A 576716-nucleotide genomic window follows, 5' to 3' on the forward strand; every position below is an offset into this window, starting at 1 on the left:
AATTTTCCTAGTGAGTGTCATGTCAGTGCTATTCGCTAACTTTTTTATTTCTGAAAAATCCGGTTGCAGTGTACCCTTAGAAATTAGAGTTTAAAAGACCTGTTGTTGTCAAGTAATAAGGGAAGGTAATCAATAAAAGCTGACTGTGCAGAAAACTCTTCTTGACTTGATCTCAACCTGGTTTGCCATTTTTAAACAAATGCATGAAAAATAACCTTGACAGCTGACTAATATTAACAATTAAGGATAATATCTTCAGGTGTAATGCAAAGGACAGAATAAATTTTATTCAAGTATCACCAAAATTAACTTTTATAACAATATCGTATCTCAGTCACTTCAAGAGAAGGAAACAGTATTAAGAGATGGCTGCTGTAGAGTAATGCAATAGTAGTAAGCATGGTAGTACATTACAGCTTGCTATTATTGTATGAGACTGTGAGAAAATGTTTAACATCACGATATTTTTTTTCTATACATGAATCATTTTTAATCTTTAAGTAGCTCTGTAATTATTGAAATAATAAAATCACATGTTACTCTACGAAAATTAAATGTTATAGTCTCAGCACTTACAGCAATTGATTTCAAAGGAACTGTCAACAACTATCAGTTTATTTCTTAAGTGCACTAATAATGACACAGTTAATATACAGGGAAATCATACAGGAACATATATCCTTTTAAGTTAAGAATGACAATAGTTTCTTATTTACTCGTATGACACATGAAAACATTAAGCCCATATATTCTATATATTCATCAAAGAACTATAGCCACAATATTTTTTGTGTAGCAAGAGCACATGGCTACCTATGGTCACATTCTCTTTGAAGGTAATAGTTAACAACAAAAGCAAGACATCAAATGTGATTTAAAAACCATATGTTACCCGGTATTAACAAACAAATGTGTTACAGTGAGCATTAACATAACATGATTGTAAAAGATGATTTGTTGTGTACCTAAAGTACGTCAGGTTTTCCACCAATGATGAGAGTGTTTGAAAAGAAATCTTGAGCCTCAGGTGAGCTGCAGTTTCTAATGCTTGTGACCATATCAGAGTCCCTCAGAAGTTCTGTTCCATTGATATTCTTTTCCTCTAAGCCATTTGGTGTGGCTTTATTTGCTTCTGATGTTGTTGCTGCTGCTGCTCCTGTTGTTGATGATGATAATGTAGCTTCTTCATTTCCAATTCGAGGAAATTCTGCTGACAAGCTCCGTACATGGCCATTCATGTTGTGTGTCCTTTTTTGCAACATGCTATCTACAATGTAACATCCACATGCTCCTTCACAGGAGCAGAGATTCTTTTCAGCATGAGGATCTCTTTCCTGTCCCTTTCCTTTAGGTTTTAGGTAGTGCTGTGTGGATACTTGTCTATTAATACGTTCTGACTTGCTCTTTGCTCGAGATTTGAATTGCTGATCATATTGATTACGTAGTATAATGTGAGGATCTCTTTCTGTGACAACAATCTTGTCGAAGAAATAATGACCACTGAGACTCTGTGGAAGAGATCTCTGCTCACCTGTCTGCAAGTTTTGAGCAACCCACTGACCACCAACAGCAGACAGTGACTGGCACGACTCAAATTCTCTTCCTGGAAGTGAACTGGTTGCTGATATTTGCTGGATATATGGATTTGAATTGTGATCTGCACTGTTAGTTCTCAGATGCCCATACTGTTGGAATTTTTGTATTATTAAACCTGTTTCTGTTGAGTGTCCTTGGGAACTTGATGAAGTCTCTGTTGAAGGTTGCCTTATTGTTAGAATGTTGGATCTAGGAATCTGTAATGAGTCACCGTTAGTAGTCTGATATGTATTGTCATCAGATTCATCTGATGATGACTGTGAGTACTGCTGTACTAGCTCAAGGCTTGAAGGTGACTGCTGATGGAAATAAGGTGTACTTTGAGTACTGCTACCATCTGTAGACTCATTATGATGTTGATGGCTATTACATTCTATATCTGATGAGTTAGCACTGGTACTTCCTTCATCTTTAAATAGCATCCAGGATTCTCTTGTCCTCTTTCGTCTTTTATTGACTCCAGAGGATGTTCCTTCTCCTGCAGTTATTTCAGGAGTAATAGGAGGTGGAAGCTGAGGAACATTATAGGAGGTCAGTAATAAATTTCCATTTGGTACCTCATTACATCTGCTTCTTTCTGCACTGATTGTAGCAACATAAGATGGTGGAGGTGAATCAGGTATTGGAGTAGTTTGGCAACTACGACTTGTTATTGCTGGTGTCACTAAATGGAACTGACTGTCACTTGGGAGCAACAGTAGACCAGGTGCAGAGCCAGTAATATATCTCTGCTGTGATATTTCAGAGGTAGTGGTGTACGTTATTCCTGGATGAAGGTCTCGGCCAGCTCTTGCATCTGCCCTATAAGTCGAGGCATTATAACTGAAATTAATGCAGGACACCTGTGTCTCAAATCTATTAAAATATACTGATAATCAAAATTCATACAAGTAGAACAACATAAGAAATGGAAAATAGCTAGTCTTGACTGGAGCAGTGTGACCTACACATCAGATAACTGTTACAAAACTAACTTAATTCTCATAATACATAATGTAGATTAAATCAGTGTTGTAGTTAAGCACTTTTCCAGCTACAGTTGTAAATAATATGATTTTTAATTCATTTTGGTTGCTATAAAATTTTAGGAAATGTGTGATGCTGTAGTTTGTTACTTTGAGATGTATAAAATCCTTTGGCAAATGTAAGTATCAACTGCAGGAGATACAACAACTTCTAGGAATTAATGTATGATGAAATGGCCAATATTGCTGCTGTGAATAATGTCTCTCTGCAATGATCATATGCTATTTGTTTGCCACTAAAGGATAGATGTGAGGATGCACTGACAAGTGTTTCAACCTGGCTAGTGCAAGGTGTCTGTAACTAATTTTACTAATAAATAAATAAATAAAAATACCATCTCTGTAAGTGAATTGTGCTCTTCCATTCTTCCTGCCATTTGCCTCATTATTTATCCATCTCTAATGACCTTGTCCTTCATTTCTAAGGAAATACTTCTTGCCACTGTGAGATGTGTGGTGAACATGTCTCTTTTTTTTCAGGTACTGCCAGATTTGAAGGATGTATTACCAGTGATATGAATTTAAACTACATGAAATCTGGTCTCACACAGACTTATATGTGTATTACATAAAACTTCTTTCCTTCTCTGTCTCTTTATCCTGTTGCATATCATAGTGTATTTGTGATAACGTAAAATTGAAAGGCAAAAAGTGTCATAGTGGTTAAATATATATGTCTTATGGGTCACTTGACAGATGTTCAATCTAGTCAGTATTCCACTTAGTTACAGAGGTGTTATTTTTTGTCATTTATTTATTTATTTATTCTTTGTAGAGAAATAAAAGATTTTTTATGGATTATGGACATGTACAACTAATGTCATAACAATACTTAATGAAAACAATTACAATAACGAAATGACACAATTTCAGAGACTTTACTGGTCTCATACAGATATAATTTTATCTATATAGACTGAAGTGGTGAGTGAAAATTTCTACCAAGGTCAGGAATCGAACCTGGGTCTCCTGCTTACTAGGCAGATATGTTAGCCACTAACCCACCTCAGCAAAATAGTTCACACAACTGCATGCATTACCCCAGCATGCCTCCCTCCTCAATCCTTAAGTCTACAGACATAAAATCATATCCATATGAGACCAATAAAGACTCTGAAATTGTCTCATTTCATTTGTACAAGTACCTGCACCTGGGTTTCAGGCTGGAACCCACATTTATGTTTCATGCTGAGGTGCTATTCCAGAACATGGAGAGCCTCAGCAGTTCTATTCATGTGTAAGGGGGAATATAAAGTAGATGGGCGTGTTAGTGAGAATTTGGATTGACGAGAGGGGCATGCTAGGATAATCCGTACAGTTTTGTGAATCTCTGTGTCAAGGTGGCTTATACTATGTCAAGGTGGCTTAATGGCTACCACACCTGCCTAGTAAACAGAAGACCCGGGTTCAATTCCCAGCTCTGGTACAAATTTTCACTGACTGCTTCAGTCTATATACATAAAGTTACAATAATACAATGTATCTCAATTTATGTAACTAGTATGGTACAAATAAGATGATCATTTACTCTTCTATTAGGGAAAACAGTAGCGGAAATAATCACTCAGACAAAAAACCAAATAATAGTCAAGACAATGGAAGACTGTTTAATCACCATAAAAGAAGGAAGCAAACTACATGAGACCCAATATATACAACAAATCCACAGTCATTTTCTCACAATAAATCACAATTAACCAGAAACACACTTTTTCCTGTTCCTTAGAATGAAAAGCGACCTAAAGGACAAGTGTTTTGAGGGCATAGAAGAGGAGAGAGAAAATTTCTGAAGGTCTTAGGTGGCATCACTTAAAAATTGTTTCATCAATGACGAAAACATAGGGTGCTTCATCAATGACTAAAACTTGGGATAAGTGTATTAAGCCTACAGGACATATTTTGAAGGTGATGAAGATTTTTAAATGTTACTTGAAGTTAAAAAATATGTAATGGAATCATTCTAATTACTTGTTAGTGCCCCTACTCCTTTTCCAAAAAATTTGTACTGGTTCTTTCTTAAACCATTAATATTATTATTATTATTTTTCTTTCCTGTCTCAGAGATTATGCCTGGTTAAAAATGGAAAGTGACACGGACCTTGATCAAGAGTGACTTCCTTTTAACTGTACGGTATATGTTACATTGCATTTAGGAACTTTCGGGTAATTGAACATGTATCAATAATTACAGATTTCTGTAGTTGTATATATACGTTTGGATGTAGGTGTATTGAGTTGATGCACTGGTGGATATTGTGTGGTATGACTCCTGTAGTTGATAGTATAATTGGTATAATGTCAACTTTATCCTGATGCCACATGTCCTTGACTTCCTCAGCCAGTTGGATGTACTTTTCAATTTTTTCTCCTGTTTTCTTCTGTATATTTGTTGTATTGGGTATCGATATTTCAATTAGTTGTGTTAATTTCTTCTTTTTATTGGTGAGTATGACGTCAGGTTTGTTATGTGGTGTTGTTTTACCTGTTATAATGGTTCTGTTCCAGTATAATTTGTATTCATCATTCTCCAGTACATTTTGTGGTGCATACTTGTATGTGGGAATGTGTTGTTTTATTAGTTTATGTTGTATGGAAAGTTGTTGATGTATTATTTTTGCTACATTGTCATGTCTTCTGGGGTATCCTGTATTTGCTAGTATTGTACATCTGCTTGTGATGTGATCTACTGTTTCTATTTGTTGTTTGCAAAGTCTGCATTTATCTGTTGTGGTATTGGGATCTTTAATAATATGCTTGCTGTAATATCTGGTGTTTATTGTTTGATCCTGTATTGCAATCATGAATCCTTCCATCTCACTGTATATATTGCCTTTTCTTAGCCATGTGTTGGATGCGGCTTGATCTATGTGTGGCTGTGTTAGATGATATGGGTGCTTGCCATGTAGTGTTTTCTTTTTCCAATTTACTTTCTTCGTATCTGTTGATGTTATGTGATCTAAAGGGTTGTAGAAGTGGTTATGAAATTGCAATGGTGTAGCTGATGTATTTATTGAGTGATTGCTTTGTGTATTTTGCTAGTTTCTGCTCATTCTATAAAGAATTTTCTTAAATTGTCTACCTGTCCATAATGTAGGTTTTTTATGTCCATAAATCCCCTTCCTCCTTCCTTTCTGCTTAATGTGAATTTTTCTGTTGCTGAATGTATGTGATGTATTCTATATTTGTGGCATCGTGATCACGTAAGTGTATTGAATGCTTCTAGGTCTGTGTTACTCCATTTCACTACTCCAAATGAGTATGTCAATATTGGTATAGCATAAGTATTTATAGCTTTTGTCTTGTTTCTTGCTATCAATTCTGTTTTCAGTATTTTTGTTAGTCTTTGCTTATATTTTTCTTTTAGTTCTTCTTTAATATTTGTATTATCTATTCCTATTTTTTGTCTGTATCCTAGATATTTATAGGCATCTGTTTTTTCCATCGCTTCTAAGCAGTTGCTGTGGTTATCCAATATGTAATCTTCTTGTTTAGTGTGTTTTCCCTTGACTATGCTATTTTTCTTACATTTGTCTGTTCCAAAAGCCGTATTTATATCATTGCTGAATACTTCTGTTATCTTTAGTAATTGGTTGAGTTGTTGATTTGCTGCTGCCAGTAGGTTTAGATCATCCAAGTACAGCAAATGTGTGATTTTGTGTTGGTATGTTCCAGTAATATTATATCCATAATTTGTATTATTTAGCATGTTGGATAGTGGGTTCAGAGCATGGCAGAATCGGAAAGGACTTAATGAGTCTCCTTGGTATATTCCACGCTTAATCTGTATTGGCTGTGATGTGATATTATTTGAATTTGTTTGGATATTAAGTGTGGTTTTCCAATTTTTCATTACTATGTTTAGGAACTGTATCAATTTAGGATCTACTTTGTATATTTCCAATATTTGTAGTAACCATGAGTGGGATACACCGTCAAAAGCTTTTTGGTAATCAATGTATGCATAGTGTAGCGGCCTTTGTTTAGTTTTAGCTTGATAGCCACCTCTGCATCTATTATCAGTTGCTCTTTACATCCTCGTCCTCCTTTGCAGCAGCCTTTTTGTCCTGCATTTATAATTTTGTTCTGTGTTGTATGTGTCATTAATTTCTGTGTAATGACTGAAGTTAATATTTTTTATATTGTTGGTAGGCATGTAATGGTGCGATATTTTGCTGGGTTTGCTGTGTCTGCTTGATCTTTAGGTTTCAGATAAGTTATTCCTTGTATAAGTGTATCAGGGACTGTGTATGGGTCTGCAATGTAACTGTTAAATAATTTAGTTAGATGTGAATGTGTTGAGGTGAAGTTCTTTAGCCAGAAATTTGCTATATTATCTTTTCCAGGGACTTTCCAATTGTGTGTAGAATTAATTACTCGGGTGACTTCATGTTGCAAAATTATCACTTCAGGCATTTGTGGTATCATCTTGTATGTGTCTGTTTCTGCTTGTATCCACCGTGCATGCCTGTTATGTTGTACCGGGTTTGACCATATGTTGCTCCAGAAGTGTTCTATGTCTGTTATGTTAGGTGGGTTGTCTATTTTAATGTGTGTGTTATCTATTGTGTGGTAAAATTTCTTTTGGTTTGTGTTGAATGTTTGGTTTTGTTTCCTTTTATTTTCACTTTTTTTGTATCTTCTAAGTTGTTTGGCCAATGCTTGTAATTTCTGCTTCTTTTCATCTAATTGCTCTGTCACTTCTTGTTGTGAGATTTTACCTAACCTTTTTCGTTTTTTGTCTGATATTTCATTTCTTGTAAATTGTGTTAGCTGTCCGATGTCTTTTCTCAGTTTTTCTATTCTGATCTGTAGCCTGTGTTGCCATGCTGGTTTTGTGGGTTTCTTCTGTGTGTTGGTTGGTTCTGATCTCTGCCTAGTGTGTATATTTAGTGTAGTGAGTGCTCCTATATAAACCAGTAGTTGTAACTCTTCCATAGTTGTATTTTCATTTATTTTGTTGTGTATGATTGTGTTGATAGTTGTTATTGTTGTTTCGACTTGTGGGTTACTTGGTAGTCTATGCAAGAATGGTCTAATGTCTGTATTTGTGTCTTTGTATTCTATATATGTCAGCTGAAATTTTTCTTCTATATCTAACATGTGTGTCACTTCGTGTTCTATTTGTGCTTGTTCTGGTGGCTGTCTTAAAATTTCATTTTCCTCTGATTGTTTAATTGATGCGTGTTGTTCCTTGTTTGTTTGCTCTGGGATGTTTGAGTCCATTATGTATTTTCTTCTTCTTCTGATTGCACATTATTTTGTTCCAGTATTTGTTGTACTTGTTGTTTGATGTTTTCTAATTCTGACTGGGGTATCATGTTATTTTTGATTATTACACGGGTCTGATCAGCTAGTCGTTGTTCTGTTAAAAATTTTAATTCTGGGTATCTGGTAATAAATGTTGTGTATACTTGTGATCTGTATGCAGTTGTGTTGGTTCCTTATTTTGTTGCTTGGTTATAACAGAACATGAGGTGTCGGTTAACTTTATCTGACCATCTCATCCTCTGTCTTTGTTTTCCTTCTAGAGTGGTTGCAGGAGGCATATCCTGCAAAACACCTCTATTTGGATTTAAATCATTTTCTGTGTGGCTAGCAGTGTCATTACCATTGTGGATGGGCATAGGGTTCAAGCGTCATCGCCAACCATGTCAGCGCTTGTCCGAGGGTTAATTAGTTCTGTCCAGAACCAACTAATCACATTAAAAGGGGGGTTAGCCCTGTTTGTGGTTTGTTCTTTTCGTTGCCTTTTACAACTGGCAGAACATACCAGAGGCCTATTCTTTTCCCGGGCCTCCATGGGTTTTATTATTATTATTATTATTATTATTATTGCTATTACTATCGACTGTACCCTGCTAAAGAAAATTAAAATGAAATTTATAATGATTTCTTTTTATATTCAGAAATTCCGTTGATGTGTTCACTGTGTTGTTTCTTTTTGTCTTCAGACCACTTACATCCTGTCTTCTTTTGTTATGGTTTACATTTGTATCTGTGGATGGTATTCCGGAATTTTACCTGATCACTCATGTCATCTGTTCTTGTGTCTAGTTGTCTGAGGTCAATTTCAACCTTCTTTGTTCACTCTGCATTTACTCTGCCTGACTGGATGACTTTGAGAATCTTAGCTTGTCCATAATTTTTGTGTATATTTGCGCATTTCTGATGTTGGTCTGTTCACCCAAATTCCTTCTTTATTTATTGGCTTGAAAACACTTATAAGGATTTTCCTTTCCTGTTTCTGTATTTATTTAACTTTAGTTTATCTATTGCCTTCCACTTCACCTTCACCTTCTCTTGTCCTCATTACAGGTGCTGTCCCTCTCATCTGGAGTCTGAGTGACTTGCCATTCCTTTTTAACGTTCCCCAAACTATCCACTTTGTCTCACTGAGGAAGGAACTGGTGGTTCCAAAACTTAGGATAGTTTCTTGCTCTTTATATTTCTATCATTAGCATTAAGAATTTTGCCTCCTGAAGGGCAGCTTTGTCAGTGGTTCTGTCTCACTTGCATAGTCCCATTTATCAGTTTCCGTGGGACCGTTTGAGCCAGTACTACTTGGTCATAGGGTGAGTCGGTACATAGTTCAGAGAATTATGATTAGAAAATTTATAGAAAGAAGAAACTATATAATTAATAAACCATTAAAAATTGTGGAAGAATATGCAAAAAAAGACACCTTACAGGCAGAAGTTCTCAACTAATGCAAGCAAATAATTTACAGACTACAAGGAGTGAGTTACAAGGAAAATTTCAACCTAGATTTAAAGACTTGAGATTTACCACTCAGTTTTCTTCAGCTCTGCGCTGGAAGCCTATTGAAAATTAAGTTTGCTGAATAATGCACACTTTTATGCACAGTGCTTAAGGAAGTTTTATCCATGAGCAAATGAAATGATCATTGAATGAATGTTACAGTATATTTTTTATTCGTCCATACTGCCAACAATGATTCTCATGATGAAGTGTATGTAGTGGCCTGGCTGAGTAGGAATTCCAAGGTACCTGAACAATGGCATAGATGAAGTTCACAAACTGACACCACAGATCTTAAGTGAATTTTCGTTTTGGTAAAATTCACTGCATGTGGTGCTCCTAGTAGCTTGTCTGTGTGTATAGTGGCTTAATGCATATGGATTGTTTGGTGTTGTGATACTATTTGAACATGCTGCTTTTGGGAGTTATCAGATACTTTCTTCATTGGTCTCTAAATTAACTTGAGGTCCAATAATGCCTCCTAAGTAACTGAAGTGAAGGCCTTGCAGGCATGGTTTTGCTGTGGGTTATTACTATGGCAAGATTATCCTGTGGCAGTCTTCCAGTGGATTGCCTTCTTTATATAAAATTTGAAAACCAGTTTTGTGCCATTTTGTGTGGTTTTCTATGGCGTCTTTGGTTTCTCCTCTGTTGTTTGTGAGAGTGTCCATGGATGCCAGGTATTTCATCTAGAACCAGTTTCCTTTCTTTTATGGACTACTTTGGTGACTTTTTCTGTGCTCTAACATTAAAGAGTCATTATTTATAAATATATTTATTTTGTAGATTTGATAGCATAGTTTGGTGCTCTAATTTAGATTTGTTTCTAAAAATAAAGGTATGAAAACGATGTAGAACTCAGGAGGACCACTTTGCAAGAATATAGTTACTTTCTTTAAGTCCTTAGTCTCCTTGTCATTCTGCTGGAGCTTCTCTATCTTAACAGATCTACAATAGCATAGTGATACCATATGCAATTGTTTGCCACGATGCAGTATGTAGTCTGTGCCTTACATTCTTAGCTTTCATCCATTACAATGGAAAGTTGTCAGCATGTGTTAAGGAAGAAATCCTTTCCAGTTTGGCATTTGAACAACTCTTCGGTGTGAAAGCCAACAATACCACATGAATCTTCCATTTTTTACTTACAAAGATGCCACACGACACACAGATTTTTGCAATTTTTTATATTTACGGTTCGTGAAATTCATAACTCAAATACCAGTTGGTCAAAGCAGTTCAATATAACTCTCAAAAACTCTCAAGAAAAGAGACTTTGAAGTTTTATGAGTATGTTTAATCTCCTAAAGCTAAAGGGATTTTTCGTCAGTCTGTGTGGCTCTATTATAGAATGCTTGCCTGCCACATGGCTGGCCTGGGTTTGATTCCAAGCCAGTGATTTTGAAACAAAAGTGCATGTTCTACACACAATTCTGTGAAGTGTAAAATGCATAATGATGAAGAAAAAGTATTCGTATCACTTGAGACTGGTCATTGCTGGACCACTATATCAGCTCTTGTTTCAGCCATTAATTTTTTAAGCCTGGTGTGCATCCACATTGAAGAGATCATTGGCTGTCTCACCTTAATTTTATATATGTGGTGCCTGTCTTTTGAACATGTTCAAAAGAACAGACAGCATTTTGATCCAGCAGCCACTATGAATTAAGACACACAGGAATTACAGACACTGGCTGTGAATGGATATTTCTTTAACTCAATGGCAAAAGTGAAAACTTGTTTGGACTGGTATTTGAACTCAGGTCTCCTGCTTACTAGGCAGATGCCCTGATCACTAAGCCATCCAGACTCAGTGGTAATGCAACTGCACAGACGACCACCGCATGTCTTCCATCAGACCCAAATTCTCAACTTATCCACACACTACTAATGTAGTGCCCCAATTTGATATTCTCATTAATTTTGGCATTTCACTGGTTCCTGTAAAAGTTTGAGCCTGGTGTGCATCCACACTGAAGAGATCATTGGCTGTCCTCCCCTTAATTTTGTGTGTGTAGTGTCTGTTCTTTCGAACATATCAGGAAGAAGAGACATCACATATATACATTTTTTTGATTTGTTTTGATTAAATTGTCTTTTTTTTAAGAAAAAGATGCTTGTCTTCTTATTTCTAAGTATATATCACACATGAAAATCCAGTTTTAATTGAAAATATAAATTATTAATTATCAATCTTTTATAAAGCTTACTAAAATTATATGTAAAATCATTACATGTTAATTTTATTCACCTTTATGTTTTACTTTTCAAAGATATGTTTTTAAAACATGCACCTTTGTTTAAAAATTTACAGCAGCCAGGAATCAGACCCAGGCCACTCACTAGGCATGCAAGCTTTCTACCACAGAGTCACAGAGGTCATTTCAAAAGCCTGTTGTTTTAGGGAATTAAAGATGCTCAGAAAACTTTAATGTAGATTTTCTCAAGAACCTTGAGAGTTTCATTGAACTGCTTTGGGACAGTGATATTTGAATTCTAAACATCACATGCCAAAATATAAAGAAATACAAAAATCTGATTGCTGTGTGGTCTCCTTGTTAGATATCCATACATTTATACACACAGACAACTCTGAATTTTTGACTTTCTTTCAGGTTATAAAGAGCATGCTATTTGTATTTGCCTTTGTATGAGGGTGATCCCAAAAGTAAGGTCTCAAATTTAAAAAAAAATGAAGAAACATTTATTTACTATGAATAGTTTTGAAGCTTGAACACTTCACTATTTTTCCACATAATTGCCATTTTGATTGACGCTTTTTTGTAAATGCTGTAGCAGTTTTTGTATGCCTATGTCATACGAGCCCACTGCCACGCTACCAAAGAAGCATCAGACCTCATCTTTTACCTTGTCATCACCAGTGAAGTGCCTTCCAGCCAATGTTTTTTCAACTTTGGAAACAAGCGGTAGTCATTGGGTGCTAAGTCCCAACTGTAGCATGGATGGGTGATGATGTCCCATCCAAACTGTTGCAGAAGATCCACGGTTTGACAGGCGATGAGGGGGCAAACAATGTCGTGGCGAAGGCTTATGCTCTTACTCAAAATCCCACTTCTTCAGTTCTGAATCACATGTCTGAGTTTTTTTAAAGTCTGACAGTACCTGTTGGCATTTATTGTTGCCCCAGGAATCGTGAAGTTGACAATCAATATCCCCTTTCAATCCCAAAACACTGTTGCCATGACTTTACAGCAGACTGTGTTCTGTTTTAATTTTTGTAGCTTGAATGAATCAGAATGCCACCACTCATGTGATTGTTGTTAGGTCTCAGGTGTGAAGTGGTAAGCCCAGATTTTATCACCGGTGAGTACTGGATCCAAAAGGTTGACCTCTTCATCTGTGTAACTTTGATGACATCAGTGGGAAGTTTCAAAGTATTGCCATTTGTGGTCTTCTGTCAGCATTCTTGGGACCCTTCTTGCACACACCTTCCAAAATTTCAACACTTCAGTCAAAGTCCAGTGAATGGTGCTTTGAGAAGCATCGGCAACATTTCAGAGCTCATTGAGAGGGATCTGCCGATCTTGAGGCATGATTTGCTCTACCTTTGTGATTGTCTCTTTGAGAGCTGGCGATCTCCCGCTCTTTTTCCTCATCCTGAATTTTAGTACAATTACCTGAAAATTATCTGCACCATTTGAAAACATTTTTGGATCATTACACAACTCTCCATACACTTCTGTCAAATGTCAGTAAGTGTTAATTACTTTAACACCTCTCAAAAACTGAATAACTCTGCTAAAACACCTGTTGGTAGTGGCTAATTGGAGCTCCATTACAACTGGCTGCCAAGCCAAGACTGAATGCTCCAGCAGGTGTGCGGAGGTTTTGGTAGACAGTGGAGGGAGCAAGCAGAAAAATAGTGTCCAACAGCCACGCAAGCAATTTTCCTGTAGCCCCAGGGCTTTGGAGACCTTGCTTTTGGGATTACCCTCATAGCGTAAGCATAGTCATATGATGTTATTAAAGGCAACAAGTCCTCTAATTATGAAGAACTGTGAGCAGTTAATTAACTTACCAATAATTATGCAATTTTTTATGAAACTATAATTCTTATTTTTCAGATACTGATCTTGAGAGAACATTTGATACTTACGATGCTTCACCACTTGTTGATCTGCTGTGAGGGTTGGAATCCTGCTGGTGGGACTCACGTTTCCTTTTATGGCGCTGACTACGTGTTAATTCTGGGAATACCTTTATAACATCATCATAATCTGGAGGAGCTTCATAAACTGGTGGATCATCTGGCACAATCTCTTCAACACGTGCACCATCTGCATTAAATTCATGATCTACTAAGCTGGGTAATGAACGATCATAAAGAAAAAAATTGAGGAATAAACATTTATATATGAAGGGTGTACATACCGAGAAGTTCACTGATAGTTTGCAAATGATTTTGTAGTTCTCTTTGTTGACGTGCTCTTGCTCCCATTCGATATAGTAAAATGATTAAAGCAGCAATTAACAGAATTAAACCTGAAAAGAAACAGAGAAAGAAAATAGATTCCTAAGCAATGTAAAAAATTTTAAAATGGAAATGGATAGGATAAAGTTAGATATAGTGGGAATTAGTGAAGTTCGGTGGCAGGAGGAACAAGACTTTTGGTCAGGTGAGTACAGGGTTATAAACACAAAATCAAATAGGGGTAATGCAGGAGTAGGTTTAATAATGAATAAAAAATAGGAGTGCGGGTAAGCTACTACAAACAGCAGAGTGAATGCATTATTGTGGCCAAGATAAACACAAAGCCCACACCTACTACAGTAGTACAAGTTTATATGCCAACTAGCTCTGCAGATGATGAAGAAATTGATGAAATGTATGATGAGATAAAAGAAATTATTCAGGTAGTGAAGGGAGATGAAAATTTAATAGTTATGGGTGACTGGAATTCGACAGTAGGAAAAGGAAGAGAGGGAAACGTAGTAGGCGAATATGGATTGGGGCTAAGAAATGCAAGAGGAAGCCGCCTGGTAGAATTTTGCACAGAGCATAACTTAATCATAGCTAACACTTGGTTCAAGAATCATGAAAGAAGGTTGTGTACATGGAAGTACCCTGGAGATACTAAAAGGTATCAGATAGATTATATAATGGTAAGACAGAGATTTAGGAACCAAATTTTAAATTTTAAGACATTTCCAGGGGCAGATGTGGACTCTGACCACAATCTATTGGTTATGAACTATAGATTAAAACTGGAGAAACATCAAAAAGGTGGGAAATTAAGGAGATGGGGCCTGGATAAACTGAAAGAACCAGAGGTTGTACAGAGTTTCAGGGAGAGCATAAGGGAACAACTGACAGGAATGGGGGAAAGAAATACAGTAGAAGAAGAATGGGTAGCTTCGAGGAATGAAATAGTGAAGGCAGCAGAGGATCAAGTAGGTAAAAAGACGAGGGCAAGTAGAAGTCCTTGGGTTACAGAAAACATACTGAATTTAATTGATGAAAGGAGAAAATACAAAAATGCAGTAAGTGAAGCAGGCAAAAAGGAATACAAACGTTTCAAAAATGATATCGACAGGAAGTGCAAAATGGCTAAGCAGGAATGCTAGAGGACAAATGTGAGGATGTAGAGGCGTATATCACTAAGGTTAGATAGATACTGCCTACAGGAAAATTAAAGAGACCTTTAGAAAAAAGAGAACCACTTGCATGAATATCAAGAGCTCAGATGGAAACCCAGTTCTAAGCAAAGAAGGGAAAGCAGAAAGGTGGAAGGAATATATAGGCGGTCTATACAAGAGCAATGTACTTCAGGGCAATATTATGGAAATGGAAGAGGATGTAGATGAAGATGAAATGGGAGATATGATACTGCATGAAGAGTTTGACAGAGCACTGAAAGACCTGAGTCGAAACAAGGCCCTGCGAGTAGACAACATTCCATTAGAACTACTGACAGCCTTGGGAGAGCCAGTCCTGACAAAACTTTACCATCTAGTGAGCAAAGTGTATGAGACAGGTGAAATACCCCTAGACTTCAAGAAGAATATAATAATTCCAATACCAAAGAAAGCAGGTGTTGACAGATGTGAAAATTACCGAACTATCAGTTTAATAAGTCAAGGCTGCAAAATATTAACACGAATTCTTTACAGGCGAATGGAAAAACTGGTAGAAGCTGACCTCGAGGAAGATCAGTTTGGATTCCGTAGAAATATTGGAACACATGAAGCAATACTGACCCTACAACTTATCTTAGAAAATAGATTAAGGAAAGGCAAACCTATGTTTCTAGCATTTGTAGACTTAGAGGAAGCTTTTGACAATGTTGACTGGAATACTCTCTTTCAAATTCTAAAAGTGGGAGGGGTAAAATACAGCGAGCGAAAGGCTATTTACAATTTGTACAGAAACCAGATGGCAGTTATAAGAGTCGAGGGACATGAAAGGGAAGTAGTGATTGGGAAGGGAGTGAGACAGGGTTGTAGCCTCTCCCCAAAGTTATTCAATCTTTATATTGAGCAAGCAGTAAAGGAAACAAAAGAAAAACTCAGTGTAGGTATTAAAATCCGTGGAGAACAAATAAAAACCGTGAGGTTCGCCGATGACATTGTAATTCTGTCAGAGACAGCAAAGGACTTGGAAGAGCAGTTGAATGGAATGGACGTGTCTTGAAAGGAGGATATAAGATGAACATCAACAAAAGCAAAACGAGGATAATGGAATGTAGTCAAATTAAATCGGGTGATGCTGAGGGAATTAGATTAGGAAATGAGACACTTAGTAGTAAAGGAGTTTTGCTATTTGGGGTGCAAAATAACTGATGATGGTCGAAGTAGAGATGATATTAAATGTAGACTGGCAATGGCAAGGAAAGTGTTTCTGAAGAAGAGAAATTTGTTAACATCGAGTGTGGATTTAAGTGTCAGGAAGTCGTTTCTGAAAGTATTTGTATGGAGTGTAGCCATGTATGGAAGTGAAATATGGACGGTAAATAGTTTGGACAAGAAGAGAATAGAAGCTTTCAAAATGTGGTGCTGCAGAAGAATGCTGAAGATTAGATGGGTAGATCACATAACTAATGAGGAGGCATTGAATAGAATAGGGGAGAAGAGGAGTTTGTGGCACAACTTGACTAGAAGAAGGGATCGGTTGGTAGGATATGTTCTGAGGCATCTAGGATCACCAATTTAGTATTGCAGGGAAGCGTGGAGGGTAAAAGTCATAGAGGGAGACCTAGAGATGAATACAATAAGCAGATTCAGAAGGATGTAGGCTGCAGTAGGTACTGAGAGATGAAGGAGCTTGCACAGGATAGTGTATAACAACTCATAAGAGGGAAATACCATCATGGGAGGAGATTGTTACTCAGGGGGCCACAAATGACAACAGCTGCATAGGATCTAAGTATACCCTTAGTTATTTCCACAGATTGGCAGAAATGGTGATGACGGCTAGCCTCACTTGTGGAATCATATCAAATCTGTTGCCTTGGAGCATTGTTCTAACTATTACAGTACATTAATTTTATTTCATGAGTCCTGCAGTGAGGGGTGCCTGCGATGCAGAAATAAGTCAAGGACATACTTTTTATTTATGAAAAATACGGTGAAATTACTTACTGTTAGCAAATAGTACAGCAGAACAGTGTTATTACATTACTACTACTACTACTACTACTAGTACTACTAGCTTATGGCAGACATCAAATTCATGGACAAAAAATCCCGCCTGAGAAACCAGTTATTAAATCTTCCAGTATATCAAATATGAATATTCAAAATACTAAAACAATAGTTGTTAACTATCACTATGTTTGTAATAAAGTTCCAGAACTTGCCTCTTTCTAAGAAAACACTCTCACACACATAATACTGACTACTTATAGCAGGATATACTCTGGAGTAGAAAGCAAAGAAATATCAAAACATAGATCATTTATTGTTAAGATGATTATTAGATACCCATTAAGGTGGAATGTTTACAGCATCAAGCACATCTAGTGAATTTGACATTTCTGACAAGTCAGATCCAGGTGCATTGATCACATATTCATTCAAAAATGCCTAAAATCAATAGCACCAAAATACACCGAGCATATGGTACATGTAGACCATGACTTTAATTTGCCTTGTCTCAACTGGGAAAGCTAAATGTACATTACTAGTGATGTTGGTAAACAGACATGTGAAATAATAATGAACGCATTCTCAGACAAATGTCTCAAATGGACAGTCCAGCAGCACATATGTGAGAGTAATATTGGAGAGCACAGTTATTTGCACAGACATCAAATATTTGAAAATACTGGTGTTTATACAAAAACAGAAAATTACAGAATATATAAACATTATAAACAAAAGTTATTTCAAGAACCTTCTAGAAATGCTACATAACAAACAATTTCTGGAGGCTGGATGTGAACTGGTGACCCACAGCATGTCAGCCAGCAGTGCTAAGACCTACACCACACTACATGCACCACAGGTTGTGATGTTGCATCTTCTCCTGGAGAAAAATGACCCACTGTTTCAGAAATTCTCATTGAAGCCAACTACAGTACCCTGGTTCTAGATCCTGTTAATGGTCCTCTGTATGGCAGAACTGAAAGATCCCTGATTTCTGCTTGTTTTGTTACATCCTCTTCCCTATTGTGAGCACCGAAGATAGACCCTCCTATTGAAGCTTCACAATCGCCAAATGAATCTTTAGTGTCCTTGAAATTCCCATCATCAATATGCACCTCTAGATTGCAGTAGGGCTTGATCTGGACATGGGTGATACTTCTCAGCTTTTGTTCTCTTGGTGAAGGGTCAAAATCCTCAACTTCATATGTTAATGCACGGACAGTTTGGGTTGAGAATTATGAATCATTTATGAATAAAGGAGATGACTCACCTAAAGGCAGAAGTGCTGCATTGTCAATAGGTGCAGGAACAAAATGTACAGAGCTTTCCTAGCTTATGCCTGAGACAGCCATGCACAGCCATGCATTGTGCTTAGTTGACTGCCAGCTCTTTCCTGGACCACGGTGAGTGCATTGGGGTGAGATGAGGGTGCGGAGTGCAGTGGGGTGAGACTAGTTTATGAAATTACACGCCCAGCTGTCTGCTATCTGCACCCTCTACCTGCATCCCTAGGTAGCCCACAGACGGCTTCCCACTCTCCCATGATGTGTTAAATGCTTCTCTCCCAACCACCTCCTTGTCTCCCGCCTCACCCCATCCTGCGCTCCCATCTCATCCCAGTACACCCAGTGATGCCCAACAGGTGACGAAGAATATTATGTAGCCCAAAGTAGCACTCCAGTAACTTTTCTGATACTCACATAAGAGTAAAAGCCCATACCAAGTTTCCCAGGCTGCATATCACTAGCTGGTACTTTATGTTATAGCATTCCCAGTCTCCTTGCTGGGCAACCAGGGTCCATAAGTGCATCAGCTGTCTTGCTTCCTTGGTCCTGGTGATGAGATGTTTCACATAGCCAGCCTTAAGTATTGACCTGGTTGAAATGGGAACAGAGTATCGATTGTGAATTCAGCCTTATGACCATGGAGCAGAAAGAACGGTGTAAAGCTTCACTACATTGTAAGTAATGTCACAATGGATAGTACTGTATCCAATCTCTCCATTTAACATCAACGTACATCAGGAGCATATCTGCCAACGTCTCAGCAATGTGTTCTGTGAGGTCATTGATCTGTGGATCACAGGCACTTTTCACTCTGTGAGTGATGCAACAATGTGAAATTACCTCTGGGAACAGTCTCAAATGGAAAACTTTTCCATGAACAGAGATCATCACACAGAGTGCTCTGTACTTCAGAATAATGTTTTCTGCAAGGAACTTTGCGATATATGGAGCTTCAGCAGTTGGCACAGCTTTGGTGACAGCATAGCAGGTGAGGTAGTCAGTGCTGACTATTATCTATGATTTTCATTTGCTGATGTTAGAAATCTCCCAAAGAAGCTGTCTCTAGTTTAGTGGAATGGCTCTGCTGCCGGTTTGATTGGTACCATATGCCTCAGAGGTAACTGTGGCATGTGCTTCCAACATTGGTATTCCTACCAGTGGGTTACATAGTGTGTAACAAATTGGTAACAAGCTGGCCACTGATACCTGGAGTCTTCACAAATCCCAGGTGATCAAATGTTGAAGCGTCATGGAAGTACTTCAGGATACTTGCCCATAGGTATTCTGGGACGACGAGCAACCATTTCTGCCCCATCAATTCATAGTTACTCTAATAAAAGGCACCATTTATTAATTGGAATTCTCCTTTGGTTGGTTCCTCCTCCTATTTTCAAGGTTTCAGTGGTTGTCAGCAGTAATGGAACTTCCCTCTATTCAGCAGCAATGTCTTTTAATGCACTGATGACTGGGATTTCATCCCTGTCACTGTGTGCTGCCAAAGCATTCCTTGAAAGTCAGCATCCATGTGTTTGCGTCCACTTTTGTAGAATACTGTGACATCATTGTGCTTCTGAAGCCTCAAGGCTTATCTTATGTCAACATAACGGATTTTTCAGGCTAGTAAGCTAGTATAGAGAATGGTGATTTGTCACAGTAGTGAATGGTTTACCAAATAAATACAGCTGAAATTTAATGATAGCCCAGACAACTGCAAGGTACTCTTTCTCAGTTGTAGAGTAGTTCATCTTGGTCTTGGAAAGTACTCTGGAAGCATAAGCTGTCACCATTTCAGTATCTTCCTGTATTTGTACTGGAACATCCCCTATCCAAAAACCATCAATGTCAGTGTGAAGTTCTGTCTCAGCATTTTAATCACACACTGCTAGAACTGGAGAAGATGTAAGTACTTCCTTAAGGATAAGTAAAGATCTTTATTGTGCTTTTTCAGGAAACTTTGGCATCTACCTGCAGTAGTTCTTGCGAGAGACATGCTTTGGTACAGAAGTAATTTACCAATTGCCCATAGTGTGAGGACATTCCAGGGAAACTTCTCACATCATGAATGGGCTGAGCAGTATGAAAATCTGTGACTGCTCTCATTTTCTCTGGATTGGGACAGACTTAATCACAATTCACTATATTCCCCAGGATTTTTATTTCTTGGGTGATGGAAGGTCATTTTTTCTGACTCAGGTCAAGAACTGCAATCTGAACCCATTTCAACATGGTTGTCAGGTAGCTTAGATGTTCTTCAGATGTCTTCAAAAAAATGGCAAAACCATCCAGATAGCAAAGACACATCATCCATCTAAGGTGTCAAAGCGGATTGTCCATCATATATTGAAAGGTGGCTGAAGTGCTGAATAGTCCAAACACCCTAGCTTTGAGCTCTGAGTCCATCAGGAGTTATGAAGGCAGTCTTTTCCCAGTGAGCCTCGTCAACTTCAGTCTACCAGTAGCCCAGCTGAATGTCCATAGCTGAGATATACTTGCTCCTTTCAAGCTTTCTAGGATGTCACCAATTTGCAGTCATGGTTAGACATCTTTCTTCATGGCTGTTCAGTCATCAGTAGTCAATGCAGAAACACTATGTGCCATCGATCTTCTTCACTAGAACCACAGGAGAGGACTAAGGACTCTCTGAAGGTTCGCTGATGTCATCTTGCAGCACTTCTCCACTTCAACTCAGATTATCCTTCATTCAACCAGTGACATGCTATTTGAGTGCTGGCTAGTTGGTGCTGACTAGTTGGTGCATAATCCACAGTGTTGATATGGTGTTTTACCATGGGCTGCTTGTTCTGTCTTCCCTCCATTCCAGATTTGAAAGTATACAAAAATTCACCCAGAATGGCTATCATTCACTGGCGTTGTTCCTCAATGAGGCCAGATCATATCGGCAGTTCATTAGTGGCTTCCTGCACTGCACTGTCTGTAGTGATAGTGGAGCACAACTCTTCATCAGTGACACACCCTGCCCTCCTGGACTGGTTTGGCTGTTCCAACTCACATAACTTTACAGATGAGTTGTGGCTGCTCATGACAGTTAGTGACCCAAAGTTCTCCTTGACTGTCACACACATTGTGAATCTTAGTTCGACAGAAGCTGACAACATGGTAAAGGATGTTACAATGACAGAAGAATACATCAAGTGGGGTCAGAATATCAAGGAAACAGATCCTGACCAATGTCCCTGGAAAACACTGATGGAGGCCTGATGTACATTTGACCTACTGTTGTTTTGTACTGCATCTATCTCCTGAATATACAGATCTTATGAATGATGCATTGCTTGTATACTGGTTCCTGTCTGTGAAGACAACTGCTTTATGTTGCCTAATTTAAGCCACAATGATATAGGTGTTTAGACATCTCCACCAAACAGTATCATATGGTAACCACACTCAAGTCCAAATATGAAAGCAGGGTCATCAATGAAGTACAATGCTTAGAAATGAAAGCATGTTTATTACCAACACCAATGTACAGCCAGAACAGAACTGACTTCATGGACAGAGAGTGCAGCTATTTGAATGTTCCAGAATGCTGGTATTTATACAGACATTGAATATTTCAGAATTTACACACATAAAATATTTCAAGAACCTTCCAGAAATGATAGGTGCTAAATATCAAATAATTGCTGCTGCTCAGCTTTGAACAGGTAACTTGCAGAGCATGCCAGCCAACAATGCTAACTCTTACCACACAATGCCTGCACCACAGCTCACAGCTGTATTTTATATCTCCTGACCAGATACTTAAAAAGAGAGAGAGAGAGAGAGAGAGAGAGAGAGAGAGAGAGAGAGAGAGGAGGAGGAGAAGAAGAAGAAGAAGAAGAAGAAGAAGAAGATGATGAACTGATAATATTTAGGCACTGTTCTCATTGTACATCAGACATAGGCACAATGAGAACAATATAAAAGAGATTAGAGTGCACAGCCAGTCAGTTTTCACTCGCTTTACTGAAATAGGGCCTACTGAAATAGGGCAGGAAGTACCCTCTGCAATGCACTTGTACAGTTTGCTCATTTATGCATAGTATCTTGCAGAGTATTTGAACAGATGTAGGGATGGGGACTGGAATCATGCTGCTTCTGAATTTGTTCAACATTACTCAGTTGTGAGTACAGCTTTTAGTATGACACTGAACAGAGGCATACTAAAACCAAAATGAACAACCAAAGTACAGCAGTAGTAAATTATACATTGAAATGTTTGTTTACAAATTAAAAGTAAAACCAAATTGTTTGATGTGAGTTTCACCAGTACTAGTATTTCACTTACATAAAACATTTTAAAAAATACGAGTTCAACATAAATCACTCAGTAAGTCAGTTTTGTGGCCTCAAACAGCAGTGTGTCCAATAAAGTACCAACTACTGCTACATATGAACCAGCCCTTCAGTTAATTCTCTTTTTAATGAATAGTAACAAAGTTTTTTTTCTGCTCTTATATTGATCTGTGAGCAGTACTTGGAATTTCATCTTCTTGTAAACTTACAGTTTGCTCAAGTGAATTTTCCTTTTGATAAAGCATTCATGCGTAACAGAGTTTGGGCTAATGCAGATTATGTAATGGTCTCCTTAATTTCCTTAGTACAGACAAAGAAAAGTGTTAATCCGTACAAAACACAGTCAACATAGTTGAGATCAGATCACTTTTGGAATAAAATATTTTGTTATAACCCATGTCATGTTAGCATCCAGACAGTAAGAGGTAAATGAGGGCAGAGGAAAAGGAAATGATCTGACAGTAAAACTATACAATGTGAAGTATCCACTACCACACCCTTATGTGGATGCATTGTATAGCTGTAGATTTAGAACTGATCTAGTGTCCAGAACACAATCAGTTATAGGGGATGGAAACTGACAAAATCTTCAATGGTGGGGAAAAAGAAAGGAAAAAAGAAACAAAAAAAAAAAAAAAAAAAAAAAAAAAAAAAACGCAACACCCCAGAAGCAGTGGTGCAACATAAACAAAAGTTGGTAGGTGTGCTTCTACACCTGAAAGATGATGTCTGTTCAAATTTCATGCCAGTCACATAAGAGTGGTGCTAGTAGTACCATTATGGGATGCAAATCAAGATTGCTTTAAATGCACGCTGTAATGGTTGAGAGCATTAGTTACCTTTGAGATAGGACATGGTGGTTGATGTTAGTCAAAAATGCTTTTAAGGTGACAAAGATGCCATTATCAACACTTCAGTGAGTTTGAACAAGGTATTGACCAATCAAGTGCAACAGGTATGGCACTCCATCCCCTAAACTGACATCCAACACCAGTACAACACAACAGATGCATGTCTGCATGCTTGCATTCAACATTCTGGTGGTTATACCAGTTATTAATGTATCAGTATTTCACATTTGCAATCACTTACCTCAAGTTTACATAAACCTGTGGTCTTTCAATGTTCATCACTTAAATGTGTTACCTAGATAAATGTATTCTTGAAATTTCATTTCTGTACATTAATTATTCTTTAGTGTTGAATTTTTTTTCGTAAGTGTATAATCAAATGTGATATCAAGCTGTTATTCTGGAGCAAGAAGTTAAGAGCCAAGCAAATGTTTATTGTATGCTATGGGTATAAAAGATAAATGAGATGGAGCAGGGATGAACACAACCTGAACATGTGCAAAGTTCAAAGTTTTCAAAATGAGAAAATTTACATTCTGTGTAGTTTGTAAAATAGTTGAAGATGTTCTTCTGAATGATGAGATAACTGGAGAAACATTAGAGATACTTTTAGCAGGCCAGTAAGTGAAGCATTAACCTTTTCATCAATGGGAGCAGGCGCAACTTCTTCAAAATGGAGAATTTATTAAAATTCTTCTGAAACATCATTGATCAGGTAGCAAGCAAGCCACCAATTTCAGGGCTGAAAGTTTTTACAAGTGGTCTGAAAGCTACTGCAATTTATGTCAACAGTTCTGTTAAATGTATTTTTACCATGAGATTCTACTCTGAGCAGTGGATTTGCTGTCAATAGTACTAACAGAATTTCCATATACTAATCCAGAAAAATAACTACGCAGGGGTAAGCTAGACGATATATTGCTCACTTTGGACCAGTTATGTACCTTGGACAATTAGGCATCAGTTCACAAAGAGAAGTGTATGGAAGGGTGGCTATAATGAAGAAAGAATGCAGATTTAAACAGTGGATTCCATACAATAAAGGGAGACACTGAGGCAATAATTCACTGGGGTTAGATGGTAGATTTGGCTAGATCAGAGGCCTAACCTGATCTGAAAAGAGCAAAACAACAGGAGACATACAGAAAGAAAGAACAAAAGATGATTTGTATAAAAATGAGGGATGCAGAGAGAGAGAGAGAGAGAGAGAGATTTAAGGAAAAACCGTAAGTATAATCTGCCCTCAAATGATGTATTAGTAAATGATACTCGATCAGGATATAAAATAATAAAAAGAAATTATAGTCTACCTGAACTGCCAATAAAGAAAAAAAGGATTTCAGAAGTGATATTAGCCTATAATATTACAGTAAAAAGACAAGAACTCAGATTTATGCACTAAGATGATTTTAGGAATGAAGGCTACTGAGCCACATAGTATTTCAAAGAAGAAATGATGTAGATGCTAGAAGGACAAGATATTCATCATGTTATGGTTTGCAGTAGCTTAAAAAAAGTTGATAGAATCAAAGTAAAGTGGATGACAATTTTGTCGAAATGGCTGTGAAATATCCAATTAATCAGGTTGGCAGGGACAGTGGACAGAGTTGCATAATGGAAAGCAAGAAGGTAAAATTATAAGGCAATTAATGAAAAGATTAAGACACTCCAAGAGGTAGAAGGTGGTGACAGAAGCAAGCTGAAAGATTTTTCTTACTCTTGTGGGATGTGTTTATTGGACAAATAGGATCAATGAAAGGCAAGAATATGGTTTCAGTACCATACAACATGTGACATTCAGACTAGTTATGCCCTCTTTGTAAAAAGAGGAGCCACAGAATAAGAATTTACAAGGGCACTGAAATGGAATTTTATTTGGTGTCTACAGGTCAAATACAGTATTTTTGTTTGTTTGTTGTCACCAAGATAAATGGTGCAGTAAAAAAAAATGAAGCTGCAAAATGATGTGCCAGGAAAGCTAAAGAAATTGCAGGTATTCACATTTTAGCTCTCAATTTTCATATGATGAGTAATTTATTTAATTTATCAGGTTCCATAGCACCATTCAGTCCAAGCTACCTGGTCATTGAAAAATTCAGTACCTACTCCTAATTTACAAAATTCTGATTATAATCTTAAAAAAATAAAGAATTAACAGAACATGAAAAATCATGAGAGAGTACACATGCAGAGAAAATTTCCCAACTACTGTGAGGAAAACTACTTTACAGAATAGGAGTATGCCATAGGAAACCTTTCAACCTAGATTTGAAAACTTGAGGTCTATCACCCTTTTTTTTTAGTTTTGCCGGAAGACTGATGAAAATGAAAGCTGCTGAATAGTGTATACCTTTCTGTACAGTGCTAAGGGAAATGTTATCCAAGTGCAAATTGCTCTTCCACCTAGTGTTCAGTGACTGGGTATTCCAGTTTCTTCTGAAAGAGTCAATACTGTCGGCAAGAAATCCTATGATGGAGTACATTACACAGTTAGAATTCTGAGACACTTGAACAGCAACTAACGTGAACTTCATGAACTGATACCACATATCTGTCTATTGCTCTTTCCTGGGCTAAGATTAATCTTGATGAGTGAATAGAGCTGATCCAGAATGAGATATCATTGGAGATAATAGAGTGAAAGTAAGTAAAACAACAATGCTCTTTTGTTTCAGATTCAGAGATGGTGGACATTGTTCTTACTGTAAAGACAGCAACATTCAGTATGAACATAAAATCTTGAATGAGATACTTCTAAGAAAACTTTCCATCCATCCTCAGTTCTAAGAATTTAAAATGGCTGGCTTCATGACTGTTTAGCAGTATTGGGAGAATAAAATTTAACTTTCACAAGAATGCTGTATCATAAACTGTACTTATTGTGTTTTGTTGCTGTTCAGCATTAATCTGTTTTCTGAAGGCCACTTGCTGATTTTTATGACTATTCAATTAGCTAGATCATTCACAGTACACTCCATGTCTTTCACAATAACACTTATAATATACTTGAATAAAAAAAAGATCTGATCATCAAGCATCAGCAAGAAGAAACACAAATAAAGATTATAGAAATGTGCAAGCTTTCCAACCCAGTGGCTCCTTCTTCTGGCAGAAGTGTTGAAGGGGAAGCAAAAGCACTGATGAGATTTAGGAAATAGAATTTTCCCTTTCCTTCATCCCTTTCCCTTCCCCTTCAACACTTCTGCCAGGAGGAGGAGCCACTTACTCTGAAATCTTACACATTTCTTTAACTTTTATGTGTGTTTCCCCCTGCCACTTCATGGTGAGTAGATATTTTTATCTATCCAATTATGTTTCCAAAAACTGATTACTTTTGTTGATAATACTTGTCTCACTTGCAAAGAGAAAATTTTTTGAATCACCCAGGTACAGATTCATGTAAGATTATGATGTTAATGCTGTATCCAATTCTTCCCATTACTTCTTCCTGCAAATGGAAACATAGAATTTAAAAAAAAATCCTAGTTCTTCATTTGTGGAGGATGATGTATCATTACTCAATACACTGTGTGACACTACATGGTGGAGAATGGCTGTTATTTTTTCTGTGCCATTCAAAACATTTTAGTGCTCATGTGTCATTTCAATCTCCCAGAATTACTACCAATTCCGTGGCTTTTTCGTTTACCCATAAAGCAATTACTATTACTAAGTTTAAGTGATACCACAATACTTTTGATTATTTGCAAACTACAAAATGGGAAAGTAGGAGATAAAGTACATGTAGTCAATTTTGAATAATAATAATACTAAGTCCCATACAGTGCCACAAAAATGGTATGGTATCACTGCACTCTAGAAACTGATCTCTAAATTGCTATTATGATAAAGCCAGATTAGCTGAAATAGAACAAGAGTTCAAGAAAAGTAATTGTGGAATTGCTACAGAAGTTTTAGAGAAGCACTGTCAACTCAGTCCCTGTTTGTTGATGACCAGATGGGACTCTGGAAATAAATAATAAAGATAGTTGTAAACTCATAGCAAACTACTTTAACCATAATGATAACAATGCATTTTCCAAAATGTGCATGACCAATAGGGAGGGGAGGGGGGGGGGGGGGGGGGGGGAGCTGTACTTTATGCCCACTATAAAAAAAATATGACTAAATTTCATTCATTGGTTTTGACCTTTATTAAAAATATATTTTCTAAAGAGATACTGATGTGTAAGTAGGGTCCACAGCCTGAAAATATCTTTTAGTGCACTCATAGCAATAACAAAGTACATAAAGAGAAACTGATGCATAGGTAAGGTCCTGAGACTGAAAATATTGAATATGACATTCATTGGAGAAAGTGACATTTACTACTGAGACTTAAATTTTTGGGTTATATTTAACTGAAAAATTTCAAACACTTGTGGAATTTGGTAAAAGAAGTCATTTAAAACAACAAATATTTGTTTTTCAAAATTTTGAAATATGAAGTAACCAACTAGATTACAATATTTCCAAATGGTGAGCACAAAGTCTCCACCTCACCCCCCCCTCTCCCCAATACTGTGTGTGTTAAATATCTTTTAAATCACGAATCTCTCATCTCAAGTTCACATTTGAGAAATCCAAACCAAGCACAGAAACAGAATTTCTTAGAATGAGTTGACAACGAAATATATGAATTTATAATCAATAAAATTCCAGTGGAAGATGGGATAGTACCAGAAAGGTGGAAAATACATAGTCAAAGCCTTACACAGAAAATTCACAAGGTTCTTGTAGATATTTGGCTGGAGGAAACCATCCCTAAAGACTGGTAGTGTGCTATTATCTACCCATTAAACAAAAAAGCAGATATAAGTAAATACAGAGGGATTTCATTACTACTAGTTACTTACAGAATTCTTTTAAAAATGTACTTAAAAAGCTTGAAGCATAAACAACCATTAAATTGGTGAATATCAAGCAGGTTTTTAGAAAAGGTAGATCCTGTGTGGAATAAATTCTAAGTCTTGTGGCTGTCTTACAAATTTGTAAGGGTAAATGAAAGTTGATCAGCCTTGTAGACTCCAAATTAGGCATATGATTCAACAGATAGATTAAAGTGTTTTATACAATGGAAGAGTTTAAAGTGAATAGAAAACAAGGAAACCTGAATAGATTTTCTCCACTCAGGGACTGGGTGTTGTGTTGTCCCAATCATCATCATTTCATCCCCATCAACGTGCAAGTCGCTGGAGTGGCGTCAAATTGAAAGACTTGCACCCGGCGAACAGTCTATCCAACGGGAGGCCCTAGTCGCACGACATTTTACTAACAAGGGGAGGCCACCAATTGTGAAATTTGTCTTACAAATTTGTAAGGGCAAATGAAAGTTGATCAGCCTTGTAGACTCCAAATTAGGCATATGATTCAACAGATAGATTAAACTGTTTTATACAATGGAAGAGTTTAAAGTGAATAGAAAACAAGGAAACCTGAATAGATTTTCTCCACTCAGGGACTGGGTGTTGTGTTGTCCCAATCATCATCATTTCATCCCCATCAACGTCCAAGTCGCTGGAGTGGCCTCAAATTGAAAGACTTGCACCCGGCGAACAGTCTATCCAACGGGAGGCCCTAGTCGCACGACATTTTACTAACAAGGAGAGGCCGCCAATTGTGAAATTCAGATTCGATTCATACTGCGCATAATAAAAGCTCATGGCCAGAGGTGTAATGTGGCGAAGCACCAAGATGCACTTCTCAGCTGTTGTCGAGAAAATCGACAGTTAAAAGAAACCGTTACAGTGAAATACTCTCTACGATTAATAATTTTCTACAGCGTCGTGGCGCAGCGGTAAGCGCTCGGGTTCGTAATCCAAAGGTCGCCGGATCGAATCTTGCGCCATGCATCTTTTTTTGTTATTAGTTTTTTGTAATTCAAATGTATTCACACACACACACACACACACACACACACACACACACACACACACACACACACAAACTATTAATGAAATGCTTATGCATGTTGGTGAAGGCGGATCGCTCTCCAATTGTACCGCCTCCATTTTTCCGTTTGTTTAACAGGGTGTACCAAAGCTCTCATGTCCGCACTGATTTTCGACGATGTTACAAGCTGCGCTAGGGACCGCATCTACCTTCTTTCGAAGTTAGGAGGCAACTACGCTGTTATGCGGTGGCTCGTTTCGGCCCATTCAACATCTGTCCTTCAAGTGTAACGAGCGAGTAACGGAGTTCATATTTCATACAGGCCACAGCAAATTTGTGTTCTTGGGTATCTATTCTAATTCGAACATTTGAATTACGCTATACGTATTCGTTTCGGAATATCGTTTCTACGTCTTCCGTTAACTATACGTGGTAAACATTATGAAGACAATTAATAACATTTGTGAAATACAACTTTGTTTGCGGAAAACATAATGATGTTTGAAGTCGAGAGTTTTTCCACGACAAACGACTTTCAACAACTTATTATACGCATAATTGTTGCAACTGATTGCCGAGAATTATATATATATATATGTGTGTGTGTGTGTGTGTGTGTGTGTGTGTGTGTGTGTGTGTGTGTGTATACACATTTGAATTACAAGAATTAGAAGAAACAAATACTAAAAAAAAAAAAAAAAAAAAAAGTTGCATGGGGCGAGATTCAATCCGGCGACCTTCGGATTACGAACCCGAGCGCTTACCGCTGTGCCACGACGCTGTAGAAAAGTATTAATCATAGAGAGTATTTCACTGCAACGGTTTCTTTTAACTGTAGATTTTCTCGACAACGGCTGAAAAGTGCATCTTGGTGCTTTGCCACATTACACCTCTGGCCATGAGCTTTTATTATGCGCAGTATGAATCGAATCTGAATTTCACAATTGGCGGCCTCCCCTTGTAAGTGAAACTAAAATTCAGTTATGACGTTTGGCTTAAGCAGCTGATACAGCAATCTTTTCAAACAATGGAGAAGAAGCTATAAACTGCGTTGCAAACCTCCATGAAATAACAGCTAAAAGTGGATTGAAAACTTCTTATGGGAAAAAAAATTATGGAAGGCTCTCCTCAATGGAAAAAAAAGAGAAAAAAAAGAAAAAAAAAAAAAAAACAATATATGGAAGGTTCTCCTCAATACCTGGAGGGACAACCCATGTTTACACAGTTTCTACACCTACATCAATAATCTGCAAGCCACCTTGTGGTGTGTGGCAGAGGGTACTTTGTGTACCACTGACATTTCTCCCTTCCTGTTCCAGTCGTAAATAGTTGGTGAGAAGAATGATTACGGTAAGCCTCTGTCTGGACTCAGATCTCTCTAATTTTATCTCTATGGTCTTTTTGAAAAATGTATGTAGGGGGAAGCAATATATTTGTTGATCTTCTTGGAAAGTATTCTCTCAGAACATTAACAATAAACAACAACATGATTCAGAATGCCTCTCTTGCGTCGTCTGCCAGTGGAGCTGGATGATCATCTCTCCGATACTTTTATGCTTACTAAATGAACATGTAACCAAACATGATGCTCTTCTTTGGATCTTCTCCATTTTCTTTTATTGGTTTTATCTAGTACCAATCCCCCCCTCCCCCATGAACCATGGACCTTGCCGTTGGTGGGGAGGCTTGCGTGCCTCAGCGATACAGATAGCCGTACCGTAGGTGCAACCACAACGGAGGGGTATCTGTTGAGAGGCCAGACAAACGTGTGGTTCCTGAAGAGGGGCAGCAGCCTTTTCAGTAGTTGCAAGGGCAACAGTCTGGATGATTGACTGATCTGGCCTTGTAACAATAACCAAAACGGCCTTGCTGTGCTGGTACTGTGAACGACTGAAAGCAAGGGGAAACTACAGCCATAATTTTTCCCGAGGGCATGCAGCTTTACTGTATGATTAAATCATGATGGCGTCCTCTTGGGTAAAATATTCCGGAGGTAAAATAGTCCCCCATTGGGATATCCGGGTGGGGACTACTCAAGAGGATGTCGTTATCAGGAGAAAGAAAACTGGCGTTCTACGGATCGGAGCGTGGAATGTCAGATCCCTTAATCGGGCAGGTAGGTTAGAAAATTTAAAAAGGGAAATGGATAGGTTAAAGTTAGATATAGTGGGAATTAGTGAAGTTCGGTGGCAGGAGGAACAACACTTCTGGTCAGGTGACTACAGGGTTATAAACACAAAATCAAATAGGGGTAATGCAGGAGTAGGTTTAATAATTGATAGGAATGCGGGAAAGCTACTACAAACAGCATAGTGAATGCATTATTGTGGCCAAGATAGATACGAAGCCCACACCTACTACAGTAGTACAAGTTTATATGCCAACTAGCTCTGCAGATGACGAAGAAATTGAAGAAATGTATGATCAAATAAAACAAATTATTCAGGTAGTGAAGGGAGATGAAAATTTAATAGTTATGGGTGACTGGAATTCGACAGTAGGAAAAGGAAGAGAGGGAAACGTAGTAGGCGAATATGGATTGGGGCTAAGAAATGCAAGAGGAAGCCGCCTGGTAGAATTTTGCACAGAGCATAACTTAATCATAGCTAACACTTGGTTCAAGAATCATGAAAGAAGGTTGTGTACATGGAAGTACCCTGGAGATACTAAAAGGTATCAGATAGATTATATAATGGTAAGACAGAGATTTAGGAACCAAATCTTAAATTTTAAGACATTTCCAGGGGCAGATGTGGACTCTGACCACAATCTATTGGTTATGAACTATAGATTAAAACTGGAGAAACATCAAAAAGGTGGGAAATTAAGGAGATGGGGCCTGGATAAACTGAAAGAACCAGAGGTTGTACAGAGTTTCAGGGAGAGCATAAGGGAACAACTGACAGGAATGGGGGAAAGAAATACAGTAGAAGAAGAATGGGTAGCTTCGAGGAACGAAATAGTGAAGGCAGCAGAGGATCAAGTAGGTAAAAAGACGAGGGCTAGTAGAAATCATTGGGTAACAGAAGAAATATTGAATTTAATTGGTGAAAGCAGAAAATATAAAAATGCAGTAAATGAAGCAGGCAAAAAGGAATACAAACGTCTCAAAAATGAGATCGACAGGAAGTGCAAAATGGCTAAGCAGGGATGGCTAGAGGACAAATGTAAGGATGTAGAAGCTTATCTCACTAGGGGTAAGATAGATACTGCCTACAGGAAAATTAAAGAGACCTTTGGAGATAAGAGAATGACTTGTATGAATAACAAGAGCTCAGATGGAAACCCAGTTCTAAGCAAAGAAGGGAAAGCAGAAAGGTGGAAGGAGTATATAGAGGGTCTATACAAGGGCGATGTACTTGAGGACAATATTATGGAAATGGAAGAGGATGTAGATGAAGATGAAATGGGAGATACGATACTGCGTGAAGAGTTTGACAGAGCACTGAAAGACCTGAGTCGAAACAAGGCCCCCGGAATAGACAACATTCCATTGGAACTACTGACAGCCTTGGGAGAGCCAGTCCTGACAAAACTCTACCATCTGGTGAGCAAGAAGTATGAAACAGGCGAAATACCCTCAGACTTTAAGAAGAATATAATAATTCCAATCCCAAAGAAAGCAGGTGTTGACAGATGTGAAAATTACCGAACTATCAATTTAATAAGTCACAGCTGCAAAATACTAACACAAATTCTTTACAGACGAATGGAAAAACTAGTAGAAGCCAACCTCGGGGAAGATCAGTTTGGATTCCGTAGAAACACTGGAACATGTGAGGCAATACTGACCTTACAACTTATCTTAGAAGAAAGATTAAGGAAAGGCAAACCTACGTTTCTAGCATTTGTAGACTTAGAAAAGCTTTTGACAGTGTTGACTGGAATACTCTCTTTCAAATTCTAAAGGTGGCAGGGGTAAAATACAGGGAGCGAAAGGCTATTTACAATTTGTACAGAAGCCAGATGGCAGTTATAAGAGTCGAGGGACATGAATGGGAAGCAGTGGTTGGGAAGGGAGTAAGACAGGGTTGTAGCCTCTCCTCGATGTTGTTCAATCTGTATATTGAGCAAGCGGTAAAGGAAACAAAAGAAAAATTCGGAGTAGGTATTAAAATTCATGGAGAAGAAATAAAAACTTTGAGGTTCGCCGATGACATTGTAATTCTGTCAGAGACAGCAAAGGACTTGGAAGAGCAGTTGAATGGAATGGACGTGTCTTGAAAGGAGGATATAAGATGAACATCAACAAAAGCAAAACGAGGATAATGGAATGTAGTCGAATTAAGTCGGGTGATACTGAGGGAATTAGATTAGGAAATGAGGCACTTAAAGTAGTAAAGGAGTTTTGCTATTTGGGGAGCAAAATAACTGATGATGGTTGAAGTAGAGAGGATATAAAATGTAGACTGGCAATGGCAAGGAAAGCATTTCTGAAGAAGAGAAATTTGTTAACATCGAGTACAGATTTAAGTGTCAGGAAGTCATTTCTGAAAGTATTTGTATGGAGTGTAGCCATGTATGGAAGTGAAACATGGATGATAAATAGTTTGTACAAGAAGAGAATAGAAGCTTTTGAAATGTGGTGCTACAGAAGAATGCTGAAGATTAGATGGGTAGATCACATAACTAATGAGGAAGTATTGAATAGGATTGGGGAGAAGAGAAGTTTGTGGCACAACTTGACCACAAGAAGGGATCGGTTGGTATGACATGTTCTGAGGCATCAAGGGATCACCAATTTAGTATTGGAGGGCAGCGTGGAGGGTAAAAATCGTAGAGGGAGACCAAGAGATGAATACACTAAGCAGATTCAGAAGGATGAAGGTTGCAGTAGGTACTGGGAGATGAAGAAGCTTGCACAGGATAGAGTAGCATGGAGAGCTGCATCAAACCAGTCTCAGGACTGAGGACCACAACAACAACAACAGTACCAATCCCATATTGACAAGCAGTATTCAGGTATTGATCGAATGAATGTTTCATAAGCTACTTGTTTTGGTGATAGACTCCATTTCCTAAGGATTCTTTCTGTGAATCTCAGTCTACCATCTCCCTTTCTTGCAATTAACTTTTTGTGGTCATTCCACTTCAAATTGCCTTATATGCTTACTCATAAATATTTTAAGTAAGTAATTGTTTTCAATGACTTATGCAATTGTGTAGTCATATAATGAAATGTCTTTCTGTCTGTGTTTTAAAATATATTTAATTTATTTTTGATCTTCTGTAGGTCTTCCCACATTTTGCTTCAATTTTCTAGTGGTGTGACTTCTCTGTATCAACAGCATCATCCACAAAAAGCCTCATGGAACTTCCAACATTATCTACTAGGTCATTTATATCTATTGTGAAAAGTAATGGTTCTATAACTCTCTGCTGGGACATGCCTGAAGTTACTATTACATCTGAAGACTTCTTTGTATTCTTTGATTCAGAATGGCATACTGTGTTCTGTTTGCAAGAAACTCTTTGATCCAATCACATAATTGATCTTATTTTCCATACACTTTTATTCTGTTCTTTGCCAAGCAGTGTGGAACTATATTGAATGCTGTTCGGAGGTCGAGAAACACAGCATCTGCCTGGGTGCCTGTATTTACTGCTTCCTGGGTCCCATGGGTGAACAGAGCAAGGTGGTTTTCACATGATTGTTGTTTTCAGAAGCAATGTTGGTTCCTGCAGAGGAGATTTTTGGCCTCCAGAAATGTGAGCATAATACACGTTCCAAATTCTACACCTGACTGATGTTACAGGTATAGGTCTATAGTTTTGTACATCTGTTCGATGACAGTTCTTGAAAATGGGAATGACCTGTCCTTTTTGTCAAATCATCAGGAACACTTCTCTCCTCCAAATCCCTACAGTACACTGACGTTATAAGATGGAAAATTTCTTTTGCATACACTATGTGCAAGTGTATTGGGATCACGTCATGTCCAGTGGCCTTCCCTTTGTTGAAAAATTTCAATTGCTTTTCTGTCCGATGGTCACTTATTTTGATGTCAGCCATTTTGTCATTCATACAATGATTTGAAAGATACACTATAGTGCGATCTTCCTCTGTGACACAGCTTTGGGAAAAGACATTTAGTATTTTGGTCAGGACTTGAATCAGTTTATTGATTTAACAAGTGACCAGAATTTCTTAGGATTTTCAGTCAAGTCAGTAGACAAAATTTTACTTTCAAATTTGTTGATTGCTTCACACTTGGCTTTCTTTATGCTAATTTTGGCTTTGCTTAATTTTTGCTTGCCTGAAAGGCTTTGGCCATGTATAAATTAGCAGTGAAGCACTCTTTGCTTTTGTAGCAGTTTTCTGACATGGCTATTGAACTATATCAAGTCTTTTCCATCCCTCAGAACTTTGCTTGGTACATACCTGTATGAAGCATATTGTACACTGCTCTTGAACTTTGTCTATTGATACTCAACATCATTAGTGCTGGAGATGAAGTTTTCATACTGACCACTTAGGTGATCTGGAATTTGTTTCTTGTCTCTCCTGCTAAGCAGAAGGATTTTCCTGCCTTCCTTTCTATTCCTATTTACAGCCATATTCAGTGATGTGATAATGGCCTTACGATCACTGATTCCCTGTTCTGTGCTAAGTCAGAAATTTTGGTTCTGTTTATCATCAGTAGGTCTTCATGGGTTGGTTCTCTGATTAACTGCTCAAGGTAATTTTTTAATAAAGCACTAAGAACAATTTCACATGATTCTCTGTCTCTAACTACATGTCCTAATCACTTGAGTCTTCCAGTCTGGTAATTTAAAATCTCCACCTAAAATTATAATCTGACCAGGAAATTTACGCAGAATATTCTCCAAGTTTTCCCTCATTTGTTCCGCCAGTACTGCTGCTGCCAAAATATCTCAAGTATCAAGCAAATAAAGGCAGAATCATTAAATAACAATGATCTTATAGGATTACATGGAACAGACATAAAGGGCATTGAGTAAGTAATGTAACACTTTTCTCTGAAAGCAGGTTTGTTTTATTCAGGATTCTAATATACCATATTATTCCCCACACTATTGGCTATGAAACCCTATTTTTAAATATAATCTCAATTCAATGCAATGGCCTTATGCTATCTTACTGGTAGAGCTTGTATGCCCACATGGTACCACTCTACTGGTCAACGTCAGATAAAGTTTCTTGCTGCATCAATAATCTCTCCATCATCCACATACTGCTTCCTGCAGAGTGCATCCTTCATTGGCCCAAACAGATGAGAGTTGGAAGGTGCGAGATCCTTGCTGCAGGATGGATGAGGAAGAGGTTTACATGACGAAGTGATGACAGATGCCTCGTCCAATGACTCACCATGCATTTGTTCATTGATAGGTCTCTCTAGACATTCTGCAAGTCCTTATGAATATCTGTGATGCTCTGTTTTCCATCACAAGAAACTCAATGACAGCTCCTTCACTTGGAATGCACCTCTGTTACAGACACTATTTTGAAGGCTACATACAGTGCTGCAACCCATTGGAAATTCATGAAACTCTAGGAACTTATGTTGGAATATTCCATGGTGTCCCATAACAAATTCCATATTTTTTCAACTGAAACTGGCTGAGAAAAAAAAAGTGTTGCATGACTTTCTGAAAGCCCCTTGTACAATAAAAAATCAGTATCTCATAATGCAAAATTAAAACATTACATAACAGTAGTCAAACTTGAAGCATTATATGCATCACATATTGTAATCATTAACTAGAAGATTTGGCAAAAGAAGAAAGCAACATACTAAGGAAAATTTATAGTCTGGTTTGTGTTGAGCGAATCTGGAAGAGACAGAAGTTATATCAAAATTTTGAAAAAATCTTGGAAATTCTCAGGAAAAGAATACTGAAATTTTATGACCACATTTTCAGAATGAATAGTAATAGACTGACCAAAAGGATACTCTAACCTGCCCCCCTCAGTGATAGTTAAAAACAATTGGATACTTGAAACTGAAAGCGATCTTCAGGAAACAAGCATTACAAACAATATTCTGCAGGGCAGAGCTGCATAACTTTAACTGATAAGCACACGTTTAAAGCTAAATTAAGTGTTACATCTAAGACAACATGGACAGAAGAACATAAAAAAACTACAGTGAGAAGCTGAAGAAATTTTGGGAGGAGGAGAAAACAAGTATTTCAGGGAAATAAGTTCAGTCAAATTCCAAAGCAGAGCACAGAATAACAATGCTAAAATAATAATAATAAGAAGAAGAAGAAAAGAATAGGCCTCCGGTATGTTCTGCCACTCGTAAAAGGTGATGAAAAGAACAAACCACTAATAGGGCTAACCCCCCTTTTAGTGTGATTAGTTGGTTCAGGACAGAACTAATGAAGCCTTGGACAAGCGCTGTCATGGCCGGGGATGACACTTAAACCCTATGCCCATCCACAGTGGTAACAACACTGCTAGCCACACGGAAAATTATTTAAATCCAAATAGAGGTGTTTTGCAGGATATGCTTCCTGCAACACTCTAGAAGGAAAACAAAGACAGAGGATGAGATGGTCAGATAAAGTTAACCGACACCTCATGTTCTGTTATAACCAAGCAACAAAATAAGGAACCAACACAACTGCATACAGATCACACATATACACAACATTTATTACCAGGTACCCAGAATTAAAATTTTTAACAGAACAATGACTAGCTGATCAGATCCGTGTAATAATCAAAAATAACAGGATACCCCAGTCAGAATTAGAAAACATCAAACAACAAGTACAACCATTACTGGAACAAAATAATGTGCAATCAGAAGAAGAAAAAAATACAGTAATGGACTCAAACATCCCAGAGCAAACAAACAAAGAACAACACGCATCAATTAAACAATCAGAGGAAAACGAAATCTTAAGACAGCCACCAGAACAAGCACAAATAGAACACGAAGTGACACACATGTTAGATATAGAAGAAAAATTTCAGCTGATATATATAGAATACAAAGACACAAATACAGACATTAGACTATTCTTGCATAGACCACCAAGTAACCCACAAGTCGAAACAACAATAACAACTACCAACACAATCATACACAACAAAATAAATGAAAATACAACTATGGAAGAGTTACAAATACTGGTTTATATAGGAGCACTCACTACACTAAATATACACACTAGGCAGAGACCAGAACCAACCAACACACAGAAGAAACCCACAAAACCAGCATGGCAACACAGGCTACAGATCAGAATAGAAAAACTGAGAAAAGACATCGGACAGCTAACACAATTTATAAGAAATGAAATATCAGACAAAAAAAGGAAAAGGTTAGGTAAAATCTCACAACAAGAAGCGATAGAGCATTTAGATGAAAAGAAGCAGAAATTACAAGCATTGGCAAAACAACTTAGAAGATACAAAAAAAGTGAAAATAGAAGGAAACAAAACCAAACATTCAACACAAACCTAAAGAAATTTTACCAGACAATAGATAACATACACATTAAAATAGACAATCCATCAAACATAACAGACATGTAACACTTCTGGAGCAACATATGGTCAAACCCGGTACAACATCACAAACATGCACAGTGGATACAAGCAGAAACAGACACATACAAGATGATACCACAAATGCCTGAAGTGATAATTTTGCAACATTCTACTCACAATTGGAAAGTCCCTGGAAAAGATAAAATAGCAAATTTCTGGCTAAAGAAGTTCACCTCAACACATTCACATCTAACTAAATTATTTAACAGTTACATTGCAGACCCATACACATTCCCTGATACACTTACATATGGAATAACTTATCTGAAACCTAAAGACCAAGCTGACACAGCAAACCCAGCTAAATATCACCCCATAACATGCCTACCAACAATATACAAAATATTAACTTCAGTCATTACACAGAAATTAATGACACATACAACACAGAACAAAATTATAAATGATGAACAAAAAGGCTGTTGCAAAGGAGCACAAGGATGTAAAGAGCAACTGATAATAGATGCAGAGGTGATATATCAAGCTAAAACTAAACAAAGGTCGCTATACTATGCATACATTGATTACGAAAAAGCTTTTGATAGTGTACCATACTCATGGTTACTACAAATATTGGAAATATACAAAGTAGATCCTAAATTGATACAGTTCCTAAACATAGTAATGAAAAATTGGAAAACCATACTTAATATCCAAACAAATCAAATAATATCACATCACAGCCAATACAGATTAAGCGTGGACTATACCAAGGAGACTCATTAAGTCCTTTCTGGTTCTGCCTTGCTCTAAATCCACTATCCAACATGATAAATAATACAAATTATGGATACAACATTACTGGAACATACCAACATCAAATCACATATTTGCTATACATGGATGATCAAAAACTACTGGCAGCAACAAATCAACAACTCAACCAATTACTAAAGATAACAGAAGTATTCAGCAATGATATAAATATGGCTTTCAGAACAGACAAATGTAAGAAAAATAGCATAGTCAAGGGAAAACACACTAAACAAGAAGATTACATATTGGATAACCACAGCGACTGCTTAGAAGCGATGGAAAAAATGGGATGCCTATAAATATCTAGGATACAGGCAAAAAATAGGAATAGATAATACAAATATTAAAGAAGAACTAAAAGAAAAATATAGACAAAGACTAACAAAAATACTGAAAACAGAATTGACAGCAAGAAACAAGACAAAAGCTATAAATACTTATGCTATACCAATATTGACCTACTTATTTGGAACAGTGAAATGGAGTAACACAGATCTAGAAGCACTCAATACACTTACACGATCAAAATGCCACAAATATAGAATACATCACATACATTCAGCAACAGAAAGATTCACATTAAGCAGAAAGGAAGGAGGAAGGGGATTTATCAACATAAAAAACCTACATTATGGACAGGTAGACAATTTAAGAAAATTCTTTCTAGAACAAGCAGAAACTAGCAAAATACACAAAGCAATCACTGATATAAATACATCGGCTACACCATTGCAATTTCATAACCGCTTCTACAACCCTTTAGATCACATAACATCAACAGATACGAAGAAAGTAAATTGGAAAAAGAAAACACTACATGGCAAGCACCCATATCATCTAACACAGCCACACATTGATCAAGACACATCCAACACATGGCTAAGAAAGGGCAATATATACAGTGAGATGGAAGGATTCATGATTGCAATACAGGATCAAACAATAAACACCAGATATTACAGCAAGCATATTATTAAAGATCCCAATACCACAACAGATAAATGCAGACTTTGCAAACAACAAATAGAAACAGTAGATCACATCACAAGCGGATGTACAATACTAGCAAATACAGGATACCCCAGAAGACATGACAATGTAGCAAAAATAATGCGTCAACAACTTGCCATACAACATAAACTAATAAAACAACACGTTCCCACATACAAGTTTGTTGTTGTTCTTGTGGTCGTCAGTCCTGAGACTGGTTTGATGCAGCCCTCCATGCTACTCTATCCCGTGCAAGCTTTTTCATCTCCCAGTACCTACTGCAACCTACATCCTTTTGAATCTGCTTAGTGTATTCATCTCTTGGTCTCCCTCTACGATTTTTACCTTCCACGCTGCCTCCAGTACTAAACTGGTGATCACTTGATGCCTCAGAACATGTGCTACCGACATATCCCTTCTTCTAGTCAAGTTGTGCCACAAACTTCTCTTCTCCCCAATCCTATTCAGTACCTCCTCATTAGTTATGTGATCTACCCATCTAATCTTCAGCATTCTTCTGTAGCACCACATTTCGAAAGCTTCTATTCTCTTCTTGTCAAAACTATTTATTGTCCATGTTTTACTTCCATACATGGCTACACTCCATACAAATACTCTCAGAAACGACTTCCTGACACTTAAATCTACACTCGATGTTAACAAATTTCTCTTCTTCAGAAACGCTTTCCTTGCCATTGCCAGTCTACATTTTATATCCTCTCTACTTCAACCATCATCAGTTATTTTGCTCCCCAAATAGCAAAACTCCTTTACTGCTTTAAGTGTCTCATTTCCTAATCTAATTCCCTCAGCATCACCCGATTTAATTCGACTACAGTCAATTATCCTCGTTTTGCTTCTGTTGATGTTCATCTTATATCCTCCTTTCAAAACACTATCCATTCCGTTCAACTGCTGTTCCAAGTCCTTTGCACAAAATGTACTGGAGAATGATGAATACAAATTATACTGGAACAGAATCATTATAACAGATGAAACAACACCACATAACATACCTGACATCTTACTCACCAATAAAAAGAAGAAATTAACATAACTAATCGAAATATCCATACCCTATACAACAAATATACAGAAGAAAACAGGAGAAAAAATGGAAAAATACATCCAACTGGCTGAGGAAGTCAAGGACATGTGGCATCAGGATAAAGTTGACATTGTACCAATTATACTATCAACTACAGGAATCATACCACACAATATCCACCAGTACATCAACGCAATACACCTACATCCAAATGTATATATACAACTACAGAAATCTGTAATTATTGATACATGTTCAATTACCCGAGAGTTCCTAAATGCAATGTAACATATACTGTACAGTTAAAAGGAAGTCACACTTGATCAAGGTCCGCATCACTTTCCATTTTTAACTAGACATAATATCTGAGAAAGGAAAGAAATAACAATGGAAACAGCTGTTCAGTCCACAACAACTAGTCACAACACATGAATGGAAAAAGTGAAAGGAGGGAGTGTGTGGGGGGTGGTTGCAAAACGAGAGCCATTTTGTGCTCCCAAGATGCCAGGCCTGTCCTTTACTCTCCCAGCGATTGACAATCGATTCACATTGACTATATGTCACATCCACAAACCACCAAGAAGATAATAATGTACATAATTTTTTGATACCTTGGCATAAAATTTGTACAAATAAAGATAGAATTACAATAACATTTGAAAATATTTAATTAAGAGAAATTTAGTTATTATTCAGTTAACAGAGAAATGAGAGTATGACTAAACAGTAAATTGAAAGAAACTCACCAAGACTACTGACAACAAACACAAGAGTAGCTGTTTTTAAGTCAGGATACCGTTCAATTTTTGGAAAGTAATAATTTGGTGTATGAGAATACCAATGACGATCCTGATGAGGTTCTGTCTTCCAATCTGGAAAGTTTAACAATGAGAAATTCAGTTTTAAAAATTATGAAAACAAATGAAGCGTGTTATATTTACAAGCATTACTTAAATACCTTGATAACAGGTTGCAGGTTCATCACTGTTGTCACCACAATGGTCAAAACCATCACAGTATAACTGTGAAGGTATACACCGATGATTCTGACAAAGTGTATCAGAACCACTGAAACAATCTGAGCAGTAAAAATATTATTACACTCAAATATACTTTTGTAATTTATAACTGAAACTAATCCATAGTGTAACATCTTTATAGTAAATAAAGACAGCTAATTTTCATTCATTTAGGCAGATGAAAGTCTTTTTACTAATATTTTTAAGCAGAATGCATTGCCAAAATATCTGCCTGGATAGCCACATGTGTTAGTATGTCACTTCCAGGATGCAAGCAGATGCTCCAGCCTGGGATAGAATCTACAGAGCAGGTTAGCAATGAGGGCTGGTGTATCAGCCAGTCTGGCTGTGGTTTGTAAGTGGTTACCCATATCTGACAAGGTCAATACTGGGCTGGTACCAAAGTCCCACATCATTTACATGATTTGAAAACATTTAGAAAATGTTCCCATACTTTCTAATGGATAACATTACATGCAAATGCTTGGGGTACACATATTCTGTCCCAAGGGTATGAGGTAGTGACAGAAAGGGTGTCTAGGCATCCCTTAAATTAACCATGACAATCCATTTGGCTTGCTTGCACACCTAAGCCACACTTTCTCTCACAGCCAGTGTGAGCATTAAACTTGACTGTAGTGATTTATTCAGAGAATTTTTATTCTACAAGCATTAAGCATGTATATATGTGTACTGCAACAGTTGATTTGATCTGGCAACAATGCAATGCCCATCCATGAATCACCATCATTTGTAAATCACACTATAACACATATTGTTTGAGTCACTGTAATTTAAAATTTGCCATATATTCTAAAATACGTAGTCCATCCTGCAGGACAAGTGACTGCAGTGAAATAAAATACAAGATTTTTTAATTTTTAGTTTACATGTGACTTGTTGTTCAAAATAGGCTCCCTGTTAGTCAATACACAACTGGAAGCATTAGAAAAATTGTGGGAAACAGTTCAGATACTTTAAGCTATGGTCTTAGCCTTCAGGATATCAGAAATTGTGTGAAAATGCTTTACTTCCACATCCAGTTTCAGTTTTCAAAATAAGCAAAAGCTGCACATAAGCAAATTAGGAGGATTTTCAAGCATTGTGGTACATTTTTGAGCCAATAAATCATATACAATCTTGCTTTTGTGCACTGGTGCATTGTGCAACAAACACCTTGTTGCTTGATTCTGGTAGTCAGATAAAACCCAAACAATCCTCACCCATAAATGATTTAAAACACCACATTAGTAATGTATAGCTCCAGTTTGACCTTCTGGAACAAATTTATTATGGATAATTCTTTTTTAATCAAAGTAAACAGTGAGTGGTGTCTTGGCACAGCTTTTCCACATGCACACTTTTTGTGGTCTCAAAGATTCTGGATGTTTGAAACTTCCTGGCAGATTAAAACTGTGTGCCGGACTGAGACTCGAACTCGGTACCTTTGCCTTTCGCGGGCAAGTGCTCTACCAACTGAGCTACCCAAGCACGACTCGCGCCCTGTCCTCACAACTTTACTTCTGCCCGTACCTCGTCTCCTACCTTCCAAACTTTAAAGAAGCTCTCCTGCGAACCCTGCAGAACTAGCACTCCTGAAAGAAAGGATATTGTGGAGACATGGCTTAGCCACAGCCTGGGGCAACGGAGTTTGAGTCTCGGTCCGGCACACAGTTTTAATCTGCCAGGAAGTTTCATATCAGCGTACACTCTGCTGCAGAGTGAAAATCTCATTCTGGATGTTTCCTTTCCAAACTTTGGCACTTTGTAAGTCACTCTTATTGAAAATGCCATGTTTCATTGGATCCTCAGAGAGTGAGTGGGGCACAGAGGGACAACAGGTCTTCTCTTTGCTGAAATGTTTGGTTAGAATGCAATGCAAAGATGTTTTAGGATTTCCTGTGACCAGCTCAAGTAACCTGTTAGATGCGCAATGATTATTTCAAAGAATTTCTGCCACTTTTTGAACATTTTCTTTGGCTCGAACTGTCACCAAGGCTCCTAGATATGGACTATCTTCAATGATTTCTCTCCAGGTACAAAACCTTTCCTACCACTTAAAAAAATCTTTACAACACATTCTTCACTATCATAACCAGTGTGTATCATTTCAAAAGTGCTTGTGGCAGTTTTACCCAATTTAAAACAAAACTTGATTTTTGTACATTGCTCCTTAGCTCCTTTCATGACTGAAGTTCAAAACATACTGTTTTTTAAAGTTTTAGTTATTATGAGCAGCCTATGGCACTAAATGTAAAATGGAAGGTAGTTGAAATACCATGCTAGTTAATTCATGTGTCCATTCACAGTTGGCAATAGTAGCTATGTGAATATAAAATCAGTCACCTTTCCTGTAGGATAGACTGTGTAGTTTTTAGATTAGTCTTTTGAGCTGCCACAGCTACTTCACAAAAATATTAGATGTTGTTAAATGGAAATATATGTTGCAAAAAGTCCTTATTGTTGATCTATTACTTCAGAATTAATCTTCATTACTGGTGAGACAGTATCTCTCCTAGGATAAATCCTTGGGTTCTGATGGAATAGTACTCACATCTATGTATACTGTTCCTATTTCTTCATTTATAATCACAGAATAGGGCAAGTCACATAAATGTGATATGTGATATAGGGCAGATGTTAGAAGCATCCCCTAGCTGCCTCCTTGCTGTGAAATTTGGAAATAAATGTAGCTTGACAATGTGGAAGAGAGTGTATGTGAAAGAGTGTATCCAAAAGACCAAAGAAAAATAGTAAAAACCTACAAACACTCAGGAAGCCCTGATACTTATGGCACATCCTGTACGACATCAAAAACTGTAATATGTGAAATTGAGATTGCTGAACCACTGACAATATTAATAAGTAAATGCTTCCAAGCTGGACAATTTATAAACTTCCTGAAAATAGCATGCAAAGTACCAATTTACCAGAAAGGTAATTCACATGAATTGTCAACCTAAACGCCCATATTTATAACACCAGTGCCAGTTAAGCTGATGGAATCCATAATGAAAGATCAGCTATTAAGTTATTTTGAAGGAAATAACCTCTTTTATGATACACAGATAGGTTTTCAGAAGGGCACATAACTGACAGCTGTGGTACTCAACTTATTTCCAAAACCATTTCTTTATGGTAAGTAGAGTCTGTCTATATAAGGTAGCAATAAATATCTAGAGCCAGATTACTTGTCTTGTGTGGCAGTAATCTTGTTTACGGGCCACTGGATAGAGTTATGATTAAAATGTAGAGCAAAATATTAAATAATAATGATGGACTTCCTGAATGGAATACTATGTAGAATACAGGAAATCCAAATATTTACTTAGAGCTGACTGATGTGTGGCCCATAGACACACACAACAGAACAAGCTCTTGCCATTTCTATAGCAAAAGTACACATATTCACACACAAACAGACACCAAAATGCACACACCCAGGGCCATGACAAGACTGACTGTTGATTATTGATTGCTGAGAGCAGTTCCCTTAGAAGATGGAGATCGTGAGCAATAGGGAAGGAAGTGCGAGGCAAGAAGGGGATAGCAGGGTATTGTGAGGCAGGTATTTCAACAGATGATTCAGTGGCTGCACAACAAGACAAAAGAAGTTCAAAGGGTAGAGCATGTAATATATATAAGAGAAAGAGAGAGAGAGAGAGAGAGAGAGATAGAGAGAGAATATGCCTGCATACCTGGGTGGGTGGGTGGTGGTGGGGGGTGGGGTGGGGGGGAGTGAATGGTGGGAGAAGGCAGTGCAGGTGAGGCAGTGGGAAACAGTCTCAATGCCAATGCAAAATTTACCATGGAAGTAGAAAAGGACAACACCCATGGACTGATACCTGCACAAACTATCAAATCACCGCCTGAGCCTGAAAAGATGCATGATTAGTACGTTTGTAACATGAGGAAGACAAATATTTGAGCCACAGCACCTCAGACATGAAACACAACACTTATAAAGAGTTCTGAAGAGCAATCGGCACTCCACAAATGATTTTAGAAGTATAACAGAGGTAAACAGTTTGTGTAGTGAGACATCAGAAAAAGAAATGTCTGGTATGGCCTTTCTACCATACATTCCCAGAGTTGCGGACAGAAACAGCCATATAATCCGCAAACACAGCATAAAGACTATTTACAAACTGACAAGTAAGATCAAAGAGTGTCTCAGATCGGCAATATACTGCATACCATGCACATGTGGGAAGGTTTATGTTGGTATGACTGGACAATCAATCAACATCAGGATAACAGAACATAAGCGGCATTGCAGGTTGGGCCAGGTGGAGAAATCGGCTGTGGCAGAGTGCGCACTGCATGAGACTGACCATGTAGTAAAATTTGCCGACACATAAGTTCTGGATGTAGAGAAGACCTATCACACCCGCTTGTTCAGAGAAGCTATAGAAATACACAAACATGAGAAAATCTTCAACAAGAAAGAAGAAAGCCTCAAGGTAAATGGATCCTGGCTTCCTGTACTGCTGCGAATGACCATTGCAGGTAGCCTGAGAACCATACCTGAAATGACCAAGGTGAAGCCCTTGGACGTTGGCACGCCAGGTACAAACAGTCTGTGGCAGTGAGCTCAGCTCCAGTCCACCATCAGCAATGGAGGGTGAAACTTTGACAATGCCAGCCACTCGTGCTGGCAAAATGATAAAAAAATCATCAGATGAATGTCGGCTGAAGAAACCAAGACAGAAGCCAACAGGCAGTTTTTCAACACGTGGCTACGAAAACCTTAACAATTTTGGATCTTTTTTGTGTAAACCACTCGTAAACATCACCTAGATCCATGCTCATGGCAAGCTTCATAGTTTTATGACTTGTTGATCCTTCAGTAAATTAAGCTTAGGTAAAAAATTTGTGATACTTCTTTTGTTTCTTCGTATCCACAATTGGCAACTTACCAAGCTCACACTCATTAGATTACTTGATCAGAGATTCACCTTTATCTAACATTTTATTAATGTCACATTTATCTCTCAAAGAAAGGACAACATGTTGACATCCAAGCACTTTATATCGCAAGTGTACTTTGCAAAGTTGACATAAGTGATCATTATAGAGCATGAAGGATTACTATTCTCAGCAGGACAGCATTGGTACAGGAAGGGCAACACTCATAAGAGAGTAACAGTTTGGGTAATCAGTCATTGGATTGACTGATGTTCAGATAGTTGACACACTGTAATTGTGGGCTAGGATGTGGTTGACTAGGAGGATTAGGAAAGAGGTGGAGGGTTTAGTTTCAGAAGAACATAGTGTAAGGTAGTATTCCATGGCTGCAAGGCCATGGACATGGGAAATGTTCATATATAAGGATATTGGATCCACAGTGACCAACAAGGAGTCTGGAGGTAACAAGACAGGGACGGTGGAAAGGCAGTGAAGGACATGAGCAGTGTCTTGAATGTCAGATGGGATGTTATGGATTATATTTAGGTGTTGGTCAACAGAAGCTGAGGTTCTGTGGGAGCATTGTACCCAGCCACAATGGAATGACCAATAAGGAGACAAGGTGGGATTGGGTTTGTGGAGTTTGGGAAGTAGATAAAAGGAAGGAGTGTGGGGCATGGGGGGTAGCTGATGTGAGAAAGGAGATGGATTCAGGTGTCAGGTTTTGGGATGGACCTAAGTCCATGAGGAGCTGCTACAGGTCCTGCTGGACTCCTGAGATGGGATCATGGTTGTAAGGTTTGTATGCAGCAGTGTCAGGAAGTTGTCAAGAGACCCTCAACCACATAGGTTTTATGATCCATGGCCACTGTTGTGGAGTCTTTGACTGCAGGAAAGATGATAAGTTCTGGATTGGGTTTCAAGTTATGAATAGTTGTATGTTCCATGGGAGTGACATTGGACTCGCTGAGGAGGAATGTAGGAAAGGACAGTGAGACCAGGTTAGAAGTGAGAAATTTCTCAAAGACTGCCAGGGGATGACTTGGTGGAAGGGCAGGAGGATCAAAGTTGGAGGGAGATTGGAACTGTTTCAAACAAGGTTCTGTGTGGAGTTTTTCACCAAGAGCTGTCAGTGGGGGGTGTGGTGAAGAGATGTTTTCACTGTAGAGAATGAGTAAAGAAAAGAAGGTCTTCTACAAGTCCAGCATGGTTGGATTTAGGTTTAGGGCTGAAGCTGAGGGCTTTAGAAAGTACTGACACCCCTGTAAGGGTCAGAGCTTTGCCAAAAAGGTTGACAACAGTGTTACAGTATGGATATTGAGGGGCAGTAGGCAGTGTATTTCATGGAGAGTGAAGGACGTTTTTGGGGATGTGGAAGGTGGAATAAGGCAGCAAGGCATAGTTACGAGCCATGAGGCATTGATCGGAGAAGAGTTAGATCAGAGTGGTAGACTCTTTTTGGCTATGGGTAATTGTATGTGAGCATAGGACAAGAGTAGGTGGGACAGCTTTTTCAAATGGTGCTAGGAATGCTGTTCCAACTGGTGAATGGGGAGAGTTTCTGTTGCAGTGATAGTTTTGCAGGAAGTTGTGGTTACAGAGTGAAAAGATGTGAGAGGAACAGAAACTATCAAAGCACCAGACAAGATTTCAAAAAGAGAATGTATGATTGGTGTTTTGCTAGACCAAACCAGAGTTTTTGAATTGGTGGAGGTAGAATGAGCATGGATTCAGATGGTCAGGAGACAAAAGCAGTGACTGGAAACATTAGCAAAAAGTAGTTACAAGGACTGAAAATAAGAAGGTGAAACTTTATGCTTAAAGTGTTATGATGGAAATAAATTGTGGGTATTATATAGAGAGCTATGTTGGAAGTTATAAAAAAGGTAACTGTGGATGCAACATCCTTGAATCCGCCCCCGGTAGCTGAGTGGTCAGTGCAACAGAATGTCAATCCTAGGGGCCCGGGTTCAATTCCCAGCTGGATCAGAGATTTTCTCCACTCAGGACTGGATGCTGTGTTGTCCTCATCATCATCATCATTTCATCCCCATTGAAGTGCAAGTTGCCGAAGGGGCATCAAATCAAAAGACTTGCACCCGGAGAACTGTCTACCTGATGGGAGGCCCTAGTCACACGACATTCACATTTAACATCCTTATACAGCAACATACTCTAGGCCCAAGTCCTTCCAGTCATGGAACACTATCTTTCCTCATAACCTCAACACCTACTCCCAAATTTGCTTCACCTATTCTTTCTCAACTCAACAAGCCATCTTCCTAGATGTCAATCTCTACTATTCACATGGCTTTCATAAATATGTCTGTTCATATTGACGACACTCACTAACATTATCTCCACTATGGCAACTGTCAATTGTTCCATGTCAAAAAGTCTCATCCTTGCAACCTCTCCACTTGTGGATGCCACATGTAGTGATTCTTCTGGAAAAACTGGAATTATCAGGCAATTATATTTTACCTGGAAAAATCAGGAATTTCATAACATCTCAGGGAATCCTTTTTTTTTTACCTAACAGTGAAATTTAATTTTATTGAGTTTTATAAATCATAATTTTTAAAATTTCAAACTGTGTTAACTACATGAATATTATTCCATAGAAATTAGTAGAGGGAAACATTCCACGTGGGAAAAATATATCTAAAAACAAAGATGATGTGACTTACCAAATGAAAGCGCTGGCACGTCGATAGACACACAAACAAACACAAACATACACACAAAATTCAAGCTTTCACAACAAACTGTTGCCTCATCAGGAAAGAAGGAAGGAGAGGGAAAGACGAAAGGATGTGGGTTTTACGGCGAGGGTAAGGAGTCATTCCAATCCCAGGAGCGGAAAGACTTACCTTAGGGGGAAAAAAGGACGGGTATACACTCGCACACACACACACACATCCATCCACACATATACAGACACAAGCAGACATATTTAAAGACAAAGAGTTTGGGCGGGGATGTCAGTCGAGGCGGAAGTGCAGAGGCAAAGATGTTGTTGAATGACAGGTGAGGTATGAGTGGCAGCAACTTGAAATTAGTGGAGATTGAGGCCTGGCGGATAACGGGAAGAGAGGATATATTGAAGAGCAAGTTCCCATCTCCGGAGTTCGGATAGGTTGGTGTTAGTGGGAAGTATCCAGATAACCTGGACGGTGTAACACTGTGCCAAGATGTGCTGGCCATGCACCAAGGCATGTTTAGCCACAGGGTGATCCTCATTACCAACAAACACTGTCTGCCTGTGTCCATTCATGCGAATGAACAGTTTGTTGCTGGTCATTCCCACATAGAATGCATCACGTGGGTGCTTTCACACGTGGCTCTGCCTTTGATTGTGTACACCTTCCGGGTTACAGGACTGGAGTAGGTGGTGGTGGGAGGGTGCATGGGACAGGTTTTACACCACGGGCAGTTACAAGGGCAGGAGCCAGAGGGTAGGGAAGGTGGTTTGGGTATTTCATAGGGATGAACTAAGAGGTTACGAAGGTTAGGTGGATGGCGGAAAGACACTCTTGGTGTAGTGGGGAGGATTTCATGAAGGATGGATCTCATTTCAGGGCAGGATTTGAGGAAGTCGTATCCCTGCTGGAGAGCCACATTCAGAGTCTGATCCAGTCCCAGAAAGTATCCTGTCACATGTGGGGCACTTTTGTGTTTCTTCTGTGCGAGGTCCGTCCTCCATCACAGCGGGACCCACCTCCTCTTCCTCAAAATCACCCTCTCCAAACCTTCCAGGAATTTCTGACTTCCAGCCTTGCCTCTCAATCCTTCTTAAAAAACCTTAATCCTACTCCCAACATCACCACTGCTGAAGCCCAGGCTATCCGTGATCTGAAGGCTGACCGGTCCATCGTCATCCTTCCGGCGGACAAGGGTTCCACGACCGTGATACTTGATCGTCGAGAGTATGTGGCTGAGGGACTGCGTCAGCTTTCAGACAACACCACATACAAAGTTTGCCAAGGTAATCCCATTCCTGATGTCCAGGCGGAGCTTCAAGGAATCCTCAGAACCTTAGGCCCCCTACAAAACCTTTCACCTGACTCCATCAACCTCCTGACCCCACCGACACCCCGCACCCCTACCTTCCTCCTAAAATTCACAAACCCAATCATCCCGGCCGCCCCATTGTAGCTGGTTACCAAGCCCCCACAGAACGTATCTCTGCCTACGTAGATCAACACCTTCAACCCATTACATGCAGTCTCCCATCCTTCATCAAAGACACCAACCATTTTCTCGAATGCCTGGAATCCTTACCCAATCCGTTACCCCCGGAAACCATCCTTGTAACCATTGATGCCACTTCCTTATACACAAATATCCCGCACGTCCAGGGCCTCGCTGCGATGGAGCATTTCCTTTCATGCCAATCACCTGCCACCCTACCTAAAACCTCTTTCCTCATTACCTTAGCCAGCTTCATCCTGACCCACAACTTCTTCACTTTTGAAGGCCAGACATACCAACAATTAAAGGGAACAGCCATGGGTACCAGGATGGCCCCCTCGTACACCAACCTATTCATGGGTTGCTTAGAGGAAGCCGTCTTGGTTACCCAGGCCTGCCAACCCAAAGTTTGGTACAGATTTATTGATGACATCTTCATGATCTGGACTCACAGTGAAGAAGAACTCCAGAATTTCCTCTCCAACCTCAACTCCTTTGGTTCCATCAGATTCACCTGCTCCTACTCCAAATCCCATGCCACTTTCATTGATGTTGACCTCCACCTGTCCAATGGCCAGCTTCACACGTCCGTCCACATCAAACCCACCAACAAGCAACAGTACCTCCATTATGACAGCTGCCACCCATTCCACATCAAACGGTCCCTTCCCTACAGCCTAGGTCTTCGTGGCAAACGAATCTGCTCCAGTCCGGAATCCCTGAACCATTACACCAACAACCTGACAACAGCTTTCATATCCCGCAACTACCCTCCCGACCTGGTACAGAAGCAAATAACCAGAGCCACTTCCTCATCCTCTCAAACCCAGAACTTCCCACAGAAGAAACACAAAAGTGCCCCACTTGTGACAGGATACTTTCCGGGACTGGATCAGACTCTGAATGTGGCTCTCCAGCAGGGATACGACTTCCTCAAATCCTGCCCTGAAATGAGACCCATCCTTCATGAAATCCTCTCCACTACACCAAGAATGTCTTTCCGCCGTCCACCTAACCTTCGTAACCTCTTAGTTCATCCCTATGAAATTCCCAAACCACCTTCCCTACCCTCTGGCTCCTACCCTTGTAACCGCCCCCGGTGTAAAACCTGTCCCATGCACCCTCCCACCACCACCTACTCCAGTCCTGTAACCCGGAAGGTGTACACGATCAAAGGCAGAGCCACATGTGAAAGCACCCACGTGATTTACCAACCGACCTGCCTACACTGTGATGCATTCTATGTGGGAATGACCAGCAACAAACTGTCCATTCACATGAATGGACACAGGCAGACAGTGTTTGTTGGTAATGAGGATCACCCTGTGGCTAAACATGCCTTGGTGCACGGCCAGCACATCTTGGCACAGTGTTACACTGTCCGGGTCCCGGAGATGGGAACTTGCTCTTCAATATATCCTCTCTTCCCGTTATCCGCCAGGCCTCAATCTCCACTAATTTAAAGTTGCCGCCACTCATACCTCACCTGTCATTCAACAACATCTTTGCCTCTGCACTTCCGCCTCGACTGACATCTCTGCCCAAACTCTTTGTCTTTAAATATGTCTGCTTGTGTCTGTATATGTGTGGATGGATATGTGTGTGTGTGTGCGAGTGTATACCTGTCCTTTTTTCCCCCTAAGGTAAGTCTTTCCGCTCCCGGGATTGGAATGACTCCTTACCCTCTCCCTAAAACCCACATCCTTTTGTCTTTCCCTCTCCTTCCCTCTTTCCTGATGAGGCAACAGTTTGTTGCAAAAGCTTGAATTTTGTGTGTATGTTTGTGTGTCTATCGACGTGCCAGCGCTTTCGTTTGGTAAGTCACATCATCTTTGTTTTTAGATATATTATTCCATAGAAATTATCATTGTTTAAAAACAGTGGTTAAACTGCTGTTTATCCCCACCCTCTCAACTCACCATTGATTTATCATGAGATTCCTGACAGCATCTTTCCCTCACAGCTGAGATTCTCAGGTTTTTTTTTTTTTCAAATTTGAGGAGCCACCCTGAATTGATGTACCTTCACTGGAAAGCAGGAGTTGTCAAAATGTTATGATAACTTTACCAGGGCCTTTACTGACAGACAGAATCACATCCAGCTAATCCATAAACAGATCTCCCGTGCCATCTCTTCCTCTGACAACATCCAAAGTAGTGTTTCACCACCCACTGAACTTACAGAATGTCCTTGTCATACGTGTTCCAATCCTGCTCCTGATCCTGCACTCCATTGATCATTGCCTTGTGGTCGATCCAGGTGCAAGACCTATCCCATACACCAACTCACTACCTCCTACTGCAGTCCAGTAACAGGCATTTCCTATCCTACAAAAGGCAGGGTCACACTTGGAAGCAGCCACACTGTATATCACTGTGCAGCATTCAATGTGTGATGACAAGTAATGAACTGTCTACTCATACATATGGCCACTGCCAAACTGTGGCAAATTGTAAACTAGAAACACTGAACATGCTGTACACCACAACACAAATGGCTTCAACAGCTGCTTCATTACATGAACCATTCAGATACTCCCTTTCAGCAAAAGTTTCTGTGCATTACACACATGGGATTTGTCTCTCCAGCATGTCCTGCACTCTGGCAATCCTCCTGGCCTAAACCTCCACTAATTTGGTTCCCACCACCTCACCTTACCTTTTCTCTTCTCTCTTCACTCTTTACCACTCAGATGGTGTACTGCTGCCCTCTCCTACCAATCACCCCCCCCCCCCCTTTCCCATGCAGGCATTCTCTCTCTCTCTCTCTCTCTCTCTCTATCTCTCTCTCTCTCACCCCCCTCTTCCTATCCACTTTCCCTCCCTGACCTCCCCTTCATCTCCACCTTGTTCTCCTCCCTCTCTCCATCTATTATATGTTCTACATCTGAACACCTTTTGTCTTGCTGTGCAGCAGCTGAGTCATCCACTGAAAGACCTGCCTCACATTATCCCACAATCCCCCTTCCTTGCATTGTGCATCCTTCTCTATCCCATCCCACCTCGATCTACTCAGGCAACTGCTCTCAATGGTCTGTAGCAAGAGCAAGAGCTTGAAAGCAGTTGTGAATACTGTATTCTGTTGTATGTTTCTATGTGCCACAAATCAGTCAGCTCTAGGTGAGTGGTTGCCTTTCCTTTAATGTATGTAGAAAAAAGTGTTAAGCAACTGAAATCAGCCCTTTCAAATAACTAAAATTATTTAAGCAGCACACAGCAGGAAAGTTCTGAAGGGGCAACAGTGTCATCTTTTACATACTCAATTGGCATTTGGAGTGATAGCTCATAGCAGTGATGGGAGCTGTGAGCTACTGTGCTGACTTACTGGTGGTCCAACTCCAGCAGCTGTCCTGCATGAGCTACATTTTCTGTTTGAGATTTTCCCAGATTTCTCTTCAGACCCATGAAACACTAACTTTGCCCTAAAAAGTCTGTTGTAATCAGCTTAATATCTGATATCTCTAGCATTGCAGCTTGTTGTTGAAGTCAGCAGTAGCTTGCAACAGCTTCCCAATAGTGGCAGCTCTTGTCAGCTTGGAGTTGCAGTCAGGAGGCCTTAAACCTGCCTCATGTGCCCACAAACCTTCCTAGTGAATCAGTCTATCTATTAGTGAAAGCTGTATTGAAATCCCTGCAGTAGTTCCTGAGATTAGCCCACATGTATGGACAGAATATGCAGTGTGGACTTTAATTAATAAAATATACTGATGTTTACAATGAGTTCTGTCATCCACCATTAGATGGCTATGCCATCATTTTCACAGTGCCAAAGGACTTTAATTCATCATAGTTCAGCCAATTTGCATGAATATTTAGAAATTATTAACATAATTCTATCTCTCTCTATTACTGAAAACTGTACAAAAATCCCAAAAGTAGTTCCCAAGATTAGCCCAAACATACAGACAGAAACCACAGCAGGAGACTTTAATTTACATAGATACAGATAGAAGATAAGGCACTTCCATAACAATACTAATGTTTTTAAAGAAACTAAGTGACTTTTTCTTATAGCTTACCCATGTAACTGAATGCTGCATAAACAATAGCAAGACGAGATGTAGGACCAAACGATCCACGAAGTGACACATAAAAACCAACATCAACAGGAACTACATGCTCTCTGTAGCGTGGTGGCTGCAGCTGTGTCACTGGATGGCGCAGAGTTTCTAGGACTGGTTGTTCAGATGTAACGCCACGTAGGATTTCAAGTTCAGTGTTTCCAGCTGACAATAAGACAAATTTCTTAGTGGTCTTGATGTAATAAGTGAGTATAATCACACAATACAGACTCGAAATCTATATGGAATTTCTAAACTTATAACTGTCAATAATTTGATCTAAAAACAAATTAAGAGGAATGTTAAAAACTGAAAACTGATGTAATATGCAGTCACTCACCCATGTCCATAAATGTTGCTACTTTCAAATACAGATGTGTTTTGAGATGTAGATAGTTTTTTGGGGGTCTTATGAGCCACACACAGTCATACATCTTAACACCATTTGTTACCATGTTCATCATAGTTATAGCTCCACCAAAGTTTTCTACTGTACCTCCACAATCTGAAAATAATTTATGGGTAAATACAATCAACTACAGTATTTTACATTTTGTCGTTGTGAGAACACTTCCTAATAATTACAAAAAACTGAATTTTACCTGTAACTGGTTTAATTGCTTTCTCAGGAATGTTACCTGCAATAACAAAAATTAGTTTTTTTAAGAATTTTTAAGCAGTGTCTTAGAAGAGAAATGTTAATATTATTTTACTCTTAGTATTATTTTCAAAACTACCATTTACATAACTGATGAAGTTGTTACAGTGCACAAATGTGATCTAAACTTAGCATTCAAGAATTTGAAGTAAACAGTGAAAAGATTGGTTGCTGATAATCTGAGAACTGAATGAAAGCAAACCCTGTTGCTTTTTACCTGAGTGCTGTTGCATTAATCACCAAATATGTAACATTGCCTCAAATTACAATTGTGTAGAATTTTTTATGCAGTGTCACAACTGCATAATTTACATCCAAATTTATGACTGTGTTCTGAAAGTCATATGAGTATCTTGTGTTGGAGAGAGTATGGGAAGATAATTTCTATGAATTCAAAAGTATAATTATATATTTTGTTTCAAAGAAAGATAATGTTAACAACTTAAACATTAATCAAACTACACAGTAAGATTCTGTCCTCATTCTAAATTTTTCTCCATGTTTTTTATTCTATTTTCCCTTGGCTGTGCAGAAAAGAACACTTGATTCTGAATGACTCATACTGCACCCACAAGCTTAAATGCATTCATGAGTCATTCTACAAGCTAGACATGATTTTGAGGTGGGTAGCTCCCTTCTCTTTTCCTATAATTTGCCATTAGTTAAACATTAGAATATAAATCAGGAATAAGAAATAAGGTCAAAAGCCAAATGGTGCAAATTTATATCATTGTTAATTCCAACTTGATTCCTACAATTTCCGTATACCATGACTCAGAGTTTGCACTCAGTTCTCCTTCTCTTCTTCATCTGTATATATTCCTTTTATCTTTTCACACAACTAAGAAGTTATGAAAGAAGGATGGCATGGATGAAACAAATGATGTGTGGGAGGAGTGTTACGTGGAACATGAGTGATTTTGGAAGGAATATATTCATATAATGGATGATAGTGTAAATGAATGTCGAGGTGAAAAAGATATATGAATCATTAATAAGTGGTTTTGGAAGGAATATATTGATATAATGGATGATAGTGTAAATGAATGTCGAGGTGAAAAAGATATATGAATCATTAATAACCATCAATGATGTAAATGAGGTGTGAACAATGCAGACAATGAATGAAACTCTCGGTAAAATAAATGATATTGAGCAGGAAGGTAATTTCAACAGAGCATGTGTGTCATTGGAGGTTAGTGGTGACGTAAATGAGGAGCAGTTAGTTGTGACTAAGGTAGATAACAAATGTAAATGGAATGTTTGCTAATAGCGAATGAAATTTGTAATTTGTTATTTATTTGCATGAAACATGTAATTACATGCATAGCAATTAGTAATACAATACAACAGTATACAATCTAATTTTACTTTGTAATAGGAACTTCAGAATGTAGTCCAAATTATTTGACATAATAATACTTTAGATTTTAGTTTCTACAGTAAGCTATAGAAGCACTGCTCAATGAGCCATGATTTTAGATGTTTTTTGAATGTCTCTCCAGTTATTACCTTCAGTTCATTTGGCACTGCATTGAAGTATTTTGCCCCATTAATACATGGACTGTTTGCAGTTTTTTCAGTCTTCTGTGTATAATATGGTAATTTTGTAATTGTCTAGTATTGTGATAATGAATTTCTACATTACGACATGTATATTTCTTATATTCTACAATTAATACTATTGTTTCAAACATATACATAGAGTAGATAGTCAGAATTTTTAATTTTATAAACAAATCTTTAAACTATATTCTAGCATCATTTTTGCCTACTATTCTCAAGGCTCTTTTCTGGAGTTAAATACTCGGTCTACATGAGTTTTGGAAGCCCCACCCCACAATGCAAGACCATATGCTAGAAATGGATGTATTAAACCAAAATGCATCATTCTCATCATTTGGGTATTGACATATGGAGCTATTCTTCTTAAAAAATATAAGCTAGATAATAGCCTTGCACATACATTGTCAATTTGTTGTGTCCATAGTAGTTTGCCATCTATGCATATGCCTCGGATTTACACTCACTGCAGATTTTCCCTAAAATATTACTATCTTGAGAATCAATACAAGTTTGCAAATCACCAACATTGAAGGGGATTATATCTGTTTTTTGTAAGTTGACTTTTAGATTGTCATTTTCAAACTTTTCCTTTGCAATATTTATAAATTTTTTTTACCTCTATGCCGAGATTAAGGATATCATTTCCCCATCAAAGGCCTGAAGCGTCATCTGCATACATTGTAATGAAGGTATCATTTTTTAATATCTTTGGGAAATCATTAACGTAACATATAAAAAGGAAGGGACCAATTATTGATCCCTGAGGCACACCAAATTTAATATCACTGACCCTTGATGTATAACTTTTTAATGTTTCTCCCTTATTGTGTGAGATTGAGGTACATTGTCTTCTGTTTTTTAAATACAATGTGATGAGGTGCAATAGTTTTCCACTTATGCCATCTGTGGCCAGTTTTGACAGAAGTACCTCATGATCAATCCTATCAAAAGCCTTTGACAGGTCTAGGAAAACTCCAACTACTTGCATGCCTTCATCAATTTTGTCAAGAGCTTTCTGCATAAATTGAAGTGTTGCAGTCATGGTGCTACGACCACTTCTGAAACCATGAAGAAAATCTCCCAGGATGTTGTGCTTATTATAATGCTCTAACATATATTTCAGAATTATTTTTTCAATTAACTTGCTAAAAATGGAAGTTAAAGCGAGTGGTCTGTAATTTTCTACTAGTTGTTTATCACTTTTTTTTGTAGAGAGCTTTAACAATGGCTAATTTCAGTATGTCAGGGAACACTCCTTTTGAGACACTATTTATTAGATGCACCAAAGGATATGCAATATTGTTTTCGCACTGTTTAAATAAAAATGGAGAAATTTCATACCAGCCAGCGGATTTTTTGTTTTTACATTCTCTGATGAGCTGCAAAATATCCTTGATTTCAAGTCCATGGAGTTGATTAGCTTCAGAATTGTTCTCAGCAAGACTTCCAACAGGTACTTTATCTGTGGTACAAAAGTCAGATTCTATGGTATCTATGAAATAGTCATTAAAAATGTTACTGATCTCTTGAGGATTGGTGACATCAATATTGTTATTAGATATCTCTACGTTGATATTACCTTTTAGTTTTGTTTTATTGTCTCTTATTTCATTTACTATTGACCAGCAGTTCTTCGAAATATAATCTGAATTTTGTATTTTTGAGTTAATCTTTTCAGCTTTCAATCTTTTGACTTGCTTGCAAAACTGGTACTTGTATTGTTTGTATTTATCCCTGTGCTCATTGTTTTTGATCTCCCTTTGTATCATATACATTTCTTCCATTTTTTCTTTCAGTTCTTTGGTAGAATTATCAAATTCAACAGGTGATGGGAATTGTAAGCTGCTGAGCTTAATAAGGAAAAGGTATAGGGAATTTTGACAATTAGCAGTAATATAAATGAGTTACCAATAATTGAAGTGGAAGCAAATGAGACTGACTAACAGTGTAGGGTTTTGGGTGAAACTATGAATAAATGTGATACTAGTATGAGTGGTTTTGTTACGCAAAAAGTTGTTGCTACAAATATTGATGTCTTTGATGATGCTGAGGCAATGTATTCAAGTAATGAATGACGTTTTTGGCAAAATAGATGACACTGTGAATGGATGCCAGATTGTGAATGAAGGTGGAAATTTGATTGTAAATAATGATGAAGGTAATCTGCCATTAATTCAAAATAGTGTAACTGATTTGTGCATGTGATGGCGCCGGGTAAAAGTGTACAAATTGCCGATCCTGCAGTTCCAACGAATTTCGACCGTAATAAGTGCAAAATATGTTCGAAAAGAGTTATACGAGGTATTCTGTGTATTAACTGTAATTACTGGTATCACGAAAAATGCGTCAAAGTTAACCTGAAATACTTTAACAGTGAAGAACAGTGGACATGCTGCCAGTGCATCATACAAGCAGCTGAATCCAAAGTAAACAATACTCTAAAAACGCAGGATCACATAATTATGTCGTTGAAACAAGAAATAATGGACCTCAACCTGAAGCTTGAAAGCCTACTGGTGAAGTATCATGAACTATTACTGAAGTGTAATGAACTTGAAGTGGCAGTAACCAATAAAACCATGAACAATGAACTCGTTATCCACACACCGAACTTAAATATCGGTAACAAAAATTGGCGTTCGATGGGACAACGTACTACGAGAAATAGTCAAGCCGTAAATCGTGCTCAGAATGCAATGCTTAGAAATCGTGTGTTGTCTAGCGCCACGTGTGATCGTAGCCCTGTAAAATCTGAATGTAAACAAACTGCAACTGAAAACAAAGCTAATGTGGGGGTACGCCTACGTGAAATGGATCCAGAAAGTGATTTTAAAAGTGTAACTACTGATAACCGCCGGGTGCAAGATGCTAGCAAGGTCAATTTGCAATCTAACTTTGCTCAATATCTTACGCGAAAATTAACCCAAAGTGAACAATCCGCCACAAAGTGTATGAATAATCCGCCGATGAACATAATCTCTCAAGCACCAATATATGTGCAGGACAAAAACGAAAGAAATTCCAGAACGTTACATAACAAGAAAATCTCGGAAAAAATGAAAGTACTAATATTAAGTGACAGTCATGGAAGAGACTGTGCTGAAATACTGCAAGACAAACTAGGGCCCTCATACCAGGTAAAAAGCATAGTAAAACCTGGCGCCCCACTAAAAGAAGTGATAAAAAACGCAGAATATTTGACAAGAAGCTTCGGTACACTTGATACTTTGATTGTAACAAGCCGGCCGAAGTGGCCGTGCGGTTAAAGGCGCTGCAGTCTGGAACCGCAAGACCGCTACGGTCGCAGGTTCGAATCCTGCCTCGGGCATGGATGTTTGTGATGTCCTTAGGTTAGTTAGGTTTAACTAGTTCTAAGTTCTAGGGGACTAATGACCTCAGCAGTTGAGTCCCATAGTGCTCAGAGCCATTTGAACCATTTTTTTGATTGTAATAGGGGGTTCTAACGACATAGACAAACCTCTCGATCTAATGTTGAAGCATGTGGTAGAACCATTGGAACCAATAGTTGCTCTAAGTCACAAAATGAATATCATTATCCATCCTATACCCAGGAGATGTGCTGTTCAAAATTTAAATAGTAAAGTTAATACTGCAAACCTCCACCTGATTCAGGCTCTGAATTTAGCTAAACACGCGTACAAAAAAAGAATTGCCGTGAACTTTGAAATAGAGAGACTAGCCAGAAACCACTTCACAACACATGGCTTACACCTAAACAAATGTGGCAAAGAGATTATCTGCAATAGACTGGCCTTCCTGACAACTATGGGTGACAATAAGAAACCAAAAGTCAGAAACCATAAACAGACGCTAATAAGCAATTGGATAAAGATAAACAAGATGGGAAATAAAAAGAGTAATAGTGGCCATACTGTGCAAACTACACTAGACAAATGGGTCACGAAGTCACAGAGACGAAACACAAACCCCCTGACCCCTCAAAAAGGTCAGCAACATGAAAGGATCAATAATGTGATGGTGAACATTATCGAGACATCCCTCCAAAACGTCAATGTGATGCCTCAACAGTGTGAAGTGCATGTGGATACTTTTCAGGCCCACCTGGAAGATGAGATGGCTGCCAAGGACAACCAACAGAACCTGCACAACTGCTCAGAAGTCAACATACCTGGAATACAGCATAATTTAAACTAAAGGTCAGTGACACAGTAAATATGACTTCGAGCCCCCTGAGTAAACCCCACTCAGACCTGAAAATCTATTATCACAATGTCCAATCCTTGAGCAACAAAACTGATGACTTAAGCATTTTGCTGACCAGTGAACTCAGTGATATCTCAGTAGTATGCCTAGCAGAGCACTGGCTCTGCACAGATGTGGTTAAGCTAATCTCACTACCCAACTTCAAATTGTGTGAACACTACTCCAGATCAAATGATGGACATGGTGGGGTTGCCATCTTTATCAAACAACATATTGAATATAGCCCACTTCCTACCCTAAAGGAAATATGAACAGATAAGATCTTTGAATGTGCAGCCATAAAGCTTACAGATCTAAATCTAATTGTAGCTACAATCTACCGTCCCCCCTCCAGTAGTATTAATGATTTTCTGTTACAAATGGACTTGTTTCGATCCAAAATAAGTCAGTGGAAACAGGAGGTGATTATATGTGGTGACTTTAATATAGACTTTCTCACCCACAACAGAAACAGGGAAACATTGATTAACATTGCAAAAACTTATAATCTGCATGGCCTTGTAAACAAGCCCACTAGAATAACACCCACATCGAAGACAGCTCTAGATCAAATTTTTGCAAATAGAAATAAACTTAACCCAACTCTAGAAGTATACAATGCAGGATTCAGTGACCACCAAGCTGTCATTCTAAACGTCGATGTTAGCAAAGATACCTCAAACCCAGTCCCACCTAAAACTTTACGAAGGTTTTTCACCCAAGAGAACTTGAACAAGCTAAATGCCCTCCTTAGTAAAGAAAAGTGGACAGAGATGTACACAGTCAATGATATCAACACGAAATTCAACATATTTCTTGACAAAATGATCCACCACTTTGAAGAGGCCTTTCCGCAAAAACCAGTAAGAATAAATAATAATAGAAACAAGAGTTGGATTACACCAGCTATAAAAATGTCTTGCAAACATAAAAGAATACTCCACATGTTATGTAAACAAAGTAGTGACTCCCCCCAACTAACAGAATACTATAAAAACTACACATGTATCCTAAGAAGAGTGATAAGACAAGCAAAAAGGATGCAGAATGATGAGTACATTGACAAATCCAGCAATAAAGTAAAAGCAATGTGGAATATCATAAAAAGGGAAAGAGGGGAAATGAAAGCTTCACATCCGAACATAGAAATCAAACTCCACAATGAATCTATATCTAATCCCAAAGTTGTGGTGAACTCATTCAACAATTTCTTTACAAGCATAGCTGAAAAACTGGTCCAAAATAATCCTAACACAAATTACCAACCAGCAAACCAAAAATATCACACATGTGCAGAGTCAATTTTCATTACCAAAGTCACTGAAAATGATGTTGCAAAAGCCCACAGAGAGTTAAAAAATTCATATTCTGCTGGAATTGATGGTATCCCAGCAGCTGTAATCAAAAATTGTGAACACACAATTGCTGAACCATTAACTCACCTCTGTGACTGTTCTTTCCAGGCAGGTGTCTTCCCTGAAGCTCTGAAACTTTCTAAAGTAATTCCTGTCTTCAAAAAAGGTGATAATAAAGATATGAATAACTACAGGCCTATCTCAATCTCATCCTGCTTAGTTCAACATGGGTTCAGAAGCAGCAAATCTACAGAAACTGCAGTATATGATTGCGTAAATACGTTTTTAGAACTGTTAGATAGAAAACAACCCATAACAGGCATATTTCTGGATCTGTCAAAGGCTTTTGACACTGTTGACCACAAAATATTACTGGAAAAATTAGAACACTACGGTATCAGAGGAATTGCAAACAACTGGATTGCTACATTCCTAACCAAACGTATACTGAGAGTCAGCATTAAATATACTAATAGACAAAGCAACTCAATAACCGAAATACTATCAAGTAATAAAACTGTAAAGCAAGGTGTTCCACAGGGCTCAGTATTGGGACCCCTACTTTTCCTCCTGTATATTAATGACTTGAGCCTGAATGTTGATGCACACAAAACAATAATATTTGCTGATGACACAACTGTACTCCTCAAAGGGGAGAATACAGAGGTGGTGCAAAAAGCTGTGAACGTGGCTACTGATCAACTCAGCAACTGGGTAAAAATCAACAGATTAACTATCAACACCAAAAAGACAGCTTCCATGAACTTCCACACAACACAAAATGCAAATTCCTCTCAGCCATCTGTCACTATAAATAACCAGTCAATAGATACCAACACTGTTTTCAAATTCCTAGGTCTGTGGGTTCAAGATAACCTGAAATGGAATACACATACAGGAAGGGTAAATGCCAGGATTTGTACTGGCTGTTATGCATTGAGTGTACTGAAAACATGTGCTAGCCTGAAAACATTAACCAGTGCATACTACGCTTATATACAAGCCCACCTAAAATATGGTGTAATATTCTGGGGAAATGCTCCAACTGCTCTGAGCACATTCAGAATCCAGAAGAAAGCATTGAGGATTATTAATGGGAGCAAACCCAGAGACTCCTGCAAACCCATCTTCAGAAAGTTAGAAATCCTTACACTGCCTTGCCTCTACATTCTTGAGACTCTAAAATTCTTCAGAAAACATATAGTGCCAACTGACCTCAGAGTCATAAAAAATAATGAAATACATGAACACAACACCAGGAAAAACGCAAACCTGCATGTTATACGTACAAACACTCAACTGTGTAAAAAGGGAGTTTTCCACATGGGCCTCATACTATTCAACAATCTTCCCACTAGTATTAAGTCCATCGAAGACAACATAAAATTTAGCAAAGCCGTGAAGTCATATTTGTTGTGTCACTGTTTTTACTCTGTAAATGAATACTTAGAACAGTAATCTTGCTGTTTGTGCTAAATTGAAAACATTGAGCAATATAATACATTAGAATACTATAGGCTTACATTAATACATGTTAACAATATTAAATGACATTTTCCGATATCTGCAACACACTGTGTACCATCAGATCACATGGAATAAATAAATAAATAAATGATGTTGAAACAGACTGTGTACCATTAGTAAGTAATGTTGAAACGGACATCGTGCAATTAGTAAGTGAGATGGTTGACAAAGTTAATGCTAATGTGAATAAGGTGGTAATGAAAAATGTGCTTGCTGAAAAGGCAAAAGTTGTCATAGCAAAGAATGCTGTAATTCAGATGACAAAAGTGGCCACACTAAAGTTACTAGAAGTGGGCAATGCAGTAAGTAGTGTGATGGGGACAGAAAGAATTTTTGTAGACAATAAAGTAAACAGTTTGTAAAAAGTTATATTTAATGTAAATGCACAAAAAGTTGTTACTAATGTAGGTGTGATGGTTAGCAAATTTGTGTTTTCTTAGGGCAGAATGTACAGGACTAGTACGTTGCACCAATATAGCAAATGTTTTAAAAGGTAAATGTGAAATTTCATCAATTTTCACAAGGCTTGATGGTGGAGCAGGTGTCTGATTCATTTTGTGTTGAGAAGTGATATTCATAGCCATAATACTAGAAACAGAACATCTGTAGATGTGCCATATCATAGAGTATCAAAATCGCAGAACTCCTACCTAGTTCTTGGACTAAGGATGTTTAATAAACTATGTGTTGACTTTAAAGAACTGCCTGTAAATATTTTTAAAGCTAAATTATACAAGCTACTAGTGAACAATCCATTTTACACCATTGATGAATTTTTTGAAGATGAAAATATTGTATTCTAATGTGTACCTATTTTATGTAAACCAATTTACATCATTATAGTAGTTTATGTAGAAATATATGCTCTTGACTTTGTCTATTGCTGTAATCAGCCAAATGATAGTAAAATTATTATTATTATTATTGTTGGGAATCCTCAGATTGGGGAATGGCGGGGGGGGGGGGGGGGGGGGGGGGGTTCACTACTCTTTACTGAGCACACATAGTGTATCCCAAAACTGCATGATTTCATTCTTGCTTTCTGGAATCACTCCATTCTCTGATTATTGTATACAGGAGGAGAAGTTAATAATCTTCTACTATCCGCAAGTGTACATAAACATGTAATATTCTAGTAATCAAATTTTCTGTGTGCTTTTAGGTTAGAACTTTGTATGGTAAGGCACAATGATTAATTCGGTAAATTGCAGTTTTGTTAGAGGTGGGCATGATAAGACATCCTCTGAAACATTACTAAATGCCTTCTCTGAAAACTACCTAGAACAGATAGTTAGGAACCCCACTCATGATAGAAATGTATTGATCTAATGGCAACAAGCAGACCTGACCTCTTTGAGGATATCCACATTGAAACTGGTATCAGTGGTCATGACATGGTTGTGGCAACAATGATTACCAAAGTAAAAATGACAACTAAGACAAGCAGAAAGATACATATGTTCAGTAAACTAAATAAAAAAAGTCAGTAGTGTCATAACTCAATGAGGATCTTCAGACTTTCAGCACAGGGCAGGAGCATGTACAGCAACTATGGCTAAAGTTTAAAAGAATAGTTGACCATGCACTGGATAGATGTGTATCCAGAAGAACAGTTCATAATGGGAAGGAACCTCCATGGTATACAATCACTGCAAGAAAATGTCTAAGGAAACAGAGATTACTGCATAAAGGCGTAAAGCAAAGCATAGGGATATAGGAAGGGAGATGCTGAACAAAACATGTTTGACTGTCAAGAGAGCATTGTGTGATGTCTTCAATGGCTATCACACCAGAATAATGTCAAATGATCTTTAACAGAATCCAAAGAAATTCTGGTCTTATGAAAAGGCTGTTAGTGGCACCAAAGTTAGTATCCAGTCCTTTGCGAATGAGACAGGAACTGAAACTGAAGGCAGCAAAGCAAAAGCTGAAATGCTCAACTCCATTTTCAATGTTCCTTTACAAGGGAAAATCCAGGAGAGTTGCCCCAGTTTAATCCTTGTACCACAGAAAAAATAAATGAAATAAGTATTAGCATCAGTGGCATTGAGAAGCAACTAAAATCATTAAAACTGAACAAAGCTCCAGGGGCCAGTGGAATGCCTGTCAGATTCTATACTGAATTAGTGGCTGAGTTAGCCATTCTTCTAACAATAATCTATCATAGCTCCCTCAAAATAACCAAATCCAGTTCTTGGAGAAAAGCACAGTCACATCTGTCTACATGAAGAGTAGAAGAAGTGATCCCACAAAACTACCAACCAATATGCTTGACATGGATTTGTTGTATAATCTTAGAACATATTCTGAGCTCAAACATAATGAGGTATCTTGAACAGAATTACCTCCTTAATGCCAACAAGCATGGATCCTGAATACAGTGATCATGTGAAACCCAACTTGCACTTTTCTCACATGACATACTGAAAGCTTTGGTTCAAGGCAATCAGGTAGATGCAGTATTTCTAGATTTTTTAAAAGGATATGATCATGTGGGGTATCAAGTGAAATTTGTGACTGGACTGAGGACTTTCTGGTATGGAGGATGCAGCCTGTTATCTTGGATGGAGAGTCATCATCAGATGTAGAAGTAACTTCAGGTGTGCCCCAGGGAAGTGTGTGGGACCCTTGCTGTTCATTTTGTATACTAATGACCTTGCAGCCTTGCAGACAATTTAATAGTAACATCAGGATTTTTGCAGATGATGCAGACATCTATAATAAAGTACTATCTGAAAGAAGCTGAGTAAATATTCAGTCAGACCTTGGTAAGATTTCAAAGTGGTGGAAAGATTGGCAACTTGCTTTAAATGTTCAGAAATGTAAAATTGTGAACTTCACAAAAAGAAAAAGAAATGTAGTATCCTATGACTACAATATTAATGAGACACTGTTGAACTGGACAACTCATAAAAGTACCTGGGAGTAACGCTCTGCAGGGCTATGAAATGGAATGATCACATAGGCTCAGTTGTGGGTAAAACAGATGGTAGACTTCAGTTTATTGGTAGAATGCTGGGAACGTGCAAACAGTTTATGAAGGAGATTGCTTACATATCACTCACAAGGTCAGTTCTAGAATGTTGCTCAAGTGCGTGGGACCCGTACCAAATAGGACCAATGGAGAATATTGAATATATACAGATAAGGGCAGCATGAATGGTCACAGGTTTGTTTGATCTGCTGGAAAGTGTCACAGAGATAATGATGAAACTGAACAGGCAGGTCTTGAAGAAAGATGTAAAGTACCCTGAGAAAACCCTTTAAAAAGTTTCAAGAATCAGCTTCAAACGATGACTCTAGGAATATACTACAATCCCCTAAGTATCGCTCATATAGAGATCAAGAGGATAATGTTAGAATAATTTTCTGCATGGACAGAGGCATTCGAACAATCATTCTTTCCACACTCCATACATGAATGCAACAGGAAAAACATTTACCTATAACTGGTCAATGGGATGTAACTTCTGCCATGCACTTGTTGCATCTTGTTTGCTAGATTAATTGTATTTTTTTTTTTTATTGGTTCTTGTGTTCACATTTTGTGTAATACATTAGACACTATGACACTACCAAATTAGATTTATATTACCTTTTTGGCTATGTCTTCTACTGTTTGTTAAGTTATAATCTGGTCAATATTTAACTTCCTGGCAGATCAAAACTGTGTGCCCGACCGAGACTCGAACTCGGGACCTTTGCCTTTCGCGGGCAAGTGCCCTACCAACTGAGCTACCGAAGCATGACTCACGACCGGTCCTCACAGCTTTACTTTTGCCAGTACCTCGTCTCCTACCTTCCAAACTTTACAGAAGCTCTCCTGCGAACCATGCAGAACTAGCACTCCTGAAAGAAAGGATACTGCGGAGACATGGCTTAGCCACAGCCTGGGGGATGTTTCCAGAATGAGACTTTCACTCTGCAGCGGAGTGTGCGCTTCTGTAAAGTTTGGAAGGTAGGAGACGAGGTACTGGCAAAAGTAAAGCTGTGAGGACCGGTCGTGAGTCGTGCTTCGGTAGCTCAGTTGGTAGAGCACTTGCCCGCGAAAGGCAAAGGTCCCGAGTTCGAGTCTCGGTCGGGCACACAGTTTTGATCTGCCAGGAAGTTTCATATCAGCGCACACTCCGCTGCAGAGTGAAAGTCTCATTCTGGAAACATCCCCCAGGCTGTGGCTAAGCCATGTCTCCGCAGTATCCTTTCTTTCAGGAGTGCTAGTTCTGCATGGTTCGCAGGAGAGCTTCTGTAAAGTTTGGAAGGTAGGAGACGAGGTACTGGCAAAAGTAAAGCTGTGAGGACCGGTCGTGAGTCGTGCTTCGGTAGCTCAGTTGGTAGAGCACTTGCCCGCGAAAGGCAAAGGTCCCGAGTTCGAGTCTCGGTCGGGCACACAGTTTTGATCTGCCAGGAAGTTTCATATCAGCGCACACTCCGCTGCAGAGTGAATGTCTCATTCTGGTCAATATTTATTTGTTAGTAGTTTTTTTTCTGGGTACCGTTTTCTTTACTTTCGAAAGTATAAATGAATCTCACCTGTTCATTGTGTTTGCTGAAAGATGCAAAATAACATCCTGATGCAAATCCACTAGCAACATGAAATACTAGACTTCAGTTTAAGTTTATAACCCTTAATCGATGATACTTTTAACTTAAATTTTATCTCCACAAGGAGTTTTATCTAAAGTTAAACATCTCGGACAAGTAATTCATGTATGCATACAAGCTAAAAGTATTTGGTAATGTGTGATCTACATTAGGAACATGCAGAACATTGGACAGTGAATCCTCCAATACTCATGTGATAATTCCTGAAACGGTTACTTGCATGGACAGCACATGTTATCCACAACACAAACGAAGTATTTGGACACTTTAAATGGTGTATATGAATGATTTGTAAGAGTGCTTTATTGAAATTTAAGGATAGTATATTTAATACACAAATAAATAATGTATATGCTAGGTGATAAATATATTTTGGAATTGTTGGTAAATAGCTTCAGTGCCTCTCTGATAGTAGCCAACTTGTCATTGTGTATGTGGACATCTCTATCAGGGATACTATCAAACCTCAGACATCACAAGTGCAACCTGAATCAGTGTTCAGTCAAACATAAGTAACATGATTCTAGTCTGTTGCCATTTGAGTTATCCTACAACTTTGATAAACTCTTTCTAGAATGCTATTTAATTGAATAGATAAAAAAATCTACTCACCAAGCAGTGGCATAACACACACGTAAAAGATCGTTGTAATCTGCAAAGTTTTCAGAGCCAGTGGCTCCTTCTTCAGGCAGAAGCGTTGAAGGGGAAGGAAGAAGGGTGAATGAAAAGAACTGGAGAGATACAGGAAAAGGGGTGGATTTCAGAAAAGTCACCCAGAACTGCATGTCGGGCAAGACTGACCATATGGGATGAGAAGGAAAGCATCTTTCTGGGAGGAAAGCATCTTTCTGTTCTGCTTAAAGTTACATAAATGATTTATTTGAGGCATTAGATCAAATCATCGGCTGAATAGTGCAAGAGTAGCAGCATTGGACCAATTTTAAGGTAGTTGTTTTTCTCCCAACACACACAGATCACCTGGATCAGGAAATAGCAGTAAACTTTTGTTTGTTGGATATTCTTTGTAGATAATGTTAGTTAAATATCAGGCACTAAAGCCATCTCCAGGTATTTACTGAAGCAAGGATATGAAATTTTGGAGCTGATTTTTTGTTATCATCATTTTGTTATCCATTCCATTTTGGTGTAAGTGTTTTCCAGTTATAAAAATTATAACTACAATAAATTGCTCCATTTTGTGATTGAACATATTTCTAATATAAGGTAAACTGTGGAAACTCCAGGTAGGAATAAGAACAATATAGAAAATAACAGACACATTAAGTTGCAGACAGGTACAATTAAAAGATGCTTAGATAAAGCTTTTGGCCACAGCCTTCATAAGCATAAGAGAAGCACAAACCATTCATACACCCAAGCAAGAACATCTCATGCACACATGACCATCAGCTCAAGCATCTTGGGCCAGAATGCAACTATCGTGTGAGATGCAAGAAGCAGTCTGGAGGGGCCAGGGAAGGAAAAGGGGTAGTAGTGTATGGATTGGGAGAGAGACAAATGCTGTCTGGTGGACTGTGTAGGGACTAGAGTGCCAACAGGTGCAGCATCAGGAGGTTGTGGGAAGAAAAGTAGTGGAAAGGAAAGATGGGTGGATGCATTGGCAGAGGGCAGCAAATAAACATGATGGGAAATAAAACTGGGGAGGAGATGATAGGACAGAGGGGTTGGAAACTTTCGGGTGGAGGGTGTGGGGTCAGTATGTACTGTAGGTTGAGGATGGGACAACTGGGAAGTGGAGAATGTATTGTAAGGATAGCTCCCATCTGCGCAGTTCAGAAAATGTGGTGGTGGAGGGAAGGATCCCAATGACTTGGGTAGTGAAGCACCCATTGAAATCAAGCATGTTATGTTAAGCTGCATGTTGAACCACAGGATGGTCTACTTTGCTGTTGGCCATAGTTTGGCAGTGGCTGTTCATCCTGGTGGGCAGTTAATTGGTAGTCATACTAACGTAAGAAGTTGTGAGATGGTTGCAGTAGAGCTCGTAAATGTTGCAGCTGCTTTCACAGGTGGCCTAGCCCCTGATGGGGTAGGAAAACCTGTAACAGGACTGGAATAGGAAGTGCTGCATTGGTGGATTGGGTAGGCATTTAACCTGTGTCTTCCACGGGATATGACCCTTGTGGCAAGGGGCTGGGATTGGGGGTGGCATAGGGATGGACTAGGACGCTGTGGAGGTTGGGTGGGCAATGGAACACCACTGTAGGAGGAGTGGGAAGTATCTTAGGTAGGATATCCCTCATTTCAGGGCATGATTACCTATCATCATGCCCTGAAATGAGGGACATCCTATCCGAGATACTTCCCACCCTTTCTAAAGTGGTGTTCCATCACCCACCCAAACTCCACAGCATCCTGGTCCATCCCTATGACACCCCCCCCCCCCCCCCCCCCCAATCACAACCACTTGCCACAAGGATCATATCCCTGTGGAAGATCCAGGTGCAACACCTGCCCAGTCCATACACAGCCAACACTTCCTATTCCAGTCCTGTCACAGGTTTATCCTACCCATCAGGGGCTGGGCCACCTGTGAAAGCAGCCATGCCATTTACCAACTCTGCTGCAGTCATTGCACAGCTTTTTATATTGGTATGATTACCAACCAGCTGTCCACCATGATGAACAGCTGCCACAAAACTGTGGCCAGAGCACAGACGACCACCTGTGGCACAAATGCAGCTTAACATAACACACTTGATTTCAGTGGCTTTTCCACTACCTGAGCCATCTGGATGCTTCCCTCCACCACCAGCTTTCCTGAACTGTGCAAGTAGGTGTTATACTTGCAGCACATTCTCTACTCCTGTAATTATCCCGTTCTCAACCTACAGTAACATACTGTACCCACACCCTCCACCCAACAGTTTCCACTCCCTCTGTCCTATCATCTCCTATCCATTCTTGTCTCCCACTCTGTTTATTTGCCACTCCCTGACAATGCACCCACCCATCTTTCCCTGCTCGTCTCCTTTCTAGCTCCTTTTTTCTCTACCTCCCTGTCCCACAACCTCCTTATGTTGCAGCTGTTGGTATTCATCTACATCTACATCTACATCTAAATGGATACTCTGCAAGTCACACTTAAGTGGCTGGCAGGTAGTTCATCAAACCACCTTCACAATAATTCTCTATTATTCCTATCTCAAACAGCACATGGGGAAACAAATAGCTGTATCTTTCCATGCAAGCTCTAATTTCCATTATATTATTATGATGATCATTTCTTCCTATGTAGGTCAGCCTCAACAAAATATTTTCACATTCAGAGGAGAAAGTTGGTGATTGAAATTTCTTGAGAAGATTCCTCTGCAATGAAAACTGCCTTTGTTTTAATGAGGTCCATCCCAAATCCTGTATCACGTGAGTGATACTCTCTCCCCAATTTCACAATAATATAAAACATGCTGCTCTTCTTTGAACTTTCTCAATGTATTCCATTAGTCCTATCTGGTAAGGATTACAGACTTGCAGCAGTATTCCAAAAGAGGACGGACAAGCATGGTGTAGGCAGTCTCTGTAGCTCTGTTTAGATTTCCTAAGTTTTCTAATAAAACACAGTCTTTAGCTTGTCTTCACAACAACATTTTCTGTGTGTTCTTTCCAATTAAAGTTGTTTGTAATTGTATTTCCTAGGTATTTAGTTGAATTTACGGCCTTTAGATTTGACTAATTTAGTGTGTATTCAAAGTTGAACAGATTCCTTTTAGGACTCATGTGTATGACCTCACACTTTTCATTAAATAGAGTTGGTTGCCAATTTTCACACCAAGCAGATATCTTTTCTAAATCATTTTACAATTTATTTTGATCTATGAAGACTTTACTTGATGATAAATGACACAATCATCTGCAGACAACCTAAGACAGCTGCTTGATTGTCTCCTAAATCAGTTATATAGATATGCAACTGCAGAGGGCCTATAACACTACTTTGGAGAATTCCAGAAATCACTTCTGTTTTACTCAAAGACTTTCCATTAATTCTGATCTTGCTGACAGGAAATCACGAATCCACTCACATAACTGAGATGATATTTCATAAGCACACAATTTCACTACAAGCCGCTTGCATGGTACAGCCCTCTGGAAATCTAGAAATACGGAATCAATTTGAAACCCCTTGTCAATAGCACTCAACACTTCGTGTGAGTAAAGAGATAGCTGTGTTTCACAAGAATGATGTTTTCTAAATCCATGTTGACTGTGTGTCAATAGACCATTCTCTTCAAGGTAATTCTTAATGTTCATAGACAATCTATGTTCCAAAATCCTGCTGCATATCGACATTAATGATATAGTCCTGTAATTTAGTAGATTACTCCTACTACCTTTCTTGAATATTGGTGTGACCTGTGCAACCTTCCATCCTTTGGGTATGGATCTTCCACCCAGTGAGTGGTTGTATATGATTTTCAAGTATGAAGCTATTGCGTCAGTATGGCCGTGCGGTTAAAGGCGCTGCAGTCTGGAACCACAAGACCGCTACGGTCGCAGGTTCGAATCCTGCCTTGGGCATGGATGTTTGTGATGTCCTTAGGTTAGTTAGGTTTAACTAGTTCTAAGTTCTAGGGGACTAATGACCCCAGCAGTTGAGTCCCATAGTGCTCAGAGCCATTTGAACCATTTTTTATTGCGTCAGTATACTCTGTAAGCAACCTACTTGGTATACAGCCTGGACCAGAAGACTAGCTTTTATTAAGAGATTTAAGTTGCTTCACTACTCTGAGGATATCTACTTCTAAATTACTCATGTTGGCAGCTGTTCTTGATTCAAATTCTGGAATATTTACTTTGTCTTCTAGTCCCTGCACACTCCACCAGACAGCATTTGTCTCTCTCCCTACCTGTACATACTATCCCTTCCCCTTCCCTGCCCCCTCCAGATTACCAGATTGCTGCTTGCACCCCAAATGATAGTTGCATTCTGACCTTAGGTGGTGGAGTTGGTGGTCATGTGTGCATGAGGTGTGCTTGCTTGTGTGTACCAATAGTGTGTGTTTCTCTTTTGCTGAAGAGCACTGTGGCCGAAAGCATTATGTAAGTTTCTTTTAATTGTGCCTGTCTGCAACTTTATATGTCTTCTTTACGGGAAGCAGCAATCAGTCTAATGTAAGTTATGTTGTTAACTTCTGTCTGAGACATTTATTATGCTGTATTCTCTGTGAAGATCTGAAGTTATCAGGATTAAAATGCAGGAAGCAAAAGCTTTATACAATTTGTAGAGAAACCAGGCTGCAATTATAAGAGCCGAAGGATGTGAAAGGGAGGCAATAACCGAAAAGAGAGTGACACACTATTGTAGCCTATCCTACTTTTTGTGTGACATAGAGCAAGCTTTAAAGGAGACTAGAAGAAATTTGAGAAAGGAAGCAGCACCAAAGGACTTAGAAGATCAGTGGAACAGGATGGATAGTGTGAAGGGAGATTTAGATTAGTAACTGAGATGTTGAAAGTAACTAGCAAGTTTTACTGGTTTGGCAATAAAACACACAACAATCAGAGAAGTAAATATGATGCAAAAAGCGACTAGAAATAGCAGATAAAACTTTTCTAAATAAGGGAAATATGTTAACACAGAGTATAAATAGTGTTAAGAAGTCTTCTCTGAAAGTATTTGTCTGGAATGTAGTCTTAAATGGAAGTGAAACATGGAAAATAAACAGCACAGATGACAGGAGAAGAGAAAAGCAGAGAAGAGAGGAGAACAAGTGTTTTTGAAATTTGGAATGTGGGCATACGGAAAATACTGAAAATTATGTGGGTATGTAGGATAAGTAATTAAGAGATGGTACAACCTGATTACATGTACGGGAACAGGATTAGTAATCAGGATATAGAAAACTTAATTCCCATATATGTCGTAGCTTGTATATATTTACACTCGACACTGCGTCCACACAGAATGAAATATATGAAATATAACAAAGAACTGACTAAAGTAAAGTTAAGATGAAGGCTCGACAGAGCACTTAGAGTTCACAGATACTAAGTTTTGTGACCGATATGAACTATTGATGCCACACAGCCCCCCCCCCCCCCCCTCGCCGCCAGTACGGAGAACTACAGATGTCCGAGGGTGAGGGCGTGTGGGTGTCGACATTGGTGGAAATCATGTGCGTAGGCAGGCGCACCACAAGTACTTCCATCCCATCGCGAACAAGGTGGGTTGTGCAAGCGGAGCGGCGATAGGCAGGTCCACTTCATAGTCAGTCAGCCACTGTGGCTGGATGAGACGGCAGCTGGCCCAAGAGTAAGTGGGCAGGACGGCCAACAGCATGGTGGAAGTGTGTGTGGCGCTTAAGTGGATCGAGCTGTCCATGGAAATGAAAGCACATAGAGATGCTCAGTCACACTTGTGCGGGAGTGTGAGGTTGTGTGCAATGTTGATATGTAAGGGACCATCCGATGGCGGGACCTCAGTATCTATCAAATGAATGAGCACTCGGTCGTCGAACGTCACTATAGAAACGTTGTTCACTCGGTGCGGCGGCACGCTGCGGGACAAACTGATAGTGCGTGTGCGTGTCTCCGACATTGGAGGTGAGAGCGTGAAACCTGCACAAGGTGAAACAGGGGGTGAGGTCAGGAAACCAGCGAACGGTGGTAAACAGTCTTTTGTGTAGGAGGTGTGCGATGAGGTTGATGGGAGCACGTCTTTGTTCTCGATCAAGGATGGATTGTCAGCAGAGTCTGACTGCTGCATTGTCAGACCATAAAGGTCGACAAGAGTTGGTTTCACGTGATGCAGAAAAACTGTCTGTATGCGGTCTTTAATTATGATATCAAAAGTCGTGTCCCCCTGCCACATGACCTTGTAGGGGACAAGATAAGGAGGTTGAAGATGCTGCCTAACCACATCATCACGCAGCAATACGTGGGAGCAGTTGGAGAGTGTGGTGGAAAAATAAGTATCGGGCGGTGAGTGACTGATGGGCGGGTGCAAATCCGTTTGTTGGGCGTGCACATCTGGCTAATGAAATCTGGTGAGGAGGGAAGATCCTCACAAACCTGGGGAAGAATAAGTTCCCCCGGTAGGACCAGATTCTTGCCAAAAACAAATTCGGATATAGTCCCCGGTAGGTCAGATTTATAGGTCAAGCGTGGACCAAGTAGCAACCATGGCAACCATGGGAGAACTTCTGACCAGAGACAATCATGGCACTGAAGGCCCGTCTTGAGGGTGTGGTGCCATCTCTCCACCAACCCATTGCTTTGTGGGTGATAGGCAGTAGTGTGTATTTTTTTAATACCGCAGATATTGCAGAGGATGGTGCAAAGGGAGGATTCGAACTGTCAACCCTGATCAGTGGTGATAGTGGTCGGGCACCCAAAACGAGCGATCCACAAGCCAATGAAAGCCTTGGCTACCATCTCGGCAGTAATGTATGGGAGAAGGATAGCTTCGACCCAGTGAGATAAACAGACAATAGTTGATAAGATATATCTATGGCCCTCCGAAGGAGGAAGAAGCCCAATTAGTTCAATATGTACGTGACGGAATCATCATGCCGTAATGTTGAACTTGCCCAGAGGCGGGGAGGTGTGGCAGCTGATCTTGTTGCGCTGACAAGCGACGCAGCTGCGTGCCCAGGTTTGACAGTCCTGTTTGATATTCTTCCAAACAAAGCGTTCTGACATGAGACGTGTGGTGGCTCAAATGACTGGGTGGACTAGATTATGCAGGGCATCGAAAACCTGTCGGTGTAGCCCGGGTGCGAGCAAAGGGCATAGGGTGCCAGTCGAAGAATCACACCACACCTCGTGAGAAACGCCGGGAAATTTAGCCTTTGTGAAAACAAGTGATGTTTGCGGGTCTCATAGGAGAGCCTGAGAATCTTCATTAGAAGCTTGTTGGGAGGCCAGATCAGAAAGATCAACGATGAGGGAAACAGCACTGATCCGCGAGAAGAAATCTGCAGCAACATTATCTGCACCCTTGATGTAACGGACGTCCATTGTGTATTGAGAAACCAGTTCAAAGTGGCAGAATATTGAGAGGGTGGGTCCTCAGGTGGGTTGCAGAACGCTTCTGCCAGTGGTTTGTGATCAATGAGGACGCAAAGCGAACGTTCCTTGACATTGGGGTGGAAATGTTTGATTGCCTCGTAAACAGCAAGGAGTTCTCTATCGAATGCAGAATATTTTCTCTGAGCTGTAGATAGTTTCTTGGAGAAGAAATGAAGGGGAGAAACTGTGCCACCCTTGCATTGTTGCAACACTGCCCCCACTGCGATGTCGCTGGTGTCCGGCCTCTAGCATTGGAGCAGTCCAAGGGACGGTTTGATACTGGCTGAACAGCAGCAGCAGAAGGAAGATGGCGACGATAGTAATTGATGGTGCCAAGGAAACGGCGTAGCTCTTTGTAAGTAGCCGGGGGTGGCAGAGATGTGATAGCCTGCACATGAGATTTGGGAGGCTGTATTCCATCAGCGGGGATGGTGTAACCTAGGAAGGAGACTGACGCCTGGCGCAACTGAAACTTGTCTTTGTTGACCTCGTCACCGCTGGAGTTCAAGGTCTGGAGGACCGTAGGCAGATGATTTTCATGTTCCTCTGCTGAGCTGCTGAAAGTGAGAATGTTGTCCAGGTAAGCAAAGCAAAACTTGAACTGTCACAAGATAGAGTCAATGAAATGTTGCCACATTTGCGCTGCGTTCTTTAGGTCAAATGGCATGAAGTCGCATTGGAAAAAATCGACCAGCGTGATAATAACCATCTTAGGAATGTCTTCCAGAGCCACAGGAATCTGGTGGTAGGCAGGTTCACAGTCAATAACACTGAAAATTGTGGCGTTTGATAACATATGAGTGAAGTCATTGATGTTCGGCACTGGGTTATTGTCCATGACAATACGAGTGTTTAAGCGACTGTAATCACTGCACATCGAAAAGATCCATTGTGTTTGGGGATGAGGTGGATTGGTGAAGAGCAGTTGCTGTCTGAAGGTTGCAGAACACCTGCCGCCAAAAGTTCATTAATCTGCTGCTGAGCCACACACAACTTGATAGCGTTGAGGCGTCGGACCTTATGCCTAATAGGAGGGCTGGCAGTGCTAACTATCTTGTGTGTCATTCCATCAGTGACGGAAGAAACTGAGAACTGCACATAAGATTGGTTAACGTCCTGGCGCCGAGTCTTTGGATGAGTAGGGTGCGACGAGGTGTAGCTGTTAGCACGAGTGGAGAAAGGTAGCACGAAAGACACATGTCTCTTATGGGAGCGCAGCTTGTGTGGAGGGTGTGGGTGCGCGCGCAGCACCAAGGTGCGGGTGCACGGTATGTGAGTGTTCATAGGATGGTGGAGCACTGAACCCTGTATGACATTTGGAGATAGTTCACAATGAGAAAAAATATCCATACCGAGGATCAGTTCATCAATGTCGGCAATGCAGAATGTCCACGGAAAATGTAGATAAGGAGACGGGGTCACCGTAACCTTTACTGAGCCTGAGGTTGGTAACGTCGTTGCGTTGACAGCTCGTAGAAGTGACTTCGTCTATGAAGAAGCGGGTGGAGTCATCGAAGTACGTATGATTGGCATGTGAGCACCAGTGTCGACTAGAAAAGCTAGACCTGACACAATGTCAGTCACATAGAGATGACCACTCGGTCGGGCGGACGAGTGAACGGCGTGTAATGTAAGAGGACACCTGTTAGGTTCCCCTTAGGACTCGGCTTCACTTAGTTCCTGCGGTTGGAGTTTGGGTGTTGGCATGGCAACCTGCACTTCTTGGCATCATCGCCGAACACTTTGTGGTGACAGCAGAAAAGTTGAGCAGAGTGAGGAGGAGGTGGAGACTGTGACAGTGGGGGCAGCTTGTCTTCGTTGATTTGTTCTGGTAAATAGACTGGTAAGTAAGGTGCATGGGCGATCCTAGAGTGCTCAGACAATGGAGAGAGTGAGCTGATGCTGCTAGGAGAAGTAGATGAGATGATGGCGGAGTGAGCCTTGCCTCTGTCGGCCAAAGGTTGTTATGCAGGGGTGGCTGTGCCGATGAACGGTGCGGAATGAACTGGCTGATGTTGCTGCAGCAGTGAATACAACTGGTCAGTGATGCGTAGGCGGGAGCCAATGGCTTCGAACGAGTGTGGTAACAGATGGATTTGTAAATCGGTAGCTAATTCGGCAGACCACACATCCCATAGTGTGGGGCCAGGCGTGGTATGCTCGTTCATGAGCAATCGAAGGCGGCGCCAGAGTTGTGAGGGGGTACGTTCCCCCAGGTGCTCCTCATAGAGAATCTTGATTATTAACTCTAGTGGTGAGCAGGCAGTTCGTTCCATTACAGTCTTCTTTGCAAACTCGTATTTTGGTGCAGGCAGCGGTGAAAGGAGCAGGTCACAAATCAAATCCGAGTGGTTATGGAGGTGTGTGACGAGGCAGAGAAACTTTGAGTTGTCGTCAGACACATGATATAACTCGTACAGATGCTCCACGAGCTCAAACCACAATGCCAGGTTGTCCTCCTATAAGAGCGGTAGCTTCGGCAGGTGGCCAGGGGTAGTGGCTGAACTGAAGTTAAGTCAGAGGCCAGCGAGGTAGGCCTGGATTTAAACCAGGTAAGCAAATCCATAGTAGCAGCAGCTGGCATAGTTGACTGTGTGTCACAAAAACACGGCGTGGCAGACACGGATGGTACTGTGGAAACGGGCGGATGAACAGGGGGGAGGGGGGGCCGGAAACTGGGCCGTGAGTAACGGGTGCTGGACTGGATGGAAATGACCCGCTTCCACAACAGGGTGAGAGACCGGCACGGCATACACGGGCGGTGCTGTGGGAGCGGCAGGTGGTTGAGCAACCTCAAACATTGACCCCTGCAAGTGTGGTGAGGGGTTGGGCAGGGGGGGGGGGGGGCTAAGAACACCACCCACGTGGAAACTATCTGATGCATAATATGCCTGTAGTGCATGTGGCGGGCCACTGAGGTGAGGTAAGGGGCCATGTAACACGAAACACTGAATTGTGCATGAAAATTGGACACAACTGGAACACCACATGCGTGGAACGGATCCGGCACGGTTTGTACTAATGGTGGTGTTGCACATGGCCTGACAGTAACTGATGTAGCATGCCTGTGGGTGGCTACAGATGTGTTTGAATGGAGATCACTTTGTTCTTGAAACACTTGATTTGAAGAGATGCAATTCAAAATATTGTTCAGTTCACATTTCACTGTTAGATGGGCATAATCCGGTGATGCGAAATCTGAGTCCATTGTTCACTCTAACAGCATAGTTGTCAACTGTTGAAAACTAATGAGGTTAGCACACGGCGTTGGTTGAGAACATGAATCACCGTGCGTAAATGATGAATACGCCGTTGGCGAAGAAACAACGAAACTCAGTGGGCGGAGCTGTGCTTCCATTGCATAGTGCATATAACCTGCTGTATAAACACCGGCACGGAAGACACAAAACACGAACGAACTGTGGGGTCACCACTATGGGAATGGGATCAGTAATCGGGATATAGAAAACTTAATTTCCATATACGTCTTAGCTCATATATATATCTAAAAACAAAGATGATGTGACTTACCAAACGAAAGCGCTGGCACGTCGATAGACACACAAACAAACACAACCATACACACAAAATTCTAGCTTTCGCAACCAACGGTTGCTTCATCAGGAAAGAGGGAAGGAGAGGGAAAGACGAAAGGATGTGGGTTTTAAGGGAGAGGGTAAGGAGTCATTCCAATCCCGGGAGCGGAAAGGCTTACCTTAGGGGGAAAAAAGGACGTGTATACACTCGCACACACACACATATCCATCCACACATATACAGACACAAGCAGACATATTCAAAGGCCATGTACACCCAGCACTGCGTCTGTACAGAATGAAGTATAACAAAGAACTGACTAAAGTAAAGTTAAGATGGAGGCTCGACAGAGCACTTAGAGTTCACAGATATTAAGTTTCATGGTCGATATGAACTATCGATGCCACAAATGTAAGCAGTGTAGGAAAAGACAATGGCTACATTCCGTAAAGAGGACACATCAAGTTGCAGACTGGCACAATTAAAAGACACTCACATGACCACCAACTCCAGAATCTCGTGCTCAAGATGCTGGAGTTGGCAGTCATGTGTAAATGAGGTGTGTGTGGGGGGGGGGGGGGGGGGGCGTACATTCGTGGTTGGTGTGTATGCGTGCGGGCACACGCATGGGGGGACGGAGGGGGGGGGGGGGGGTTGGAGAATTGTAAGAGGACACCCAGGTTTTGATATAGTAAACTGATTCAAATGTGTAAAGTTACAGATATGCAGGATGAAGAGACATGCTAGGTGAACTAATATGGAGAAATGTATCAGAGTAGACAAGACTACAACAACAATATATAACATTGAAATTTTGTATTTGTATGCCATTAAGATAGACTTTCAACGCTCAGATCACATTTTAGATGTGTAATAACTGGTCTAGTCTACATAAATGTAAAAAAGATATGTGAAATCATCTTACCAGTAACAAAGGAATAAACTGCTTTGTATCCCAAACTAGTTCCCCCATTTGCGTAGAATCGAATTAGTAGGGAAGGTCCAGTACTAAGTATGACAGGTGGACGGAACAAAGCTCCACTGCTCACATCTATTCTTTGTCCATTCCAGTCATAAAACTAGAAATTATGAACAGGTAAATTTATACAGGAGGATAAACCACAATTTGACAAATATGTAATTGAGCACTCCATTCACATATTTGTTTGAACAAAGAGCAAGAATATGTTGAAAGCAAAATGACCATGGAGCAAAAATCTCTATCATTCATCATATCATTCATCATTTGCAATGATGTAGTTTCGCCTTAGATACAGAAACCATGGCAATAAATGCAATAAAAATCTTTACAATTAAGCTCAGAACCATGTGTATCATAGGAGTATGTAAACTGGAGCCTGACATTATAAAAAGTATAACTGTAAAATCTTTTAATGGTGTGGGTCAAACAGGAACACCCCATTTATAAAAATTGCACAAAAAGTGTCCAGTACTTTTAAACAATTTAAAATAAAAAGGATATAGTGTAGATATGATTTATTCATTTGTAATAAGGAATCATCAAATGAATATACTGATTCATTATTGAGGACATAAACAGTAACCAGTTCATGGCATTCAAAGTTTCCATGCTCAATAGCTTATTACATTCCAGGTGATCATTCAAAGTGGCTGACTTGTCCATGGATGCTGTTCAGGTTATTAGGATACCTTATTGCTATCACACAAGTAATGAAGCATTTACATCTATCTAGAACACTGAAACACATGCATGCCCAAATACCTGAAAACATAAGAACCACATATACTGTTTCACCTGAGATTTTTCTCAGTTTTGGAAAGAAATGGCCAGCAAGCTTGTGTCGCAAGTCTTCAACATGTGATTTCACTAGCTGGAGGTGACAATGTTATACAACACACAGGGTGTCCCTGACCTGCACTAACTGCTAGCACCATGCAGCAGCACTTTCAGTTGCTGCTGGAGTACTTGTTAGTCTTGATGTTTTAATGTGACATTAATATATCTCAATAAACAAGCATCACACTAGATTAATTCCGGACTACTCTATTGACTGGACACATAAAATTCTACTTTAAAAATAATATTGTCCATAATGGGAATCAGAAAAATGCTATCCATCAATACTGGACATCACATGAAATATGTGATAAGCAGTATTGTTTGGGTTGGTTCTGGCTACACATTACAAAAACATAATTACAAATATCTTCCAAAACACATAAAATATGCCTGGTGACTCTTTGGAGGGATAGCCTGTATACAATAGTTTCTGACAATTGTGCAAAAAACTGGTTGCTCAAACAAGATCATTAATAAAAATAGTTCAAAACTTCTGATGATGATTCACAATTTATTAAATTATATAAAATCTTATACAAGTAATAGACTGCATCTGAATACTTAAGCTAGTGGTTCTGGTGAAAATTATTTACATTTTCACCCAAAATGGGCTATCATGAACTAAATTGTTTATTGTGTCATTATTGTTTATAGCAGACTGATGTAGAGCTCTCCATCAATGTTTATTGTCTATTGCTTCATTTAATAGGAAACAAATCTTTAAGATTTTCAATAAGTATGGACAGTAATTATATAGAGGTAATTTGCATTATAATTCTTTGTTTCTATCTCAAACTGACAATGAATTTTATTTATTTATTCATCCAGGGACCATCTCAGGATTTGTCATCATAGTACAGTGAAAATAAGTAGCTTAAAAATATACATAACATACGAAAATGCTTTATGAGGACGTCCAGGTGCACTAAAATTCACACTTAGCTTTCTGAATATTTAGCTTTTGGAGAAGGAAGACCCCCCCCCCCCCCCCCCGATGATGACTGGCAACATTAACAATAGATGAGGAAGCAAAGCCACAGAAAAGATTTTTCATATTCGAAGGGGCAATCAAATGAAATGAGACAGATGGAAAAATTCAAAAGTAATTGCCACTGTGAGACAAGACAGTCAGTATCTTCATGGAAAAATGTTAGCTCTTGCCTATGGAACCATGATTGTACCCAGGTGTGCAGCATACAGTACCCAGATTTCCAGCCTTTTAGAGCCCTGAAGAAAGACTTTCGTGACCATAGATTTACTTCAGATGAAGAAGTGCGTATGTGGGTACAATCATGGTTCCATGGGTGACCACAAATGTTTTTCCATGAAGGCACTGACCATCCTGTCTCACAGTGGGATAAATGTTGTAAGTTATGGCAATTACTTTTGAAATAATAAACAGTTTATTTATTTTCTCCACATCTATCATGTTTTCATTTGGCTGCCTCTTATATTTTTGAAAAATAAAATGTGAAAAATGTAGATCATATGCAATGTGCCTGTAAATATACATCAGTTACACAATTTTTTTAAGTTTCTTATTGTTATTTATTAGTTATGTCAGTGACACTAATCTTTTTAAGTTGGTTTTGAAATTGCAGCTGACTGAAATATTTATTCCCATTATGTTTTTCAGAAACGTATGTAAATTCCAAAGTTAATATAAGACAATGTGACAAATACAAAAGAGAGAAGCCCTTGGAATGTAAAACTTGCTGAAAGAAGTGTGCTGTACCACATTGTCAGAGTAATCACTGAATTGGATTGGACTATGACAAGTACTGCCAATAATTTTTTAATAAGTGCAGTGTTTTTCAAGTACTTTTCATCGTTTTTGAGTGTAGAAAATGAAAGTTGACTTTCTCATGATGACAAAAACCAAAATAATGACCTAGATGACAATGGGTTAAGGGGAGATACACTGGATCAGTCTGTTGACAATACAATTGAATTAGGGAAATATGTGAAGCTCTGTGTCCAGTTTGATGGAAGAAAAATAAAAGTTTGCTGAGAGAAAAGCATGTAACAATAGTTACATTATTTTGTAACCAACCTATGTCAGAAGGGTGAACATGTAATGGAGATGCTGATGTGTCTCTCAACTTGTTGAAAACAGGAGAGAAAATGTTAAGGGAGAAAGAGGAATACAAGAAATGTGTTTTAAAGAAACAGAAAATGTATGAAAATTCTGAAGAGAAGGGAAAATGTAATGAGTCAGTTTGTCTATAAACTAATGTGAAAATTGAAGGGTGGGAAGGAAAATGTTTAATTGACACAATTAACTCTATTTCAGGAATCACAGAAAAACTTGGAACAAAACAAGGAAGGGGAAGGACTTCATTGAAATTCAAGTAATGTATGTGAAAATAAAGGAAGCCATAGGCAGATACAGCATGGCAGTAAGGAGACAAATAATGTTAACATTTAAAACTGAAAATGTAACCTTTGTAAATGGATGTTTTTTAATCCCTTATGTAGGTGAAAATTTCAGTCTAGAGATAGTTTGGCTATTGAAAGTAGATGCATTTTGACTGTGGTGAGAAAGGAACAATAATAACAGAACCTAAAACTGGTGTCAATTTCAAAGCTGATATGTTCACTATAAGCTCTCACACTGATTGCAACCAACTTAAAGGAATAGCGTGTCATAGCAAGGAGCAATATTTTTCTGATGAAGTGTCCTTAGACTGTTCATGTGACCAAAATTTTGAAGGACTAATAAATAGCAAGATAGAAGAAGCTGTAAGTTTAAATTCAAACGCAATTTAAAGAAGTTATGGAAATTTCAAGATGTATCCAGTGAACAACCATGCAAAGTAAAATATTTACAGTACAAATTCCAACTTAAAACAGATCATCCATTTTTCATCAAAGCATATGAGGTCCCTTTGAAAAGGAGATTCACAAGTGGAAGCATGGGGAATCATAGAGAGGAGCAATAGTCAATACAACAATCCTTTGGTAGTAGTTTCAAAAAAAGGATGGGGGCATTAGGCTGGTACTCAACTCTAGACATTTAAATACATTTTTAAGAACAGAGAATGATCATCCAGAAAATGTAGATGAACTTGTACATAAATCTCAATGTGTGATGTATATAACCAGTTTAATTTCAGATTTTCCTCAGATACCTCTGGCTCCTGACTCAAGGAAATACACTTCTTTTTTATATGGTGGTAAATGTTATCAATATTCTGTTGTTCCATTCAGATTAAATGTTTCTCTGTTAAAGTTTATTAGGACACTGGATCCTGTTTTGGGATGTGAAATTTATTCTAAATTAACTGATTATGTCGATGACACCCTTGTTACTGGAAAGACTTGGAAGACCAGCATGGCACTTAATGTGTGTTTTTCTTGTAAGATTACAACAGTGAGAGAGTGTGCTAGCTGGATGATTTTGATTAGACACATCTGCACACTCTTCTGTATATATGTAGTAATGTTGGCCTTTCAGCAGATGATGCAGGAAGTGCAACAACATATTTTTAAAAAACTAGGATATATACTTTATCTGAAATCTATGTATTGCAGCCTATCACACTATAAAGCCGCCATTGCAATTTTGAAAATTAAATGGTGTATGTCCAGTGAAATGTAGGTCTTAACTGTCTTGCATATTATGTTACAATAGCAAACCTTCTTTATTTACTTTGGATACACATTTTGACCCAGTATCCTGGCAATTTAATTTAAATGTTCTGTAGGTAAAATACTGAGTGGTTATAATTAAAGTGGAGCTACTCACAGAGGTCCACGGTGGGCTGTAATTATTGTATGGTAGTGAATCTTAGTAGATACTCTAGTGCATTAATGTGGAACTGATGTACACTGGGAACAAATTTGTTCCAATTTTGGCCGCACCTCACCAGGTGCAAATCTGTCACTGTGAATGCAAGAAAGTCATAGAGAAATCCTTCTGTGTGTAATGAATTTGAAATTGGACCTGGGCAGAAAAGAATAAAAAAGTGAGACAGGCATAATGTTGATTTTTATTATTAACCACCAATTGAACAATTTGTTCAATATGAGCGCCAGAGATATAGAGGAGGTGCTACATCACTAAAACAATGTGATCAACAATCGCTCGCATCAGGTCCAGTGGAACCTGGGCACCATGTTCCTGTGTCCTTGCCTTCAGATCAGGTAGAGACTGAATGTGTTCCTGGTAAATACATTCTTTTAGATATCCCCAGAGCCAAAAGTCACATGGATTCAGATCAGGTGATCTTGCAGGCAATGTATCTGGGAAACATCTGGATATAACACATTCATGGAAGGTTGCATTAAGCAGATCTTGCTTGAAAACAGCGTTTTCCAGGCAGTTGCACTCTTCCAAAGCAAGAAAGACATTATGTACATGGAGATCTCGATAACATGTAGACATCGCAGTACACCTGACAGGCACTTCAGTTGTGTTCTCTTCAGAGAAGAATGGACCAAGAACAAAGATGATTATGAATCCACATCACAGTCACATATGGTAAGGTGAGTGCAGTGGCTCTTTGGCACAAAATGTGATTTAACAATACCTTAGATTTGGCTGTTCTGTGAACTCATTATGCCCTGTAGTGTAAAATATGCCTCCTCATTCCATAGAATATTGCCCAGCTACATGTCATCAACTTTGATCCATCCCAAAATCAAAGATCAAATTCAGAACAATGCTGTGGATCACAAGGTGTCAGTTGCTGCATGGCCTGGATCTCTTATGGGCACCAGTGTAAAATAGACCGACAAACTTTCCATACTGTTGACCATGGGATGCAAAATCCTACCTGGGGCATGTGTTGCATGGTCAGTTGCAGCAACAGCAACACTGTCAGTAACTTCCGTTGGGACAGGATGCCTTCCTCTTCCAAGCGTCACATCAAGCTTAACCATATTTTCGAATTTCATTACCATCTCCTTTAAATCTTTTGCTCATATCAGGCCTCTCCTTAGACCTTTCAGTTGATGATGGTCTCTCAATGCAGCATTCTATCATTATAATACTAAAAAAAGAGAGGATTACCACATAAAATTTTCCTATAAAAGAGAAACAGATCTTAGTCCATTTTCTGCTGGAAGGCATTTTTATAATAGACTGCCAGATAATATAAAACTGTTAAATGAAAACATATTTAAGACAAAATTAAAGCAACCATTAATTAATAAATGTTTGCACACTATCAATGGTTTTTAATGTTGTTGTGTGTGATGTACCTTTATTTCTAGTCTCTTATTATTGTTCATATGTTCTTAAACAGACTACATTGGCAACTGTAAAAGTTATTTTAGACAAACAAACCATTAACTATTTATTATTATTTCTTTCCTTTCTCAGATGTTATGTCTGGTTAAAAATGGAAAGTGATGCAGACCTTGATCAAGCGTGGCTTCCTTTTAACTGTACGGTATATGTTACATTGCATTTAGGAACTTTTGGGTAATTGTACATGTATCAATAATTATGGATTTCTAAAAACAAAGATGATTTGACTTACCAAATGAAAGTGCTGGCAGGTCGACAGACACACAAACAACCACAAACATACACACAAAATTCAAGCTTTCACAACAAACTGTTGCCTCATCAGGAAAGAGGGAAGGAGAGGGAAAGACGAAAGGAAGTGGGTTTTAAGGGAGAGGGTAAGGAGTCATTCCAATCCCGGGAGCGGAAAGACTTACCTTAGGGGGAAAAAAGGACGGGTATACACTCGCACACACACACATATCCATCCACACATATACAGACACAAGCAGACATATTTAAAGACAAAGAGTTTGGGCAGAGATGTCAGTCGAGGCAGAAGTGCAGAGGCAAAGATGTTGTTGAATGACAGGTGAGGTATGAGTGGCGGCAACTTGAAATTAGCGGAGATTGAGGCCTAGTGGATAACGGGAAGAGAGGATATATTGAAGAGCGAGTTCCCATCTCCGGAGTTCGGATACCCTCCCACCACCACCTACTCCAGTCCTGTAACCCGGAAGGTGTACACGATCAAAGGCAGAGCCACATGTGAAAGCACCCACGTGATCTACCAACTGACCTGCCTACACTGTGACGCATTCTATGTGGGAATGACCAGCAACAAACTGTCCATTCGCATGAATGGACACAGGCAGACAGTGTTTGTTGGTAATGAGGATCACCCTGTGGCTAAACATGCCTTGGTGCACGGCCAGCACATCTTGGCACAGTGTTACACCGTCCGGGTTATCTGGATACTTCCCACTAACACCAACCTATCCGAACTCCGGAGATGGGAATTCGCTCTTCAATATATCCTCTCTTCCCGTTATCCACCAGGCCTCAATCTCCGCTAATTTCAAGTTGCCGCCACTCATACCTCACCTGTCATTCAACAACATCTTTGCCTCTGCACTTCTGCCTCAACTGACATCTCTGCCCAAACTCTTTGTCTTTAAATATGTCTGCTTGTGTCTGTATATGTGTGGATGGATATGTGTGTGTGTGCGAGTGTATACACGTCCTTTTTTCCCCCTAAGGTAAGTCTTTCCGCTCCCGGGATTGGAATGACTCCTTACCCTCTCCCTTAAAACCCACTTCCTTTCGTCTTTCCCTCCCCTTCCCTCTTTCCTGATGAGGCAACAGTTTGTTGTGAAAGCTTGAATTTTGTGTGTATGTTTGTGGTTGTTTGTGCGTCTGTCGACCTGCCAGCACTTTCATTTGGTAAGTCAAATCATCTTTGTTTTTAGATATATAATTATGGATTTCTGTAGTTGTATATATATGTTTGGATGTAGCTGTATTGCGTTGATGTACTGGTGGATATTGTGTGGTATGACTCCTGTAGTTGATAGTACAATTGGTATAATGTCAACTTTATCCTGATTCCACATGTCCTTGACTTCCTCAGCCAGTGGGATGTATTTTTCAATTATTTCTGCTGTTTTCTTTTGTATATTTGTTGTATTGGGTATGGATATTTCGATTAGTTGTGTTAATTTCTTCTTTTTATTGGTGAGTATGATGTCAGGTTTGTTATGTGGTGTTGTTTTATCTGTTATAATGGTTCTGTTCCAGTATAATTTGTATTCATCATTCTCCAGTACATTTTGTGGTGCATACTTGTATGTGGGAACATGTTGTTTTATTAGTTTATGTTGTATGGCAAGTTGTCGATGTATTATTTTTGTTAAATTGTCATGTTTTCTGGTGTATTCTGTATTTGCTAGGATTGTACATCCACTTGTGATGTGATCTACTGTTTCTATTTGTTGTTCGCAAAGTCTGCATTTATCTGTTGTGGTATTGGGATCTTTAATAATATGCTTGCTGTAATATCTGGTGTTTATTGTTTGATCCTGTATTGCAACCATGAATCCTTCCATCTCACTGTATATATTGCCCTTTCTTAGCCATGTTTTGGATGCGTCTTGATCGATGTGTGGCTGTGTTAGATGATATTGGTGCTTGCAATGTAGTGTTTTCTTTTTCCAATTTACTTTCTTTGTATCTGTTGATGTTATGTGATCTAAAGGGTTGTAGAAGTGGTTATGAAATTGCAGTGGTGTAGCCGATGTATTTATATGAGTGTTTGCTTTGTTTATTTTGCTAGTTTATGCTCGTTCTAAATAGAATTTTCTTAAAATGTCTACCTGTCCATAATGTAGGTTTTTTACGTCGATATATCGCCTTCCTCCTTCCTTTCTGCTTAATGTGAATTTTTCTGTTGCTGAATGTATGTGATGTATTCTATATTTGTGGCATTGTGATCATGTGAGTGTATTCAGTGCTTCTAGTTCTGTGTTACTCCATTTCACTACTCCAAGAGAATAGGTTGATATTGGTATAGCATAAGTATTTATAGCTTTTGTCTTGTTTCTTGCTGTCAATTCTGTTTTCAGTATTTTTGTTAGTCTTTGTCTATATTTTTCTTTTAGTTCTTCTTTAATATTCATATTACCTATTCCTATTTTTTGCCTGTATCCTAGATATTTATAGGCATCTGTTTTTTCCATCGCTTCTATGCAGTCGCTATGGTTATCCAATTAATAATCTTCTTGTTTAGTGTGTTTTCCTTTGACTATGCTATTTTTCTTACATTTGTCTGTTCCAAAAGCCATATTTGTATCATTGCTGAATACTTCTGTTATCTTTAGTAATTGGTTGAGTTGTTGATTTGTTGCTGCCAGTAGTTTTAGATCATCCATGTACAGCAAATGAGTGATTTTGTGTTGGTATGTTACAGTAATATTATATCCGTAATTTGTATTATTTAGCATGTTGGATAGTGGGTTCAGAGCAAGGCAGAACCAGAAAGGACTTAATGAGTCTCCTTGGTATATTCCACACTTAATCTGTATTGGCTGTGATGTGATATTATTTGAATTTGTTTGGATATTAATTGTGATTTTCCAATTTTTCATTACTATGTTTAGGAACTGTATCAATATAGGATCTACTTTGTATATTTCCAATATCTGTAGTAACCATGAGTGGGGTACACTATCAAAAGCTATTTGGTAATCAATGTATACGTAGTGTAGCAAACTTTGTTTAGTTTTAGCTTGATATGTCACCTCTGCTTCTATTATCAGTTGCTCTTTACATCCTCGTGCTCCTTTGCAGCAGCCTTTTTGTTCTTCATTTATAATTCTGTTTGTGTTGTATGTGTCATTAATTTCTGTGTAATGACTGAAGTTAATATTTTGTATATTGTTGGTAGGCATGTTATGCGGTGATATTTTGCTGGGTTTGCTGTGTCTGCTTGATCTTTAGGTTTCAGATACGTTATTCCTTATGTTAGTGTATCAGGGACTGTGTGTGGGTCTGCAATGTAACTGTTAAATAATTTAGTTAGATGTGAATGTGTTGAGGTGAACTTCTTTAGCCAGAAATTTGCTATTTTATCTTTTCTGGGGGCTTCCAATTGTGTGTAAAATTAATTGCTCGGGTGACTTAATGTTGCACAATTATCACTTCAGGCATTTGTGGTATCATCTTGTATGTGTCTGTTTCTGCTTGTATCCACCGTGCATGTCTGTTATGTTGTACCGGGTTTGACCATATGTTGCTCCAGAAGTGCTACATGTCTGTTATGTTTGGTGGATTGTCTATTTTAATGTGTGTGTTATCTATTGTCTGGTAAAATTTCTTTTGGTTTGTGTTGAATGTTTGGTTTTGTTTCCTTCTATTTTCACTTTTTTTGTATTATCTAAGTCATTTGGCCAATGCTTGTAATTTCTGCTTCTTTTCATCTAATTGCTCTATCGCTTCTTGTTGTGAGATTTTACCCAACCTTTTTCGTTTTTTGTCTGACATTTCATTTCTTATAAATTGTGTTAGCTGTCCAATGTCTTTTCTCAGTTTTTCTATTCTGATTTGTAGCCTGTGTTGCCATGCTGGTTTTGAGTGTTTCTTCTGTGTGTTGGTTGGTTCTGATCTCTGCCTAGTGTGTATATTTAGTGTAGTGAGTGCTCCTATATAAACCGGTAGTTGTAACTCTTCCATAGTTGTTTTTTCATTTATTTTGTTGTGTATGATTGTGTTGATAGTTTTTATTGTTGTTTCAACTTGTGGGTTATTTGTGGGTCTATGCAAGAATGGTCTAATGTCTGTATTTGTGTCTTTGTATTCTATATATGTCAGCTGAAATTTTTTTTCTGTATGTAACATGTGTGTCACTTCGTGTTCTATTTGTGCTTGTTCTGGTGGCTGTCTTAAGATTTCATTTTCCTCTGATTATTTAATTGATGCGTGTTGTTCTTTGTTTGTTTGCTCTGGGATGTTTGAGTCCATTATGTATTTTCTTCTTCTTCTGATTGCACATTATTTTGTTCCAGTATTTGTTGTACTTGTTGTTTGATGTTTTCTAATTCTGACTGGGGTATCCTGTTATTTTTGATTATTACACGGATCTGATCAGCTAGTGATTGTTCTGTTAAAAATTTTAATTCTTGGTATCTGCTAATAAATGTTGTGTATACTTTTGATCTGTACCCAGTTGTGTTGCTTGGTATAACAGAACATGAGGTGTCGATTAACTTCATCTGACCATCTCATCCTTTGTCTTTGTTTTCCTTCTAGGGTGGTTGCAGGAAGCATATCCTTCAAAACACCTCTATTTGGATTTATATCATTTTCCAGCTGGCTAGCAGTGTCGTTACCATTGTGGGCGGGTATAGGGTTCAATCGTCGTCCCCGAGCATGACGGCGCTTGTCTGAGGCTTCTTTAGTTCTGTCCTGAACCAACTAATCACACTAAAAGGGTGGTTAGCCCTATTAGTGGTTTGTTCTTTTCGTCGCCTTTTATGGCTGGCAGAACATACCGGAGGCCTATTCTTTTTATTATTATTATTATAATTATTATCTAATTGTTATCATTCATGTAAAACACTTTCAATAGTAGCATCTACTCTCTTCTTGATAGCCATACTGTTCATTCGTGTTATGGATTGTCAAATGACAGGGTGGATGTCATACAAACAGTGTACAACACCAAAATGTGGCCAAAATGGAAACAAATTGTTTTACAGTGTAAATCAGTTCCGCTATAATGCAATAGCATGTCAACCAAATTTCACCATCATATGATAATGACAACACACTCTGGACCTCCGGGACTAGCTGCACTTTAATTATAAATAACTGGTACGTTGTTTGCCTCTTGGGCAAAGTGTGATATGTGGTTTCCTTTTGTGCATTAGCAATATTAATGTCAGGGGCATTGAGAAACAGCTGAAATTATAAAAATCTAACAAATCTCCAGGGGCCATTAGAATCCCTCTCAGATTTTGTACCAAATTTGTGACTGAGTAAGGCCCTCTTTCAGCCATGATGTCTCATGTATTCCTTGAACACCTTGCCCAGTTGTTGAAAGAAAGTACGTGTTGTGCTAAAGTGGTAGCAGAAATGATCCACAAAATTACCATTCAATATCTTTGATACTCATCTGTTGTAGAATCTTAGAAAATGTTCTGAGCTCGATTATAATGAGGTATCTCAGACAGAATGAGCTTCTCCATGCTAATCACCAAGGATTCCAAAAACGTAGGTTACAGAAAACCAAACTAATGTGTTTCTTTCATATGAGATCCTGCAAGGCAGCAAGGCAGACAGGTAGATGTAGTATTTCTTGAATTCTAAAAAAATATATGGCTAACAGACAGTAGTTTTCCAAGTGTTTGCTTTCAGGAAGGAAGATGATCACCTGGGACATCGTATACTAAAACCTACTCACACATACTATTACTTGCACTGTAACTTGAATCACCACCCACAGCAGAAGTTTGGGCTTGTGGAGACATTAGCAGATAAGGCTAGAAAAATCTGCAAACCAGAGTTGCTTGGAGAGGAGAGGAATACATCAAGTTCACTCTATTGTAGAATAGGTATTTATCCACATAAGATGGGCCCTATGGTGGTCACAAAGAGGCAGCAGTGGAATTGAGCCATCTCCTAAATTGAAAGTCTTCCTCCTGTTCATTGAAGACATCACTTACAGCATAGGGAAGCTCTTAGAGAAATGGAACATTGCCGTTAAAAATAAACCCACAAAGAAGATCTGTAAATATCTAAAACTGATCAAGGATATCCGTCAACCTCTAAAGAAAGCAGGAGTGCACAAAATACCATGCAGTTGTGGACAGCTGTGTGTGGGTACCACAAAGAGAATGATTGAAAAAAGAATAGAGGAACACAAGGTAACTGTCAGAGAGGGGAAATGGATAAATTACTTGTAACAGTACATGATTTGCAACCAGGAAAACATAACATTTTATTTGCAAAGATGCAATTCTTTTCACCCAGAAGCAGTTATTATGACAGTGTGTGTAGAGAGGCAGTGGAGATTGTGAAGCATGAATAACTTTAATCATAAAGAAGAAGGCAACAAGGTCAACAGCATCTGGCTTCAGTTCTAAGAAATGCACAAGTCTGCCACAATGGGCCAAGGATAGCAATGTCAACAACCACCAACAGTCAACCACACTCACACAACACCATGTCTTCACCTCTGCAGTCAGGTATTAAACACTGTGTTATCTGACAGATCCGAGAACACCATAGCATAACAGCCAGAAGAATTTAGGTATTTTTAACCTTCCCAGCAGTGAAAGTTTGCATTTTGCAATGAAGAAATGGTTGTGGGTAATGGGGTCAGTCGTGTATGAGACAGATAAATCACCCAGTGCTTTAGGCCAGTGGAGTCAAGACACGGAAATCAATTATCTTCCTTCCACAGAATAGTGATTTAATTTATTCCTTTATATTTAGAAAAGAATAAATCATGGATTTGTATACTTCATTTCACATCAGATTGTTTATTTGTCAATGACGATAATTTATTTCATATTTCAGAGAGATTTTCAGATATAAGCAGTACAATAATGCATCATTCTCTCACACAAGAGTACCATATAAAATATATTTTGAGATTAAATAGAAAAGTTTTTGAAGGTCTGAAGCTAGATTACTAACCTCCATGACAGACGTTGGAGCCAGCTGGAAATCCCTAAACAACACACGCACACGGCAGCTGACTGAGAGTTCAGGTTGGCAGGCAATAACATATTCTGCACCTAAGTCCCGAGGGTAAGGTGCTGGGAAAAACGGAGATTTTAGGACTCCTCCATGAGTAAAATTTCCCGCAGATGATGGTATGGCACCAGCCCCTGGAGATCCTGTCATTATTTTCTTGTTACCTGAAGTAAAAGACAAAGTACATATTTCAGAAAACCAGAAGGTGAAATATTTGTTTTGTTTCAGTAACAGTGGTTGTGTGTCTACTGGATACAAGAATTAAGAAAACTTCAAGTAATGGTCATGCCTGCTGTAGCCATTGTGAAATACAATACAATTCAAATACTCAGGCAATTCTGTCATACATGAATCTGTGTTTGTGGAAGTTGAAATGGAGCATTTAGCTGTTTTTGCTCAAAATTTATCTTTATACCTTCTTAAAGACCAATTTGATAAGTCATACATACAGATGCAACCTCTCAAACCACTTAGCAAAGATTCACGATATGTTTCACTAGAATCTTGGTCAGAAACGATTAATAGGAAATCACAGATACTTTAGGAAATAAATTGCTGCTTGCTGCTGGTTTCCTTTCCAAGAAAATTCACGTAAGCTTGGTATTGATTCACTGCAGAGAGTCTCGATTAGGAACACCTCAAAAAATGCTGGTTGGTTCACCTTCTGAGCATGCATGTTTGGAACAAGATTGTATATCAACTCACCTTTGGCCACTTCTCCCAGGTTCTTTCAAAAATATTTAGAAAATATATTCCAGTGAAAGAAAGAAAGAATGAATGAATGAACAAATGAGTTAGTTAGTTACATGCTCCACACATCATTTCGCACAATAGATTGTAATGATGTGGAATGAATCATTTTACTTTCACATTGCAAATTAATTAGTACAGACCAATGTGCAGTTATTGCTGTGTCTTTTTGAAGAATTATTATGGCAATGGGTTCACATATAACAAAGAAACTACACATTTTTAATGTCCATACTCATTGTCATCTTTTTTTGTTTGGCAAGCCAGTTGCTTCATTCTGGGTCAACTGGAACAATCACTGTCACCGCCAATTACAATTTTGAATATCAACTGTTACAAGTAGGAATATCCTTTAAATCTCATTTGCTGCAGCCTGCTATGAATGTGTGTGAGTGCACTGAGTATAGTGCCTCTGCACGTATGTGCTTAAATCAACTAACAACTGTATCAGTGTGGGCTGGTCACTAGAGGGTGCCTGTAGGAAGCGTGCACATGCTACGGTCTCTGTAGTGCCTATATACTCCTGGAGCAGTGCTGACTCAACCTCACTATGTTCCTTTAGTTTGTACCATTCACATCAGTTGTTCTGTGTAGCACTTATGTTTGCACCTTCCACATGATTATTTTGTCTTGTTACACATGGAGTCACAAGAGGCTTATTTCCATTATTGTTCAGAGGATTATGAATAAAGCCACATTTGTGTCACTTGGATCAGTTTCATGCATTACTTGTTTGCTACATGATTGGCAATGAGTTTAGAACGGTTTTTGCGTGTGCAGTCTTTACATGCGGTTTTATCAGGTTTAATCATTATGGACACCATGCTGCTGGCCCTGACTGAGCAGCTTACTTCGGCAGTGACCACTTTGTCAGTTTCCACTTTTCCTCCACATGATTATTCAGCTGAGGATTGGGAAGACTAAGACAGCCTTTTTTTGCTTTGGGTGTGAAAGACTCAAATTTGTGCAAAACCTTATTCCTCTCATGGATTCCTCCTAAGGTTTATCAGTTTTACATAAACTGACAGGTCTTACTTCTGATCACATATGCAGTTTATTGTCCAAGTACCATTCCAAATGAAGGTATGTCATAGCAATATGAGCTGAATTCTACCAATGCCACAAGAAACCAACGCTTTTGTTTGGTAAGTTACATCATCACCAAACAAAAGCATTGGTACGTTGATAGAGACAACAACAAACACAAACACACACACAAATTTCAAGCTTTCGCAACCCATAGTTGCTTCATCAGGAAAGAGGGAAAGATGAAAGGATGTGGGTTTTAAGGGAGAGGGTAAGGAGTCATTCCGATCCCGGGAGCGGAAAGACTTACCTTGGGGTGGTGGGGGGGGGGGGGGGGGGGGGGGAAGGGACAGGAATACACTCGCACACACACACACACATATCCATCCATGTTCCACATGCACGAGGATCTCCTCAGCACGGATCTATTGAACGAAAAACTTATCTAATCTAATCTAATCTCTCAATAATGATATTCAAAAGAAATTATAAAATGAGTTAAACTGCAATGAATATCAACATATACTGTATCCTAATTATTATATTGCCTCTATTTAATGATGTAAACACCAAGCTGAAGCTCTGCAGATTGCTAAAGTTGTGAACACTGGCACTACTGAGATTGGGCATGCATAGTGCTCTGTTCTTGGACTCTTAAGTTATTTGGGCCAGACAGTCTTTTTGTCTGTCATTATACATCAGTAGTAGACAACTTTCTTTACCTACTGCCAACCAGTTTCACAGTAATGGTGATTTGTAAGGTAGAGGAGAAACTTTATAAAATTTATACTGTGGAATTGCAGCAAGTTAAAGCATATAATAATAATTACTTACCAAATACTTTATGTCAAAATTTTATGAAAACCTAATGAAAATATCTTCAATCTCCAACAGCCTACCACCTATTGCCCACCATGAAACCTGGAACACTCGCTAAAGGGGTGGTAGGGACCAGGTTGACTCTCATTGGTGTAGATAACAACTTGAATGTTCACCATGTAAAATAGTATATGGCTAAAGAAGTAGCACCATACGTATCATAACCATAGACTTTTTTTCTTTTTTGAATGATAACCATGTAACAAGTACCTGTCCGAAGAAGTAACAGTATTTGTATTACAACTTTAGATTAATTTTTATTAGTCTGAGACAGTTTAGCTAACTAACCAAAGTAACACAAATGGATAGACAAAAAATCTACTCACCAAGCGGCAGCAGGGGAACACACACACACAAAAGGATTTAACTTTTACAAGCCTTTGGAGCCAGTGGCTCCTTCTTCTGGCAGAAGAGTTGAAGGCGAAGGAAGAGGAGTGGAGGAAAAGGACTGGAGAAGTTTAGGGAAAGGGATAAAGTTCAGAAAAGTCACCCAGGACCCAGGGTCAGGGGAGACTTACCAGATGGGATGAGAAGGAAAGAATTGATTATTTTAGGTTGTTATAACTAACTAAAGTGTTAGAATTGGAAAGTCACCTATGTCACAATTTTTGATTGTATTAGAAAGATTACGTGGTAATAAAGATCTCACAGAACCTGATGGGTTAAATTAAAATCATTAAATTGTCTGTAGCACAATAATTTTCATAGCAGTATAGAAATTAGTATATATAAATCCTTTGGTTGCAACTTAAAATGTTTCTTGGTAAGAAAAAAAAAGTTCAAGATGGGAATGAAAATATAACTACAACAGTTCAGTAGTCGGAGTCATGTTTCATATACTGCTGTGAAAACAGAAAGGGAATATCACAGAAATGTAACAAAAACACATTAAGTAAACTAGCTTGCAATGATTTTAAGAAAATTTTAAAAAAATCTATACAGAGTAGTTGTGTGGAATAGAAGCTTCTAATAAGAAAGCTCTTTGAAAATCAGTCTCAACTTACGTTCTGCAGAATATTCCAAGACAAATGCATTGGTATGCACTTCGCTGTACAGTAAAACAAGTGTTAAAGTTCGTGTGTGGGATTTGTAAGTAACAGCATTGGGCCCTTCTGTTGGCAGTGAGGGATGAACTCCACAGAATGGTACACCTGACACATCTTCATATGGTGGCTCTGACACCCACACATAATCACACCGGCATGGACTGGAAAAATGGCACATACATTTATAGATCAAAATCTTCAAACTGTAGCTGGCAGATGTAATATTCTGGAACACATTATCATAACTAAGTGATTAAATTTACCAGCAGCATAACTTTACTTTTGTGACAAATTTTAGAATAATGCTCTAAATAAAAAGCAGAACTAGAACAGATATCTGCAGGATCTGACAAAGTTTACAACATCTAAAAACAACTGCCTGTACGCCTCCATTTGAGCCCTAATTTATCATATCTTATCTTTGTTTTCCTTAAGCACAATATATGTTGGTGGCAACAGAATCATTTGGCAGTCACCTTCAAATGCTGGTTCTCTAAATTTTCTCAATACATTTCCTGAAATGAATGCTGCCTTCCCTCCAGGGATTCCCATCTGAGTTCCCAAAGCATCTCCATAACACTTACATTTTGTTCAAATCTACTGGTAACAAATCTAGCATCCCTCCTCTGAATAGCTTTGATGTCCTTCTTCAATATGATCTGGTACGGATCCCAAGCACTCAAGCAGTACTCCAGAATAGGTCACATCAGTGTCCTATACATGGTTTCCTTTACAGGTGAACCACTGTTTCCTAAAAGTCTCCCAATAAACTGAAGTCAACTACTTGCCTTCCGTCCCACAGGTTTCACATGCTCATTCCACCTCATATCGCTTTGCAATGTTACCCCCAGAAATTTAAACAACTTGACTGTGTCAAGATGAACACTAGAAATACTGTATCTGAATATTATAGGTTTGTTCTTCCTACTCATCAGCATCAACTTACATTTTTCCACATTTCCACATTCATCACACCAACTGGAATTTTTTTCAAACTCATTTTGTATCTTACTACAGTCACTCAACTTTGACATCTTACCGTACACCATGGCATCATCAGTAAACAACTGCAGACTGCTGCCCACCCTGTCCACCTAATCATTTATGTATATAGAGAACAACAGTGGTCCTATAACACTTCCCTGGGGCATTTTACCGCATACGCCAATGAAATACTTTGCATAAAAATGGAATAGTCAACATGAATAGCCATAAAATATTGTTTCCACAAATATAAAACTATTAATCTTACAATAAGTAAAAATTATGGTGTGAAATGTCCCCTGTAATTTGACAGTACTCTTAGTAATATTGAAACCTCCTCAGAAACTCTTGCAGATAGTAGTTGTTTTCAGAAATTTCCATCATGTTAACCTGAAAATTTGCCCTTATTAATGATAATAATGTCAAGCTATTTTAACACTGAAGAATACAATCCTTTGCTCTGATATTTTACATTCTTTTTGGTTCCTTGTCCGATCAGGGCAGGTGTTGCAGTAGAGGTATTGCCAGTGTCTGGCAGTATATTGTTCATTTTACATGCTCTTTCTGTCATACATTTACTTTCTTATTATGAGAAGGAAAGTTGTTACTCACCATATAGCGGAGACACTGAGTCGCAGATAGGCATAACAAAAAGACTCTCACAATTAAAGCTTCCGACTCATGCAAATGCAACTCACACACATGAGCGCAGTCTCAGGCAACTGAAACCACACTACAAGTAGCAGCACCAGTGCATGATGGGAGTGGTGACTGGGTTGTTTGTTTGTTTGTTTGTTTCTTGACCATAGTTTGTCAGTGGCCACTCATGCAGACAACAGCTTGTTGGTCGTCATGCCTACATAGAATGCAGCACAGTGGTTGCAGCTTAGCTTGTAGACCACATGACTGGTTTCACAGGTAGCCCTGCCTTTGATGGGATAGATGATGTTATAATGACTGGACTGGAGAAGGAGGTGGTGGGAGGATGTATGGGATGGGTCTTGCATCTATGTCTATTACGGGGGTATGAGCCATAAGGTAAGGGATTGGGTGCAGGGGTTGTATAATGATGGATGAGTATATTGTGTAGGTTCAGTGGATGGCGGAATAGCACTGTGGGAGGGGAGGGAAGGATGGTGGGAAGGACATTTCTCATTTCAGGGTACAACAAGAGGTAATTGAAACCTTGTACTGAGTACAAGGGGAATGCTCCTCTGTGCCCAGATGATGGGACTTTGGAAGGTGGTAGGCGTCTGGAAAGGTAAGGCATGGAAGATTTGTTTTTGTACAAGGTTGGGAGGATAATGTGGTCAGTGATGGCTTCAGTGAGATCCTCAGTATATTTTGAGAGGGACTGCTCATCACTGCAGATGCGATAACTACAAGTGGGTAGGCTGTATGGGAGGGACTTCTTGGTATGGAACAGGTGGCAGCTGTCAAAGTGGAGATATTGCTGGTATTTAGTAGATTTGATATGGACAGAGGTACTGATGTAGCCACCTTTGAGTTGGAGGTCAACATCTAGGAAGGGGGCTTGTTGGGTTGAGTAGCCACCAATACCTACTCCAGTCCGGTCACTAACATCACCTATCTCATCAACGGCTGGGCTACCTATGAGACCAGTCATGTGGCCTACAAGCTAAGCTGCAAACACTGTGCTACATTCTATGTTTGCATGATGACCAACAAGCCCTCTGTCCACATGAATGCCCACATGAATGTGACCAAGAAGCAAGTGGATCACCCTGTTGCTGAACGTGCTGCCAAACATAATATCCTTCATTTCAATGACTGCTTCACAGCCTGTGACATATGGATCCTTCCCACCAACACCAGCTTTTCTGAACTGCACAGGTGGGAACTTTCCCTGCAATACATCCTACGTTCCCATAACCCTCCTGGCCTCAACTTTCATTAGTCACTGTCCTCACCTATCCAACCCCTTCCCTGTTCCCATTCCAGCATTACAAAGCTGTCATTCCACCACCACACCCATTCTTTTTGTTTCTCTCCTTTTCCGCTACTCCCTCACCCCCTCCCCACCTCTACCCTCCCCTCCGTCTAACCTGCAGCAATTCACTGCCCACCATCCCCACCATACCATACCTCCTCCTCCCTGCCCCAGCCTCCTCCTTACCTCCACTCAGTCGCCACTCGCATTATGCACTGGTGCTGCTGGTCGCAGTGTGGTTTCAGTTGCCTGAGACTGCAGTCGTGTGTGTGTGTTTCTATTGCTGATGAAAGCCTAAATGGCCGAAAGCTTTAATTGTGAGAGTCTTTTTGTTGTGCCTATCTGCATCTCCGCTATATGGTGAGTGCTTCTTTCCTTCTCATAATATTGTTACATTCCATCCAGGATTCTCCTTTGCTTGATGTACTTTCTTATTCATTTACCATTCTAGACTGAACAGTGCTTTTCTTTCAGATAACTGCTTACTTTCAAACTTTTCCTCGTTTTCACTTCTCCAACTCTTCAGTACACCATTTAATATCATCCTAGAACAATGAATTTGAAACACTGATATCAGTAGTGAATTTCATCACAATGGTTGTCATTGTTTCTCTTAGGATTCTGGCTGAGATACAACTTTTCCCTTACTTTAGCATCAGTACATCTTAGCCTCTCTTTAATTCTTTCCATGTTACATGTTTGTTTCTCCTTATAAATAAACTGCTTAAAATATAGACACACAATATAGGAATACTGCTTGAAATTTCAATTGAAATTCCTTGGCGGAATAAGAGGAGGAAAAGAAGCAACCAAGTAGTGACACCGTATTTTGAGTTATTTATAGTCACATCAATAAGACTGAAAATGTTGCTAAGCTTCTGGACTGTGTTGCACAGCTGTGACGAGGACAATGTAGGCACACATGTGTATGTGTGTTTTGTATTTGTTGGCATTGAATGAGAACATTTTCTGAAAACTTAACATTGTTTTCAGTGTTTTTTAAGTGCATATTGATTACTCAGTGCTTCAACTGTTTGGTGAGGCACTATGTATGATTAATTATCAAGTGCTTTTTTTATCCTCCTTTTATCCAACTACATAACATATAATTGTTGTGGCACTGAACAGTGGTAGCTGGTTCTACTTCTGACTGTGGCAGAACTTTTGATTTCCAATATTTGGCCTCAAAGGGGAAGAGAGGTGATGGTGTAATGATTCTGATCAGCAGAACTTGTACCAGTAGCCTGGGCTGAAGAAAGAAGATTAGAGTTTAACATCACATTGACAATGAGGTCACTAGAGCTGTATCCCTTCAAAGGAACCACCTTGACATTTGCTTAAGTGATTTAAGGAAGTCATGCAAAGGGTTACCCTGAGTTAAATTCCATGTCTCTGCACAATGCGATGCTGTTGCTGGTCATACATCCATTGGATGGGGATATTATATTTGTTGGATAACCTTGGAGCTAATTGAGAGTGATAAGCTACATGCTGGCATTGGTTTTCACCACTTCTTTTACCTTGTGTTCAGGTAAAAGTGCTCTTCTTGTTGGGTGCTTCTGTTGGTAACTGTTTGTATTGTGAATGATGGGAAGTGAACAGGACAAATCATGAATCGGATGATTATACAAGATGGTAGACCCAATGGGAAGTTAACATTCAATAAACATCATCATGAAGTTGAGCGTATGGAACTACGTGATGGTATAGCGGAATATATCATGCTGAATGCTGTCACATAAAGCAGAATTTTACATAAAATTTGAACTGGACTTTTATGTTCCTGCCTAAGCTCGATCTTGGAAACTGGGACATTCTGAAAGTACCCCACAAAGTTTTCAATATGGTTACTGAGCTGTGCTACAGAGCATGTGTCACCACAGCCAACTTTCATTCAGTCACATTCATTTGGCAACTCACAACCAAACTATAACATTTCAATTTAACCTACACCTCACGCTATGCTACAGATCACTATGTTCCTGCAACCAGTTTTGTTACATATCCATTAGTTAACTTTATCAACTTACAACCTCTTCTTCTACTTCTTCTTCTACGTGATCAGTCCCAGTGGACCACATGCTGCTACAAGTTTCCTCTTCCATTATATTCTGTCCACTGCTGCTATCTGCCATCCATCCACATCTATTGAAGCTTGGTTTAAATCTTCATGGAGGCCATTCCTCCAACGCTTCTTGGGTTCCCCTGGGGGTCTCTTTCCTGTAGGTGTGAGATTCAGGAGCTTCCGAGGCCATCTGTGATCTTCCATCGGGGCCACATGGCTGGCCCACTGCATTCGTTTGGCTTTAACGGATCCCACTATGTTGGGCTGTTGGTATAGTTCCTTAAACTGTTGGTTGTGTCTGATCCTCCATTCCCCAATGTCTATATCCAGAATCGGACTGAAGATCTTCTGAAGCACTTTTCTCTCAAAAACCCCTTAAGAAAAACCAGCAATCCTGTAAGCTGTGAGGGTAACACCGCAGGTTGGATGAGAGGCCAGCACCCTCTCTTCGTAAAAAAAATTAAACATGCTTTCAAGACTACAAGTAAGCCTCAACTTACAACCAGACTGTAAAATTTCAGTCTAAGCTATACCCTGAGCTATGCTACAGATCAGTCCATCACCACAGCCAATTTTCCTCCAGTCATATTTATTGTCTTCGCCAACTCACAATCATATTATAGCACTGGAATGCAAAACAATATCCCAAGAAATCCTGGATATTCTGAGAAACATACTATACAAGAAAGTAAATACAAAAACCAGTAACCAACCATATAGTTGATTACAGCTGCATCAATAATTGCCAATCTTGTGTTCTCCATATTGAAAACAAAAATAACCAATTTGTATTTCCCAGAGGACATTAGATTCTGTGTTTCTCATTCACTACCATACAATATCATCCAACTGGCTTTGACCAATCGGAATGAATTGCCAACAACAACATGAGTGGAAGAGCCGAAAACATCGTAAGTGCACTTAAGCATGCCTTCACCACCACCACAACTACCACCACCACCACCACTACCACCACAACCACCACCAACAACAAGAACAACAAGTGTAACATTATACACAACATGAATTAGTCACAGACACCTACATGACATAACTAAACTTAAAACACCAGACATAATTCATAAGAATAATGATAACTAAAAAGGTTTCATCAGGATTGAGCTAGACAAATAAATAAAACTTGACTCCCATCCAGGTGGTGCAGAGTTCAAATTCTCATCTGGTCATCCACATTTAGATTTTTAATTGTTTCCCTGAATTTATTAAGAAGAATGCCATTGTATTTACATTTTGTGTGGGGAGGTGGGGGGGGGGGGTGACACCTGGCAACTTTTCCTTACACACACACACACACACACACAAAAGTAGAAAAACACCTGTGGCCAATTTTTCATCCCATTTATGTCCAACCTAAGTTTTATGTTCCCTCTTTAATGATCTTACCCTTAATGGATGAAGAAGATTAATCTCCTCTTCTTTACAAATCAGCAAATAAAGCCCTGTTTAATTTTTATCATTTCTGCAACTGACAAAAAATATGAATGTCTTCTGCCCATATAATTCACTTCCATCCGTCTAGCTCAATTTCATGTGTTCTACTCAGAACCTTTGACCTCGTCCTTAAGGTGACCAGTCATCAAGATTAAGGTGAACACCAGAGTGTGTTGCTGAATATGTATCTCAAGTTGCCCTCCTTCAACCTGTGAATGAAGCAGCTTACAGTTTGATACGTCATTTGGTGTATGGGGAAATTTTTCCTTCCTGCAGCATCTGTGCACTACGCTTCCCATTTTTCATTCTTAGTGTCTTCCTACTTATTTTTATTGTTAAAAAAGTAGAGGTTTGACTGTGTTTTCTAATGCTGTGTTTTCTAATGCTGTGTTTCATGCTGTCATCATCATAGCAAACATCCACAAACCTACAGTTTATCAATTGCCAGCTCTTGTATTCCAATTGCAGGTTCATCCCGGAACATAAGTTTATGAGTTCATAGAATGTGCGAATTGTACTAATAGTAGTAGGACAAAAAAATCTATGAAATACACTGCAGAGTGTGATATTCTTTTTGTGTATCAGATATTTAGATGAATTACATTTTAACTGGAGCACTCAAGTTTATGCTTTCCACATTTCAGTGACTAACAACACATTTTGCTTTGCACGTGGAAAGTAATTTTTAATTATACTTATGTACTAAACTGATCTGAAGGCTTCAAGATATTTTTCAAACAATGCTGGTATCTTCTCTGGCATATTCATCCTGAGACAAGAAACCACATTGTAGTGTTTCGTGAATATCCGTGTAAATTCTAGAACCATCTCGAACGCACAATATTTTAAGTGTGAGAAAGCCTATCTACTGTGCATTGCCTGCCTGTGTGTGCAGGTCTGAAGTGTGTAGTAAGAAGACTGTAGACACGGTGGTCAAATGGCACCGACAAGTGTTTGCTGGTGGCACCATGGAAGTTTAATGAAAGAACACGGCAGACTCAAGGAACTTCTGTGTTATTCCGTGCTGTTTTATAACTTTGGCTATTGTAGTGAAAAAAAGAACAACAGTTGAAATATTGTTAATTAATGCTCGTCTTAGACTTGGAGAGGATAAGACGTGTATTCAGATTCAGGATGAGAATGGACTTGGGTTTTAAGCCAACTTTCTCTTTTGTGTAAATGAACTTTGATTCTAACGTTTGGATAAGTGAAGAGACTTACTTGACAGTGTTTGTTTATGTGGAGAATGAGATTTGTAAAAGTTTTGATGTTTGAATATACATTGTTAAGTGAAGCAAAAGAAACTGCGTATCTGCTTATTTTTGTATAAGTAGAAAGAGTTTTGAGAAATTCCTGTTCCTAGCAAATATACTTCGGAGAAGAAGAGAAAAGGAGGTTGCAGCAGCAAGCTAACCAGCAAGGAAAGTCAGCTGACAATCTCAAGTAAGTCGTATCATTAAAGAAGTGGGAGTTTGCACACATACTTCACCACTTTAAGTTGTCCAAAGTGTTAGACTATTCTGAGCAATGGAACAAACAAATCAATAATTTTATTTCCTGTGGGTCTACCGATAACCAAACAGCTCCAATAAAGAGTAAGTAGATGCCTTTATATGTTCCATCATTTGTACACCACCCAGGATTTTCATTTATCAATGTTAACCAGTCTTTGTGTTACTGACATCTATGTGAAACATGCTTGCTGCAGGTGGAAGTTATTTTACATTTGCAACAAGATAAAATTGTATGCTGAAGCAGGACTCAAACACAGTTCCTGACCTGTCATGGGCAGTTCACTACCAAATGCACTATCCATACACATTTCATGGACCAATTTAGAGTTTCAGCTTGTCACTTGTTTTCCTCTATACATTCCATGCTTCACAAAGGCTCTCTTACTAGGGTGTAGTTAATGAACTGTGTTCCAAAAATCCCATCATGGAGGAGAATCTTCAGGATTGTGACATGAGTCAAGATGTATATCAAAGAAAAGAAGAAGGTGTTATAAGCAAGAACTATACACTATGTTCAACAATGAAGTATGGGTACACTGTTGGATATTACCAAAGGTGAAAGTAACACAGTAAAATTAGCTCTCAGAACAACACTGAGGGTGTGGGTAAGATGAACACTTCTTTGCGCACTTTCTCACAGGCATGCTAGTCCTGCAATCTAGCATACTGCATACTAAAGGACTGGCTGTGCAATGAGACAACTGCTAACACTACCTGAAACAGTCGTCTCATCTCCGTCCCTATGTTTCTTTTAGATATATGTTATTTCTTGTCTTTTGTATTTTCAAACATATTGAACACTATGTATTGTAAATCACTACTAGTACATTTAACATATATGTTTGCTTTTATTTGCAGTTAAATCACATCCCTTTGTTACATTCAGAAGTTTATAACTGCACTGCATTTTATTTTATAATTTCATTAAAATGATTATAATGTGACTGGTAAATGTGTGAACCTTACTTTTGGGTACAGTTTCTGACATTTAGATACTCTTCATAAATATTTACTTATTACAAGTAAGTCTCCAGGCAACCCACCAGCACCACCAATGCCAAGATTTGTAACATTTAATCATTATTTAAATATCACACATGTTTTTAATAAATTCAGTTTATAACTGTGTGTCCCTTGCATCACTACTTTTTCAAGGTAATTACTTTACATTGAGGTGAAACAATTGCTGTACCATTGGAAGAGGTACAGAGGCGTGCGAGTGTGCTGGAGTGTACCTCAATTCACTACTACTAGCCCCACGTCATCATAATGTGCCTGTGCTTCATGCACAAAGGATTGCACCATAATCTATTAGTGAAATTAAAAATTAAAATAACTTTTCCAAACTTTGCCACTGTTTGCTTCAGTATATTAATGTTAACATTGTAAAGTTTCAGGATGATCAAAGTAATATGTCTCACTAAATATATTATTTTAAGAAAAAAATAAGTGGCACTAAATAATGAAGCTAGAAGGGTAAAAGTTGTTCAAAATGTGCAAATGTATGTCACAACCAAAAGTTACAAGTCTCAGTTCAATCAGAGCAATATTTTGGTCAAAATCGTTGTTTTTACGAAAAAATTGAAGTCACTACACATTGGACCGAGAAAGATGCAAATTCGTATGTAGCCTCAGTTTGATCTAAAAGCCTTATATCTGTGACACCAATAAGCTATGTCTAATAGTTTTCAAGTTATTTACTAAAAAACCAAATCTGGAATGAAAACATCCTTATTTGTGTTAGATTAAATATCATTTGATTTTGTAATAGAAAGTTCTAATTATAGCACTTGATTACATTAATTAAATAATAAAGCTTACTAAGCTTCAAGACATTATAGTAAATAACAATCATTACAAGGAATCGTAAAGATGTAGTTCAGAGGTCATGAGCTACTGTTGGTTGCAGTCTAAAAATTCTAGCTGGCAAAGCTTAAATGCAGTCAAGCTAAAACTTTTTCAGCGACTAAAGCAAACTTAACTCTATGTATATAAAAATTTAGAAGATTTTAAACTGTTCAACAGTAGAACTAATAATTACTATGTGTCTGTGAAAGGGACTATTTATATGCTGCTACCTGTGACTAAAGCAGTTGACAGCAGATGTTCCCTTTGGCTGTCCGCTGCACCCGTATATAAATATGGCCAGAGAGGCAGTGAGGAGAGACACTTAGCACCAAGATATCAATCTGACCATGTCAGTCAAATGCCTGCTTGTGCTGTTCTTTGGATGATATCAGAGATAGGAACCTACCAAAAGCATTTTCGGTAAAAGTAGGAAGTGAGCTCACGAGGACTGTACGCCATTCTGGATCACCCAGATTTCACAGAAGTAACTGTTTGTGTGGCATTCATAATGCTGACAAAACTGTGTGACAAGTGGTAAGTTTAATTTCCACTTTTAAGGTGAGCAATTAACTTTCGGTGATTCGAAGTCATGGCAACAGACTATTTTACTTTGAACTTCCCATAGACGTCGCCTCTGAACTGTTAATAGTACTGTTTCCAATAGGGACATTATTATTATTATTATTATTATTAGGAATTTTATTACATTTTGTGCATGTGAACTTTCTCTGAATATTAATCAGTTAAAACTCAAAACTTATTAGTCATTGTTCCTGATCCTGCTGAGTAAATAGCAATTAGGAACATTTTCTTTCATCAAGATCAATGAGAAATGTGGACTTGCAGGCTGGAAATTATGGTCTGTAAATTCTCCATCATTTTCTGGTTAACCACAAAAAATGTTTTCAAGCTCTTGTAAATGGTGTAGGTAGATGTAAAGCATGCACATACAATTTAGATGTCTTTTTATTAACAACATAACAAAAAGCAATGACCAGTTTGATTGCTTACCCTCCACCTCATATATGGTGCATCAGCTGGGAAACTGAACACTGAAAGAGATCGATACAAAACAGGGAACTCAGTAGGCATTAACAGTATAACGAAGCGAAATATGCTGAAGCCAGTGTGAGGACAGTGTTAAAATTTGCTCACGAGTGTTGAAACTAAATACAAAATGTTAGCCACAGTAACCTTGAATGGGATGGAAGTAGGTAAGAAGGTGACACTACATCATGGCTACCACCAGTGTTGAGGTTAGAAGAAGGTGGTGCATCATGACAGAGCTGTGTGGATCTACAAGTTACCAGCAAGTTACTGTGCTCACTCACTGGTGCCCAGCCCCCTGGTGCTATGGCAGCAGATGATACTCGCTACTCAATCCAAACTTTGCTCTTATCAGTTTGAAGAAGTATCTAATAAAGTAAAGGCTTGTCAGCAGAATATTAAGAAAGTGAAATCTGACTGTGAGAAATTATGTGAGGATGTCGATAAAAAAATTTCTGACAGAATGGAGGCAGTGGAACTACAAGTAGAAGAACTAATTACTAGTATTACTAACATCGAAAATAGAGTGACCTCTGATAGCTGTTGCAATTCTACAGAACAGCATTTTGCTTCAGTCGGCAGCTTTTGTTGGATGTCGTCAATTTTCACATTTTGATCCAGACAAACAAATTCACCCATTAGAGTTCTGGAATAGTTTTGAGGATGTTTTTCAAATGCATGGTCAGAACATGAGACAATTTCTTTCACAAAAAGTCATTTCTCTGAAGATGCTTTGCAGTGGTCAGCTAATGTAATGATTAGATGCAAAACTCTTTCTGAACTTAAAATTGCATTTCTTAATGGGTACTGGTCTCACAATGAACAAAATGATAATTTGAGAGAATTCTGGCATGATAAAATGTTTATTCCAGGTTGTGATCAATCAGTTAAAGAGTTTTCTAGAAAGTGGGTTTCATGGCTGTCACATCTGAGAGAAAAGATACAATGGAAATGACAGTTGTGGAACTAGAAGGATAGCTGTCTTGATATGTGCATAAAAGAATCATTTCCACACATAGAGACAATGTTGATAGGTTTGTGGCATCGATAGTTCGTATCGACCATGAAACTTAATATCTGTGAACTCTTAAGTGCTCTGTCGAGCCTCCATCTTAACTTTACTTTAGTCAGTTCTTTGTTATACTTCATTCTGTATGGATGCAGTGTCAAGTGTAAATATCTATGAGCTACGACATATATGGGAATTAAGTTTTCTGTCTCCCGATTACTGATCCGATTCCCATAGCGGTGACCCCGCAGTTCGTTCCTGTTTCACATCTTCCGCGCCCGTGTTATGCAACAGGTTATATGCACTATGCAATGACCATGCCAAACAATGCCTTGTTCAAAGATGTGGAAGCACAACTCCGCTCACAGAGCTTCGTCGTTTCTTCACCAACGGCATATTTATCATTTACGCACAGTGATTCACGTTCTCAACCAGCGCTGTGTGCTTACCTCATTAATTTTCAATGGTCGACAACTATGCCGTTCGAGCGGCAATGGACTCAGGTTTCGTGTCAACAGATTATGCCCATCCAACAGTGAAATGTGAACTAAACAATATTTCGAATTGTGTCTCTTCTAATCGAGTGTTTCAAGAACAAAGTGATCTCCATTCAAACACGTGTTTAGCCACCCACCGGCATGCTACATCAGTTACTGTCGGGCCATGTGCAACACCGCCGTTACTACAAACTGCACCGGATCTGTTCTGCACACGTGGTGTTCCAGTTGTGTCTAATTTACATGCACAATTCAGTGTTTCACGTAACATGGACTCCTTACCTCACCTCAGTGGACCGCCACATGCACTACAGGCATGTTATGCAACAGATAGTTTCCATGTAGGTGGCGTTCTCAACTCCCTCCCCCTCCCCCCCCCTTTCCCCCGCCTCCCCACCCTCACTTGTGGGGGGTCACCATTTCCGGTCCCTCAACCGCCTGCCGCGCCCATGGCACCGCCTTTGACTGCCACACCGGTCTCTCGCCCTGTTCTGGAAGTGGGTCGCTGCTATCCAGCACTTGTCAGTCACAGTCCAGTTTCCAGGCCACCCTCATGTGCTGTCCATCCACCCATTTCCATGGTACCATCCATGACTGCCGTACCGTGTTTTCATGACAGACAGTCAACTATGCCAGCTGCTGCTACTACGGATTCCCTCGCCTGGTTTAAATCCAGGCCTACTGTACCAGCTGTTTTCTCCTTACTGAAACAAAGCAGTAACACCTCCTGCAAATAATGAGAATTAGGCTCGTAAACTGACATTTTCAATCAAGAACAACTTTATGATGCTGACACAAATCGACTAATGTTTGAATGAGGTTATGTTGACAGAGGTCCAAGCTAACTGCCTGATGTCTGTGATCTGTTTCTTTCGACCACTACTTACTGTTGTTGCCACCTATCAGCGGAAGCAAAGTTGTACACCTTGAAGATTTCATGAAGCCTCCAAGTCCCTGAGATAATGTAGCCTGAGCTTCTGTTCTCAACTTACCTTCAAGGGAGGACAAAACACATTCTACATTCTATTTTCCTTCTATAATTTAAGTAATTAATTCTGAAGTTATCAGAAAGAATTTTTCTTTTTAAAATTTATGATCTGGAAAACCATTATTAACTTTTTCAAAATGATTTCTGGCCTCTGACTTAACCTCAGTTCAGCTGCTACCCCAGGAGACACCAAAGCCGCCGTCATCACCCCCTCCTGGCCGCCTGCCGAAGCTACTGCACTTCTGCACCTATAGGAGGACAACCCGGCATCGTGGTTTGCGCTCGTTGAGCATCTGTTTGAGTTACATCATGTGTCTGATGACAACTAAAGTTTCTCTGCCTCATCACACATCTTCACGACCACTCGGATTTGATTTTGTGACCCGCTCCTTTCACCGCCGTCTGCACCAAAATACGAGTTTGCAAAGAAGACTATAATGGAACGACTTGCCTGCTCGCCACAAGAATTAATAATCAAGATTCTCTACAAGGAGCACCTGGGTGAACCCACCCCCTCACAACTCTGGTGCAGCCTTCGAACGACAGGAACAAGAGAACAAGAGATAAGTCTAATAGTCCCATTTCTCAGGATAAATGGATCCAGAAAAAGCCAAGGGAGGAAATAGGGAAACAGACCTATAGTACTGCAATTGTGGTTTTCAGGATGGCTGTTATCCAACAGGGACATCCTCTGGTCAACGTCAGTCCACAGAAAATGGAGCTAGTTCGCCTGGCTCCCTTTGAAAAGATTGGGAAGGGCACAAGTCCAGAACCCAAATTCAGGAGGGTCTATCTGGACAAAGGTGCTCTTAGCTTTGTGAGGGAATGGGAACAGTGGATTGGCTTAAGGAAATGGTGCCCAAGATATCCATAAGAAGAAGCGAAGCTGATGGTCAAGACAGTGGATGAGATCTACAAGACCATAAAGGTGTCAAAATGGGTACCAAAACTTCTTCAGGATGCCCCTCCAAAGACTCTGTTTAAGGTTATACAGCACAGAACCAAAAGGCCTTGTCAGAGGATTGGAGAGTAGAATACTGAACTCTGATCCAAAAACAAAAATGTGGCAAGCTAATGATGCTGAAGCCATGTTTCAAGAGATGTTCTGTAATACTGAACTTGAACAGGAAACAGATTAAACTCATGGTAGGAGTCGAGACTGGCCATGGGAACGTTAAGAAACACTTTCACATGAAGAGTATTGTGGAAGATGCCTCTAAGTGTAGACTATGTGATGAGGAGGATGAAACTGATCTACATCTACTCTTCCATTGCGAAGCTCTAGAAGGCAAAAGACAGAATATTTGGTTTGTAGAGCTAGTAAAGGGTCTCCTACTATGTCTTACGGGTACTGGTTGGCTTTACTGGAATCACAGGGAGTGAAACTGCACAGTAAACTCAATTCTAGTGCAGGTAACAGTGGGGTAAGATCACTGTTGTTTTTGTCTACATGTTAACATATTGTTGTCTACATGTTAACTACAAACAGCTTTGCGATAGCAGTCAATGGACCCCCAGATCATGTTCTACAGATCCGAACCCTCTGAGAAGGGAAACATTTGCACAGGGACAAAAGTATTATTAATGGTTTCTGTTATGTTTACAAAAACTATGTTTAAAGATGGGTGAAATTTGTTATTTGTTACTGGACTTTTTTATCACAGCCTCTCCACACTTTAAACACTGAGCATTAGCAGAAAAAATTGCTATTGTCAAAGATGTTGTTCTTTGTAGTCAAACGACACTGCAGTTCATCGGTTACTACACACCTAACAATCACATGAGAACTCTGATTAATGTTTAGAACAAAGCTTATGTAAGGAGAGGGCTTATTTTACAGTGAACATTGCTCCTTATAGTGCCAACAAGAATTTTGAAACTAAGTATCCCAGTATTATGCTAATTTGCAGAAGGAGTAGCTAATGAGGTACAATGGATTTTCCAGATTCAGGTCATATATCTTTGGTCAACTAGTGAGACAATTTTTGCATCATCAAAAAAACTTTGATTTGTATCCTAAAAATATGAAAATAACTTTGGCACACGTACTTGAAAAGTAAGGACTGTTTGATCACGAAAAATGTATATTCATTAGAAAGAGCATTTACTGGTGATTTCCTTGTTTTCTACAGACCCCCTTAACATTACATATGATCACTTCTGAGCACTTTTTGTAGCATTTCAATTATGGAAAATCCAGGATGGGATGTAACAATATTAAGAAAAGGATAGTTGCTACTCACCATATAGTAGAGGTGCTGAGTCGCAGATAGGCACAACAAAAAGACTCAGAAAATGAGCTTTCGGCCAACAAAGCCTTCATTTGAGATAAATATACACAACACACTCAAGCAAACACAACTGTGCTCATATGACCACAGTCTCTGGCTGCTGCGGCCACACTGTGTGTATATGTTCTATCTCTGATGAAGGCCTTGTTGGCCAAAAGTTAATTTTCTGCTATTTTTTTTTTCCCCAACACAGTGTCTCTGCTATATGGTGAGTAGCAACTATCCTTTTCATAATTCTGTAATGTTTCACTAGTGTCTTCAGCCCTCTGCATAGAAGTTGTCTGCCTAGTAAATGAACCAGTTGACAATAGCAGTTTCTCTTCATCTTCAAACTGCTGCTCACAATGCCATTGTTTCTAAGACAAGGAGAGGTTACAGTCACCTTGTGCAAGGCTGGGACTGTAGGGTGAGAGGTCAAAAAGGTCCCAACAAATGTGTTGAATCTTGTACTAGTCAGCATTGTGTTGATATGCATTATCTGGAAGAGGACTATCTCAGATGACAGTTTCCTTTGGCATTGATTTTAGATTGTAATTGATCTTGGAGATAATTTTGTAGTACGTGATAGCTATAACATATTCCATGAACTCAACCATGTTATTGTCCTTATTGTCTCATCATTTTTCAACTTGAGGAAGCAGAGTGGTTTACTTGCTCATTTAGCTTAATGGGCAGCTCACTAGCTTGTGAGATGCTGAGGTGAGTCTGGCTTGGACTGAATCCATCCAGCGGACTAACAAACAGCCAGCCTGTGTGTGGTTATTGGTGGTTTTAAATACTCATTTAGGAAAATGCTGGACTGATTCCCAGTCTCCAAGCAAACAGTTAAAAAATGATAAAATGCAGAACAAAGTATATTCAGTTCACAGATATATGACACACATAAATTCCCTTGTTTAGGTCAGTTGATGACTGTAATGGCAGGAAAAGCATCTAGCCGCAAACTTAAACAAACTAAAATTTTCGAATCAGGAAAACAGTGACTCTACATGACGGGATAAAATCCAGGAAATTTTTTCAGCTTTAGTGAGTTTTAGTGGCACCACTGCATTAACTGATATTTTGCTTCTCTTTTGTCATAGGTTATCCATGTTTTTGAAGAAAGTTGCATTTCATTCACCAAGAGCTGCTGCCAAATAATTTTTTATCCACAGTCAATTTCGACCTTAAGATCATCTTCAGGTATCTCAAAGCCCTTTTTAACAGTTTACATGGCAGTATTAAAATTGTGGCATCAAATAACCTCAAAGCCATTCTATGCCAAACTTTAATCTTCATCTATAAATTAGGTAGGTTCTACTGTTTTGCATGGAGGTGCTTTACATGCTGGCATCTACACAGCTGACTTTTGTTTTATAGCTATAACAGTAAACTACATACACTACAAATAACATATGGCTGTTCCAGCCCAAGTAGCTTCTTAGGTTGTTTATGGACATTACTGTTATTTAGTTTTTTGGTAAAAGAAAACATCTATGAATTGTAACAAATCTATAAAAGAGACTGCATACACTACGCTTGTATGCACTTTTCTGGAGTATTAATGGAGGACATGTAAGAAGTTCTTGAAGGGAAGATTATTTTGTGCTATTTTTTTTAGTAGATCTTTTCACAAAATTTCAGTCACCAACTTTCTACTCTGATTGCCATAATATCTTTTTCATTCCAACCGACATACAGTTAAATGATAATTATAATAAAATAAGAGAAATCAGAGCTCACACTGAGGGAATTAGGCACTCCTTTTTTCCGCACGCTATTCAAAAGTGGAACAGTCAAGAAATAGTCTGGAAGTGGTTTTATGTACCTTCTGTCAAACACTTACATGTCAATCCCAGAGTAGATGTAGATCTAGATGAGAACCCATTGATAACAAGAATGATCTTAACACAACTGTGGAGCAGGCCCATTTGCCATGGAGGCACACTATCTACAGGTGTGTACACAGCTGATTTCTGTTTTCTAACTATAGCAGTGAACTAGGTATACTACAAATAATTTTTGGCTGTTCAAGTATGAGTACCTGTCGATAACAAGATTGGCTCCACCACAACTGTGGGGCAGGCCCAGTTGTCGAAAAGTGATGCTGACTACGCATGATGGGCAAGTGATCAGTTCAAGCCGGCACTGTTCATGTGAGCTAGTGTTCCGATATCCAGGTGCAGTTCCAGCAGTACTGCCGGTGTAGGAAGGCCTTCCATTATTCACTAGTGATGAAGAGACATTCTGAGCTGTCAAGATACCTCGTTCACCCAACTCAAGATACAGGCGGCGTCCATTGTAGTTGGCACAAATATCATCCTGACGAATAGTGCTGAAAGAAGCTGTGGGTGAGATACTTTCATCTGTACCGTCCACACTAAGCAGCAACAATAATGACAGCAGTGTCTGCAATGTGAGTCCTGCTGAAATTATAAAATTATGAAATTTGTTAGTTTCAGCTTTAAAGTGGCTTGTATTGCTAACACATCTACAAATATTAAAGAGACCTAGTTTTGATAGCATAAGTAATAAGGGTAAAATAAAGGGAGGGAAGGATTACCTACAACATAACATTTTTGAGTATATTGGTGAACATCTTTACTTTGAAATTTAGAGAAATACTATTCAAGGAAATTGATTTTGGAAAATGGATCACAATTCTGACCAAAACAATTGCTCCATACTTACATGTATTCTCACTTATTGAAAGCAAACAACTTAACAGACTACTTGTACTGAAAAATGGCTATCAAAATTCATCCCATTGTGGATGGTAATGGATCACTATTCATACACAGTATTCTGCCAAAATGCTCTAGATACAGAATTGGAATTTTTAGTTTTTATTTTTTTTCCACGCTACCTATGGTCCCGACACTACTCGTTTTACAGGAGCATGATTGCAACACAGCCAACTGAAAAACATTGCCTAATTATTTTGCAAAAATAGTATGAAACTGAAAAGAGCTTCGCTAAAAGACGTATGTTCAAATACAACCCTGAAATCACAATGAGAGAATGTTAATTGCAGAGTTCATCAACAACTCTGATCTCTTTTATATTAATAATTAATAGAAAATAAAATTAAGAAGATTTTGAAACATTAAAGTTAACATTCAGTGCTGTCTAAATTAATGTGGTAATGAAATAGAGATACTAATGAGTTTCTGCAGAAACTACTTTTGTTGTAAGGAATTGCTCATTGTCCTGTAAGTAAAATACCAATTTCATACTTTTAGCTGCCTTCATAATAATATTAATAATATTCTGGGGATATTATGTGAGAACTAATAAAATTTCTTTATTGCATAAACTGTTGGCCCGTAAAATATGTCAGTTGGACTCTAATCTTCCTTCCTGAACACTCTGCTGGTGACTCTTCAAGTAATTGAGATATTTATAACCATGTGTAAGAATGTATACTTACAGGATATATTCATAGTAAGCAATAGCAGTTTTTTCACAGAAAAAAATTGTAATTTTTGCAAAGACTTTACCATCCTCAGTAAAGTAAATAAGTGAACTGTACAACCCTGAATAAACTTACTTAATATAATTAATAGCAACAGACTTCCAAAAGCAGCATTTTTTGATGTGCATATTATATAGTACAAAAATATCTATACATTTTTTAATATCAGAATCAAACAATGGAAAATCTGGGATTGAATAACAACGATATGAAAAGGATAAACTGCTACTGGTCACACAGAGGAGGCATTGAGTGGCAGACAGGCATACTGAAAACAAGATTCATGTAATGAATAGTAATGTATGCTTTTCATATTGTTGTTATACCTCTAAATATTACATATATCAATTCCAGTCCCAATAGGTTCTCAATGTAGATGCAGTTTAAGGTAATGTAGCATTACAATTTACATAATAAATTAGTACTATCAGAAGCTACTGCAAATATTAGACACTATTTTATTCTTAAATGTAACAGACACAATTATAATAAAAAAACAAGGGCTCGATTGTGTTGCATAATTGTATTAAAAACAGCTGATTGCCAAACATAATTAGGCAAACCAAACAGTGAGACTAATATGGCAGTATAGTTACTTCTGTAATAATTTATGTGGACACACTAAACATCCACAAGAATTCCCTATGAAATAACCATTATATTCACAAATTCAGAGTTCTAAACTTTTCTCAATGGGAATTATGTATCATCAAAGCTGTCACAGAGCTACAGATGCATTATTCCTATAACTTGCATTACCCTTTGATAATTTGTTGTACATCATTTTACCTGATATGCTGCACTCCATACCCAGCTCAGTATGGAGTGCAGCCACCTGCAAATCCACAACAGCTGTGAAACCTGTGAAGTTCCTTGCCCCCACCTATAGTCACAGCTAAGAATATCCTATTTGCCACACATAACTCATCATGTAACACAGTCATAGGGCTTCCTGCAGCTTTTTGGCACTGGTGAATCCTTGAAATGCTGTGATGCATGCAAAAATATAAGTGAGAAGTACTCTTGCCTGAGTAATGACATTAATTACGTGAGAAGTTAAGCACCTGAGTAAATCACCTGAGCTCTTTGAATTAAATAAAAGATTTCCAGCTGATGTGAAAAATGCTGAAACAAGAGGAATAGTTAAAAATTAAAGATTTATTTGTGTGTGTGAAAACATTATAATAATAACATATTTACCTGCACACTCTTTGTTCACACCGCAGCAATGTCACTTAATATTTATTAAATAAACTAAAAATGTTTTATGCTGCTGTTAAGTCAAACCATAATATGCCACATAGTAATGTGGCCTCACCATGTTAGGCTCAGTACTCGAACTTATACATCTACTCATTCATTGAGATGTGGTTCAAAACTACTTTTCTACAAAGAAAGGATGAATAGCACTAATAAATCAGTACAGTAAGTGCAACAACAACTAAAATGAAGTAAAAGAACAGAATCATTTATTCACATGTTATGTTCTTTAAGTACCACTATAATGGAAGGCTATGAAATGAGTCGCCACAAAGATGCAGCTGTAATAACTTTCCTGCAGATTACATTAGCTACTATCATTAATAAGAGATTTGTATTACTTATCAGTGATGAACAATATTCTCAACTTACACAAAAACAATGGAGATTAGTATCTTATTTACACATAAAAGCAACTGGCAGATTTTCTTTTAAATTCTCATTAATTGCTCACAATCTATTACTATGTAGGCTATTTACTAATTATGTAATACAGTGGTTACTGTTGGAAGATGAATGTCATTATGTACTGTTTGAATAAAGCTTTTTTATGTGTGATAAAAAATGTGGCATGTTGTGGTTTTCAAAACCTAAATGCAAATAATGTAACAATATATAAAGAACTGATCAATAAGACAAATGTTTCAGTATTGTTTTTTCTGGAGATTAGAAGTTTTGGCACCAGAAATAGAACTCTTCTTTGTACTCAAAACAGGGTTGCAAGATCCACACGGAAATTTCTTTATATGTAGTACTACATTTAGAAACATTAAGGAATGAAAAATGCAGAAAATTCCAGGTTATTGCACTAAGCTATATTGCAGTTAAAATGTATTCACTAATCCACATTGAGAATTCAGACAGCGGTCATAAAGTAAACATCTCCTCTCGGGAAGGCTTATTTGTTGGCAAACTCTCAGAATTTCAACAGGCTTAAACATGGCATTGTCTCTACAACTTTTAGAAACAACGAATTCCAGATGTCAAAATGTTAGGCTTCTGTGGACAGGGTCTTAAGTGTACAAACACAATGGAAGGTCTCCGTAATGTGCGGATTCCTTAGGGCTTGGACTACCTGTGTCCCGCTTCTCTATTCACAATGCCGACCACAAACTGAAAGTTGGCCTCCAGTTATAATGACACTGTACAGCAGAGATTAAGGTGAAGCTCCTCTAGTTACCTGTGAGTCCGGTGTTAGAGGATGGCCTAGCGCTCAGTTAATCACTGTTTCCTTGCAGATTCAATAACACTATTACCTAAGGTCTCCCCCAAACCAGTGGACCAACTACTGTCCCAGAGCCTGATGATGTGATGAAAGGAAATTTCCAAGACCAAAAAGTAAACGCACTTAAGAGCAGAAGAAAATATAACAAGAAAATATGCACTGCGCCCTAACCACTCATGTAATCAGCACATAATCACATGGAAGCTTTGTAAAACAATCTGTATCAGATACAAATGAATAATGAGCGTTTGGTATGCAAATGTAGTATGGATATGAAGAAAAAATAATGTGTATTGGAGACATGAAACAGGTTGCTGATTCACATGTAGGATTGTAAAAGACACACATTAATTGAACATTAGGGAAGAAGAGCTGCAACTTTCAAGCTGATGGACTCCTCCTGGAAAAGGACAAGGGGATGTCCAAGGACATGATGGAAGGATCAAATACAATTAAGCCTTGGATTAGTGGTGCTGACAGCAGTGGAAGATGAAACAAGAGACTGGCAATGATGGACTGCAGTAGATATCTCCTCTGTTGTGACTGACTGACTTCCCTTTTTATTGTGCATTTTGTAATATGTTCCTTTATAATTTTTTATAGTGTGTAGTTTTTTCTTTTCTTTTTGTAGTTCATTTTTTCCTCTTCTTTTCTGCTGGAGGCTTTAAAATCCCACGAATGCAATAAATGATGATGACAATGATGATGCTGAAAGCTGTTAGCTTAGTACAAGCTTAGTGACTGCTCAGACCCAGTATCTGTACTAACTTATGTAATAGTAGTTCATTGTTACATAAAAACATTAGAAGTTATTTGAAGCAAATGAACTAAGAGAACACTGATTCATTATAATTACGATTTACTATTTAAAATGTTGTAAAGTGAAGCTGCAGTGATCAGAGAAACAAGATAATGGCAAAAGTTTGAATTTGGTAATTACTATACAGCTGTTGGTTTTGAAATTTCTGAAGGGGGAAGAGATACACATAAAAGCAAATTCTCATCATTTTCATTTTGTCTCTGATCCTGGCAGAATTTTAGCCTTTCAGTGTTCAGCTTTGGTTTGATCATTCCAACAGCAACAGAAGGACATAGTTCAACAGAAGTTGACAACTTGTTTTAAATCCAACTGGTTTTCAGGACATAGATGCAAGGCCAGATTAAGGCCAAAGTGATGCAACCAACTGTTTGGGGCACCAAGTTCAGAGGAGAACCTGAGGCACCACAATTGTGAGATTTCTGTACAGGACGTATCACACATAGTGGTGGCCATGTGTGGTGCCAAACTGAGAGGGGTGCCCAGGTACAAGGTTTGTATGCAAAGTGTATTAAAATTTGTAGTGAAAACTAACATGAATGAAAGTGAACAAGAAAAAAGAGGGAAGTGTGCCCAATGCTAAGTTGCTTGTGTGCAAAAATGTTCTTGAACTGCTTCTGAACAGATGTAGGCCCCCACTACACTGATAGCCATTAAACTGCAACACCAGAAAGGACACCAAATAAAAGAAAATCCTTATTTTGCATTAACAAATTGGTAAGAAGAAAATTTGATTAAATTTGTTGTTGATTTGGCAGTATATGGGGTGCAAAACTTAGTACACAGGGAATGCCAACCCTGGCAGCCACTGTAAATCTCCACCGGCTGAGCATCGAGTTGGAATGAGCTTGTAGATAGGTATGGGCATGCTGCTCTGTGCAACTTCATCTCTGTGCCAGACTTCATCAATCATAATGGCTGGCGAGTGGTTGTAACGGGACACCCTCCTCTGATGTTACTCCCCCCCCGCCGTTTTATTTTTTTTATAGAAACAGCCAATACCAGGAATATTTTTGAATCTTGTACAGGTGAATATTATCGCAGCTGTTTAACTAAAAGAATTTCATATGATTTTGTTTCCGATGCATTATATAAAATATATAAATGTATAAAAAGAAAGTAATTTATTACAACTGATATGTACTATCTACTTTGCACAACCTGACGATATTCATTAAATTTATTTCTGGGCTCATTTATAAAATAATGATATAGCTTTGTGAACATTCTTCTTTTGTCAAGAAAGTTTGTAAACTCTTTTGTTTTGTAAACTCCTTGGAATATTGTGAGTACATCAGAATCAGATGTATTTTAATGATTTGCAATAAAAATGTAATTTGTGGTGTTCTAGAAATCGAAATTGTATAGACAGTGTGATATTGAAAAAATGTGACAAAAAAGATAAAATTCAAGAGTAAGACACGCAAATTCTTATCAGTTATTATGTCAACTGGAACCCACAAAGTTAAAAAATTTCAGCCTCATGAATCTACCCCTAGACAAACTGCAGCCAACAACAAGAAAATGAAGACAAGTAAAAAAAGTATTTTGTGTATCCTACGCCTCTCAAAGCTTTTGAAAATAATGAAGAGACTGGAAATTTAATGGTGATTTGTGGGAGGGTAAGATTACAATTGTGGGTGTCATCTGGGATCAGTTGACTGACAATGAAGTTTTGTCTGTTGCAGGAAAAGGAAGGACAGTGATTTGTGTCATTTTAAGTTTATATGTAGATGAAGTCTCGATCACGTGAAGAAAGAAGAGCTGAGAGCTGCCCAACAAAGTCGTAACGACAATGATGGACCGGATCAATTGAAAGAGAACTTTACGGCTACGATGAGGGACATAAAAACAAAAATACATACAAACTATTTTTTGTGGACTTGTGTGATTGCTAAGGAAAACAAATAGAGACGAGGGTAGTAATGATGAAGTGAAAGCTATAGGACACAGCAAAGACATGTTTCAACCAAGTGAAAGTGTAGACAGCAAAGAAACAGTGAAAACTGATATTTTGCAGTTGCTTTTGGCAAAATTAGAAGAAATGAAGACACATAACAATAGCAAATTTAGTGCAGTTAATGATCAGTTAACTGAAATAGAAACAGACAACAATAGCAAATTTAGTGCAATGAATGAGCAGTTAACTGAAATAATGACAGATAATGATAGCAAATTTACTTCATTACAAGGACAATTGCGTGATCTAAAACTGAAAACAATAGTAAAATGGATACAGTACAGTACCAAATAGACCAACTTAGTAATCAGGTCTCAGAGCTAAAAATGGGTTGTCAGAGGGATTAAAAAGTGTGAATGAAAAAGTTGATGTCTTAGAAAATAAATTTATTGTTTTGGAAAGTGAGTTAGTTGCTCATTCTGCGCAACAAAAGAAGAATGTTCGTGATGTCGGAGTTCAACAGAAGGCCATAGAGGAAAAAATGGAACAAAACTTCAGTAGTTTAGATAAAAAAAATTTAATGTTGAAAATAGGATGAAAACTAATATAAATGTTTTAGATCAAAAAATTTCAGAATTTCAGGAAAATTGAATTCACAATCTGTATTCAAACAATGGTACTGCATGGTCCAACACTCCAATTAAAAGTTTTCCATCAGACAATTTACATCCAGTGGATTTTCTGCACCAATGTAAAGATAGTTTTGTGTCAGGCATGAGTGACAATAAAAAAATTAAATTTGCTAAAAGATGTCTTGAAGCTGAAGCTCTGTCTTGGGTAAATCTAAATTCAAGTCAGTGGGAGACATAATAAAGTTTCGAAAAAAGTTTTTAAATAAATTTTGGTTGGAAGCTGAACAGGGGAAAATTAAAAGTGAATTTTTGAATGGTTCTAATTATAGGAATAGGGATGGTATTCTGAAAGAGTTTTGTAAGAATCAACTTAAGAAATTAAAACACCTTGACAAACTATTTGATGAAACGAATTACCAGAAAGAGTGCAGTGGGATTTAGTATACAGACCTGACAATTGTGTCGAACAGTTTTTATGATATGTTGACAGACTGGATACAGTAGTAGAAAGAACCATGTACCATGATAGAGATTGCAATGGTAATAACTACAGAAACAGAGATAGTGGTAACTTCTATCAGGGTGAAAATGGTAATAGAGACAGAAATTTTGAACATCACCAGAATAGGAATAATGGGTATAACCATGGGCAATTTAATAGGAGAAATAAGCACAGAGGTAACAACTTGGGAAACAGCAGTCCGCCTCAATGAAGATCCACAGTTTTGGGGTGAGGAAACACAACAAGTACAGGACCCCCAATTTACACCTACAATTAGACAATAATAGCAGTATTGATAATGTAGCACAGGTATCTGAAGTTGAACAGAAGGAATATCAGATTATGATTTATGTTTTGATCAAAAATTTTGGGATATTATGTTTAATCATACTGATGTAGGTACTAATCACAACCCAGAATCTGAGAGTAACAAGAATTTTGAAGTAGTGTGTACTAATGATTTCTTCTCTTTGTCAGAAAACAGTGTTATTGATGTATGGAAATCATGTTATGACTGTTTTGGATCTGAATTAGCTGGTATTTTTCATGTAGATGTGAATGAGAGCTGTGAAATAACTGAGGTTGGTAAGTTTGAGACTGGTAGCTTATTGCAAATAAATGTAGGTGAGGTGTGTGATTTTGATGGCGATAAGACTTGTGTTGTTAATGATGTTGATAAAGTAATTTTGGAATGATATGATGATGATGATGATGATGATAATAATGATGAGTATCACATATTTGTGGAGTTTAAGAATGATGACTTTTCAGAGTTATTTGTGAATAGAAATAGAGTAAGTGATGTATGTGATGATGTAAGTAGCATCATGGAATACTACACCAGTCAAAGCAGTTTTTCATTAATTTCATGCAGAGTAATGATTCAAACAGTAAAGGTGAGTTATCTGTAAGCCTAGAGAATAAAGGTGAAAACTTTTTGAAATCTGTTGGGACCAGATTGATGACAATATGGATAAATGTGCATTCTGGAATAATTTAGCTATGGTTAGTCAAAAATGGTATCCAAATTGGCGGAACGAAGCGAAAGAAGTTCCAAGCAGGAAGTGTAACTTTGACAGTAATATAGTTTAAGTTCCATCTGTAATAAGTGATGTTAGTTGAGCAATGGAACCCCTTTCAGTGTGTCCAATATTTACCTGACCACATGAGTAACCAAGGTAATGCCATGATACCAGCAAAGTTGATAAAACCCTGTAAAAACACTGTGGATGTAGCATTTAATGAAACTGAAAGTGATCTTTTACACGAAGTGTGTAATAAAAGAGATGATGATTCAGAATTTGGATGCCCTTACATTAAATTAACAATATTATGAAAAGGAAAGTTGCTACACACCATACAGCGGAAATGCTTAGTCACAGATAGGCAGATTGTGCCTATCTGCGAGTCAGCATTTCCGCTGTATGGTGAGTAGCAACTTTCCTTTTCATAATATTGTTGCATTCCATTCTGCACTTTTCCATTGTTTGATTACATTAAATTAAGATTGTTCTGTGGGAAGGGAACTGTTTGACTGATACAGGTAGCTCAGTTTGTGGTATATCCAAACAATTTAGAGGGAAGATCAAGAATAATAAGAATTTTGTGGAAATGTCCATTGCACTTGTAAAGATATGAGGAGCTACTACTAAGCAAAGCAAGTATGTACATTGTCAAGTAATGTTAACATTTAGTATAGAGGACAAGACATGATGCAAAATGATACCTAGTCTAGAAGAAAATGTACGCTATGTCTGTTGATTTATAAGACTATATAACTGTGTTTTGTTTGTCATGAATTTAGAATGTAACATCATGTCATTTCTAGAGTTCTATCTCATCTATTGACTGAGTTAAAATCTATGATACACTACATAATTACTTTCTGTAATGCATTTGTACTTTAGAATTTGATACATAGATGCTATGAGACTAAATGAGTTGATCCTTTTGCAATTTTGAAATGGGACAGTGTTCATAATTAGTACTGTAAAAATCAGGAATAGTATCTTAGTATATCTCTGTGTATCACCTTATGGGATTCTGGATATGAATCGTAATATACATAGTAAACAGTTCCCAAGTTTTCTATATATACATATATTTTACCATAAAGACTGATACACATGAACACTGCATGAAGTACAAAGGCAGGCTGAATTAAACATTTTGGCTCGTCAGACCAGTTAGTGTTACAAAGATTGTAATTTGTGTGGTCGATGTGACCTATTGACGCCACACAGCACAGCACGTGAGAGGACATCAGCGGGGATGTTCTCCATGCCTTTGATGCAGCGTACGTCTGTAGTAAATTGAGAGACCAGGTCGAAGTGGTGGAAGCATCAGGGGGGAGGGGGGGAGATAATACTGCCGGGGTTACAGAAGGCGTTCGCCAGCAGTTTGTGATCAGTAAGAACGAAGAAAGGACCGCCCTCGGTGTCAGTGTGGAAATGTTTGATGGCATCGTACACTGCCAGAAGCTCTCTATCAAAAGGGAATAATTCTTCTGTACTGTAGACAGTTTCTTGGAGAAGAAATGAAGTGGTGAAACTGTGTCGCCTTTGCTCTGTTGTAATACTGCCCCAACCGCGACGTCAATGGCGTCCGTAGTGATGAACAAATCGGCAGATGGATCGGGGTGGGCAAGTACGAATGCGTGAGCTGAAGGTGTTTTAAGAGCCCTGAAAGCCTTTAGGATGAGTCCAGTCCGACGGACTGGTTTAACGCCCTAAGTTTGTTTGGCGGTGAGCGAGTCTGTCAGCGGGGCCTGCACAGCGGCGGAAGAAGGTAGATGACGGCGGTAGTAATTTATAGTACCTAGCAAATGTCTGACTTCTTTGTAGGTAGCTGGGGTGGCAATGACGTGATAGCCTGCATGTGGGATTTGGGAGGCTTTATTCCGTCTGCCGAGACAGTGTAACCCAGAAATGTCACAGAAGACTGACGCAATTGGAATTTTTCTTTGTTGACCTCGACACTGTTGGATGCGAAAGTTGGAGGACCTGGGATAAATGATCTTCGTGGTCTTCAATCGATTTGCTGAAAATGAGTACGTCATGCAGGTATGCGAAGCAGAACTCGAATCGTCGTAAGATTGTGTCAATGAAACGTTGCCACGTTTGTGCCGCATTCTATAAACCGAATGGCATGAAGTTGTACTGGAACAAACCGAGCGATGTGATGATCGCAGTCTTTGGAATGTCTTCTGGCGCTACGGGAATCTGGTGATAAGCACGTTTGCAGTCAATCACACTGAAGATTGTAGCGCCCAATAACACATGAGAGAAATTGTTTATGTTTGGATGTTTGGCATGGGGTAAGTGTCCATGACAGTGCGAGCATTTAAATGTCTCTAATCACCAAACATTCAAAAAGAACTGTCGTGTTTGGTGACGAGGTGAATTGGTGAAGACCAATTGCTGTCCGATGGCTGTAGAATGTCTGCCTCAAAAAGTTCGTTAATTTGCTGCCGGGCCACGCGCAACTTAATGGTGTTGAGGCATGTCACCTTGTGTCGAATAGGAGGGTCGGCAGTGGTAATTATCTTGTGTGTCATTCTGTCAGTGACGGAGGAGACTGAGAACTGCTGGGTAACATTCTCACGTGGAGTTTTGGGACAAGTGGGGCACGATGGGGCATAGCCGTTAGTGCAAGTGGGAAAAGGCAACACGAAAGTCACATGCCTATTACGGGAGTGCGGCGTGCATTTGTTTGTAGAGGTCGGCTGCACGCACAGCATGGAGCGGAGTGGGGCACGCAGCGACTGTCTGTTGTTAACTTTGCCTTGGGCAACTGGTGTGGGCGAGGGAGGTGCTGGCATCACGTGAGGGACAGTGTTGGCCACCGAGCTGCTTGGTTGGCACACGGGAGAGGGGTAATGTTTATCAACAAGCAGAGCGGCTGCCTGCGTAGTGGTCATGGTCGTGCTGTGCGAGCGACTGTTATTAGAGACACAGTTTGAAATACGGGGCACTGCGCATAGTGGGTGCTTGGGCGGTGCGGAGGTCATTGAACGCAAATCGTCACATGCAATGAATGTTTTTGAACTAACCTGATGAGTGTTCGAACTGATGCTTGGCGATGAAGTTTGATCCAGTGAAGGAACTGCGGATTGCAGTTTCAAGACTGAGGTGCGGGCCACAGCAAGCTTGTTGTAAGTGTGAGCAATGCGTTGTTTCAGCTCATCATTCTCCCGGCGGAGGTGCACCACTGAGTCGTATTCTGAAAGTAGGTTAGTGATGCAGGTCACAATCATGCCTGTGAGGACGGAACACTCAGTAACTAAATCCCATCTTGTGGTGGAAACGGAACGAGGAGCACGGTATCTGACTGATAGTTGGGTGGTGTAACCCTGAACACTGGTCTACATTTGGGGAGATCTTGTAATGGGACAAAAAATCCATATCGAGAATTGGTTCATCAATGTCAGCGATGTAGAATGTCCTCGGGAAACGCAAAGAAGGGGATAGGTGCACCATCACTTTCAAAGAACAGACAGTTTGTAATGTTCATGCGTTGACAGCTCGTAGGAGAGACTTCATCGGTGAATAGTCGGTAGGAGCCAATGATTGAGGTATAATAGACATGTCAGTGTCAGTGTCAATAAGGTATACAAACTGCGATGAAATGTCTGTCACGTATAAACGACTGCTTGGCCGAGGGGACGGAGTATAACGTTGGGGGACGCCTGTTAAGTTCCCCGCAGGACTCGGCATCACTTAGTTCCTGTGGTCAGCATTTGGTTGTTGGCAAGGTAACCTGCACTTCTTGGCCTCAGCTCCAAAAATCTTGTGATACCAACAGTATGGATGAGCCGGATGTGGTGGTGGTGGTGACTGTGATAGCGGGGGAGGCTTGTCCTCGTTGACTTGTTACGAGACGTAAACTGAGACGTATGGAGCATGGGCGAGTCTTGAGTACTTGGAAAGAGGGGAGAGCAAATTAGTACTGCCTGGAGGCGTAAAAGGCGTGGAGGCAGAACGGGCCCTGCCCCTGCCTGCAGACGGCCGGTAAACAGGAGGTACAGTGTCACACAGCAATGGGGGATGAGCTGGGTGTTTCTGGCACAGGAGCACACATAGCTGGTTTGCGACGTCTATGTGAGAACTGATAGCCTTGAAACAGTATAGCAGTAGGTGTATCTGTAGGTCGGTAGGTAACTTGGCAGACCATACTGCTCACAGAGTTACGTCTGGCATCGTGCGTTCACTCACGAGTAACCTGAGGCGGCGTCAAAGTTGTGATGGAGTGTAATCCCCCAGGTGCTCCTCATACAGAATCTTAATTATCAATTACTGTGGCGAGCAGGCAAGTCAGTCCAATATCATTTTCTTGGCGAACTTCGGTGATGGTGGAGGCAAAAGTAGGAGATCACAAATTAAATGCGAGTGGTTGTGAAAGTGTGTGACCAAACATAGGAACTTGCAGTTGTCATCAGTGACTTGATGCAGCTCGAAGAGATGCTCCACTGGTGCGAACCACGAAACTGGATTGTCCTCGTATAAGGGAGGTAGCTTGGGCAGGCAGCCTGGAGGTGGAGACGAAGGTGGCTTCGGCGTGTCTTGGAAGGCCTGCGGTCCTGCTGCACAAGAGTTCATGCTGGGATCCGGCATCACTGGAGCGGAAATGTAACTAGCACACACGTTTGGAACAACGGCTGGTTGTAATGTCTCTGAAGACACCCGAAAACACGACATGGCAGGGACGGTCGGTACCGTGGCAGCGAACAGGCGAGCGGCGCGTAATGAGGGCCGATAAACTGGACCGGAAATTGTAGGAATAGCACTACCATTGTCCAACTCGGAAATGACATGGAAGGCTGGCATGGCAGACAGTACTGTGGAAGGAGCGAGCAGTTGTATGGTCGGAATCGAGGCCCCCTGTGGGTGAGGGAGGATGGGGGGGGGGGGTGGCATGGAGCTTAAAGTGGCAACAATGAGAGTTTTCCACGCACACTGGCCACACACCCTTCGTGGTAGGACCATAAAACACTGGTAAAAACTGTTGGCGGTCGCACTGTTGTAGTACAACGTTGTTGGGTGAAGAGGCTATGTTGGGTGCACTCGTAGCCACGTGGTCACAAAACTGGGCCACCGATCCGGTGGTTTGTTCTGGTGTACTGGATCCATAAAAATGTCTGTTACTGATTTGTGAGGAAGACGAGGCTGCGTAGCTTGGTAATAGTTGACAGCTTGTGTGTTTTGCACAAATGGTGGCGTTGCACATGGCACTACTGTAACTGACGTCATGCCGAGTAGAGGATCAAAGCATGTATGCGAATTTCGGTCCCTTTGAACCTCGTACGAGTGATCGATCGTCACACTATTTAGTAGATCGTCCACTTCACTTTTCACTTGTTGTTGTGGGTAATCCAGGAAACAAAGCCTGAGTCCATTGTTTGAGGTAACTACGTAACACTCGTTTGTTGTGGAGTTACTAAAGTAGAGGTTATCCTCGTCGAAGATCGTAGATCATTGTCCATTATCTGCGATATAACCGACAGCAGACGGTTGTGTTGGATTGGACGTAGGAGCTGGGCCTCCAAATCTTCGCAAATAATGTTTGGTGATGTAGCAATGGCATCGGATGTGAAACCTGTTGATTCTATACGACAGGCACGGAAGATGTACAACTTTTTGTCTGGGGTCACTAATATGGGATTCTGGATACATATTGTATTATACATCCTCAAGTTTTCTATATACATATATATTTTACCATAAAGATTGGTACACGTGAACACTGCATGAAGTACAAAGACAGACTGAATTAAACGTGGCGGCTCGTCAGAGAAGTTAATGTTTCAAAGATTGTAATTTGTGTGGCCAATGTGACCTATCAACACCACGACCTTGTTATCTCATTATTTTTCATTGCATTTAACTCTGTTTATTAATGTTTCATAAGTGAACACTTTTTAATCGCACTGGACATAAATCCCGTATAACTGACTTTGAAAAATGGTTAGGGAGAGCATATCTTGTGTGATGTGAACAAGGTATTGAAAAGCATATTTAGAACACAGAAAAATGTTTCAGGATTTGATGTGAATGCTAGACAAGAAATTACTTATCCACTAATGCTTGTGATGAGAACTTTAAGGAGGAAACTGAAAGATGTGGGTGGATCCGCTTCCCACACTGCTGTATGGTTGTACCCTGCTGGACCAGTCGACTCACAAGAGATCATAGGTGCAGGGTAATGTACTCGAGCATCTGTCAACTAAATCAACGTTGTGACTGATATTTGTGAATTGTTAGCCAAGACTGCTAAAGACAGTGTTTTTCTGCATAAATGCGTTTTTTCAAGTAGGGGGATTAACTTCCAAAACATTATGTAACTTTAAATCAGTATGTATTTTTTTAATCAAGTGTAAATGAATCTTTTAGGCTTTTACTTATGTAGGTTAATTTGTATGGACAATTAGCAAACAGTATGGACAATATAACAAGATGTATACATGTCTGCTTTCATACACTGATTTTGGTCCTCGAGCTACTCGATTATGTCATCATTTAAAGCTAACTATGTTTTATCCTGAGTATTGAAATATTGTATCTGATTGGAGCTTGAGATGTGGACAGATTTGTGCTTAACTCTGTTTTGGGTAACCCTCGTCATCATGTAGACTTATTGAAATGATTATCACCTTTATTCATTTTGTTGTGTCAAAACAATCTTTGCTGGTTTGTACCTGGTGTGGTTTGGATTCATGGGTCTGTTCCCACATCGTAAACTTAGGCCCTAATATTTTTTTAATTATTTTGTTCTTTCATGAGTCAAGATATCCTTAAATACACTGGTTTATGTGGCTGATTTTGTGCTCTATTTCTACTCATGATTGAGTATATTCTTCTGGTCTGTACCCGTCGTCGTGAGTTTTTCAAGTCAGCTCACTCATCGTACACTTAGGCTCTGAAATTTTTCTCTTATCTTTGAAGACTTTGATATTATGGATCTAAATTTACAATTAGTAATTCTAGTAATTTACCTTGTCTCTGTATTTATTTCTATTGTTTAGTGTAGCAATGCTGTAGTTTTGACCTTGTATGAATTGTCTTGTGACACTACGTTCCACAGATCTGAAAATCTGAATGCCATGTCCTGATATTGTATGTATATATTATGATTTGTACAGTAGATATTTTCTTATGTGTTCTGCAATATTTTATGCATCAGATTCATCTATACATCTGTAATCTATCTTTTGGCATCATTTTGTATACCATTTGGAAAAAACCTTACAGTCTGCCACAAAATACTGTAAACACACTGTTTCCAAATTTTGTGAGGGGGGGGGGGGGGGGGGGATATTATACCAGGAATAGTTTCGAATCTTGTAGAGGTGAACATTATCTCAGCTGTTTAACTAAAAGAATTTCATATTATTTTGTGTACGATGCATTATATTTCAGGCTAAAATGTATAAAAAGAAGTTAATTTATTACAATCGATATGTACTACCTCAATAGACAGGATGGTCCATTGATAGTGGCTGGGCCAAATATCTCACGAAATAAGCATCAAATGAAAAAACTACAAAGAACAAAACTTGCCTAGCTTGAAGGGGGAAACCAGATGGCGCTATGGTTGGCCCGCTAGATGGCGCTGCCATAGGTCAAATGGATGTCAACTGCATTTTTTAAAATAGGAACCCCCATTTTTTATTACATATTCGTGTAGTACGTAAAGAAATATGAATGTTTTAGTTGGACCACTTTTTTCGCTTTGGGATAGATGGCGCTGTAATAGTCACAAACGTTTAAGTACGTGGTATCACGTAACATTCCGCCAGTGCGGACGGTATTTGCTTCGTGATACATTACCCGTGTTAAAATGGACCGTTTACCAATTGCAGAAAAGGTCGATATCGTGTTGGTGTATGGCCATTGTGATCAAAATGCCCAACGGGTGCGTGCTATGTATGCTGCTCGGTATCCTGGATGACATCATCCAAGTGTCCGGACCGTTTGCCGGATAATTACGTTAGTTAAGGAAACAGGAAGTGTTCAGCCACATGTGAAATGTCAACCACGACCTGCAACAAATGATGATGCCCAAGTAGGTGTTTTAGCTGCTGTTGCGGCTAATCCACACATCAGCAGCAGACAAATTGCGCGAGATTCAGGAATTCTCAAAAACGTCACCGAATCTCAAAAACGTCGGGGTTGAGAATGCTACAACATCGATTGCACACGTACCATATTTCTATGCACCAGGAATTGCATGGCGATGACTTTGAATGTCGTGTACAGTTCTGCCACTGGGCACAAGAGACATTAATGAATGATGACAGATTTTTTGCACGCGTTCTATTTAGTGACGAAGCATCATTCACTAACAGTGGTAACACAAACCGGCAAAATATGCACTGTTGGGCAATGGAAAATCCATGGTGGCTGCGACAAGTGGAACATCAGCGACCTTGGCGGGTTAATGTATGGTGCGGCATTATGGGAGGGAGGATAATTGGCCCCCATTTTATTGATGGCAATCTAAATGGTGCAATGTATGCTGATTTCCTACGTAATGTTCTACCGATGTTACTACAAGATGTTTCACTGGATGACAGAATGGCGATGTACTTCTAACATGATGGATGTCTGGCACATAGCTCGCATGCGGTTGAAGCGGTATTGAATAGCGTATTTCATGACAGGTGGATTGGTCGTCGAAGCACCATACCATGGCCCGCATGTTCACCGGATCTGTCGTCCCCAGATTTCTTTCCATGGGGAAAGTTGAAGGATATTTACCATCATGATCCACCAACGACGCCTGACAACATGCATCAGCACATTGTCAATGCACGTGCGAACATTACGGAAGGCGAACTACTTGCTGTTGACAGGAATGTCATTACATGTATTGCCAAATGCATTGAGGTTGACGGACGTCATTTTGAGCATTTATTGTATTAATGTGGTATTTACAGGTAACCACCCTGTAACAGCATACATTCTCAGAAATGATAAGTTCACAAAGGTACATTATCACATTGGAACAACCGAAATGAAATGGTCAAACGTACCTACATTCTGTATTTAAATTTAAAAACCTACCTATCACCAACTGCTTGTCTAAAATTGTGAGCCATATATTTGTGACTATTACATCGCCATCTATCACAAAGCGAAAAAAGTGGTCCAACTAAAACATTCATATTTCTTTACGTACTACACAACCATGTAATAAAAAATGGGGGTTCCTATTTAAAAAAATGCAGCTGATATCCGTTTGACCTATGGCAGCCCCATCTAGTGGGCGTACCATACCGCCCCTTCAATACAGACAAGTTTCGTTCTTTGTAGTTTTTTCGTTTGACGCTTATTTCATGAGATATTTGGCCCAGTCACGATCAATGGACCACCCTGTATACAGTTAAAATTACTCTTTTTCTTAGAAATATTTGAAATTGCGAAATATGTGGCGGACTTAAAATTCATATTATTCATTAGCGCAATCTGACGATATTTATTATATTTATTTCTGAGTCATTTATAAAATAATGATATGACTTTTTGAAGATTATTATTTTGTCAAGAAAGTTAGTTAATGCTTTGGAATATTGTTATGGTGGTGGGCATGTCTCTGATGGAAGCGGACGTATTTTTATGATTGGCAATAACAATGTAATTTGTGGTGTTATAGAAGTGGAAATTGAAAAGATGGTGTGATACTGAAAAACAGTGCCAAAAAAGTAAATAAATAAAATTCAAGAGTAAGATAGGAAAATCTTCATCAGTTATTATGCCAATTGTAACCCAAAAATTAAAAAAATTTCAGCCTCAAGAATCTACCCCTAGACGAACTGCAGCCAACAATGAGGAAATGAAGATATTTTGTGTATCTTATGCCTCTTGAAGCTTTTGAAACTAATGAAGAGACTAAAAATTTAATGGTGATGTGTGGGAAGGTAAGACTACATGGTGATATACCAGTACACTATGTGATCAAAAGTATCTGGACACCTGGCTGAAAATAACTTACAAGCTCTTGGCACTCTCCAATGATAATACTGGAATTCAATATGATGTTGGCCCACCCTTAGCCTTGATGACAGCTTCCACTGTCGCAGGCATGCATTCAATCAGGTGCTGGAAGGTTTCTTGGGGAATGGCAGCCGATTCTTCATGGAGTGCTGCACTGAGGAGAGGCATCAATGTCAGTCAGCGCAGCCTGGCACGAAGTCAGTGTTCCAAAACATCCCAAAGGTATTCTATGGGATTCAGGTCAGAACTCTCTGTGGGCCAGTCCATTACAGGGATATTATTGTTGTGTAAACTCTCCACCACAGGCCATCCATTATGAACGGGTGTTCAATCGTGACGAAAGATGCAATCGCCATCCCGAATTGCTCTTCAACAGTGGGAATAAGGTGCTGAAAACATCAATGTAGGCCTGTGCTGTGATAGTGCCATGCAAAACAACAAGGGGTGCTAGCCCCCTCCATAAAAAACATGACCACACTATAACACCACTGACTCCAAATTTTGCTGTCGGCACTACACAACCTGGCAGATGACGTTCACCAGGCATTTGCCACACCCACACCCTGCCATCGGATTGCCACATTGTGGACCGTGATTCGTCACTCCACACAATGTTTTTCCATTGTTCAGTCATCCATTGTTTATGGTCCTTACACCCAGCAAGGTGTCATTTGGCATTTACCGGCGTGATGTGTAGCTTATGAGCAGCCACTCGACCATGAAATCCAAGTTTTCTCACCTCTCACCTAACTGTCATAGTTCTTGCAGTGGATCCTGATGCAGTTTGGAATTCCTGTGTGATGGTCTGGATAGATGTCTGCCTATTACACATTACGGCCCTCTGCAACTATCGGTGGTCTATGTTAGTCAACAGACGGCAGTGGGGCGGGTTATAAATGTTTGCTCGTTCGTCATACTGTCCACTGCAAAAGTTCCACCTACCTAAGTTCGGCGGCAGATCACCAGCCCACTTCTTTGCATACTTATGTGCTGCACTGACAACATAAAAGCAGTGTTGAAGAAAACACCGTCAATACTTACACTGCAAAGTACGCGTAAACTCTGGTAGCGAGCTATCCTGTAAATTCTTATAATACTTTTCAGGCGGAAAGTGGTTGCTTTGTTCTCTCAGTAAAATGTAAAAATTCTGATACAAATCTTTTATTCCTTTTCATTTAAAAAAAGAAAAATACCTGCCATCAGCCCACATGTAATAAGTGAACATCATCACTGTCTTCAGATCACAGTCCATATAATCAAGTACAAACGCAAGGCAGCCAGAAATGTATTTAAGTCCAACACCAAGAATTAAATGATTTCAGTCAATACTCCACTACTGTATCTGAGTTTCACATTCAGTCCTTTTCAGTAGATTTCTATTAAGGAAATTGCTCGCCAAATACTCCACATATGGATATGAAAAATGCCACGCGGAATTTCACAAAGGACAAAAGTTAACACGCGTTTATCTTTTCAACAAAACAATTCTAGAACTTCCAAACTTCACAAAACTGTCCGTAATTGCAATCTGGATGCGAAATTCTAATAACTTCTTCATTCAAATTATCTGGGAGTACGCATTAGGAGTGATTTAAAATGGAATGATCATTTAAAGCTGATCGTTGGTAAAGCAGATGCCAGACTGAGATTCATTGGAAGAATCCTAAGGAAATGCAATCCGAAAACAAAGGAAGTAGGTTACAGTACGCTTGTTTGCCCACTGCTTGAACACTGCTCAGCAGTGTGGGATCCGTACCAAATAGGGTTGATAGAAGAGATAGAGAAGATCCAACGGAGAGCAGCGCACTTCATTACAGGATCATTTAGTAATCGCGAAAGCGTTACGGAGATGATAGATAAACTCCAGTGGAAGACTCTGCAGGAGAGACGCTCAGTAGCTCGGTACAAGCTTTTGTTAAAGTTTCGAGAACATACCTTCACCGAAGAGTCAAGCAGTATATTGCTCCCTCCTACGTATATCTCGCGAAGAGACCATGAGGATAAAATCAGAGAGATTAGAGCCCACACAGAAGCATACCGACAATCCTTTTTTCCATGAACAATACGAGACTGGAATAGAAAGGAGAACCGATAGAGGTACTCAGGGTACCCTCCGCCACACACCGTCAGGTGGCTTGCGGAGTATGGATGTAGATGTAGATTTTACTCATTATGCAGACAGACACGTTCAACATGACCTGCCCGTTCAATAGCTACCCAGCTATTCCTCTATGCTGCTCCTTCCACAGCCTGTTATACCTGGCAGTGCGTGGGAACTGCTAAACTCTGTTTGATCAAAATGACCAGCCCATCAGAACCATCGTGCCAAAACTGTCCTACGCCAATAACTACTCCCAGTTGCATTCACATCATTTCAATAGGCAAATATTAATATAATGTTTAACGAAACCAAACGAAAGGAAAACTAATCTCGGAATTTATTTAGAAAACTATTAATCTGCAAACGGCTATTCTGGCTGCCTTCTTAAAAAAAGCACGTACTCTTAGACATACGTCACCAGCAACGAGGGGAAAAAACAACTTTCCCACAACACAGTTACGTAATGTGGTAAATTATATGATACTGAATGTCCCACTTACACACACTCACTCATTCTCATTCATTCCACAACAACAAAACAAATAGATATTAATTAAATATTAATCTTTTCTGGATTTTATATTACAAAAATGAAAAATTGTTAATGTTTTTAATATGAAAATCCAAATAAATTGACCTGACATTTTGTAAACTCCAGTAATGATTTCAAATGATACTAAAAGACAAACTGCTATTATTCCTAACTGAGTTTTCTTAGTCTAAGTGTCGGTTTGGAGTGTTTTAGGTAATTTCTTATAACCCCGAAACTATGACAGATAGAAGGCTGAAATTTTTATACCATATTCTCTTGAATAACGAAAGACAGGGTATCGACATTAAATAATATTTATAGTTTACTTAGATTCTTAAGGGTTTGAATATTCAGTTGCTCGAAGTGACACAGATACTGCTTCCCATGGCTAGCATAGCAACAGGTGCTAAGACTGGCTGTGTACTTCAGAGCCAACAGCTCCAATACTACGAACTGTTCTGCAAAGTAGCTTACTGGAATAAAGTTATCGTGTATTGACTCATGAAGTTACAAGACGAGATCGTCCTGTACGCTTTTGTGCTGTATGTGTCCCTTCACGTTTCCACTTCACTAGCACATCGGAAACAGTGGACCTAGGGGTGATTAGGAGTGTGGAAATCTCGCATACAGAGGTGTGACATAAGTGACACCCAATCACCTGATCACATTCGAAGTCCGTACATTCCTCGGAGCACCCCATTCTGCTCTCTCACGATGTGTAATGACTACTGAGGTTGCTGATATGGAGTACCTGGCAGTAGGTGGCAGCATAATACACCTAATATGAAAAACATACGTTTTTGGGGGCGTCTGGATACTTTTGATCACATAGTGTTTCTCAGAAACCCGTGACTGGATCATTTCAATGGGTGAGAGAGATTTGGAGAACTCCCTTCATATCGAAGTACGTCAAGACAGTGCAGACAGCATGTTGACCTGTGTTATCTTACTGAAAGATAATGTCACAGAGACCTCACCAATTGGGCACAGCCACCAGTCTGAAATGGTTGCTGTCCAGATTACAAGCTCAGTGAACCAGAGGTGACAATGTTGTGTACAGAACAGCACCACATACCATCATGCCAAATACTGGATCCATGTGTTGCAATATTCATTCTCCTCTGAACATCCACACGTGGACAAGTCTATCGCAATGCTGTATATACAGGGATGATTCAAATGAAAACCTTAAAAGCACTAAATTATTTTTAATTGTAAACATGAACAAAAAACTTGCATGTCATTTTTTGATGTAGTCTCCCTGATGTTCAATGCATGTATTCCACCACTTTGGAAGTGCATAGAAACCAAGAAGAAATAATTCTTTTGGTCATGTGTGTAGCCAGTGATGCGCCACAGTTTTCACCTCTTCATCAGTTCTGGAATGCCTGTCTCCTATTGCTGCTTAGGGTGCACTAAACAGAGATCTGGTGAGTAAGGAGAATGTACAAGACATTCATATTTAATTTCCTAAATAGTCTCAATTGCCTTATGGGATGTAGGTGGTTGGGTGTTGTCATGCTCTAGCAATACGCCTTAAGTCAGAAGACCTCGTTGTTTGCTCCTGATTGCACAGTGAACTTGATTTTTCAGCATTACTGAATAAGTACTGGTTACCATCACTCCCCTATCCTTGTAATGCGCCAAAACTGCTCATTTGCATCCCAGAAGAGAATGAGCACGACTTTTCCAGCAGACAGTTGAGTGCAGAATTTTTTGGGTTTTGGCGATGAGCTGTGGCGTCATTCCTTGCTTGACCTTTTCTTTTATGGTTGGTGCTAGTGGACCCAAGTCTCATCATCTGTAACAATTTTTCCCAGATTACCTTCCATGTGGAAATGATGCAAAAATTCTTCACAGGCATCGGCGCAACAGTTTTGTAATTTGCTAGTCAACTGTAGTGGCACCCATCTTGCAGGCATCTTATTGAAGCGCAGTACACACTGAACAATATTTTGCAATGAACCAATACTAATCTTTAAACTCTAGGCTATTTCGTCCAGATTTACGTGTCTGTTCTCCTTTACAAGCTAGCTCCTCCACTAACACAATATTCTTGTCTGTCACTATGCGGTGAGCCTACCCTGGTCTTGGAGCATCCTCCACGTAAGTTACACTGCTGTTAAACTTACTTCACCATTCTTACACTTGCTGCAATGACAAACCCACATCACCATACTGCGCTGTCATTCTGCGATGAATTTTGGTGGTTTGACACCGCTACACAGTAAACGCATCCCAGATTGCTTCTCAATCGTGGTGCATGCTGACAGCACAGTGGCCATCTTGATGTGGAATCTGTTGCCTTCTCCTGTCTTGTAGCATCAGTCTGCCACCTGCCTTCCACTTTATGATCCTCAAGGAACATTACTGCCACCTACCAACTCCATTGCACAGTTCTTCGAAATTTTATGGAACATTTTCATTTGAATCACCCTTGTAGAACAGGGACTCATCTGGAAAGATGATATAGTGTCATACCTGTGTCCTATGTTGCCACTGGGCTTGCCACAGTTGGTGTGCCTCTATCTGCTATCGCATCAAGGGAAGCTCCATCGATGGTGATCATGTTGATAGCCCGTGGTGATTCAACTGTCATTCCACTGTATGTGTGGGTACTTGTCTTGCTGGGAATGAGCCCACTTCCTGATAAAGTACAGGACAACTGAGCAAACAAAATGTCTGTTCTCTTGGGCACGTGTTGAATGAGGCCACTGAGTTTTGAATATGGTCCTCCTGAACCTACCAGTTCCATATCTGCCTGACAGTCTTGGGATCCCAACCGACACAGTCACCAATATTGCAGAACAATGCACTGCAGTCTCCACAGGCTACGATCCCATGATGGGCTGGTAGATGTTTCTCCTTCTTATGCGGTGCATCACATGATATTTTCACAAACAACTAACATTCAAAGGTGATTTCTACATGAGAGACCTATGGCACCATCTTTCTCTCTATATATAATGTAGATGGTATTACTCTCACCTACTTTCTCTGGTTGTGATGAAATGTAAACCATCTGCATATCGAAGCACCTAGTGCGCTTCGCTGCAGTTTGACTTTTGTTGCCTGCAGTCTTCATGGTGCAGCAGTTTAAATGGCCAGCAGTTAAGTGGTTTTTATGACCATGAGTGTTAAATAGCAGCAATACAGCATTCTCATTAATCAGATCTAACTAAGAAGAGAAAAGCAAAATTTGACGGAATTGGAAATGCTGACTCAGATATGCTACTGAAGGAAAATTTAAGATGTTAAAAATAGGGCAAAAGTTTACTATGGGCACACAGTAGACGAAAAATTTAATTATTTCCAAAAATATTCTTACAAACTGCAAATCCAGTTTTCCTTACTAAGGGTCTACGACAACTGAAGTAAGACGAAGGGTGCTAACATCTGGGATCAAAGTATCTTGTGTCAGGAGGCTTTACTTACCGTGAGGAACTAACTTAAAAACAGATCACACACAGAACAAAATCCTTCATAGTGCTGTCAAAAAGGGATAAACCATCACTATGCATGGCAGGAAATGAATTGGTTGGACGTTGTCCTTAGGAACAAAGGGAGTTGTTCAGAAAGCAAAGAGAGTTATACAGAATGCCCTTACAGAATGTAAAGAAAAAAGTTGAACCTCCTCCTACATTCTCAGCAATTCTTACTGATGCATCACTATGCATTAAATAGCTATAGCTGTTGGTAGTTGCTCTTTTTATTCTGAACTGTCTTGCATTGGTTACAAAGTAATTTATCACATATTTAGTTCCAGAAATTTCTTCATTTCCTATACCCTTAACATATATTTCTTTATCTTCTTTATAAATATTCTTCCTTTTTTCAGAATGCATTTTCACTCTACTGCAGAGTGAGTGCTGACTTGGAACTTCCTGGCACATTAAAACTGTATGCTGGCCTGGGAACTCGAACCTGGAACTTTCCTTTTACTGTCATATGCTCTACCAACTGAACTATCCATGCATGACTCACAACCCTCCCTCAGAGCAGTTTTGGAAGGTAAGAGATGGGATAGTGGCAGATGTAAAGCTGTGAGGATGGGTCACAAGCCATGCTTGGATAGCTCAACCAGTGGAGCACTTCCCCAAAAAACAAAGGCCCAGTTTGGAGTCGCAGTCTGGCACACGGTTTTAATCTGCCAGAATGTTTCAAAATACTTCCTAATCGTCAGTTAAGGTTTTTGAACTGATAATAGTCTTGTAATTAACATTTAGCTCTTTCAACTTAGTATCTAATATATTCTATGTCTCAATAGCCTCTAATCACTGGAGATTAAGAACTGATTCAAGACTACAAAGAGAGTGACTTTTTAAAACAGAGTATGGGGTAGTTGAGTAATACTATAAATATATAAAAAAAAACATTTTGTGCAAAGAACTGGAAATGATAACTTTTCCAAAATGTCAGCTTCAGTAAATGCTAGTAATTTTTAATGTGTCTGTGCATTTAAGTCAAAGTTGGGTAGTTTTCACATAGAAACTTATTGACTTTCTTTTGAGAATTTATAAAAAGCTTCTAACATTTTTTATCTTATTCTTCATTCAAGGTCATTCAGTAAATTTCAGAATGAAGTTGGTTGGTTTGTGGGATTAAAGGGGCCAGACTGCTACGGTCATTGGCCTCTCAGACTGTAGTACCCGTTTAAAAACTAAGGTGCGCGTCATTTACGACGGCAGCCGAGATTAGGTTCGTTCTGCGCATGTGACGTCACAAAACACAGTCAGCCAATGAACAGAGAACAACGTTGCCAGAGCTTGACTGCAGTGCAGACCACGGACGAGTGGCTTCAGTTTTAGAAACGTTCAGTCATAAATAAAGTAATTGAACAAAAGCAATGTCTTGATAGCAGACTTTCTTTTATAAGAAGTTTGGAAAAAGCATTCTTTATACCAATTGCTTCATATTCTATTAATTAATTAAACCAAACAAGCAATAAACCTCCTAATTCAAGCGATAGCAAGGGAAGGTGTTTGTATCATTCTCATGAACCATTTTTCGCAATAAACAACAGCTGTAATTGTTTATTTCCTATTGTACTTCGACGAAACGTGAATAATTCATAGTCATACCAACAATGTTTGTCGCTATTTTGCGTGACGTTTTGAGATCACCAGGAGTTAATTCAAATGATGAGACGCATTAGCGTAAAGGTTCTGAGTTCAAACCTTGTTCAATGCTTAATATTTTGTTTATTTAAAAACAATATCACTTAATATTTTGTTTATTTAAAAACAATATCGAAGTGTCTTACTTCATGAATTTTATTTGTTTGAATGTAATTTTTTGAAATTTCTAGTTCTTTGTCTCTTCATTATAATCATAATAAGTTTTCGGTTTTTCTAATTTTGTCCTTCAAAATTTCTTTTCACAGCAATTAAAAACAATGAAAAGGCACACATACAATATTCATGTTATCTGTTTTGTTTGTATATCTTCTCTTCCATAGTCGCTGTTTTACTATTCATATTGAAATATATTATTTACGACAGCATTAAAAGTATTATTTAGAGCAGAATTTTTGCTCATACGTTGCCGAGCTACTTGATTGTCTGATGCAATTCTGTGCTTTGCTGCTTTGGCAACATCATCATATTCAATGTTTTCGTCAACTGATCTATGTTCTAGCAAGTATTCGCTGTCTGTTGTGACAAACACAAATTTTTTGCACACTGCGCCTCACTGACAATATATTTTAGTTTCTATGTTTTATTACGTCCACAATTCTGTTTTGTGTACTTCGCCAACTTTGTTTTCATCAGAACTTTTTAGAAAAATGCGAAATGACTCTGGTGTAAATAAAACTTTTATTACAGTCGCGAAAGACAGAATATTTCTCAATATTACATATGACACCAATCTGGTACTTAAATTAAATCAGATATTGTTATGCAGTAAATTTTATATGACATTTAGGTACATTGTCCACATTTCATTCTCAACATTGTGGTAACTAAAATCGACCATACAGAGAGTATACGCTATGGACTTTTACCTCTGCAAACTCTTCAAAATTTTGTGCAATGGTTTACCACATTTAATGCTGCACAATAACTGCATTGAACATCGAAACAAAATTAAATCATTTATGGGGGGAAGGTATCAGTCAAGAAGATGTGTAACAGTCAAATTTTTGGGCCAAATAATTTTTGTGAAATCGAATGATAAGTGTGTCAAAGCAGTCGGAACACCATGTGTCAGCACAGGCAAGCAGTGCAGTGATGACAAAATCGCGCACAGCGCGGAATGCGGGGAGCACGTCTCTGTAGCAGCGAAAGGGTTAATGCGGCCCTGGTGGCTTTACTTAATAAACTGTGCGCTCCCCCTTAAACGTAAGTTTGCGAACTATACTATACTATGGCGCTGCTTCTCTTGGTGCGTGCGTCGTTTGCAACTGGCAACGCAGAAATCTCCCGCGTCTGGGCGGGCGTGCGCGAGCCGCCAAGATAAAAGGATTCAACTATAACAGTGGTTATATCTCTAATGCGGTTATCACTTTCAACCACAGAATTAAAATCAGTCATATTTCCTCAATAACGTTGAAATGTAGCATAGTGGAATAAATCGATTTGCTCAAATTCTAGTCCTGAGATCACTATTACTTCTTTACAAAATACAGGTATTACCCATCTTGTATTTACCTAAATTAATAAAATTCTTATTTATGTGATATTTATTGAAAATTATTATCCAGTAGTTTATCTGACTATGCTTATAGTTAAGTGTATAGTTAAGTCTTTCAGGAAGCATCTCCTTTTGAGAGGACTCTGTAGTTTATGATGTTCACATGCCATGTGATCTTAAAAATATCATGAGCTAATAATTATTGCCCTCTTTTCATTAAACAGTTAACTATTTCTAAAAAGTCATTAATCAAGGAATTAATTGTTACATTTTCTACCAGGCAGAAAATACTTTCGTTATTTGAGCCTACAAGCTTATGTAATTCCAAGAACTGGCGTCATGATTTTGTTGCCCAGTTTTTTTCTAAACTAGATAATACTTTTGGTTGGAGAAATGATGTGATAGTTAAGAAATTAAGGCAATTACAAAAATTTTGAACCTGTGAAATTTACATGAAACTTGATAAATCCTGCGGAGGTATATATGATTTAACAAAATAGTCCATGTGACAAATTTCTAGTCAAATATCATATAAATAAACCAAATTATTACTTGATTTTTTTGTAATGTTATTGCCACTAATTTTGATGATTTTGAACTAAAATGTAATTACTAATTTCACAAATTAATTACTTGCTCGTCTGTATATAGAATCATCAGATGGTAGTACTGTCAATTGGAGTTCAGTATTTGGTTCAGTAATAACACGTAGTCACACGAGTTTTCAGTTAATATTATTACGAGGAAAGTCTGTCAGTAGTATTTATTCACCATGCTAATATCTGTGTGTAAAAGTCTATGCCTGGTAACGTCTCAGTATAAAAACACGTTACAGACTGACTTAGTTAAGCAATAGAAGTGGAAGTCTCATTTCATATTGTGAACTTTTAGCACTAATATCAATATCGCCTATAGTTATTAACTTCTTTGTCTGCGTATATTTAACGTGATCTCTGTATCACTCCTTTGACGTAACATCTGTGTAAATGTTTGATACATTATTTATGTCCATTTATGTTACAATAATTAATGTATGCATTTTTTAAAGTCATTTTCTGTCAAAGAATGTAAATGTTAAAACTTTACTTGTTACTAATTCATGCATGGGGAACTTAAGGGTTTTAATCATGTGAAACATGGAGGGAACTCCCTCTGCTGCAAAACTGGTTTGGTGGGAATAGAAAAGGATGGATTTGGTGGTAACATGCAAAGTGGTCTTGTGTGATGAACATGGCAAGGAAAGCAGCAAGACTATTTAAAATAGCCATGGATGCAGAAGAAATTTGGCTCAGTATCTATGACATTCATATTAACTTTGATTATAGATTTAAGTGCCAGGAAGTCTTTTGTGGAAGTATTTGTATGGAGTATAGCCATGCATGGAAATGAAACATGGATGAGTAACAAATTTAAACAAGAAAATAGAAGCCTTTGAAATGTGGTGGTACAGAAGAATTCTGAAGACTAGGCGGGTAGATCACATAACTAATGTGGAGACACTGAACAGAATTGGTGACAAAAGAAATTTGTGGTACATCATGAATAGAAAAAGGGATCAGTTGGTAGTACACACTGTGAGATACCATGGGATCGCCAATTTAGTACTAGGGGGAAATGTGCGTGGTAAAAATTGTAGAGGGAGATCAAGACATGAATACAGTAAGAAGATAATTTTCAGAGCTTGTTATACAGCAAGAGCCATGGATACTTCTGCCATCTTTTAGATTACTCGCAGCAGATTGCCAGCCACCAGGTTCATCGCAAATAATCAGTTGAGTACTGTATAATTGTGTGGACCAGTCATATGGTTTCTTATTCAATAATACATTTGTGTTGTTTGAACTTTATGTTGAGCACTTATATTTTATTTTTAAGTCATTTATCTAAACAGAGTCCTAAGAGCTGTGGTATTCCAAAGTATTCTGTCCTATTGAATCAAAAAGCAACCAATTTCTATAACAACATTTAATACCATTAGTGGAGTAGTAGATGTCTTAACCATGCAGTGAGTTTTGTTTCTGAAGTGCATCACATGTTTTTCATGAGGGACAGTTAAAGTTTCACTAAAGTACATTTGCAAAGAAATGATCTGAGGTATTTTGCCTGTATGTCATTCTTACTGAAATATCAAAATAGCATTTAAATTATTAGCATAAACCTTTGGTCATTCTGAATGATTTACTAGCTCAGAAACTTGAAGCACAAGGAATAATTACTGTACAAGTTTGTAAGCAACAGTGTCTATACCGCCACATGTATACAGTTAAGTGTTTCTCATGTTATGTTTTGACTAAATTGTCGAGCTTTGATATGAGCTACTGATAGATCAATCCCCCTTCCCCCAATACTAATTGTTGAATCAGATTTGCTTTCTAAATTACAATTATTATACTAATGAAGTGCTACTGCTAATTTTATAATGTTTGTGTATTATAATAAGTAACTGGCAAACTATAATATAATCAGGGACCACATGTCTTATGTGTGTCCTATCGAGTATAAAGAAGTATATGCTCCCAGATAAAACAAACAGTAGTCACAACAAATAAATATTTGAATGCCATTACAGTGACAGTATTTCCCAATAATTAAAATGACAAAATATCCTCTTGTTCAAGGTAGTAATGCTCCACCACTAGTACCGTTTATTGGTAATGACCATTAGCTTTCTGCTTTAATACACAGATAGTAAGTGTTACCGAGAGCTACCTAATGCAAAAATGTTTTAATTCTCCTTCTCTGTTATTCATGCCAAACCACTGGTACTTTAGTTGCAAAAGTGTGCTGCTGTCTCGTATCCTGCTTGCATAACAGAATTTAAGGATCAAGTGAATTCCACAATAATTGTTAACTTTCTTTGTGAACAGTGAAAGTACTTTGTACAGCTTTGCCAAGTTAGGCTGGCAACCAATTTCCTTTTATGTAATTAGAGTTTACTTTATTACTAATAGAACCTTGATTTGGTTCCCATTGGTTTTCATGCTGCTTCCTTTGATTAGAAATATTTCAAGAAATGAAAACAGTCTGCTGCATTTTATTACATGTGATCACAGTGAAAATTAAAATCCTTTCACAAGAGTAACCTTATCGGCAAATTGCTAATTTTGTAGTAGCTGGTAATGTTACAGACTGTGGCAGTCTAACATGTAGCACCATGATTTGCCGAGTATGTTATGGAACTGCTTATGAAATATGTTGCCACTGATAAGGATCGCCAAGTTTATTTACTAACATGGTCTTTGGGCTTTGTGAAATATAAACAGGAGTGTCGGTGGTCATCACCGAAATGTGTGTTGACAATAATAATAGTGCAAATAAGACAATTTAAATCACTGGTGTTGTGTTAGTTCTTGAACACTCTAGTTATGAAGCCAACATGTTTCAGGAAATAAGATGGTTATATTTCAGTGTTACCAAGGAACTGCAGCAGTGATCATCATTAAGCAGATTAGTAACATCCCAGCATGCTAGTCACTGAGATTTTGAAAACACAGAGAAAAATCTTAATCTAATAATGCATAACATGTATAAAATGAGTGTCTCAGCTAGCAAGTGTCAAATAACAGTAAAAAATTTGCAGCAGCCAGAAAGTAACAAATTACACTATTTATTTACATGTCACTGCCCAGGAAAAAGTTTTAAAACCAGACAGGTGTGGTTTAATAACTGTTGAGAGAATAATGTTGTGCGAGTTGAAGATGTTACATTATTACATTTTTTTTTTTATACACTATCTTACTCTCTACAAGAAAAAAGTTTATGTAGAAGAGGAAGGTCACTTAAGGACATTAAGGATTATATCAGACTTATTCAAAGTCTTTATTGTCAACATATGTTAATACTGAACTAATTTACAACATAATTATAAAAACAACATTCATTAATATTGAGGACATCTTATAACACAAAGAAAAGCGTGTTCTGATATGTTATGTGGGAGCAGCAGTCTTTTGTTCTTTTGGTAACTGCATCATTTCACCCCAATGGCTTCTTAAAATTCCATGCTGAGATCTAAGAGAGAGCGAAAAAAAAAAAAAATAAATAAATAAAAAAAAAATAAATAAATTTTAATCAGTATAAGACACTGCCAAAATGTAAATACAGTACATCAAGAAACAGCACAATACATTCAGTTTAAATAAGTGACAGTATTTCCCAATAATTAAAATGACAAAAGATCCTCATGTCCAAGGTAGTAGTGCTCCACCATTAGTACTGTTTATTGGTAATCACCATTAGCTTTCTGCTTTAATACACAGATAGTAAGTGTTACCGAGAGCTACCTAGTGCAAAATATGTGCCATCATTATGGACATTAATTTTACGATGAATTTCAATAAGTTTCACGTTTTTCCTGCACACAAACTGAATAATGAAATGCTGCCTTTTGTGATGTAAATTTTTGGGGGAAGTGATTTTAAAAGCTGGTGTTTGCGCATCAGCACGATGCTGCCACCTTGTGAACATCCTGCTATGTTTAGGGACATGATTGTCGATTTAAATGTTACTGCTGCCACTTTTCACATTTCAATTACAATTTACACACACACACACACACACACACACACACACACACACACTGACTTTGTGAGAGATATGAAACGCTGGTGGAAATTAAGCAGGCTATTATCTGCCTGTATAGACTCTGGCAAGGTATTGGTGTATTCAGCTAACTCACACTTCAGATTGCAGATGCCACACCCAATGGGACAAAAGGCTACAAAAAGAAAATTGTTTGTCGTGAAGTGAATGACAGCTGTTAAAATAGAGATATTAGTGAGGGTTTTGCTAAATTTGATGAATATATAGTTCAAACACATCAGCATCACATTGTTTCAATAACAGAGTTACTGGGTGGGGTACCTACCTTGAGACATTTTAACTGTAATGTTTTCTTAATACAATGAGATGTGTCTGACCTGAGTGAGAAGCATCAGCTATGAACCATTTGTGAACTTCAATCATTCAATTTGTGTACTTTCTACTATAATAAACATGTGCCCTCATAATGGACATTAATTTTATGATGAATTTCAGTAAGTTTCACATTTTTCCTGCACACAAACTGAATAATGAAATGCTATCTTTCGTGATGTAAATTTTTGGGGGAAGTGATTTTAAAAGCTGGTGTTTGTGCATCAGCATGATGCTGCCACCTTGTTAACATCCCACTATGTTTAGGGACATGATTGTTGATTTAAATGTTACAGCTGCGACTTTTTGCACTTACATTAGAAATTTCTACAGTGGAAACACTTGTTTACTACAAATTCCTCCGACAAACTAAACTACCAGCAACATTGAACCTCACCTTCCCAGTTCATACTGCCATACTACAGTGACATGCCACCCCCCCTGCCCCAGTCTCTCATCAAACCATTCCACGGTCACTCGCCTTCCATGAATTTCTTACCTCCACTTGGCCTCAAAATCCTTTTGCAAGTCCCTTCTCAATACAAATCTCACAATAGAAGAAAGGACATGCATTCGCAATCTCAAAAACAGACCCTCATATAACCATCCTTCCAGCAGACAAATGCTCCACCACTGTTGTGATGAATTGCAGTGACTACCTGACAGAAAGCCAACTAACTGTCTGACTACACCACTTACAATCTCTGCCATGGTGTCCATCATAACCTCCACTCCCTACTGAACACCTTTGGCTCAGCCCAGAATCTCTCTCGAGTCCAGCTCCCTCCTCAACCCAACAACCCCACTCGCCTTGTATGCGCTTCCCAAAATCCACAACTCAACAATCCTCAATACCCCATTGTAACTGTTTAATGCACTCACTGAAAGAATTCCTATTCACTACTGCTAATGCCGCCTTCCTATACATCAACATCCCTCACGCAGCTATCAAACACTGCCTCTTCCAGTGTCCTCCCAACTCTGAACTCACAACTTCATTTCTCATACATCTTACCAACTATATCCCCACATAGAACTACTACTCTTTTGAGCACAAGGTCCACAAACAAATCCATGGCACCCAATGGATCCACATGGCAGCCTCCTATGCCAACTTGTTTATGGGCGATTTAGCCAAACCCCTTGTCTGGATCAAATTCACTGATGATATCTTCATAATCTGAACTCAAGGCCATCATAATCTGGACTCAGGGCCAAGACACAACCTCGACACATTCTGTCCCATTTGCTTTCTCACACACACACACACACACACACACACACACACACACACACACACACACACACACGAAAACTTGTCAAAGGATTTACTCTGAAACCTAGCAAAGTTCTCATTCTCTTTTGTGTGTGATTCTCGATGGCTGAAGTCTCTTGCTATTTGATGACTGACCTCCTTACTCCTAAACTAGTATTCTCCCCAGAGCTTCACACATGTATGCATTTGACACATGTACTGAAAATGCCTCCTCCTCCTGTGTGTGTGTGTGTGCGTGTGTGTGTGTGTGTGTGCGCACCTCAACCACCTGAAGCACCACAGCCAGACTTAATGAATTTCCTCCACATCAAAAGAAATAATTACTAAATGACAGTGTCTAGTATACTTATATGAAACAATATTTAATTTTATTGATCCCCAACATCTGTGTAATGCAGCAATTCCACAAACCTTTTAACTAGTACTGAGATAAAAGTTATTCAAGAATGCTAAATTATTATAAAAGGACATTTATGGGTGTGAAAGCTTTCTTGATATCTCGCTTTTTTATGCTTGTGCTCTCTTGCCGTTAGGTCAGACTGAATGTTCATCAAAGCGTATAAAAATAAATTGGGTACTACGACTAAGATATTTGAAGATCCTCATCCATTTCAGACAAAAAGAAAAATAGATTTCATTCATAAAAAGTGAGGAAATTAAATAAGGAAGCCTTTCGCTCGGTTTGCAATTATTTCAAAAGCCATTTCGTGTGTAATTACTACACTGAAGTGCCAAAGAAACTGATATAGGCATGCTTATTCAAATACAGAGATATGTAAAACGGCAGCATATGGCTTTGCAGTTGACAACTCCTATATAAAACAACAAGTGCCTGGCACAGTTGTTAGATCAGTTACTGCTGCTACAATGGCATGTTATCATGATTTAAGTGAGTTTGAATATGGTGTTACAGTCAGCGCATGAGCGATGGGAAGCAGCATCTCCAAGGTAGCGATGAAGTCGGGATTTTCCCTTATGAAAATATCACGAGTGTACTGTGAATATCAGGAATCTGGTGAAACATCTGATCTCTGACATTGCTGTGGCTGGAAAAAGATCCTGCAAGAATGGGACCAATGATGACTGAAGGGAATGTTCAGCGTGACAGAAGTGCAACCCTCTCCAAATTGCTGCATATTACAATGCTGGGTCATCAACAAGTGTTAGCATGAAAAACATTCAATGAAACATCATGACTGCTGGACACAAAACTTTACACCTTGCCTTGGCCTGTCAACACCAACATAGGACTGTTGATGACTGAAAACATGTTGCCTGGTCAGATGAGTCTCGTTTCAAATTGTATTGAGCCAATGGACATGTATAGGTATGGAGACAGTCTCATGAATCCATGGACCCCGAACTGTCAGCAGGAGACTATTCAAGCTGGTGGAGGTTCCATAATAATGTGGGGCGTGTGCAGCTGGAGTGATGGGGGACTCCTGATAAGTCTAGATACGACTCTGATGGGTGACACAGACGTAAGCATCCTGTCTGATCATCCACATCAATTCATGTCCATTGCGCATTGTGACAGACTTGGTTAATTCCAGCAGGACAATGTGACACCCCACATGTTCAGAATTGCTACAGAGTGGCCCCAGGAACACTCTTCTGAGTTCAGACACTTCTGCTGGCCACCTAACTACCCAGACATGAACATTACTGAGAATATCTGGGATGCCTTGCAACGTGCTGTTCAGAAGAGACCTCCACCCCCTCGTACTTTTGCAGATTTATGGACAGCCCTGCAGGATTCATGGTATCAATTCTTTTCACTGTCAGTAAAATAGCAAACAAATTATTTCCAAGTTAACTGTGGGCCACAGCTATTTTGCAGTTTCAAAAGTAAATGAAAGTTAACAGTATTATTATCATTCTTGATTTTGGTAAAAGTATCTGAGATTAAACAAAAGAGTATCAGGCCTCAGGTTTGTTATAATATTATTACCAAAGTTAAAGTTTTCAGAATAATTTTATGTAATAGTTCATACTCTTGAATATCACATATAGAATATAAAGCGAATTTCATATAATTGCTGGTAGTAATGTTATACTCTCACCTTCATCTGTCTATCTCCTCCTTGTCCTCTTTCTGTCAATTTCCTCCTCCCCCTCTCTCTTTCCATCTTCGCCTCCCCTCTACTGCCCATGAAACTACACCTTTCAGCTGCTTCATGGATCTCCCCCTCCTCCCCTCATCTATTAATTTCCCTCTCCCCTGAGCCCTGTCCATCCTATCCTCTATCCACCTCAATCTGTCCTCAGCCATGCTCAATAGCAAGTATAGCACCTGCAATGAATTTCAATAAAGCAGGCCCATACTATTTCCACAGCATGTCTGTTACAGGGCAGGCTGCACATCAGCTACTTGAAAAATCATTATTTGCCCATAACACACAGGCTGCCATGCAAAGCAGGTTGATACTATTCCAACATAACATGCCTGTCATGCAAAGCAACCTACATGTCGGGGCCTGGAAAAACTTTTCTTGCCCTTGACATGAAGGGTGCCCTGCAATGCTGGCCGATTTGGCCAGCACATACTGTCCCCACACAATATGCCTGTAATTCAGGGCAGCCTATATGCCAGGGGCTGGTAAGAACACCATATCTCTGCTCTTCTTGGTGATAGGAGGTTATAAACCCCACACTGCTGATACTCGTAAGGCCTTATGTTTCTGTGCCAAATTTGTTTGAAATCAGTCTGGGGGTCTGGAAGGAGATCGCAGATATAAGGAAATACACTCTGCATATGCAAGAACTTTCCTACACAGGTAGTCACATTACATAATAGATTTTGGGGTATATAATTTTATCTTTAGATTGTGTAGTGCCACTATATACGCCAATCTTTCAGAGGACCTGGACCAGGAAGGTTTCACGCACTGGAGCAGCAAACTGTTAAATATGCAACTAAGGCTTTGCAGTCGCTTGAGAAATTATCAGAATACAGATGCTGAAAATGAAAAAGAACTGTCTAACAGCTAGCAGCATAGATTTCCCACCAAATATGGTCTGATGCAAGAGGATGCTGAAGAACATGGGGATAATGATTCAGCAAACGTGCATCATAATTCTGATCAGTCATAATTCAGGAAAAAATTGGGAAAATGTCAAGGACTGTCAACAGTGGGAGGTCACCTTAAAGGTTAAGAAACATGATGTTTGCCAGGCAGCAGCAGATGGCTTCATAATAACACAATATAAAATTATAGACTTTCTTCTGATGAAAAGAGGACTGGTTTGAACAGAATGGTTCTATCGAAAATTAAATCACACACGTGGAACACAGCAAATTAAACAAGAGGGAAATCAACAATGAAATCTCAGTGACATGAGATACGATCATGTTTCATGTGCAATATATTATCTCTTCTTTGAGAAGAAAGCATACAAACAGTCCTAGGGATGGTTGCGAGAAGTGTGATAGCATTTCCTTATTTCAACATTTCCACATGTCACTTCATTAGGTACTTCTTGGAGTCCAGAGGCCTTCACTCCTTTTCTCATTATGATACACTGTAAAGCTGTATGATAAATAGTAGGTATTGTCAACAAATCTCTGTTGTTACATGTCTAAGTAACTGTTCTCTCTGTAAAATACTAATGCAATCACCAAGTAAATATTAAGATACCAACAGAACATACCTGTACACATCAGTTATATAATATAACTGGTTAAGCAGTAGCGCCCCCCCCCCCCCTTCAAATGAGAAGCTTTCCTTCAACTTCTCTAGGTTACCTGCAATCTGCACAAATAGAAATAGTATGAAACTGTATAGTGAAAGTTTATTGTTAATGCAGTATACAGATTAAGTTGCTACAACATGCCTTTCTTTTGTTGGTGCCCCCTCTTTATGGGATATATGGAAAGTTAAGTGAACACAAATGGTAAGATTGATCAGTCCTTTTCTGAGTTCCATCCAACCTTTCTAGATGTTGACCTCACTGACTATAAGGTCCAAGCTTAAGGATACAAGTTAAACATTTGAGAAACTATAATAGTGGCACTTTAACAGTTATGATTCGTTTTTATGTCCCTACAGCCTTGGCATTCATGATTACTGTATCTGTTCCCACACTGGCATGCTACACTCCTGGAAATGGAAAAAAGAACACATTGACACCGGTGTGTCAGACCCACCATACTTGCTCCGGACACTGCGAGAGGGCTGTACAAGCAATGATCACACGCACGGCACAGCGGACACACCAGGAACTGCGGTGTTGGCCGTCGAATGGCGCTAGCTGCGCAGCATTTGTGCACCGCCGCCGTCAGTGTCAGCCAGTTTGCCGTGGCATACGGAGCTCCATCGCAGTCTTTAACACTGGTAGCATGCCGCGACAGCGTGGACGTGAACCGTATGTGCAGTTGACGGACTTTGAGTGAGGGCGTATAGTGGGCATGCGGGAGGCCGGGTGGACGTACCGCCGAATTGCTCAACACGTGGGGCGTGAGGTCTCCACAGTACATCGATGTTGTCGCCAGTGGTCGGCGGAAGGTGCACGTGCCCGTCGACCTGGGACCGGACCGCAGCGACGCACGGATGCACGCCAAGACCGTAGGATCCTACGCAGTGCCGTAGGGGACCGCACCGCCACTTCCCAGCAAATTAGGGACACTGTTGCTCCTGGGGTATCGGCGAGGACCATTCGCAACCGTCTCCATGAAGCTGGGCTATGGTCCCGCACACCGTTAGGCCGTCTTCCGCTCACGCCCCAACATCGTGCAGCCCGCCTCCAGTGGTGTCGCGACAGGCGTGAATGGAGGGACGAATGGAGACGTGTCGTCTTCAGCGATGAGAGTCGCTTCTGCATTGGTGCCAATGATGGTCGTATGCGTGTTTGGCGCTGTGCAGGTGAGCGCCACAATCAGGACTGCATACGACCGAGGCACACAGGGCCAACACCCGGCATCATGGTGTGGGGAACGATCTCCTACACTGGCCGTACACCACTGGTGATCGTCGAGGGGACACTGAATAGTGCACGGTACATCCAAACCGTCATCGAACCCATCGTTCTACCATTCCTAGACCGGCAAGGGAACTTGCTGTTCCAACAGGACAATGGACGTCCGCATGTATCCTGTGCCACCCAACGTGCTCTAGAAGGTGTAAGTCAACTACCCTGGCCAGCAAGATCTCCAGATCTGTCCCCCATTGAGCATGTTTGGGACTGGATGAAGCGTCGTCTCACGCGGTCTGCACGTCCAGCACGAACGCTGGTCCAACTGAGGCGCCAGGTGGAAATGGCATGGCAAGCCGTTCCACAGGACTACATCCAGCATCTCTACGATCGTCTCCATGGGAGAATAGCAGTCTGCATTGCTGCGAAAGGTGGATATACACTGTACTAGTGCCGACATTGTGCATGCTCTGTTGCCTGTGTCTATGTGCCTGTGGTTCTGTCAGTGTGATCATGTGATGTATCTGACCCCAGGAATGTGTCAATAAAGTTTCCCCTTCCTGGGACAATGAATTCACGGTGTTCTTATTTCAATTTCCAGGAGTGTATATGGATAGAAAAACAGGCACACAGCTACCTTCATTATTAGTAACTACCTCCATCAATTCCGTTCACAAGCAGATTCACTGTCCAGCTTAGCCATACTGAAAACTACTCAAAAGTAATGTATCAACTTATATGTCTTATCCAGAACTGTCTCACCCCTTTTATAATTCTTCCAAACCCACACACAGGAACTGATTTGGTGACTTCCCAACATACATGTCTCACAAACTTGTGTGCACTGCCTCAATCAATTTCTTAAGCATACTGTTCACATTCTTCGTTCAGTAAGCCTCCACTGTCCAATTCATACTTGGCACTTCCCCATTACTCGTTTCCCCAGCTACCACTGGTAAAATATACCTAATCAAAAAGAGAACCACTTGTGCTCTTAAATGTCAAATGGACTAGCTACTAAAGAGCCTTTGTTCAGCTTTCTAGCTTCGCATAATGACCACTAAGTTGCTTGCGTAAGATTAACAGGGCTATGTCAAAGACACTACAGTGTTTAAGAAACAATTTACCACCACAATCCAAATTCTGTAACACAGTAGTTCTCAGCTAAATGCAGCCGGAGGAAGAAGTAACAATATACCTCTGTGCTGATTGACATAATTTCTACATATAAATGGTTCAAATACAGTGGAGTCAAAGGTGGTAGAATGAATCATCATCTAGAGTTATATAATCGATAGAGCTGCTTTTATTGGCTCGGAGCACTATGGGACTCAACTGCTGAGGTCATTAGTCCCCTAGAACTTAGAACTAGTTAAACCTAACTAACCTAAGGACATCACAAACATCCATGCCCGAGGCAGGATTCGAACCTGCGACCGTAGCGGTCTTGCGGTTCCAGACTGCAGCGCCTTTAACCGCACGGCCACTTCGGCCGGCTGCTGCTTTTATTCCCAGACCGTTAAGTTATTAACTGGATTTAAGAGAATTTTCAGTTGCTGCTGGTTTCTGGAGAATGATTAACATCCAGCCGATAATAAGAGAAGGTAAAGGTATTGAGCTCCAGTTTCGAATGTTAGAGGTTCAAAGCATCACAGAATTAAAGCTTTTCTTCCTGACTTTGTACAGTAATCATATTGCGTTTTTATAGCATCCCTGATATTGAATTTGGAACAGTAGAGGTGATGAGGCAAGCACAGCTACCACACGCTTTCAGTGTAGCTGTCAAGAGCAAGAGCTCAAATGATAAAAACACTGTTGCATGATTAGGTCAAGGTATAAGGATTAAGTTATCATTACAACCTCCTGGCCAAGATAGTCACCTAAAATGCAATCTCTCAAATTGCATGATGCTGGTTGAACAAGTGGCTAAGTAAATGACATCTTGCTGCCCTTGCAGTTTTCTCTGTTCAAATTCACATAGTGGGTATAGCAACATTGGTAATGTGATGCAGGGAATTTCCACATTGTTTAGCTCTTATATGGTTTTGAACTCATCCAACTATTTTGTAGTACAATGTGTATTTGATTTTGCAACAAGTTAGGACAGGTGAGAATATATGCTCTCAGCAAATCACATGTTTCAACATCACAACAAATGTAAGGAGATGATCTCAGAAACTTATGTTTATTTTATTCCGAGCAAGAGGTACACACACCTAAAGATAATAAAAAATTAAACCTGAAAATCTTGCACTGGGTGAAAAGAAACAGATGAATTTGGGACAGAGCGAAGAACTGAAAATGACAGACCAATCCTGAAAAGCCAGTGAATGATGGAGAACCGATAAACCAAACGCTAGCGAAGAGAAACTGGTAAGAATGGTTGATGAGGATAGAGGTACATATACTGACAAAAGCATTATTAGTAGTATTGGAAAAGTGAATAAGATAGAGGAGACATGAAATTGAAGAGGAGGGGCAGAAAAGGATTAATGCAGAAAGAATGTCACAAAAGAGTAAGATTTGGCATCAGTACAAACAAAATCCAATCAGAAAAGGGCCAGAGTGAGTAACAGAAAAGATAAAAGTAAAATTCCCAAAACCTGATATCAGATGGATGATGGGAAGGAAAAAATGACTATTCCGATTTAAGGCCAATTTGCTTTACCTCCCCCCCCCCCCCCCCCCCCCTTTACACACACACACACACACACACACACACACACACACACACACACACACACACACACATAAAGAGGGGCAGGGGCTATATAATTGGAAAATACCTTGATTAACACTTACCATGCCTGCTGATAACATCATCTTTTCCTGATTTTTCAAGTTTCCGTAAGAATTCTTCAAAAACTACGACACCCTTGTACATACTCGTTTTTTTATAATCTTTGACTCTCTTGTTACGATCATCTTCTGTTAATAATTCCTTCGTCTTAGCGTCATATTTCTGAATTTCATCAATTAACTGACTGTCAACATCAAATAAATAAAATTATTGTAAAATAGCATTATACACCACTGTTTTGGAAACTTTACTTAAAATTAATAAACATTCCCATAAAAATATGCTAATAGAAAACAACATGAAAGATAAATATACGTTGCACTGTTGTTATTAAAACCATGGGAAGGATAACAAAAGTGCAAGCAAGACTTGAGATTAAGAAAATGAAAAATACCTTGAAATGAAAGAATGCTTAGCTGGTGATGGCCTTAACAAGTGCAGATGGAGAAATCAACAATAAGTGCGTAAAAATACTACCTGGATGAATAGTTGTCAGAAACCTGATTAACAATGAAATGTATTTAACTGTTTGATAGGATAACAAATTAGCAATTGAGAAGATCCAGTTAGTGTGACTACACAGGAATACAGGGCACACTACACTGAAAAATGCAAGGGGGGAGGGGGCGCATAGGTAGTGGGGAGGATGGGGAAGAGTTCAAGAGTAGACAAAGAGAGGGAAAGTAGTAAGAGAGCTATCTGAGAGGAAAGATATGAAACACAGTAAAAATGGGGTTGATGAAAGACAACAAATTAATGGGAAAATGATACATCTGACACTTGAAAGTGAAAGCAAAGAAGAAGAGTATGATAGAGAAAACCTTGTATAAATCAGTTACCTGATTGTTGGAACTGCCGTTGGATTAAATTTCTCTGCTGCTTTTGGATTAAATGGAATGCACACTTTTCCTGTTTTTGGATGGACGCAAAATGGCGACTTCAATAAATGGTTCAGTCCTTTTGTGACATTAATATCCAACCTTGGGTAGGTGTACTGAATCATTATTTCCTGGATGATGAATTGTTTCCATTTTTTCAGATGCCCCTGTAGAACATAAAGATTGATGTAAATGAAAACAAATAAAATTTTAAAAGAGAGAGGATATGATGCATAAGGTATTGAAGCTTAATATAAATCACTGGAATCACAAAAAAACTGACATCCTGATGGGCTATGTTGATCTGGAGTTACAGTAAAAGAAAGGAAGCAATGAAATTGGGAAGAAAAGCAAAATGGAAGATTAGGGTTTAACATCCCATCAATGTCTACATCATTAGAGAAGGAGCACAGACTTGGAGAGTACGACGAAGGAAAGCTGTCTAGACTTTTCGAAAGGAGCCATTCCACCTACATCTGAAATGATTTAAGGAAATTAAATCTAAATTCTTCATTAATATGAGTACAGATGAAAGTTCTCCAACAGCCAATTCCCTTAACCCATTACTGGCCATTGTCCCTTTTTTGGGACGCGTATATTTTACTTATTTCTACGTAAGCAATGGAGCTTTTAGCTTTTATTGTTGCACCTGTAGGTTCAACTAACTGCTATTATGCCTGTAAATGTAAAATAAATAACTTTTTTCTAAGTACTTCAAGTCAGGAAAATCATAAACTTGTCGATTTTTTTGTTCTCACACTTGGCAGCACTATATGTCTGTTGGTAGTTCCTGGACAACAATGAGCTGTGATTTATTTGTCTGGGCGTGTTTGTTATGAACTTATGGATGTCTGTGTAAGATTAAGTATACTTCAGATTTTTTCAAGTGAGTGCAATATCGATATATTTTATGCGTCCCAATAATGGGACAATGGCATGTTACACTATCATTTATTGTTGATGTGCCCTGTTCCTGTATACACGTATTATACAGAGAAGAACTGCATTTTACGTTCTTTATATCTGCTTTTTGCATATTCTATTCGATTTTTATGATTCCAACAGGATAAAAACATGCCGCGTGGACTTACACTTGAAGGAATTCTAGCAGAACTAGAGAACCACCCAGATACGTTGAAGATGATGACGTAGAATTGGCGATTATTCCACCCGATGCAGATGTAATAACAGATGAAGAAGACATTGACGAAAATCTACTGAACAATGAGTCTGTTGTGCAAGATGTAGCCGGTACTTTAGAGCTCATAACCAGCCGAGGAGAAGCTAATGCTACAGTTGTACCTCCAGAAGCCAAAAGAAGGAAAGCGTTAGGAGATGGAGCAGAAAGTAGTACATTATCTACAAAAAAATGTAAATGTAAATGGTATAAATGTCAACCAACGTACACAAAGACTAGTGAACCAGGTAAGAGCAACGAACATTGTGTTGCGAAATGTCTAGCAAATAAGACAGTGCCCCAGGTGTTTGAGTATTTTTTTTTTTCTTAGAAACTAATGGATACTATTATTGAACAAAGTGAAATCTATGCTTGCCAACATAACAAAATAAATTTTCTGCTAACCAAAGAAGAACTAAAATCATTTATTGGCATACTACTTCTGAGTGGTTATCATAAGCTTCCCCACGAGAATATATACTGGGAACAGGCTCCTGATGTCAGTGTTGCTTTAGTCTTCAATGCCATGTCAAGAAATAGGTTTTGGGAAATAAAGAGATTAATTCATATCAATGACAACTCCAAAATAGACAGAAACGACAAGACGTACTAACTGAGGTTGTACTTTGAAATGCTAAAAAAGGAATTTGGTAAATTTGGCGTATTTCATTCAGAACGCTTAATTGATGAAATGATGGTACGTTATTATGGCAAACATTCAGCTAAAATGTTTCTGAGGGGAAAGCCTATCAAATTTGGATATAAAATTTGGTGTCTTACAAGTTCCAATGACTTTCTTTATAATTTTTCGCCATACTGTGGCAAGGCTGACAACAAACAGGAGCCTTTCGGTGCAAGGGTAGTAAATGAACTAACCAGCATGATTCCAGAATCCGAGTATCCGAATTATAAGCTTTTCTTTGACAACTTTTTCACCAGTGTTGACACACTGATCACACTCAGAAAGAGTAAACTGAAAGCTACAGGATCAATAAGAGAGATCCGAACTAATGCATGTCCTTTGATTGACTCGAAAAGAATGGCAAAAGAAAAGGAACGAGGATTCTATGACTACATGTTTGACAAAGAGAACGAAGTTCTGGTTGTGAAATGGAGTGACAACAAATGAGTATGTGTAGCGACAAATTACAGTACTATTACTCCTCTGAGTTCTACTAAAAGATACTCACGGGCACAGAAAAAGGAAATATCTGTTACAATGCCACATCTCATTGAAGAATACAATGCCCATATTGGTGGCGTAGATCTGCTGTACAAGCAGATATCACTTTATAGGATGAGGATAAGGTCAAAGAAATGGTGGTGGCCATTATTCACACAGATGATAGATATCTGCGTAGTAAACACATGGCGTGCATAGCAAATTGCTAACTCTAATGAGAAGCTCTCACTTTTGGATGCCTGATGGAGAATAGTGATGTTTTACCTATCAAAGGAAACAGGATCAATACCAAAACGCAGAGGACCACAAGAAAGCAAATTGATGGAAGGACGAGTGAGCACAGATGTACGACCAGATCCAGGAAATCATTTCATTGTGCCAAGTAAAACACAGAAGAGATGTGCTTACTTCAAGAAAAAAAAAACAATAATTTGTGACAGGTGCAATGCTGGTGTACACGACAAGTGTTTTGCTTCATTTCATACTCAATAGACATTCAATAATATTAAAACATTCTTTATTTATTGTTTGTGTTGTTTCTTACAATATTATGTGTGGAGAATAAGGTTGTGAATTTGGTTAGCACATTTGGCCAATGTCCCAAAAATGGGACAGTCTGTAGTTTTTGTTCTAATAGACTGAAAATTTTCAAAACAACTTTTTATTCAATTAATCACTCAATGTAACGTATTTATGTATAAAAGTTTGCAAAAAATGATCCGATAGAGTTTTGGCCAAGGACTAACTAAGCAACTGTGAGAAACAGCATGACACGTCAACAATGCAATAATGTAGGTACAGTGCATGATCCCTCAACAGATAAATTTTCAAAGCACAGATAACAACAGGTGTTGTATAAGAAATGATAATATGAAACTAGCATATGTGGTCCCAGCAAAACTGTCTGCATGAAACAGGTGATCCTCATGGACATGGAGGATGTAACTGTCTGAGAAGTATTTGGCTACTTGTAGGGCTTGTGGACTCAGTTGACAAACATAAATCTTGTTTGCTTTTGGTAACTGTGAAAGATATATTAATTAAGTATATGCACAACGTAAAGCTATATTTTTACTATTGCAGCAGCAGGAAGGCAACGGGTTGCTTCAGCATGGGAACGCCATACCATATTTACTCTAATCTAAGCCGCATTTTTTTTCCGGTTTTTGTAATTAAAAAAAACCGCCTTCGGATTTGAATCGAGTGCAAAGTAAGTGGAAGTTCTGAAAAATGTTGGTAGGTGCCGCCACAACTAACTTCTGCCTTTGAATTTGTGTAGCGCTACACGGGCATGCTTTGCAGGCACAAAGATAAATACTGGCGCAAAAACCTCTGCGTCAACAAATAAATAAAAAAAAAAAGGTAGAAGACGAGCTTTTTTTCTCCGCACCGAGTTTCGACCACTGCATTTTCGTACATTATCCAAGGAAGTAAATACAAATTCCGTATTGTTCATCTTCAAATGTAGCAGCATTCCAATGTACTACGAAAATCCGAATGGCGAGACTGTTTGGGATGTTTGTCAAAATGGCCAACTCTATGTTCTGAATTTTTTCCTACCTGTGAGAAGAGATGGTTGCTAATAGAAACTTTTATGAATTGTGAATCACATGCAGTATTCTCTTCACCATAAGAATAATATGAATATAAACATTTTGCCATGTATTCTTTCATGTTTGCTGCTATCTCATTTAAATCTTGTCTGCTTAATAAACTACGAAACTAGAGTGAGACAACAGCAAACACGCAAGAATATACATATCATGTCATGTTTATATTCATATTATTCTTATGCCTAATAGTGATACAGACAGAAATGAAGCATGGCAGTTGACTAGATTTTTAAATCTAAGATGACTCTTAATTTCTGTGCAGGATGTAATGTACTAAAGAGGCATCTGCAAAGATTTTCAAACAGAGAAAAATTTTTGCTAAACTCTCATTCAGAACATCTTCTATCATACGCAGTCTATTATTTGGTTCTTGTTGATCATTATCAAAGAAAGCAGCAGTGTAAGTAACAACAAACAGCAGTCTCTTGCCATTGTTTCGCTAATGAGACAATTCCTCTCTCTCTTTTTTTTTTAATTGTAAGCGGTGGTAGTGTGCACAAAAGCAAGTCATGCGGCGAGTGGCAACAGGCCGTAAACACTCATTATCAGAATGTGACAAACAATGGATGACACAGTACAGTAATGCATTTTCAGTTAGAGTGATGTAAACACCTATAACAAAGAGACTGGCACTTATCAGATCAAAGAAAAATAAGCAATCAATTCAAACTAGACAAAGCACGTGAAAAAGGAAGGATACCCGTATAAATACGGACGGAGTGCCTGGCGCATAGCAATGGCTACCTGGTAAAGCTTAACTGCTAAGCTTACGACTCGAACCAAACTACTGTAGCTGTATCGTCATTCATTTGACCTAAATCGTGTCTCATATTGCAATGGACCAACCTTGTTTTGATTTGGAGGTGGGGCCTAAAACTTTTCTCTCCCCTTGAATTTCGAGTCTCAAATTTCAGGTGCGGCTTAGATTCGGGAAAATTTTTTTTCCTTTATTTCGAGTTTCATTTTTCAGGTGCGGCTTAGATTCGAGTGTGGCTTAGATTTGAGTAAATACGGTAATGTGAACTAAAAATTAAATTACTAACATTTGCTGGATTATCCCCTGCAGAGGAATTTTAAACACACAAAATACTTCAGCAATTTGAAAGATTTGTAACAATTGATGATGGAGCACTGGAATTTGATAGTAGGAAAAGGAAGAGAAGGAAAAATATTAGATGTATATGGACTGGGGGAAGGGAATGAAAGAGAAAGCCACCTGGCAGAATTTTGCAAAGAGCATATTTTCAATGCTAAAACTAGGTTTAAGAATCATAAGGGAGGGTTGTATATGTGGAAGAGACCTGGAGCCACTGGAAAGTTTCAGATTGATTATACAGTGCTAAGACAGAGATTTAGGAATGAGATTTTAAATTGTAAGATATTTTCAGTGGCAGATGTGGACTCTGACCACAATTTATTGGTTGTGACCTGCAGACTGAAACTGTGGAAATTGCAAAAAGGTAGGAAATTAAGGACATGGGACTTGGATAAGTTGAAAGAACCAGAGGTTGTTGAGATTTCAGAGGGACCACTAGGCAATAGTTGACTAGAACGGGGGAAATCAATACAGTAGAAGATAAAAGGGTAGCTTTAAGAGAAGAAATAGTAAAGGCAAAAGAGGATCAGATAAGAAAAAAGAAAAGACCTAATAGAAGTTCACAGATAATGCAAATGATACTGAATTTAATTAACAAAAGAAGAAAATTGAAAAATGCAACAAACGAAGCAGCAAAAGAGAATAAAAACGTTTAAAAAAGTGATACTGGCAGGAAGTGCAAAATGGCTAAGAAGGAATGGCTAGAGGACAGATGTAAGGATTTAGAAGCATATTTCTCTAGAGGAAAGATAGATACCACAGACAGGAAAATGAAAGAGGCCTTTGGGAAAAAGAGAAGCGGCTGTAGAAACATTAAGAGCTCAGATGAAAAACCAGTGCTAAGCGAAGATGGCAAGGCTGAAAGGTGGAAGGGGTATATAGAGGGTCCTTACAAGACAATATTATAAAAAGGAATGTGTACATAGATGAAGATGACAGGGGAAATATTATACTGCAAGAAGAATTTTCACAGAACTCAGAAAGATCTAACAAGGGCAGGCCAAGATGTTCGGATCACAGATTTATTTCAAACTTTGTACACCTTAAGTAGGCCATTAAAAACAATATAATGTGTAAGTAATAACATGCACTACTGTGGCAATTCCGAGAAAATCTCAAGAGAAGTTTTACGCATCTATTATTTAAGTGAAGTATCTGTGTGAAGATAATGACTGCCAGAAGTCATTGTGATCCAATGGTTAACTTTTAACTTATATTTTTTCATCATTATTATTTAATTTATATGAGATCTGAGAGGTAATATAACGACAAAAAACCACGTGCATTTTCATGTAGTTCTAGTGAATTTCATACATTATTTAACTATTAACTATTTTTAATTAAATTTTCAAGGACAAGGGACAGACTTGGAAAGCCCAAGTCAAACCTTGAAAAATAATGATGGGAATGATGTTATTCACAATCAGTAATATAGTAAGTCAGAATGTGCCAGACCACAAGTGTAATATACTATTACTCCTCAGATGTGCTCTCGACCTCACACATTGCAGGATGGTATTTATTATGCGGACATGGAAAACATAAATTGAAACGGCATATACTACATCAAACGAATGTAGTTTTCCTGCATTTAAGGGAATGTTCAGAGTTTCTAAGGGAAAACTGACCTCATTGATATTTTGAAAAGTTTCTCTTTCTTCCAATAATTTGGGTGCAAACCATGCATAATTCAAATATAGGTGCTGAAAAATGGTGATGTACGATGGAATGGATTTTAATAGCATCTTCACAGTGTAATATACCTACCATACAAAGACTTAATGAAAACTTCGATTCCCTGACATCGTGTAGTACAATACCTCACTTTAAAATGATTGGCACTGTGGTGATTCATGAATTTCATAAAAATGACACTAAATTGAAGACTAATTAGGAGACACTATTACAAAATAAAACAAATGACGATGTATTTTAACAAACTGTGGCACTCATTGTAGTATTTGGAAAGACTTGAATTAGTGAAAATGGTAGGAATAAAATATATGGTATTAATCACCAACTGTAATTGTTCAAATAATTGGACTTTTACGAATGTGGTTTACTCATTCAAGAAGTTATTCTGTTGCTTGCAAATGAAGGCACATACTGTAAAACGTAAATTTAAGATGAAAGCTGTAAAGAACATTCCGTCTTAATGACTTTATTAATTAAACTTGTATTGTTATAACCAGATATATGCCTAATTATAAAAGTCCAGGCATCTGTTACAAATTCTGTCAATCAAAACCTGTTTCGTTTTACCCTCTTAGTTTCAATTATTGTTAGGAATGTGAGTCGTCTTGTAATTAGCATGTATTAATTAATTTTGTGAAGTTCATTATTGTACTCATATTTAGATGGAATTTTCACATTAAAAACATTTCTACATTATAAATTTCACATATTATTCAATTCTGTAATTTTAGACGTATTATTCTGTGTAATCAGAACATCTTAGCTTTGGAACTTTTAATTGTAAATATGATTAAAAATACGTTATCATTATTAAGTAATAATGGTCCAAGTGACCATCCATTATTTAGAATATATAAATAGGGAAGCAGCGAGGCTGCTGGGACTGGCAGTTTTGAGCTGATCTCTCAAAGTGTAACCTGTGTTAGTTATTTGAATATTATTTCACTAAGATTTAAAGTTGTGAAAAAGTATGTTTCTTGATTTGTGAATCAGTCAGTTGTTTTATGAAGACATACTGTACAACTCGGCCTCTTTGCAATGTGTCATTATGGATTTGATCAGCTGTTACGAACAGAGGAATAAATGTTTAAAAACTGGAACTGATCACTTTCACTGTAAACCACACACTTCATGAAGATCCAGGCAATCTACGAATATTTCAGTTATGTGGAGAAAAATTTCGTTTTTAACCTTCTACTTATGATTCTAGATAACATCAGATGACATGCACTTTTGATAAGGCAGTTCATCTGTCTTTGAAGTTTTGAGGATTACCTTACTGACGAGTAGATAATAATTAAGTAGAGGTGTTAAAACAGGAAGCAACTTGTCATCTGCTGTCAATCAGAAATGAAAAGTTCTGAAGGAACTTAATAAAGTGTTTTACTTGCCAATAGAAATAAATGTCACATGGTTGGCAAATTGGAGTACATTTTGGGGGTATGACTAACTGTGCAAGCTGGAAGACCTGTAACAAATAATATGAAATTCGCTAAAACTTCATGCAAATACAAGTAGCTTTTGGAGTTATGTTACCTCTCAAATGTTAAAAATTAAATAATATGATGAGTGATGAAAAAAAGCAGACTGATAATTAAGTTTGAGTGGGACTCAGACCATCGCCTAATGTAAATTCGTCTTACAGAACATGAAAGCTAATCACTTGACCACCACGAACACTAACCACCAATACTCACGCACAGGTACATAAGCCACACTAACGCACAGGTACATAAGCCACATAACAGACATGTAAAAATTATCTTGCAATTTTTCGGAATTGCCAGAGTACTGCACCTTACTACTTGCACATTATGCTGTTTTTAATAGCTTAATAAAGGTGTACAAAGTCTGAAGTAAATCTGCGATCCCAACGCCGTGGACCCCCCTTGTAAGTTGAAACAAGGTTACGGAGGTAGACGATATTCTGTCAGAACTATTGAGAGCCTTGAGAGAGCCAGCCATGACAAAACTCTTCCATCTGGTGTGCAAGATGTACAAGACAGGCGAAATGCCCTCAGACTTTAAGGTGAATGTAGTAATTCCAATTCCAAAGAAAGCAGTTGATGACAGGCGTAAAAGTCACTGAACTACCAGTTTGTCATGGTTGCAAAATACTGAACTAAATTATTTACCGGAGACTGGAAATACTGGTAGAAGCCGACCTTGGGGAAGATCAGTTTGGATTCTGGAGAAATGTAGGAAAATGTGAGGCAATACTGACCCTATGACTTATCTTAGAAGATAGGTTAAGGAAAGACAGACCTACATTTGTAGCATTTGTAAACTTAGAGAAGGCTTTGACAATGTTGATTGGAATACTCTCTTTGAAATTCTGAAGGTAGCACAGGCAAAATACAGGAAGAGAAAGGCTATTTACACAACAGACAGCAGTTATAGGAGTTTAAGGGCATGAAAGGGAAGCAGTGGTTGAGACGGGAGTCAAACAGAGCTATAGCCTATCCCTGATTATATTGAATCTGTACACTGAACAAGTAGTAAAGTAAACCAAAGAAAAATCTGAAGTAGGAATTGAAGTTATGGGGATGAAATAAAAACACTGAAATTTGCCAATGACATTGTAATTCTGTCAGAGGTAGCAAAGGACTTGTTAGAGGAGTTGAATGGAATGGACAGTGTCTTGAAACAAGAATGTAAAATGAACATCAATGAAAGTAAAATGAGGATAATGGAATGTAGTCGAATTAAATCCGGTGATGCAAAGGGAACTAGGTTAGGAAACCAGACATATAAAGTAGTAGATCAATTTTGCTATTTGGGCAGCAAAATAAATGATGGCTGCAAAAGTAGAGAGGATATAAAATGTAGATTGGCAATGGCAAGGAAAGCATTGCTGAAGAAGAGAAATTTGCTAACATCAAATACAGATTTAAGTGTTGTGAAGCCTTTTCCGATGGGATTTATTTGGAATGTAAACTGTGGAGTATAAGAATCATACACAGAGACCAAGACTGAATACAGTAAGCAGATACGGAAGGTGTAGGTTGTTGTAGTTGTTCAGAGATAAAGAGGCTCGCACAGAATATAGTAGCACGTAGAGCTGCTTCAAACCAGTCTTCATACTGAAGACCATAATAGCAAAACAGTAAGTTCAGCATAAAGTACTGCCAGATAGTATTGGCCACTTGTGCTGCAATGCAAAGGATATGTGTTTGCACTATCATCTGACAGCCTGAACAGGGAACATTTAAATTACTTTGATTGTCTTCTTTTCAATATTCTGAAAACTACAGTAGCACTGGTAGCTCTTATACCCCCTGAACGTTTGATCTTTGTATAGTGATCCTGAAATGTATATACTGGAACTAGATAACACATATACTTCTCATCAGGTACCTGACCGTAAACTGAACTTTCTACTGGTCCTTGAGATTCGACATTCTATTTTGTCTGCAAGTTAGTTATTTTGTTTCCAACTTCACTTCGTTTTCTATTTGTGTCTCATTTTTAGTATCAATGGTAATGTTAATATTGTTGATGTAACATCACTATTATCACACCCCCCACCCCCTTTTTTGTGCATGCTATTGGTCAGAGTTTGAACAAACATATGAAAACATCGTGAGAAAAACAAGTCTGAACATAAATGCAGAGGGAAGTCAAGCTACAGATTGCACTGTTCCATATGACCACAAGTGGCTCTTGTGCAATGTCTTCAATATTTTGCATGTTGGAAGAGTACAAATATCTATCCTGTCCCAGTCAGATTGAAGCTACCTCTATGCATCTTTGCTCCAGCGAGTTAGCATTGCTGATGGGGAAGAACCATTGTATTAGAATGGTGTGGCTTCAAGCCTGCCATTCTCTTTGGTCCGTGAGTGGGTCTAGCTTGAGCTTTCAGAATGACAGGATTATAAGTGTGAGTTTTGGGTAGAAAAAGTTAATTTGTAGAACTGAGGATATTTAGAAAGTCTGAGAATGACTCTTACATTAAAGGCAACCTTCAAGAATCTACTAGCAATGGGGAACTCAATTCATATTGTGTTAAGTGAATGAAAGAGGCTGCAGAGTGAGAATGACTAGGTTTGTGGGAACAGTTTTGCTTGTATTTGAAAGATAATAAATCGTGTGCCATCAAACAAGTCTGAACTTCACTTAACCTCATTATATTAACAACAGTAGTTTGGTGAGAATTATGATCAGAAGTACTGCATTATAGTTAGGGCATGTGTAAGCAGGCACACAGTAGCAAACTTTCTCCATCTGGCATGAATACCCAGGGTTTAGGTTTGCCCTCCATGCTGTTGTAACCATCTAGTTTGATTGCCTACTAAAACTCATACGGCCAAAAGTATGCAAGTTGGCTTAATAAACAGGACAAGTGACTTACAAAGAATCTGTTCTGGTCAGAACAGTGCTCTACGTACCTTGAGTGCACGACGTGGGAGATAAGTGAACTTGAATGTGGGCAAATTGTTGGGACTCTCATGATGGGTACTACTGCACGCAAGGGAGCAGAAATGTTTCGTGTGTTTCAAGAGACAACATGTCAAAGATTTATGCTGCACACACAGAGAAAGTTGAAAAATATCATTCACCAAGACACACTGCAGACAAAAGTGTGTGAGATGAGTGATCGTGACACAAATGGTTATGGAAGAGGACTGTGACAAAAAATAAGGGGACGACAACTGCAAAAGTCACTGTGGAACTGAATGCTGCACTCACAAACCACATTAGCAGCAAAACACGAAGGGAGCATTAAAATTAGGTAATTGCAGAGCAAGCTGGAATTCCAAAACTATTTATCAGTGACGTAACTGCCTTAACAAGTAAATGTGGTGCTGAAGCCATAAAACCTGGAATATAGAGTAATGGAAGAAAGTATTTTCGTTGGATGAGTTTTGTTTCACATGGTTTCAAACTTTTTGCTGAGGCTGCATCCCAAGAGTGAAACATGATGAGGATTTGGTGATGATTTGGGCAGCCAGATCGAGGTATTTCATTGGCCCCACAGTTACCCTCAAACACCACGTTATTGCCAAGGACTATGTGAGCATTTTACCCTGACCATTTATATCCCTGATTCAGTGTCCCAAATAATGCTGTGTTCCAAGACGACACAGCACCTTTTCGTAAATATCACATTGTCCACGACAGGTTTTGTAAACAAGAGGATGAACTGCCACATCTCCCATGGCCACTGCAGTCACCCAATCTCAATAATATTACACCTTGTGGTCTGTTTTGGAGAGAAGGGTGCACAATCACTATCCACCTCCATCACTGTTACCTGAACTTGCCATTATTTTGCAAGGAAAAAAAAAAAAGATATACGAGTCCCTCAAAAAGTATACATTACCTATATGTATCCATTCCAAGATGAATGGAACCTGGTTTGGATGCCAACAGGCTTCCTATACCGTATTATGCATGGTAACGTGTTGTGCTTTTGGTGATTCCATATTTTTGTCCACCCCAGTACACTGACATTTGGAGACAATCTATTTTCCAGCTCATCTCCTTCCATAATTTAAGTTACTTAACAGCCTTACTTTCCCTTGCACCTCCTCTTTTTCAGTCAATGCAGGGGTACTGCATCACCTACTGAATGATATTATGGACTTAAGAATAATAGTGAAAATAGATTTTAGAACACACACACACACACACACACACACACACACACACACACACACACACACACACACACGTTCCCTAAATCTCATCAACTAACAACAAATTATGGCTAGTGCTCACTTGCGTCTGCAAGGTACAAAAGGGAAGTATGCACCCTCCTCCCTCACACACCATAGCATCTGAAGTACACGGATTTTTATCATTACAGAATTATCACACACTCCTAAAAATGAGTGGATGGCCATCAATTTTCTAGGATGTAATAAATTTATGATTCGCTATAAAATATAGTTCTTGTGACATAACATCTCACAACTGACCAAATCATTGATATTAAATATGGCAATATTAAAGTCTTAATTACTTTTTATTATTTCAAATTTTTATTCCAAACCACTTGCTCTCTGTTGCTTCCTGGAATACTACACTTACAAAAGAGTAAATTAGATTAAACAAATTACATATTAAGTTTTTGTACATCTAGGCTACACTTATAATAATTACCTGCTCCTGCTGTTGTTTGATGTACTTTGTGAAAGCATCCCAACGTTCCCGGGAAGTAGACAATTTTTGAAATTCCTTCTCCACATCCTGCCTCATCTGTTCATCCAGAATTGCTAAAAATTTTCTTATGGCTTCTGGTGGACCCAGGATATCTTGTTCATCAATACATATCTCCATGAACTGTTGTTCAATGAAAGTTATAGCACGCCTAAAAATATACAATGTCACTGGCACCTATAATAAATATTTCTTCGGAAATTTTCATTAATATTTTAGAAAGTTATACTTTATTGATAACTAACAAATTTACAAAGATCTTGGCAGTATGAACCCACTGATCAGTATGATGTTGCATCCCCCTCAGGCCCGAATGCAATTAACACTGTAACATAGGAAGTTGCTCAATTTTTCCAGGAATGCTCCAAAGGAATAGAGGGAATGAGTCATCAGGAAATTGTTCAGTTTCGACTTGAAACTGCATGGATTACTGCTAAAATTCTTTAATTCTTATGATAACTTACTGAAAGTGGAAGCAGCAAAAACACACAATCTTTCTGCATGAAGGTCAATGAGATGTGATCCAAATTGGATATCTGCCTATTATTAAATGAGTGAAAGCTGCTAAAACTTGGAAATAAGCATGTACTGTTAACATTGGAAGACATTAATGAAAATACTTATGAGAGGAATCCCAATCTCCTAAACACGGGTTGACAAGGGGTTGGCAAATGTACCCCACTAATTACTCAAACTTCCTGTTTCTCAGCCAAAAATACCATTTGCAACTAGGAAAAGCTATCCCAGAATATACTGCCACATGCCATAAGCAGCTAAAAATAAGAAACTTCCTGGCAGATTAAAACCGTGTGCCAGACCGAGACTCGAACTTGAGACCTTTGCCTTTCGCGGGCAAGTGCTCTACCAAATGAGCTACCCAAGCATGACTCACGCCCCATCGTCACAGCTTTACTTCTGCCAGTACCTCATCTCCTACCTTGGTAGAGCACTTGCCTGCGAAAGGCAAAGGTCCCGAGTTCGAGTCTCAGTCCAGCACACAGTTCTAATCTGCCAGGAAGTTTCAAGAATATGTTGTAGAACATAAAAATTGTGGAAGTTTCATGTCAGCGCACACTCCACTGCAGAGTGAAAATGTCATTCTGGAAACATCCCCCAGGCTGTGGCTACGCCATGTCTCCGCAGTATCCTTTCTTTCAGGAGTGCAAGTTCTGTAAGGTTTGCAGGAGAGCTTCTGTAAAGTTTGGAAGGTAGGAGACAAGGTAATGGCAGAAGTAAAGCTGTGATGACGTGGCTTGAGTCGTGCTTGGGTAGCTCAATTGGTAGAGCACTTGCGCGCGAAAGGCAAAGGTCCTGAGTTCGAGTCTCAGTCCAGCACAAAGTTTTAATCTGCCAGGAAGTTTCATATCAGTGCACACTCCACTGCAGAGTGAAAATGTCATTCTGGAAACATCCCCCAGGCTGTGGCTACGCCATGTCTCCGCAGTATCCTTTCTTTCAGGAGTGCTAGTTCTGCAAGGTTTGCAGGAGAGCTTCTGTAAAGTTTGGAAGGTAGGAGACAAGGTACTGGCAGAAGTAAAGCTGTGATGACGGGGCGTGAGTCGTGCTTGGGTAGCTCAATTGGTAGAGCACTTGCGCGCGAAAGGCAAAGGTCCTGAGTTCGAGTCTCAGTCCAGCACAAAGTTTTAATCTGCCAGGAAGTTTCATATTAGCGCACATTCCGCTGCAGAGTGAAAATGTCATTCCAGCTAAAAATAAGCTAAGTAGATTAATTTTCATGTTGGATTATCACATACTGCAGATAGTGTTCTAATAGTAAATTAGTGGTATTCCATTTCTGAACAAGACTCTGAACATGAGCTTTCCATGACAGCGTACCATCTATCTGAGCACCTAGGAAATTGGAATGTTCAGACTCACTAATCCTATGCTCATTTTTTGAAATCAAAATATAAGTTTCAGTTGAACTGTGTGTTGGAAACTGAAAACTGAGTCATACTGTGATTTAGCATTAATTTATTTTCTACAAGCCATGATATGTCTTGAACGGCATTATTTGATGCATCTTCTATGTTACATTCAACATCCTTCACTAGCAGTGGTCTCAGCACTGACCTGTGCGGCACCCTCTACTTAACTGTGTCCCAGTCAGACTCCATATCATAGTGGTTCTCATTACTGTGGAGAGTGACCTTTTGCTTCTACTCTTAAGGTATGAGACTGTAGCATACGCAGGGCAGGAACACTGATAGTCAGCCTTCCCAGCACAACACCTGTGTCATGCAGGCTGCTGGCCCTTAACCGATAAGTGGTCCATCTCGGAAGGCAGTTACACACCTCGTTAGAACATCGTGTGTTTGGGTTTGGTGCTGATTTCACACTGACTATTTACAGGATTAATGCTAGCAGGCACCCCAAGGAATCATCAGTCATAGGCAGTATGCGCAGCAATTACAGCGGCGTTGCTAGTGGGGATGAGCTTGCATCTGTGGGTCGCATGACCATCAAGAGCCTGCGGGTACTCCTCTGGTGTAGTGTAGTTAAGTTGCAGCACAACCTCCAGTAACCAGTTGCAGTCACAGCTGTGCTCCAGGCCACTTGAGCCAGATACTGTCAGCAACCCATGAGCTGGAGCATCTGCCAAGTCTGCAGCACACTGTATAGCTCTGCTATGACGCCCAGCAGCTAATGGCAATCTTCCGGGGGACTCCATGCAACTGTGTACTTGTACTTCAGTGATTATTGTACCTAATTTTCTTTGGACTTTGGTTTGTACTTTCCTGATATCACTGACAATCACTTCTGTTATTATTGTCTAATGCAGAACTTTACTTTTCTGTGGTGAGGCTGCGGTGAGTATAGATTCTTAAACTATCTGTAGAATCATCAATAATTTATGTACAGTTAAAGACTAGAGATCAAGCCAATGACACAAAAGTGAAGACGGCGATTATTGGTTTTTGGTTGTTTTCCACTGTGTCAAAGGGTGGCCAGTGGTAGCTGATGCCCCAGTGGCTCATTGGATGTTAGTTTGACCTTTGGGTCATCAGGTGGCGGCTGGATCCCCTGTCAAATGAGTGTTGAGCAGAGCAGCCTCACAGCAGATGATGACACTATGTGGATATCAACTCTTATGACTCACTGATTTGATGACTTGCCTGGCAGCGCAGTCAGAATTCATGTGCACCAAGGGGGGTTTGTCGTGATGTAGCTGCTACAAATGTCACATATGCTACATGCTGAAGTGTGTCTGGTTGTTAACTAGCTGGGGATTAATTGGCAGGTGGGTGGCATGGTGCAATGTTGTGACAACATATTGCTGCAAGTGGTTCTTTACAGCGTCGAGTCCTTTAGCCTAGTCCCATGCTGTTACATTCCTCTCTTCTTTGAAAAATTCAGGACTCCAAATTCTTTCCATTTCTGTACCTGGAGCTAGTCAATTCTTTTTAGTTCCGATTGGACACATTTGGCTGGTCTTTGGCTCTCAACATCTATACGAGTTCTTCTGTAGTACTTAACAGCTAAAACAGATACTGACATACAATTAAAACTTTCCACAGTTTATATGGTTTCAATCATTGGCTGTCCCTGAAAATTAGCAGTAGACCTGCTAGTAAGTAGCAGGATAGCTGAGATGCTGAGATGTGTAACCACAAGTACACTTTACAAATGGTCTCCCCTGCCAATACCTATAGTTCTCTTCAAGCTGTCCCACTGGATGGTTGGTTAGTTTGGAGTGAAAGGGACTGAACTGCAAGATCATCAGTCCTTCATCCATTAAGTGCTAAACCAGGTGTAGTCGTCAAAAGTAGGAGGTGAAAGGCAAATCGTGGAAAGCCTGTGTGTAGCCAACACAATAAAAAGCAGAAGTAAAGCCAAGGAAAAAGACAGCACAAATAAGTTGTAGGTGGCGGCGGCGGCGGGGAGGGGGGGGGGGGGGGGAGAGGGGTGCCCCTGCAACCCCATAGGCAGTCAATGGCACCAAAAAGCCCTTCCTTAATGGGATGGATAGAGACCACCTTTGCAGGACACAAGTCAGCTGAGTTGGTGTCATCTGCTAGCACTAGAGGGAGCTTATCAGGAAGATTAAGATGCCGCCTCAAAGCAGCCAAACTATTGCAGTCTATGAGCAAGTGGACGATTGCCGCACGGGCTTGGTATCAGCAGTGAGGGAGATCCTCATGCTTGAGAATGTGACCATGGATCAGCCAAATGTGACCACTGTGGAGTCTACAGAGGACGGTGGATTCCCTGTAAGAAGCAAGATGGGAAGAATGCCACATGGTCATGGTCTCCTTTATTGTCCTCAGTTTGTTTGGGGATATCAGGGCAGACCATTCTGAGTTCCAGACTTCCAGCTATCAATGGCGTATAAATGAGCAAAGGTTCGGTTCTGCGACCCCCATTTCCAGAATTGGCATCCTGGTGGCCAGCTTGGCCAAATCCCAACATGACAGGGGGTCCAAAGGAAAATAACTGGCCACTCAGCTTGATGGAGGCCAGAGACAAGATTCTGGATAGCTCCAACCAGTGGGTGTGGAGTGTAGCACTTATCTATAGCCTGAAGGCTGCTAAGGGAGTCACTACAGAGTAGGATACTCTTGCCAGTGCAGGAACGAACATGGCTAAGGATGAATTTAATGGCCATCAATTCAACAGTGAAGACACTGCAGCTGTGTGGCAGAGAGTGGAGTTCACTACACTGTGCATGTGTGTATGCAAAACCTCTTCATCCGTAGACTGTTGAGCCATCAGTGAACACTGCTTCCCAACAAGGGTACTTCCCTATGACAGCCAAGAACAAGTGGTGAAAAATCATGGGGTCAGCGGAATATTTTGGACCAAAGGAGACTTTGAGGCAAATCTGAGGTCAGGGCACAAGCCATGGGGTGGCTTGCCGGGCGGGGGCGCTGGCACGTCGGTGGACGCACGGACGTACGCACGGGATTCTGGCTTTCGCGGCCAACGGTTGCCTCGTTGGGGGAGGGGGGGTGGATTTGGGTTTTGGGGGGGGGGGGGGGAGGGTGGGGACTCATTCCGGTCCCGGGAGCGGAGGGACTTGCCTTGGGGGGAAGAAGGGACGGGTGTGCACTTGCGCGCGCACGCAACTCCGTCCGCGCGTGTGAAGACGCGGGCGGACATATACAGAGGCAAAGAGTTTCGGCCAAACTCCTTGCCTTTACAAATGTCTGCTTGTGTCTGTGTATGTGCGGATGGATATGTGTGTGTGTGCGTGAGTGTATACCTGTCCTTTTTACCCCTTAAGGTAAGTCTTTCCGCTCCCGGGATTGGAATGACTCCTTACCCTCTCCCTTAAAACCCACATCCTTTCGTCTTTCCCTCTCCTTCCCTCTTTCCTGATGAAGCAACCGTTGGTTGCGAAAGCTTGAATTTTGTATGTATGTTTGTGTGTCTATCGACCTGCCAGCGCTTTCGTTTGGTAAGTCACATCATCTTTGTTTTTAGATATATTTTTCCCACGTGGATTGTTTCCACAACTTCTTCACTTTTGAAGGCCAGACATACCAACAATTAAAGGGAACAGCCATGGGTACCAGGATGGCCCCCTTGTACGCCAACCTATTCATCGGTCGCTTAGAGGAAGCCTTCTTGGTTACCCAGGCCTGCCAACCAAAAGTTTGGTACAGATTTATTGATGACATCTTCATGATCTGGACTCACAGTGAAGAAGAACTCCAGAATTTCCTCTCCAACCTCAACTCCTTTGGTTCCATCAGATTCACCTGGTGCTACTCCAAATCCCTTGCCACTTTCCTTGACGTTGACCTCCATCTGTCCAATGGCCAGCTTCACATGTCCGTCCACATCAAACCCACCAACAAGCAACAGTACCTCCATTATGACAGCTGCCACCCATTCCACATCAAACGGTCCCTTCCCTACAGCCTAGGTCTTCGTGGCAAACGAATCTGCTCCAGTCCGGAATCCCTGAACCATTACACCAACAATCTGAAAACAGCTTTCGCATCCCGCAACTACCCTCCCGACCTGGTACAGAAGCAAATAACCAGAGCCACTTCCTCATCCCCTCAAGCCCAGAACCTCCCACAGAAGAACCACAAAAGTGCCCCACTTGTGACAGGATACTTTCCGGGACTGGATCAGACTCTGAATGTGGCTCTCCAGCAGGGATACAACTTCCTCAAATCCTGCCCTGAAATGAGATCCATCCTTCATGAAATCTTCCCCACTCCACCAAGAGTGTCTTTCCGCCGTCCACCTAACCTTCATAACCTCTTAGTTCATCCCTATGAAATCCCCAAACCACCTTCCCTACCCTCTGGCTCCTACCCTTGCAACCGCCCCCAGCGTAAAATCTGTCCATGCACCCTCCCACCACCACCTACTCCAGTCCTATAACCCGGAAGGTGTACACGATCAAAGGCAGAGCCACGTGTGATAGCACCCACGTGATTTACCAACTGACCTGCCTACACTGTGAAGCTTTCTATGTGGGAGTGACCAGCAACAAACTGTCCATTCGCATGAATGGACACAGGCAGACAGTGTTTGTTGGTAATGAGGATCACCCTGTGGCTAAATATGCCTTGGTGCACGGCCAGCACATCTTGACACAGTGTTACACCGTCCGGGTTATCTGGATACTTCCCACTAACACCAACCTGTCAGAACTCCGGAGATGGGAACTTGCCCTTCAGTATATCCTCTCTTCTCGTTATCCGCCAGGCCTCAAAGTCCGCTAATTTCAAGTTGCCGCCGCTCATACCTCACCTGTCTTTCAACAACATCTTTGCCTCTGTACGTCTGCCTCGACTGACATCTCTGCCGAAACTCTTTGCCTTTACAAATGTCTGCTTGTGCCTGTGTATGTGCGGTTGCATATGTGTGTGTGTGTGTGTGTGTGTGTGTGTGTGTGTGAGTGTGTGTGTGTGTGTGCGCGAGTGTATACCTGTCCTTTTTTCCCCCTAAGGTAAGTCTTTCCGCTCCCGGAATTGGAATGACTCCTTACCCTGTCCCTTAAAGCCCACATCCTTTCGCCTTTCCCTCTCCTTCCCTCTTTCCTGATGAAGCAACCGTTGGTTGCGAAAGCTTGAATTTTGTATGTATGTTTGTGTGTCTATCAACCTGCCAGCGCTTTCGTTTGGTAAGTCACATCATCTTTGTTTTTAGATATATTTTTCCCATGTGGATTGTTTCCCAAAAATAGAAAGAAACATTCCACATGGGAAAAATATATTAAAAAAAAGATTCCATGACTTACCAAACGGGAAAGCGCTGGTAGACAGACACAATAAAAAACACACGAACACACACACAGAATTTCAAGCTTTCGCAACCAACGGTTGCTTCGTCAGGAAAGAGGGAAGGAGAGGGAAAGACGAAAGGATGTGGGTTTTAAGGGATAGGGTAAGGAGTCATTCCAATCCCGGGAGCGGAAAGACTTAGCTTAGGGGGAAAAAAGGACAGGTATACACTTGCGCGCACACACACACACACATGTGCGTGCGAGTGTATACCTGTCCTTTTTTCCGCCTAAGGTAAGTGTTTCCGCTCCAGGGATTGGAATGACTCCTTACCCTCTCCCTTAAAACCTACATCCTTACGTCTTTCCCTCTCCTTCCCTCTTTCCTGATGAAGCAACTGTTGTTTGCGAAAGCTTGAATTTTGTGTGTATGTTTGTGTTTGTTTTTGTGTGTCTATCAACCTGCCAGCGCTTTCGTTTGGTAAGTCACATCATCTTTGTTTTTTTACATGACTATAGAATTTAATAAAGTGTTAAAAATTTCCGATTTTTCCACTACTTATAAGTACCCTGTACCCTTAACTACATCATTACATTGTCAGAAGAGGCTACAAGTTTTGAAAGAAGAGCTTAACTTGATCTATTTACAAATAAAAATCCATGTTAAAGTCACTACAGTTGCATTTCTGATCATAATTTCCAGAGAATTACTGGTTAAACCTTAAACTTAACTTATCCTGCTTTTTGAGCTCTGCAATAATACCGATGTTCTTACTTAAGCACAAGCACACTACCAGCTACAACCTGTGCTCCTTAATTCTACTCTATAATACTTTCTAACACTCCATTTTTGTCACAATTCCTTAATACCTAATTTTCCTATATGCTTTACACTGATTCTGACAGTTGTCTTGGGTAGATTCCCTGCTATCATTCTGACTGAACGATGACGCTATGGCGAAAGGCCCATCTTGCATTAGTGGTATCTCAGCATCTTGCTACACTGATTTAATTAAGTGTTGCATGCTGGAAAGACAAAAAACCCAAACCACGAGATTCTGTTGCAACACTGAATATACTTTAGTTCAGCAGTACTGTGCCACAGTTTACAACTACCTCATTTGACACCAGAATAAGTAGAAGGAATGCGGCACAGAAACCGAAAGTAAGAGAAAAGCTCTGAAAGCAACTCCGGCGTTCTGTGGATGTTAAACCACATTCCTACTAGGGCAGACCCTTGGAAGACTCTTTAGTTCATAATTAAGATAACATCACTATTTACAATAAATTATGCCTTCAATCATCTACTATCTACATTGGCCTGAACTTCCCTGGTACCCACAGATTTCCACATCTCAACCAAGCATTTTTCTTACATCGCCTGGCTTAATGTCCTCCTTGCTGGCACATGGAGTTACATAGCTTGGTAAATTACACTGCATACATATAACCAGTTTCATTGGTTCATCCCTTGGGCACTTCCCAGGTATCAAAACTGAACCTATACCTGATGTAAAGAAATAGGACAGCAGGAAGAGGACAAACCCGAGAAGAACAGATACAAAGACTCCATGAGTGGTTACATAATGTACGTGCTGCTACTTATTTGTATTGCTGACAACCATAGCATCTTCGTCAACCCTGCTTCTGACTACTTGTAAAGGGTGTTGGTGTGCTCTGGTGGAAGATGGTGGGTTGTGATGAGTCAGAAACCATTTGAAGGCAGTAAAATCCCTTTATTTCTCCAATAGTTTGTATGACAAGATCAAGTCCACTTCTGGCAACACTGGAAGGTAAGCCTCCATCCGCAGAGTGAGCCTCTATCTGCAGAACCACCAGTGAAGCATTGTAGGAGGTCATCAGAAGTTGCTGTGATAAAAGCAGCCCAGGCATGGAACAACCTTGCATATACAACATCCCCAGTTGGTGGTCAATCTACATCGGGAGTGATGCGGCAGGGTGACAGTCTACTGAAGACAAGACAGCTGACTAGCAGTGACTAAGTGCCTAGAATGGCTCCACCTCAACTCATGGTCCACCAGGCAGCAGCTGGACTTTATGGCAAGCGGCTCGTATAAGATGGTGGTGGAATGTACATTGTGACCGATACCATTTCTGTGTGTATTTTTGGAGCTTATGGACACTAAACAGCGAGGTTATCAGTGCCCTTACACACATCAAAAGAAACAAATGGGGATAAAATTATGAAAAAGTTATCATATGCGCTAAGACAGAGAAAGAGTAAAAGGTGCAATACAGGAGATTAAAATGACAGAAGAGCTACAAGAAACATACAAGCAGAATGAGATTTTCACTCTGCAGCGGAGTGTGCGCTGATATGAAACTTCCTGGCAGATTAAAACTGTGTGCCCGACCGAGACTCGAACTCAGGACCTTTGCCTTTCGCGGGCAAGTGCTCTACCATCTGAGCTACTGAAGCACGACTCACGCCCGGTACTCACAGCTTTAGAGCACTTGCCCGCGAAAGGCAAAGGTCCCGAGTTCGAGTCTCGGTCGGGTACACAGTTTTAATCTGCCAGGAAGTTTCAACATACAAGCAAATGTCACTGGCTGACCACTTACAAAAAACATAGGTGAACCAGGTCTCCCTGTTAACACATTAAAACCATCTCCCTAAAATATTGAGAACAATGTTGAACAATCCAAAAAACTTTAAAACTCTAATCACATTTGTTTGAACGTTAATTAAAATAGAGGGCACATTCATTGGCACATCCACTGCGGCCCACTGGTCAGAAAATAAAATACAGTCCAACACAACATGGGGCACGGTGATTTGTATGCCACAACCACCACACATTGGAGGGTCCTCTCACCAGAGTGAGGAGCCATGTGTTGTAGGGCTGTGGCCTATGTGAAGATGAGTAAGGAGGTCCTCATCCTGTCGACGTGGCTGGAAGGAGGTACGCCATGGCTGCGTTGTGGACTTCATTAGACGGAGCTTAATTTTCTGTCACCTCCAGCTGCTCATCCTTCCACTGACGCAAGACTCTGGATCTCAACAGCGATACTATAGCTTGCATGGGGATGGCACACTGAAATGACTGAGGATCACAACAAGCCTCCTTGGCTGCTAGATCCGCCCTTTCATTCCCCACAATACCCAACAGAAAGACACCTCCTTCCCAAGTCATCATAACTGGAGGAGGGCATCTTGGGTATTCTGGACTGCTTTATCTGATGGGTACAAACGTTGTATAGAGTAAAGGGCATTCAGAGAATCAGAAAAGATAAGAAATTCAGCACTGGAAGACTGCCTCATCTGCTCCAGTGACTGCAATACTGCATATAATTTGCGTTGAAGACAGTAAGGTCTTGAGGTAGCTGGACCTTGAGGGGACAATCTGGGAAAACAATAGAACAACCAACAGAGGCCTCCTGTTTAGACCCATCCATAAAGACAGCTACATAGCTGTGGTGCTCATATCAAATGTCAGAACAAAATCACATTAAAAGCAGAAGCAGGAGTGCAAAATCCTATTCTGCACTAAAGCTAAAATCACCCTGGGCTGCTGCAGCAACCATGGTGGCTGGCAGTTAAAACCCTGTATTTGTAGCTGTACGTGCTCCACACCAAGTGATGCCAGCACATACTGCATGCAGATCCCAAAGAACGGCGGTGTGGTTCATGGGCAATTGGAGAAAAGGCATTCAAGAGGTGGACGAGCAACAGTGTGGTATGCAGGTGAATTTGAAGTTGTGAGGAACTTGCATGGCTGATGCACCATGAAGAACTGCTGCTGGATGGTGAGTGGCAGCTCTCCAGGCTCAGCACAGAGACTGGGTGTGGGGTTGGTACTGTGGCTAGCCTAATCCCCCCATGGTGGTCAGCATCAATAGTGTTCAGGTAGGATGACCTTGCTACGTTGTGCAGCCATTAGTCTAAACTGGAGCAGATGCACCCTGTATGCTCCCCAGGACCTGTGACTAAGGCACTTGATGATATCTAGTGCCTTCAGGGTTCTCACTTTCAGGCCTCTTAGGTGTGGTAACCACGACAGTTTGGAGTCAAAAATGAGCCCCAAAAATCTCGCAGAGTTTGTAAAATGTAGAATAGTGTCCCTCATATGCAAGTCAGGTAAACTGAAAATATGACAAGAACGATGCATACACACACTGTGCTGTGGTTACAACTGATGGGTCAGTATTGCAACACTGGAGGAGGAATATAAAACAGCAAGATCGTCCCACAAATAACGAGCACAGTTCAATACTCTTTACTGTAGACATGATACTGGCAAAGAGGGTAACACTTAAAACACTGCTAAAAACAATCGAACAGTGTGTCACCAACTGGGGTTCTAAAAAACCGCTGAGGTAGGAAAGACCATATGAAGAAGGAGAGGTTGCCAACAAAGCCCCACTGATGCAGTTGTGCGAGAATACTGTGTCTCTAAGTAGTGTCATACATCTTACTGATATCAAAGAATATGCCAACAAAGAGCTGCTTACATATGAAAGACTGCCGAATTACTGCCTCTAGCAGGGTCAGGTTGTCGACAATGTAATACTGGATTTGGTTGTAACTGAGTGCAGTGTCACAAGTCTCTGACAGGGCTGATTCCGGCTCCCACATGGACAAAGGGTAGTTTTAAGACTCACAACTGTTAGATCTGAAGTCCAGCTTGCCCCTCTCTACACTCGCACAGTAGTGGTAAAATGCTTGATCCAGGCTGGAATTGGCAATAGTTTTCGCAAAATGCTCTGTCAGCGTCTGAGTGATGTCTCTGGGCAGTGTTTGGAGACATCCCTGTTTCAACACTTTTTACTGGAAATCCTCCAGATGGCATCCCATACTTTCGTAGAACAAATTGAAACTGTTGATGGAGTCCGGGAACATTTGCTGTGACCTTTTCTTGCTCTCCTTAATTATGCATCGAGCCTTGGCTCTTGTGACTCAAAAGACTATGAGGTGGTCTGCTGTAGGGCAGCATTTAAATCACTGAAGAGCCGCATGCATGTCCTGGATTGCAGAACAGCACTCATCTGTCCTCCAAGGTACAGGTTGCCTCTTAAGACGACCTGAGGACTTTGAGATGGAAAAGTCGGCGGCATGATGGATCACTCGTATGGTGTGGTCCACCCCTCCCTGAATGCTATCATGGTGTTCAAACACAGCCAGCAGGATGAACAGTGTCCAGTTAGCCTTGCTGATCATCAATTTTGGTGGCTTCTCTTCAGGGAATGCTTCATCCAGTGGGTGAATGAGGAGTAGGAAGTAGTCACTGGAATGATGGTCGTCAATGACCTCACAATGAACAGTGTCTGCGACAACTGGAGAGCAGAAAGAGAGGCTGATGGCTGAGAATGATCCAGTAGCAGTGTAGAAATGGGTGTGGTTACCTGTAATGAGGACGCAAAAGCTCCTGAGACATCATGAGGCTCTCCAAAACCCGACCCCGAGGGCAAGTAGAGGTCGAGCCTCACAACACATTATGGGTTCTGAAGTCTACCACAGGAAAAATGGCCACAAGAGTTGTTCCCTAACATCTATGAGAGCCTCAGAGTCTATTGCACCTTGTGGAGGTAGATACAGCAAGCATACAATGATCCTCTAACACACATGAATTTCAACAGCAACTGCTCGCAGGTCAGTAACCAGGGGGAGAGCAGAGGAGTGATGTGCATCACTGACATATACAGCAACTCTTCCCTTGGCTCTGTGTCCATATTCAGGTCATCCTTTCGGTGAAGGATACAGCCCCGAGGTACAGGAGTGTCAGTGGCTTTAAAATGTGTTTCTCGTAAACACAGGCACAGGGGAAGGGTTCCTATGCTAGGAGTTTCAATTCCTCCACATGTGTCCTGAACCCATTAATGTTCCACTGTATAATGAGGGGCCATCTATCACGGTGGTTGCACTTTCATCCTGTCTTTCTGCTGGAATGGGGAACCCGTAATGAGTGGGGGCTCACTCTTGGGATGAGATGATTGATCCAGTCTGACACTGAGGTCCATTAGCTCTGCCGAAGAATCAAGAGAGACGCAAGTTAGGATGATGTCGACATCACTGGACTGTTTACTTCCCAACTCCATCAGTGGTGGACACTTGGCTCTTGATTTTCTGCCCTGGGTAGGCTTTGAGACACAACCACAGCAGTGCTGGACAGTGGACCAGACATAACTTTTGGAGGAGCAGGGAGCTCCACAACGTTAGTGACCTGAGGGGTAGGCTTTGAGACAACCACAGCAGTGCTGGACAGTGGACCAAACATAACTTTTGGAGGAGCAGGGAGCTCCACAACGTTAGTGACCTGAGACTTGTCTGATGTTTTGTGAGGAAGTGTTGGATTTGAAGGAACTGCAGGTGCACAAGAGCACTGGCAAACGCAGGTACTATTGCCGACACTAGTGACCTCCATTTAGGGAGCAGAATCAATTTCCTGAATTGGCTATTTAAGAACAGACGCAAAGGAGGTAGTAAAATTTGGGGGGCTACATGGCCTTACAGATCTTTTTGACCTCACCATACATGATACACTTAGTTGCTTTGACCTGCTAGATCTTCCTTTCTTCAACGAAGATACTGCAGTCCCTACTCAAGACACTGTGATTCTAGCCTCAACGTGCTCTGGTAGTTTTTTACTGCTAAAATTCAATACAAAAGAATCCGATTTCATGAGATCACCATCCACCTGTTCCATAATGTTTTGTATATCAACAATGCCTTCCTGGGGCCATTCAGCTTTCAGTTCTTCTTGGCGAATGTCAGGAATCCTGGGGTCACCAAGCCCGTAGCCAGCAAACGAATGCTGAGCCCCTGATAGTACAGATGCCATTTCAATGATTTGTCATCCCCCCCCCCCCTCAAGGGTTTTAGAGTGCAAAACATCTAAGGTCATAAGCGCCCAGTAAAGGACCATAGAATGCTGGGACCGCGAAGGTAAAAAACCGTTGTGAGGTCCAATATGAAAAGGAAGAAAAAACAAATAAACGAATCTAAAACATCAAGTCGTTACGGAAGAGTATCTAAAAGACGTCGACAAGACACTGGAGTCACCAGGTAGAAATCAAATCTCTTTTGTCATATTACTGCATTTTAAAAAATGCGAGCCACAGCTCGCACGTCATCTGCTAAAATGTCCGCCAACGCGGTCGGCAGCCCAAACCTGAGACGTAAGTGGCTAAAACAGGGGCACAGGATCAGGAAATGTCTGACTGTTAATGGCTGGTTACAGAAAGGACAGCTGGGTGCAGGGTCGCCACTCAACAAGTGGCGTTGACTAAAGCGGCAGTGCCCTATTCGCAACCGAGCTTACATTACTTCCTCACAGCGAGACAGTCGGGAAGAAGTCAACCAGGCTGTTGGGAGAGGTTTGACTTCTCTGAGTTTGTTCCCATGATGGGAGCACCAATGGTCATGCCAAAGTGACGTGATACGCCAATAGAGAAAAGTGCAAATATCTTGCGAGGGAACAGAGTAAGAGGCGGGCCGACCGAGATGGGCTGCAGCCTCGGCTGCAGCATCAGCAGCGTCATTCCCAGGCACACCTACATGGCCAGGAACCCACATGAACATCACTTGGGCTCCCCCATCCGGGAACAAATGGAGGCAGTCCTGGATCCGTCGAGCGATGGGATGGACTGGATCGGGATCATCTAGACTCTGAAGGGCACTGAGGGAGTCAGAGCAGATCACACAGCGAGTGAGCTGGTGCCTCCGGATGTAGTGAACAGCCCGATAGAGGGCAAAAAGCTCTGCTGTAAAAATTGTGCACTGGTTGAGAAGCCGGTATTGTTGAAACTTATCAGCCCCGATGACAAAAGCACAGCCAACACCTTGGGTGGACTTGGAACCATCAGCCAGTTGTGAGCAAAGTTCAAGAAATTTGCAGCGATAAGTCAGCTTGGGAGTCGAATCCTTCAGGAACGAGCTGAGTTCAAAATGAACACAAACCTGTGTCTGAAGCCAGATGGTGAAGGGCTCTCCCCCATTCAGAAAGTGCACAAAATGGTAACTGCAGCTGCTGAAGCAGGTGATGAAAGCGGACGCCGGGAGGCCGCAGAGAAGAAACATACATCTCATACTGGCGGTCAAGAATGTCATCAAAAAAAGGGTCAAAGGTTGGATGGCCTGGCATGGAAGAAAGCCGACATGCATACCTACTGAGTAGGATGTTGCGCCGGTATGACGGTGGTAGTTCACCGGCTTCTGAATAGAGACTCTCAACAGGGCTAGTGCAGAAGGCACCAGTGGCAAGACAGATCCCTAAATGATTTATTGTATTGAGACGGCTTAAGATAGACGGCCATGCAGAGGAGTAGACAATGCATCCACAATCCAACTTGGAGCGGACAAGAGATCGATAGAGGCGGAGGACGACAGTCCAGTCAGCTCCCCAAGAGGTACCACTCAATACACGAAGGACATTTAATGACCAGGTGCAGCGTGCAGCCAGGTAGGACACATGGGGAGACCAACTGACTTTCCTATTGAATGTAAGCCCTAAGAACTTCGTTGCATCCACGAATGGGAGAGCATTTTGGCCCAATCACCTTGTACCACCAGAAGTTGACGCAAACGGATTTGGTAGCAGAAAAGCAGAAACCATTTGTGACACTCCATGAATAGAGACGGTCAAGACAGCGTTGCAGGAGACACGGCAGCTGGGAGCTGCAATAAATAGCAAAGTCGTCAACAAAAAGGGAGCTGGAAATGCCAGCTGGAAAGCAGTCCATAATGGGGCTTATGGTTATGGCGAAGAGGACGACACTCGGTACGGAGCCCTGAGGCACCCCGTTCTCCTGTGAAAAAGTGTGGGATAAGGAGGAACCCACAAGTACCCGGAAAACTCAGTCTGTTAAAAATTCCCGGACGAAAGTGGGAAGACGACCGCGAAGGCCCTATGTGTGCATAGTACATAGAATGCCTGTCCGCCAACAGGTGTCATAGGCTTTCTCCAAATCAAAGAAAATGGCCACTGTTTGTCACTTCTGCAGAAAATTATTCATGATGAATGTCGACAGGGTGACGTCATGATCAACTGCTTTCGGAACCCACAATGAGCATTAGTGAGAAGATGCTGTGACTCCAGCCACCACACCAATCGACCATTGATCATGCGTTCCATCACATTACAAATGCTGCTGGTAAGGGAAATTGGACGATTGCTGGAAGGAAGAGATTTATCTTTACCAGGCTTAGGTAGTGGAACAATAATCGCTTCACTTTAAAGTGTGGGAAATAAACAGTCAGTCCAAATACAGTTGTAGGTATCGAGGAAAAAAGCGTTTTCCCACAGGAGGAAGATTCTGCAGCTTGAGGACGTGGATTGTATCGGGCCAGGAGCAGAAGACCTGGATGAGAAGAGAGCATGTTCGAGCTCCCTCATAGTAAAAGCAGTATTGTAGCATTCTCGATTCAAAGAGAGAAAAGAGATTGCACGAGCCTCCTCTGCCTGGCAGATGGTAGTGGGTGGAGCTTGAAACCTCCCCGAAGTACTGGCCCATTTGGAGACATCTACAGGGTCAACTATGACGTTTCCCGCCACAGTCAGACCAGGGATCAGGGAGTGGGTAGTAGACCCAGAAAGCCAGCGCAGGCCACCCCAAAAGAGAGACGACAGAGTAAAACTGATGAACGAGCTGGTGAAGGAAACCCATCATGCTTTCTTGCTTTCCTTAATAGTGCGACGGCACTGCACACGTAGTTGCTTGTAGCGGATGCAGTTCATTAACGTAGGATGGCGGTGAAAGATGTGAAGTGCACGTCGTCGGGCACGAACCGCATTGCTCCACTCCACAGTCCACGAAGGGACCGGGACCCGATGGGGAGAAGTAATAGTATGAGGAATAGAGGATTCGGCAGCCGAGAGAATAACGTCCACCAGGTGCTGAACCTGATCATCACAGCTGGGAAACGGTTAGTCGTCAAAGACTGAAATGGAGGAATATAGCCTCCAGTCAGGCAGAGAGAATTTCCAATGAGCAGGCTGCTGTGGCGGGGTATGGTTGTACAGGCGAGTCACACAAGGGAAGTGGTCACTCGAGTAAGTATCGGCAAGAGCACACCAATCGAGATGTCGAGCGAGCTGGGCATAGCAGATTGGGAGGTCTAAGTGGGAATAAGTGTGCGAGGAATCAGACAGAAAACATCAGTTTGCCGGTGTTAAGGCACACAAGATTAAGATGATTAAGAAGATCCACCAAAAGAGAACCTCTCGGGCAGACGACAGGAGAGCCCCAAAGAGGATGATGGGCATTGGTGTCACCGAGGAGCAGAAAGGGTGGAGGATGCTGAGCAACAAGCTGTGTCAGGTCTGCCCTAGTGACAGTGGAAGACGAAGGTATTTAAATGGTGCAGAGGGAAAAGGTAAATTTGGAAAGGAAAACATGGGCAGTAACTGCTTGCAGGTGAGTGTGCAAGGGAATAGGATGATAACAAATATCATCTCATCTCATAGAAGCGGTATGACCCCACCATGAACAGGAATCCCCGCCCTAAGGGGAAGATCCATCCGGAGTGAAGTAAAATGGGAGAGGGCAAAATGGTCTTGAGTACGTAGCTTGGTTTCTTGGAGACAGACGACAAGCGGACATTGCGATCACAGGAGCAGCCGGGGGTCCGCCCTGTCAGACCGAAGGCCACGGATATTCCATTGTAAAAGGGCCATAAAATTTAGGAACACCGGAGAATGAAGAAGAAACTCACCTAGACGGCCACTTAGGGCAAGCTCTTGAGGGAAGATGGCCACTGAAATCAACAGGTGGAGCATCTTCGTCCATCAACTCAGCAGGATCAATGGAGCTTCCCCAGTGTCAGTCAGTTGAAATGGACTGACGAGTTGAAGAGGGCCAATGAGTCGGAGAGGGGGAAGACTGTTTGAATTTGGATGATTGTTTTGGCTTTTGGCAATTGGCAGAAGAGCCAGATGGCTGCGAACTCGAGGTATGCAAGAAATCTTCCTGGGAATAGTCCTTTTTGAACTGATGGTTCGCTGGCTGCATTGTAACCGTCTTCGCCGGTGAGGGCAAAGAATAGGTAGCAGAATCTACTGCCCGGGAAGTAGGAGACGGAGTGTTAGCTTGAAGGCGAGGCGACTTTGCCACCATCAAACTGAACTGTAAGTCACAAGTCTGCGTAGCCATGTTTTTTGTGGGATGGGGAGAGGCTAACACGGTGCTGTAGCTTCCAGACTAAGGGACATTCGGTTTACAGCTCGCCGACAGTTTCCAGGCAACAGAAAAAGGTACCTTCTCCTTCACCCTTATCTCCTGAACAGCCCGCTCATCTTGATAGACGGGACAAGAATGAGAAGAAGCAGCATGTTCTCCATGACAATTAATGCAGCGGTGGGAAGAAGGTGGACAGGCGCCCTCGTGTGCTTCCCTGCTACAAGTGACACATTTGGCCGCATGTTTACATGACATGGTGGTATGATTGAACTGGTGGCATTTGTAACACCTCAACGGATTGGGAATGAAAGGGCACACAGAGATGACTTCACAGCTTGCCTTGATCTTGGTAGGAAGCGTTAAACTATTGAAAGTCAGGAATAATGTTCAAGTGGGCACCAATTCGGCAGCTTCCTTCTTCATAACTCTATGAACAGCAGTAACGCCCTGATCCGATAGATAATTAGTTATTTCGTCCTCTGTCAAGGCATCCAACAGCCGGGTGTAGATAAAACCGTGGGACAAGTTAAGTGTCCTGTGAGCCTCCACTTTTATAAGATATTCGTTGAGGGTTTGGGCCTCGAGCAGTTTCTGGGCCTGGAGAGCACTATCAATTTCCAAAAGCAGCATTCCATTTCGGAGACAAGAGCATTACTTCACAGCGCCGGTGATGCCATCCATGCCTTTCCGTATAACAAAGGGGTTTACAGAAACAAAAGTCTGGTTTTCGTCTAAACGTGAGACTATTAGATATCGAGGCGCAACGGAAGAGACATTGAGGCAGGAGCCTCATTCCACTTTCATTTATGTGAAACACTCTGAGAAAGAGAAGGAAAATCAGTCATTGGGAAGAAGTCCCCCATGATTGCCACCGTCTCCGATGGGCACTCCTTCCAGCAGGAGCCCTCCAACGGGGAGCCCCTCGCCTTAGGTGGTTGTCCACACTTCCCGAACGACAGATGGAGGGACCAATCAGCAGAGGAGGAAGGTAACAGCTCAGGCAATCACCCCTCTCTGGACCTGGCCTGTACCAGGGGGTACGTGGGGACCCTACATGCCAACCCGGGGGTGGGAAACACCTGTTACCCCGTCTCCTGCTGTGCGTCAAACATGTGGGTGGCCATCAGGCACACACAGGGAGGAGAAAAAAAGATAAGGAGGAAAGGAAGAAAGGAAGGATGGCCTCAAAACGCCAGAGCAGAGGAAAAGGAGAGCAGAACAAGGAAAGAAATGAACAAGGAAAGAGTGGAATAGGGAAAACTGAACAGGGAAAGAGAAAAACGAGGAAAGAGCAGGACGAGGAAAGGGCAGTACAGGAAAAGAGTACTGCAGGGAAGGATTGATACAGGAAAAGAGCAGTGTAGGGAAAGAGCGATACAGGGAAAGAACAGTATAGGGAAACAGCAGTACAAGAGAAAAGAGACCTACAAGTAAACCAATGCAAATGAGCTTCATGAGCCCATGGAGGCACGAGACATCTCCCCAAGAGAGGGGAAAAGAACAGAAGAGAGGAGACAAGCAGCACTTACAGAGAAGCAGTGCTGCGAGGGCTGGGGTATCGTGGTCGCCAAGCACGTACTCACCAAAAAGTGGTGAGCCCCCTGGGGGTGATTTATGAATTCAGTGGCCTGCCTGATCAGAAGGCCAGTATTTATACACACCAGACCAAGCAGGTTTGTTGTGGTGTTGCTACTGCAAGTGTCACATATGGTGCATGCCAAAGTGACTCTCCTTTTGGTAACTAGCCTGGCAACGACCAGGAGGTGGGCAGCAACGCCCAGTGTGTGCCTTGGAACAATGCTGTGCCAGTGAATTGCTGCAAGTGGCCCTCTTTATGGTGTAGAGCCCTCTTGCAAAGGCTCATATCAATTTGTGTTACACCGGCTTTTCTGGACATGTTTATCCAGTGTGTAGCCTTGTACGGAAGTATTGATTTACATTCATCATACTGGCAGAACAATTTAGAGAAAGGTTCAAGAAAATATACTGTGTTTAGATTTGCAGATCACAACTATCATTTTGATTTCTACCATTTGGCTTAATTTATGTGGAGAAATTTTCATTGCTGTATTAGCATGAGTTTTAGGAGAAGACTTACAGGAAAAAGTTGATGTTTATGTGGATGATCTGTTAGTTGCAACATAAACTTAGAACTAATTAAGACAGGAGTGCAAGCAACATTAAATGTCATCAAATTTAAATTTGGTCAGAATCAAGTGAAATATGTAGGACATGTACTGACATTGGAAGGAACTGTGCCAGATTCAGAGGTGGTCAGTGCCATTAGAAGTTTTCTGAGATTGTTCCTCAAACTCTGGAATTTTTATTGACAATGCATGACTGAACACTCAGTTGTGATGAAGCAAGCAGGGGTTCTTTACTTCCTCTCTCGTTTTGCCATCTCCATCCTTAAATTCATTTTTCCATTTTTGACTAAAGTGCGCGTCATTTATGTTGGCGGCCGAGTTTAGGTTCGTTCTGCGCATGTGACGTCACAAAACACAGTCAGCCAATGAACAGAGAACGACGTTGTCACATCTCGACTGCAGTGCAGAGCATGGACGAGTGTCTTCAGTTTTAGAAACGTTCAGTCATAAATAAAGTAATTGAACAAAAGCAATGTCTTGATAGCAGACATTCTTTTATAGAAAGTTTGGAAAAAGCATTCTTTATACCAATTGCTTCATATTCTATTAATTAATTAAACCAAACAAGCAATAAGACTCCTAATTCAGGCGATAGCAAGGAAAGGTGTTTGTACCACTCTCACGAACCGCTTTTTCACAATAAAGAACAACGGTAATTGTTTATTTCCTATTGTACTTCGACGAAGCGTGAGTAATTCATAGTCATACCAACAGTGTTTGTCAGTATTTTGCGTGACGTGTTATAGTCCTCATGGCGTTATGTAGTCAGACGAGGTGCGTTAGCGTAACGGTTAAGGAGTTGGGCTGTTACGCGAAAGGTTATGAGTTCAAATCTTGTGCGGTGCTTAATATTTTCATTATTTAAAAACAATATCGAAGTGCCTTACTTCACGAATTATATTCGTTTGAATGCAATTTTTTGAAATTTCTAGTGCTATGTCTCTTCATTAACCCTTTCGCTGCTGCAGACACATGCTCGCCGCATTCCGCGCTGTGCACGATTTTGTCATCACTGCACTGCTCGCCTGTGCAGACACATGGTGTTCCCACTGCTTTGACACACTTATCATTCGATTTCACAAAAACTATTTGGCCCAAAAATTTGATTTTTACACGTCTTCATGACTGATACCTTCCCCCCATAAATGACTTAATTTTGTTTCGATGTTCAATGCAGTTATTATGCAGCATTAAATGTAGTAAACCATTGCACGAAATTTTGAAGAGTTTGCAGAGGTAGAAGTCCATAGCGTATACTTTCCGTATGGTCGATTTTAGTTGCCACAATGTTGAAAATGAAATGGGGACAAGATACCTAAATTTCATATAAAATTTACTGTATAACAATATCTCATTTAATTTAAGTACGACATAGGTGTAATATGTAATATTGGGAAATATTCCGTCTTTCGCGACTGTAATAAAAGTATTATTTACACCGGTCGCGTTTGGCTTTATTTTAAAGCACTTCAATCAAGGAAAGGTATGGCACATAGACAATGGTACTCATGTTCTCTTTCTTGTTTTTGTTCCACAGTCGCAGTTTTACCAATGGTACTGAAATATATTCCCCTTCTGCAACTGTAATAAGGGGCTTATTTAGACCAGACGCGTTTCTCTCTTTTGAAGCATCTTCAGTGGACAGGAATTTGTCATCACCTTTCGTAGTTTTGTGCTGCGGTAACACAATATTCAATGTTTGTGTTGGCAGATCAGTGTTTTAGCAAATAAATGATGTTTGTGTGTGCCACACACAAAAATTATATTTGACATAGCTCAGAGCACTTCACTGATAGACGGTATATTCAAGTCCTAATGTTTTTGTAAGTCCACAGTTTTGTTTAATGTATTTTGTCTACTTCCTTTTGATTGATTGAAGTGCTTAAAAATAAAGCCAAACATGCTCAGTGTAAATAAAACTTTTGTTACAGTCGTGAAAGACGTAATATTTCTCAATATTACATACGACACCTATGTGGTACTTAAATGAGCTATTGTTATACAGTAAATTTTATATGAAATTTAGGTATCTTGTCCACATTTCATTCTCAACATTGTGGCAACTAAAATCGACCATACGGAAAGTATACTCTATGGACTTTTACCTCTGCAAACTCTTCAAAATTTCGTGCAATGGTTTACTATATTTAATGCTGCATAATAACTGCGTTGAACATCGAAACAAAATTAAGTCATTTATGGGGGGAAGGTATCAGTCAAGAAGATAGGTAAAAATCTAATTTTTGGGCCAAATAGTTTTTGTGGAATCGATTGATAAGAGTGTCAAAGCAGTCGGAACACGATGTGTCTGCACAGACGAGCAGTGCAGTGACAAAATCGCGCACAGCGCGGAATGCAGGGAGCACGTCTTTGTAGCAGCAAAAGGGTTAATGCGGCCGTGGTGGCTTTACTTCATGAACTGCGCGCTCCCCCCTAAACGTAAGCTTGCAAACTATGCTATACTATGGCGCTGCTTCTATTGGCGCGTGCGTCGTGTGCAACTGGCAACGCAGCAATCTCCCGCGTCTGGGCGGGCATGCACGAGCCGCCAAGATAAAAGAATTGAACTATAATGACCATTAACATATATGAGTACAATCTGCATTTTCATATAAGAGAAAGGTTGGCCCTCAGTCTTAATATATATAGCACCAGATATAATTTTGTTCTTAGTGTTGTGTATGTAATCAATTTCCTAATTTAGTCTGAATATTCCTAGTTAATATCTTTTGTTATATGCATGACCCCCTTAATCACAATCTTATGAGAAACAGGATCGGATGGTAAGGACATAAGAATCATCCAGCAATTATACTGGAATCAAAGAGCAGAGGTCAGAATTAACAAAAATTCTGAAACAGAATCTATGAAAATACCGAAAGGAGTCCGCCAGGGCTGTATACTATCCCCATTAGTGTTCAACTTGTATCTAGACAAGATATTTCAATCCAGTCAAGACTCAGAATTATTCGGTATAAAAGTAAATGGAGTGAAGATCTGGAACTTAGGGTATGCTGATGACTCCGCTTTTTTTGCGCCATCCGTAGCCAAGCTACAGAAAATACTTACAGAAATAGATAAAGCTGGTCAGCATTTTGGTGGCAGAATACATGCCAAGAAAACTAAATGGATATCAATTGAAAGAACCGCTGGTCAAAATGAGTCCTTGTCATTAATGGTAGTAAAATTGAGAAAGTAACCAGATTTAAATATCTAGGATCTGTGCTACAACTCAAAACTTGATTGTGATGAGGAAATTAAGATTCACTGTGGTATTGCCAAAGAAACGTTCTGAAAGCTACGAATGTGCTGATATACACAGACAAGCCGCTCCATCTGAGAATAAGGGTGATACAACACTATGTTATCCCCATCCTACTCTATGGTGCGGAAACTTGGTCAATTAAAGCACCTTCTGTAAAGGGATCAGAAGCAACAGAAATGTCATTCTTGCACTGATTACTAAAAATACCATGGATTGAGAAAGTGAGCAATGCTGAAGTGCTGCGTAGAGCCGGAATGGATAGAGAACTAATGGGGCCAATTAAAGGAAGAAAGACTTTGTACCTGTGGCACCTTATGAGAGGAAAGAAAAATGAACTTCTGCAATTAATTCTAGAAAGCAGAATAGAAGGAAAGCACCCACCAGGTAGAAAGAAGCAATCATCGTCACAGAATATCAAGACATGGACTGGCATCAACAACTTTGAAGAGATGGTTCAAGACTCAAAAGAATGCCGCCTGTGAGCAGCCGACGCACTACAAGTGTATGGTACCAAGAAGAAATTCTGATGAAATCGGTAATTGTTTCGTGATTTAGATTCTATTGTTGACTTATAAACAAATATAAGTTCTGTAATAATTATAAACATTTGGAAGAACTACTAGAATTATTAAAGTATTTATTTGGCTCTATTCGAAAACATATTAGCAAAGCTAGTCCTTAATTCCAAAATAATTACGAGGTTTGTCAAAAGTATTGTTTGTGTAACTATATCTGTTAAATTCATTATTTAAATAAGTAATTCGGCCTAATCTTTGTGGCAGAAGGAACTGTTAAAAGGAAGATTTTTTCAATAGATTCAGTTAATTGAATGACTTATGTTTTAATTGTAATTTCTGTAACTTAAACATCGAACAATGTATAGTTTCAATACCTGTTATTGTGAGGATACATAAAGGCCCAATTTTTGGTCCCGCGACAGTCAGTCCATGGCCGATTTTCAGACGGGAAGTCTGTATCATTTAGAGTAATGCCTCAACTGAACAGTGAAATTAGTGTAACATAAATAGGCCAAGTGTTTAAACAATGACAGTGTCTGTTAAATTTATTTGAGAAAAAGTGAACTGTGTTGTTAGTTATTTACTGCTCATAGATGTTCAACAGCAAACTATTGTAGCAATATGCTGATGTTTGCCTGCAAACTATTAGTGCGGCTTATCAAAAGTTAACCAATAGTGACCTGGTCATATAACTGTGTAATATTGGGGGTTGTGAACTGAAAGTAAAGAACTGTGAAACACAACTGTGGGCTACATCATTTACAGTACTGTGTGTGAATGGACTGACAAATTCCAATGAGCTTTTGAAGACATAAGATAGAGTTGCAATATGCTAGAATGGTGTACCATTCTCATATGAATATGGAATTCACACCCATTATTGATACTTTAGGTATTGGCTTGGGGCGTTATCTATTCCAAATTTACGAAATTAATGGAAAGCTGACCTTTTGTACTATAGGAGCTCGAAGCTGAGCCATACACATGTGTGAACAGGCCTATTCACTGACTGAATTAGAAGCATCTGCAATTGAACGGGGATTCCTCAGCTTCCATTACTATCTACTAATACTAAGGTGTTTATATACCATAATGCTTTAAGTTTACTTTTGAGTTGTGAGCTGGTCCACCCACGGCTCAGTAGATAATTCTTTTCCTTCAAAGGTATGACTTTAGAGTAGTTTTCATCAAGACAGAACAAAATGTAACTGTGGACACATTATCATGGTTAATTGAAGGTATGAATGGCATGCCTGTAAATTCTGAACCTAACCTGGATGTCAGGATTTTACTGATAAAGTGTAAGTGTTACTGGCGATATTTCTTGGATACGTGTCAGCACATGGCTGAGTTTCAAGAACAGGATCTGCACTGGCAAGAAGTATGAGAGAAATTAAGGTGTGAGAACAAACTGCGTCAATATTACATCATCAGTCATGACATTCTGTTCTACTGGCAGTGTGTCAAAAGTGATCACTAGATGGTATGCACTCTGCATGAATCAGAGGAAAAATTAGTTCGACATACTTATTACAGCTGGGGGCATTTAGGTGTGGCTAAATGTGAAAAAAAGTTGGCTATATACTAAAAGCAAATACAAAACATTTTTGAGTATGTGAATTATCTGCCAGAAAAGTAAACCACTCAGTAAATGCAGAAGATGTGAGCTGCATCCCATTAAAAATAAATAAATAAATAAATCAGAAACTGTATTAGTTAACACATGTTGACCTGTAACCAGGGCAAGAGGAGGTATGAAGTATGTACATGCGATCTTTGATATTTTCACTAAGTATGTGAAGCCAATGTGCTGAAGAATGCCATCACCATATCAGTTATTAGGAACATGTATAATTATTTAATCATTGCAAGCAAATCTGACATTATTCTGTCGATACTGGGGACAATTCACCAGTGAGGTAAGGAACACTTTTCTGAAATAGAACGATATTTGGCAAATACTCATTTCAAAATTTCATCTAGAAGCAAATCCTGCTAATTGTGTTTCAAGAGAATTGAACCGAGCATGCTCAAAACACAAGAGCCTAAGGATAGGCTATCTACACATTTTTGAAGAAATTATGGATTAGTTGGAACAAATGTTGAGTGGTTACATGCCACAAGAGCTTACATTGGGGCAAACATGCACAATAGATGATCAGGAGCCCTACCGAAGTAAAAGAACAGTATCATGCAAGGGTAAAATTAGATAAGCAATAATTAACCTCAGTTTCAAGGATGAACAACGAAAAAAGTTTTATGGGAAGCACATCACACAATTTTTAAGTTGGAGACACAGTCTAAATACGTAATCATCTGACATTATCTTTGCTGAATTGAAAACCAGAGAAATAGAGAGTATAGGCAGACAGACCCATATGTTACTGTGAGAATTCTAAGCCCAAATGCATATATACTGGGCTACCTGAACTCAGGAAAGGTGAAAGGACTGTATTGCTACCAAGATCTTAGAAGTTTTACATTTAGTCCTATTCCAATGGAAATGCTCTGTGATATTTACGAGATATAATAACCTACTGTCATGGGAGCTGCACAACGATGTAGAGATCAGAAAGTTCAAGTATGTTTATTGTAGTAGTTATAAAACTGGTAGTGTAAAATTGCCCAGAAACAAATTTTCAAATGTGTATTTTATGTGAGTGGTTAAATGCTTAGAAAAGACTGAAATATAGTATTCTGAACAAGCATTAATTTTTGATTAAGTGGAATGACTTTGCTGAAAGCGAGTGTAAATGATAAACAATAAGTGACACGGTGTATACTGAAGATACGCACTGTTAAATTTTGAGGTAATAAAGGAGCACGACTGTCCATTCGATTCGTGAATATTGAATTACACTGAGCCCAGAGCAATGGAGGTGATTTGCTAACTGATTTGATCTTTTCGCAGCATATAGCAGCAGAATCAGGGAAGAACAATTTCTGAGACTTGATACTCAGTCATCTGTAAATACCAACCCCCTTTCTGTTGACAAACAAGCAGCACAGAAGAGCTAGTGCAACAGAAAGAAAACCTTTGTCTCATCTGTGCTGGCAGCATTGTAAAGTCTTCAGGCAGCAAACTATTTAATTATACAGTGGTCCAAAGACATGAAACAAACATCCTTTAGCTGCAATATTAACAATATATGTTAAGCAATTTCTCACTTAGCTTGACTGATAAACAAATAAAACTTTTTACAAATCACTCACTCTCTTGCAGTCTTGTTTTGTTGACAGACAGAAATTTTTGTATAGTAGCACAAAGCGAATTATTATTGAGAAGAAGCAGCATTAGCAATTAAAATAAATCAGGTGATTGCATCATTACTGAATTAACCATACTACGAATAACAGACTAGTTGAAATTCTGTAACCCTAAAGTACTAACACCAACAAAGAGAAGAGCGTAACAGGACGTTCCATGCTATGAAGAGGCAGACAGTGAGATAAGAGGTGAAACTTGAATCATCTTTCAGATGTCTATTAGCCATCATACAGAATAGCTTTCACTGAGCTCCCAAAAACAGTAAGCAAGTTCAAACGGATGTAGGCTGCAGTACTTATGCAGAGACAAAGTGGCTTGCACATGATATACTAGTGTAAAGAGCTGCATCAAATCGGTCCTGGGACTGAAGACAACAACAACAACAACAACAACAACTTAACAGGCATTTAAAAATGAGAGTTTTGTAATGCTATTTGATAAAATATGGAACCGTTACAAACAGGAAAACTGTGCAATAAACTTACTTGATAGAGCTGTGGAGTCTGTCACCTGGAAATGACACTTTCTTTGCCTGTCCATCTCCTCCAGATATAAGTGTCAAGTACTCAGCAACTGCAGACCTCGCTGATGCATCTAACTTACGTGCTGCTCCATCACATACCCAACAATGTACACCTCTTCGTCCAGAGAAAACCCATAAAAGGTGCTTAAAACCAAAGTCATCTGAAATGAGGTACTTCATAGTTAAAGCCATTATAAATGTATTAATTTCTGATATGCAAATTTTTGGAAACGGAATAATACCTCTAAGGGCAGCATCTAACACCTTGCAAGCAACACTCATAAATCGCCAGCATTTAATGCAGACATCTGCACCACTGCAGCATGAACGCACTTCATCATAATCCGTCATATCAATATCAAACACAAGTTCTTTTTCCAGTGGTTGAAAAAGTGAAACTGAGCGATGATCTTTAGGCCTGGAAAAGAATGTAGCACGCATTGAAATGCGAGCACACATAAAAATATATATTTTTTGATATCAATATAATTGAAGGAAACATTCCACGTGGGAAAAATTATATATAAAAACAAAGATGAGGTGACTTACCGAACAAAAGCGCTGGCAGGTCGATAGACACACAAACAAACACAAACATACACACAAAATTCAAGCTTTCACAACAAACTGTTGCCTCATCAGGAAAGAGGGAAGGAGAGGGGAAGACGAAAGGAAGTGGGTTTTAAGGGAGAGGGTAAGGAGTCATTCCAATCCCGGGAGCGGAAAGACTTACCTTAGGGGGAAAAAAGGACAGGTATACACTCGCACACACGCACATATCCATCCACACATACAGACACAAGCAGACATATTTAAAGACAAAGAGTTTGGGCAGAGATGTCAGTCGAGGTAGAAGTGGAGAGGCAAAGAAGTTGTTGAAAGACAGGTGAGGTATGAGTGGCGGCAACTTGAAATTAGCGGAGATTGAGGCCTGGCGGATGACGAGAAGAGAGGATATACTGAAGGGCAAGTTCCCATCTCCGGAGTTCGGATAGGTTGGTGTTGGTGGGAAGTATCCAGATAACCCGGACGGTGTAACACTGTGCCAAGATGTGCTGGCTGTGCACCAAGGCATGTTTAGCCACAGGGTGATCCTCATTACCAACAAACACTGTCTGCCTGTGTCCATTCATGCGAATGGACAGTTTGTTGCTGGTCATTCCCACATAGAATGCATCACAGTGTAGGCAGGTCAGTTGGTAAATCACGTGGGTGCTTTCACACGTGGCTCTGCCTCTGATCGTGTACACCTTCCGGGTTACAGGACTGGAGTAGGTGGTGGTGGGAGGGTGCATGGGACAGGTTTTGCATCGGGGGCGGTTACAAGGATAGGAGCCAGAGGGTAGGGAAGGTGGTTTGGGGATTTCGTAGGGATGAACTAACAGGTTACGAAGGTTAGGTGGACAGCGGAAAGACACTCTTGGCGGAGTGGGGAGGATTTCATGAAGGATGGATCTCATTTCAGGGCAGGATTTGAGGAAGTCGTATCCCTGCTGGAGAGCCACATTCAGAGTCTGGTCCAGTCCTGGAAAGTATCCTGTCACAAGTGGGGCACTTTTGTGGTTCTTCTGTGGGGGATTCTGGGTTTGAGGGGACGAGGAAGTGGCTCTGGTTATTTGCTTTTGTACCAGGTCGGGAGGGTAGTTGCGGGACTGCCCTCCCGACCTGGTACAAAAGCAAATAACCAGAGCCACTTCCTCGTCCCCTCAAACCCAGAATCCCCCACAGAAGAACCACAAAAGTGCCCCACTTGTGACAGGATACTTTCCAGGACTGGACCAGACTCTGAATGTGGCTCTCCAGCAGGGATACGACTTCCTCAAATCCTGCCCTGAAATGAGATCCATCCTTCATGAAATCCTCCCCACTCCGCCAAGAGTGTCTTTCCGCCGTCCACCTAACCTTCGTAACCTGTTAGTTCATCCCTACGAAATCCCCAAACCACCTTCCCTACCCTCTGGCTCCTATCCTTGTAACCGCCCCCGATGCAAAACCTGTCCCATGCACCCTCCCACCACCACCTACTCCAGTCCTGTAACCCGGAAGGTGTACACGATCAGAGGCAGAGCCACGTGTGAAAGCACCCACGTGATTTACCAACTGACCTGCCTACACTGTGATGCATTCTATGTGGGAATGACCAGCAACAAACTGTCCATTCGCATGAATGGACACAGGCAGACAGTGTTTGTTGGTAATGAGGATCACCCTGTGGCTAAACATGCCTTGGTGCACAGCCAGCACATCTTGGCACAGTGTTACACCGTCCGGGTTATCTGGATACTTCCCACCAACACCAACCTATCCGAACTCCGGAGATGGGAACTTGCCCTTCAGTATATCCTCTCTTCTCGTCATCCGCCAGGCCTCAATCTCCGCTAATTTCAAGTTGCCGCCACTCATACCTCACCTGTCTTTCAACAACTTCTTTGCCTCTCCACTTCTACCTCGACTGACATCTCTGCCCAAACTCTTTGTCTTTAAATATGTCTGCTTGTGTCTGTATGTGTGGATGGATATGTGCGTGTGTGCGAGTGTATACCTGTCCTTTTTTCCCCCTAAGGTAAGTCTTTCCGCTCCCGGGATTGGAATGACTCCTTACCCTCTCCCTTAAAACCCACTTCCTTTCGTCTTCCCCTCTCCTTCCCTCTTTCCTGATGAGGCAACAGTTTGTTGTGAAAGCTTGAATTTTGTGTGTATGTTTGTGTTTGTTTGTGTGTCTATCGACCTGCCAGCGCTTTTGTTCGGTAAGTCACCTCATCTTTGTTTTTATATATAATATATATTTTTTGTAATATTAAAGTTGTTACTTACAATATGACAGACATTACGGATAAAACACCTCAAAATGAGGAAAATTACAAACAGAAGACAAATGAGGAAAATAGGTTGTTTTATTTAGCCTGGCCAGATTAGTCCTTCCAGCCCTCTCTCTTACTTTGAACTAGGAACTAAACAGCAAAAATTATTACAAAATGTTCTCAATTTTGATGTGTGAATAAATATTAAGACAAATAATAATGCCAGACAAGAGGAATAAAATAATAATAATTTGATCATCACTTTTCAAACAATGTTTAATATCATCAGAAACAGAAGGATAATGACAGGGAAGGAGATTAAAATGATAGTGGTAGTACCTGTTGAGAAAGAGCAGACTTTCAGAAGAGGTCAAGTAAGGAGGGCTCGGTTGACTAGAATGAGATGGAGACACTTATGTGGAAGAGATAGCTATTGTGTTAGAGGGTATACCATTAACTACTGTATGAAGTTGGAAAGGTGTGTAACTTCTCTTGAAATTTTAAGGAAGGTGATTCCAAAGTCAGGTTCCTGATAACAGAAAACCACTTTTAGAAGATAGCTGTATTGCATAGCGATACGGAGATGATTCTGCTGTCCAGATAGTAATATTAGTGTTGAAGATAAATATGAGGAATTACAAGGATTGAAAAGTTTGGACAGCAGAGGGCATAATGGTCTCTATGCTTATATTCATGTAGCCATATTATTATATTCATATAGCCATGTTAACTGTTCGTAGACAGGAGTGATTGGGTCACAAATGCATTGCGCGCACACACACGGACACACACACACACACACACACACACACACACACACACACACACACATTGCCAGTTCCATCAGGTGTGAGCTACCATACAAATGTCCAAAGCAACTAAGCATATGATGAACATTTTAAAAACAAACATGCACTTGAAATGTTAATGTATGCAGAACAGAAAGACACAGCTAGGTTAAGAGTTACAGTCAATGTACAACAAGAAGAGGCAAGTAAAACAATGAGCATAGAGAAGGAACTACAGTGCAGTCTTCCTCTGTGAAACAGCTTTGGAAAAAGACATTTAGTATTTCGGCCTTTAGTCTGTCATCCTCTGTTTCAGTACCATTTTGGTCACAGAGTATGTGGACATTTTCATGGATTAGTTTTATGATGAACTGAAATGACTGTTCACACATAAATAATAAATCAATGTCCACATGCAGTGTAGCCTGCCTGTAGTCAATCATAAAGGTGACTGATACTGTCTTGGGATAGATCATTCAACACATCTGATCTGTTCACATAACTCTGTAAGAGTTGTGGGTGGAAGAGTTGCAGAAGTCGCTTGCCCATGATTTGTTTGATTGGAAACAAGTCTGGTGATAGTGCTGTTAGGGAATCAGTTGCACTTCTAGCAGAGCATACTGACTTTCACATGGAGCGTGGGAGCGAGCATTAACCTGTTGGAACAACTGAACTGGTTGCACTACATTCTGCATGTACTGAGCACAGGTCATCCGCATGAACGACAACTACTTGCACATAGGCAGAATCTCCTTTTATTGCTGAAGACAATGGCATGCCATTCAATTCTCCCGGTGATCCTCAAAGACACCAATTGAACCATCCACATCAATACTGGGGCATAAGTGGAAGACAGTGTAGAAGTGTGTGTGTTCAGCCTCACTGCTAGCAACTGTTTTACAACAGCTTGTATTGTCACTTATGGGTACATAAATGCTCTTATCTGTGCTGTACAAACTGTGTGATCTGCCACTTTACAATACGACAATCTTGGCAAGCATTTGTGCTGCATGGATGTCCATGTTTTACGGGGTGAGAAGGTTCATGTGTCCACTATTGCCAGCAGTGTTGCACAACTGATGTGGTACTTTTAACTTAAGAGGAATTTTTTGAAACGATCAAAGGCCACAATTAGACTCCTCTCAAACTCATCAAGTTGGTAGTAAGAAACAAAAGTGTGTCTCCATGACATGATTCCTTCTTGTTTCACACTTCTGCATTCCACTGAGCATTTTGTCTAAGGGTATTCCCCATGGATTAGTTTTATGATGAATTGCAATGACTGTTCACACATAAATAATAGTTCAATGTCCACTTGACTATATGCTGCCCCTTTGTAAGTTAGTACACTTGCCTCCCTCCCTCTATCCCTCTCTTAATACAGAATTCTATTAGTAATTGCTATGCACCAGCTTTTACGCATTACAAAAATAGAAATTATTCTGTTTGTTTTCACACTGAACTTTTTTGCCATCTATCAGACATTTTATATCATTGGGAACGTGATCAAAAATTATGGTGGCAACATGTGTACCCCTTTTTATGGCAGGGAAAACCTTAAGATGGGGTAATGAATGTTAACTATGAACATAATTCCAGAATCAATTTTTCACTCTGCAGCAGAGCGTGCGTCTATCTGACACTTTTTGGCAGATTAAAACTGGTGTGCTACACTGAGACTCAAACTCGGGACCTTTGCTTTTCGGATGCAAGTGTTCCACTGACTGAGCAATCCAAGTGCTCCTTTCTTCTACATGGTACAGAACCACAAAAATATGTTAATTTGCTGATGTGTCTCTGCCCACAAATCTCAATAATTCAAACTGCATATGTGGCTAAAATAAGTTGTTATAGGAGCTCCAATAATTCCCCATTATTCCACACTTGAACAGTGCACAGAAAAAACACCTATATCTTTGCCTTTCGTGGGCAAGTGCTCTACCATCTGAGCTACCGAAGCACGACTCACGCCCGGTCCTCACAGCTTTACTTCTGCCAGTATCTCGTCTCCTACCTTCCAAACTTTACAGAAGCTCTCCTGCGAACATTGCAGAACTAGCACTAAAAATTTTGAAGCTTGCACCCTAATTATTATGGTGACTGGAATTTCATGAGAATGTAGCACTGCAACAAGAAACACCTTTGTTTTAATGATGTCCAGCACAATATTAGTATCACCTGCAAATAGAACTAATTCTGTTTGTTGTAAACTAGATGGAAGGTTGTTTATGTATCTGAGAAATAACAGTTGACCTGTGTCTTGTGGAACACCATAAGTAATTTGTCCCTGGTTAGAAGAATTTCACCTGCTTACATTGCTTGACTTATTAAATACAATCTCTGCATTCTTTTGGTTAGATATGGGACTATCCAACAGTTGACTACAGCTGTAATTCAATAAAACTTTATTTAATCTAGGAGAATATTGTACAATATGGCTAGATAAAACATCAACTCACCAACCAGCAGCAGGAGAAAACACACGTAAATGATATGGAAATGTGCAACCTTTCAACCCAGAGGCTCCTTCTTCTGGTAGAAGAGTTGAATGGAAGGGAAAAGGCTGGAGGAAAACAACTAGCGAGGCTTAGGAAATGGAAGAGCTACGGAAAAGTCACCCTGAACTCTGTGTCACTGGAGACTTATTACACAGGATGAGAAGGAAAGCCTGATTGTTAATGCATGCACCAGACAAGATTTGAAAACCTGAGAACTTACAGGTAGAAGATAGGGTTAATAAGCAAGACAGAGACTACTGACAGAACATTGTGCAAGAGTAAATAAGAGCCAAAAGCTGAGAACATTATACAGAGTAGATAGGTGAGGATCCAGTGAAATATAACAAGTCAGAAAATAAAAGATATAGAAAACTGAAAGGGAGAAAAGAAAAAGAAGGGCAGACAGGTGGTGAGAACAAAGCATATGTTGTAATTCCAGTTCCCATTGGTGCAGTTCTGAGAAATATGTCATAAGGAAGAATACAGATGGCATGTATGGTGAACCAGGTACACAGGTCACAATAGTCATGTTGTTGAGTATGCTCTGAGTGGGATATTGTGTGCTCCGAATATACACCCTTTGTCTATGCCCATTCACCTTAACTGGTAACAACATGTGTCATACCACAAATGGCTCTCCCTTTGATAGTATATGTTTTGCCCACTACAGAGCTGGTATAGGTGGTCATAGGAGGTTGCATCAGGCAAGTTTTGGGACTGAGTGACAAGAGGTGTACATGTAACTGCACCAGGGCTGGATGTGATGGCCAAGGAAATCTGTTTCTGAACTAGGTCGGTGGGATAATTACGTAGAGTGAAGGCTGAAGCGAGAATGATGGTGTACTGATGTAAAGAGTTTACATCTGAACTAATGTCTGCCTTGCACGCCATTGCCAATGCAACTGCAAACACAAGGAACATTTGACATGAAGAGGATGGAAACTGTCAAAATGCGAGTACTGTTGTTTGTAGTTTTAATGTGAACAGAAGCATGTAGCTGACCCTTGGTGAGGACGAGCCCAAAATCAAGGAAAGTGGCACATGATTCGAAATAGGACCATGCAAAATTTCATTGGGAGAATTTATTTAGAGATTCCAAATATTTCAATAGGTCAGTTTCACAATGAGTCCATATGACAATGATGTCATCTATGCATCTAAACCAAATCATGGGCTGCAGGTTTATGGAAAATAGGAAAGTAACCTCCAAGTGACCCATGAAAAGGTTAGTGTAGGAAAGAGTCATCCTGGTTCCCTGTTTGTATCTCCACCCATCAAAGGTAAAGTAACTGTTCATAAGTACAAAGCTGATCAAGGTGAGAAGGAAGGATGCTGTAGGTTTGGAGTCAGGTGGGTGTTGGTTGAGGTAATGCCCAGCAACAGAGAGACTATGAACTTGGGGATTGCTGGTTTATAGGGATTTGGCATCAATGATGACAATGAACATATGTGGTGGGAAGTTGGTATTTTTAATATATAAAGCGAGTGTTTGTACTACAGATTGCAGGTGCTGATACATTCAGTGGGTGCTTTGAAGCTGGTAACTATGGGACAGGCAGGGTGACTGGGTTTATGGATCTTAAGAAGGTAAAGGGTGGGAGTTAGTACTCTGCATGGGGCCAGAAGTTCTATGGATTGAGGCATTAGTCCTTGTGAGGAGCCTGAGATTTTAAGGGGGGCCTGTAGGTCAGTTTGCACCACAGGGATGTGATAGTGATCCCAGATTATGTATGTATGCAGAAGTGTCAGAACACTGGTGTAGACCCTTGCTTACATTCTCCCTTCAATCAGGTACCACAGTCTAGTCACTTACTGCAGTTTGTAGTTGGTTTGGTGGATGATACCATTGGGAAACTTGAGGGGCAGATAACTGCAGGATTTTATAGAAGGAGAGAAATCAGTTGGTCGGAAAAGGCAGATATGGTATATGGATCACATATTAGATGGGTAAATGCAAGAGATTGCTGTATTTAAAACTGTAAAACAGGCTGGTGAAGAGAGGATCACATCCAGAAATAGGGGACTTTCATAGTTAGGCCTTTGGAAGTATCTCCCAGCGACAAGCAGATTTCAAGTAAGAGAATGTAATAACTTAGTTCAGATGGTACAAAATCACATTTTCAAAAGAACCTGATACAGTATGTGATAGGATTCATGAAGGTTAAGAATATCAGAGATGGTGGGATTGGCGAAAAAGAAGCACAAGTAATTATTACATCAACCTTGTTCAAAAGATTTCCCAAGCCATCACATCCAAACCAGGTACTGGTGATCCCTCCAAAAAACAACATAGAAGTGCAGCTCTTGTCACTCAGTATTATCCTAGCTTCTGACCTGGGATAGTTTAGGTAATGCCCTGCAATAGATAGATTATGTATCATCCCATTTACATGGGGCTCCCAAAGTCATATTTTGTAAACCGATTTCCCAATACCGCTTCTGGGTGGTAAACACTTCAAAATCAATTATGGAAATCCACTTATGGTTGCCGGTTTTCCAAGTTCACAATCGAATTTTGCTTCCATGTAAATGCAGTTTGTTTTGAAATGTGCTTAGGCTGTGAGGTTTCATGTTGTTTTCAAAAATCTTTGGCCAATATTAATGGAGTGGCGTTTTTTACAGTGAAGGATAAGTAGAAATATTTGACTGAAGCTGTTTACACCTCATCTAACTGAAGAGAAATAGTGATTGTGCTGATTAAATCATAAACTGTAACAGCTGTTTTCCAGGCACCATATTTAACTGAGATAGCAAATACGCTTCAGAGCTTAACATGTAAATATGACAGTGAAAAATGGTTTCCAAAATTCAGTTTTTGTCTCTCGGAAGATGTGTCGCATGTAAATGCAGTCTATGTCGCGAATGTTAGTACAGAGGGAGGTGGCATCAATGGTGACAAGCGAGGTGCCACCATGATCTGCAAAATGAGACACACCAGTAGATATGACAAGTTTCTCAGAACTCCACAGGTGGGAACCGGTGTTACATGTTATTGGTTCTCACTCACCTCCACCCCATCCCCACTCTAAATTTGTGTGGTCTCAGCATTTCTTTTCAGTAACTACTAACTATTCTTTTACTCTGCTTCTTTTTCACCAGTTCCTCACTCTCCAATATTCCAAATCCTCTTCTTATGCCATGATGAATCCTAGCATATATTATATTCCGCCCTTTTGAAAACATGTCTTTGCACTATTTAAACTAAGGTTCCACATTCTGTTTCTTGAAACCTGCTTGTCCCTATTTCTGGAAGTAATCCCACTCTTCACCAGCTACTTTAAAAAGATAACTTCCTAGTATCATGCCCCAAAATGACGTCCATTCTGTCTCACCTCTTGCCAACTGCACTGTGAGTAGCTTTCTGCCCCCCTCCCCTCCCTCCTCCCCAATCTTCATTTTATCCTGGTCAGCCCAATACTCCTTTTGTGAAAATTTCCCTACCCTATGGTTCTTTCCACTGTGATCATGATAGCTGTAACACTTGCCTGATGCAGCCTCCTACCACCACTTATAAAAGCATCGTAACTTAAAATATATACTGCCAAACGGAGAGCCACCTCTGAAATGACATTCCATGTACCTGCTGTTATGTAAACACTGTTTGGTCTTCCACATTGGCATGACTACCACGAAGTCGTCAGTTAGGATGAATGGGCCTAGACAGAGTGTGTACCCAGCTAACACTCAATATCCTGACTGTGGTGCCTGTTTCAACACATGTGTTATCCAGATTCTCCCTCCTCACAACTGCACAGGTGGGAAATGGCATTACATGTGCTTGGTTTTCAACTCCCATTTGTCCTAAAGATACGTTAATTTCTGAACTCTCAGCATTTTCTTTTGCTAACTATTCTTTTTCTTTGATCCCTCAGTTTTCTATCTCTTATTTTCTGACCTACCTACATTTCACCAACCTCCTTGCCTGTCTGTCATGTATAATTCAATTAGCTTTCCGCTCTTATTGACTCCTGCACAATGTTTTTTTAGTACTTTGTGCCTGGCTTATTACCCAATCTTCAGTCTTCAAGTTCTCAGGTTTTCGAATCTTATCTGATGCAAGCACTAACAATCAGTCTTTCCTTCTCATTCCATCCAGTAAGTCTTCCACGACCCAGGTTCAGGGCAACTTTTCTGTAACTTTCCCCATTTCCTAAGCCTCCCCAGTCCTCTTCCTCAAAACCTCTTCCTTTCTGTTCAGCTTTTCTGCCAAAGAAAGAACAAGTGGTTCTTAAAGCTTGCACTTTGCCACATCTTTTACATGTGTTTTCTTCTGTCACCTGCTTGGTGAGTAGATTTTTTAATCCATCCATACTATATTTTCAAACACTGATTATTTTTGCAGCTGTATAGAAGAACATCATGATTCATACAGTCAAATGCCTGTAGGTCACAGAAAAGACCAATAGGTGCTATTTTGTTATTTAATGCTTGCAAAATTTGTTGGGCATGTAAATGGAATTCTCATTTGAGCAACTCTTCTCAGACCCAAGCTATGACTTATTGACAATATTATTGTCACTCCGTTGGGATATTATTCCAAAAAACATCATCATCTCAAAAATTTTGAAAAATATTGGTAGTGAAACAGATCGGTAGTAACTGACACCTCTCCATTCACCTTTCTTATAGAGGAGTTCTACAATGGCATATTTCAATCTTCCTGGAATAATGCAATGGGTTCATAATGTTTCAGAAAAGACTGTGTTTATTATATGGGAACAAGTCTTTAGTACTCTGTTGGAAACACCATCAAATCCAGATGATCTTTTATTTTTGATAGAAGACATAATATTTTTAATTTCAGAAGGAGAAGTGGGTGAGACATCAGTAAGACTGAATTTTGTGCAAGCTGGTTTTTCAACATACTGCTTTCATTGTTGAACTGGTTATCTCTATATTTATTGTCACAATTAAGAAATGATAATTAAAGGATCATAATTAAACATACCTGATCATTTATAGCCTTTCCATTGAAATCAATAATGATATTATCCTGTTCTGTGGGCTGTTGTCCTGTCTCTCTTTTCACTTTATCCCACATGGACTTAAGTCTGTAGTTGGAATTACTGATTACTGACATAATGTACAAGTTCTCTTACTTTTTAATCACTTTTATCAGTAATCCTGAGTGATTTTTATGGTGTGCAACTACTGCAGGAACTTTACTTGTTTTTGCCAGCAGATCGATGTCAGTTTTTCTGTCAAAATACCTTAACCTCACTAGTGACCCATGATTTATTTATTTCTCTCTCTCTCTCTCTCTCTCTCTCTCTCTCTCTCTCTCTCTCTCTCTCTCTCCCTCTCTCCATGGCTGTTTAATGTACTTTCTGTTATCAGATCAAAATGGGTCTGGTGTTTCATGGTGTTCTATTTTTCTCTGCCAGTAGATAAAAATAACAGACACACTTACCTGAAATTATACACTGCACCTAAATCTATCTTAAATGGATTCTTCTTTTGCATTTCACATTCTAATTCCTCTTGATTTGAGAAAGACAAAAAACGTATATATACATCATCTGCCAGTGTGAAAGAAAATTCTCTGTTTTGAAAGTAATTAGGTGTCACTGTAACAAAACAATATGATACTATTAGAAACTTTTAAAGATGAATCACTGAAGCATAATGGAGTAAAAATATGACAAGTCTTTGCATCAAGTTTAACACCTTCAAACCAGCATCAATAAAGGTCAGAATTTAAAATGGCTATATCACTCATGATCACATTAAAACTTTAAGATTAAAGATTTACAAACAAGTCGCTTGTTCTTGCTACATTGTAATTTGCTTTCAAAATGTTTATACTCTAGTCCAGGGCCGATTTAAGACCCAAGCGATGCAAGCTACCACTTGGGGTGCCACAACTGTAAGATTTCTATACAGGATGTGTCACTATTAGCAGCTGCCACATGGGGCACTAGGTTGAACCAGCCCTGCTCTTGCCTAGTCCATTGTGGGATGCTTGTGGTCTGGGGAACTAGTAAAGATTTGACCATCATTGACACCTTGATGTCTTTTAACTTAATGGAAGCTTAATAAAAACATACTGTTTTGTAGTAGTATACACAATTTTGGGAAAGAAGTTTGTGTGGTTGTTGTTGCACTCAGGAAAGAAGTTTGTGTGGTTGTTGTTACACAATGTATGACCAAGGTCACAAACATGAACAATCCTTACCCGAAAGATAATAGGGGTGAAAGAATTTTTCATTGTCCAAGTTCATATCACTGTCAATGATATGGGTCACACCTATAACCTGACAATAACATCTTACAGTGCTAGTGTGTCATGTGTGACTGATGATGGTCCAGCCATTGGACAGTGGCATGTAAGTAATTTATTTTTAATTTGTCTTTTTGTGCAGTTTTTGCAACAAAAATATGTTACCATATTTAGACTAATGTCAAATGGAGGTGGCGTATCTGCTGCAGAAGACAAGAAACTGAAATCACCGAGGTAGAAATTGAAACTGAATGTGAGATTGATTGGGCAAGACTCGGTATCAGGAATGGGCATAAAATGATAATTGGATACTTTTATCGCCCACAAGACTCATTTCCTGATGTAACTGAAAACTTTAGATGAAACCTCAGTTTGCTTGTAAGTTCCCCGATCATACTGTAATTGAAGGTGGAGACTTCAATAATCCAACTATCACTTGGAAAAATCACAGTATTGTCAGTGGTGGGTGTGAAAAGACATCCTGTGAAATATTACTAAATGCCTTCTCTGAAAATTACCTAGAACAGATAGTTTAGAACCCCACTCATGATGTAAGTATATCGGATCCAATGGCAACAAATAGACCTGACCTCTAAGGATGTCCAGACAAACTGGTATCAGTGACCATGACATGGTTATGGCAACAATGTTTACCACAGTGTAACGGATAACAGAAACAAATAGAAAGATATATATGTTCAGTAAACTAGATACAAAATCAATATTGTCATATCTCAATGAGGAATTTGAAACCTGCAGCGCACGGCAGGAGAATGTAGGGGAACTACGGCTCAATTTTCTGAGTGATGGCAGTTTGTCGTCTATTACTTCCAGCCATTTGGGCTCCCACTTACGCATGATTCTTCTGTCAGATAATGAGGTGACAGTGTGAAAAGGTGCAGCACACTGATGTACAACAGCATCCCAACATGGTTCTTTGGATGCTTTGCCATTTTCCTGTATCTCAATTTGTCCAGGTATCTGGCAAAAGACCAAGGGGTTGTCATGGATGCAATGGATTGACTGGTCAAGTGGTTACATTTGGTGGACTGCTTGTAGTGCACTGAGCTACTAAGAACAAACAAGAAACATAGTAGTGTGATGCCTTTGAATCCGCTCCAGGGCCATCATAATGTCATAGAACTCTACATCTTAATTTATAAATTGTTCCAGAAGGCGCACTTGGAGAATCCTACCAAGGGAAACAGCTGGACAAGAGAGGCCATTCCCTTGCTGGGATCCACTTATATCAACAATTACTAAACTGTGGTATGTACTTAAAAGAAAACAGAGTTGTACGAACATAATCTGCACTACAAATTTTCTTGTACTGTATTACAATGAAAATTACTTTGAGCCTCCGAAGATGCCATGGCAGAAATTTGTTCCGTACCTGACTGTGTATCCAGAGATCTGTTACATCCAGATCCCTGAGACAGTCATTAGCACATATCCTGTATGGCTTGTTTGCTTGGATCCGAAAAGTCTGTCGATATCTGAATGCCCTTATGATAGACATTGTCTAACATCTTGAGGTAGGAAATACGGGCTGATCCATAGAACATGCAGCTGTAATTTAAGCATTATCTGACGAATGCCCTATAAAGCTGCAGGAAGTGGGGCCTGTCAGCTCCCCATGACTTTCCGATAAGGCATTTCAAAGCATGCAATGATTTCATGCCATTTTGTTCGCAGGTCTTTCAAGTGTGGGAGCCGGGTTAATTTTGAGTCAAATTATAGGCCCAAAAGACACACATTGTCCTTAAATTTCAAAATTGTGTGCTCCTTCATGAGCTCTGGTAGGTGAAAACTGCAATCATGGTTAAAGTTGACACAAACAGTTTTCTCAAGTGAGGAACTAAAACCAGTTTTATTGGCCAAGTTTCCAACCTCCTTATGATCAGCTGAAGTTGCCTTGTCATTGTTGTCATAAGATTGGAGGAAGACTAGAGATCTCAAAGTCACCCATGAACAAAGAACTTTTAACTGGGCTTCTGAATACAGAAGAGATGCCAGTGATAGCAAATGCAAACATTGTGGCACTGAGTACACCGCCTTGAGGGTGCGGGGGAGGGGCATTCTCCACATTCTCCTGAGGAAAACAGTCACACAAGGAATCACCAATGCGAAAGTGAATGGGCCTATCCTTGAGGAAAGACTGAATAACAATTGGTAGACTCCACAAATGATCTTTTATGTCCATGTGGTATCAAATATTTTTTTCTACTCTCTTCTTCTTCTTTTAAAAAAAATGAACGAACCAACTAAATGGTAGCTCTTGTATTTGCCACCTCTGGTAGAATTAAGTTGTAAAGGTGGAATGGTAGTGCTGGAACCACATTGAGAGTGACACAGGTGACCCCAGGATTTGGGGGGCCAGATGAGGCTGCAAATAGCCATATGCTCGTGAGTCTTACCCACATGGCTGGTAAGGGCTACTCTGGTAGTTATTAGAGCTGACACAATCCTTGTCTGAGTTACATATGGGAATTAATATTAATTCCTTTCAAGCGACAGGGTACTGTCCGTTTGAAACAAGATAGGTGCTTGTCTTTGGCTCCAGGGCACTGAAGACAGCATGGCATAATGAATCCGATGTGGTCTTGGGGCAGTGTCTTTGCCTGCATACAGAACTGATTCCAATTCCCACATGGAGAATGTAAAATTGTAGACCAGCTCAATAACAGAAGAAGTGGAACCTCCTTGTCTCCACAGTCCTCAGGAACATCCGTTCATTTTTTGCTTTAATTTCTGGTGATTGTTCTCCACAGCTAGAATGTTATCGTACTGTTCCTTCAGTCAGAATCCCAATGTCAGAGGAAGAGGTATTATCATCTGTTGCACAAAGCATTACAGTCAGGTTCCTAACAACAGAAGGTGTAAAATCATCGAAGTTTTGAAAAGACTTGCAGCACAGTTTGTGGCACTCAGGTGTACGCATGGCACAAACGGTTTTTATGAGGATGAGAAACAGTTGAGAATGCAGCTCACTGACCCAAGGACAAGCATGACCGGTGAGAATATTTGCTTTGTTAACCAGCTTATTGAAGAGGGCAGTCAAATAACAGTTGCTGAAATTGCTACTGAGGTTAGTATAAGCTACAAAGGTGCTCAGGCGATCATTACTGACAACCCTGGATTTCAGAAAGTGTCCACAAGATGGTGCCACATGTTCTCATTGCAGAGCACAAAAAATTAAGGAATGGTTCTGGACACACTAAAACATCCTCCCTACAGTCCAGGCTCATCACCCTGCAGTTTTCATTTGTTTGGACCACTAATGAAAGCAGCAGGACGACACAGATTTGACAATGATGGTACTGTTGTAGAGTTCGTGTGGAATTGGCTGCTGTCACAGCAAAATGAAATCAAGAAACTGCCTATCTGCTAGGAGAAATGTTTTTCCCATTCATGAGACTACATAGAAAAATAAGCTCAAGTGCATAAATTTTTCTGAAGCTTAAATAAAACTATAAAAAAATTCCAGTTTATATTTGATTCACCATTGTAAAACTATGGATTAATTTGGCATGACTAATGTAGAGGTCATTTTCGATGGATGGTGGATTTTTGCCTGCTGTAATCAGATGACACTATTGCTCCATTGTGAAAGGGAAACATCTTCTGGCAAAACATGGTAGAAGACCCTAAGTAGATAAAGTCTTTTGAGTCACATTCAAATGTTGTATCATCTGATTATGTATCAAATCAACACCTAAGGTCCAATTGTGTGACCAGTTAAGAGACTGAAGCAGTTCCCAGTTAGTGGAAGGATCATTATATAACTCACCATAATGGGGAAAGGGGGGGGGGCAGCTAAAGGATATGGGGATGTTTCCAACTTGTCTTTTATGCATACAAAAGGCAGGCTGGTGAACCATCATTACTTCTTACTGTATTTAGTTACGTAGTGAGGCTTTGCCTGGAGAAGCTTAACTGTGATGAGGATAGGATGTGAAGAATGTCACTTGAGATGCTGCTGGGCCCTTCATCATTTCTGAGTAGCTATTACAATGTCTTTGGTCCACCATGGTACCAGATCATAGTGGGGTGACCTGTAAAAATGGAATAGCATTTCCAGCACTGTGGGTGATCACCTCAGAGACATCTCCCACAATTTTGTTGAAGCTATCAGATGGGGAGTAGACAAAGGTATACAATTGACAGATGTCTTCTTCAGAGAGCCCAATGTGGCAACTGGTCTGTCTGGTGGTGACAAGAAAGTGACCGTATCACTGCAAAGAAGTCACTATCACAAAGATCATCATGCAGTGGTGACTAACGAAGACACAAGATTGGGGGAAGGTAACATAATATTTGCAGTATCCTGGTCCAGTATCCGTGCATTATGCGGCTGTACTGCACCACATGCATAGACTGAGACTGGAAAGAAGCTGGTCAGTCAAAAGGACCTTACCAGATGAAACGTTACTTCAGCACAGAGGTTTTTGCACACTAAAATTCCAAAGTTGTAAAAAGGGAGGAACGGAGAAGAGCTGTTGAATTAATGTGACCATCTCAAGAGAAGTAAGTGTCCTGTCTGGAACAAAATAAGTGAAACAAATGGTGATCACTGTGGTAGTCTGTACTTGCACCACTCTTGCTTCCAATGTGGTACAGAGAGGTATCCACTCACTGCTCATTTCTATGCAAACCAATGTACAGACCCCTCCCATGACCAGTACGATTCCAAAAAAATGCATGACAATGACAAAAGTTGGATGGTTCTTTGTAGAGTAAAGAGACTAAATTGCATGTTCATCAGTCCCTTATTCTTCAGTCACACAGGTCTCAGATTAAAATCATACCTCAAAAGAATCCTATCACTTAAAATCAGGAGAAGGAACAAAATGTGTAAAATTGTGTAATCACACTGAACAAGAAAACAAAAGTAGCAAGCCACAATGGAAAACATTAACTAAAAAGAAAAAAGGGGTGGAAGATATTAAAACAATATAGCAGACGGGCTGGGCAGGCTAGTTGCAAAAATAAAAAAAGGATGAGCCAGTCTCTTTCCAACACACTAAAATTTCCACCCTAAAAACACAAGACAAGAGGAATACAGAGGTGAAAAGACGAACACCAACTCAAACAGACAGCACCAGAGGGAGCAAGGAAGAGTTAAAATGCAAGCAGGGTGAAGACCTGGGAGAGAAGACCAGATGCCGAGCTTTAGATCGAGTGGTAAAGACCTCCCTCTTGAATACATCTTAAAACTAGATCAGCTGTTGCAGCATTGTCACCTAACACCATGGGTAGTGCATCAGGAAGGTTAAAATTCTGCCTCAGAGCAGCTAAATTTGGACAGTCCAACAAGATGTCAACCACAATCAAGCGTGAACTACAGCAACACTGAGGCGGGCCCTTGTGACGTACGAGGTGACACTGTGTCAGCCAATAATGGCTGACGCAGATCCAGCAAAGGACAATGGAGTCATTGTGAGAGGCTCGCATGGAGGACCTCCGCACACTCGTCATCTCCTTTATCGTGCATAACTTATTTGACAAAGTCAGGTACCACCATTCTGTATTCCAGAGCCCAAAGATCTTGTGGCGTAATACCGATCGATGAACAGATTCCAGTATGACAATATTGAGACAGGGTTTACGAGTAGCTTTTTTGGCTAGCCTGTCAGCTAGTTCATTTCCTGAGATTCCAACATGTCCCAGAGTCCATACAAAGACCACTGCCCATCTACATTGTTTGAGGATGTAAATGGACTCTTGGATGGCCGTTACCAAAGGACAGTGAGGACAGCACTGGTCGAGAGCTTGTAAGATGCTCAAGGAGTTGTTACAAATGAGGAAGGATTACCCGGCACAGGAACAGATATGCTCAAGAGTGCGAGAGATGGCTACCAACTCTGCAGTGAAAACACTGCAGCCATCTGGCAACGAGCGATGGTCAGTATGTCCATAAGCGAACCCAACATGACCATCAGACCATAAGTGTAAACTGCCTCTGAAACCTGGGAGACACCAAGAATAGACAGAAACAGGTGGTGGCGGGCCACAGGATGAACTGAGTCTTTTGGGATTGTGAAAGGCCTAGACGAAGCTGTGGTCAGGGCAGACGCCATGGAGGTGTACGTGAGTGGACCCGGAGGAGAGGTGGTACAGGGAAAGACTCGAGTCAGTAAGAAGGGACAGGACATGGACTGCAATTGTAATCCTCAATTTGGGCTGTTGTTGTGGGAGATGGATTGCCATGTTAGGGAAAAGGAGATGGTAATTTGGATGTTTAGGTGAGATGTGAACATGCGCAGTATGATTGGCAAGCAGTTGTTGCCACTGATCCGCAACGGAAGAACCCCAGCTTCCACGAGTAGGCTGTTCATGGGTCTCATTTGAAAAGCTCCCATCATCACAAGGTGAACACAGTGGTGTATAGGGTCCAGCATCCGCAATGCTGAGGGCAATGCTGAATCATACGCCAGTCTCCCACAGTCAACATGGGACTACACAAGAGCTACGTACAGCTGCAATGGTGTAGGCAGTCTGTACCCCAGTCGCTGTGACTCAAACATTGAATGTTACGGTGCTGCCAGCACATTTGCTTAAGCTGACGAAGATGGGGAAGCCAAGTTAAGCGGGCATCGAAAACCAGTCCTAAAAAGCAATAAGCCTCCACGACATTATGGAGATGAACGATAGGATATAATAGGGGAAACTTTCTGAATCACCAACTCTAACTCTGAAGGTGCAGAACAAGTTGTGGATGCAGGTAAACTGTACAATGGCGACAGAAGTGCATGACACAGGTCTTAGCAGCTGAAAACTGAAAGCCGTGGGTGAGGGCCCATGACAGTGCTTTTCGTATGGCTCCCTGCAATCAATGTTCAGCCACACCAATAATAGATGAGCAAAAGGAAATACAAAAGTCACTGCATATAAGAAAGGTGATACTCCAAGCCCCTCAGCTGCTGCGATACCATTTGATGGCCACTAAAAAGAGTGGGATACTCGGTACAGAGAACTGTGGGACCCCATTGTTTTTAGATATAGAGGGAATAGTGTGAAGCACCCACTCTATCTTTGAAGGTGCGGAACAACAAAAAGTTCTGTATAAAAATCGGGAGCATGCCCTAGAGATTCCACTTGTGCAATGTAGCAAGGGTGTGGTGTTGCCAAGTGGCCTCATAGGCTTTCATCAAGTCAAAAAAGACAGCAATAAGGTGATAATGACAGGAAACGGCCATTCGGATGGCAGACTCCAGGTGTACCAAGTTGTCAGTGGTGGAGCAACCTTGGCAAAACAGACCTGGGACAAAGCCAGAAGGCCCCATGACTCAAGGAGCCTACACAACTTCTGGCTCACTATTATGTTCGACCAGATAGCACAGATCATTGGTGAAGCTAACAGGACAATAGCTATCCATACCTAGTGGGCTCTTATTACCAGGTTTTAGCACTGGAACAAAGATACTTTCTCGCCACTGCAACAGGAATTTGCCACCGCTCCAGATGCAGTTGAAGACAGCAAGGAGGTGGTGCTGGTAATCCACTGAGAGATGTATAATCATTTGGATGGATTGGATTGTTTTATTTTAGGGTGCAAAAACAACTGAGGTCATACGCGCCCAAGTCAAAACTATAGAACATGAAGACAGAGAGGAGCTAAAAAACAAATACACAATGATCCCAATCAACATAAGAGAAGAAAATTAAAAACCGGGATGTGGAGAAATGGCTATAAAATACACCATAGAGAAATGGAGGTCCAGAACTAAAAATTAAATGGTTTTCGCTATGTTGCTATTATGGATACAAGGTAAAACGTCATTCGCTAAAACAGCCAATAACTCAGATGGCAAACTCAAGTGGGAACGTAAACGGTTAAAACTTGGGCATTCCATCAGGAAATGGCGGGCAGTTAAAACTTGGGCACAATTTGCACAAAGTGGTGGGGGAGCACCAGTTAAAAAATGACAATGGCTAAAAAGGCAGTGCGAAATACGCAACCCAGTTAAAATGACCTCCTCCCGGTGAGAGGGATGAGAGGAGGTCAGCGAAGCCACTGGGAGAGGCTTAATGATCTGGAGCTTATTCCCATGACGGGAGGACCAATGGTGTTGCCAACATGACACCACCTCCTGACAAATGGCAATACAGATATCATCGGAGGGAATACAGGAACTAGTGGGCTGAGGTAAGAGGATTGCAGCCTTGGCAGCAGTGTCAGCAGCCTCGTATCCTGGCAGACCAACATGACCAGGGACCCACATAAACATCACAGTGGCTTCATCAGGATTGAGCAAGTGACAGTTTTCCTGGACCCATTGCACTAAGGGAAGGGCGGTGTACAACGCACGGAGACTTTGGAGAGCGCTGAGCAAGTCTGAGCAGAGGACACAATTGAAAAGCCTGTGTTGCCGGATGTACTCCATGGCCTGATACAGGGTGAAGAGCTCTGCTGTAAATACTGAGCAGTGTGCTGGAAGCCGATGCTAAAAAATGTTGGCGCAGATGACGAAGGAACACTTGACACCGTGTTCAGTTCGAGAGCAATAAGTGTACACAAAGATACCATCACAAAGTTCCATGCAAAGGTCATGACACTGAAGGCGATAGAGTGACGTTGGTTGGTTGGTTTAAAAGAGCGAGGGGAAGAGACCAAACTGTGAGGTCATCGGTCCCTTGTTCCCGGTAAAATAATTACACAAGGGAAAGAAGAAAAGAAAGAAGACGTACAGCACAATAACAGGAGAAAGGCAGAACCAGAAGAACAACAGTAGGATGACCAACACTAGCATGGACAAAACAGGAAAACCACAGAGAGAAGCACGAAACAGGAAGAAAGGGCAAAACCAAGAGAGCAGATGACCGTGGCTGGCCGACCATGAGAATAAAGAGGAAAAGCCAGCCACTCTGCAACACATTTAAACATCCATCCTAAACGCATTACAGTGGAGAACACAAAGGGACAAAGGACATGTGCTAAAACTTACACAGAATGATAACACCCACCGTCACATATAAAATGTAAAACTAAATTAGCTGATGAGGCGTTGTCAGCTAAAATTAAAGGCAACGAGTCTGGTAATTGAAGAATCTGTCGCAGGGCAGCAAAAGAAGGACAGCTCACCAAGATATGGGCCACTGTCAGCTGGGCACCGCACTAACACTGAGGTCATGACGGCACAGGAGGTGGCTGTCTCTCACCTAAGCATGGCCAATGCAGAGCCAACAGAGAACCACAGAGTCCCTGTGAGAGGCCCACACGGAGGACTGCCACGCATTCATAGTCTCCTTAATGGTACGCAATTTGTTGTGCATTGCCATTTCATCTCCCAAAGCCGCAAAACCTTGCAGCATAGTACTGAATGCAGGTCAGTTGCGGTTTCCGTGTAGCTTGTTTGGCCAGCCTGTTGACAAGTTCGTTGCCCGGGATTCCGACATGACCTGAGATCCAGACAAACACCACTGAATGACTGGACCATTCCAGGGCATAGATAGACTCCTGGGATGATCGCTACCAAAAGATGATGATTTGTCCTCCATGGACATACGCAAAGCCAACATGACCATCAGCCATCGAGCCGTCGGTGTAAAACACTTCGTGGCCTCGTTACATGTCAAGAATTGAGAGCAAGTGGCAGCGGAGAGCCAAGGGGTTAACTGAGTCCTTAAGGCCATGTGAAAGGTCCAGATTAAGCCGTGGCCTAGGTGTACATGAACGGACCTCAAGTACAGGAGGTAAGGGCAAGGACTCCAGTTCAGAAAGAAGGGATCAGACACGAACTGCAATTGGAAGCCCTGACCTGAGCCACAGATATGGGAGATGAACCACCTTGGATGGGAAAAGGAGACGGTGATTCGGATGCGCAGGAGAACTACGTATGTGCGCAATGTAACTGGCCAGCAGCTGTGCATGCCTAACCTGCAATGGAGGGACCCTGGCCTCCACAAGGACGCTGGTCACCGGACTTGTCCTAAAAGCTCCTGTCACAAGGTGAACGCCACAGTGGTGCACTGGGTCGAGTAAACACAATGCTGAGGGCGCCGCTGAACCATAAACCAGACTCCCATAGTCAAGATGCGATTGAACAAGGGCTCTGTATAGCTGCAGCAGCATGGAGCAATCTGCACCCCAGTTGGTGTTGCTCAGGCAGCAGAGAGCACTGAGGTACTGCCAACACTTCCACTTAAGCTGACGAAGGTGAGGAAGCCAAATCAATCGGGCGTCGAAAACCAATCCTAAGAATTGATATGTCTCCACTACAATGAGTGGATCATCATTAAGATAAAGTTCTGGTTCTGGATGAACTGTATGACACCGACAGAAGTACGTAACACACAACTTTGCAGCTGAAAACTGGAAACCATGGGCTAGAACCCACGACCTTGTGGATGGCTCCCTGTAGGTGCTGCTCAGCAACATCAGTACTGGTGGAGCAGTACGAAATGCAAAAGTCATCTGTATACAGAGAAGGTGAGATGGACGGCCCTACAGCTACTGCTAGACCATTAATGGCCACTAAAAATAGACACACATTCAATACAGAGTTGTGCAGGACCCCATTCTACTGGATATGGGGGGGAACTATGGGAGGCACCGACTTGGACATGGAAAGTATGAAGCGACAGGAAATTTTGGATGAAAATTGGGAGCAGGCCTCTGAGACCCCAATCGTATAATGTGGCAAGGATATGACGTCGCCAGGTGGTGTCATACGCTTTTTGTAAATCAAAAAAGATGGCAACCAGGCGTTGGCGTCTGGAAAAGGCTGTTCAAATGGCAGACTCGACAGACACAAGATTATCAGTGGTAGAGCGATCGTGGAAGAAGCCACCCTGACATGGAGCCAGTAGGCCACGTGACTCCAAGACCCACCCCAACTGCTGACACACCATACATTCCAGCAGCTTACAAAGAACACTGGTGAGGCTGACGGGCCCATTAGTGAGGCTGATGGGCCCATTAGTGAGGCTGATGGGCTGAGAGCTATCCACATCAAGTGGGTTTTTACCGGGTTTGAGCACTGCAATGATGGTGCTCTCCCACCATTGTGATGGAAAACTGCCATCACGCCAGGTCTGGTTGGAGATGACGAGGAGATGTTGCTTGTAGTCAGATGAGAGATGTTTAATCATCTGAATGTGAATCCGATCTGCCCCGGGAGCCATGCAAGGGCACTGAGGAGCTCCCACTATGTCAATGGGGCATTATAGGATTCAGTGTGGCGGGTAGTGAATGAGAGCACTTTCCCTTCCAGCCGCCATTTGAGAGTGCAAAAGACTGGGGGGGGTAATTCTCCGATGCAGAGGCTCGAGCATAGTGCTCAGCAAAGTGCTTGGCAATTGCGTTTGCTTCAGTAGATAGCAGGCTATTTATGTTAACACCAGGAACACCTGTTGGGCTCTGGTACCCGAAAAAATGTTTGATCTTTGCCCAGACTTGGGAAGGTGACGTATGGCACCCAATGGTCGAGACATATCTCCCCCAACACTCCTGCTTCCGTCATTTGATAAGTCAGCGAATGCAGGCACAGAGCCGTTTAAAAGCCATGAGGTGCTCCAGGGAAGCGTGCTGCTTATGCCGCTGTAGATCTTGCCAACACTCCTTAATTGCTTCAGTGACTTCCAGTGACCACCAAGGGACTGCCTTTCGCCGGGGGCTCTCTAAAGAACAAGGGATCACATTTTCAGCCACAGAAACGATTGTTGTTCTCACCTGCTCAACCATCACATCGATGTTACTGTGTAGGGGAGATTCAACAGTAACAGCAGAGTTGCAAGTTTCCCAGTCCACCTTGTTTAAAGCCCATCTGGACAGGCGTCTGTGGGCCTGACGCCTGGGCAGTGATAGGACGATGGGGAAGTTGTCACCATCACACAGGTCGTCATGTGCTCTCCAGTGGACAGATGGGAGAAGTCCTGGGCTGCAAATTGATAAATCAATGGCCGAGTAACTACGATAAGCAACACTGAAATGTGTGGTGGCCCCAGTATTTAAGAGGCAGAGGTCGAACTGAGACAGTAAAGCTTCGACATCTCTGCCTCGACCAATAAGCATGGTGCTACCCCACAAGGGGTTATGGGCATTAATATATGCCAAAAGTAGGAAAGGTTTAGGGAGTTGATCAATCAGTGCAGTTAATACATTCAGGGATACTGCACCATCTGGAGGAAGATATACACTGCAGACAGTTATTTCCTGCATCGTCCTTATTCTGACAGCCACAGCTTCAAGAGGGGTTTGAAGAGGACACAGTTTCACTACAGACTGAGTTTAGGACATAAAAGCAAACTTCCACCTGACACTCTATTATAGTTGCTATGGTTCCTGTAGTACCCCTTATTACAGCTGCAGAGGGGTCTGAATTGCCAGGAACCATGTTTCCTGGAGGGCAATGCAGAAAGCAGGTGTAAAGCTGAACAGTTGCCATAGGTCAACCAGGCGGTGGAAAAAACCACTACAATTCCACTGGAGGATGACGTCATCTTGAGAGTGGGAAGACATGGAACACTCAATGAGGCAGTTTACACCTCAGGGTCACCTGCTGCCACTGACTTCTTGCCTGAGCAGTCTATCTCCATTGTCTGTGAGAGTCTGGCAAGATCTAGGTCCTCATCAAACACGAGAATCTCCACCCCATCCGCAAATGCAGAGCTTGTAGGTAACGGTGGTGTGAGTGCCGAAGAAAATTTACGCATCTCTGGCTCAGAAATGGGGACTGATATCCCTGATGGTTGGGAGAGGGGGAGGGGTGGGGGGTGTTGCTTCCGAAGTGGGTGGTGCGGGAGCAACAGGGAGGGAAATGCCCCCCAACATAAAGGGGGACAGGTGTAGTCTTCTGGTTCTCATAGGAGTCAGGAATGAGAGGAACTGATGAGGTGACAACTGTTCTTGTAGTGGCAGCTTAAGAGGAGGTCATAGCCACAGGATGAAGGTGCTCCAATTTCCTCTTAGCCTCAGTGTAGGTCAGTCGGTCCAGGGTCTTATACTCCATGATTTTCCTCTCTTTCTGTAAAATCATGCAGTCTGGCGAGCAAGGTGAATGATGCTCTCTGTAGTTGACACAGGTCGGAGGCACAGCACAAGGAGTATTGGGATGTGATGGATGTCAACAATCTCGACATGTAATGCTGAAAGTACAGCGGGAAGACATATGGCCGAACTTCCAGCACTTAAAGCATCACAATGGGGGAGGGATATATGGCTTGACATCACAGCGGTAGACCATCACCTTTACCTTCTTGGGCAATGTGTCACCCTCAAAGGCCAAGATGAAGGCACTGGTGGTAACCCAATTATTCCTCGGACCCTGAAGGACACGCCAGACGAAATGAACACTTCACCGCTCTAAATTGGCAAGCAGCTCGTCATCAGACTGCAAAAGAAGGTCCCTGTGGAATATAATACCCTTGACCGCATTATGGGGCACGATGGTCACAGAAATATCCCCCAACTTGTCACAAACAAGTAATGCCCGTGACTGGGCAGAGGATGCTGTTTTTATCAAGACTGACCCAGAGAGCATTTTGGACAAGCCCTCCACCTCCCCAAACTTGTCCTCCAAATGTTCCACAAAAAACTGAGGTTTCGTGGACATGAAAGATTCCCCATCACCTCTCGTACATACGAGGTACCGGGGTGAATAAGCTTCACTGCTATCCTTAGCCTGGCGTTCCTCCCATGGTGTGGCCAGGGAGGGGAACGATTTGGGGTAACATTTCTTAGCATTGAAGGTAGACTTCGCACACTTAGAGACTGCTGGTGGCAGACCACCAGCAAGAGATGACGTACTACGCTTCATTGCATGTCAACCGCCCTGATGCCACCCACTCCAACCAGGGGGCTCCCCACAGGCGTTACCCAGCCTCAGCAAGGGCTACCTGGCAGGACGGCCGTTGCTGGGAGTCCCAATGCCCCAGGGAGATGGGCATCTACTCCATGGCATACATGGGGAGTTAACAGTGCAGGCATCAGCAGAGCAATCCCTGTGTTGTCAGGTGGCTACAACAACAGGGTACATGGCAGCACCACCACAACAGACTGGCTACTGTTCTGGAAGTCCATGGTCACTGGTCACTGTTGGCGCAGAAGGCGGCACTGCATAGTGCATTGAGGAAAATGCACCCAGGAAGGTGTCCTCGCCCAAGAGATGGAGAATGAGTGGGACTGCAATGTGATGATGAGAATATGGCTTAAGATCTCAATGCACAATAGACACGATGCACCATATAAGGCACCCTTCCCCAATTGGCTCACTCTTCGGAAAAATTTAGAAAGATGGAGGTCAAACCCGACAGGGGACCATCACATAAGGCCGAAACATGCGAGACTCCTTTTAGTAGCCTCTTACGAGATGCAGGAATATCTCGGACCTATTCTAACCCACAGACTCGCAGGGGGGAAATGAGCGAGGCTGGAGTAGTAACCTTAGGAATCAAATGAAGGCCAAGGTGAACATGAGCTGCCACACAAGACTAAGGTAGTGAAGGGTTCATACCCACTGGGAAAGATACTGGTAGTGTGAAGTTATGCCGCTGGGCAAGAGCCAAAACCGGACTCCAGGAGGTAACAGAGAAGAGGGACATGCCCCATACTGGCTAGCAAAGGAGTCATCGAAAAAGGATGCGTAGGACGGGTGGCCACGCATGGCAGACACACGGAATGCATATCTGCTGAGGAGAAAGTCACGATAGTAGGACAGTGGTAGTTCAGCAGTTTCGGCAAACAAGCTCTCAACTGGGCTAGTGTAAAGGGCATCAGTGGCCAAACGGATGCCACAATGGTGGACAGTGTTAAGACGGTGTAAGAGGGACGGACATGCAGATGCATAAACAAAGCCCATAATCTAGTTTCAAATGGACAAGGGAGCAGTACAAATGGAGGAGGTTGGTTCAATCTGCACCCCAGGAAGTACCATTGAGGGCACATAGGACATTGAGGGACTGCATACAGCGGGCTGCCAGGTAAGACACGTGAGGGCCAAGGGCGTCTCCTATTGAGCAGGAGCTCCAGGAATTTCACAGTTTCAACGAATGGAAGAGCAACAGGCCCAAGATGTAAAGATGGTGGGAGAAACCAACTGTGCCACCAGAAATTCATACAAATGGTTTTGTCAGTGGAAAAACAAAAGCCATTGTTGGTGCTTCATGAGTAAAGATGACCAAGACACTGCTGGAGACATTGGTCAATGAGACAGGTCCATGGAGAACAGCCATAGATGGAAAAATCGTCAACAAAAAGGGAACCGAAGATGCCCAGTGGGAGATATGCCATTATAGGGTTAAGGTTATAGTAAAGAGGATGACGCTACAGGATGGAAACCTGAGGCACACAGTTTTCCTGGATAAATGTGCCCGACAAGGCAGGACCCACACACGCCTTGAAAACTCGATCTTTTAAACATTCCTCGTGGAAATGGGGCAGGCGCCCATGGAAGCCCCACATGTAGAGAGTACGGAGGACACCAGTTCTCCAGCAGGTGTTGTTGGCCTTCTCCAAATCGAAAAACACTGCTACAGTCTTGGATTTACACAGAAAACCATTCATGATGTAGGTGGACAAAGTGAGAAGATGGGCAACTGCAGAACAGCGCACTCGAAATCAACACTGGGCAGTGGTTAGTAAATTGCAAAACCACCATGCCAGCTGGCATGAATCATACCTTCCATCACCTTGCAAACGCAGCTGGTGAGAGATGGGGCAGAACCTAGAAGGAAGGTATTTGTCCTTACTGGGCATGACGGTGGCTTCACACCAGCATCTGGGAAACATGCCCTCTGCTCAGATGCAGCTATGGGTATGAAGCAGAAAGTGCTTTCCCGCAAGAGAAAGCTACTGAAACATCTGAATGTGAACAGCGTCTGGCCTTGAGGTGGAGGATCGGGATGAACTGAGAGCATGATCAAGCTAGATCACGGTTTCAGTTCACCCCGATCCTCCACCCTCATAGTAAAGGCGGCATTGTAGCCCTCACGATTCTGAGAAGACAAGGGTATCACTTGAGCCTCCTCCACTTGTTTCCGATGGAGGAAGTCAGTGTGATAGTGGGAATAACTCAAAATTTCTGCGAAATGGCAGCCCAAGTTGGAGATAGCAATAGGGTCCCATGATGACAATGTCTGCTACTGTCAGGCCAGCAATTGGGGAACGGATCTTGGTCCCAGAGAGCAGTCAGAGGTTGGCCCACACGACAGAGGAGGAGGTGGAACTGTTAATAGAACTAGTGAATGAAATCCAGCTAGCTTTTTTGTTATCCCGAAGAAAGTGACGACACTGTACACACATCTGTTTATAATGAATGCAGTTTGCAATCATAGGATGATGGTTAAAAACGCAGAGGGCATGTCTCTGTGTGCGAATTGTGTTGCGGCTTGCCTCAGTCAACCAAGGAACTGGGACATGGCTTGGTAAAGACGAAATGTGAGGAATGAAATGTTCTGCAGTGCTAAGGATAACATTTGTAAGATATTCCACTTGTTCACCCACAACTGGGAAAATCTTGTTCTTCAAAGATTGCCAGGGAGGAATAAAGCCACCAGTCAGCCTTTGTAAGCTGCGATGTGGGTGTTTATGCAGTGGGTAGGAGACAGCAAGTGGATAGCACATGGGAAATGGTCGCTCAAGTAGGTGTCAGTAAGAACGGACCACTCAAGACAATGGGCAAGCTGAGTAGTGCAGAAGGATAAGTCCAAATGGGAATAGGTGTGCAAGGAGTCGGAAAGGAATGTGGGTATTTCTGTGTTAAGGAAGAAGATTTAAGTTCATAAAGAAGGTCAGCCAGGAGGGCACCTCTCGGACAGGTTTGGGAGAACTCCAAAGGGGACGGTGTGTGTTAAAATCACCGAGCAGCAGAAATGGGTGAGGTAACTGCCCAATAAGCTGGAGGAAGTCTGCCTTGGTGACATCAAAAGACGGATGGATATAAATGGTACAAAGGGGAAACGTCAGGTGAGGAAGGAAAAGGCAAAGCTCAGAGCTGAATTTGAGGTCACATGTCTGTGTGGCCATGTCCTTCATGGAGCAAGATGTAGCAAGAACAGTACAATAAGTGCCAGATGGTAGAACGCAAGGTTTACAACTAACCAATAACTTGCGAGCGACCATGTAAGGAACTTTTTCTTTTACACCGATCTCCTGGACAGTCCGCTCACTGAGATACATGGGGCAATCTCGAGAGGCGGTGGCATGGCCGATTTGCAGTTGATACAGCGGGGAGGAGGAGGCAGGCAATCGTCATCGTGTGCATCCCTACATATTATACATTTGACCGAGTGTCAACAAGACATTCAAGTGTGGTTGAAATGATGTCACTGGTAGTAGCACATGTACGGTCGGCCTGTGATAGTTTCATAGCCTGCTTTGATCTTGGATGGAAGTACCACTCTATCAAAGAAGGGAAAAAGATTGTGTGTGAGCACTAAGGAGGAATCTACATTTTTCATCACCAGATGGACTACAATGACACCCTAATCAGAGAATTATGATTGGATTTTGTACTTAAACAGACCGTCAAGGAGCGTAGTGTAAATAACACCAATGGAAGAATTCAGAGTTCTATGGGGCTTGACATGAACGGGATGGCCGTGGAGAAGTGAAGCGGCAAGCAATTGTTGTGCTTAAGAAGTAAAGTGCGATTCCATAAACACAAGCAGGATTTCCACAGCCCTGCATTTGCATCAACACCTTTGTGGATAGTTAATGGATTTACTGCTGCGGAGGACTGACCATCTTCACTACATGAAACCACGAGGAACCTTCGCACACCTGGAAGGGTCTTTGAATCATTAGCGTCATTCCGTTTATGTTTTGTAGACATTGATTGTGAAGATGATCGGCTTATTGTGAGAAAATCCCCCATGATTGTCAGCTTCTCCGATGGCGTGCTCCTTCCAACTGGGAGCCCCCTTCACAAGAGGGCGTACCCATCATAGCTGATTGTTCACACCTCAGGTCACACCTCCCGAACATCTGACAGCGGGACCAATTGGCAATTTGGGAAGGTAGCAGCTCAGGCAATCATCCCTCCCTGGGCCTGGCCTGTACCGGGGGTACATGCAAACCCTACCTCTCGACCTGGGGCTGGGAATTCCGCACTACCCAGTTACCTGTTATGCATCTGACATGTGGGCCGGCCTTCAGGAGCACACAGGAAGGAAGAAGAAAAAGAGGAACCTCAAACGCCGAAGTGGAGAAGAACGCAAACAAAAACAATGGTGAGACTGTTCTTAAGTCAGCGAAAGACAATGTGGAACATTCTCAATAACGCCCCAGACATGTTCCCCAAGGGAGGGGAAAAAGTATAGAAAGAGGATAGACATGCAGCAGGAAGGGAAAAGATGCTGCAAAGGCTGGGGCCCCGTGGTAACCAAGCACGAACCCGCCAAAGAGTGGCAAGCCCTCTGTGGCGGGTAATCATTGATGATGGATGCAGTCTGGCCCAGGGTTAGTGCGAGGACAATGGGCAAGTGCACTGAGAAATTCCTACTTATTGAATGGAACATTATATGGCTCAGAGTGACATGTTGTAAAAGACAGGTGTTGTCATTCCAGCTGGTGTTTTATGGTATGAAAGGCAGGGTGGCAATTCTCAGATGCAGAAGTTCGAGCATAATATGCGGCAAAATGCTCTACGATTGCGTCTGAGTCAGTATATAGAGCTCCATGTGTGAAAATCCCAGGTATACTGGCAGGAGTCTGATATCAGTAAAGGCGCGTGTGCTTAGTCCAAACCTGGGGAGGAGGTTCGTGTTCCAATGGTGCAGATGCACCATTCCCGGCACTCCTGCTTCCGTTTTTTGATGAGCTGACGGACCTGGGCAGCACGGAGTCATTTGAAGGCAATGAGATGTGCCAGTAATGGATGCCTCTTATGAAATAAGGCTTGGACTGCAAACTGAGAGATCAATTGCAAGTATGTGCCATGTGCCTCGCTGAAATGAATGGGGGCAACTGTATTTAGGAGGCGATTCTCCAAGTCTTCTCCAAGGCCAGTAATCTTGGTACCACTCCACAAAGGGTTATGGGTGTTGAAATCACCCAGAGGTAGAAAAAGTGGGGGGAGTTGAGAAATTAGTCCAGCCAATACATGTTGTGGTACTTCACGATCTGGAGGAAGGCAGATGCTGCAGATGGTAATTTCCTATGTTGTCCTCACCCTGACGGCCACAGTTTCTAAAGGTGTTTGACGGGGCACAGGTTTGCTATATACAGAGGTAAGGACATATATACATACTCCTCCCAACATTTTGTTACAGTCATTATGATTTTTGTAACACCCCCGATAGCCATGAAGGGCAAGGGTCCGCATTGCTGGAAACCAGGTTTCCTGAAAGGCAAAGCAAAAAGCAGGTGTGATGTTTAAGCAGAGTTGTAGCTGAGCCAGGTGGGGGAAAAGAGTCACCACAGTTATACTGAAGGACGACACTTTCTGTAGCGTGGAAAGGCATGAAGTGACCAAACAGGCAGTTTACACCTCAGTGTCACCCGCTGCCACTGGTTGAGTGCTTGTATACAGTACTATTGTGTCTGAAGTGTCCGTGAGCTCTAGGTCCTTGGTGGACGCCAGAATCTCCAACTAGTCCTCAGGTGCAGAACTTGTAGGGAGTGGTGGTGTGAGGGCCACCGGAGTCTCTTGTTTCTTAAGTTATCTTCTTGATCTGTTTGTCCTCTCGCTGCTCTTTAGGGGCTTGATGGGAGGGCTTCTCTGAAGTAGATTCAGGAACAGAGGAAGACCATGAAGCTCTTCAACTAGCAGCTTTTGCATGGGGGAAGACCTTGGAAGGTGGAGTCCCAGCTGGAGGGGGGGGGGGGGGGGGACTGATGTCCACAGTGTCTGGAGGGGGGCAGGCGTTGCTTCCAAAGTAGGAGCTTTGGGAGCAACAAAAGAAGTGCCTCCAACCAACAGAGGGGTGGGGGGTGAGGGAGGGGGGGTTGCGGGTGGCTCTGAGGGCCCACTGTACAAGGCGGAAATGAGGGCACTACTGTTGCTAGTGAGGGTGATGGCACTATAGCTGCAGCATAGGAAAATGTCAAGTGAATGGGGTTCAACTTCTCATATTTCCATTTAGCCTCTTGGTAAGTCAGCCTGTCTAAGGTCTTGTAGCCCACAATTTTCCTCTCCCTTTGGAGTACCGCACATTCTGGCGAGCATGGGGAGTGGTGCTCTACACAGTTGACACAGGTGGGAGGAAGGGCGCCTGGAGCATTTGCGTGCAGTGGACATCTGCAGTCTCTACATGTGGCACTGGAATTGCACCGGAAAGACACATGCCCGAATATCCAGCACTTAAAGCCCCACATAGGGGGAGGATGTATGGTTTCACATCACATCGGTATAACATACTAAAATGTAGACTTTCATGGCTGGAAATATCATATCCATTATAATTATCCGGGCTGTTATGCCGTGGTTGGTTGATGAATTCTGTGTCAATTCCCAACGTTTCGTCTCCGACTGCGGGAGTAGCGATCCAGTGGCTGTGTTGGACCTTCCATTGAGCTACGAACCCCCTTGAAGATGTCTCCCGCAGTCGGAGATGAAACGTTGGGAATTGACACAGAATTCATCAACCGACCAAGGCAATACAGCCCGGATAATTATAATGGACATCGGTATAACATCACCTTGACCTTTTCAAGTAAACTCAAAGCCCAAGATGAAGACACCGGTAGTAAACCTATTGTTTTTAATGCCCCTAAAGACGCCCCTGACGAAGGGAAAAACCCGTCGTTCTAAACTAGGGCATAGTTCATCATCGACCAACAATATGAGGTCTTGATGTTTGTTTGCATTAAGCTGAAAACAATGACTTCCTCTTGCAGAAAGGTGCAAAAAATACACTGTAGAGACAACAGAGGTCCTGAAGTAAAGATTAGAGGTCCTTCGTCATATTGCTATGACAGATAAAAAGTAAAATGCGGTCAACAGTGGTCGTCCACTAAAACAGTCGATAATGACTCGGACAGCAAACATACAGCAGAATGTTAGTGGTTAAAAATAGGAGATTTCGTCAAGAAATGGTGAACTGTCAATGGTTGATGACAATAAGCACAAAGTAGTGGGGGATCACAACTTAACAAATGGCAATGGGTAAAATGACAGTGCCCATAGGAAACCTAAAATGATCTCCTCATGGTAAGAGGAGGTCAGCCACACAGCTGGAAGATGTGTAATTCTCCAGAGCTTGTTCCCATGATGGAAAGACTGATGGTGATGCCAAAGTGACATCACCTGCTATCAGGGAGCAACACAGAGATCATCAGAAGGGATGGAAGAACTACTGAGCCGAGGTAGGAGAACTGCAGCTTTAGCAGCAGTATAAGCAGCCTCATTTCCCATCAGACTGATGTGATCAGGGACCCACATAAACATCACAATGACTCCTTCAAGATTGAGCAGTGGAAGCTTTCTTGGACCTGCTGCACTCAGGGATGGACTGAGTACAGCACACAGAGGCTCGGAAGGGCAGTGAGACAATCGAAGCAGATGATGCAATCCAAACGTCTGTGTCGCCAGACATACTGAGTGGCCGGATACAGGGCAAAGAACTCAGCTGCAAGTACTGAGCAGTGTTCTGGAAGCCAGTACCTAAAATTATCAGTGCCAATGACAAAGGCACACCCAACACTACTGTCAGTCCGAGAGCCATCAGTATACACCTAGGTACTATTGCTAAGTTCCGTGCAAAAGTAGAGAAACTTACACCGATAGACAGAATCTGCAATAGTGTCCTTAGGAAGCGAATGAAACTGAAGGTGGACACGGCATGAAGCCAAGGTGGTGAAGGATGCACATACATCAGAAAGGTGGTAGGTAGCATGAAGTTAAACAGCTGGAGCAATAGCTGAAAGCGAACTCCAGGAGGTGACAGAGAAGAAGGATGCGCACCATATTTGCGGTCAAAGGAGTCATTGAAGAAGAAGGTGTAGGATAAGTCGACGGGCATGGCAGACAAACAGCATACGTATCTGCTAAGGAGATCATCATGTCAGTATGACAGAGGTAGTTCGGAAGCTTCTGTTTACAGGCTTGTGTAAAAAGCGCCAGTTGCCAAATGGCTGCCACAATGGTATATTGTATTTAGACAGCATAACATGGACAGACGTGCATGTGCATAAACGAAACACCCATAGCCTAGTTACGAATGGACAAGGAACTGACACATATGGAGGAGGGTGTTCTGATATGCTCCCAAAGAAGTATTGCTGAGGACGTATTGGACATTTAGAGTCCAGATGGAGAGGGCAGCCAGGTAAGACGTGTGCAAGGGCCAAAAAAGTTTTCTATCAAGCATGAGTCCCTGGAATTTTGTAGTTTCAGCGAATTGAAGAGCAAAAGGCCCAACACAAAGATGGTGGAAGAAACCCATTGCTGGGTGTCGTCTGGTTGTTAAGGTCTTCAGATATATTAAAACTTGAAAATACCAGGTCACAGTGGGAGAGTAGGCATTTTGATTGGAGACATTAATCTATCTATGAAATGTACAACATGTATGTGAAAAAAAAAAAAATTGTAATGACACACTTGTTGGCATCTTCAACTTGAAACCACACTAAGGTAGAGTTGGGTTGTTTAGGGGAGGAGACCAGACAGCGAGGTCATCGGTCTCGTTGGATTAGGGAAGGACGGGAAAGGAAATCAGCCGTGCCCTTTCAAAGGAACCACACCGGCATTTGCCTGGAGCAATTCAGGGAAATCATGGAAAACCTAAATCAGGATGGCCAGACGCGGGATTGAACCGTTGTCCTCCCGAATGCGAGTCCAGTGTGCTAGCCACTGCGCCACCTACTAAGGTAGACCTTTGAGTATTTACAGTTCAGTCTGTCACCACAGCTTCACAAATAAAAGGGTCTAGTGAACAACATAAGCAATTAGTATATTGTCTGATGTGTAATGTCATACGTCTAATGCATTTGGAATATTTATGTTTCTATATTTCGGTTGTAGGCTATGAGCCACTCCTATGTTTTGGTTACGATTTATCATTTAATTCTTATGGATGGTTGCTTGAATCATATCTGCCAGACTTATATGTATGGTGGATAGTAATGGGAACAATGTTTCGTACTGTATACTAGATACATACAATACTATATAGAAAACTACAACGCTTCATAAATATGCAAGTCCTAGAACCTTACCGAAATTACTTTATGTATACCTGTTGTACAAATCACATTCCAAGACGACGATAAAACGGAAAAACAGAAACTAACCACAATACGACAAAGGGATTTGTTGTTGAATGGTGGTATAAACGGTGTGACAGCATCTAGGCGTGCAAATGAAAACCAAGAATGTGTACGATAATCAAGGTACGTATCCACTGATACCTTCTCCTCCAGAAGCACCACAAAAAGTACGAGAAAATATTTACTCACAAGTTGCATGTTTCAACAGATTACTGTGTCATATGTGTTGTCACCAAATCGTTACGAGTCGCACTTTAGCTACAAGTCACGTTATATGAATATAGAGCACTACTTGTACACTTTTCATCATTATTTACTAAACTGTGCACATTTTTACAATTGGTAACTTACCATCACTGTAGCTCAACCATCTATAAAAAGGGCCGTACGGAAAAATTCTTTTATAGTATATGGGCAGTAAATCTGGCAGCACTTCCGGGGTGAACTCGGCTATATCCATAGCGATTTTCGATGCCTTTCGCGTAATTGCAATTCCAATTGACAACTTTTCCCGCCAAAAACAAATGAAAACACCAAAGATACATACTGCACGACGCGAAAGATTCTGTATGACCATTGAGCAAAGTTACTCAACATTCTACCGTTTTATCATGAAATATATGTATATGAAACCTTGGTTGCTATAAAACTGTACTTTGAATATTTTTTCTATTAGGAAAATGATGATTAAGTAACTACATAATACATCTCATTAAATACAGTCTTCGATAATACTAGCCAACCAGTAGTGGTTGATTTTGTATAAGAAATATATGAATTATCGGGCATAAGAAGAAAATTATATACTCAGCGTTATGATTGTACTAAGAAATAACTCGAAAAATTGCGAAAATTTGTTATTAACTTCTGTCATATACACAACATTTTTCAAAGACGTTCATTGTACACATGCCGGCAGAAATGTTTACTTAAAGCTGTCAGTGACAGCCGCTACGTTACAGGATTTGTTGTGTGACAAATCGAATGACGTTTCACTCACAACATGATGTTTACACATGGCTTAGAAACTTATAAAGTATTAGCATAAATACAAGATAATTACATCTTAACGCTCCGAAAGCCAAAAGGACATGCCGAGTTCGTTTTTGTTTGCAATTAACAATGAGGGACGCGTATTTCGCTTGTCCACAAGTGGTACTACATGGAGAGAGTTTGTTTACTTGGGACTGGAGTTCAAACATCTTTCAGCTGTCCCACATTTCATGTGGGCTGTTGGAGGCGATCGTCAGATTTATGTTCACGTTCATGGTTTGGATATACCCATACGAATTAAAGAAGAGTCATACCAAAATGAGGTAGGTACTTGTGTTTGCCACCAGGATTATTCAAATATTTGTCTATAGTCACGTGTATTCTGTATCATTTATTCTTTCGCTGCTTGTTCAAGGATTATGTGTTGTAATGCCTAACCCGTTTTTTTAGTTCCCTGTGTTTCATTTCGGAACCATTTACTAACCTGTGCGCATACAATTGTGCCCCTTGTCACTGACATTTTTTTGGTTATGCACGTATGCCTTTGTAACAGTATCTGTAAAGCTCAAGCATCTTCGGAGCCCTAACACAACAATATACAGAATATATTACTCTGTCTTACCATGTTCCATTCATTTCCCAAACTGAACCATTGACATGGTATGATTTTTGCACATCTGAATAGACACGTAAAAAGTTAACACAGATTCTTTGTTAACACTTCTTTATTTCCACATTCACAATTGCTTGTTCTGTTAGAAATATAATAATGCAGTTCTCAATTTTGAAAGAATACCATCTTCCATGTGGAGGAGGTTACGTTGGAACCACATTGTATGCAATTTAGGAACATTATGTTTGTCTTTGTTGTAAGAATATCTTCAAACAATTGTTTCTCTGACTGCTGTCAAATTCCACACTATTTATTAGACAGGCCTTTCCTGTCAGTGTTTTGATCCATGTGCTAATTTCTTGTTTCATGGATGAATAAACAAGTGTACTACAAGTGTCTATGTTGGGTCCTCACTTGTTCTTGTCATGTAGGCCATAATACCAAGAAACAGAAATAGTTCAGTTTGCTGTGGTGCAGGCATTAGAATCAAGCTAACTGGAGCAACTTCAGCACTTGAAAAATAAATAATATTTTCTTAAAAATTAATAATTAGTTCTCTGTAAATAGACTGTTGCTGAAGTTTGATAACACACAATACATTCAATTCTAATGCACACGGCTTGACTACATCATTAGCGATAATTCATTCATTTGTGTAAATGAAAAATAGGCCTATATTCTAAGATTTTGATGTTACATAGCCTCTTAAATGTATAAACTGTGCAAATTTTGTGTTATGGGGATTACAGAAATGTCAGATTTCACCTGTCTGGTTTGACCCATGAAGTCATCAGTATGGCGGAAATGGCTATTTTAAGCCATGCGGTCACTACATATACATGGCAACAAACACGAAAATGCATATAAATAAGACAAAAATCTCCAAAAATACAATCAAGCTAATGGGGCAACCGCAGGAAACTGGGGCTTTAGGGTGAGGACAAGCTACATACAATAGTAAAAAAACACAAAATGATGAACAAAAGGGAAAAAAATTACAACATTCTGCTACACCAACAAAATCTTCAGGAATTGGATACTTCCCTTGATCCGAAACCAATAAAAGGAAGCCACAACTATTGATACCAACAAACCAACACCTACAACTGTGAAAAATAAAACCAAAGCCACAACCTCAAAAATCCACAAGTCAAACATCCCTACATAAATCATAAATCTTTCAATACACCAGAAATACACAAAACATCACAACTCGAGAGAGAAAAAAAAAAAAAATAATAATAAAAAATAAAAAAAAACCCAACAACAATTACTTACCACCAACAAATTCCAGGCCTCAAACTAAGTCAGCCAGCCCAACCCCCCCCCCCCCCCCCCACCACACACACACACACACACACACACACACACACACACACACACACACACACAAAAATACCATCACCACCACCGGGCACCATAAAATACAGCAAGACAGCATATACAAACACAACCAACTCATAAAGACAATGCCGTAATGACATCACACACAACACCCTTGCACCACGGGTCAAAGCAGACGTGTGGAATTGGACGCTTCCATTGACCTGTGTTACGGATAATATCAGATTTTGGAGTTTAATTTGTCAAAAAGTTTACTTGCCTTTCCTATTTTCATTCATTCATTACAGTATTAAGACGACATATTATGGATAAACCATCATTGAGGGAGAAAGTGTTCATTACACTGTAGAACATTTTACAGATGTTCTTCGGCAACAGGACGTACTGACAACAACCTGACTCCATTTTAAAATTTGTCGTTATCATTCAATGACAAATTGGAAACAACAGTAACATTAATAAATAAAATACTAGATTTAGCAGAAATGAATTCTGTCAGTCGGGCATAATGTAACACAGAAAGAAGTGACGTATTCAGCAATGTAAATCTTTGACAACCTACCAAGTGGCGTAAAGAATGTAATGGATAACAAAAACTGAAATCTTATCTGTATGACAACTCCTAACCTGGAGAAGAATTTGTGAATTTATAAACACCTGTGTGTAGTTAGCAGAACATTCACAAAAGCTTACTCGTACTATTGAACAATAAATTTGCTGGCGTCGTGTGCCTTTTGACAAATAGACTGTCATTCATATATCCTCACTTTTCTGTAATTTTTAGTTCATGACTGCAACTGTAATAATAATAATAATAATAATAATAATAATGCATTATATTAATTACTTACTTAATATCAAATATATTTTATGTTGTGATGTTTGTATGCGTGATACCTGGTGAGATGTCGGACATACATGTTGTTCCTGAGGAGGGGCAACAGCCTTTTCAGTAGTTGCAGGAGTGACAGACTAGATGATTGATCTGGCCTTGTAACACCAGCCAACATGGCCATACTTTGCTGGTACTGTGAATGGCTGAAAGCAAGGGGAAACTACAGCATTTTGTGTTCCAAGGGCATGCTGCACTACTATATGGTTAAATGATGAGGGCATCCTCTTGGATAAAATATTCCAGAGGTAAAATAGTCTCCCATTCGGATCTCTGGGTGGGGACAACTCGGAATGACATCACAAGGAGAAATAAAACTGGTGTTCTATGGCTTGGAGTGTGGACTTTTAGATTGCTTTATCAGGCAGATAGGTTAGAAAATTTAAAATAGCAAATGGATAAGTTGAAGTTAAATGTAGTAGGGATTAATGAAGCTCTGTGGCAACAGGGACAGGACTTACAGTGAGGCGAGCACGGGTTTATAAATATAAAATGAAATAGAGGTAATGTTGGAGTAGATCTAACAATGAAGAAGAAAACAGGAATGCTGGTAAACCACCATGAACAGCATAATGAACGTATTACCATAGCAAAGATCTACACAGTGTCCACAGCCGCCACAGTAGTACAAGTCTGTATGCCAACTAGCTTCACAAATGATGATGATATTGATTGTCATGAGACAAAAGAACTTATCCAGATAATTAAGGAAGATGAAAATTTATTTGTGATGGGGGATAGTAGAAAAAGGAAGAAAAGGAAAATAGTAGGTGAATATGGATTGGTGGAAAGGAATGAAAGAGGAAGCTGCCTGGTAGAATTTTGCTTGGAGCATAATTTAATCATTTCTAACACTTGGTTTAAGAGTCGTGTAAGAATGTTGTATAAGTGGGAGAGATCTGGAGATGCAGGAAGGTTTCATATTGATTACATAATGGTAAGACAGGGACTCCTGAACAAAATTTTAAATTGTAGGACAGTTCCAGGGGCAGGTTTGGACTCTGACCACAATTTATTTTTTATGAACTGTAGATTAAAAATGAAGAAACTGCAAAAAGGTAGGAGATATAACCTGGATAAATTGAAAGAACCAGAGGTTGCTGAGAGTTTCAGAGGGAGCATTGTGGATTGTCATATATTTGTCTCATAACATACATAATCTAAATCATTTGATTTGGGTACAGGAGACATGTCAAAATTTTGGTAAAATTTCACCGTAAACACAGAACAGCTGATGCTAATGAACAGCATCACAATAATAATACAATTTTGTTATATATACATACATATAATAAAATCTAACACTTAATTACCCCTTGCTCAAATTATCATTTCGTCCTCTATGAATTCTTCTATTGAATAGTAGCATTTCTCCCACAGAATCTGCTGTAGCCTCATCTTTAAAATTTATGGCCTCATATTAAATGTGTTTTTGCCCATTAACTTGTTATACATTCTCAGGCTCTTATACTGCTGCATCCGTGCATATAATTTCATTTGGTGTGTGGGTTACATAAAATTATTTTTATTCCTTGTGTTGTATGTGTGGTTAAAATGATTTTCCTCAAATAATTTTTGTCTGCTGTGTAGGAAGATTATTATTTCATAAATGTATATGGAGGGAACAGTTGGGATTTGTAGTTTCCAAAATAATGGCACTGAGACTCTGTTTGCTGTGCAGTACACTTATATCGGACACTTTTCTTTTGCAGTTTCAGTATTTGAGAAACACTACTTGAACTTTCCCAGAATACTATCCCATATCTAGTAACAGATTCAAAATAACAGTGAAAAGCAATTTGTTGTGTACTCAGGTCAGTGGAATTTTCTAGTATTTGCATAGTTTATGTGATAGTAAGTCAACATCTGTATTCCAGCTTAAGTTCTTGTCCACATGTAGTCCCAGGAATTTGACGGTGTCTTCTTTCATAAGCTGATTGTTATGTTGTATTTTAAGTTCCACAGTTTTGAATGTTTGGTTTTGAAGTGTACCATATGGGTTTTTGCAATGTTCAGTTTCAACCCATATAACTGGAACCAGTTTTCCAAGGTTTTCAGTGAGCTTACAATGGAGCTCAGAATTTTTTCTGCATTGTAATCTTCAATTAAAACAGATGTATCGTCTGCAGTCAGAACCGATGGGGAATTTATATTTATGGGTAAGTCATTGATGTAGGATAGGAACGACTGGCTGCAAAATGGAGCCTTGAGGCCCACCATTAGGCAATAATTGACTAGAACAGGAAAAAGGAATACAGCAGAAGACAAATAAGTAGCTTTGAGAGATGAAATAATGAACACAGCAGAGGATAAAGTAGGTAAAAGGACTAGGCCTAGGAGAAACCCTTGGATATCAATGGACATATTGAATTTAGTTGATGAAAGGGGAAAACATAAAAATTCAGCAGATTAAGTTGGTGAAAAGAAATGCAGACTTCTAAAAAATGAAATTTACAGGAATTGCAAAATGGCTCGAGGACAAATTTAAGCATATAGAAACATATAACACTAGGGGAATGATAGATACCACCTACAGGAAAATTAAAGAGGCCTTTGAAGAAAAGGGAAGTAGCTATATGAATATCAAGTGCTCAGATGGAAAACTGATGCTAAACAAAGAAGGGAAAGATGAAATGTGGAAACAGTATATAGTGTGTCTATACAAGGAGATGAACTTGAAGACAATATTATAGAAAAGGAAAATGATGTATATGAAGATTAAATGAAAGGATACTATGTGAAGAATTTGACAGAGCACTAAAATACCTAAGTTGAAACAAGTTCCATCAGAACTACTGATAGCCTTAGGAGACCAGCCATGATTAAACGGTTCAATCTAGTGCCTAGTAATATGTTGAAACAGGCAAAATACCCTCATACTTCAAGAAAAATATAATAATTCCAGTTCCAAACAAAGCAGGTGTGACTATTACTGAACAGACATTTTAATAAATCATGATGGCAAAATGCTGACACAAATTATTTGCAGAAGAATGGAAATACTGGTAGAAGCAAAATTTGTATTCAGGAGAAATGTTGGAGTAAAAGACAATACAAACTCTACGACTTCTCTTAGAAGAAGGTTAAGGGACGGCAAACCTATCTTTATAGCATTTGTAGCCTCAGAGAAAGCTTTTGACAATGTTTATTGGACTACTTTCTTTGAAATTCTGAAGGTAACAGGGGTAAAATACAGGGAGCAACTTGAATAGAAACCATATGGCAGTTATAAAATTTGACGGGCATGAAAGGGAAGTTGTGGTTAAGAAGGGATTTAGATAGGGTTGTAATGTGTGGCTAATGTTATTCAATCTGTACATTAAATAAACAGGGAAGGAAACCAAAGAAAAACTTGGAGAAGGACTTAAAGTTCAGGGGGAAGATATAAATTTTGAGGTTTGCTGATAAAAACTGTAATTCTGTTAGAGACAGCAAAGGACCTGGAAGAGCAGCCAAACAGAACAGACAGTGTCTTGAAAGGAGGATATAAGATGACCAGCAGCAAAAGCAAAACAAGGATAACGGAATGTAGTCAAATTAAATCAGGCAACACTGTGAAATTAGACTAGGAATGAGACACTGAAAGTAGTAGATGAGTTCTGCTTGTATGGCTGAAGTAGAGAGGATATAAAATATAGACTGGCAAGATTAGAAAAGCATTTCTGAAGAAGAGAAATTTGTTAACACACAGTATGGATTTAGGTCTTAGTTAGTCTTTTGTGAAGTAGTGTAGCCATGCATGTAAGTGAAATGTGGACAGTAAACAGTTTAGACAAGAAGAGAATAAAAGTTTTTGAAATGTGGTACTACAGAAGAATGCTGAAGATTTGATGGATAGATTGTGTAACTAATGAAGAGGTACTGAATAGAATTGGGAAGAAAAGGAATTTGTGGCATATCTTGACTAATAGAAGGAATTGGTTGATAGGAGACATTCTGAGGCATCAAGGGATCACCAGTTTTGTACTGAAGGGCAGTATGGTGGGTAAAAATCATAGAGGGAGACCAAGAGATGAATGCCATAAGCAGATTCCAAAGGATGTATGCGACAGTAGTTATGAGGCATGCACAGGGTAGAGTAGCATGGAGAGCTGCATCAATCCAGTCTTCGGACTGAAGATAACATCAACAAAAACATTAAGAAAGGAACTGCTTTAGACGAATAAAAGGAATACAGGTGTACTATCTTGTCCTAAAATGGAATAAAGTAACATTAGAGGTGTGTGTGTGTGTGTGTGTGTGTGTGTGTGTGTGTGTGTTTTTGTTTGTTTGTTTGGTTTCACAAACTGACAACCAAGTTGTCACCGTCATCCTAATCTAGACCTCCAGCTATGTTACAGATTATCATCTCATTATTTAATTGGATAGATAAAAAATCTACTCACCAAGTGGTGGCAGAACACCCTCATAAAAGACTGGTGTGATTACCAAGCTTTCGAAGCCAGTGGCTTCTTCTTCAGGCAACCCTTGCATTGTGGGTGAAAGCTTCAGTGGAAGTGGGATGCTACTGTATTAAGTAACTTACCACACACAACTGGAATCAAATATTTCATTTGACGTGTACAGCTCAAAGGATGATGGTGATACCAGGCATCTCCTCCCCCCCCCCCCCCCCCCCGCCCCCGTCCCCCTTACCACACACACACACACACACACACACACACACACACACACACACACACACACACACACAATTATCATCACAAATTTCACTTGACCTGTATGACTCAAACAAAGACAGTGATAGCAAGAATCCACATGCAGCATAAAACCCGGTACTGCAAATTTTGCTTGATCTATATAGCTCAACAAAGACAGCGACACCAATATTCCACACAACTAAAAACCTGGTACCACTAATTTCACTTCACCATAATAGCTTAAGTGATGCCCACAATACATTGACCGACAGCTAGCAAAACTAACTATTATGAAGACATATATGACCAAAGCAACTACAATGCACTCCACAATAGTCAGCACTGTAAACTACTAAATATGAACTCATAGAAAACCACTCCAACATTCACTCACACACAAATTGTGCATAGCAGCAACCAACAAATGATTTGTAAATTTTGTTGTAAGGTCCACACATACATGTTGTTGTTGTTGTTGTTGTTGTTGTTGTGGTCTTCAGTCCAGAGAGTGATTTGATGCAGCTCTCCATGCTAATCTATCCTGTGCAAGCTCCCAGTACCTACTGCAACCTACATCCTTTTGAATCTGCGTAGTGTATTCATCTCTTGGTCTCCCTCTACAATTTTTACCCTCGGCTCTGCCCTCCTAAATTGGTGATCCCTTAATGCCTCAGAACATGTCCTACCAGCCGATCCCTTTTTATAGTCAATTTGTGCCACAAATTTCTCTTCTCCTCAATTCTGATCAATACCTCCTCATTAGTTATGTGGTCTGTCCATCTAATCTTCAGCATTCTTCTGTAGCACCACATTTCGAAAGCTTCTATTCTCTTCTTGTCTAAACTGTTTATTGTCCACATTTCACTTCCATGCATGGCTACACTATTTCACAAATGACTTCCTAACACTTAAATCCATAGTGTGTGTTAACAAATTTCTCTTCTTCAGAAACGCTTTCCTTGCCATTGCCAGTATACATTTTATATCCTCTCTACTTTGACCATCATCAGTTATTGTGCTCCCCAAATGGCAAAACTCATTTACTACTATAAGTCTCTCATTTCCTAATCTAATTCCCTCAGCGTTACCTGATTTAATTCGACTACATTCCACTATCCTCATTTTGCTTTTGTTGATGTTCATCTTATATCCTCCTTTCAAGACACTGTCTATTCCGTTCAGCTGCTCTTCCAGGTCCTTTGCTGTCTCTGACAGAATTACAGTGCCATCAGCAAACCTCTAAGTTTTATTTCTTCTTCATGGGTTTCTCCATGGATTTTAATTCCTGCTACAAATTTTCTTTAGTTTCCTTTGCTACTTGCTCAATATACAGATTGAATAACATTGGGGATAGGCTACAACCCTGTCTCACTCCCTTCCCAACCACAGCTTCCATTTCATGCCCCTCGACTCTTATAACTGCCATCTGATCTGGTTTCTGTACAAATTGTAAATAGCCTTTTGCTCCCTGTATTTTACCCCTGCCACCTTCAGGATTTGAAAGAGAGTATTCCAGTCAACATTTTCAAAAGCTTTCTTTAAGTCTACAAATGCTGGAAACATAGGTTTGCCTTTCCTTAATCTATCTTTTAAAATAAGTCGTAGGGTCAGTATTGCCTCATGTGTTCCAACATTTCTATGGAATCCAGACTGATCTTCCCCAAGGTCGGCTCCTACCAGTTTTTCCATTCGTTTGTAAAGAATTTGCGCAAATATTTTGCAGCCGTGACTTATTAAACTGATGGTTTGGTAATTTTCACATCTGTCAACACCTGCTTTCTTTGGGATTGAAATTATTATATTCTTCTTGAAGTCTGAGGGTATTTCGCCTGTCTCATACATCTTGCTCATCAGATGGAAGAGTTTTGTCAGGGCTGGCTTTCCAGTGGCTATCAGTAGTTCTTATGGAATGTTGTCTACTTTCGGGAACTTGTTTCGGCTTAGATCTTTCAGTGCTCTGTCGAACTCTTCATGCAGTATCATATCTCCCATTTCATCTTCATCTACATGCTCTTCCATTCTATAATATTGTCCTCAAGTACATCGCCCTTGTATAGACCCTCTATATACTCCTTCCACCTTTCTGCTTTCCTTTCTTTTCTTAGAACTGGGTTTCCATCTGAGCTCTTGATATTCATACAAGTGTTTCTCTTTTCTCCAAAGGTCTCTTTAATTTTCCTGTATGCAGTACCTATCTTACCCCTTACATTTGTCATCTATCCGTCCCTGCTTTGCCATTGTGCACTTCTTGTTGATCTCATTTTTGAGACATTTGTATTTCTTTTTGCCTGCTTCAATTACTGCATTTTTATATTTTCTCCTTTTATCAATTAAGGTCAATATTTCTTCTGTTACCCAATGATTTCTAGTAGCCCTCGCCTTTTTACCTACTTTATCCTCTGCTGTCATCACTATTTCATCCCTCAAAGCTACCCATTCTTCATCTACTGTATTTCTTTCCCCCCATTCTTTCAATCGTTCCCTAATCCTCTCCCTGAAACTCTCTACAACCTCTAGTTGTGTTAGTTTTTCCAGGTCCCATCTCCTTAAATTCCTACCTTTTGCAGTTTCTTCAGTTTTGATCTACAGTTCATGACCAATAGAGTGTGGTCAGAGTCCACATCTGCCCCTGGAAATGTCTTACAATTTAAAACCTTGTTCCTAAATCTCTGTCTTACCATTATATAATCTATCTGAAACCTTCCAGTATCTCCAGGCCTCTTCCATGTACCCAGCCTTCTTTCATGATTCTTGAACCAAGTGTTTTATGATTAAGTTATCCTCTGTTCAAAATTCTACCGGGCATCTTCCTCTTTGATTCCTTGCTCCCATTCCATATTCACCTACTACTTTTCCTTCTCTTCCTTTTCCTGCTATAGAATTCCAGTCACCCATGACTATTAAATTTTCGTCTCTGTTCACTATCTGAATTATTTCTTTTATCTCGTCATACATTTCCTCAATCTCTTCCTCATCTGCAGAGCTAGTTGGCATATAAAATTGTACTAATGTAGTAGGTGTGGGCTTTGTGTCTATCTTTGCCACAATAATGCTTTCACTATGCTGTCTGTAGTAGCTTACCTGCACTCCCATTTTTTTTATTCATTATTAAACGTACTCCTGCATTTCCCCTATTTGATTTTGTATTATAATCCTGTAGTCACCGGACCAGAAGTCTTGTTCCTCCTGCCACCGAACTTCACTAATTCCCACTATATCTAACTTGAACATATCTATTTCCCTTTTTACATTTTCTAACATACCTGCCCAATTAAGGGATCTGACATTCCATGCTCCGATCCATAGAATGCCAGTTTTGTTTCTCCTGATAACAACCTCCTCCTGTGCTCCTGCCGGGAGATCCGAATGGGGGACTATTTTACCTTCAGAGTATTTTACCCAAGAGGATGCCATCATCATTTAACCATACAGTAAAGCTGCATGACCTTGGGAAAAATTACGGCTGTAGTTTCCCCTTGCTTTCAACTGTTCACAGTACCAGCACAGCAAGGCCGTTTTGGTTAGTGTTACAAGGCCAGATCAGTCAGTCATCCAGACTGTTGCCCCTGCAACTACTGTAAAGGCTGCTGCTCCTCTTCAGGAACCACGCGTTTGTCTGGCCTCTCAACAGATGCCCCTCCGTTGTGGTTGCAGCTACTGTATGGCTATCTGTATTGCTGAGGCACACAAGAAGAAGAAAAAAAATTTAAACTAGTTACAAAGCAACAAATTACCTATTTAAAAACCAAAAACAAATCATTGGCAAATAACCAACGAAAATAAAATAACTCACTTGCATGATAACAAAAGCATACTCCCAAAAACACTGAGTAGAACATAGCATGAAGTCTAATGCTGCACTAATATCACTCACAAACAATTTAGAAGCATAAACACCCCATACTAGAGTGCACAGTCCCTTACAACAACACACCCTGTACAAACACAGTCCATTTCCAATGTGCCCCACCTCCATGATGTCAACACAACAAAATACAGTTATGTCACAGGTCAGAGCCAATGAATGGAATCAGAGCAAGTGGTTGACGTGAGTATTTTGGTTCTGATTAGCTCCTTTTGCCATTTTTTGATCAAGAGCTTTCTAAAAATTCTGGAAAGAGGGGTTTTAAATATATTATTTTCTGTTTATTTCTGTCACTCCTCTTTTAAGTTTTCGTGTGTATAGGTTCAGATGATGGTTCAGATGGCGCTGAGCACTATGGGACTTAACTGCCGTGGTCATCAGTCCCCTAGAACTTAGAACTACTTAAACCTAACTGACCTAAGGACATCACACACATCCATGCCCGAGGCAGGATTCGAACCTGCGGCCGTAGCGGTCGCACGGTTCCATACTGAAGCGCCTAGAACCGCCCGGCCACTCCGGCCGGCTGTATATAGGTGTTCGTGTGTGAATGTGCCTGCTCTGTCTCAAATATTGTTGATGGGAAGCTCATATGTTGATTTTGAATGAGAGAATCTGCAGTAGAACATTCATCATTTTTACCATACAGAAGTATAAATGTGTTCTATAAATGAGCTGTGATTTAGTCCATCAACATTATGGCTCTGTGTGATTCTTAAAGCTTCACTGCAATGGTCTGTAATAGAATAGTAGTTTTATTTTTTTTTTTCAAGTATTGGCTAACTTGTAGATTTGTATATGGAGGATGATGTGTATTTATAAGTGCTAGAGATAAAAGTGAAGAAAAAAAAATACTGCAATATAAGAGATAGATGAGGAGCATTGGAGTGTCATTCATTGAGGGCAATATGATAAACTGCTAAAGAGAACAAAATGTTACTCCTCACCCTGAATCAGAAGACAGGTAAGTTTCAGTGTTGTGTTTCCTGATCTAGGGTTTCAAGAAATTTATGTTCTGTATTTTACTTCTGACTCGCCCTTCCCACTTCTCCTTTTTATGAGATTAATAGATGTTTTCAGTTGTTAAGTGTGACAATACTGCTCCAGTTGTTCTTTTTTGGTGACAGAGATACTGACGGCATACTGTTTTATCTATCAGAGTAGAAAAAAATTAGTTCTTCTTTCTTCTTTCCAGAGGTGGCTTCCTGTGGAAGGTTTTACTAGCCGCTTGCTACCAACAGATAGATATCACTTCTCAAATCAAGAGGGTTCCGTTGACAGAAGTTTTGATAAGATTAGGTTACCATCAATGGCATGGCAGTGGGAGGGTGACTGGCACATTGAGACCACACTGGATGGCCAACCGTTGGATGATGATGTAAGGTCATTTTTGTGAATCAGCTTTTTTCTCTGTATAATTTCATTTTTTAAATTTCCTGTCCTAAGACATGTTTTTCTGCTAAACATTATTATTCAAATTGTGTTAATTTTTCATGACTGAATAAGCAATGATTCATGAATGTAGGGCATCATACAAAGAAAAGTGTCAAATACTTGTGTATCTTTTTGCAGAATATGTAATTACTTAATAGTAAGACATCTCTTGTGTAGTTTGTGCATGTTTTTATATATTGTGTTTATTGGAGAGGTCATGAAAGTTTAGAAGTGCCACACAATGAATCCACATAAAATTGACATGTGTGAGCTAGCCTCATGGTTTCTATAAGCTTTAGCAATTGTATCGTATAATCATTTTCCTCTAATTGCTGTGTGTGTTTATGTGACAATCATTATATTTTTGTTAGAAAAATTTTTTAAGTTCAGAAACTATTTATGTAACATATTTTCTAGTGAATATACATTCATAATTTTTATTTGTGTGTCCCACAAAATTTGGCAGTACAGCCTTAGTTATTTACAAATGTGCAACATAAAAACAAAATTGTCAACATCTGTTGAAAAATGGACACACACACACACACACACACACACAACTTCACAAGGGATTGAATAGCGCTGCTGCAAAGTGATAGCAGACAGACAGCTTGATACTTGACTATGTATGTGATGGGACACATTGGGTAAGAAAGACATTCTTCTGGTCTCGTGTTGTTTTTATCAGCTGACTGAGAGCAAATCATGTAGCCCCGTGCTGCATCGTTACACAGTCACTTCTGAAAGGAGTATGGATTGTCCTTTGTAACACACTTGTCTATTTGTATTTGTTTGTGTATGTGTTTTCTGAAATGGTCACCACCTGTTGCAAAAGCTGCAAATATATTTCAATGATACAGAGAGGTAGTTGGAAAACCGACAACTGAAATCCGGCAAGCAATGTGTGAAAAAAGCTTCAGCTGTGCCAAATCCAAGTTTTAGCAACTGAATAGTTTAGGACTGTTACAATATTGAGAAAAGGAAGTGTGGTGGTAGCACTATTGTTTATAATGGTGATGAATGAAATTGTGAAAGAGGCAAAAGAAACTCATAGTGGAAGGGAGATGAAGTTATTTCTGTTTTCCACTGTTATTGTGGTGTGCGGAGCCAAAAGTAAGGAGATACAAGAACAAACAGAGATCTGAAATGAAAGAATCGAGATATATGGACTGGTGGTAACCAGAAGAGGCAGAGAATGCAGGGGGCAAACTAACATCACAGGACAGAATATTGAAAGTGTGGATAACTTTAAATGTCTGGGAAGTGTGACAGTGCAAAATCCTAGAATGAAGCCAGAAGTTAGGAAAAGGGAACAGCAGAGCAATGTACAGTACCAGTGTCTGAGGGGCTTGGTGTGGCGAATGTGAGTAAGTGCGGTACAAAATGTTCTGTACACCAATAATGACATATGCATCATAGACCTGGCCAGAAGATGGGTAGTATGACACTTCCCAAAATGTTGCGAGATATCAACGCTACCACCCGGCTGGAGACCCAAGAAATTGTCATCAACAAGTTAAAATAGTTTGGACATGTAAGGGGAATGAAAGATGGAAGCATACCAAAATGAATGATGGAGGCCAAGTTTGAGGACAAGACTCAATGAAGATAAATTTAAGAAGGAGGAATCTGACTGGGGGGGGGGGGGAGTTATAGAAGGAAAACAGTGGAAGGCAGAGAAAAATGAGAAGTACCTTAAATGTCCCAGCCCAGCCTGATGCTGAATAAAGGAGAAACGAAGTCAATGACGACCATCACAATAACATTATTTATAAAGGATTCTTCACTCAGTATAAAAATTGCCCACATTAATATTCAGCAAGTGCACTGAAAAAATGGTGTTGGGTGCCATAAAACAGCCACCACCACCAAATAAGTTAATCAACTAATCAGTTCACAAAAGCAATACAGGTGTGGCAGGACATAAAGAGGACTTCAGGGAGGGATACAAGATCTCCTTTTAATGACATAAGGAGGTATTACTCAGACCACAGAACAACATGTATCCCAAATCACAGTTACCACCAGTTAGGACCTAGCCTTTTGCCCCAGAGAGACCATCACTGAGGATTGTGATTGGGAATAAAACTCGGCTGATGAGGAAGTCTACAACCACCATTTCTTTAGGGCAGAGCTGGATTAGGAATTCTGCAATATGGCAATATGATCATATGATGAAAAAATCTACTTTGGAATATGTTGCCACCTCACACAAATTGCTAAATCATTTCTTGGTCATTTTAGTTTCTAATATGAAACAAGACAATCGAAAAGTTATGGAAAGGAGCCATTTTAATTATTCTCTTCATGTCTGGGAAGAACTGTACATATCCAAGTATGTATCACAGTATTTTCCATACCAGGTGTGTGGGGAAAAAATTTGAAGCAGATGGAATTCAGACAACTCTTTGGTTGATTTTAGTGGGGTTCAGGATGTATTTGATCTGTTAGCAACATGATTCTGCTGGAGGAAGCTGTGCGACTGGCTTTCCTGTAGCTGTATCTCCTAACAAGTACATTCATATATGCTGTGAACCTGTAATATTGTTTGCATCTACATCTATAATCTGCAAACTACTGTGAGGTGTGTGGCAGAGGGTAAGTCCTTCTGTACCCAGTTATTAGGATTTCTTCTCATTCCATTCACATATAGAGCTTGAGAGGAATGATTACTTGAATGCCTCTGTGTGTGCAGTAATTATTCTAATCTTAGCCTCACGATCCATATAAGAGTGATACATAGGGGATTGTAGTATTTTTCTAGACTCACCATTTAAAGCCCATTCTTGAAACTTTGTTAACAGACTTTCTCAGGACAGTTTACATGTTTCTTCAAGAGTCTTCCAGTTCAGTTCCTTTAGTATCCCTGTGACATTCTCTCAGGGATCAAACAAACCTGTGACCATTCGTGCTGTCCTTCTGTGTATATGTTCAATATCCCTTCTTAGTGCTATTTGATACAGGTCCCACACACTTGAGAATTATCGTAGAAACAGTCACACAGGTGATTTATAAGCAGTCTCCTTTGTAGGCTGATTGCACTCCCCCAGTATTCTACCAGTGAACCAAAGCCCACCACCTGCTTTACCTACAACTGAACCTGTGTGATCATTCCATTTCATATCCCTACAGTGTGTTACATCCAGGTGTTTGTATAAGTTGGCTGATTCTAGCAGTGACTTATTGATATTATAATCATAGGACATGGTTTTTTCATTTTGTGAAGTGAAGTGCACAGTTTTACTTTTCTGAACATTTAAAGCAAGTTTCCAATCTTTGCACCACTTTGAAATTTTATAATGATCTGACTGAATATTTATTCAGTCACTTTCAAACATTACTTCATTATAGATAACTGCATCATCTGCAATCTGAGGTTACTACTAATATTGTCCGCAAAGTAATTAATATACAACATGAACAGCAGGGGTCCCAACACACTTCCCTGAGGCACACCTCATGATGACTCTCCATCCTGGGTAACATGCTGTGTCCTCCCTACCAGAAAGTCTTCAATCCAGTCACAAATTTCAGTTGACACCCCATATGACCATACATTTGACAATAAACGTAGGTGTGGTTCTGATTCAAATGCTTTTTGGAAATCAATAAATACTGCATCTACCTGACAGCCTTGATCCAAAGCTTTCAGTATGTCATGTGAGAAAAGTGGGAGTTGTGTTTCATGTGATCGATATTTTCAGAATCCATGCTGGTTAGCACTGAGGAGGTCATGGGATACCTCATAAGTTTGAGTTCAAGGATACTGGACAGTAGTTTTGTGCATCACTTTTACCACCCTTTCTGTAGATGGGTGTGACATGTGCTTTTTTTTCCAAGAAGTGGGCAGGTCTCTATGATTGATTATAGTTAGAAGATGGACTGACTCGGACACTAATTCATTGTAGAATCTGACAGGAATTTCATCGAGCTCTGGAGCTTTGTTCAGTTTTAACGATTTCAGCTGTTTCTCAACATCAGTGACATCAATATTTATTTCATTCATCTTTTCAACAGTTTGAGGATTAAATTGGGGCAATTCTCCTGGGTTTTCTTTTGTAAAGGAACGTTTGAAAATGGAGCTAAGCATTTCACCTTTTGCTTCGTACCCTCAATTTCAGTTCCTGTCTCATTTGCTAGAGACTGGACACTAGCTCTGTGCCACTAACAGCTTTATAAACCATCAGAATTTCTTCGGTTTTGTAAAATATAATTTGACAGTATTCTGCTGTGGTGGTCATTGAAGGCATCATGTATTGCTCTCTTGACAGCCAAATTCATTTCATTCAGCATCTCTCTATCTATAGACTGATGCTTGTTTCTCACCTATTAGCCATGCGGGGTAGCCGTACGGTCTGAGGCATCTTGTCTCGGTTCATGCACCCCCCCCCCCTCCCCTACGGGCCCCCGTTCCCCTCCCCCCCCCCCCACCCCCCACCCCATCGGAGGTTTGAGTCCTCCCTTGGGCATGGGTGTGTGTGTGTTGTCCTTAGGGTAAGTTAGTTTAAGTTAGATTAAGTAGAGTGTAAGCCTAGGGACTAATGACCTCAGCAGTTTGGTCCCATAGAAGCTTACCACAAATTTCCAATTTTCACACCTATTATGCAATAATCTCTGTTTCTGTAGAAGTTCCTTTACAATGAATGTATACCATGGAGGGTCCCTCCCATTATGAACTGTTTCATTGGGTGCATGGTCAATTATTCTTTTAAACTTGAGCCATAGTTCCTCTACATGATCCTGCCATGTGCTGAAAGTTTGAAGTTCTTCACTGAGATATGACACTACTGATTTTTTATCTAGTTTACTGAACATATATATCTTTCTGCATGTTTTAGTTGTTCTTTGTACTTTGGTAATCATAGTTGTCACAACTGTGTCATGATCACTGATACCAGTTTCAATGTGGATATCCTCGAAGAGGTCAGGTCTATTTGTTGCCATTATATCCAATACATTTCCATCATGAGGGGGGTTTCTAACTATTTGTTCTAGGTAATTTTCACAGATGGAATTTAATAATGTTTCACAGGATGTCTTATTGCGTCCACCACTAACAAAACTGTAATTTTCTTAATTAATTGCTAAAGTCTCCACCTGTGACTATAGTGTGATTGGGGAACTCACATGCAAGTGAACTGAGATTTTCTCTAAAGTTTTCAGTTCATCAGGAGATGAGTCTGGTGGGTGATAAAGGCTAAGTCTTTCCAAACGGTCTCAGATGCAGCTTCAATTTTTATCTTGGTAGATTTGAATTTTTTGTCTACTGTGACAAATACACCGCCCCCATTTCCCATTTGCCAGTCCTTTTGACATAGAATTAAATTTTCCCAAAAAATCTCAATCCTATCAATTTCATGTTTCAACAAGATTTCTGTACCTAGTAGTAAATGAGCTTCACTGCTTTTTGCGAACCCTTCAAGCTCTGCCACTTTGTTGCAAATGCTTAAGCAGTTAACCATTAGAGTTTTAATACTCTCACCTGTGGGAGGCATTCCTCTCTATCTTACACTGATACTTCTGGGTGTCTGCAGCTATCATTATATGGATTGGATGAAGAGTTGCCTTATATAAAAGCCCATACACAGCTACCTGTGACTATAGTCATTACATTCTTTAGTCATTACATTCTGATGTATAGTGCTTACCTGATTCATTTAGGGGGACCCTACATTTCTGAACTGCATGGCCCAAGTTCAGGAAGTTGCAGCCTAGCTTGTCACAGAACCTTCAGAGTCTCTGGTTCAAACTTTGCACACGATTCAGAACCAAAGAGCCACAATCGTTTCTGGGGACATTGCTGCAAATTGTGAGCTTCATTGGAACTCCATGCACAACGCTGGTCTTCTCAGCTTTCTCTGCCAGTTGCTGGAATGGCCCATGTATGAGCTCGGAGCCCAGGTGGCAGGCATCACTTGTTCCAATGTGCGCCACAATCTGCAGTTGGTTACACCCTGTTCTCTCAGTGGTTTCTGGAATAACCTCCTCAACATGTTGAATGAGGCCCTGGGGCATACACACTGAGTGTACCTGGTGTCCTTTCCTGTCCCTTGCTGCCATTTCCCTAATGGGCATGATCATTCGCCATACATTTGAACTGCCAACAATTAATAGACCCCTACCCTTTTGTGTTTACCTCCTCTTGACACTGGACAAATGAAGTTTCTCCAAAAGTGAGTCACACTGGCTCAGTTTCAGTGAAAGACAGCATCTCAGACTTTTTGGTTAGGGGGATCGGTACAACACCCTGAGTCCTCTGATCTCCATCCATCCTGTACGGAATTCCTGGGTCTACTATTGGCATGCCACTCACAGTCATCTTCATCTACATCTACATCATACTCTGCAAGCCATCTTCTGGTGTATGGTAGAGGGTACTTTTTGTACTACTAACTGAGCCCTCCAACCCTGTTCCACTCCTGAATAGCACATGGGAAGAAGGATTGTCGGAAAGCCTCTGTATTGGCTGTAATTTGTCAAATTTTCTCCTCATGGTCATTATGCGAGACGTACTTGTGGGAAGTAATATGTTGTCCGACTCTTTCCATAAAGTTCTCTCGAAATTTCAATAGTAAGACTCTCAGTGATGCACAAGGCCTCTCTTTAATGTATGCCAATAGAGTTTGTTGTATATCTCTGTAATGCTCTCATGCTGACTAAATGATCCTGTGATGAAATGTGCCAGTCTTCATTGGATTTTTCTCTCACTTTTCTCTCAGTCCTATCTGGCAAGTATCCCAGACAGATGAAAAGTACTCAAGAATTGGTTGAACATGTGGCTTATAAGCCACTTCCCTCATGGATGAGTTACATTTCCTTAAGATTCTTCATATGAATTTGAGTCTGACATCTAACAATGTTAGAGATGGAAAGTTGCTACTCACCATATAGCGGAGATGCTGAGCCGTGATAGGCACAACAAAAAGATTCACACAATTATAGCCACAGAGGAGCATTCCCCTCGTACCTCAGTATCATCCGGGACTGGAGAAACTGAATTACATTCTCTGCCAGGGTTTTGATTACCTCTCATTGCACCTTGAAATGAGAAATGTCCTGCCCACTATCCTTCCCACCCGTCCTACAGTGGTATTCCGCCGTCCACCGAGTCTACACAATATACTCGTCCATCCTTACACAACCCCTGCTGCCAGTCCCTTACCTCATGGCTCATACCCCTGTAATAGACCTAGATGCAAGACCTGTCCCATACAGCCTCCTATCACCACCTACTCCAGTCCGGTCACTAACATCACCTATCCCATCAAAGGCAGGGCTATCTGTGAAACCAGTCATGTGGTTTACAAGCTAAGCTGCAACCACTGTGCTGCATTCTGTGTAGACAAGACAACCAATAAGCTGTCTGTCCAGATGAATGGCCACTGACAAACTGTGGTCAAAATACAAGTGGACCAACCTGTTGCTGAACACGCCGCCAAACATGATATCCCTCATCTCAGTGAGTGCTCCACAGCCTGTGCCGCATGGATCTTTCGCACCAACACCAGCTTTTCTGAATTGTGCGTGCGGGAACTTTCCCTGCAATACATCCTACATTCCCGCAACCCTCCTGGCCTCAGCCTTCGTTAGTCACTGTCCTCACCCATCCAGCTCCCTGTTCCCATTCCTGCACTACACAGCCGTCATTTCACCACCACACCCAGTCTTTTAATTTCTTTTTATTATTTCTCTCCTTTCCGCTACTCCCCCCCCCCCCCCCCCCCCAACCTTCTCCCTTCTCTCCTGCCCTCCGTCTAAACTGCAGCACTTCACTGTCCGCCACCCCCACCATACTATCCCTCCCCACCCCAGCCTCCTCCTTACCCCCACCCAGTCGCCACTCCCATCATTCAAGTTTTGCTGCTGCTAGCACTGTGGTTTCAGTTGTCTGAGACTGTAGACATGTGTGCAAGTTGCGTTTGAATGTGTGTGTGTGTGTGTGTGTGTGTGTGTGTGTGTGTGTGTGTGTGTGTGTGTGTGTGTGTGTTGCTGACAAAGGCCTTAATGGCCGAAAGCTATAATTGTGTGAATCTTTTTGTTGGGCCTATTGTGACTCAGCATCTCCACTACATAGTGAGTAGCAACTTTCCTTCTCAAACATTGTTACATTCCATCCTAGATTTTCCATTGTTTGACTCTGGCATCTGCTTTTCCCAGTATTTGTTTTATGTGATCATTCCACTTAAGGTCACTCTGTATGGTTACTACTAGGTATTTTATGGCAGATATTGTTTCCAATGGTTTGTCATCAGCAGTGTAACTATACAGTAGTGGATTTCTTTTCCTTTGTATGCGCAATATGTTACATTTATTTATGTTCAGGGTCAACTGCCAGAGCCAGCACCATTCATAAATTCTGTAGAGATCTTTCTGCAAATCATTACTGTCTACTGCAAACAGCCTTAGAGAGCATCTGATGCATCATTTATATACATTGTGAACAGTTATGGTACTATCATACTTCCCTGGGAACTCTGGAAATGACCTTTAATGTGTCGATTTTGTTCCATTAAGAGCAACATGTTGAGTTATGTCTAAAGGAAGTCTTGAATCCAGTTTCAGATCTGCTCCTATTCTTGATAAGCTCATATTCTTTTCACTAAACAGTGTTGTGGGATGGTGTCAATTGCCTTCCTGAAGTCAAGGAACATGGCATCAACCAGAGTGTCATTGTCTACAGTGCTGTGGATCTTGTGGAGGAACAGAGCGAGCTGAGTTTTGCAGGATCGCTGTTTGTGGAATCCATATTGATATTTACAGAGGAGATTTTCCTTCTCCAAAAAAAATCATAATTCTTGAGCATAAAAAATGTTCTGGCAAGACACACTATCTGTTGCAGGGCATGCAACATGCATGCAACATGGCAATCATGATCTCAGTGCCTATTTCTCCACACGTACCATCTGAATTCTTCCCCCAGATACCAGTTTCTCAGAACTCTGAAGGTGGGAACTAGCACTACAACATATCCTTGGTTCACACCACCCACCTGGCCTTAACTTACTTCAATTTTTTCTGTCTCAGCATTTCTTCACAGTATGGTAACTACTCCTTTCTTCACTCCATTTTAGTTTTCTTCTTTTTCTTACCTGTCTATTTTTCGCCATCCCCCTCCAATCTCTGTTGCGCACAATGCACTTAGCTTCTCACTCTTATTAACTCATACATGTTGTTTTAGTTGTAATCTCTGTCTTCCATATTACCATGTCATCCACCTTTAAGCTCTCAGGTTTTCAAAGCTAATCTGATGCAGTCCCCAACAATCAGTCTTTCCTTATCATCCCATTCAGTGTCTCCCTTGACCTATGGTTCTGCATGACTTTTCCAAAGCCTACCCTTTTTCCTAGACCTCTCCAGTCTTTTTCCTTCACCCCTCTTCTGTCACCTTCAACCATTCTGCCTGAAGGAGGAGCCTTTGGCTCTGAAGGCTTGGCTAATTATAATGTTCTTTTACGTGTGTGTTCTGCTGCCACTTGGTGAGTAGAATTTTTATGTTTCCAATTACATTATTTTGTCAAAAATTGATTGTTTTCATTTTTTATAATTCTACAACAGACTGACATCAGTGATACAGGTCTATAATTGTGTGCATCTGTCTTCCAATCTCCAGGTACCCTTCATTGCTCAAGCGATCTGTTATAAATAACTGCTAGAAGGGGAGCAAGTTCTTTTGCATAATCTTTGAAGAATCTTATAGGTATCTCATCTGGTTCTGATGCCTTTCCACTACTAAGTGACTGTAGGTGTTTTTCTGTTTCGCGATTGGTTAACTCAATATCTGCCATTTCAACTTTTGTACGACAATTGAAAGGAGGGACTGTGTTATGATCTTCTATGGTGAAACAATTTTGGAAGACGAATTCAGTATTTTGGGCTTCTCTCTGTTATCTTCTGTTTCAGTGCCAGTATGGTCACTGAGTGAATGAACAGATGATTTTGACCCACTTACTGATTTTAAATATGACCAAAACCTCTCAGGGGTTTTACTCAAATCGGTTGACAAAGTTTTACTTTCAGAGTCATTGAAAGCTTCTCTCACTGCTCTCGTTATGTTCATTTTCACTTTGTTCAGGTTTTGTTTGTCAGCTAGGTTTTTACCTCTTTTGAATCTGAGATGAAGTTCTCTTTGTTTATGTTGCAGTTTTGTAACATGGCTATTTAACCATGGTGGGTCTTTCTCATATCTTAAGACCTTAATCGGAACTTACTTTCTGGGGCTTGTAGCACAATGCCTTTGAATTTTTTCCGTTTGTTCTCCACATCAATGTCCTCATCACCGAGTATGTGATTCTGACTGTGCAGGTACTCTGAAATTTGTGTCCTGTAACTCTTGCTATGCAAAAATATCTTCCTACATTTTTTAACAATCTTTGTAACACAATTTGTCGTAGATGCTATCACAGCCTTATGATCACTGCAACCTTCCTCCACACTAACTGATTCGATAAGTTCAGGTCTGTTTGTTGTCAGAGGGTCTTAGACATTAGCCTCACAAGTTGGTTCCCTAACTATCTGCTCAAAGTAATTTTAGGACAAGAGATCCAGAATAATGCCGCACAAATTCCTGTTTTTGATGCCGGTTTTGATAGCATGACACTCCCAATGTATACCTGCCTAGTAGAAGTTACTCCCTGTTATAACATAATGATCACAAAAATTGTTAACCATATTCCACAAGTTCTGTCTGAAGCGGCCTACCACTAGAGCGCCTGACCCAGGCAGCCTATAAAAGCATCCGATTACCATTTTTGGCCAATCTTTGTTACTTAACTTTACCCAGATTAATTCAAAGTCGCTAGATTTTATCAAATTCTTTGCTGCAGTAAGCAAGAAGTGGGCAAGTAGTGACAGGTCCTGTACTTTCTGCAGAGGAGACAGTATCGACAGGAGAGGGTAGTACATGAGATACCTCTGGTACCAGTATCATGAGTTCATGATTCTGGGGAGCTCCTACAACTCACCGATTCGCAGCAGCTGCCATTTGTTTGATAGTAGTCAGGGCGATTTACAGCTGCTTACAAACGTCAACCAACTCGTGCCATGATCAAGAACAGCATTCACAGTTGGATTGCATTTTGGTTGGTGCAATGTATTACAAGGCAGTGAACAAATAACTTTAATTTAAGCCCACTGATTATCTTTTCATCTGTTACAGTTGTTAGCAAACTCGAAAATTGAGTTAATTTGCAATAAATGCAAATAATATATAGAGCTACTCCTCGTTAAGACAAAACTAGATGTAACACAACATGTGTGTTAGAATATCTGCTACAGTAACTAAACCATAAACACTGATTTACTACAAGCTGCTCGAAGATTATCCGAAGGACAGTGGTAACTTCTGAAAATGCTCAAAAACACATCTTTTTTTGCATTGATATCCAATGGCATTCAGGGGTGATGTATTCTTTGGCAGAAACGTGAACAACAAATGTTGATTTGCTACAAAATAAATTACATATCCAAAACACTCATACCAGTAACTTGGAAAAATAGTGTTTTGTAAGCAACACCATTCAAACAAGCCAAGAGGGTCAACACCTAACATGGCTTCCATTCTGCGGTGCAACAACTAGGAAGATAGGTAGAGTCCTAAACAGGCAAGGAATCAGACCAGTCTCCTGGCCACCCTGAAAATTTAAAGAAATGTTGTGATCTATTAAAGATACTCCTGGCCTGAGAGTGCCAGGAATTTATACCATTTCTTGGGAAAGTTGGCAGAGTTATGTGGGTCAGTCTATACGAACGGTTGCTGATCATTATATCGAGCATCAGTGTTATCTGAAATACAGGCATTTGGATAAATGAGCAGTGGCAGAGCACAGTTTGTTAAATTAGCACAAGATTTTGTTTGAACAAGAGAATACATGCTCACACTTCGAACAGTTGGGACTCTGTGGTCAGAGAGGCTGTTGAAATTAGACTTTGTGAAAACAACTTCAATAGAGACCCTGGATGTGCACTTAACAATGCATGAAAGTGTGCACTTGATAAGGAAAAACCACAGAGGAATAATTCTCACAGCTCACTGGCTGATGTGATGGATTGTGCTGAAGCAATTCTAAATAGAAAGTGCAAGCAAAATCCATGGATGTGGATTGCACCACCACTGTATGCACCTTCTTGACATTATCTGGCCAATTGGATGCCATTCTGAGGGTGTAAAAGAGAGAACCTTGCCAGTTTACAACAGTCAGTTTTAGTTCCTGATGAAGATGATGGTGGATATCATTGAAAGCTTGGAGTATTATCCAAATTTGTTGTGATGAGTGAAATGATGATGCTAGTTTTGTAAGTGTCCAAAAATTCTCAAAAGTAACCTATTTCTCACACAATTGTGCAATGAAATGAGAAAACAGTTGTTTTGAATTAGGGTGGATCTACTGTTCCCACAAATTTTAAAAGAGCACAATTAAATTTGAGAATATAATCAATGATAACAGTACAAGTTTATTGCAGCACTTGCACAATATATCACAATACAAACAAATGTTGATACAATCAATGAAAGATTATGCAGAAGGCGATGCACAGAGTAAAATATGCACATCTAGAACCTCACATCAACACACAAATCTTGTATATGCGGTCTCACACAAAGGAAAATTCTGAAGTCAGATTTTACATATAAATAACCTTGTATATGGCATGAATTTTTTACTTAGCTGTTTCTGTGCAAAACACTGGCATGCTGAAGAAGAGCACTGCAGTGTGAGTTTATTTCAGCCAAAATTGCTAAAATGTGTAGCATCAACAAAGCACATTTTCTGCCTGTTGCAGCTATCAATTTAGAGGTATAATATCCTTTGATAGCCACACAAATTGGGATTCTGGAGATATTTTTCTGTTTCTCGGTGGCTCTTGCTTTCCTTTAATTATTTTAGATATAGATACACTGTGTGATCAAAAGTATCTGGGCAACTGACTGAAAATGACTTACAAGTTCATGGCACCCTCCATCGGTAATGCTGGAATTCAATATGGCGTTGGCCCACCGTTATCCTTGATAATAGCTTCCACTCTTGCAGGCATACATTTAATCAGGTGCTGGAAGGTTTGTTGGGGAATGGCAGCCCATTTCTCATGGAGTGCTGTATTGAGGAGAGCTATTGGTGTTGGTCAGTGAGGCCTGGCATGGAGTCGGCATTCCAAAATGTCCCAAAGGTGTTCTGTAGGATTCAGGTCAGGACTCTGTGCAGGCCAGTCCATTACAGGGTTGTTATTGTCGTGTAACCACTCCGCTACAGGCCGTGCACTGTGAACAGGCTCTCGATCACGTTGAAAGATGCAGTCGCAATCCCCGAATTGATCTTCAACAGTAGAAAGCAAGAAGGTGCTTAAAACATTAATTTAGGCCTGTGCTGTGATAGTGCCATGCAAAACAACAAGGGGTGCAAGCCCCCTCCATGAAAAACACGACCACACCGTAACACCACCGCCTCCAAAGTTTACTGTCGGCACTACACACGCTGGCAGATGATGTTCATCAGGCATTTGCCATACCCACACTCTGCTATCAGATTGCCACATTGTGAACAGTGATTCGTCACTCCACACAACGTTTTTCCACAGTTCAATCATCCAATGTTTACACTCCTTACACCAAGCGAAGTTTCGTTTGGCATTTACCAATGTATTTGTGGTTTATGAGCAGCTGCTAAACCATGAAATCCAAGTTTTCTCACCTCCCACGTAACTGTCATAGTACTTGCAGTGGATCATGATGCAGTTTGGAATTCCCGTGTGATGGTCTGGATTGATGTCTGTCTGCTTATTACACATTACGACCCTCTTCAACTGTTGGCGCCCTGTCAGTCAACAGATGAGGTCAGCCTGTACGCTTTTGTGCTGTATGTGTCCCTTCATGTTTCCACTTCACTATCGCATTGGGAACAGTGGACCTAGGGATGTTTAGAAGTGTGGGAATCTCGTGTACAGACATATGACACTAGTGATACCCAATCACCTGACCACGTTCAAAGTCGGTGAGTTCTGCGGAGTGCCCCATTCTGCTCTCTCACGATGTCTAATGACTACGGAGGTCACAGATATGGAGTACCTGGCAGTAGGTGGCATCACAATGCACTTAATATGAAAAATGTATGTTTTTGTGAGTGTCCAGATACTTTTCATCACATAGTGCATGAAGCTGTTTTATACAAGGAAACAGAGTCCCTCAAGGTAGTGTTTCAAGTGAAAACCTGTTTAAAATTGCTATAAATAATATAATGTCAGCTGGGCAATAACCACAACTCAACACCTCTTGTTTGGGGATGAATTTTCAGTTTCATACTCTTCTTTCATCTTCCTGCAATCACACTACAGATATAAGGAATGGTTACAAAACTGGAAGAACTGGCAGAAAGCACATTTTAAATTTTTAACTCAAAATTTGATGTTTTCTTTTCAAACAATTGTTCTGGAGTTTAATCTTCTTGATCAAAGCATGACATACATTATTTTAAGTTTTAGAGAATCAGTGAGGTTTGAGGCTAAACTTTGAGCAATAAACTTATCCTCAGAGCACAACCTTTCAAAACACTCAATATTTTGAACTGTGTTACCCACAAGACCTGAGGAGCAGCCGGAAAACATTTGCTTTTATTTTATAGCGGTTTTTTACAGTCCTGATTCAAGCATAGTTTCATAGTGTGTGGTTGTCCTACCTGGAGACTCTCAGTGTAGCATGCAATGTTGAAATAGGGTGGTACAGGGAATTCAGGTCCAGCTTCATACTCTGTGTGTTGGGGATGAGGAGCTCCAGTTTGCAACATATTGCTTATATGACAAGCATATAAATTTGTTCAATGCTTTAAGCACCTACTCACTGTGCTGTTGCTTGCCCACCCATGTAACATTGTATATGCAGTTTGCAACAAACACATAACACATCATGCAAAGATTTACATAAATCATTAACCTGACTGTGTATGAGGCACTGAATCTCAGATTTAACAACTTAAAACAATTAAAGCACTCCAAATGTATTTTTGAAGTATATTTTTTAATATCCTAGACAGAAACTAATATTGTATCACAATGTATAATGATTGCTCTAAGCAGGGGGATTGTTTTGGCTGCCAACCTATTTTACTTGTCCTTCAGGAGACACTGTGACGAAAATGAAGTTTAAAGTGCAGAACTGTAAGTTGTCTTGGAGGACCTGGAGCAGATGAGGCTCGACTGAGGGACCAACTTACTAATCTTTTTTTATTCCTTCAGTGTTCCCCTGCTACAAAAGTAATAGAAGGTTCTAACATTATGTTGGGTTCCAAGACTTGTCTGGATCTGTGGCAACGACAAAGCTCACTTATCAATCATGGAAGCTTGTTCAGGATACACTACCGACAGTTGTGCTGTCTCCATGTGAAATGATATCTCACTTCTGAGTCAGACATCATGCTCCAATGGGAGAATGTGTAACTGGAAGTGACAGAGGATCTACAGTCATTGAAACTACCATCCAGCAGTGACATTTCTCTTTTTTGGTCACAGAGCTCTAATGAAGTGGCTCTGCCCTTTTTTTTTTCATGTGGTTGTTGTTGTTGTTGTTGTTGTTGTTGTCTTCAGTCCTGAGACTGGTTTGATGCAGCTCTCCATGCTACTCTATCCTGTGCAAGATTCTTCATCTCCCAGTACCTACTGCAACCTACATCCTTCTGAATCTGCTTAGTGTATTCATCTCTTGGTCTCCCTTTACGATTTTTACACTCCATGCTGCCCTCCAATGCTAAATTTGTGATCCTTTGATGCCTCAGAACATGTCCTACCAACCGGTCCCTTCTTCTTGTCAAGTTGTGCCACAAACTCCTTGTCTCCCCAATTCTATTCAATACCTCCTCATTAGTTATGTGATCTACCCATCTAATCTTCAGCATTCTTCTGTAGCACCACATTTCGAAAGCTTCTATTCTCTTCTTGTCCAAACTATTTATCGTCCATGTTTCACTTCTATACATGGCTACACTCCATACAAATACTTTCAGAAACGACTTCCTGGCACTTAAATCTATACTCGATGTTAACAAATTTCTCTTCTTCAGAAGCACTTTGCTTGCCATTGCCAGTATACATTTTATATCCTCTCTACTTCGACCATCATCACTTATTTTGCTCCCCAAATAGCAAAACTCCTTTACTACTTTAAGTGTCTCATTTCCTAATCTAATTCCCTCAGCATCACCCGAGTTAATTCGACTACATTCCATTATCCTCGTTATGCTTTTGTTGATGTCCATCTTATATCCGCCTTTCAAGACACTGTCCATTCCGTTCAACTGCTCCTCCAAGTCCGTTGCTGTCTCTGTCAGAATTACAATGTCATCGGCGAACCTCAAAGTTTTTATTTCTTCTCCATGGATTTTAATACCTACTCCGAATTTTTCTTTTGTTTCCTTTACTGCTTGCTCAATTCACAGATTGAATAACATCGGGGAGAGGCTACAACCCTGTCTCACTCCCTTCCCAACCGCTGCTTCCCTGTCATGCCCCTCGACTCTTATAACTGCCATCTGGTTTCTGTAAAAATTGTAAATAGCCTTCCGATCCTTGTATTTTACTCCTGCCACCTTTAGAATTTGAAAGAGAGTTTTCCAGTTGACATTGTCAAAAGCTTTCTCTAAGTCTACAAATGATAGAAGTGTAGGTTTGCCTTTCCTTAATCTACACTCCTGGAAATTGAAATAAGAACACCGTGAATTCATTGTCCCAGGAAGGGGAAAGTTTATTGACACATTCCTGGGGTCAGATACATCACATGATCACACTGACAGAACCACAGGCACATAACACAGGCAACAGAGCATGCACAATGTCGGCACTAGTACAGTGTATATCCACCTTTCGCAGCAATGCAGGCTGCTATTCTCCCATGGAGACGATCATAGAGATGCTGGATGTAGTCCTGTGGAACGGCTTGCCATGCCATTTCCACCTGGCGCCTCAGTTGGACCAGCGTTTGTGCCGGACGTGCAGACCGCGTGAGACGACGCTTCATCCAGTCCCAAACATGCTCAATGGGGGACAGATCCGGAGATCTTGCTGGCCAGGGTAGTTGACTTACACCTTCTAGAGCACGTTGGGTGGCACGGGATACATGCGGACGTGCATTGTCCTGTTGGAACAGCAAGTTCCCTTGCCGGTCTAGGAATGGTAGAACGATGGGTTCGATGACGGTTTGGATGTACCGTGCACTATTCAGTGTCCCCTCGACGATCACCAGTGGTGTACGGCCAGTGTAGGAGATCGCTCCCCACACCATGATGCCGGGTGTTGGCCCTGTGTGCCTCGGTCGTATGCAGTCCTGATTGTGGCGCTCACCTGCACGGCGCCAAACACGCATACGACCATCATTGGCACCAAGGCAGAAGCGACTCTCATCGCTGAAGACGACACGTCTCCATTCGTCCCTCCATTCATGCCTGTCGTGACACCACTGGAGGCGGGCTGCACGATGTTGGGGCGTGAGCGGAAGACGGCCTAACGGTGTGCGGGACCGTAGCCCAGCTTCATGGAGACGGTTGCGAATGGTCCTCGCCGATACCCCAGGAGCAACAGTGTCCCTAATTTGCTGGGAAGTGGCGGTGCGGTCCCCTACGGCACTGCGTAGGATCCTACGGTCTTGGCGTGCATCTGTGCGTCGCTGTGGTCCGGTCCCAGGTCGACGGACATGTGCACCTTCCGCCGACCACTGGCGACAACATCGATGTATTGTGGAGACAGCACGCCCCACGTGTTGAGCAATTCGGCGGTACGTCTACCCGGCCTCCCGCATGCCCACTATACGCCCTCGCTCAAAGTCCGTCAACTGCACATACGGTTCACGTCCACGCTGTTGCGGCATGCTACCAGTGTTAAAGACTGTGATGGAGCTCCGTATGCCACGGCAAACTGGCTGACACTGACGACGGCGGTGCACAAATGCTGCGCAGCTAGCGCCATTCGACGGCCAACACCGCGGTTCCTGGTGTGTCCACTGTGCCGTGCGTGTGATCATTGCTTGTACAGCCCTCTCGCAGTGTCCGGAGCAAGTATGGTGGGTCTGACACACCGGTGTCAATGTGTTCTTTTTTCCATTTCCAGGAGTGTATTTTCTAAGATAAGTCGTAGGGTCAGTATTGCCTCACGTGTTCCAATATTTCTGCGGAATCCAAACTGATCTTCGCTGAGGTCGGCTTCTACCAGTTTTTCCATTCGTCTGTAAAGAATTTGCGTTAGTATTTTGCAGCTGTGACTTATTAAGCTGATAGTTCAGTAATTTTCACATCTGTCAACACCTGCTTTCTTTGGGATTGGAATTATTATATTCTTCTTGAGGTCTGAGCATATTTCGCCTGTCTCATACATCTTGTTCACCAGATGGTAGAGTTTTGTCAGGACTGGCTCTCCCAAGGCTTTCAGTAGTTCCAATGGAATGTTGTCTACTCCCGGGGCCTTGTTTCGACTTAGGTCTTTCAGTGCTCTGTCAAACTCTTCACGCAGTGTCGTATCTCCCATTTCATGTTCATCTACATCTTCTTCTATTTCCATAATATTGTCCTCAAGTACATCGCCCTTGTATAGACCCTCTACATACTCCTTCCTTCTTTCTGCTTTCCCTTCTTTGTTTAGAACTGGGTTTCCATCTGAGCTCTTGATATTCATACAAGTGGCTCTCTTTTCTCCAAAGGTCTCTTTAATTTTCCTGTAGGCAGTATCTATCTTACCCCTAGTGAGATAAGCCTCTACATCCTTACATTTGTCCTCTAGCCATCCCTGCTTAGCCATTTTGAACTTCCTATCGATCTCATTTTTGAGACGTTTGTATTCCCTTTTGCCTGCTTCATTTACTGTGTTTTTATATTTTCTCCTTTTATCAATTAAATTCAATATTTCTTCTGTTACCCAAGGATTTCTACTAGCCCTCCTATTTTTACCTACTTGATCCTCTGCTGCCTTCACTACTTCATCCCTCAGAGCTACCCATTCTTCTTCTACTGTATTTCTTTCCCTCATTTGTGACAACTGTTCCCTTATGCTCTCCCTAAAACTCTGTACAGCCTCTGGTTTAGTCAGTTTATCCAGGTCCCACCTCCTTAAATTCCCACCTTTTTGCAGTTTCTTCAGTTTTAATCTACAGTTCATAACCAATAGATTGTGGTCAGAGTCAACATCTGCCCCTGGAAATGTCTTACAATTTAAAACCTGGTTCCTAAATCTCTGTCTTACCATTATATAATCTATGGGACATTATTCTGTAACCCATAAGTATCAAATACTACAAGGGGACCCACCTGTTTATAGGTACTGCAACATACACATCTCAATATATCTACATCTAAATTCTCAAAAACCGGTTTGAAATGTATGGCAGGGGCTATTCCCCGTTGTAAATGTCATTAGGACTGCTTCCAGTTTCACTTACATGAAGCATTTAAACAATCTGCCTCTGTGCTCACTGTAGTGGTCTAATGTTGTCCTCGAGGTCACTATGGGCATCATACAAAGGTGGTTGTCGTATTTTCATAGATTCCTCACTTAATTCTGGTTCTTTGAACTTTTTAAGCAGTTTTTTGGAAATATGGCATCTGGCTTCAAGTGCACGCCGATTTAGGTTTCTCAGCACCTCTGTGACAACCTCTCATGGCTCAAATGCACCTGTGACCTTACTTAGTGCCCTTCTTTGTATATGTTTGATATTATATGATAGATCTGTTTGGTATGGGTCTACTTGAAATCCCAACAGGACATATTGATGGATGGTGCCATACTATTGGCACTCCACCCATGTCCAGCAGTGTCACTGGGAGGGGAGAATAACACAGCATCTCTGGACAGCAGGTCATGTGAGCACACAAGCCAGCTGACTTAATGCCAAGTGATTGCTGGCCCATTCTCACTTATGTGCATAAGTGAATGTGTTCACCTCCACAGCTGACTAAAGTATTGTCAATGACTCTACACTTCACCTGTTATTGGTTCGACTGTTCATGTCCCAATCAGGTCTGCTTGGGATCTGAATACAGTGCCATCTGGCTACTGCTATTAACTTCTACTTCAGTGGACTTAGTTCAGCCTCACACATGAATGGTTTCGACAACTGTAATTGAAGTTGTGCTGTTGCCAATTGCCATTTGTAGTCCCACGCCGGCCGAAGTGGCCGTGCGGTTAAAGGCGCTGCAGTCTGGAGCCGCAAGACCCCTACGGTCGCAGGTTCGAATCCTGCCTCGGGCATGGATGTTTGTGATGTCCTTAGGTTAGTTAGGTTTAACTAGTTCTAAGTTCTAGGGGACTAATGACCTCAGCAGTTGAGTCCCATAGTGCTCAGAGCCATTTGTAGTCCCACACAATTGACAATAGTTATGAACAATACATCATTTGTTTTGTATCTCATTGTAAACAACAAGTTTTAATAAATGAACTTGTTGATCTAAATTGACTATCACAAAAGTTCCCGCACACTTGAGCAACATTCTAGGGTGGTTAGACAAGTGTTTTAGAAGGAATCTCATAGCCTAATTGCAGATGGATTACATTTTCCCAATGCCCTACCAATGAACCTAAATCTACCACCTGCATTACTTACGATTAAACTTATGTGCTCATTCCACTTTGTATCTTTACAAATTGTATGTGTTCACTGTTTGTGACTCATTGATACTGTAGTCATTGGATACTGCATGTGAAGCACAATTTTACATTCTAAACATTGAAAGTAAACTGCCAGTTTTTGCACCACTTTGAAATGTTGTTAAGATCTGAATGAATATTTGTGCAGATTTTTTTCAGGCAGTACTTAATTACTGATAATTGCTTCATCTGCAACAAGTCAGAAGTTATTAATAGTATTGTCTGTCACGTGCTTAACATGGAAAATGAACAGAAAAGGTGCCAACACACTTCCCTGGGGAACACCCCGTGGTTGCTTTTGCATCTGTCATTGACTATCTTAGATGTCCTCACTATCAAGAAGTCCCCACTCTATATGCAAATTTCATTTGATACTCCACATGATTATATTTCCATTAATAAGTGGAGGTGTGGTAGTAAACCAAATGATTTTCAAGAAATACTGCATCTTCCTAACTGCCTTGATCCATTGCTTTCAGTATGACGTGTGAGAAAATTGAGACTTGAGCTTCACATGACAGATTTTTGGAATCCATGCTAAGTTGGCATGGAGGAGTCATCCTGTTTGAGATACTTCATTAAGTTTGAACTCAGAATATGTTGTAAGAATCTGTAAAATATATTGGACAGTTGTTTTGTGGATCACTTCTGTTGCCCTTCTTAAAGATGGCAATGACTTGTGCATTCTACCAAATACTGGACAAAGTTTTCAGTTTGAGGGGTCGGCAGTGTGCAGTTAGCCATAAGTATCTGTTGTGTTTTAACATCTACATTATGAACTTTAGCTCACATGTTATGTAAACTTTTAAGAAGATAGATAAATAGATAGAGAGAGAGAGAGAGAGAGAGAGAGAGAGAGAGAGAGAGAGAGAGTGTGTGTGTGTGTGTGTGTGTGTGTGTGTGTGTGGGCGCGTGCACGCGCACACTATTTTTAAAGTATTTGCCCTTATGCCTTGATAATAATAGGTTTTGTTTTCACGGTTATTGCTGTATCATTCCAATTGAATGAATGCCTTTATAACATTATGCATCATCAGGTAATTGCATCCATGCCCTTCATCAGGACCAATGACCTCAGCAGGTTGGTCCCATAAGACCTTACCACTACCCTTCATCAATTTATCACTTTATTCACACAGTGCTTACCAGTTAGTGAAATGTTAAACAAAAATTGTTGGGGGATGACAAAGACCATAATTGGGGACTTAATAAACATTAGCTTTTTAGAACTAACATCATTTTTATTTTATGTTTCCTGCTTTGTTGCAACAGTTTTATATTGTGCACAGGGCTGGACATATGCAGTTGACTTTCCGGCAAATTTCCATGCGAAGAAACAGTGGAAATCCTGTGTTAGACGTAGAAAATGGGTGAGGTATCGACGATATAGTGCCATGAACTCTTGGTGTGCTGTTGCTCCACTGCATAAAGATCCCACTCAGGTATATGCAAATAGATCTATTCATTTTTAATTGCAGAAAACAGTTATACTAATATTTTTGTTTGTAAAATTCCTAGATAATTCTTACAAAATAACAGTATCATCAGGAAGTTCCCTAACAACTGGCAGAATATCAGTTAATGTTTCATTAGTTACATGTATTATATGGGAAGAAGACTGTGTTACAGAGGGCCATGAAATTATTTTTGATCAAGATAATGTTTTAGAGCCAGTTATTGCCTTAGATTTATGAAAGTATTGTCTTGACATATGTCATATGCAAAAATCTTGAAATTATTGCTTGCATGTGCATTGTTACAGTACAGGGATTACTGAGCTTCTCATAATATTTATTTTTGTTTTGTATTGACACCATATGCCATCTCACAGATGGGAAAATAGTACAGATCCTAACATTGAAAAGTTAGCCAAACACCCCCCGAGTAGTCAACTAACTTCTGAGCACAAGCAACTTTGACAGTTACTAATTGTAGATAATGGCTTATTCAAGATAAAAGTGTAATGCACTGGGATTAGAATTGGCCAAAGAAGTGTTAGTCTTCGTTTCTGCACACCTGTATTTTAATTGCAGTATGTACATAGGAAAATAATGAGAACAACAACGGTTTTGTAATATAGATTATTTATTGTGTCTGCTTTCAAATAATTCCAGAAAGAATTTCTGTTCTCAGTGGCAGCAGACAGACATGTAAAAAGTATTTAAGGAAACAGTAATATTCATGGAATGAATAGAATGTTATTGCCATTATTTATTAAACTACATGCGAACTTTTAAGTCAGTGTACAAGCATACTATAGTTAACGTTAAAAGCTACATTGCTAAATAAAATTTATGTTTCCACAGGAACCATTCATAGATGTTTCAGTTGGAGGTCAAAATGTTCCTGGAGCAGCAGCAGGAAATCTTCTCGTTTGGGCAATCACAGCACATGGACGAGTTAGTATTGTACAACTCTTTGCATTGTTTTATAGATGTGGTACATAGGGCTGTTTCTCTGTGCACATATCTGTTGTATGGTATCCAATTTTCAAATATTTAAGATAAATACTTAGTAATACACAATATTATGTAGGAAAGAAAGGAACATGCATTACACACAAAGTAGACCAAATCTTATTAAGGAACATCTGTGCAACATTAGAAGCAGTTTTAAAATATGTGCAGTAAGAGGTTCCATTTTGAAATTCTATAGGTAGCAGGGGTAAAGTACAGGGGCCAAAAGTCTATTTACAACTTTATATGATGGTCGTATCTGTTCCTGAAAGAACAGTTACCGTAGATGACCATGCAGCTTTGCTAGAATTGAAATGATAATTAAATGGACACCCTAGCTGCATGTAAGCAGGAGATCCCGGGTTTGAGTCCCAGTCGGGGCACATATTTTCAACATGTCTCCAATGAAATACAACGCCTGTTTGCAGCTAGGGTGTCCATTTAATTATCATTTCACACCTATTTACAACTTGTATAGAAACTAGGCAGTGGCTATAGGTGTCAAGAGACTTGAAAGGAATGCAGTGGTTGAGAGGAAGTGAGACAGGGTTGTAGTTTATCCCCAATGTAATTCAGTCTGTACATTGAGCAAGCGGTAAAGGAAACCAAAGAAAAATTTGGAATAGGAATTAATGTCCAGGTAGAAGAAATAAAAACTGAGGTTTGCTGATGACACTGTAATTCTGTCAGAGACAGCAAAGGATGTGGAAGAGCAGTTGAACAGAATGGACAGTGTCTTGAAAGGAGGATACAAGATGAACATCAACAAAAGCAAAACAAAGATAATGGAATGTAATAGAATTAGATCAGGTGATGCTGAGGGAATTAGATTAGGGAACGAGACACTTAAAGTAATGGATGAGTTTTGCTATTTGGGTAGCAAAATAAGTAACAAATAAGTAGAGAGGATATGAAATGTAAGCTGGTAGCTCCTGACAAGAAAAGCATTTCTGAAGAACAGAAATTTGTTAACATTTAATATAGATTTAAGTGTCAGGAAGCCGTTTCTGAAAGTTTTTGTATGGAGTATAGCCATGTATGCAAGTGGAACATGGATGATAAACAGTGTAAACAAGAAGAGAAGAGAAGGTTTTGAAATGTGGTGCTACAGAAGAATACTGAAGTTTGCATCAGTAGTATATAATTAATGAGGAAGTACTGAATATAATTGGGGAGAAAAGACATTTTGTGGCACAATCTGACAAGAAGAAGCGATCAGTTGATAGAATACATTCTGAGACATCAAGGGATCACCAACTTATTATTGGAGGGAAAGGGGGGGGGGGGGGGGAGGGTTAAGAATAATGGAGGGAGACCAAGAGATGAGTACACTAACCAGATTCGGAAGAATGTCTGTTCCAGTAGTTATTCAGAGATGAAGAGGTGTGCGTAGGATAGAATAGCATGAAGAGCTGCATCAAACTAATCTTCAGACTGAAGGCGACAACACCACCAACAACAAGAGGCCAGTATGTCAGCTATTTGTGTGGTGGGCACCTTAAATATTCACCCCATTCCTACCACTGATATTACTGTTTGATAAACGTGACTGACAGATGAGAGCGTAGTAAGAAAAAAGTCCTCCAAAAAGATTATTTTTTTGTTTTTCAGAATACATTCCCAAAAATAAATATAATAAGTAATTTTTCTGTCATGGTCACCAGCGAGTAGCAAAGTAATTTAGAAAATCACTTATTTCTGACATATAACTTCTGTTGGATGCCTTAAATGATTGATTTTCATCTTTGTAGGAAAAGATAGATTGCTGTTTATTGTAAAGAAGACATGTTGAGTTGCATACAGGCACAGTTAAGACACTTACACAAATCTTTGGCCACAGCCTTCATCAGCAAAAGAGGAACAGAGAAACATACACCTTTCACACACACAAACAAGCATACCTCACGCACAAATGACTGCCCACTCTGGCAGCTCAGGGCAGAATGCAACTATTACGTGGGGTGGCAGCAGCAATCTGGAGCTGGAGGGGGGAGAAGGGAAGGGATAGTAGAGTACACATGGAGAGACAGACGAACACTGACTGGCAGAATGTGCAGTCACTACAGTGCTGATAGGCACAGTGTCAGTAAGTTGTTGTGGTGGGGGGGGGGGGGAGGGGGGAGAGGAGGGAAAAGGAGAGGGGTAGGGAAAGATGGGTAGGTGCATTGGCAGAGGGTGGCAAACAAAGAGGCTGGAAGACATGAGTGGGGAGGAGATGATAGCGCAGAGGGGGTGGAAACTGTTGTGTGGAGTGTGTGGGACAGTAAATTACCTTAGGTTGAGGCCAGGATAATTATGGTAGTGGTGAAAGTGTTGTAAGGGTATCTGCATAGTTCAGAAAGGCTGGTGATGGAGGGGAGGATCCAGATGGCTTATCAAGCATGTTAAGCTCAGCTGCATATTGTGCCAAAGGGTGGTCTACTTTGCCTTTGGTCACAGTTTGGTGATGGCTGTTCATCCTGTTGGACAGCTGGTTGGTAATCACACCAATATAAAAATCTGTATAGTGGTTGCAGCAGAGCAGGTAGTGACATGAGCACTTTCACAGGTGGCCCAGCCCCTGATCTGGTAAGTTAAACCTGTGAGAAGATTGAAATAGGAAGTACTGGGTGGGGGGTTGGGCAGGCTGCTACACTACCTGAGCCATCTGGGTCATCCCTACTAGCGAATTTTTCTGAACTACACACACTGTTCAAAATCCACATACACTGTTTAACATTGTGGGCAAATATAGAATATATATGCTACTAACAAGACAAAATGTCTTGTCAGATTGTGCCACAAAAGTCTTTTCTCCCCAATTCATTATATGCTATTCTTTTTTTCTAAATGAGGTGAGACAACTTGGATTAAATTTAAATATGATGTTAGGAAAATTGTCTGAATATGTGCATAAGTTTCATATAATTTTCTAAAGCTGTTTGTGAACATGACTGACAAGTTGCAGGTGTATGTTTTACTAACACAAAGTCATAACACTTATTATAACAGGCTATGACCAGTCACAGACAAGTGATCCACAGTTATATTCATTTTTAATGCGGAGTTAGTGTAAGCTGACATTAATTTCTTATGAAAGTAGTTTATCACTTTAATTTTAGTAGATTTTGCAGAACAGGGAGTCAGGTTCTATAGAAAAGTTTTGGCTCAGTTTTAGGAGATGAAAAGATTGTTTTCTCTGCAGAGACACTCAACAGGTTACAACAGTCTGCTGAAATCATTGAAATGCATTCTGTGCTACAGTGTGGAAGAGTAGCCTATGATGAGCATTGCAGGGCTTGCAGGTCATGTTTCGCACCGGTGTGAGCACTACAGCTCCTGAAGGACAACGATGGACTGCAATACCTGTTCCCCCAGGATGTGAAGTGAACCAGATTAGTGTTGGACCTACCGGCCTTGTATGGGCAGTCCTTTGGAATGGGAGAGCTCTTGTAAGAGCTGGTGTCACTAGAGAGAACACTACAGGTATGTTTTCAGCTTGTGAGGAATGGATTCATTCAGTGTGAAATGAAAATCATTAGAAGTAAGGAAATTACAGTTGATTTACACTGTTACGACCATTGTACTGTTTGTGAATTACAAAAACTACTGTGTGGAATAATTTGAGGAAATAACACACCGAATGATTAGATTAGTTATGTTTCTGATACTAACATTTCCATCTTGAAGTTGAAGTGCAACTTGGCTGTAGTTTTCAATGTGTGATTTTGTATTTTGTTATAAATACTGTGGCTGCTTCATTAGAAGTGGAACTAAAAGTTTAGATGGAAGAAAGAAATGATAGATGAAACTGGGTTCCAGCTGCCAGAAGAAAATGTTTTTCATGCTCACCTTCTTACTGAAGCCACCGAGAAAATAAAAAATATTTAGAAATGTGAATCCAGGATCTGGACACACAAAACAATAAGTATAATTTTAAGTATTATGAAACAGGGAGTGTGAAGCAGGCAAGTGGAGCTCTTGGACACTTCATCGTTTTTTCCTGAACTTTTGTTTCAGTTCATGCTAATGAATGATTTCAGTAATGTTCAATAGATCTTTGGAGTCTGATTTGTTAAGTGTTAGGATAGAGACTGGATTTAATACACCAATTGATAGTGGGATTGTAATGTGACTTTAACAAAAGAAATTAGTTTTACTCATTAGTCATTTTGTATACAATAAAATTTTGGTTTTATAACCATTTTTGAGCAACGTGTGTAACTCATTAAACACTTATGCTTTGGGTTACTGTAATAAATTTCATGAGCAGTGGATGGTTGGCCAGACTTAATTGTTGCATCCATGATATCTGCTTTAGTACAAACACAAGCACACAGCCAAGCTATTTACTAACATGATGGAACACTTTGCTGTGCAGCAACATCTCGTGGCAAACAAGTCAAAGATAAAGTCAAAGTCCAGCAAGGCGATCCTTCAAATATTTTAGTTGGAACAATGTCCACAGCTATGATAAACAACTTAAAAGAGTTTACAAGGTGTACAACTTTGCTTCCACCATTTTTTCCCCAACATTTGAGGCTTTAATGAAACAAATCAGTTACACATGTATCATTCAAAGTATTTTCTGTCACTGGCCAATACTTTCTCCCATCTTTTGAGCATTGTACAAATCTCACGTCGAAAAAATTGTTCATCTTTTGAAGTGATCCATGAATCAATCCAATTTGTGACTCCTTCATGAGATTAGAAGTGTTGGTCAGGCAGGACCTACGACATTGATCTAAATAGGTGATAGTCGGAGGGGGCAATGTCTGGAGACTATGGCGGGTGGGGTAGGACTTCCCATTTTAACGTTTCCAAGTACGTTTTGATCTCTTTTGCAATGTGGGCTGAGCGTTGTCATGCTGCAAAATCGCTTTTATCATGCCTCTCGCTGTATTGCAGCCGTTTGTCTTTTAATTCTCTGCTCAAGCATATTAATTGCTTTTGATAACGAGCACCTGTGATTGTTTCACTTGGTTTTAACACCTCATAGTACAAGTCGCTGAGCTGGTCCCACCAAATGCAGAGCATGATCTTGGAGCCGTGCATATTCGGTTTGGCCATCGACGTGGAAGCATGGCTGGGATATCCCCTTGATTTTTTGCATTTAGGGTTATCATAATGAAACCATTTTTTTGTCCCCAGCCACAATGTGATGCAGAAATCCCTTCCATTTTTGCCTCTGAAGCAACTGTTCACAAACACACAAACGTCGTTCAATGCCCCTTGATTTCAGCTCACACAGGACCCAAGTTCCTTCTTTCTGATCATGCCCTTAGCCTTAAGACATTTTGAAATGGCTTACTGTGTCACGCCCACTAATCATGCCAATTCTTTTTGAATTTTACGTGAGTCTTCACTCAGCAATGTCTCCAATTCTGCATTTTCGAAAACATTCTCTCATCTACCAGTATGCCAGTGTACGACATTAAAATCACTGTTCTTGAAGTGTTAAAACCACTCACAAAATGTTCTTTAACTAATAGCATCCGTACAATATGTACTTGAGAGCATTTGATGAGACTCAGCCGCTGTTTTCTTCATATTGAAACAAAAGAGTAACACCTCCCACAAATGAAGAGAATTAGGCTCGTAAACTGACATTTTCAGTCAAGAACAACTCTATGATGCAGACACAAATTGACTAATGTTTGAATGAGGTTATGTTGACCGAGGTCCAAGCTGACTGCCTGATGTCTGCGATCCGTTTCTTTCGACCTCTACTTACCGTTGTCGTTACCTATCGGCAAACAGCGGAAGCAAAGTTGTACACCTTGCAGTTTTCTGCATTAGCTGCGTTCATATACATTTTATTTTTATTTTAAAGTTTTGAACATGGCTGCAAGATTAGCAACCATTTACAAAGTAAAATTAACAGCAATAGCAGCCCTTGGTCACAAAAAAGGAGTCTTTTGACCCAGGTTTTGGCACTGCTATGAATACCTTCATCAGAAATAAAATTCTCAAATTGGCATGTCATGTATTAAACTAAAAATCAAGCGATAAAGCTTTAGTCACAAAATTTGTAAAACAGAACACATAAAAGGCAAACCACTATGGGCTGCTCACATGCTTTGAGCTACAGTAGCATCAGACTGATATTACCCACCATATCTTCGTAGAGTGTGCAGTCCCACACTGCTGTAGGTGCAGCTATCATTCAACTGTCATTTGATTTTGTATAGATATGTAGCATTCAGGCCATTGCTAGTCAGGTAATGTATCAGTCCGCTCAGTAGTGTAAGAAATTTCATTTGTAGCTTCTCCCTGATGTTAGGGAGAAACTCATATTTCTTCCTGTCTTTGCCTGGAGTGTCCCATGCATTTTGCCACAGTTGTAATATGTAATCCTGTGCTAACTTTTTAGATCTCGCTCCAGTGCTGAGCATCCTTCATACTTCCATTCGATTGTTGCCTTTCTTTAACTAGTAAAAGGCTCCCTACAAAGGCTTATCTACACTCCTTATTTCTGTGCACCTTTATAACTAGAACAAGAAAAGGGAGGAAGAGTGACATTGCTGCATAAAGTACTCTCTGCCACACACCATAGGTGGCTTGCAGAGTGTAGATATAGATGTATGTGTAAATGTAGATACAGGTAAATAGTCACCAGCTAGTACCTTTAATCAGTCCTTTTTCAAAGTCTGGACTTTTCTTTTGTCTCCTGCGATTTGCATCTGATATCTCTCTTACTTCAGGCAGTTAGTTTAATATTCAATCCTAGCTAGCAGAACAAAAGCAAAATTTCTTGTGTGTTCCTTTTGCCTTTTCTGCTGCCAGGCAGAGTTTTATGTAGTTCCTCTTCAATTTTTTTTTTGTGCTAATAATATTGCTCCCTGTTTCTTTGCAGAACTTTGTAATAATTTATTTTTCTGTGTATGAAAAAACTGATCATCTAATAGTAACGATGAAAACAATCAATTTTTGACATTATAATGTAATAGGATACATAAAAAATATACTCACCAAGCAGCGGCAGAACACACACATGGAAGAGGGTTATAATTAGGCCAGGTTTTGGAGCCAGTGGCTCCTTCTTCCAGCAGAAGAGTTGAAAGTGAAGGAGGAGGGATGAAGGAAAAGGGCTGGAGAGATCTAGGAAAAGGGATTGATTTTGGAAAAATCACCCAGAACTGCAGGTCAGGAGAGACATACCATGCATGGAAATCAATACTAGAAAAGATATAGGTGCAAGATGTTGATTAATCTTGGTGATAAATATAAATAAATGAACGTTTTAGCACTTGACGCCAACAAAGACTGACAAGAAGGATTGATGCACTTAGCTTTTCACTCTTATTAAGGTGTACATGATATTCAAGTAGTAATGTCTGTCTTGCATTATCCTATCTTGCACCTTTAAGCTCTCAGGTTTTCAAATCTCATCCGGTGCAATCCGGAACAATCAGTGTTTCCTTCTCATCCCTTCTGGTAAGTCTCCCCTGGCTTTTCCGAAATCTATCCCTTTTCTTAGAACTCTCCAGTCCTTTTCCTTCACTCTCTTCCATCCCCTTCAACCCTTCTGCCAGAAGAAGGAGCCACTGGCTCCAAAAGGTTTCCTCATTATAACCTTCTTTTATATGCATTTTATGCTGCCACTTGGTGAGTAGATTTTTTGTCTGTCAAATGATATTATATGGTCATGTAATTGGTTTCACATTGTTTAATATGTACATTATATTCAAGTATGCTCATAATAGAAAATGATTGTTTGGATACCATTTAAATAGAAATCAACAATCAGAGGTTCTATCTAATATTTCATCTTATCTATTTTACTTGTTACAGTTTCATATAAAAATTAAATCAGAATTTTGTAGTTTGATTTGTGTATCAAGTTGTGAATGACAATGACAGTTTTGTGCAACACTGAGATCTTGCTTTGAAACAGTTATTTGGTTATAAAACATCACTGAAAGAAAAAAAAATGTAAACTCATGGTTAATTACAAATAAGTAACTAAACACTGTTTTAAAAAGTTACTGAATTTTAATACTCATTAACCAGCATGCATTTCAGAACCATTGCTCAATTGTCAGAAGACAATCTTAGTTTCTAATTTAGCAACTTTCATTTTGTGAAAGAAATATTTGTTGCTGTAATACTGATCTCTCCAGTAAGATAGACAGCACAAACATGAAGAAGCCACCAAATTTGTCTCATCAGAAGAGAAGAATCATGCTAAATTATAAATCAAAATTTTCATCCAGTGTTGAACTAAAGTCTCTGAAATCTCTTGTGATTAATGATATTTAAATTTAGTGATAAGCTACAAAGTATTTGTTAGTTTATGGTTTGAACATATACATGAGTGTAATCTTTGTAAATGTAGTTATGTGCAACTTTCTTTAATAAATTGTAGGTGAATTCTGGATTGAAGTGGCTCCACCAGAGGAAGGGAAGCTTTCTCAAGTGTCTGTTGGTACAAGTGCTGTTTGGGCTGTAACAAGAGATCATCGTGTTTGGTTTCGCAAAGGCATTAGAGGAGAAAGCTGTGGTGTGAGTGAAGAGGCAGCAACTGGGACTGGTTGGGTTGAGATGGTTGGCAACATGGCTCTAGTATCTGTTGCACCAAATGACCAGGTAAATTTCGTCATTGTGTGTGATTATTGTGGTTCACATGAGAGAGATTTTTTTCTTTTTTTAATTAACAAAAATTTCTCATTTGCTTGTTTCCTGAAGTTGTGAAATGACATTTAAAATAAAATGGTCACACATTAAAATCTTCAAAGGATGGTTCCTGTGTATAAAAATTCATCGTACATACTGAGTGAAGACTTATTTGCTATCAGCACACATTAAAAATTCATTGTTCAGACAGCATATTGACTATTTTATTGTTATTGAAATTTTTAAATGGCCATAGTTTACGAAGGTCGAACATGGAGAAATATATCAACACATCAATTTCAGCTTTATTTTCCACATGTTTCCCAAGCTTTTCATAAGTATTTGAAAAAAACTATTGTAACCTAAATCCAAAATTTCGTAGCAAAATGAAATATTGTCACATTACTTGAGTCTGGCTTGCAGAAAAGCAAGAGTACAATATGTACCATCAGTGAGAGACATTTTACTAGTGTAAACTATTTTGTATTTCTATATAAACTTTAAAACAACCATGTAATTGTAAAGGAGTTTTGAAATGCAATTCCCTTTCCTAGCTGTAGGAAAAACAAGCTCGCATACGCGCGCCCACACACACACACACACACACACACACACACACACTCTGTCCTCAATCTACTGAGTACAGTGTAGGGACACAAGCATTTTGAAAGCTAGCTTCTACCTTTTGGTGAGTCATCTCCTTTATTCCCAAATAATTCATAATTTTCAACCAGAACTTTCAACCCATGTAATTGTAAAAATGATATGTTTATCACCTCTGCAAGATGCCAAGAGAATTTCTGCCTCTCCTGTTTTTACGATGAATATCCTTCCAGCACTTGTAACTCATCAAATCTAAAATAATAAAAGTATCTAATTTCATATAAAAAGTTCTTGTGTACACCTTACAATCCTTCCCTGAAAATTTATTTAATATCCCAAATTTTCCCTAGCCTCTCTTTTTCATGCCTCTTACAAAAAATCTTAGTAAATGCAGTATACTGCAGTACAAGTAATGTAAAAATTTAAAATAAAAAGGAATAAAATTAATATTTGTACATAGATTTAAACCCATAACTGTCAGATTACCATTCTGTACTCTTTTTGCTGCTCTAACTGCTGTTGCAAGTCTAAGCTAATATAAATAGCTCATGCCTCACCCAGCCTGCACCTGCTGCTTTTTTATTTTTTTTTCCGTCCTAAGTTCTTGTCCATCTGTAACTCCCACTTCTGTCATTTTCATTTCTAGGCAAGTCCTACATATACCTTAAATTAGGACAAAATCGGTAATGATGTGTAAATACGGGCACCTTATCAATCTGAAATCTAAGTAACTTGTGGGGTTTATATTCTTTATATTTTTTTGTCTCTATAGAAAATGACACAGGTCTTCTCTACTAATATTTGTGTGTAATCCATGGCAAAACAAAATTATCACCTTTGGAAAAAGTTTTTATTACAAATGATAAATGATTTAGGACACACACACACACACACACACACACACACACACACACACCTGTGCCACCTACATTGCACTGGCTGGCCACAAAACTAAGAATGGTAATGTATCATGGTCTGGAAAAGCTCACATTATACATTTTAGTTAATTATTTTTTCTTATGTCATTTCTGATAGGTATGGGCGGTAGGAAGTGAAGACAGAACAATTTATTTCCGCACTGGAGTGCTACCATCAGATCCGACTGGACGAAAATGGCGTGCTATACAAGCTCCAATGCAGATGAGTCGAACAAGCAGCAATGCTAGCCTTTGGTCAGGTGCAGGATCAAGCCATCGAAATAGTGTGTGTGGCAGTGTTACTGGAGGAGGAGGTGCCAAACAGCGTGTCCGCAGTTGGACTTCTCTGGCTCAGCGTCACAGCAGTTCTGATACTTGTGGTGTACTGCGGGAATGGGAAGAGACATCCCGTTCTGCACCTACTCCCACATCACTTAGGTTGCAGCAGCAACAACGTAGCTCAAATGGCGCCCCTTCTACAGCAACCACGTCCCAGGATTCTATTAGTGAAGCTAGCAATCTCAGGTGAGAAAGCATGTATAAAACAGACTTCGTTTTTTCTTTATCAGTTTGGTGTATAGCTTTTTTGTGTGTTATATAAAAGTAATTGCATTGTGGTCAATAACAGATCGAATTACCGCATTTGTTTATCTACTTTTAGTAGTGCATTACAGGAATCAGTAAAAAAATCTCATTGCAGTATTTCTGTTATTGTAGTAGTTGCAACTCAAAAGAATTTGTATAACCAGTCACTTTTGTTGTTGATAATGAAAGGAGTGAAAGTAACTATTCACCATATAATTGAGGTTGTGGAAACATTGCTCAACAATGTTCTGCTCTGGGCTGACTGATACAGATCACACACACACACACATTGTCGCAGCTTACCATATAGTCATTTAATTTTCCTACTCACACGGGACAATGTACCTGTGCTTGTGAAAGTGTGTTCTGTGCTAGTTAGCTGTGGAGGTGGAGGGGGACATTGTCCAAAACCTTTAACAATATTTTCATGCCTATTTACCACTCAATTATGCAGTGTATAGTTAACATTACTGCTTCCATTATTGGTATTCTACCCAGGATTAGCTATCATTGCCTTTACATGGAATTTCTGTCTGTTGTGTCCATCTGAAGAGGAAATTTCATCTAACATACCACTTCTTTTTCTCCCAAAATTTTTTCATCCTTTCACTGCATGGCCTTATGTGGATTGAGTCAAAAATGAACTTGGTAGATAAAGTTATTCTGTGGGGATTTTGTGCCAATGGCCTTATCAAAGGCCTCCTGTGAGATCCCCGAAGTTAAGATTGTCGGGCTGATTGACCACCATCAAACTGTGGCCAAAAACAAGGTGGACCACCCAGTGACACAATATGCAGCAGAGCACAACATATGAGATTTCAGTGGCTGCTTCATAACCCGTGCCATCTGGACACTCCCAAGCACCACTAGCTTTCCTTAGTTGCACATATGGGGGCTATTCTTACAGCACATTCTTCACTCCAGTAACCTCCCGGTCCGAAACATAAGGTAACTCACTGCACACCCCCACCCAATAGTGTATTTTTTTGTTTGTTTGTGCATGTGTGTGTGTGTGTGTGTGTGTGTGTGTGTGTGTGTTTCTTCTACAGCTTGAGAAAGAAATTTCATTCTGATAGCTAGAAAAGCAAAACTGTACCTTTTGTTCATGCACCTGTTCTGTCTTTTGGTGAGTCGTGTCATTGTTCCTAAATAATTCGTTATTTCTAACCAGAACTTTACATGCATTATTATAATCACAAGAACCAGTCATAGCGGTACAGTGTGCTCAACCTCTTGTCTAAATCCCTCTCCCCTCCTGAATTATCTGTGTCCTTTAAGTGTCTCAGTATCAGCCCTAAACCTACAGTTGATCATGCTGTTATGGTGAAGGACCTACTTTCCTTCACATGTAATGTCAACTGGAAATATCACTTTGCAACCCAATCCCAAAACCTTTCCAACAGCAGATATGCCATTGAACCCTGCCTTGAACAGTTCTGACCATGATCCCAACTTGATCCACCACCACTATCTCAAAATCATCCCTTACAAGCCATCAAAGAACCAGCACTGTTTCACAACCCATCCTCAGGTCCCTACATCATGACCCTAACCTGTCCTCTGCAGAACTCCAGGTTCTACATTCCGTAAAAGCTGATGACTCCATCATTATCCTCCCAGCTGACAAAGGATCTATCACTATGGTACTTGACTGAAAGAAGTATGTTAGTGAAGGTTAAAGGCACCTATCTGACACCTCTACATACAGTGTTTGCCATCAAGATCCCATCCGTGTGATCAAACTGACCTTCAGTCCCTCCTTAAAACCTCAGACCCCTCACAAGGACTAACACCTCAATCCATAGAACTTCTCACCCCATCCAAACCACACACCCCTCCTCACTGTCCTATAGTTGCTGGCTTCACAGCACCCACAAAATGAATATCTGCCTTAGTTGATCAGTACTAACAACCCACAGTACAGAGACTTCCCTCCTGTATCAAAGATAACAATGATTTAGGAGACAATCTGAGCAGCTGTGTTGTTTGCAGATGATGCTGTCATTTATTGACTAGTAAAGTCATGAGAAGATTAAAACAAATTACAAAATGCAGGTTTTATTTTGCAAATCCAGATTTCAACTAGTGCTTAGCCATTATCAATGCACTTTTTTCTAGTCTCGATACATGTCAGTTCCCTGTTGTTCCTGTTTGGGTGTCAGTCACAGTTCTCTGAATTCAAAGAACTGTGACTCACACCCGAACAACAGGGAACTGACTAGAAAATAGTGCATTGATAATGGCTATGCACTAGCCGAAATCTGGATTTGCAAAATAAAACCTGCAAAAGAAAAAAGACGGCTGATTGCTGTGCTCTGTAATTTGTAAATAATATCACAGTCTCTGAGTGCACCTACTTTCCTAATGGAAGGTAACCTGATGAAATTGCAAAATGATTTAGAAAAGATATCTGTATGGTGCAAAAATTGGCAATTGACTCTAAATAACAAAAAGTGTGAGGTCACCCACCTGAGTGCTAAAAGGAATCCATTAAACTTCAATTACTCAATATATCAGTCAAATATAAAGGCTGTAATCTCAACTAAATACCAAGGAATTACAATTATGGACAACTTAAATTGGAAGGAACACACAGAAAATGTTGTGGGGAAGGCTAACCAAAGACTGCATTTTATTGGCAGGACACTTGGAAAATGTGACAGATCTACTAGAGAGACCACCTACACTACACTTGTCCATCCTCTTTTAGAATACTGCTGTGCGATGTGGGATCTTTACCAGATAGAACTGACGAAGGACATCGAGAAAGTTCAAAGAAGGGCAGCATGTTTTGTATTATTGCGAAATAGGGGAGAGAGTGTCACTGGAATGATGCAGGATTTGGGGTGGACATCATTAAAACAAAGGCGTTTTTCGTTGCAGCAGAATATTCTCACAAAATTTCAATCACCAACTTTCTCCTCTGAATGTGAAAATATTTTGTTGAGCCGACCTACATTGAGAGAAATGATCATCATAATAAAATAAGGAAATAAGAGCTCGCACAGAAAGATATAGGTGTTGATTTTTTCCTCACACTGTACGAGGATGTAATAATAGATAATTATTGTGAAGGTGGTTAGATGACCACTCTGTCAGACGCTTAAATGTGATTTGCAGAGTGTCCATGTAGATGTAGATGTAGACACTTCCTAAATTGTCTTAAATCTGTGTCTGTCCCACTCCCACCACACACTTTGCTTGTCACCATTGATGCCAACATCCCCCACGTACATGATCTGTCTGCTGCTGAACATTTCATCGGCCAGGACCCACTTGATTCCAAACCTGTGACATCCTTCCTACTCACCTTAACCAAAATTATGCTTACCAACAACTACCCACCTATGAGGGGCAGACATACAACCAGATCAGGGGTACGGCCATGGGAACCAGGATGGTTCCTTCCTGTGGCAACCTTTTCATGGGTTGCTAGGAGGGGGCTTTCCTGGGATCCATAAGTCTTCAGCCCCAGAATTGGTTTAGATATCTTTACCATATGGACTCATAATGAGGCCGACCTGTTAAAATTCCTGGAATCTCTAAATACCTTCTCTCAGTTAAATTTCACACAGTCCTATTCCAAATCTTGTGCCACTTTCCTTGATGTTGATTTCATCCATACCAAACGCGAGCTACACACTACTGTCCACATTAAACCTACTAACAAACAACAGAACTTACATTTTGGCAGTTGCCATTCTTTCCATGTCAAACGTTCCCTCCCATATAGCCTTGGCATCCAAGGCAAACACATTTGTTCATATGCAGGCTCTTTGCAGCAATATACCACCATTCCCACCTCAGCATTCACTGGATGCAATTACCCCACCAACCTAGTTCCAAAGCAGGTTCCAAAGCCATCACATCCAATCCTGGTACTGCTGATACCCCCGAAAAACAACTTCAGAGTATACCACTGGTGACTCAGTGTTATCCTGGACTGGAATGTATTAATCAGCTACTTCAACTAGGCCATGATTTCCTAAAATCACACTTTGGAGTGATATCTATTCTGTCTGAGATTTTGCCCTCACACTTAGAATGTTGTTGTTGTTGTGGTCTTCAGTCCTGAGACTGGTTTGATGCAGCTCTCCATGCTACTCTATCCTGTGCAAGCTTCTTCATCTCCCAGTACCTACTGCAACCTACATCCTTCTGAATCTGCTTAGTGTATTCATCTCTTGGTCTCCCTCTACGATTTTTACCCTCCACGCTGCCCTCCAATACTAAATTGGTGATCCCTTGATGCCTCAGAACATGTCCTACCAACCGATCCCTTCTTCTGGTCAAGTTGTGCCACAAACTTCTCTTCTCCCCAATCCTATTCAATACTTCGTCATTAGTTATGTGATCTACCCATCTAATCTTCAGCATTCTTCTGTAGCACCACATTTCGAAAGCTTCTATTCTCTTCTTGTCCAAACTATTTATCGTCCATGTTTCACTTCCATACATGGCTACACTCCATACGAATACTTTCAGAAATGACTTCCTGACACTTAAATCAATACTGGATGTTAACAAATTTCTCTTCTTCAGAAACGCTTTCCTGGCCATTGCCAGCCTACATTTTATATCCTCTCTACTTCGACCATCATCAGTTATTTTGCTCCCCAAATAGCAAAACTCCTTTACTACTTTAAGTGCCTCATTTCCTAATCTAATTCCCTCAGCATCACCCAACTTAATTAGACTACATTCCATTATCCTTGTTTTGCTTTTGTTGATGTTCATCTTATATCCTCCTTTCAAGACACTGTCCATTCCATTCAACTGCTCTTCCAAGTCCTTTGCTGTCTCTGACAGAATTACAATGTCATCGGCGAACCTCAAAGTTTTTATTTCTTCTCCATGAATTTTAATACCTACTCCGAATTTTTCTTTTGTTTCCTTTACTGCTTGCTCAATATACAGATTGAACAACATCGGGGAGAGGCTACAACCCTGTCTTACTCCCTTCCCAACCACTGCTTCCCTTTCATGTCCCTCGACTCTTATAACTGCCATCTGGTTTCTGTACAAATTGTAAATAGCCTTTCGCTCCCTGTATTTTACCCCCGCCACCTTTAGAATTTTAAAGAGAGTATTCCAGTCAACATTGTCAAAAGCTTTCTCTAAGTCTACAAATGCTAGAAACGTAGGTTTGCCTTTCCTTAATCTTTCTTCTAAGATAAGTCGTAAGGTCAGTATTGCCTCACGTGTTCCAGTGTTTCTACGGAATCCAAACTGATCTTCCCCGAGGTTGGCTTCTACTAGTTTTTCCATTCGTCTGTAAAGAATTCGTGTTAGTATTTTGCAGCTGTGACTTATTAAGCTGATAGTTCGGTAATTTTCACATCTGTCAACACCTGCTTTCTTTGGGATTGGAATTATTATATTCTTCTTGAAGTCTGTGGGTATTTCGCCTGTTTCATACATCTTGCTCACCAGATGGTAGAGTTTTGTCAGGACTGGCTCTCCCACGGCCGTCAGTAGTTCCAATGGAATATTGTCTACTCCGGCGGCTTTGTTTCGACTCAGGTCTTTCAGTGCTCTGTCAAACTCTTCACGCAGTATCATATCTCCCATTTCATCTTCATCTACATCCTCTTCCATTTCCATAATATTGTCCTCAAGTACATCGCCCTTGTATAGACCCTCTATATACTCCTTCCACCTTTCTGCTTTCCCTTCTTTGCTTAGAACTGGGTTTCCATCTGAGCTCTTGATATTCATACAAGTCGTTCTCTTATCTCCAAAGGTCTCTTTGATTTTCCTATAGGCGGTATCTATCTTACCCCTAGTGAGATAGGCCTCTGCATCCTTACATTTGTCCTCTAGCCATCCCTGCTTAGCCATTTTGCACTTCCTGTCGATCTCATTTTTGAGACGTTTGTATTCCTTTTTGCCTGTTTCACTTACTGCATTTTTATATTTTCTCCTTTCATCAATTAAATTCAATATTTCTTCTGTTACCCAAGGATTTCTACTAGCCCTCGTCTTTTTACCTACTTGATCCTCTGCTGCCTTCACTACTTCATCCCTCAAAGCTACCCATTCTTCTTCTACTGTATTTATTTCCCCCATCCCTGTCAATTGCTCCCTTATGCTCTCCCTGAATCTCTGTACAACCTCTGGTTCTTTTAGTTTATCCAGTTCCCATCTCCTTAAATTCCCACCTTTTTGCAGTTTCTTCAGTTTTAATCTACAGGTCATAACCAATAGATTGTGGTCAGAGTCCACATCTGCCCCTGGAAATGTCTTACAATTTAAAACCTGGTTCCTAAATCTCTGTCTTACCATTATATAATCTATCTGATACCTTTTAGTATCTCCAGGGTTCTTCCATGTATACAACCTTCTTTCATGATTCTTAAACCAAGTGTTAGTTATGATTATGTTGTGCTCTGTGCAAAATTCGACCAGGTGGCTTCCTCTTTCATTTCTGTCCCCCAATCCATATTCACCTACTATGTTTCCTTCTCTCCCATTTCCTACGCTCGAATTCCAGTCACCCATGACTATTAAATTTTCGTCTCCCTTCACAATCTGAATAATTTCTTTTATTTCATCATACATTTCTTCAATTTCTTCGTCATCTGCAGAGCTAGTTGGCATATAAACTTGTACTACTGTAGTAGGCGTGGGCTTCGTATCTATCTTGGCCACAATAATGCGTTCACTATGCTGTTTGTAGTAGCTTACCCGCATTCCTATTTTCCTATTCATTATTAAACCTACTCCTGCATTACCCCTATTTGATTTTGTGTTTATAACCCTGTAGTCACCTGACCAGAAGTCTTGTTCCTCCTGCCACCGAACTTCACTAATTCCCACTATATCTAACTTCAACCTATCCATTTCCCTTTTTAAATTTTCTAACCTACCTGCCCGATTAAGGGATCTGACATTCCACGCTCCGATCCGTAGAACGCCAGTTTTCTTTTTCCTGATAACGACATCCTCTTGAGTAGTCCCCGCCCGGAGATCCGAATGGGGGACTATTTTACCTCCGGAATATTTTACCCAAGAGGACGCCATCATCATGTAATCATACAGTAAAGCTGCATGCCCTCGGGAAAAATTACGGCTGTAGTTTCCCCTTGCTTTCAGCCGTTCGCAGTACCAGCACAGCAAGGCCGTTTTGGTTATTGTTACAAGGCCAGATCAGTCAATCATCCAGACTGTTGCCCTTGCAACTACTGAAAAGGCTGCTGCCCCTCTTCAGGAACCACACGTTTGTCTGGCCTCTCAACAGATACCCCTCCGTTGTGGTTGCACCTACGGTACGGCTATCTGTATCGCTGAGGTACGCAAGCCTCCCCACCAACGGCAAGGTCCATGGTTCATGGGGGGGATAGCTTTTCTCAACCTCCCAATCTCCACAATATTCTTGTCAGACCCTATGCTCCTTCTGCACTGATCCCCCTTCCCTGTGGCTCTTACCCCTGTGACTGTCCCCACTGTAAGACTTCCCCTATACACCCTCCTAACACCTCCTGTACTAGCCCTGTAAATGGCAAAACATATACTATCAAAGGGAGAGCCACCTGTGAAGCAACATGGCATATACCAGCTGTTGCGTAAATACCTTTTGGCCTTTTACATCAAAGTGACTACCACCAAATCATCAGTTAGGATGACAGAGGATGTATACTGGGAACATGCAATATCCTGTTGCAGAGCATGCTCTACATGACAGTTGTGACCTCAGTGCCTGTTTCATCACACCTGTCATTTTGGTTCTTCCCCCAGACACAAGTTTCTTAGACCTCAGGAGGTGGGCACTATCACTATAACGTGTCCTTGGTTCTTGCCACCCACCTGGCCTTAATTTACATTAATTTCTTCCATCTCAGCATTTCTTCACAGTAACTACTCCTTTTGTCACTCTGTTTTAGTTTTCTACATCTTTCTTTTCTTACATGTCTGTTTTTCACCATCCCCCTCCCACCTCTATTATGCACAATGCACTTAGCTTTTCACTCTACACTTTTATTAACTTGCGCATAATGTTTAAGCAGTAATCTCTGTCTTGCATATTACCCTGTGTTACACCTTTAAGCTCTCTGGTTTTCAAATCTCACGTGGTGCAGTCCCCAACAATCAGTCTTTCCTTTTCATCCCATCTGGTAAGTCTCCCCTGGCCCACAATTCTGGGTGACTTTCCCAAACTCTAACCCATTTCCTAGATCTCTCCAGTCCTTCTCCTTCACCCAACTTCCTTTCCCTTCAACCATTCTGCCTGAAGAAGGAGCCACTGGCTCTGGAAGCTTTCCCGATTATAATCTTCTTTTGTGTGTGTGTTCCAGTGCTGCTTGGTAGTAGATTTTTTTTATCTATCCAATTACATTATTTTTTTAAAAATTGATTGTTTTCATTGTTATGTTTAAGGAGTTGGGCTTTCTGGCTACTGCTTCACAGTACATTTATTCCCTTAGAAAGTTTGTTGTAAATCTATTACATGCAATCTTGAACCTCCATAGTTGGAGTGTGGTATGAGACCTCACTCAACGTGCATCCCAATGGTATCCTTGGGTTGAGTTTATTATAGGTTGGAACAAAATCCACTGCAGTTCAAAAGGAACAATGATATGCATAATTACAATACCAGAAGGAAAAATGACATTCAACAGTCTATGTTAAGGTTGTCTTTAGCCCAGCAAGGGGTGCGCAATGCTCCAAGTAAAATTTTTGATCAGCTACACAGTGATACAAAAGTCCGGCAGACAGCAAAATAAAATTTTGAAAACAAACTGAAAAAATTTCTACTTGACAACTCCCCCTATTTTGTTGAAGAATTTTTGGTATTTTAATGTGTAGAAGGTGGTGGGTAGAAATTACTACCTCCCATGTGTGTATTTAATAATAACAATAATAATAATAAAACTTATAGATGTTCAGTATGTAAGTATACTTACAAAATTAATTTGTGATGTGAATGTAAAATCACTCATTCCACATCATTATGATACATCGTGCAAATGACCCAAGGAACATGAAACTAACTAACTAGCTTCTAAAATGACTGGTGGTGTGCTGAATATAGCACTGTAATGTTACAATAAGATGGAACAGCTGACCATTTTTATCTCCAGGGGGCAAAACTGCAAATACTGCATATAGACACAAATTAAAGTAGAATAAACTATCCTAGCTTTTGTAACTGTTAACTCCTTTGGGGAAGACAGAGGGAGTAGACTGAGGAAGTTTGGAAAGGTTGGAAAGGAGGGGCAGGGCACTCAGACCCCAGATTGGGAGGGATCCTATCTGCTGTGATGAGGAGATACAACTAAGATGACTATTGACATTGACTATTACAAACTGAGATAATGTAGTGGTAAGACACTGAAATCGCATTCAAGAGGACAGCAGTTTCAATCCTCAAGTGATTGTCCAGATTTATATTTCCCATGGGTGCCTTAAACTGATCCAGACTAATACCACAGTAGTTCCTTTGAAAAGGACTTTGCTGATTTCTTTCCCCAATCCAAACTTGTAATCCATCTATAATGACCTCCTCACTGACAGCATGTAAACTCTTAATCTTCCACATCCTTCAGTGTTCCCTTAATGTATAACAGATTGAGTTGGTGCAACAACAAAACCACTGAACCCACATTTGGTTGGAGTAAGATTCAAAATCTTGTGTGACCACACAGATTGAGGTTTTCTGTGACTGCTGAAATGCCCGACTGGATGCTTTGAAAAAACCACAATCAGCTGTTAGTGCTCAATCCAAGCTTCTGTTCCATCTCTCAAAGCCATTTTGGCAATGGAATGTTAAAACCTTATTTTTCTTTCCTCTTTTTTTAAGTTTAATTTGAAAACAGGATGTTTGCATACCTATAAATGGCAACTTTTTGGTAACCAGCTAATCATTATTAGTTCACATTTTGTAGTTAAATTCTCAAGTGATCATTACTCACTTAGTTCCTTAGGTTTTCTCTGCGTGTTTGATAGAAGGTACAGTATTATGTCCCTCACTGTTGTGTGTAATGACAGTCGAATACCTGATGAAGGCCGTGGTTCAGTTGGTCTGATCTGGGATGGCGCTCCTTTCTGGCTGATTCTTTTGGGTGGTGGGAGGATTAGGGATGTGGGAGGATATGGCACTGGAAATCTGTTTGAGGACTAGGTGTGACGGATAGTGCCTTCCTGGAGAGGCCTCTGTGAGATCTTCAGCATATTGGGAAAGGAAATTCCGACGAAGGGATCGCAGCTGTCAAAACACAGGTAATGTTGATGGTGTCCGTGGGCTGATATGGATAGAGGTATGATAGAGGTATGGATGGAGTGGTCAGTTGTGGGAGATCACTGAACCATAAAAACTCCCTTCTCTGGATCTCACCCTCCTTTCACAATGACCTTCAAATTTTCAGGTACCACCAGTCCATTCCTCACAAAACAGAACTCCTGAACTGCAGTCTCGTCATTTTGTGTTGCCCCCTTTACTCCTTAATTATTTATAAAGAAAGAGAACAGTCTATTCTATGCCAAGAGTTGACTGGGAGAAACCTTTGTGGAAGATGAATGGTAATTTGTTGAATGATGATAAAGAGCAAATCTCCAAAAGAAATTCTCAGCAATGTTTGGGCCACTAAAAAAAGTTCCTATTGATTTTGTGCACTAATTTGTTAGTGTGGTGACTTGTTTGTTAGTGTGGTGACTTGAGTGGACCACTTTACACCAGAAATTAAGCAGTAATGAAATGAGTAGGAGGAAACTGGTTGCTTTTCACCAAAAAGGACAAGTTGTTTTCGTCTTCCACAAAGACTTCCACTAGTGTTTTCTTGCTTTAAGAGGATTGTTCTTATTGATTTCAATGGAAAGAGTTTCACTACAATTGATGAATTTTACGCAAGTGCTCTACAGCAGAAAAATGGATAAAACACACCAGAAGAGGTCCGGATTCAAATTACAGTGAAATTACAGTGAAAGTTCCAGTGCCTAGAAGCCAATTACAAATAAAGCTTCGGTCAAGCAGAACACGACTTGCTCTTTACTTGCACGATATCCTGCAATGTGAAGGGCATCAGGCAGATTAAATATTCCTAGATTTCCAGGAAACATATGACTCAGTGCCACACAGCATACTGTTAACAAAGGCCTGAGTATACAAAAAAGGATATCACAAGGGGAGACCACGATGTTGGGATCATGGATTTACTTAAAGTTTGTACATCTATATATGGCTATTAAAACAACATAATGTGCATGTAGTAATGTACATGACTGTGGCAATTCAGAGTTAAATGCAAGATAAGTTTTATGCGTCTATTATGTAACTGAACAATGGAAAATCCAGGGTGGAATGTAACAATATTATGAAAAGGAAAGTTGCTACTCACCATATAGTGGAGATGCTGAGTTGCAGATAGGCACAACAAAAAGACTGTCATAAAATGTGCTTTCGGCCAACAAGGCCTTTGTCGGGGATAGAACAATACCCCCCATCTCCTCTGCCCCGTCCTCTGTCTAACCTCCCAAACGCACATAGCTGCCCTAACCTCTTTCCATCTTCTCCCTGTGCGCTCCCCAGCAGCACTTCACTGTCCCTCACTTCTACTCTACTATCCCTCCCCCTACCAGTCCACCCGCTCCAGCCTCCTCCTTACTGCCACCCAGTCACTTCATTTATATGACATTTGAGAGGTAATACAATGAAAAAAAAATACATGTGCATTTTCTTTAAGTTGTTGTGGATTTCATATGTTATTTGACTATTTAATATTTGATTGACTGATCTGGCCTTGTAACATTAACCAACACGGCCTTGCTCTGCTACTACTCTGAACGACTGAAAGCAAGATGAAACTACAGCCATAATGTTTCCCGAGGGCATGCAGCTTTACTGTATGGTTAAATGATGATGGCATCGTCTTGGGTAAAATATTCCAGAGTTAAAATAGTCCCCCATTTGGATCTCCGGGCGGGGTCTACTGAGGATGATGTCGTTATCAGGAGAAAGAAAACTGGCATTCTATGGATCGGAGCATGAAATGCCCGTTCCCTTAATCGGACAGGTAGGTTAGAAAATTTACAAAGGGAAATGGATAGGTTGAAGTTAGATGTAGTGGGAAATAGTGAAGTTTGGTGGCAGGAGAAACAAGACTTCTGGTCAGGTGAATTCAGGGTTATAAATACAAAATAAATTAGGATAGTGCTGGAGTAAGTTTAATGTTGTTGTTGTTGTTGTGGTCTTCAGTCCTGAGACTGGTTTTATGCAGCTCTCCATCCTACTCTATCCTGTGCAAGATTCATCATCTTCCAGTACCTACTGCAACCTACATCCTTCTGAATCTGCTTAGTGTATTCATCTTTTGGTCTCCCTCTATGATTTTTACCCTCCACGCTGCCGTCCAATACTAAATGGGTGATTCCTTGATGCCTCAGAACATGTCCTACCAACCGATCCTTTCTTCTAGTCAAGTTGTGCCACAAACTTCTCTTCTCCCCAATCCTATTCAGTACCTCCTCATTAGTTATGTGATCTATCCATCTAACCTTCAGCATTCTTCTGTAGCACCACATTTCAAAAGCTTCTATTCTCTTGTCCAAACTATTTATCGTCCATGTTTCACATCCATACAAATACTTTCAGAAACGACTTCCTGACACTTAAATCTGTACTCGATGTTAACAAATTTCTCTTGTTCAGAAACGCTTTCCTTGCCATTGCCAGTCTACATTTTATATCCTCTCTACTTCGACCATCATCACTTATTTTGCTCCCCAAATAGCAAAACTCCTTTACTACTTTAAGTGTCTCATTTCCTAGTCTAATTCCCTCAGCATCACCCGAGTTAACTCAACTACATTCCATTATCCTCGTTTTGCTTTTTTTGATGTCCATCTTATATCCTCCCTTCAAGACACTATCCATTCCATTCAACTGCTCCTCCAAGTCCTTTGCTGTGTCTCACAGAATTACAATGTCATCGACGAACCTCGAAGTTTTTATTTCTTCTCCATGGATTTTAATACCTACTCTGAATTTTTCTCTTGTTTCCTTCACTGCTTGCTCAATATACAGATTGAATAACATCGGGGATAGGCTACATCCCTGTCTCATTCCCTTCCCAACCACTGCTTCCCTTTCATGCCCCTCGACTCTTATAACTGCCATCTGGTTTCTGTACAAATTGTAAATAGCCTTTCGCTCCCTGTATTTTACCCCTGCCATCTTTAGAATTTGAAAGAGAGTATTCCTGTCAACATTGTTGAAAGCTTTCTCTAAGTCTACAAATGCTAGAAACGTAGGTTTGCCCTTCCTTAATCTAGCTTCTAAGATGAGTCGTAGGGTCAGTGTTACCTCACGTGTTCCAACATTTCTACGGAATCCAAACTGATCTTCCCCGAGGTCGGCTTCTACTAGTTTTTCCATTCTTCTGTAAGGAATTTGCATTAGTATTTTGCAGCTGTGACTTATTAAACTGATAGTTTGGTAAGTTTCACATCTGTCAACTCGCTGCTTTCTTTTGGGATTGGAATTATTATATTCTTCTTGATGTCTGAGGGTATTTCGCCTGTTTCATACGTCTTGCTCACCAGATGGTAGAGTTTTGTCAGGACTGGCTCTCCCAAGGCCGTCAGTAGTTCCAGTGGAATGTTGTCTACTCCGGGGGCCTTGTTTCGACTCAGGTCTTTCAGTGCTCTGTTAAACTCTTCACACAGTATCGTTTCTCCCATTTCATCTTCATCTACATCCTCTTCCATTTTCATAATATGTCAATTGTTCCCTTATGCTCTCCCTGAAACTCTGTACAATCTCTGGTTCTTTCAATTTATCCAGGTGCCATCTCCTTAAATTCCCACCTTTTTGCAGCTTCTTCAGTTTTAATCTACAGGTCATAACCAATAGATTGTGGTCAGAGTCCACATCTGCCCCTGGAAATGTCCTACAATTTAAAACCTGGTTCCTAAATCTCTGTCTTACCATTATATAATCTATCTGAAACCTGTCAGTATCTCCAGGCTTCTTACATGTATACAGCCTTCTTTTATGATTCTTGAACCAAGTGTTAGCTATTATTAATTTGTGCTCTGTGCAAAATTCTACCAGGCAGCTTCCTCTTTCATTTCTTAGCCCCAATCCATATTCACCTACTATGTTTCCTTCTCTCCCTTTTCCTACTACCGAACTCCAGTCACTCATGACTATTAAATTTTCATCTCCCTTTGCTATCTGAATAATTTCTTTGATTTCATCATACATTTCTTCAATTTCCTCGTCATCTGCAGAGCTAGTTGGCATATAAACTTGTACTACTGAAGTAGGCATGGGCTTCCTGTCTATCTTTGCCACAATAATGTGTTCACTATGCTGTTCGTAGTAGCTTACCCGCATTCCTATTTTTTTTATTGATTATTAAACCTACTCCTGCATTACCCCTATTTGATTTTGTATTTATAATCCTGTATTCGCCTGACCAAAAGTCTTGTTCCTCCTGCCACCGAACTTCACTAATTCCCACAATATCTAACTTTAACCTATCCATTTCCCTTTTTAAATTTTCTAACCTACCTGCCCGATTAAGGGATCTGACATTCCACGCTCTGATCCGTAGAACGCCAGTTTTCTTTCTCCTGATAACGACATCCTCTTGAGTAGTCCCTGCCCGGAGATCCGAATGGGGGACTATTTTACCTCCAGAATATTTTACCCAAGAGGACACCATCATCATTTAACCATACAGTAAAGCTGCATGCCCTCGGGAAAAATTACGGCTGTAGTTTCCCCTTGCTTTCAGCCGTTTGCAGTACCAGCACAGCAAGGCCATTTTAAATAATATGACCAGTGATGGAAAAAAAGAAAATTGAAATTTAAGTCTGAGCACAAATTGAACCATCACCTCATACATGTTCGTTTCATGTAGTTCAAATGCTGATCGCTTCACCACAATGAATGCTAACAACCATCTCCTATGCACGGAGACATAAGCCACATAAGAGACACACAAAACTGCTCTTGCAATTTTCCCAGAATTGCTGGAGTAGTGCATCTTACTACTTGCATATTATGTTGTTTTAATGGCCTGCTGAAGGCGTACAAAGTTTGAAGCAAATCTGTGATCCCAATGTTGTGTCCTCCCTTTGTCAGATATGTGAATGGTTCAAAGACTTTTTAAGTAATAGAAACCAAATCATACACGATGTGGAATAACACCTACTTTATTACTCTGCGACTCACTAAATCCCTAATAAACACTTTCCACAGCTGCACATGTCCTTATTTACTGTCTCATCAAGTGAAAGCTAACCTCTGAAAACATACATGTTTATGAAATACCATTTTTCCCGAGGGCATGCAGCTTTACTGTATGATTAAATGATGATGGCGTCCTCTTGGGTAAAGTATTCCGGAGGTAAAATAGTCCCCCATTCGGATCTCCGGGCGGGGACTACTCAAGAGGATGTCGTTACCAGGAGAAAGAAAACTGGCGTTCTACGGATCGGAGCGTGGAATGTCAGTTCCCTTAATCGGGCGGGTAGGTTAGAAAATTTAAAAAGGGAAATGGATAGGTTAAAGTTAGATATTGTGGGAATTAGTGAAGTTCGGTGGCAGGAGGAACAAGACTTCTGGTCAGATGACTACAGGGTTATAAACACAAAGTCAAATAGGGGTAATGCAGGAGTAGGTTTAATAATGAATAGGAAAATAGGAATGCGGGTAAGCTACTACAAACAGCATAGTGAACGCATTATTGTGGCCAAGATAGATACGAAGCCCACACCTACTACAGTAGTACAAGTTTATATGCCAACTAGCTCTGCAGATGACGAAGAAATTGAAGAAATGTATGATGAAATAAAAGAAATTATTCAGATAGTGAAGGGAGACGAAAATTTAATAGTCATGGGTAACTGGAATTCGAGTGTAGGAAAAGGGAGAGAAGGAAACATAGTAGGTGAATATGGATTGGGGCTAAGAAATGAAAGAGGAAGCCGCCTGATAGAATTTTGCACAGAGCACAACTTAATCATAGCTAACACTTGGTTTAAGAATCATGATAGAAGGTTGTATACATGGAAGAACCCTGGAGATACTAAAAGGTATCAGATAGATTATATAATGGTAAGACAGAGATTTAGGAACCAGGTTTTTAATTGTAAGACATTTCCAGGGGCAGATGTGGACTCTGACCACAATCTATGGGTTATGAACTGTAGATTAAAACTGAAGAAACTGCAAAAAGGTGGGAATTTAAGGAGGTGGGACCTGGATAAACTGACTAAACCAGAGGCTGTACAGAGTTTTGGGGAGAGCATAAGGGAACAGTTGTCACAAATGAGGGAAAGAAATACAGTAGAAGAAGAATGGGTAGCTCTGAGGGATGAAGTAGTGAAGGCAGCAGACGATCAAGTAGGTAAAAAGAAGAGGGTTAGTAGAAATCCTTGGGTAACAGAAGAAATATTGAATTTAATTGATGAAAGGAGAAAATATAAAAATGCAGTAAATGAAGCAGGCAAAAAGGAATACAAACGTCTCAAAAATGAGATCGACAGGAAGTGCAAAATGGCTAAGCAGGGATGGCTAGAGGACAAATGTAAGGATGTAGAGGCTTATCTCACTAGGGGTAAGATAGATACTGGCTACAGGAAAATTAAAGAGACCTTTGGAGATAAGAGAACCACATGTATGAACATCAAGAGCTCAGATGGGAACCCAGTTCTAAGCAAAGAAGGGAAAGCAGAAAGGTGGAAGGAGTATATAGAGGGTCTATACAAGGGCGATGCACTTGAGGACAATATTATGGAAATGGAAGAGGATGTAGATGAAGATGAAATGGGAGATACGATACTGCGTGAGGAGTTTGACAGAGCACTGAAGGATCTGAGTCGAAACAAGGCCCCCGGAGTAGACAACATTCCATTGGAACTACTGACGGCCTTGGGAGAGCCAGTCCTGACAAAAATCTACCATCTGGTGAGCAAGTTGTATGAAAGAGGCGAAATACCCTCAGACTTCAAGAAGAATATAATAATTCCAATCCCAAAGAAAGCAGGGGTTGACAGATGTGAAAATTACCGAACTATCAGTTTAATAAGTCACAGCTGCAAAATACTAACACGAATTCTTTACAGACGAATGGAAAAACTAGTAGAAGCCAACCTCGGGGAAGATCAGTTTGGATTCCGTAGAAATACTGGAACACGTGAGGCAATACTGACCTTACGACTTATCTTAGAAGAAAGATTAAGGAAAGGCAAACCTACGTTTCTAGCATTTGTAGACTTAGAGAAAGCTTTTGACAATGTTGACTGGAATACTCTCTTTCAAATTCTAAAGGTGGCAGGCGTAAAATACAGGGAGCGAAAGGCTATTTACAACTTGTACAGAAACCAGATGGCAGTTATAAGAGTTGAGGGACATGAAAGGGAAGCAGTCGTTGGGAAGGGAGTGAGACAGGGTTGTAGCCTCTCCCCGATGTTATTCAATCTGTATATTGAGCAAGCAGTAAAGGAAACAAAAGAAAAATTTGGAGTAGGTATTAAAGTCCATGGAGAAGAAATAAAAACTTTGAAGTTCGCCGATGACATTGTAATTCTGTCAGAGACAGCAAAGGACTTGGAAGAGCAGTTGAACGGAATGGATGGTGTCTTGAAGGGAGGATATAAGATGAACATCAACAAAAGCAAAACGAGGATAATGGAATGTAGTCGAGTTAAGTCGGGTGATGCTGAGGGTATTAGATTAGGAAATGAGACACTTAAAGTAGTAAAGGAGTTTTGCTATTTGGGGAGCAAAATAACTGATGATGGACGAAGTAGAGAGGATATAAAATGTAGACTGGCAATGGCAAGGAAAGCGTTTCTGAAGAAGAAAAATTTGTTAACATCGAGTATAGATTTAAGTGTCAGGAAGTTATTTCTGAAAGTATTTGTATGGAGTGTAGCCATGTATGGAAGTGAAACATGGACGGTAAATAGTTTGGACAAGAAGAGAATAGAAGCTTTTGAAATGTGGTGCTACAGAAGAATGCTGAAGATTAGATGGGTAGATCACATAACTAATGAGGAAGTATTGAATAGGATTGGGGAGAAGAGGAGTTTGTGGCACAACTTGACCAGAAGAAGGGATCGGTTGGTAGGACATGTTCTGAGGCATCAAGGGATCACCAATTTAGTATTGGAGGGCAGCGTGGAGGGTAAAAATCATAGGGGGAGACCAAGAGATGAATACACTAAGCAGATTCAGAAGGATGTAGGTTGCAGTAGGTACTGGGAGATGAAGAAGCTTTCAGAGGATAGAGTAGCATGGAGAGCTGCATCAAACCAGTCTCAGGACTGAAGACCACAACAACAACAACATTGTACACAGCTTCACTTAATTAAAAAACTGGACAGTAACACCACATCTGGAATCCTCTGCAGTTACTATTCTAAATAAACTGGCATATACAACATGTTAATAATAATATTAAACTTAAATATAATTTTAGGTACATCTACATTTACATATATTGCCCCCCCCCCCCTCCCCTCCTCACCATTAAAACAGGAGTGTTTCTCTCTTCCTATCCCTCACTCCTTCCTGATGAAGAAGCTAATAGTTGCAAAAGTTAGGACTGCATTGTGTACTTTTATACATGGTGGTCAGAAACAGCCTGAGAAGCTTATAAGGGTTAGGTTGTGCTGAGAAATAATGGTTGAGGAAAAAATGCAAAAAAGTTGCATCATTTTGGGGTTGATAGCTTTGAAGTTAGACAATTAGGTTGATGTGAGTGCGAATTCAAGTGGCCCGCCAGATACAATTAGTGTCAGTTGTTCTTATGGTATAGATGATTGTGCATGAGACTGCTCAGCCTTTGGCTCCGGTTCGATTCTTACTACTGTCCAATGTCCACTTTTTGTATCACTCTCTTGTTCGGTTTTAGGAAACCAAATGAAGAACACATTTGCTGACACCATCTGGGGTGGGCTGCTTGAATTTGCATGCAGAATGGTCTGATTGGCTAACTACAGTGTTAATTAACTTGGAAATGCCACATTGCATTGAATTTATTTCTTAACAGTTATTTCTCATTACAACCTACCCTGCAACACACTTACAGGTTTTTCAGACTGTTCCTGACAGCCCAGTATATGTCAACTGGCAGTATCAAATATGTCATCTCATGAAGGTAAGTACAGGCTAACACTTCTGTCTCATAATTTCACAGTTTATGTCCATTCACTGCAAACCAACTACCGATTTGCGGTCGAGGGCACTTTGGTACCACTATCATTTCCACCTTACCTTTTCCATTTGTCAGGAAAAACAACTGTTGGTAAGTATCCATATGAGCTCTGAGGTCTCCAGTTTTCTTGTTGTGATCATTTTGTGGGACATATATGGGAGGAAGGAATAAGCTGACCAACTTTTCTTCGAACATTTGCTCTTGGAATTTCAAGACTAATTCTATCAGTAACGTGCAATGACTTTCTTATTTCTTGTAGTTCTGTTGCTGGAGTTTGTTGAGTGTGTCAAGCTTACTAAATGAGTCTGTGATAATTGCCAGAAAGCTACAGTGATAAATTTTAGAAGTAATGAATTTGAAAATTGTGATATTCATTTGAAAATACTGTTATATTATATATCAGGTTCGACTAACAGAGGATGTTGAGCACGTGAAAACAAGAATAATGTGAATGGCTACAGGCACATTTGACTTGTGTGGAGTGTTTCATAGAGACAAAAATACTGAGAATCCTAATTCATCTATACTGTAACAGACATAAATTCCACAGCATTGTGCATCTAGTTGAGAATGAATCTCAATTTTTTTGTTTGAAATCGTACTAGAATAGAATAGAACATTTTATTTCTCTGTAAGTATTTTTTCATACAATTGCCTTTATAAAGGTTTACAGTGGAATCGAGTTACATCCAATACCAATTACATGTACATAAAATAACACAGAAAATAACTAACTTATTTAAGAACTAAAAGATTTTCTTTGTCACTTAAGAAAAACATAAAGTTATTCAGTTGAATAGAAGTCTTTGCATTACAGCCAAGTTTGTAATATGCTTTCATGTTTATTTAGTGGTACTGTACGAATTCAATATGGTAATTTATTGAAAAATTTTATGCTCAAATATTTATAGTTATTGCAGACTAAAGTAAGTCTTGAGGAAGGCAATTCCAACAAGTCACTGTTTCTGGTATTGTGTACATGCACATCACATCTCATGTTGAATTTTTCCAGATTTTTCTGTAGAATATATCACATAGTTATATACATGCGGTAAAGGTACTGTCACCATTTTATTTTTTGTTGCTCTGATTCATCGACTCATATCTTTGGCCTTTTAATCCTGTATATTACCATGTGAACAGCTGAATTGTGTGTTGCATTTAGAAATAGTCATTTATTTAGCAGCACGCCTGCTCAGTTTACAAAGGATTTTCTTATTTTGTTCAACCTACTGAGAAGTGTCAAACAAAATTGCTCAACATGTGCATTTGTAACACTTTTGAGGCAAAAGAAAGTTAAAATATTATTTCATGATAAAAACTACACATGAATATTCCAAGGTGTGTAATAAATGTACAGCATATAATTTAACAACCACAGAAATGAAAAAAGCTTTTGGTTTAGTACTTCCATCAGGGAACAGACAAGAGGACTGCGATCAATTGTGGGAAAGATGCTGCATAATCAGAGTTCTCGCACCATCTCACCAGAAAGGCTAGCAGTTTTCACCAATTTTGCGAGCCAGTGGAAGTGGTGGACTCGTAGCTCACAGATCAGGTGATAAATAATTTTATGTGCTGACACGAGCCATTACCTGAGTTGAAAGCATCATCTAGTTTCTATTACTGCCAAGGTAGTAGCTATCAGCTGATAAATGTGGCTTGCTGGAATATAGATTGAGCATAAATTGGGTTTCTGTCATTCCTTGTTGCTGTTTGGGAAAGGTTCTCCAACAATTGCCTGGCAGCAAGGCTAAATAACTGACTCACCCGTTCTCTTTCATGGCTGCCCTAATCATGACAAATAACGTACCATTATTGTCTCTGCACGAAAGTGCACTGATCTTGAGAAAATGGCAGAACTTCAAGTACCAATTGTATAAACTTTGTTGACTGGAGATGAGTTTTGACCATAGTTTAGAAAATGAATCTGGTTCATAAAAATGATATGTTATGTAACATTAACTTTTCAGATGCAAGAGGTTTTATGTTGATTGAAGTTACCATGACACATGCTTACCAACACTGCTAAATCACCTGTCAAAACTATTATTGCACTTAGTCCGCACATATTAACCATACATTGTAGATTACTATTGAAGGTTTCATCTTGTGAAGCTGGTTGAAAATATAAAAAGAAGGTTTGCTATTTGTGTCTCCACAGGTGTAGATAAATTATTGCTGGAAATTCTCTTGAGCCAGTATCCTACAGCATAAAATCTCAATGTTAGCAGCAGCATGCACATAGGAGTCAGTGGCTGGTTTTATGTGATTGATTGCAACAGACACTCTCTCACTTTTAGTTCTATCAGTAGCACAGTAATTGACAAAATGTTAGTTTAAATTTTTTATTTTAATTTCAAGAAAGAGTTTGCTCTTTTGTAAAACATGTGGTAAGCCTGTTGTAACTCATTGCCATTAAATATCCTTAAAATAAATAAAAAGAAAAAAAAAAACATAATTCCTAGTGCTTAAGGTTCATGCACACTTAAAGTTGCCTACCCCACTGGGTCCCAGAATGTTAGGCAAACAGCAAGTGGTGTATTCAGTACGTTTTCAAAACATAGTATTGTCATAATTATCTTTATGATTGATATCGTAGAGAATACACCATTTCACACCTGTTAGGTCATGGCTATCTTATGTTGGCTGTTAGCTTGTGTGGTCAGTTTGACTCTTGTACCCAAACTATTGTCAACTGTGCCAGTGTATTAGGCTGACAGCTGTATTGTGAACATGATGGAAACACAAATATTATATATCATTGGTCAGAGATTTAGGTAGTTTTCTGTATGGACTGAATTTTCAAAAGTTCCAGCTTTTGAAGCCATTGTTATTCTTCGCTAGAGAAACTATTAATGCGGAGTCTGACAGATGTGTATGTTTGCACTGGTTGCTGGTAGGTCCTTAAAGATGTCATTGCTCATTGACCTACATGTACTTACTAGTTCAATTCATCAGTGCACACAAAGCTCTCATTGCTGTTTACTTATGAACTAGACATTCAATAGTTAAATTATTGCCCTCCTGTGAACACTGGCTTGTGAAAAATTTTATATCAATTGTGTAGTTACTCCATTTCAGGCTACAAAACATTACCAGAAAAGATGCTCATTGATTATTGGTGGCCATTGAACTCCATATACTTACCCTTCACTATTAATACTCTTGCTTATTCTGTCAATAAGTATTAAATGCTTTTTAACTACTTCACATTAATTATGAGTTCTCTCATGTAATTCTTATGGAAGCAATTATTATTTGTATTGATTACTTACATTGTTTAAATTTCGGTAACCTAACCTTAAAGTTTGAAAAAATTATTTTGAATTTGAGCAGTGTGGGAGTAACATATTTCCGTATTTACTTACCATTATTTTGGGTCAACTACATTTTTCTTATTATTTACTACTTCTCAACATGTTTTTCGTCAAAGTGTTTAACGTCATTAGTCTGTGAGCTGATGACTGCAGTTGAAAGTGAATTGATCCATGAGATTTAGTTCAGCTTAATCAGAGTTTATGTTTGCACTAATCTAACACCAGCTACTTTATAGCATCACCTCTAAGTGTGATGGATATGAAGATCTGGCATTGCACTAATGTTAGTTTCTTTTATTGACATTTGAAAACCATCTAACAAAATTATTCTATCCTGAAGAGGAGAGCTTTCAGAAATATGGAACAAATAAAGATGCATTCTAACAAAGAGAAGCTATTGTTCAAAATTAATTCTCTTTACTGGAGAGAAAATGGTGCTTTCATTTGCAAATAAATTTCATAAAGTAGTTTAGTGCAATTTTCTTTAGTAAGACTGACTGTTGCTGCTGTTCAAAAAGTTACTTCTAGAAATGAAACTGTAATGTGAAATGTAAACTAAGAGACAAATTACCTTGCAGAAAGTATACAATATAATTTAAGAGCTTAAAGTTATACACAAAGTAAAACGGTTCTCTCTGTATGGCATGGGGCAGTAAAACAGTGTGAGGTAATGCAGCAGGTAAACTTGGTACTCCAATGGGAGAAAATATATTCATATCCCATTTCATCATCCCTGGTTTAGGTAGGTTGTGGCTTTCAGATTTGCCTAAGGATAGTATTTTGTAAGTCCACTTATTCCCTGTAGTCTTACCAAAGTGAGTCAGTGTTTTATCTTGGAATGTTTGTAAAATCTTGGTTCCTAGGTATAAAAAACAATGAGGGAAGTTGTTAAGAGTTAATGTGTTGAAAAGACACTGTAACACATAAGAACTGAGTGTGTGTTACTAAGTAATATAACAAATTATCATTTTGAACCACTAACATGAGTGAACATTCACAATGAATCTAAAGAGTAATTGAAGTGAAATATTCATGGAATGAAATTAAAACTTCAGGGGAGATGTGGGAGGTAACAAACATAATTTGGTAGACAAAATCAATGGAAAGTGGGGGGGGGGGGGGGGGGGGGTGAGAGAGAGAGAGAGAGAGAGAGAGAGAGACTCCCTCCTCATCAAATTATGCAAGACTTTGGGACCATCAAGATGTTTGCTTTCATTTTCCCTTTGTTTCAGACTAGTTTTCTATCTTTGAAAGTTGGCAATTTCTGTTTTGTCCTTCAGTATTTGGGGAGAGCAAGCATGTTGTTGAAGTAACTATGGTGATAACCAGTGCTCAGTGCTTGTTGAACCATTGCAGGTGTTTCTAAATATTGTAGTATACAATTTCTTTTACAATCCAGAACCTCTGTGTTCACAAAATATCATTTCATCACTTATTAAACTTGTCCGCAGTGAAGAGAAGTGTGTTGAGTGCAGCGACTGCAGAAATTTTACCAAACAATGTCGGGTTTACACCTTTACAACCCCCTGCGTGGTATTGCATAGACATCAACATATAGTTTCATAAATTAGCCTTCCAAGATGTCCTTGTTACTGCAGGAGAAGAGAGTTTATTTACTATTGTTGCTGTTAGCTCTTTTGTTTGAGTGCCTCAACATTGAGGGAAAAGACTCAGTTCTGGAAGAAGGAAAAAAAAAAATTAATCTTTGTGATTAGACTTAAGTTTGCAGTATAATCTACAGAAGCATTCATTTACACTACATCAGTACTCTGCAGATCACATTCAGGTGCTTGGCAGATGGTTCACAGAACCACTTTGATTATTTTTCGAGCTTCCACTCTCGAATAGCATGTGGGAAAAATCTTTCTGTGCTGTGAGTGCTTATTACTGTTATTTTATTACAATGGTCATTTATCCATATGTGAGTGGAAGTCAACAAAATATTTTCGCGTTTGTAGTACAAAATGGTGATTGATATTTTGTGAAATGATCTCATCACCATGAAAAATGCCTTTGTTTTAATGATTGTCACCCCAGCTCACAAATCATATGTGTGACACTCTTTCCTCTATTTTGCAATAATACAAAATGAGCTGTCCTCCATTCAACTTTTTCTATGTCCTTTGTCAATGCTGTCTGATAAAGACCTCATAATGTACAACAAAACTCTTTCAGAGGACAGACAAGCATATTGTAGGCAGTCACTTTAGCAGATCTGTGGCATTTTCTAAGCCTTCTGCCAGTAAAACAGTCTTTGTTTTGCCTTTCAATCCCAAGGCATTTAGTTGAATTTATAATCTTTAAATTTGTATTATTTATCATGTAACCAAATTTAATGTATTCTTTTTAATACTTGTGTATAGGACCTCACACTTTTTGTTGATCAGTTTCAGTTGCTACTTTTCACACAATGTTCTGTCAATAATTTTGTAATTTGTATTGATCTTCTGATGACTTTACTAGATGGTAAACAACAGCATCATCTACAATCAATTTGTACACGGTGGGAGGTGGTCAGGTCAGGATGTGGGCATTCTGGAAGGTTGGTTTTGTAATAATAAGCATAAAATCTATTAACAAGATGTCATATATATTGCAAATTTAGGGGTACGTAGGGCCCACACAGTGAAGACGCCGGATGGCTGAAGAGATGATTACAGCCTAAGTTTTGAGTGGATCATAGGAGAGTAAGAAAAAGAACTGGTTGGGGACCACCACCACCAGCAGCAGCAGCAGCAACAGCAGAGAGAGAGAGAGAAAGCTCATCTTGACCCAGCAGTTGCTCCCAGATACCGAGGCCTTACATGAGCAATTTCCTGTGCTCCCATTGGTTGAGGGTTGCAGGCAATGTTCACGAGATGTTTGTTTATCTGCAGTCCTTAACTGTGTGGACAATGCTAGCCCAGCTACATGGATGGTACTGTGAGTGAGCCATGGGAGTGGTCTCCCACAAGCAGCGTTCTAAGTCAAAGAAACCGATTTTTTTAAAAAAATGTAGAATCATTCTAATTCCCTCTGAAAGGATACCAACTGTACATTCCTTCCTCTTTCTGCAGGAGTAGTGTATCAATTATACAGAAGTTGTGAGCTGTTAAATACTCCCTGGGACAGATGGTGCTATTTTGGGGGCCTTACATACTAAAGTAGGGCAGTTATTAATTGATTGTAACAGTTTTGTTTTGAGGGGCCTAAACTTACAATAGTTACCATTTGTTCCTTAATTTGGGGTATAGAGGGCATCCACTAATAGCACTTGTCTGAACAGTCCAAAACTTGAAGATCAATGGGGAGGTGGAGTGGCACTGTGAGGCACAACAGCGAGATCAGGTAGTGTGGTGAAGTGCTGAAGGTGGCTGCAGGGCTGGTGTGGTAGGCATTACTTGCCAAGTATCTCATGCTTCATGAACGACTGGTTTGGAACAGCAACCGTCCGTCAGGTACACATTAGACAAGATTAGACAGTGACACTGAAGGGTGTTTATACAGGGTATGGCAGTGTTCATAGTAGGATATTAAGAACACACCAACAGGCAGTAACTGCAATTTATTTATTACCTCTTATGTCAATTAATAGTTAAAGGCATGCCATTTACTACTGTGTAAGTCATTGTCCATTGTGTGGATTACTTTTTGAATATGACTCCTGTCAAATGATGCCCCCTCTGCATAACACATTCATCTAGGCAATGTTGGAAGCTTTCCATAACTCGGAATAACATATTCCCTGGGACATTGCTGATGGCAGTTCTGATGTGATCCTTCAACTCAGGAAGTGTGGCACAACATGTTCAGAACACTTCTTGCTTCAGATAGCCCCAAAGGAAAAAGTTTGCACATGAAAGGTCAGGTGAGCAAGGCAGCCAGGAAACGTCATCAAATCAGGAAATTACTCTACTGGGAAATGTCTGTCACAAGAAATCCATGCAAATTCTGGCTCTATGCAAAGTCGCTCCATCTTGTTGAAGCCATAATTTTTCCACATCCACACCGACCATACCTGAATGGTGAAGAACGAAGTCTTGCAGCATCTTTAGGTATCATTCACTGGTGACAGTTACAGCCACACCACTGTCATCCTCAAAGAAGTAAGGGCCAATAATCCCAAAGGAAGCAACTCCACACCCCACTGTGACAAGAGAACTGTGCAAGGGCTTGATGTGCAGTTCATGCGGGTTTACATCACTCCAATAATGCATTTCCTGTATATTCACTGAACCACATAGCTTGAAATGAGCTTCATCTGACATAAGGATGGTGTGCAGCATTTGTGGATTTTGACAAAGGAGATCACGCATGGTTAAGCAGAATCTTTTGCGTGAAACCCAGTTGTGAGACCTAATTTCCTGAAAAATCTGCAGCTTATATGGATGAAAATGGAGATCTTTGTGCTATATTCTCCTGAATGAGTGATCGGACATATGCACAGTTTGCGCATGATGCCGAGCAGATCTTTTTGGGCTATGCAATAGTGCAACACAAACATTTTCCGCGGCTTCTGGTGTCCCCACAGTTCTTTCACTTCTTCCCAGTTTACCATTGCAAACAGAAGCTGCTGTTCGAAATGCACATACCCACCTCACAATGGTCCGCCATCTGGAACTTTCCCATGATGTCCCAAGTTGAAATGTCGCCAAAATAGATGCTGGGTAGCAATAACAGAGTCGTTATTCTTGAAATAACTTTCAACAGCAAAGGCACGATGCTGTGCACTCCACTGCTCCATATCACTGTCACACTCGAAATGGCAGCTCATTAGTACACGAATGCGGCACAAGCTGGCGCGCATTCCTGCAATACGTCATTGTACTACAGAAGTTAAATTATGCTATGAATGCTGCCGCACCCTGTACAAAAAAAAGGGATACATTTGTCTTTGTTACAGAAGTACAAGATGCAAAAGCCTTCAAAGAATTTTAATTAGGAGAGTGCCACTTTTCCGTTACAAAGCAATTAAGGTTTTTCTTCGCCAACATTTGTGAGACAAGTGAAAAGTATAAGGAGCTGATCTTTCTACCTTCATATAAGTTATTCCAAAAGGGTATTTAATGGGATAATCCTTATAACTAATACAGTCTGACTAACAGAAAAATGATGTTAAAGCCTGTTTTTTTTTATCAAAATTAAATAGTAAGAATCATTAAAATATGACTGAAGGCAATCTAATCCAGAACTCCATCTTAGGAGGATGCTGGTAAGCATCTTGTACCAATTTGCCTTTTTAAACTAACATTTATGTACTACCGAACATTTAAATAATGTTCTGGGCTATATATATATTCAATTGAATAGTGTTAAGGCAGAACTACTGCTGACAGCAATAAACATTCCTGCACCGAATGTATTTAATCCATACTGTCTGATCACAGTTAGGTCCTTTGTAAAATTTTCAACTGAACTTTCCTCTGACTTAAGCCAACTTCTACATCTACATGGTTACTCTGCAATTCACATTTAAGTGCCTGGCAGAGGGGTCATCGAACCATTTTTATACTACTTCTCTACCATTCCACTCTCGAAGGGCATGTGGGGAAAAGGAACATCTAAATCTTTCCGATCGAGCTCTGGTTTCTTATTTTATTATGGTGATAATTTCTCATTACGTAAGTGGATGTCAACAAAATATTTTCGCATTTAGAAGAGAAAGTTGGTGATTGAAATTTCGTAAATAGATCTTGCCGCAAAGAAAACCACCTTTGTTTCAGTGACTACCACCGCAACTCGTGTATCATATCAGTGACACTCTAACCCCTACTGCACGATAACACGAAACGAGCTGCCCTTCTTTGCACTTTTTCGATGTCCTCCTTCAATCCTACCTGGTAAGGATCCCATACCGCGCAGCAATATTCCAGCAGAGGCTGGACAAGTGTTATGTAGGCTGTCTCTTTAGTGGGTTTGTCGCATCTACTAAGTGTTCTGCCAACAAAGTGCTGCAGTCTTTGTTACAACTTCCCCACAATAGTATCTATGTGATCTTTCCAGTTTAAGTTGCTCGTAATTGTAATTCCTAGGTATTTAGTTGAATTGACAGCCCTTAGATTTGTGCGATTTATCGTATACTTGTAACGCTTTCTGCTTCACCGCGTTCTATGAGCACTTAGAGCTGTGGCTCTTTTCGAACACAGCTGCTTTCAATTATAATACCTATGTTAAGTTTACCCTCATCTGTGTTTGACCCACAGCATTTGAGACTGAACTCCTGTTTTTATACTTCTGCAACCCTTTCACAACCTAAAAAACTACCAAGTCCACTCCACACAGGATCTGCTACCTATGTGCCCACCTCCTGTATTTAAAAGTCCCCGATCTATTATGCAGAGCCCGATACCCCCCACCCTGTGGCACAAGATAAGGGCTTTGTAGCTACAGTCACAAAACCATATGAGCCACTGATTTAGACCCACTATTTGGCTCTGTACCAAAAGCCCACAGTTGCTCCTGTCAGCAATGCTACTGACGGTGAGCTCTCCCTTCGTCTCACGGGCGAGACTGGCTGTTTTTACAGTTCGTATAATCAGTAGAAACCAGAGAGAATCTCTCTGATCGAAAGTGACACACATCATTAGTACCAACATGAGCCACCACTTGCTGTTGGCTGCACTGTATGCTTTTTATGGCCTCTGAAAGGACCTGTTCCATGTCCGGGATGATTCTGTGGTATGCACACAGAGTGGACTGTACTAATTCTCCCCCTTGGCAGGCATTGCCCAAGGAGCTCCATCATGCACCAGACATTGAAGCTCCCAACTGCAATAATCCCAACCTGTTATTCAGACCAACTGGGACCATTGATCAGTCCCCCAGAATGTCTTTCGCTGCCTGCCACACCTTGAAATGACCTCCCAGTCCATCATGAGTAAAGGAGCAACCTCAGCACAGCAGTAACTGGCCCAACCACAGCAACAGACCAGTTAGAGGACACACGGGACATAGTGGACATCCCATGGATCCGGCCAGCCACAGTGAGACCCACTGGCAACAGCCAAAAGCTGTGCGACCAAAGGCATAATCACCTGGAGTTTTGAATTAAGGATCACCAACTGAGCTCGCATCTGAACACAAAATTCACAGCTCTTGTCCATACTAAAGATGTCTAAGTCATCTTTCATCCACATCAGTCATTGGCTGTCCAAAACAACAAGCAACAGAGGCGCTACAGACAGTGGAACACTGCACTATGCAGTTTTTTTTTGTAAATGCAAAACTGTGCCTCATAAATACACAAACATGCAAGAAAATTAATTAATAAACTACAAAAGTACAAGGCACAATTAAGTAAGTAAATTACTTCTACAATTCAAAAGTAATAGCAGTGTGCATAACTACAATACTAGGAGAAAGGATGATCTTCACTATTCAAGATTAAATCTAACTTTGGCACAGAAAGGGGTGAATTATACTGCCACTAAAGTCTTTGGTCACTTACCAAATAGTATCAAAAGTCTGACAGATAACCAACAAGTGTTTAAGAGGAAATTAAAAGAATTTCTGAATGACAACTCCTTCTACTCCATAGCGGAATTTTTAGATATAAATTAAGAAAAAAATTAAAAAATTAAAACAAAAAACCTTGTTATATTAACTTAATTATGTTGTTAAATTAACTTAATTATGTCATGTATTGGAAAATTTGACTCGTTCCACATCATTACGAAATATCATACTCATGATCCATGGAACTAGTATTAATCTAATCTAATCTAATCTTAAAATAATAAATAAACAAATGATGTGGTCTCCTGCTGCTGTTGGAGTGAAGGTGGGGGCCAGATTACAAAAAGAACTCTGATGTAATACAAAATGTCAGAAATAATTCTTAAACATCTGATCTATATGAGATCGGAATTTTGAGATTATTCAGCTAGAGAAGAGTTGGGCAAAGAAATCAGACTGTGCAATAATTCTCACATTTATCTCCTTTTACTGTCTTTGGGGTTGTGTGGATGGTTTTCTTCTGAAAGTCGGATGCTATGTCTCCAGTCTCATAGGTTCCACACATTAGCTTGAATAATTGTATGGGTGTCACTTCCCCCAATGTGTTTAGAAATTCCAAAGTAATTTTATCTATGCCTTATGCTTTGATCACAAGTCTTCCAGTGGTTTGGAAGGTATAAACCAAAGTAGATTTTTGATGTGATTAATTTACAAATATGGTCTCTAAATCACCAAAAACCAAGAAAATAGATTTGGTGTTGAGAAGGAACTCTCCAACAGTACATCTAAGAACTGAAGATGAGGGGACAGATAAGGTGAGCAACTTCCAATATGTGAGTAGTGTTGTTTCCTCAGCCAACAGTATACCTCAAGAGACTGGAAACATAATTCAAAGGTGTTCCAAATTCCATTATGTGGTTGGTCAACTGCTATCACACCTTCTAAGATCAGCCTGTACAAAATGTATCTCCAAACTATACTAAGACCTGGAGTACAAGCAGCAACAGTTATTGTAGTGAGTAAGAACCTCCTCTTGGCAACAGAAATGAAGTAGTTCTTCCATTGTTGCCTGTAGAAAACGAGAAGAATAAAATAAGCACTGAAGATATCCAACAACTGTTAGAAAGATTCCTGCAGAAGACTTGAATTGAAGCAATTTCAGTGGTATGGTCCATATGAAGAGGAGGGCTCCCTGCAGAACCCCTCAGCTTCGCTTTCACCAAAATGTCCTAGGCAGGAGACCAAGAGAGAGATTTTATGACAGCTGAGAGAAGTAGATCCTTCGGGACATCAAAATTCGACGTGTCAACTGGCATCAGATATGCGAACAACAGTTGTGGAAGCACAAGATAATTGCAGAATATTAGCAGCAACTGTATCAGGTTCGCTGGAACAGAAAAATTATAATGTGGTGGTCATGATGATGATGGAAGAAAGTCTAAAAATTGTGTGTACATACTATAATTGTGCCATATTATCTGAAGTCAAACAAAAAAATGTTTGTACTACAGTACAAGCTTTGTCTGCAACAACAGTTTCATCCTAGTAACACAAGTCAATTGCCATATTATCTCAGTAGCATCTAATGGTATTGGGCACTGCTGCCAGAGGAATGATGATCTACTGCTGTACTACATCCTAAAAGCATAAAAATTACTTTGTGGTTAATAGTCACAATTGTGATGAGACCATACCAGTCCGAAATAAGATTTGTTCATTGATATTTTAATAATTCTTATGACAATAGTTGATCTGTCTGTAGGCACCAATGACAGATGTTAAAAGTAGTGCTGTGATTAATTGTTGTCTGCTTTTTGTATTGCAGTGCTGTGATATTCTTTGGGTTATTTGCAATAGCATATGCTATTTGGATCTAGTTAAGAAGCTGTAAGATACAATGCCTATACATAATTCAGGCTTCTCCATTTGTTAGCCTGCAGCATGTCATTGCAGAGCTGCATACTGCTTACTGTTAAAGGTTTTGTAGTAAAGATAGCTCCAAATTTTGTCCAGTGGTATAGAGATAAAAGGCCTCAATTTTTAAGTTCTATATGTTGTAGACATTTTACACTTTTATCTTCTGATTCTGTGTTTAATCCAAGTAAATGAAAACACTGTAGTATTCTCTCTTGTCTTCAGCATTCACTCATAAGGTTTGGAACTCCTGTTCAAAAATTCATATGTTTTAGAGCAAGTTAAATTACTGTAAGAGGGTTATTTTGAGGGTTTTAGGTAATCTGACTTTCATTCAATTTATTCACAGTATTTCTACTATTTCCTGTGTATTCATCACTCATGTCTAGAGAACCTTATGAATTGTAGTAATTTAGAAAAGTAATACAGTGAACAAGTTGTTCATTGTAGAAGTATCAGTTTTATACCATTCTTATTCTGGAGAAAGGAGTCTTTATGTTGTCATTATTTTTGGTAATTATGTTTTAATAATTATACTTGTGAAATTATAGGGCTGGTGTATATTTCAGGTCTGAAGATGATTCAAATTCTGCTGATGGCAACAGTGGAAGCTTCAACACAATTGCAGCAATCAAAGAACATACTGAAAATTCTCCAAGTAGATTACGTGTGGCGGGAAAAAGTGCTGGTGATGTAAAGTCAAATCCTGGAGTTTGGAGTCCTATTAGAAGTGTAGGTTCTGTGGTTGGAATGGAAGCACATCCAGAATCAGACGGAAGTGTCTTTGATCCTGACTTATCTGCTGATTCTGGAGTGTATGGTGATGATGATGCAGGTGAAATGTACTGGTCAGAATGTGATGTAGTGTGGTGTATGGTCGCTGCTGGTGCATGCACAGTGGATCCTCAGTGTTTACCAAACTGGTAAGTTTGTCACATGATGTTTAAGATTTCCTTCACAACAATTGTAAGAGTCATTTGATTTCCAGGGACTATTATATAAGAGAATGTATTAAAAATATATGCCAAATGATTTGTTAGTGAGGTGTGATATTCATAATTTTACACATTACCTACAACGACATCTACATATATGCTCCACAAGCCACTGTCCAGCGCATGGTAAAGAGTACGTGGTGCCAAAATCATAGATTTCTGTCCTATTCCATTCACATATTGAGCGAGGGGAAAAGTGACAGTCTGTATGCCTCTGTACACACCCTAATCTTTCTTATCTTATTCTCATGCTCCCTATACATGGTATACAATGGTAGCAACATAATGGTCACACAGTCTTCTTCAAATACAGGTTTTCTAAATTTACACGACAAGGTTTTGTGGGGACTATGTCATATTCCTTCCAAGGATTACCATTTAAGTTTCCAGAAATTACTGTTACATTTCTTTATGGGTTATACCAAACTGTTACAATCCTAGCGATTTGGTTACCTGAAATACCAGGTTTCTCCCCGGGTTTATTGGAGGCTCTGCCAAGCTTATGCAGAAGGCTCCATGCCTATCTACTAGAGTATGACGTTTACGTTTTCTACCATCTCACGCTATCATACTCTTCTAGCAGCGTCAAGACTTGGGAGGAGGTCATCTGCAATATCTCTGTCGCCAGTTTCGCTATACTGTTCATAAAGTTGTTCACAATGTTCACTCCAGCCCGATATATATTTGTTTCTGTACCCACCAGGAATAAACTTCTTAGCAGCAGTAAGAACAGCCCCAGCGAATCTAGGGTAGTTTTTAGGTTCCGGTGGAATAAAACAGATATATTTATGGTTGTGGTCAGCAAAACTGCACCAGTCAGCCCTACTGAAGTTCCATCTGGTTCATGGTACAGATCTCGCTATTGGGACAGAGTGCCCCATATCGAGGATTACTGGCCTGTGCTGACTCTGTGGGAAACTAGGTATGACCTCTCTGGATGTAGGCTCTGGGTGCCCTATGCAGTCCTGGGACACAAAGCAGAGATCCAGGTTGTAATCTCTTCGCCAAGCAGCCGATCTGAAAGTTCCCAAATCCTTGGCATCAAAAACCAGGACAGATTTTCATTTTCAGCCCAGTTGTTGAGCGCAGTACCACACTCATTGTAACGTGCATAGTTCAAGTGTCCACGGTGACTATTAAAATCTCCAGCATAAATTGATGGTTGGGCAGTAATTGGCAGAATATCCAGGGACAATGGCACATTTTATGGCTTGTAAATATATCATTATCTATAAGGAGTTTAGATAGGTACTTGCTTTCAGCTCAGCTAATACCTTCTATGCTTAGATGGCATACTCAGATTGAAGGGCCAAGTCCTTTAAACAGTTGGTACTGAAAAGGTCTGTTTTAAAGCTTTTTTATTTTGATACTATCCATTATGAGCACCTATTTTAGAAAGTGGTGACTTAAACCCAGTAAAAGTAAAACTGAAGTATGTACATTTCATCTGGCAAACAAACAAGCTAATGCAGAACTCAGAGTGAAAGTTAACGGGAACACACTTTGCCATAACAAGTATCCGAAGTACCTTGGTGTCACCCTTGAGCGCACCCTTTCATATAGAAAACATCTTGAAGTTACTGCTGCCAAGATAATAAAACAATATTATTCAAAAATTGTGTGGAATGACTTGGGGAACTTCTTCAGAAACCGTGTGCACATTATCCATTGCACTGGTCTTCTCAGCAGCCAAGTATTGTGCTCCGGTGTGGCTAAACAGCTGTCACACCAACTTGATCATCGTCCAGTTGAACCACACTATGCAGTTAATAACTGGGGCAGTCCGACCAACGCCTACTTATTGGCTTCCTCTGCTGAGCAACATCTACCCACCAGCAATCCACAGAAGTGAGGCGTTGCTTAGGGAATAATGCAAGTTACAGGAGAACCTGGAACTACTCATACAGGAAGACATACCAAGCTTATGACGAAATAGACTCCGTTCAAGAAACACACCTTTACGGCAAACAGAAGAGCTAGATGCCAGTAATACTGGGGTGAGAGACCTGTGGGACCAGAGCTGTCAGCTTATTGAAAGTCCTGAAAAGCATGAGTGGTTCCAAAAGTATAATTGTGATACCATTCGCACAGAACTCGACAGGAAACTGTGGGTGAAACTGAACAGAGCTCGCACTGGGCATGGGCGATGTGCACTCTCTCTTTACAAATGGGATGCTACAGAATCTCTGGTTTGTGACTGTGAGGCTTTGAAACAGACAATCAAGTACATTAGAGATGAATGCCCCTTGTGTTCCTATCAGGGGAGCTGGAGCGACCTCATAAAAGCTGATGATATGGCTCTTATGTGGATTAGAAACCTGGATATTGACATTTAGTTAGTTTTATATGTAGTTTTGTGTCTTTATATTCATGTTATATATAGTAATACTAATGTCATATACCTGTAATTTTAAACTGCATGTGAGCCATATCAATAAATAAATAACAATCCTAGCGACACATCTCTGAACTCATTTGGTGTATGTTGTCAAGTGTACTTGATTAGGAGTCCAGTTACCTGTACGGTTATTGAAACATGAGGCATTCATCATAAGTTTTATCAGTCTAGAGTTGCTTAGAGAAGGAGAATATTTTTTGTTTTCCTTATAGCACTGTACTCACAACTAATTGAAACATTATTAGAACAAAAAAATGTGAGAGTAGTGACCTGTATACACAGAGAGAGACAAAAGATTTACATGCTGTCACATATTCCAGGTAAAAATATAAGGAAATGATATATTGCTACTCACTGTAAAGATGACGTGTTCAGTTGCAGACAAGCACAATGAAAAGACACTTACACATTAGCTTTCGGCCAGAGCAGACTGTAGAAAAGGAAATGCATACATGCATTTATTCACACAATCAATCGCACTTCATGCATGCATGACTGCCATCTCCAGCACCTTGGACGTGAATGCAGCTGTCACATAGAATGGGAGCAGCATTCGGGAGGAGGGTGGCGAAGGGGAAAGGATAGCAGGGTATGGGTGGGGGAAGAGAAGAGCACTGTGTGATGGAGTGTGCTGGGACTAAACTACCAACAGGCACAGTGTTGGGAGGTTGTAGGGCAAGGAGATGGGGGGAGAGGAGGGGGATGAGGGCAAAAAAGGAGAGGAGCAGGGAAGGGGAGAGACGGGCAAGTGTGCTGGCAGAGGGTGACGCACAAAGAGGGTGAGGGGACAAGAATAGGTAGGAATTGATAGGGCAGAGGGGGAGGAAATTGTTGGGTGGAGTGTGTGGGAACAGTAAGTTACCATAGGTTGTGGCCAGTATAATTTTGGATGTGGAGAATGTGTTGTAAGGGTAACTCCAATTTCTGCAGTTCAGTAAAGCTGATGGTGGAGGGAAGGATCCAGATGGCTCATGTAGTGAAGCAGCTATTGAAATCAGTTCACTACCTGAGCCATCTGGGTCCTCTCCACCACCACCAGCTCTTCTGAAATGTGGAGATGAGAGTTATTCTTACAACACATTCTCTGCTTCCAAAATTATCCTGGCCTCAACTTCCAGTAACCTACTGCTCCCACACCCTCCATTCAACAGTTTCCACTCCCTCTGCTCTATCACATGCTCCACATTCTTGTCCCCTCACCCTGTGTGTGTGCTGCCCTCTACCGATGCACCCAGTTGTCTTTCCCCTTTCCTGCTCTTCTCATTTCTTGCTTCCACTTTCTCCACCTCCCCACCCCACAGCCTCCCGAAGCTGCCTCTGTTGGCAATCTGGTCCTGCATGCTCCCCCACCCGTACCCTATTATCCCTTCCTCTTCCCCACCCTCTCCAGATTTTTACGTGACAGTCACATTCCAGTCCAAGCTGCCAGAGATGGCGGCCTTGCTTGTGTGAAATGTGATTGCTTGTGTGAATGAATGTGGGTTCGTTTCCTTTTGTGAAGAAGGCTTTGGCTTCTAGTTAATGTGTAATTGTCTTTTTGTTGTGCCTGTTTCCAACTCTACGTGTCATTTTTACAGTGAGCAGCAATCTATCTTTTGAAACTTCCTGGCAGATTAACTGTGTGCTGGACTGAGACTTGAATTCGGGACACCTTTGCCTTTCGCGAGCTAGTGCTCTACCATCTGAGCTGCCCAAGCGTGACTCATGACCTGTCCTCACAGCTTTAATTCCACCACTACCTTGTCTCCTACCTTCCAAACTTCACAGAAGCTCTCCCGCAGACCTTGCAGAACTAGCACTCCTGGAAGAAAGAACATTGCGAAGACATGGCTTAGCCACAGCTTGGGGGATGTTTCTTTTTCTTATATTATGGACGTTCCAACCTGGAGTTTCCATTGTTTAAGTATTCCAGTCAGTTATAAACCAATAACCTTTAATTGTCAAGGAGAATTGAAAGATGTTCCTGATTGCTTCTTAATAAAATGAGAATTTTGGTATAGTAGATGAATAAATTATTTGAGATATTTCAAATATATCTTCACAAGTACTACATTTTTGATAGTTGCAAAGGTGGATATGAAATACCTTTAACAACTTGAAATCAATTAGTACACTATGGTGGAACAGATGGTGAAGATAAATAAATATTTAACAGGAATGGTGGAAAGGGAGAAGTATGACGGAAATAGCAGCAAGTAAAATAGGAAGGACATTAACAGAAACTGGGTTCGTTATCTAAGATTTTCAGAATAAAGACCGAAATTGAAATGATGAACCATGTCACTAATCATGACCCACACCCATTTTCTTATATATTTTATGTTACTGTAGTGTACTATCCCTGTACAGAAACTAGCTGAATGCAGACCCTAATGGGTGAACATATCTGCATTTACAGAAACACTCCACAACCTGTTTTATTGTACAGAGCAGAGGGTACTCTGTATTAATATTAGTTACTGTAACCGAATTCTGTTGATCAGTGGAGAGCATAGAGAAAAATAAACAAACAAATTGATGATCTAGCTGTGTTCATGATTACACCTCACATTACTGCACATTGGTGGTTGCGACGTCTTGTAATCTTTCCCTCCCACATCACTATTAAAATTCTCTGTCTCTGCACAAGTTTTGAAAACTTCAAGAGGCCGAAGATATACAAAAGAAAAACGTTTTTACTTATCTTCATTTTTTCTTTTTGTTGTTGGCTCCAGTTGTTGCATCTAGGGGTACATTCTTGCAGCTGAAATTTTGATTTGGTGGCTTCCAGATGACTATATAATTGATGAAGTACTATCTGTTGCTATGTTTGTCTTTTATTTTATCCCATTCCTCTATATCACGTAGACTTCACAATCTCCATAATAAAAAAAAAAAAAAAAACAGTAGTTACATTATTGTAGACAAAATTAAAAAACACATGCATTTCCATCAGAAGCATGCCCACTACTCCTGCATTCTGTGGTACTCACAATTCCAAAGAGTTTACAAACTTTCTTGACAAAAGAAGAATCTTCGCTAAAATATACCATTATTTTGTAAATGAGTCCTCCAGAAATAAATTTTATAATTATGATCAGATTGTGCAATTAATGATAGGACTTTTAAGTATGCCAGATATTTCTTAATTTCAAATATTTCTAAAAGAAGAGTGATTTTAACTGTAGGTAAGGAGTACTAACAAACTGATTTCTTTTTACATATTTTAGCCCGAAACATAACACATCATATACAGAATCATATGAAGTTCATTCAGTTAAACAGCTGATATAATGATCATCTATAGAAGAATCGATAGTATACATGGTATTGGTTATTTCTATAAAAAAAGAAAGGTAGTGTTAGAAAAATGTGTTCCATGAAACAATGTCCTGATGGCCTCCTACATCATATTTGTTGAATTAAGCAAGGTGTTTGAAACAATGGACTCTTCAGTTCAAGATCTTGAGTAGTCAAGATAGAACAGAGCTTCTCCTTTTAATGATCTGTAGATAACCACTGATGGAATTGTGTTATCAGTTTTATGTGATCCATCAATTTTTTTGAGTTCTTCATTTATTTTTCTGTGCTTTTGTCAAAGGCATACACTGATCCATTTCTTTTATTAATGCTTTGTTCATCTCATTTGAGATAGTTCATATATTTTCTTAGATGGACATTTTCTCTTGTTGGAGCCCGTACATCTTTCTGCCTTGTGTAACCATGCTGTGTATAATGACTCAGCATAGACCTAGTTTTCCTTGATAGCTTAAACTTCACAAAAACATTTTACATATGTCAGAGCATGTTGCATATAAGATGTATCCCACTCAATAAAGAATTATTTACTTCAGTGTATAAATCTCTTTGTTAATCAATTCTTTATAGTTGTAAAGATAGTGTAAGTAATCACATCTGTTGCTGGATTTAGTTTTGTTGTCAGTAATGTTTGAAGGCCAATGTGTCAGTAATGTTTGAAAGCCAATGATGTCATTTATCTTTAAAGAGAAATAATGGGGAAAGATGTGTAAGTTTCTGTTTGGGGATACATATGGAAGAAAATGTTATCCTCTATCCTGCTTCCCCCTAAGAGATTTTTGGCTGGGAAGATATGTTAATCAACCTAAAAACACTTTCAGTTGAAAGAAATTGCATACAGTAGTATGGATGTGGATATTGGACAATGACTAATAGAAGTTTTTGTGAGGAAAGTTGCTTTTTGAAAGGTTGTGGTACATGGTACAGTTCATTTGTTAAGTGGTTGCCAATATACACCAAGGAGAAGATCGTTAACTGACAAGAAAAATGTAACATGAAGCTGTGTATATTAGAAAGTCTCCTGTATCTAGGTGAGATGAAATAGCCAGATTCAAGGTATAAACCATAACAGAGAAACAACAACGAAGAATATTTAGAGGACTAACTTTCCCAGAATACATGTGACAGTTTATGTCACTTGCAGTCAATGCACTAACTGAAGAGGATGAAGTAATAGCAACTTGTTCTTGTGTCTTCAAGAAAAGTGATAACTTTTTTCAAAAACTAAATGAAGATCTACTGTGTTTTGTTTTCGGAGTGCAATAGTTATGTGTTAACATAGCAGTTCTCTGTCTGACAAATATAGTTTCCTACATTGCCTTGACGGTTTCAAGTGCCAGAGGGGCATTAATGCCTTCGAGCAAATGACAATTAGTATTGTGACAATTCTCATTGTTAATATGAGGAATTTGTCATCATTCAAGCCATTTTTCATTTTTGCAAGGAATTTATATGTACCCCTGATTTTATACAAAAGACACAGTTTATATGCTGTGCTGAAAGCAAGAATAATGTGTTCTGGAGTGACGGAAGATGGCTTGTTAAGTAGATCTAAATATACAGGATGACTGGGGTAAGAAGGTGGCATTGCAGGGGAGAGAAGAAGATAGGTATGAAAAAGAAAAGAAATTAAAAAAAGTTCATTTTGCAATATTTATATCAATTGTAATGCTACTTATACAAATAGTAGATGTACCAACACCAGTAAGAAACAGCAGCAGCGTCAGTAGAAGTCATGTAGTGATGGTGATGACAATAATATCAGTAATAATACTGAAATATAACACCCAGATTATTAGTAAGTACTAACTCGTGCCAGGAGAAGTCACAGCAGCTTGTAAACCTGTCAGCTGATGCTGAAGCTACAGCTTGAACTACTAACATTGGCCCGTTTGCCACACTGACAATGAGACAGTTGATGTTTGCATGAAGGACTTTATTTGTTTAAAATTTTAAAAAGCGTTCTATCAATGGAGTGTAAACAGCAATCGGTATAAAACATTAAAATTCACTAAATCAGTTCATCAGGCCGTAAGCATTGCAATATAATAGTGGTACATATTCAGATCTATTTCTGTACAGAGAGATGGTAATATGGCAAAAAAAGTAAAAAAGCTACAATAATAACAAAGTACAATTTGATACCCATGATGGCAGATGGTAGCAGTGGGATAAAGCAGTATTCATAAGAGCACATATGTCAACTGTCGAATAATGCAATGTTTACTCAAGAATATATACTGTAAGCTCTGCCCATCACATACAACATTAAATCATTGACAACCAATCATGTACGCCTTACGTGAGATATGCTACACTGAATGGTATAGTCGAATTTACAAGAATAATTGATATAGAAATACAGACATCAATCACGCACATAAAGGTTCACAACAAATCCTATAATGATTAATTTAAAGTAAAGAAATGAAAGAACAGACATGATTTGATCATCTTTGTGTGGAGACTGCTCTCTATGGGCATTTGTATGAGCTAGTTGGGTGAAGCAGGGACTTAGTGGTGTAATTAGAAGGTATGAAAAAGACATGGAAAAAATATATAGAAAACTTATTTTATGGCAATAGTTGTGCTTTTAGTTCAAGTACAGATGAAATCAAATGAAGTAAGTGGTACAGATATACTATAAATAGAGGTTCAAACAGCCATCGATCTAATGAAGTATGGAAAGGCTGTGGGACTAAATAAAGTAATTCTTAAAACTGGTGGATGAAAATCATATAAAATGGTTAACAAAAATCTTCAGTCAAATTTATGTATCTGCAAACATTCCATTGGAGTGGCTGAAATCAGAGTTCATTACTCTGCCCAAAAAGCCAAACGCAAAACAATGTGGAGATTATCATACGGTAAGCTTAATGAACCGTATCTTGAAATTGTTTTTGGGGGTGGTACACAGAAGAATATATAGACTATGTGAGGAAGAGAGAGCCCCTAATCAGTTTGGTTTTGTTAATGCTGTGAGTATGAGAGAAGTCTTGTTCAGTGTACAAGTATTGTTTCAGAGATGTAGAGAAGTAAATAAAAAATTATTTTCATGTCTAATAGGTTAACCAGAAGGCTTTTGATAGAGTAAAACATGACAAATTGATGGAGATTTTGAGAAATGGAGTAGAATGGAGGAATCATCAAGAACCTGTACTGGGATCAAAACAGTGGTATTGGATATTGATGGAGAACAAACTGAAGCAGTAAAAATTCTCAGGGATGTGAGACAGGGATGTATCACATCTCCCAAACTATTTAATATATACTCAGAATTCATATTCAGAGAATCTCTGGAAGAAGTAAAAGAAGGAATTGTGATAAATGGAATAAGATCAAACAACATTCGATATGCTGATGATCCTATTGTATTTTCTGCCACTTTCAAGGTGTTATGATTATTAATGGATGGAATTGTAAGAGTTAGCAGTCAATATGGGCTTGAAATAAATACCACAAAGGCAAAGTGCATCGTCACAAGTAAGGAAAGTATTACAGGAGGAAACTTAGTCATAAACCAAAGAACTGTAGAAAGGATAAAACAATATACATACCTTGGAAACATAATAAATGAAAATTGGGATAACTCGCAAGAAAATAAAGATTCACAGTGGGAAAGGAAGAAGTGTGTTTCAGGAAGTGAGTGCTGTATTCAAAAGCCATAACCTAACTTTAAGAACAAAAATCAGACTTTTGCACCGCTACATATATTCTGCTCATGTATGGGGCATAGACATGGACCTTAAATAAAAACATGGCGAAGATGCTGGAGGCCCCTGAATTGTAGCTTTATAGACAGATCCTGAGAATACATTGGACCCAGAGAGAGACAAACATAGAAATTTTGAGAAGAATGAACAACACCTATATTAATCAAGATAATGAAATGTGAAAGTTGCAATATCTAGGTCATATTATGTGGATTAGAAATAGATCTGATTTGCTAAAGCTTAAGGGAAAATAACAGCAAAAGGGTCCTGGAAGAAGATGACTATCTTGGATGCTTGTTCAGTACATCTTCAATAGAACTGTTCCATATTGCTACCAACAACAGAGGACAAGCCATCATGATTGCCAACATCTGAACATGATAGCACCGAAAGAAGAAGTTGAAAGTAGTCATAGCAAAGATGGTTGTATTTGGTTACCATAACAATGGCTTGGCACTATTGACAGTTACACTCCAGCAAGACCCACAATAGACACTGTGCCATAGGATGGAATGCTGAGGAGGCAGTAGCTCTCTGATGCCTTGGAAGTTGTTCATTGTGTTTAATCTTTGATAGACAATAGTAACAAAGACACTAACTACTGCAACTCATCCTCCAGTTGTTAGAGTAAATCACAGAAGACATCGGACAGTGGCTGCCTCCTCAGCATTCCATCCTCTGCCATCGTGTCTGTGGTGGGCCTTACTGGAGCGTAACTATCAATACTAGCAAGCCATTGCTGTGGTAACCAAGTAAAGCTGTTTCTGCTATGACTACTTTCAAATAGTTCATACAAATGCCCAAAGAGGGCACTCTACATACAAAAATGATCAAATAATGTCTGTAATTTTGTTTGTTTACTTTAAACTAATAATGACAGGATCTGTTGTAAACCTTTATGTATGTAATTATTGCATAAATTTCAGTACCTAGTTTTCTTGTAAATTCGCGTAAGAAGTACATGATTGACTGTCAATGATTTAACAGTGCATATGATGGGCAGAGCTTGCAGTATATATTCTTGGGTAATGCTGCCTCATTCAGCCATTTATGTGTATGCTCTTACAGATAGTGCTCTTTCCACTACTACCAGCCACCATCATTGGTATAAAATCATACTTTGTTATTAAAGTAGTTTTTATTTTAGATGTTTTCTTAGCCATGTTGCTATTTATTTGTATGTAAATCCCTCTCAATATGTATTACTATTGTATTGCAGTACATATGAGTTGAATGTGATCAGAATTATGGACTGAAATCAGCTGCCAACTAAAATAAGTATCTGTTGTGATCAAAACTGTTTTACCAAATTTTAAAATCCTCTACTTGTGTTTCATAAGCTCGGTAGCCACTTTGCTCTTACCATGCGGTCAGATGCTGGACATCTTGTGGTGTGACTAAAGTAAATGCTCTCTAAAGAGGACTGTAAAAAGAACCAAAACAATAGCTGTGAATTGGAGGAAAGAAAGAAGTTGGCACCCTTAGTTTTAAATGGTGTGTCTATTGCTTTCGTTGTAGAACTTTAAACCACTTTCCTTCTCTCTCAGCACTCTCCTTTTCTTATTTTATTCCATACTTACTGGATCTTTTGCTAGATTTTCAGTCTGTGAGAAGGACTCTTAACATTTTTCGGACGACAAGAGACTGTGTGGTATTGGGTTGCAAGACACACACGTCTCTTAGTTCAGTTAACTTGCACATTGTGTGTAGCCGATCCTCTTCTCTGGGTAATCAGCTATGTCAAACTCCCACAAGCTTCTTCTCCGAAGATTATAGCTGGTTAAGGGAATTTATTAAAATACTTCTCTATCCTTGAAATAATTTTGGTACTCGTATAATAATTTTTGGTTGCATCACATTATATTTTCAAATTTCACAGATAATAACTTCTGCAAACTAACTTATTCCTTACACATTAGACTCATTTACACATATTCAAATAGCGTACATGTCTCTTGTTTCGTTCATAGCCAAGACATGAAAAATTTAAAAGTCTCTGGTCCCAAGCGAGTCCAATACATGAATTTGCATAGCACTGTATATTCAACTGTTCAATAGTCTTTCTTACAATCACCACAGACACTAACACATCAAAGAATATGACATAATTAATCATTGTTTTCTCCTCACGCCTTCTGTGGCGCGGCGGCAAACACTTGTCGTCGTCAGTGACTTGCCCCTTTTACAGTCTTCTAATAACAAACTTCCGATCTGCACATAGGAAACAGGTGGATCAGTAGAAACAATCTCACTCTCCCGCGCTCGTACCTAAAATATCGGGTGTTTGAGGCGGTGGAAGGCTGAGTGTTTCTAGAATTTACCCCAAAATGTTTGAGGCACTGTGTATCCCTCCCCTTAGCTCGAACACGCGATATTTTATACATATTCATTATGTATAATAATATTACACAAGATAATAATTCTTTATCTTTTAACAGTACCTCTCTTTTTTTTTTACTAATAACTGTGCATATTTTACCACAATTACAAAATGTGAACCTTTCGATCCATGTTGTGAGTTAGCTCTTTTCAATCTCCAAAAAAAAAAAAAAAAAAAATCTTTGTTTTCTATTCCTCTTCAAATCGTAAATACCAGTTGCACGTAAGTCATGAATACTCTACTACTTTGTTCTTACTTCCTGTACTATTTCTCCTAAGTATGTACTTATTCATTACTTATTGTAATCTGGAGGAACTCTGGATAGAATAAAGTGTTCCCTTCTTCTGACATTTGTAAATCTAAAACGTAAAAATGCTAGTGCTGCATAGAATTCATACTTACCAGACTCATCCCTTTAAACATGTGACTTCTGTCACAATACTGCCCTTTTTCCCTTTAGGAATCGTACCTGTATCTTACATGGGTTGAGCCTAGGAGTACTCTTTCTCCTTCCATTTTGGTAGGTATGCCCCTTTATTATTCCTATCCTCCTATGGTACAGGTCAATCCCCTTCTTGGTGCCCCTCTCCACACAGTATAGATCAGCCTTTCATAGGTCTGCCTATCCGCCCTTTTTCTCATCCAATAAATGTCAAGTGCGCCCTCTGTATCCTTCTTGAGTAGGCCTCCTGGTTCATTGCCCTAGCATACATTTTTATGAATAATATTCTTAAATATTCTCTGGTAAAATTAAAATCTACTTTACGCTTCTGTTCCACTTTCTAATACCCCACTTCTCACTTTTACCATATAAATGGATATCATGCTCATACATAGTGGATGCTATGTCTACCTGTATTTACCAACTCCCAGTAGATACTATGCCTTTTCTCAAAGGGCTAGCATGGTACATGTAAATATATTTGAGAGAAACAAATAATAATGGTGCAGATCTGCCACATATCAACAATGTAATATGTGAATCGACTCAGATGTACATATATCTTTATCCCCCTACATCCCTTGGCAGTTCTGGCATCGCTTCAGGTTTCTAATATGTAATTCTCCTGTTTGTGTTTAAGTGTATCTTTGTGTGTATGTAGATGTGTGTTTGTGTATCCTTATTCTTCAGCCTACTTATATGAAATAAGTTGAAGGTTATTGGAAACCACGGGAAATTATAAGGACTTCAGCGATAGAAGTATGTGTGTATGGAAAGAGAGAAAGATAGATCAGTACTCAAATGAGAAGTAAGATAGGAAAAAGTAGAACTGGTTACTAAGTTCGAAGAAGAGAAAGAAGATAGCCCCAGAGACAGGAAAACCCTTCCCACCCCCCTTCCCCAGGATCCCTACTTCGCCGGTACTTGAGTGAGAAGCCAGAGGAGGTATGATGTTAAATGTCTCCTACAGAACAGACATTCTCACCTTAACCTTTGAAGCCCCCGAAGAAAAATCTTAGCAACACCTATGGAATGGCAAATGTGAAGAATCAGTTACACTTGTCTGTGAGGATTGTCTGAAAGGTGGGGGGGTGTGATTAGTGTTATCATGCTTGTACTTATACTACCCACCCCTTCCAAAAGTGATACAAACCCTCCCATTTATATTACGTCTCACAAAAGGTATAAAATATTCTATAAAAATAGAAAATTATACACTACAATAACATAGCTATTTAGTCATTCACTTTACACTATATTTCATACACGCATAAAGTACTCCGTTCAGTTTATCACATCTAGATATCACTTTGTTTAAATAGTACCATGATATTATACTTTTCACTCAAATAATATTTTATTCATTTCATTTTGTGTCTAGAGATAACTGTCCATCTTTGATTCTTTTAAATTGGTCCTAATACTATGGTCATATCTGGTTTTCTACGTACAAAAATTATACGACAGTTTAAGAATTCAAGCATATATTACAAACTAGTTGAAGAATTGAACAGAATACTGTGCAGGAAAACTAAATTTGAAGAAACACCAAAAACAACTAGGGATCCGATGGTCATCACTCCACCCTTTAACACAGAAAGTTAATATCCCTGGGGGTAACAACTTAATGTCTTTTACATTGTATTGTCCTTTTTCTGATCCTATTAGAGGATCTACTAAAACTACGGCTTTGGGGTGTACCACCGTTTGCACTCGATAAGGTCTCTCATACTTTTGAAAAAGCTCTGAAGATGCTGTTTTACTAAGACTAGGTCATTAACATTATACTTAGGTTCAACAGCCTTCTCGTTATGTTTACTCACTCATCGTTGAGCTCTTTCAACCAAGTTCTTAGAAACTATTGTTTGATTAAGTTGGTAATCAACAGTGGAATATTTAATAAGAGGTTCCCCCTCAAAAGGTTTACCTATTACTTCCAAAGGTGTTAATCCAGTTGATAAATGTGGTAATTCATTTGAAATAAGCTCAAAGACATTAAATTTTGTTGCCCATGACATATGTTTTTCATGGCAGTATGTACGGCATAATTTCCCAACCTCTTTCATAACCCTTTCACATGGGTTCGAAGACAGATTATAGTTGGAGATTAATACCTGGCAAATATCTTCCCCTGCTAAGAATTCTTTGAAGTTGTTACAAATTGTGGTCCATTATCGTAGAGGAATCATTTTGTTTTGCCCGTCTCGATAAAGTATTGTTGCAAACAGTGTATCACTGTTGGTGTATTTGATTTCTTAATAGGATACAACTTAATATACTTAGACCAACACTCTATCAGAACAAAAATGTATGCCACTCCTCCTTTTCCTTTCGGAATTGGTCTGAAGAAGTCTGCTGCTGTAAGATCGTGTAATGCCTTAGGAATGATTGGATACGTTTTGTATCTAACATTAGTGTTACTCTCTTTTACTTTCTGACAGGTTTCACAAGTTCTAATTAAAGATGATACCTTATGTCCCAACTTTTTAAAATAATAAAACTTGTTCATGAGGCCTATACATTTTTTTTTATTCCAAAGTGTCCATACACTTTATGGACATACCACACGTTTTTGTTCTCCATCAACTTTGAATGCATAAATGCCACCGTCGAGATGTTATACTGTCTCTCCAAAATAAATTTTGCCCTATAATTTTCCATTTCTCTGCTTGATTAGGAGGTAAAGATTTTCTATTACACATAGCGCATATTTCTGTAAAGTAGGAATCATGATGGATATTGTCAGTTATTCTTTGAGCCATTTCTTGTACCCTGTTATTCTATTGTTGTAAAATTAATTGCAAAAATTATGCCGGGTCCTTCTATACGTTTTAGGTGTTTCATATCTACAGGTAATCTAGGCAAAGTGTCAGGTACAATATTCTCAGAACCTTTTACATACTGTATTTTAATGTCATATTCCTGTAGGAACAACATCCAGCGCATTAATCTACCATGTAATAAGCGGCTACTCATTAAAAAAGATAGAGCTTGATGATCTGTATATACATGGATCTCTATATTAACGTTTGGAATTTTTGGATACTCCATACTACCGCTAATAGTTCTTTCTCTGTAGCCGTATAGTTTAATTCATGTTTGTTAACACTTCAGCTAGCAAAAGCTATAGATCTGTGATTTGTTCTTTCCAGACCCCATTCTCCTTGAAAAAGTTCCGCTGTTCCATAGTCGGATGCATCTGTTGAAATTTTAAATGGCTCACCCAAAACCAGATGGTGTAGTATAGGTGATTCTAGCAGTGCTTTTTTCACATTTTCAAACGCATCATTAGCCTCTTGGTCCCAACTCCATGGTATTCCCTTCTGTAATAAACACAGATGTCGTGGGTCGGTCAGCTCCAGACTTCGTATATCCAGCCATTCCGATAAATCCCTTCAATTGTCTTAATTCCCTGTACTCCCACAATATGCCCTAAAAACTTAAGCTCTTGCCTCGCAAAATGCAATTTTGATAATTTTACTGTAACACCGTTTTCTTTAAATTTTTTCAGGGTTTTCCTTGAGGTTTTACAATGTTCTTCCCATGTAGCGGAGATTATAAGGATATCATCCACATATATTATTAATTCTCTTAACAGTTCCCTCCCTAACACCTCGTCCAGCACGCATATAAACACGGGTACCGAGATATTTAGTCCAAATGGTAACACATTAAAGTGATATGATTTCCCATCAAATAGAAACGCTGTATATTTCTTTGAATCAGGATGTAACCGAATTTGCCGATACCCATCAGTCAGGTCCATCGTGCTAAAATACTGTGCTTTCTCAAATTTGGACAGTAATTCATTGATGTTAATTGGTCTGTCTTGTTCCCACTCTATATGCTTATTCAAAGTGTGTGCATCCCCCCTAACCGCACACCTCATGTAGCCTTTTTTACCACAATAAAGGGTTATTCATAACACTCACACTATGTGGAGGTGGAGGGGAAGGGGGAGGGATGGTAGCATACGGGTGGGGAGAGAGACGAATGCTGTCTGGTGGAGTGACTGCCAACAAGCACTGCATCAAGAGATTGTGGAGCAGGGAGGTGAGGAAAAAAGAAACAAAAAAAGGAGAAGAGTGGGGATAGACAGGCAGATGCATTGGCAGAGGGCTGAAAATAAACAGAGTGGGAGGTGAGAATGGGGAGAAGATGATAGGACAGAGGGGATGGAAACTGGTGGGTGGTGGGTGTGCGGACAGTATGTTACTGTAGATTGAGGCTGGGATAATTACGGGAGTGGAGAAAATGTTGTTAGTATAACTTCCATGTGTGCAGTTCAGAAAAGCTGGCGATGGATGGAAGGATCCAGATGGCTCAGATAGTGAAGCAGCCATTGAAATCAAGTGTGCTGTGTTCAGCTGTGTGTTGTGCCACAGAGTGGTCTTGGCCATAGTGTGGCAGTGGCTGATCATCTTGGTGAGCAACTGGTTGGTAATGACTACCAACCAGCTGTGCAATGATTGCCGCAGAGCTGGTAAATAACGTGGCTGCTTTCACAAGTGGCCTGGCCCGTGATGGGATAGGATAAACCTGTGGTAGGACTGGATTTGGAAGTGATGGGTGGGTGGATTGGGCAGGTTTTTGCACATGGGTCTTCCACAGGGATATGATCCTTATGGCAAGAGGTTGGGGTGGCGAATGGCATAGGGATGGATTAGGATGTTATGGAGGTCGGGTGGGCAACAGAACACCACTTTAGGTGAGGTGGGAAATATCTTTGGTAGGATTCCCTCATTTCATGGCAAGATAATAGGTAATTAAAGCCCTGGCGAAGGATGTGGTTCAGTTCTTCCAGTCTGGGATGGTACTGGGTGATGAAGGGGACACTCCTTTGTGACTGGGTTTTGGGGGTGGTGGGAGAATTGAGGGTTGTGAGGGGAAATGGCATGGGAGATCTATTTGCGGACTAGGTCTGGTGGTAATGCCTGTCTGTGAAGGCGTAATCTTGGTTCAGTACACCAGATCCTTTACACCAGATCCTTCACAAAGCCCCACAGGAAAAAGTCTGGTGGTGTGAGGTCAGGGGATCATGGTGGCCATTAACCATCTTGTCAATCTACCTACCCAGAAACTTGGGGACTAGGGGAATAAGACATCAGGTAGCAGGTGTTACAACTGTGACTAAGCAAACTCTCATACATGTCAAATAAACGTTACTGTTGATGGCAGATTCAATGAAAAATAATGGACCACTGTTACAGTTGTGCACCAGTCCACACCAAACATTGACCTTGGGACTGTTTCCATTTCATGTGTAACATGAGGATGCTGTGAGAACCATATATGAAATTATGATGATTCAGTTTACCAGATACATGAAACGTTGCCTCATCGGAGAAACAGATCTTTCCAAAAACTTATTGTTTGCTCATGTCTTGCCTAGCATATCCAATGCAAACTGCTCACACTGATCTTAGTCCATAGGCTTTAGTGCCTGAAGCAGCTGTACCCTGTAGGGATATAGCCGTAGTCTCTTATGTAAGATGTTGTACACTATTGATCGTCCTATTTCCAACTCTCTGGCCACTGTATGCACCAATTTTTTCAGACTCCTTCGATACACCTGCTATACCGTGTCCACATTGGCATCTAAAACAGATGGGTGACCTGCCCCTTGTTATGGAGAATGCTACCAGTTTCCATAAATGGTGTATACCAACCCTGAATAGTTGGTCAGGACAGTGTTTACCTCCCATACCATGTTTTAAAGTTCCATTGCACTGGGGTATCAGTGACTGTCTGTATGAACCAAGCCACACTCTGAGCCTTCTCCTATAGGTCCACATTTTATCAGGTTTCAAGTCTAATTTTGTGTCAAAATTGCATCACCTGGAAGATAAATAAAACTTTTGGGAGTTATCATATCAGATGTTGAAACCATTCGTTAAGTCCTAAGTTGTAAAGATAATTGATGGACACCCTGTATTTTCATACTAGACAGAATATTTAAAAGTTGTATTTATTATCTATTACTAAATGAATGTCATGTTACTGTTTAAAAACTTTCTGATGTAATGTGGTTGCTACTTTTCTAGGTTTGTGGAAAACTTATCAACAGCTGATCTTGAACTCTCAAAACCTTGGAGAGTTAGAATACTACAGGAGCTGAAAAAGAGGGTACCAGAAGAATTCAATAAATATGAAAAAGCTGTAGACATGTAATTATCACACATATATTATTAGAAATAAGGATGCTTTTTTCTCTTCATTGTTTATTTAAGGCAAAAGGTTAGTTGTATCTCTCTCTCTCTCTCTCTCTCTCTCTCTCTCTCTCTCTCTCTCTCTCTGTCAGTCTTAATTTTCATCTCATCGTCTCGTGCAGCCTCTTTCTTGCCTCACAGGTTTAATAAATTTCACACCGACATAATTTAAGATTTAAATGTCTTATCTTTTGGATACTGTGTTGTTGATTTGCTTCTCAATCCAAAGACTGGTTTGCTGCAGTGCTATCCTGGGCAAACCTCATCATCTCTGCATAACTACCACAACCAACATCCATTTAAACCTGCTTACTATATTCCAGTTTCTCTACCTCCCTCCCTCCCTCCATCCCTCCCTCTCCCTCCTCCTCTCCCTCCTCTCTCCCCCTGTCCCACTCTCCCTCCCTCTACAATTTGTATGCCCCTCCATGCCCCCACCCCCACCTCACTCCACACACACACACTTCTTCCTTCCTTTACCAAACTGACAATTCCTTGGGGCTTTGCAATGTGTTCTATCAATCAATCCCTTCTTTAGCAAATTTCTTTTTTGCTGAATTTGGTTCCGTACCCCCTCATTTGTTACTCAGTTTGTTGATCTAATCTTCAGCATTCTTCAAGACCACCAAATATGGTATGGTCTTCTTGTTTGAACTGCTTATCATCCACTCTCCATACAAGGCTATGCTTCAGGCAAGTGCCTTCAGAAGAAACTTCCTAACATGTAAACTGATATTAAACAATAGAAAATCCAGGATGGAATGTAACAATATTGTTGTTGTTGTGGTCTTCAGTCCTGAGACTGGTTTGATGCAGCTCTCCATGCTACTCTATCCTGTGCAAGCTTTTTCATCTCCCAGTACCTACTGCAACCTACATCCTTCTGAATCTGCTTAGTGTATTCATCTCTTGGTCTCCCTCTACGAATTTTACCCTCCACGCTGCCCTCCAATACTAAATTGGTGATCCCTTGATGCCTCAGAACATGTCCTTCCAACCGATCCCTTCTTCTGGTCAAGTTGTGCCACAAACTTCTCTTCTCTCCAATCCTATTCAATACTTCCTCATTAGTTATGTGATCTACCCATCTAATCTTCAGCATTCTTCTGTAGCACCACATTTCGAAAGCTTCTATTCTCTTCTTGTCCAAACTATTTATCGTCCATGGCTACACTCCACACAAGTACTTTCAGAAATGACTTCCTGACACTTAAATCTATACTCGATGTTAACAAATTTCTCTTCTTCAGAAACGCTTTCCTTGCCATTGCCAGTCTACATTTTATATCTTCTCTACTTCGACCATCATCAGTTATTTTGCTCCCCAAATAGCAAAACTCCTTTACTACTTTAAGTGTCTCATTTCCTAATCTAATTCCCTCAGCATCACCCGACTTAATTAGACTACATTCCATTGTCCTTGTTTTGCTTTTGTTGATGTTCATCTTATATCCTCCTTTCAAGACACTGTCCATTCTATTCAACTGTTCTTCCAAGTCCTTTGCTGTCTCTGACAGAATTACAATGTCATCGGCGAACCTCAATGTTTTTATTTCTTCTCCATGGACTTTAATACCTACTCCGAATTTTTCTTTTGTTTCCTTTACTGCTTGCTCAATATACAGATTGAACAACATCGGGGAGAGGCTACAACCCTGTCTTACTCCCTTCCCAACCACTGCCTCCCTTTCATGTCCCTCGACTCTTATAACTACCATCTGGTTTCTGTACAAATTGTAAATAGCCTTTCGCTCCCTGTATTTTACCCCTGTCACCTTTAGAATTTGAAAGAGAGTATTCCAGTCAACATTGTCAAAAGCTTTCTCTAAGTCTACAAATGCTAGAAACGTATGTTTGCCTTTCCTTAATCTTTCTTCTAAGATAAGTCGTAAGGTCAGTATTGCCTCACGTGTTCCAGTGTTTCTACGGAATCCAAACTGATCTTCCCCGAGGTTGGCTTCTACTAGTTTTCCATTCGTCTGTAAAGGATTCGTGTTAGTATTTTGCAGCTGTGACTTATTAAACTGATAGTTCGGTAATTTTCACATCTGTCAACACCTGCTTTCTTTGGGATTGGAATTATTATATTCTTCTTGAAGTCTGAGGGTATTTTGCCTGTCTCATACGTACATACATACATACATACTCAGGTCTTTCAGTGCTCTGTCAAACTCTTCACGTAGTAGCATATCTCCCATTTCATCTTCATCTACATCCTCTTCCATTTCCATAATATTGTCCTCAAGTACATTGCCCTTGTATAGACCCTCTATATACTCCTTCCACCTTTCTGCTTTCCCTTCTTTGCTTAGAACTGGGTTTCCATCTGAGCTCTTGATATTCATACAAGTCGTTCTCTTATCTCCAAAGGTCTCTTTAATTTTCCTGTAGCCAGTATCTATCTTACCCCTAGTGAGATAAGCCTCTACATCCTTACATTTGTCCTCTAGCCATCCCTGCTTAGCCATTTTGCACTTCCTGTCGATCTCATTTTTGAGACGTTTGTATTCCTTTTTTCCTGCTTCATTTACTGCATTTTTATATTTTCTCCTTTCATCAGTTAAATTCAATATTTCTTCTGTTACCCAAGGATTTCTACTAGCCCTCGTCTTTTTACGTACTTGATCCTCTGCTGCCTTCGCTACTTCACCCCTCAAAGCTACCCATTCTTCTTCTACTGTATTTCTTTCCCCCATTTCTGTCAAGTGTTCCCTTATGCTCTCCCTGAAACTCTGTACAACCTCTGGTTCTTTCAGTTTATCCAGGTCCCATCTCCTTAAATTCCCACCTTTTTGCAGTTTCTTCAGTTTTAATCTACAGGTCATAACCAATAGATTGTGGTCAGAGTCCACATCTGCCCCTGGAAATGTCTTACAATTTAAAACCTGGTTCCTAAATCTCTGTCTTACCATTATATAATCTATCTGATACCTTTTAGTATCTCCAGGGTTCTTCCATGTATACAACCTTCTTTCATGATTCTTAAACCAAGTGTTAGCTATGATTATGTTGTGCTCTGTGCAAAATTCTACCAGGCGGCTTCCTCTTTCATTTCTTAGGCCCAATCCATATTCACCTACTATGTTTCCTTCTCTCCCTTTTCCTGCACTCGAATTCCAGTCACCCATGACTATTAAATTTTCGTCTCCCTTCACTATCTGAATAATTTCTTTTATTTCATCATACATTTCTTCAATTTCTTCGTCATCTGCAGAGCTAGTTGGCATATAAACTTGTACTACTGTTGTAGGTGTGGGCTTCGTATCTATCTTGGCCACAATAATGCGTTCACTATGCTGTTTGTAGTAGCTTACCCGCATTCCTATTTTCCTATTCATTATTAAACCTACTCCTGCATTGCCCCTATTTGATTTTGTGTTTATAACCCTGTAGTCATCTGACCAGAAATCTTGTTCCTCCTGCCACCGAACTTCACCAATTCCCACTATATCTAACTTCAAGCTATCCATTTCCCTTTTTAAATTTTCTAACCTACCTGCCCGATTAAGGGATCTGACATTCCACGCTCCGATCCTTAGAATGCCAGTTTTCTTTCTCCTGATAACGACATCCTCTTGAGTAGTCCCCGCCCGGAGATCCGAATGGGGTACTATTTTACCTCCGGAATATTTTACCCAAGAGGACGCCATCATCATTTAATTATACAGTAAAGCTGCATGCCCTCGGGAAAAATTACGGCTGTAGTTTCCCCTTGCTTTCAGCCGTTCGCAGTACCAGCACAGCAAGGCCGTTTTGGTTATTGTTACAAGGCCAGATTAGTCAATCATCCAGACTGTTGCCCTTGCAACTACTGAAAAGGCTGCTGCCCCTCTTCAGGAACCACACGTTTGTCTGGCCTCTCAACAGATACCCCTCCGTTGTGGTTGCACCTACGGTACGGCTATCTGTATCGCTGAGGCACACAAGCCTCCCCACCAACGGCAAGGTCCATGGTTCATGGGGGGGGGGAGGTAACAATATTACGAGAAGGAAATTTGCTATTCACCTTACAGCAGAGATGCTGAGTCACAGATAGGCACAACACAAAGATTTTTAGAATTAGAGTTTTCGGCCATTCTCTCTCTCTCTCTCTCTCTCTCTCTCACTCACTCACTCACTCAGTCACACTCGCATTCACACTAACACAAACGCAACTCAACTCACACACATGACTGCAGTCTTGGGCAACAAACCCCTCTGTGAGCAGCAACACCAGTGCTTGATGGGAGTGGCGACTGGGTGGTGGTAAGGAGGAGGCTCGGGTGGGGAGGGGGAGGGATAGTATGGTGGGGGTGGCGGACAGTGAAGTTCTGCAGGTTAAATGGGGGACAGGCGAGGAACCACAGTCCACCACCTACAAACTGATCCCGACCTTATAACCCTACCTGCAGACAAAGGCACCACCACTTTTGTTTTGAACTGCAAGGATTACCTGGCAGAAGTACTCCACCAGCTGTCAGATACTTCCACCTACAAAACTCAGTACCACCCAGGACTGGATCAACTGAACTACATTATCCGCCAGGGTTTCGATTACCTCTCGTCATGCCCTGAAATGAGAAATGTCTTGCCCACTATCCTTCCCACCCCTCCCACAGTGGTATTCCGCTGTCCATGGAACCTACACAATATACTCATCCATCCTTACACAACCCCTGCTCCCAATCCCTTACCCCATGGCTCATACTCCTGTAATAGACCTAGATGCAATACTTGTCTCATACATCCTCCCACCATCACCTACTCCAGTCCTGTCACTAACATCACCTGCTGGCCGCAGTGTGATTTCAGTCGCTTGAGACTGTAGTTGTGTGTGTGTGTGTGTGGGGGGGGGGGGGGGGGGGGGGAGGGGAGGGGGGGCAGCGCGCATGTGTGTGTGCGCTTGCCTGTGGTTGATGAAGGCCAATGGCTGAAAGCTTTAATTGTGAAAGTCTTTTTGTTGAGCCTATCTGCGACTCAGCATATCCACTATATGGTGAATAGCAACTGTGGCCAAGAAACAAGTGGACACCCTGTTACTGAACACGCTGCCAAACACGATGTCCTTCATTTCAATAACTGCTTCACAGCCTGTGCCATATGGATCCTTCTTGTCAACACCATCTTTTCAGAATTGCACAGGTGGGAACTTACCCTGCAATACATCCTATGTTCCCGCAACCCTCCTGGCCTCAACCTTCGTTAGTCACTGTCCTCACCCATCCACCCTTCCCTGTTCCCATTCCAGCACTAAACAGCTGTCATTCCACCACCAAACCCAGTCTTTTTACTTCTCTCCTTTTCTGCTACCTCTCCCCTCCCCAACTCTCTCCTGCCATCCATCTAACCTGCAGTACTTCAGTGTCCGCCGCCCCCACCATACTACCCCTCCCCCTTTCCCTCCACCGAGTCACCACTCCCATCATGTGGTGGTGCTGCTGCTCGCAGCGTGTTTTAAGTTGCCTCAGACTGCAGTTGTGTGTGTGTGTGTGTGTGTGTGTGTGTGTGTGTGTGTGTGTGTGTGTGTGTTGTTGATGAAGGCCAGTGGCCGAAAGCTTTAATTGTGAAAGTCTTTTTATTGAGCCTATCTGGGAATCAGCATCTCCGCTATATGGTGAGTAGCAACTTTCCTTCTCATAATATTGTTAAACTGATATTAGATGTTAATAAATTTATCTTTTTCAGAAATGCTTTTTTTAGTTTTGCAGGTCTGCATTTTATATCCTCCCTACTTCAGCCATCATCAAATATTTGCTGATCAAATAGCAAAACTGATCTACTACTTCAGTCTAATTCCCATAGCATTGCCTGAATTAGTGTGACTGCATTCCATTACCGTGTTGTACTTTTGTTCATGTTTATCTTGTAATCTCTTTTCAAGACTCTCTCCATTCTGTTCAAATGTTTTTCCAAATCTTTTGCATCCTCTGACAGAATTAAAATGTCATCAGAAAATCTCAAAGTTTTTATTTCTTTTCCCGAAACTAATTCCCCACCCAAATTTCTTCTCGATTTCCTTCACATCTTGCACAGTGTATGGATTGAAAAACATTGGGTAATAGGATACAACCATGTCTCACTCCCCTCGCAATTTAGACTTCCCTTTCATATCCTTCAACTCTTATAACTGCAGTCTGGTTTCTGTACAAGTTGGAAATAACCTTTCATTCCCTGTATTTTGTCCTTGTTAACTTCAAAACATCAAAGTTTGTAGGCCAGTTGCCATTGAGAAAAGCTTTGTGTAAATCTACAAATGCTATGAAAGGAGGTTTGCTATTCTTTAACCTATCTTCTAGGATAAGTCTCAGGTTCAGTATTGCCTTGTGTTTTGCTACATTTCTTCAGAACCTAAACTGATCTCCCCTGAGGTCAGCTTCCACCATTTTTTCCATTCTTCTGTGTATAATTCATGTCAGTATTTTGTGACCATGCCTTCTTTTTAGCTGGAATTGTTACATTCCACCTGAAATTTTTCCTATCTCACATATCTTGCATACCAGGTGGAATAATTTTGTCACAGCTGGTTCTCCCAATAATCTCAATAATTCTGAGGGAATGTAATTTACTCTGGGGGGCTTGTTTCAGCTTGGTTCTGTCAAGTGTCGTGTTAAATTCTTCTTTCATCTCATGTCTTCCATCTCTCCTTCACCCACTTCCCTTTCTCTTTGTATAATATTGTCTTCAATTTTGTCTCTTATATGGACCTCTATTCGAACCTTCCACCTTACAGTTTTACCATCCTTGCTTAGTACTGGCTTGCCACCTGAGTTCTTGATATTCATACAGTTGCTTTTGTTTTCTCCACATGTCTCTTTAATTTTCTTATATATATATATATATATATATATATATATATATATATATATATATATATATATATATATATATATATATATTGCATATAGATATATAATTTTTCCCACGTGGAATGTTTCCTTCCATTATATTAATTTTCTTATAGTTGACATACATAATTCCCCTACATGCTTCTACAGCCTTGCATTTTTCCTCTAATCATTCCTGCTTAGTCATTTTGTAGCTTTCGTCAGTCTCATTTTTTAGACAGCTTTTTTCCCTTCCCTTTCACCTCATTCAGTTGCTGCATTTTTTATATTTTTTCCTTTCATCATTTATATTCAATATCCCCTGTGTTATCCAGGGATTTGTCCTATGCCTTGTCTTTTTATCTGTGTGATTTTGTGCGTTCTTCCCTATTTCATCTCTCAATGCTACTCATTCATCTTCTATTGCATTCCTTTCCCCCGTTACAGTCCATTAATGTTTCCTAGTGCTCCCTCTGAAGTTCTTGACTACAACATGCACCCATCTCTGCATGCACGCCTGACCACACACACACACACTGATGTTGCAGTTTGATTGGAGGGAGAAGCAACCTTGGTTGGGTTGGGTGGTCAGAAAATGGAAAAGTGATGAGATTGAGAGATGAAGGAAGTAGACATTTGGAGTATTAAAAAAGATTGTGCTAGAGTGAGACATGTTAGGTGTATGCTTGGGATAAGTAGATGGACTTCTAGGAGAAACATTGAGAAAAAGGTAGACCACAGTGGAAGATGAAGTAGCTAATGTAAGGGAAATGGAGTAACAGGTGAGGACAGGTAAAGGAGCAGTGGTGAAAGAAAGTGGAAGGGAGAATATGAGGTTGATCTTGAGGGGGAGGGGGGAGGGCTGAAATTTGTTCGGAGCAGGAGAGCAAGTGAGGTCACTTTCAAGATATGGACTGATGGAGATTGAAGACAGGGGGCAGTGGGGTTGTAGGGATGGAGGATATGTTGCAGGGAGAGTTTCTTTCTGTTCAGGTTGTGAATGCTGATGTTAAGGAGTAGGGTGCAGATAGCACAGGTTATTAAAGAGATGTTGAAGTCAACCACATTATGTTGAGAAATTGTGTGTGTGTTGGGGGGGGGGGGGGGGGGGCATTCTAGTTGACACTTGGCACCAGCCTCCTGTCTTTACTGAATAGTACACTGCAACTACGACATTTCAGATTGGTATTATGCGAAACTTCACATAACATTTCTGTTACTAAAGCATTCAGTTTTTTCAAAGTGTCAAAATTAATCCCATTTTCTAGATTAGATCACACAACCACAGTGATTTATAGTTGTTCTGCAATATTTTCAGCTATAGTGTGTCACTCAACGTAGTGTAAGTCTATCTTTATATATTGCAGAGAGTATTCTTCAAAATGTGCAGATTTGCCCTGGTAGCCAAATGCGTAAACATGTCATTTTTTGGATTCCTTTTTGGATTCAGGGAGGCATAGCGGCCCAGGATAGTGTCTGCCCACTTGATTAATTACAACATTTTGTGTGCCAAACAACCTGGATGTGGTTTCCCACATGCAACTAGGTTAATACCAGACAGGTACCCACATCCCGCCAGTTACACAATATGAAAAGATTTCAAAACAGTTCCCACAGGGAGGGAGGGAGGGGGGAGGGTTGAGAGAACAGGAGGGACATTAGATGAAACTCTACCACTAACATTGTCAAATCAGTTTAATGTGCTAACCTTGTAGTGACACATCATCAGGCAAGGAAAAGAAAAGAAGGGTACAATAACTATATCAAGAGAGTCAAGTAGGCAAGATCTCTCTTTCTCTCTTTCTCTCTTTCTCTCTCTCTCTCTCTCTCTCTCTCTCTCTCTCTCTCTCTCTCTCTCTCTCTCTCCCCCCGTGTAAACTTCTGTGAAATTCATAGCAGGGGATATGTCCCAGTTTACCAGTCATTAGGGTTTCTTCTTGTTCTGTTCATGAATGATTGAAAGCCCTCTGTGCATGCTATAATTATTCTGATATTGTCCTCATGATCCCTATGTAAGCAATGTGTAGTGTATTCAGAGAGTCAATCATTTAAAGCCAGTTCTTGAAACTTTGTTAGTAGGCTTTCTCTGGATAATTTTTGTGTATCTTCGAACCTGTGACTATTCATGCTGCCCTTTTCTGTGTATGTTCAATATCACCTGTTAGTCCTATTTAGTGAGGGCCCCACATAATTGAGTGATATTCTAGAATGAGTCACACAAGTGATTTGTAAGCAATTTCCTTTGTAGGCTGATTGCACTTGCCCAGTACCCTACCAGCAAACTGATGCCTATCACCTGATATACCCCCAACTGAGCCTACCGGTACTATGTGATAATTCCATTTCATTTCCCTGTAAAGTGTTACATCCAAGTATTTGTACAAGTTGGCCGAATACAACAGTGACTCATTGATATTATTGTCACGGGATATTACTTTTTTTTTTTACATTTTGTGAATTGCACTATTTTACGCTTCTGAACATTTAAAGCAATTTGCCAGGCTTTGCACCACTTTGAAATCTTACCAAGATGTGACTCAATATTTGTGCAGCTTCTTTCACACAGTACTTCATTATAGATAACTGCATCCTTTGCAACAAGTTTGAGGTTACTATTCATACGGTCTGCAAGGTCATTAATACAAATATAATGTATCAAGTGAAGTGAGGTTAATTACATATACTTATGAGGTCCATTCAAAAAATTCTGGAACATTCATAATTTAGTGCCAATAGTGTGTTGGAGCAAAATGCGGTTGTCATCCGTTCACATGCCTATGTTTAATGTATAACTGCCTGAAGTTTCATTGTTGTATGCCTATTAGTAATTGTACATTGCTGTATTGAGTAGAATGTTGTGTTGTATAGTCTGTGAATTTCAAGATGGCTGAGTTAGAGGAGCAATAAGTCAGCATTAACTTTTTCGTGAAACTCAAGAAAATCTTTACAGACACACATAAAATGAAGCAGGAATCCTATGGTGGTGAGTGCTTAAGCCATAATTGGTGTTACAAATGGTTCACATGGTTTAAAAATGGCCGAATGGAAGTTAAAAATGACCCTCATTCAGGATGCCTTTCGACGTTTATCGATGATACTCATGTCAGAAATGTCAATTAAATTGTGCATACTAATAGAAGACTGACTGACTGACTGAGAGATTGCAGAAGAGTGTAATATTTCAGTTAGATCATTTCATGAAATGTTGACACAGCATCTTGGAACGCATTGTGTTGCCGCCAAATTCATCCCATGGTTCATGAGCCCAGACCAAAAAGACCTTTGCCTCACAATCTGTGAAGAGCTTATGGATCATGCAGATGAGAACAAAATGTTCCTTAAGAGAATCATAACTGGTGATGACACATGGGCCTATGCTTATGATGTCGTGACCATCTTCACAATGGGTCGGGAAAGGTTCTCCAAGACCAAAAAAAGCTTATCAGGTCAGGTCAAATGCCAAAGCCATGCTGATAGTTTTCTTTGACTTTGAAGGATTAGTCCATCCTGAATTCGTGCCACAGGGACAAACTGTTAATCGATGCACTGTCGAGACAGGTTACGACTTCTGCGAGAAGGAAATGGCCTGAAATGTGGTGAGACAATTCATGGTTCTTGTATCACAATTACACACTTACACAATCATCCCTGTTAGTGTATGACTATTGCACAAAAAACGAAATCATTGTCCTGCCTCATCCTGTGTTCTCTCCAGACCTGCCCCCTGCGGACTTTTTTTTATTTCCAAAGTTGAAAACCCCATTGAGAGGACGAAGATTTGCAGCAATACAACAAGATAAAAGAAAATTCACAGATGGCACTTCGTGCGATCCAGCAAGAGGCATACCAACACTTACGGAAGTAGAAACTGCATTGGGAACATTGTCTCAATTGTGGAGAAGGCTATGCACTAAAAGTAAAAGGTAAATGCAGAAAAGTTTTGTGGACAAAGTTCCGGAATTTTTTGAACAGACCTCGTATTTACAATCTGCAACCTACTGTATAGTGCTTGGTCATGAGTACATTGTACCAATATCGGAGACTGACAGTTACATTTCATTCACTTATGAAGCAAGGAACTAATTACTATCCATATGACTTCATATGTGCCCTGATGATTTTTATCTTATTCTTATCTTCCTTATGTGAGACATATGGTAGAATTATTGTTAAGTCTTTCTTGAATATCAGTTTTCTAAATTTACTCAACAGGTTTTCATAGAAACAATGTTACCTTTCTCACAAAGGGTTTACTTAATTTTTCTGAGTATGTAAAGCACATTTTTGCTAGGGTTATCTGTTACACTCTTGACTAAATATGGCAAATCTCTGGATTTGTTGGATGTTTTGCTATCATTCACACTTGATGTGTATTGTAATTGCAATGGGAACATTATTTAAGATTTGGTTACACTATAATCTTTTATGCAGTTTTCTGGAGTAGCTGTAGTTATGGTGATAGCTGATAGTGTTTATAGGGGTGTTGAACCTGTACTTCTAGTTCTTAGTGCCCTGAATCCACAAACATGTAAACTTCAGGCCACACTAATATTATCCTTAGATGAGAGTGCATTCAGTACTAATTCAGCCTCAAGTAGTTCCACTTCAACACTTGATGTAAGAGATTAAACCCTGGGAAGTATATGTTTCTGCTGTTTTGCTTCTTCCTGTGATATTTGGACATGTGCTGCTTCTGTTGCTGCTATTTTGGAAGCTAGAGTACCTGTGACTCTGTTAAATGATTCAATATTATCCTACACAGTACAGTATTGTGTTGAATTTTCTATTTCTGTGTTTCCTGTGGGTAGTGGAGTCATCCCTCTTTTGGTTGTCATCTTTGATCTGGTTTACTTTGCTGAAAAATGTACTATTTTTATAAACTTGTTCAATTATAATGACTGCTCATGATGTTTTGTGAGATCATATGTCATATGTTCTTGTTATAAAAATCTTCATATGTGTTGTTTTCTAATGCTTACCTCAAAGCTCTCAAAGCAGACTTGCCCCAGTCCTGTGAACATCACAAGCACACTGTACAAGAATGTTTTCCCCCTCCCCTTTGCCCTGACTACATCATGTTGGAACCATGTAACAGTGCCTCTAGTCTTGATAATGGCTTCAATTTGGTGAAGAAGAGAGTCCGCAAGTATCCTCAGGCATGCCATATACAGCTGAAGTCACTCGTACATGATTTGGATCCCTTTGAGCCACCAAATTGTGTGGATGTTGATTGCTATGTTTCACCCACTCTTCAAAATAGTGCCAGACATTTTGAGTGGGATTAAGATTAGATGATTTAGCAGGCCATTCAGGGCACTACATGTTGCCCAAGAGTTCATAAAACCAGGAGCACATATTGCAGGCTAATGAATAAGGCTGTTGTCAACCTGGAAGATGAGTGTGTCTGGAGCCTACTCTTCGTGAAGATATAGAATAAAGGGCAACTTTGGATCACCTAGAATGTTGAAATAAATACCGTGGTTCATGCTCATGGGAGTGTGAAATAGTGGGACCCAATTTATGATATGAAAACTCCTCAAAATATTACAAAATCACCTATGGCTTGAACTGTACCCTCCTTGTACACTACTGGTAAAATCCCTCTTTGGGATACTGGTGCAGTCATCACATTCATTTGAAAAGAGGCACAATTGTAACTCATCAGACCACACTACACGCCTCCAGACAGCTGCAGCCCAGTTTCTGTGTTTGTTTGGCTCAGTGAAGACAGGAAGCTTTATGTGCTGCTTTGAGAAATGGGATTTTGCAAGGTACCCAACTCCAGATGCCCATTGCGTGGACTTCCATATGCAGTGTACACTCAGAATGAGAATGATCTACATCGATTGACAGCAGCAGTTTCTTTTGTGTTTGAAACCAATTATGATTGGCAAGGCACAGCACTCATCTTCAGTCCTGTCACTTAGGATCTTCTTAAGACCACTGTTTTTACATCATGTTCCATTGAAGTTAATGGCACAGTATTCCTTATAACCACATTGGACAGTTGGCATTGCTACACCAGCAAATTAGGCAGCTTCATTATGGTGTGGTCATTGGCACATCTACTCACAATAGCTCCTTCTGCCATTGTGTTGTACCTCCACATTGACCCATCTTACTGTACTGATTCCATAAAACTGATTGGCACATACGTAACACTTTGCTACCATGATGTATGCTGGAGGTGGAGGGTCTCATGGCCAGCTAGTATTGGTTCTAAAGTGCTTCAAAGTGACCAGTGTGCTCTGGTAAGGGGATGACTAATATTTTTCCAGTTAGTTTATTGGTAGCAATTACAGCACTGCAAGCAATGCTAGCTCCAGTCTACTGTGTTTGTTTGTGACTGCCATAATCTCTTGCAGAAGGCAACAGATTTCACAAATTCAGTAACATGTCCACCATCACCCTCTATAACCCTGGGAGTTCAGTGACCTGTCCTTCATTTTAACCTCCCCCAATCTATCCCTTTTTCCTCCCCGGAACTATTAGTTAGGAATTTTTAATTTTATGTGTATCTAACTATTAGCAGTACTACATATTTCACTGTCTAAAGGTAAATATGAGGCAGTAAATCTGTCTCATAATTTACTAACAATATTATGAAAAGGATAGTTGCTACTCACCATATAGTAGAGATTCTAAGTCGCCAATAGGCACAACAGAAAGACTGTCAAGATATGAACTTTTGACAAACAAGGCCCTCATCGGAGACAGAAGACACCCACACGCACCCACTATATATGACCACAGTCTCTGGCTGCAGAGGCCACACTGCGAGCAACAGTGTATGATGGGAGATGCAGCTGGGTGGTGGGTAAGGATGAGACTGGGGCAGGGCAGGGGAGGGATCGCAGGGTAGGGGAGGGGACAGTAAAATGCTGCTTGTGGGAGCATATAGGGATGAGAGAGAGAGAGAGAGAGAGAGAGAGAGAGAGAGAGAGAGAGAGAGAGAGTAGGGCAGCTAGGTACAGTCTGGGAGATTGGTTGGAGGGTGGGGGAGGGTAAGAGGAAAAGGAGAGAGAGGCCTCTCCTTTTGCCCCATTCCCAAATTCAATCATGCAGGACTTGTTAAAGATCTTCTCTCCTTTTCTCAGTCTCTACAGTGGAAACACTTTTTCACCACCAACCCTACCAATTAGACTCAATCTAAGACCAATGTTGAACCCTGCCTGACTGAGTCCACTCCTCCATCCAGCTGTGATCCACACCCACAGCCCCCACATAACCCCCGTCTAAATTTCTAGAGTTTTTTAACCATGAACCTTGAGTCAACATCGTTCCTGAAAACCCTCAGCATGCAAAATAACCTTACATGTATGGAAAAAGCCACAATCCATCACCTAAAAACTGATCCTAACCTTATAATCCTACCTGCTAACAAAGGCTCCACCACTGTTGTTTTGAACTGTGGAAGGACTCCACCAGTTGTCAGATTCATCCACCTACAAATGCTGCCACAGTGACCCCATCCCATAAATGCAGCAGGATATCGAGTCTGTCCTCTAATCCCTACGCCCATCCCATAACCTCTCCCAAAGTTCTATCTCTCTTCTCACCCCTACCATTCCCCACACTCCTACCTTCTACATGCTTCCTGAAGTCCATAAACCCAACCACCCAGGACTCCCCATTGTGGCTGGAAACTGTGCCCCCACTGAGTGAGTCTCTGCTCTTGTAAACCAACACTTTCAGCCTATTATCTGCATCTTCCTCTTCTATATAAAAGATACCAACCATTTCCTCCTCCAACTCTCCACAGTTCCTGTTCCTGCTCATCAATATTGATGCCGCCTCCCTTTACAATAACATCCCTAATGCCCATGACCGTAATTCTATTGAACACTATCTTTCCCAATACCCAATGGATTCCAAACCTACAACCTTCCTCCTAATCTTAATGCTATTGAACACTAGATTTCCCAAGGCCAGATGGATTCCAGATCTACAACCTTATTCCTAATTGCTATGACCAAGCATATCCTCACCTTCAATTACTTTTCCTTTCAACATATTACTTACAAACAAATCTGGTCTAGGACTGTGGGCACTCGCATAGCACCATCGTATGCCAACCTATTCATGGGCCACCTAGAGGAATCCTTCCTAAAGACCCAGAATCCCAAAGCCCTCACCTGGTTCGGATTTATTGATGGCATCATCATGCTCTGGATAGAGGGTGCTGTCCACATTCCTCCAGAACCTCAACACCTTCTCCCCCATTCGCTTCATCTGGTCCTACTCAACCCAACAAGCCACCTTACTTGATGTTGACCTCCACCTCAAAGATGGCTATGTCGGTTCCTCCATCTACATCAGATCTACCAACCACCAGCAGTACTTCTACTTTGACAGCTGTCACCCTTTCCATATCAAGAAGTACCTTTCATACAGCGTGGTCACCCATGGCCATTACATCTGTAATGACAAGTGGTCTCTCACAAAATACATGAGGGTCTCACTGAGGCCTTCAAAGACCGTAATTACCAGATCTCCTGTGCCTTATCTCTCCAGTTACCCACCACCTCCCATTCCTGCCGTCCAGCCACAGAGGAGCATTCCTCTCATGACATCGCACCATCCAGAACTGGAGCAACTGAATCGTATTCTCCATCAGGGTTTGGACTAGCTCTCATTGTGCTCTGAAATGAGGAATGTCCCACCCACTATCCCTCCCACCCCTCCCACGGTGGGATTCTGCTGTCCAACGAACATACACAATGTTCTTGTTCACCCCTACACAACTCCGGCTCCCAAACCCTTGCCTCATGGCTCATATCCCTGTTAAAGATGTAGATGCAAGACCTGTATAATACATCCCTCCCACCACCACCTACTCCAGTCTAGTCACAAGCATCACCTATACCATCAAAGGCCTGTGAAACCAATCATGTGATATACAAGCTAAGCTGCAACCAGTGTGCTGCATTCTATGTGGGCGTGACAAACAAGCTTTCTGTCAGCATGAATGGCCACAGACAAACTGTGGCCAAGAAATAGCTGGACCAATCCCGTTGCTGAGTATGCCGTTCAACCCAACATTCTTCACTTCAGTGACTGATTCACAGCCTGTGCCATCTGGATCTTTCCCACTAAACCAACTTTTCTGAACTGAGCAGGTGTGGGAACTCTCCCTGCAATATATCCTACATTCCTGTAACCCTCCTGGCCTCAACCTTTGTTAGTCTTTGTCCTTACTCTCTAGCCCCTTCTCTGTTCCCATTCCAGCACCACACAGTCCTCCATTCCAGCAATGCACCCACAGTCTTTTTACCTCTCTATTTTTCTGCTAACCCTCCCCTGCCCCCCATCTGACCTCCTGACTGCACCTAGCTGTCCTACCCTCCCTTTGCCTTGTCCCTGTTTGCTCATACAAGCAACACTTTACCATCCCCCACTCCTACCTTGTCATACCCTTTCTCCGCCTTGTCCCTTTATGCTCCCACAAGCAATGCTTTACCACCCCCCACCCCTAACCTGCTATCCCTACCCCTCCCCAACCCAGCCGCCTTCTTACTCCCACCACCCAGTTGTGTCTCCCATCATGCTCCAGAGACTGTGGTCATGTGTGTGAGAGTTACGTGTGTGTGTGTGTGTGTGTGTGTGTGTGTGTGTGTGTGTGTGATGAAGGCATTGTTGGCCGAAAGCTCATTTTCTGACTGTCTCTTCTTGTGCCTATCCGTGATTTCGCATGTCCATTACATGGTGAGTAGCAACTATCCTTTTCAGTATATTGTTACATTCCATCCTGGATTTTTCATAATGTTTTAACATTTAGATATTGCCTGAAGGTAAGTCTTGGCCAGTAAATCTGTCTCATAATTTATTAACATTTAGAGATTTTGTTTCTTCTTCGTAATCATGGCTAGGAATTTTCTATGGCTATCAGGGAACAAATAAAAAGTGCCAGTAAAATCCTATGTTCCATTTGAAGACTAGTTGCTATTTTCCAATGATATTTATTGTTTACACTTTCATTGCACTTACTAACACTTCAAAGCAGTTGTATGACAATCTTTGATGTTACTAAGCAACAGTCACACAACAGTTTTTAAATGAACACACCACCATTTGACTGTATTGCTGTTTATTTAATTATGATCTAGGTTACAGCCTTTTATGCCATTTTTGAGTGATTGAGTTGTCATTAACATATATTGCAGGACATCAAGTTCAAAATTTGCCATAAATTAAGAAACATATTGGCTCCCCATGAAATGCCAGATGTAAAAATCACCATCTTGTAAAAAGATCAGTAAATAAGAGTGGGTGCACATCATATTTAGGAAACCTAGGCTTTCAGTGAAAATGGACCATTGAACCACTGTTATTTCCTGCATGTTTAGTTTCTCTTTCATTTTTATGCTGTCAGTGAATAAAGGTGTTTTATTTAAAAACTTTTTTGTGTTAAATGTTATCCACATCTCTAATATAAATTGCTGGGGAAAAATTAGTACATCTGGTAATACAACATCAATTTTGATCCAATGATGGCATAAACAACCAGGATGATAATAGATGTACTGATAATGGTTTAAATGTTGTTCATCAACAGATAGCATAATGGAATAGTTATCAGAGCACCATTTGTGTCTACCATTTAATAGGGAATGCTTATGTTCAGAAGATTCAATGTTGTGGAAACATGTGAAGCAACTGAGCAAGTCTGAAATGGCTCAAATTGTGGCCTTCTGAGTGCTGGGATGGTCCTTTTGGAGAATTGCCACACAAGTTGGATGTGCTATGTTAGTTTTGCAATGATGTTGGTATCAGTAGCCGTGTTACATTTTCCACCCATGGACAAGGTTCTGGATGTCCATGTAGCTCTGACACTTACCAGGATCGTAGTATTGTAAGAGCAGCAGTGGCAGAGCTTACAGCTATGACAGCACATTGAGCTCAGATGTGTCAACATGAACTGTTGCGAATCGGTTATCAGCAGTGGGATTGTGGGCATGCACACCTCTAGTCTGTCTTCCACTAATGCCACAGCATCGACATGGGCGGCTTGACTGGTGCTGTCAGATGATCACTTGGAAGATGGAATGGTGCACTATGGTCTTCAGATATGAAAACAGATCCTACCTGTATGCAAGTCATTGTCATTTTCGCGTATGACGTAGACCTGATGACCACGTCATTTAGAGTCCATTTTCCCAAGACATGCATTTGCCCCAGTCCAAGTTTTATGATCTGAGGTGCAGTAAGTTACAACTTTAATTTACCTTTGGTGTTTCTGGAGGGGATGCTAACCAGCACTCAATACGTGCAAAATGTTGTTTGACCCATGCTTTTGCCACTCTTGCAACAGGAGGGTCATGTGTTGTTCCCACAGGATAGTGCTTGCCCACACACTGACCTTGAAACTCAACATGCTCTGCAGACATGCAACAACTTTTCTAGCCAGCACAATCTCCAGACTTGTCTCCAACGGGGCATGTCTGTAATATGATGGGACGAGTAGTGATCAGCGCGACTCATCAACCAACAACTGTTACAACTACATAAACAGGTCGACCAGGCATGGCATAACATATCCCAGGATGTGTTCACCAATTGTACAATCAACTGGATGCCAGAGTTGACACCTGCGTTGCTGCCCATGGAGGCTACACCACATACTAATATGAGTGTTTCAGCATGGTGTCTGGTACCCCAGAAAGGCATTTGCTATGGATCTTAAATGTAATTATTTCATTTAATCCATATGTATTGTTGCAACAATAAATCTTGAGTGAATTGTAAAGCTCTCAAAGGGTGTACAACTTTATTTTTTCCTAGCAGTGTGTTTATAGAAATTAATTTTTTCACCATATACTTTTTTTTAAAGAATAATGCTTTATTTATGACCAGTATGCAAATGTTAGACCTACTGATATACATTGTACAATTATGACAGATCTTCATTACTATGTTATGTGGAAAACAAGTGGCAGCACTACAGGCTTTGATGTAAATTTTCTTGATTTGGACAACTTAACTTGGATCTGATGTTTCATGTTTTAATCTATCCTACTAAGATGTTTTTATTTTAAAGTGTTTCCTATCAAAATTAGCTGTCAGTAAAGTATTATTCACTTATAGCAGCTTAGCTTATGGTGGTAACATAAATTTCTTTGATTATTTTACTTAGTTTCAGTTTTTCTCAAGGTTTTGCATCAGCAGCTGTATTGTTACACTTGCAGTTTATTCTTAAATTGAGGGACTCCCCAGTCATTGTCTGTTTTCAGTGTTGTACATTTTTGTGCAGTGAATATTTAGTTTTTAAGTGTAGAATCACCCTCAGAATACCACTCCACTAGAAACAAGCAGCTCATTCATGCAACATGAAAAGAACCAAGAAACAGCTCATAACTATTACATTCTTTAAAAGAAAAGTCGATGAATATGATGGTGAGGAAGGTGGGAGAAACAACAAGAATAGTGGATGGTGGAGGAAGAAGATGCTGGGAAAAATAGGGGAGGGGAAACACAAAAATTCTGAGAAACACAGAGGATCTTACATGTGGATGTTATATGTGCTAAAGAGAAGAACCATAACTTCAGTCTATTAATTGTTGCTAAGCTATATCTTGTACTTAAATTTTTTAAATTTATGATGTTATTTTAGATCATCTTGGGTGAAAACTGGAGATGCCAGATGCATGTTGAAGGAGACAAACTACCAACTTGAAGACTGTGTACTAGAACTGGAATGGATTGGTGGAGATTTGGGAACATTGGAATCTGGAACATTCACCATAATGTCCCCTGAGAAGAACCAAACAAAGGTAGATCATACTTGCTGAGTGAGACAGTAGGCTTTTTCAGTACATCTTGCTGAACAAATCTGCTCAGATTATTAGCTGAGCAAGATGTCGACTTGATGCTCAAGACAATACTGTTGGTTGATAACCTGAGAAGATTTCATCAGAGTTTACTGTTTACTACTACATCAAGGAATTACTGATATTTATAATTAACCAAAAAATGTTAAAAGTCACAAAGGGCATAACACTAGTGATAAAAATCAACATCATTGTGTTTCGGAAAATTTGCGGTTGTTTCACATGTTCAGTTAAGGCTGCTTAAATTGATAACTATTAATCCTCAGCCCGTTTCATCCATGTTCACCGTTGTGGACAAGCGCTTTCCCTTCCACTTGCTGTTCTCCATGGTCATGGGACTAGTCAAATGTTTTGATGTTTTCTAGGATGTAGATCTGAGTTTTTGTTAGACTTCACCACAACTAGCAGAACAGAATGCACAACCACATTTTTTAAACACCCCTTATGTCTCTCTTCATTCAGTTGGTATCTTACATTAAATTTAACAGGATGACTGTGAATGCTGAAGAAGGAAGGTCCTCTCCTTTCAGGAGTAAAAACTGTTACAGAGGCTATAAGAAAATTCAGAGTGAGATTAAGCAAGGGAAATGGCAGGCGACAATAATGCCCTAATTTCACCATAGCATTGCACAGCAGTTAGCGTCACTGGCTGGTTTGCTGCAGGACACCAGTTCAAATTTGTCATTTAGTATTTATCAGTTCTGAGAGGTTCTTATAAATAGCTGCACTGTCCATCCACCAGTCCAATTCTGCTATGGCTGTATGTTGGTGTTCATAATAAACATACTTTCAGTGCTAACAGGGAGAGGTCCCCTCTGATGGAACTGACTTTTTGAAACCATCTATACTGTGATATAGGTTAAGGTCTCAGATATAACACCGTGCAACCATTCTCCTTGGTGCACCCTCTCTTACAAGTAATTGACAGAAAAAAAAATTTGGAATTTTGTGTGATGCTCTACAGCTTTACAAAAGGGAACTATACAGAATAGTGTAATGGTTAATGTACAGTCCTTACATACAAAAAGGCTGTAGGTTGTTGTCAGGTGCTTTGAATTTTATTGTTTGTAGATCTTTATCAAAAGGACTTTGATCATTATTTATATTCAATTAATTGGTTTAAATATAATTTTTTTTATTTCTATTACTTTATTGTGTCATTTTAACCATCATAATAACTTTTCCATTTGCTCTTATTTTTCTTTCTATCAGTCTTTTTCCACTTGGAATATTTGTGTGTAATCTTAATTATTTTTGTGTATCAACTTGGATATACTTTATTCCCTTTTTATCATCCTGTATTTTCATTCCTGTTATTGAATTCATTATTTCTATTCCTCATTTACTTCATTGTTTCTGTAATTTAAATCTTCATCTGCATTATTTTGTCCATTGTGCTATAAGAATTTATGTTTTAAATGTTTGTATGACAGTTACTGTCGAAAGAAATTTATATCTTGTAATGAAAAATATGTTTTTGACACCATTGTACAGTCAGTATAATAAATAATTTCATCTTATATTTTTGAGCTGATAGGTAGACATTTCAAAATGTTTAAATATTATGATGGATAAATAAAAATAAGTAATTCACATGCACAAAGATTCCAAGAGGAAGAAGAATGATATGAAGAAAAATGAGGGCAAGTGGAAAAGTTAATATGATGATTAAAATGATGTGATAAAGGAATAGAAATAAAAAAATATATTTAAGCCAATTAATTAAATAAAACTCAGATCAAATTCATTTCAATAAAGGCATATAAATAAAAAATTCAAAGAACCTGACAAAATTCAGGACTATGTGTCAACCTATACACTAAGCAACTGGTCTGTATAGCATTTCCTTTTCAAAGCTGTAGAGCATCGTGCAAAATTCCAATATTGTTTTTTTGTCAATTACTCATAAACAAATGCCAACCAGTAAGAATGGTTGCAGGAGATGATACCTGAGACCTTAACCTACATCACTGTGTAGATGGTTTCAAAAAAGTCTATCCCACCACTGGGGACCTCTCCTTGTAAGTGTTGTAATGTTTCAGATTTGGACTTGATAGTGGTTACAACTAGACGATGTTGCAACTAGCATACATGCTAGTTAGGTAAATGAAAGATAATGAAAGGAATGCAACAACCAAGCAAATTTTACTTCTATAAATTCAAATACAGTACTGTTTACTGTGTTCTTGTTAGTGAATGTAATTATGTGAAAATGGTTTTTCCTGGCTTGCAAAGCTAAAGGAACCCCATGTGATGACGAATCCTGGTTAGGATGAAGTGATATTTGTAAGAGACCAACTTTCCAAGAAGTCCAATTTAAAACTGCACAAATTATGCTAACCAATCTCTTAAAAGTCTTGGTGATTTTGCCAACTGAATTGCCATGAATTTGACTAGGCGCCACTGGGAATTTGACTTGAGAAATCCCGGGGTTTGAGAGTAGAGTACTGACTTAATTCATATAAGGTGCCCACTGAAAAATTTGTTCAGATGAGCCCAATTGAAATAATTATGTTTTCATCTTCTATGAAAGTGCACACCACCACAGTTAGTTAGTTAGTTAGTTAGTTAGTTAGTTATGTGTTCCATTGATCAATCTCACAGTAATTATTGTGATGTGAAATGTGTCAAGTGCATAACAAATGCACACGAGTCAAGTTTTTTTTTAAAAAAAAAGCTTACAATTTTTGTTACCCATCCCATTCCCTTAAACAGCAAAAAAATGCATATATTATACCTATAGATTTATTTATTCCTATTCAAGAATTTATGTGTGGTATAGAAGGAGTTGTCAAGGAGATATATGATTTCAGTTTATTTTTGAAACTATTACTGCTGTCTTTCAGACATTTTATTTCATCTGGTAATTTATCGAAAAATCTTACAGCGGCATATTTTACCCCTTTCTGTGCCAAAGTTAGGATAACTAGAGGATAGTGTAAGTCTTCCTTTCTTCTGGTATTATAATCATGAATATCACTGTTACAAGACGTGTGACTTTGAGCCTCACACATTATTCTTAACACTTTCTTTTGAACAGTGAATACTTTTTGCCTAATTGTTGAGCAACCCCAAAATATTATTCCGTATGACATCGGAGAGTGAAAGTATGCAAAGTATGTTAGCTTACTAATTTCTGTAGCCTCAAAATTGGAAATTATTCTGTTTGCAAAAGTTGCTGAACCTAGTCACTTTAGGAGATCCAAAATATGAATTTTCCAGCTAAGATTCTCATCAATATGTACGCCCAAAAATTTAGTATGCTGTACCCTGGCTATATTTGTTGAAGGAACTGTACTCCTTGCAGTAGAAAATTGTATGTACTATGTTTTTTCGAAGCTCAGAGTAAGCCCATTCACAGAAAACCAGTTAATAACTTTTACAAATACATTTTTTATCATTTTGTATTGGAGTTTCTTTTACTGGATTGATAATGATGTTCGTATCATCAGCAAACAGTGTCAGTTTAGCTTCTTGTTTCAGATAGAAAGGGAGGTCATTCACATATATCAAGAAAAGAAGGCAACCCATGATTGAATGCTGAGGAACACCTAATGTAATTTCACACCAGTTAGAAGTCACAAACTTCCTTAAATCACTTAAACCATATAAAGATAAATTTTTCCCTGTTCTATAGATATGACTTAAACCACTCATATACTGTTCCGTTTAAACCATAGAATTGTAGTTTCTGTAAAATAATGCCATGGTTCACACAATCAAATGCTTCGGATAAGTCACAGAAAATTCCTATTGGTGAGATTTTACTGTTGAAACTCTCTATTATGTGGGCAGCAAAATTGTATATTGCTCTCAGAGGAACAGCATTTTTGAAATCTGAACTGTAATTAGTTAGTAGTAGTTGGTTAGTATCCCATTACTGTTGAGATGGCTAACCACTCTTGAGTATGTCACTTTCTCGATGATTTTTGAAAATGCTGTAAAGAAGGATACTGGTGAGTATTTATTGACATCCGTGGTGTCCCCTTTTTTGCAGAGAGACTTGACAATGGCATATTTTAACCTGTCTGGGAATATACTTCTAGTTAGTAATGCATTACATATGTGACTCAGAACATCAGTTGTAACAGCTCAACATTATTTTAATATCTTGTTAGACACATCATCTACTCCAACAGAAAATTTATTTTTCAAAGATTTAATGATTTTCCTTATTTCACAAGAGGTTGTTCGTTCGTTGTGGTCTTCAGTCCTGAGACTGGTTTGATGCAGCTCTCCATGCTACCCTATCCTGTGCAAGCTTCTTCATCTCCCAGTACTTACTGCAACCTACATCCTTCTGAATCTGCTTAGTGTATTCATCTCTTGGTATCCCTCTACGATTTTTACCCTCCACGCTGCCCTCCAATGCTAAATTTGTGATCCCTTGATGCCTCAGAACATGTCCTACTAACAGGTCCCTTCTTTTTGTCAAGTTGTGCCACAAACTCCTCTTCTCCCCAATTCTATTCAATACTTCCTCATTAGTTATGTGATCTACCCGTGTAATCTTCAGCATTCTCCTGTAGCACCACATTTCGAAAGCTTCTATTCTCTTCTTGTCCAAACTATTTATCGTCCATGTTTCACTTCCATACATGGCTACACTCCATACAAATACTTTCAGAAACGACTTCCTGACACTTAAATCTATACTCGATGTTAACAAATTTCTCTTCTTCAGAACGCTTTCCTTGCCATTGCCAGTCTACATTTTATATCTTCTCTACTTTGACCATCATCAGTTATTTTGCTCCCCAAATAGCAAAACTCCTTTACTACCTTAAGTGCCTCATTTCCTAATCTAATTCCCTCAGCATCACCCGATTTAATTCGACTACATTCCATTATCCTTGTTTTGCTTTTGTTGATGTTCATCTTATATCCTCCTTTCAAGACGCGGTCCATTCCGTTCAACTGTTCTTCCAAGTCCTTTGCTGTCTCTGACAGAATTACAATGTCATCGGCGAACCTCAATGTTTTTATTTCTTCTCCATGGACTTTAATACCTACTCCGAATTTTTCTTTTGTTTCCTTTACTGCTTGCTCAATATACAGGTTGAATAACATCAGGGAGAGGCAACAACCCTGTCTCAATCCCTTTCCAACCACTGCTTCCCTTTCATGCCCCTCGACTCTTATAACTACCATCTGGTTTCTGTACAAATTGTAAATAGCCTTTCGTTCCCTGTATGTTACCCCTGTCTCCTTCAGAATTTGAAAGAGAGTATTGCAGTCAACATTGTCAAAAGCTTTCTCTAAGTCTACAAATGCTAGAAACGTAGGTTTGCCTTTCCTTAATCTTTCTTCTAAGATAAGTCATAAGGTCAGTATTGCCCACGTGTTCCAATATTTCTACGGAATCCAAACTGATCTTCCCCGAGGTCGGCTTCTACCAGTTTTTCCATTCGTCTGTAAAGAATTCGTGTTAGTATTTTGCAGCTGTGACTTATTAAACTGATAGTTCGGTAATTTTCACATCTGTCAACACCTGCTTTCTTTGGGAGTGGGATTATTATATTCTTCTTGAAGTCTGAGGGTATTTTGCCTGTCTCATACATCTTGCTCACCAGATGGTAGAGTTTTGTCAGGACTGGCTCTCCCAAGGCCGTCAGTAGTTCTAATGGAATGTTGTCTACTCCCGGGGCCTTGTTTCAACTCAGGTCTTTCAGTGCTCTGTCAAACTCTTCACGCAGTCTTCATCTACATCCTCTTCCATTTCCATAATATTGTCCTCAAAAACATCACCTTTGTATACCGTATTTACTCGAATCCAAACCGCACTTTTTTCCCGGTTTTTGTAATCCAAAAAACCGCGTGCGGCTTAGAATAGAGTGCAAAGTAAGCAGAAGTTCTGAAAAATGTTGGTAGGTGCCGCCACAACTAACTTCTGGTGTCTAATATATGTAGCACTACACAGGCATGCTTTGCAGGCACAAAGATAAATACTGGCACAAAAACCTATGCATCAGTAAATAAATTAAAAGAAAAGGTAGAAGAATGTAAACATTATGCCATGTATTCTTTCGTGATTGCTGCTACCTCATTTAACTCCTGTGTGCCTAATAAACTACGAAACTAGAGTGAGACAACAGCAAACACAGAAGAATATACATATAATGTCATGTTTATATTCGCGTTAGTCTTATGCTGAATAGTGATACAGTCAGAAATGAAGCACAGATCTAAGATGACTAATTTCTGTGCAGAATGTGATGTACTAAAGAGGCGTCTGCAAAAATTTTCAAACGGAGAAAAATTTTTGCTAAACTCTCGTTTGGAATAAATTCTATCATACGCAGTCTATTATTTGGTTCTTGTTGATCATTATCAAAGAAAGCAGCAGTGTAAGTAAAAAAAAAAAAGCAGTCTCTTGCTTCTGTTTCGCTTATGAGACAATTCCTCTCTTTTTTTTATTGTAAGCGGCTGCAGCGCGCACAAAAGCAAGCCATGCCGTGAGCGGCGACAGGTCGTAAACACTCATTACACTTGATTCAAACCAGACGAAGCACGTGAAAAAGGAAGGGTACCCGTATAGATACGGATGGAGCGCCTGACACATAGCAATGGCTACTTAGTAAAACTTAACTGTTAAGCTTACGACTCGAACCAAACTACTGTCCATTCGACCTCAATTGTGTCTCATGTTACAATGGACCAACTGTGTTTCTATTTGGAGGAGCGGTCTAAAGCTTTTTTCTCCCCTTAAATTTCGAGTCTCAAATTTCAAGTGCGGCTTAGATTCGGGAACATTTTTTTTCCCTTGATTTCGAGTCTCATTTTTAAGGTGTGGCTTAGATTCAAGTAAATACTGTAGACCCTCTTTATACTCCTTCCACCTTTCTGCTTTCCCTTCTTTGCTTAGAACTGGGTTTCCATCTGAGCTCTTGATATTCATACAAGTGGTTCTCTTTTCTCCAAAGGTCTCTTTAATTTTCCTGCAGGCAGTATCTATCCTACCCCTAGTGAAATAAGCCTCTACATCCTTATATTTGTTCTCTAGCCATCCCTGCGTAGCCATTTTGCACTTCCTATCGATCTCCCTTTTGTGTGCTTCATTTACTGCATTTTTATATTTTTTCCTTTCATCAATTAAATTCAATATTTCTTCTGTTACCCAAGGATTTCTACTAGCCCTCGTCTTTTTACCTACTTGATCCTCTGCTGCCTTCACTACTTCATCCCTCAGAGCTACCCATTCTTCTTCTACTGTACTTCTTTCCCACATTCCTGTCAATTGTTCCCTTATGCTCTCCCTGAAACTCTGTACAACCTCTGGCTCTTTCAGTGTATCCAGGTCCCATCTCCTTAAATTCCCACCTTTTTGCAGTTTCTTCAGTTTTAATCTACAGTTCATAACCAATAGATTCTGGTCAGAGTCCACATTTGCCCCCTGGAAATGTCTTACAATTTAAAACCTGGTTCCTAAATCTCTGTCTTACCATTATATAATCTATCTGATACCTTCTAGTATCTAGTATCTCCAGGATTCTTCCATGTATACAACAAGAGGTTGTTAGGTGAAACTTAATCTGACTAAGATTTCTCAAAACTGACTGTTCCATGTACTGCTTGGCTTTTTCTTTTGAACTATTCTGACCAATTTTCTCACCTACGCTTAAGAAATGGTTGTTAAATACATTAGCTACTTGTGTACTGTTGGTTAAGATGGTCTCATGCTCTTTAATAGTAATACTACCTACCCCAGTGGTTACTTTCCCTGTCTCCCTTCTAACAACATTCCATATTGATTTAATTTTATTGCGCAAGTTATTAATTTCATCTCTTACACATGTTTTTTGATTTTCTGACAACTTTTCTCAGTATGTTATAGTAATTTTTATAATGTAAAATTACTTCAGAGTCATTAATAATTCTTGCTGCCTCGTGCAGTTTCTTTTTCTTTCTGAAGACACTTAAATACCTGTAGTAATCCAAGATACCTTTGAAAACTGTTTGGTGTTAAATTTAGTAATTTTTTTGGGAAAAAATGTTAAAAAATGGATATAAATTTATCAAGAAATATGTTGCATTTACCATTACCATTTGGCTCATTATATACATCTTCCCAATTAAATTTTGTATACTTTGTCTGACGTGCTCTATAGATACTGGGTTGAGCAACCTTACACTTTTACTTAATTGTTTCTGAACTGTACACCCTGCAAGGTCTTGTAAGTTAATCAGTTGTGAATTATGGGCTGATAATCCATTTATCACAGGGAAAGCATGTGTTAATTTTACATCTTCTTGCTGTCCAAATAATTATCTATTAGAGTGCTACTGTCTTGAGCTATATGTGTAGGAAAATTGATCACTGATTCTAAGTTACATGTCATTAATAGCACTTCTAGCTAGTTGTTCCTATCAGGATTATTTAGAAAGTGTACATTGAAATCATAGCTCCCACTCTCCTAATGGGGACCTGTACACTGTTGCTAATATCAACACAACATTATCTAGCTGTAGTTCACATGCACAAACTTCAAAGTACTGATTGACACAAAATTTGCATATTTCTACAGTCTTGTATTATACCCTTTTTGTGTAAATGGCAACTTGTCCTTTATCCATGTTAGATCTGTAAGTGTAAGATTCTATATTACACTCATTTATACTGACACTTTCCATCCCCACAGTTAAATGATGATCAGACAGACAAAGCATATCAGTCTCATTCCTGTTTTTGAGATCACCTAAACACACTAACAGTTCATCTACTTAATTTTTTATTCCCTTGATATTTTAATGAAGTAAATTGATACTACCCTTAGGTTATCCCTATTTACTGTACATGAAGCTTCTTTTATTCTATTTTTCTTGATTGTTGTCTTTCTGGACTTTGGCTTTAACCTAGAAAAAACCTTTCTGCCTGGTCCCATTAACAATAGGGATCATCCTTTGTGTGGTATTGAATCACAGGCACTTTATTTTGTTATATTTAAAATTTTTGTTGAATGGCAGGGGTAAAATACAGGGAGCGAAAGGCTATTTACAATTTGTACAGAAACCAGATGGCAGTTATAAGAGTCAAGGGGCATGAAAGGGAAGCAGTGGTTGGGAAAGGAGTGAGACAGGGTTGTAGCCTCTCCCCGATGTTATTCAATCTGTATATTGAGCAAGCAGTAAAGGAAACAAAAGAAAAATTCGGAGTAGGTATTAAAATTCATGGAGAAGAAGTAAAAACTTTGAGGTTCGCCGATGACATTGTAATTCTGTCAGAGACAGCAAAGGACTTGGAAGAGCAGTTGAACGGAATGGACAGTGTCCTGAAAGGAGGATATAAGATGAACATCAACAAAAGCAAAACGAGGATAATGGAATGTAGTCAAATTAAATCGGGTGATGCTGAGGGGATTAGATTAGGAAATGAGACACTTAAAGTAGTAAAGGAGTTTTGCTATTTAGGGAGTAAAATAACTGAAGATGGTCGAAGTAGAGAGGATATAAAATGTAGACTGGCAATGGCAAGGAAATCGTTTCTGAAGAAGAGAAATTTGTTAACATCGAGTATAGATTTAAGTGTCAGGAAGTCGTTTCTGAAAGTATTTGTATGGAGTGTAGCCATGTATGGAAGTGAAACATGGACGATAACCAGTTTGGACAAGAAGAGAATAGAAGCTTTCGAAATGTGGTGCTACAGAAGAATGCTGAAGATAAGGTGGGTAGATCACGTAACTAATGAGGAGGTATTGAATAGGATTGGGGAGAAGAGAAGTTTGTGGCACAACTTGACTAGAAGAAGGGATCGGTTGGTAGGACATGTTTTGAGGCATCAAGGGATCACAAATTTAGCATTGGAGGGCAGCGTGGAGGGTAAAAATCGTAGAGGGAGACCAAGAGATGAATACACTAAGCAGATTCAGAAGGATGTAGGTTGCAGTAGGTACTGGGAGATGAAGAAGCTTGCACAGGATAGAGTAGCATGGAGAGCTGCATCAAACCAGTCTCAGGACTGAAGACCACAACAACAACAACATGGCCCCATATGTTGCAGTGTGGACAGCCTGCACATACATGCAGCTCTGCCGATGCACAACAATGTAGCCACTGTGCCATGCTCTCAAAAGTAAATTAGTAAGTTGCAGAAACCATCCGATGAAACTTGGAATACACAACAAGTTTGAATGGGGTGTTATAGTTAATCATGAAATGTAATGGTCTCTGAAGTTAATGTACAATGCAATTTTTGCTAAGTGAAGTTTTCAATATTATCTGTTTAGAAAGAAAAGGAACAAAGATTGATGTTTCACATCTTGTTGAGTTCATTAGGGATAGAGAACGAGCTTGGTGTGGATAATGCTAAGGAAGAAAATTGTCCTTGGCCTTTTCAAAAGGACCAACCTGGCATTTGTTTTAATTGATTCAGGAAAATCATGGAAAACAAAACTGGGCGCTAAACAGTAGTTTGAACCCCAGCTCCTCCAGAATGTGACTCCTTTTTATCTGGCCCTTTGAAGCACATGTGATTGTGTATTCAGTTCTGTTCTGTTCAGTTCTGTCTGGTGAGGTGAAGTCCAACAAGAACTCAAATCAGTGTTCTAGCACACATCAGTCCCATGTCCATGGAGAATATCAAGTGCAAGGGAACAGCCCTTGTCCAGATGAATGCACATAGAAGCAAGCAGCTGATGATTTGACAGAAAACAATCGAAGCAGCCCCATCTGAATGGGTGAAACAACCACAAGTGACAGTTTTTACACCTCACAGGAGAAGATCTTTCTCCTTCAGCATTCACAGTCATTTTATGAAATTTAATGTGAAACAATTGAGTGAAGAGAGATATACAGAGCATTAAAAAAAAAAGTGTGTCCTGTTCCTACAGGAGGCAATGTTGGTCAAAACTGGAAGTAAAGTTCCTTTGATGATATTGCCAGATACCAATACCTGGTGTGATTTGGGCCACTCTGTTCTCTCATTCCCATCTGTCTGTTACACAGTAGTAGACACTTAGGCAGTGCTGCATGTGATTATTGCACATCCTGACACTTCCTTCAGATCTTTGCAGTGACACGCCTGGCTCCATTGGAATTGTGTCACATGCAGTGGTCACACACCCCTGTACCATCTGCAAATTGTCACTGGGTTGAGCATACACCAGTATAATTAAATATCCCCATAACTGATATGCAAGATTCAGTTCTGGTGAATAGGAAGACCATGCTACAAGACCTTCTCACCCATGAAACGTTGTGGTGAGTGTTGTCACACAATCTGTTGAGAACGGGATGGTGCCCCATTGTGCACAAATCACAGTCAGCTTTCTGCAAGGGTAATATTCTCCAGTAGTGGTGGTAATTCATCACACATATATCAGTGAAACTTTGCACCTGTTAATCTTTTTAGTAGAGTACACAGCCTTTTGTCACCAACATTTCCAGCACATACATTGATACTAAAGTGATCCTCATGACTCACCTCCAGACTGCTTGAGGATCTGCATCTGCTTACATGTGCATATTGTGGTAATTTATTGTGCTGTCTCTTCTGAATCCTCCCTGCAACACCAGATACTTTACATTACTCAGCACAAATAAAATGGCCCGTATCTCAGCAGGTATTGGTTTCCCGACATATAGCTAGTTTTCACCAATACTACCTCCTGTAGTAATATGTAACACTTTTTTTTAAACACCCTGTGCATAATCATGCACCTGGTTTGAGGAGGACAAGGTTGTTCTGAATTATGGATGTAATTTGTAAGACCATAATATTCTCAGAGTTGGAAAATATCATTAAGAGATATGTATGGTAAGGAAAGTTCTAGCAAAATGTAATAATAAGTATTGAGTTGTCAACAGCCTCACAAAAAAGAATGCAAACTTCGCTAGCTTTTGGACAAGTCCTTTAACGAGCTAAACTGCATCCCCCCCCACTGATGCACACACAACAGGTGCATGTGCCCCAAACCACCCACCCACCCATCCATCCACACACACACACACACACACACACACACCTATGCAGCTACATTGAGATGTCTGAACACTGGTGCTGGGTTGCAGTTTGGCAGATGGACTGTGGTTAGGGGCTGTGTCAGGTGGAGTGGGTGTAGGGAGAAAGAGCCAGGAAGCAGGAGAAGGGATAGGGGATGGGTAACTGGTGGCTCGGAGGGCAGAGCAGAGGGGGGGAGGGGGGGGGAGGAGGAGGCAGTGGAGTGGGTGCAGAATATAGGACTGTGACACACAGGCACCAGAGCCAGTGAGTGTGCAGCATATAAGGATCATGACATTGAGGTGTTTATTGGGAGGAGGTAACAGGACCGAAGAACGAGAGACTTCAGTTGAGAATGTGGGTGTAGTTAGTGGGCAGAGATTGAGACCAGGAGGATTACAGGAGTAAAGGATGTGTTGCAAAGATAACCCACCCCACCAAACACAAACCCTCAACCCTATCTTGTGTGTTCAGCCAGCATGTGTATGTACTCTAGCTCATTAAAGGCTCTGTCTAAAAGCTAGCAAAGTTTTCATTCTTTTTTGTGTGCCTGTCTACAACTCAACACTTCTACTGTTGGTGACAGGTCTCCTTTACTCCTAAATTATTGAGAGATTAGTGACAAAATTCCAAGTTGATGCCTAGTCTGGGGAATAGTTTTAATCTGTCTTGAGGTTTCTGTATTAAGCTGCATTCAAGTTTAAGAAGTATGATAAGGTGAATACTTATTTTTTCTGAATATCTTGTATCTTGCAAATGGTAAATACTGTTACAGTTGATTAGGGAGATTTTAATCTATATAATAAATCTCTATTGTTCGTAATAATATTTTTTCAATTGTGTAAGTAAGAGGAATGACACTAAACTTCTGTAAATCTTTGTTTGCAGATACAGTTCAGCTTATCAGAGATAACATGCATAGCATGCTGCAGTGAGCCTGCTCAACCACGAATAGTGATACACACTCCTGGTTTAACCAAAAGCTTAGCCGTTGTCAAACTGCAGTTCTGTGGTGATACCGACATGGAGGACTGGATGGCAAATCTAACATATGGTGAGAAGTTAAAGTAGCATTGAATCTTGTGTAGGCATAATTGAATCTTGTGTAGGCATAATTTCATTTCTGTTCAGTTATGTTTCAGGGTTACTGGTTTCGTGTACAGACATTTGATAATTAACTATATGGTGTCCAAATAACTGACACTGCCAAGGAAATAATGATTTTCTGAAAGCAGATTGTGGCTAGTTCTGATTATTCACTAGACTGGTAGATGTATCACACATTTTCACTTGTTTCTTTTGTTCTTTTTTCTTTTTGTACAAGCTATTCAGTGTGCAGGCTTGCAATCACCAAATTTTTATCGCCAGTCTTTAATTTATTATTGAGGAGATGTACATTACAATTTGTCAGAGAGAAAACTAGTATGCTTAAAGAAAACTTATTCAGATCAGTAGGATTTAAAAGGAATCTACTGCAGACCAACGCTTGGCATACAGAAACATACTATATAATAGAAAGCAGTATTCACTGTAGCTTTAGAGTTCATGCTCTTTTTCTGTTAAAAGTACATCTCACCATTATTGCGGAAGGTTATGTTTGGGAATATGTGACTGTGTTTGTACTTAGAGCTTGAAAGCCATTGTGAATAATGCTTTCTGTTGCATGCTCCTATGCACCTCACATGGATATGCTGTAGTGAGTTATGCATATTTCCATTCAGGAATTTCCATTATTGTTAGATTTTTAAAGAATTTCCATATATATTATAAAAATGTGTGTGTGTGTGTGTGTGTGTGTGTGTGTGTGTGTGTGTGTGTGTGTGTGCGTGTGTGTGCGTGTGTGCGCGCGCGCGTTCCACCTCTTTGTAAACCACTGGAACAATTTCAACCAAACTTGGTAAACGTATTCCTTACTGTCAAACAATTGCTTTGGGGGTAAGAGCTGCCTACCTATCATAGTTCAGGAGATAAGACATCATAAACAATGAGCTGCATGAAAAACTGCCACATCATGGATGACATTTAAATATATTTCTTCTGTGACACTAACTGTATCCTCAGTAAATTTCGCAGGCAGTATCCACTTATGATGCTAAACGCATGTAAAAAGTATGCCATGGTAGACACACAGTTCAGGAAATATGATGTCATAAACACTGAGATGAGTGGAAAATTGGCACATTGTGCATGACATTTAAATTTATTGCTTCTTTTCTAGTAATACTATTCACAGATCATTTTGCAGACAGTATCCACATATACCGCTGAGTGTAGCTACAAAATTATACCGTTGTATGACACCTAGATCAGGAGACACGATGTCATAATCACTGAGATGCGTGCAAAACTGCTGCATCGTGCATGAAATTTAAGTTTATTACGTCTTTGCTATGATCTATTCACAACATATTTTGCGGACAGACTCCACATATGCTGCTAAATGTACCTGCACAAATGTATCATTGTACAAAAAGTAGTTCCAGAGATATCACATCATAAACACTGAGATATGGGAAAAAAATGCTGCATCATGCAGGAAGCTTTAATACATTTATTCTTTATTACTAAGGTACTACTACAGTCAAGTCAACTTAAGGAAATTCCTGATACCTGGCAGCACTTTTGAGAACTTTCAACTGCTAAACGCAAATGGCTGTAGGCAAAAACGACATCCATCTATGAAGCTATGAAGAGGCATTGCTGTAGAGATGTTTACAAAATTGCATTGTAGAAAAGTGAAGCAGCTGCACCCAGCATGCAGAAACTGTCTGGGCTCATGTTTTTTAATTTGGATACTGTGCTTATACTTTTGTACATTGTACATTTGTTTTTAAATGACTTTTTCATAATATCAAAGGTGTTTTCACTAGTACATGGACATGAAGTTTTTTTTATACTTCAGTACAAACACAGTTCTTTTTAAAATCCCCCCCCCCCCCCAAAAAAAAAAAAAAAAAAAAACCTAGGCAATGCCAGGTTTGTCAGCTAGTATATTCATACCACCTACATTCACTAAATAACTTTATTTAAATCACACATTGTGCTATTTTGGATCCTGTGGAGCAATCTTCATGCACTTATTTTATTACAGTGTGAGCATCTACCATTTTCTGTCTTTCAGGAATTAGTTTATGTTCCTACTTTTATTTTAAAACTGTTCAAAAGTATTTGTTGCTGCTGTAAGAAAAGTAATATCTGAAGATGGATTCAGAGGATGAAATGACATAGTGTGTGAAAGTTACTGGCAGATTAAAACCATGTGCCAGACTGGGATTTAAACCCGGGACTTTTACCTCTCATGGACAAATGCTGAACTTACTGAACCAAGCAGCTTTAATTCTGCTAGCATGTCATGTCTTATCTTCCAAACTTCATAGAAGTTATAAAGGTGTGACATAAAATCACATAACATGCTAGCGACAGTTCTAGTAAATGTGTGTAGATCTACAGTTAAGGTCAGTTAGGTTACATAAAATGTCATACAGCAGATTAAGAATGAAAGGTAGCACAAGGACCAGAGTGTTATCAGTTGTGCACTTAATGTGAGATGGCAGACTATCAGAAGTTCTTCTGCATATAACTCACAGGAATAGCACTCCTGGAAGAAAATACGTAGTGGGGACATGGCTTAGCCACAGCATGGGGGATTATTTCCAGAATGAAACTTCATTCTGCAGTGGAGTGTGCACTGATATGAATCTTCGTGGCAGATTAAAGCTGTGCGCTGTACCAGGACTTGAACCCGGGTACTTTGCCTTTTGTGGGCAAATGCCCTAACAACTGAGCTATCCAAGCAAGACTCAAGACCTATTGTCATACAGGAAAACTTCTGTGAAGTTTGGGAGATATGGTCCTGGCAGAAGTAAATTTGTCTGAATCAATCTTGAGTCATGCTTGGGTATCTCAGCTGACAGAGCACTTTCCCACAAAAGGAACAAAAGGAAAAGGTTCCATGGCTAAGTCCTGGTCTTCCACGCAGTTTTAATCTGTCAGGAAGTTTCATATCAGTCAAAAATATTCTCCAGAGTGAAAATTTGTTTTGGAAAGAGTCCCTCAGGCTGTGGCTAAGCCATATCTGTGCAATATCCTTTTCATACAAGAGTGCTAGTTCGGCAAGTTATGCAGGGGAACTTTTGTGGAGTTTTGGCAGAAGTAAAGCTGTGAGTAAGGGTCATGAGCTGTGCTCAGGTAGCTCAGTTAGTCGAGTGCTTTTCCATGAAAGGAAAAGGTCCTGTGTTCAAGTTCTGGTCTAGCATACAGGTTTACTCTGCCAGAAAGTTTCATATTGGGGAACAATCCACTGCAGAATAAAAATTCATTTGTGCATAGTGTATGATTTAAATAATGTTGTGATTAAAGGCAGTATTGCAGCATGCAGTGCTGTTTATACTGTGAATGGAGGTGGGACTGAAACTCATCATTTTGGCCATTGTGATAAATACCTCGTGCAATGTGGCCAGCAATGGCTCGACCACAAGTTGAGCTATGTGTTGACAGTGTTTGGATAAAACTAAGTGGCAAGAACCTCAGCAGTACCTTCTATAGACCAATTGTGTTTGTTGTTGTTGTGGTGGTGGTGGTGGTGGTGGTGGTGGTGGTGGTTGTGGTCTTCAGTATGAAGACTGGTTTGCTGCATCTCTCTATGCTTATTGTCATCTGTGCCTAACTACTATAACTTTACCTCCTTCTGAACTTGCTTGCTATAGTCAAACCTATAGTTATACCTCTGCAGTTTTTACACCCCCCCCCCCCCCCCCCACACACACACACACTCAAATGTACTTCCGTCCATTATCAGATTAACTATTCCTTTATTCGTCAGTATGTGTCATAAATGTGTCATAACATCCAATCCCTTCTTTTAGTCAAACTGTGCCATAAATACCATTTTTCCCCAGTTTGATTCAGTATCTTTTCATTACTTATCCAATCCAGGCCTCTAATCTTAAGCATTTCTCTGTAATGCTACATTTCAAAAGCTTCTATTCTTCTCATGTCTTAATTGTTAATGTCCATATTTTATTTCCATAAAAGGTTACAATGCAGACACATACCTTCAGAAAGGCTTTCTAACACTAGAATTTATACTCAGTGTTAATAAATTTCTCTTTTTCAGGTAACTTCATTTGATATTCGCAGTCTGCATTTTATATCATCTGCTTTGCACATTGTCAGTTATATAGCTGCACATATAGTGTAACATGTCTACTTTTAGTCATTCATTTCCTATATCATTCCTTCAGCACCTTTGTACCTTTGTTGATATTAAACTTCCTGGCAGATTAAAACTGTGTGTCCGACCGAGACTTGAACTCGGTACCTTTGCCTTTCGCGGGCAAGTGCAAGCACTTGCCCGCGAAAGGCAAAGGTCCCGAGTTCGAGTCTCAGTCGGGCACACAGTTTTAATCTGCCAGGAAGTTTCATATCAGTGCACACTCCGCTGCAGAGTGAAAATCTCATTCTTTGTTGATATTCATCTTACACCGTCTTTTCAAGATACTGTTCACCTGAACTTCTTAGGATTTTTCTGTCATCACAGAATTACAGTGTCAGTAGCAAATCTCAAAGTTTTTATTTATTTTCCTAGAATTATAATTCCCTTTTCAGATTTTTACTTGGACTTCTTCCTTGCCCTTCTTTGCCTAGTGTTGGTTTGCAGTGTGATCCCTTGATATGCATACAGCTGCTTCTCTTTCTTATAAAGATTTCTAACAATGGAAACTCCAGGTTGAAATATCAGCAAAATAAGGAAAAGATAGATTTCTACTTAACTGTAAAGATGACACACTAAGTTGCAGATGGACACAACAAAAAGACATCAGGTTTCCAAGAGTCACAATGAAAAAGACTGCTAAAACAATTAATCATTTAGACAAAGTCCTCCCAAAGTCGAAAATACAGATGTTCCTTGTGTGAACGTGTTTGTTTTATCAGCAATATAGGAAAATACAGATAGATACTTACCGTAAAGAAGACACGTCAAGTTGCCGACAGGCACCATTAAAAGACACATTAGCTTTCAGATAGAGCCTTCATCAGAACACAAAACACACACATTCATTCACACAAACAAGCACACCTCATGCACTGAGGTGCAAGAGACAGCAGTTGTTTGCGTGAGCTATGCTTGCTTGTGTAATTGAATGTGTGTGTATTTCTTTTTCTGACCAAGGCTTTGTCTGAAAGATAATGTATAAGTGTCTTTTCATTTTGCATGTCTGCAACTTAATGTATCATCTGTGCTGTAAGTAGTAGTCTATCTTCATCTGATATTGTTGATATTACAAAGATTTCTTTAATTTTCGTATATGTGCATCTCTATTTCCACTAATCATACATGCATATACAGCTCAGCATTTCTCTGGTCACTATTTCTGCTTTACCACTTTGCACTTTTGTCAGTTTAATATTTCATACATCTGTATTCCCTTTTGGAAAGGATATTCAACATACAGAGGCGGCATCGGGTTTCTAAGAGTCACAATGAAAAAGACTGCTAAAACATTTAATCTTTCAGACAAAGTCCTCCCAAAGTCGAAAACACAGATGTTCCTTGTGTGAATGTGCTTATGTTTTACCAACAATATAAGAAAAGACAGATAGCTACTTACCATAAAGAAGACACGTCAAGTTGCCGACAGGCACAATTAAAAGCACAGCATTAGGAGGTTGTGGGGTGTGGAGGTGGTGAAAAAAGTAGCAAAAATGGAGATTATGGGGAAAGACAGGTAGATGCATTGTGGCAGAGGACTGCAAATAAACGAGGTAGGAGATGAGGATGGGGAGGAGATGATAGGACAGAGGGGGCAGTATGTTACATAATTTGAGTCAGGGATAATTATGGTAGTGGCGAATGTGTTGTAAGAATAACTCCCACCTGTGCAGTTCAGAAAAGTTGGTGGTGGAGGGAAGGATCCAGATAGCTTGGGTAGTGAAGCACCATTGAAATCAGGTGTGTGTAATGTTCAGTTGCAATTTGTGCCAAAGGGTGGTCTTAGCCACAGTTTGGCGATGTCCGTTCATCCTGATGGACCGCTGGTTGGTAGCCATACCAATATAAAAACCTGTGCAATGATTGCAACAGAGCTGGTGAATGGCAAGACTGCTTTCACAGGTGGTCCGGCCCCTGAGGGGTAGGATAAACCTATGACAGGAGTAGGAAGTGCTAAGTGGATGAATTGGGCAGGTTTTGCACTTGGGCATCCCACAGGGAGTTGCTTATGGATGTACTAGGGTGTTGTGTAGGTTGAGTGGGTGATGGAACAGCACTTTGAGGGGTGGGAAGTATCTTGGGTAGGATGTCACTCATTTCAAGGCTTGATGAGAGGTAATCAAAGCCCTGGTGAAGGATGTGATTTAGTTGTTCCAGTTCAGGTTGGTACTGGGTGATGAAGGAGACACTCCTTTGTGACTGGTTCTTGGGCGTGGTGGGAGGATTGGGAGTATGAGGGGAAATGGCATGGGAGATCTGTTTGTAGACTGGGTGTGGGGGATAGCGCCTGTTTGTGAAGGCCTTGTTGAGACCTTCAGCTTACTGAGCAAAGGAGGTTTTATCACTGCAGATGCAACATCCGTAAGTAGCCAGGCTGTATGGGATGGATTTATGGATTTTTTGGTGTGAAATGGATGAAAGCTATCAAAATGTAGGCACTGCTGGTGGTTGGTGCATTTAATGTGGACAGAGATGTGGATGAAGCCATCAGAGAGTAGGAGATCAGTATCTAAAAGGTGGCACACTGGGTTGAGAGGACCACATGAAGCAGAAAACGATGGGCATGAGGGATGTTGGTGTATAGAGGGTGGCGTCAGCAGTGATGAGCAGGGGTCCAGGGGGTAAAGGTATAGGGATGGTGGAGAGCCGGTGAAGGAAGTGGTTGATGTCTTTGATGTGGGAGGCAAGATTATGGGCAGTTGATTAGTGGTGTTGGTTAATGAGGGCCAAAATTCTTTTAGTGGGTGCACAATAACCAGCCACAATTGGGTGTCCAGGATTGTTGGGTTTGTGGATTTTGGGGAGCATGTAGAAGGTGGGTGTGTGGGGTGTCATAGGGGTGAGGAGTGAAATGGATTTGGTGGAGATGTTCTGGGAAAGATCTAAGGCTTTAAGCAGGGATTGGAGTTTGTTTTGGAATTGTGGGGTGGGATCACTCTGGCAGAGTTTGTAGGTGGAGCAGTCAGATAACTGGCAGATGCCTTCTGCCAGGTAATCACTGTGATTCATAACAACAATGGTGGAACCTTTGTCTGCAGGTAGGACGATTAGGTCAGGATTTGTTTATAGGTTGTGTATGGCTATTATTTCTTCTACTGAAAGGTTAGTGTTCGGAGGGAGGAAACTGGGGAAGGATGGTGAAGCTAAGTTGGAGGTAAGAAATTCCTAGAAGGTAACTAGCAGATAGTTAGGTCCGAGGGGGGATTGTAGTTGGATGGTGGTTTGAACTGTAAGGGGCTGTTCAATATTGGAATTAGGGTGGATTTGGTTGGAGGGATTGGTGGCAAAAAAGTGCTTCCATTGCAGGGATTGGGAGAAGGAGAGTAGGTTGTTGACAAGTCCAACATGGTTAAATCTGGGTGTAGGGCTAAAGGTGATGCCTTTGGATAGGACTGAAGGTTTTGGTGGAAAGATTAACAACAGTGTTACAGGAATGTTTTGTCTCTGGATTTAGTGGAGAGTTTTGGGGGATTTAGCAAGTTGAAAAGGTCAGCTAGGCAAGGTTTAGCTGTTGTGAGGGGTAAATGAGGAGGAACACTTTGAATACAGTTGGTATGGTGGGGGTTGGATAATGGTGCTCTGAGGTGACGGTAGGATGTCAGCACATTGGATAACTTATGTAGGTGGTGTCTGGGATGCTCCTCTAGGTTCTGAAGGGTAAGTGATTCAATTTCAGGTATGTAATATTGGAGTATGGATTGCAGAGCAGGAGTAGTATCTTGTGGAGGGAGCAGAGGTGGTTCTACCATGCTGTGCCATGGAGATGTGTTTTTTCAATAGCAGGTTTGTGAGGGCCAGGGATTTGGGAAATCTGAAAATGTGTAAATCATTGTGAAAGGAGGGCTGGGATCCAGAGAAAGAAATCCTTAGTTAGGTCGTTTGGGGGGAAGCCGTGGTTTAGGCAGCCAGGGAAGGGATACTTTTCGGAACTGTGCAGAAAGATGGACCTAGGGTCAACTGTGGCAGGAATGGTGTAAATGAAACATTAATGATGCAGAAATGGACAAAGTAGGTGTTGGTTGTGAGGGGAATTGGATAAGGAAATACCTCTGTCCACGTTAAATGCACCAACCACCAACAGTACCTACATTTTGACAGCTTTCATCCCTTTCACACCAAAAAGTCCCTCACATACAGCCTGGCACCCCGGGGAAGCATATCTGCACTGACAAAGACTCCCTTGCTGAGTATGCTGAGAGTCTCACCAAGACCCTCACAGACAGGAACTATCCCCCAGACTTAGTCCGCAGACAGATCCCCCATGCCATTTCTCTACACATCTCCAATCATCTCACCACCTCCAACAACCAGCCACAAATGAGTGTCTCCTCCATCACCCAGGACCAGCCCAGACTGGAACAATTGGACCACATCTTTCACCATTGCTTTGATTACTTGTCATCATGCCCTGAAATGAGTGAGATCCTACCTGCGAGACTTCCCACCCCTCCTGAAGTGCTGATCTGTCGCCTGTTCAACCTCCACAACATCCCAATCGATACCTATGCCACTCCCCATCCCAGCCCCTTGTCACAAGGAGCATATCCCTGTGGAAGACCCAGGAGCAAAACCTGCCCAATCCACCCACCCAGCCCTTCCTACTCCAGTCCGTCACAAGTTTATCCTATCCCACCAGGGACATGGTCAACTGTGAAAGCAGCCATGTCATCTAAACTGTGGACTGGAGCAAACTAGACCACCCTGTGGCACAACATGCAGCTGAACACAACACACTTGATTTCAATGGCTCACTCACTACCAGAGCCATCTGGATACTTGGATCCTTCTCTCCACCACTAGCTTTTCTGAATTGCAGAGGTGGGAGTTATTCTCACAACACATTCTCCTCTCCCGTAATTATCCTGGCCTCAACCTATGGTAACATACTGTCCCCACAACCTCGACCCAACAGTTTCCACCCTCTCTGTCCTGTCATCTCCTCCCAATTCTCATCTCTCACCCTGTTTATTTGCAGCCCTCTGGGAATACGGCCACCCATCTTTCCATGCTGTTCTCCTTTTTTGCTCCTTTTTCTTCCCAACTCCCTGCCCCACAACCTCCTGATGCTGCGACTGTTGGCAGTCTAGCCCCTGCAGAATCTGCAAGACAGTGTTCGTTCTTCTGCCCACCCATATACTATTATCCCTTCTCCTTCCCCACCGCCTCCAGATTGCTGTTTTCATCCCACTTATGGTTGCAGTCCAGCTCGAGATGCTGAGTTGGCAGCCGTGTATGCATGAGGTGTGCTTGCTTGTGTGTGTGAATGCTGTGTGTGTCTCTCTTTTACTGACGAAGGCTGTGGCCAAAAGCTTTATGTCAGTGTCTTTTAATTGTGCCTGTCTACAATGTGACAAGTCTTCCTTACGGTAAGTAGAAATTGTCTTTTCCTACATTGTTGATATTCCCACCTGGAGTTGCCATTGTTTTATTTGTGTTCATGTTTTACACTTCACAAGAAGGACTTTCTCCGAAAACTTAAATGTTTTAGCAGTCTTTTTCATTGTGGCTATCTGTAACTCAACATATCCTTTACATGGTGTGTAGCAATCTATCATTTCCATATCGTTGTTACTTCACCCTGGACTTTCCACTGTTTGTATTGCATTTTTCCTGCTTTATTTATTGCATTTTTTATTTTCTCCTTTTGACAGTTAAATTCAATATCTCATATATTATCCAAGTATTTGTACTGGTTCTGTTCTTTTAAGCATTTGATCCTCTGCTGCCTTCATATTCCATCTCTCAAAGCTACCCAATCAGTTGGTATTGTATTTCTTTCACCTGTTTCAGTCAGTCATTGCTTAATGCTGCTCCTCTCAACAACTATTGATTCTTTCAATTTATATATACGTCTCATCACTTTAATTTCCTCCCTTTCTACATTCTTTTTGGTTTTAAACTCCAGGTCTTAACCAATAAATTATGGTCAGAGTTGACGTCAGCCTCTGGGCATGTCTTGTAGCATAAACTGTGGGTTCAAACAAAATCTTTGTCTTACCATTATCTCTCTGAAAGCTTTCAGTATCTCCAGATCTCTTTAGGTATACAAAATTCTTTCAGTGTTCCTAAACCAAATGTTAGCAATGATTAGACAGTGCTCTATGCAGAATTCTGCCAGTGGCTTTCCCCTTTTTTGTGTCCCCACCCCCTCCTCTCCCCCACCCATGTTCTCATACTATATTATCTTCTCTTCCTTTTCCTACTATTAAATTCCAGTACTACATAAAAAATAAATTTTTACCTCCCTTAATGATCTGAACCATTTCTTTTATCCCATCATACATTCTTTCAATCTTTTTGTAATCTACATAGCTGGTAGGCATAAAAACTTGTACTTTATGGTGAATATTGGCACTGTGTAACACCAGTTTCATCAGGTTTATTCAGGTAAATGGTTTTCTGCTAGTCAAGATGTTGTGCCCTTGTTTCTCTGCAGTCTTCTGTGGATCCTGCTAATACTTACAGCAGCATTTTCAGCTCATTCTTGGTGCTGCAGGTAAAAACTACACTGCTTTAGCTGCCTTTATTTCATTGCTCTTTGTCCACTGTTTTTACAGCATGCAGATTGCATCCCAGAAGTACACTAATAGAGGGTCTGCAAAATACCTGTCTGTGGTTGCCATATGCTTTTGTGTGAACTCTAATCAATTTTCCAGATACAATTTAATTTTATTCCTTTTGCAAAACTTGGATATTACATCTACTTGGTGGATCATATTCCTATTGTGTCTCACTCTATAGAACTTGCCCTATTCTCCCCCCTCACCCACTCTCGTCACCCCACACACTTCCATCCAGTACTAAATTGGTGATCCCTTGGCATCGTGGAATGTGTCCTGTCAACCTATCCCTTCTTTTCGTAAAGTTGTGCCACAAATTTCTTGTCTCACCAATTATATTCAGTACCTCCTCATTAGTTATGCAATCTGCCCATCTAATCTTCAGTGTTCTTCAGTAGTACTACTTTTCAAAAGACTCTATTCTATCCTTGTCTAAACTGTTTACCATTTATATTTTACTTCCATACATGGTTACACTATGGACAAATACCTACAGAAAAGACGCCCTGATGCTTAAATTTATATTCGATGTTAACAAAGTTCTCTTCTTCAGAAATACTTTTCTTGTGATTACCAATCAGTATTTCATATCCTCTCTACTTTGCCCCCATTGTCAGTTATTTTGCTGGACAAATAGCAAAACTCATTTACTACTTTAAGTGTTTCATTCTCTAATCTAATTCCTTCAGCACCACCTGCTTTACTTTGACTACATTCCATTATCCTCCCTACAACATATCTTAGAAGATAGGTTACTGAAGGGCAAACCTACATGTACAGCATCTTTAGACTTAGAGAAGTTTTTGATATTGTTGACTGGAATACAATTTTTGAAGTTCTGAAGGTAACAGGGGTAAAATAAAGGGAGTGAAAGGCTATTTACAACTTTGCACATAATCCAGACGGTAGTTATAAGATTCAATGGGCATGAAAGGGATGCAGTGGTTAAGGTGGCAATAAGACAGGATTGTAGCAGATCCCTGATATCATTTAATCTGTACAGCAAAACTAAAGAAAAATTTGGAGTAGGAACTAAAGTTCAGGGATAGGAAATAAAAACTTGGTAGCTGACATCTATCACTTGTCACTATGGTGTTGCCACATTAGCCACTGGCCACCTCTTGGTTACAGGTAACACACAAACACAAGAAGTGATGATCACCTTATATCCTCCTTTTAAGATACTGTTAACTCTATTCAACTGCTCTTCCAAGTCCTTTGCTGTCTCTGACAGAATTACGATGTCATCAGCAAACCTCAATGTTTTTATTTCCTATCCCTGAACTTTAGTTCCTACTCCAAATTTTTCTTTAGTTTTGCTGTACAGATTAAATGATATCAGGGATCTGCTACAATCCTGTCTTATTGCCACCTTAACCACTGCTTCCCTTTCATACCCATCAAATTTTATAACTACCGTCTGGATTATGTGCAAAGTTGTAAATAGCCTTTCACTCCCTTTATTTTACCCCTGTTACCTTCAGAACTTCAAAAATTGTATTCCACTCAACATTATCAAAAACTTCTCTAAGTCTAAAGATGCTGTACATGTAGGTTTGCCCTTCAGTAACCTATCTTCTAAGATATGTTGTAGGGTTAGTGCTGCCTCATGTGTTTCTGAATTCGGAAACGTTCACACCTGTCATCATCTGCTTTCTTTGGAATTGGAATTATTACATTATTCTCCAGGCCTGAGAGTATATCGCCTTTCTCATATATCTTGCACACCAAATGGAGTATTTTTGTCATGGCTGGCTCTCTCAAGGCCATCAGTAGATCTGACAGAGTGTAGTCTACTCCAGCAGCCTTGTTTCAACATCAGTGCTCTGTCAGATTCTTCTTGCATTATGTCCCACCTCATCTTCATCTCTGTCCTCTTTCCTTTCTCTAATACTGCCATCATCTCCCTTGTGTAGAACATGTACATACTCTTTCTACCTCTCAGCTTTCCTTTCTTTGCTTGGTACTGATTTTCCATCTGAGCTCTTGATATTAATTTAGCTGCTTCTTTTTTCTTGAAAGGCCTCTTTAATTTTCCTGTAGGTGGTATCTATCTTTCCTGTAGTGACATATGCTTCTAAATCCTTGTATTTGTCCTCTAGCCATTCCTGCTTGGTCATTTTGCAGTCCCTGTCAGTCTCATTTTTCAGATGTTTGTATTCCCATCTGCCTGCTTCATTTGTTGCATTTTTACATGTTTTTCCATTCATTAATTAAATTCAGTATGCCCTGTGATATCTAAGGATTTCTACGAGGCCTTTTCACTTATTTGATACTCCACTGCCTTCACTATCTTGTCTCTCAAAGCTAACCATTTGTCTTCTACTGTATTTCTTTCCCCTGTTCCAGTCAATCTTAGCCTAGTGCTCTCTCTGAAACTCTCAACACCTTTTGCTCTTTCAACTTATCTAGGTTCCATATCCTTAATTTCCTACCTTTTTGCAACTTCTTTAGTTTAAATTGTCAGTTCATTACCAATAAATTGTGGTCAGAGACCACATTTGCCCCTGGAAATGTCTTATAATCTAAAATCTGTTTCCAGAATCTCTGTCAGATTTTAAATTTTAAGTTACACCATGGGAAGGTGCGGACTAAGATGTGTACTCAGACCACAATTTATTGGTTGTGAACTGTAGACTAAAACTGGGAAACTGTAAAAATTTATTTAACTATCTAAAAGAAAGTAGTTTGAGTAAAGCATCATGGCAGAGATTTTATATTTGGAGTTCTTACCTCTTTTGCCCCTTATAGTATTCATTCTGAATGCATTTTGAAGGGAAAAAAAAATGCAAAATTTTTGTATGTTTTGTTGTGTCTGTTTCAGTGTGCTGTCAAGCAAATGGAGTCCATGGTGCACCAAGTCCAGGGTCAATATGGGCAATAACAGGGCTTGGTGACATATTTGTTTTTGATCCAATTAATTTAGAGGTTTGTAATATACTATTAAGTGTAAGTCATTTCATTATATTCTTTATTATCATTTTCATCATTACATAATTTTCCTTGCAGTTACTAATAAATTTCTCCTTGTCTGTACTGAGAGAATTTAATTTTTAGAAATGGCATAGTCCATTTAAAATTACTTGGTAGCTGACATCTGTCACTTGCCACTGTGGTGTTGCCACATTAGCCACTGGCCACCTCTTGGTTACAGGTAACACACAAACACAAGAAGTCACTTTACAAATGCTGTTAATGTGTAACACTTAGCAATGTTGGAGGTCGTTGCTGCAAGGTTTGTTGAAAATGTGAGGTGTTCTGTCAGCAGCTGATTTTAAATGACCAAGCCCTGAATTTAAACTCATATCCAGAACCAACCACAACCCTGTGATGTGAAATGTATTCAAGAAAGTGGTGGTTAACGAACTGAGGCACAACTAAACTCATGATCGCTTAGTTCACAGCTATTACAGTTAGTCTCTACGAGCAAACTCAAGACAGAAAAAAGTTCAGTTTCAGTGCTAAAAGCAGACTGAAACTGTCCTCTCACTGGCTACATGAGCTGCCATGTTACCAACTGATGAGCAGTCCTTGTTGACACTCGGTTGCAGGTATAGATGACACAGGAAGATTCCAGATGGTAGAAAAATAAAAGCAAATAAAAGCCAATGTGATGAAAAAAATGATGTGGCAAAGAATTAGAAATTTAAAAAAAAAATACGTTTAGACCAGTTAACTGAATAAAAATGATAATCAGACTCTTTTGATTAGATTTAGAAATAAAATAATTCCACAACATCTGATGAGATTTGAACCTGTGACCTTCAGCATGGCAAGTTAACATGCTAACCATTGCACTGACATATAACACTTAGTCATGTTGTTCTATTATTGACTGCGATTGCCCAGTCGCAGTGATGAATTGCAGTCTTCAAAGACTTGGTTTCACGCACTGTTGTGCAAAGCTTATCTAATGTAAGCTGATCTCTCTGATTACAACAGCCACATATGTGATGCTGAATCGCGTCTTGTGCAGGAGTCTCCAGCAGTGTTTAATTAGTGCTGTGTATAAGTAAAAAAAGTTAATGTTTAGGAAATTAAAAAAAAATGGAAGTTGCATAATCAGAAGCTATAAAGCAGGGTATGGGTAGGCGGAGAGGCGCCCCCCCCCCCCCCCCCCCCAACTCCCTGTCCCACAACCTCCCGCAGCTGTACCTGGCAGGGCAATTTGTCATGCCTCCCTCTAGTCACTGATCCTTAGCTAGTGCACAAATACAAGGGAAAAAGGCAAAAATAAACACATTTGATATGAAAGAATATTAGGAAAAGTATAGATTGCCACTCACTCTAAGGATGACCATTTATTCCCAACACTTGCAAGCTGACTGCCACCTCCAGCAGCTTGGACCACCAGAATAAAACTGTCTTGTGAAAAAGCAGCAATCTGGAGGAGGGCCGGGAAGGGGAAGGGATAGCAGGGTATGGGTAGGCGGAGAGAAGGCCCCCCCCCCCCTTCCTTACTCACTCCCTGTCCCATAACCTCCCGCAGCTGTACCTGGCGGGGCAATTTGTGATGCCTCCTTCTAGTCACTGCAGACTCCAATCAGACAGTACTCTTCTCTCCCTCTATCCATACCCTGCTATCTCATCCCCTGCCCCACTCCCTCCAGATTGCTGCTTTCGTTCCATGTGACAGTTGGATTCCAGTCTGAGCTGGCAAAGATGGCAGTCGTGTGCATGAGGTGTGCTTGCTTGTGTAGATGAATATATGTGTGGTGCTTTTTTTTTAAGCTAAGTGTTTAATGGTCTTTTTGTTATGACTGTCTGCCACTTAGTGTGTCATCTTTGTGGTGAGTAGCAACCTATCCATTTCCTTATATTGTTGATATTCAAACATGGATTTTACATTGTTTGATTTTGTCACATGTTGTTGTAGTTTCTTCCTCCTAGATCCCTTCTAACCAAATACACATTCCTTGACTAGTGCCATATATCTGAGTATAAAATACATTTACGTTCTTATAGCATACCACTTGAATGTAGCCTTGCCTAAAACCAGAAGCAATAAATAAAAAATAAGTATCAAAACAGCCCTGGTGGACTACCATTACAGTGTGTTTCATACACTTTGTAGCTGCAGAAGACCATATATTTATACAAATGAAATATTCACTTCTCTAAGCATTTGTCTTTTTTTCAGTCCATTTTTCCCTTACTCTTGTCTGGGAAGTGGAGATTTCACTGAAGTTTATTTTTAACATCAATATACAGGATGATTATAATTGAAGTTAAACTTTCAAACTGCTGTAGAAATAACACCACTGGTCAGAATGATGTCAAATTGCAACGGAATATTATCAGAGAAGGGAGAAAACGTATGGCAGAAGAAAAATAAATAGTTACAAAATGTAGCAATAGATGACACTGTACGCATCATATTTTAATAGTGGTCAACTACAAATGACAAATGAATTGTACAACAATGCCTAAGGTGTATGTTTGACACTAAACAAACTGTACAACTCAGTGTGTGAATGGGTCTACAGGTGTGATACTGTTAGTCACATAATCCCATCCACCACTGCAAGGTCGTATCACATCGGATGGGAAAAATCGGTTTTTAATTGTCCTGAGGCCACAAACTGCATAAAAAGTGTCAATCAAATTCAAATCGGATTATTAATTTCCGTGTGACTGGTGCAAAACAGGTTCAATACGCTGTCCACTATTTTCTGCAACAAGTTGAAATTGAGAAACACCATGTTCCACAACGGGTTGAAGTGTTTCCAGATTCATGTTCAGAATTTGATGCTCAATGCGTGCCTTCAATGCAGCTAAGTTTGCAATGGGGACACTGAACACAATATCTTTCAGATAGCCCTACAGCCAGAAGTCACATGGACTAAGATCAGGTGATTGGAACGGCCGGGCTGTAGGGAAATGGCAGCTGATAATTCTAGCATTTCCAAAATGGCGCTTCAGCAGCAGCTTAACTGGATTTGCAATATGCGGAGGTGTGTCATCTTGCATAAAAATGATCCTATCCATACATCCACACTGTTGAAGAACTGGAATGATGTGATTGCGCAAAAGACACTGATAGCACTTACCAGTGATGGTACAGGTAACAGGACTGGAAGCCCCTGTCTCTTCAAAAAAATATGGCCCTATGATAAATGATACCATAAACGTCCACCACACAGTGACCTTTTAAGGATGAAGTGTTACTGCTTGATTTTAGTGTGGATTTTCTGTTGCCGATATTCGGCAATTCTGTGTATTGACATATCCTGTCGGATGGTAGTGGGCTTTGTCTGTCCACAAAATCTTCCACGACCAATCATTGTCCACATCAATGTGAGCAAGAAGTTCTAAAGCAAAGGTCTGTCTTGCTGGCATGTCAACAGGAAGCAACTCGTGCATATGTGTAATTTTGAATGGATAGCAAAGAAGAATGTTTTGTAGCATTGTATGCATTGTGCTTTCGGGTATGTCCAATGCGTGGGCAATTCTCCATGCACTACATGTTTGCACACCACCACTTGTCGCCTCCTGCATTGCTGTGGTCACTGCTTCCACTGACATTGAATCAATTAGTTTCCTCCTTCTACCAGGTTGCACACCAAAAGAACCCGTCTTTTTGAATTTCCGGATCATTTTCTACATACCCAAGGCAGTCATCGGACCAAAGCCTTTTTTCAAACCCTTCAGTGTCTGGAACTTCTGCAGAGTGACGTGTGCACAGTCATCATTCTTGTAACACAGCTTTACAAGCAGAGCGCAACCCTGTATTGAGACAGTCGTGCTGACATCGCAGACGCGAAAGGAGGAGAAGCCGCCGTGTACCCGGCGTGTTTATATCAACTTCAGTTGGTTGAGTGCATGACAGGTGTTTTCATTTATGTATTCTGACACAATACAACGCCATCTATTGATCAATTTTCACACTATTTTTTTTCTTCTGCCATATGTTTTCCCCATTCTCCGATAATAATCTGTTGCAATTTGACGTCATTCTGACCAGTGGCATTATTTCTACAGTGTTTTGAAAGTTAAACTTCAATTATAATCATCCTGTATTTATTTATTTTTTATTGTGATACACATTCCATGGATCTATTATTACTTGATAGCACAATACTAATTAACAGTCACATACAGAGGTTAGAAATATAAATTTCACCTATTACCTAAACACAGAATTTGATTTATAAAGTAAAAATACCATGCTTATATTTGGCAAGTGATTTTATATTGTATAATTTTAGGCAGCCCAGCAAAAGGATGATTTCTATGTGCAAGAAATCGATATTACTGGACGAGGTTTGCCATATGAAGCGCAGCTACACAATGGTTTTTGCCCAGGTTCAGAACTCATTGTGACAGGATGTGTGCATGACAAAGCAGACAGGTTAGTGCATTTGAACGATTGTGTACTATGTTCACAGAAATAATATTGGAATTTACTGTGAGTAGTTATCTCCTTCATTATTCACACGTATAAGATGTCAAATGTATAAGACATTCAGCATTCACATTGCAGATCAACACTTCCATTCCTCTGTCCTTGTAAACTCTAGTGAAGTTTCAGTGACTACTGCTGGGTATGATTGTGGAATATTGTGTATTTTAGAGAACAAGGAATTGGTTCAGTTGCATGAATCATGAGAATGGTAGAAACCTCTGTTTAAGAAAATATCAGCCTCATTGTGAGACACATGTTGACATAAAACAGTTGTTAGTGAATAGCCCAGATACTTGGATTTTCCTAGGTGTGTGGATCTCCAGCTATGTGGCCTGCATAGTTCCCTAGTGTCTCATCAGATGACAGTGAAATTCAGACTTTCAAATTTGGAAACTTCCAGTTATTTCAGCTTGAGTGACCAATCAGACATTACAGTATGCCTTCAGCTGAAAGAGGCATAGTTTTTATGCATCTTGAGCAGTACTATCAATTGAGAGTAAAGAATGGTTCTGTAAAATAGAATATGTTTCTGCAGGAAAAAATGGAAGAAGTTATGCCTTCAAGGATTGAACAGCACTTAAAAATCATTTTAGGAGTTGTGGAATGGTACTTTCCTGACTTAGACAAATTCATTGTATCAAGTATAGTCTGATGAAGTCAAAAGAACTAAGCATGTATTTTATTTAAAGTTGAAGTACACAAAACGCTAAAGTTGAGTAAGTATGTTGTGATTTTCAAAGAGTTAACTGAGTAAAATGTTAAGAATTGTTAGCAGAATTGAGAAACAGAGGAATGACAGGTTGAGGGAGGTAAAAAATTTGTAAGTGTTGAGCAAGAAAAAGCTTAGGTTTAATATCAAGTTAGGAAGTTATAAAAGCGCAATTCATTTCCTGCGGGTTTGAACGAATTTGTCATACACCATTTCATTTTCAGTGCTGTCTGTACTGCCATACAACTGTAGTATACATAGCTAAACTTACCTGTTGTAATGCGGAGGAGGAGTTCATGTAAAGAGCTTCAGTCTTCTCACAGAGAATTTTGTATAAATTACTTTGGTAACCTTGCATCATGGATCAGGAATTGTCATGTATCACCAGAGAACAAAAAGTTTAATAAATAAATGGCCAAAAAGATCTGTATGCTGAGACCAAGAAAGATTCCAAATCTCATCTTCTTCCAGCTCAAGCACTTCACTTAATAAAAAACAAGGGAATGTAGCAGAGCCGTTTGTAATAAAATTTGCCAATACTTCAGAGAGAATGTCTTGTACATGTAGTGCTCTGCAACTTGCAGATATTGAAAATAAGGGTATCTGGTAAGGATCCCACACGGTGTAGCAGTATTCTAAAAGAGGATGGACAATTGTAGTGTAGGCAGTCTCCTTAGTAGACCTGTTACATTTTTTAAGTGTCCTACCAATAAAATGCTGTTTTTGGTTGGCCTTCCCCACAACATTTTCTGTATTAAGTTGTTCATAATTGTAATTCCTAGGTATTTAGTTGAATTTACAGCCTTTAGATATGACTGATTTATCATGTAACCGAAGTTTAATGGATTCCTTTTGGAACTCATGTGGATGACCTCACACTCTTCGTTATTTTGGGTCAGTTGAAAATTTTTGTACCATACAGATATCTTTCTAAATCATTTTGCAGTTTGTCTTGATCTACTGATGTCTTTATTATTCGACAAATGACAGCGTCATCTGCAAACAACCTAAGACGGCTTCTCAGATTGCCTCCCAAATCATTTATGTAGATAAAAAACAGCAAAGGGCCTATAACACTACCTTGGAGAACGCCAGAAATCACTTCTGTTTTATTCGATGTCTTTCCTTCAAGTAATACGAACTGTGACCTCTCTGACAGGAAATCACGCATCCAGTCACGTAACTGAGATGTTATTCCTCAAGCACACAATTTCACTACAAGCCACTTGTCTGTTACAGTGTCAAAAGCCTTCCGGAAATCCAGAAGTTCGGAATCAATTTGAAATCCCTTGTCAATAGTACTCAACACTTCATGTGAATAAAGAGAGAGATGTGTTTCACAGGAACGATGTTTTCTAAACCCATGTTGACTGTGTGTCGATAGACTGTGTTCTTCGAGGTAATTCATAATGTTTGAACACAATATATGTTCCAAAATCCTGCTGCATATCGACATTAATGATATGGGCCTGTAGTTTAGTGAATTACTCGTACTACCTTTCTTGAATATTGGTGTGACCTGTGCAACTTTCCAGTCTTTGGGTACAGATCTTTCGTTGAGTAAACACTTGCATATGATTTTTAAGTATGGAGCTATTGCATCAGTATACTCTGAAAGAAACCTAATTGGTATACAGTCTGGACCAGAAGACTTGCTTTTATTAAGTGATTTACGTTGCTTCACTACTCCGAGGATATTTAGTTCTACGTTGCTCATGTTGGCAGCTGTTCTCAATTGGAATTCTAGAATATTTACTTCATCTTCTTCTGTGAAGGCATTTCGGAAGGCTGTGTTTAGTAACTCTGCTTTGGCAGCACAGTCTTCAATAGTATTTCCATTGCTATCCCACAGAGAAGGCATAGATTGTTTCTTGCTGCTTGCGTACTTCACATACGACCAGAATCTCTTTGGGTTTTTTGCCATGTTTGGAGACAAAGTTTCATTGTGGAAACTATTATAAGCATTTTGCATTGAAGTCCGTGCTAAATTTCGAGCTTCTGTAAAAGATCACCAATCTTGGGGGTTTTACACCTGTTTAAATTTGGCATCTCTGACCCATTTTGTGTACCAAGGTAGTGCCTTCTCACATTTTGCAGCACCTAAGAAATGCTTTCTTCTGGCTGTAATTTTAGTTTGGAAAGGTGGTAATTATCCTCATGCTGGAGATTGGGGTCAAGCCATGTTCTTATTACAGTGCAGCCCTCGTGATGTATATGGGCAAGGAGTTCATTCTTAAACTTTTTACTTAAATTATATGTGGATTATCTAGTAATAAATCATCATCAGACAGCTATATTGATGGCACTTCCTTGGCTACTCCCTTCTTATCTGCATGATTTTCATATTTTGTATTTCTGGCATTTTCTGAGACTGATGTTTTCAGGAGAGTTTTGCCCCTCAAGCAAATGTTTCAGGTTTTACTGTTTTTACCACAGTATTCAACAAGAACGTCATTGACAGAAAAGATCCCCATGAACAGTTTTTGGATTTTGTTCTCATTTTGTGGCCTCCCAGTAACTGCATTTCAGTTACAGCTGATGCTGAGGAGATAGGTAGTAGGAAATAATGAGCATGCATTTCCATTTTTAAATACTTTCGTCATCATCATCATCTCCACTATCATCCATTTATTTCCACTGCTCAGTAAAGACCTCCTACAGATTTGTACTTGAATTATCATCTTCAGCTAAATACATCCACATTTCTCATGTGTGTATCAGATAGTCATCTCAGTCTTATTTCTATATCTTGAATCTAGTGGAAAACTTTTTTTGGACCCTCTACCATTGACTTGCTAGGCTATACATTTTGTCCACCCCCTTTTCATTTTCATTACAGTCGTAATTGTGCCAGCCATCCTGATTTAGGTTTTCCGTGATTTCCCTAAATCGCTTTGGGCAGATGCCGGGATGGTTCCTTTGAAAGGGCATGGCCAACTTCCTTCCGTTTCCTTCCATAATCCTATGGGACCAATGACCTTACTGTTTGGTCCCCTTGCCCCAGTCAACCAACAACTAAACCAAACCATAATTATGTCTTCCACTTCAGTCTGTTCCACCCATCCACTTGTTTGTTTCTGTCTTTCCTCATAATTCTTGACTTATATCTCTCCATTTTGTAATGAGCAACCACAGTTTTTAAGTGGTTTTCACATTAAAAGTCCATGTCTCACTGCCATAAGTCAAAACTGGTAATATATTAACTGCAAACTTTCATTTTAGGTTCTTGACCCAAATACATAAGTTTGTTAACTGGTTTTATGATTTACTTGTTAATTTGTATTATTTCTTTTTCAGTATGTTCATTTACATTATTTTAATCTTATTACAGTTGAGTTTTAGGGCTGCCTTCAAACTTAGCTGTATTAAATTCATCCATTTATTGTGGCTCTAGAGGCAAACAATACGTAGTCAGGAAAGCAAAAGGTGGTTCAGAATGTTCCATGAACACATGTTCCTATTTTGCTTCCTGGATTGTAGGTCTGAAAGCTTTCTATAGGGCTGCTGTGGATAGTTGAGGTAAGATGTTGGGAGCTGTAGCATTGATGTGTACATTTTTCATTTCATTAAGATAGACTGAACCAATGCCTTGTTTCTTGCAGTCCATTAGTACTGGTTTTGTTGAAATAGGAGTAAAGTCTCAAAATCTTTGTTTAATTGAGCAAATATTGCTATGTTCCAGTTGGCATTCATCTGTCTACCAGAGCAATCAGTCATAAATAATTTTAGTGTCAGGAAAATATAAATGTGTAAGTCTGTGTAGGGTATAGTGAACTTATACTAGAAAAAGGGTCAAAGTTGGATGCACTTTCACAATCTGTTAAGCTCCTTTTACATGATTTTCGTAATTTGTTTCAACTGACCATTTGTGGCAAGTATGCCCTACAGCAGCATCCAAGGCATATTATTCCTGTTCTGTGACTCACTGTCACGAGTGGTGGCTTATGTTTACATGTCGGCATCAAGATTATGTGTTTTATGACTGTATAGTATGGTGAAAGTGTACTTATGGAGGACAGTCCTTTTTAACAAAAAGTCAGAGTAAGTTAACATCATCAGGAATTGGCAATTATAATAGAGTTCATTCATGACCAAGCAAAATTCATTGTGGGTGTTCTTGACAAAAGTCTTACAGTAAATTCTCCACACAGGTGAGAACTAAAAAATAGGAAAAGTGTCATTTGAAACATCAACACTTACTCACTTGATGAAGTACAGACATACACACCAAACAATATTTAAAAGACAGCATATAGTGCCTATTTACTTTGTCTTTTGTGCTTTGTTTTTCTAAGTGCTAAATAAAACCCTAAACTATTTTTCTCCTTCAGTAAAGCTGAACTGTAGAAGCAGGATATACATGTATTCATCTCTTAATTTATTTGTTTACAATGTGGATTTTCTATTATTGTATTAATTTGGAGCTATTTTTAGCATCAGGGTGCTGAGCAGTCTTTAAAGGAGATCAGAGTGGGGAGGGGGAGGGGCTGCTGCTACTTACTAAAATCTTGTGTCTTGATTATAGATGAGGATTTTTTCAAATATCAAGGTTAGATTTTATCATAAGATGCTTAATGAACTATTTGTTTTAATTTCATGTAATAACCAAAATATCAGTGCAAAGGGATTTCTTTTTAGCAGGTTGGGGGTATGTGCGTAAGACATAATATGCCAATCCTTTTGATGTAAATTAAATAACAAAGCCAGGATGAAGATAATTGGTGGTTGGACGTTTGATGATAGGATATTGACATAAGATAAGTTCTGGAAACCTGCTTGCCCCTCGGAGCTACTCCCAAAGGCCTAACACTGAAAGTCCCCGTTTCTGGATGTAATCCTACTCTACCCCAGCCTCTTTTACAGTTTCAGATACATTCTTGAAATTTGCTTGTCCCTTGGAGTTACTCCCTGAGACCTAAAATTGAAAACCCCTGTTTTTGTTTCCAACTAATTCTTTTTTATAAAAACCTATGAATATATTTTATTCCACAGGTTTGCTGTTAATTTGCAGTATTTGTCATTAGCTGTGCGTCACAAAGCAGATCTAGAGGCCAAGGACATTGCATTCCATTTCAATCCTCGTTTCTCACCAGATGTAGTTGTGAGAAATTCATACTTGGCTGGTTCATGGGGAGAAGAGGAAAGAGAAGGAGCAAATCCCTTTAGACAAGGAGCAGAATTTACCATTACAATAATTTGCTGTGAAGATGAGTACAAGGTAGGAACAATTAACAAACTATTGTAAGAAATAACCAGCCTTGCTAAATAGTTTTTATTCGAATTTTGCAGTATATAAAACTATTAATTTCATTGACACATATTAGATGAATGAAATCTATAAACCTAGCATTGTTTAATAGACAACAAGATGTTTTTAATCATTGATGTGTGCAAGGGTTGACATTGATTTCCATCTAATTTTTTTTAGGTTCATGTAAATGGGCAACATTATGTCACATATACTCATCGGCAAAAACCACATTTCATCACCCACCTTTACATACATGGTGATGTCTCACTAACTAAATTTGTATACAAATCCAAAAAGGTATGGTTTTTGTGTCAAAGTAACAGCTGTAAGTATAAAAAATATTTTGTAACAAGTTCTTTTTCATGATATTCACTGCCTTGAGTTGAGTGCGTTGCAGGGATGAAAAGCGAATTCTAGAGAGAAAAGGTTCAAACACAATGAATTAATTTTTTTCTTTATGAATGACACTTCCTTCATAAAATATGCAAAGACATTTGCAGAGTGCAAGTAATGTTGCAAAGAAAGCTGGGAAACATACTGAAAATTTAGTTTAAAATGTTGACCAGAACTGTAATGTACTCTTTGTGAGGAAAATGGGGAAAAACAGCCAAATTAATTGCAATAGTACAAGGTTTATTGAAAACCCATTGACCTAGGTTTCGACATATTTAAAACGGTAGTATTCAGAAGCTACAGTGATTAACACTGGTTACGTGATGTTGTGGAGGTACGTTAAATATGTAGCTGTAAGACAAAAATGAAGATCAAATTCACCTCCTAATAATAAAACCACAAAATGTCATGCTGATTGTCATTGGAAAGTGTTTCACAAATGCAACAAGCGAACTGACATTATGCTATTATGAAGAATATGAACTGGCATGTCCCCAAAGGGCTTCTGCAAGATGTGAAAGAATAAAAACTTTTTATCCTTGTTCCATTATAGTAGAATATTATGACAGCCTGGAATGAGGAGTCTTAGTAAGACTGGAGGTTAAAACTAATTGCTGTGAACCAGATGTAAACCTGTTGCTGTGTTCCCTTGACTTACCATGATATGAAAGTGTTTGGCCCGTTACTAGTATACAAGTTCCATCACAGCTTTTGAAGAGTAGCCCATTGTCCTAGGTAAGTCATTTATGCAGGCCAAGAGCAGAAGCATAACAAGCACCAAATCTTGTGGGCCACCATATGTTTCTCCACTCCGAGTTTAGTATTATTCCTTTTGTATAAATTACTAATGCGACTCTGTTTTCCATTGTTAATTGTGATTCAATCTATGCTCAGGCAATGCATTAAACATCATATGATTTAGTTTCCTTAGTACAATTTTGTGACCTACACAATTAGAGGCCTTATCAAGATCACAGAAAAGGCCAACAGGGTGATTTTTCTTGTTAGTTCTACCAGAACTGAGTCTGCCTCCACATGCTTCACTTGGGGGGCATCTCTGTGGCATTCCTCTGGAACCCAGAGCATGTTGGTATCCGCGGAAACAAGGCAGCCGATATAGCGGCAAAGGCTGCAGCCTCTCTTCCTCGGCCCGCTGTTCACATGGTTGCCTTTGCCGATCTACAGAACATTTTATGTCATTGTGTTGCTCTTTTATGACATAAACATTGGTCTGCACTTAATGATAATAAATTGTGGGACATAAAACCTCTTTTAGCCATCGACATCTTTTAAGTGGCAATCTTCCCCTGCATTGTCCCCACTGCTCTCAGTCATGAATGGTGAGACACCTTTTACTTCAGTGCCCCTATTTTAATCCGCTACACGCCCATTTACAACTGTTGCCTGATATATCTTGCCTTATAGCAGATGACATGCGCTCAGCTGATCGCGTCCTTGTGTTTATCAGTATTAGTGAGATGACATTGATAATTTGAAGCTCTTTTCAGGTAAAACAATCCCCCCTCAATAGCAACTTTCTAAGATTTCCTTCCGTTTTTAGTTTCCTCCTTCTTGAGTTTAGCTCCCATTGCTGCTGATTTAAATTCCAGTTTTTACCCTTCACTAAGCCACTGAATGGGCGCTTATGACCATAGTTGCTTTGTGCCCTAAAACCATAATAATAATTAAAAAAAAAAAAAAAAAAGAGGAGAGAGAGAGAGAGAAAGAGAGAGAGAGAGAGAGAGAGAGAGAGAGAGAGAGAGAAAAGAAAAAGTAAACAATTTACCGGTAGTTTAAAAGTCCATGCAAAGAAAAATGCTGGTTAGACCAAGCTGGCAGTTGACTGAAGTTATTGTGTAGTATCTACCAAAATTATAAAAGTAAAATTTCACTTGTATCTACACCAGCTCTGTGCAAGACCAGAAGCTTTTCTCCTTGCTCTCTTATACATCATGGCCATTATACCTTACACCCCAACCCAGTTTATATCATCTTCGGTTCTTGTTCTTTTAATACCTACGAAAAATAAAACACTATCCTCATTTTAGATGTTACCAGTACTTGTGAACACTGTGTAATGCAGCGTCACTGCCTGTGTGCCTATGCCAAACACAATGCACCCTAAATGATATTACACTGTCTTATCAGACACCTCTGTGTAATGTATAATTGACCTCTCGATGTGACAAGAGGTGGACCTACCATTATAAAATGTTTTGGGGAGTATTGTTTTGTCAGTAGAGGGGGTATTATGTTGTCAGTAGGGAAGCAGAACTGCAGAGTGGGTCAGTCAGGACAGCTAAGTGACTTCCAACATGGACTAGGCATTGGATGTCACCCAAGTATAGTGGTGTGCACTGAAGAAGGTGGCTTTATATTGCATTCTGCACAGAAACAGATGGAGAATACTTTGCAGTGGTACGAGTGTGCCTTCTGTCTCTGTCGCACACACCATGCTCCAGCCATTGTGTACGCTAATAATGGGTATCACCTAGATAAGTGCTGCACTGACCCACTGAAGCTGCCAGTATAGTAGCTAAGTAATGTCACCATATGTAAACTGACATCAAAGTCAATGCTAAGTGTTCTACATGCATTCTGAAGCAGTCATGTGAAGTTGGTACCCAATTTTTTTTCAGAGTTCTTGGTAGACATGCTGTAGTTCTCTGTACTAAATCTGAGTAATTCTGCAGAATTTCATAAAGAAAATACTAGTAATTGGAAAATTTTAATGTTGTAAAAAAATTATTTGCCAATTTGCGAAAATAAAATTGTGATCACAATTCTCGATAGGTCCCCGAGAGTTCCACAGAAAACCTTAATGATTTTTTGAGTGTAGGTAATAGTTTATGAGATAGTTGCAATAGCAAGGGTCCTATTTTCACTACAGAAAAATACAAAATCACACTAGAATTTTGATGACAGTTCTGATCATAGTTCTGGATAACTCTCCATTAGTTTTATCAAAAAAACCTGCTGTAATTTCTTGTCAAGGTAATCGTTAAAAACTGCAATAATATGGGACTCACTTCCCTGACGTATAGCTTTTTGCTCGGAGGCTGAGCTTCACTGCCCTAGTTGTGACTGGTGCATGTAGGTGCAGATCGATACACGTCATGTCGACTGTCGTTATGTGTCCAACTGCTCATAACCCTAGCAATCTAATGGTAGTTATATTACAACTACTTTAATTTAATTTTATATTATTTACTACGCTTAAGGACTGGATTTGAAGGCAACTGTCTCTATAATGTGCCATGAACTCTTGTTATTTCAGTGATGATTCTTACTGGAATTTTCCACTATTTAGTAAGACATATGCTGTTTTTTTCACTGTGGCGTTCAGATGTGTTGTACAGTCAAGCACCTTGTGTACCTTAATACTTCCCTAAATCGCTCCAGGCAAATGCCGGGAAGGTTCCTTTCAAAGGGCACGGCCGACTTCCTTCCCCGTCCTTCCCTAATCCGATGAGACCGATGACCTCGCTGTCTGGTCTCCTTCCCCAAACAAACCAACCAACCAAACCTTAATACTTTCATTTCAGGGTTGGAAAATAGCAATAGGGATAGGGGTAGGGTTGTGTTCACTTAGAGGAGGTAAAATAACAACTGACTTATGCAATTAAATCAATTAATTTGTGTCAGCTCAAAAAACACACACTTATTGGAGTGCCAACCATCAGTGTTTGGAAATCTCTTCAGTGAGAAAGTGAGCACTGTCATGGACCCACTTATGGTGCTACAGCTACCATAGAGTATCATTTACTGAAGATAATTGTGGACCGGATTACTGGATCGAAGTGTGTTTGTGTGTGTGCTTTTTGTGAGGCGGGGGGAGGGGGGGGGGGGGGAGAGAGAGAGAGAGAGAGAGAGAGAGAGAGGGAGGGGGAGGGGGAGGGGGAGATAGCTTGGTGTTGTCTGTTGTCTCTGCTCACTAGGAGGAGTCCCAACCAATGCTTAGCAGCCTAAAATAAAAGTTGTTTGTAGACTAAATTAACATTTTAAATTATTTAACTAATATATTTAAACAACATCTGTTATAGCCCAGGAACCTTAAGTACAATTAATTTGATTCTTTTATCTGTGACGTGGTTTTGCCATCAATAAAGGTCATGGATGAAAAGACTCGTACTCATCCATATGTCATCTCGGACAGACATAAGCCTATGCTTGTGTGCTAGAGGCTGCTGCCAAGGGACGTCACTGTGGGGGATTGAACGCAGGGACGCAAGGGACATCGAGCATGTCTTATGTGTCCTCCGATCGGTCCACTGCTGTGACTGTCCCGGGTACTGCCTGCACTGAGGTTGACCCCTTACCCGTGGTCGAGTGGGAGATCATTCCAAAGTCTGGCAGGCAGCAAAAAACTTTCCGAGGTGCCGATCGAAGGGCATCCCTGGTTTGTTTGACGAACAGGCTTCGGGCATTATCTGTGGCTGACGATATCTCTGAGCCGGATGCAGTCATCCACCCTGTTCCAGAGGAAGCTTCTCGGCCCGCAAGCTCTGGGCGTTCACAGAGGCTGGGTTTGCTGGTGTTGGGAGCTCCAGTGTTAGGCGCGGATCCTTAGGAAGATGGCTGCCAAGGAGGGGAAGGAAGCCAGTGTGCACTCCTTGTGCATTGTGGGGGGAGTCATTCTGGATGTGGAAGGGGTGCTTCTGGATGCCATGAAGAGTACAGGTGGTGGCTCATGTCACTACCAATGACGTGTGTCACTTTGGATCGGAGCAGATTCTGTCTGGTTTCGGGCGGCTAGTGGAAATGGTAAAGACTGCCAGTCTTGCTTCCGAGATTAAGGTGGGGCTCACCATCTGCAGCATCGTCGATAGAACGACTGTGGTCCTTTGGTGCAGAGCCGAGTGGAGGGACTGAATCAGAGGCTCAGGTGGTTCTGTGACCATGTAGGCTGCAGATACTTTGACTTGCCCCATTGGTTGGTGGGTTTCCGGGTTCCGCTTAATACGTCAGGAGTCCACTACACACAGGAGGTGGCTGTACGAGTAGCGGGGGCTGTGTGGAAGGGACTGGGCGGTTTTTTAGGTTAGAGGGTCTCAGGGAACCACAGAAGGGATGTCCGTCTAAAAGTGGGCAGGTAAAACACAGTAAGGTAGTTGTAGAAACGATTGGTATTGTAGTTGTAAATTGTCATAGTTGTGTTTGGGGAAAAAACCAGAGCTCCAAGCCCTAATAGAAAGCACTGAAGCTCAAATAGTTGTAGGTACAGAGAGCTGGCTAAAGCCGGAAATAAGTTCAGCCGAAATTTTTTCAAACAGTCTAACAGTATTGAGAAAGGATAGATTAAATACAGTTGGTGGTGGAGTATTTATTGCTGTCAGAAGTAGTTTGCCTTGTAGCGAAATTGAAGTAGATAGTTCGTGTGAAATAGTATGGATAGAGGTTATACCAGACAATTGGATTAGACTATTAATTGGATCATTTTACCGACCCCCCCGACTCAGAAGATATAGTTGCTGAACAATTCAAAGAAAACTTGAGTCTCATTTCAAAGAAGTTTATACAATTATACTCTGTGGTGACTTCAATCTACCCTCGATATGTGGAAAAATTATATATTTAAAGCTGGCAGCAGGCATAAAATGTCATCCTAAATTGTACTGAATGCTTTCTCAGAAAATTATTTTGAACAATTAGTTCATGAGCCCACTTGAAACGTAAATGGTTGTGAAACCATACTTGACCTTATAGCAACAAATAATCCTGGACAAATAGTGAGTATTGTGACTAATATAGCGATTAGCTATGACAAGGCAGTTGCTACTAGGCTGAATACTGTAACACCTACAACCATTATAAATAAACGCAAATTATATCTATTTAAAAAAGCTTATAAAAATGCTCTTAACGCCTTTTTAGGAGACAGTCTTCACTCCTTCTGATCTGATCAAGTAAGTGTAGAAAAGTTGTGGAATGTTTTCAAAGAGATAGTATCAAAAGCAATTGAGAGATTTATACCACATAAATTAATAAGTGATGATACTGATCCCCCATGGTACAAAAAACGGGTCAGATCGTTCTTGCAGAAGCAACGATAAAAGAATGCCAAATTTAAAAGAACACAAAATCCCCAAGATTGGCAAAGTTTTGCAGAAGTTCAAAATATAGCATGTACTTCAAAGCAAGATGCTTTTAATAGTTTCCACAACGAAATTCTGTCTCAAAATCTGTCAGAAAACTCAGAGATTCTGGTCATATATAAAGCACACCAGCGGCAAGACGCAGTCAATACCTTCACTGCGCGATAACAACGGTGAAGTCAGTGATGACAGTGCCACTAGTTATTAAACACAGTTTTTCAAAACTCCTTCACCAAAGAAGATGAAGTAAATATTCCTGAATTCCAATCAAGAACAGCTGCCAAGATGAGAAACATAGAAGTACATATCATCGGTGTAACAAAGCAGCTTAAATGACTTAATAAAGGCAAGGCCTCTGGTCCAGATTGTATAACAGACAGGTTCCTCTCAGAGTATGCTGATAAAATAGCTCCATATTTAGCAATTATATACAACCACTCGCTCACAGAAAGATCCGTACTTAAAGAATGGAAAATTGCTCAAGTCACACCAATACCCATAAAGGGAAGTAGGAGTAATCTGCTGAAATACAGGCCTATACCACTAATGTCGATTTGCAGTAGGGTTTTGGAACACATACTGTATTCGAACATTATGAAGTACCTCAAAGAAAACGATTTATTGACACATAGTCAGCACGGATTCAGAAAATATCGTTCTTGTGAAACACAGTTAGCTCTTTATACTCATGAAGTAATAACTGCTATTGACAGGGGATTTCCGATTGATTCCATATTTTTAGTTTTCCAGAAGGCTTTCGACACTGTTCCTCACAAGTGTCTTCTAATCAAACTGCATGCCTGTGGAGTATCGCCTCAGTTGTGTGACTGGATTCATAATTTCCTGTCAGAAAGGTCACAGTTCGTAGTAATAGATGGAAAGTCATTGAGTAAAACAGACGTAATATCCGGCGTTCCCCAAGGAAGTGTTATAGGCCCTCTATTGTTCCTGATCTATATTAACGACATCTGAGTAGCCGTCTCAGGTTGTTTGCAGATGATGCTGTCATTTACCGTCTTGTAAAGTCATCAGATGATCAAAACAACTTGCAAAATGATTTAGATAAGATATCTGTATGGTGCGAAAAGTGGCAGTTGACCATGAATAAAGAAAAGTATGAAGTTATTCACATGAGTATTAAAAGAAATCAGCTAAATTTCGATTACGTGATAAGTCGCACAAATCTGAAGGCTGTAAATTCAGGTAAATACTTAGGGATTATAATTACAAATAATCTAAATTGGAATGATTACGTAGATAATATTGTGGGTAGAGCAAACCAAAAACTGCGTTTCATTGACAGAACACTTAGAAGGTGCAACAGGTCTACTAAAGAGACTGCTTACACCATACTTGTCTGCCCTATTCTGGAGTATTGATGTGCGGTGTGGGATCCGCATCAGGTGGGACTGATGGATGACATCGAGAAAGTACAAAGAAGGGCAGCTTGTTTTGTATTATCATGAAATAGGGGAGATAGTGTCACAGGCATCATACGTGAATTGGAGTGGCAATCATTAAAACAAAGGCAGTTTTTGTTGCAACGGGATTTTCTCATAAAATTTCAATCACCAATTTTTTCCTCCAATTGCAAAAACATTCTGTTGGCACTCGCCTACATAGGGCATAACGATCGTCATGATAAAATAAGAGAAATCGGGGCTTGCACAGAAAAATTTAAGTGCTTGTTTTTCTCGCATGCTTTTAGAGAGTGGAACGGTAGATAGACAGCTTGAAGGTGGTTCATTGGACCCTCCGCCAGGCACTTTATTGTGAATAGCAGAGTAATCACGTAGATGTAGATGTAGATGTCACTTTGTGCAAATGTTCTTAGCTCTAGGAAATGTGCACTATGTGATGAATGCCATAAATTAATTATGGCAGAATTTTTTGAGGACTTCACTTCATAGTTTGGAGGCCCTTATTTTTGTTTATTGTATTCCATCACGAACAGACTATGTCTTTTGAAGTACTCTTGCACATAATAGACAGTGTAACCTTGATGGACACTAAAAAACGCAATGTCAGATCAACAAAGAAGAAATTAAGCTTGTACTTGGATCTGATGTACCGAAAGAATTTGTGACTTACAAAAAGGAAGAAGCCAAAAAAAGATATTTATATTTGCTAAAGTAAGTTGATAAGAGTTGGCAATGACATAAGCATCATATGAAACTTCTGTACCATTAGTGATGGGGAAGATATTGTTACAATTGGTCACCAAATATTTACATACCATCATGGTATTAAGGATATTGAAATGAAAGTGAAAAAAACTGCTATAGTAAGACCGGTTATGAGACGAAATGAGGAACTGTTTCAGGATGTACCTCAGCAACTGGATGACCTTGTCCATTGTACTGTCTTCTCACAAGCTTCGGATGGATCAAATGATGTACGCAGTGTTGCCCAGTATATCATTTTTATAACTGGAATTGGTGTTAATTTTATGTCTTCCAAAATCTTGTGAGTCTGGAGACTTTGCATGCTAAAATAATACTATCAGAAATATTTGAACAAGTGGAGTTATGCCTGAAAAAATTTAGAAGTATGCTGTAGTAAAGTCATCAATTTGTGTACTGATGGAGAGCTGCCAGTGATAGGTAGAATCAATGGCACTGAAACTTTAATCAAAAACTTTTTAAATCATACTGTACTATAATATTACTGCATTATACATCAAGAGGCATCGTGTGGAAAAATTTCCAAACCTGAAAGAACAAGAGTCAATATGCTGTGCATAAGAACAGTTTGAGCAAATGTACTGAATAACATAAATATTGCAAAGCTCATTTGAAAGTCATTTTCATAAGTTTGATACCCATTTTTAGTTAGTGATCAAAATATAATACATATTCCTAGTGACACAGAATTAGAGCTGATTAATTTAAAAGCAATTTTTTTTTTTAAAAATTAAATCTCTAAGCTATTTTCATATAAAAATAATTCTGCTTAATTAATTTCTGGCATTCAGATGCAGTGCACATTTCCTAGAACTAAGAACATTTGCACAAAGTTATATAGACCTATGTCTGTTTGAGATGACATACAGATGAATATAAAGCTTTTCATCCATGACATTTATTGAAGGCAAAATGACATCATGGATAAAACGATCAAATTAACAATTTGTAAGGCTCCTGAGCTACAATAGATGTTGTTCAAATACACCAATTAAATCATTTAAATGTTAATTAAGTCTACAAATGACTTTTATTTTAGGCTGCACATTCCACATCATTATGAAGTGTCGTATTCATGATCTATGGAACAAGTACTAATCTAATCTAATCTGGCTGGGACTCCTCCTAGCAAGCAGAGAGGACAACACCAAGTTCTCTCTCTCTCTCTCTCCCTCCCTCCCTCCCTCCCTCCCTCCCTCCCTCCCTCCCCCCCCCCCCCCCCCCAATCCAGAAATCTGGCCCAGAGTTATCTCCAGCAAACGACCCTCTTCAGCAGATGCAGCACCATAAGCAGGCTCTACAACAGCGCTCACCTTCTTATTGAAGAGATGATTTCCAAATACTGATGACTGATGGTCCATTAAGCATGTGTGTATTGAGCTGACACAAAGTAATCAATTTAATTGTATGAGTCAGGTGATGTTTTACCTCTTGTAAGTGAACAAGACCCTACCCCTATCCCTATCTTCCAACTGTGACAACGGAAGTATTAAGATACAAAAAAAGTGTTCAACATGGACGACGCATCTGAACTCCTCTGTGAAAAAAGTAGCATATGTCTTGCTAAATACTGGAAAATCCCAGTATGTATCAAACAATGAAGTAACAGGAAATTGTAGCAAAGAATATCAAATTAAATTTAAGTTTTTGTAATACAATGTCTCCTCTCTAGGAGACACTGCCTTAGAGAAGCACTGTCCGTGTGAGTGGAGAGGTTTGTATGTTCAGATGTCACTAAGAGCTATGCCGGCAGTAGCGTAGCTACTGGCAAGGCCTCCCAAGTCGGACAGGTCTTAGTCGGTGAACCAGACGAAGTGTGTCTCAAAATGACCTCTCTTTCCACTCCCTGTCCTTCATCATTTCACATTTGTAAGAAAAAGGGAGATGAACCTCAAGAGCAGAATAGAAAGCAATTCATCTAGGGGAATGTTACCCCAAAATCAAATACCCTGGTCCTCCAGGTTGGGGGCTGCCGATGGGCTACCACCACATTACGGAAAACTTGTTAATGGTAAACAGACTACATGGAAGCCTCAGAATTTGATAATACAAAATAGATGAAAAGTGCGTAAAGTAAGTAATACAATGCAAGAAATAGATGAAAAATGGCAACTGCCATTAGATTTCTGGGGTTGTTATCAGTTGAATACATAGTGACAGTTGACAGGATGTGTGCCAACCTGTACCTACATGCACCAATCACAACTAGAGCAGTGAAGCTCAGCCTCTGAATGAAAAGCTATATGTTAGGGAAGTCCCACATTATTGCAGTTATAAATGATTACCTTCACAAGAAATTACATTAGGTTTTTTGATAAGATTCTTGGGCTGTTATCCAGCACTACGATCAGAACTGTCATCAGAACTCTAGTGCTATTTTTTTCTGTAGTGAAAATAGGAACTGCATTATTGCACTTATAAACTATTATGTGCACAAAAAAGTCATTAAAGTTTTCTTTATAACTCTTGGGAAGCTATTCAGAATTGTGATTACAATGTTATTTTTGCAAATTGGCAAATAATTTTTTACGACATTAAAATTTTCCAATGTCTAGTGTTTTCTTCATGAAATTCTGCAGAATTATTCAAATTTAGTACAGAGGATTCTAGAACTATTGCATATCTACCAAGAACGCTGAAAAAAAAAGTATATTTCTTGTAAATTGGTTGCCAGCTTCACAGCTATTCGTAATTTTGATCATAATATTTTTTCGGAAAATTCTACAGAACTGTTAATTTTTTTGTACAGAGAACTCAAGAACTATAGTGTGTCTACCAGTAACAGTGGGAAAAAAAGTATATTTCCGAAAATCAGTGCCAGCTTCACCAAATTGTGTGAAGCTTACGCTGCAGGCATATGTGGCTGAAAGATGCTATTGGCTGGAGTTTTATGTGGCGCAAAGCTCCCTGGCATTGTGCATCATCCAATCATCTGCTTTCTTATGTGCACACTGCTGTAATAAAATCATTAGGGACATTTCAACCTTTCTAAAGCTGCCCAAGTCAATTGTTGGTGATGTGATTGTGAAGTGGAAATGTGAAGGAAAAACCACAGCTAAACCAAGATGTATTGAAGGCAGAAAATGTCGAGCATTGTGGAGGGTAGTTGTAAAACAATCACATGAAATCAATTGAAAGAATCAATAATGAATTCCAAAGTGTCACCAGCAGTGGAGCTAGCACAATGACTGTGTGTAGGGAATTAAAAATAACGTGGTACAATGGTCGAACAGCTCCTCATAAACTGCCAATTGCTATAGTCAGTGCTACGCCACACTTGAGGTTTGTGTAAAGAGAAATCCCACAGGAGAGTTGGTGACTGGAAACAGTAATTAGGAGTGATGAATGCACTATACCTTGTGGCAATCTGATGTTAGGGCTTGGGTTTGTCAAATACCTGGAGAATGTTACAGGCCTTCATGTGTAATGCCAACAGTGAAGTGCAGAGAAGGTTCTCTTACAAAACGGGGTTGTTTTCCATGGTTGGAATGTGGTCCCCTCATTGCACTTAAGAAAATGCTAAATGTGGAAGGATATTAACACATTTTACAGCATTGTGTACTGGACACAGTAAAGAAACAGTTCAGAGATGATGACTGTTTTTATTAGCTTGACAATGCACTCTGTCACAAAGCAGCATGTGTGAGACAAATATATGTTGACAACAACATTCTCGAAATGGACTGGCCTGCCCAGAGTCCCAACCTTAAAGCAGTTGAACAGCTTTGGGAAGAGTTAGAATGGTGACTTCACTCCAGACCCCAGTGTTGAACAACACTGCCTCCTCTAGTTTCAGCTCTGGAGGAATAAAGTGCTATCATTCCTCAACAGACATTCAGACACCATTGAAATTGTCTCCTGTAGAATTGTTCGTATGTTCACAGCATATAGTACACTGATCCATTGGACAATGCAAATTCACTGGCATGGTGTAATGCCCCCTCACTCCTATCTCCAACTGCCCCCACCTTCTCTGCCTCAGAGTCTTGTATCAGTCAAGTCTGCTCAACCCATATGCCCATTCTATGCCAATTGGCAGTTGATGTAAGCTACATCTTTAACTTTGCTGCCATCCAATTTTAGACACCCTTTTAAATTATTGTGTTCCTGAGTGCTGTGATTGTTACCTATAATATGATGATGCGTCATCAGAGTCGTTCAGTATAAAGGCTGAAGCCTTACAGTCTGGTCTTGCATATAACTACATTGTTAAATCTTCTACTCGCACAACTATATATATTAAACTGGAAAACAAAGTATGTGCCTAACTATAGAAATATTCACAGACATTGCATTTTAGCAAAAAGAAATAATAGGTATGACATACCTCAGCAATCAACAACTGATTTTCATTATGAGTTTCTTGGGAACCCCTGCTGAGAAGTTGAATTGGGAATTGATGGAAGGATTTTTGTCTGGGAGTGATGCAGAGAAATCTACATTAGGTAATGTAGGTACTTTTTTCAGAAGAGATAAAGTAATTCTTACTTCAATTAAGATTAATGTGCATCATGTATCAACATTTTATTATGCTGAGTTCACTTATAAAATGAAGGGAAGGAACTATAAACCCATGCATTTCACAGTGATTGCAGAGTATGTATGTATGTATGTATGTATGTACATGTAGATGTACTGTGTGACACAGTTAGAGAGAGTGTGAGTGTGAGTCATACAGCTTTGTGTGGTAACATTGAAAAGAGGAAGTTATTTTGGTTTTTTTCTGTTTGCTGCCTACATTTCTGCTTAAATTTATAGTTGTGAGAATGTACGTGTTTTTACTGGCTAGTCAAAGCTTGTTTATTATTAATAATATATTAATGTAATGTTCAGTTACTGCTTTTTAAATTTTATTTGTGATTCTTTTGTATTTATTTGTCTGGTGTCATTAATTCATGTGTACTAATGACCTCAGTGACGTGCACCAGGAATACATCAGTCCTTTTTACCATGCACATAATGGAGCTATCCTGTACTAGTGTTAAAGATGACCTGCTTTTCTTTTCCAACCTTCTGTTCTTTAAAACTTTTTTGTTGACTTCTGTTCATCATGTCATACTAAAATATTCACAGCCCTTTATACATGTCTCTTTAGTGTGGCATAAAAGATAATGATTTTTTTTTCAGCATTGTTATTACTATGATTGTTAATACTAAGTAGTAAGAGTATATTGATAATGAAACATTTCTCTTCAGGTGATTATAGATCCATTGGAGATGTACTGGAGGCAGATGGGTGGTCATCTGCGTCGTGTTGAAACATGTGCCGCTGGGGTAACATGGGGTGTTGGCTACGACAATACAGCATGGGTCTACACTGGTGGCTGGGGAGGATCTTTCCTCAAAGGTTGTCATGAATGTTTCACCTTCTCCACTGTAGTTGTTTTTACTCTGTCACAGAAATTTTTCCTTACACAAAGTGGGGTCACCAAAGATGCAAACTTAAAATATTTTCAAAATTGTAATAAATTCCTGAATAAATTATAATTATTTTCTGTTGTGAACTTATTACAGATGTATCATCATCAAATTAATTTCCTTTCAAATGAAACTATAGTCTTTTATACCACCACATCTATTGAGTTCATTTTTTTACATGCCTATCTGTTGTGTGAAACCTCTTGTATTTGGTGATCAGTGATCTGTCATCATATAGATATTTCCATTTTGTGAATCACTCTGTGTATATGGTTGTTTACCTCCAATCATTCCATGTGGCTGGCTCCTACAGAATGAGAAATATGACTCCCTTTTACATTTTCCAACAAAATCTGAAACTTTGAAGACCAAATGGGCACAATTGCAGCTGTGTGTGACAATCTAGTTGGATTGGAAAGTGGTGTTAAAGAAGAGGTATGGTGTGGGGTGAGGGACAAATAGCAAGGTAGGGGTGGGGGAAGATGCTGTCTGTGGTGCTCTTGCAGAGATGTGGAGGGGGAGGGGGGGGGGGGGTATGACTCCTAGGTACAGGATTTGGTGGCTGTGATAAGGTGGGGAGGGGAGGGGGGCGGAGAGGAGAGAACAGGAAAGGACTATGTAAGTGTGATGGAGGGAAAGAAGGCATGTTTAGCACTGGAGTGGGAGCAGGGAAGGGATAGGCAGTTCAAGGTCAAAGATTAGCAAAGGCTGAGGCTGAGGGGGGGATGTGGGATGTTACAGGGATGGAGGTATGTTGTAGGGAAAGTTCTCAGCTGCTTATTTCAGAAAAGCTGGTGTTTGAAACAATCCTGGTGGCACAGGTTGTGAAGCAGTCATTAAAGTCAAGCCCATCAAGTTTGGCAGCATGCTTAGCAACTGGGTGGTCCAGCTGCTTCTTGGCCACAGTTTGGCAGTAACCATTCATGTGGACAGACAGCTTTTTAGTTGTAATGTCATAGAAGGTGGCACAGTGGTTGCAGCTAAGTTGATACATCACATAGCTCCTTTTACAGGTGGCCCTGCCTTTGATGGGATAGATGCCAGTGACAGGACTGGAGTAAGTGGTAGAGAGGGGACCACCCACCAAGTCCTGCAAACCATACACAGGACCAGGCCCAAACCTTCTTGCACTACCTCCTCTCCATCTGTCAAATTCTGCTCTGCAGTCAGAAATTCCTGCATCCCATTGACTGTTCAGTGAAGAACCCCAGAAAACTGGACATCTTCTTTCAACCTTTTGTCCTTCCAGTGCCAATAAAGAGTGTATAGACATTTCCAGTACAATAAAGAGTGTATTATAACTCTTTTATTTCATGCACTGCTTCTTTTGTGTCTGAATTGCATATTTTGTATTGACACATGTGGAAATATATATTGCAGGGAATGTCCATTTTTCTTCAGTACATTTGGGAGTAGGGAGAGGTTAGATGGTGATGTGAAGATGAAATGTTATCTGTGACATGGAACCATTTTGCTCATATGGCAAATATTTGAAATCAGATTACAGGAGCTCCTGGATGTAGTGGCATGCTGTTAAGGGAAGTAAAAAACACTGTTGATGACCTGCTCCTGCTGCAAGTGCCAAGTAATAGTCAAACTTAACTTTTTTTCAGTCCACAGTCTCTTGAAAACATTGCAAAATTATTTCACAAAATCCTCATGGTTAATATTGTCACATCTTCAACTGCTGGAAATGTCTTACACTATGATAACTTGTAGCTGCACTTCTGTGTGACAACTGTGAGAGACCCCTTTTGTGGTCATTGTTGAAACCTCAAGTTTACTTTAGCAAGTTCAACTCTAATAACACATTTTGTTGATACTGCTGTTTAATGTCTATAACTTTGGGACAGATTTCCATTACTGCATCTTGCAAAGCCCTGCCTCTACTTCCTGTGGTGCTTTGACAAATTTGTACTAGGGCACATTTCTTTGTCCATTTCCATAGTTATCCTGTGTTCCTTGGCTTCTCTGTCAAGGCATTGACCTCTGCAGTCTTTTGTTCTGTTTGAGCATGAAAATCATCTGTCATCTTTTGGAAATTTATCATTTGGTTCAGCAATTGCCATTGTAATTCACAATCTTCCTTGGCACTCTCACTTAAAGCTTTTATTAATTATTCCATCTTCTGTTTTTATGATTTTTGTGTGCTGTATTGTTTTTGCCATATTCCATACTACAATTTAAACAATGGAAAGATGCGATTTCTAAACTTTTAGCTTTCGGACAAAAAAGTCCTCCTTCAGAAACACACACACACACACACACACACACACACACACACACACACACACAAATGCACGCATGTGGTTAATGTCTGTGGCTTCTTGGGTCTGAATGCAGGCTGCACCTGTGTTCAGTGCTAGCAACAATCCAGGGTGGATGGTGGCAGTAAGGAAGTGGCATGGAGTGCAAAGGAAAGGTATAGCATGTTACGGATGGGGGAAGATGATGTGCTGCTGTGGCAGTGAGCAGGGATGTGGTGTGGGCAGGATAGGTCTGCTAGGTGCAGACATGGGAGGCTGTGCTGGGGCAGGCGAGAGGAGAGATGTAGAGAAGGGGAAAAGACTGATAGGTGCATTGTTGGAATAGAAGGTGTGTGTTGTGCTTCAGTAGAAGCAGGTAAGTAGTTGGGGAGCAGAGACTTCTGAAGTTTGAGGTAAGGAGGGTTAGAATGACGAGTACTCATATGCACAGTTGAGAAAAACTGGTGCTGGTAGTAAGGCCCCAGATGGCACAGACTTTGAAGCATTCATTAAAGGGAAGCACATCATGTTGGGCAGCGTGTTCAGCAACTGGGCACTGCAGCTGCCTCTTGGCCATAATTTGGCAGTGATCATTCGTACTGACAGACAGCTTGTTAGTTGTCATACTCATTAAGAAAGCAGCATGATGTTTGCAGCTCAGTTTGTAGAACACATGGCTGCTTTCACAGGTAGCCCTGCCCTTGATGGGATAGGAGATGCCTATAACAGGACTGGAGTAGGTACTGGTGCCCTGGTCTTGCATCTAGGTCTACTGCAGTGATATGCGTCATGAGGTAATGGTTTGGGAGCAGGAATGGAGTAAGGATGGACAAGGATATTGTGTAGGTTTGGTAGGTGGCAGAATGCCATTGTGGGGAGGGATGGGAAGGATAGCAGGTCAGATATTCCTCATTTCAAGGCATTACGAGAGGTGGTCGAATAGAGTAGAAGGAGAATATGCTTCAGTTGCTCCAGTCCTGAGTGGTGCAGTGTCACGAGAGGAGTGCTGTAGACAAGGTTGAGAAGGTAATTTTGGTCTGTCTCTGAGGCCTTCACAGACCAAAATTACCCTCCTAACCTTGTCCACAAACAAATCTCAGATGCCTTGTCCCTCCAGCCACCTACCAACTCACACTTGCCCACTGTCTGGCCACAAAGAACCCCTCCTCTTGTAACTCTGTACCACCTAGGACTGGAGCAACTGAATCACATTCCCCACCAGTATATCAGCTACCTCTTGTCATGCCCTGCAATGAGGAATATCATATCCACTATCCTCTCCACCCCTCCCTCCAAGGTATTCCACCACCCATTGAACCTACACTATATCCTAGTTCATCCTCACTCCATCGCTGCTCCCAACTTCCCAACTCCTTGTCTTGTGGCTCATATCCTTGCAATACATCTAAATGGAAGGCCTGTCCCATACATCCTCCCACTAGCACCTAGGGCTACCTGTGAAAGCAGCCATGTGATTTACAACTAAGCAGCAACCAACATGCTGCTTGTGGACACAACAGCCAATAAGTGTCTGTCTGCATGAATGGCCACTGCCAAATCGTGGCCAAGAGACAGCTGGACCACTCAGTTACTGAACACGCTGCCCAACACAGTGTGCTTCACTTCAGTGACTGCTTCATAACTTGCACCATTTGGATCATTTCTGGCTGGCCGATGTGGCCGAGCGGTTCTAGGCGCTACAGTCTGGAACCACGCGACCGCTACGGTCGCAGGTTCGAATCCTGCCTCGGGCATGGATGTGTGTGATGTCCTTACGTTAGTTAGGTTTAAGTAGTTCTAAGTTCTAGGGGACTGATGACCTCAGATGTTAAGTCCTATAGTGCTCAGAGCCATTTTCTTTTTGGTCATTTCTGTCAACACCAGTTTTTCTGAATTACGCAGGTGGGAACTCTCCTTATAACATAGCCTTAGTTCTCATAACTACCACTAGTCTCAACATTTGCTAGTTCCTGTCTTCCACACTCTTCCCTACTCACACTCTAGCAGTAAACATGCCTTCTGTTCCACCAGCACATGTACTAATCTTTTTGCTCTCTCTACTTCTCTCCTCTCCCCTCTCCCATTTACCCTCCCCAACATCCCGTTCTACACCTAGCAGCCCTATCCTGTTGGCACCATGTCCCTGCTTGCAAAACAGCTTCTCCCACCCCTACCCTGCTATCCCTGCCTTCCCACCCTGTGCCACCTCCTGAACATGATACTCACATCGGATTGTTGCTGACATAAGACATAGGTTCCTGAGAAGCTGTCAGAGATTACCCACATGTGTGATGTTTGAGAGGTGTCCTTTTGTGTGTGTGTGTTTTCTGATATTAAAAATTTGTTTGTGCTTAAGCCTAGAGGTTCCTCCATCATCACTACATCTTTTTCCATGAGTCTTCCCATTTATGTAAGAATACATCTCTTTCCTTTCAACTGTACCAGATAGTTCACACCTTGGCTTGTTTAGTTGCTTCATTAGCTTACAACTGGACCACCCATTTCAGTCATTTAGCTCTTCTGCATACTGTCAGTCTAAAATAACTTCCACAGCATTTTTGTTTTTCTTAATTTACATTTCATTGCCTATTTCTACCTCACCCATTATGTTCAATAATAAGTGTCGCTCTAACACTCCTTATACAAAAGTTTCTTCATGTCACAAAACAAATTAGTAGCAATTATTTAATACTCTTTTCACAGTGCACTACAAGTGCTGCTGATACTCACCATTCTTCTGATGCTTTGCCCTCGTCTGGCGGCTGCCGCCACCCATCCTCTGCTTCTGTCATTGGCTGTTGGTTTCTTTGTCCTCTGTCTGCTCACCAGGCATGAGATTTTACCTTTTGTTCTTTTTATAAAATACCAAAAAAGAATAATTTTTCATTTAGAAACGCTAGAAATTCATTTGGAAGGTCGTAGGTTGCTTTCACTATGTAGAATCCTTAATGAAAGCCAATGTGAGTGGCTGTAGAAAATAAGACAGTATTTTATCACTGGCAACTTGTTCAGGTTTTTTAGAAAGGCCAGTGGGAAAGAAATGAAACTGTAGTTAGCAAAGATTTGCTTATCTCTCTTTTTAGATCTGGATGCCATTATTGCCACGGATGCATAATAAATAATAAGATTGTAATACAGTTACAATGTTTTAAAAATAAAACTGCTTTATACTGAAGCAATTGTGCTTAGATATGTAAAAACTGGAAATGTGTTTCTAGGATATCGCATGCTCTATTTGGAAAGCTATTTTGAAAGCTGAAATCTGTTACAGGTCTGGAAACAAGCAGTTCAGGTATCAATCCTATGGCAGATACTCACTGCTTCTATGTTTATGAAAACCAACGCTGGAACCCTCTCACTGGATACACTTCTCATGGGCTACCAACTGACCGATATATGTGGAGTGATAGCACAGGAAAACATAAGCGAACAAGAGAGAAGACAAAATTGCTGTCCATGCATTGGCAGTGGGTGTGTTTCCAGTTATAAGATTTAGAGATTCTTAATCACATAGATATTTGTTTTTGCAATTTCATAACTATTTTTGAATTTGTATTCCACCATTATCAGGTGGCTTCAATTACTGGTAACATACAGCCAAACAGGGTGATTTTGGGCACCAGGAGGATTTTGGATGGTATGGTTTATTAGCTATTTTCCACTGCATATCAATGAATTGCCACTAATTTTCACTTCTGCACAGCAATTATTTTAAGCACAGATTGTATTTACCATGTTCCATGACTCTTTTTTTTTTTGTCAGATGTTTACCTAGATAAATATCTGATGAACAGTTTCATTGTTAGAAGTTTACACAGTATCATCAAGTGAAAATTTTCGAATGTTGAGACCAGCAGGAAAGTATTATAATTTCAGCTGTCACTGAGGTCAGTAGCTTACAGCATTGAGTCAGTAGCTTTATAAGGCTCAAGCTTTTTGTCTAAATTTATAAAATAATGATAGATTTTATAAAATTGTGTACTTTGTGGAGTGATTTTGAATAATGCCAAGAAAGTATAAAAGCAAGAAAGGTGCTAAAGTATGGTGTAATCATGACCTAGAACTTTTAGATAAAGCTGTTCATGATATTCATTGTGGTAAATTATAGTATAGAAAAGCATGTGATTTGTATAGTATACCTACATTGACTCTACAAAAGAAAGTGCAGGAAACACATTCAAAACATATGGGAGGACAACTAGTACTATATGAGGAAGAAAATGAAATGCTGAAGCAAAGTATCTTGAGGTCTGCACATTAGGGATTTCCTTTCACTAAATGAGATACCTTGGGTAATTGATATATCTAGCCAGAAAGAGAAGAAATTTTGTAACAATTTTCCAGGAGAAGTATGGGTGCATTTATTCCTCAGATGGCATTCAGAACAACTCTGTTTGCCATGAAAAAGTGACAGCTAAAATGTGTTTTCGCAATATAAAGCCAGTGCTGGAAAATCTCCCACCAAGCAACATGGTCAGCTCTGACAAAACCAACATTTCAAATATCCAGGCAAGCAGCAGATAATTAAAAAATGAGGTAGTAAAGTAGTAAGCATGCTTAAAAAGTGAAGGATTTGTCAAATCTAGTGTTTTGATAGTAGTGGGAGTAAGTGTCGATGATAAACTGCTTCCACCATATGTCCTTTGTAAATCTGAGCATTTCTGGGACACATGGCAAGAAGATGGCCCATAGGGAATGCGTTTCAGTAGGAATAAAAGTAGATGGTTTGATCTACCAGTGTTTGAAGACTCATTGTTTAGTCACTTTGACCTATTTGAAGAAGCAAAGTGGGCCAACAGTGATGAATGGTGTCGACTTACCCAGTTACATTTTATTGGAGAATGTAAGAACAACATTTCGTTCATTCTCCTTCTCACTAGTGAAACCCACTTCCCCAAACGCTGGATGTAAGCTTCTTCAGACCATTGAAAGCAGCATGGCAAGCTGTACTAACTGAATGGAAAAAGTACGCTCGCGAGACCATTTCCGAAAATGTTTTTCCATCTCTTCTGAAGCAGATTTCAGCAAACTTTACTGAAAACATAAAGAGTGCATTTCACACCGCAGGCCTAATCCCATTTCATTGAAATTGCCTGATAATTAGGAGGGCCAATATAGCAATGCAGAGTCATGGACTTCCATTTTCAAAGAAATGCTCAAAGAAGTTTGTTATCCTCAAAATAAGACTGGTTATTTCCACCACCACAAAGTAGACATTGCTTATGGGAGATCAGTTATGACTGTGACTTCCAGGAAAATGGAAACAGTGTGGAAACAACTGAAGTGCTTCTAGCAGTATAGTGAAAGTAAAAATGACCCATCATCCATTGAATTTTTACTGCTGAATGAAGAGGCTTTTCTTGTTGTGGACTACAAATACACATCCAGAAACAATAAGCATATGAGGCAATATGTTGGAGGGGCCACAAATGTTGGTGCAAGGGAAGTATGTGTGAAATTCTTGTGCTCACACAATAGTAGAAACGTATCTTTGGTTTCAAATTTCCCTGATGAAGACACAACACAGAAAGAACAAGTTTCATGAGTAAATTGTACACCAGTTGAGAAGAGAGGGTTGTTTATTTTTAGAGGCTTTGAACTCATAGGTCATTGTAACTTTATGGCCAATGTTCAACTTGATTTTGAATGTCAAGTAAGAAAACTGATTTTTCTCTGTTAATAGAATTTCTCTGTTTTGTTTCTTTTTTAATATTTTGCTTTAGGATTTAAAAAAATTGCAATTTAATTTGTTAGAAAATAAGAATTGATCTTTAATATATAAAATTCTTTATCTCAACCCTTATCAGTTATATACAATGATGGACATCATCAAAATGTTTTAGAAGTCACTAAAATCAAATAAGAAGAATGTAGAATTTTTAAAAAAACATCAGTTTATGTCCAAATTATCTGCCTGTACTTTGTAACTGTGGATAGAGATTTAAAAAAACGTGTGTCCGAAATCACCAAAGTCCATAGGGCTATTTTGGACACTTTGTCTGTCTCGGGCAAATATAGGTACACATGGACTTTCTGTTTAGGATATTTTATTTGTTATACATGTACTCCACCACTTCTGTAACAAACAATGCAGTCTAATGTAGCCTATGCAAGTTACGGTGAAAATAACATCAAAACCATCCAGAATCACCCCGTTTGATGCTATGTGAATATAAAGAAATCTTGGACAGTTTTTTAAATAGTTCTGCAGAAGTGTAGTACATTTTTTTCTAATATACATCTTGTCTATTAATTGTGTAAACTAGTTTCTGTGAAATAGGTTTCAGAGTGGAGTATTGACTACCACACTCCCGGAGGAGTGGATAAGGAAGGGTGGCAGTATGCTGTTGACTTTCCTTCTACCTACCATGGTCAGAAACATTTCACAGACTATGTACGTCGGCGTAGGTGGGTGAGGAAATGTCGGCTCTCAACAAGCGGTCCTTGGCAAGAGCTAGGAAATACAAAACTTGTTGATATCTCACTGCAGGTGTATATTTGCAATATACTCTTACTCTGCAAGTGTAAATATTAAAATGACTTTTATATAACATGATATAACAGCAGCTTTCATTCTTTGTTTACAGGACAGTGGAAAAATTGGTAGTGACCATTTGATTCATGTTTGGGCTGTTGCTGCAAATGGTGATGCCGTCTACAGGAGAGGTGTGTCTCAGTCCTCTCCATCTGTAAGTAGAATTACTTCTCTGTTTGTATCATGCTTGTTTTAACATAAATAAAATATTTTTCAGTATTTTAGGAAATTGATATATTTTTTATTTCACCCAGGGCACTTCTTGGGAGCATGTACCAAGCGATTATCCTCTGGCTAGTATCAGTTGTGGTCCTAGAGGCCAAGTTTGGGCAGTTGGAAGGAATGGCTCTGCATACTGGCGTTTTGGGATCACTGACAGTAATCCTACAGGTCTGGAAATACAATATGAAGCTTGACTCTTAATATTAATTTTACTAATTACCATTTTTAGAAGCTGGCCAAAGTGGCCGAGTGGTTCCAGGTGCTACAGTCTGGAACCGCGCGACCACTACGGTCACAGGCCCCGAATCCTGCCTTGGGCATGGATGTATGTGATGTCCTTAGGTAAGTTAGGTTTAAGTAGTTCTAAGTTCTAGGGGACTGATGACCTCAGAAGTTAAGTCCCATAGTGCTCAGAGCCATTTGAACCAACTATTTTTAGATGCTAATTTGTTCTTCAGTTTCAGCTATGTTTCTCTTGGGTCAATGTCCGACACTTACCTGGTGCTTGTTACCATTGATACATGAGGTTACCATTACAATTGTATGCTCCATATAGGCTGGAGATATTACATCCTAGTAAGGCCTTGGACATAGTGGTTCTGACTGCATATTATGTGGTTTTGGTACAAAGAACTCGTGTTATAGGGAAGCACTGTGGTACAATAAACACATTTGGATGGCACTGTGCATAGCTGGATCATTGGCTGATTTGTGGCCAGTCATTGTCAAATTGTCTGGGAGTTCAGTGTCATGTGTGGCATCGTTTCAAAATTCTGTCAAAGATTCCAAGAAAAGAAAAAGAACATTCACCATTAGTATGGGCAGTGTTGACCAAGTTCTGCAACTCAAACGCCAGGGTCAGTTTCTTGATAGAAGTCCCCAAAGGTGATCTATCACCTCTTCTGGCTGGAAATCTCATGTCAGCCTCTGCCCCACACATCAACTGTCAGGCTGTGTACAGTCAGCTTTGAGAGGCTTCTCTGCTAACTTGGGAGCCTACTACATTCTTTCCTCTCTCACAAAGGCTCTCCATGTTAATATTATGCCTTAAATGATTCATGCAGCTGGGAAATCCCTCAAGTTATAGACTTGCGTGAATCCCAATAGTAGTCGCCCCCCCCCCCCCCCCCCCTTTTGTCACATATGAGTTTCTTACGAAGCCTGCTGTTATACTCTTGCACTTATATTCAACTACCTATTAAATGTAATAACTTAAGAAAGGCAGCAGTCATAATTATAAAGTGACCTTGAACTGTCTTGTTGCTGCAGTTGGCGAGTACTGTATCTGATACATGATAGTGATGGTGGTGGTGGTAGTGGTGGTGGTGGTGGTGGTGGTAGTGGTAGTGGCGGTGGTAGTGGTAGTAGTATTAGTAGTAGTAGTAGTTGTTGTGACAGTGCCACGAGATTTAAAAGTGCTCCTACGTCAGTACACGAACAAGGCGATAGAGGCGCTCCGCAGCTCGGCCGAGCGCGGGAGCGCCACCTGGCTATGAACGGCACCGGCCGCAGGTCACGGGGCACGGCAGTGGAGTGACAGATTCGGAGTTGGAAGCATGTAACTCGCTATTGCTCTACGTTGTATATCCACGCAATTTAATAGGATTAAAGGTTATAACACTTTTTGGCGACGAGGTCGGATATTTTTTTTCCTGCGTTGTGGAATTGTGTGTTCGTGTCGGGCAGACATGGAACAGCTTCTGCAAGCGCTCATTGACCAACAAACACAGCAGACGGCTGCTATTCAGGCGCAACAAACACAGCTGACGGCTGCTATTCAGGCGTTGTCGACGTCGCTTACTCATCGTCTGTCTTCCTCTTCTCTGCCTCCGTTCCCTCCTTACGACGAGGCCGCTGAAGACTGGGAGGATTATGAGAAGCGTTTGCGGCAACACTTCGTGGCTTTCGGCATTGTCGATGCTCCTATGTGTAAGTCATTATTTCTATCTTGGATTTCCCCACGGATCTGTCAGCTGCTATCTCAGTTAGCCCCTCTGTGGGAACCAGCCTCTCTGTCCTTCCAAGAAATGTGTGACTTATTGTCTAACTAATACCGAAAAAATACCCATGTCGTTGCCGCCCGCGTGTCGTTCTACCGGTAAACAGCCCCATCAATCCTACCGGGCTTGGGCGGCGGAACTACACGGTCTGAGTAGGAAATGTCAGTTTGTCACGGACACTCATCATGAGTCTTATGCTGATTCAGTGGTTAGGGACGCTATTCTCCGGCTTGCTCCTGATAAAGAAGTTTGGCAACGTGCCTTACAACTGCCAAACCCGTCGTTGTCGGAAGTTCTAAGCATCGCTCAATCTTTTGAAGTGTCTCACGCTGCTGGTGCGCAAATAGACGCGTGGTGTGATGTAGGCGCTGTACAGACCACTTTCGACACGGACAATTTGCCTGTTTCAAAGGGGAACGACGATGTGGCGGCGGTTCACTCGCGTCAACAACGTCGCGTTGGGCCGCCCCGCTCGCAGCGAAAACAGCAACCACAGAAGCAGGTTCGTTCTGCACTTCCTTCTTGTCCACGTTGTTTCGTACAGCATGACAGGGCTGCGTGTCCAAAACGTTGGGCCACATGTAATTCATGTAGGAAAAAAGGCCACATTGCTTCTGTGTGTCAGTTCCCTAAAGTTCCTGTCGACGAGGACGAGGCATTGGACATGGACGTTAACTGTGTGCTTTCTCAAACAAATAAGTTGTTTGTTATTGTTCGCGTTCTGGATAAAGACATTCGCATGCAAGTGGACACTGGCTCTGCAGTAACTCTCATTAATTCTCGCACATATTTGGAGTTGGGCTCCCCTCCCTTGTCTCCAGTTACGCGAAATCTGAGAACTTATAATAAGCAGAAAATTCCTATCGTTGGCCAGTTTGATGCTTCCACTGCCTACAAGTCTGTTGTTCGGCCCCTCACGTTTTATGTGGTGGATCATGCTGGCACTGAAAACCTGTTCGGTTATAATGCTTTCCAGTTGTTCGGGTTCTCCATTGATGATGATGTGCACCTCATATCTGAGGATATTCCATATCAACAGCTGGATGGATTGTGTTCTGAATTCTCGTCCATGTTCTCTGCTGGTCTGGGTCATGCCAAGGATTTTGAAGCCCACATTACTCTTAAGCCTACGGCTCGCCCTAAGTTTTTCCGGGCACGCCCTATTCCGATGGCGTTGCGTGCACGTGTCAAGGCTGAGATAGACAGGTTAACGCTTCAGGGTTTCTCCTTCCTGTTACCTCCAGCGAATGGGCATTGCCAATCGTGGTGGTTTCTAAACCAAACGAGAGTCTGCGATTGTGTGGTGATTTTAAAGCCACTGTCAACGCTCAGAGCCTCATTGACACTTATCCTCTTCCCCGTCCTGAGGAGTTATTTATCAAGCTCGCTGGGGGCCAGTTCGTTTCCAAACTTGACTTATCGGAGGCATACCATCAGTTGCCGTTGGATGCTTCTTCCAAGGAATTTCTCGTCATCAACACTCCTTGTGGGTTGTATCAGTACCAGCGGTTACCATTTGGCGCCGCTAGCGCGCCGGCCATTTTTCAGCGGTTTTTGGAACAGCTCACGGCTTCCGTTCCCGGCTGCATCAACTACCTGGATGACATTGTTGTCACGGGGGCCTCCACTGTGGAGCACCTTCGCAATTTGCGTTCGCTGTTTCGGGTTCTGCATTCGGCTGGGTTGAAGTGCAATCTGGACAAGTCACAGTTCTTCCAACCCTCCATTGTTTATCTTGGTTTCCACTTGTCCCGTGAGGGTATACGTCCTCTACGACAGCACGTTGCGGCCATTACCGCTCTACCCCGGCCGTCTACGATCAAAGAACTTCAGGCGTTTCTAGGCAAGATTGCTTATTATCACAAATTCATTCCCTCCGCGGCGGCGGTGGCTCATCCTCTGCATCAGCTGTTACGCAAAAACGTTCCTTTCTGCTGGTCCGACGAGTGTGAGCAGGCTTTTGTCCGCCTGAAGGTTCATTTGCAGTCGGCGCCTTGTCTTGCCACATTCCGTCCGGGTCAGCACTTGGTTCTGGCGACTGATGCGTCACAGTATGGCCTAGGGGCTGTTCTCGCCCATCGGTATGAGGATGGGCCAGAACGACCCATCGCCTACGCTTCCAAGGCACTCAACGATGCCCAACGGAGTTACTCTCAAATCCAAAAGGAGGCGCTCGCTATCATTTATGCTCTAAAAAAGTTCATCGTTTTTTTGTATGGTTCTAAGTTTCACCGCATCACCAACCACAAGCCGCTGGTCTCTCTGTTCAGCCCCTCGGCGTTGCTTCCAGATAAGGCAGCTCACTGCCTGCAACGTTGGGCCTTATACTTGTCTCGTTTTCACTATGAGATTCACTATCGCCCCACGGCCCAGTACGCCAACGCTGACGCGTTGTCGCATTTGCCGATGGGCCCTGACCCGGTTTTCGATCGAGATGAACTACTCTGTTTCCACATTGATGAGGAAGAACATCGTGCAGTCGAGGGTTTTCCACTTACAGGTTCGCAGGTCACGCCAGCTACTGCGCGGGACCCGGTACTGCGTCAGGTGATCGGTTTTGTTCAACAGGGTTGGCCGGACAGGACCAAGGCCCGGGCATCAGATCCCCTTCGCAACTACCATGCCTTGCGCCTTTGTCTGTCTTTTCGTGAGGGTGCTGTTCTTCTGGCCACGGATGGCGCATCTCCACAGGTCGTGGTGCCAGCCTGTCTTCGCAAAGATGTTCTCAAACTATTGCATGAAGGCTGTTGGGGGATTTCTCGGACTAAGTCCCTGGCCCACAGGCACGTTTATTGGCCCGGTATTGATTCGGACATTGCCCACATGGTCGCTGCGTGTGGTCAGTGTGCTCAACAACTGGCTGCACCTCGTACTATGCCCTCTCTGTGGCCTGATCCGGCGCAGCCATGGGAACGGGTGCACACTGACTTTGCTGGCCCCTTCCTCGGCACTTATTGGCTACTGTTGATTGATGCCTTCTCGAAGTTTCCGTTTATTGTTCGATGTCCGTCGCCCACCACTGCGGTGATGACGCTGGCTTTGTCCAAAATCTTTACACTAGAAGGTCTTCCATCCACGATTGTTACGGACAATGGCCCTCAGTTCTCTTCACAGGCCTTCCGTGATTTTTGTACTGGACAAGGGATTCATCATGTTACAGCACCGCCCTTCCATCCGCAATTGAATGGGGAGGTCGAGCGCCTTGTCCGCACTTTCAAAAGCCAGATGAAAAAATTCCTTAGTGATTTTTCCACAGATGACGCTCTGTTGCAATTTCTGAGTTCTTATCGCTTCACACCTCTGCGTGTTCGCAGCCCTGCTGAACTCTTGCATGGCCGCCAACTGCACACTCTACTGCACCTGCTTCACCATGTCAGGCCTTGTACTGTGTCCCCTAGTGCGGGAAAATACCCGGTGGGCGCCGACGTGTGGGCACGGAGGTATGGATCTCACCCTACATGGATTCCAGGGGTGGTCCAGGCTCTTCGCGGCCGCCGGCTTTGTGAAATACGTACGGACGACGGCATGGTTGTTCGCCTTTACGACCAGATGCGCCCACGAGTGGTGGCCACGCCGGTGCCACCGCCCCTTCTTTCGTCTCCACCAGCCCGAGAAGCCAGTCCTGTCGCTGCTGCCGATCTTCCGGGCGTGTTGCTGCAGCCGACGTCGCTACCGCTTCCGAGTACGCCGGAACCGGCCCAGTTGCGACGCCGCCTTCTCCGGGACCCATCTCGCTGGGGCACACCCCCCAGGTCCACGACACCTATGGATGCTGCTCCGGAGTTTTCCCCCATCATCTCGTCCAGGAGGCGCGTCCCACGCGTAATCTTCCGTCCTGGACATTTTCGACCATACTCTCGTGTTTCTCCGCGGGATCTTCTCGGGGCCTCCCAAGAGGCCATGGATGTCTCCGCACTGTCCGTGTCTCCAAGGAAGTGAGTGTTTATTTTTTTTTCAAGGGGGGAAAAGTGTTGTGACAGTGCCACGAGATTTAAAAGTGCCGCTACGTCAGTACACGAACACGGCGATAGAGGCGCTCCGCAGCTCGGCCGAGCGTGGGAGCGCCACCTGGCTATGAACGGCGCCGGTCGCAGGTCACGGCACGGCAGTGGAGTGACAGATTCAGAGTTGGAAGCATGTAACTTGCTATTGCTCTACGTTGTATATCCACGCAATTTAATAGGATTAAAGTTTATAACAGTAGTAGTAGTAGTAGTAGTAGTAGTAGTAGTAGTAGTAGTAGTAGTAGTTGTTGTTGTTGTTGTTGTTGTTTTTGTGTAGTAGTAGTGGTAGTAATACTGGCAGCAGCAACACATCTCTAACTGATAACCAGATGTCTGCATGTAGTTTGTATGTTTACATTTTCAGTCTCATTTAAGAGCTTGTTCTATATTGTTACGTATTTGTTGCACAACAATCATTGTGTACACAGGTGCGGTGTGGGAAAGTGTGGAGCCTCCAGCTGGCAAAGTCTTGAAACAAATATCTGTTGGCTCTTATGCTGTATGGGCTCTTGATTCTCAAGGGCAGTTGTCTTTAAGACGTGAAGTCACTCCCGTGTTCCCAGAAGGAACACATTGGCAGACTCTGCCAACATCCGCAAATGATGCAGCTACTCAGGGTAAGAAGTTAATGCGAATATTAAAGTGGTAATGGTTCTATCTGCCATAACATTTCTTCAGAGTTTAATTTCAGTGTTGAAAATCATAAATAATTGCTGTAGCTATAATTATGTATCCAGGCAATTCTCAGTGCATATTTACATATAGCTTGTAGCTGCGGAAAGGAGATTCGCCGTTCAGTGAGGTTAAAAGTTGCTTCAGAGGGCTTCAAAATACTTATGAGAGATCATAATAACATTCAAAATAGGTGAAAATACTGAAAGGTTAATGATAAATTATGTAAGCATTCACAAATAGGGGACAGAGTTTGAAACACTATTGAATAGATAAGAATCCACATAATATTCAGCATCATGAGTAGGCTAGAGCCAGAAATTGAGGGCAGGGAGATCTATGAAACTAAAAAATTTGCCTAAAAGATGGGCTACATGGAATGAGAGATTATGTATTTTTAGCAATAGACTAGAATCTTAAATCAGCTAAGACAAAAATTTAGTCTACATGTGGAATGGTTTAGTTTCCCCCTGAAGAGTGTAACAGGGCCATTGATGTGCATTTTATACTTTGATGACTTCTCAAATAGTTTTAATAGCAATTCCAGCTTTCACACATGATGCAGTGATATATGGAGAAATTCTGTCTGTTAGATTCTGACAAAATGCTGGACCGGTGTACAAAGTGTGACAATTAACTCTTAATGTACAAAAATTCTAAGTTGTGCTCTACACAAAATGTAAAAGTAGGATATTCTACTGGAGGATTAATTAGTCACAACTCGAGTCAGTTATATTATAAAAATATTTGGGAGTAACAATGTTAGAAATGTGAAGAGGTACGACCACATAGACTATGTTGTAGTCAAAGAAATGGTAGCCTACAATTATTCATTGGCAGAATTTTGATAAACTGCAGTTTGAATATAAAACAGACCGCATATGAAACACTTATATGGCCCAACTTAAATACTGGTCAGATGTGTGAGATCCAGATCAGACTAATAGAGGACATGTACAACAAACACCTGTATGAATTGTGACAGGTCTGTTTGAGAATGGTAATAGAGTGGAACAGAATGCTGAAAAATCTTAAACTGATAGACATGTAGTGGAAGACAATGTACAAATACTGAGGATGTATTTAGAAAAATTGGAGAAATATATTTTAGTGCAGAAATTGCTGTTGTATTATACAAAAATTGAGTGCCTTATGTATCTGTCCTTTGGAAATTATGCAGATAAAACTAGGCATGTAGCAGCTTGCACACAGGTGTGCAGACATTCTCCTGTACTCGATCCATGAATGGACCAGGAAGAGGCTGTAATATATGTTACAATAAAAAGTACCCTCTGCAATTCATTTCAGAATAGAGGAGCAGATGTAGATGAGAAGCATGGAAAAAATCACACTACTAATATATTATGACACTTTTTTTTTGACCGTTGGCTCAGAAATGTATTACACCTACACCTACATGTTATTAATGAACAGAGTATTTCTTAATTCTGTGGAGGCATTGAAAATGAATAAAGACAGGTCACTTAGAAAAAGGAAGCTATCCTAATAACTCGTGAAAGAAGGTGAAAGTATCTCTCCTTGCAGTTGGAGATTACGTTCAAGCGAAAAGTCACAGATTTTTTTCAACTTATTCCCCTTTTAGATCAATGTAATTTGTCCAATATTTTTCCAGTGCATTTATGGAATGTCTGCATAACATCCATTCATATTATTCATTCGTGTGGCCATTGTTTCCATAACTACTTTAGACTCACCAATGGATTTCAAATACAATTACCCACCTATAAGTGACATACATTGCATTAAAAAATCCAGTTATAAATGTGTTTGTGTATGAAAGTATGGCTGTAGAGTTAGCCAAATTCAGTGAATAAGATAAATGTTTTGACAGAATGTAGCTTACATCCCTCTTTTTACCATGAACAAAGCACTTTCGTCGACAGGATTACTGTCCCAAAGTAAGAGAATCGTCTCATTTTACAATACTGATCTCTTTTTTCTAAAATAAAAGAATGTAAAATATGTAGGATGGAATAACAGTATTATGAAAGGGATAGATTGCTACTCACCAATAGAGGAGACACTGAGCCACAGTCAGGCAAAATGAAACCACTGCTATACATTTTAGATTCTTCCAAAGTAGGAAAAACACACACACACACACACACTTATTCACACCAACACCAACTCACATACACATGACCACTGTGTCTGCCCACTGTGGGCAGACTGAGTTGTAATCAGGCCTGAAGGGAGCAGCAATCCGATGCTGAAATGGTAACAAGGAAGGGGATAAGTAGGTGTAAGGCAAGAACTAGCGAAAGTTATGATAGCCAAGTGGGTTATGAAAATGTATGATATATTGCAGGGAGAATTGCTGCCTGCACAGTTCATAAAAACTGGTTTTGGTAGGAAGGATATAGATGGCAAAGGCTGTGAAGCCATCGTTGAAGTGAAACACACTGTGTTGGGCAGCATGTTCATCATCTGGATGGTCCTGCTGTCTCTTGGCCACAGCTAGTTGAGGCCTTTCATGCAGGCAGGCATCAGAGCTTTTTACTCATTGTGCCCACCATAGGAAGCAGCACAGTGTTTGCAGCCTAGTCTGTAGATCACATGACTACTTTCACCCCCCTCCAAAAAAAGAAAAGCGCTGCCGGCTGTAACAGTCAGCACACTACCTGCCCCTGCAAGCTCCCACAAGCAGCGCTACATGTTCTCCCCCCTCCCCCCCCAATCCCACCCCCACCCCCTCTACTTCCCACACCATGTTTCATCCTTACCCCCACCAATGGATTGCTTCTCCTGTCAGGTGCACTTACATCTTAGTCAGGCCACAGTGGCCAGAGACTGTGTGTGTGTGTGTGTGTGTGTGTGTGTGTGTGTGTGTGTGTGCTATTTCTGAAGAAAGCCATTTGGCCAAAAGCTAAAATGCATATCAGTCTTTTCGTTGCACCTGTGTATGAGTTAGCGTCTCCTTTATGTGGTGAGTAGCAATATCTCGTTTACATAACATTGTTGGGTAGTTTATTGCCATTTTTTCATCCTATTACTCCAAAACATTGCATAATATTCACCTATTATTATTTTACACTATGTGAGGTTATCAGTAAGAAGAACCCCTTTGTGTCGCAGAAAAGACTGGCCATAATCTTCCAAGCAAATGAAATCAGCTTTCCATTTCTGATGCATGGCCATTGACTTCCATCCATTGATTTGATAAAAATTTCATTTCAAACATCCATTTGATCATCCACCTTGCACAGTGACACTTAGTTACCATTTGTTCATACTGTTATGAGAGCAAATCCACATCTTCTCAAAATAAACCTTTAGGCAGTTGAATTCTGAAGCAGCAAGCGTTTCTCTGTAATCAGCTGCAGTTTGCCTTCTTCACAACTACGTTCTGTCAGTAGTACAAGTTCATCTTTTTAAATATTTGTCATGCACTGTTCATTAACTTCTCCATTGACACCATAGTTCTTTTCTTTTTCTTAACATCAGAAATGGAATGAATTTGAGTCAAACAGTTACATTGTCTGCACTACCAGGTAATGATGTGCAGTAGTTTGAACAGAGATGTGCCCCTTATCCTGCTATAGCATTTATACACTGAAGCATCAGAGAAACTGGTATAGGCAAGCATATTCAAATACTGAGATATGTAAACAGGCAGAATATGGCACTGTGGTCGGCAACGCCTATATAAGACAACAAGTGTCTGGCGCAGTTGATAGATCGGTTACTGCTGAAAGAATGTCAGGTTATCAAGATTTAAGTGAGTTTGAACGTGGTGTTATAGTCGGTGCATGAGCGATGAGACACAGCATCTCCGAGATAGCAAGGATGAAAGATCCTGCAAGAACGGGACCAAGGACAACAGAAGAGAATTGTTCAACATGACAGAAGTGCAGCCCTTCCACAAATTGCTGCAGATTTCAATGCTGGGCCATCAACAAGTGTCAGTGTACAAACCATTGATATGGGCTTTCGGAACCGAAGGCCCACTCGTATACCCTTGATGATTGCAAATGTGTTGCCTGGTCAGATGAGTCTCAATTCAAATTGTATTGAGAGGATGGATATGTAGGGGTATGGAGACAACCTCATGAATCCATGGACGCTGCATGTCAGTAGGGGGCTGCTCAAGCTGGTGGATGCTCTGTAATAGTGTGGGGTGTGTCCAGTTGGATTGATGTGGGACCCCTGATACATCTAGATATGAATCTGACAGGTGACAAGTACGTAAGCATCCTTTCTGATACCTGCATGCATTCATATCCATTGTGCATTCCTACGGACTTGGCAATTCCAGCAGGACAATATGACACCCCACACATCCAGAATTGGTACAGAACAGCTCCAGGAATGCTCTTCTGAATTTAAACACTTCTGCTGGCTACGAAACTCTCCAGAACATTATTGAGCATATTGGGGATGCCTCGCAACATGCTTTCCAGAAGAGATCTCCACCCCCTCATACTCTTACGGGTTTATGGACAGTCCTGCAGGATTCATGCTGCCAATTCCCTCCAGCACTACTTCAGACATTAGTCGAGTGCACACCACATCATGTTGCGGCATTTCTGCATGCTCGTGGGGACCCTACCTGATATTAGGCAGGTGTACCAATTTCTTTGGCTCTCAGAGCAGTTTGCTGCGTTAATCAATACAGAGAGTTGTGTTAATTTGCTTTTTAGTTTACAAAGTTTTATTAATTTGATGTTTATAATACCTAACATTCAGCATCTATTCCTTTACTTATTTAACTCTCTCTGAACTTTATAGACAGAATAGCCTCTGGAAGTACAAGTACTGCATCAACATCAGGTTTCCGCCATGTATCAGCTGGAAGGGCAGATGGTGAGGTGTGGGCCATAACAGCTTCAGGAGTTGTATCACGCAGATATGGTGTTACTCCAGAAAACCCTGCAGGGACTGGATGGGTGCATGGCATTGTGGTGAGACCTGCTAATTCTTTCTATACACAATTTATTTAGTTATTAACCTATAAACATTCAGTTTGACAAATACTGTACATGTTGAAAATTCCTGGTAGATTAAAACTGTGTGCCGGACCGAGACTCGAATTCGGGACCTTTGCCTTTCGCAGGCAAGTGCTCTAGAGTGGTAGAGCACTTTCCTGTGAAAGGCAAAGGTCCTGAGTTCGAGTCTTGGTCCGGCACACAGTTTTAATCTGCCAGGAAGTTTCATATCAGCACACACTCTGCTGCAGAGTGAAAATCTCATTCTACAGTACATGTTGTTTCTTATTTTACCTTCAAGTAAATGTCTGTTTTTATGAATAACAGTGTTAATTTTCTTAGCTGCTTATGCTAGTTCAGAACTATATTTTCTGAATAGTGAATTATAGGGTTGATATTATATGCATTACTAGTTGGAATAAATAAAGAAGCACCCAGTTTCTTTCTGTTTTTATCAGTTTAGGCACAGAGAAGTACGTCATGACTGTTTTATGACTTAAACAAACAAAACCACTGGTTCAGAGGAGCTGTAATAGTATGGCTGTTGTGATGGGTGTTATGCATTATGTAAAATGAACTCTGCATGATGGACTGACATACATTGCTGAAAGGGTGTGATACACAACAAAAGTAAAACTGACACATAATCAAAAGCTAAGAACACTAGGTTCTTTCATGCAACAAAAGAGAATAAATGCTTGGCAAAAATGGTTTATCCCAAAGTTAGATAGAAGGTTCATCCAAGACATTGGATCAACGAGAAGATGTGAGGTGGAAATTTATTGTTGATTTCCTTCTATATCTGTCCAGAGCAACTCCCCTTGACCTGGGCGTCCTAACTCATACTCTTGGCTAATCTTTAGTATAGCTATTCCTTCATCCAAAGCCCCTACTGTTGTTATTATTATCATTATTATTGTTATTATTGTCTCTTTATTTGGTTTTTGTAGATGTAGTAAAGCATATCTTTAGCCAGTACATGGGAGGCTATGAAACCAGTGAGAACAAATAAAAGCTATACATGCATTTCAAACATTATAGAAAAATTCCATATCAAAAATCATAGTTGGGATATATTTATCACCTTGTTTCAAGTTGAAGAAGGTATTGTGCCAAGGATATAATGTAATTCACATGCTTAATATAATGTACACACAAAAGAAAGTGTAAGCATTAGAAGCAAAAATATAATAATATAGGGATCTCAATAAGTGATTATACAGTGTATTTATTGCAATTTGCAGATGGCCAATGAATTTTGACCCTAGAGTATGAGGTATAAAATATATGACCAGAAAATTGATACACGAATGTCAGTGTGAGGTTTAGATCTAAACACCATTAAAATGAAGTACTTTGTAAGCAGCGGAATAAATAAAAATGTAATATTGGAAGTATTGGACAGTATCAGGTGCTGATGAATCTAAACACATAGTGGTGAAAAATACAAATGATGAAAACAAGACAAAGAAATTGGGTCAAGAACAACTGTGGAAAAGATGACTATTTGTTTATTAAATGAAGATCCATGAGATAAAAAATGAGAACTGATATTGAAACAAGCATATTTAAAACAACAGTTGGAATTTTTTGTTGTAAAGGTCTACTCACCAAATAGTAGAAACACTGAGTCATCAACAAGCACGTAAACAAAACTGAAGATGCCACTAGGTTTTGGATGAACCCTTTTTCAAGCTAGAGTACACATATGTGTGCGCCCACATTGTGCTGACTGAAAACACCGAATAGCTACTATAGTTATGCAGCTTGACTGGGGTGTTGGGGATGAGGGGAAAAATAAAGTTGGGAGGGGGAGAGAAGGGAAGGTTGAAGGAGAGTGGCTGATAGCTAGGAGGGAGGCAGCTGGTGGACCACATGTAGAAAATAGTGCAGTGCATGTGTGACAGTTGTTATTTGATACTAGTAGTCTCACATGTTGCTCTGCATTTAATACTGCAGGTTTTACCAATTGGTGGGGGAGGAGGGGGGGGGGTTGGACTAAGCAACTGTGGATGGATACTTTAAATCAGGTTTTATAGTAGGACTAGTCTTTTAGGGTTATGAACCTTGGGATATGGCTGCTGATCTGGGGATTGGTTTTGCTTGGGTTTTTGTGGCAAATGAAAGAGAATCCAGAAGATATTAAGGCTAGATGATTTTACCTCTGGATGAGAATAAAGAAATTTATAGCTGTAGCAGAACAGTACTAAGAGATTTTCAGGCTCAAATGGTATTATATTTCAAGCGAATTGCTTCTAGGTTGTTTTGAAGTAAGAAATTTTCTATTATTAAAAGGCAGTGGTGGGATTGCGTGGTTTCCAAATCGGTCTAATGAAGTTGTTGTGAGCGGCATCTTCTGGAAGTTTCAGAAAGCTAGCTGCAATAGCCTGCGCAAAGGTAAACTTAAGAAGGATGCATCTTGATTTCAACATTGACCCAGTGATTTCTATGCAGTTCTTGGCCTAAGAGATGAATTACACCGGATTCCACAAATCAGCTATAACTGTGGATTAAGCAAAGAAACTGACATGAAAGTTGACTATACTGCAACAATGTTGATTTTCCACAAAACTACCACTTGAAAACGTAATTCTTTTGCAGTTAGCAAAAAATAGTATGTTTAACAGAATAAAATCTTCTTAGTCTTCAATCTGCGTCAATTTGAATAAAATTTTCAAGCTTTCAGTGGCTATCTCCGTCCTTGCTGGTATGGATTTCTGCTTATATAGGTATGATTGTAGCCTCTGGCACCAGTGAGAGACAGCCTAAGTGACACATGCACTAAAGATGAGTTGGACAGCTCGTAGCAGCTCCAGCTGACCATGGGACCGAGTGACATCAAGTGGTGCGGGAGGCTGGGCCGCATTTGAAACAGGCACTCCTGCTTCCATATAAGCTTCAAGGATCTGTCTTTGCTTCCTTTCGATATCCAAAGCTGGCCCCAACACTCTACTAAGTGTGACCCCTGCTCTCTGTTAAAATTGTTGTTGTTCGTTGTAATCTCAGCTGCCTCCTTTACAATGGAATCCCAATATGTTGATGCATGAGCCAAGACTTTCGTGTTTTCAAACTGTATTTTGTGTGTGTTTTCCAGGAATGCTGAGCTATGGCTGATTTGTCAAGCTCCCTTTGTTTCCTATGTCGCTTGTGCTCGATACAATGCTCTGCAACTGTGCAAATTGTCTGACCTATATAGATGCTGCTGATTTGTAAGGGGCACCATACACATCAGGCACATGAAGTGTTATGTTGTCATTAATAGGGTGCAACATATCTTGTGTCTTGGAAGCTGGCCAGAACACTGGTCTTAGTCCATGTTACTGCAGGACACATCCTAACTTGCTGCTTGCTGCCCCACAGAATGGCAGGAATGCAGCCAGCATGGCCTTTTCTGCAGCGTCTCTTTTGCTATAACCATTCTCTCTGAACACATGTCTCCAGTGCTGCAATTCATACAATAGGTGGTCATCAGAAATAACTTTCCCTCTGTGCACTAATGTGTTCAGGACCACTTTTTTGTGTACAGGGCTGTAAAAACTATTGGCATTCAAGTACTGAGCAGTGTACGTCAGTTTCGTGGACAATGAATGACCAAGCTGGTCTCCTGCCTTCCACTCAACTAAAACATCCAAGAATGGCAGCTTGCCATCCTTCTACATCTCGGTAGTAGAAATAATGTTGAGATGGACATTGTTCATGCGATCGATGAACTGCTGCAGTGCATTTTCATCATGAGGCAAAATCAAGATGGTGACATTGAGGTGACTTAGGAAGCAAGATGAACGCAACACCACAGAGTTCAGAGTCTGCTCCTCAAAGTGCTCCATGAAGAGATTCATGACTGCCAGAGACAGTGGTGATACCATCATTGTGCCACCCATCATTTCGTAATATTCATTGCAATACAAGAAGTATGTTTCATTAGAGCAAGATGGAACAGCTTGACGATTCCAGGTAATGCAAAAGAACCAGCATGTCTTGTACTGGCACCAGCCGGCCGGAGTGGCCGAGCGGTTCTAGGTGCTACAGTCTGGAACCACGCGATCGCTATGGTTGTAGGTTTGAATCCTGCCTCGGGCATGGATGTGTGTGTTGTCCTTAGGTTAGTTAGGTTTAAGTAGTTCTAAGTTCTAGGGGACTGATGACCTCAGAAGTTAAGTCCCATAGTGCTCAGAGCCATTTGAACCATTTGTACTGACACCCTGTAAAATGTGATACAATGTCCAGACAAACCATTACATCATTGTGACATATTTTCATTTTCTTGAGTCAACAAATGTCTGTGAGTTTGCAACATGGTGTTCATAATGACCCAGTTTTGGCACTAATTATCCTGCCAGATGTTCGACCAGTCTGTAGGTGGTCAAACTGTGTGCACTAACAGTGGGCCTAAGAGGGACATTTTCTGTATCTATAAAGCCTGAGAGGTCTGGCAGTGTGGGTCATTAATTTCTGCAGCGCTTCATCTAGTACACAGTGTCCTCTAATAACTTCCCTGTCTTTTTGACAGTGGCCTGTGTCAGATCGCGACTTAGCTTCTGGTACGCATCATATTCTAAATAATGTAGCACCTTCAGGTGGAAGTCATAAGTCTTGACAATCACAGTGGCATTTCCTTTATTGGCTGCAAGACAACCAAGTCCTCATTCTCTCGTAATAAGTGCAATCCACACTGTTGCTCCAGGTTAATATTAGGCATCAGTGGCATAGCTTTTACCAGTATTTGGCTGATGGTTAGTCTGACATCCTCAGCTGCATCATGTGAGAGATGCCAAATGCACTGCTCTATTCCAGTAAAAATATCCAAAATTGGCAGATGTCATGGGGCTGGAGAAAAATTAAGTTGTGCACTCAGCACTGCCACAGAGCCATCCCATCATCCACTTCTTGGTCAGAGAGATTAACAACTGATCTTGTTATGCTGCTTAGACATTGTCTTGCACAAATTTGTGTGCTATTGTGCTGCCGTGTCTGTGTCCACCCACTCTCAATAGAATGACAACAAAGTTGATGACAAAAATAGATGAAAATCAAATAAGTTTCTGGCATTAAGGTTGAGCTCATACCATGTCCATCACATTCACTTTCTCACAATGGTGTGAATTGTCCTCTTAAAAATTTTGCCCACTGCACCAGTTTGAATGTGTTGCTTAGCTACAGCAAAGTGATGAATTAACTTCTTGTTGTGGCAGTGTTGTGAAAATGCTGAAGAACTCAGCAGATGTGATTTCTTTTTTCAAAGTTTTTCCAGCCATCTTACACTGTGTATTACGTCCTCACATTAGAGGAAAGATATGTCTTCTCGGAGTCTTTTGCAGTGGCATGACTACCTCTGGTCTCTGTTAAATTAGTTGTAGTTTGTTGCAATCTCAGTTGCTCTTTTACAACGGAATCCCAATATGTTGTCACATGAGCCAAGACTCTTGTGTTTTCAAACTTTATTTTGTGTTCGTTTTCCAGGCAATTGCTTACCTATGGTCGACTTGTCAAGCTATGGAACACTGATCTCAGTCCCTGTCTCCGCAGCACAGCGCATGCATAACATGCTGCTCATCACCCCACAGTGTGGCAGGAAAGTAACTGGCTTGGCAGCTGACATTTTAAATGCTTTCAGGTGCCACCAAAGATGGATGCCTTGTGAATTGGCAGAAGAGGCCAAGCTGGCTGCACTCCTGCGATACTGTGGGGCAATGAGCAGCAAGTTAGGATGTGTGCTGCAGAAACATGGACAGAAAACAGTGTTCCGGCTCACCCCAAGAAACGAGATATTCTGTGTCCTGTTAAGATGGCATAGCTCTTTGTGTTCCTGGTGTGCATGGCATCCATTGAGAACACGGAAGCATCTATATAGATCAGACAATTTGCACAGTTGCAGAGTGTTGTGCCAATCACAAGTGACATATTAAAGGGAGCTTGACAAGTCAACCATAGTTGAGCATTGACTGGTAAACAGGCACAAAATACAGATTGAAAACACGGGAGTTTTGGCTCATGCATCAACATATTGGGATTCCCATGTAAAGGAAGTGGCTGAGATTAGAATAAAGAACAACAATTTTAACAGAGACCAGGAGTACACACTTAGTAGGGCATGGCACAGGCCTCTAATACCACTTGACGTCGTACAGCCCTACAGTGGGCCAGAGCTGCTATGAGCTGCCCAACTCATCTTCTGCACATGCATCATTTCAGCCATCTCTGATTGGTGCCAGACACTGCATTTGTGCCTGTATAAGCAGAAAATCATGCCAGCTCCAGCAGTCTGAGGTTTTCACTCCTGATGACAATGGTGGAGATAGGAATCAAAAGCTTGAGAATTTTATTCAAATTGACACAACCTGAAAACTGAGAAGATTTTATTCAGACATGCTGCCTTAAAAGACTCCAAGGACAGAATTTTATTCAAACTGATGCAACCTGAAAACTGAGAATCTTTTATTCAGACATGCTGCCTTAAAAGACTCCAAAGGCACAGTATACTTAACAGTAAGATTGCAGTTGGAGACACGAGAGGAAGAGAAGACAGCTGAGATAAGCTACTTGGTTGATGTCAGTACCAACTGCAATGGAAGATCATTGAGAAATTGGAGGCATCTGAAACTTGGACAACAGTGGCCAGGTAGATGAATGTTTAGTGTTGCTATTGTTCAGAGATGGTGATATCAATTTACAACCACAGATTCAACATCTAGAAGGTTCATCCAATGATGGAAAAGGAAAGGGTCATAATCCATGTTTGCTTCTCTTACTGTCTGTAATGCAGCTGGGAAAAGTAAGATAACACAAACTTACCACATAGTGGAGATGCTGAGTTGCAGATAGAGACAACAAAAAGACTGTCAGAAAATGAGCTTTCGGCCAACAAGGCCCTCATCGGAGACAGAAAACACAAACACACACACACACACACACACACACACACACACACACACACACACACGTGAACGTAAGTACTCCATGGAACTTCCAAACAGAATTCTAATTTTGCGGATTTTTAGAAATGAAGTCTTTGATCCTTACATGCAACCTTGTGACTGTGCAACAAAATGTATCAAAGGAAAATTCAATTATTAGATTTTTGTTGCTGCTTTTAGGAGATGAAATGCATATTACTATCTAACTTTTGGAATTATGAGTAACAGTTCCTGTGTTGGGGAGGAGAGGAAAATATTTTAGGAAAGGTTAGAAATGAAGAGCAGATCACGTAGGCCCCACAATGAAAAAGATCCACCTGCATTGACAATGAAGGTAGACAAGGTCTCAAACTGGAACTGGAGTTACCTACCCTTTCTTTTTAGTCTCCTCTAGTATACCCTTCTCTCCTCCATGCCAAAGGGGCACTTAGTCCTGAAAGCTGGGTAGTATGTCTCTTTTACTTTTATAGGTGTTTGTTGACTATATTTTGCATCTTCTGAAGGCAAGTACTGACCAGTAAGGTAACAGGGAAGACCACAACCAGTATAGCACATTGAGTGACCTGTTTCTGGATCTGAACACCATAAAAACATGGTTTAGGATACTCTTCAGGAATAACCATATACTTCTGGCCATAGTCATCCAAAGACTGTTACTACCTCAAGAGCAGCTTTGTAGGAAGAATGACATTCACTACATATAAACTTAAAGACACAGTTGGTAGCCACATCACAAGTAACTCTATAAACTCTCTCTCTCTCTCTCTCTCTCTCTCTCTCTCTCTCTCTCTGTCTGTCTGTCTCCTCCCCCTCCCCCCCCCCCTCGTCCTCTCTCCCCCCTCCTCAACATTGCTTTTGGTGTACCCCTCTGGTGCATTTTGTATGTTACAAAATATGTACCAAGTTTGACCATAAAACTCATTGTTTGGAACGGTGTTATCTTATTTTATAAATGTGTATAAAGTGTTTTACACCTAAATTTCTACATGTTTGACACAGAGTTTTCTGAGTTCTAATTAATTTTGTTTTTCCTCCCCCCCCCCCCTCCCCAACTCCTTTCATTTCTTTGTAGTTACACTTAAGAATGAAGTTAAAAGTATGACAAGGAAGTCTTTAAAAAAAAAAGAGAAAGAGAAAAGTAACTCTTATTCTAATATTTCGGTCCATGTTCTCTCATCGTTGATTAGGTGCTAGTCCAGCTATTGAATTCCTATAATCTTTGTCTCCACAGGTGCCATTTCCTTAATCTTTAGTGCTCTTTTCATGCTCACTCCTCTTATTCTATTCTATTCTATTCTTTTCACAGCTCCGGGATGTCACCCCACTCAAATGTGTTTACCAATTGGGCTCTGCCTCGCTTCTCTGCACCATAATTTCCATCTTCTCTCTTTGTCCTGCTCCCCATGTTCTCTCCTGAAACAATAATGGCTCCAAATCTACATCATGTGGGATAAGCCTTCATTTCTTCTCTTGGAACGGAACACCATCTCTTGCCTCCCATGTTTGGAATTGTGTACTGTGGAACTAATCACCATTTACTGGGCTCTATATTTTATTAAACATTCCTCCCTCACCCAATTTTTGTTGTGATGGACTCTATGAGTGGCCTTCAGGCTATCACCCAGTGTTTTCCCCGCCACCCCTTGATCTCTGCCATTCAAACCTTTGCACCGATTTTGACCATGCTGCTTGTTTAGTTGATTTGCTTTGGTTTCCCAGCTGTGTGGGTATCCTGGGTTATGAGCTTGCCGATTGTATGGCTGGGAGGGCAGCCACCTACCCCCAATCTTTGTGACCCCTCCAGGGATGTATTTGCAGCTTCATGTCAAATTCTTTTTTAGCCAGTTGTGGTCCCGTTTATGGGGAACCGTCCCCCTCATCTAATGAAATTTGTGCAACTAGGGAGACTCTTGCCATGTGGTGTCCTTCCTTCTGCCTCTCCCAGCAAAAAATGTACCATCCTCTGTTGTCTTTATTTTAGCCATAAGGATTTTTATCCCATATTGATTCATTCCCCTTTGTAGCTGTGTCCCCCTCCTCTCACAGTAGTCCATAGTTGCTGGACTGCCCCCATCTTGTGCCCCTTCACATAAATACACCCTCCCACTTTCCTTGTCACATGTGTTAGTGGAGGACCCTTGTGGTTACATCTATCCTCAGTTTTCTTTGTGAAAGTGATTTGACTTTTCAGATTTAAGTGCCTTAATTTCTTTCCAGAATTGGAGTCCCTCAGCTAGCATTGGTGTCGATTTGGTGGGAGGCCCTCGGCCTTGCCTCCATGCCAGCCAGGTTCCCCACCCCCTCCATTTTCCTGTCTTCTTCTGTATGTGTTGTCTCTATTATATTGCAGTCATAGTATGGAGTGGGATCAGGATGGGTAGGTGGGGGTGCCGGTGCCCTGTAGTACCTCTGGAGTGCTTCCTGCTCTCAACCCACCCAACCTTCCCTCCCTTTTTTTGTTACTCTGCTTGCCACCCTGACATTCCTTCCACCTCTTTGTTTGCACGTTTCCCTTTCCCATTGACTAGACTGTGCTGCTGGTGTTGTTCCTACCTTAGTTTTTGTGACCTTGGGTCATGGAACCAATGACCTCATATGTGTTTGGTGTCCCCCACCCCCTCCAGTCAATCAACCAACCATAGACTTGTGGCTAGCAGAGGCAGTGTCTACTTCTAGTGGAGATGGGATGACCCACTTCAGGTTGTTAGCTGGTGTGAAGTACTACTTCATGGAGTCTGCGGCCAATGACAAATGCAGTGACAGGGTGGTATTTGTGGCCACTGATCCTAGTCCTGTTAAGATGGGATGTCACTTTTGGTCATGTAGACCACTGAAGCACCCCAGCAGAGTGTAATACAGGTCACCACTGCAATGACCTGATGCTCACACCGTGCTGCATTGACAGTGTTCCATTCCTAGTAGCAGGTGGCAGGGCACAGTGTGTGGTAACTGAGCTCGCTTCAGTGCCATAATGGAGGTTTTCATTATGTCAACTCAGCCATTCATGCAACTTCTCCCATGGATTGTGGAAGGCATCCTTCTGGCTTGCCTGGCTGCAGGTTATGGATTCTGATTTTGAAAGCGTTTTTTATGTCCATTAATCATTCCAATATTTTATTCTTTTATGAAAAGACTTATTAATGGACTATCTGATTACCCATTGTTACCATGTTACTTTTATGTCACTGCTTTTCCGTCCCTTCCCAACTAATAGAGGTAAATTTCAACAGTACCACCATCAGTCGGCCTAGGAATCCAATAGTCACTGGATGTGACAATAATTTCAGTTTTTTTTTATTGTTTTCTGTGTCTTGGCCTTCCAATCTCTACCTTTACCAATACATCCACACAGGAGTGCGAGTGCTAGACAAATCTTATGTGCTGTTATTTCTTTCCAGTAGTAGTAATTGAGATGTGTTTTGCTGAAATTATTCCATACATTCCACACTTATACTTTAGTAGTTACCCCTTCCCACCCATACCCCCATATCCACCATTTATGGTCAGTTGTCATCACGATTGTCACCATTTAGTGTAGTAATATCGAATACTGTGGATACAATGCTTATATTCAGCACATTTAACACTTCCTATCTACACACACCATTTATAATGCTTTCCTACTAACAAGGAGACTTCTTTAATTCTCTAAAGCTAGAACTGGTTTTAAATGGGCCCCACAGCTCAGTGTGGTAGAATGCTTGTCTGCTATGCAGGTGGCACAGTTTCAATTTCTGGCTGATGCAGATTTTTAAGCAAAGGTGCATATTCTATGAGCATATCTGTGAAATGTAAAATACAGTAAGATGGAAGGGAGGAGGGAGGATGAGGTTAATTGCTGGTTTGTGTTTGTCTTCTTCTTCTTCTTCTTCTTCTTCCCTTTTTTTCCATTCAGTTTAAATATGTATGCTATCTAAAGAAAAAAATTCATCCAATATACTGTGTTAATTAACACAGCTGATTATCATGTTTAGCCAGTGATTAGCAGTCTGGAGTACTACTATTTTTTTTTTTTTTTTTTTTTTTATATATGTAGGTATCTTTGTGTCAGTCAGGAATTGAACCCAGACCACTCATGTGGCGGGCAAGCATTCTACAACCCTACCTTGCAGCCTATCAAATAATTGTCCTAATTTAAATGAATTGGCATTGCAACATGTCCTTAGTTCTCACCACCCACCTGGCCATAATTTATGTTAATTTCTTCCATCTCAGAATTTCTTCACAGTAAGTGCTCCTTTCTTCACACCATTTTAGTTTTCTACATTTTTCATTTTCTGACTTGTATATTTTTTGCTTAGTGTATTCATCTCTTGGTCTCCCTCTACGATTTTTACCCTCCACGCTGCCCTCCAATACTAAATTGGTGATCCCTTGATGCCTCAGAACATGTCCTACCAACCGATCCCTTCTTCTGGTCAAGTTGTGCCACAAACTTCTCTTCTCCCCAATCCTATTCAATACTTCCTCATTAGTTATGTGATCTACCCATCTAATCTTCAGCATTCTTCTGTAGCACCACATTTCGAAAGCTTCTATTCTCTTCTTGTCCAAACTATTTACCGTCCATGTTTCACTTCCATACATGGCTACACTCCATACGAATACTTTCAGAAATGACTTCCTGACACTTAAATCAATACTGGATGTTAACAAATTTCTCTTCTTCAGAAACGCTTTCCTTGCCATTGCCAGCCTACATTTTATATCCTCTCTACTTCGACCATCATCAGTTATTTTGCTCCCCAAATAGCAAAACTCCTTTACTACTTTAAGTGCCTCATTTCCTAATCTAATTCCCTCAGCATCACCCGACTTAATTAGACTACATTCCATTATCCTTGTTTTGCTTTTGTTGATGTTCATCTTATATCCTCCTTTCAAGACACTGTCCATTCCATTCAACTGCTCTTCCAAGTCCTTTGCTGTCTCTGACAGAATTACAATGTCATCGGCGAACCTCAAAGTTTTTATTTCTTCTCCATGGATTTTAATACCTACTCCGAATTTTTCTTTTGTTTCCTTTACTGCTTGCTCAATATACAGATTGAACAACATCGGGGAGAGGCTACAACCCTGTCTTACTCCCTTCCCAACCACTGCTTCCCTTTCAAGTCCCTCGACTCTTATAACTGCCATCTGGTTTCTGTACAAATTGTAAATAGCCTTTTGCTCCCTGTATTTTACCCCTGCCACCTTTAGAATTTGAAAGAGAGTATTCCAGTCAACATTGTCAAAAGCTTTCTCTAAGTCTACAAATGCTAGAAATGTGGGTTTGCCTTTCCTTAATCTTTCTTCTAAGATAAGTCGTAAGGTCAGTATTGCCTCACGTGTTCCAGTGTTTCTACGGAATCCAAACTGATCTTCCCCGAGGTTGGCTTCTACTAGTTTTTCCATTCGTCTGTAAAGAATTCGTGTTAGTATTTTGCAGCTGTGACTTATTAACCTGATAGTTCGGTAATTATCACATCTGTCAACACCTGCTTTCTTTGGGATTGGAATTATTATATTCTTCTTGAAGTCTGAGGGTATTTCGCCTGTTTCATACATCTTGCTCACCAGATGGTAGAGTTTTGTCAGGACTGGCTCTCCCACGGCCGTCAGTAGTTCCAATGGAATATTGTCTACTCCGGGGGCCTTGTTTCGACTCAGGTCTTTCAGTGCTCTGTCAAACTCTTCACGAAGTATCATATCTCCCATTTCATCTTCATCTACATCCTCTTCCATTTCCATAATATTGTCCTCAAGTTGCCCTTGTATAGACCCTCTATATACTCCTTCCACCTTTCTGCTTTCCCTTCTTTGCTTAGAACTGGGTTTCCATCTGAGCTCTTGATATTCATACAAGTCGTTCTCTTATCTCCAAAGGTCTCTCTAATTTTCCTGTAGGCGGTATCTATCTTACCCCTAGTGAGATAGGCCTCTACATCCTTGCATTTGTCCTCTAGCCATCCCTGCGTAGCCATTTTGCACTTCCTGTCGATCTCATTTTTGAGACGTTTGTATTCCTTTTTGCCTGTTTCACTTACTGCATTTTTATATTTTCTCCTTTCTAAGCAGATTCAGAAGGATGTAGGTTGCAGTAGGTACTGGGAGATGAAAAAGCTTGCACAGGATAGAGTAGCATGGAGAGCTGCATCAAACCAGTCTCAGGACTGAAGACCACAACAACAACAACAATATTTTTTGCTGTCCCCAGCCGGCCGAAGTGGCCGTGCGGTTAAAGGCGCTGCAGTCTGGAACCGCAAGACCGCTACGGTCGCAGGTTTGAATCCTGCCTCGCGCATGGATGTTTGTGTTGTCCTTAGGTTTAACTAGTTCTAAATTCTAGGGGACTAATGACCTCAGCAGTTGAGTCCCATAGTGCTCAGAGCCATTTGAACCATTTTTTGCTGTCCCCACTTCCACCTCTATTACATGCAATGCACTAAGCTTTTCATTCTTACTAAGCTGTGTATGATGTTTTAGCAGTAATCAGAGTCTTGCATATTACCCTGTCTTTCATCTGAAGTTTTCAAATCCCACCCAATGCGGTTCCCAGTAAATCTCCCCTGACCTGGGGTTCCGTCTGATTTTTCCAAACTGTACCCCTTTTCCTAAACCTCTCCAGTCCTTTTCCTTCACCCCTCTTTCTTCACCATCAGCCCGTCTGCCAGAAGAAGGGGCCACTGGCTTCAAAAACTTGCATATGTAAAACCTTTTTTTATACGTGTGTTCTCCTGCTGCTGCTCAGTGAGTAGATTTTTTTTCTATCCAATTACATTAAATGAATGTTGCCTGAGACTGCAGTCGTGTGTGTGAGTTGCATTTGTGTATGTGTGCATATGTGTGTGTATTGCTGAAAAAGGCCTTAGTGGCCAAAAGCCATAATAGTGTGAGCCTTCTTGTTGTGCTTATCTGCGACTCAGCATCTCTGCTATATGGTGAGTAGCAACTTCCTTCCTCAAAATATTGTTACATTCTATCCTGGATTTTCCATTGTTTGACTCATGTTTTACATCTGTTGTTGTAGCCAGTAAAAGTTTTATTATTGTGAGTTGAATCCACCTTTAGCTGTTGTTTTGTATTTTCAGGGAAACTGGCAGCATGTCAGTGCCCGTGGTCTTAATGCTGCATCATTAATGGACAAATAAAAATAAAATTTGTTAGTGGAGGAGAGGTTCATGAAGGTACTTGAGTCGGGAAGGTCTTTGCACATAATAGAACTTTTATAGGTGCATAGTGTTTGCTTATTTTACTAATTCAGGAAATTTTATCTTATATGTAGTTAAAACTGGGCTTGCAAATTTAGACTTGCAGAGTTTTCATTGCACAAACGGGAAGAGTGTGAATATTGGCAGATAAGTTTATTGATTTAGCAACAGTGAAGAAAATTATGGAATGGTGTGAAATGAAAAGTGAAAAATGCTCTATTATTCATAATTTTGTTTTATTTTACCTATGCGTGCACAGGAAACTCGTTAATTGTAAGTTTAAAACTGTTGATTTGGTGATAGTTGTCTGTTATGGTAGACAATGTTTTTTGATGAACTGAACTGGAGTGGTGAAAGGAAAGAAAAGGGGGAAAAAGGCAAAAATGGAATCTAGTGTAAATGTTCAGTCAGCAGGAAACAAAGGGTAGAGATCAGAGGACTTCAAAAGAAGAAAAGTAGGGTTTAAAATAAAAATTGTGTGAGAAGTTGGTAGCGTATTAATAAATTCCTTTTTCAGTGCTGGTAGTTGATATTTCTATCATAAAAGAGGTGCAAAGCTAAGTATTATGATCATCTTCTTATGATCACCCATGACTGTCTTTTTGCCAATGGTGCATTCTAAGCCACATACTATTTTTATTGTGCTGCTGTTATGCAGTATCTTTTCAAATTACAAATGTGATATTAATAAACCATTATTTATGGGCTTCATTGCCCCTCCTCTCATTTATTATGTTATTGTATTATTTATGTAAATATAAGAGGTTTAAAGTATATTCAGTGAGGATCTCAGTGCAACACTGAGGATTTGTTGAAAGGCCATGATGCAAATCACAACATTGATAAATATACTGTAGTAAAAATGCAAGAGAACTGCCACAGATGTATTATAGGACTGCTATTTCATGTACATAAATTCTCAGATTCCATCAGAATGGCCACTTGTTCCTTTTTCGTATGCATGTTGACATAAATTTTTATTTTTACTTAGCATTTTGTTTATAGTATTTAATTTTAAAAAAAATTGTGTTATTGGAGTTCCTGTAATGCTTGTTATGTTGAGTGCTTGAATATCATGCTTATTAAAAAAAAGACTTAATGATTATAGTGAGGGCGCTATTAAGATTGCTGGTGAATGAAATTAATGTGACCATGTTACACAATTTTGTCTCTGTCATTGTGTTGGATATTGTTTGTACAATTAATCTAATTATTTTTTTATTTCTGTGTGTTATAGACAGAAATAACAATGAACTAAATTTCCTGCTCTGTTTTTGTTTGAGAAGTTGTGAATGGTTTGCAATTTTAGGTGGCAGTGCAAGCAATTTTTATGAAAATTTGATGTTTTTCTATAGCAGCCAGAAACATTGTCTGAATTGTTAGTGTGTCGCTGCTAAGGAAAATGAGGTTTTTGTTTAAAATACAGCCTGAAGAATATATGAAGTACACTGAACATCTCCATCATGTACAAATGTCCACTGCATATATTTATAAGCTCATCTAGAACTACACAGTAGTTCCTAATATAAATGTTTTATATGATGTTTTCATGTGACTGTGAGTAGCTTTTTATACTGAAATATTGACCCAGAACATCACATACATTGTAAGGACTGCCATTTAAAGCAGTTATTTGTTGGTCTTAGGAATTTGTAGCTGCAGTGCATAGCAAGTTCTGATTTCCTATAATGGAACTGTGATAATATTTTTGTACTTGTGTTTAATGTGTTTTATGGCCCCTTGTGTTGTAACTTGAAAGCATGATATCATAATGCATGAACATGTATATCATATGTAAATTGTGTGTGTTACTAATTTATTTCTAGTCATACCTGTGATAGTTCGTTTTACACCACATGATGGTGGGACTCAATATGAAAAATAACTATGTAATTTGAAAAGGTTCTAATTCTCCCTTTATTGTGATACTTGAAAGGAATTATCTGCTTCAAACTATTATCCAGAAATTATTTGCATTATATTAAACATCTCAATAATAGTCCTTTGTACTGTAGTGGCACAGGTCAAGTACATAGATTTCATGATTATTGCAGCTTCTTTTGACGCTTTTTTTTTTGTAAAAATCTTAGTACATTCCAGAAAACAAAAAATCTTACCTTGTATCAAAATTTATTTTATGTACATTTTAATAATTTTTAACTGGTACATTGCATACAGGATGACTACCATGCTAAGCCAACTGTTAATTTTCGAATTATAAGTTGCAGATATGTAGCTTTTTATTTGAAGTTTTAATCTTTTGTTGTACAGTTATTCATAAAAGGGTTATGTTTAGTATGAGGAGATATTTGTCAGCACTAAAACTTTCATTTTCAACAGAATGTTTTGTAGTAAATTTTTCAGAATAATTGTCGCATTAACGTCAGAGATATTAAAGAACAAAGTCTTGCCCAGAAAACACATATAACTATGTGAATAGGCTACTTTGCTTGCAGAATGTTATCCACAGCCCGAAACCATTAAATTTTAAGTGTAAAATACAACTTTAGAAACATTTGTATTTAATGGGATTCTACATTTGGTACTTGCAATTATAGAATCTTCTCAGCCACAAAAGAGAGATTCAGCCATTAGTGTTCTAGTAGTTTAAATGAATTTATTTGAAATGCCTGAGCTGTTAACTTCATAGACATTTTATGAGAATATTTTGGTATTAATTAATTCAAATAGTTAATACTGTGCACTTATTTACAACTGAACATAAACAGTATTTAACGCTTCAAAATTCTGTGAGGACTGTTAGATGTACTGAGCACTATGGAACTACTTGCACATTCCATAAGCCACAGGAAACTACTGTGGTATGCTTAACTTATTTTGTCTGCACAAATAAAAACTTCATCATTGAGTATAATTGTGGTTACTGAAGGGAGAATTCATTTACCAATTGTACCTTAAATACTATGCAAGATGTGCTATGTTCTTAAGTAAATAAATTATACTTTTAATTCAAAACAGAACTACTTGTATTCATTTTCCTATTCCCATACAAATTATCTGAGTGTACCCAAGTCTCCATCTAAGCTGTTTGCTAGCTGGTTGTGGAGAACACACTATTGAAAAATGTCATATTTTAACTTTATTCAAAATGAAAGCAAACACTGGTTTTTCATATTGTTTAAAGAAAAAATATCAACTGTGGATCACAAGTAAAGCAGAATAAATATAAGCACAACTGTGTTCTAATTTACCAGATGTAACATATCTGAAACTCGCTGTTCAATTTAGAATCACATCACTGATAATATAATGTTGATGTCTTTTAGAGCATTTAAATTCCCATTGAGCTCAGAATACAATGCTGAGAGGTTCTTTAATTACAGCACAGAAGATATATTTCTTTGTTATCACATGACAGTACAGAAGTGCAGAAGGCGGTGTATGTGATGTGCAACAATTTGTTAGTATTAGTAAGTAATTCATCCAAGGACCAATTTATCATGATACTGGATATGTCAGTTTAATATTAGGAAATCGTTAGTCATACACATACATACATACATACATACATACATACGAGTATACACACGTGTTTAATGAGTAAAGGACAGGTCAGGCAGGTGGCCAAGGCCTTGTTGAGGGAACCATTTTGGCATTTGCCTGACGTGATTTACAAAAATTTAAATCAGGATGGCCAGATGGAGCACGAGTCCCTGTCATCCAGTGCCTTAGCAAATGCAATAGCTCACTCAGGTTTTCCTAACTCTCTAAGTAATCTTTAACTGTGTTGTATGCAGTATTTAAGAGGAACACACTGACTGCCCTTTGAAATAAATTTGCTTTAATTGTATCTTTCTTCTGCCAGAGCAAATTATTATGCAATTTAATCCCTGATAAAAAATGGTGTTTAAATGTTTTTGTTTGTTTCTCCTTGGTAAAAATAAGTTCAAAATGTCTCTTGTTCCATAATCATTTATAAAATTATCCTTCCTACCCCTCCTAAAGTGATGTTATGTCATCCACCCAACCTACACAACATCCTAGTTCATCCCTATCCCACCACTATCAACTCCTGCCTTCCTGTGGAAGATCAAAGTGCAAGACCTGCACTATCCAACCATCCAGCACTTCCTAGTCCAGTCCTGTTACAGGCATATCCTATGCCATCAGGACCAGGGCACCTGTGAGAGCAGCCATGTAATATATCAACTCTGCTGCAAACACTGCACAGCTTTTTATGTCCAACCAGCTGTCTATCAGGATGAATGGTCACTGCCAGACTCTTACCAAAAAGAAAGTTGACTACTCATTGACACAACATGTAACGGAGTATAACATGCTTGATTTTTAAACAATTGTTTCACAACCCGGGCTATCTCGATCCTTCTGCTTCTCCACCAGTCTCTTTGAACTACGCAGATGAGAGTTATCCTTGCAACACATTATTCACTCCTATAATCAATCTGGCCTCAATCAGTTTCCCCATATACTCCACCCAGCAGTGTCATTTTCCTCCATCCTGTCACCACCTCCCAAATTCATGTCACGACTTCACCTTCAGTGTGTACCGCCCCGCACTGGCTCCTACAATCATGCATCACATGCCTAGCCTGTATATCTACCACCCACATTTCGGTATTTCTAGATGGCAGACCAGCTGTCACCTGCCGAGCTACAAACCACCTGCCCCCAACTTCTCCCTGCCTCCCTCTTCTCTATCTCTCTACTCACCTCACCGTACACAACCCTGGTCTGATCAGCACATTGGTGGATTAATTTAGTTGGCACAGTAAGGGTACCAAGTTTCTTAAATATTTCCTTATCTTTTATGTATACATCACATTTTTTACTACTGGTATCTGTTAGTACATGGTCTAAGACTAATGCTAAATTTTTAGTTCCCCTCATACCACTTTACCACTTACGCTATTCAGAGTGTTTAGGAAGTCATTACTTATTCCAATGATAAAAGTTGTGTTAGTGTTCAACACCTCATAAACTTATGTTAGTCTGGGACCTGAGACTTTGTCCAGGACTTCAGTTAATTTGTCTGAAGAAAATGTGTCCATATTGTCAGTAGGTGAGTGATACACACAAAAAGATTAACTTTTTATGGAAGTCAAGCTTTGTCAGTTCATTGGCTGAACTTTAAAAAAATATTTATCTATAGTAATTCTGATCAGAGTTGGTCAGTCTTTAAAAAATGTCCCAATCTGATACACATGCATTTTGTACTTCTGTATTTATATTTTAAAAAAAGGAAAACATGTTTGCAAAGTTACATGGAAAACTGGGCAACTTTGCCAACTGTGTTAAAATAAGTGGAAATAACTAAAAAATTACCAAAAAATAAGTTTAAAGCAATGAAAACAATTTACACATTAGTATGAAACAATTTAATGCAAAGATAGTTACAAAGAAAGTGATACAGTAATCTTCAAAGTTAAAAGAAAAGTTTAATGTTTTCATCAGAAAAGAAAAATGTACCTCTGTTTTGATTGTAAGGATTATTAATGATGTACAAAATGTCTTTTACATTCAGGGATACTTCACCTGACACATATGGGAAGTAAAAATTTTTCCCCATTTGTTGTATGAAGATGCGACACCTCAAACTCCCAAATCGAATAAGTTTACCAAAAAACTGCTTGACACTTTTTGGTCAGAAATTTTACTACAACAAACATTCCAAGCTTTAGTTTTGTAACATACTGGGCCATTCAGGCATTAATTTCATAATGCTCATGAAATGCTGAATTATGATCCTCTTCATAGCAAAAAGCAAGATCACACTGGATCAACTAATTCCTGACTATCTAGTTCTTCTGCAGCTTCGCATCTTGTTCAAGTTGAGAATCAGATGTTTCATGGAAGTAAAATGCACTGTCAGATTCATCACTGCTGTGATGGCTATTCCTCTGAGTGTTCTTCCTTCTACCAGTCCCCTCAATTTGTTTCGTTACAGGGATACTCAGAAGAGATTGGTGGTTTATCAAGTGTGATTTGTCAACAGTTTCTCCTGGTGCCACATCACTTCTCCTTCTTCACCTCTTCAGTGGACTCTGACTACCATTTTCACAACAGGCTTGAGGTTCATTCATGAGTGAATCACTAATTCTCATAGGTGCGCCATTGCCATCAGATCTCTGCGCATGTGGGGTTCTAGAACAAACTTCTTCAGGGTTTAGTGGCACAACGCCACATTCATTTTCTCTCCTCCATCCAGAGAATGGGAAGTTTTGGCAACAATTTGGGAAATGCAATTTTCTTGAGTGTCTTAGAACTAGATGGTTTTCTCATCTTATACTCTGTCAATATGGCTCTCCATTTCCTTTTACATGGAGCAAAGACTGAAGCATCTAGAGGTTGACACAGATCAGTGGATGCTGAGGGCAAAAACACAAAGCAAATGCAACGAATTGGTATGCCTTGATAACTCTTACATTCACTTGGCTACTAAGATTATCTTCTATTAAAAATTTGGGGCCAGATAGGTTTCTGGCAAATGGCACAATAGAATGGAAAAACTACTTTTCAAAATGCAGAGCATCAATCTAACCACTTGCTGTTTAGCCATATTTTGCTCCTCCTAAAATCCACAGGTCACTTAATTGCAGAGAATGATAAACTACTAAAAGAGGAAGCAGTTCACCTGATGCCAAAGCAGCAAACATCAACTAAAAACTTGCTTAGGCAGAGTTTATAACTCTTTCTAAATACTTGCATTCCCTATGATATAATACTCATTTGGACCCTGGATCATCAGTCAAATTTGTCTCATCGTAGTTGAATATGTGGGATGGTGGTACTCCTTCTAATGAGTCTTTCAAATGACTAAAGTGTGCTTTAAGCTGATCTATTCCGATGCTAGCTCTTGCACAGGAAATATTTTGGCGCTTGCGTGAAGAAAGTCTTTGCTTATGCCATTTCATAAAATAATGCTACTAGTCATTACCAGGTAAGTTATTTTTGAATTGTGAAATCTGCTTCCCCATCAAATCCAAGAAATTTTTCACAATGAGCCATAGATCAAGGGTATTAAGAGACACTCCCCAACATGCACACATGAGGAATCATTTGAGCATCTTCTCTTCTTCTTCACTGCTCAGCACAGTCTGATGCCCTCGTTTCTTTAAGTGGAGACTCTTTACTTTGTTCTCAATTGTTCTTTGAGGGATATTGAACTCTTTTGCAGCTATCCCACTACTCATTTGCTTATTAATCTCTGTAGAGACAGCTAGCTGTGGTGTGGTGTTGTCACAATTTTGATACCTGTTTACTCTCAGTTTGGTCTTGGGATTACAATAAATTCTAGGTTGGCAAAATTTTTACCAAACTTCCTGGTAAAACATTGCCAAGTTACCTTGTTATGCTAAATACACTACACAATTTTATTTTTGAAAGTGATTCTAAAATGATAATATACTGCACTGAACAAAAGAAATAGCTTTCACTTAAATCAGAATGAGTGGGCAGGGCTAGTCATTTTTAAAGAGTACCAGAAAATTCGTGTTACAAAAGCTCAAAGAAAAAGTACTGGCAGAGACCAGGAACCAATGAATAAATATAAATTGCATGCCAAATCTGTCATTAATAGTTGTCTGGTGCAGTGAAAGCAGTGGTACATCAATTTGATGATCCAGGAACTTGGCAGAGCACCAAGGATATTCTCATTCAAAAAGTGACAAAGTTGCCCTGCTTGGCAAAGTCATCCCAGTTATGGTACTTCTTAAGTGTTGGGGCGAGTGGAATAGGCAGGAGAAGATCCATACAACCAGCAAGACCAATGAGGCATAAAATCACAACCTAGCACTGCAACATTCTGGAAAACTTTCTCCCTATCTCTGCCTAATCACATTTGAGCCTGTCATGAGCTATGCAGTGACAATCTAGCAAAACAGTCCTGAACTCATGAATTTTTTATATTACGGGCATAAGGAGCCAAAATAATACCAAGTGAAATGAAAGCTGGGCTCTATAAATGTTCAACAGGACAGTACTTGTCCACTTAAAATTACAATTTCCTGATCTTAGAGTCCCTATTCACTCTTAACGTTCTACACTGAAAAAAATGGCTACAGTGCCTTAGTACATTGTGACACTTACAGTACACCTGTCACATCAAGATGTGCAAAATGTGGCAGTGGGTAACATTGGAGTGGCATGCAGAAGGTGGTGGTAGCTGTGGGTGGCCGAGGTCCATAGACAAACGATACCTGCCTGGCAGCAGCACTGGAGGTGGGGACAGCTGCCTGACCAATGATGGAGATACACACCCCAGCATGGAGGGAGGACACTCGTGGGGTTGGTGGCAGGAGGCTGTCCAGTGCAGCATGAAAGAGCTCTCAGGATGGGCAGATGCACATGCAGCAGTCAGCAGCACTGACAGATTAGTGGTGTAGACTGTGCAGTTGTGGGCTGCAGTGGCTTATGTGGCCCCAGTGAGGTGTGCTATGTTGGCCACAAGTAGCAGGGGTTGCTACAGCCCAGACAAGGGCTGCAGGTGGGCAATGTGGGGCAGTGCCTCTGGGTGGGATTGGCAGATGGGCTATGCCACAGGAAGGCAGCAATCAAGATGTCTTGGAGTGTGGGCAACTCAGGTGGCAGGCTCAGCTTCAGCAGAGTGTAGCCCTGGCTATGTTCTCAGATGGGTCAGCAGGCAGCCAACTGATGGGTGACACAGGTGGGCCATGTGCAACTGGTGGATACTGCCTTTGGATAGTGACAATGGCAGTTGAGCCATGCCAACCATGAATATTGCATCCATGCATTTGGTGAGCCTGCGGAAGCTGCACAAATGCAGCACAGGATTTTGCAGGCCACATGCATCTAGACAGCTTTGCTATGGTATGCTGCTAAGCATTTCAACAGTTAACACACAGAACAGACTCAAGCAATGTGCACTTATGCAGTGTGGTGTACTACTCTCTGTAGTGAGGTGGACACATGGCAGCACTAGTTGACAAGCAGCAGGATGACTGGCTGTAGACCACCACAGCAAAAAAGTGCGCAGATGCAGCACTTACTCATCAGCAAAGCTGGTGTGCTGCTACACCCACAGCATGCTAACAATGGCAACATTTTATGACCAGCTGCATAATGACGGAATTGAATCAAAAACATGGCTACCCTTTGGGCTGAATGGTGGATTCTGTCACGATTCTTACACCTATAAGCACAGGATGCTGGGAGCAGGATGGGTTGTAAGTGCTGGAAGGGAGGCTGGTCTGAAACGAAAAGAGGGAATTAAAGGAAACTTGTGGTACATTCTGCAACTGTGGTATACTATGGTATGCCCTGTGGGAGGAGATGGAAGATGACTGCCAATCTAAGAGTTAGGGCTTAAATGATGAGGGATAGGGAACAGGAGAGGTGGCTGCTAGTGGCTGGTCCAAGTGAATAGAAAGTCAGAATCAGATAACATGAAGGCTAGTTAGACAACATCTGCTCTCTCAATTGCTGGAAACCAAACAATTTAGTTCTTCACTCCAGAATCTTCTGATAGCCACATATATGACCTGTCTCCTATGTTCACTATTGACTAAATTTGTGGCATAGGTGTGCCAGCAAACTCAAGAGAGTGTCTCTTGTCAGTAAGTTTATCTGGATAAAACAGCCTCAGTTCTGAAAGGCAGGCAACTTGGATCACAAAGGCATGATGTAAGTTACACTGGGATAATACTTGTAAAAACTTGGCTAGGCTCTTTGAAATAAATTTTTTTAAACTGAGTCCCTAATATTGGGTATTAATAAAGCACTCCAACTGTATTTAGTCCTTTTATTGTTGGAACTCTACATGTTTTGTGGCACTAAAAGTCACATCTTCAGGTGAACGTATCACTAAAACATCAGAGCAGAAAAGTTCGGAACCTTTTTACCTAACATTTGTTGCCCATCAGAACAAAACACTGCTAAAAGGCAGTCTGTCATAGAATAAAACAGCTGGATTCCAATGTAGTGGATGGGTCTGCTTATTCAGTCTATACGGAATCGTGAACAGGGGATGTGGCTGCATGCTCTGTCATACTAAGTCAACTATAGATACATTTTGTGGGGGCACGAACCTTAGCAAAGTGCAATTGGACACTTGCCAAGCCCTGAAACAAGGGAAAAGTAAATTTGTCCATACAAAAAAAGTTTTTTAAGAGTTACCCTGACTGTAAAATTATTTCAAGAAGTGTTCCAAAAGAGTCTCCACTGGAGGAATAAGTCCAGGACAAAACATTATTAAAAGGGTAAACATTGGTAATGTGGCTTATCTGACTTCACAGTAGACTGAAAACTTATAAACAGAAGTGATGGGCCATTGTGTGAAAAAGAACATGTCACGTGTTGACCGAGGCAGGACCTGTGTCAAGTGTCAAAAGGCAGTTACACCTCAGCTGTACAATGTTGTTGTTATTGTGGTCTTCAGTCAGCTCTCTATGCTACTCTATACAGTGCAACTCTCTTCATCTCTGAATAACTACTGTAAACTACGTCCTCCTGAATATGCTTACTGTATTCATCTCTTGGTCCCCTTCTATGATTTTTACCCCCACACTTCCCTTCACTGCTACAAAGGTGATCCTTTGACGTCTCAGAATGTGTCTTATCAACTGATCCCTTCTTTTATCCAAGTTGTACTACAAATTTCTTTTCTTACCAGTTCTCGTCATTACCTCCTCATTAGTTACATGATCTGCCCATCTAATCTCCTGCACTATTCTATAGCATTTCATTTCCAAAGCATCTATCCTCTTTTTGTCTAAAATGTTTATCATCCATGTTTCACTTCCATGCAAGGCTACACTCCATACAAAAACCTTCAGAAAAGACTTTTTAACACTTACATCGATATTTGATGTTCACAAATTTCTCTTCTTCAGAAATGCTTTTCTTGCCATTGCCAGCCCACATTTTATATCCTCTCTACTTTGGACATCATCAGTTACTTTGCTGCCCAAATAGCAAACCTCATCTACTACTTTAAGGGCCTCATTTCCTAATCTAATTCCCTTAGAATCACCCGATTTAATTCTACTCCACTCCATTATCCTTGTTTTGCTTTTGTTGATATTCACATTATATCCTCCATTCAAAACATTGTCCATTCCAGTAATTTTCCTGTAGGCAGTATCTCTCTTTCCCCTAGTGAAATATGCTTCTAAATCTTTGCGTTTGTCCTCTAGCCATTCCAGCTTAGCCATTCTGCACTTCCTGTCAATCTCATTTTTTAGTCACCTGTACTCCTTTTTGCCTGCTACATTTGTTACATTTTTATATTTTCTTCTTTCATCCATTAAATTCAATATATCCAGTGATACCTAAGGATTTCTACTAGACCTTGTCATTTTATCTATTTTACCCTGTGCTGCATTCACTATTTCATTCCTCAAAGCTACTCATCCATCTTCTGCTGAGTTGCTTTCCCCTGTTGTCGTCAATCATTGATTAATGCTCTCTCTGAAATCCTCAACAATTTCTGGTTCTTTCAGTTTATCCAGGTCCTACCCTTCTGCAATTTCTTCAGTTTCAAGCTACAATTCAAACAATGTCTTGCCCTGGAAATATCTTAAAATTTAAAATCTGATTCAAAATTCTCTGTCTTACCCTTATATAATCAATCTGAAACCTTCTGGTGCCTTCAGGTCTCATCCACATACATAACCTTCTTTCATTATTTTTAAACCAAGTGTTACTGATGGTTAAATTATGCTCTGTGGAAAATTCTACCAGATAACTTCCTCCTTCATTACTTTCCCCCAGTACATTCTCATCTACTATTTTTCTTTCTCTTCCTTTTCCTCCTGTCAAATTCCAGTCCCGCATCACAATTAAATTTTCGTCTCCCTTAACTATCTAAATAATTTCTTTTATCTCATCACACATTTTTCCAGTCTCTTTATTTTTGGAGCTAGTTGGCATATAAACTTGAATATATACAGTCATGTAGGCAGTGCTTTTTTGGTAGTGTAAATGAAAAAAGCTTATGTTGTGTCATCGTGCAGTCTCTCACCTTGCTATCAGTAAGTCGAACAATGTATATTATCTAGCTGTGTGTGTTCTCAGTGTTGTAATTAGATCACCCTTTCTTGGTGTGACTGTAGAGGTAGGTTGCTTTTATCTGCAACTTACTGTCTAGCAGGTCCAGAACCATACTGGTGTTTCATTTACGAGTCCCATGTGGCAGCAGCATGTTATTGTAATTTTGTATAAGAGTCACTATTGAAGTAAAAGTCAAAGTGTCTGTCTCGTGAATACTGATGAGTGTCACCTGCAACTTTGGGAATTTATTTAAATAATCCACACCAAACAAATTGGAGGAAATATGGCCTCCACAATGTACATGATTTTAATAGATTCTCTTGTTATTTATTTTATGCTGTATCAACATCTCCCAGACTTTTGTTGTGTTACTGCAAAGCTTAATCAGCTCACACAAATGGGAATGCAGTGTAAATGACTGAATAACAGATAAGTACAGCTAATGTTAACAGGTCAAGTATGTGCAGATGAACTTCAGGTACACAACACAAAATGGTAGTTCTGTCTTGTCAGTCAGTTATGTCTCCCCATTAGTCCTCTGCTTACTGTGCCAGGCAGTTTATTCTATCCTATGTTGTGAGAGTAGTTTTGACTGAAAGGGAGAGTTACAGTGGTCTGCAAACTGTAGCTGGAGGCAGGTAAGTTCACTTTTTGGTCATTAATACGTTTGCAGGGAGTCAAGACACAGGTTGCGGCAAATGTAATGGCATCATTGTCTTATGGGCCTGGAGGCAATCAATGGGGCAGTGACCAACCACAGCAGCAAAGGCAGCTTATGCATCTGTGTGCAACGTGATGAAGACGATGTCACAAGCTAATCTTTTAAATTATTTTCTAACTGTTGGGCTACTTGTAACATTCAGAACAGACTTCCAATAGTAGTAAGGGCCCAGTAGATTCCATTCTACAGACTGGTAGAGGGTATTATTGATATGGACAGAATTAAGTGGGAACAGAGTAGTACTGAAGCTTTCAGTCCGGATATGTACTCAACACGAGTACAGAATAGGTATGAACCTGTGGTATAATCTCCTAGTGTGGTTTCAGTAGAGCAAGGCAAAGGTGAACCAGTTGTGCTTGATCAGTATCTACTAGTTGAGAAGATACTCACATAATGACAGAATCAGTAGAAGAGCATTTGTATTCAGATTTTAGGCATGAAGGGCAAAATGTTTTGATAGTGTCATTAATTGATATGTTAAGCAACTTAAAGTTCAAATTAAAAAAGGGAACTGCCAATTTAAAAGTAGAAACTGATAAGGGAAATTTCAGTTTAAAATCAGAGTTTGATAGTGTAAATTCCAAGCTACAAATGGAAATTAAGCACATACAGACTCATACCTTTAACAAAATTTCTAAACTGAAATCAGAGGTGAAATAAGACATTGTCTTACTGTAACTACATTGTCATCAGTTTGCTGCCTCCAGAGTACAATTGGATGAGCAGATTAAAGTACAGCTGAAAAACATTGTTTCAAAGGTAGACTTCAAACTAACTACTGTGCATACAAGTCGGGAACCATACAAGAAAGTCTCTGACCTAAAAGTAGAGAAAAGGTTGGAAGCCAGTGAAGCCACTTTCTGAGAGCAAGTAGAGCTATAGCAGGATGTGCATAACAAGGCTGTGTGTAAAGAATTGGTTATTATATGTAGTGTTATCATACACAATCAGTGTTCTAATTTAAGTAATCATGTGGCAGACACAAGTCGCACTTTGTATGCTGAGCAAAAAGTAGATAAGGCATTTTTTGTAGCTTGCAGATAATCATGTTGTCGATGAGAAATTGGTTCAAGAGTGACCATGCAAATTTTAAACATGCCTGGAAGTATATTACAGTCTTCGCTCATTACCTCAGTGAAAGCTGTCTTCATTTTCTGTAGCAAATTCAGTCATTTCAGTCAAATTTATTCATATAGCAATTTATAGATGTGTAGTTGGTATCTTGGCCAGCATGTGACATAGCAAGTTGAAAATATCCATCTATTTCCACTTATGTAATTCATTTGAGTAAAGGTCAGTTCAGTTGGCCATCACATCATGGCACCAGCACACCGAGGTTTACTCACAATCTCTGGCATGTCAAGTCAATTCAAGTCATGTGGTCTCAACTGGTTTTACACATGAATTTTGATCTTTACATAATGATTTCCAACTGTTTTTACACATGATGTGTACATACACAATGTGGTAGCTCATATATGTGGATGCAGGAGTCCACAGTTGTATGAAAATGACATTTATTGGACTCAAATGGTTTGCAGCTTGCAGGAATAGCTTGTACGTTATACAAGAAAGACAGAAGTGCAAAACAATGCTAAAAAGAGCATGGGCCCAAAAAATGTCATTTCATGGTATGTAAGGGTAATTTCACACACTATTCAGTGAGTTCAAGGGAGAGAAACCTGTATGTTATATTTCATAAAGTTGAAGCACCAGTTTTTTTTCATTTGTTATGTCAAACTGCTCCCAGAATAACTAAAAGCAACTCACTGATATGAACTGCCACCACATCTTGGGAAAAATGGTTTTTTAAGTTTAGTTGCCAGTCCAATGCAAGTTTTTGTGCAACAGTTATATCTCCCTCAATATCTTTCCTTCAAGATTTATAGGTTTTCTTTAAATCTTGTATTTGGCTTTTGATTGTTCAAGTGCCTTGTTTGAATTGGGGTTAGCTAGTGAAACCACATAAATATTGATCAATTATATGCTTGCAAAACTGTTTCACACACAATCCAAAGAACTACTTAGCAATAAATAAGCCTACTAGACACACATATTTAAACAAACAAGTTCAATACATTACTCAATGTATACTTCAGAAAAAAGTATTTTGTCACTGTTGCGATGTCTAAAGATTTCAGTCGATTTATGTGTGAAACATCACAGATGCCTGACAACATATAAATAAATTCCACTTACCAATCCATCTGATTCTACCCACAGTACTTTTCTCACTTCAAGTTGCAGCCATATTGCAGTTCATTTCATTATAAAATATTAAATATGGAACCAGAATGTATAAGAATCCACTTTATAAATATAATCGAGAGCAAGTAATTCAGTATGCTTATGTTGTACAATTCAGACTGCTGCCTCACTGCTTCAATTAACGTTTTATCATTTATTATAAATTTTAACAAAATAAATAATGAAATGAAATAATTTATAAGAAATAATGAACAACTAACAACTGACACCAAACTCAAAACCACAATGAAACAAAATATGAAAATCCATGCAGTGTACCGAGAGGAAATGACAAATGAACTTGGGGGTCATGTGGTCAACAACGGATGGATGACATCAGCCATCAAAACTTTCTTCTTGAGAAACCTTGACAGTGCCAGGACATAAAGTCACAGAACATGACAGCCAGTATGAATTGACCTTAATTCTACCATTGTACTCTTAATTGTGAATGCCAACCTAATTGTATGCATTAATATTTTCATGAAGTAAGAAATCTAGTCATCATCCAAACAATATAACTTTGAGGCTAATAACTTATGTGACAAAGTGAAACTTAAATTGAGGTGTTGTGTACATTTTGTTTATATCAAGTTGATGCTTTATAATTTGTTGCCCTGTTGGGTGGGGAATTGTCCCACTGTGCCACAATTAGAACTTAGGAGTGTTAAGAACTGTTCCACCACCGCACAGTCATAACAAACTTAGGCAACACCAAATTTTCAATTTAGTGCTGCAGTGTGATGATGCCTTCCTGTTTTGTTACAGCATTAGGACTTGTAAACTTAATAAAACATAGCATACCAATAAACTATTTGTTTACAGTGGCAGCTGTGGCATTCCTCTTACCTGTTGCTTTATTGTTGCACTTGGTTTTGTAAAATCTTTGAGTCTAATATCTCATTCAACTAAAATACTGAGAACTGATGGCCAGTAGGAAAGATTCAAATGCTGTAGAATGCACATGAAATAAGATTTAAGTGTTGTTTAACCCAATGTATTTTCACTGTATCACAGTTGGTAGCCAGTTCTGGTTTCACAATTCACTGTATATACAAGTAAATGGCAACCTATCTCCTTCTTTGTAATCCCAGAAGGAAGGAGAATCACACAAATGCTAAACAACATCACATATTTGATTTAAGATCACAATGGCCCAACAAAATTACATTCTCAGAAATAGTTAGAACAGTGCACAAGAAATAGTTATGGCAATTCCACAATTCATAACACAGTCTCATAAATGTTATTACTGGAACATCAGCAGTTTCACATGAAATGTTCAAGAGAAACGGTATTACACAGGCTCATCTTCCTTACAAATGTACTTATTGGATACCTTATGTTGAGGGGAAAAGTGTCACTTTAACCAATGCAGAAGTGTGAGCATTAGGATAGTAATATCATGATGTGATCTGTCTCTGTGTCATGTCTTCCGGTTTGAAATGTTCGCAAAGAGGGTGAATGGTGAAATGGAAATTCACCAGGGAATGAGAAGGAGGTAAGTCGGTTGGAGGAAATGTGTTTGTCACTGTGAGGGAACCGTTGCAATGGAAATGACTTTGATTATGTTTACCTGATTCCGGTGCTCTGAAAAGACACCTGTTTCCTGTTCTCAGTTTATGTTGTGTGATGTAGCTTGGCAGCATTAGTGGAGTCTGTTGTTACTGCCCTGTCCTATGTGATCTTTCCCTGAGCTGTGAATTTGTGTTCCCAGGATGTTTGGATGCACTGTAGTGTGGGCTGTATTGTTTACACAAACTGTTTGAGCCTCCCCATCTCTGTGTTCACTGAGTGACCCCTGTTGCTTTCCTGAAAATTAACTTAGTTCTGATCCCCGGATCTGACGGTTATGGTGATAGTTTTTTATTGTTTGGTTTTATTAGCGTTTCTTCTTGCCAAATGATGCCTAACATTATTACTGTCACTGTCTATGCAAGTGGTGGGAACGTGACAGCAGTTGCTTGTGCTAGTGGTGCTGTCATGAACATTTATGATTACTGTGCTCTTTTAATTATGTTTTAGATTCTGATCTGGTCAGATCTATTAGTATACTGGGTGCACTACTGGAGAGCTGTAAAATTTTCTGTGTTGGCTCCCTTCGGGGTTGTAAGGCGACATCCCTTGCCTGAGTCTTGAAGCCTTGGGTTGAGGGCTGTGTTATACTGTTACATGATCTGATATCACTAACAGAACGAGCTTTTCAATCTGGATCAGACATTCAGACGGTTATTTAAAATCTACTTAAACTATGCTTGTAGTTATCCTAGGTTCCTGCCAGTTTTAAATTGTACTATTCTTGAAATCCTTAGTTTAATCTGTTAATTGGCATTTGCCAGGGTTGTTGTACCTTATTCTGGATTGCTATTTGTTGAAAATATATTATTATACCAATTGACCAGTTGATATTTCCAGGCATCTTTTTGTTGCATGGCACTTATTTTATGAGTTCCCTGATGCTGGCAGATGGATCAGCTACTGTTTCTGCAGTCTTACTTGCTAAGAGGGGGAGGGGGGGGGGGGAGCAGAGTTGTCTTATCTTGACAACATCACTCATTGTTTGATGTTTGAATTGTGTTAATCATTATTTTCTTGTTTCTTAATTTTACTGGATTTGTTACAGTAAAACAACACAGGGGGATGGAGCACAGATGTTGCCTTGGCCTGATCTATTTAAAATGGAACAGCTTCAGTATGAGCTCAAGTTACAGCAACAGCCATTTGTGGGTGGCATTGCAGAACTGGCAACAAGCTTAAGTGCATCATTGGGCAGTCCTGTTCATATTTCCTGTGACATTGTTGGTGAGGTAGGTGCTGGTATTCCCACTTCCTTGTCCGCTTTGGACGTATTGCATCACAATATGTAACTTGGCAGTCACCCTACCTGTGAACAGATATGTACAGTTCACGTCCAGCTCATTCACTGGGACAAACGTTTCCTCAATTTGAAGCATCTTCAGCTAAGTAGGGAACAAGAAGATGAGATTAATCAACTGATTGGTGAGGTGAAGAAGTTTCAAGTTAGTGCATGTAGATGGGGGGGAGGGGTGGGGAGGGGGGAGCAGTATGGAGGACAGTGGTCTCACTATGAGTTGGTTGGATCAGGCTGTCAAGGACATAAATGTTCAAGTTTTGAATAGGTCAAGCCACGACTTGTTTGCTAAGTTACCAAATCCGATTACGCATTTTTCGGAATGATACATCAATCAACTGACTCAGGTTGAGAATATGTTGTGGTTGATTGTTCGTGGTGGTGTTAAGTTCCCATGGGACGAAACTGCTGCTGTCATGGGGCCCTAGGGCTACACACTACTTAATCTAACTTAAACTAACTTACACTAAGGGCAACACATACAACCATGCTCTAGGGAGGGCTCAAAACTCAGACTGGACGGCTATCCCACACAGCTGATTGTTCGTTTTGAACTTCATGCTGGTGCCTTAGAAATTTCACATTCTGTTATACTTCATTTATTATATCCCCTGACTCAAGGATTGTTGATCGGCATGTTTTCCAAAATACTTCAGAGTCAGCACACCTTGAGTGACTTGAGGGGTCGTATTATAAAACTGGAGTTATTGCGCCGCATTCAGAATGAAATGGAGCGTGAATATCATTGGTGGTTAAAGCATCAGCCGAGATCTTGGTCGAGCTGTCGCTGCTTTACAGATGGAAGTCGTGGAACATAACAGCGGGGATGAAGCCAGATGATTGTTCGCAGATTATCTTTGCGCAAAAACTGACCAGCTTTCTTGAGTTGAATGAGTTGGTTTCCTGTATGGACGCTTTTAGGTTTGCCAACGAACGACCTGACCAACATGAAAGCTAGAATCTGCACCTCATTTCCGAGTTAAGACCCATGATTCACCCACTAATTCTTCGCGTCACCGAAGTTGTTTCCAATGTGGGGGAGGGCATAATTTCATGTGTGAGTGCCCTGTCGAGTGAGATCCAAGAGCTGATAGACGATGCCACTGGGGGCGAGCTAAGACCATCCCTGGTAAGCCTCCTGGTTGTTTCATGTCTCATGATGCAAAGATGTTAAAAAAATGTAGCTGGATGATTTATTATGCTGTCACTAGTATTGTTATAATAATGTTCTTTCTTTGATTTTACTAAATTAATTATACGAAGTGTGATTTATTTATGTTATCAAATCAGTTGATTGCAGCTTTGAGTCTTTCACGCTAGAGGTTGCAGTTAGCTGAAACGATCCTCAATACACTGGGTTAATGAGAGCGCTCACACGAGTGCAGGTCAGGCAGTGCTTCTATTTGTTCCGTCTGCTCTGCACCTGACTTGCCAGCTGTGAAGCAAATCACCTGCTACTCACATCTGAAAAGACGAACTTGTAATCGATTGATTACAAATTGCAATGTTGACCATCCATCGTATGAACGGGCCCACTGATACGGAAGTGCTAGTATGGAAGCACGATTGTTCTAACAATAAAAAACTAGTAACATTTCTAAATTCCGTACCACGTACTGGGATAACAGACAACTGTCTGCACTGCTTCTAGATAGTCACATCGGGATTTGTAAAGTTTTGTTTGACTTATTAGTTAGGTGTCTTTTTGTTTTTTGGAAAAATGCACTTGGGTCTACTAGCTCACAAAAAAAAAAAAAAAAAAAAAAAATCCTGCATCTTTGATGTGAGTACTTCCGAGTGCAGTTGAACGACAAAACAATAAATTTTCAAATATGCCTTTGCATTAAATCTTTTATTTAGTTACATCCTGCCCAGTCTTGGGGCAGTTATGTGATGACTCCGCAACTTCCTTCTCCTCCTCTTCCTGTTTTTCTTTAATGCGGTCACAGTGCGAACAGCGGTTACTTCTTCCCCCTCGAACGTAATGTTGGACTGAAGGGCAGTCATTATTTGAGGTGCATGGACAGAGGACTGCTTGTGTAAGTCACTTCTCTCCTACCGTGAGCGCGTCACTGCAGCTGTTTGTTCTCAGTGTCTGTATCTACATCTACGTGATTACTCTGATTTTCACAATAAAGTGCCTGACAGACGGTTCAATGAACCACATTCAAGCTGTCTCTCTACCGTTCCACTCTCGAACGGCACGCGGGAAAAACGAGCACTTAAATTTTTCTCTGCGAGCCTTGATTCCTCTATTTTATCGTGATGATCATTTCTCCCTAAGAAGGTGGGTGCCAACAGAATGTTTTCTCAATCGGAGGAGAAAACTGGATAAACTCTTCAATCTTTCGGCCAAATCTTTTTCTTATTCTGCTGATAATACAGCTGGATGGCCTATTTACTTCTTCTCTGAATGATCACTTGATGCGTTCCGTTCTGTTCCATTCCTCGAAGGAAACAAGTTTCTCGAACCCGTTTATAGAGCGTCGCAAATGGCACATCATAAGGCCGAACTACGGCGCACATTCTTACATGCCCTTGTAAAACATTGGTTATGGCGCTTGCCATCGAGTCTTATGACCCGTGTAAACATGAATGGCTTCGTTTACATGTTCTTACCATCTGAAGAAAATCGAAAATTCTTTTGATAATTACTAAATTAGTATCTCTTGCTCATTACTGTAGCCTAAATTAGAACATGATTGAATTATCTTTGTAAGTTATAATAATTAAGCTATGTGAACGCTTCAATAAAGAAGAAATAATATAAATTTTTTTCCGATTCAGAAAGCTCCACGAAGCCTGATGTACATAGTCTCATTGCCTTATTCTTTTTAAAATGTAAGCAGTTGTTCAAATTTGTAACAGATGTCGCTAGTTGTTCTGTTGACCGACCTTATGGAATGTATTAAACTGATAGCGGACAGATTTATTGCTAGCATTCATGTATTCCGACACTAGATCTTATTTAAAACGGACTTAGCGTGGCAAAATGGATATTTGTATGCAGTACTGTCCTACCTCTCCCATTTCGTTCTGGATGATTGCTGTCTGGGGTAAATATATTTGGAAAACGGTTCTTGCAGCTTTAGAACGACTTGTCTAGTAAAGATTATGTAACGTAATAGCGTCCGAGCTGTGCACATGGGCTGCCAAGTAGAATATTTTCTTATTTCTATCCACATAACTCCGTGATTCAGAAAGCGCCATCTTACCCTAACCACAGTCTATATATATATTATAGACTGTGCCCTAACCCTATGTCCACATGATGCCTCTTTACTCGGGCGCCATCGCAAACGCGCGGGAATAAAAGCACATAACCAAAAATTAGTGGAAAGAATGCTCGTATGCATGCGCGTTTCGTGTCCACAAGTTGCATCATTGCACAAGCAGTCTGCTATGCATTTGATGTAAAAGCGCCAGAAAAAGAAAACACCAAGGCGACCGCGGCGATAAATAATACCTAAATAACAGAGGTACGAGAAATACAAAGTGATGACGAAGTTTTGTTTGCAAATTTCTGGAAGCCACAGCTAGATTTTAGATTTTCTACTTGGAAAGCTGCAGCAATAAGGTTTGCTTTCAATACGCCTTTTGTATTTTATATAAGAAAAAGTTGTTTACACAACTCTAATCACAAAGTCCTCTGGCTAGGCAAATTCAGGAATGTTACAGACCCCAGAATCCATTAGAAGGGAGGTTACTAATCTAATACTTGACACTCAGAGCATCACATCTCAATTTTTATGTTCAGAAGTGGCGTTCCATAAGACTTCTCTTTGTGATCATCTACAAATTTCAGTGTGCTTTTTTTGGAGTGAACAGACATGAGTGCACATAAAACTTCCTGGCAGACTCAAACCCAGTGCCGGACCGAGACTCAAACTCAGGACCTTTGCAGGAGAGCTTCTGTGAAGTTTGGAAGGTAGGAGACGAGATGCTGGCAGAAATAAAGCTGTGAGGTCGCGGCATGAGTCGTGCTTGGGTAGCTCAGATGGACAGCCGGCACGGTCAGCGTGTTCGGTCAGAGGGTTTAGCTACCCTCTGTAACAAAAACTGAGTGTCATCGGACGTCCGCCACGAACAAAGTCAACGAATAATATAGAAGAAAATGAAGAAAAAAAGAAAAAAGAAGAAAAAGAATTAAAAAAAGATGGTAGAGCACTTGCCCGCGAAAGGCAAAGGTCCCGAGTTCGAGTCTCGGTCCGGCACACAGTTTTAATCTGCCAGGAAGTTTCATATCAGCGCACACTCCGCTGGAGAGTGAAAATCTCATTCTGGATGAGTGAACATAAATAACCCGAAAGCATAGCCTCAATGTTTATTTATTTATTATCATCCCAATGATCAAATTTGTGATATAGGATTTGTCAGGATACATTTTAACAACTATATAACACCTTTACAAAATTTTTTCTATGCTGAATTCATATGAATCTATCTTATGTTTAATACAATATACAACTAATAAGTGTTTTTATAACATAATTTCTTATGTGCTTGACAGACCTATTCCTTGATGTTGTGATTTCGTTTGTCACACTTATGATATCATATATTCTTATACAGTTGAGCAGAGCTATTCACTTATACTGTAGTGACATTTTGTTAAGCATGTGGTTCTTAATCTTCTTATGTGCTTGACAGACATTTCCATAGATGTAATTTCATTTGTCACATACAAAACACTCATGGGCCTCAGTTGTCTGTGGTCTGCCGGGCCTCAGTTGTCTGTGGTCTGCCGAACAGCGCAAGAGATTCCCACCTAAGCCAGGAAGCAACACTCAGCTACGCAAGGCTTCTGCTTCGAGGGAATTGCCCATGCACAAATGCACACACGAGACAGATGCTTTTATTTATGCTATTTTCTTTTGTTGAAAATTAGCTGAGTGAGACGGAGACTATGTTCAAGTATAGGTCGGTTCTTAAAATTAAGTAAAAACAAACACCATTCACACATCCCTGTGGTCGAAATACTTAGGTTTTGTGTGTGTGTGTGTGTGTGTGTGTGTGTGTGTGTGTGTGTGTGTGTGTGTGTGTGCTCTACACTATCGGAGTGCTCAAAGTTGAGAAATCGTTAAGTCTGGCATGTCATTCGGCGAAATACGCACTTCTTTAAATAAAATCAACAGTGAAATAAAAAGATCCAGGTTTTTCGATGGCACCACCACCCTAAGAACTTTCGCTACAATCAGTGAACGTCACATATACTCGTACATCATAATGTAACTTCAAACGCGAACAACCGTCTGAAGCTAAACCTGTCGGTTCGTAGCAGATAACGGTGCTATTTGTCCACAATATGTAGCAATATTAACAGTGGCTAGTTGCTGTTTTTATTTTTATTTTTTTTAGAATTATATCTGTGCTCCTTTTTATACATGATGGAAACGAATAAAAAGTTGTTCAAAAGTTATCGTTTGCTAGGAGTTCAATAAGTATTAGTAGAGCGGGAGGGAGGTGGGAAAATGATTGTTTTGTTACGTACGGCAGCAAATAAACAAGGCAAATAAGTATTTCTTATGGTGTAAGACCACATGTTGCTCATACTGTGTGACGGTAACACGGAGATACATTCGATGTGACATGTCGTTTATAGAAACCGTATTCATTCGAGAACGCAGAGCTATTTCGATTACTGCGATGTCTCTGGCGGGGTAGGATTAGGTGGTTGAAGTTCAAAATGGCCACCATGAATACTTGTCTGGCATCACGTCTTTACGATATGGACGTGCCGCTGCGTTAGCCTATCTCGCGCTCCCGCTCTATATACACTCCTGGAAATGGAAAAAAGAACACATTGACACCGGTGTGTCAGACCCACCATACTTGCTCCGGACACTGCGAGAGGGCTGTACAAGCAATGATCACACGCACGGCACAGCGGACACACCAGGAACCGCGGTGTTGGCCGTCGAATGGCTCTAGCTGCGCAGCATTTGTGCACCGCCGCCGTCAGTGTCAGCCAGTTTGCCGTGGCATACGGAGCTCCATCGCAGTCTTTAACACTGGTAGCATGCCGCGACAGCGTGGACGTGAACCGTATGTGCAGTTGACGGACTTTGAGCGAGGGCGTATAGTGGGCGTGCGGGAGGCCGGGTGGAGGTACCGCCGAATTGCTCAACACGTGGGGCGTGAGGTCTCGACAGTACATCGATGTTGTCGCCAGTGGTCGGCGGAAGGTGCACGTGCCCGTCGACCTGGGACCGGACCGCAGCGACGCACGGATGCACGCCAAGACCGTAGGATCCTACGCAGTGCCGTAGGGGACCGCACCGCCACTTCCCAGCAAATTAGGGACACTGTTGCTCCTGGGGTATCGGCGAGGACCATTCGCAACCGTCTCCATGAAGCTGGGCTACGGTCCCGCACACCGTTAGGCCGTCTTCCGCTCACGCCCCAACATCGTGCAGCCCGCCTCCAGTGGTGTCGCGACAGGCGTGAATGGAGGGACGAATGGAGACGTGTCGTCTTCAGCGATGAGAGTCGCTTCTGCCTTGGTGCCAATGATGGTCGTATGCGTGTTTGGCGCCGTGCAGGTGAGCGCCACAATCAGGACTGCATACGACCGAGGCACACAGGGCCAACACCCGGCATCATGGTGTGGGGAGCGATCTCCTACACTGGCCGTACACCACTGGTGATCGTCGAGGGGACACTGAATAGTGCACGGTACATCCAAACCGTCATCGAACCCATCGTTCTACCATTCCTAGACCGGCAAGGGAACGTGCTGTTCCAACAGGACAATGCTCGTCCGCATGTATCCCGTGCCACCCAACGTGCTCTAGAAGGTGTAAGTCAACTACCCTGGCCAGCAAGATCTCCGGATCTGTCCCCCATTGAGCATGTTTGGGACTGGATGAAGCGTCGTCTCACGCGGTCTGCACGTCCAGCACGAACGCTGGTCCAACTGAGGCGCCAGGTCGAAATGGCATGGCAAGCCGTTCCACAGGACTACATCCAGCATCTCTAAGATCGTCTCCATGGGAGAATAGCAGCCTGCATTGCTGCGAAAGTGGATATACACTGTACTAGTGCCGACATTGTGCATGCTCTGTTGCCTGTGTCTATGTGCCTGTTGTTCTGTCAGTATGATCATGTGATGTATCTGACCCCAGGAATGTGTCAATAAAGTTTCCCCTTCCTGGGACAATGAATTCACGGTGTTCTTATTTCAATTTCCAGGAGTGTACTTTCGTAGTGAGCGTGCTTCGCTGGATATAAACAATAACAGGGGAAACAGACCGGTGTCACTTTGTTATTGATAATGGTTCCTCCAATGCTGCTCTTAGTGGCTGACACGTGTGAAGATATTGCTAATTGGAACAGATAATTTTTTCTTCTTTCCTTTTGCGCCCTTTTCATCTGTACTTGTATCTTTGATTGTTTAGAATATTTTATGTTTTGTTCTATAACATGAAATGTGTATATGTGATCTTCTTTGTAATGCTTTTGTGAAATGCGCTGTGTAAAGCTAAATGAAAAAAGGGGGCCCTCACACATTCTACATTTACTAACAATAATACTGTCAGCCGCGCGGAGTGGCCGCGTGGAGTAAGGCGTCATGTCACGGATTGCGCGGTCCCTCCCGCCGGAGGTTGGAGTCCTTCTTCGGGCATGGGTGTGTGTGTTGTTCTTAGCATAAGTTACTTTAAGTTAGTTTAAGTAGTGTCTAGGGACCGATGATCTAAGCAATTTGCTCCCTTAGGTTGAATAGTACTGTTAACGCCCGCAGCTCGTGGTCTTGCGGTAGCGTTCTCGCTTCCTGCGCAAAGGGTCCCGGGTTCGATTCCCGGCGGGGCTGGGGATTTTCTCTGCCTCGTGATGACTGGGGGTTGTGTGTCCTTCATCATCAACGTTGATTCGCAGGTCGCCGAAGTTTGCCGGCATGGCGTGTTCGGTCAGACGGTTAGCTGCCCTTTGTAATAAAAAAACTGAGGTAATCGATCAGCGACGGACTTAAACGGGTGTCTTACGACGTCCGCCCCGAGCCGATGCAACGAACAAAAGTGAACAAATTGAGACTTCTTAAAAAAAAAAAAAAGAAAAGTGTTGTCTACTAAAAAGAACTTGCGTTACGGCGGCCGAACTTCCCCGCATGGGGCCTCCTGGCCAACTATGCCATACGATCATCATCATACTGTCAACAATATAACGTCAAACTTTCAATATATTTTAGTGACTCTCACACCATCAATAATTTTTTTTGAGTCATCAGTCCTCTGACTGGTTTGATGCGGCCCGCAAGAATTCCTCTTCTGTGCCAACCTCTTCATCTCAGAGCAGCACTTACAAACTACGTCCTCAATTATTTGCTGTATATATTCCAATCTCTGTCTTCCTCTTCAGTTTTTGCCCTCTAGAGCTCCCCCTAGTACCATGGAAGTCATTCCCTCATGTCCTATCATCCTGCCCCTTCTCCTTGTTAGTGTTTTCTACATACTCCTCCCCTCTCCGATTCTGCGCAGAACTTTCTCGTTTCTTACCTTATCAGTCCACGTAATTTTCAACATTCATCTGTAGCACCACATCTCAAATGCTTCGATTCTCTTCTGTTCTGATTTTCCCACAGTCCATATTTTCATGTTGCTGTGCTCCAAACGTACATTCTCAGAAATTTCTTCCTGAAATTAAGACCTATATTTGATACTAGTAGACTTCTCTTCGCCAGGAATGCCCTTTATGCCAGTGCTAGTCTGCTTTTGATGTCCTCCTTGTTCCGTCCGTCATTGATTATTTTGCTGCCTTGGTAGTAGAATTCGTTAAGTTCATCTGCTTCTTGACCATCATTCCTGATGTTAAGTTTCTCGCTGTTCTCATTTCTGCTACTTCTCATTACCTTCGTCTTTCTTCGATTTACTCTCAGTCCATACTTTGTATTGATTAGAATGTCCAGTCCATTCAGCAGATCATGTAATTCTTCTTCTCTTTCACTCAAGATAGCAATGTCATCAACGAATCGTATCACTGATATACTTTCATCTTGAATTTTAATTCTTCTCCTGAATCTTTCTTTTATCTCCATCAATGCTTCTTCCATATACAGATTGAACAGTAGGGGCGAAAGACTACATTCCTGTCTTACATCCTTTTTAATCCGAGCGCTTCGTTCTTGGTCGTCCACTATTTTTAGTTCCTCTTGGCTTTCGTATTTATAGTACATTACCCGTCGCTCCCTGTAGCTTACCACAATTTTTCTCAGAATTTCGAACATCTTGCATCATTGGACATTGTCGAACGCCTTTTGAACGTCGACAAATCCTATGAATGAGTCTTGGATTTTCTTTAGTCTTGCTTCCATTATCAACCGCAACGTCAGAATTGCCTTTCCTAAAGCCAAACTGATCGTCATCTAACACATCCTCAATTTTCTTTTCCATTCTTCTGTATATTATTCTTGTCAGCAACTTGGATGCATGAGCTGTTAAGATGACTGAGCGAGAATTCTCGCACTTGTCAGCTCTTGCTGTCTTCGGAATTGTGCGGATGATATTTTTCCGAAAGTCAGATGGTATGTCACCAGACTCACACATTCTACACACCAACTTGGATAGTCGTTTTGTCTTCACTTCTCACCATGATTTCAGAAATTCTGATGGAATGTTATCTATCTCTTCCGCCTTATTTGATCTTAAGTTCTCCAAAGCTCTCTTAAATTCTAATGCTGGATCCCCCATCTCTTTTAGATCGACTTCTGTTTCTTCTTCTGTTGTATCAGACAAATCTTCCCCCTCACAAAGACCTTCAATTTGTATTATTGTTTATATTATTTTATATATATTATAATATAGTCAGTATTTTCAGCTGGCGACACGATTTCGTGAAGACATGTCGAACCAGAAAAAACCGTATGCTATACTCATATTAGCATTGATTGCCAAAAACAAACAACTGAAAATAATGAAATAGACAAAATGGATTCCTGAGTGGTGAAAGAAAAGGAATGACTTTTCACTTGTGAATCTGTTGAAGGAAATCCGAACCACTGACCCGAAAGATTTCTTAAGCAGTTCGACAAATTACTTATGGCGATAGGGGACAGAAACAAAAAACAAGCCCGCTGACTGACCAGAACTTCGATGTATAAATGTTTGACGTTCTAACACCTGGGCGCTTGCCATCATCCGCTTTTTTTTAGCTAGTTGCGGAACTTTGTTCGCAGTGTATCAGTTTACGTTTTCATTTCTTCAATTTTCACTTCCGGATATTGCAAGCGATAAATGTCTAATAACTGCCGATAACCATCAATTTTTGCTCCTGTCCGTGTAATCCGGTGATTTTTGATCACTGACAAGGATTACTCCGGTACCATCAATAATCTGCAACATTAATTGTGTGTTGATTTCTCTACATAACTTCCTACGTGGATTCAAGATTCATAGCAAGTGCACAGTATTTCTGTGACATTTACAAATATTTATAGCGCCACGCTCGAACCGTACCATCAGCTATTACCAGGCCACGGTTTTCCGGTCGTGTAGGATCCAATCGATATCGTCCCCAAGCCCATGGAAGGCCCTACAGGCGATGTCAAGTTGTCAGTAAAGTCACTCGTATGCTGCCATAGCCCAGTAACGCAAAATTTCGCCGCACTCTCCTAATGGATTCGTTCATCACACGTCCCACATTGATTTATGCCAGTATTTCATGCACTATTGCTTGTCTCTCAGCACTGACAACTCTGTGCGAACGCTGCTGCTCTCGGTCATTAAGTGAAGTCCGTGTTGCTTATGGTGGAGCGTAATGCGTGAAATGTGGTATACTCAGCACTCTCTTGACACTGTGCATCTCGGAATTTTGAATTCCCTAACGCTTTCCAAAACAGAATGTCCCACACATCTAGCTCCAAATACCATTCCTCCTTCAGAGTCTGTTAATTCCTATCGTGCGGCCATAATCACATTGGAAACCTTTTCACATGAATTACATGAGTACAAATGACATCTATGTCAATTCATTGCCCTTTTATACTTGGTACATGCGGTACTACCGCCATTTGTATATACGCGTATCGCTATCACATGGCTTTTGTCACCTCAGTGTAAATAGTGCAGAATAAACTAGTTACAATTCATGTCAAGTACAAAAATAAAGGAAATTACAGGTGGGTAGATTTAAGACAGGAGTCTAACAGTAACAGATAAGTGGAAAAGAATGGAAGAAGTATAAAAATTCTACAAAAAGAAAACAAGTAATGTAAATAGGGGGAAAGAAAATGGTGTCATTGATAAACAAAAGAGAAAGAAGATGAAACCATTTGCTTTGCTGTCTGACAGAGGGAAAACAGGTACGTTAATTTTTAAAGAAATATTTTGAGGTCGACAGAAGGAGATGCTCCAGCTTCTTCTTACAATGCATCGGGGTACTGATTGCGAAAATTTTTGTTTTATGAATGAACACAGCTCGAATACTTGAGACCTTGTGTCCCAGTTTTGATGAGCAACATATGCTTTCTTTTTGAATACTGGGGACGCATGCACACTGAGGCGTTGATGTAGTAAACATAGTGTATGGTAGTGACGTAAACTCTCTGACCACAACCATCCTAATATGGTGTATAAAGCACTTACATGGTCGAGTGGATGGATGTTGCAGATGCATCACATACAAGAACTCACAAATCAACCACCTAAGATTTTTCACTATTCATGCCTTTTTGGATTACATCGAAATAGTAGAGATTTGGTAGAAAGTTAACGTTTCACACTCTGTGGAAATACATTCTGAAAGAACTAGAGGGCATAGAGGCAACTGGAATAATTTTTGCATGTGTCGACTGTATTTTCTGCCTAGCTGAGGTGCTCATCCAGAGGTAAACCCAAGTCTTCACTGTTTTCGGCTGGGTTATTGGGAAAAAAGGCTAGAAAAATGGGAAGAAATTGTTCACAGAATTCAGAACAAACTAATTTCTGCTGGGATCCTGAAAGTTTTTGGGACTTTTTCAGATGCAGTTTAAGTCCCAGATTTAGCACCCATCTAAACACTGAAGATAAATCGTTATCCTTCTGGACGACGGTGATACTGATAGCTTTAATTCTGGCACTTACGTAAAACTAAAGGCTGTCAGGATGGGAATGATATTGGCAGGAGGACAGAACCGAAGAGATAATGATGACATACAAGGAAAACAATAGCGGACCCAGGAATGACCATTTCTGGCACTCTGAGAGAACATGGTGTTGCATATTTAAAAAATGCAATGCCTGAAAGGCAACAGAACACCAACCAGAACACATAAATTTTCTAGAAAGTACTCAAAGTACAAAGGAGACGCCACAGGAAGGGCATTCGTTTGGGCAATGGCCGAAAATGTTACGTAGACCACGAGGTATCACGTGAGCTCATGTGTCGAGCCGTGAGGCGTGACAGTGCATTTGCGATGACCCTATATGGTCATACACGTGGCCCCACGGGGTGGTGACCGAAGTGTCAATGTGGAAGGGGCAGCTTGGCCTGCCGCACCGTATAAAGGCGTAGGCAGCGTAGCCGATCGGGGAGTTCATTACAGACAGCCGTCCAGGAGAGACGTCTGTGTAAGGCAGCCCTGGGCCTGAACTGTAGTATTCGCTCTGGCTCTGCTCACTGCTTGCGCTCATACTTAGCCCCGTACCTCCCTCTATGGGATTTTCCAATCGGGTGTAGTCATTATCCAGTTCTTGCTCGGACGAGCATTTAAAGATTGTAGTTGTTCAAGTCTTGCCTTTGTTCGGTTATTTCCTGACCGAGTTCCGTAACTCTTTCAAACTTCCAGTTAACTATCCCCACGTTAGCTGACTGGGCGGATGTTCTCCAGTGTCCAGTGTTACTGAGCGTCTAGATCGCTGGCTGGACCCGGCACAGGTGTGTGCCACGCCACGAGTTATAGGAATAGGTCGTCTCTGTTTGGAATATCGAACCTGCACGGCCCAACGTCTAGCAAAACGACGAAACAGCTTTGAGAATCCCTTTTGCGTTACTTAAATAACCTGCCCGCAGGCCAGCAGCAGAGCCAGGAGCCAGGAGAGTAAAAGAGTTCCCGAGGAAGAGAAGAAAATGGTCCCTATTGTAACGTCCCAAGGACAGAAAACCTTAATTAACAAACTTTTTGGTAACTTAAAGTAGGAAAGTGAGTTATCTTGACAGTGACGGCAACTATTGACTATAAAAACTACACTGGTAATACTTTGATTAACACCTATATCATTCAAATACTGAGAATAGCATACAAAAAGGGGAGATAAAAGGAAAGGATTATCATAGATTCTTTATCAAACATCTATAGAATAAATTCAAAATCATATGAACGAAGGTTAAATCCAAGAAAGTAATTCAGTCAAAGATAACATTTACCTTGGAAGAGAGTTGTAGCCGCATCGAAAAGGAAATTCAATGCGACTACAATGCAACTCGGTTATGGAAATGTTCAGTTAGTTAGTTGCTCATGAGTCGCTCTAGAGTACTTTTGCGATAGTTGTCTGGACGCAAACGCTATTAGATTGTTTCAGTTTTGGAAGTTTGATAATTCGTGAGGTAGAGACTGAAGTATTGCTCAGTCATTCGACTGATGAAAGTTAATCTTTACCGTTCTTAACGCGACGGTATAGTAAGACGAGTGTTAGACTTCAGTTGAGTGATATTGATTTATCGGACTTAGCCTTCGTACTGATGAACAGTTACAAACCTTGAGAGCAATGGATCAACGACAGAAAAACAATTCGTAGATTAAAACTGTGTGCCCGACCGAGACTCGAACTCGGGACCCTTGCCTTTCGCGCGCAAGTGCTCTACCATCTGAGCTACCGAAGCACGACTCACGCCCCCTCCTCACAGCTGTACTTCTGCAAGTATCTCGTCTCCTACCTTCCAAACAGTTGGTAAAGCACTTGCCCGCAAAAGGCAAAGGTCCCGAGTTCGAGTCTCGGGCGGGCACACAGTTTTAGTCTGCCAGGAAGTTTCATATCAGCGCACATTCCGCTGCAGAGTGAAAATCTCATTCTGGAAACATCCCCCAGGCTGTGGCTAAGCCATGTCTCCGCAGTATCCTTTCTTTCAGGGGTGCTAGTTCTGCAAGGTTCGCAGGAGAGCTTCTGTAAAGTTTGGAAGGTAGGAGACGAGCTACTGCCAGAAGTAAAGCTGTGAGGACCGGGCGTGAGTCGTGCTTCGGTAGCTCAGATGGTAGAGCACTTGCCCGCGAAAGGCAAAGGTCCCGAGTTCGAGTCTCGGTCGGGCACACAGTTTTAATCTGCCAGGAAGTTTCATATCAGCGCACACTCCGCTGGAGATTGAAAATCTCATTCTGGAAACAATTCGTAGTTTTGAGTAGGACACAATAAAGCGAAAACACGAAGAAAGACAAGTAAGCCGATACGTCAAAAGCTGTTGTCAGCGTCACGATTACTGAACTGAAGTTAATCTTGAATGACATATCGGTGAGCGTGTGTTGTAGGGACAAACAATTAATTACAGAAAGAACAATAAAATCTGAGTTAAAAGATAAATCTTAAGTGTCGCCTAACTCATTAAACGGCCAATACAATGTGTATTAAAGCACGTTGATGGACTCTTTAAACATTTTAAGTGACTAAGTGAGTACATGAATAACGGACAGTGAAGAGTGCTTAGTTTAAACCAGTATTACGGTGTAAAAAACCATTTACTCCAACGTAAGTTATCTCTGGAGTTACGTCGGACCGTTGTTAATAACTTGACGTAGCAACGGAATAGTAGACAGCAAAATTTAATCCTCGCTATGAATGATGTGAAAAACGACCGTAATGATGAAATCAAGAATCAAGATTTTATTTCATCACAGAACTAACCGGGCAGAAAAAATAAAAATAAACGATTGCAGTTTACCAGTTCGCACAAGCTGAGAAGACTGTTTCGGACAGATAACAGAATATTTCTAAACCACGCGAGGAGTTGTGTTCTTACGAGAGTTACAGGTGCTGTTCCACGTCACACCGACGGGGACGAACATCGTTACAAGTCGCGTCTCTTCCCGGCGTGTGAAGAAGGAGGGAAGCGACGTCACACTATCCAGCGCCAAGTGAAACCTTCCCGTCTCTTCTATACCTCTTTTTTTGTGATAACCTTCCCTTTTACAATAAACTATGAAACCTTTCCTTAGGATTTCAATCTCTTGCTTAATAAAATAACAAATGAAATCTTCCCTTTGAAATTTATTCTCTTTCTCTATCTTCGCATACAAATTTAATTGCTGCTTATTAAAAGTGATTTTCTGATTATTTCGACGAAATATAGAATGTGTCGTCGTCGTGGCCCTCAGTCGTTATCTGCAATAACTCAAAACTGTTCCTTACCTTTTTTACTGTTACTGGATCGCCATCTGACTGCTACATCGAATTGCGACTTGAATATACTTACTCTGTTTTACTATACTCTATTAGCTGCTGGTGGGCTTTCATAATAAGTGGCTGTATTTATTACCAAAGCTGAGGTTATTCTTTAATAGCAAAGCTGACGTTATTCTTTAATTAAATTGACTGAAGTTACGTAATTCATAGTTAAACTTTTTCTTGACAACAATAAAATTTTGCAAAGTTTTACGTTGATGGTTTCTGGGATGGATTATAATTGGAAATGCAATATTGCTAGCAAAAGTTAATTATATTCTGAATGAAGTGATTTTACAAATGTTCAAATGGGACTTACTTTTTACAATAATCTTACAGTTAGCATTGCGCAAACATACCTTCACTAGTCTTGAGTTTCTCAAAAAATTAATTCAATAATATTAGTTCCTCTTATTATAATAGTTAGCTGATGTCTCTGTACATCCGTTTATAATCTCTTGTAAATCATAGCTAGTGGCTGGCAGGCACACCGCTCCTCTCAACCTCTCGCTTTGCTACGACTCGCTTCACTTCTCGCTTACTACTGACTTTCTACGAACGCTAAAGCGCTGTTTCTCCTACCAACAATGATTTCTGGTGCAGACAATCCCTGCTACCATTACAAAATGTATCAATGCGCGGTCTTTCCCGCTCTTTTCTTAAAATGTATCCATACGCGGTCTCTCCCGCCATTTTTAAAATTATATACATAGAAAGAAGGATCCTTTATTGTATGATTACATGCTAGCGGAACAAACACTGGTAGCAGTTACTTCTGTAAAATATCTGGGAGTATGCGTGCAGAATGATTTGAAGTGGAATGATAATATAAAATTAATTGTTGGTAAGGCGGGTGCCAGGTTGAGATTCATTGGGAGAGTCCTTAGAAAATGTAGTCCATCAACAAAGGAGGTGGCTTACAAAACACTCGTTTGACCTATAATTGAGTATTGCTCATCAGTGTGGGATCCGTACCAGGTCATGTTGACAGAGGAGATAGAGAAGACCCAAAGAAGAGCGGTACATTTTGTCACAGGGTTATTTGGTAAGCGTGATAGCGTTACGGAGATGTTTAGCAAACTCAAGTGGCAGACTCTGCGAGAGAGGCGCTCTGCATCGCGGTGTAGCTTGCTGTCCAGGTTTTGAGAGGGTGCGTTTCTGGATGAGGTATCGAATATATTGCTTCCCCCTACTTATACCTCCCGAGGAGATCATGAATGTAAAATTAGAGAGATTCGAGCGTGCACGGAGGCTTTCTGGCAGTCGTTCTTCCCGCGAACCATACGCGACTGGAACAGGAAAGGGAGGTAATGACAGTGGCACGTAAAGTGCCCTCCGCCACACACCGTTGGGTGGCTTGTGGAGTATAAACGTAGATGTAGATGTAGATATCAATTTGCGGTCTCTCTTGTCAAGAATACTTTGGTGCAGACATTCCCTGCTACCACAATTATTTCCAACATGACAAATATTAATTATTTCTACTTAATCCTATTAATAAAATATAAACATCTTTCATAAATTGTGATTTGACAATAAACAATAGAAATATACACGTCTTACACAAGGAGCGGACGGCGACTGGAAAAGACAAAAGAAGAGACGGGACCAGCCAAGCAGACAGAAGGCGTCTGGGGACGTTGTGGTCATTCTGGGAGGTGGCCAAGGGCGGTGCAGCCTCAGCAGTAGTGGAAGACGGCGCGAGGAAAGCCTACGGGGTCGCAGAAGGCGCGCAGAGGCGGTGCGTCGGCGCCGGCAGTTGCGCGGAGTGGCGCGAGGTCACAGATGTCGGTGCTAGAGGCAGTCAGCAGCAGCAGGAGCTGCAGCGGGCAGTACGAAGTTGCAGATGGTGCGCAGAAGTGGCACCGGTAGTTGCAGATGGCGCGTCGGTACCCGTCAGCAGTGGCAGCCATGGCGGGCATTGCGGGGTAGTAGACGACACAGAGACGGTGTTGCGACACCAGTGACGGCAGGCAGCTGTGCGGGTCACACACGGCTTGAGGGCAGCCAGCAGCAGTGGCAGCACAGACAGACACCCGACATTGCAGACGGTGCGCAGAACCATGGAAGGCAGACAGCACAAGGGGCGACAGTGACGACAACGGATGACAGCACAAGGGCAACGCTTCGCAGCGGAGGACGCACAGCAGCGATAGTAGCATTAAGCAATTTCAGTGGTGAGTTAAAAGACTAATAGATATGTCCTGAGGTGGAGATAACGTTTCTGGTGCAGGCCAGAGTCACAAAGCAGGCAATTTGCTAATGCGCTAAAATTAATACTTGAAACGTCTCTGTGAAGTCGTTTCATAAGACGCTTGTCGAATTCGGTACAACCTATTCATTTTACTACCTGATTTTAGCTCAGTTCATGAACTCTTCCAGAAAGACTGAGCACTCAAATAAGGCCTATTGATTATTATATGTGTGTTTTAAAGTGGGTTTCGATTTTGTTTTGTGGGGAACGCTGAGTTGGTCATCGTCTGCTGGGAGCAGACCGGATCCTGCTTCTCATTCAAAGGAGAGCACAGGATGACCAACTTATGTTTCCAATACCTGAACAGAGAGGTTTACCCATCTTAGTCGAGGGCTGTGTCGAAGGCTGTTTTTGTGTGTGAGGTTGGTGACGGAGGGCTACTCCTCTGGTAGCTTCCGCTGCACGAGGAGCTAAGTTATCTGGAATGAGAAAGGGCCAGTCTTCGGTGAACGTTTGGTGAGTACGGATCGTAGCTCTTAAGGGGGGTTTCAGGTGACAGGAAGCAGGTTGAGTTAGGACTTCGTTATGTTTAACAGGTGAAATGCTTAAGAACTTCAGCTTAACTGAAGCGTGTGAAGCGAGTATGTTTTTTAATGATTTTAATCTTATATTTTGTGGAAGTTGCTTTTGTCTTTGTGTGTTGATTTTGTGCCACGTGTTTGGTAATCAATGACCCTTCTGGTTCACCACGGCACCGCAATAGGCTTTATTTTAACAGTTTGCTTGTTTAATGAGCTATAATTTCGGCAAGAATATCGGTTCTTTCGTGCGCTTTCTACAAAGCAGCACAACAGTTTTATTCGGAATGCACCACGTGCTCTAGTTCGGCAGTTTGCAAGCAACAGACGCAGTTAGTATGTTGAATAATCATCGCACAACCTCGTGCATTGGTTAAACCTCTGTCCAGAATAGTGCATGCGTAGAATCGTAATGCGAATCTCACTGAGATATTTTTATGGTATGAATGCAAAGGAGATGGTAGTATCATTGTCTCCCACCCCCGTTTTCTGTGTTTTTTTTCTTGCTGTAGTTAAATTATGCTCTGTTACATTCTCACGTAATTCTTACTTAAATATTTCTAGTCAGGCACCAGTTATGTATAGTTAGGACGTGCAACCAAATACTTAGATACAATAAATAATCAACGTGAAAGATAAATTCTGTGGTGTTAATCTTACCCACTTACTCCGATTTCCAATCCTGAATTAATCAAGTTGCTTCATGCAAGACATGGAGTGCTATTTATCTGGCTTCTTAAAGAAATTTTCATACTTGTAATTAAATTATTAAAATAATTAAACTAATAATTTTCCAGCTCCGTTTTTCTGTAAATGTTTAGGAAGGGCTTGAGCTGGTGGCGACCTTGAAATTCTGATTTTTTTTTTATCATTATTTGTGTGGAGAAGCAGCTAGAAATGCGAGATAACGCATATGGCTCGATGAGAAACGTCGTAAACATAGTAATACGTTACATACTGCAATCATTTTATGGCACTAAGGACACTCTAAATGAGTTCCTTGACAATTGTGATTGAGCTGTGTTGCGGCTTGCGTTGGTGCTGTTAGTAGGTTTCTGCCCTCTGTTGGAGGCCAGACCGTGTCGTTTAGTTGACATGGTTGCGGCTGTTTATCTTCTTCTCGTGTTGACTGGCGCCACTTGGTATCGCAAGCGTTGCCTGTCCGCTAGTGGCAGCAGCGGCGGTTATCGATATGTAGTAACTGTTGCCCTATCTTTGGGACGACGTGGTTGTTTGTCTGTGTCATGTGAGTGTGGCGGTTCTGTTGGGGACTCAGGAGGAGCCAGGTTCACGCAGTGCGAGAACATTCCGGGACTGCTGGAGGCGCACATGGACTGCCGGATGGAAGGGCTGTGGTCACGAGGGTGCACAACCTCGTTGTAGACCGGATCCTGCAAGCTTTAAGATGAGTGCATTTCAATTCAACTAGAGAAACCTCCACCATTGTGACATCTCGCGATTCTCCAGTGACTTGGATTCGTGTTGCTGCTCGTAGTGTCACTGAGGCGAAGAGCAGTGAGTGGAGTGCTTGGGGAAAGCGGATCTGATTAGCCTTCCTCGTCTTCTTACTACTATTTACTGTGTTCAGCTTGTTACAATTTGTTAAGTTCAACCAGCGGTATTTTTCCTGCCTGGTGGCCGCTGACGCCCCAATTGTCTGCCCTGGTGGTTTGTGTTTGTAACGGCAGTGTATGTTTCCTCGCCTTGCCGCTGCTGTCCGGTAAGGCGTGTAGTGTTGACAGCTTTCTTGATTGTAAGCCATTTGTGATTCTTCTACTCTGGTGGTAGAGATTCTTTTCTCGTTCCGGGCGCTCTAAGCACAGTATTCTGGGGGCGTAGTGTAGTCCGCCGGTTCGGGCTTTGGCGTATTTTCCCATCGTTGCATTTGGTTTTTCAGACGTCAGGTAGCTTCAGCAAGATCACCATTAGGCATTCGTCAGACTGCCACTAGTCTGAGTTACCATCTCGTGAAGTAAATGCAGCTCTTGGCTGCCTATCTCATCGCTCGCGAAAGTGTTTTATGGCAGACCTATTCAGAGGTCGATTTCTGGTGCACCGTCTGTGACCGGCCTTTGTGTTTTATTATTGTATTTGCTGTTTTATTGTATGTTTCTAAATTTTTTATATAATTGCCATAATTGGCGTTACAGCAAGTTTAAATGGTTGTGCTACCAAGTTTACCATCATTTTGCCTCACCCATTTGGTGATCAGTTGCCTGTCTTTTTAAATTAACCTTTGCTATTGCATTGCTGTTTTACAGTATGTTTGTTAATTTTTTTATAATGCCCGTTCTTAGCGTTAAAGGCCTTCATCCCTGACTGTGGTTACTTGCCTTAAAATTCTAATGGGATCACTTTGGCTTGTTTTAAAACATTATTTCCTGTGTTTGTATTTTATGCTGATTTGCTGGATTGTAACGCACCGAAAGCACTATTAATTACACAGTTGTTTATTCCTTTATTAATAACGTGTGATATTTTTTTATTTATTGCTGGGTCTGGAATTACCGTTTTAAAATAAATGTGTATAATAGCAAAAGGGAACCAACAGTAACTAATTACGGCCTCGTCCACAATCGTAACCGAATCCTGCCCTCCTTGACTACCAGGTTTCAGTGATCTTTTGTTTGAACTTATAGACCCAGAGCAGAATGACACCTTTCCGAAATTTGTTAAAACTAAAATAATGGGCTCAGCATGTAGCAAGTTATTAGTAAGAGATCTAAGTGCCACTTGGCGAGATAAGCGTGCCGTATTAGTAGAAAAAGGACACTTGACTTCTACGCATGTCGGATATTTGAAAGTCAGCAAGAATGTGGTGAAAGTATAGCTCAGTGGGGCTCGAGGTTGCATAACATGCAGGACCATTTCAGGGAAGCAATCAGAGGTACCATGCGAGAATCGGAGCTGGAAGGCAGCATTGCTCTCATTTGGAAATTAAGCTGAGAAGTGTTTATCCAAGGATTTACGATGGTGGGATAAAGACAAAAGTGCATGCGTGACGCGAGCAGCTACAGTTAACTAAGGGTATAGAAAGAGCTCTGACAGATGTGAGCGCGACAGCCTTGTCCCGAGAAAACATGATCACCCGAGTTGGTGGTGCGGTGTTGCGGACTGAGGAGAAAGCGACCAAGAGTTTCAGGTGTGGGAAGTCAGGCCATATGGCGCGAGAGTGCCGTGCAGATAAAATAATAAGAAAGGTTGGGCGAGTTGTTTCAAGAAAAGGTAAGGAAACGGACCAATTACGAGTACTGAGGTGTTTACATTGTAATTCGCCAAGTCGTAGCGGCCCCTCTGCACATCTGAAGTCCATAATGTGTTTTAATTGCAAACGAAATGATCACCACCCGAGAGACTGCTTACAGGAAAACTAAGTAATGGCATAAGAGACAGTCGCCTTACCTGGAAAGACATTAATAGTCGATTGAGAAAGTAAAAATGAATTTATACTGTTGGAGTGTCAGGACAGTATTACTAATTGCCTGAGATTTCTCGTAGATAGCAGTGTGCAGATGAGCCTAGTAAGGAGAAGTAATCTGAGAAACGGTGGAGAATATAATCCAGCCAATTGAATTGTGATTCGGGGAATTGGTAATATGGTTGCAAGGACAGAGGGAACTATAATCCACGAATTATGAACGAGAAACGAATGCAAGTGAAGCATCATTTCCATGTAATCGGAGAAGATGTAGTTCTTCAATTTGACGGTGGTTTGAGACTTTTTCAGAGAACATGGAGTTGTAATCAGTTATGCCATTGGAAGCCTGTGGATCCACGGTAAACAGATCACAATGGAGATGGAGCAAGAGTATGAACTGCGTCCAGTGCAGATTGATATTAGAAGTCGGAAACTTACTAATACAGTTGTGCAGGTACAAGAAAGAGCAGAGTTTTCCAGAGAAAGCTTGACGTTTACCTCAGGAATGAGGAATCTCACGGAGCACATGCCACAGAGCTGCGAAGAAAGCCAGCATGTATCCGTATAGGAAGTGAATGTCAATGACAAAGCAATTTAGTGCTCAGAGGCCAGGAATATTACAGTACACACGGTTCAGTGATGAGGCGTGGTCCCACCTCTCTGGCTATGTAAACTCTCAGAATACATGTTTGTGGTGCAATGAAAATCCACATGCGCTGGTCGAGCAATCACTGAATTCACGAAAGATTCGTGTGTTCTGTGCATCACAGCGTAGCATCAAAGGATAATTTTTTTTCGAGTCTACTGTGACAAGTGCAGGTTACATCGACTTGTTTAGGGAATTTGTGAACCAGCTGGACAATGAAGAACTTACTCGCGGTTGGTACCAATAGGATGGCGCCACATGCCACACGTGTCGAGTGTGACCTATGCTGAGGTCGAATCATTTTTCTCCCGCAGAGTGATTTCAAAAGGACTGTGGCCTCCAAGGTGACCTGATTTAATACCACCATGGGGGTGGACTAAAAGGCTATGTCTACAGGAGAAAATTCTCCCACGAGGCACCGCCTCATCGTAGCATTGTCGGTGCGGGCGGGAGAGTTTTTCGTGTTCCGGGGAAGCTGAGAGCTATGCCGGCGGTAGCGTAGTTACTGGCAGATCTAACCTACCCAGGCAGGTCTCTGCAGAGGAGCCAGACGAAGTGTGCCTCACAACGACCCATCTTATATCCTACATACTCCCTACCCTACCCTTTCCTCATTTACCACTCCTTTCCTCATCTAATTATCTTACATACCACTGCCTTGTGGTTAGTCTCAGGAGGGATGAAGGCTAAGGGAGAAAGCCCTGAAAGAAAATTGGAGTGAGGCCTCAAAGGCGGTTGGAAGGCGTACTACGTCCCCTCCCAGCAGCTCCTGCAACTGAAGTGATACCAGACGTATTGGTTTGCCTTCCCTCTGGACTCTTATCATTTAGGTCGAGAGGTCCTGGAGAGGACACTTCAGCGACGTCTAAAGACTTCGGAACAACACGGAAAGAGGTAGTAAGCTCTCTCTGATTGGCGTAAGACTTGAGCGCCAGGAGCCTCTTCGACGGTGGGATAGATCATCGCATCTCACTTGACAGCTACCGCCCGCCCAAAGCTGGGCAGCCCCCAGCCAATAAGATACCGTGCCGCCACTAACCGCCTGCTTCATAGGGTGTGTGGAGCTTAGAAGTTATCTTCAACCAGCGGGTAGATAAAGTTCACCAATGAAAAACAAAAAGGAAATAGTAAAGAAACCGCTATTTCGTATTGCCACCTGGAATGTCAGGACCATGTGTCCAAGATACATTGACTATACCCAAGAGGTTGATTTCATTCTTACGACTGCAGTTGTTGATAGGGAGCTCCATCGCTTGAATTTGGACATTGTGGGACCACACGAGACGTGGCTACCAGACACGGGCTCTATTAGAGAACCCAATACACGTTCTTCTGGCAGGGAAAGTCACAAGATGAGCCAAGACTTCACGGATTTAGGATTCGCTGTTAAAAACACCCTCCTGAACAGTATTGTACCACCATCAGGTGGAACAGAGCGGGTTCATATTTTACAAGTATGCTCTTCAAGTGGAACTATCAATATCTTTAATGCGTACAATCCCACCTCATCATCCAGCGTAGAACAGAAGAATCTGTTTTATGATTTACTCAGCGACAGAATAGCCAAACTACCTGGCTCAGAGTCACTATATATTCTAGGCGACTTTAATGCTCGAGTTGGGGCAGAGAATGACATGTAACCGTCTTGCCTGGGTCATCATGGAGTGGGATAAATAAATGGTAATGGTGAGAGACTGTTAGAAGTGTGTTTCTTTCATGATTTGTGTATCATAAACATATATTTCCAACTTAAAGATCGACACAGGGTGATCTGGAGACACCCCGCTCTCATCAGTGGTACCAACTTGATTTTGCCATAGCCAGGCGAACAGACCTAAAAAATGTCCTACTGACACGAAGCTATCATGCGCTGACTGCAACACAGACCATACTTTGGTGGAGAGCAGACTGAGGCTCATCCCTAAGAAATATCACCACGCTAAACATAGAGGTCAACTGCGGACCAACACATATCATGTTCATAGTTCGCTACGAAAACAAGAATTTTCCAGTAGTTTTGAAAGTGTTTTATCAAGAAACACATAAACAGAAATGATTATTGATGACAAATGGGCACAACTTTCTGACACCATCTACAGCTCGACAGTATTGGCCTATGGAATGAAAGAAAATCGAAACAAGGACTGATACGAGAAAAATTTGGAGGAGACAAAGCGGAAAGCTCTGCTTGCTTATAAAAGAAACCCAAATGGAAGAACTCGGGATGATTGGCGAGAACCAAACAACAGGGCATAACAAACATGTAAGAGATGCGCAAATAATTACTGGCGATATACAGAAATCTGCCAATTCTGTGGGCATTAAGGCAATGTACGATGGTATTCAGAAAGCTGTTTGTCCAACTGTCAGAAAAACAGCTCCTCTGAATACGAAGACAGGAGAAGTTATTACTGATGAAGGCAGGCAGACGGAGTGCTGGGTTGAACACTACCTCGACCTGTATGCAGCTGAAAATGAAGTAAGCAAGGATGCACTTGATGCCATCAAACAATTGCAATGCCCACTATGGATGAACTTGGCAGAGCGATAGATTGCCTAGCTAATTGAAAGGCTCCAGGTGAATATGGGATCCCTGCAGAAATTATTAAGTATAACAAGCCTGCCCCCTACAGCACCTACATTCACTTCTCACAACCATCTGGGAAAACGGCTACGTCCCACTAAGTATGCGAAATTCAAAGATTTTTACTTTGTGTAAACAGAAAGGAGACAGAGGTGATTGCAACAATTACCGAGGCATTTTACTGTTGAGTGTAGCTGGGAAGGCTTATGCAAGTCATCCTAATGCCATTGCAATTCAAAGCATCTAGAATCTACCCAGAATCTCAATGCGGCTTCAGACCTGGCCGATCAACCATGGACATGATTTTTTCTCTAAGACAACTGCAAGAGAAGTTCCGTGAGCAACAGAGACCACTGTATATTGCTTTTGTTGACCTCGTCAAAGCATTTGATTTAGTGAGCAGAATTGGGCTCTTCAAGCTGCTGCAAAAGATTGGATGCCCACCTACATTACGTCGAATAACTGCCTCTTTCCATGATAAAATGTAAGCAACAGTGTGTTTCAACGGCAAAACATCGGAATGATTCCCTGTAAGTAGCGATGTAAAGCAGGGTTGTGTGTTAATTCCTACTCTGTCATTTTCTTTTCCCTTTTGCTGAGATTTGCTTTTGAAGACTGTGTGGAGGGAGTGTATTTACATACAAGGTTTGATGGAAATCTCTTCAACAGTGCTCGTCTCTAGGCCAAGACCAAAGTCAATAAACTGTTATTTGCGAGTTGTTATATGCAGATGATGCAGCTCTGGTAGTAAAGGATGAGCTGCAATATCTAATCAACAAGCTATCACAGGCATGCGGAAAATTTGGTCTTACCATCAACCTCCAAAAGACTAAGGTCATGGCGCAGGGAACCACCTTCGATCCATCAGCATTGACGACAATCCTCTCTAGGTAGTTGGTGATTTTACCTACTTGGGCTCTACGGTATGCAGCAACCTGTCTGTGGACACTGATATTACCAACAGAATTGCAAAAGCATCGGCTGTCATGGGTAGATTGAAAAACAGAGTATGGAAGAATGGACTACTCACATTAAAAACTAAATTGCAAGTATATAACGCTTGTGCTATCAGCACCATTTTGTGCTGCTGTGAGACATGGACAACTCTTGCTAAAAACGAATCCCGACTGAACAGCTCCCATCTCCGTTGTCTCCAGAGGATCCTTCAGATCTTTTGGAAGGATAGAGTACCCAACAGCGAAGTATGCGGTCCACAAGCACAACCAGCATTCATGCACTCCTGAGACACCGACGCCTAAGGTGGCTGGGACATGTTAAGCGCATGGATCCTGAGAGAATTCCGAAAAAAGTGCTGTACGGAGAATTACGGGAGCGTATGAGGCCAGTAGGAAGACCGCACCTTCGCTTCAAAGATGTCTCCAAGAGAGATCCGGGCAAGGCCAGCATCAATCCAAGTCAGTGGGAAAATACAGCTGATGACCGCGTCTAGTGGCTACAAGCAGTGTGCAGTGGGGTTGAGCTTGCAGAGAACGAACGGATGCAAGAAGACATCAAGACGAGTGCAAAACGGAAGGAGAGAGCGGCCTCTGGTGGAAGTCTTTCACATTTCAAGTACCCAAACTGGATCTTCTCAACCTTAGTAGATGTTGCAGAGTCTGCACGAACTATGCTACACCATCCTATTTCGAGAATGGACAGATGCCATATCACAGGAGAAAACCACACAACTTGGAAAATTCACGGGCGAACATCATCTGTGAAATCCAGGCAGTGACACAAGAGGTTCTTGCAGGAACATTCGAGAATCAGCAGTGACGTGCTCAACTCTGTTTACAAGTCGACGACGGTCACTTCTAGCACCTGTTTTGATTCACCTTTATTTCCCCATGAACAAGGTACGACATTTCCTGATTTTTGTGCAAAGCCTTTAAGCGTAATTTAAACAAATGTTTGTTTGTGGGGCCTCTTTCGATTTGGACACGCTGTAGTACATTTGTAAGTGGGCTGTTTAGTTTTTTGTGTTGGTAACGCCACGTAGCGCTCTGTATGAAAATAACTGACTGTGCTGTGTGCAGTCTGTGGCTGGTTGGGATTGTTGGAATATTTGCTATTGTAGTGTTGGGCAGTTGGATGTGAACAGCATTTAGCGTTGGGCAGATAGAGGTGAGCGGCCAGTATATATATATATATATATATATATATATATATATATATATATATATATATATATATATGATGACTTTTGTTAAGGTAAATACATTGTTCTCTATCAAAACCTTTCATTTGCTAACTATGCCAATCAGTAGTTAGTGCCTTCAGTAGTTTGAATCTTGTATTTAGCTGGCAGTATTGGAGCTCGCTGTATTGCAGTAGTTCGAGTAACGAACATTTTTGTGAGGTAAGTGATTCATGAAAGGTATTGTGTGTCAGTTTAGTGATGATCAGAATAAGTAAAGAGAGACATATGAAACGTCCCCTTAGAAAAATTATGAATTACTGTGCTGGTAAACTTCTACGTTATTTGATACAAAGACAGCTGAGTAAAACTGAACACTCAGACATTTTTCTCTTTACTTATTCTGATCATCACTAAACTGACACACAATACTTATTTAGCGCAACGCAATCTGACTTTCAATAATCCCTACAAAAGAATGGCCCTGACTAACAATAACGTATACCTTTCATGAATCACTTACCTCACAAAAATCTTCGTTTCTCGAACTACTACAATACAGCGAGCGCCAATACTGCCAGCTAAATAAAAGATTCAAACTACTGAAGGCACTAACTACTGATAGGCATACTTAGGAAATGAAAATTTTGATAGAGAACAAACAATTCATGACCTCCATCTTTACAAATTTCCTTTTTCTGGCGGACACACGTCCAGATCGGCGCTTATAGCAACCTCTCAGAACTCTGGCATCTCTCTCTCCATATCCACCACTGCTGGCGGCTCACCTCCAACAGCCCAAAGCTACGTGCTGTTCACATCCAACTGCCCAACACTACAATAGCGAATATTCCAACAATGCCAACCAGCCACAGACTGCACACAGCACAGTTAGTGATTTTCATACAGAGCGCAACGTGGCGCTACCAACATAAAAACCTAAAGAGTCCACTTACACATTCAAGGAAAATAGAAGGCTCTTGCGAGAGATACTTTAGAGCAAGGCGAGAAACATGTGGAAAGGTGAGAGTGAATAGTGACAGAAACTTATTAACTGTCGGAACGTAACAGTGATAGGTAATTGTTAATGTCGGAGAGAAGCAAAAAGCGCCCAAACAAATTATTTCAGAATTAACAATAGAACCTCTGGAGAAACGGATGTGTCGAATAAAAATAGAGGGGAATGGAATGAAAGAGGCTACAATTCCGAAACAGGAAATCACCAAGGGCGTGTATTTACCTGAAGCATCAGTAAATTAGAACCAGGAAAATGCCTAACGACTGTGCTGAACACCAAGGATGAGTGTGTGTCAGTAGACTACCCATAGCAGAAGCAATTATGGAGCGGATACTGTTGCAGCGATCATTTAGTGTGAACCGTGTCAGTAAAGCCACAGCTGAAATCAAGAATAGGTGCACTAAAGGAGAACATTCACACGAGTCATTTGAATGCGGAAGAAAAGGCAGAAATCACACTTATGCGCCATGTACAGCGACGTTTTCCATTTTCCTGGAGACATATTATCTTACAGGAATAGTATCAGGTACGAAATTAAGCTGCTACTAGAAGTAGAAGGTAGGGTGGTATGTTCGCGACCCTTCAGAAAATGGCAAGCACCAAAGGAGGTGCTCCAGCAAGAGATTGAAAAGATGTTAAAGGGTGACGTAGTACCATGTAAAAGTGGTTGAAATTTTCCCTTGGTTTTAATTACGAAAAGGATGGATGCAAATGGAAAGCAGAACTCACGAGCAATCACGGACTGTAGGTAAGTTAATGATATCTCCCCAAATTCAATGTAGCATTGTCAAAAATGACGATTTCTTGAAAGTCTAGGAAAGGCAAAGTACTTCTCGACTCTCGACTTAGCGAAGGACTATTATCAAGTCTTATTAGACGAATAGGATCGAGAAAAGACACCTTTCAGTGCGCCGTATGGACATTACGAGTACAAACGAATGCTCGTGGGTCTTAAAACAGCTCCTAGTACTTTTCAGAAGTTAATGAACTCCGTCTTGACAGGGCTACAAAGTGACAAATTGTTTATCTGTTTGGATGACATGGTAATATCTGGCTCCTTGAAATGTTTCTATTTATGTGTAAATAAATTTAAGCCCCAAAAACTAAAATAATTTATGTAAACCTACGTAAAAAACGCTGTATTTTTATATTAATGCAGTGTATTGTCTTTAAGTTGCCTCATAATGTAAAATTGTAATTAATTTTTCTTATATGTGAGAGAGCATACAGATGTTATCACTAGCAAAAGAGAGCAGTTGTATTTTTTAATTGGCAAATAATGCACCAGACGCAGCGCAAGCGGCGTTAACAATCAAATTTTATGCGATCACCCTCTGCGGAAAGGAGCGCAGTAAAGTCTCTCGAACATTTTTCCACGCAAGAGGCTTCCAGAACAGGAAGAGACTGAAGAAAAATGATAGTAAATTTGCCTTCATTTGTCTACTTGTATATAGGCATAAGCAGCGTCCACCTCGCTCTCTCCTGAGGCTGGTTCTTTATTGATATCTCCGCTCTTGTCCTAGAAAGTTAATTTGAAGGTGTGTAAAGTATTCATCTACGTAAAAGAATCGTCAGTATATGAATAATTGTTATTGTTGATCAGTGTTTTAATAATGTTAACCTTGCCTGCCAGCCTTTCTATGTTTCAGCTACGAGAACTGTTAGACCGCCGACATATCGTTTGCTGGGCGCAGCCGAACATCACTGATGTTCGAATTTGTAGCAGCCACTCGTGCGTCCCTGACGTCTGTTAAAGCCGATCTGAAAATGCAGTTTCCGGGAAGGTGCATGACGCATAATGTTATTGATCAGCATACGGCCAACAACGATGTGTGCGGTTAGTCCACTCCAGCGGTATCACAGCAGGTTAGACAAAATGTCGTGTGATAAATTAAACTTATCATCATTTTTTTACTCGGCTGCTTCTTTTAATTAACGGCAGTCCAGTTAATTTCCTCGTTTCAAAATTTATTTTTCAATCACCACTAAACAGCGTCGCACAAAACGAGAGAGAAAATTTTCCTTTTTGTAAATAACAATTCAACTGGCGCACAACGTGAGGCCAGAACTAAAATTCATAAATGTGCTAATCTTGTGTTTGTTTCATTTTTCATGAACCAACTGCACCGGTGTAGTACTGAGGAAAGCGATGTTGAAGCGGAAAATAGATTCCTGTCGTAGATAATGAGCTTTACATCCACTCCACGCTGCAGTTCTGCATAAAAGGTACGGTCGCTTGCATGTTGCCATCGCAGTATATTGCAATAGTTTTGCCTTGCATAGTCGCATGATTTCGTGGCCAGTAGAATCATTTTACTGCGCTTTCAGCATAGTATAGTGTAGCTAATGTTGCAGTGCGGCGCAGAATTAGAGCTATCGCTAAGCCGCAAGCCAGCGCAAGCAAATTTTCATGTAGTTAACTTGTTATTCTGCCAGTTAAGTAATTTCATTGCTGTGTCTATAAAGTTTCATTTAGTTAATCAGATTAGATCGAAGGAGGGTTACATTTCTAGGCATAGTTGTTTGTAAAGTGACCAAAATTGCCGGCCGCTGTGGCCGAGCGGTTCTAGGCGCTCCAGTCCGGAACCGAGTTGCTGCTACGGTCGCAGGTTCGAATCCTGCCTCGGGCATGGATGTGTGTGACGTCCTTGGGTTAGTTAGGTTTTATTAGTTGTAAGTCTAGGGGACTGATGACCTCAGATGTGTTTTATTAGTTGTAAGTCTAGGGGACTGATGACCTCAGATGTTAAGTCCCATAGCGCTTAGAGCCATTTGAACCATTTGACCAAAATTGGTAAATTCGCTAACATGGACCCTGTGCAAGGAACTATGGACGAAGATGTTGCCGATGTTAGCAATGTTGCAGCTGGCTCGGTAGCAATTGCAACTGAGCCATATAATACAGCAGTTGGTATAACTGGGCGGTCTCAATCTGCAGGAGGTGCCGAACAAAGCCCTGCAGCCCTGCAGACCCTTTTGCAACTATAGATACAATCGAGCACTTGATGAACGAACGCGATGAAGCGCAAGCTGCAAAAGAAATAGAATGCGATAATGCGCTCACTAAGCAAAGCGCAGGACAAAACAGAGAACGCGATGAAATGCAAATGGCGAAAGTAAGAGAACGCGAGAAAGCACAAGCGGCTAGGGAAAGAGAACGCGATGAAGCACTAGCAGCGAAACTCAAAGCTGGTTTCAGAAGTATTACAAAAGAAGACTCAGCAATGGAGAAGGTCACTAAAGACCTAGCAGAAATAGTAACTAAATTAATGGGTGATGTTAGTACTGTGCAAACTGCACAGAAAACCATTGAAGAGACGATAGAATCAGTGCAAATGGCGCAAAAGAAGACGGAAGGATCAGTTCCGCAACTAGCACAATTAGTCAGTAATTTACCACTCGAACAGATATAGCTGCTAGGGCTAAAATAGCTGAGCATAGTGAGACTACTCGTACAAATAAAGAACTCCACGACTGGGTGAGAGAAAAAGACTTTTAATAGGTGATCAGATTAAATCCGAAGTAAAGAGCTCGATAGCCAGCGCTAGTGGCGAAGAAGCCGCAGAATTAAATAAAACGAAGAAAGTAAAAGCCACCGAGCTAGAGCAGCTTAAGCAGGGTGCGACGGAAGAAATGCCAAAGTGGCGCGAAGAAATCGCGACGCAAATCCATTACGTTCGTTGCGTTGCTAAAACATTACCGCAATAACCACGTAGTGTACCGCAGCCTGACGTACACATGTTTGACGGGTATGAATCTTATGTGAATGTAGGCTTTCCCGGTGTATACTGCTGATGAAATCTTCTCGGGCTTCCATCCGGGTAGCTGCGTCGAAAATCCGCGACGTTTCGATGAATGTCATTCTCATCATCTTCTGGCGAAGTCTTTTTGTTTTTAGGAAATTACGTCTTTGCTTCTCTGGATGTTCTGGAAAGCTACTGCAGATACACGTCTGGAACATGTTTTATTAGATTCACCAGACCAATAACAACAAAATAAATGGAAATCGTGCTTTACTTCGCACATTTTTGCGATGGCTTCATGTCAGCGAAGTTGCTAAATTTCACGTAAAATCTTTTATTAGCCGTAACTCCGTAACTAAACATTTTCGGACCTATGATTATATGAACTTTTTTATGAATCTGATCCGGAAAATGCAGGATCAATTTATTAAGAGTACCGTATCAGAGAGAGCACCCACACATACAACAATCGCCTAAAGCGATGGGGGCAGACAATACTTTGATGGGTATTTTAATGGATGAGAGCCTATTAAAATACCGGAAAGCCAGTACACCAGATTGTATTTATTCGGTCGATTAGGAACGTGCTTCCTAAAATATGGAACGAACGACAACGCGTACAGTTCGTAGACTCGCACCTCCAAGGCGATGGAGCCTTGTGGGCGGCAGAAGCTATCGAGAATTATGATACACATAATCAATTTGAAAAGGCATACCTGTCGAAATATTGGTCGGCAGGAGTACAAGAGTGATTACGAAAAAAGGTCTTTTCGCCGGAACAGTACAGCCCGAAACTAGGAGGGCCTCGCCGATATTTCGAGAAATACATCAATCTCACTCTGTATTGGAACGAGCCGATGGCACAGAAAGATGTGCTCTGGCTGTTAAAGGCAAAGTTGCCATCCAATATCCGAGAAAAATTAATTACTGTACCGGACGAAGACTTAGAACATTTCCTTTCGGTGCTGGACAGTATCGATTTGATACAAGAGGATGTGAGAAGTAGCGACCAGCACCAAGAAACACGGAATGATAGGCGTAACGGACAGAGAGGAACATAATGGGCGGCTGACAGAGGTGTTCTAAAGGGCTAGACTCCACAATTTAAAACTTCAAGTGGACAAGTGCGAGTTTTTGTGAAAGAAGTGTGCTATTTGGGTCATATTTTATCAGCTTGGGGCTTGTGGTCAGATCCACAGAAGGTCAAGGTAATAAAGGAGTATCCAAAGCTCAAAGCAACGAAATAATTAAAGGCACATTTAGGCCTTGTGGGATACTATCAGCGTTTTATAAGAAACTTCAGCAAAATCACGAAGCCACTACCCGAATTATTGTGGAAAGAAGAGCCTTGCACCTGGGTGTCGAGTAAGAAACCGCATTTCAGCATTAGAAAGAGAAGCTGATCAGTCGTCTATTTAACAACACTCCGACTTTGAAAGATACTTCATAATTGCGACAGACGCTTACCAGTCAAGTATTGGAGCAATTTTAAATCAGGGAAAAATTGGAAGCGACTTACCTGTCGCGTACGCCTCGAGAACGTTGAATAAGGCAGAAAGAGGGTACAGTATGATTGAGAGGGAGATGTTGGCCATTTGGTGGACAGTGAAATACTTTAGACCGTATGTATTTGGAAGAAAGTTCCTGATATGTACTGACCATAAATCGCTAATATGGGTAGGCAGTATATCATGTCTGTCATCCAGATTGATGAAATTTAGATTAAAAGTGGAGGGATATGACTATCAGATCCTGTACAAGATTGGGAAAGGAAATCAAGTCGCCGAAGCACTCTCGCAAATGAGAGAGGTCAGTGCGGCTGGTGCGCGACCGGAAGGCGACAGTACAAGACAAGGCGGAAACGGAAGCAATGGCACGGGACAGGAATCCACTGGCAGGTGACGACAGCGGGGATATTATTCAGGAATGTGAAAACTGCATGAAGGATACAGGAAAGTATATCCGGAAACAAAAGACAGTTGAGTCGGGAAAGGTGGAAGAAATAAGTGGGACTGGAGAAGCCGCAGTATTAAAACAGCTTCAAGATTCTCCCATTGGAGGACAGCAGAGCACAGGAAGGACCTGTGATGGTAGGTGAACAGTTTGAAAGGCAAGGTGCTGACACAGTAGTGAGGTGCTAGTTGACAACGTTATTCTGAGGTATGGAATAGCGCCACAATTGTTACGTGACATTGGAAGTAATTTTATGAGTAAGACTATGAAAAGAGTATGTAAACTACTGTGTATCGAGAAGATACAGCAACAAGATACCACCCTCAAATAAACGGAACGTTAGAGAGGTCGTATTGAACATTAACCCTTTCAGACGCTGTGGTTCCGTTTGAAGCCACCTAGGATTTTCTCATTTCGTGGCGTATGTACAGTAGCTTCATTTGCAGCCACACCTAAGTCTCCTGTAGGTACTGCTTGTTTCGAATCTTAACATTTAGACGGGCAAACGTAGGAGCCATTTTCGTATGCAGTGCACGATTTTCTTTGTTTTCAAATTCTGATTAAATTTGTTTCTATAAGGCATGTTTTGCGCATAGATTAGGTACAGAAAACTGTTTTGTTCAAATTTATACTCTTTGTATTGCGAGCATAATTAAATTTATCTATTTATTTTCATAAATATTGTGATGGTTCCTTTTGAAACCTCTGAAGCTCTAATGGCAACGTGAGTAGCTGTGACAGGCTGTTGCATAACCAGTTTCCATTATGTACTCTCACAGAATAAGGGAAGAGGAAATTCTAGCTTACCTTTTGGAAGGGACCTCTTCTGATGCCGACTCAAACTAACAACAGCAGTGAAAGTCAAGATGATGCGTTCACTGAAGACAGTGATCTCGATTTTCGAACGAAAAATTCGCTGTTGTTTTCCATTATCAGTGAGTCAGAGCAAAGAACCATTGGCAAAAAAATAGACTGTTGTTCCATTTGAAAAAAATGCAACAGAAGTAATGCATCTACGAATGCGTGGCACCTGAAGGCACTGTGAACACTGTAGTACCAAGAAGGAATATCACAGAAGCAGATGGAAGTGTGATCTCTGTCAAGTTGCCCTATGCCTAATTGTAGAAAGGAACTGCATTTTACCTTATCACCAACACTAACGACATTTCATGCACAGCGGCTCCATTTGGAACCACCCTATGTTTGTTCAATTAATGAAACTAACACTTGTTTTTCAGATTGTTATTTGTCGATGTATGTCTAATAATCTGATAAAAACGAGAAAATTAAAAAAAATTATTTTTAATATTTCGTGTCTGAAAGGGTTAACGGAGGTGTTGTGACACTATGTAAACAGAGCACAGACCAATTGGGGCAGCTGGGTTCCATTTGCGGTTTTGTGTATAACACAGCAGCACATTGTGCGACAGGTTATAGATCACATGAATTGCTGTTTGGAAGAACGTAGAACAGTCCAAGTATACTACAGAAAGATCCGGCTGAAGTAAGGTATAAGTTTGATGACTATGAGGCAGAGCTAAAGGAGTGCATGCAAGAAATGCACCGGTGTACAAAAACACAGAATGCGTAGAGTAAGACAAAAAATACGGAATATTATGATAGGACCCAGAATCATAAGGAATTCCGTTGTAGGGATATGGTTCTGTTGTTTGATGAGATTGTATGACGAGGCAGATCACATAAGTTAGATACACAATAGTGAGGTGCGTACACAGTGGTATCAACAAATGGGCCTAATGTTGTAATCTGTCTGAAGCGAAATAAATATCTCACAGTTCATGCAAACAGACTCAAAGAATTTTTCTAATTCCAGATGTCGACGTCATACTTTTCCGTCGGTGTTATCCTACTTTTACCCGAAAACAAAGGAAGTAGGTTACAGTACGCTTGTTCGCCAACTGCTTGAATACTGCTCAGCAGTGTGGGATCCGTACCAGATAGGGTTGATAGAAGAGATAGAGAAGATCCAATGGAGAGCAGCGCGCTTCGTTACAGGATCATTTAGTAATCGCGAAAACGTTACGAAGATGATAGATAAACTCCAATGGAAGACTCTGCAGGAGAGACGCTCAGTAGCTCGGTACGGGCTTTTGTCAAAGTTTCGAGAACATACCTTCACCGAAGAGTCAAGCAGTATATTGCTCCCTGCTACGTATATCTCGCGAAGAGACCACGAGGATAAAATCAGGGAGATTAGAGCCCACACAGAAGCATACCGACAATCCTTCTTTCCACGAACAATACGAGGCTGGAATAGAAGGGAGAACCGATAAAGGTACTCAGGGTACCCTCCGCCTCACACCGTCAGGTGGCTTGCGGAGTATGGATATAGATGTAGATTGTGGTTGAGCACACCACACAAGAACCGTACACACAAGTAACGAAGTTCCAGTCGTCACATGGACTGTACGAGGGTCACTCCAAAAGAAATACACACTATTTTTTTTTTAAATCCATCTTTTATTCTACATGTTTGAAAGTTTTACAGTGTGTAGATACATACTTTAGGAACAATATTGTCATTTCTCCACATAATTTCCATCCCTCTCAACTGCCTTACGCCATTTTGGAACCAGCGCCTGTAAACCCGCACAGTAAAAGTCTGGACCAACATGTTGGAGCCACTGTTTGGCAGCGTGCACAAGGGAGTCATCGTCTACAAACCTTGTTTCACGAAGAGAGTCTTTCAGTTTCCCAAGGAGATGATAGTCACATGGAGCCAAGTCAGGACTGTAAGGCGGGTGTTTCAGTGCTGTCCATTCGAGTTTTGTGATCGCTTCCATGGTTTTTTGAAAGACTTGTGGCCGTGCATTGTCGTGCAACAGCAAAACATCCTGCTTTTGCCGATGTCGAACACGACTCAGTCGACTTTGAAGTTTCTTCAATGTCACCGCATATGCAGCTGAATTTATGGTGGTTCCACTTGGCATTAAGTCCGCAAGCAAGTGTCCTTCGGAATCGAAAACCACTGTAGCCATAACTTTTCCAGCAGAATGTGTGGTTTTGAATTTTTTTTTCTTGGTGAATTTGCATGATGCCACTCCATTGATTGCCTCTTCGTCTCTGGTGAAAAATGATGGGGCCATGTTTCATTACCTGTCACAATTCTTCCAAAAAATTCATCTCCACAATCGTCGTACTGTTCCAAAAGTTCGCTGCATATCGTTTTTCTTGTTTCTTTGTGAGCCACTGTCAACTTCCTGGGAACCCACCTGGCACAAACCTTTTTTAACGCCATCACTTTCAGATTCTGCAAACACTTCCTTCCCCTATCCCAACGTAGCGTGATAATTCGTTCACTGTGATGTGCCTGTCGGCAGTCACCAATTCGTTAACTCTCTGCACATTGTCTGGAGTGTGTGCAGTACGAGGCCTGCAGCTGCGAGGACAATCCTCAATGTTGCCGTGCCTGCTTTCATCACGTAACCTGCTTGCCTACCGACTAACTGTACTGCGATCGACAGCAGCATCTCCATACACGTTTTTCACCCTCTTGTGGATGTTTCCCACTGTCTCGTTTTCACAGCACGGGAATTCTATGACAGTAAGTTGCTTCTGACGAACGGTAAGTGTAGCAGTCATCTTGAAGACATGCTGCAACGGCGCCACTCACGGGAACAGGTTGAACTAAGTTTGGAAACAAGCGGGAGGGATGTATCTACACACTGTAAAACTTTCACACATGCAGAATGAAAACTGTATTTTTACAAAAATAGTGTGCATTTCTTTTGGAGTGACCCTTGTATTACGACAACCAGGGGTCGAGAAAAATTTACAGTGTAACATTTAAAATTGTGTGTTTTTTTTTAATTAATGGAACTTAGAGAGAAATTGAGAGCACTGCGATTCTCGCGAGGAAACAACGGGATACTACAAAGACAGGTTGGCATTATTCAATATGAGTGCAACAGAGTGTAACAGAGCCGAACTTGCATTAAGATGGTACATGGGAAAAATAGAAAATGGGGAGGGCCTGACTGGCAGTTGGCACGGCACGAATCGCGTATAAAGTAACGAGGAATCTTAAACTTCGTGGGCTCGGTCAGTAAGATTTTGTTCGGAACCCTAGACAAAGATGACGCCACGTACTTCAAGGCAAAGATAGATGTCTTAGAAGGAGAACAGAAACAGCTACTCAGACTTTCGAAGGAGCAGGTGACAATAGCTAAAGCAACCTTGACTAGTTTTAATCAGTCGGTAAGCTCCACAGCGAAAAATGAAGAAATTATCACGCGTGAAATGAACCAAATCAAGCTGGCACATAGTCGACTTTTGAGAACAGCACTGACAAACGGTTACAGCGAGCCGTAATTTTGATCATCGTTAATCATCAGCTGATAGAACTGAAGTGCATTTTCAATGAACAAGAACTGGAATACGATATGTTAATATCAGCATGTCAACGCTTAGAATGGTATCATGAGTCCGCACCTGATCAATCCAGCTCAGATCGTAAAGTATCTCGAACTAATAAAAGATGACATCAAAGACAAACGGTTCCCTGTCGACCTTACGGTAGACAGAGGATACCGACTAATCAAAACCGATGATCTGGATATTTCCTCCTGGAAACATCTTAAGTTACGCGTTAAATATCCAGCTAGTAGAGAACGACGTGTATAATCTCTACAAAATACTACCGTTACCGTCAGAAGTGAACGGAACGAGACATTTATTTACGTGTGTTGTCCCAGAGAAAGAGCTACTGCTAATTGATGACGCGAAACGTCAATATGCGCAATTAAATAACGAACAGTTACGGAGTGTCTCAGAATACACGAGCGCGTATTTATACTTTTGTTCACGAATGAGCAAAAGAAGTGTGAGGCTAAGGCGCAGCAATCAGTGCGAGAAGTTCCCAGGGATTCCGTGCAGAAGCTAATAATGTTAAACGAAAGCCAGTACCATTATGTAATAGTGGTTGGCTCTTTGTTGCCCCGGTAGAGGAGGGCATTACCGTCATCTGTCTAGACGGAAGTCCCATAGGTATCACGCTCCGAGACGCAGGTAAGTTAACATTTATAGGTAAATGTCGTGGGTGTACGGCTCAGATGGTGGTTCAGTCCAGACATATAATACGAGCAATTGTCCCCAGTAGTGAGTGATATTGTGCCGAACTTAAGCATGGAAATAAATTGCAGCATAGTGAATAATGAGAGGAAGAATATAAATGAACTTAAGCTGGAACCGCCAATACAACCTACAATTAGGCAGTCTGATGAGCTAACAGCTTCAGGAGGTAAGTTGGATGAGCTACTAAGTGATATTGAATGCCAGAAGAGAAGTGCCTTCAGCAACTGCTCGTTAAGTCATTTCTCTTTTTTGGTTTTCATGGGATCTGGTGTAGTAATTGTAGTAATAATATGGTGTCTACGCAGAAACTGTAATTGTTGCCAAGACTGTTCTAACTTTGTGTGCAAAACAATGGGTAACGATAGTTGTAGAAAAATATGTGTTAAAAACAGTGTCGTAAATCAGTGCCCAGAGAGGGATCTAGTCAGGTACTGTTCTACCCTCCTGAAGCACATCTAGAGACAGTGTAGAGATAATTTTTGACAGATGTCTAGTGCCTGCTAGACACCTTAGAAGTGATGTTCATCAAAGTGTTAAGACAAAAATTGACAAACGCTGAAAAATGATAACGCTGGTAGAAAGTGTGAAAAACTAGTGTGCAATGTTTTCTCTGTCACGTACTAAAATTGTATTTATATTATGAAACTTACTTCAATGAATCAAGTGATTGTAAAATGAGATATTTCCGTTCTACCATAAAAGTGAATTGGTAGGACAATACGAAATGCCTCGTACTGTAAAATACACTCCTGGAAATTGAAATAAGAACACCGTGAATTCATTGTCCCAGGAAGGGGAAACTTTATTGACACATTCCTGGGGTCAGATACATCACATGATCACACTGACAGAACCACAGGCACATAGACACAGGCAACAGAGCATGCACAATGTCGGCACTAGTACAGTGTATATCCACCTTTCGTAGCAATGCAGGCTGCTATTCTCCCATGGAGACGATCGTAGAGATGCTGGATGTAGTCCTGTGGAACGGCTTGCCATGCCATTTCCACCTGGCGCCTCAGTTGGACCAGCGTTCGTGCTGGACGTGCAGACCGCGTGAGACGACGCTTCATCCAGTCCCAAACATGCTCAATGGGGGACAGATCCGGAGATCTTGCTGGCCAGGGTAGTTGACTTACACCTTCTAGAGCACGTTGGGTGGCACGGGATACATGCGGAAGTGCATTGTCCTGTTGGAACAGCAAGTTCCCTTGCCGGTCTAGGAATGGTAGAACGATGGGTTCGATGACGGTTTGGATGTACCGTGCACTATTCAGTGTCCCCTCGACGATCACCAGTGGTGTACGGCCAGTGTAGGAGATCGCTCCCCACACCATGATGCCGGGTGTTGTCCCTGTGTGCCTCGGTCGTATGCAGTCCTGATTGTGGCGTTCACCTGCACGGCGCCAAACACGCATACGACCATCATTGGCATCAAGGCAGAAGCGACTCTCATCGCTGAAGACGACACGTCTCCATTCGTCCCTCCATTCACGCCTGTCGCGACACCACTGGAGGCGGGCTGCACGATGTTGGGGCGTGAGCGGAAGACGGCCTAACGGTGTGCGGGACCGTAGCCCAGCCTCATGGAGACGGTTGCGAATGGTCCTCGCCGATACCCCAGGAGCAACAGTGTCCCTAATTTGCTGGGAAGTGGCGGTGCGGTCCCCTACGGCACTGCGTAGGATCCTACGGTCTTGGCGTGCATCCGTGCGTCGCTGCGGTCCGGTCCCAGGTCGACGGGCACGTGCACCTTCCGCCGACCACTGGCGACAACATCGATGTACTGTCGAGACCTCACGCCCCACGTGTTGAGCAATTCGGCGGTACGTCCACCCGGCCTCCCGCATGCCCACTATACGCCCTCGCTCAAAGTCCGTCAACTGCACATACGGTTCACGTCCACGTTGTCGCGGCATGCTACCAGTGTTAAAGACTGCGATGGAGCTCCGTATGCCACGGCAAACTGGTTGACACTGACGGCGGCGGTGCACAAATGCTGCGCAGCTAGCGCCATTCGACGGCCAACACCGCGGTTCCTGGTGTGGCCGCTGTGCCGTGCGTGTGATCATTGCTTGTACAGCACTCTCGCAGTGTCCGGAGCAAGTATGGTGGGTCTGACACACCGGTATCAATGTGTTCTTTTTTCCATTTCCAGGAGTGTAACTTGTATCTTTAATCCAGGTATTGAGATATGTAACAATGATGTGTGAAACGTAAATGTTTCTCTTACAGGAAAAGATTGATTTATATGTACCGGGTGGTTATAATTAAACTTTCCCTACTTAACACGTTATAACACGTAAACCAATTACCGTCAAGGACATGAGGAAGAGAAATAATGCAGAATGAATTCAATTGAAACACTTTTAATGCGCTCCTACGGTACATCATACCATTACATACCATTACTAGTACAAAACTGGCTCAATAGGCGCCCATCAATGTCCAGAAGAGTCTAAAAGCACAGGACTGCATCCTGCACAGCAGAACGAAGCATGTCCATATATATACTGGCTGCCCCTCTTGACACGCTGCGCTTCAGATTAGCAAATGTGTGGTAAACCCTGCCCTTCAGGTAGCCCCACAACCAGAAATCACAGGGATTTGGCCGGCCAAGCTTTTAGAAAAGATCGGCTGGTAATTTGATCGCTTCGAAATTTGTTTCGGAGGAGCTGCTGAACTTCACGAGCGATATGCGGTCGGGCCACATCTTGCATGAAAACTGTTGAGTTTAATGCGTCTCTCTGCTGTAGGGCGGGTATGACATGCTGGCGAAGCACATCGCAATAACGCTGACCAGTCACACTGCACATCTTTGGTCCTTGAGCGCCAACCTGTTCAAAAAAGAATGGGCCAATGACGAACGTAACCATGAAGCCACACCATATGCTGACACGTTCACCATACAGAGGAACTTCATGCTCAGCGACTGGAAGTGTTGATCGCCACACTCGGCAATTCTGTGTGTTCACTTACCCTCAGAAAAAAATAAGCTTCGGCTCTCCATAGTAGGTCCATGGCCAGCCCTCATCAACTTCAGTCCTTGCGAGAAAGTGGAGAGCGAAGTCAAATGGCTCTGAGCACTATGGGACTTAGCTTCTGAGGTCATCAGTCCCCTAGAACTTAGAACTACTTAAATCTAACTAACCTAAGGACATCACACACATCCATGCCCGAGGCAGGATTCGAACCTGCGACCGTAGCGGTCGCGCGGTTCCAGACTGTAGCGCCTAGAACCGCTCGGCCACCCCGGCCGGCGGAGAGCGAAGTCAACACGTCGTTGTGCGTCCTGTGGTGCAAGCTGCTGTGCGATATAGATCTTGCACGGATACCATTTGAGAATGGTTCGAAGCACTTCCGTACAGTGGACCACGGGATGTTCAACTGTCGTGACACAGCACGGGCACTGCCTGACGATGGGGAACTGCTCGCAGCGTTGTCTCCATAGCAAAAGCGATTTCATCAACCATCAGTGGTGCAACCGATCGTCGGCCTCTTCCCGGAGCGACGCCCAGTTCTCAAGTTGAATCGAACTTCTTGATCATGCTCCGCACAGTAGGTGGAGAAAGAGAAGTATGGCAATCATGCACCCCATATTATGGACATTAATGCTACCAAGTTTGGTACTCGCATGATAATTAGTTTCCGTGTTATAACGTGTTAAATAGGGGAAGTTTAATTATAACCACCCCGTATTTCTGTCGTGGACACTTGTAAAGCAATTTTGTGTGTCTTCTGAACATTACTGTAAAGCAAATGTGTATGTTTCCCCATTAATTGAATAAAATTTGTAAAAAACCTTGTATAAATCTTCTTAGTCCCTGAGGACAGGGGAGAGGTGTCACATACTTAAAAAATGCAGCGCCTGAAAGGCAACAGAACACCAGCCAGAACGAATAAATTTTCAGGAAAGTACTCAAAGTACGAAGGAGGCGTCACAGGAAGGGTGTTGATTTGGGCATTGGTTTGAAACGTTACGTAGACTCACGAGGTGTCACGTGAGCTCACGTGTCGAGCGCTGAGGCGTGACAGTGTATTGGCGATGGCCATATATACAGACAGCGGTTCAGGAGGTACGTCAGTGTAGTTCAGGCCCGGGGCCTGGACTTGTAGTATTTGCTTTGGCTCTGCTCGCTGCTTGCGCTCATACTTAGCCGCGTACCTCCCTCCATGGGATTTTGCATTCAGGAGTAGTGTACTTTCATCCAAGTCATTATCCTGTTCTTGCCCAGACGAGGAGTTAAAGACTGTAGTTGTTCAACGCCTCCCCTTTGTTCAACTATTTCCCGACCAAGTCCACAACTATTTCAAACTTCCACTTATCCATCTACATTAGCTGACTCGACGGACCTTCCTCAGTCTCCAGTGTCATTGAGCGTCTAGACCGCTCACTGGACGTGACGGCAGTTACAGGACGACTTTTCTGTGTTGTCGTCTGAAGAACGAGATGCTGTGGGAAGGTTGGTACTTCGTGGCGGAACCGCAAGTAAACATAGTCGCTGCCAGAAGCAACGACGAATGAGATATGGTGGCGTAGACATGCCAAAATAGTTCCCACAAGTCACTGCATCACCTCGCTTATTTACGTCTAGGAGCAGTGCCGCTCAGCTCAATCAGCATCGTCTCTTTACCAAGCCAGCAGTGCGACAAATGTGTTAGGCAGCTCTCTGTATAAAAGTTTATCGTCAAGTGCAGTTTGTGAGAAGGGACGAGGACCTTGCTCTGTATAAGTGATACGTCAGTTTTCAGTGACAATAATAAATACTTATGACATTCCTGTGGACATTGATTGTTACAAAGTTGTCAAGTTGTAATAAAGTGACACAATTTTTTAAGTGTTGTAGTACCATCTCGTCCCACTATACCGACAAGTGTCATTTCGTCCGATACAATACTTTTCATTCCTCCAGACAACTCGCCGCATCTGTTTTTCAAATAGCTTTCCAACCACAACAGCGTTCTATCTAAAAATTTAGCAGTCGCATTTTTCTGAGCAGTGCATCAATTTTGATAGTATCAAATGCTTTTGTATCAACCGGGGTCTTTAAACATATGTTGGTCTAAAACCGAACCTATGAGTACTATACCAACATGACGAAGGTGTAGAATTTGAATAACATGAAGACCAAAACCGTAACCACAATGTAATCTGTTTTGCCTTGTGTAAACAATGAGTAATGGGATATAATCTGTTTGGAATATTCACATTTAAATGAGATCATTGACCATACAGCTACACACTTGGATTAGCCGAGCGGTCCAAGGCGCTGCAGTCATGGACTGTGCGGCTGGTCCCGGCGGAGGTTCGAGTCCTCCCTCGGGCATGGGTGTGTGTGATTGTCCTTAGGATAATTTAGATTAAGTAATGTGTAGGTTTAGGGACTGATGACCTTAGCAGTTAAGTCCCATTAGATTTCAGACACATTTGAACATTTTTTGCTACACACTCGCCTTTGGGCGTACTATCTCTTACGGATAAAGTTTTTACACATTTCCAACCGTTCCAGACATGAAGTGCATTACCAGCTGAGGTGCTTCACCTCTCCCAACAGAAAAATATCTAAAATATTCACATTTACTGTAACCTCCTAACAGAAAAAAATCTCGTTTAAGTTTCCAATAAAAAATTTCTTTCCAATAACAAAATTTCAAGTTTTAATGTAACGTTCCATTAAAGACTGACTGCATATCGAGATTAATAAGTTTTGACGTCAGCAGTGCTGCGTCATGGCCCTGCGAAACCATCCTGAATAAACTGAAACCTCACAATGTTGACGCCGGAGAACGCTACCTATATATCTTCTCCTATAAGAAATTTTTGGCACAGCCCAGTGCAATGCTGGCCACTAGATTTCCATTTGTAGGAAAACAACTGATTTTATTTTGCTTAATCAACATGAGTATGCACAGGAAAAATTCGTAAAATCTTTAAACTCAGATAAATGACTGGCAAAAGTTTTCTTCAGAAAGAAAAGTTATTGTAGAAACATTTCTGCAAGGAATTACATGGGACTTTAACATTACAATTGTTGTTAAATCATTTGTGGCAATTAACATATGCGAGCGGTAACAAAGAACAATATTATATATTAATTTTTTTATCAATTTTGATCTTACAAAAATAAAAAGTAGTTAAAGTTTTTAAATGTGATAATCCTGATTAAATAGTCCTGGAAAAGTTTTCTAATGATACGAAACTTACTTACTTACTTACTCACTGATCATACCGTGCTCGAGAGCCCATTACTGCAGCAACGTATTTTCGCCATCTGTCCCTGTCTTGGGCTATTTCCTTCAATTCTCCTTCAATACCTAGGCTCCTCAAATCGGCCTTCTCATTGTCCTCCCATCTACGCCTCGGTCTCCCCATAGGACGTTTTCCCTCTAGGTGCCCTAGCAGTACTCTGCGCGCTGCCCTGCCCTCATCCATTCGAGCGACGTGACCCGCCCATCGCAGCCTACGTGATTCAATAATACTGATTATGTCAGGACTTGAATAGAGTTCGTGAACCTCTTCGTTATGCAGTTTTCGCCACTCTCCGCTAATGTCATCCATTTTTGCTCCGAAAATTTTCCTCAAAATTTTGTTTTCAAATACTCTAAACGGCTTTTCATTTTGCACAGTGAGAGACCAAGTCTCACACCCATACAGCATAGCTGGTGGAATAATAGTTTTGTATATTCTAATCTTTAAATTTCTAGACAATATCCGTGATGAAAGTAATCTATTCAGTGAGAAGTAGCACGCATTTCCCGCCCGTAATCTCTTCCTCAGTTCGGATTCAATCTTATTTCTCGAAATGATGTCCACGCCTAGATACTTAAATGTGTTCACTTTTTCAAACTGCATGTCTCCAACTCGTAACATTTCCCGATCTACTGCTGTTGGCATTCTAGTAGTAACCAGGTATTTAGTTTTATCTTAACTTATCCTTAGACCTACATCTTCACTAGCCTTGATTAACGCATTCGCATTTGCTGTTACAGATTCTTTCCTATCGCTAATGATGTTTAGATCATCTGCACACCCTGATATCTTAATACACTCCTGGAAATTGAAATAAGAACACCGTGAATTCATTGTCCCAGGAAGGGGAAACTTTATTGACACATTCCTGGGGTCAGATACATCACATGATCACACTGACAGAACCACAGGCACATAGACACAGGCAACAGAGCATGCACAATGTCGGCACTAGTACAGTGTATATCCACCTTTCGCAGCAATGCAGGCTGCTATTCTCCATGGAGACGATCGTAGAGATGCTGGATGTAGTCCTGTGGAACGGCTTGCCATGCCGTTTCCACCTGGCGCCTCAGTTGGACCAGCGTTCGTGCTGGACGTGCAGACCGCGTGAGACGACGCTTCATCCAGTCCCAAACATGCTCAATGGGGGACAGATCCGGAGATCTTGCTGGCCAGGGTAGTTGACTTACACCTTCTAGAGCACGTTGGGTGGCACGGGATACATGCGGACGTGCATTATCCTGTTGGAACAGCAAGTTCCCTTGCCGGTCTAGGAATGGTAGAACGATGGGTTCGATGACGGTTTGGATGTACCGTGCACTATTCAGTGTCCCCTCGACGATCACCAGTGGTGTACGGCCAGTGTAGGAGATCGCTCCCCACACCATGATGCCGGGTGTTGGCCCTGTGTGCCTCGGTCGTATGGAGTCCTGATTGTGGCGCTCACCTGCACGGCGCCAAACACGCATACGACCATCATTGGCACCAAGGCAGAAGCGACTCTCATCGCTGAAGACGACACGTCTCCATTCGTCCCTCCATTCACGCCTGTCGCGACACCACTGGAGGCGGGCTGCACGATGTTGGGGCGTGAGCGGAAGACGGCCTAATGGTGTGCGGGACCGTAGCCTAGCTTCATGGAGACGGTTGCGAATGGTCCTCGCCGATACCCCAGGAGCAACAGTATCCCTAATTTGCTGGGAAGTGGCGGTGCGGTCCCCTACGGCACTGCGTAGGGTCCTACGGTCTTGGCGTGCATCCGTGCGTCGCTGCGGTCCGGTCCCAGGTCGACGGGCACGTGCACCTTCCGCCGACCATTGGCGACAACATCGATGTACTGTGGAGACCTCACGCCCCACGTGTTGAGCAATTCGGCGGTACGTCCACCCGGCCTCCCGCATGCCCACTATACGCCCTCGCTCAAAGTCCGTCAACTGCACATACGGTTCACGTCCACGCTGTCGCGGCATGCTACCAGTGTTAAAGACTGCGATGGAGCTCCGTATGCCACGGCAAACTGGTTGACACTGACGGCGGCGGTGCACAAATGCTGCGCAACTTGCGCCATTCGACGGCCAACACCGCGGTTCCTGGTGTGTCCGCTGTGCCGTGCGTATGATCATTGCTTGTACAGCCCTCTCGCAGTGTCCGGAGCAAGTATGGTGGGTCTGACACACCGGTATCAATGTGTTCTTTTTTCCATTTCCAGGAGTGTATTTCCATTTAACTCCACACCCTCTGAATTATCTGCTGCCTTTCGTACAATGTATTCTAGGACTAAATTAAAAAGTAGCGGAGACAGGGCATCTCCCTGCTTAAGTCCGTTCCTTATTACAAGTTCCTCTGAATCCAATTTCCCCACGCGTACTCTACCTTTTGTGTTTTTCAAACTCACTTCTATAAGTCTAATATACTTCTTTGGTATTCCAAGTTCCAAAAGAATTCTGTACAATTTTGATTGCAATACTGAATCATATGCTTTTGTAAAATCTATGAAAAGATTATGAACTGGTTTATTGTATTCCCATTTCTTTTCCAAAATTTGACGCAGGGTGAATATTTGGTCTATAGTTGATCTGTTCCTCCGAAAGCCGGCTTGGTAATCCCCCACAATTTCATCTGCATATGGTGTAAGCCTGCTTAGGAGAATATTCGAGAAAATTTTGGAACATATTGGTAATAGCGATATACCTCTATAATTACTACAATCCATTTTGTCACCTTTCTTAAAAATTGGGATGATACGAAAAGATAAACTATTATAGATCCTAACTGAATGTTATCTTATAAGTGTCGGTTTTTAATTTTTTACGTAATCTTCTCTAACTCTGAAACTACGACAGATAAAAAGCTGAAATTTTTATAGAATATTATCTTCAATAACAAAAGGTAGTGTACCGATTTTTAACTAGATTGAATTATATTTAATATCGTTTATTTCTATTCTTAGGGGTTTGAATATGCAGTTGCTCAAAGTGACATAGATACCGCTTCTCACGGCTAGCATAGCGACGGGTGCGAATGACTCATCGTTAAGACACAACTGGCTGTCTCCTTCACAGCCAACGGCTCCAGTGCTGCGGGTTGTACTGCAAAGTAGCTTACTGCAATAAATGTTATCGCGCATTAACTCGCGACGTTACAGCCGGGTCTCGACACGAATCTGCCGGACGGATTCGTGACGGGGACCAGCACGCCTTCCCGCCCGGAAAGTAGTACTTTAGAGCGATGGCTAACCGGGCGGGCTTCAGAACATTACAGATGCCGCAGCGCACCACTCCTCGCCCACAGCGTGCGGTTTTCTGCTGCTGCTGAATCAGGGTGAAAGGGTGAAGTACTGCTGTACCGGCGTAGGGTTGTTAAGTGATATTCACAGCTCCCTGTTCTCCGTGAACCATAGTTTGTGGTGTACTTGGTCTTCCATTTGAACAGAATTAAGCCTCACAATGGATTCATGTAAACAAAGTCAGATTGCGTTGTAAAAGGCATTAATTTAGGGGAGAATTTGTATAGCTTACACCCCAATGAATGCTTTTCCAACCAACGACCACCCGTTTTCTGATTTGTTTTTCTCATTTAGTTGTAAGATTTATTAGCTCAATGTAGTTATACAATGATTAATAAAAACTTGTTACTATTTTTCTAAACTTAAATATGCCACTGTTCTCATACTTCCTCAACTATTCACTGTTCTTATTTTACTGTGGTGATACATAGGTACACCGGCAATTCAGTTTTCAATCTTACTAAATTAGTTTATTTGATTATTAATTTGAGTTCTGAAAGTGTCCGTAGACATAGGCAACAAAAGTGTCATGAGCATATTTACTAATTTCATGTATAGAAATTATGGGTGTAGATCACGAGATTTGAAGGTTATTTAGAAGACAATACTTTTCTTTATGTAAAGATAATAACATTTTGCATCGCTTGGACGTATATTTCTGATTAAATCGTCAGTATTGTCAAGGCTTTCCTACATTGGAATAGTGAGTCAGCTTTATTTGCGCTGGCCGAGGTGGCCGATAGGTTCTAGGCGCTGCCGTCCGGAACCGCGCTACTGCTACGGTCACAGGTTCGAATCCTGCCTCGGGCATGGATGTGTGTGATGTCCTTGGGTTAGTTAGGTTTAAGTAGTTCTAAGTTCTAGGGGTACTGATGACCTCAGATGTTAAGTCCCATAGTGCTCAGATCCATTTGAACCTTTACATGCAATGGGGAAATCCTGCCTGAATTTGCGGTTTGGGTTAGAGAGAACACTAGACTTGAGTGTCTGTGCGGCTACACTAGTCATCATGCTAGGGTGTTGTAGTGTCCAACACATCTGCCTAGTGAATTAGAAACCTGGGTTAAGTCCCAAGCTTGACACAAATTTTAACTCATTACTTCAGCTTCTACTCTTATCGAAGATAAAGCTGAGATTCTTCAGCAAAATGTAACAACATCAGATCAGTAGATCACCTACAGCTGAGGTACATGCACGATTTTCCCATTACCTAGAAAGCTGGTACTTGAGAAGTATGTAATTTTAAGGTGGAGAGGGGAAGAAAGGAAAGGAAAGGGAGGGGATCACTACTGTCAGCTGCATCGGGACATTACGCGAAATCAGTGGCGACAAATGAAACTGTGTATCGGACCGAGGTTTGAACCCAGGATCTTCTGCTTCGTAGGCACACACGTTAACCGTTGCACCAACCAGGACACGGCATTAGCGCAACTGCGCGGACTATCACGGCGCGCCTAACGGCCGATCCACATTCAACAGTAAGCCACAGGGGTGATGACAGGACAAAATTACCACTGTGAGACAACTTAGGAACACAAGCAAGTCTTGTGACACCTCACCGAGAAGGGGAGGGGTGGAGAGGTGACAAATCAGGCCATTTGGTCTAGCTAAGCTACCGACGCTAAATCTTCCGTCCGGCGCCATCCTGGCAGCCGCTGCTTAGTTTTTCCACCAGCGGCAGGAATGCAAATACACAATGCACGAGTCCACCAAAAACCTTCAAACGATGAACTGTGGAGACTCACCTGAAGCAAATAAATGGCCACTTTTACAACTAAGCTCAGGTACGCTAAAGTGCTCTGCACTTGGTATTGCGCACCGTCTGATGACTTCAAGGAAGCCAGGTTGGGTGAGGAAACATTTGAAAAGATTCTTATCTCACTGCCGGGCACAAAGAAATTCAAGCTATTCGGCTTTCTTTCCTGTGTATTTTTGCCACTGGGTGAAAGCGCGATGTGTCCACCTGGCGCTAGCTCCAGGGTGTTAGGGATTCTTCCAACAGCATTCAAGAAATGAGCTTATTGTGCACTCTTAAAAATAGGGTTGAGAGTGGGAGGCGTGGAGCCGTCTTTCTGAAACTGAGCGCGTGAAGGCTGTGCATTGGCGAGCTAAAAAAGAAAGTCAGTGACGAAGGTTCACGCCTCAAAGGTTTCTCAAAACAACATAGACGGAGAACCTTCTGATTGGAGACCACTTTTCACACAGTGATATGTTGGGAGTATAACAGCAACTTAACAGTTATACCATTGTCCAGTACTGGTGAATATTTTTGACATGGAGTAGGCATAGAGCAGGGACAGGAGACGCGAGTGGGAGACACTACTTCTTTCTCAGGCTTAGAGCAGAAATGATACTTCCGTTTCAGATCACAAGTATTAAACTACGATTCCGGACTTAGACCTGACTTACAAGGGCGGCCAGAGTGCTGTCTGACGAGTTTCAGGAACAGCAATATGCACCATCCACAGTCTACATTTTGACACAACAATTACGGTGAATTAGGCGTTTTTTGATACCAAACTGATTTCGTGAAGGCTCATCCAAGATCGAGCGAGAAGGGGTAGTTGCATGTTATTTTTCACTTCATTTTGGTATGTTCTGACGAGGTGTGTGAGAAAAGTAATGCGTTTTAAAATCTACCAAAGTTTTTTCTTTCAAGCAACAAACTGTCTCCTTGAAAGTAGTCCCTTCTACAACTACATACTGGCGGAGTCGTTCCCAGTTTTGGTAGCAGCGCTGAAGGGCTTCAGCTGATAGGGTCACATGTCGGTTACATTCTTTTGAATGTTCTCCAGACTCCCAAAATGACGTTTTCTCAAAGACATTTTTCAATTATTGGAAAAGGAAAAAGTCAGAAGGACTCAGATCAGGTGAACAGGGGAGCTGCGGAACAACACGAATGTCTTTTGAGCTCAAAACTTCCGTGATGGAAGTGACCCTGTGACATGGGGCATTGTCATGATGCAGCACCCACTTGCCTGCAATGTCCGGTCTCAGTCGATTCTTCAACGTGTTCTTGGCCTTCCAAAAATGATTAGTGCTATCGAAAGACTTGCGCTCTTGATAACGAAAGTTCCCCAAAGACCTGTTTCAACTTTTCAAAGGTCACCCGGGGATTCCCCAAGTTCAAGAGAAAAATTGATGGCATAACGTTGCTCTAAATTTCTCTGTTCCATTTTCGTAACTCACAACAAACATTCAACTTAACCGGTGTTCTTAAAAATCACGTAATGGCCATACGGCGTTCAAACTTTGACTGATCATCTGGATGGGCTGTCACTCTCATTACTTTTCTCAAACATATTGTATAATCACGGCGTGTCTACCACGGTTATGTTTCACACAACTAATAATCTGGGATGATGATTAGTTTTCATCGCTATTCCTCTTTCCCAGAATTTTGCCATATTAATTAATGCTAGGGTATCTCAATAACCTGCTCTTATTAGACGTTCCTTTTACTATGTGCAGAATTAAATCTCATGTCAATGTCATTGATTTACCTACTCACATTGAACATAATTGGAAAAAATATTGGATTAACTTAGGCCAAGAATTTAATTTAGTAGTCAGTGAATCAATTTTCAATGCTGCACACTTTTATTGCTTTTGTACGTTGAAGGCCTTTTCGACTTGACTAATGATGTGATAGCAAGCAAGACTGAAGAAAATCAAGACACGTTCATAGGATTTGTTGATCTGGAGAAAGCGTTCGACAATGTAAAGTGTTGCAAGATGTTCGAAATTATTAGAAAAATAGCGGTAAGCTATAAAGAAAGACGGGTAATTTGCAATATGTACTGGAACCAAGAGGGAATAATACGAGTGGAAGACAAAGAACGAAGTTGTCGGATTATAAAGGGCGTAAGACATGGATGTAGTCTTTCGCCCCTACTATTCAATCTCTACATCGAAGAAGCAGTGATGGAAATAAAAGAAAGGTTCAGCAGTGGAAATGAAATTCAAGGTGAAAGGATTTCAGTGATACGATTCGCTGGCGACATTGCTATTCCGAGTAAAAGTGAAGAAGAATTACATGATCTGCAGAATAGAATGAACAGTCTAATGAGTACACAATATGGGTTGAGAGGAAATTGAAGAAAGACGAAAGTAATGAGAAGTAGTCACCCTTTAGATATCAGCAAATCCATTGTGCGACAGCAATTAATTTAGTAACTGAGCACTGCGGAGGGAACTGCTTCTCAGTAGCTCAGCTGATGCAGATCCAATAGCTTCCCAGAATGAATGCGTTCAGGCTCAGTTGGTACTACGCACCTGCTTACCGCCGGTCTTTCACTTCCGTAAGAGATTACAAATACCTTCCGAAAAAGACTTGTTAAAACTTAAATTTATATTAGGTATTAACAAAGTCATCTTTTTCATAAATGCTCTTCTCGCTAAAGCCAGTCTGCGTTTTATATTCACTCTACTTTGGCCATCGTCAGTTATTTTGTTGATCGTATAGCTAAACTTATCTATTGATTTTAGTACGATATTGCAGTGCCTTTGTTATTCCGATTACGATGCAAAGTTCCTTTGGATATGCAAGCATGTCCAGAGGAACAGGAACTCCGGCGACCACAGCCATGGTAAGGCGATCGCTCGCGGTAAGCGGGAAATTCGGGTTCGAGCCGCGGTCCGGCATAAATTTGCATTGTCATCTGTCCATTCTACAGCTGAGGGTGGTCCTTATTCGCAGTTGCGAATTCCTTTGATGTATTACTTTTAGTGTCACATATCTTAATGCAATTCATTCAACATCACCTGATTTTAATCAATTACAATTCATTACCTTTGTTTTATTTTTGTTGATGTTCATCTTATTATTTTTTTTCAATTTTATTCCGTTCAAATGTTCTTCCAAATTTTTTGCTGTCTTTGACAGAATTATAATGCAGTCGGTAAACCTCTCCGTGAGCTTGACTTCCCTTCGAAATTACTCCTCGGTTTCCTTTGCCGCTTGCTCAATGTGTAGATTGAATAATATCTGGATCAGGCTATAACCCCGTCACATTCCCTTCTCAAATGCGGCATGCCTTTCATGTGCTTCGACTCTTATAACTACAGTCTGGGCCTTCTACAAGTTGTAAATAACATTTCGCTCCCTGTATCTCATCCCTGATAGCATCAAAATTTCAAAGAGTGTAGTCCAGTCAACTTTGTCAAAAGCTTTCTCTGAATCTATTAACATAGTACTATAAACGTAGGTTCACCTTCTTCCACCTATCATCTAGATAAGTCGTAGGATCAATACTACCTCGCGCGTTCCTACATTTCTACGGAATCCAAAATGATTTTCCTGTAAATAATACGCATCAATACTTTGCAATCATGACTAAGTGAACGGTCAGTTTGGTAGCATTCACACATGTCTCCACCTGGCTTCTTTGGAACTGGAATTACTGCTTTCTTCCCGAAGTCTGAGGGGTATTTTGCTAGTTTCACATATCTTGTGCACCATATGGAATAATTTTGTCATGGTTGGCTCTCCCAAGGTTCTCAATAATTCTGAGGAAATATCGTCAATTCCAGGGGCCTTGTTGCCAGTTAACTCTTTCAGTATTCTGTGGAACTCTCTTCTAGTATAAAATAGTCTATTTCATTTCATCTTATTCGCCTTTTCTTTCTATCATATTGTCCTCAAGTTTGTTATCCTTATACAGAACCTCTTTATATTACTTTTACCTTTCAGATTTACTTTCTTTACTGGCTTATCTTCTGAGCCCTTGTTATTCATACAACTGCTGCCCTTTTCTGCAAAAGTCACTTTAATTTTCCTATAAGCAGTCTCTGTCTTTCCGTTAGTTATGCATCCTTCCACAACCTTGCATTAGCTTTTTGTCATTCCTGCTCAGCCATTTTGCACTTTTTGTGAGTCTCAATTTTCAGACGACTGTATTCCACTCCCTTTCGCCTACTTGATTTGCTACTTTCTTATATTTTCTTTCGTCAATTAAATCGATTAAATTCTTATCTTCTGATTTATCCAGGGATTTATACTAGGCCTTGCCGTTTTACCTACGTGATTCTCTGCTACCTTACCTGTTTCCTATCTCAAAGATATCCATTCTTCTTCTATTATATTTCTTTGCCCCGTTTCAGTCTATTGTGGTCTGGTGCGCTTTCTGAAATTCTCAACAACCTCTAGTTCCGTCCGTTTATCCAGGACCCGTGACCCGTCTCTTTAATCTTTTATCTTTTTGTAATTTTTCCGGTTTCAGTCTACAGTTCCTAGCCAATAAATAATGGCCAGACTCCACGTCTGCAGCTGGAAATTTTTTACAGTTTAAAATCTGGTTCTGAAATCTCTGTCTTGCCGTAACATAATCAGTATGAGGCCTTCCAGTATCCCATATCTCTTTCACATATACAGTGTTCTTCCATCATTCTTAAACCGAGTGTTAGGAGTGTTAGCGGTGATTAAGTTATACACTGTGTAAAAAAAAAAAAAACCGAGCAAGGTGGCGCGGTAGCTAGCACACTGGAGTCGCATTCGGGAGGACGACGGTTCAATCCCGCGTCCGGCCATCCTGATTTAGGTTTTCCGTGATTTCCATAAATCGGTCCAGGCAAATGCCGGGATGGTTCCTTTGAAAGGGCACGGCCGACTTCCTTCCACGCCCTTCCCTAATCCGATGAGACCGATGACCTTGCTGCCTGGTTTCTTCCCCCAAACAACTCAACCCTAACCCAACCTGTGTAAAATTCTACTACACGGCTTCCTCTTTCACTCCTTTCTTCCAGTCTTCGTTCTTGTGTTATTTTTTCCTTCTCTTCCTTTTCCTTCTGCGGAATTCTAGTTACCTAACATAAATAAATTTTTGTCTCCTATCAATATCTGAATTATTTCAACCACTTCATCATATGTGATGCTAACTGGCATGTAAACTTGTGCCCACCCCGACAGCCGAGGGGTCAGCGTGACGGATTGCAGTCCTACGGACCCGGGTTCGATTTCCGGCTGGGTCGGAGATTTTCTCCGCTCAGGGATTGGGTGTTGTGTTGTTTTCAACATCATTTCATCCCCATCCGGCGCGCAGGTCGCCCAATGTGGCGTCGAATATAATAAGACCTGGTCAAGGCGGCCGGACCTGCCCCGCAAGAGGCCTCCCGGCCAATGACGCCAAACGCTCATTTCCTTGTCAACTTGTACTACCGTATTGGGTGTTGGTTTTGTGTCTAGCTCGAGAACGCGTTCACTGTTCTGTTCCTAGTAGCTTACCCGCATTTTCTTATTCATTATTGGGCCTACGTCTGCATTGTCCCTGTTTGATTTTGTGTTTATAACCATTTACTGACCTGACGATAAGTCTTATTCTGTCTACCACTGCACTTCACTCATTCCACTATATTTAACTTATATATTTCCGGTTTTAAATTTTCTCATTCTGATTACGGGATCCAACATTCCACGCTCCGACCTGCAGAATGCCAGTTTTACTTTTTCCTGATGACGACATCCTGCTGAGTAATCCCCGCCCGGAGATCCAAATGGGGAACTGTTTTAACTCCAGAATATTTCATGCAAGAGGATTCCATCGTCATTAAGCCAGATAGTAGAGCTGCATGCCCTTGGGAGGGGGGTGGGGGTGGAGGGGGAGAGAAGATAACGGATGTAGTTTTCCCTTGCTTTCAGCTGTTCGCAGTACCAGCACTGCAACGCCTTGTTGGCTAATGTTGCAAGATCATACTAGTCAGTCATCCGTAATGTTGCCGCTGCAACTACTGGAAAGGCTGTCCGTCTTCAGAAAATACATATTTGTCTGCCCTATCCATAGACACCCCTCCAGTGTGGTTGCATCTACGGCACGGCTATCTGTATCGTTGAGGCACGCATTCCTCTCTATAGCGGCGAGGTCAATGGTTCATGAGGGGGGAAGGAAAGGTAACGAGACAGCATGGGCAGGTAGTAGCAATGAGAAAGGATAAAGACTAACTGATTTCCGCAACAAATTTCAGCTACTAATAACGAATACTCCATTCATGACTCACAATAGGAGGAGGTATACTTGGAAAAGCCCCAGAGACACCAGAAGATTCCAATTAGTTTACGTCAAGGTCAGAGGGAGATTCCGAAATCTCACACTGGATTGTAAGGCATACTCAAGAGATGATGTAGACTTAGACCACAATTTGATAATGGTGAAGATCAGGCTGACGTTTTTAGACAAGCGTCCGGAAGAAACAATGTGGAAAGGAGTGGGATTCTGTATTACTGAGGAATGATGGGATGCGTTTGAAGTTCCCTACGTCTGAAGATACTGTGATAATGAATATCACAGGAGGCAGTTAAGTTGAGCACGAATGGACACCTCTGAAAAGAGCTATCACAGAAGATGGAAAGGCAAACACAGGTACAAGAATGGTAACTGTGAGTTACGCTTTGGTAAATGAAGAAATACAGCTATTTATCGATCAAAGAAGAAAGTACAAAAGTATTCGGAGAGAAAAGGGAATAAGCAATATGATCGTTTTGGAATGAAGGAAATAGGAAATGCAGGGAGACCAAGACAAGATGACTACAGGGAAAATAGGCAGAATCGAAAGAAATTGGCGTTGAAGGACTGATTCAGCATATAGAAAACTTAAAACAACCATTAGTGTAAGGAAGAGCAAGAGAGTAAACAATAAAAGGTGCAATGGGAATTCCATCGTTAAACGCAAAGCAGAGAGCGGATGGGCGGTAAGAGGACGCTGAAGGCCTCTGCTATGAAAGGGAGGACTTGTCTGATGGCGTGATTGAGAAAGGATTGGGAGTCAATATAGAAGTCTTAGGACATTCGGTATTATAGTCAGGATTTAACAGAGCTTTGGAAAACTTGCGATAAAACAAGGCGGATACCATAGATAAAATTCCTACGGAATTTCTAATATCACTGGAAGGAAGTATCAACCAAACGATTGTTCAGGTTGGTGTGTAGGATCTATGAGATTGAGACATACCCTCAAACTTTGAGAAAAATATCGTCCACACAATACTGAAGAAAGCAAGGGCAGATAAATGCGAAAACTATCGCACACTTAGGTTAACAGCTCATCCACGCCAGTTGCTGGCAATAATAATATACAAAAGAATGGAAAATAAAACGGACGATCGGTTTAGATGTCGATCAGTCTTAGGAAAGGTAAAGGCACCAGAAGGGTGTCTGACGTTGCGCTTGGTAATGAAAGCAAGACTAAAATAAAGCTAGACACTTTCATAGGATCTGTGGACCTAGAAAAAACGTTAGAAACTTTACGACTGTGTAATTTGTTCCAAATTCTGAGAAAAGTGGCAGATAGCAGTGGAGATAGACATGTAATAGACGAAGGTTGCTCAGAAAGTAATGCATCGCATTTGTTTTTTCTCAGCCGAAAACAATGCTACGAATGTGAAACTTTACGTATGTATTATTTGAAGTCTCCGAAGAGAGCGCGCCAAGTTTCTGTCACTTCCGACAGATAGCGTAGTTGCAGGACAGTTTCAAAATGGCATCTGTAGTTGATGTACGTTATAAGCAACGTGACGTCATAGAATTTCTCATTGCAGAAAAAGAAATTGTGGGTAGTATTCACAAACGCTTGTGCAAAGTCTATGGAGCATCTGCTGTCGGCAGAAGTACAGTTAGTCGCTGGGCACGAAGGCTGAGGCCATCAGAAGGCGGTTAGAGGGAGCTCCACGATTTGCAGCGGACGGAGAGACCATGCACGGCTGCCACGCCTGACATGTTGCAGCGAGCTGATCTCATTCGCGATGACAGACGCATTACGACTCGGCAGTTGGTGCTGTATCTGTCAATCAGCAAAGGAAGAGTGAATGCAATTATCTGCGCTCTTGGATACTCAAAAGTATTAGCAAGACGGGTCCTGTGGTGTCTAACGGTGGATCACAAATCGCACAGAAAAAACATTTGTCTTGTTTGTTGCAACGTTTTGAAGCTGAGGCGGAGGACCTCTTGCCCCGGAGTGTGACAGGTGATGAAACCTGGGTTCACCGTTTTGAGCCGGAAACTAAACGACAGTTGATGGAATGGCGCCATTCCCATCCTCCACTGAAGAAAAAATTCAAAGCAACTGCTTCGGCCAGTAAGGTCATGATCACCGTATTCTGGGACTGTGAAGGTGTGATTCTCATTAATGTGATGCCAAGAGGCGGTACCATTAATTCTGAAGCATATGTCTTCACCTTAACAAAACTCAAGACGCGCTTCCTGCGACTCCGGCGCCACAGCTACCCAGGAGATGTTTTGCTGCAACACGATAACTCTCGGCCCCACAGCCGGCCTCTGGTGGCCGATTGGTTCTAGGCGCTTCAGTCTGGAACCGCGCGACCGCTACGGTCGCAGGTTCGAATCCTGCCTCGGGTATGGATGGGTGTGATGTCCTTAGGTTAGTCAGGTTTAAGTTCTAGGGGACTGATGACCTCAGATGTTAAGTCCCATAGTGCTCAGAGCCATTTGAACCATTTGAATCGGCCCCACATAAATCTGAGGACTGTTGAACACATCGCAAAACAGGGTTGGACAGTGTTACCCCATCCACCCTACAGTCCTGACCTAGCCCCTCGGTCTTCCATTTCTTTGGACCATTGAAGGATGTCATTTGTGGAAGACATTTTGAGGAAGATGAGGAGATGATTCGCACAGTGAAGAAGTGGCGCCGCCACCAGGACAAGATTTGTTACCGACAGTGCATACACGCCCTTGTTTCGTGCTGAAGGAAGGTGATAGGACGGGACTGAGATTACGTGGCAAAATATGGTGTGTAGATAAAACACCAATTTTTCATGTGTGCAAAATGTTCAACAAAGAATTGTTGAAGAAAAAAATGCGGTGCATTACTTTCTGGGCAGCTCTCGTACAATACAAGAACCAAGAGGGAACAATAAGAATGTAAGACCAAGAGCGACGAGTCAGTTCAAAAAGGGTGTAGGATAGCAACGCACTCTTTCGCCCCCACTATTCGACCTATACATCGAAAATGTAGCGACGGAAATAAACTCGTAAAGAAATCTTGGCTAAATTCTTTCTTAGGGATGTGAAATGGACTGATCACATAGGCACAGTCGTGGGCCAAGCGGGTGGCAGACTTCGGTTTACTGGTAGAGAACTGGGGAAATGCAGCCCGTCTACAAAGGAGATTACTTAAAAGTCACTCATGCAACCCATTATAGAATATTGCTCAAGTGTGTGATACCTGTACCATATAGGACAAAGATGGGACATTGAACATATACAGAGACGGGCAGCACGAATGGTCGCAGGTTTGTTTGACCAGCGGGAGAGAGTAACAGAACTGCTGAAGAAATGCACTGACAGACTTTTGAAGATAGACGTAAGCTATGGTGATAAAGCATACGTACAACATTTCAAGAAGCGGCTTTAAATGATGACTCTAGGAACATATGAGAGCTGAACAAGCACTGACGTGGGACTGATTTTCTTTCACAGATGTTTATTACTCCATTTCAATGGTTTGCATCATTTTTTTCAGAGAACTCTCCTTCTACTTGAATACACTTTTTATAGCGTCTCTACCAGTCCTCGAGCACAAGGTGCAGAGCATTTTTTGTCAGGTCTTTGAGAACAGCTTCATTTTTCTTCAGCACTGCTTCAGAGTTGTCAAATCGAATACCCTGAAGCTTTGCCTTAGGTAATGCTAAATTGAGCCAGAAACTTTATGATTTCATTTGCGACATGAGACCGTGCACTGTCTTGATGAAGTCGCCAACCAGTCTGAGAAAGTTCTGATTGTTCCCTTGCAATGTGCTTCCTCAATTAAGCCAATACTGACATCTAGTGTGCTGCTGTAACAGTAGTGCGAGGGGAAACTACATGCTGTTAAATCATTCTCTGACAGTTAAAAAAAATGTGATTACCATCATTTTGCCGAGCGGTGTAAGGCGCTGCAGTCATGGACTGTGCGGCTGGTTCCGGCGGAGGTTCGAGTCCTCCCTCGGGCATGGGTGTGTGTGTTTATCCTTAGGATAATTTAGGTTAAGTAGTGTGTAAGCTTATGGACTAATAACCTCAGCAGTTAAGCCCCATAAGATTTCACACACATTTGAACATTTTTTTGAACCATCGCTTTCCATGAAACTGGAACAACTTTCACATTCTTCGGTGTTGGAGAACCTGGCTATTTCCACACTGTGCTGGCTCGTTTTCCTTCAGGATCGTAATGATGCAGTTATGACTCACCACCAGTAGTAATCGATTCCAGAACTGCATCCACTCCATCGGCAAAGAGACGCAGCACCTCACGGCTTGTCTCCATCCGCACAGCCTTTTGTTCAGGGGTCAACAGACGTGGCACTAACGAGCACCAACACGGGTCACATGGAGGTGATCATGCACAATCGTAAAGGCAGTGTCATGTGAAATTCTCAACGCTTCACTGAAGTTGCGTCATGTTATCCGCTGATCCTCACGGACAACCAAGGCAGCTGTGTTGATGTTGACTTGAGTCACAGCAGAGAGACACCAGGCTCACCTTGCTTAACACAGAAAAGTCGACCTTCTTTGAAGTCGCCGGCCGCGGTGGCCAAGCGGTTCAGTCCGCGCGACTGCTACGGTCGCAGGTTCGAATCCTTCATTGGGAATGGGTGTGTGTGATGTCCTTAGGTTAGTTAGGTTTAAGTAGTTCTAGGGGACTGATGACCTCAGATGATAAGTCCCATAGTGCTCAGTTTTATTTTATTTTATTTTATTTATTTATTTTATATTGACGACTGTGACAGGACGTTGTTCAGTTTGTCATTTGTTACACTGTTCTCTTTGTTTCATGTGAAAAATCAACTTTCTGGACCTGGACTTGAATATATGAGAAATAACAAAAATCTCTGCCGGCCGCGGTGGTCTAGCGGTTCTAGGCGCTCAGTCCGGAGCCGCGTGACTGCTACGGTCGCAGGTTCGAATCCTGCCTCGGGCATGGATGTGTGTGATGTCCTTAGGTTAGTTAGGTTTAAGTAGTTCTCAGTTCTAGGGGACTGATGACCATAGATGTTAAGTCCCATAGTGCTCAGAGCCATTTGAACCATTTTTGAACAAAAATCTGAAGATATTTTCCAATTCTAAAATTTTGCGGGAAGACGCAATGAAGCTTCCAGCAAAATAAGGTAAGACGCAACATTTGTGCATTGGCAGGCTTGACCAGACGCATAATTCAGTGTATTAGCTCTTCAGTAGATTCTGTAGTATTTCTTTCGCGCGTAGCAGTTTTCAGTGATAAATTTCATTTTCAGTACTTTTCCTTAAACAATAACTTCTGCAACAATACCAATACACGAGTGTACAATATGGCCGACTTCTGTACGATACGTTGTAACATGGACAGCAGCCATTAACAATAATCCCATATTCAGTTTACATTTTTAAATTAACAAACAGCCATTGTTGCTACGAGCGATTCATGCTCAACTGCATTTTATTTTAAAACCAGTGTCAAACATTATTTTCTTGAAACATATATCACGTGTGGCATGGTCATTACTAGAAAACAATACGCAAAGATGGAACAGTAAAGACATACTATTCAGACGCAATCCGACTCGGACGAGAGACAAATGTTAGAAAATGACTTTACGACAGCAACCGGTAGTGATGATTCATCAAATATTGACGCAAGTGTTAACGGAAATTTTGACAATAGGCCTTCCACCACAAAAATTTCAGTCACAGTCAGAGCCCATGTTAATACATGACGTCACGTCTAATGACGCGGCGGGGGCAGAGACCTTGCAAACAGTAAACATTGCCAACATGTTACAAATGCTAATGAAACAAAACGCAGAAAATATGGCAACCTTAAGGATGCAGAACGCGGAAAACATGGCAACCTTAAGGATGCAGAACGCGGAAAACATGGCAACCTTAAGGATGCAGAACGCGGAAAACATGGCAACCTTAAAGACACAAAATGAACAGTTAAAGACACAAAATGACGAAATTAAATCTGATCTCATAGCAATCAAGACAGGTAGTGACACTTTGTGTAAACGTGTGGAACTTATAGACGTCACACTGACCAAACAGATGACTGAACTCAGTACGAAATTTTCCAAGCTTAATACGATACAAGAAAAGACTACAAATGACGTAGCACTTTTACAGACACAATTAAAAAACCTTAATGTCACGTGTGAAGCTCTTACTGAACAAATTCAAACATATCCTTCAGTACACGACAACCTTGAAAAACGAATTACTGACGTGCAGAATAAATTTGACGATGTTGAACAACACCTGACTGACATCTTACAATCTGATGCCACAGCTCATTTTCAAAATATTAATAAAGAATTACATGATTGGGTAGAGAACAAAGACAAACATTTTGATAGATGCATACGTGAAAATTTACCAACAATTGTGCACGACTCCGTAGCGGAATACATCACTAATAACAAACAGCTGATTAGTGACGCAGTACAATCCGTCACTGCACCCATGAGACAATTCACCGATCAACCACAGTCTGGATGTAACGAAAATATCAGTCAAAATGTACAGTTCAGAAACCAATATACATTCGAGTATGACGCACACATACCGCACACGACAAACACACAAGAACAAAACACACCACGACTACAACACATACCACGACGTGCAACCACAAACACAAGCTATTATCATGGTAAACCACAGCAACATTATCGTAATTACTCGCCAGCTGAACATTGCAGTAATTACAGAGGAAGAAATCCATATCATAATGCAAAGGAAGAAGAAAGCTTAATAAAACACAGGCAATTTCAGGCTTTTATCCCAGAAAAACTAACCATTCATCCGGTGATTTTTCTTAAATCTTTTAGTAACGCATTTCCACGCACTTGGAGTGACCGGAAAAAGATTTCATATATTGTCGGTTACATCCAAGGCGATGCAGCTGTCTGGGCATACAGTCAAGCTGACGTATGTACCACGTACAGTGAGTTTGAGCGTGCCTTTCTGAACAAATTCTGGTCGCAATCCGTCCAGGAGCGACTCAGAAGACAAATTTTAGAACCTGAAACTTTTAACAGTAAAAATGGTAACTTACGCAGATATTTTGAAAAATACTTGAACATGGGACATTTTTTGGACGAACCAGTCGCAACACGTGATATACTCCGTGCGTTGAAGGCCAAATTGCCTTTCAACATTAAAGAAAAACTCTTACATATGACGATCCAGATTATTTTTTAACAGCTTTAGATTCGGTTGACATGTTACTAGAAGATCAGCGCTTCGCGCGGCAAAACAGCAGCCACAATATTTATACTAGTGGTATGCATAACATGCAGGCTTGCCAACTCAATTCTGGCACGCCCACAGTTGGATACGCGGTACAGCAAAAACAGCAAACTCACATGCCGTCTCAATACGGAAATCAAAATCAACAAGCGTATTCCAATACAAACAACAGTTACAACAGTAATAACACTCCATGCGGCAATCCATACAAAAGGCACCGCGGTAATAACAACAACGGTAACAACGGAAACAAATGTAACAACAAAAACACAAACAGAAATAGAAATAATAATAACTACGAGCCGAGACAGCATCAAGGCTGGACTCGTAGCGATCAATACTTTCATTCAAACACTGCTTTACCACAGCAGACACCAGGACAAAATTGGAGCATACCTTACGACCGACAGGTAAGTTATAATGCGCAACAGCAACAATAACCGCAAAAGTTTGGAGATCACAACAGGCAATATCCGAATGTGAATATAATAGAAATGACACCTGATACACAACCTCAATCTGTGTCAGTACCTAATACAAATGCTAATCCAACAAACTAGAAACAGTCACTTCTATGCCCTGGGTCGTGGCTGAAGAATTCTTGGGGGGCGATTTCAATGTTAATCAGTTATTTGACACCACAATTGAACAACAAAATATTGATATGCCTAATAATTCTAAACAAAAACTACCTGTTTTATTTATAAGATACAACCACAATGACAATATATCAGATGAACTTTTGCAAGACAGCATACAATGTCGTTCAAACACAAATGAAATTGTTTTAGCATCTACTACTGGTGTAGTCGGTGGGATTCCAACTACTATTATCTTAGATACAGGTGCAGCTGTGAGCGTTTTGTCTTTTAATTTCTATAGAAAGATGTGTGACTTGGAGCCTGTGCCTGAGTTTCCCGCCCAAAACTGTAAAATAACTACTGCTCTAGGTAATAAGTCATGTAGGGTTACGAAGCAGGTTTTTGTAAACATTAAAATAGGTAATGGAACCGTACAATGGCCATTCCTGGTTGTACAAAACCTTGTGACAAATTGCACATTAGGAATAGATATTATGAGCGAGAAGGACTGCATTATAGACTTCTCCAAAGGTAAATGTATTTTAAATGATAAAGGCAGTGTAATTATTATTGATTTGGACAGGAGAACTCTAAAGCATGACAAACACTGTACAGGATACAAGGTTCAGTTAGTACTTGACAATGACATTCAAGACATGCAAACACACTCATCTGACACAGAGCTAATGGACTTGAAAACATTGCTTGATCATAAGATAAATGAAGCTACAGCTCTCAGTGTACATGAACGTATAAAACTACAGGAAGTGTTATCCAAATATTTACAAGTTTTTACCAAACGATTAGGTGCTATCAACACGTATGTGTACAAGATTGAAGTTAAGCCTCACAAGATCTTCTACCACAACACATATAACGTACCGTTATCTCAACGACCTGCTGTGTGGCAAGAATTAAAACAAATGTTAGACTGGAAGGTCATTGAACCATCCACCTCACCTTGCTGTAGTCCTCTACTTGTTGTCAAAAAATCAAATGGTAGCATTAGGCTAGTGTTAGACGCACGAGCAATTAATGAAATAATTTTACCGGTTCACACAAAACCCGAAAATTTAGAAGAGCAATTACAGAAATTTCTAGATGCAAAATATTTTTCCACAATAGATCTCGCTAATTCATTTTGGCAAGTAGGTATCACTCCTGATTCTCGGAAATATACTGCATTTATGTTCGGGGGGCGAACCTATCAGTTTTGTGTTCTACCCTTCGGATTGAATGTCAGTTCTGGGGTATTCATTACAGCCCTGGATACCGTGCTTGGCGATGATTTAGTTGAGACAGTCACACACTATGTAGATGATATACTGATAGCTACACAGTCTTGGAATGAACACGTTGACACACTTCAAAGAATTTTAGAAAAATTTGCACAAGCTGGAGTCACAGCCAATCTTAGAAAATCAAAATTTGGTTGCAGTGAGATAAAATATTTAGGACATATCATTAATTCACAGGGCATACGTCCTGATCCCAGTAAATTAGATGCTATCAGAAACTTTCCTAGCCCTTGAACTAAAAAGCAATTAAAATCATTCCTTGGGCTATGTTCATTTTTCAGACGTTTTTTACCACAACCACTTTTGAACAGTAAACATCTGCTAAATCTACTCAGAAAGAATCAAGTTTGGATCTGGTCGGAACAGTGTCAGAATGACTTTAATACAATTAAACATGCTTTAGTGAATGCAAACATATTGAGCCATCCAGATTTCAATTTAGATTTTTGTATGACTTGTGACGCTTCACGTACTGGCTTGGGCTGTTGCTTATTTCAAGTTGTAAAGAATAAAGAAAAGGAACATATAAGAATTATTGGGTTTGCAAGTCGTACTCTAACTGAATGTGAGCCAGGGTCGGCAGCATAAAACTGTCAGAAGACTGATGATTAAAAATTGAGTTAAAGTTTGTATGGTGGGCATCAGAAGCGGTACAGATTGTTGGTGACCGAGATACGCTCTCGCTTAGTGCGGGTTGTGAATGCTATATTCTTCAAGCACAAAGCACCGCAGAACCCGTTGCTGAGCAACGGCACGACACCATTAAAGGGGAACGCATCGCCACAGCACACAGAGTGGTTTATTGCTGGGACGCAGAAATGTTAGAGCCCCTCTTTCGCAGACGGAATCACAATCACATGTTACAAGCCGCAGAAAATGTTTGTCCATTTCGGTTGTGCGTGTGTGACATGCTGCCTTATCAGTTTGATCGTAGCCGCCTCAAAAGCGAATTTACAATCGACAACGTATTATGCTGACAAATGATTCCTATGAAGCGCTCCCTCGCAAGTTTACTTTTGTATACGTACACAGTTATTTAAAAACAGTGTTATTCACGTTCATTCGTGCAGATGGTTAATGAACAATTCGGTTACAATCATGACAGTTACGGTAAAAGTATGTAGTTAATACTGTGACAGTTGCGACTTGGCGATGTTTCAACTCTGCACTCGATATGCTTTCTTAAAATGACGTCAACATTTCTTCAACGTCTCACGGCTTCTGGAACACGCACTATTTTGTCATGCTCAGTGTATAACGCCACGAAATGAAACAAAAAAAAACGTACTTCGACACAAATATAAGAAGCTTGCTCGTGTTACTAAGAAGGAATTTGTTGTGGCTTATTTGTGGGTAACTGTTTTCAAATCTGAAAGGCTGTGACAAGTCTCATCAGAACCATTCAACACAGTGGCAGACCACAAGCAATCCGCTACAGACATTTTTGCGGTCTGGTGGAAAATGTGAAGTACGAGCTCTGACAAAAAATAAGTAAAACTTATAGTGTAAATAATAATAATAACAGTAATAATAATAATGTTAATAATATTTTATCGAAAGATTCATTGTACTTGTACAAAAACAGCAAAGGCTACAGTTCCTGACACACAACACAATGATGCATACTTCTCAATATGTCACTGACTAACTTCGGATAAGAGTATACAAAAATAATTTGCTGCTATTTACCTACTCTAAAAAACTTCTTATCCTGCCAGTAATTACACTATGTGATCACAAGTATCCGGATACCTGGCTGAAAATGACTTACAAGTTCGTGGCGCCCTGCATCGGTAATGATGGAATTCAGTAAGGTGTTGACCCACCCTTACCCTTGATGACAGCTTCCACTCTCGCCGGCACACGTTCAGTCAGGTGCTGGAAGGTTTCTTGGGGAATGGCAGCCCATTCTTCACGGAGTGCTACACTGAAGAGAGTATCGATGTCGGTCGGTGAGGCCTGGCACGAAGCCGGCGTTCCAAAACATCCCAAAGGTGTTCTATAGGATTCAGGTCAAGACTCGGTGCAGGCCAATCCATTGCAGGAATGTTACTGTCGCGTAGGCAATCCGCCACAGGCCGTGCTATGAACAAGTGCTCGATCGTGTTGAAAGGTGCAATCGCCATCCCCGAATTGCTCTTCTACAGTAGGAAGCAAGAAGGTGCTTAAAACATTAATGTAGGCCTTTGTTGTGACAGTGCCATGCAAAATAACAAGGGGTGCAAGCCCCCTCCATGAAAAACACGACCACACCATAACACCACCTCCTTCGAATTTAACTGTTGGCACCACACACGCTGGCACATAACGTCAGCGGGCATTCGCCATACCCACACCCTGCCATCGGATCGTCACATCGTGTACCGTGCTTAGTCACTCCACACAACAATTTTCCACTGTTCAATTGTCCAATGTTTACGCTCCTTACACCAAAGGAGGCGTCGTTTGGCATTTACCGGCGTGATGTGTGGCTGATGAACAGCCGCTCGACCATGATATCCAAGTTTTCTCACCTTCCACCTAACTGTGATAGTACTTGCAGTGTATCCTGATGCAGTCTGGAATTCCTGTGTGAGGGTCTGTATAAATGTCTGCCTATTACACATTAGGACCGTCTTCAAATGTCGGCGGTCTCTGTCAGTCATCAGACGAGGCTGGCCTGTAGGCTTTTGTGCTGTACGTGTCCCTTCACGTTTGCACTTCACTATCACATAGGAAACAGTGGACCTAGGGATGTTTCGGAGTGTGGAAATCTCGCTTACAGAAGTATGACACAAATGACACCCAATCACCTGACCACGTTCCAAGTCCATGAGTTCCGCAGAGCGCCCCATTCTGCTCTCTCGCGATGTCTAATAACTACTGAGGTCGCTGATATGGAGTACCTGTCAGTAGGTAGCAGCACAATGCACCTAATTGGAAACACGTATGTCTTTGGTGGTGTCCGGATACTTTCGATCACATAGTGTATGATACTCCTCTAATGTGTAGAAAGGCTTTTGTAGGATGAATTTCTTAATCTGAAACTTATGTCCACTGTGAGAACAGTCATAGCCGTACTTGGCAGTGCACTGAATAATTTTAATTACACGTACTGAGGACCCTTTTCATAGAGTACTGTTCTGTTACAGCTGGTGAAAAACTATTGTTCATTTCTATTGTAGTGATGCGAATCAAAATATAAGTTGGAATGCAGTATTTTAACGGCTAATAAACGATGGTTCACTGAAACGTAATGCCTCCACCTTCGTATCTCTTCAACAGTTGGCAGCATTGGTATGCGGGAGGTATTGGCCTGTTCCGTGACTTCTTCTCTACAGCTGCAGTTGACAGGGAGCCCTAGCATTGAACGGTTGTGTTGTTACAGTGTAAAGTATGGAACCCTGCGCAGACGGTCGGTCAATGTGATTTAAGCAACGTGCAGTCATTGAATTCTTGACAGGAGAAGGTGTCACCCCAAAGGAGATTCATCAGAGAATGAAAGCAGTTTATGGTGATAGTGTTGATGTGAGTACTGTGCGTCTTCATTCTCGTAACGCGAGAGGAGTTCCTGGCAAATTTCAGGTCTGTGCACTTTCATTTCAGGAGTCAGCATCTGGGGTACCCATCGTGCACAGATCTTTCGATAGCCAAGCAAAACAATAATGTGTTCCACACGTCTTGTGAAATGTCGATTGTGCTTGCAGTTTCTCTCAGTGATACGACGATCGTCCTGAATCAATCTGTCAACATTTTGCTTGTGAAACTCGGTGGTTGTTGTCACAGGCCGTCCAACTCTTTGTTTGTCACGCAGGTCACATGTTCCCGCCTCAACATCTTTAAACTTACTCATCCAGCGACGCACAGTACTCACATCAACACAATCACCATAAACTGCTTTCATTCTCTGATGACTCTCCTTTGGGGTGACACCTTCTACTGTCAAGAATTCAATGACTGCACGTTGCTTAAATTGTATTGAAAGACCGTCTGCGCAGGGTTCCATACTTTACACTATAACAACACAGCCGTTTAATGCGAAGGCTTCCCGCCAACTGCAGCTGTAGAGAAGGGGCTACGGAACAAGCCAGTACCTCCCGCATACCAATGCTGCCAACTGTTGAAGAGTTACGAAGGTGGAGGCATTACTTTTCAGTCAATCCTCATACCTTATAGAACGTGGATGTTTTTTATGGGCAGAATACCGATTTTGGCCAGCAAGCAACGGCGTGATTTCTTGTATTTAGCCACACAACTGATTCTCATAACCCTTTCCAGAAAAATCCGTACCTTATTGAAATTTGCTGTGGCTGTTGCTCCACATATTTCGATTACGTAGCTCAGGGCGAGGAAAATAAAGCATAGCACGTAGTATCATTCTTAATGTTGTGGAGTTGTCACTCTTCAGTTGCTATGAACAAGGAAGAATTTTGTACCTAGAGGATAAGGTACCTAGGGACAAAGCAGTTTTTGTTGTTGTTACTTCATTCTAGTGAATGATTTTAGAATATCATGACGGAATGTGCACTAGAGACCACCAGGAGCAGATTCCGCTCCGAGACTGCAGACCCCCTGGACTGCTGGACTATCAAATGTATAGACCTCACATACTGTGATCCATACTTCATCATACTGCATCCGTTAGGATCACAGCCCACCGTGCCTTACAATTTTAATGATTTTATGTTAGGGCTGTTTGTATACAGTTGAATACAGGCATCAGTGGCTGTCTGTTTTCATATCGTTCTACATGTGCTCTTGCTGTACTGCTATTGAAGCTATGTTCTGCCTGTAGACTAAACACCATGTTTAGCACAGGCTCCAAACTGCACACACACACTTTTCCACCATGTTAACTCACTAGTCAATTGGACACATATGGTCCTAACGTGTGCTGAAGAATAAACATCAGTGTCCCAGTTCTGATGGGTTTCATTAGTTAAACAAATGAATTTCACACAAAACTCTTTTTAATTATCATTTTCCTGTCTCTTTAAAATTTAATTTCATCATTGTATCTGCTGATCTTGAACTCCACTAGACATGTCTTACTTTCGCTTACTTTTAAGCAACTATCATTAAAGTACTGAATAATTTTATTTGTCACACTGTTGTATTAGGTGTCTAATTCATTAAACTGTTCCTTTTGACGCATAATGAATGTGTCATCTCTATATAGAACTATTTTGGAGCTTAGAGAACGATAATGAATAACATTCATATGATTCAAAACGGAAGAGGACCCAATACTGAGCCCTGTGGCACACCATATTTTGCAGTATTAATGTTCGGTTTATGAATAATCGCTTACCAAATAGGACTCCGTTCAATTAGTGTTATTGGCTTCAAATTAAGACCTATTTAATACTGCACACTATCAAGTGACTTGGCTGGAATATATGACGGTATTATATAAGAAAAGAATTTATGATTTATTAACATATGCCTTTTCTACTTACCTGCATCTGCAGCACAGGCTGTTGTTTCATCCATAACACTGCGACTGCAACTGGGCTCAGAGTTTTCATTTAATTTGAGGTTTTACACAGAGGGGACGAGTAGATATTATGATTCCAAAAAAACTGTCGCAGTTCTAATGACATTTTCGCTATGTTCTTAATTAATCCCTTCCCAAGGCTGTACTTTTCACACGCTGTTTTTACGCACGAATCTGAGTCACTTTAACGGCCAATCAGTCAAGTCTATTGCTCGTCTGTTCGTGAGCATGTTATCTATGCCTTCCACATTATCTGATAGCAAGGATTCCAAAGCTCTGTTAAACACTGACTCTGAATGCCCTTTGTCTTCTATATTGACTCCTTTTTATTTGATGCCACCGCTTCCTTCCCCCTGTAGAAACGTTTATTGCCGTATTTTCACCTAACTGCTCTCTCCTCAGTGTTTAACAGTTGAATTCCTCTCCCACATTTACCTCTAAATGACTACTCTGCAATTCACACATAGGCGCCTTATACAGAGTTCACTGAACCACTTTCACACTATTTCTCTACCATTCCAGACTCGAACAGCGCACGGGAAACACAAATATTTAAATCGTTCTGTGCAAGCCCTGATTTACTTTAATTACGATTATCATTTCTCCCTATCTAGGGGGACGTCAAAAAAATATTTTCACGTTCAGAGGAGGAAGTTGGTGACTGAAATTTCGTGAAAAGATATCGCCACAATGAAAACCATTGCTAAAGATCCCATAGTGCGTAGCAGTACTCAAGCAGAACGTCAAGAAGCGTAGTTTAGGCAAGCGTGGTGTAGACCTGTTGCATCTTCTAAGTGTTCTGTCAATAAAACGCAGTCTTTGGTTCACCTCGCCCACGACATCATCTGTGTAGTCGTTTCAATTCAAGTTGTTCGTAATTGTTGTCATCAGGGATTGAGTTAAATTGACAGCCTTTAGATCTGTTTGATTTATAGTGTCACAGAAATTTAATGGAGTGCTTTTAGAATTCATGTGTATAACCTCACAGTTTTCATTATTTAGAGTCAATTGCCATTTTAGCGCTCCATACAGATATCTTGTCTAAATCATTTTGCAATTTGTTCTCGTCTTCTGATGACTTTACTAGATAATATATTAGAGTATCATCTGCAGACAATGTAATATGCCTGCTCATTTATTTAGATTGGGAAGTGCACGGGGCCTGTAGCACTTCCTTGCGGAACGCCAGATGTAACTTCAGATATCACTTCTGCTTTACTCGATGACTTTCTGCCAGTTACTACGGACTGTGATCTTTCTAACTGGAAATCACGAGTCTAGTCGCTCAACTAAGATGATACTCTGTAGGCATGCAATTTGATTAGAAGCCGCTTGTGAAGAACGGTATCAAAAACCTTCTGTACGTCTAGAAATACGGAGTAAATTTGAGATCCCCTGTCGATAGCATACAATACTTCACGAGAAAAAAGAGCTAGTTGAGATCCACAAGAATGACATTCTCCGATCCGTGCTATGTATCAAGAGATCGCTTTTTTTCGAGGTAATTCATAATGTTCGAACTCAGTATATGTTCCAAAAGCCTACTGTAGACCTACTGCAATTTCGCTTCTTGAGTGTTGGTGAGACCCATGGGACTTACCAGTCGTTAGGTACCGATCTTTCGTCGAGCGAGCGGTTGTATATGATCGCTAAGTACGTGGTTATTATATCAGTTTACACTGAAAAAAATCTAACTGGTATACAGTCTGGGCCAGAAGACTGCTCTTTAAGTGATTTGAGTTACAAAATTGTTAAGGCTTTCGTGACCACTTGTTGACAAACTGCCTATTTGCTTCTGTCTCGGGTTCTTCGGCTGACGTTCGTCTGATGATTTTACTGACGTTTCGCAGCACGAGTGGCTGGCATGGTCAAAGCTTCATCCTCCTCAGTTCACCACCGGCAATGGAGGGTGAAGCTTTGACAATGCAAGCCACTCGTGCTGGCGAAACGTCAGTAAAATCATCAGACGAACGTCGGCCGAAGAACCCGAGACAGAAGCAAATAGGCAGTTTGATTTGAGTTACTTCGATATACCGAGGATATTTACTTCCAAGGGACTCATGTTGGCAGAAATTCTTGATTCGAATTCTGGAATATTTATGTCGTCTTCTTTCGTGAAACAATTTCGGAAAACCGTATCTAGTGACTTTTGCACACAATGATGACGCTTTGCTTTTAATTTGACCAAAGGTTGTTTTGACGTTTGAGAATGCTAAACGAGTCCTTCCGACGATCGTTACATCTTCTGTTTCTTCGCATTTTTCCTGAAGACATCTTACCTTGGCTTCCCTGCACTTCCTGTTTGTTTCATTCCTAAGTGATTTCTATAGCTACATTTCTGTCTTTCCTTGAACACATTTGTAATGCCTTCTTTCGTCGATGAATTAAGTCTGTCTTCTGTCGCTCAATGTTTCTTCGCAGTTACCTTCCTTGTATACCTATTCTAGTTTGTCTAACTTCAACGATTGCCCTTTGTGGAGATGTCTATTCGTCTCTAGCAGAGCTGACATTGTGGTATTCGTTGTTGCAGTACTACAGACTTCGAGAAGCAGCTTCATATGCACCTCACCATTCCTCAGAACATCAGTACTCCTCTTCTTCCTACAGTAAAACTTCCACGAGATTCTCTTAAACATCAGCCTTCAATTCATCATTACTAAATTGTGATCTGAGTCTACATCTGCTGCTGGAACGCCTTACGAAGCAGTATCTGGTATCGCAGGCTCTGTCTAATCATGACGTAATTTAGGTAGAATCTTCCCGTGTCTCCTTCTTTTATGATTCTTGAAAACTGTATTTGCTGTTACTAGCTGAAGTACGCTGTAGAAACCAATTTTATATCTTTCTCATATTTCCTACCAATGATTATCATAAGGGAAGTCAAAAGAAAACGAGACCGATGGAAGCAAGTTAGTAAATTTGCTTATCATTTCAAAAGTAGTCGACATAAGGATTGATATATTTATCCCACTGTGAGACGAAACGGTCAATGCCTTCGATACAGTCACGTCGATTAAATAGCTAGACGTAACGTTGCAAAGCGATATGAAATAGATCGAGCGTGTAAGGATTATAGTTGGGAAGGGGAAAGGTCGATTTCGGTTTATTGGGAGAATTTTAGGAAAATGTGACTGAGCTGCAAAGGAGATCGCTTATAGGACAGTAGTGCGACCTGCTGTTGAGTACTGCTCGAGTGTTTGGGATCCGCACTAGGTCGGATTGAAGGAAGACATCGAAGCAGTTCAGAAGCGGGTTCCTGGATTTGTTACCAGAAGGCTCGAACAAGACGCAAGTGTTACGGAGATGATTCGGGAACTCAAATGGGAATCCATGGGAAAAATACGAAAAAAACGATGTTATTTTCGAGAACACTATTGAGAAAAATGAGAAAGCCAACATTTGAAGCTGACTGCAGAACGATTCTGCTGCCACCAACGTCAGGACTACGAAGATAACAGAAATTAGGGCTAGTGAGTAGCTACATTACTAGCCATTAAAATTGCTACACCAAGAAGAAATGCAGATGATAAACGGGTATTCATTGGACAAATATATTATACTAGAACTGACATGTGATTACATTTTCACGCAGTTTGGGTGCATAGATCCTGAGAAATCAGTACCCAGAACAACCACCCCTGGCCGTAATAACGGCCTTGATATGCCTGGGCATTGAGTCAAACAAAGCCCGGATGGCGTGTACAGGTACAGCTGCCCATACAGCTTCAACACGATACCACAGTTCATCAAGAGTAGTGACTGGCGTATTGTGACGAGCCAGTTGCTCGGCCACCATTGACCAGACGTTTTCAATTGGTGGGAAACCTGGAGAATGTGATGGCCAGGGCAGCAGTCGAACATTTTCTGTATCAAGAAAGGACCGTACAGCACCTGCAACATGCGGTCGTGCATTAACCTGCTGAAATGTAGGGTTTCGCAGGGATCGAATGAAGGGTAGGGCCACGGGTCGTAACACATCTGAAATGTAACGTCCACTGTTCAAAGTGCCGTCAATGCGAACAAGAGGTGACCGAGACGTGTAACCAATGGCACCCCATACCATCACGCCGGGTGATAAACCAGTATGGCGATGACGAATACACGCTTCCATTGTGCATTCACCGCGATGTCGCCAAACACGGTTGCGACCCCCATGATGCTGTAAACAGAACCTGGATTCATCCGAAAAAATGGTTTTGCCATTCGTGCACCCAGGTTGGTCGTTGAGTACACCATCGCAGGCGCTCCTGTCTGTGGTGCAGCGTCAAGGGTAACCGCAGCCATGGTCTCCGAGCTGATAGTCCGTGCTGATGCAAACGTCGTCTAACTGTTCGTGCAGATGGGTTTTTGTCTTGCTAACGTCCCTATCTGTTGACTCAGGGATCGAGACGTGGCTACACGATCCGTTACAGCCATGCGGATAAGATGCCTGTCATCTCGACTGCTAGTGATACGAGGCCGTTGGGAACCAGCACGGCGTTCCGTATTACCCTCCCGAACCCACCGATTCCATATTCTGCTAACAGTCATTGGATCTCGACCAACGCGAGCAGCAATGTCGCGATACGATAAACCGCAATCGCGATAGGCTACAATCCGACCTTTATCAAAGTCGGAAACGTGATGGTACGCATTTCTCCTCCTTACACGAGGCATCACAACAACGTTGACCAGGCAACGGCGGTCAACTGCTGTTTGTGCATGAGAAATCGGTTGGAAACTTTCCTCATGTCAGCACGTTGTAGGTGTCGCCACCGGCGCCAACCTTGTGTGAATGCTCTGAAAAGCTAATCATTTGCATATCACAGCATTTTCTTCCTGTCGGTTAAATTTCGCGTCTGTAGCACGTCATCTTCGTGGTGTAGCAATTTTAATGGCCAGTAGTGTATATAGACAGTCGTTCTTCCCTCGCTCTGTCTGCGAATGGAACAGGAAAGTAAATGAGTATTAGTGATAAGGGTACCCTCGGCCGCGCACCGTAAGGTGGCTTACGAAATGTGTATGTAAATGAAGATGGGAAAATGTTTGCGGCTGACTACGGAATTCAGAAGTGCAGTTCTTCGTCCAAAGCAAATCGGTGGCCACGAGTGTCTTTCTTCAGAGCTCCAAAAATTTGGAAATTGCATGGGGAGGGATGTGTAACGGTTTAACGGCTTCCCAGCAGAACTTCTGCAGTGTAATCGAAACAGCCTTGGCAACACGTGCACCAACTCACATGTTTCGACTATGGTGCAAAAGTTTCGCCGGGAAGCTCGTACGCTTCCTCCTTATATTCCGCATCACTAGCCATGCGAGTTACATATTTTTAGAGCTCTGAAGAAAGACACTCGTGGCCGTTGATTTGTTTCGGACGACGAGCTCTCCTAGAACTTAGAACTACTGAAACCTAACTAACCTAAGGTCATCACACACATCCATGCTCGAGGCAGGATTCGAGCCGGCGACCGTAGCGATCGCGCGGTTCCAGACTGTAGCGCCTACAACCGCTCGGATTACTCCTGAAATAATAAACGGTTGTCTTAATTTTTTCTATATGTCTCCCTTTCATTTGACTGCCCCTCTTCATTTACATACTGAATTATCTATTCAATATCCTCACATACTTCCTCTGTCTAATCATGTTGTAATGTTATAAAATAAATTTTTTTTATTATTTTGTGACTATTAGTGTAATGTATTAAAATAAAATATGAGCCGTGACTTATCCAAAAAAGAAACATACATTAATGCAACGGCTCAGCATAAAAAAGAAATAACTAATGTAGGAATATTATTAACAGTGTAATATGTTGTTTAATTTAGCCCTACGTGTATAAGCACTCAGTGAACTAGCTCAGTTCTCAGGGTAGTTACGTAATCGTCTATAATGAATTGTTCTTTTCTTATTTATCCAACACTAGGCTCGTGAGAAGTTTTGTGCTTATTGCACCAGAGAATATTTGCCAAGTGTGTTCGATGTACACTATTATAGTTCGTAACTTAATGTCGTGGTTTGGTCTCGATTCCCCAATATAAGATATCAAGAGTAGCTTCTACAAATGAAATCATATAATGGAACTGGAATCCTGTGACCACACCTTTTCTGCCTGGGATGTTATCTCGTTATACAGAGTGTTACAAAAAGGTATGGCCAAACTTTCAGGAAACATTCCTCACACACAAAAAAAGAAAATATGTGGACATGTGTCCGGAAACGCTTACTTTCCATGTCAGAGCTCATTTTATTACTTCTCTTCAAATCACATTAATCATGGAATGGAAACACACAGCAACAGAATGTACAAGCGTGACTTCAAATACTTTGTTACAGGAAATGTTCAAAATGTCCTCCGTTAGCGAGGATACATGCATCCACCCTCCGTCGCATGGAATCGCTGATGCGCTGATGCAGCCCTGGAGAATTGCGTATTGTATCACAGCCGTCCACAATACGAGCACGAAGAGTCTCTACATTTGGTACCGGGGTTGCGTAGACAAGAGCTTTCAAATGCCTCCATAAATGAAAGTCAAGAGGGTTGAGGTCAGGAGAGCGTGGAGGCCATGGATATTGGTCCGCCTCTACCAATCCATCGGTCACCAAATCTGTTGTTGAGAAGCGTACGAACACTTCGACTGAAATGTGCAGGAGCTCCATCGTGCATGAACCACATGTTGTGTCCTACTTGTAAAGGCACATGTTCTAGCAGCACAGGTAGAGTTGTTGTTGTTGTTGTGGTCTTCAGTCCTGAGACTGGTTTGATGCAGCTCTCCATGCCACTCTATCCTGTGCAAGCTTTTTCATCTCCCAGTACCTACTGCAACCTACATCCTTCTGAATCTGCTTAGTGTATTCATCTCTTGGTCTCCCTCTACGATTTTTACCCTCCACGCTGCCCTCCAATACTAAATTGGTGATCCCTTGATGCCTCAGAACATGTCCTACCAACCGATCCCTTCTTCTGGTCAAGTTGTGCCACAAACTTCTCTTCTCCCCAATCCTATTCAATACTTCCTCATTAGTTATGTGATCTACCCATCTAATCTTCAGCATTCTTCTGTAGCACCACATTTCGAAAGCTTCTATTCTCTTCTTGTCCAAACTATTTATCGTCCATGTTTCACTTCCATACATGGCTACACTCCATACGAATACTTTCAGAAATGACTTCCTGACACTTAAATCAATACTGGATGTTAACAAATTTCTCTTCTTCAGAAACGCTTTCCTTGCCATTGCCAGCCTACATTTTATATCCTCTCTACTTCGACCATCATCAGTTATTTTGCTCCCCAAATAGCAAAACTCCTTTACTACTTTAAGTGCCTCATTTCCTAATCTAATTCCCTCAGCATCACCCGACTTAATTAGACTACATTCCATTATCCTTGTTTTGCTTTTGTTGATGTTCATCTTATATCCTCCTTTCAAGACACTGTTCATTCCATTCAACTGCTCTTCCAAGTCCTTTGCTGTCTCTGACAGAATTACAATGTCATCGGCGAACCTCAAAGTTTTTATTTCTTCTCCATGAATTTTAATACCTACCCCGAATTTTTCTTTTGTTTCCTTTACTGCTTGCTCAATATACAGATTGAACAACATCGGGGAGAGGCTACAACCCTGTCTTACTCCCTTCCCAACCACTGCTTCCCTTTCATGTCCCTCGACTCTTATAACTGCCATCTGGTTTCTGTACAAATTGTAAATAGCCTTTCGCTCCCTGTATTTTACCCCTGCCACCTTCAGAATTTGAAAGAGAGTATTCCAGTTAACGTTGTCAAAAGCTTTCTCTAAGTCTACAAATGCTAGAAACGTAGGTTTGCCTTTCCTTAATCTTTCTTCTAAGATAAGTCCTAAGGTCAGTATTGCCTCACGTGTTCCAGTGTTTCTACGGAATCCAAACTGATCTTCCCCGAGGTTGGCTTCTACTAGTTTTTCCATTCGTCTGTAAAGAATTCGTATTAGTATTTTGCAGCTGTGACTTATTAAGCTGATAGTTCCGTAATTTTCACATCTGTCAACACCTGCTTTCTTTGGGATTGGAATTATTATATTCTTCTTGAAGTCTGAGGGTATTTCGCCTGTTTCATACATCTTGCTCACCAGATGGTAGAGTTTTGCCAGGACTGGCTCTCCCACGGCCGTCAGTAGTTCCAATGGAATATTGTCTACTCCGCGGGCCTTGTTTCGACTCAGGTCTTTCAGTGCTCTGTCAAACTCTTCACGCAGTATCGTATCTCCCATTTCATCTTCATGTACATCCTCCTCCATTTCCATAATATTGTCCTCAAGTACATCGCCCTTGTATAGACCCTCTATATACTCCTTCCACCTTTCTGCTTTCCCTTCTTTGCTTAGAACTGGGTTTCCATCTGAGCTCTTGATATTCATACCAGTCGTTCTCTTATCTCCAAAGGTCTCTTTAATTTTCCTGTAGGCGGTATCTATCTTACCCCTAGTGAGATAGGCCTCTACATCCTTACATTTGTCCTCTAGCCATCCCTGCTTAGCCATTTTGCACTTCCTGTCGATCTCATTTTTGAGACGTTTGTATTCCTTTTTGCCTGTTTCACTTACTGCATTTTTTGATTTCCTCCTTTCATCAATTAAATTCAATATTTCTTCTGTTACCCAAGGATTTCTACTAGCCCTCGTCTTTTTACCTACTTGATCCTCTGCTGCCTTCACTACTTCATCCCTCAAAGCTACCCATTCTTCTTCTACTGTATTTATTTCCCCCATTCCTGTCAATTGCTCCCTTATGCTCTCCCTGAATCTCTGTACAACCTTTGGTTCTTTCAGTTTATCCAGGTCCCATCTCCTTAAATTCCCACCTTTTTCAGTTTCTTCAGTTTTAATCTACAGGTCATAACCAATAGATTGTGGTCAGAGTCCACATCTGCCCCTGGAAATGTCTTACAATTTAAAACCTGGTTCCTAAACCTCTGTCTTACCATTATATAATCTATCTGATACCTTTTAGTATCTCCAGGGTTCTTCCATGTATACAACCTTCTTTCATGATTCTTAAACGAAGTGTTAGTTATGATTATGTTGTGCTCTGTGCAAAATTCTACCAGGCGGCTTCCTATTTCATTTCTGTCCCCCAATCCATATTCACCTACTATGTTTCCTTCTCTCCCTTTTCCTACACTCGAATTCCAGTCACCCATGACTATTAAATTTTCGTCTCCCTTCACAATCTGAATAATTTCTTTTATTTCATCATACATTTCGTCAATTTCTTCGTCATCTGCAGAGCTAGTTGGCATATAAACTTGTACTACTGTAGTAGGTGTGGGCTTGGTATCTATCTTGGCCACAATAATGCGTTCACTATGCTGTTTGTAGTAGCTTACCCGCATTCCTATTTTCCTATTCATTATTAAACCTACTCCTGCATTCCCCCTATTTGATTTTGTGTTTATAACCCTGTAGTCACCTGACCAGAAGTCTTGTTCCTCCTGCCACCGAACTTCACTAATTCCCACTATATCTAACTTCAACCTATCCATTTCCCTTTTTAAATTTTCTAACCTACCTGCCCGATTAAGGGATCTGACATTCCACGCTCCGAGAGTAGAGTATCCCGTATGAAATCATGATAACGTGCTCCATTGAGCGTAGGTGGAAAAACGAAACTAAAACGAGCTCTAACATGGAAATTAAGCGTTTCCGGACACGTGTCCACATAACATCTTTTCTTTATTTGTGTGTGAGGAATGTTTCCTGAAAGTTTGGCCGTACCTTTTTGTAACACCCTGTATAAAGAAAATCTGTAAGTAAAATTGTTAAGTTATTAGTAGCTGCCTCCGGTCTCGTGGGATCTGAAATAATTGTCCTAACCGACGGCACGTCTTGTAGATGAGCTAAAAGGAAAATGTTAAAGAGTTTTCTAAGATGGCGCCTAACAGTGAAAATTCTTTTTTAAGGCTCATATCTACTTAAGGCAGTCTAGTTATCAGACTAACAACAGATTGACCACATACACAAAATTCTTTTGACAAAATAACCATTATATTTTTCGGGTTTTGAGTGCAACTTACATTATCAGCTGGTACAGCAAGATGAGCTTTACACAAGAACGTCCTCATAGGTCCGAATCCAAGCAAATAAAGCAAGCGAATGACAAAGGAAAGATAGTTCATGCATAGAAGCGCAAGAGTACACGGAATAACATGTCCATTGTAGTTCTATCTCGACTTCTTTGGCGTACTTGTCAATTATGCATAGAATTTATCGTATTATTTAGTTTACATTTTTTAAAACCCAAGTCCACCCTGGAGAAACAGAACAATGTTTTACTTGTGGCCGGCCGGAGTGGCCGTGCGGTTCTAGTCGCTACAGTCTGGAGCCGAGCGGCCGCTACGGTCGCAGGTTCGAATCCTGCCTCGGGCATGGATGTGTGTAATGTCCTTAGGTTAGTTAGGTTTAAGTAGTTCCAAGTTCTAGGCGACTGATGATCTCAGAAGTTAAGTCGCATAGTGCTCAGAGCCATTTGAACCATTTTTTTTTTTTACTTGTGACGTCGACATGTATGCCTGATCTAGTATTGTGGGTGTTGATTTGCTGTCGATTCTGACGAGAAAAGCCCTATCGCTGAAAGGTTTTCAATAACTCACTCGCTACCTTACCATGCTACTTGCAACGACTTCTACTCTCGTTATATAATTTTCTGCTTTTGCTGATATTACGCATAGTTCGTCTGGTGGGAAATTGTTGTGATCATGCCATTTCAGTTCATTGACCCCCTGCTTTATATAGGATGAGCTTTCGCATTTCAGTTTTAGATTTTCTGTATGTTCTAGTACATTCAAACTAATGACATTCCACGCTCCGACTCCCAGATTGTTACCCTTTGGTTGCGTATTCGATCTGAATAGAAGATCCAAAAGGGGAATAACCCAGAATATTTCGACAATGACATTTTTTCAGTTACAGGCTACATGTCGTGTATGTCTTTCACGTAGCAGTTTCCGTTGTCTCCTGCAGCCACAAGTTGTTGATCGCTGCTGAGTCTTCCGCCTTTTAGGGGTGGTTTCTCACCCCGAGGGCAAGAGAGCAGCCCGAATATCTGTCAGCTCCTCCTTCCTGTTTGAAATTGCCGTTGGCAGAATGCCTCGTTACACCCAGTCTTCGGTCGCCATTGCTGATGATTTTTATTCAAAATTTAAGCAATAACAGGCGTCGAACCCGAGACTCAGGACGTTCTCTCTTCAAAGATACTGCGCCTGGAACACCCCAAATCTTATCACCTCTAAAGTCAAACTGCGATAACTAATCTTGATGATTGGACCAATCCTTCTCTGCAATTTCGTCCTCAAATGCGTCACATGTTTCCCAACGACGAGTGGCGTGGCAGCAGACTTCGTTGTAGAAGTCTTCTTTTTGGCTATTCAGGGGATATTTCACCTCGGCAACAGCCTCGTCGTCACTCTGGAAATGCGTTGGTTGGTTTCAATGGAGGGGGGGGGCTGCATGTGGGGTGTGGGGCGATCCGACGTGGAGTTTCACACTTTCAATAACCTCGAGAATTATCACAATTAACTTGTTTGTTCCAAATGTAAATTATCTATGCACCAACGAAAGTTTTCAACGTAGTTATTCATTAATTTTGAAAACAAGAATTCGACTGCGAGAATGTGTAGCAAAATAGGACTGCGAGAAAGTAAATTGAACGTGCCTGTCTGGTTCCATGCCAGTTTAAATATTTGCAATGGCAAGAATATTCTCTTTGAATTCAACACTGTGAATTATTAAATTTTTAAACTGATAAATTGGCCATTAGAAAACTCAATGTTCCCTTTTTAATTGTTTCATTTTTGGCTTACCTGTTTTTACGATGGAAGCATCGTGACACTTACCTTTTCTGGAAAGCGTGTGGCATTTGCTTAGCTACATGTAACTAAGGAGATGCGCTCTCTTGAGAGAAAAAAAAGGCAAAGTTTACTTGGTTGATAACATGGCCACGTGGCTTCCTCCACCATGATTGGTCAAGAGCCGAGAAAACCGTGGGGGCGGCATGGAAAGTTCTGAAGTGTGGCCTGGTCAGCTTTGCTTCGTTACCCCGTCAGCACACGAGGGAGGTGCGTGATAGAGACTGCCCACCTGAGTGCTGACTTGTTGCTACCAGATCTTGGGACGAGAAAATTACAGGCAGCTGGAGCTATAGGCTAATGCTTGACCGTAGCAAGAGAATGAAATAAACCTTTTGGAATACAATAACGATAGAATCCCCTACTATCTGGCTCAACCTTACAGTGTGCTGTGACACAAATCTTAGAAACGGACTTCAGACCCTTGTATACATAAATGTACCGTTAACAAGCAATAAATGTGTACAGTTTTTTGTATGTATTGGGTTACTTTTCTGATTTTTTTTTACAGGTTTCGAAAAGACAAGGAAAAAAGTATGTAATGTGACAAGCGTGCTTTCGTAATTCAGCATTTTCCTTAATACGGACTGAGGAAACTGGACCATCGCCTTTATGGACCTTCTTGTACCGCCAATCCAAAAAGACCCAACTTTGTCCCGATTTTGCAAAATACAGTTACGAGCTTGGCTCAATTACTGCAATAGTGCTGTTAGTCCAACATGTTAATGCAGCCTCAGTTAGTTTTATTTGTGTCAACAAGATTATGTTGACAAGGTCATCTCCCAGATGCCATTGCCTGTAACGACGAAGCAAGCTCCTTCTAGATCTAGCACCATCATTCGAGAAAATGCCAGACTTCTCCAGCAGTACGGAGCTGGATCTTTTTAAGCAGCACCACGCCATTTGAACAGCGATCTAATAAGACCATTCTTTCTAAACGTAATATGAACAACGAGTGTAAGTCAGTAATGTTTGAAGTGTTTACTGTGGGTATATAGGGCTTGAAGCATGTAGTGATATGTACTTTGGTGCCTGAAGTGTTACTGTCAACTGTTTACTGTCTAATAAACTTATGTTATCATAGCTAACGAAAATGCCTCAATATGGAAAGAGAAAGTGTCACTGCCAGCCACTGTGGTCGAGCGATTCTAGGCGCTTCAGTCCAGAACCACGCGGCTGCTACGGTCGCAGGTTCGAATCCAGCCTCAGGCATGGATGTGTGTGATGTCCTTAGGTTAGTTAGGTTTAAGTAGTTCTAAGTCTAGGGGAGTGATGACCTCAGATGTTAAGTCCCATAGTGCTTAGAGCCATGTGAACCATCTGAAATTGTCACTTTTCGGATTATCGCACAAAAGAGTGGTCTTTTGTCAAGAAAAGACGCACTGATCAGTAAGTGTGGTGTGAGGTTTGTAGCTGTTTACTCCCCGTAACTCAAAGAGATAAGGCAGATGTGACCCATCACATTTCTACGAAGAATCATACAAATAGATTCGCGGTAGCATAGACATAAAAGTCTGTTTATACACTCACAATTAAAGAAGATACCAAGGAAGAATTGCTGGTTACTGCTGCAGAACTAACAACAGTGTATAAAATTGTCAAGAATCATAAGTCCTTGGTTCTCTTGACTGAACTGTTAAACTGAAAGCCGCAACGTATCTTGACTCCAAAGTCGCCACAATCTGCATCCAGGACCAAAGTTACAGCGAATGTTAAAAATATTCTTTCAGCACACTCCGTGTCTGAATGTATTAAAAAATGATAGAAATTTCATTTTAAGGCGTAGGCACCGACGCATGCTGAAAAAATGTTTCCTTTCGTTGCTCAATACTTTCCTGAAACTAGCGGAATCCAAAGAAGCTGTTATTTGATTCGCTGAATGACGAAACAACACAGAAAAATGCAACGTTTTCTGTAGATACTTTAAGACAGCTCAAATTCCACTATATAAATTACTCGCTTTTTGTGGAGACGATACCAATACCTCCTTCGGAGGGCTTCATCAACCCAGCCATTGCAATGCGCTTCACCAAATTAAAGAAGAACTAGGACAAAATGTAGAAGGAACTGTTTGCTCTGACCATATTCTCCCCAATTCTATATCAAGCGCAGCTGGAGTCTCAACTGTCGTCACTGAAATAATCGTAATGGCTATTTTTCAATATACACGGTAAGGACAGAGAAAGCTGAAAGAGTTCTGCTTATACGTTGATGTTAATCATCAGTCGCTTCTGCCTCACACAAGAACAAGATTGTTGTCGTTAATGCATACAGCTGAGAGAATCCTTAAGCTTTGGATTCCTAAAGACAATTTTTTTACGCCGAAGACAGGTCATCTAAAATAATTTCAGATTTTTTCAGTAGTCCGATCAGTGAAATGTTCCTGCGCTCCAAACCAAGATGAATTTTAAGAAATTAAATAATGAGGACCCTAACCAAGAAATAATTAATTCGATGTCGATATTAAGCAAAACGAGGATAATGGAATGTAGTCTAATTAAGTCGGGTGATGCTGAGGGAATTAGATTAGGAAATGAGACACTTAAAGTAGTAAAGGAGTTTTTCTATTTGGGAAGCAAAGTAACTGGTGATGGCCGAAGTAGCGAGGATATAAAATGTAGACTGGCAATGGCAAGGAAAGCGTTTCTGAAGAAGAGAAATTTGTTAACATCGAGTATAGATTTAAGTGTCAGGAACTCATTTCTGAAAGTATTTGTATGGAGTGTAGCCATGTATTGAAGTGAAACATGGACGATGAATAGTTTGGACAAGAAGAGAATAGAAGAATGCTGAAGATTAGATGGGTAGATCACATAACTAATGAGGAAGTATTGAATAGGATTGGGGAGAAGAGAAGTTTGTGGCACAACTTGACCAGAAGAAGGGATCGGTTGATAGGACATATTCTGAGGCATCAAGGGATCACCAATTCAGTACTAGAGGGCAGGGTAAAAATCGTAGAGGGAGACCAAGAGATGAATACACTAAGCAGATTCAGAAGGATGTAGGCTGCAGTAGTTACTGGGAGATGAAGAAGCTTGCACAGGATAGAGTAGCATGGAGAGCTGCATCAAACCAGTCTCAGGACTGAAGACCACAATAACAACAACATTTGAGGAAAGGACAGTGACCTTCTATACCACAGAATTTGATTACTTAAAGAAATGGGCTAGCTATTTCTTTTAATTGATATCAAGTATTTGATTGGATGACGCTATCTGAAACGTCAGATTGGGTGACCATTGAAAACGCTATTGCATGCCTGACTACCGCAAATATTATGCGAGTATTTGTTTTCTATTCTCGCATACAACGGCTCTGTGGAAAGCGTATTATCGCTATATTGGCCCAGTGAACTGATGAAAGAAATCCACTGCCTCCAGGGACTGTGGAATCACTCTTACAGTGTCAGCTTAACTACAAGCTGACTTGCATGGAGTTGTGTAAGTAAAAGGGAAAAGAGATTTGCTGGAAAAGGTGAAATTTTCCGAAAAATATGGTGTATCAACTACTTTTGCTGGAAGTTCCGTGTAGTGTTCAAAATTAAAAATCATTATAGGCTATTAATTAAATTTTTTACTTCATTTATACACTCCCATCTCAGAGTGTACCGACGAGATTCCAGCTAGATAATGGCAAGCCTAGCCCATGTTCTCTTCTAGAAAATAATGAGAACATTTTTGCTATGCGTGTTCGGTTTTCGATCTCTCCTTCTCATAGCGTTCACTTAGAGAGTTATTCATGTTGGGTTGATAGGAAATCTGAAACGAATTGACAGAAATAAAACTACCACACTAAAAGTAAATAGTGCAACTAAAATACATACATATAATACAAAATATCACTTGAACGAATGCAATTACGAACGAAATATGATTCCTTTACTCTTTATACTGTAACTAGAACGATTGGTACACCTGTAAATGACACTGACGTGCCACTGTTTGACGAAAACACTTTAACTAGATGGTAAGGTTTGAGGCAACCACATGGCGGACGTCATCTCCAAGTTTGTGAAGTCGTGACAACTCCCCTCACTATACCTCCGTGATTGCACCTCAAAGAGTTTGAGAAGGCTGCAATACCTGAAGAGGAAATCTTTTCAACCTTCAAAATTCACGCTTTTATTTTTCTTTTCTATCGCAGATAACGGTATTATCTCTCTTAGACTCATTCATTTGGCCTCCAAGATTAGTGCAAATGTATACAACTACAGTATAACATGGAGGGCGTTACGGCAGCTGTGCCGTATAAAACTGAGTATATATTCAGCAAGCCATCACGGATCTACTTTGTCCACAGACAACGATAAACTGTTGTTGTGATGTCTACAGGGTGGTCCAATGAATGTGACCAGGCCAAATATCTCACGATATAAGCGTCAAACGAAAAAACTACAAAGAACGAAACTTGTCTAGCTTGAGGGGGGAAACCAGATGGCGCTATGGCTGGCCCGCTAGATGGCGCTGCCATAGGTCAAACGGATATCAATTGCGTTTGTTTTAAATAGGAACCCCCATTTTTATTACATATTCGTGTAGTACGTACAGAAATATGAATGTTTTAATTGGACCACTTTTTACGCTTTGTGATAGATGGCGCTGTAATAGTCACAAACATATGGTTCACAATTTTAGGCGAACAGTTGGTAACAGGTTTTTAAAATTAAAATACAGAAAGTAGGTACGTTTGCACATTTTATTTCGGTTGTTGCAATGTCAACCATTTACCTTTGTGAACTTGTCATTACTGAGAACGCATGCTGTTACAGCGTAAATACCACATTAATGCAATAAATGCTCAAAATGATGTCCGTCAACCTCAATGCATTTGGCAATGCGCGTAACGACATTCCTCTCAACAGCGACTAGTTCGCCTTCCGTAATGTTCGCACATGCATTGACAATGCGCTGACGCACGTTGTCAGGCGTTGTCGGTGGATCACGATAGCAAGTATCCTTCAACTTTTCCCACAGAAAGAAATCCGGGGACATCAGATCCGGTGAACGTGCGGGACATGGTATGGTGCTTCGACGACCAATCCACCTGTCATGAAATATGCTATTCAGTACCGCTTCAACCGCACGCGAGCTATGTGCCGGACATCCATCATGTTGGAAGTACATCGCCATTCTGTCAAGCAGTGAAACATCTTGTAGTAACATCTGTAGAACATTACGTAGGAAATCAGCATACATTGCACCATTTAGATTGCCATCGATACAATGGGGGCCAATTATCCTTCCTCCCATAATGCTGCACCATACATTAACCCGCCAAGGTCGCTGATGTTCCACTTGTCGCAGGCATCGTGGATTTTCCGTTACCCAATAGTGCATATTATGCCGATTTATGTTACCGCTGTTGGTGAATGACGCTTCGTCGCTAAATAGAATGCGTGCAAAAAATCTGTCATCGTCCCGTAATTTCTCTTGTGCCCAGTGGCAGAACTGACGTTCAGAGTCGTCGCCATGCAATTCTTGGTGCATAGAAGTATGGTACGGGTGCAATCGATGTTGATGTAGAATTCTCAACACCGATGTTTTTGAGATTCCCGATTCTCGCACAATTTGTCTGCTACTGATGTGCGGATTAGTCGCGACAGCAGCCAAAACACCTACTTGGGCATCATCATTTGTTGCAGGACGTGGCTGACGTTTCACATGTGGCTGAACACTTCCTGTTTCCTTAAATAACGTAACTATCAGGCGAACGGTCCGGACATTTGGATGATGTCGTCCAGGATATCGAGCAGCGTACATAGCACACGCCCGTTGGGCATTTTGATCACAACAGCCGTACATCAACACGATATCGACCTTTTCCGCAATTGGTAAACGGTCCATTTTAACTCGGATAATGTATCAGGAAACAAACACCGTCCGCAATGGCGGAATGTTAGGTGATACCACGTACTTATACGTTTGTGACTATTACAGCGCCATCTATCACATAGCGTAAAAAGTGGTCCAACTAAAACATTCATATTTCTTTACGTACTACGCGAATATGTAATAAAAATGGGGGTTCCCATTTAAAACAAACGCAATTGATATCCGTTTGACCTATGGCAGCGCCATCTAGCGGGCCAACCATAGCGCCATCTGGTTTCCCCTTCAAGCTAGACAAGTTTCGTTCTTTGTAGTTTTTTCGTTTGACGCTTATATCGTGAGATATTTGGCCCGGTCACTATCAATGGACCACCCTGTATACCAGTGCCAAGGCTGACGTCGCGTGGTACTTTCACCACACTCTCAGGTTGTTCCAGTGAGTTTGGAGAGGATGTAATTTCTAGATTTTAGTCTTTCTTTGGTATCCTCTGTATGGGCTCTGTACTTTGTCAAGCCTTACTGCAAGAAACCGAAAATTGTCTTCGTGCTTAATGATCTGGTAATTAATGCAGATGTTATAATTTATTTTGACTTGTCTATTATTAAGATACAAGTTTGGTTTTTCGAATGGTTCTGAGCACTATGGGACTTAACATCTATGGTCATCAGTCCCCTAGAACTTAGAACTACATAAACCTAACTAACCTAAGGACATCACACTACACCCAGTCATCACGAGGCAGAGAAAATCCCTGACCCCGCCGGGAATCGAACCCAGGAACCCGGGCGCACGAAGCGAGAACGCTACCACACGACGACGAGCTGCGGACGATACAAGTTTAAACTGATTGCCTTGTCTGGATTGGGTTGTAGATGCCATTAGTATAATGCAGGCGGAGCAGGTTTTAGAGCTCTGTTCTATCTTTTCGAAACAGTGACTTTAAGAAGCTACTGCCATATCGTCCACTTGTATAAACTTACGGGACGTTATATATGGAACACCCGCAGTGTACAAATTAAATACTAGGGTGGGGGGGGGGGGGGGCGAGTACCGAGCCCTGCGAGAATCCACTGTGGATCGCTATGCATCTGCTGGTCTTGCCGCTCAGTGTTACCCTAATTTTATGCCAGTTAAAACGTTCTTCAGAGCCGGCCGCGGTGGTCTAGTGGTTCTAGGCGCTCAGTCTGGAACCGCGCGACTGCTACGGTCGCAGGTTCGAATCCTGCCTCGGGCATGGATGTGTGTGATGTCCTTAGGTTAGTTAGGTTTAAGTAGTTCTAAGTTCTAGGGGACTGATGACCACAAATGTTAAGTCCCATGGTGCTCAGAGCCATTTGAACCATTTTTGTTCTTCAGAAGTTTGTAAATTCTTCCATTGAAAATGTCCTTCACCGGTTTATAGACACTGTCGCTTGGATTTTTTCTATCTGTTGATAAAGCACCTCATTCGTCCATATTGTATAGTATGCAGACGTTAATTCATCAGGACAATGCCCGTTTTCTTCTTATTTTGGCAGCCCTTATTTTATGCCAACGCATTCAGTCTTCTAACTGGCCTGATGCTGCTCTCCACTGATTTCTCCTGTGACAAACTGTTCATATCAGAGTGGTACTTACTCTTAACCTGGAACTACAGACATGTAATCAAACTGGCTGTGTATATTCCGTTTGTCTTTTAATCTTTATTGCCACAACTTTATTTCATGTTTTATTAAGCGAGCCTGGAAGAATCAGAGAAGGAAATTACGTGTTTAGTAAGTCAAACTCATATTTAACACTAAAGTATTTATAAAACATAAAACTGTGGCTTGAGTTATAAAATTATACAGTTTTCAGACAGGAATTTAAAGTACTGACTTATTCATTACTTAGAAAGCGTTTAACGTTCTTCTTTACTATGTCAGATGTAAATAATGTAAAATAGTGCTCTCGTTTAGAAAAAAAATGGCACATTAAATTCAGATGTGGCACACAGATGACGAACACTGTCCACAGTTTGGATGATTACAACATTTGCACATTGTGGAGGTTTCCTCTCCAGTTTTTTGGGACGTATAGAGCAATATTTTCTAGTTGCCAACATATTTCCACCTGATAGTGTATGCTACTCTTCTTTACCAAGAACCTCCCTGACTGATGTTGTCACTTCCTGGCGTATAAGAGGTTTGAAGGTTTAAAGAGATTTTGTTGCGATTAAATAATTAAAATCTTTTCCCAAGTACATAAATTAAAACATGAGACTTAGTAATGTTTTCTGACGCAGTCACAAATGTGACTCCATAAAGCGCACTGCTAATTTCAGCAACAAATAACTCACTGAGAAACAGATGTTAGGTCTCAACGCTGCAAATGCAGACTGAGGAAAGGTTAGTTTGAAGGTACTGATATTACGGTGCGGTTAACGCAACTACAACAATGTGAAACCTCCGAGTAACTTAACATTATGGATTCAATCTGAGTCTCGTCTGTAGTTACAAGTTAGTATTCCAGTCTCTGTCATCCCCTACAGTTTTTTGTCCATTCGCAGCTCCATCTAGCTCCGTAGAGATCATTCCTTGATGTCTTAACAGATGTCCTATCGTTCTGCCCGTTCTAGTCAATGTTCACCACATGTTCCTTTCCTTGGTGACGCCATAAACGACTTCATTTCTTATTTTATCAGTCCATTTAGTTTTCAGCATCCTTCTGTAACATCATAGCAGAAACGCAGCGATTCCCTTTTTTTCATGATTCCCTTCAGTCCATGATTCACTTCCATTAAATGGTGTGCTCCAGATGTACATTCTCAAAAATTTCTTTCTCAAATTGACGCGGGGGTACCCCAGGGAAGCATCCTAGGGCCCCTACAGTTTAACATCTACATAAACGATTTCCCAACCACACACAACACAACGATGGCAATCTACGCCATCCTCGCGCAAGATTGGAAACTATCAAACATTACGTCACGCTTACAGACCGCACTCAGAGTGGCTGAGCCTTGGTTAGAGAAATGGCGTTTTAGAGTAAACGTCGACAAGTGCGAAGCCGTTTTGTTCACTAGAAGACCGAAGCAACTGCGCAAACTCCGATACTGCAGACCAATAACTCTACATGCACGGCCAATACGTTTCCGCGAGAAAGTCAAATACCTCGGTGTCTGGCTGGACCGGAAATTACTCTGGGGGACCACATACAACACGTGACCAAACGAGCAAGCGCGAGGCTCAAACAGCTCTACCCTATGCTCAACAGGTGTAGCACACTGAACAGAAGGGTGTCGAGGTCCATGTACATGACACTTATTGGACCCTTGATGACGTACGCAGCCCCTGTCTGGGGATATGCTGCGCCCACACGCCTGCGCCGTCTGCAGATCATACAAAACAAAGTACTCAAAATCAAAAGCAATGCTCCACGATACACACGCATTGCGGACCTTCACCGGGAATACCGACTTGAGACTCTCACGGAGGGAATCCACAAACTCACCACAAGAATATACAGAAACTCCAGCATTCGCAGAATCCGTTTATTCTGAATCTGGGGAACTACGACCACAACCATAGACGGAAAGATAAAAGACCAAAAGACATACTTGTAGGGACCTAACATCTATGGCCAAGTTCACGCAAACACAACGGTACAGGTGAGCTCCTGTTAATCAGCCACCATTACTGGATATCCAGTTGGAGCACACTTGCCGAATAACTGGCACCACACAGGGAAGCCGCACCGTACACTAAATGCAGACAAGCTCCACACACACCCCACACAGTGAGATGATCTATGGCCGATCGCACACTAATATATAACGATCCTGATTGTTCCAGGAATGCACCAGCTGCAGCAAACTCCGATACATCGCCATCGCTTGCCACGGTAATGATGCATGATACCAATACTAACAAACCCAACCTTGCATGAATCATCGCAGCTAGTAAGCCACTGTTGCTCTTGCTACCCATCCCACTGTCGCAGAGGTTTTTTTCCCACGGCACAAGCGTTGGCACTTGTTTCCCTCTGCTCTTCAAATTGCTACCCTCATTCGCGTTTGTCCACTATCTATCACCTGATGGACCGTGTTAATGCGTAGTCTTACCCAGACGCACGGATAACGTCACAGCCCAGCATCCTGTGATCCACCTATTAGATAACTGACATGTTGCCGGAGGTGACAGTAGAACTTTTGGTTTGGTCACCACGTTGGTGCGGGCGTGGAGGGGCCCCATGTCTTCTCTCAAATTGCGGCCAGTATTATGCTCATATTGCCAATTTATTCACAGCTACAGTAGTATTCAGCAGTATCAAGGAGTCCGTTATTTTTCTTTTCCGCAGTGTTAGCACTCTTCAGAACTGAACGATTGTCACGTATCTCAGTACAAGAAGAGAATTGTGACTTCCTTCTCTAGAAAGCAGTAGGTTGTGAGGAGCCTACAAACAAAGTACTGTTGCATAGAGAGCGGAATACACGGTTATTTTGTCTCGAGGACGAACACAGGCAAGTGCTCCTGCGAGACAGAAGAAAAACCTGTTTCGCAGAGGCAACGCCACGCCTAGGGCGCACAGCAGGGACACAAACACTTGGCGAGGCTCGTTTGGGGATTCCCCGGTGCAGCCGCTTCTGTAGTGAGGTCACGTGTGAGCCCCGCATCCAGTCGCTCTATTCACGGGAGAAACAGTCCGCAGCGTCGCAGGCCTGCCAACCGAACGCCGGAGAGCCGACCGACAGAGCCGCCCGCATGCATAAAATATGCAGCCGCCCCGCAAAACCCTGTTCCTCCCAACCTCGCCTACCCATCCACCTCCTCGCTCGTAAGCAGCCGTTAAAACTCCCTGGCACACACACATACACACACTCTCACACACACAAACACGGTATCAGAGAGGGGTCGAGATCGAGAGAGAGAGAGAGAGAGAGGACAAAGGACAGCCGGGCCCCAGGTCGTGCAAAGTGCGATGCAGGTTGTGGTTCCTGCTCACGTACTATTTTCACTCGGCTTAAATTGCTTCCAAAGCTCTGCATTGTCTCGCGGAAATAAAAAAAAAATGAATACCGTTAACTAGTCAAATTTGCATAACTTTGTTCCATTCTCATCAGTCGGCGTAAAAGACAATAACGCTATATAAATTCGCCTTCTGAACGAGAGAGGGAGAGAAAAAAAAAGGAGAATTCCTATTTAATATTCATTTGCACCAGTAGGAACAGCGAAAAATGTCGGCAACAGCAGCGTACTTCTAACTGCTAGTAGATGTGCGAATGTTTCGGGGTTGCCAACTCTTTTTTTTTTATCCTTCACAGTTTTTAATTCGTACGTAAAAAAACGCTCACTAGGCCGGTACGCACCAGAGTAATACCAGAATGAAACAAATTTGGGTAATTTCATCTTTGGCAGAGGCGAGCGTCCTAAATGATGAGCCAAAATAATGTGGTCAGTGTGTGATGCGTTAACACGACACGCGGGTTTAATGCAGCAAATGCGAGAGGAAAACTATGTTAGGAGCGAATAACAGGGGAGGATTTTTATAGAGCACTGTATCTCAATGTTTTAAGACTGGAACAGTGTATCGCAACGTATTCCAACATTTCTCGAATGGAATAATAACTTGGCAATTTGAGACGACGGCAATCACATCATGGACATCTCCAAAAACATTTCCATGAGGGGTGACATCCTGCAATCTGCCAAGTTTTATGCAAGTGATTCGGTGAATCTGAAAACAAGTCGTGTCCCAGGAACTAAATTTGGCAAGAATTAACCAAATTTATTGTACCGCAAACGACCGACGGTCATCCAGTTAGTATTTTTAAGACAGATTACTTTGACATCGGAACGGTAAGCATATTCAGCTTATATACGAAGTAAATGGTTTTTTGTTATTAATATCGATATAACTGACATCTTTTTGATTCAACGATCTAAGTTTCGTAATCATATGATTAAATCCAGCGTATCCAACGAGCTATGAAATAAGGCTAGAATATACGCTACTGGCCATTAAAATTGCTACACCAAGAAGAAATGCAGATGATAAATGGGTATTCATAGGACAAATATATTATACTAGAACTGACATGTGATTACATTTTCACGCAATATGGGTGCATAGATCCTGAGAAATCAGTACTCAGAACGACCACCTCTGGCCGTAATAACGGCCTTGATACGCCTGGGCATTTAGTCAAACAGAGCTTGGATGGCGTGTACAGGTACAGCTGCTCATGCAGCTTCAACACGATACCACAGTTCATCAAGAGTAGTGACTGGCGTATTGTGACGAGCCAGTTGCTCGGCCACCATTGACCAGACGTTCTCAATTGGTGAGAGATCTGGAGAATGTGCTGGCCAGGGCAGCAGTCGAACATTTTCTGTATGCAGAAAGGCCCGTACAGGACCTGCAACATGCAGTCGTGCATTATCCTGCTGAAATATAGGGTTTCGCAGGGATCGAATGAAGGGTAGAGCCACGGGTCGTAACACATCTGAAATGTAACGTCCACTGTTCAAAGTGCCGTCAATGCGAACAAGAGGTGACCGAGACGTGTAACCAATGGCACCCCATACCATCACGCCGGGTGATACGCCAGTATGGCGATGACGAATACACGCTTCCAATGTGCGTTCACCGCGATGTCGCCAAACTTGGATGCCACCATCATGATGCTGTAAACAGAACCTGGATTCATCCGAAAAAATGGCGTTTTGCCATTTGTGCACCCAGGTTCGTCGTTGAGTACACCATCGCAGGCGCTCCTGTCTGTGATGCAGCGTCAAGGGTAACCGCAGCCGTGGTCTCCGAGCTGATAGTCCATGCTACTGCAAATATCGGCGAACTGTTCGTGCAGATGGTTGTTGTCTTGCAAACGTCCCCATCTTTTGACTCAAGGATCGAGACGTGGCTGCACGATCCGTTACAGTCAAGCGGATAAGATGCCTGTCATCTCGACTGTTAGTGATACGAGGCCGTTGGGATCCAGCACGGCGTTTCGTATTATTCTGCTGAACCCACCGATTCCATATTCTGCTAACAGTCATTGGATCTCGACCAAAGCGAGCAGCAATGTCGCGATACGATAAACCGCAATCGCGATAGGCTACAATCCGACCTTTACCAAAGTCGGAAACGTGATGGTACGCATTTCTCCTCCTTACACGAGGCATCACAACAACGTTTCACCAGGCAACGCCGGTCAACTGCTGTTTGTGTATGAGAAATCGGTTTTAAACTTTCCTCGTATCAGTACGTTGTAGGCGTCGCCACCGGCCCCAACCTTATGTGAATGCTCTGAAAAGCTAATCATTTGCATATCGCAGCATTTTCTTCCTGTCGGTTAAATTTCGCGTCTGTAGCACGTCATCTTCACTGTGTAGCAATTTTAATGGCCAGTAGTGTGTTCACAAGCACTTATAGCACAAGGCTCGAACTGTACTATCAGCTCTTCCCATCTGAAATCGGGAATCATCTGACCAAGCCACGGTTTTACGATCTTATAGGGTCCAATCGATATGGTTCCCGAGCCCATGAAAGGTACTGCAGGCGATGTCGTGCTGTTACCAAAGTCACTCACGTCGGTCATCTACTGCCATAGCCCATTAACACTAAATTTCGCCGCACTGTCCTAACGGATACGTTCGTCGGACGTCTGCGGTTGTTTCAAGCAGTGTTAGTTATCTATTAGCGCTGACAACTCTGCGTAAATGCCGCTGCTCTCGGTCGTTAAGTGAAGGCCATATACCACTGCGTTGTCCGCGAGGAGAGGTAATGCTCGAAATTTGATGTTGTCGGCACACTCTTGACACTGAGGATCTCAGAAAACTGAATTCCCTAGCGATTTCCGAAGTAGAATGTCCCATGCATCTAGCTCGAACTACCATTTCGCCCTCAGAGCCTGTGAATTCCCATAGTGTGGCCATAATCACGTGGGAAACCGTTCCAGGTGAATGACAGTTCCGCCAATGTACTGCCCTTTTACACCATGTGAACGCGATACTACTGCCATGTGTATATGTGTATATTTCTGTCACATGGTGAACCGTGGCACTACTCAATTCTTTAGAAAATCAAAATTACAGTCTCACCACTGTTATTTGAAGGAAATAGGAAGCCCGGGATCACTGGCGATGGACAAGCTTGTGATTGTTAAACAATTTTAATTTGACTCGAAACAGAGTTTATTATAAACTTCAGTTCGGACATTTGCCCTCTTACTGATGCAATAAACAAATCTTCACTTTAATTGAATTACATAAACACGAATAAGAAGCATAGTGTGCGTCCGCAACCAAAATCATAGATAGTAGGCACGGTGAATAATCAGTCACAAACAATCCTTCTTGTTCAACCATATCTCAAAAGAGTAGTAACACAATACACTTCCAAACCAAAGTTACACAGCCACATAATAGCACAACTGCGGTAGCGTTCTCGCTTCCCACGCCCGGGTTCCCGTGTTCGATTCCCGGCGGGGTCAGGGATTTTCTCTGCCTCGTGATGGCTGGGTGTTGTGTGCTGTCCTTAGGTTAGTTAGGTTTAAGTAGTTCTAAGTTCTAGGGGACTGATGACCATAGATGTTAAGTCCCATAGTGCTCAGAGCCATTTTGAACCACAACTTCATTTAAAAAAAGCAAAGATCTTAAAGCTTAATAAAACTGAACTGCTCACGTAAAGGTCGACCGAGAAACATGCTTACTAAAATGCAAAGTGGACCAACCGTGGTCGCAAAACTGGCACATAGTAAAAATAACAAGTTGCATATTCACTAAAGATACAAAAATGATTAACATAAGTGTTAAATAAGAATGGCTCGTAATGACTCAACCAGTAAAATGACTTACAGAAGCGCTAATGTTAACAAAGTTGCCTCACTAAACTAACGTACATAATGACTCAGAACGATTCCCAAATTGCACTTAACTTTAGAGAACAGCGTTAAGGCCCACAGCAGTATTTGGAAGCAATAACGCTGCGGCCGACAGGCAATACGAGCGTTCACTCCCCACGGCTTGTGCACAGGTTCACTAGCAGGCGGTATATATTTATATGTAGTCAAACCAGCCTCACAATGAGCGATCCTCAAAGAATCCATAACTGCACCGACGCCTGGGAACGAGCAGACTCAACAAATGGGCTGCAGCACAAATAGATTGCAATGAAAACAAGGTCAAATCACACCCACACTGGAATATATAATAAGCATGCCCCAAAATTCTTATGGAGCAATACTCTATTACCCGTCTTCCAGTAAATTAGCAGGAAACTTAGAGATCACTTCCCGTTGCCTTAAGGCACCTTCAACATTAAATAAACATACCAAATCCTGCCGTGACAAATGATTAAACCATTAACTCTACGCCTGCAAGGCGCGTACACCACCGCAACCAGTCCCAAAGCGGTCAGTATGTCCTAAAACAAGTTAAAATTTGCATGAAAACCACTTAAAACACACACTCCACAGATGATGAGAAAGGAAATGAGGAACATCAGCCTCCTTAAAATGGCCACTGTGGAACCAAGTTCTCCAAGTTCTCCGGAAGCTACCCATTCCACAATAAGTTTCAACAGTCTTCTTTGTTAAACACAGAATAATAGTCATACGTAACTTGGAGCTTGCAGATTACGAGCTGGGAAGCTGTTCAACGTGAGACGACCAACCCACCACAATTTTGCACATCAGGGCGCCCAATGATCGGCACCGTGCATCCAGCGCGACAAAAGACAATGGCAGCGAGTACGGCGAGGCCCGTGCAACACGGTTATGGACGCAGGCTTGTTTTCAACATAAGTTGGCTCGTTGAACGCCGACCAGAGACTCTCCCGTCACACGTTCACTCGGAAAACCGCCGGAGAGAGCAGTCAAAGATAGCAAGACAGCCGAAGATAGATATCAGCGATGCAAATGGAACACCATAGCGCTAGCCGCCAGGATCACATTACTTTTGTGATCCTAGTCTATTATGCCTTCTTTCCTCTATTCCAGCGCATGAAATGGGGCTTTCGTTTATGACTGGTGGATTTAGACCGGTTCATCAAGTACAGACAGCTGTGTTCTTCAAAGTCTACTATAACAGCTCTGTCGTATAAATCTGCATGTAGAATTTGCAAACCATTACGTGTCTTCTTTGAACACAAACGATAAACTGTTATTGAGATTCTGTTGATCAGCAACGGAACAGCGCGTTCTTGAGGAACTTGGGGACGGATGATACTGCTACCTTGGTTATGTCGTACCAGAATCAGGGCTTGAAGGTATTGGATCCGTCCCTTCCTGTACGTCGGTAAGTATTCTGTAGAGGTTCATATCCACCTTGACTGCATAATAATGCCGAAAATGCAACCGCGGAAAGGAATCAGCATAATTTCTCGTGAACGGCGTGAAAAGTAAGAACAAATATTTAGCGAATGGCTACACCACAAACAGATAATATTACAGTTACCTCAAACTAAAAGCTTACACCCAGGCCATAAATATAATCTACTGATCGTTCCATCGTCGGCAGGAACTTTTCTTGGATCACCAGTGAAAGCTCTCAGAGGACATTCTTGAACGACAAGGCGAACAGTCTGTTCGTCGGCGCCACAGTACGGCATGGAGAAATTATTTTCTCCCACCTGTGATAAGACTCGGCACACCTTCTAGTGTTGGTTTTTGTTCGCTTAGACCAGATATTGCTTGGCAGTTTAAAGCCAGGTGGCTTGATCGATACACTTTGCATCTTATGTTGCCAAGTGCGTCTGCCATGTGCGTCTCCAGCAGTCGTCAGTATTAAAGCCGTTACGGTTTCCAGGGGTGGGTGGCGAGAGCGGTGCCTACCTTCGCTAATGCATGGAACGTCTGCATGGGCAGGGAGGTTATGATTTTTCTGTAATTTTTTTGTACTCCCGTACAAGAGAAGTTTCCCGCCGTGGAGACAAAGGTGGTAAGCGAGTAATTACACTGATCAGCTAGAACATAATGACCAATTACCTAACAGCCGGTGTGTGTACCTTTGGCACGGGTAACCACGGCGACGCGTCGTGGCATAGAAGCAATGAGATCTCGGTAGGTCGCCAGAGGGGGTTGGCACCACAACTGCACACACGAGTAACCTAATTCCCGTAAATTCCGGGCAGGGGGGCGATGAGCCCTGATGCCACGTTCAACCACATCCCAGATGCGTTCGATTTGGTTCATATCTGGCGAGCTGGGTGTGTGTGTGTGTGTGTGTGGGGGGGGGGGGAGCACATCAATTGGAACTGTACACTGTGTTACTCGAACTACTCCATCACATTCCTGCCCTTGTGACATGGCGCATTATCTTGATGAAAAATGTTACTGCCGTCGGGAAACATGATACTCCTTGGCCATGTTGCCTTACACAAGCTCCACTGGACCCATGGAAGCCCAGGTGAATGTTCACCAGAGCATAACGGAGCCGCCGCCAGCTTGTCTCCGACCCACAGTACAGGTGTGAAGGAGCTGTTCCTCTGGAAAATGACGGATTCGCGCCTTCCATCCGTATGATGATGAAGGTTTCGGGATTCATCAGACCAAACCAAGCAACGCTCTGCCACTGCGCTAACGCGCTGATGGTCACGAGCCATTTCAGTTGTAGTTGCCGATGTTGTGGTTTTAACAAATGCCAGCCGGTGTGGCCATGCGGTTCTAGGCGCTTCAGTCTGGAACCGCGCGACCGCTACGGTCGCAGGTTCGAATCCTGCCTCGGGTATGGATGTGAGTGATGTCCTTAGGTTTAAGTAGTTCTAAGTTATAGGGGACTGATGACCACAGATGTTAAGTCCCATAGTGCTCAGAGCCATTTGAACCATTTTTAACAAATTTTGAAATTCAAATGTGTGTGGAATCTTATGGGACTTAACTGCTACGGTCACCTGTCCCTAAGCTTACACACTTCTTAACCTAAATTATACTAAGGACAAACACAATCACCCATGCCCGAGGGAGGACTCGAACCACCGCCGGGACCAGCCGCACAGTCCATGACTGCAGCGCCTCAAACAGCTCGGCTAATCCCGCGCGGCGTGGTTTTAACATTGGCTGCGAAAGAGCGTCGTTGCACTGTGTGTTCGGGCACACTTGTACTCTGCCCAGAATTAAAGTCGATGTTAGTTCCGCCACAGTTCGCCACCTGTCCTGTTCTACCAGTCTGTCCAACCTACGACTTCCGACATCTGTAGTGAAGGGTGGCCGCCCAACCCCACGACGTCGGGACACGGTTTCACCTCGGTTTCGTCACGTGTTGAAGACACTCACCACAGCACTCTTCGAACACCCGAAAAGTCGTGCAGTTTTTGAAATGCTCGTGCCATCGCAATCTGCCCGCGGTCAAACGGAGCTAGATCGTGCACCTTCCCCATTCTACACACGGATAGCATGTTCACTGATACCACATGCATCGTGCATACGTCTGATTAGCAGTCATTCCTCGCCAGGTGACACTGTTGTCGACTGGACGGGTTTACATCGATAGTAGTCCGGTGGTCATAACGTTCTGGGCCGGCCGAAGTGGCCGTGCGGTTAAAGGCGCTGCAGTCTGGAACCGCAAGACCGCTACGGTCGCAGGTTCGAATCCTGCCTCGGGCATGGATGTTTGTGATGTCCTTAGGTTAGTTAGGTTTAACTAGTTCTAAGTTCTAGGGGACTAATGACCTCAGCAGTTGAGTCCCATAGTGCTCAGAGCCATTTTTGAACCATAACGTTCTGGCTGATCAGTTTATAAGTAACCAGAAAGTAGTTGTGGGTCTGATGGCACTGGTTATAAGTTGCAAAGTACGCTTGAGCGCTATTCATCCAAGCCGGTGAGCAATATTCCGCGACTGGATAAACCAGTCCCAGAGCTGAAGTACGGAGTGTTGATGCTCTTGATCCGCACGATGTGCCTCGGAGTTTCTGGAGTATGTTATTTCGAGTACTGATTTTGGCAGTTATTCCTAACAGATGTTGTTTGCAACTGAGCTTTCTATCAAGCGTGACCCCAAGATATTTGAGGTTTCTATCAAGCCAGCGCAATCTTCCTTCAAGATGGAGTCATCTCTTTGATGGCCATCTTGTTGTTTAGGTGGGGAATGACTGTGTCACAGACGGAGGTTTAACCTGTAAGTATCCTGCAAGTATCGCCTTATTGGTGGTAAACAAACAGCAGAGTACTGCCAGACAGGCATTTCTCGAGATCTGCTGACACATCAGTACACGTAAACTAAAAAATCACAAGACATGTAGTTATCGTTAAAGTCAGAGTACTTCCCATTGGGAATGGCAGAAACCGATTGGTTAAAATCGATACCTATATTTTACTTCGGAATAACCGGTATTTTTCAGTGTTTGATTGGTCTAGGTTGCAACAGGTGCTTTTTTTAAAAAATTTTATTAATAACCGAGTAAAACACCGAAATATCAATTAGCCATAGAAAGAGTACTAAAATGTTTCATTTTTAAATAAATTTCGTTGATTTGAAATATTGTGTTATTATAGAAAATAGGAAAATTTGTCAGTAACAGTTTAATAATAATGCCAACAGAAACGAGAACAAACACATGCCATAAGAATTGCTACAGCACTGCTGACAGTGAAGTCCCTGTTGCGTGTGTCGTAGCTTACGGTACGCATGTACGCGCAATGTGCACGAGTCGCCCTCACCTGGACTTTACGGCACTTCCTAACTGTCGTTGTATTGCAGAATGGCATGACCCCAATCTGGAAATACTTTTACGAAGTGACATAGCAATGAAGTAGAATCCTTCCGTTGCTTTAAGAGATTAAAGATTCGTCTGCCATTTCTACGAAATAGTAAAAGAGGAAGGAAATTATGGTAACAGTAATAAGTTAAAAACTTAACAACAGTTCATTCATAGTATGCAATAAAAATAGGAAGTAGCTGATCTGCTGTCTGTGTACATAATATGCCTTTATCTGCTTGTAGCTCTTGGAAACGGACAAATTAATGCGAAAAACAGAGGTCTTGTAACTCATTTTTCAACCTTTACCACTGTCTATTCGTAACGCCCAAATACGGGAATGGAATATAGTTGGGGGGGGGGGGGGGTTGGGTTGTTTGGGGGAAGAAGCCAAACAGCGAGGTCATCGGTGTCATCGGATTAGGTAGGGACGGGGAAGGAAGTCGGCCGTGCCCTTTCAAAGGAACCATCCCAGCATTTGCCTGGAGCGATTTAGGGAAATCACGGAAAACCTAAATCAGGATGGCCGGACGCCGGATTGAACCGTCGTCCTCCCGAATGCGAGTCCAATGTGCTAACCACTGCGCCACCTCGCTCGGTCCAAGTACTGGTATGATCCCCGATTACAACGTGGTTTATGAACTGAGTTTCGAAAAATTAGAATCAGTACTAGAATACCGGTGATTTTTGCTAGTGTTGAACAATTCATCACTTTTCGAGAATAGCTCCGAATAGCAGATGGATAAGTATTTTTGTTGTTGTGGTATTTAATTCAATATTTTGATTCTATATATCTTGAAAATGAGCTAGTCCCATGTTTTCAATCTTGTTCGGTTTCTAAGTTTACTACAGTAAATAATAATAATAAAAACCGGCAGTCGGTTATTTCAGAAACCGGTTATTTTGAGGGGTTTTAATAGGTTAAACTGGCGTGGAAAAAAACCGAAAACCGGTTGTTTCAGCGATAACCTACTGTTGCGCCAGGCATTGTTAATCTGGAGATCACTAACGTCGAAGACGATCATCGCTAGAAATTCGACAGAATTCTGTAATGAAAAGAAAGCCTGCTGCAGATTCCAGGAGGGGCAGAGGGCAAGCGTCCCCTCTTCACCCCTCTCCATCCCATTATGGACGCCTATGAGCAACATTAGGACAGTCGGAACAAAGTTAATCTCAGACGACAGAAATAAAGACAGTTATATTTGGCCAGTTCAAGTAAACCCAAAATCTTCCACAGCTACAGACAACTCAACATCAAGAAAAATAAACAGGTTCCATTGATTTGGCCAGCCTCAGCGGTATGATTAATAATAGGATAGCAATGCATGACACCAACCATAACAAAACAGAAGAAACGTGACGAAGAGAAAACAGCGAGGAATTAGACACTTCAAATGGCTCTAAGCACTATGGGACTTAACATCTGAGGTCATCAGTCCCCTAGACTTAGAACTACGTAAACGGAACTAACCTAAGGACATCACACACACCCATGCCCGAGGCAGGATTCGAACCTGCGCGGTTGCGCAGACTGAGTCGCCTAGAACCGCTCGACCACAGCGGCCGGCGTGGCGTCTCTCTAACACCCCATTAAGCCTTCACAATGACCTTGCCAGCCGCAGTAGCCGAGCGGTTCTAGGCGCTTCAGTCTGGAACCGCGAGACCGCTACGGTCGGAGGTTCGAATCCTGCCTCGGGCATGGATGTGTGTGCTGTCCTTAGGTTAGTTAGGTTTAAGTAGTTCTAAGTTCTAGGGGACTGATGACCTCAGATGTTAAGTCCCATAGTGCTCAGAGCCATTTGAACCAACAATGACCACAGTACAGCGAGAGAAGGCCACATGTTTTTTCAGGCATGCCATGTCCAGCTGTAGCCGTTTGTTGATGATCAGATTCCGTAGAGCCATCAAATCGTGGGGTGTTGTTAGTAGTTAAGTTTCAGCCGCTGTTGCACATATACTCAGGTGACAAAAATCATGAGATAGTGGGTGCAGATGTACAGATGCCGATAGTATCGCGTACACAAGGAATAAAAGGGCTGTGCATTGGGGGAGCTCTCATTTGTTCTGAGGTAATCCACGTGAAAGGATTTCCAATGAGATTATGGCCGCATGACGGGAATTAACAGACAGGAACGCGGAATTGTAGTTGGAGCTAGGCGCACGGTACATTCCGTTTCGGAAACCACTAGGGAATTCAGTATTCCGTGATCTACAGTGGTCAAGAGTATGCCGAGAATACCAAACTTCAGGCATTACCTCTCACCACGGACTCAACAGTGGTCGACGACTGAGAGCAGCGGCGTGTGCGTGGAGCTGTCACTGCTAAAAGATGAGCAACACTGCATGAAATAACCGCAGAAATCGATGTGGGACCTACGACGAACGTAGGCGTAATTTGGGATCAATGGTCTATGGCAGCAGACACCGATGCGAGTGTATTTGTTAACAGCACGAAATCGCCTGCAGCGCCTCTTCTCGGCTCGTGACCGTATCAGTTGGATCCTGGCCAGACGATTCCCGATTTCAGTCGGTAAGAGCTGATGGTAGGATTCGAGTGTGGCGCAGACCCCACAAACACATGGATCCACGTTGTCAACAAGGCACAGTGCAAGCTGGTGGTGGTTCCAAAATGGTGAGGACCGTGTTTACGTTGGATGGACGCGGTCGTTGACTGTCAGTGGTCGGACTCGTCGGACTACTAAACATGCCTCCACTCAGTTCTCTCCAGTTTCCGTGTTATTTAGAGCACTGATTTTCGTACAGCTCTTTGTGGGGCTTTGAGAAATGACCTTTTGCGACGACCCGATTCCAAGTGTCTGTTGTTTACATCTACATCTACACTCCTGGAAATTGAAATAAGAACACCGTGAATTCATTGTCCCAGGAAGGGGAAACTTTATTGACACATTCCTGGGGTCAGATACATCACATGATCACACTGGCAGAACCACAGGCACATAGACACAGGCAACAGAGCATGCACAATGTCGGCACTAGTACAGTGTATATCCACCTTTCGCAGCAATGCAGGCTGCTATTCTCCCATGGAGACGATCGTAGAGATGCTGGATGTAGTCCTGTGGAACGGCTTGCCATGCCATTTCCACCTGGCTCCTCAGTTGGACCAGCGTTCGTGCTGGACGTGCAGACCGCGTGAGACGACGCTTCATCCAGTCCCAAACATGCTCAATGGGGGACAGATCCGGAGATCTTGCTGGCCAGGGTAGTTGACTTACACCTTCTAGAGCACGTTGGGTGGCACGGGATACATGCGGACGTGCATTGTCCTGTTGGAACAGCAAGTTCCCTTGCCGGTCTAGGAATGGTAGAACGATGGGTTCGATGACGGTTTGGATGTACCGTGCACTATTCAGTGTCCCCTCCACGATCACCAGTGGTGTACGGCCAGTGTAGGAGATCGCTCCCCACACCATGACGCCGGGTGTTGGCCCTGTGTGCCTCGTTCGTATGCAGTCCTGATTGTGGCGCTCACCTGCACGGCGCAAAACACGCATACGACCATCATTTGCACCAAGGCAGAAGCGACTGTCATCGCTGAAGACGACACGTCTCCATTCGTCCCTCCATTCATGCCTGTCGCGACACCACTGGAGGCGGGCTGCACGATGTTGGGGCGTGAGCGGAAGACGGCCTAATGGTGTGCGGGACCGTAGCCCAGCTTCAAGGAGACGGTTGCGAATGGTCCTCGCCGATACCCCAGGAGCAACAGTGTCCCTAATTTGCTGGGAAGTGGCGGTGCGGTCCCCTACGGCACTGCGTATGATCCTACGGTCTTGGCGTGCATCCGTGCGTCGCTGCGGTCCGGTCCCAGGTCGACGGGCACGTGCACCTTCCGCCGACCACTGGCGACAACATCGATGTACTGTGGAGACCTCACGCCCCACGTGTTGAGCAATGCGGCGGTACGTCCACATGGCCTCCCGCATGCCCACTATACGCCCTCGCTCAAAGTCCGTCAACTGCACATACGGTTCACGTCCACGCTGTCGCGGCATGCTACCAGTGTTAAAGACTGCGATGGAGCTCCGCATGCCACGGCAAACTGGCTGACACTGACGGCGGCGGTGCACAAATGCTGCGCAGCTAGCGCCATTCGACGGCCAACACCGCGGTTCCTGGTGTGTCCGCTGTGCCGTGCGTGTGATCATTGCTTGTACAGCCCTCTCGCAGTGTCCGGAGCAAGTATGGTGGGTCTGACACACCGATGTCAATGTGTTCTTTTTTCCATTTCCAGGAGTGTATTCTAGGCAAGCCACTTTACGGTGTGAAGCGGAGGGTACTAATGTACTTCACCTTTTCTGTACCAGTCGCCTATGGTTCACTGGAAGAACGATTCCTGGTAAGCCTCCGTGTGACTTTAAGTCTCTACAATTTTATCTACAGTGTCTTTTCGCCATATGTACGTAGAATTTGGAACGTATGTTTTCGGAACTTACTGTGATGCAGATCGCCTTACAGCTTCTCACTCTGGAGTTCGCTTAGTACATCCGTGATGCTTTCGCACTTAGTAAATGAACCTCTAACAAATGTGCTGCTCTTCTTTGGATCTTCTCTAATTCCTCTATCAATCCTATTGTGGTGCGGCGGGTAAAATTATGATGATGATGGTACGCCGTCTTTTTCAAGCGAGCCTGGCAACTATTTTTGTGGTCAGCCAGAAAGCGATGGAGAACATACTGACCTCGCAGTCTGCATGGCCACATTCTGGTCCAACTCACTGAAAGAAATGGTTCAAATGGCTCTGAGCACTATGCGACTTAACTTCTGAGGTCATCAGTCGCCTAGAACTTAGAACTAATTAAACCTAACTAACCTAAGGACATAACACACATCCATGCCCGAGGCACGATTCGAACCTGAGACCGTAGCGGTCGCTCGGCTCCAGACTGTAGCGCCTAGAACCACACGGCCACTCCGGCCGGCTGAAATAAATGTTTCTATTCTCTTTCTACTTAGCGGGATCATGACTATAATTATAAATGAGGGTATAAAGTTCTAGTTCATACATATATTGAGTGATGTATCTCACGTACAACACTTTGGAAATCACTATGTTCAATTGACAGTAAATCTCCTATTTTAAACAGCACAACTAGCTGTTCAGAGGCGACTTCTACGGTACGTCCCTACCAGATTGTCTTTCGCCCTCACTAATAATGCTCAGATAAATGCTAAAAATAAATGCTCGCCATAAAAGTGGAAACAATAGTCACCACTTGCCACGCTGATTTGTAATTATCACGGATGGCACACTTACTTTAGCGAAATCTAAGCGATCCAGGACGGTGTACAGTACTCTTGAGTCCGCTATCAGTTTTTACCGCAAATACGCGATTTGTCACAGTCTGTCACTGACGTCATCCTTGGTAGAGCGCGATCCGACGTTTAACAGATGTGGATCTTACAGTGGCTGAGTGCGAAGTGAACCTTTCTCCTGCCTCTGGGGCTTGTATTTGTATATGTGCCGCAGCGGACGGCCGAGGGAACATCTGTTGTTATCTGCTTATAAACACGGCAGCAGCCTCTGAACGACAGCTTTCTCGGACACATAATCTTTAGTAACAAAGTAATGAATTAATTTAGAATCTTCTTAATTTTTACATGCATTCAGATAAGTTGTTTGAAAGCACATATAAAGTTTCAGCTCGCTTGAATAAAAAGTTTGCCTTCTAGAATTTTTATAGTGGAACTAACGGTGGATCGTTAACTCTGAACTATACCGTTACTAGAACTTGTATTGGATGTTATTACCATTACACTTCTAAAATTTGGCAAAGCTCTATTATTTAGGAGGCTTTATCATGTGCTGCAAACAAAATTTTCTATCATTAAAATTACAGGTACTTAATTTACTACAAATGGGTATATTTTAGTTACATGTTTGGTTTTCATTAAATTACTTAAAAACTACAAGAGGGAGCTTAACGCAGTCTCTTATTATTTTTAGGGTGAACTGAAGCATAAAACAAATTTTTACGTTTCCAAGTCCAATATTTAGTGCCTTCGAATTTTCTTAAAAACGTGGATTCTGGTTGTAATTTTTATTCTTTTACTTTGAAACTTGCGCCAGTTATTTATGAGCTCCATAGGCACATTCTGACCAAATTCTGGCTTTTTAGCTTTATTATTTAGCGCCACTTATTTTCTCTTAAAACTACATTTTTACTAAAACTGTTGGTTTAATTACATTGATGACGATGAGGCCTCATACTCCGAGGAGCGTAGGGGGACGATGCGGGAGACCCGCACCGTCAACTAGGCATTGCCTTCCCCCGACCGTAATGGGGATGAATGATGATGAGGACGACACAACAACACCCAGTCATCCAGAGGCGGGGAAAATCCCTGACCCCGCCGGGAATCGAACCCGGGATCCCGTGCGCGGTAAGCGAGAACGCTACCGCAAGACCACGAGCTGCGGACTAATTACATTAAGACTTTATATTTAAAACGTTATTACAATAAAATACATCTTGACAAGTTTTTAAACGGGAATTTTGACGTTTAGTTTTAAACTTTAAATTGTGGTGCAATACTTGTGCGCTACTTGGGGACGCGTTAAGGTGACGTGGCGCTATTACCAGTGAGCTGGGGCAAGTCCCAGCACACTCGCTCGCCTCTGTATCTCACACACGATACATCGCTTGTTTCGCTTCACTATGTGGTAAGGTTCGCACAGTGACGAGCAATATTCAAATAGTGGTCGAACGAGTGTTTGTTAAGCTATTTCCTTTGTTGATGGACTACATTTCCTGAGGATTCGTCTCAGTCTGGCGCCTGCCTTACTCGCGATTAATTTTATTTGGTCGTTCCACTTAAAATCACTTCGTACCCATACTCTCAGATATTTTATGGAAGTAATTACTTACAGTTACTTTTCTGCAATTGTGTAACAAAACAATTTGGTCTTTCTGTCTATTATTGACAATACGTGAAATTTGATTATGTTGAAGGTAGGGTTGCCAGATTAACTGACAAAATTAACGAATACTGACTGGCGGAAGGATCTGCTGAGAGGGTGAACACAGGAAAACACTTTGTAACCATTAAAAATTACGTTTATTATTGCTACTAGGTCTACAACTTTGCTTCCGCCGTTTTTTATCGAAGTTAGAGACTTTATTGTGAAAAACTTACAAAAAATTTTAGATTAAAAGTATTGGCCATCGTTGGCCACTGCTTTCTCCTAGCTTTAGGGCAGCATACGAATCCCGCAGTGTATAAACTGGGCACCTTTTGAGGGGAGCCATGAATCGATTCAATTTTGCACTTGTTCATATGACCGCAAGTGCTAGTCAGCTAGGTCATGTGTTATAGATCGAGAAAGGTGGCAGTCAAAGGGAGGAATATATGGAGAATACAGCGGGTGGGGTAGAACTTCCCATTTCGACGTTTCCAAGTATGTTTTGACGGGAGTTTCGACATGGGGTCCTGCACTGTGATGCTGCAAAATCATTTTTTCATGTCTATCGCTATAGTGTGGCCGTTTCTCTTTCAGCGCTCGGCTCAAACACATCAAATGCTATCGATAACAATCTCCTGTGATTGTTCCCGTCGGTTGTAGTTGCATTGAAAGCTTTCTCTCTTTCACAACCATGCCGGTCTTCAACGTCAAAATCACCATTCTTGAAGCATGGAAACCATCTTCTTCGAAGTTCTGTCACTAACAGACTTCTCATCATAGGTCTTACCCAGCTTTTTATGAGCCTCAGCCGCAGATTTCTTCATATCAAAGCAGAAAATTAAAACCTCCCGCAGATGACGAGAATTGGGCTCATACGTTGACGTATTCAGTCGAGAATAACTTTATGATGCAATCAAAAATCGACTGATATTTTGATGGAGTTATGTCCTCAAATGCCTAAGCTTACTATATGACACTTACGACGAACGACTTGCGCCACTACTTTCCACTACTGCCGTCTATTGCAAAACGGCGGAAGCAAAATTGTAGACCTGATAGTTATAGCTTCCAATATATTTTTGTTACTTTTAATTTTGTACTAAAAGTAATGGCATGTTGCAGTCTTCAAATTACAACGAATGCACAATTCTGTTTGTGCCATATGGACATTGAGTTTGTTTCTAGCGCCAGCCTTCTGATAGTTTTGCATATCCAATTAATGCTATGAGCGTAATTCTAAGAAAAGCGAACTACTCATGCTTCGGCACCAAACACCGAACACGTGGCTGAAATTCCGAACAACTGGGTAAAAATCCGAACACTTGGCAATCCATGTTCAGGGTCAGTTGCCACTCCCTGCACCAATCGTGGTCCTCTGCACGTCTTCCTGCATAGAGTTCCCTCCTTGACGTTCGCTCGGAAACTGGATGAGATGGACCTGCGTACAATGAGAGCAACATTTGGTGTCGGATTTGAAACCGATCGTCTTTGACAAGGCGTGACGCTAGTCTCCAGTCCCTGCCGGTTAGGATCGTTTTACAGCCCCTGTTCCTACGCCAGGTCAAATGTACGTAAGTGGTACACCATTCCTCGTGGGCATGTTGGACAGTCCTCGTTGATTCACCGACAAATCGGACTACTTATATTCGCGATGCGTTCATGCTTCAGTCCGAGCACGATAGCTCCTTTCTGCCAAACTGCCACATCTCTACGTCAGCGCTGTAACCATTCAAGAGAGTGGCACCACACTGCACGACCTCCGTCAGCTGTCCACGGCACTGGCTGTACCTGTTCTACATCATCCACAGTCATCCAGAGCGACCAGTGCGCTCGTTCAAGGTGGTGTCTTAGATCAGCTTCGAAGGTTTACCTCATATTTCCACAGCTGAAGTTTGTGATGCGATGTGATTCCTCTCTTGTGCTATGGAAATTATAATGTGGTTTCCATAGTGTTGCAGTTTTTACGAAATTAACAATTTATATGAGTTTATGTTCATTAGCATTTACCTCCATGTCATATAAGCCTCAGTAATTGAACAACTCTTGAAGCCGTATACACTGACGGAAAAACAGTCGCAACACCAAAAAATAATTAATGTAGATTAGTGAAATTTCGGGAATCCATTTGTCCGGGTAAATTTTCGAAGCGATTAACATTGCAAGATAACAGGTTAATGTAGGCATGAGATAAGCCATTGCAAATGTAAAATCCTGTTACACTACCATCCGGTGTACGCGCCAGAATGTTGAATGCGAGCATGCAAACGTGCATGGATTGTGTTGTACAGGTGCCGGAAGTCAGTTTATAGGATGGAGTTCCATACCTGTTGGACTTGGTCTATCAATATATAACACTCTACTGTCGTCTGAGTGTTTACAGATAATTACCAAAAATGGTTTATTACAGTATATGTTTATTACAGTTTATTACAGTGTATGTTACTCTCTGAAAGGATTTTTAGTAATTTGACCGAGATTACATAACGGATAATTTGGAATCGAACCTTAATTAAATAAGAATAGGTGTAGCTAAATAACAGAAAGAATTAATTTTGTAATGGGTACAGTAAATGATTACTGTTAACTGGAATAGTTATACGGTCGCCAGCTTAGTTAGGCATAATAATGCAAAAGCATTATTCATAAAGAATCTATTTTTACTATTGCAAAAAATGAACTTTCATTAAACACTGTTCTATGAAGTGCAAATAACCACATACGAATGGACAAATTACGCAGGGGGAAGCAGCAATTGTCACCTTAGCACTTAAGCAGACACAAGACTTCCAAATAAGCCTTTCTCTTGTTTGCCTCAATCACTATTTTAGTGTATAATTATATGTCTGAAACCTGCCCTTCACCAACTACACAAGGACAGACGGCACATGATAATAGTCAGGTACAATAATGACACACATTCACTATACAAAGCAATAAAGAACACGCAGTATACAAACCTTCTATCTTTGTCATTCATTGATTACTTCAAGATCCATTAGCTAGAAACCTACTAATCAGATTTATCTTTCATATTATGTTGGGATAGAAATGTGGTCCCACAAACCATATCTTTCTTTGTAGTGGTAACCAAACTTTGTTTCTTCTCAACAGTAAATATTTTTGTCATGTATAAATTGTTTCATTATCAATTATTGTGAAATATAATACTAAACTAGAACTGGACATCGGCTTAGACCTATTTCAATAGTTGCCTCTCAAGTAGTACAGGTATAATCAAAAGTCACTTACAATAGAATTTTTTACACTCTCTATAAAGCCGAATTGTTTTGTTTTCATAAATCAAAGCAATTATAGTAACTTTTTATAAACAAAGTGAGTACCTCACACTGGCTTTCCAATTTCTACTACACAAAGTTCACAAAACTGTAGTATTTCTTCATAATGGACTAAATAAATTCACTATCTAAGAATGTTCTCTCATTTTAAATAGCACAACAGTGTGAATTCTTAAAATGTCCATTACCATGAAGCTAACTAATCACTCTTTTCTGGGACAAACTCTGCGCTAATTTTACTCACCTTACATGAATTTTAAAGCAGTTAATTTCAGTAACCTTTTATAATATAATTTTAATGCGCCAAGACGAAAGGTTAATAGTATCACTTGTGAAGTAAGTAGGTTTTGAAAGCAATTTTGAATCGGTAAACTTTAGTATTCTCTTTTCCTAAACTGATTTTTAGTTCATTTTCTGGCTAAGTTTTAAAACTTTCAAACCAAGATAGTCACTGTTATAAGTATGAGAAATGAACAATTCTTCACCAGCACATTAAGTATACTGGCAGAAAACTTTACCGCACGTCACTAAGTACTTTTATGCAAGAATAACTCTCGGAATTCATTAATCAATGGTGAGGATGCTACTTGGATTAGTGCATAGGATACATACATAGGTGGAACACAATTCTTTCAGCTTTAAGATTATATTTCCACTGAACCAAATACAACACAACTCGTTCACACATGCTTACATATCTGACCTTTTGCGAGTGTGACGAAGTGGTTGCGCAATCGTGATGGCGAGTATGTGGCAGCTAGGTGGTCTTTCAAAAAATGGTTCAAATGGCTCTAAGCACTATGGGACTTAACATCGGAGGTCATCAGTGCCCTGTACTTAGAATTGCTTAAGCCTAACTAACCTAAAGACATCACACACTTCCATGCCCGAGGCAGGATTCGAACCTACGATCATAGCAGCACCGCCGTTCCGGACTGAAGCGCCTAGAGCCGCTCGGCCACAGCGGCCGGTTGGAGGTCTTTCAATTGGCACAAATAAGCTCTATATATTTCTTCTTGGCGTTGATAATAATAATTTCAGAGCTTTTAACAAAACGAGAGCACCATTTTAGAGTCACATATTACATCCGAGGCTGTTCCATTCCACTGGTAACTCAATAGGCCTCACTCGGCACCTACGCTGTTTACTCGTCAATGTCTCACTGCCGACTGACTACCGTGATCTCTCGTTTGGCGCCCAGGCGAACGCCACATCCGCCTTTTCGTTCGCGCTAACCACATCTTGGCGCGCGATAACTCACTTCCGTTATATAGGGGAAGTACATTTACTTTTCAGTTTATACAATGCAAAGTCCCTATGTATGAACCAGTTTCAACATATTTACCAATAGACATACTTTAAAAAGCTTTGTCCTTTAAGCATATTAAGAAATCAATACAATATTTATCTCATTGAAACACAATCTCCTCCAAATCTTACAAAGAACTTAACACATAAAGAGCAACCATATTACAACTCTTATCGTTTCTCCACAGTTGACAAAAGATATTACATGGGAAAGAATATAAACTTTACATTATTCAGAATAAATCTGCACAAATTATTTACAATATTAAACAATAGTGTTACAAATACAAGGACGGTTAATGCTGTTTGTGGACAACACTGGAGTTGTCGTCCTACGATGTCCAATATGTGCTCGATTGGAGACAGATCTGGTCATGGAGCACACCAAGGCAACATGTCGACTCTCTGTGGAACATGTTGGGTTACAACAGTGGTATGTGGACGAGCGTTATCCTGTTGGAAGCCACACCCTGGAATGAGTAAGGAGAGACACACAGCAATCAGTCGCAATTCCATTAGTTTTTATTACTCTTGCATATCTATCCTTAGAGTCTACAGTCGCTCTGCACAACAGTTCCATATAGAATCAAAGTTGGTTAACGTCCTGGAGTGTTGTTCATGAAAGACAGGTCGAATCACCAGACCGACGTACAGTTTTGCAGTCAGGGTGAGTGCGACAACCACGAGAGTACTCAGCTGTCATAGGAAATCCCACCCCAAATCATAACTCGAGTTGTAGGTCCAGCATATGTAGCATGAAGATAGGTTGGTTGCAGGCCCTTAGCTGGCGTCCTTGTAACCAACACACGGCCATCACTGGCACCGATGCAGAACAAGCTTTCATCCGAAAACACAATTGCCTTCCACCCTACCATCCAGTGAGCTCTCGCGTGACACAACTGAAGTCGCAAATGACGGTGGTTTGGGGGTCAGTGGAATGGATAGTACAGAGTGTCTGGCTCGGAGCTGTCCTTGAAGTAACCGATTTGTAACAGTACGTTGCCACCATGATGCCAACTGCTACTCAGATTGCTGCTGCAGATGCAGTACGATGCGCCAGAGCCACATGCCGAGCGCGAAGGTCTTCCCTCTCGGTAGTGCCACGTGGACGTCCGGAACCTGATCTTCTTGCGTCTGTACATTCTCGTGACCACCGCCGTGAGCAATCATGAACAGTGGCTACACTCAGTCCGAGTCTTCCTGCAACATCGCAGAAGGAACATCCAGCTTCTCGTAGCACTATTACATGACCTCGTTCAAAGTAAGTGAGGTGTTGATAAAGGCGTCTTCCTTAAAGGCATTCTTGACTAACATCCTATCTCAAAGGTAATTGACGCTCATGATTGATAAAGCGTGTATTTAAAGCAAAGCTGATTTGCATCCTCATAGTGGAGCAACTAGCACCATTCATATCCGGCTGTTGCGAAATTTGAGCAGGCATCGTTTTTCAGATGTAGAAACATGCCTGCCAACTCTCGTTTATATCACAAAACTCCTTCTTGGTGTTTCAATTTTTTCCGTCAGTATATAATGATCTCAGGTCAATTCAGTACCAGTCAAGTAACAAGCAAAACCCACAAGAATTTCAAGAAACGTACACCCAGTAAGTTATGGTATATCTGCACCCAGCTATTCAGTGTTATACATTCACTGGAATTATTGCAGTTCCATTGCTGACGAAAAATACGACGTTTTTCTTTTTAACTATACTGTCGTTCAGTAGTAATAATAACTTAACTGCTTGAGTTAACTCGTACTATACCGCACTATGACACATACAGATGGCGGACAGAAATATAGAAACGCCACAAACATAACACATTACAGTGTCTAATACGACGCAGAAAAACAACTGTCATCCAAAACAGCTTCCAGTCGTCCCGGAATAGATAAATACAGGTCCTGTATGGATTTGAAGGGGATCTTATACCATTCTTCGTGCAAAATTGTGGCGAGTTCAAGTAAGGATGATGTGGTGAAAAGGGATCACGACATTTCTCTTCAAAGTAGACCATAAAGGCTCAATAACATTGGTATCTGGTGACTGGTTGGCTAGGGGAGATGCGGTATTCATCCCTAAGTCCACAGAACGAGTTCTAGATGATGCGAGCTTTGTGTACAGGGATCTCGTCGTCTTGGAGCACAGCATCACCATTAGGGAGCACACATTGTAGCACAGGATGGACATGATCGGCCTAAATGGGCACGACCTTCCAGATTAACCACAGGGCCCATGCCCAAATCACAACCGAAACCCTGCCATGTTTCAGTCTTGGGATGTAAACTCGTCCAGCAGTTGGCCGGCCGGTGTGGCCGAGCGTTTCTAGGCGCTTCAGTCTGGAACCGCGCGACCACTACGGTCGCAGGTTGGAATCCTGCCTCGGGCGTCGATGTGTGTGATGTCCTTAGGTTAGTTAGGTTTAAGTAGTTCTAGGGGACTGATGACCTCAGATGTTAAGTCCCACAGTCCTCAGAGCCATTTCAACCATTTTTTCGGCCAGCAGTTGGAAACGCTGTGAAACAAGACTCATCCGACCAAATGACTTCGTTCCATTGCTCCCGACTCCAGGCTTTATGGCTTCGGCACCACGTTTTTGTTTTACGACTATTTGCATCACTGCTGAATCGTTTTGGATTTTATGCTCGCTATGCAATGTTCTGCAAATGAAACGCCCTTCACATTGTTTTGTTGCTGAAACGGTTCGTGAGTGCGACATTCAGTTCTGTTATATCTTCTGCAGCTGTCGTCCTTCTATTCTTTTGTCACAATCCTCTTCAATGACCGTCGTCACGAAAACTCAGCACACACCTTCGCCGGCTTTGTGACTTAGCGCATGAATTTTTCCACTTTCCCTCTATGAGGTATAACTCTCGGATAGGATGCCTCTTGACACAGCAAACCTTTCGGCTCCTCGGCTCCTCAGCTTACGGAAGCATCCACCACACGAATACTAACAATTTCCCCACTTCCGAATTCACATAACTCCGATATAACAAAAATAGTTCAAATGGCTCTGAGCACTATGCGACTTAACTTCATCAGTCGCCTAGAACTTAGAACTAATTAAACTTAACGAACCCAAGGACATCACACACATCCCTGCCCGAGGCAGGATTCGAACCTGCGACCGTAGCGGTCGCTCGGCTCCAGACTGCAGCGCCTAGAACCACACGGCCACTCCGGCCGGCTCCGACATAACACACTCACAATTGCACAGAACACCGTTCTGAACACGACTGAAACTTGCAGATGTAGGTGTATGTTATTGAACCGGGGACCTAGAAACGACGGAGAGGCCTCGTCCCGCCGTAGCCCTCAGTCGTTCACAAACCCACAACAGGCCACAGCAGTCCACCCACCTCACCGCCGCCCCACACCGAATCCAGGGTTATTGAGCTGTTCGGCCCCCAGTGGAACCCCCCTTCCCCCCCCCCCCCCCCCCCCCCCACCTGCCTTCCCGGGATGTCTCATACCAGACGAGTGTAGCCACAAATGTTTGCGTGGTTGAGTAATTATGGTGTACGCGTACGTGGAGACAGTGTTTGTACAGCAATTGCCGACGTAATGTAACTGAGGCGCAATAAGGGGAATCAGCTCGCATTCACCGAGGCAGATGGAAAACGGACTTAAAAACCATCCGGAGGGTGGCCAGGACACCGGACGTCGACACTAATCCGCCAGGGGAATTCGTGCCGGGTACCGGCACGCCTTCCTGCTCGGGAAGCAGCGCGTTAGATCGCGCGGTTAGCCGGGCGGGGACACTTGCACGGACTGAGGACATTCTACAGATGCCGCTTCTGGTCAGTTACAAAAACGCAGCCTGCAGCCTTGGCTAGCATCTGCACATACGTCCAAGGATGCATTTCTCATGGTGTTTCCATATTTTTTGTTCAACCTCTGTAAGTAGATGCAATTACACAACAGCATTTTCCTGCACAATTTCTGTGTAATTACTTTCCAGTCAAAGGTAGTGTTGGCCCCAGTGATTACTGCAGTGCTCTGTATATGTAAACCACTCCGTATATAGGCCACAAGTGGCCCATCGGGACCATCCGACCGCCGTGTCATCCTTACCGGAGGATGCGGATAGGAGGGGCGTGTGGTCAGCACACCGCTCTCCCTGGCGTTATGATGGTATTCTTGACAGAAGCCGCTACTATTCGGTCGAGTAGCTCCTCAACTGGCATCACGAGGCTGAGAGCACCCCGATAAATGGCAACAGCGCAAGGCGGCCAGGATGGTCACACATCCAGGTGCCGACCACGCCCGACAGCGCTTAAGTTCGGTGATCTCACGGGATCCGGTGTATCCACTGCGGCAAGTCCGTTGCGCTCTGTATATTTAGCACAGAAAAAAATTGTGGAAAACAGAGTCCTTGTTCACTTTATATCGATTTGTAATTTTACATTTGCTCCCGTTTAAATACGTTACGAGCCTGTGGCCGAGACTGTGTAGCAACTATAACTGTGGCACTAAACTGAACAAGCGGTTATTTTCTACTTAAAGCATGTACCCAAAATATTTAATTATTCCGTTTCGCATGTTACGCAGTCACTATGGTAGGCCAGGATGAATGTAGTTTCATTAGCGTTCAAAATTTGTTTAAGCAGAATTTCCAACAACACAGCTGAAGCGCATACCGCACGAG

General features: G+C 40.8%; 3 protein-coding genes across 8 annotated transcripts; 1 reads left to right on the forward strand and 2 right to left on the reverse strand.

Annotated features, from left to right (window-relative positions):
* Nucleotides 1-260: 260 nt before the first annotated feature.
* On the reverse strand, nt 261-119294 carry LOC126416648 (uncharacterized). Of its 6 annotated transcripts, none has more exons than XM_050084482.1 (13): nt 119211-119294; nt 116991-117369; nt 99280-99482; nt 95561-95784; nt 82237-82390; nt 56414-56449; nt 56152-56316; nt 55770-55976; nt 42589-42708; nt 42377-42502; nt 13773-13883; nt 13498-13696; nt 261-2418 (listed from the first exon to the last, which is right to left on the reverse strand). In XM_050084482.1, the coding sequence occupies exons 1-13, from the start codon at nt 119227-119229 to the stop codon at nt 966-968; spliced, it is 3396 nt and encodes a 1131-aa protein (XP_049940439.1). In that variant the 5' UTR covers nt 119230-119294; the 3' UTR covers nt 261-965. The 6 variants fall into 6 exon arrangements, with proteins under 6 accessions (XP_049940439.1, XP_049940430.1, XP_049940411.1 ...); XM_050084473.1 differs by having other exon boundaries at nt 116991-117372; XM_050084454.1 differs by having other exon boundaries at nt 119181-119270.
* Nucleotides 119295-148781: 29487 nt separating this feature from the next.
* Nucleotides 148782-236741, reverse strand: LOC126416684 (DNA primase small subunit). Its single transcript, XM_050084492.1, has 8 exons — nt 236567-236741; nt 212257-212413; nt 201002-201177; nt 200722-200920; nt 172663-172870; nt 159755-159960; nt 158918-159099; nt 148782-149025 (listed from the first exon to the last, which is right to left on the reverse strand). The coding sequence occupies exons 1-8, from the start codon at nt 236673-236675 to the stop codon at nt 149006-149008; spliced, it is 1257 nt and encodes a 418-aa protein (XP_049940449.1). The 5' UTR covers nt 236676-236741; the 3' UTR covers nt 148782-149005.
* A 401-nt stretch (nt 236742-237142) lies between these two features.
* Nucleotides 237143-443519, forward strand: LOC126416695 (tectonin beta-propeller repeat-containing protein). Its single transcript, XM_050084501.1, has 24 exons — nt 237143-237531; nt 249758-249940; nt 271893-272045; nt 272910-273002; nt 276344-276524; nt 281407-281627; nt 283293-283699; nt 304331-304483; nt 316163-316516; nt 334863-334985; nt 354441-354600; nt 367481-367646; nt 381189-381292; nt 385573-385715; nt 391471-391696; nt 391907-392026; nt 405597-405747; nt 411336-411535; nt 414345-414554; nt 414652-414753; nt 414854-414989; nt 421254-421442; nt 426247-426419; nt 440431-443519. Exons 1-24 carry the CDS (start codon nt 237307-237309, stop codon nt 440488-440490), a joined length of 4233 nt encoding a protein of 1410 aa, XP_049940458.1. The 5' UTR covers nt 237143-237306; the 3' UTR covers nt 440491-443519.
* Nucleotides 443520-576716: the final 133197 nt, after the last annotated feature.

Source organism: Schistocerca serialis, chromosome 1, assembly GCF_023864345.2.
Source record: "Schistocerca serialis cubense isolate TAMUIC-IGC-003099 chromosome 1, iqSchSeri2.2, whole genome shotgun sequence".
NCBI classification, from domain to species: Eukaryota; Metazoa; Arthropoda; class Insecta; order Orthoptera; family Acrididae; genus Schistocerca; species Schistocerca serialis.

Coding starts and splice junctions, on each gene's coding strand:
- LOC126416684 (XM_050084492.1), bottom strand. CDS start 236,675: ATGGATATAGCCGAGTTCACCCCGGAAGTGCTGCCAGATTTACTGCCC. Junction 201,178..212,256: donor GGTGCAGTGTATAATTTCAG/GTAAGTGTGTCT, acceptor ATTCTTTTCCAG/GCCTAAAGATCATCGCTCAG. Junction 159,961..172,662: donor TCAAACAACAGCAGGAGCAG/GTAATTATTATA, acceptor TATGTTCTACAG/GGGCATCTGAAAAAATGGAA.
- LOC126416648 (XM_050084446.1), bottom strand. CDS start 119,229: ATGGAGTGCAGCATATCAGGTAAAATGATGTACAACAAATTATCAAAG. Junction 99,483..116,990: donor GCCAATCTTGTTATCGACAG/GTACTCATACTT, acceptor CCATTTTTCCAG/TCCATGCCGGTGTGATTATG. Junction 13,884..42,376: donor GTTTGTTGTCAGTAGTCTTG/GTGAGTTTCTTT, acceptor GTTTCTTTTCAG/GTTTAATTCTGTTAATTGCT.
- LOC126416695 (XM_050084501.1), top strand. CDS start 237,307: ATGCCGAGTTCGTTTTTGTTTGCAATTAACAATGAGGGACGCGTATTT. Junction 237,532..249,757: donor AAGAGTCATACCAAAATGAG/GTAGGTACTTGT, acceptor TCTTCTTTCCAG/AGGTGGCTTCCTGTGGAAGG. Junction 276,525..281,406: donor CACTAGAGAGAACACTACAG/GTATGTTTTCAG, acceptor AATAAATTGTAG/GTGAATTCTGGATTGAAGTG.